This window comes from Puma concolor, chromosome D4 (assembly GCF_028749965.1).
Source record: "Puma concolor isolate L17-30 chromosome D4, mPumCon1.1.hap2, whole genome shotgun sequence".
Taxonomy (NCBI): Eukaryota; Metazoa; Chordata; class Mammalia; order Carnivora; family Felidae; genus Puma; species Puma concolor.
In genome coordinates, this window is record NC_141679.1 from 45,196,569 (window position 1) to 45,733,742 (window position 537,174).

The window sequence follows — 537,174 nt, forward strand, 5'->3', positions numbered from 1 at the left end:
CAGTTACAAAAAGAATCACCAGTGCCCAGAGTTTGCTGGATAAAGAGTAAGCCATCCTTTTTAACCCAAGCGTTTAATATGCTCACATGTGGCTATTTTGACCCCTGTGTAGAGCTGGTGAAAATTAAAAGGGAAAAAAAAAAAAACCCTTGTATTAAATTATTTAATGCACAATAACTATGCAATAAGACTCGAGTGTCAATTTTCTACTACCAGTGTATACCTTACTGTCACCAGCTGTTAATTTCAAGCCCTAGATCAGTAAGTCATTGTACAGAAGTGGAAAGAAATGCGTTATGTGTGATTGAACAATTTAAGTTTAATTTTGCTAAAATCCTATCAAAAAGCTAAGGATGTTATAGAGTGTGACGGATGAAACATAAATAAAGTTCCGTAGGCCTTTGACTAAGGCTTGAATGATGATCAATATTTTTTAAGCGGCTCTAGTGGGCTCACTCAAAAGTAAAACTATCAATTCCGTTCTCAAATACATCGTTTTGTTTTTGTTTTTATTTTAAATCCTATATTCCACTAACAAAAGCTTAGGTGTTCTTATCAACAATTCAAGCCGATATTTGCTTTTGAATAGCAATTGAAAGTAAGGAAGAGGTGAAGAAATACATGAGAATAAAAAAAAGAACTTTCAAGACAACCTACATGACTCTAACAACAAAATCTGACAAAGATATTCTAAGACAAAACAAATGACAGAACAATATTTCTCATGAACATAGATTCTGTGATAGATCTAGACTAGCTCTACCTCTTGGTGTTCATATCCTTGTGTAATCACCCCCTCCCCTTTGAGAGTGCATGGGAATTGTGACTTGCTTCTAACCAATGGAAAATAGCAAAAGTGATGGAAGTGTTGTCACTCCCATAATCATATTACATTTATACAATATGCCTTGCTAGCAGACTCACTCTAGAGATGTTTCTGTGTTGGCTTTGAAGAAGTAGCCATGTTGAGAGGCCCCCATGACAAGGATGTGAGGGTGTTCTCCAAGAACATCCAGCAAGAAGCCAGGGCCCTCTATGGTACAACTACAAGGAAATGAATCCTGACAATAGCATGAAAGAGCTTGGAAGCAGATTCTTCCCTAGTTGAGCCTCCAGATGAGAACACAACATGGCCGACACCTTACATGCAGCCTTGTGAGACCCTAAGCTGAGGACCCAGTCCAAGTGCACCCAGCTCCTGACCCACAGAAACTGTAAGATAATTAATATGTATTGTTTTAAGTTTTTGGTAATTTGTTATTCAGCAATAAATAATGCACATGTAAATATTGCCAACAAAATATTAGCAAGCCAAACCCATTAATACAAAAAAAGGGGGTTTATTCCAAAAATGCAAAGTTGGTTCAACGTTCAAAACTCAATAACTGGTTTGCCACCTTGGTAAAGGAGATAAAGTTATAGAATCAGCTCAACAGTTGCAGAAAAAGCACTTGGCAAAATTTAACACCTCTGTAACAAATATTCTTAGCAAACCAGGAAAAGAAGGCAACTTTTAAAATCTGATAAAAGGTAACTATGAAAAACCTAGAACTGACATCATACCGAATGGTGTGAAAACAGAATGCTCTCCCGAAAGATTGGGAATAAGACAAGAAGATGAGTCTACTCTCATCTTTCCTGTTTAACATTATCCTGGAGTTCCTATCCAGTACAATAAGGAAAAGCAATGAAATAAAAATCATTAAGGTTAGAAAGGAAAAAGTGAAATTGTCTCTAAGCAGAGACGACATGATTGCTTACATAGAAAATTCTAAGGAATTACATTAGTTTCCTATTGGTGCTGTAACAATTACTACAAATTGAGTGGCTTAAATCCACACAAATTTGTTAGCTGACAGGTCTGTAGGTTAGACGTCCGATATGAAACTCACTGCGGCAGAATCCCGAGTGTTGGCAGGACTGTGTTGGAGGCTCTAGGGGAGACTCTGCTTCCTTGACTACTCTCACTTTGAGAGACCACCCACATTCCTTGCTGCCCCCTTCCTCCACCTTCAGAGCCAACAGCACTGTATCTAACCACCCTTCATAAACAACTGTTTTCCCAGACTATGCCTTGCCATTTGGTTTTCTTAGTGGGTGTCTCTTGAAGAACAGAAGTTTTAAATTTTGATCAGGTCAATTTATCATGGTTTTCTTTTCATGGTTTGCTCCTTTCTCTGTCCTATTAACCATGTTTCCAAACCAAGGTTGCAGAGCTTCTAGAGGTTTTACAGTTGGTCTTTTATGTTTAGGTCCATGGTCCTTTCCGGAACCATTTCAAATTAATTTTTTTGTGAGGTGAGTGACAAGGTGGTTTTCCAATGCATCCAGACCGCATATGAAAAAGATCATCCTTTTCCCATTGAATTACCTTGGTATCTTTCTTGTCAATCAATCCATTGTGTATGGGCAGGTCTCTTTGCAGACTCTGTTCTCCTCATCCATTTGTCTAGCCTTTAGCCAGTATCACATTATCTCAATTACTGAAGTTTTAGAGTAAGTCTTGAAATTAGCCAGGGAGCATCTGGATGGCTCAGTGAGTTCAGTGTCTGACCTCGGCTGAGGTCATGATCTCATGGTTTCTGAGTTTGAGCCCACATCAGGCTCTGCACTGATAGTGTGGAGCCTGTTTGGGATTCTCTCTCTCTCTCTCTCTCTCTCTCTCTCTCTCTCTCTGTCCCTCTCCCACTCATGCTTTCTCTCTCAAAATTAAATAAACACTTTTTAAAAAAAAAAATTAGGCAGTGTTGCTCCTCCAACTATGTTCTTTCTCCATCTTTTCTCAAAATCGTTTTGGCCATTCTAGATGCTTTCCATTCCTTATAGATTTTAGCATTACCTTGCTAATTTCTACCCCGAAAGCCTGTTGGAATTTCCTTTGGAATTGCATTGAATTTATGGGTCAATTTGGGAATAATGAATATGTCAGCAATATGCAGTCTTTGAATGCATAAACATTGTACAGGTATTTATTTAGGCCTCTAATTTTTCTTAAGAAATAACAGTTTTCAGCATAGACATCCTGTAATCTTTTTTGTTAGATTCGAAGCTCTTATAAAGGAATGTTTTTAAATGTAACTTTACAATCATTTATCCAGGGGTCAGCAGAATCTTTTTTTTTTTTTTAAGCCAAAAAGCTTAGGTACAGATTGTGCTTATAGTGTCCTTTAACAAAGGAATTAAAGTCAAGTTTGGTCTCCTGTCAGTCAGTGAAAGTTGGCTGAGTACCTACCATATGCAAAACTCCAGCTGCCCCGGGAATACAAAGTTGATCACATACAAATCCTCTAGGGGATTTTTTGAAGAAATTCTATCAGTGCTTTCTAGAAGTGTCCACTTCTTTCAGCAAGTTTTTAACTCAGTGGTTCCCCTGGGGAGTTTTAAGAAAATACAGATACCCAGACCCCACCTAAAGCTACTCATAAGCAGAAATTCAAAACTTTCCTCTGAAGAAGTCATTCCAGAGTCCGATTGTCCTCAACACATTCATTTTGGCCATGATGCTGTTTTTCCTTCTTCAAAAAGAAATTACTGTATTACTTTCATCCTTACACACCTAGACCTTTATACATAGCATGCATTATACATAACCTCAAAGGACGGGTGGGTAATTGCTTGCTAATAAAAACAAAAGGAGAAGGGAAAACTGCAAAACCAGCATTCTATGCAATCTCCTGGGAATGTGTTCATTGGATTGAGGGCATTTCAGTGAGGTGAACTGGGGGACACCAAAGGTTCTGAGCAGGGCCGCATACATAATTTGCCAGGCTGAGTACAAAATGAAAACACAGGTGCCTTGTTCAAAAATTATTAGGAAGTTCAAGGCAGTGATAGGAGAGCATTTATCTAAGCGTGAGGCCCTTCTAAGCATGGGGCTCTATGTGACTGCACAGGTTACTTGTCCCTGAAGCCAGCCCTGGTTCTGAGGACAAAAGTGCTCCATTTACATTCAGCAGTTCTGCACACTTGCTGGTAATCAGACAGACGAAGTAAAAGACTTGATTGCATTTCCATCCCAATGGCCATGTTAAAAAAAAAAATGCTTTTTTAGTTCTTAATTTTTTATTTAATCCTCTTTTGACTGCTAGAGAAAACATTTAAAATGATCATTCTATCTCTTTGCTCTTGTTTTAAAAAAGGATACATATTTTTAATGTTGCAATTTTACTTTATTGGCCAATCCCCATAAAACTTGAAAATCTGAGAAGAGGACTTGAATTTCAGCTCCATTTTTACCAGGGAGACAGGCACCAAATGCAATTCCTGTAGCTTTCAGCTTTTGTCTTAAGGAGAAGCAATATCTACTGGGTACCCACTGAATGTTTTATACTGATTTTCTCCTAAGAACAAAACCAGGAAGGAGGAAATATTTTCTCCCCTTTTCAGATAACAAACCTAAGGCTCAGAGAGGTGAAATAATGTGTCTAAGGAGGGGGTACAGAGAAGTAATTAAGATCATTGACTCAAAATCACACCGATCTAGGTTCAAATTTCATGGCTGTGCTTATATGCACGAGACTTGGGAAAAATTACTAAACCCCTATGAATTTTATTTTTGGTAATTGTACAATGAAAAGAATAATATCAACCCAGAGGATCACCATGTGGATTAAGAGAATATAAGTAAAGTGCTGAGTATGAGGTAAACATGTCATAAAAAATGGTGGTTATTATTAAAGTCATACCTAGTAAGTAGCAATGGTTGGAGTTTTTCTGCTTCACTGAAGAGAGCATTGGTAAATTTCCACCCTCTTGTTTTAGATAATCCCTGGATTAAAGAAAAAGTAACAAGCCTCAACTAACCTCAAGTTGAGCTTGAGGCTCGCACAAGAAACTATTACATGCAAATACTGGAGAAGATACTCAAAAAATCCAGTGCTGGCTAGCATTTTGAAAACACCACACCTAATTGTTCAAAGCCTTGGCTTTCTCCTCTGCTCCTGATTCTTAGGCTTCAATTACCATGAATATCTTCGACTCATAGAAGAGGATGAGGAGTTGTCTTATAGATGCACTTAAACGAGTTAACGGCCTTTCCAGTACTTTCTTTCCATCCCTGATACAATGGTAGGACACTTGGCATATTTTACCTCTTATTATAATTTTCCCCTTGGGGGAGTTTTTCCATGGGGAAGTGGAGATAAGAGCCCCTATCCTATTTTATTCGTCCTCGTATAACTTTGTCTTTGGCAAAGTGCCCTGTATACCACAAGCAGGAAAATACGGTGGTTGATTACAATGGACAAGAGAGACAAGAATTGGACCAGAGTATTTTCAGAGTTCCCTCCAAGCTCAGAAAAACCTGTGATTCTGCCCTGCACATCTGTAGAGGGAAAAGGCAGACATGTTATTATTTGTTTTTAAGTAAGGCATATCAGGTTTGGTTTTTTTCCATTACAAAATCCTTCTGCTCCTTGTAAAAATTTTGGATAATACAAAAAAGTAGGGAAATTTAAGAGACAAAAATCATCCAAGTTTCTACCCTCAAAGGCAATCACATTGTGATGTCCTTTCTTTAGGTAACTTGTTGTTACCGAGTCTCTGCCTGTATCCTTCTGTCCCTTCTCTCCTTCTTCTTTGTCACATACTTAGTGCTTTCATGCCATCTTCCATTTATTGTCCCATCCACAATCTTGTCCATTTTACCTCCAGCAGCTCAACCTTCAGCAGCTCACAGTGAATATCAGAGGAAAATCCACGCTTGCTTCCCAGGGGAATGGAAAAAGTATGTCTCTGCAACTTTATGTTTGTCTTGTTTGGATAGGGGGTCAAAAATCAAAATTTGAGGCCTCAGATCTCCTGCCCCAACCTCAAACCCCTTTCAGTCATGGTCTAAATTTTAGACAAAATTTCAAAATGGGACCCATAGTTTTGCTTCAGCAAAACTGGTGAAATTCACCAGAGCATTCTGTTCTTCTTAACAAGGGTTTCCCTCAGGAGAAATTTTAACCAGAGCCTAACCATATAGGTGTTTTATCAGAGCCCAGCTGACCTGGGGAAAAGGAAAAACTCAACTTCAGTTGGCTCTAGGCTTCCATACAGAGGAAAGGAAATATTCAACTCTAGCTTGTTCTGGCCAACCTCTTGCTGTGGTTTCAAATCGCAACATATTAAGTTCAGCATCTCTTTATATGTTTGTGAAACATCTGTATTTCTTCTGTGAAAGCCTGATGATACTTTCACTTTTTTTAAACTAGATTGTTCATCTTCTTACTGATTTGTAGAAGTTATTTCCTAGATGTTAAATGTCTGTCAGTTCATCGCCCTTAATCTTCCGGCTTGCACTCATTTACCCACGGAAGGTCAATCAACAAAGGTTAACTTTCTGTAGAAACACTCACATTCATGCCTACCTAATCATCTCAAAATTCTTTGCAGAACTCAGCAAGGAAAATTAAAAAAAAAAATACATCTGAACACAATTGATATAATTGAACATACTTTTTCTTTTATCCTCACCCCCAAAGCTAGGGAAAGGGCCGGAAATGGGTGAGTCTTTAAGGATCAAAAGTTTTCAACAAAATCTTAGAAGGGGAATTTTGCTCATTCACTCTTTGCTCACCTTTCTCTTTTCAGTTTCACAGCACAATTAAACATACGTATATTTTGTGTTCGTGAACATCCTTAATTCCCCTAATTATATCAGCTCTGAATTATAGGCAGAAACAGAAGGTGTCGGGGGGGGGGGGGCAGGGCAGGGAGAATGTGGAGCCGGAGGCAAGGAACTTTATTGATGTTGCCTCTGTCTATAGGGTGTATCATATTTTTCGGAAGAGAAGGAAAAAACGCATTCTGAACTGGTTTCAGTTACTTACGTTACAGAGGGGATAGCCATGCCTAGAACAGCTTTCACGGATTTATTTGCCAATTGACATAAATTAAAACCAGACCAAACTTCATTCCTTCTCTTGCTGTTTTCTCCGGTAGATTTTCCTCGCCTTCTCCCCACTCTCTCTACCCCACCCCAACTTCTATCCTCTCAAAGTCTTTAAAAATAATTTTGCTTTGCACACATTTTCTGCTTTCTCAGGAAACTGTTTCCCATTGCTCTAGTTCCCGTTCTGCCTGAGGGAACATTTTCTTCTCTCCTTCCATTCCTTCATTTTAATCCTCTCAATTATGTAAGCCCCTGCCTAGAATCCCTAATAAACATTTGGAAAGAGGGAAAGGGCTCAGTCTTGTTGATTGAGTGATTTTAATTCTCTTTATTTATTTATTTATTTATTTATTTATTTGAGACAAGGAAACTTGAAGTCTAACATCGTCTTTTAAGAAAAGATCCTTTTTAGGGGCGGCTGAGTCAGTTAAGTGTCTGACTCTTGATTTCGGCTCAGGTCATGATCTCAGGGTTTGTGGGCTTGAGCCCCACATTAGGCTTCATGCTGACAGCACAGAGCCTGCTTGGGATTCTCTCTCTCTCTTTCTCTCTTTCTCTCTCTTTCTCTCCCTCTGTCTGTGCCCCTGCCCTGCCCACTCTCAAAAGAAAGAAAGAAAGATTTAAAAAAAAAAAAGAAAAGAAAAAAAAATATATATATATAAAGAAAAGATCCTTTCTTTTTGTTTTGTTTTGTTTTCAAAGGAAAAGATCCTTTTTATATTAAGGCGATCACTTACATTTTTTGGTCATTTTAACAACAACCGAAGACTCCTTAGAATCATAGAAACTTTGACGCACAAAATCTTATCCAGCTCTGGAGAGGCAGCCTGCAATGACGGAAAAGATAAAGAACATGGTCCTTAATAAGACCTGAGTTCAAGCCCCGGGTCCATCTCTTCCTGAGGCAGGACAACCTCCCCCCCACCCCCACCCCGAAGTCTGCTTCTTTTTCTGTAAGAGAATGTGCAGGTATGTTATGGAGATTTTCAACGAGATAGTGTCAGAAAGGACTTTGCTCATTGTCCCAGTTAGAGTTCTAAGTTAAGGTGAAGGAAATGTATTAGGATGATGGGAACTAAGAGAGAGCTGGAAGATTAAGGAATGCCCCTCCCCAGAGCACTAGCCACAAGCAGCAGCAGGAGCCGCAGTAACATCCAGGGAGTAAGACAAGGGAATGAAAACACGAAAGCCATTTTCAGTCCCATGGCAGTTACTTACCTGGAGGAGAGATGGTCATCCTATCAACACCCAGATCTTTTCCCCAATCAGATAGCCAATTCCCCAAAGAAAATTGGGATTCTTTTAGGAAGGGGAGAGGAGGCTAGATGGCCAAAAATCAACCAATGCATGCAGAGGTTCTTGGTGCTAATTTCTTTCCTTGAATCTTTTGATTCAAGGTATGAAATTAAACATACCTACTTCACGTAAAATACAACAGTCGCCTACACAGAATGACCCCATTCCTCTGTCTGCCCAAATCTTACTATCCTTTAAAGTTCTATAAAAACACCACCTCCTGTCTGAAACTTTCCTCCACCATCCCAAACTACAAGGCTTTCCTCTCAGAACACCTCCAAGCCACACTCACTCCAACACTGAATGCACACTACCAGCTAATTGCAACCCCTGCTATTTGTGTGGGTGTGTGTGCGAGACAAAAGCCTTAACAAACAGGAGGTAGTTTTAATATGTGTGATCAGTGTTGCTACTTTTCAATTACATTCTATTTTTTTTTAATGCTGATGATACTAAATTGATTTCATAACACACCAATGAGTTGTGACAGTTTGAAAATCACTGACCTAGTGGTGGGAAGGAGGCTATGGGTTCAGAGGAACCAGATTCGAGACCTGTCTCTGTCACTCGGATGTGTGGGCTTGAACAGGTCACTTTACCTCTCCGAGCCTCAGATTTTGTCAACTGGGAATCATAACCGTTTCCTCTATCTAAAATAACAATGACATGATGCACAAAAAGTATAAAACATAGTGCCAGGAACACAGTAATGCTAGCTATTGTTAATATTAAATACTTAATAAACAGTAGAATTGGAATCAAAGTGTAGAAAACTGTGAAATGGGAAGAAAAAGAGAAATGTAAGCCCAGACATGATAATTTAACATTATTCTTCAAATGGACATGAATTTTTTATGAGCCTTGGGTGACAGCACTACTGAGACAGAATTTTCTGCTTTTTTTTTTTTTTTTTTTTTTTTGCCAGATTATCTGAATTGTTCTCTTTCTTGGACCATTTTAAAGAAAGCGACCTGGGGTTTGGATTTTTCAATCAGGTTATAAACTTCCCCTCTGGTACATTTTCTTCCTTCCCATTCTCCCCATCCACATGGCCCAAATCTTTTTCTTTTCTTATTCTCCATTTCACTGTGGGTATCATAATCTACCTAGTTCCTCAGAATAGAAACTTGGCCTCACTCCTCCACAACCCAGTCTCCACCCTGAACAACAATTCCTGCCAATTCTACCTTTAAAGGATCCTTGGGACCCATCACTTCCTCTGTATTCTCCTATTATGTAGGCTCCTATTATGTATGGTCTTTCTGACTATCTCCCCCACCACAAATCCACTTTCTACCATGCTCCCTGAGTATTCTTCCTAAAATACGGATACATTTTTATGTAACTATTATGTCCCCGACTTCTGCCACCAGCCTGGGTTGATGTATGATCCGTGGTTCTCGGTAGCCTACAGAATAATCTCCGAATGTCTTAGTGCTACATCCGGGGCTCCCTATGAACTAATCCGTGGCTGACTTTCATCTTCATCTCTGGCTGCCCGTGAACCTTCAGGCTTCTTCCAACCTCATTCAGTGGATGAACCACACTCGTAAGCCTCTGTGCCCTCGTAACATACTGTTCCCTCAGCCTAGAGTTCTATTCTCATTTCTGTATGGAAAACCTCTATGTGTCATTCAAATCTTAGTCCGTCCGTTATTCAGTAATATTTACAGAGCACATAAATGCTCAGAAGTTCTCCTCAGCAATGGGAGCACGAAGATGGAGAAAGAGAGCTCTCACCCTCAGGGAGCTCTGTCTGAAGGAAGAACTGTAAAGCCCCAGGGAGGATTAATCACTCTCTTCCCTATGCTATCTAAATACTTTATACAAAACTTTTAGTGAGGCATTTATCACATTATAGCCTAGCTCTATGCTATGTATATATGCTCCTTATCAGATAAATAATACGCCTCAAAACCAGGGAATATCTCATATTCTTGCAATCCCCGAATCCATTCCAGAGGCTGAAACTCCATAAATAATGTCTGCTATAAGAACGAAAGTATAAACTATGTAAATGGAAGAGTTTAATCTCAGATTGATTTCAGCAGGACCCATATCACCAAGTACAGGTCAGCTGTTTATTTAAGTCTTAACTCTGGTGAAAGAAAGGCTGGAAAAGACAGATGATGTATGCATTTTAGAAACGATCGCGTTTTATATTCCACACGATTTTTCTTCTTTCCTCTGTCCGTTATTCAGTTCTTAGGATTGTGGAGGGACTGGGCAGGGAAGAGATATCCACTCCAAATGTGGCCAGATAACAGGTACAGGCCCTGAGAGAAACATTAACCTAATATGTATTATTGGATCATAAGTCTTAAAAGACTGCTAAGATTCATGTAGAGACCGTCTGGAATTCCCGTTATTGTTACTGCTAATGATAACGTCAGTATCATGCGGCACCTGGGTGCCTCAGTCAGTTGAATGTCCAACTTCATCTCAAGTCATATTTCACAGTTCGTGAGTTCGAGCTCCATGTCAGGCTCTGTGCTGACAGCTCAGAGCCTGGAGCCTGCTTCAAGATTCTATGTCTCCTTCTCTCTCTGCCCCTCCTCTACTCACACACTGTTTCTCTCTCTTCCTCAAAAATAATAAATAAACATTAAAAGAATTAAAATTTTAAAAATGTCAGTATCATGTCAGTAGGATTTTTTTTTTTAATCTCAAACTACAATAATTATAATTTACTTGACTGTTGGGCTGCATTCCTCTAATGTGTTAAAACCAGATTAATCAGAACATTCAAAAGATAGCCTGAAATTTTCAAAGGCCTTCTCCCCCCAGGGTCTCAAAATGTATTAACGGTATCTGCTTTTTTTAAAAAAAAGTAAAATTTCTTATAGAATTAAGAGTCCAGCGGGGCGCTGGGTGGCTCAGTCGGTTGAGCCACCGACTTCCACTCAGGTAATGTTCTCATGGTTCTGTGGTTTGAGCCTGCTTCAGGCTCTGTGCTGACAGCTCAGATCCTGGAGCCTGCTTTGGATTCTGTGCCTCCCTCTCTCTGGCCCTCCCCTGCTCACGCTGTGTCTCACTCTCTCAAAAACAAATAAACATTAAAAAAAGTTTTTAAAAAAAGAATTGAGTCCAGAAATAAATCCATACATCCACGGTCAACTGATTTTTAGCAAGGATGCTGAAACTACTCAATGGGAAAAGAATAGTCTCTTAAATAAATCATGCTGAGATAAGTGGGTATCCACATGCAAAAGAAGGAAGATTGACCCTGCCTCACACCATATACAAAAATTATCTCAAAATGGACCAAAGACATACAAGTTTTAAAAAGAAAGCATAGGGATAAATCTTCATGACCTTTGATTTTGCAAAAGATTCTTACTTACGACACAAGAGCATGAGCAGCAAAACTAAAAATAGATGAAATAGATTTAATCAAAATTAAAAACTTTTGTGCATCAAAGGACACTTTTTGTGCATCAAGAAAATGAAGATAATCCACAGACTGAAGAAAATATTTGCAAATTATTATCTGATAAGGATCTAGTATCTAGAATATAAGAATTTTTATAAAACTTTTTTTTTTAACTGAGCCACCCAGGCGCCCCTAGAATATAAGAATTTTTATAATTCAACAACAAAAAGTCAAACAAGCGGGGGCACCTGGGTGGCTCAGTAGGTTAAGCGTCTCACTTCAGCTCAGGTCATGGTCTCATGGTCTGTGGGTTTGAGCCCCGCCTCGGGCTCTGTGCTGACAGCTCAGAGCCAGGAGCCTGCTTCTGATTCTGTGTCTCCCTCTCTCTCTCTCTGTCCCTCCCCTACTCGTGCTCTCTCTCTCTCTCTCTCTCTCTCTGTCTCTCACTCTCTCTCAAAAATAAATAAACATTTAAAAAAAATAGTCAAACAAGTCAATTTAAAAAATGTGCAAAGGACTTGAGTACACATTTCTCCCAAGGGAAATAGACATACAAACAGGCAACAAGCACATGAAAAGATGTCAACATCATTATTCGTTAAGAAAATGCACATGAAAACCATAATGAGATACCATTTCACACCCACAAGGTTGGCTATCCTTTTTTTAAAAAAACAAAAATAAAAGAGTGGGGGAGTTGGTAAAGGTGATGTGGAGAAGTTGGAACCCTCATACTTTGCCAGTGGAAATGTAAAATAATGCAGCTGCCATGAAAAATTATTTTGTGGTTCCTAAATAAGTGTATTAGGGTTCTCTGTAGGAAAAGAATCAATAAATTTATTTTAAAGAATTGGCTCACATAATATGGAGGCAGATAAGTCCGATGATCTGCCATCTGTAAGCTGGAGACCCAGGAAGGTACATAGTGTAATTCAGTCTGAGTCTGAAGCCCAAGAATAAGGGTAGCTGATGATGCTGATTCCAGTCCTGATTTGAAAGCCCGAGAACTATGGGGCGCCTGGGTGGCTCGGTCAGTTACACGTCTGATTTCGGCTCAGGTCATGATCTTACAGCTTGTAAATTCAGACCCTGCATCAGGCTCTGTGCTGACAGCTTGGAGCCTGGAGCCTGCTTCAGATTCTGTGTCTCCTCTCTCTACCCCTTCCCCACTCTCTCTCTCTCTCAAAAATAAGCAAATATTCAAAAAAATTTTTTAAGGAAAGCCCAAGAACTAGTAGCACAGAGAATAAGGAAAGATCAACTTGCCAGGTTAGTAGCCAGGCAGGAATAACCAAATTTTTCCTTCCTCCCTGCTTTTGTTCTATTCAGGCCCTCAATAAATTGGATGATGCCCCCCCAGATTGAGGAGGGCAACCACTTTACTGACTTTACCAATTCAAATGCTAATTTCGTCCAGAAACAGCCTTAGAGACGCCCTCAGAAATAACACATAGACAAATATCTGGGCAACCTGTGGTCCTGTCAAGTCGACACATAAAATTAGGCATCACAATAAGTCAAACGTAGAATTACCATAAGACTGAGCGATTCCACTCCTGATAGTTAAACAAAAGAATTGAAAACAGGTGTTCAAACAAAAACTTTTACAAGAATATTCACACAGCACTATTCACAATAGCCAAAAGATAGAATCATCCCAAATGCCCACCAGCTGATGAGTGGATAAACAAAATGTGGCATATCCATACAATTGAATAGTATTCAGTCATAAAAAGGAATGGAGTATTAATTCATACTACAGCATAGAGGAACCTCGAAAACATTATCCTAAATGAAGGAAGTCAGACACAAAAGGCCACCTGTTGTATGGTCCCATTCTTATGAAACATCCAGGAGAGGCAAATCCATAAGGACGAAACGTAGATTAGTGGTTGCCAGGGTGTGGAGGCAGAGAGGGGAACAGAGTGACTGCCTCATGGGTCCAGGGTTTCCTTGGGGGTGCGAAAAATGTCCTGCAGCTAGACAGAAGTGATGCTTGCACAACATTGTGAATGGTGTCACTAATGTCACTAATGATAAATTTTATGTTATTATCCTGCAATTCCAAGTTCAACCTAAAGCTGCTGTAGAAAGACTCTGTCCCTGTGATGTCAGGGAAAAACGTAATCCTCAGCCACACACCTTTTGCCACCTGTATGGCAACCCAATTGTCCTGTGCATAACAATTCTAAGAACTGCTAATAATTGTGTGCCAGGAATCTTTTTTTATATCTTAAACACTTGCAAAACTCCTGCCATGCGATTACCTCTCTATTAGACTGGAGACATCATGGTGAAGAAGACAAACGAGAAATCGACTAGCGAAGAGCTTAAGTTGTGGAAAGGGGACGGACAGGAAATAAAACAGATAATTTCACAAGCATCCAGGGTAATGGGGAAAATGAACCAGAATGACATGATGGAGAATGACAGAGGAGGAAGGGAATCCGCTTGAGTTGAGACACAGCCTGAATTCAGGAAGGAGCCGGCTGGGAGAAGAGCTTTCCAAGCAGAAGGAACTGCATGTGGAAGAGTCTGGGCTTATTCAGACTAGAGTGGCTGAAGCAGAGGAGGTGGGAACTGCAGGCATAAATCAGATCCGGTAAAACCTGTTAGTTATTGGGAAGCCATCATCAAGTTTTAGGCAAAGGAACCCATGATCTGATTGGTGCATTCTTATTTTTTTGTTTATTGATTTATTTTGAGAGAGAGAGAGAGCACACACGCCAGTGGGGGAGGGGCAGAGAGAGAGGGAGAGAGAGAGAGAATCCCAAGCAGGCTCTACATGGTCAGCGCAGAGCCCAACTCGGGGCTCAGGCTCACCAACTGTGAGATTGTGACCTGAGCCAAAACCGACAGTCAGACGCTTAACCTACTGAGCCACCCAGGTGCCCTTGATTGGTGCTTTAAAAAGCCCTCCCCGCCCCCCACTCTGGCCATTGTGTGGACAACACTCTGTAAGGACGCAGAATGAAAGCAGGGAGACAATTGTGTTAGAGTCCCCGTGAGAGGCAGTGGTAGCTCAGAGCTGCGTGGGAGCAGCAGAGGTGGGGGAAGAAAAACAAAACAAAACAAAACACCCAAGATTCCTCACCCTGTCCCCTGCCTCCCATTTTTTGGCCACTTTTGCCTTTTGGATATCACCTGCAATGCCCTGCCCTAAACCCAGCCTCAGTACCCTACCCCAGTATGACTTTCCGGCCAGCACCTTGTCAGGACCTGTCCTGTCCCGGTCTCCTTGCAGGGCCTGAAGGGCAGAGGTCTGAAAAGACCCAGGACAAAACACAACAACAAAAATACAAGAAAGAACAATAGCCTGAGATGTCTTCTATTTTCCAGAATGTGGGCTGTTACAAGTACGTTAGCGCCAACCCTTCCTGTTTATAAAAGGAGGTCCTGCAGTTCAAAGCAGGGCTTGCTTTAAAAAGAGGCAATACGAACGCCCCTGCACACACAATGGGAGCAAAGGCTCTTGGCTTTGTCATTATTCCATGCAAGGTAATCCCTCAAGGGCACAACACCCTACCTTTGAGAGTAGTTTATCCCATTGTGAATGGTAAACCCCAGACTGGGTGCCCAGATTCCGGGTCCCCTCTCTTTTTCCCACTATTCGTCCTCGAAGACTAGCTTAGGGAACTGAACCCGAGACGTGTAAAGTAGACAAGGAATCGAAATTAGACAAAGAATTTGAATGAAGGGAAAATGACACCTGTCAAGATACATGCCTTGGAAGACAAAATTCACACTTCACCCTCTGCAGGGAAGGCCTGTGGTCTTCAGGAAGATGCCTCACACAGATTGCATGTTTAAAGAAAAATACAACTTTGGTGTAACAAGACATCAAAAGCCTAAAGAGTCAGATTTGGGAGCTTTTGTGTGATGAGAGAAAGCTGGCAGCTATAGGAAGCTTTGATTATTCTTGTTTCAAAGGGTGTAACAGTTGGAAAGGAAGAGAGGCCTAAAGCCAGAGAGCTACAGTGGACTGTTGAAGCATTCAGAGCCTGGACAAGGGCCCCCCCTAAGTTTTCCTAATTTAAAAGCCAATGACCAGACAGCACGTGCAGGCTGCTGGGTAGAAGCCGCAGTCATCTTAGCAAACTGTCTTAATAGAATAGAATTTACCAGCAGGTCAACCTGACATACATAGCTAATGGAGTGCATAATCATGACTGTGCTTTGGAGTAATTAGGCATAAATGGTAAATAGTTTACATAATTAAGTGTAACTGGTGTTACTGTTACATAACTGAACACATTTTAGCTTTTCTTTTCTCGCCTGAAGTTTTCCAGCATCCATACTGCTGCTGGCGGGGCTGAGAGTTCCTGAGACTCACGCTGAAGGATCACCATCCTAAGAACGCCCAAACCCCTGGGTGTGTGAATGTCCACGGTCTCTCCTTCTGCTCCTCCTAAGTCTTGAGGTCTCCCTTGTCCTCCAGCGAGGGTCCTCCTGGGGCCAAACAGGTATTTGGAGGTTTATCACACAGAAAGAGAAAGAAGGGAAGGAAAGTGATACACAGACTAGGGCTGAGAAGTGGAGGGAAGTTTGTGGGGGTAACTGCGGAAGTGCTATGGAAGGGAATTAGCTAGACAATGCACAAAGGAGGCATTCTTTCACAAGTGTTCCGGTGACCCACTATGGCATCCAGAGTTGCACGTAAAACCCTCAAGTTATTTTGAAATTTCTCCCGATTGCTGGATATCATTATTATCTGTTGCCAAGACACATCTCTGAAACTAGATCACATGAATCACGAGACTGTAAGTGTGTTCGTTATTATCATGGTCAAACACTGATGCAAATACATTTTGAAGTCCACCATCACTTAAATTCCATTTTCTGTAATTCCCATCCTACGTGTCAGGGCTGAGGACCACTGTGCTGTATCCAATGTTACTCTGCCGGTCTCTATCAATTGAGGACTTGCTTTTTTACACATGGGGAAGGACTTGTGCATATAAAAGACTATTTACAACTCTTTGGTTGATTATAACCGCGCAAATCATAAATACTAAAGCCTAGGCTTTCTCACGCCTTTGGGCTCATGTTATAAATTGTGCCAATCTATTTAAAACTCTAGCAATTCTATCTCAAAAGAAAAATATAACTTCTGCTTTTCTTTTGTATTCGATTTAATTATAAATGTAACAGATTAAGTCCCACTAAAGGGTACAAACCACTTATAAATTAGTTAAAATATCTTTAACATTTTGTGATCGTTTTTGATGTGTCGGTTTGACTCGGCTGCAGTCTTCCAGTTAATTAGCCAAACATTAATCTAGGTGTTGCTGTGAAGGGATTTTGCAGATGTAATTAGCACCCGTATTCAGTTCATTTTAAGCAAAGGAGATTATTCTGGGTGAGCCTGACTTAGGCAGTTAGAAGGCCTTAAAAGCACGGCTGAGGCTTTCACAGGAGGAAAAAAGAAATTCCTCCTCCGGACAAAGATGTGGCCCGTGTTTATGGGCTCCAGCCTACTCAGGTCACAATCCTCTCCCCTAACGACCTGCTTTACAAACTTTGGATTTGCTCAGCCAGCCCCCACAACTGCACAAGCCAGTTTCCCTGTGATAAATCGTACACCAACATACACACATGCATATACACACACACCTCCTACTGGATCTGCTTTTCAGACTCAACTCTAACTGACACGCAATTCAAATCTGGTACAGCTGAAACTCTCAGACTTCAAATACCACCAGGGTATTTAGAGAGCAGGGCAGACTTAGAAACCCTACAAATAAAATTTCTATTCATCGAATAAAAGAAATTTTTTACATAAGAAAAAAGGTTTTCTTAAACATGCAACAAGGTTTCCAAAACTAGTCATATTCTTACTTTTTTTAATTAAAAAAATTACAAATCTAATAATAACATTGCAGATTAAAATCACAAAGCAAGGACAGCAGGTAATCTCAACTTTCAAATTTTTTTAACATTTCAAATAACTTAAATAACAAAACTAGAGATTAGGAGAATTGTTTTAAATTTTTTTCCAAAGACATAAAATATAATAACTGTAGGTTTAATGTACTTCATTGTGTATGTGTGTGTGTGTGTGTGTGTGTGTGTGTGTGTGTATTTGTGTAAGTCGCCAAAGCTATAATGTTACTTGTAACTCTTTAAAGATCATAAAAGAAAAACTGAATTTGAATCAGGGTAAATAGCTTTATTTTTTTTAAAGTTTATTTATTTTGAGTGATGGATCAGAGAGAGAGGGAGAGAGAGGATCCCAAGCAGACTCTGTGCTGTCAGCATGGAGCCCAGTGTGGGGCTTGAACCCACGAACCATGAGATCATGACCTGAGCCAAAATCAAGAATCAGACACTTAACCAACTGAGCCACCCAGGCTCCCCGGGGTATATTTACTTTATAATTCAGATGAATGGTACAAACTGACATAAATCTCAGCCAGCCTCAGATACATTCTAGAGACAATTTTACAGATGTGTCAGAGAAAGTGTTAAAGACAAATACGAGATGTATGTGAATGTGAATATTGGTTTAACCTAATAGGGTAAATTCTGCTTGAACCTTCCCTGTTTTGACAGAGGGGAAACTTCCAAAAAACTGGAGGTGTCTGAAGTGAAGAGAAGGGGATATCAGTTCAAAACAAAACAAAACAAACAAAAAACCAGGGCAGAAATTAGGCAACTAATCTAATGATGGGCACATTCTGGGGGAATAGAGAGCAAGAAGGTAGTTAAGAAAGCTTTGTATAGAAAAATTGGTAGGGCAACTGGGTGGCCCAGTCAGTTGAGTGCCTGGCTTTTGGTCTTGGCGCGGGTCATGATCTCACGATTCATGAGAATGAGCCCCTGCATTGGGCTCTGCGCTGACAGCATAGAACCCGCTTAGGACTCTCTCTCCCTCCCTCTTTCTCTGCCCCTTCCATAATCCTTCCCTCTCATTCCCTCTCTCTAAAAATAAATAAATAAACATTAAAAAAAAAATAAATTAGGGGTGCCTGGGTGGCTCAGTTGGGTAAATGTCCAACTTTGGCTCAGGTCATGATCTCACGTTTTGTGAGTTCGAGACCCGCGTCAGGTTCTGTGCTGACAGTTCGGAGCCTGGAGTCTGCTTCACATTCTTTGTCTCCCTTTGTCTCTCTGTTCCTCCCCCACTCATGCTCTGTCTCTGTCTCTGTCTCTCTCTCAAAAATAAAGAAATATTAAAAAAATGTTTTTTTAATAAAAAATTAAAATAAAAATAAAAAAGAGAGGGAAGACGGAAAGAGAAAGAAGGAAAGTAGAAGAAAAAGAAAGTAAAAGAGAAAGCAAAAGAAAGAGAAAAAGGAAAAGAAAGAGAAAGAAGGACAAGAAGAAAGAGAAAGAAACTTCCAAAGGTGAGGAAGAGGGTCTGAGGTAGTGGAGGCCAGCAGGCTACTTCAGGAGAGGCAAAGCCACGAGAACTCCAACAAAGGAAAGGAAAAGAGGCCTAGGTTTATTTATTTATTTATTTATTTATTTATTTATTTATTTATTCAACGTTTACTTATTTTTGGGACAGAGAGAGACAGAGCATGAACGGGGGAGGGGCAGGGAGAGAGGGAGACCCAGAATCGGAAACAGGCTCCAGGCTCTGAGCCATCAGCCCAGAGCCTGACGCGGGGCTCAAACTCACGGACCGCGAGATTGTGACCTGGCTGAAGTCGGACGCTTAACTGACTGCGCCACCCAGGTGCCCCAGGAGGCCTAGGTTTAAAGAATCTAATAGAATCTTGCACAAAGCCTGAGAACACAGATGTAGAGACCAGTGCGGATGAGAGCAACTGAAGATGTGAGAACATTGGAGAAGAGAGAAAAGGGAGAATCTTCAAAAGTGTTATTAGGTTCCCTTTAATTTCCTTTGAAAAATTCAAACAAAGCCCAGAACTGCATATTAATGATTTTTACTCACAGGACTGTGTGTCGAACTACACCCGCATGCTGAGTCTGGGCCACTAGGCAGCCTGGGATTGATTCAGATCACGTATCTTAGAAAGTGATGCACTAAATTCTTAGATGCAGAAATGGAGAAGATTTTGTGTTGCTTGTCAAAGTACAGATATCAGCCACTTTTCCAACAGAGTCGGTCCTCTTTACGAGGATCATCTCTTTCCTTTTATTCAGGGATAAGAAACTGATCTGCCTTTTGTAAGTTTATACACTTTTCAGGCACTACATTATGTGGGTTTCAAAGAAAATTTGTAATACTGGTGGGTGTGTCCATCTCTTCAATAATTCATTTGGCAGACATCTGTTAAGAAGCTACTCTGTGCTCAGCTACCGTGCTAGATCCTGAGATTGGGGAGATAAAACACAAACTTTTCCTTTGAGAAACATGCAGCCTGGTGCACTGGGAATTGATTCTTCCAATCCTTTTGGAAATTGATTCAGCAACCACCATTAAAAAGCATACAAATTTCACTTGCCACAATAAATCCATTCCCAGAAGTTTGACCAAATGAAATATTGTTTTAATTTTTATTTTTAATTAATAGCCATTTAATTTAAAATTTTAAGTTTTTTTTTCCTTTTTAAAATTTTATTTGAGAGAGAGAGAGCACGCAAGTGGGAGAAGGGCGGAGGGTGAGGGAGAGAGAATCTCAAGCAGGCTCCATGCTCGATGAGCCTGATGCGGGGCTCGATCCCACAACCTGAAGATTATGACTTGAGCTGAAATCAAGAGTCAGACCCTCAACCGACTGAGCCACCCAGGCACCCTATAAAATTTTAAATTTTAGCTTTAGTCAGACAGATTCTGGCTCAAACGCTGTTTCTGCCACTTACTAGACTATTGCCTAGCTCCCCTGGGCAGCACCACTCGCAATACGAAGATAACAATTCTAGCACATTGAGTCATTATAGGTATTCGCTGAGATAACACGCATTTCACTTATCCTTGTGCCTAGGATATGGAGGTTGCCTTATAAACAATCCTGTCTCCCCTTAAGAGGTAACCACAGAAGGGTTACAGCTACACAGAAACCTAGAAGCATGCAAACAAGGCTGGAAAAACAGGTGCTCAAACAATCTTGCTAAGTTGATACGGTTGCGGGGTTGGTTTTTGTTTTCCCTAGAATGTTTTTCTGCAGATGAAATTGTGAGCTCCAAATTCTACTCCTATATCTCATTGTGTTGGGGAATGTGATTGTTTTTCTTTTTCCAAAGGCAAGTGACATTTTGAAGCATAATAAGGAAAGAGCAACATTTCTTGGTTTTCCATGCATTAGTGGGGTTGGGTATTCAGCAGCACTACATTAGCCATGCATTTATTCGCAACTCAATAAACATTTATTGAAGATCTATGATGGGCCAGACACTGGGCCAGGAACTCGGCATTCAGATTGAAATGACGTGATTCTTGCCCTCAAGGGGTCTATTTCTGGCATTTACGGACAAATAAATCTATTATTACGGAACAAGTAAATCCTACCACAGAGTTATGCCTAGTGTTACCACCGGAGCCTGGAGGGGAGACATCTAAACCAGACTGGTTAGAGGAGGCTTCCCAAGGTGGTGCTTAAACTGAGCTTTGAAGGATGATGAGGAGTAGCTAAATAAAAAGCAGAGGAGCCATTCCAGGAAGAAAGAAAAGTCTATGCAGAGAAAGGGCCTGAGTGATCATGGACGCCAGAAACAATCATTCCACACTTAATGTTTACATTGTGTTCTCTGGAATTGTTCTTTAGATGAATTGAAACCAATGTTCTCAATTACGAAGTTTTCTCACGAGAGAAGAAAGGAAGGCTTACCTCTGAAATTACCTCACAGTCTTCACCATGCTGCTCCTTGACTGTGGCCTCTCTCCAAGGCACACAGAACAATAGCAATGATTCAGGAGAGCAGGGAGACAGGGCATCTCCTAAAAAAGTCATTTTCTTGGCCTTACGAGTCTGGCATAAGATGGGCTTCGCTGAAAGAACCAAAGGCACTGAATTTTTACCCAAAATGCATCTGCACACCTTTCCCCTTAATGCCAGCTCACCTCCTATCCTGAACTTTTCATTTGCGTGAAAGGCTAGAAGGGGAGATGGGCAAATGGAGCACCACTGGTCAAAATGGTGTGTTTTATTATAATTGAGATAAACCTCTCTGATCCATTGACATTATAGTAAGTAGAGTCACATCAGACACAGGGCTTAGTTCTGAAGCTTAGATAGAAGGCACAGTATTATGGTCAAAAGTACTCTTGAACATCCCATAAGCCACCACAAAGAATAATGTGCATGTTTTGTCTTGATGACCCTGTTTAGTACTGTGTGTGTATAAATGTATAATGCATAGAATCATGTGTGTGTAGTATAATGCATATCATAAATGGCATATAGGCAAAATTTATATTTAAGGCAATATTTAAGGCATTTTGATGTTAACTTTTTAAATTTTAGATAGAGTGTGCACACAAGCAGGGGAGAGGGGCAGAGGAGAGAGAGAGAGAGAGAGAGAGAGAGAGAGAGAGAGAGAGAGAGAGAGAGAGAATCCCAAGCAGGCTCCACACTAAGCATGGGCTCAATCCCATGACCCTGGAATCATGACCTAAGTTGAAATCAAGAGTCCGATGCTCAACTGACTGACCCACCCAGGTGCCCCTCATATTAATTATTTAAAAGAGTATTTGTATGTAAAAACTTAAGCATGTGATGGGTCCCCACTTTATAAAACCTTATTCAATACTTCACGCCAGTCCAGGCGCCTAGGATTTTTACAGGCCTAAGGAATTTATTCTAGAAGAGAGAGCACTAGACTTATGATCAGAACACCTGGGATCAAGTCCTGCCACTGTCACTTACTGATAAAGAGGGCCTAAGGATTTACAAATCTAAGCCTTTATAAGGTCTGTCCAAGATAGTCTTGGAAAATATTCATGTCTGTATTTGATATTTAATGTGCTAACACCATGCACCAGAAATGGTAATAAAGGACTCACGACTTCGATCCCTTTCTATACATAATAAAATTCAACCAGGGACCTTTTGATTTCCCTTGGGTATCTTCACTCATTTTCTCATTCGCTACTCAATACATGTTTAAACTATTTTTAGAGCTGACTATTTTTAAACTGTAACAAAATTTTTAAACAAAGTTGAAGCGGTTTCCCCACAACCTCATGTATGGAATGAAAGATCGCCACAGGAATCGTAACGCAGACAAGAAATTGACCACAGATTGTTTTTCAGAAAGCCAGTCTCATTCAGGATTGACAGTGACTGAGTCTCAAACTTAGCAAATAGCGTGCACGGCCAAGTTTTTAGCCTATGTGCCAAACTGCTACTGAGAGGAAAGAAAAAGGCGGAGACGGAGACAGAGAAATCAGAGAATCAACACTGCCCCACCTGTTCCTGCCCTGGGGTTCCCAGAGCTTACATCACTGTTACTGGTCCCCTAATCTGTGGAATCCCTGGGAACTCAGGAAAATCAGCCACCTTTTTATTTAAGCCCTTCCCACTCCAGCGGACAGTCCTTTCTCTATGAATGGCTAAATTTCATTTTTCAAAGATGGTAAACTAGGCTCTACGGGGGATTTCGAAGGTATCATGGGACTGTTTTCCAAATAATTCAGGCTCAATAAAACTGCTAAGTATGCTTTGTCATTGGATTTTTTTTTTCAGATATGAGTAATTTTATCCATATGTTGCTCATTCATAAAAATTTCTACAATGCAGTTTAAGATTTTTAAAAGCCACTGGTTTTCCCAGGAGGTACTGGGGCCTACTTCATACTTTTCTAGAAACTATTTTTAAGTCAAATGTCCAAACAGGCAGCTCTCTTCTCCTTATGAAATCTGGATCCTGAAACTTTAGGTGTGGATTTGAAAACAGATTCCAAATGTTTTGCCTGTTATTTTGTGTGTAGACTTTTGGAAACTCGCTTTTTCAGGGCTCTCCTTATTCTGCTGCCCTGGAAGATTAACTTACCTCCTGCGGGCATGAGGTGATGTCTCTGTTTCAACAAGAAAAGTCCTCCCCCATGCACGTGGTTCAAGTTCTAACCTCAGCCAAGTGGTGTCGCTCCCAGGTGAAGGCCCCATCCACCCCGCCAATTCAGAGGCTCTGCGTTGCTTTTGTCCTGTTTTCAACTTACATCTTCAAAAAGATAAGACCTGCCTAGAAATCTGTTCTCACCGCAACTTCTCCCTGCCTCATAGTCACCCTCCACTTTCTCTGGTCCGAAACCAACTGTGTAAGGGAATCCACTTCTATAATGCTCAATGCTGTGAAAGCTGAGAACTCAGGGGCTGAAAATACTTTGTCTTGGTTTTACGGGTCACTGTAGGGTAAGGCCAGTCTTTTCCCTACTTTGGGGGAGAAACTCTGCCACTGAAATGGAGGAGGCCTGAGGGAACCTCTGTTGAGTTTGTTAACCACTTAAGAGAAGACAAGAGACATGAAATCGTATATTCAGTGAATGAGCATGGACGGTTCACCACAGGGGGCAAGCAACTTCTTGTTGGGTGCATCTAAGTGACTGCCACTGATGTCGATATTCACCGTGTCTAGTTCTAGTTCATTCCCAGCCCTGCCTCCTTTTATTTTGGAGCTAATGCCGGCTGCGTGTCTAGTTTTCAGTACGGTAAGATAGAATCAGCAAATCACACTTATGTTTCATCCTTTTCCAGGATTTTTGTTGGTTTTCTGTAGCAGCAATAGGTACCAACTCTTCCCGCATATTGCCTTTTTTGCTGGAACATGCTGTATGTTGGGTGAAATTTTCTATGAAAAATAAAAAAATAAAAATAAAAAAAGCAGGACTTCAAGAGGAGACTTGTCTGGGTTAAAATCCCAGTGCCAGCACTCGCTTGGCTGTGTGACCTGAGGCAGGTCACATTAGTCCCTCGGTGCCTCAGTTTCCTCACCTATAAAATGAGCATGACAACAGTACTTACCCAAAATATTGTAAACAAGGAATGAAATGAGGAAGTTAGAATAGGGCCTGGCCTACAGTCAAGCACTCAAAAATCATTGGCTTGACCAGAATCTCTTCTGTGTCACTAGCTTCCGTTCCCAGTTAGCAAATACTCTTCAGAGAATTCCCAGACACTTGTTTTAAGAGATGTATACTTTCTGTGTGTTTCCACCTGCCATTTATTCCACAAATATCTATGGAGCTCTTGTCATGTGTCAGGCTCTGTGATAAGCACTGGGGTATTATTTTCTTCCCATAAAAATAAAGACTCAAGACTCATTTCCGCCAAATGGTAACAAAGAAAGCCAAATGCTCTCCTCTGCCCCTCCCCAGCTTCTGTTTGAATCAGTGTGCTGAGGCTAAAGAACCAAATTTGTCCCAAAGGATTCTCACACACCAGAGAACCATTAAATTAAAAAGCACTGGTGTTTCTGGGAGAAAAAGACTGGAAAATATCACCGCTTTGCATTAACAACATCTACCCAGCAGACCCAGGCTCCTGACCCGGCTAAGGAGCCCCTTTTGCATGGAAAGAGCCCATGCCACTGAACGAGACTAAGTGATGCGTTCCCATCCAGGTGTCCTGGGACTGATGTGTGCTGCTCATTAGTAGTAAATGGTAGCTACGTGTGGAAATCCCAGCATCCTGGAAAGAGAATACAACCCTAAGGAACCATAAATCACCTGCATTGATTCTAAAATTGACTGAGATGTGGCTAGAGAGTTGTTTGTTCAGAATTTAATTTGATTCACCAGCCATTGGACAGGCCTTTATTTGGTGTTAAACTGCTACATTTCCAGCTACTGAAGCTGACTCAGGTGTTCCCGAGTTTTTGTCTTTTTTTTTCTCCCCCTCCCCAGATTTGTAGGCAAAGAGAGTGGAATACATTGCTTTCAACCCCTGCCTCTGCATGTGTTGAAAAGCACTCCAGTCAAGGGTGAAATACACTGATCAAGTGACACGGTAAACTGTAGCGCCTGCTGCATTGGTGAATTCACAGCTGGGTACAGCTGGATGTGGGTTAGGATTGGCATCTTCCAATGGTGACCTTTCTATTTCTTTATGAAGACCAAGGCACAGTGGAAAATACAGACCAGTGTATTTATAGCCATTGGATGTCCTTCCAATTGGCAGGCAAAAAAGAAAAATATGAGCCCCTTATTGCGAGCACTCAGTTAACTAGCCTTCTGAAACCCTGACCTCAGAATTTGTTACCTTCTGCTTTTACCCCCTTGTATCTCCTTCCATATTAGCTGCTCACTCTACCAAACCTGGGCTGAACCATCCCATGATAATGCTCCATGTCCAAGGTCATGGTGTTCCTCCTCTCCATCCACAACCCTTCCTGTCTCCCATTTCCTCATTCTGGCTAAGGCTATTTCTCTCCTGTTCCTTTACTCGCTCCCTGGCATGCTTTCAGCTGCATTGGCCTCCTCACTTAGCTTATGCTCTGAGGTCGGCCACATTCAGGCGACCTTCACTCATTCATCCCTTTAAAGTGCTTCTATATCCAAGTGGTAACATCCATGCACCCCACTCTAGTGATCTGTAGAATGTGTTCCACTTCTGGGCCTGTTCCACAGGACTTGGAGGGAAGTCTTGAATTAACTGTCGCCAATTACGATTTGCCCACATATCAATCCTACCAGGCTCCTCCACAAAGCCATCTCCTTCTAGATGTCCTGCGTGACAGTCTCAGCCAGATATGACTTCCCCTGTCTGCGAATTCCCGCAGCTCTTTTCTCATGGACAGCTTACCTCCTTATGCCCTTTCGTGTTTCTGTTGTCTACATAATCTCATCTTCCCTGTAAGATTATGACTCCCTAAATGCAGGAATTATGTTTTATTCATCTCCGTCCTATTCCTTTGCTTTTTTTGCCATAGTTATGTGTGTCTTGTTGAATCAATTTACACTGAGGAAATTGTCACTTGGCAATGCTGGTAATTTTCAACCTTCACATATTAGACATTCATAAACCAGTATTTTTATACATTACATTTGTATCAAGTATTTCTAAACATCTCTGTGCCACCATGGTAAAATTGCGTAGCTTGAACATTGAGAAAGAAGCTAAAATTGAGGAAAATCCCAACCCAATAAGAAGGAGAAATAACAGTCCTTCTGGAAAGAAAGGGGAAATCAAAGAGAATAAGAGGAAAGAGTGCAGAAATGGAAAGATACAGACTCTCCCAGGGTGCCAGTAGTTTGGGTGGGCTCAGTTAGAAATGAGAAACCTTAGATAAATTGGGGCAGAGGGTAGCAAAGAAGAAATCCGAACTTACTAAGGTTGTTCCATGTACTGCAATCCTTACAAAGACTTAATCCAACATGGAGTCTCCTAGCAGTGGTGTGTAAGTGGTGGCTTATGGAATTAGATAGACAGAGTTTGAATTAGTATCCCAGCCTCCCTTTGCTCTCTAAGAATGGAAGAGAGCCACACATTCCTTCATGGCAGGAGACAGCCACAGACAGCCTGAGAGACCCTAACCCAAAGGGTGCAGTGAACTAGAGCAGTGTTCAAGGTGAAATGGAAGATGTGGAAAAGACACAGAGAAGTGAAGAAAACTCAACCATAGGAGGTCACTGGGTCCTGAAAATGTAACATGCAAACATCAACTGTAGACAGAAGTTGGGGGCCCAGTGTCCAGATGCACAAGAGACATTCTCTCAAGAACTGCCTGTTCCTCCCCCAAGGGTACTCTCCCCTTTACCAAAGGGCTATCTACCTTTCTAAAAGAGATGAGGTTATCATTAATTATGAAGCTTAAGTGTACCCTGCTCTACAGAGATATATACATGGAGATATGTTACCCATTTATGGGTACATAAATACACAAACATGTATGCATGTGTGTGTATGTGTGTGTGTATGTGCGTGTGTGTATGTATATACACATACACTGTCATGGAAAGAGACAGACAAGTTTCCTCCATCCCTACTTGAGGAGCCCAGTCAGCTCTAGCATGACAATATAAAGCTGTAGGCTGAAGGATCATTCTGGCCCTGAGACTGGCTTGGGGGATGAGGCTTGGATCTACTTTTCCTTTCCCTAGGGACAGCTGGAGGCTGCCTCTGCCTCATCTGTGGCCACGCCAAAGCCTTTTTTACCTTTTGGATTGCCTATATTCAGGCAGTCAGTATCCACTCAAGATTAGCATTAGGAATTTTATGATTTTTCAAATATCTGATATGTCCTTAAGTAGCTATGGGACCTTGAGCAAGTTTCCATGACTACACATTTCAGATCATCATTTCTATGACATGTAAGTATTATAATGAAGAATAAATACAGTATTTGTTGGATCTAGCATTATGAAATCAGAGTTACATTTCTTTCTTTCCTCTGTGTGCTACAAGTCTTGGCTGCTTCCCCCCATATGCTCTCTTCCTTATTCCTTTCCACTGTTTCTAGGAACTTGATCCCATAGTTATCCTTACTCTCTCCAGGACCATTCATGGTCATCTTTTTGTTGTGGTTTTCCCCTTGATCATCTAAGATGCCGTCATCTTTCATATCCTGAATAAAACTCTCTTGGGCCATAACTATCCTGGCAGTGTCTCTCGTTTTCACTTCCAAAATCACTGTTAAGAGCATTCTACTACTTGCTGACTCTACATCACAGTCTCTAATCTCCTTACCAACTGTAATCTAGTTTATATCATAACCATTCTACTTGGAAAAGCCCTTTCTCCTGATTCTCACTCCTAGGATTCTCATTCCTAAAACATTAAATACTTGAATCATGACACTTGCCTTTCTAAAAATGTCAGTGCCTTTTGGGTAAGTTCTTTTTTTTGTTTGTTTGTTTGTTTGTTTTATGTTTTATTTGTTTTTGAGAGAGACAGAGAGAGAGCAAGGGCTCAAGTAGGGGAGGGGCAGAGAGACAGGGGGACAGAGGATCCAAAGCAGGCTCTACACTGAGACAGGGAACCCAATGTGGGACTCAAACCCATGAACCATGAGACCTGAGTCAAAGTCCAATGCTCAACTGACTGGGCCCCCCAGGTGCTCCCTAGGTTAAAGTTCTGATTCTTCACTTAAGCATTCACCTTCCATGACCCCGATCTATCTTTCTGTACCTAAGATTGCCATAAAGACAAAATTAAAATGATTTTTTAAATTTTTTTTTCACGTTTATTCATTTTTGGGATAGAGAGAGACAGAGCATGAACGGGGGAGGGGCAGAGAGAGAGGGAGACACAGAATTGGAAACAGGCTCCAGGCTCTGAGCCATCAGCCCAGAGCCTGACGCGGGGCTCGAACTCACGGACCGCGAGATCGTGACCTGGCTGAAGTCGGACGCTTAACCGACTGCGCCACCCAGGCGCCCCTAAAATGATTTTTTTTTTGAGAGAGGGCTCAAGTGAGCAAGGGGCAGAGAGAGAGAGAGAGAGAAGCAGGACTCATGCTCACCCGAAGCAGGGCATGAGCTCACTTGACATGGGACTCAGAACTCATGAACCATGAGATCATGAGTCATGCTTAATGACTGAGCCACCCAGGAGCCCAAAATTAAAATAATTTAAAGAATTCCATGACCATCAAGTATAGACAGATTTGCTTACTATTCCTTTCTTAAGAGATTCTTAATGTATATTATATTAAGGTCTCTGTGAGGAGCTCTACAGGAAAAAAAAAACTTATTCAACAAATAATTGCCTGCTTCCTAGTAATAGCCACGAAACACTTATTCTGATTACTATTCGACCCTATATAAATCTTAGCTCAAGTTGCTTTAAGGTACTAGAAAATACACTTTGGGCTATATATTTATATTCATCTCTGAACCTGTTCTAGGACTTGGATATAGTATGTGCTTAACATGATCTGGAATGCTAGGTTATGTCCTATCATCAAAAGACATATGAACTTTTCTTGCTTTTTAAAAGAAATTATACCACACCTGTCTGAAACCAACAGAAAGCAATGAACTATAAAATCTCTATGACACAAATATTTTCTTTGACTGTCTCAAAGGCCTCATTGCTCCATAGGACTTGAAGAAGGAAAGAGTGGGCTTTTTTTTTTAACCACTCACTAGAGCCGGGAGTCAAGCTTCATTCAAGCACATGATCGCATGTAAGGTTCGTAACCCTATGAAACAGGCAAGATTATACACGTCTTTACGGATGATAAACCGAGGCTCAGAGTCACCCACCAATTAAGTGACATTGTCTGTATTCAGATTCAGGTGTGCTGATTCTAAAAATCTTTGCTCTTTGCACAAAACTGAAGCTTTTACAAATAGTGAGGTGAGAAGAGACGTGTGAATGTTGTTGATGAAAAGGGAAGCAGGCCAAGATAAGAAAAACATTCGTTCGGTGTCCTGGGTGATAAGTCTTTGCCAAGAACATTACAAGGAGAAGAGACCATAGCTACCAGCTGCCAAGTCCCAGTGTTCGGCTGTTGGAGAACCACAAAGAAGGAAGACGGAACGAAGAAAGAAACAACAATGTGCTCAAATGGCCTTGGCTGCTGCAAAGCTCCCTGCCCTGGGGAAACATAGACGGTAAACTGTTTTTCTTGTGTTGACTTAATACTGATCACCCAGCATCATGAAGATTTGACCAGACTATGCCAAGCAGGTTGTCTCCTGCAGAAGATGATGAGAGAAGAAACTGAATTTCTATTATAGCCACAGACTGCGCTTTATGCTTTCCCCCATGGGTGTTTCCCACGCTTGCTACCAATTAAATCATGAGTAGTCACTGAATTCCATTTGAAGAATGAAGGAATGAATGAAAGAAAATAGGTTTGTGTCAGAGAACTATTTAAATTCCCTACCTCCCCTTAATTAGTTACTGTAGTCTCACTGTCTAGGAGGAATCATGCATTTATAAGTAAAATTGTTTTGAAATTGGTATTCTGAGAAAATAGCAACATTCCTTGTGGGTGGCTTAGTACATCAGTCATCAAAATGTCAATATGTCTACACATATGACTATAATATTTTGACGTTGCATTATCATAACACCTAGTAGGCACTCAACATTACCATGCATTTTAACCTCAAAAGCAAATCAAACCATATCTTGTCAATTTACATAGATTGCAGGCTCCCCTGATGGGAAACTCTCTCCCTGTAACAACACTGATAATGCTCCTTACATGTTACTTGGTGAGTAAAAGCAGCACAACGAGAAGAAAATAGCTTGGTGGCGGTGCCTCACTGGACATTAGGATGATGTGGCCAGAAATAAAATAAGAAACCCTTTGTTCTTGGTGTTTTCTGCAGAGGCTTCTTGGACCCTCTGTGTAAACCCAATTCTACATGGCTTTTTCTGCAAAATTACTGGCAGATAGGAACTTTTCAGCTAGCACATGTCAAAGCCTCTGCCAGGAATGTAAGCTGTACAATAATTTTTTTTATGTCTTTAGACACCTAGAACAGAAACCTTAAACACCCAAGTGTCAAAATAAGACAGATAACCCAATAAATTTGCTAGAGCAGGGACAGGGAAAAACAAACACAGCCTTCTGTTATACGGATGTCTTTTAACTCTCTCCGACCACTAGCCTGAAACCTTAGCCTGCCACACGTCTTTCCTGTCGAGCTGTTTATTTAGACTCCCGTAAAGCCTCTCGGCACCCATTTTTAATTTTCAGCTTGCTTCTTGTCAGCTTTCTGAAAAGCATGGCAAGACCCACTGTTTAACAAAAACAGACACAAATCAGGGAAGGGGGTAGATGGATGGCAGGAGGTGGTGGGTGCAGGCGCCTCCCAGCAAGTGTGAGAGAACCACATTCCTGGTCCCATTCGTTTGTAATTGGGTGCAAGGGTTGCCAGTCGAGGTCATTCAATCTTGCATGCCTGGGTTTAGCTAATGCCCATCCTTCATGTGGCATGTTCCTCATTCATTCATGAAACACTTTGTAAATGTTCTGCAGTGATGTTGGCAAGAAAAGGAATCTTCAGCAGCAGTTCATTTCATTCTGGTAGTTTCCTCGGCTTGATTAGAAGGCTTGAGGAAGCTGCAAGCAATCATCTTGTCCTTCTAAAGAGGAAAGATAATAGGCTTGAATTCAGAGATCATCATCAAGTAGTGTTATTTTTTTTTTCAATGTAAGTGATAATCCACGAAGCCGCAATCATCGATCAAGTAATGGTACATGTGATGTGCCGTGCGTGGACCTATAGGTAGAGTGAACATATTCTGTGAACCAAAAATCAGAATTCAGAGTCTCACGTGAAATAACAATGGCAGGTTCCAGCTCAAGAGGTGGTTAGGGAAATGGAGTGTGGGTTCCTCAAGTGCTAGAATTTACAGGCAGTTTGATGACTTAAGAGGAGCCATGTTAAAGACTATTTAAAAGTGGGCTGCTTGCTCTGCAAAAGCAAGGCTTATAGTCTTGGCAGTTGTGGGAAATATAAGATATTTCATCTCTTCACTGTCTCTCAACTCTTTCTCCTATGCAGTTGGAAGCAATCTCAGTTTCCCAGGAGCCCATAGGCTCAGTGTATGCTTCCTTTATAGTATTCATTAATTTCTGCAGCGGATAGTAATTTATCCTATAATAATTTATCCTACAATTTATCCTAATAATATTATCTGCTATCAACATAGTGATTTTCTTAAAGTTGTAAGGGTTTGGGATGTTGGTAGGCAAGAGAAGGAAAGGAAGAGGTTCTTAGAAAAACACCTAAAGTAAATTGCACCCCGATGCCACTGCATGTGTGTGTGCATGTAGGCATGTATGTGCATGCAAAGGAAGAGGTGAAAATCTTGGATCATCTCCAACATACAATCCCATCCCACACCCAGGGTTAACCACTATTCGCATTTAAGGATTGTGTGTGTGTGTGTGTGTGTGTGTGTGTGTGTGTGCATGTGCTTATTATATCTGATCTATAAGAATATATATGTATGTATATGCATATATGTATATATCATACATACACAGCCACATATATGTGCTTTTCTTTTTCACAAAGATGGAATCCTGCTATACCTATTGGTGTACAACTTGTTTTTATAAGAGTATTTTTTATGTATACCTTGTCAAGTCAGTACATAATGTTCTATGTATTCTTTTTTTATTAAAAATTTTTTCTGAGGGTTGATGGGGGGTGGGAGGGAGGGGAGGGTGGGGGATGGGTATTGAGGAGGGCACCTTTTGGGATGAGCACTGAGTGTTGTATGGAAACCAATTTGACAATAAATTTCATATATTGAAAAAAAATTTTTTTACATTTATTTATTTTTGAGAGACAGAGAGAGACAAAGTGTGAGCAGGGGAGGGGTAGAGAGAGAGGGAGACACAGAATCAGAAGCAGGCTCCAGGCTCTGAGCTGTCAGCACAGAGCCCGACATGGGGCTTGAACCCACGAACTGTGAGATTATGACCTGAGCCGAAGTTGGATGTTTAACTGACTGAGCCACCCAGGTGCCCCTCTTTGTATTCTTTCTAATGGTTGCTTAATATGCCTAAATAAATTTACTGTTTTTATTTGACCGATCCCTCAAGTGAGATAATTGCTAATTTTTGGTATTATAAACAAGGCTGCAATTAACACCCTTGAATATATATTTTCACTGATTTGTGTAATTATTTCTGAAAGATAGATTCCTAGACATAGTAATGCTGATAACTGGGCCTTGTCTTTAGTTATCAATTTATCAAAAGATAGAATTTGAGGTGGAAGGAGAAGGGATCATAGGCACCAGAAACACAGAAAGTCTGGTAAACAAATGTTGGCAGGGCTCATCCAAACACTACTGAGAGAAAAGGAAGTCTGGGTCTCTGGTTCCATTGGCAAGGGATCTCTCTTAAGATATCAGTATCTCTAGCTTTCCTAGGTGATAATTTTAATTTTAGGTAATAATTAGATAAATTTAGTAGTATCTACTTCTTAGAACTTACTCAGACATGCTCACTAAGCAGCATGATGAATACAATATGATTTCCCCAAAGATCTAACCTGAGAGAAAGTCAAATATAGGAAAAATGTAGATAGTAAGCTCTCTACCAGTCTGTGTTTTGGGTTCATGTAAACCCATCCCTGACAAATGGATTCTCCCAGCGCGCTCAGAAAATTGGTTTCTGAAATCTACAGAATCACCACCCTATGGGGCTTTTTGAAAGACATCCTTGTCATTAATATGGTCAACATCTCAACTCCCATTATATATCTCCAGTTTCAAACTTGGATAGAGTAAGCTCCTAGAAGACAAGACCTACCTTTATTTGAGTTTGTCATCCCTACAGCTAGAGGGCAATGCCAGAGTGGACATCAGTTGCCATGTCAATTTCTCAATGTTCTTAACATCGAGATCTCCTGGTTCAGCCTCTTAACCACAACATAGATACTGCCTGCACCTGAGCCCACTGTTTTCAGTCTCATTCTCCTTGAAAGCACACAAAAATAGCATCCCACTGTTTATAGAGCAAAGTGCAATCCCTAAGGGCTGGCATTTAAGATTCAAGATCTGGATCCATCCCAACTTTGCAGTCCAGTTTCTCACTATACCTTTTCATTTCCATCTCTAGGTCTCCGCTTCTATTCTCTCCACCTGAAATACCCTTCCATTCCCACTTCCCTCTCCTTGAGAATCTAAAATATAGATCGTAGGAATAGAAATCTAATACACTGGTAAGATAGAAGGTATAAATATTTCCCTGATGGACAGGGGCTTCCATAATAAAATAAAGGCTGATAAAGCTGGGAGATGGGCGGGGATGGGGAAAAGTCTTGGACCCATTAGCCACATGGGCCTATTTGCCCCTCCCTTCTACCCTCCCATCCCTGCTTTCTCTTGTTCATTTTTTTTTTTTTTTTGAGCTATCATGCCCACCAAAGGATAAGGCTTAAAGGAAATTATTTTCATAAATGGTCATAATTGTGTATCTGTATTGCCATTTTTTATAGACGTAAGATTCGCATTATATTTCAATCTTTCTTGGGTGAGCAAATGGGACATGTTTGTGAAACTCAGAAATTAAATCTATGTTGTTGGACTGATATGATACTGTCTCTTAGGACTGAACAAAAGAGAATTATTCATTGAAGGGAAAAAAATCCTTATTTCTTTCTAAAATGGACCGATGTGACATTACTTTCTTTTTGAACTTGGCTACCTCACACCATATTTTCTTTTTTGACCTGGGTTACCTGATATCACCACCAAGCAAGCATTTATAAAGTTGTTTTAGAAAATCTTTGATAAAAATCTCCATAGTAATACTCATTATAAATTTAACTTTTGGGGCACCTGGGTGGCTCAGTTGGTTAAGCGTCCAGCTTCAGCTCAGGTCATGATCTCATGGTTCATGGGTTTGAGCCCTGCATTGGGCTCTATGCTGACAGCTCAGAGCCTAGAGACTGCTTTGGATTCTGTGTCTCCCTCTCTCTCTCTCTCTCTGCTCCTCCCCCACTCACTCCCTGTCTCTCTCTGTCTCTCAGAAATGAACAAATGTTAAAAAAAATTTTTTTAATGAATACATTTAACTTTTTTCTTTTTCCCTGTGAAAAACATGAAAAATTTTAAAGGTTCTTGTTAAATACTCTAATGTAAGGCAACTGAATATCTGGAGCACCTTTCTCAAGCTTCTTATTTTACTTTATTATAATATATGGAACATACAATGCTTTCTAAGTTCCAAGGATAAATCTTTGTCTAAAAGTTTCCCTGACTGGCTGTTTACCTTGTTGCTAAAGAACAAAAAAGTCCCAGCCATGAACCCTCCTCAAATGAAATATGGACTTATGTTTGGATGTCATTGCTACCAGTCAGTTCTGCCCTAAAAGAGGTGATAAAAAGATCCAGAACACCTCTCTCCTTTGAGTCAGATGTCCAATCCTCCGAAGACACCACCTCTGGGGTTGGGATGCCCAGATCTGCTAAACATATTTTAAAAACAGGTAAAAATTTCACAGGAGACTGAAAACTGTGTGGTAAGGAATAAATATTGTAGAACAAAGTTTTGAGATAAAAATAAATGAGCAACATAATAATGACTTGACTAGTTTTTAGCTTTCTTGATATCTGGAAATATCTTATTGTAGAAGAAATAAAAATTGGGCCAAAGCTAGAGAAAGGAGCTAGTCCTGAGTTTGGCAAGTACCCAATATAGATGTGCAAAAAAAAAAAAAAAAAAAAAACCCAACCAACAAACAAAAAAACTTGATCAAGCGGAACCCAACTCAAAGATTCAAGCCTTAATCTGAGTTAAGGATTTCTTTTAAAAGGAAAAGCCCACCTACAAATTTTAAAGGATGTCTTGTGGTCAGTACCTTATTCTACCAGTCTTGAAGAAATAGCATCACAAAAGAATGCAATTAAACAGGAACAAGGAGAACAAGACTTCCTTAGCTAAGTCATTCAGTCGTTTCAGGTTTCAATTTTCTTGTTTATGAAATATGGATAATAATACTTGCCTCCCTGTCTCAGAGGAGGATTGAAAGTATTAAATGAGGTCATACATGTAAGACTGCTCTACAACTATAATACATTATTGTTGTTACCACAATATCATTTTCTATTTCATCCCAAAATCATCTCCTGCGTTCTACATAGTTGGGCATGTACTATAAGGGCAGAATGACTATATGCCATGGAATTTCCTGGATGGCCTAACTTTCACCAGCCCTACCCCATCTTCCTCGTGAGTACACTCCTCAAATCATGTGTCCTTAGACTGGAAATCACAGGCACTTAATCTTTAGTGAGATGTGTAAATATCCATCATATAATTAGAAGTCTACTCACAAACAAAATTCTAATAATAATCTCCTTCTGAAAGGTACGGAATGCTCAGTAGTTAAAAAGTCTTTTAGGGGCGTCTGGGTGGCTCAGTCAGTTAAGCATCTGACTTCAGCTCAGGTCATGATCTCATGACTCGTGAGTTCGAGCCCCACATCAAGCTCTGTGCTGACAGCTCAGAGCTTGGAGCCTGCTTCGGATTCTGTGTCCCCCTCTCTCTCCGCCCCATCCCTGCTTGCGCTCTGTCTCTGTCTTTCAAAAATGAATGAACATTAAAAAAAAAAAAAAAGTCTTTTTAAAGGAAACTGGCCAAGTGCAAAAAAAGAAAGACAATGAAATATGTAACTATCTCAAAAGAAGAAAGAGAAAATAGCTATCAGAGGTGCCGATTTCCAACCCAGGTCTAACTTAGCCTTTGAAATGAGATGAAACTAGCCTCCTGTACTTTCGACTAGGGCACAGAGCCACGAGAACCACTTCAATGAGAGATAGATATGAACTATGACTAGTTTAGAAGAAAATGCCTTTCAGAGGAAGTCTTTGGCAGCTGTGGAAGCTGGATTAGAAAGGAGTTAATTTAAGTGCACAAGTAAATAGAATCTATACACACGGGTATTAGAAATGTCATTTTTGACATTTAAAAAGAATGGATCTTGACCTCAGCTGGAATATGTATGTCTGAGCCTCCCATCTCGTTCCTAGCATTACTAACTGGTGCATTATTACTTGGGCACTAAATGAAGAGAAATGGCATTCCGTCACCGGATCAACATGTTACTTCAGAAATCCCAGTTTTAATACAAGGAGTATGTTGACAATGGATGGAACATTCGTTGAAAACCTCACACAGTGCAGCTGGTAAATCACCCAGAAAGCCAATTCTATTTAAATGCTTATGAAACCTCTGAGTGAAAATCCAAAACATCTTTTTAAAAATCACAGTTGAAAGTAAAGTGCCGTCTTCCAACCAGCAGCAACAGGCTGGGCAAGGAGATGGTAACACCTGGGTTTTTTTTTTTTTTTCCTCCGCTTAGGGAACCAATCTTTCCTCCCTTTATTTTTTATTCCTTTATGTTAACAGAAAGCAATGAGGGCTTATGTTTGCATCCAGGTTGATTCTAAAACATTGAGCAGATTTATATAACAAATCCTCAAGGAGGTGAAAGATCCTGGTGAGAAACTAATGTGGTCTAGCTTACAACTACAGTGTCCATTTCAAGCAACCTCTGGTATTTCCAATGGCTTTCCTAATTCCCGTCCAATTTGGCCATTGGGTCTCAATTCTCACCATGCTTCTATCCATGGCTCAGCCACAGCCACAGCCACAGTAACTACACACATGAACATGAGGAGACTTTTAAAAAGCTCTCTCTTTTTTTTTTTTTTTTTTTTTTTGAATCCAATAAGCTGGACTTTTGAAACATCTAGGAAATAATCACTTCCCAAAAGGTGATTTGGGGAGGCAGCCATATTGAAATGACCATGATTTTTTTTTTTAGGGCCACGTCTAAGATCAGCAATTAGCAAAGTTTTCCTGTAAAGGCCGCACAGTAAAATGTCTATTGCAATTCCTCAACTTTGCAACCGCGGCAGAAGAAAAGTCATCGACAATACTAAACAAGTAACAATGGCTATGTTCTAGTACAACTTTATTTACGGACACACATACGAATTTCATATAATTTTTATGTGTTACACAACACTTTTCTTTGGAGTCTTTCCAACCATTTACAAACGTGAAAAAACATTCTTAACTAATAAGTCATACAAAAGCAGACAGCAGGACACATTTGGCCCTATAGGCCACAGTTTCCTGACACTTGTCTAAGAGGCTCAGAAGGGAAAGGAGCACTAAAAAACCCTTCTAGAAGTCACTATAAGAAGTTAGCTATGGGCACAGGTTATTCCTCAAAGGTTAAAGGTCAATCAAGTGTGATAGTCATTAGTGTTGTCCAGTGACCGTTTCCTGCTCTGTTCCTGGGAATAGGGTTGCATCATCATTTCCCACACTCTTGTAGTCAGTGTGGTCATAGGGCTTACTTTGGCCAAGGGGATATAAGAAGTGATATGTTCCCCTCCAGGTAAAAAAATAAGGGGGCAAATACATGATTTACTGTACTCCCTTCTTAAGGTGAGAGTAATTATGCTTGGACAAAGTAACAACTATTGACGTGTGGGATTAGAAGCCTGAGTAAGAAATAAAATTCTGTTTATTAAGCCACTGAGATTTTAGATGGTTTGTTATCACAGTTTAGTCCAGCCTATACTGAATGCAACCAGCTTATTATATACTATGATCAGAGGATACCTAAGTTTCCTCTTAGGTATGTATACATGTATACATGTATGCATGTAAACATGTATACCTGCTTTAGCAGAAGACAGCCACTTTGACAACCGAAGATTAGATAGCAAATATGTCATGGATTTATTATCCCTGTGTCTTTGGACTGTGGAGAGAACTATAAAAAGTAGTAGATAATTGTTTTAATGATACTATTCGATGCAGATGAAAGTATTGTTAAGACAGCTAGTCTCATATGCTGCTAGTGGAAAAACACTAGCTTCTAGGAAGCTCATCCGTGTCTGACAATTTTTCAAATTCTTTGACTACAAATTCTGCTAGGAATCTATCCTAAAAAACAATCAAGAATCATCAATAATAACAGGCAATTATTTCTGAATAATGATATAGGTTTTTGTTAAAATAAGGAAAATAAAGAAAAGCCCTGGAAAAATTGTGTCCACTTTATGGGAAGTGCCAAAAATTATGCTAGATTCATATAATGACAAAATTACAGAATAATGTAGAATAAGTTTATGAAAAATTTTAATGGCAAAAACAGATAATGTATTATGTATTGTCCAAATAGTCTAATTCAATGACTTACATGTACTTTACATATGATACATGTAGAGAGACAGAGACAAAGAGGACTGGGCACGAAACACACCAAAACGTGGTAGGATTACAAATGGCTATTATTTTATTCCATTGACATTTTTATACTGTCCAATTTTTTTTTACAAGGAGTATATATTACTCTCAGAGCCAAAAAAGTAATAAAATGTATTTTTAAAATAGTCCCAAGCCAGCCAGCTTTAGACTCCCCCTTAGAGAACACCACTTTTTTTTTCTTTGTTCCATAAGCTACAAGTGACCCAAGTACCATCTTTATTGAAGAAGCCCCCTTCCGAAAATGTTTCCTTTGGATCCCAAATTAAGTTGTTGGCATAAAGCCAAAAAAATCATGACTCATAGAGATTCACGCTATAAAGAATGACCGATGCCTTCTTCCTGATGCTGTGGCATATATTAATTCAAACCTTATTACTATTTAATTTAATTTATTATCTCAATTCTTGTAAATGACTTGCTTCCAGAGGATTTCATAAGCCTTTTACATCCACCTTTTTGGCCTTACCATCTCCACTATTATGCTAGCTTGCAAATATCGGTGGCTTACCAAATAATTCTTGTTCACTTCATAGTCTAATAAAGTATTCAGTGGGTAGCTTTCTGTATGATGATCCCAGCATCCTGGGTTCTTTCTTTAAAAAAAAAATTTTTTTTTAATGTGTATTTATTTTCGAGAGAGAGAGAAACAGAGCATGAGTGGGGGAGAGGCAGAGAGAGAGAGGGAGACACAGAATCCGAAGGAGGCTCCAGGCTCTGAGCTGTCAGCACAGAGCCCGACTCGGGGCTCGAACTCATGAACAGTGAGATCATGACCTGACCTGAAGTCGGATGCTTAACCGACTAAGCCACCCAGGCACCCCCTGGCTTCTTTACATTATATGGGACCATGGTGTGCCAACACTTCTTGAGAGGTCTTTGCTGGGTCCACTGAATTCACCTCACCAACAAGCAAAGAGAGAAACTCCGAAGAAAATAGCATACAACCACTCTATATTCATTCCGTTCGCAAAAAGACAGGCACATAACCTCACGTAGCCACATGAGGCTAGGGATGTAGACTTTCTGTATGTTTTGGAAGAGGGGACAGGGTTAAAGGACATCAAGCCTATCTCTGTTCTACTCATCACAGATAACCTAGAGGAGTTCTTAGCTGTTTATATCACCTATTCGGTTTACATTAATCCCTTTACTAAAAGAACTCCCCCCACCCACCTGACCTTTTTCCTGCCAGAACTCCCAAATTCATTTTGAATTTCACCTTTATGAAGCTTTTCTAAATGCTTCAGTCAGAATGAACTTGTCCATTTCTCCATGATCTTGTTGCAGGAATCTATACCATAACACTTCTCAGGGTCTGACCTGTGTTAGAGAAAATCATGTATGCTTTTTCGTCATCAGAGCAAAGGGACTGAACTAGGTGTTAAACTTCACAGTCTCTCCTGGTACCTAGCATGATGCTTTCATATAGTAGGCACTCAGCAAATGTTAATGTCCTTCCATTGCTTTCCAATCAACATTTGTAAAAACTAACTGAACAAAATGCACTAGCCTAGTATTTCACATAAATGCTGGTTTTAGCTCTCCCTCTTAGCAGATATTATATAAAGAACATTTACAGGGATGTCCAGAAGAACCATCCAAAAATTGTATGGGCTTTAAAACCTCTTTGAGGATTGATTTAAAAACCAAAGGATCTAACGTAAGATTTCTTATTCCTCTGATAATCCTGTTGTATTCTGTAGATTTTAAAACTCTCTGTGGATTTCTTTCCTTTTCCTGGAAAATCCAAGTTCTTCAGTAAATCAACTTTTCAGTCCAGTGGGTATAAAAGCAGACTCTGTAGTGAATGAGTGGCTTTGCTGAGTATGCAGGCAAATGGAAAGAAAAGCAAAGAAATAAAATAAAAGTGAGAGGTGTGAACTTTCCCCATCCATCTTAATGGAGTGCTAACCTTCCTGCCTCACGGTGACCGGTTGAATTCTAGAACTATTAAACAATGAGCTGAAATCCAAACATTCAGTCTGGGAGTGAAATCTCCTTGAGAAACGCCAGCTGTGTCCAGTTTTGACTACAATTCGGGCTTAAAAAAGCAAACACATGCCAAATAAAACTGATCATGGCTATCCTCTGTCAGCTTTAGGCTCTAGAATCTCCCCTCTTCACACTGCCCTGAAAGGTTCACCCCATTTAAAAGGTGGGTGGGGCATAGAGCGTGGGTTTGCTTTTAAAGATGGCGCCCGAGGTAGGGAACACTAAATCAGAGACTTGGTCTTCCACTTTAGACTTTAGGATCTCGGAGATTGTTGGTGTTCACCACTTGGAGTGATTTGTATGGTGTTTAATACTAGGCCCTGCTCATTGAAATAAGGGCTCAACAAATGTATCTGGGTTGCATAGAGGGAAAAGGTACAAAGGGGCCAGAGGCCGGCTGTAGCGTTCAACAAGAACCCAGAAAGAGCAAGCAAGAACAGCCATTTCCAGAACGTTCTTCTTAATAGTCTACAAAACGCTAGGGACTGGAACCAAACGACCAACAACTGGTTCTGGTGGTTCTGATGGTTTGGTAATTGCATAAAAGCACAAGAGAAAAAAAGAACACCTACTCTGAAGCCAAGTCAGATGTGGGCTCTGCTTCCAGCTTCAAGCCTTAGCAGCTGTTTTAGCTCAGGCAAATTCCCGAATTTCCCTAAACCTAGGCTCTTCATCTTTAAACTATGAATAACGTGTCTTCGTAATTATGTTATTTTGAGAACTAAAGGACACGATGAACACAATAAGCAATTAAGACTGTAATTATTCTTCCATGATGAATAGGGGCCCAGGAGGAGTTTGGGGGGAGCCTTTCCTAACACCCACTTCTGTTTCTCCTACCACCTCGACTTTGCCTGGCCAATGGCTGCAAACAAGCAAATAGAAACTCCCACTGAAATCTATGCAAGGAAAAAAATAATGAGAAAGTAAAACACCAAAAGGTTAACAATACCATTTTGGAGTATAGGGACTTGCGTGATTTAGGTTTCTTTTTATCTGTCATTTCCAAATCTTTTCTATAGGCATATACTGCTTTTAAAGGTTTTGATACATATTTTTGACTAGGAAAGAAAAGGTGAATACTCAACAAATACAGAGTGACCAGTAAACTAGTTATTAAGCAGTTCTTTGCAGGTAGCTACCCATGAATTAGGCTAACATAGATCTAGGTTTCATGGAACTGTTCTACGTGTGGATATTCCATTCCATGTGTTTGATTTGGTGTGGTATGTACTGTTACCTTGTGAATCAAATGCTGTATCAGATTAGCGATCATACACATGATCCCACCTCTCCAGGAACTTAGATCCTAAAATGGTCCTGTGTGTATATCAGAATAATAATGAAATCAAAGTACGTGATCCCTGAGTAGAAAGCATGCGCACGGGAAGGTGGTGAGTGAGGAAATCACACTGGGTGCAGACAGCCCGATGGGCTTAAGCAGAGCACTCCTCTGGATCTAATGGAGTACTTTGTGTTGATGGGTAGGACAGATGGCAAGGCAGACTAGAAATGGTTAAAGGCTGTTCAGGAGAGATGAAAAATTATCATAGGGAAGGGGTGCTAAGAATTTCGGAATTCCAATAACTATAGAGAAATTCACAGAACTCGGGTTACAAAAAGGAGAGTTGTGACTGCAGGTCAGGTGCCAAAATGACCTATGATGCAGCCAGAATCATGTTAACTTTTTGCCAGTTTAGTACTTTGTATATGTGAAAAACTGGATGCCCTATTTAATTAAAATGTGTGTGGCTGCATGTAATAGAATATGTAATTAAAAGTGACCTGAATAATAGAAGCCCAGAGGCAGGTGGCATCAAGGTTGATTCAGTGACTCAACAACATCAAGGATCCAGACTATTCCAGGCACGTTTCTCTCTACCCTCCTTGATCTGTCTGGGCTCCCTGCACAGCTGCAAACATGGACACAACCATTCCAAGCACCAGGTTCTCATATGACCTCCAAGATAGCGGGAAAGAGTTGTGGTGGGGATGGAACAAGGAAGGCAAGAGCAGCAAGGGAATTCTCCCAGGGTGTCCCTCTATTCTTATGGGGGAGAAAGACATTCCCCCAAGCTCCCTGACAAACTCCCCTTATGTTTAATGGCCACAATTGAGTCAAAAGGCCACCCCCCAACAAGGAAGGCCGGAAAGCAAGGGTGTGTATTTTTAGTTCCTAAGGTAGGCTGTCGTCTCCACCCATCTGAAGAAAGCAGGGTAGCAATTATTTGTGGTATAGAAAATTAGCAGTGGGCAGTACAGCCATTATTTTTTAAATAAATTAAAATGCCTTTCTTCGGTTCATTCACTTCCAAGTTATCTATCCCCACGGAAAGCTTGCTATTTCACCAAGTGATGCAATTGGCTTAGTTATTTTGGCAGATATCACTTAAAATAAAAGTTCTCTCCTCATACCACCTCTCTTGTGTGCACACACATGTATGCACGCACACATACACCCACACGCATGCAGCAAGCACTCCTAATACTGACCTCTGACTTTATTTTTTCTTTTTATCCTTCCCACCGTGTTTGTCCCTTGGCTGAAATGACAGAATAAGATCCTCTCACAATTACCAGAGAGAACATTTATTTCTTGTTCTTTAGATTTTGTAGACTTTTCCTTTTTTGTTTCGGATGTAACTAAAGGAATTGTAACAACAACGAGAAACAGAGGCCAAGAATGTGTGGTTTCTGTGAATGTTTACCTTTTTTCTGTAAAGCTTGAAAGAAATATTTTATAAACACTTTGGAAATCATACGATAAATGATGAACATTGTATGCCCTTAGGCATGGAAAGAAAATTAAGCCAAATAGAAGTCACACAAAAACACAGCACATAATTGGAGCAGCTCCTAGTAACTTATTCAGATGCCACCAATATAGTAACTTTTAAAACAAAAGTTAAATATGCATTCATCATAGATCCATTTTTAAACAAAACTTGTCTCTGAATAGTATTTGAAATCAAACGCCAGCTTTCCGGGATGAGTTGAGAATAATTAAAAAGTGAAACTAAAAATAAATGACAAATACTTATCTGTTTTGTTTTGCTTTCCAACAAAAACTCAAGGCAACACAAAATAAGGAGAGCAATTTAAAATTGTCATGCATTATAATAATTGCTTTGTAATTAGAACACTTCATCTTTTATAAGAGCTTATTACCTGTATAGTGTATTCATCTGCACAAATATTCCTGAATTCCCTCAGGTAATTAGTTTCATGAAATATTGCTGGATGGTACATTCTCCTTCACCATTACTCCTGAGATTTCACAAAATACAAGCACTCTTAGCACAATGTTATGTTGAGAAATGTAATTAGCAGAAAATATTATACGATATTCTTGTCAAACATCACTTGGGCAACATGTATCTAGACCCTAAGTATTCCTAGATGACCTAATTAGGTGAACCAAATTTATCTCACAAGCCTTGACACCATATTCCTTCTCCAGAGAAAACATTCAAAGCCTTGGGAAGCATTCGATTCTGTGTTTAACCTCCCAGCCTCCCAAGACTCCATATCATACAGTGAATCTATGAAACCACCCAGGAGAATTCCCTTCAGTTCCTTTACAGTGAAGTCCTCATCTCTCTAATCGACTAGAGCCAGTCTCACCTCCCTGCTGGCTCGTGTTTGTGACATCTTTATTACTTGCCTTCTTGGAAGCCATATGAGATCAACTCTCCACCCAACGCACCCAGTTGCTGAATTCTTCCCAGTAATTCAGAAGGGAAACTTCCTTTCGCTAGACAGTGGCATCATACAGTTTTCTTCTCCTTTCTTGTTCATACCGAATCCTACACATGCTCTTCCACCTACTGAATGCTTCATCAATATCTAGAGTTTATCTATGAATTAGAGTCTTGCACCTTTGTACTGTTCTTTTAGCACTAAGTGTAAGAAAGTTATTTCTATTTAAAGGTAACTATTGCTGAAGTATTTCAACACATCAAGTAACATTTTCCCAAGTCAATAGCACAAATATCAAGATCAAGGTAAAGACAGGAAATCTTTATACTCACCAGACTCAAAATTGCAAGTGGGTTTCCAATTAAGAGTGGCTAACATGAGAAATGATTGGCTCTGGAACTAGGAGGTCTACTAAAGCTACTATAACTTCTAATCAAAGCAATAAGACAGTAAAAAGTGATTTTTTAAAATATTCATTATAATATTTTAACATCAATTCATTTGTTGAACATCTAGGAAGTACTCACAACTTTGATAAATAAGTAGGGAAGACACAGAAGAAATAAAATCACATCAACTATGTTAAAATGAAAAAGTACTTTTTATTAAGGATGATTATCAACACTTGAATCAAAATCTCCATATAAAACTATAAGATCAGCAAGATGGAGTAAAGAAAACTATGCATGACCCCTACATTTAGCATTACCTCAAAATAACAGAAACTTTGAATTACCCATAATAAATAACACCAATTTTCAAATTCCCACAGACCTCCATGCTTACAACATGTTTATGAGTGCAGAGAATAGAATAAAATACCTTGAGAGACTCCATGAAAAGGAGAAGAGACTAGCGTATTTGGATGAAACATAGAAAAAACACCCTCAAAAAGACAAAATCTAACACTAAATGCTAAATGATCTGGGACCTGATATTCCAAACTATGCCTATAGGAAGGGACTCAAAAGTGAGAGATGTTAGAAGTGACAACTTAAGAGAAACATGGCTTCCCAACATTGCTTATTGGGAGAATCCTATAAATACTGAAACTATGGTGACCCTTGGAGATATAGCAGTGAGAAAGAAAGAAAGAAAGAAAGAAAGAAAGAAAGAAAGAAAGAAAGAAAGAAAGAAAGAAAGAAAGAAAGAAGAGAAATACAAAATTAATAATCCTACAGAAATTAGAGAAATAAGATACACCAATTCTCCTTCCTAGGTCTACCACCATCAGCAACCTCCATTAGAGAAATTGCACTACATGATACTAAGGAGAGCACTCTTGAAGCTTAACCACAAGCTACCTAAAAGTAAAATCTAAAAAAAAAAAAACCCAGTCTTATGCAAAGATCCTTTAAGAACAATATAAGAAAACAGAAACTGAATTCCAGTTGAAAATTCTCTCCAATAAACCATAAGGCAGAGAAAACAACAACTAAAGTAAATTAAATAGCTGTAAGCAACCATTTAGAGAGGTTTTTTAAGAGAGAGATTTTAATGCCTAGAGTCAGAAATGTAAAAACTAAAACAGCCATAGAAAGAACTAGGAATAAATGCAATGGGAATCACAAGAACTCAGAAAAGAACTTGAAGAAAAAGATAAAGTCATGAAATGAAGAATAAATTAACAGTTGTATAAGGGAGTATCAATTAAAAGAAAAAGTTAATAAGAGTGAGGAGAGAAAGGGAAACAATGAGAGAATGAAAAGGAGAACAGAAGGAAGTAACAATGAGCAGACAGTAAAAAAGGCAAAGAAGGTCCAACCTGTGTACAACTGGAGACTCTGACGAAGGAAAGCCAAACCGTGGAGTGGAAGTGAGTACTTAAATTATAACCAAGTAAATACAAGACGATTTCCAGAAATAAAAGAATATTTGAATCTATATATTAAAAGTACCACCATATGTCTGGGAAAATTGACATAGAACTATTCCAATCACCTCTCAGACCTATCCTAGAAAAACCATTGTATTTTGAAGACAAAGAAAAACAATCAAGGCTCCTGGGTTGCCCATCTGACTCTTGATTTCGGCTCAGGATATGAACTCACAGGATATGAAACTCAGGATGTGAGTTTCGGCTCAGGATGAACTCAGGATATGAAACTCAAAGTTTGTGAGTTTGAGTCCCATGTAAGGCTCCATGCTGACAGTGTGGAGCCTGTCTGGGATTCTCCCTTTCTCCTTCTCTCTGTCTCTCCCCTAGCTCATGCTCTCTCTCTCTCAATGTAAGTAAATAAACATTAAAAAAAATCATCAGGGCCTTCTCACAAATGATCAAATTATCTGTGGGGGCAAAAAAAAAAAAAAAATAGGCTGACATCAGATTCTCAAGAGCCATATACAAAGTATGGTCACAGTGAGATTGAATTTTCAAGAAATTCAAAGGATGAAGTGCAATTAGAGAATTGTATACTTAACCAAACTTTGCTTCAAGTGTCAAAGCTGTTGAAGAACAGTTTTGAACATCAGTAACCTCAGGGAATACAATACACATGAGTCATTCCTGAATATTACACCAGAGTAATGTTTTACCACCTTCTCTTTCCATTATTGCTTGTCTAAAAAAGTCTTTTTAGATATTCCTATACATACATTCCACCACCATGAAATTTTAATACCTCACATACCTTGTATATGTTTATGTACTATTGTCCTTTGGAAGGTCACGTACCCTTGTAATATGGCCCCAAGAACAATTTTAACCCTCTTGGATGTACTGAAAAGCAAACATTTTTTAACCAAGGGATAACTGAAATTTGGGGGGAAAGATGGATGAAGTATATACACATTTAATTACAGAGTTAGAACTAAAACAATGGTAGAGACATGAGATGAAAAGTAGTACTTAAATATTTTATTTTCTGACAAAGTAGAAAGCATATTAACCCTTCAAAAAGAGAAAGTGAAAAAGGAAAGAGAGAGGGTAAAGTCAAATAAGATCATTTGCCATTGTATAGGTAATCAGTGGATGTGAACAGATATCTATTTAATACAGGCAAACCAGATAATAAAAACTTAAGTAACATGGGGATAAAAGGAATACATATAAAAATAACCACATATGAGATCCCAGGCCACATGAGGAAAAAAAAAAAAACACCACGAAGGACAGTTTTAGGGCAATTAACACAATTGGTATATGTTCTGTAGATTAGAGCATTGTAACGGTGTTAACTTTCCTGAATTTGAGAGCTGTATTTTGGTAATATAAGAGAATATATTTGTTCTTAGGAAATATACACTGCAGTATTAAGGGGTAAAAGGACATGATGCATGCAACCTACTTTCAAATGGTAAAAAAAAAAAAGGTACTCATGAATATTTATCGATCAATAGATGATAGATTAAAAAATGTGGCAAAATGCAAAAACAAAAAACAGTCAGATAGAAAGTATATGGGAGTTCTCTATATTATACTTTCTGCTTTTCTATAAGCTTAAAATTATTTCAAAATAAAAAACTTAAAAGGGAACTTATGAGATATAACACCAAAAGCATAGGCAACAAAAGAAAAACTAGATAAATTGGACTTTATCAAAATTAACAACTTTTGTGCATTGAAGAACACAATCAATGAAGCTGAAAGCATACAAAATGATAGAAAATATTTGCAAAATCATATATTGGGTAAGAGATTACTATCCAGAAAATATAAAGAACTTCTACAATGCAACAACAATAAAAAAAAAAAAAACCTAGTTCAAATATGGTCAAAGAACTTGAATAGACATTTTCCAAAGAAGATACACAAATGGCCAATAAACCCAGGAAGAGATTTTTAACATCTTTAGTCATTAGAGAGATGCAAATAAAAACCACAATATGATAGCAATTTATATCTACTAGGATGGGTATAATGTTTTTTAATGAAAAATAATGTGTTGGTAAGAATGTAGAGAAACTAGAACTTCATGCATCACTGGTGAGAATGTCAAATGACACACTGTGGAAAAGTTTTGTGGTTCCACAAGAAGTTATCAAACTATCATATGACCCACCCAATTCTACTTCCAAGTGTATGTCAAAGGAATCGAGAGCAAGGACTCGAACAGATACTGTACTCCAATGTTTATAGAAGCATTATTCACAATAGCCAAAAGTGGAAACAACCTAAGTGTCCATTTACAGATGAATGAATTTTTAGAAAGTGATATATTTAGTAAGTGGTATATTATTCAGCCATAAAAAGGAATAAAGTCATAGTACATGCTACAGTATGGATGGACCTTGAAAACTGTATGCTAAGTGAAATAAGCCAGACACAGGACAAACATTGCAAGACTGCATTTATATGAAATACCTAGAAGAGTGAAATTCATAAAGACAGAAAATAGAATCAAGATTACCAGGTGCTAGGGGGACAGGGGATTAGGGAGTTAGTGTTTGTGGGTATAGAGTTTATATCGGGCTGATGAAAACATTTTGGGTTATAGATGGTAGTGATGGCTATACAAGATTATGAATGTATTTAATGCCATGGAGCTATGTACTTACAAATGATTAAAAATGATAAATGTTATGCATATATTACTATCATTTAAAAAATATAAAAAAGGAATATAGGTGGGAAAATGATTATGTCACTTCAGATAAATTCAAGATGCACTAGAAATCCTCATGTGTTCCCCGTATCTTGAATACAAAGAATCTGGCACACATTTTCCTTAAAACAAGCAAACAAGCAAACAAATAAAGAGCCACTTTAAAATATTTTTTAGGAGGGAGAAAACTCTGAGTTGTGAATTAATTATAGCACTCACCATATGCTTTTACTATATTACTTTCTTATGATAATCTAACTATACTATAAGTTCCTTTAGGTTGAAAATCATTGCTCACCTTTATGTTCTAGAACCTGTTGTTGGATGAATAACTGAATGATGGAGGGGACTAGGGATTCAAGGAGCTGTTACAAGCTAGAGAGAAACTGAAGTCTGAGAGGGTTTGGAAAGAAAACATGGTGGGGGGGGGTTCTGATCTGACACAGGAAGATATGGAGGATGGAGGGCAGGAAGATAAAGTGAGGACCCACTGAATGGAAGTCAACAGAGAAACATGGACAAGTCACATGCTTCCACGAAGTACAATAGCACGAGGATTTTTTCTTTCTTAACACTAGTGGCTCTATTTTGAAAGCATTTGCCTCTCAGAGCCTCAATGAAGCTATTTGCCAGGTGATCAGATAAGAAGCTTAAAAATAGAATAATGAGTCTTTTCATCTATTCAGCCCCCAAATACGTCATTTTTCTGAGTAAAGCCTTTTTTCTGATATCTTCTGATTTAGTTAATTTTAATTTAAGGTCAAATGATTTCTGATTTATAAAATTATAGCTGTGATTTTAGTTAGCTGAATCAGATGGTAAATCAAACCACAGAGAAAGAATCAGCACTCGCGCTCCGTGGGCCAATTGCAGACTGATCTAACTGAAATTGCAAGTACAAAAAGGAAGGTCAACAAAGGTTTGGGCGGGTAGTAAGAAACCTTTTTTTGGGAACGTAGTCATTAAAATAACTTCCTGTAATCTCCTCCTAGAAATAAACTCTGGAAGGGGTCTGGAAACAGCAATGTCTTGGGAACACAGTGTACTATCTTGCAGATGAGAAATGCCAACCATGATGGCTGTTGAACATGCATGAATTTTATTTCCAGGAATTCAGCCATGTATATAAATGAGGGAGCTAGTAGTCATTAATGACTATAGTCTTGGATCGACTTTGAGTATAAGTATCTACCTCCATGTCTATTCTTCCTTCACTAATTTGAGAAAATAACTCGTCTTGATCGATAATGTATTGAGATTGAAAGATGCTAAACGAAGAAAAGCAAGTTGCAAAATCAATAAATACGTACGTACTAATATAAGCATTAAAATTCTGGAGAAATATTCATTCAACTTTTAATAGCTACCTAAAGTGGGAGATGAGGGGGGAGTATGGAGAACCAGAGGAAATTAGGGGGAACTTCCTTACTACCTATTGTTCCTCATATGTGTTTTTTTTTTCTCACGTGTTTTAATGGTAGTGATATTTATTAACACTTAGTGTGTACTAGACATGTAAGTTTACTTTAGATGCATCGACTCAGGTAATATCCACCTAAATGTCACGAGGTAGGGAATGTCACTATCCCCATTTTATAACTAAGGAAACTGAGGCCCCAAGAAGTTTAGCAAGCTGCCTAAGGTTACACTGCTAGCAGGTCAAGTAGCCAGGATTCAACCCAGGTGGAATGGCTCTGCTGTGCTATACCTTCAAGCATGCAACGATCTTAGAGAAGAGAGAAAATTTTAACTCGTCCAAGGGGCACAGCACTCCCTTTAAAGAACTATTACTATCCGGACCATATTCTTTCTAGTCCTCCTGCCCAGAACTCCTTCCCTTCATTTGGGACGTGTTGTGTTTCTTGACCCTGTCACCATTGGCTGAACCTAGAGCAGGTTTGGGTAGGGCTGGGGGGTGGGGGGTGGGGGGGTTGGAGGTGGGATGGGGGACGGGAAGCAACAGCGGCTGACCTAAGCTGTCCAATCAGAATTGTCCTTCTGAATTTCTTCCCCTAGACCTGGAGGGGGCGCGGCAGACTCTCTCAGTTGGTGGGAACCTCGGGCCCTAAGGCTCAGTCAGTATTAGAGACCCTCCATTATCCTTCCAATCCATTTCTTTGTCTTGTATCTGCTACTTTGACCTGGGTTTTAAATGCCTTGACTTGGGGCGCCTGGGTAGCTCGGTTGGTTAAGCGTCCAACTTCGGCTCAGGGCATGATCTCGAGGTTCATGGGCCGAGACCCAGTTTGGGCTCTGTGCTGCCAGCTCAGAGCCTGGAGTCTGCTTGGGATTCTGTGTCTCCCTCTCTCTCTGCTCCTCCCCTGATCATGCTCTGTCTCAAAAATAAATAAAACATTTAAAAAAATTGTTTTTAAATAAATGTTTTTGCTTCAACTAGTTTGATCCAGCTATTGCATGTAGCAACAACAAATTCATGTTAATCAAAGGGAAAGGGAACCATTTTGATATTTTGCTCAAGGGCCCAGAGTTTCAACTTTTGATTCTAAGTAGATTTCATGCAATATGCTCAGAGAACAAAGAAAAATGTATATTCATTTAATGTTTTTAAATTTTTTTAATATTTATTTTAGAGAGAGAGAGAGCATGAGCACGGGAGGGGCAGAGGGAGAGGGAAACACAGAACTAGAAGTGGGTTCCAGGCTCCGTGCTCTCAGCACCGAGCCCCACATGGGGCTCGAATCCATGGACTGTGAGATCATGACCTCAGCTGATTTACAGAAACTTCTGTTTTGAACCATTGGCATAGTTATTTTGACCATGTGTCTCCAGAGCAAATATTAGATTAACATATTTTTTACTCATTTCTGTGAAGTGCTTCACTCTTTTCATTTACTCCCTTTCTTCATAATATAGCCATTTGTTAAATATATAGGTGTGAATTTAAGCTTTATATTTTTCATAAGACTTTTCTGTATAAATTTCCAAAAATTAAAAAAAAAAAAAAAAAACCTTATCAGAACACACTTTCCAGCTTCCGATTTTTTCAATGGTCACCAAAAAGCTACCCTACTATCATATTGACTTCACCTATTTCGCTTCTCACTGTCTTCAGAAGGAAATATTCATTTCCTTTCTCTAAATTATTTCCCCCCAAGGAGCTACTTTGTCTTCTCTGCAGCAACAGAACAATACCAACTCTAAAGACTCAGATCAGAGGAGGCAAAGTAGTACAAATGACCCTTTTTCCTGAGGAGCAGGAGTTTAGGAAGAGGTGTCAGCTCTGGTTATAGGATCTACTCAGATCTTGGGAGGAAGTGTTTGGAACCCGCAGCGTAAGACGTGAGATTGGGAACCAAATTCTAACCTATCGTTGCTCCAAATCCTCAGTTGCTCCTTAAGGCTTCTTCAGGTAAATAATAGATTAATTAAAGTATATTCTAAAATATGGAGCACCTGGGTGGCCCAGTTAGTTGAGTGTCCAACTTCAGCTCAGGTCATGATCTCACGCCCCTTGAGTTCGAGCCCCACATCAGGCTCTCTGCTGTCAGCACAGAGCCTGTTTCGGATCCTCTGTACCCACCTCTCTGTGCCTCTCCCCCACTCATTCTCTCTCTCTCAACATAAATAAGTCAACTTAAAAAAATTATATATATATATATATATATATACACACACATATATACATATATGCATACATATACGTATGTATGTATATATCTCCATATAGCTCTAAAATATATAAAGAAAATATGCTGGGCAAGGTAAGAAAACTAAAACCATTTATTGAGTGCCAATTAGACCATATATAGTAAATGTTCACAATAACCCTGAGAGCAAGAAATAAGCATTCCTCTTTTGAAGTTGAGGGAAACTGAATCACAGAGAAATTACGTCAATTACCCAAAACACACTCAGTAAGTGAAGAGCCAGATTGGACCCCTGTCTACCTCAAGAGTCCATACTTTCCCACTACACTACATTCCCTTTTTGCAAGCCAATATGCCACTTCATCCATTCCAAGTAATGGATTACTCTCTCCTTTATAGCACCCAGTATTCTAGAGTCTAGATTGATACGGTTCTGTTTATTTCTTTAGTATAAGCTTAAATAGTTTCAGTCTTACAGGTACAGGAATTGAACCGTTCATTGTGTCCCCAGATCCACAGGCCCGCTTACAAACAAAATCACACTGGTTTCCCTATGCCAGTGTTGTCAGGACAAAATGTTTCCTCAAAGGCAATAAAGTCATTGTACGGGTCCTGCAGCCCATCAGCCGTTACTGTCCTTTGCACCTCCCGTCCTCGGGTGCTAGACTGCTGTCTGCCTCCCCAGTGCAGCCTGCACAGGGCTTTATTATTCCCAGCTGAGAGCCAAGGCAGCTGAAGGGCACATTGTCACTACAGTTTGCTCCCCCACATGTCAACATATTCTGAAAGCTAGTGACATCTGATTTTAGCTCTTTGCCGCCTTCTGTTCCTCTGGCTTTGACAGATTTTAATGAGACAAATGCTAGCCGTGGGTTTCCTTTGTCCACCTTCCCCTACCTCACCCCTCAGGAACTCACTTTCTGCAGCCACCCTTTGCAAAATGGCAAACTCAACATGAAAAACTGCTGATAAAGAGAAATAGTCTGATGCCCAGGAGGTAAACTTGGCAGAGCTTTCCCAGCCTGTCTGACATTGACCCCTGCCTCTCTACCTTTCCAGTACCAGGCATGCTTCTGACATTCAGAGACATGGACATCGAATCACTCATAAGAAAAGAACTGCTGATGCTTCCAGAAGTCTTTTATGTAATGTCAGTGCTAGGAAATGCGTCAGGGAGGGCTCAGGTTCTTCAGCAAGTTGGAAGATTTGGGGTTTCTTACCCAAAGCAAGCAAGTCAGCAGGTGTATTCTCAACCCAAATACCTAGAGGATTCTCAGAAAAACGACCATTAATTGAGGAGCAAGTGTGTGTCAAGGACTTTATGTACATTTTCTCAATTATCCTCAAAGTTAAACTAGTAATACACTTCTCTAACACTGAAAGACCAGTTCTGAGGTTAGATAGATCTGTATCCAAAGTCATAATTTCTATCACTTGGGGAGTTTCCTTTACAGTTGGAAAAATTCCTTTCCTTATGGCAGGCCTCCAGCTACGTGAAGAGAATTATTGTGACCACCTCCATTCCCTCATTTCCTACCAGGTTTTCTGATCAGAAAACCTTCTCAACTGAGAAGGTCAAGGTTTGAGGGCGGCTGGAAGAAAGGCGAGACCACATAAATTCTGAGTAGGTGGGGGAAGACTTTCGGGACAAAAAAGTTTCGTGCCTTGCTTGCTGGGAAAGCAAACCCTCATAGCTCGCCCTGCGTCTTCAGGACGATGGCTCTGAGTAGTCATCCCATTCCCTACAGCTTGAGCAGAGCACGTGGGAAATTGAGAAGTCCCCACATCCCCAGGAAGATGATGAAAGCTATGAAGTGGCCCGGTGTATGGACAGGAAGCCCAAAAATATGAGGTGATCACAAATGAAGGCCGTGGTAGGATTTTCAAACATCAGCAGGTGTGGGTTCATGCCCAAAGACCAGGTGGGACCCATTTTATCATGAACAGAAATGGCACAAGCACATAGAGGCCAGACAGCCCTCCTCCTGTGGCCATGTTGTTGTTTCTGAAGGCTTCCCTCTGTACCCAAACGTCTTCTGGAAGAAAGGAAGGAGGAGAGAGAAGGGGAGGCAGTCCTGAAAAATTGTGCTTTACTCCAAAGTGAATGACTTAAGACTGAGATAGCCCTTAAACTGACAAGGAAAGAAATCAGCATAACAAAATGGAATAGGATAGGTCATACACCCTAGGACTTAAGAGAAAAGTTGAATTCAAACTAGAAAAAGAAGAAAGCTGCATTTTGGTACCCGTGAGTTGCAGAGTGGGCTAATATCACCTGATATGTGTGTTGTTCATGTTTTTATCTATTGCTTAAAGTTATTGAACAAAAGGGGACAAAGGAGAGAGCTTGGCATATATATGACCAAAGAATTCTTTCTAAGATGACATCAATCTATAAATCAATATCCATTGATTACAATGGTTCAACCAAACCCAATGCAATACACCTGTAGTCATCCATTGTGCCCCATACTTTTCATGACAATATCAATAAAGATTTTGGTTCTGCCTAGCTGGAATCAAGAGACACAGTTTCTTCAGAGAGTATAAAGTAAGAGTGTAAATGTGCATAAGAAACATGTATAGGCCTCGGAGTCAGAAAAGCTCTTTAAATTCCATCATTTACTAGCCGAGGAAGGTTGTATAAATTACTTCTCTAATATTCCATTTTTAAAAGTTTTATTGTCTGTAAAATGAGGGTCAAATTCACCAATAATACCTGACTCAAGACTTGTTATGAAAGATATGAGGATCAACTGAGGTCACATATATGCTGAATATTCATCAGCACACAGATTTGGGTTATTATCTCTTGACATAGGGACGAATTGTATTTAAATCTCATTATTTCAAAAGAAATGGTTGATTTAGAATATATCTTTGTAACAAACCCATGTTGGCTCCCGGTCATCTCCATTTAATTTCTCAATTAGTTATAAGCCATCCATTTAAAAATTTCATCCAGAAATTTTGCCAAGGACAGTTTCAGACATCCCTTGTCTTTTTATACCCAGTGGATAGACTATATCTCCTTTCTGGAAATAAGGACATTTTTTGCCATCTCTCCAGTTTTCTGTGATTCCTTGAAGATTACTTGCATGACTCAATGATCATGTTCACGGTTCTTTTAAATCTCCTGAGACCTTCATAGTCAGAGCATTGAAGACTTGCGCATAATGACCATCCTCCTTTTCACTCCTCAACTAACCTGTTCTTCTCTTCCTATGTCCAGCGGAACACACAAATCTCTCCGCCATATTGGGTTGCTCCTTTCCAATTTGAAGATAATCTTCCTAAGAAGAGGAAACAAGTGGAATGCCTGCATGGCTCAGTTTGTTGAGTGCCTGACTCTTGTTTTCGGCTCAGGTCATGATCCCATGGTCGTGGGATGAAGCTCCGCATCAGGCTCTATGCTGAGCGTGGAACCTGCTTGAGATTCTCTCTCTCTTTCTCCCTCTCGCTCTCTCTCCCCCTCTGACCCTCTCTCCCACTGGTGCTCTCTCTCTCTGAAAATAAAAAAAATAATAAATTTAAAAACTCAGAAAAAAAAAGAGGAGACAAGTAAGAAGTTAGAGATCTCGTAACATAGCGTAAGTGCAGCCATCAGTGCCTACTGGCAAGACCAGTACAGCCCGAACTGCTTCCAGCAGGCACGTCACCTTGCCCTGTTGGGCACATCAAGAAGCTTGGTGAAAATAAATTAATTAATTAAATTAAATTAAATGAATAAATAAAATAAAATAAAATAAAATAAAATAAAATAAAATAAAGAATTTATGTCAGTACGTAAGTATAAAGGTAGGGATAACTTTTTAGTAAATAACCAAAATCTTAGCAATTGATGTGCTAAGATTGATGTGTGAAGTTGCAATTGTCCATTCTTCTGTCTACTTGCTTGAGTGTTCTAAGATTTCTTCAAGCGGCAAGAATGAGTTTTTAAACTGTATACAGTTCAATAGTTCAGTTCTGTCAATATAATGGTGATAAGACAGAAGTTCTTTGGTGTTTTGTTTTGTTTTGTTTTGTTAACTGTAAAGTTACTCACAGACACCTAAATGTCTCAGTCGGTTAAACATTCAACTCTTGATTTTGGCTCAGTTCATGATCTCACAGTTCGTGAGTTAGAGCCCCTGCATCAGGCTCCACGCTCACAGTGCAGAGCCTGCTTGGGATTCTCTCTCTCTCTCTCTCTCTCTCTCTCTCTCTCTCTCCTCCTCTCTGCCCATCCCCCGTTCATGCTCTCTTTCTACCTCTCAAAATAAACTTTATAAATACATACATACCTACATACATGAAATTACTTACAAGAAATTCTCCCTGGAGAGAAAGCAACATTGGACACAACTAAAATCTAGATCCATTTTAGGGACTCACAGCTGGACTTGGGAAAAGAAATGTTATTTTCATTTGAGTATTTATCGAGTTCTTATTATACGATCAGCCCTACGATAGGTGGGGGGGGATGAGAGGCTAAGTATAATATCTGATTCCCAATGTCAAGGAGCATGTAGCTCATCCAAAAAAAAGAAGATTAACTACAATATAAATAAGTGCCCTATTTTGTATTAGGAATATAAGTATAAGAAAGAAATTCAGAGACAAGGAAAGTATGCATGGACAGGAGCAATATGTACCAAACTGTCCCTTACAGAAGCACAAGGGATCCCCCTCTTGGAGAGTCATATTGCTTGTTAGCATATTCAAGCTTCCGAGAAGTCTGCGGTTTGGGGAACTGTTCAATTTTCAATACTATCATTACCCAAAGATACTTGACAATAGAAGCTCTTTTTTCGGGGAATACCTTTAGCATCTTGCAGAATTGCCCCACCTCAGAGATAATGTTACCAGAAACAGTCATGCAGGATATATACTTACTCTGCTCCTGCAGAATGAGCAACTCTTGGGTGAGCAGAGGATGGGTGGAAAGAATCCTCTTCTTTCCACAGAGGGTTCTGTGAAAAGTCGGAGTGAAAGGCCGACTCAAGACATCATATCTAGGGTAGGGATTGGTCCTGAGAGCTAGAGGCAGGCCTGCAGGGAGAGGAGAAGAGTCAAGTGGCACTGTACTTTTCTTCTAGCACCTACATCCAGGTCTCCACCCTTGCATTCTGATCTTTGGGTAGGGGTGGGGTGGGGGATGGAAGCTGAGTTCTGGGTGTCAGCCCCATGCTGTCCAGACGCGGCACATTTAAATAGGTGATATGCTGACTAGATTACTGTGGAGACTAACAGGAAAGGCATGAGGGGAAGCAGTGTGAAAGCAAGACCTTGAGACACTGCCCCTCACCGGCCAACAGAGTAGGTTCTGTTCTCGATCATCCCCACCCTATCTGTGCACCCAGGCTGATTTCCAATGGTCATGGCCATGTTGGGCCCTTACCACTATTCTGTGGCGGGACAGAGCTTGGCTGACCTCAAAACTGGCAGTGCCCTGATATGCCCATAGGCTCTAAATAAGGTCTATTTTTTAAAGGCAAGGTTTCCTGTCATTCACTTAATTGCCCTGTGATTTGCCAATCAAAACAAAGTGCACATTTCCCAGAATGGGTAGTAACAGAGATAATTTTGTGTCCATTTTCTCCTTTTCCTTAATTAAAAAAAAAAAAAATTATCCCCACTGATTATTCAATGAAGCCCAAACTTCTTAGCCTGGGGTAAAGGTCCTACATGATCACACATCTCATGTTGCTTCCCCATCCTTCACCTCTGCGCTGGCATTGTGTGATTCTTGCAGTTCTAGAACTCTCCTGTCTCCCTCCCTTTGGACATGCCATTCTCTCTGCCGGCATCCTTTCCCCCGATTCCTTGCCTGGAAAACTTCTACTCAAATTTCTCATTTCCTCTAGGAGTCATGCCCTGTCCTTCGCCGAGCCTGGGCGAGATATGCTCCCTTGTGTCCACAACGTTTGTGGACTTCACAGCAAAACACTGGCCACAGAACACTTACTGGATCATATCAAGATTAATCATTGGCATACGGTCAATGACCCTTGTTGCTCAAGTATCAGAAATGCAGAATCCAGGCCCACCCAACCCACTGAATCTGAATTTTCATTTTAACAATATTCCCACATGATTCCCATGCTCACTAGAGTGTGAGAAGGCTTGCCTTACCCTGACGCGGTATCCCGCCTGTCATCGGAGCTAAATTTGGTGCTGTGCCTCTACTCAAACCCCGCCTGACCTCTTGGATGGCTTCTGCATCCCTGTCAAGAGAGGGTTGGAGCCAGAAGCTGTTTTCCAAAGAAGTCTTGTAGAACTCTTGTCACAACACTTTGTGGGGCCCACGTGACCAGGAGCAGCCCAAAATCCGAGAGAGAGACATTCTCCCCATCGCTGCTGTGGGATCCAGCGCTGCTCTGGGAGGTCCGCATTCCAGGTCAAGGCCTTGGCGTTCTCATTTTGGTGCCATGGGGAAGCTTCCTCAGCTCACTTTCTGAAGAGCAGCCAACCGTAACAAGGGGGAATCTGTAGTGGGCAACTGGAAGGGGGTGGGGCGCTCCTAAGGAGCTCCAAATAACCTAACGGAACAACTGCAGGGGCCAAAGGTCCTTCATAAATAGAAGCAAGATAATGTGGCAGGTGGAATAATGCCCCCCCCAATATGTCCATGTTCTAGTCCCCAGACTCTGCGAATATGACCTTATATGGCAAAAGGGACTCATGAAGGTTATTAAGGATCTTGAGATAAGGAGATTGTCCTGCATTGTCCAGGTGCACTTGATGGGATCACAACAATCCTGATAAGAGGGATGCAGAAGGAATCTGAGCCAGAGGAATAAGAGAAATGACAACAGAAACAGAAGCTGGAATGATGGAAGGCGGCGCCATTAGCCAAAGAATGAGGACAGTCTCTAGAAAGTGACGAAAGCAAGGAAAGAGATTCTCACCTACAGCTTCCTAAAGAAATCACCCCTGCCCCTTGATTTTAGCCCAATGAGACCCATAAGGGGCTTGTACCCTACAGAACAACAAGAGGATAAATGTGTGTTGTTTTAAATTACCAAATGTGGGGTAATTTGTTACAGCAGTACTGGAAAGCTAGTAAAAGTAGGAAATCTCAGTTATTCATACAAATGTGGATTCCCTCTTTTTACACAAGCTGGGCCATGTGGTAACATCTGGGTTACTCAAACTAAATTCCTGCAGTCCCGGACTGCCAGAAATTGGTTTTATTTCCAGCTGATCAGCTCTTGGAAAGCTCTAGAAAGAAACATACTCCCTTGGGTGAGGGGGAGGAGTAAGAGGTTGGTTCTATCACAGTTTCAAAAGATCCAGCATTTTTCAAGCAAATGCACTACTTCATACAAGAATGCTCTCCCAAAGGCATCTTCCTAGCCTAAAACCCCAAGTAGTTCTTGAGAGCCAAAGCTTCCAGAGAACAACAATGAACTTGTCATCCTGTGTTGATAAATTGACTGCTGGGAGCTCTGGAGGCTTGGTGGGGAAAGCCAGTCATCATAACCATGTAGCAAAAGTCCCTGGGGCCATCGATGCAGAAAACCAGTAGCTTCTATTAATAAATCAATCCCTTCCCAGAACTTTAGATTTTTTTTATTATTATTATTGCTGTTGGTTTATGGAGAAACCTTAAAAAAAAAAAAAAAGGAGGGAAATGTCAGATCTGTCTAGACCATGAAATCCACCTGACATTATGATTCTTAGGAACCATTTGAGCTATCCCCTTTGAAAGATCTCATTAAAAGTGGAGCTCTCAGCAGCTTTGAATTCACATGGCATGAGCCTCCCTTTGGAGAACTAACAATGGTCTAGATGCCAGAGAATCCCAAATGCTGAACGGTTTCCTTGGTGTCCACAGCTAAAGCTACTTTCTCAAGATCTCTGCAAATCGCATTACTTTAGCTACGGGTAACTGACTCTGAGCTCCCTGGAAGAGGTCTCTCTGGAGTTTCCAACCCTAAAAACAAGCAGCAGTGACTGCACAATTTTGCTTCTGTAAGGGGATGCCCAGCTTACCTGTTCAAGGCAGTATTCTCAGTTCAGGGCACCTAGGAGAGGAGGGAAGATGGGCTGCCTGCAATTCAGAGAGTAGAACAGCCTCAGAAAGGGGCCTATCCACACATCCAGGAGAAATGACAGCTTAATTCCCGGCCCCCCACCAGGAAGCCATAGCAGGGGTTAATTAATTTCCTCTCTAGCGGTTCCCTGGGATAGTTTGCATTGGTTCATAGCTGCACGAACCCACAACACTCCCTGCATGGGACCTGGTGAAGGAGGCAAAATGAGCTTTTTGCTCATTGATATTTTTGTTTCTCTATCTCTGGAAGTGAGTCAGTCACTGACTGTACTTAGAAGGGGCCACAGCCAGGCAATCATCAGGGAAACTGCAAAATAGAATATGGTTGCTTCTGGCTTCTCCAGGTAACCCTTTTAGGGCCTCTTCCTCTTGTATACTTCTTCTCACCTCTCTCAGATCTTTGCTCTACCAAATTAATCTAGGGGAAACTTCAGATAATTTCTGAAATTTTTAAATCACTATTGTAGTTATTCAGTAAGTATGTGTCTACTCTGTGCCAAAGACTGGAAAGAAAAGATCTCATAAGGGAAGTTATATTTACATTTACTAAGCATCTGCTATGGGGCACACATCTTGTTCATTTATACTCACGACTCTGTGAGGTACAGATTCCTGGCCCCTTTGTACAGATGAGAAAACGCGAGGCTCAGAAAAGGTAAAATAATTTACCCAGCATCTTATAGCTAGTAAGTTGTGGACAAACAAGAAATTAAACCTTGTCTACCCTACTCTAAGCCTGTGCTTTTGCTGCACGTAACTCTGTGCTAGAAATCTGAAATTGAAAACAAAAGAAATGTAGAAATCTAGGTTTATGGGAATGCAAGCTGTTGCAGCCACTCTGGAAAACTATATGGTGATTCCTCAAAAAACTAACAATAGAACTACCCTACCAGCCAGCAATTGCACTACTAGGCATTTATCCATGGGATACAGGTGTGCTGTTTCGAAGGGACACATGCACCCCCATGTTTATAGCAGCACGATCAACAATAGCCAAAGTATGGAAAGAGCCCAAATGTCCATTGGTGGATGAATGGATAAAGAAGATGTGGTATATATATACAATGGAGTATTACTCGGCAATCAAAAAACATGAAATCTTGCCATTTGCAACTACGTGGATGGAACTGGAGGGTATTATGCTAAGTGAAATTGTTCAGTCCGAGAAAGACAAAAATCATATGACTTCACTCATATGAGGACTTTATGAGACAAAACAGATGAACATAAAGGAAAGGAAACAAAAATAATATAAAAACAGGGAGGGGGACAAAACAGAAGAGACTCATAAATATGGAGAACAAACTGAGGGTTACGGGAGGGGTTGTGGGAGGGGGGATGGGTTAAACGGGTAAGGGGCACTAAGGAATCTACTCCGGAAATCATTGTTGCACTATATGCTAACTAATTTTGATGTAACTTTTTAAAAATAAAAAATAAAACAAGTTAAAAAATTAAAAAAAAAAAGAAATCTAGGTTCAAATCTTGGCTTTGTTATTTAGTAGTTGTATCACTTGGCCAAATTCTTTAAATTCTTTAAGCTTGAGTATTTTCATCTTTCAAAAGAGTTGATAAAATAGTATCTATGTCATAGGATCAATGAGGATTAAATAGGATATAATGTTTGTGCATTATTTCGTGCAGTACTTGGTACATAAAAAGTCCTCAATAAGTGTTTACCATACATAACAATTTTTCCATGCTATTCTCATGGAACTTATCCTGTGATAGTAATTCCCTCACCAACACACGTCCTTTTGTCTAAAATTTTCATATTTGTGAATTGACTTTTAAAGATTGTTTCTCCAGTGGCAAAAATCTCAGATTGAGTGATCTTGAGTCATTGAAGCTCATAAAAGGGGCTTAATCGAACTGTAGTCACCATGTTTTCTAGACCACTTTTTCTTGTCTTGGGACAGACTAGACCTTTGGAGCTCTCACTTCCCCTCATAAAAATATCTATTAGAGCCTTTAGTTTGTAAAATATCAGTGATGATCTCCTAAGTAAGTGTGTGGTTTTTGTAATTATTGTTGTAGCAGACATAAAAATATCTCAAAGGGTTTTGTAAAATTACAACCTCAAGATCCTGACTCACTTTTCCTATAAGGTCTTGAGTTCATACATAGTGCCTCCCCTTGCCAGGGTGGTTTAGAAGGACAAAGACTAGGGGCGCCTGGGTGGCGCGGTCGGTTAAGCGTCCGACTTCAGCCAGGTCACGATCTCGCGGTCCGTGAGTTCGAGCCCCGCGTCGGGCTCTGGGCTGATGGCTCAGAGCCTGGAGCCTGTTTCCGATTCTGTGTCTCCCTCTCTCTCTGCCCCTCCCCGGCTCATGCTCTGTCTCTCTCTGTCCCAAAAATAAATAAACGTTGAAAAAAAAAAAAATTTAAAAGAAGGACAAAGACTAAGTACACTCTAGGAGGTGAGTGTCTGAGACCAGACAGGAAGTGCAACCGCACAGCCACCTGGGGGATATTCTGCTAGAGTCTGGTGAAACTAAGGCAGTATATGTCCTGGGACCAGGTAATCCCATTCTTCAATCCGTGTTTCAGAGAAATTCTCACCCAGAAGCCATCAGAGGCCACCGCTGAAATGTTCACTGTGGCCTCCTAGAGACAATAGAGTGTTAGGGGCAAACTGGCATCCTTTAAGAAAGGGAACAGACAAGTAAAATGTGGTGAACGCGCCTTAAGGAATACTATGCGGCAAGCAGAAGGAATGAATGTGATTCAATTTTAGCAATGTGGATAGATCCTAAAAAACCTCAAGTGAAAAAAGAAAGAGTGAGGTTTCCAGCACAAAACCATTTATGCAAATTAAAAACATCTACACATGGGATAACATGACTTACTTTAGGAGGATACACACATATTTTCAGATACTGTTCACACATATTAGAGGGGCCTCCATGAACCAATGAAGAGAATGTGTTACGCGTGGAGGGATATGATGAATTCAGCTTTCTACAGCTCAAGTCCAACCAAGCCAAACAAAATAAGAGAGAGAGAGATGTAGGTCAATTGCAATAGGCCTATAGAGAAAAGCATGAAGTATCCTAATTTGAAAAGATCAAGTTTCTTGAAAGTCATGACATTGTAGCTGCTGAAGAGCAGGATTTAAGTGGGTCAAGATGGGAAAGGCTTTGAAGGTAGAGGTAACTGCATAAGCCAAGACTCCGAAAGAAGGCAGAAGTCAATTCAGGAAAGGGTCTGATGGGCATGGTAAGAGAAGGTTTGGAATGGGATGGCTGAGAAGTTCCAGTAGATGGATAAAAACTGGAAGGGAGAAGACCTTCAAAGCCACGCTAAAGACCATGTTTTGAATACAATGGGCAACCAGTGAATGTTTTAGATTGGGGAAGGGATATATATTTAAGAAAGACATTCTGAGAGCCAAGTTAAAGGTACAAGGGGAGAGAACAGATGGGAGTCAGACAGTCCCATCCTTGGGTAGAGAGCACAATCACATAGACATATTAGAAGTGCAGATTTTTACACTCTATCCCAGTTCACTGTATCAGAAGGTGTCTAGGTAGAGTCCTACAATCTCTTTTTTTAAACTAGTCCCAAAGTGACTCTTAGCTCATTGGGGATTGAGAACTATGTCATTTTTAACCATGGCTGCATATGAGAATCATACTAGTTGGGGAGATTTTTAAATCCCTGATGCCCAAGCTGTTCATCAGACCAAATTGAACTCTCCAGGCGTGGGGTCTGGGCATCAGTAGGTTTTTAAAACTCCACAAGTAGGGGCACCTGGATGGCTCAGTCAGTTAAGTACCCAACTCTTGATTTCGGCTCAGGTCATGATATCACAGTGGTGAGTTCCAGTCCCACATCAGGCTCTGTGCTGATAGCATGGAGCCTGCTTGGGATTCTCTCTCTCTCTCTCTCTCTCTCTCTCTCTCTCTCTCTCTCAATCTCTCTCTCTCTCTCTCTCTCTCTCTCTCTGTGCCTCCCCTCCTTCTCCTTTCTTTCTTTCTCTCTCTCAAAAATAAATAAGTAGGGGCTCCTGGGTGGCTCAGTCAGTTGAGTGTCCAACTGAAGTTCAGGTTATGATCTCGCAGTTCGTGGGTTCGGGCCCCATGTGGGGCTCTGTGCTGACAGCTCAGAGCCTGAGCCTGCTTTGGATTCTGTGTCTCCCTCTCTCTCTTCCCCTCTCCTGCTGCCGTTCTCTCTCTCTCAAAAATAAATAAACATTAAAAATTTTTTTAATAAATAAATGAATAAACAAAAAAAAACTCCACAAGTAATTCTGCAGCCAAGGCTGAGAACCACTGCACTCCAACAAGTCTTCTTTAGAAAACTCAGGAGCCAGCCAGCAAAACTTCCCCTCATTCCATCTTCATTTAATCTCCAGCTAATTTGATTCTCTACTTAATTGGATCAAAGCCTAAGGCTCTAAATCACTTATATTAAAAATATAAATTACCCACCCTTTTATTTCAGGAACCCCCAGGCAAACACAGTACGGTGCTTTTCCATCCCCGGTCCTGGGCCATTGACATTTGATTATCATAAAAGGACTAAAGTTGGAATTAAATAAAATTAGTAAGATCCCTGCTCTGGATGGGTCTGATGAAAAGCAACAATGACAGGTGCTACAACATGCCACATACTTTATATATTAAGTACCCCATGAAATCATATACATTTAAAACTCGAACATCCAGATATTAGATGCATATATCAACTAACATGACGGGAATGGGTTTGAAATGAAGAAAGCAACAGACTAGGTTTGTAACTTTGAGCAGCACTAAGACACATAAATGATGCCTTGGAAGTCTATTATTTATTAGCCGGTGAGCAGATTTCTCATTTATAATGGTGCCTGACTAGAGTTTCCCGGTGTATCCTCCCAGCTTTCTGCTAAAATATCTATGGAAACAAGAAAAAAAAGGAAACTTGAAAACTTACACCACCCAAAACAGAGACTGTCAACACAGTGCCAGAATCTGGGAAGACTTTCCATTAAGTAGAAGGACATATAATGTATTAAAACAACAACAACAACAACTGACATCCCCCAGTGCAAGGTAGCTTATCTTTTAACGTAGAAACAAACAACTATCAAAGTAGGTTTTTTTTTTTGAATCTTTATTTATTTTTGAGAGAGAGACAGAGCATGAGAAGGGGAGGGGCAGAGAGAGAGGGAGACACAGAATCCGAAGCAGGCTCCAGGCCCTGAGCGGTCAGCACAAAGCCCGACGTGGGGCTCGAACCCACAAACCGTGAGATCATGACCTGAGCCGAAGTCGGACGCTCAACCGACCCAGCCACCCGCGCGCCCCTAGCAAAGTAGGTTTTAAAATTAATGCTGAGGGGCACCTGGGTGGCTCAGTCGGTTAAGCATTGGATTCTGGATTTCAGCTCAGGTCATGATCTCATGGTTCGTGAGTTCAAGCTCTGTGCTGACAGTGTGGAGCCTGCTTGGGATTCTCTCTACCTCTCTGCCCCTCCCCTGCTTACACTTGCTTGTTCTCTTTCTCAAAATAAATAAATAAACTTAAAAAAAATAACAAAATTAATACTGAATGTTGAAACTGATAAATAAGATAGTTTATTAGAGATGATAAATATATAGGGTGTTGATAAAGAAAAATAAAAAACCCAATAGAGAAACATACAAAAATGAGTGAATAATTAGAGACACAGGTTTTTTTAGTAAGAACACTTAGGGGCCCCCTGGGTGGCTTAGTCGATTAAGTGTCCAACTTCAACTTAGGTCTTGATCTCACAGTTTGTGGGTTCAAGCCTGTGTCAGACTCTGTGCTGACGGCTCAGAGCCTGGAACCTGCTTCAGATTCTGTGTCTCCCACCCTCTGCCCCTCCCCCAGCTTGCTCTCTCTCTCTCTCTCTCTCTCTCTCTGTCAAAAATAAACAAACATTAAAAAAAAGTTTGTTTTTTTAAAAGAATACTTTGTACTGCTCCAGAAAGTAATCTATAATTTCAATGATTTCCCTATCAAAGTCCCAACTGGATTTGGTTTTGTTTTTGTCTTGTTTTGTTTTGTGATGTGGTAAAATGATTCTAAGCTGTATTTGAAAGAGTAATAAGAGGGGAAGTGCCAAGAAAATACTGACAGGGAAGACTTTCCTTATCAGATTTTTCAATTTATCATCAAACTAGAGAAGGGGCACCTGCCTGGGTGGCTCAGTCGACTGAGCATCTGACTTCGGCTCAGGTCATGATCTCACCTCTCGTGGGTTTGAGCCCTGTGTCGGGCTCTGTGCTGACAGCTTGGAGCCTGGAGCCTGTTTCTGATTCTGTGTCTCCTTCTCTCTCTGCCCCTCTCCTGCTCATACTCTGTCTTTCTCTCAAAAATAAATAAATGTAAAAAAAATTATCAGAGAAAAAGATTGACCAGCTTTCTGGGAAAACAAAATTGAGCTCTCCCTTTATCTTTACACCAAGTAGAATTCTAGGCAAATTGAGAATTTAAGTGTTTAAAAACAAGAAAATGTCTTTCAAGCCTATTATGAAAAGCCAGATATCAAAAGGTAAACACTGATGTACTTGATCGTAGGTTTTAGATTTCTGTATGGAATAAAGTCACAGAAGGGGCTCCTGGGTGGCTCAGTCAGTCAGGCCTCCAGCTCTTGGTTTCAGCTCCTGTCATGACCTCACAGTTCTTGGGTCCAAGCGCTGCATCGGGTTCTGCCTTGACAGTGTAGAGCCTGGTTGGAATTCTCTCTCCCGCTCTCTGCCCCTCTCCCACTTGCTTGCGTTATCTCTCTCTCTCTCAAAAACAAATAAACTTAAAAAAAAATAGAACAAGGAAGAAGATAAAAATCCTGCCATAAACCAATATCTATAGTCCTCAGGTAAGACACCATTCTTTGACATTTAAATCCACTTGGTTTAAGCCCCTATTCCAGATCTTGTGAGACTCTCCAACACTGTCCAAGCTTTCTGTACATACCCAGGGGCTCGTATTCTCATGGCCACCCCTCACCTCTCTCAAAGAATCCTCAGTCTAAATCTACCTACACCTCCCTTCCATTTTCAGGCCAACTCAGCTACTTTTCTTTTATTACCCCCAAATCTCAGATAAAATATTTACATGTTTAACAAAATTTATTGAAGGCCTACAGTGGGAAAACATATACCAACAACATCAAATTGAATATTGGATTGTTTTGTCCTAAAAACTCCCTCATACGTGCTCCTCTTTGGAACAAATAATTAGTATTTCTCTGTAGCTTTTAGCTCTCTGTTATGTTGTCCTGCCCCTTCTACCACAGAATTCCTTTTTCCTTCCTGTATCCTCATTTCCCTGCCTTTTCTCACTCCCCAAATTTGTATTTTATTGTTAAATCTAACATAATTTAGCAAAATGCATAAATGTTAAATAGTAAATACCTATGTCAAGAAAGATAATATCGTTGATACCCTAGGACTCCTCATATAAACACACACACACACACACACACACACACACACACACCTGTTCTTATGGCAACCACTAATCCACCTGCTAAAAACAACCAAGATTCTAAGACAGTAATCACACTTTTGTTTTTCTTTATAGTTTTACCACCTGGGCATACACCTTTAAACCATATAATTTAGTTTCTTTTTGAACTTTTTTATATAGGGAATGGTCTTTGTGAATGTTCTTTGTGTCTCACTTTTTTTGCCCAACGTATGTTGGCAACAGTATCCATGCTGGAGAATGCAGCTTTAATGTGTTAATAGTCACAGATATATAGTTTTCCACATCCCAATTTATTTATTCTGTGTTGACGCCTATATGAGTTGTTTCTAGTTTGGGGAAATTGTAAACAAGACTTCAATAAACATTATTGAATATATATGTGTGTGTGTGTGTGTGTGTGTGTGTGTGTGTGTGTATTCAACACATACATGCACAAAATCATGGAAAATCCCTAGGTCATAGGGTAGGCATGTCTACACTGGGATCACTACACTAGGAGCTTTTCCAAAAAGTTCCTATGATTTAGATGAATTACTGATATTCCACATCCTCAAAAACATTTGGTAGCAGCAAAGATCCAATAGGTGTGTTTTTACTGATGTTTGAATCTATAGTTATCTTGATTACTAATTAGGTTTTAGGAAAGTTACATGTATTTATTGGTAACTTGGATCTCTTATGAAGTATCTGTTCAAATCTTTTGTCCATTCTTTTATTGGTTGTCTGCCTTTTTTCCTCTCAATTGGTAGCATTTCTTAATATAAAGTGAATACTAAAACTTTATGAATGATATGTGCTGCAAAAATCTTCTACACTTCTCTCTTTTTATTGTGTCTTTTGTTAAACATTTGCCAGCACTCCACTGAGTTTGGGTGTACCTTTGTTTCACTGTTTTTATACAAATTTCAGTCTCATTGCCTATGATCTAAGTGATTCCTTAAGGTACTCTCCTAAGCAAAATTAATTTCCCACTTGAAATACTCTGACAAGTGTTAAAATAATAAAAAAAATTTTACCCCATGATACAAGGTTAAAAGGCAAACGACAAAATTTCTAAAAATTTAATTCATGTGAGAGAAACAGTTAATATCCATAATATCCAAAAAGGAAAAAGCTTATATAAAATTGTACGTAAAAGTCCAAGAGACGATTCTTAAATGGGCAAAAACTATGAACAGGCAATTCATAAAAGAGAAGAATATCAAAGGTCAATAAACATATGACATATGTTGAATACCATTAATTAAATGCAAGTTGATATATTTTGATATAAACATTCATCGCTAAGATCAGTGATATGAAAAAGCTTGAGCAAACTGCCCTGGTAAGAGTATGAGAAATGGAGGCTCTTTAAGAATAGTTAATGGAAATACAAATTTTTTTAAACATACAGAAAAACTCTTTGACAATACGTGTCCAAAAAACACCCAAAATATAATGTCCGTGACTTTTTTTCCCCATAACTTTTGAATTTCAAATCTATTTCCTTAAAGGTTACCTTAAGGAGATAATTGCCTAGACATAAAGATAGATGCAGGAGGCTCTTTTATTGCAGCATTATTTATAGTAATGAAAAGAAGTGAAATCCCTGGAAACTCCCCAGGCTGGTGGATGGCTCCCAGGAGTTCGCTTTCATTGGTTAACGAGCAGGTCTCAGAAGGATGCCCAGTAGGCTGAATACTTTGTTGGCCCAACACGTGTAGCCGATTTCTGCTTAATGTGAGTTTGTTGCCTTCGTTTAAAAATTGGTCAATTTCACTTAAAAATATTGATTTAGGACTTCTCTAGAAAAATCTGATTCATTAACTCTGAGCCACTTATATTTCCACATGATAAACATCAGCAGGATTGAATACAAGCTCCCCTGCAGTTTGCCATTTTCTTATATCAGTCCTGGCTCACTCATTTATATTACCTGCCTGGTACCTACGTCATTTTAGTTTACAATCCCCAGGCTAATAATTCATTACATCTTTCCAAGGGCACTCATCTGCCAAGGATTTGATTTTTCTCCCTTTCAAAATAACTTTTTTTTCCTAATTATAAAAGTAAGGCATACTCAGGAGATAAAATTTAAAAGCACAGAAATGCATAAAAAAGAAACATATCAGTAATATTCTCCCCTCCTAAAAATAACTCTTTTAATTATTTTGTCCATGCATGTCTCATCTTCTACAAAGCCGAAATCCTTTTGTATTCTGGTATTTTCCATCATAACATGGCCAAGGCATTGCATCATAAATAGTTCCCTATCATTTTTAATGACTGCATAATGTTCCATAGTATGAACGTTATTTCTTTAACATTGGGCATTTCATTAGATTCTTTATGATTTGTTGAGAGGGATGAGAAGGTTGTTTTATTTTTCTTTTTACTGTAATAAATAATGCTGGAGTAAAGATTGTCACTATGGGTTTGTGCATTTCTGTATTCTCAGTGTGATAGAATCCCAGAAATAGAACTTCTGGGTAAAGCATATGAGCATTTTTAAGTCCCTTGATTGCCGATGGCTTGGAGGGCTTGTTGGGTCAATTGATATTCTCACCATAGGGCAAGGGGCCCCTTCCTGAGGGTATATGTTTTCCTCTAGATACAGATACTTTGAAGACTTTTTTACCATGAAGTCTTCCAAAGTCAATTTAATTCTGTTGACTGGAGTCATTATCCGTATCAGTTTATACTTTAATAGTCTTTGTCAATCAGGGCCTTGCCAGAGTATAGAAGGAACACAGGCAGAATTGATTCAAAAGACCAATATCATTTCTTTTTTTTTTTCCAGTTAATTTATTTATTTGGAGAGAGAGAGAGAGCATGAGCAGGGGAAGGGCAGAGAAAGAGGGAGAGAGAGAATCCCAAGAGGGCTCTGTACTTTCGTCGCGGATGGAGCCTGATGCAGGGCTTGAACTCATGAACCGTGAGATCATGACCTGAGCTGAAACCCAGAGTCAAAACTTAGCCGAAAGAGCCCCCTAGGCGCCCGCCAATATCATTTCTGCAATGACTCATGAATGTATACATGAAAAATGAAAAGGGATCTGAAGCGCTAAGCTTAACCTCACTGTTTTCCCCTGCAAATCCTTACTGAATGAAGACCAAAGGGCTGTCTTCCAAGGGAGAAAATTGCCGAAGCCTTCTCTGCCACTTGGCTGCATCGATAAGAGTGAAAGGAGGTTACAAAACACTCCATTTCCAGAGACAGTCACCTCCAGATGTGTCCGCCCCAGGTACCAAGGCTCCCCACCAGATGTGATCCCCGGGGAGTTGGAGGGTGGGCGAGCTTCGAGCTGCACAGCTGCAGATGATGAGGTCATCAGCACAATTTGGGGAATAGATGAGTTCACTGGGAAAAGAAAAAAACATGTCACTTTTCTCTTTTCTTGTTTGAAGTCACTAAGCTTCAGGGTTCGGGAGGGAATTGTTGCTCTGACTTTATTCTTTGGGAGGCGGGTGGCTGTCTGCCAGAGGCAGCTGCACACGGGGTCATTTGCATTGCATGCAGTCTCTGGTTTTAGAGGAAGCTCTTCCTCTCCTTAGATCGGCTGTTTCTTTAGAGTCAGGGCCACTGCCTCACACAGATTGTGTTCCTTCTTTCATCTTTTCCCCACCCCTCCCTCTCCCTGACTTACTCGGTGCAGTTTAACAAGCTTCCCAGACAGGTCCAGCAGGGCTCATCCCGACAGCTTTGAAAGCCAGCTGGTGGACAAAGGAGGAATTATTTCATACACTCATGGCTGGGTGCAGGAGAGAGGCACTTTGCGGAACACGCGGGGTCCCCCTGTCTCTCTCCCTCTCTCCCTCTCTCCCTCTCTCCCTCTCTCTCTCTCTCTCTCTGCACTGCAGTCCACACCTACATGCTAACACTTTTATAGCCTGGACCTCAGCTAGATCTGACCTCCTGAAGTACAGTTAAGATTGCTGAACTTTCAACTGGTTCTGGCAAACCTGATGGGGCCCTAAGGGAGCATTTCCCAGAAGGAGGAGCAAATTCTCTTTTGTGTATGGGCACATTCTTGAAGGTTCACCAAGGTGATGCCGAGGCTAAAAGGGCCAGGGATCTGGTTCTCCAATGTGGGGGAAGTTGCTTTCAGTTAAAGGAGGCACCTCTTTTCTTTTGGACATTGCAGGGCAGGGGCGGGGGGTGGGGGTGGGCAAGCCGAAAAATGTGTAACAGAATGTAGCCTAGGCAGAGGACAGGGGCCTGTGGCTTTTTTCTGCAGAGAAAAGCTTGTTTCTGGCCTGCCGATTGTTTAGTAACTGACAAAAATGTTTCAGGTGTCATTTTCTTTTTTTCTCTCTCTAGTTAGAGATGATTTTAACCGTTACTTTAGAAATGGTAACAAATAGAGAGGACATGGTCCATTTCTACTTCATCTTTAATTTTTTTTTTTTTTTTTTAACGTTTATTTATTTTTGAGACAGAGAGAGACAGAGCATGAACGGGGGAGGGGCAGAGAGAGAGGGAGACACAGAATCGGAAGCAGGCTCCAGGCTCTGAGCCATCAGCCCAGAGCCCGACGCGGGGCTCGAACTCACGGACCGCGAGATCGTGACCTGGCTGAAGTCGGACGCTTAACCGACTGAGCCACCCAGGCGCCCCTCTACTTCATCTTTAAAACTCAGACTGGGTAGAGGCCATGGGCTATGAACCAATAAAAAGAACAATCGGATACGTGTAACAGTCACTGTTGGGCATCTATTTCAAGGGACAGGCACCGCACATTGTCAAGCCCAAATATGTTCTTCCTATCCTCAGAGAATCTAGCAATAAACAAAGCAAAGTTCCGCTTAATAATATCAGGTGGACTTTGCTTCTTACTAGTAGCATTTGAAAGGTCTTGATTCCTGTGAATGTCCTATTGATGAAGCACCTTGAGGATGTTTAAAATTTTAATCATTTAGAGTGAGTGCAGTGCTTTCATCTAGGATCCAGATAACCAGTTTCCTCGATATTTTCTCCCATGAGTCATTTTGACAATAAAAAGGCAGAAAGAAAGAAAGAAAGAAAGAAAGAAAGAAAGAAGAAAGAAAAGTAACATTTTTTAAAATAATAGGTTTCAGTGGGGTGCCTGGGTGGCTCAGTTGGTTGAATGTGCGACTTTGGCTCAGGTCATGACATTGTGGTTTGTGAGTTCAAGTCCCGCGTCGGGCTCTGTGCTGACAGCCCAGAGCCTGGATCCCACTGCGGATTCTGTGTCTCCCTCTCTCTCTCTGTTCCTCCCCCACTCACATTCTGTCTCGTTGTCTCTCAAAAGTAAATAAAGAATACAAAGAATTTTTTTAATGATAGGTTTCAAGAGCTATCACCGTCTCCCAGGTATTCTGATACCTGGTTTTCATGGAGATGATACCAAGATGCTCCAAGTAAGAAATAACAGTACCTTTATTTACCAACCAATGCTAGACACTGGCTAACACTTCTAACACACTTTATTTTGTTTCATCTTTATTATAACCTCACAATGTATTCTTCCCCATTTCACAGACCAGCCTCTGGCTGTGCACAGTTTAAAACTCGTTTCCCCTCCTCCACTGCCCAGAGATTTCCCGTGCCAAGCACGAGTACTTTCATAGCGAGAGTCAACGTCTGGCCCTGCCGTTTTGTGTCACGATGCCAGATGGGCCAGCCCAGTGGGCTGGAGGTGTGTACCTGGAAGCCATTCCTATACCGAGATAGCCAGCAATAAAGTGACCAAACACAGAAGTGACTTTGATCCTCATAAATCTATCTCACTAAATTCAGATTAAATGTATCTCTAACTCAACTGCCTTGGATGACTCCAACCCCATGCAACAGGCGGGGGAAATATAGCAGAGGAGAAGCTGAAATAGGGTGAGAAGTTGACTCATTGAGCCTTACTTGTGCAAATTTTGCAACAAAAAGGCAAATATGTGAACACATCGCTAGGACCCCTCTCAGGGCCTCAAAAGGGGCCCAGAAGCTTAAGCTTTATTAGCTTCATGGTAAATTGGCCTCTGCCCAGGGATCCTGCCATTGTCCAAAGCATTTGGCATTGACTTCAGAGCTCACTTCATGCTTGTCTGAATAGTCTCACTGGTAGCGTTAAGGGTTGATTGGACTTTTGGAAGCAGCCAAAATCCTTTGGACTCAAGTGTTGTGGTTCAGGTAATTGGTCAAGCTGTGGAGTCCTGTTTTCAGGTTAGAACTATGGTGGTGTTCTTCTGCAGATCATTAGCTGAATCTGAGAACAGTTCTCTGAAGCAGGATGTTTGCCCTGAAAATCACAAAATATAGCCCAGGATCATTCCAAGATCATTCAACAAAGAAGCAGATTCCAGTTTGCATTTCCCAAGACCCAAAGCCCAGACTGTAACGCAGCCAGTTGTCTGCCTCCTTCAAGTGCACAGACAGTGGAACCCAGGGCAGAAGTGCCCCTTGCCTATACACTCCAGACTCTAGGGATTTGCTCATCCTTACGGCTAACAACTACTATGAGCTGTCTTTGGGGAAAGGTTTTGTTTTGCCCAAACTTCATCCCATGGCTTTAATCCCACTGTATTTGTCATCTTCAGCCTCACTGAATACAGCGAAAGAGAGGCTTCAACCAGCTTGCCAGAGAGGTAAATAGGTTTAAACTGCACCACAGATGGTCTCATCTCTCAGTGCCAGATTTTCATCAACAACTGGTGTGGCTAGTGACGTGGCAAAGAACCGCAGCTAAGCCTGGCTCTTGTCCACCTCTCGGATAACAGAGACCAACAGGGAGATGGAGAAAACAGAGAGTTTGGGGTGGAGGAAGGGAAAGGGAAGAGAGGGATCGAAGGAAAAAAGAGATCTCTCACATTTTAAGCTTGGAGAAGTATCTTAACAGAACGAGAATGGGGACTTTAGCATATTGTGTGTCAGACCTGTTTACTTTAATGCCTCAACCCGCAAAGGACTGATGCCCCCTTTCATTTTGAGTCAGGCCTCTCTCAACCCGAAAACATTCTTTTTTCATTCTCTTCTTGGGTTTATGGACAGGGGAAAGGTAACATTTAAAAATTGTTTATTACTTTCAACTTTCATTCTGTCTCTTCCCCTACATACTCAACCCCTACTTTCTCACTCTTGCCAATTTCTTTCCCTCAAAAAACATGGCAATTAGAGGAAGTATGTGTTTGCCAGTGCTGTGTGGCCACACCCCAGCATTTGACTATAATGGGGAGAAAAAAGAGAGGGAACAACAGAAAGAAGGAGGGGAGGGGAGGGGAGGGAGAGGAGAGGAGAGGAGAGGAGAGGAGAGGAGAGGAGAGGAGAGGAGAGGAAAACCAAGACTTGGCCTGTTATCTTTGGGTTGCCAGAATCCTTTTCTAGCAAACCAGTGCCATGCCATGGTCGCTGCACATCTCTAAGCCTGGGTGAACACAGACCACTCAGATCTCCATAAATTTCTGGGATACAGGACGCTGAAGAAATGCTATTAGCAGCCGTCATGGTCCAACCAATTATCCAAGAACTGCTCTCCTGATCAGGTTTTGTGCTAAACTTGCCAGAGGAAGAAAAGAAGGGCTGATGACTGCTTGTTTGGCATTTCTTTGTAGTTGGGGACTTTTCTTCCCCTGAGGTGGTTGTTGTTGTTAACCGGAGTTGTGTGAAACCCCTTCTGTGCAGAAACTGGAGCTTCCGCTTTGAAGCTGAAGTGTCTTTGTTCTTCACCTAAGTTGGTGCCATTTTCAACAGGAGCGTTTGTATTGAAGTCTGGTCAATGCCCACCACCCAGAATTCAGTGAGGCTATTTGCCAGGTGGGAAAATACAGGGATGGTGGGGCCGGAGGGGACAGTTGTGGGGTGGGGACAGAGGAGAGATGGGGAGGATTTGCCTGCATATAAAGGTACAGAATAAGATGCTGTAAAAGTTGCTTTGGATTGGTGGCGTAGAGCTCACTGTTCTCTGGAATTTGAATGCTCCAAAAAGGAGTGTTTGGGGCCAGGAAGGGGAGGGGAGAAAGGCAAGTGGGATGTATTGTTGGATTGCAGAAAAAGAAAAGGGAGTGAAATCGGACACTTACAAAATATAATTCTAGTAGAACCCCTTGATAACTGGCATGGAAACCAAGAATGGGTTTAGGAGATATTAACATAGAGGGCAGTCGTTTCTAGGGTTTTCCCCAAACACACCAATCTCACTTTTTGAAATGTGTATTAAAATTTTAATCTAGGAAATAACTCAAATGTATCAAATACTACATTTCTAATGCACTGGAGTAAAGTTGATTTCCATCTCATCCAGGCTTAGGTTTCAAGGTTGGCAAATATTGCTTATTAGCAAAGTCAGCTTGAATATCCTTAAATCTCCCATTAATTTGCTATGATTTGTTTGTTGTTGTGACAATTCAGCTAGGTCATGTAGTTCCTCCTTCCGGGAGGGAGTTGCCCCTAAAGTTGGCATGTGACTTTGCTCCTAATTCACCTCCACTGTATGTCACAGCATTAACTTGTTGGCTCAGCCCTACCATTAATTAGCAGGTGAACTCAGGCAAGTAACTGAAGCTCTTGGCACTTGCCATGTATTTGTGGACTACATGGCTTATAAGTCCCTTGAGGACTAACAACCTATGCTCTGCAGTTAAAACCTCATCTGTAGGCTCATAGCATCAAACTGGATTTTAATGGTATGCTATACATTAGGTCAGTGACAGCGTCACTCAAGTAGGGAAAGGTCATCAGCATATGGGACAACCAACCAACGTGGCTCTGTTCTGGAGCCAGAAGCTCCTCCCCAAACTGATTTGACACCTGCAGTCCTCAGTGAGTACTGCGGGTGCTCGGTGAGTACTTGGGGCTCAGTGAGTACTCGGTGAAAACGGGTAAATACGTTATTACTAACTGGGAAAAAATACATCTCAACCCAAACTCTGGGCCAGCAGTCCCTCTTCTTCACGTTTTTTGGGATGACCTATGGTGTATGTACACTCACAATGTGGCACCCCTTCAAACCAATATTCTTGGGATATTTATTCAAGATGCGGAGTTGGGGGAAAAAACCCTCTTTTCAAAGTAACAAAAAATTGTTTTCAGAAATTGATTCGTGTTACTAATGTACTCTCCTTGGCTAAATTAGATTCAATATACAAAAGAAAATTCAACAAAATATAGTGGGAAAAGATGAATGACTTAGAAATACGTTAAACTTAGATGTAATGAGCTCTTACATGCAAAAAAAAAAAAAAAAAAAGTACTCCTTATATCTTTTGAGCTACAAATGAAGAAGCCCCAAGAGGTATCTCACAGGGTAAATCATCAAACTGCACTGACTGGAGACACATACATGGCAGGTGTGAGAAAATGAAGCTTCCTTTTGTGGAAATAAATGCTGGAAGCCTGCTGGCTGAAAAGTCAGCGCAAAGAATTCATAGCCCTGCCACTTTTCAACAATACAGTCACTTGTTGAATTAATGACCTAGCTGGACACAAGAAGACTGAGCCGTTCTCTCTTCTGCAGAATCGTGCTTTGGCCTTAGAAATGGAAGCATCTATGAACATGGCTATTTTGCTGGCATTTATCCAGTATCAGCACCAAGTAATCATCAAAGAAGATCATCTTTCTGCATGAACGTTTGATAGCCAACATGAGTGGTGCTGAAACATCCAAAGTGCTCCATACCTTTTCAAAAGTCCGTTGATTCTTCCTGGAACCACCACATCAGCATTGCGCCCCTGGCGCAAAAGCGACTCCTTAGGATAAACACCGTATTCGCTGGCGTAGCCTCTGGGCGCAAATCGTGGCCGTAGCTCCAAACCGGGCTGGGACTCAGCGAGCTCACCACCATCACGCGCATAAAGTGAAAACAAGCAGACGCTTGTCCTACTTAATATTGTGTTCGGTGAAACAGGAGATAGTATTGCTTTCATTAGAATTGGCTCTTTAGTACACAGTCTTCAACTCTCCATGACGGTGTGGGACAAAGCACTTCCGCCTACTGAAGTATGAGGATTTGCTCCCATGGATGTCTTGAAGGAAGGCACTTGTGTGCTTGAGTTGCAGGCGGAATCCGTTCGTGGAATGCCATTTTTTTCCTGGAAAGAATGGCTTCTGTTACCACCGTGGCTATTTAGACGTGAGTATCTAGCCAACATTTTCCTAGAAAATGAACAAAGTGAGCCAGTCACTTGTCACTTTCAAGAAAACCGCTGACAGTATTTCAAGTGACGAAACTTGAACTTCCCAACGCAACTTAGAATTTTGCTAAGCTTATCACCACGAGCTTTACAGCTTCCCTGTATTTAAAGACTCTTCCGATGAGGTCAGCAGTGATAGTAATACCTTTTTAAAACGCTTATGTTTATTTACGATGTTTCATTACCTTAGCATATTTACATTATGTTTATATTATTACCTGATGTTTTATAGTGAGATGCATCTACGGGTCACTCAGAGAACCAATATTTTCCACGTGACTAATACCTGATGTGACAAAATCACACCTAGTTAAAAGATCCATTCAAAGTGCAAGGTAGACTGATACATTTTTATCTGACAGAATACAAAAAGGCTGTCAATTAATTTCAGATTTTACATTGCAACTAAATTTTAAGAAACCATCACTTTTGTCAAGTTTTGGTATAATGTGAAAGAGGCATATCCATAATTATTAGAAAAGGCTATTGAAATATTCCCCCCTCTTCCAACTACATAGCCTGGATTTTCTTCACATACTTCAACCAAACAACATCTTGCAACAGACTGAATGCAGAAACAAACATGAGAATCTAACACTTACTAAGCTAGGCATGGAAGTGTGTGAAAATGTGAAACAATGGTACTTTTGTCACTAAATTTTTTTGTGAAAGAAAAATAATAAGATACTGTTATTTTCATTAAAGTACATTATTTATGTTAATTTTTTGATAATAAATCTTTTTTAAATATTCTGTTTTAATTTCTAATACTACATATATATAGTACCATATATCCCGCATCAACAAAAGTCTTTTTGGATCTTCAGTAGTGTTCAGGAGAAAATAAAGGAGTCCAAAGACCAAAATATTTTACTTCTGCTGATTTATACTTTTATACTTATTGTATTTTCCTCTTGTTTATTCTCCTGTCTCCCTCATTATACTGCAGTCCTTAGATAGGATAAACACTGTATCTTATTTGAATCTGTAAGTATCTTCAGTGCCTAGTTCTCAGCAGATACTAAGTAAACAGTCACTGAAGGAATGAATGAATAAATTATTCAAACTTCCTGTCTGACAGTTTCCTGTGTTTTGTAATATTGGCCTTTGTCTCGCTGACCAAGAAAAATGTCAGCAGTTACAATGTTCAGGTCATGGAGGAAAACATAAAGGAAAACCATACCTTCTTTTGTAGATCTTCTAAGATCATAACATGACTTACCCTTCGAGCCTCACCGCCACCAACTCTCTGCCTCATGCTTCAGAGCATCAAACTGCTACTGAATCATTCCTTTTTAAAAATTTTTAACATGTATTTATTTTGAGACAGACGGAGTGTGAGCGGGGTAGGGGCAGAGAGAGAGGGAGACACAGAATCCGAAGCAGGTTCCAGGCTCTGAGCTGTCAGCGCAGAGCCCAACATGAGACTCAAACTCACGAACTGTGAGATCATGACCTGAGCCGAAGTCGGATGCTTAACCAACTGAGCCACCCAGGCGCCCCTGAATCATGCTTTATCATTGCCCCCCACCCCCGGCACCTGGCAGGTGTTCACACATACGCACTCTTTACAGTTCTAACTCTGAACTTGGAAGATTCAGACCAGGCTAGCCAATGAGGCATCTCTCTGTCCTCTGTGCTACTGTAATGCACTATGTATATCTTTTTCATTGCTCAGGCAACATTTTGCCTATAATTATCCCTTTGTGGGTCTGTCTTCCTTTCTAGACTGTCAGTTCACGCATTTTTGTGTCTTCAGTACCATACATAAAGTCTGACACTTTATTGGGTGCTTAATAATATTACTTAGACTGAACTGAAATGCTTCCCGTCCATAATGTTAAAGTTTAGGTGTAAGTCATACAGACCCCATTCAACTTCAGTTTTATTGAGCACTCATATGTGCCACTATGAGTGGCATTGGGGATTACAAATATTTGTATCGATGGGGGGGGGGGGGCGGGCAGAGAGAGAAATGGCAGCATATAATAAACAAGCTACATGCACCTGTTTCTATAGAGCCCAGGAAAAGCACATTTTTCAGCAAATATCTAGGATGCCTTCTATGTGGCAAGACGCCGTGCAAAACACTAACGGAAGCATGTGCCGTCCAATGAACTTAATTAAAGTCAAGTCCTGTGGAGCAGACAAGTAATAAACAAATGTCACATAAACAAGTATATAATGACAAGTGGTAAAATAAAACATAGTGTAACGACACCATTACTAGGGGTCAAATTTAGACTGCGGAGGGGAAAAGGATCAGAATAGGTGTTTCTGAGGAAGGGAGTTAAATATACAGAGTGTAGGCATGTTTAGAAGTGAACCACAGGAGTGCTGAGAAAAGCGTTCCACGCAGTGGGCCAGGCTTGACGTGAACATAGGCATTTGCCGGTTTCACCGGGCTGGAAAGCTGGAGAGTGGGGTCCGGAGGATGGGAGAAGGTCGGTCTGCTACAGCTTGAAGAAGCCTCCAGCTAAGTTCGGATGCCTCATTTTCCTCTTATGATATGCAGAACCACAATTCTGGGTGGTTTACATTCATCTCCCACAAGCCTCACAAGATAAACGGCGCCTGTTTCCTCAAGTAACTACTGCTAAGAGAAAAGTTTTCTTCAGATGTATTTCTCCATCAGCACTTTCCCCATAGGGCACCTAAAAACTTGATTTATCATAAATGTTTCACCCAGAATACACACAGTAATACAAACGTGGCATATTTAAATGCGCTCCTCAGAGAAATTTGCTGGCAGTGATCACAAACCGTAAATAAAGGGAAAAAATAGCCCCGCTATAGTTGTTTCCAGAGCGAGTAGACAGAGCCCTGCTCAGGCTACTGCCCAAAGCTGAAACATAACTCAAGAGAGTCATGGCAATGTTAGGGGAACACCCATCCTGGAGCTGAGACCAGCTTTTACTGAAGGGTCAGCCACTCAACCAGCAAAGCTCCATGAATTTCCTCAGCTGCTTTGTTAGACGTGGGGAGGGAGGAAACGAAGGCCGGCTAATTAGCAGCATGGGTGCCCGTTGGCTACTTGAGGTTCGCCATCTAAGTTCAAACCCAAGCCCGACCGTCTACCAGCTCTGTGACCTTGGTTATGTTATTTGACCTGTCACTTCCTTCCTCCTCCGTAAAATGAAGTAATACCTATCTCATAGATTAGCGTGAGCATTAAATGAGATAATGTAAATCGGAGCTTAGCAAAGCATTCATTAAACGTCGGCCCATATCCAATCAGTTAAGAGTTCTTTCAAGACTCACCACGCCAGGCTTAAGACCGGCTTAACTGCCCGTTTTGTCTCCATCTGTAACCACTTGTTTGGCATCTTACGGACACGGTTTTTGTAACGAATCACCCTGTTTTAGTGTTCTTGCAGATATAACACCCATGTTATGGAACTCTAGCCAACTAGCCATGCAAGCAAACTACTTGTTTTTTCCCCCTTCCTTATTGCTCGGAACATTTATACCCTGTTAAAAACATTCTAAGAAAACCCTCTCTATTAATATCTAAAATAGGATCCTGAAGAGCCCTTTCTTCACTGAATTTGCCAGCTGCCTCCTTTATGCTCTCAGCAGACACTGCAGTTTGAGAATGGCAGTTCCCCCATGCTGTCACTCACACCACGAACCCCCACCCAGACGTGGGCACTTCACAAGTAGTCATTTCACATCCGGCAACACCTTGAAACCAAATGCCTGCCACACTTACCCTAAGGCTGGGTAAAGCATGAAGCAATCACAGACTTTGATATTTTTCCAACCACAAGCCCCCCAAAAGTCAAATGTGTCTGTGAGAGAAAAGTGACTCTTTCTTACCAAATCCACAGTGGAACAAGGATCAATAGAAACCACATCAAGATGGTAAGAAATAAGAAAGACTTTCACACGTGTACCTTTGGTTTAAGCATGCCTGAAATATGAAATAACTAAAACAACACCCTTGACCCTTGCATGAAGATTTTCATAGTAATATCTCAGCATCTCCAATGAAAGAAAGTACTTAGAACCTTGAAACACTTTTTAAAACATGCAGACAGCTTAATTTAAGGGGTCTTGTGAACAGTTCGTTGTCAGGAGTTTCTAACAACTGTTATTTCTTCCTGAGTTCCAAGAACCAAACACTCTGAAGTTTACATTCATACGGGATGAACGAACCCACCACAGCATTAAAAAGGATAAACTGTTTGATGTGGTTTCCTTTGAGGGACAGTTTAACACCCATACACACACCCCCAGACCCCATACCTGGCAGATGGCAGAAAGGCAGGTGGCCTCCCACGGTTGGGGCCATACTAACACCACATACAAAATTTCCAGCAAGTGTTGCCAACCAGAAAAGTAATTTATGACCGTAAACAAATGGTTCTCCAAAAAAAAAAAAAAAAAAAATCTGCCAGGTGATAGAAAATGGGGACAAAAGACAAACATTTGGCAAGATAGCATTTAAAAAACAGAGGAAAGGATGGACAAAATCACCATGCAGAAAGTTCTGTGCACCTGACGGGTGTCACGCAACAGGGCTTGTAAGTACCGAGAGCAGAAGTCTGACATAAGGTTATCATCACAATCACATGGCTTGCCTGGATTCTTCAGTTCTACCTCCGTCAGAACGGTCCACATAAACCCTTTGGGTCTAGAATGTGTTCTGGAAAAGGCAGAACTTTAGGTTTTGTGAGGAGAAACTTGACTTTGGCATTAGAAAGAGGAAAGGGGGAAAAAAATCCTCATATTACGGCCACTAAGCATACATCTAATTCTTGGAGAGCCCTCAAAAACAGCTGCTGGTCCTAAATTCAAGAAAACAACGTGCAACGTTTTAACAAGCATTTGCTCTCCTGATTGGTATTGGCACTTGGCTTTTCTGTCTTTTAAAAGACATCCTTATTTTTGTGATTGTGAAAATAATACATGTTAATTGCAAACTAAGGGGCTCAGAGTGAGTATTGAATCCAGTTAGACATGGACGTCAATCCAAATAACTGTACTAAATATGGTTGTAAAGCAAGGGCTTCTACAAATTGGTCTTAAAGGATTAGATATAAAACATAAAAAATTATAGTGATAATTGAATAAAAATAATTTAGTGCTGAGCCCCAAATTATATTTTCAAAAAGTGGGAAGTAAGGGTGGAGCTTAAAAGATATAAGAATATGAAATTCTTGGGGCGCCCAGGTGGCTCAGTTGGTTGGGCATCCAACTTCGGCCCAGGTCGTGATGTCACGTCCATGAGTTCAAGCCCCGCATCGTGCTCTGTGCTGACAGCTCGGAGCCTGGACCCTGTTTCGGATTCTGTGTCTCCCTCTCTCTCTGACCCTCCCCCATTCATGCTCTGTCTCTCTCTGTCTCAAAAATAAATAAATGTTAAAAAAAAAATTTTTTTTTAAGAATATGAAATTCTTTGTCTAGAAAAGGGGTCTCAAAAGATTCATGTGTATTTTCTACATTAATAATTAAAGAGACATTGGTCAAGGACCAATTTACTTAACTTAAAAAGAAATAGAATTAAAATAGGAGATGAACTTTCTAGAGGACTGTAGAAGATCAAAGAAAGTATAGAGTCTCAGAAGGGAAAAATCTAGAAACAACAAAGAAGCCTAGAGAGAATAATTAAAATGTGACATTAGAAATAAAATAAAAATAGGTACATCAATAAATGGGTTGAAAAGTGCAAAGAATTTCAAAATAAGTTTTTAAAATTCAATGATAGTTTAATAAAACTAATAAACCTATATTATAAAGATACAAAAACGTTAAATGTATTCCTTTCCCCTTACAATACAGATACAATCCCCCCGATACTGATACAGAAAAAATGCAAATTCAAGGCATAAGCATAAGACAAAGTATGATTTCATGTTGATATGCGGCTCAATTCATAACAAAGATATGAGTTAACAAATTTTATATACAAGAAATGCATTGCATTCAGATACACAAAAAATAAAACATAGATACCAGAGAAAGAAACTTTGAAAAATTTGTTTAAAAAAAAAAACAACAACTGGGGGAAGGGATTGAGGAGGACAAAAAAAAAAAAAAAAGCAGAATCAATAAATACATTCAAGCATAAAATAAAACTTTAAAAAGTTGATGGAATTTACCAACCTCCTCTTAAATCTAAATAAGAGAAAAAATAGATTAGAACGAAAAAAGTGTAGGTAACCACAGACATGACGATTTTTAAATTATAATACTCTAATTTTATGCTAATATAACGGTGAGGTGGGCAGTAGTCTCAAGAAATAGAAATGACCAAACTTGGCTGAGGAACTTAGAAACTTCTACAAACTAATAGTTATTTAAAAATCAGAAAAGGTGGTCAAATAATAGTAAGAGTATTTTTTAGTGTCTACTATGTTCTCTCTCTTGTATCAGGGGCTCTATTCATTGTTCCTGATATAATAACTTTATAAGGTAGGTATTACTATCTATAGTGCTCTGTCTCCGCACCACCCTGTATTTCTGTTATCAAGAAACTCATTAGATTCCGTTGTTATCATCTGTCTTCCCTACTAAACTCTAAGCTCCACCAGGACAGTGGTGGGTGTTTTGTGCCCACTATGGAGACATGGGGCATCTCCATGTCTCCGGCATCTATATTTGCATAAAGCCTGTCACACAGAATGACTCAATAGACTATTTATTGAAAGAATAAGAACTCTGGGAGATCATAGCATAGAATAGTATAGTAGGGAAAAATTATAGTCCTGTCTCACTTACATATATGGATGCAAAGATCCTAACCTATATATCCTATCTGATAGATAGATCTTATAGATCCTGTATCCTAATATATATATATATATATACATATATATATGTATATATATATATATATATATTCAACTGTAATGTAATAGTTACATTCCTAAGAAACCTCATATTATTGAGAACTGTGTTATAAAAACAATTCTTCCGGGGCACCTGGGTGGTTCAGTTGGTTGGGCTTCCGACTTCAGCTCGGGTCATGATTTTGTGGTTTGTGAGTTTGGGCTCCGCGTCGGGGTCTGTGCTGACAGCTCGGAGCCTGGAGCCTGTTTTAGATTCTGTGTCTCTGTCTCTCTCTCTGTCCCTCGCCTTGCTCATGCTCTGTCTCTCTGTCTCTCAATAATAAATACACGTTAAAAAAATTTTTTTAAAACAATTCTTTCAATGGGAAGAGTGAGAAGAGTCATGATAACAAAGTTCCTTTCCTGCAGGAAGTTTAGCAGTACTTTTTAACAGAAAAAAAAATGTGTAGTTATAGCAAACATATACTGAGCAAATCCAGCCTTGGATTATGGTATGTGCTTAATAAGTAAAGCCTTTTCCGGAATCTTCCAGTACCGTCATTCGCCCAGGACTTCTTATACACACTTCACAACGTTATCGTCGTTATCAGACCACTTTTCCTTTTCCCTTGTACTATTTCCATCAGTAAGCTGATACCTTCAGCTGTCACCCTTGAAGTACTAGGCTATTGCTTTTGTCTGCCAGCACCTCCCCTGACCCTTTTCTGGTAACAAACCTGCCCATGAGGTAAAGGGCCCTTGACCCAGGCTGGGCTCTGAGACTGCCTCAGCCCATACCAGCCCCGGCCACAATGATTAGCCCCAGGGATGAGCACTAATCCAAAATATGTGGTCCATCACCCTAGAGACAAGACATGCCAGTTTTCTCATGCTAGTTCCTCGTCCTGAGTTCTTACTATTCAGCCATTACTTCAAGTCGGCAATGCTCCTCATATTCTCCTTTTTTTGGGTTTCAAATTACTCTGAGTCCACTTCTGTTACAGGGAAGGAAGAAACCCCTTAATTGATACATCCATGTTTTAATGATAAATCGCAAAGCCATTCAAACAAAATAAGAGGGTTTTTCTTCTTTTTTCTATTGCAGTGTTAGTTCCTAGTATCAATGGTGCCTCGGGCGGTCAGTCTAATGCAAAATGTGTTTGCTAAATAATGCATCATATTGTATCCAGTTTGCCTCAGGAAAATGTGTGCTGTAAGGAAATGCCAGCACTGGAACAGGATAACCTGTCAGAGATTAAATTTGATTTGGACTTCTGTCCTCTCCCAAAGAGGAAACATAGGACAGTCTTGGTCTTCCTTGGAAAATGGATTCCTTCTAAGGCAAAGGCCGGGTGGGGTGGAGGGTAGAGGGTTGGGGAATAGACAAATTTAAGAGGCTTCTGTTATACCAGTCGTGGCTTCCCTTAGGTAATAAGCTCTATTGTCTTTACCCGAGAAGGGAGAGTTGTCAAGCGTTTCCATTAAAAAGGAGCATTCCTTTTTGATTTAATGGCACACACAGACCATGATAATATTTGAATGCACGTTGGGGTAAACAAAGAGGTTGGTCAGTCTCTTCGAGGTTGGTTAGGGGGTTCCCAAGAGACAATCCAGGTAGTAACTCTTGGCTCTGACCCTCTTTTATTATCTCTCCTGGGACAGTGACTACATCCAATGCCTCATTTGTGTTGAGTTCAATCTACAGGTATCCATCTGTTTTTTTAGCCGTATCATTGAACAGAAAGCTGACTCAATTTGTGAACAAAGGTTTCTCACAGGATGCTTGCAAACACTGCGTATTCCACTTGTAATAATGCTTCAGAGAAATATCTTGGTGTGCCTTAGTTGAGGATAATAGTTAATATTCACAGTTGGTTGTTTCCATCTTTTCCCAAGGAAGAGAGAGGAGAAAAAATAATTAAATGTGTTTTGAGCTCATGGGGACTTCAGGTATATAAAGGAATTTGGAGAATGTTATCTCAAAAGACACTTAAAAGCCGATTAAGACTAAAAGAAATGTGTACACATACTCACCAAGGAAGCAAAAATGCTCATGATAGACTAAAGCTGAAACAACCCAATATTCATCATCAATAGAATGCATAAATACATTCACATCATGGAATACTATATAACAACGTAAGGGGAAAATGTAGAACTACATGCAATGAGGCACATGAAACTCAAAAACCTAATGTTTAGTGAAAGAAGGCAGACATAAAAATTGCTACCTGTATGGCAAGGATATGGAGAAAAAGTAACCCTCATGCGCTTGGAAGGAATGCAAACTGATGCAGCCACTGTGGAGAACAGTATGGAGGTTCCTCAAAAAATTAAAAATAGAATTACCATATGTTCCAGTAATTCCATTGCTAGATATTTAGCCAAAGAAGGCAAATCATGATTTCAAAAAGTATATGTACCCCTATGTTTAGGGGTATTGTTTACAATAGCCAAGATATAGAAGCAACTCAAGTGTCCATCAAGAGATGAATGGGTAAAGAAGATGTGATATATATAATATTATTCAGCCATAAAGAAAGAGTTATACCTTGCCATTTGCAACAGCATGAATGGAGCTAGAGAGTATAATGCTAAGTGAAATAAGTCAGAAGAAAGACAAATACCATATGTTTTACCCATATGTGGAATTTAAGAAACAAAATAAAGAAAAAAGAAACAAACAGTAAGTCAAATTCTTACATGCAGAGAACACGCTGGTGGCTGCAAGAGGGGAGGTAGGTGGGGACATGCATGGAATAGATAAAGGGAATTACGAGTACACTTATCTTCATGACCATTGAGAAATAAATAGAATTGTTGAATCGTATCCAAAATATATAAAGAACTGATGCAACTCAACACACAAAAAAACAAATAATCCAATTAAAAAATGGGCAGAAGACATGAACAGACATTTCTCCAAAGAAGACACACAGATGGCCAACAGACACATAAAAAGATGTTCAACATGGCTAATCATCAGGGAAATGCGAATCAAAACTACCATGAGATATCACTTTACACCTGTCAGAATGGCTAAAGTAAAAAACACAAGAAACAACAAATGTTGGCGATGGTGTGGAGGAGAAGGAACCCTTGTGCACTGGTAGTGGGAATTCAAACTGGTGCAGCCACTCTGGAAAACAGCATCGAGGTCCCTCAAAAAGTGAAAATAGAACTACCCTAAGATCCAGTAATCACACTACTGGGTATTTACCCCCAAAATACAAAAATACTAATTCAAAGGGATACATGTACCTCTATGTTTATTTCAGCATTATTACAATAGCCAAATTATGGAAGCAGCCCAAGTGTCCATCAATAGATGAATGAATAAAGAAGAGTGGTGTGTGTATACACACACATACACACACACACACACACACACACACACACACACACACACACTGGAATATTATACAGCCACAAAAAAGAATGAAATCTTGCCATTTACAACAACATGGATAAAACCAGAGAGTATAATGCTAAGTGACATAAACAAAGAAAGACAAATACCATATGATTTCACTCATATGTAGAATTTAATAAGCAAAGGAAGAAAAAAGAGAGAGAGGGACATAAACTAAGAAACAGACTCTTAACTATGGAGAACTGATGGTTACCAGAAGGAAGGTGGGGAGGGGGATTAGTGAAATAGGTGACAGAGATTAAAAAGTACACTTATGATGAGTACTGAAAAATGTATAGAATTGTTGAATTACTATATTGTACACCTGAAACTAATATAACTGTTAACTAGAATTAAAATTAAAAACTTAATTTAAAAACAAAAACACAAAATGCTTCAGGAGAGCCTGGGTGGCTCAGTCGGTTAAGAATCCAGCTCTTGATTTCAGCTCAGGTAATGATCTCACGGTTCATGGGTTCGAGCCCTGCTTTGGGCTCCATGCTGACAGTGGGGGGCCTGCTTGGAATTCTCTCTCTCCCTCTCTCTCCTCTGCTCCTCCCCGCTTATGCTATCTCTTTCTCAAGGTAAACAAATAAAAACTATAAAAAATACAAAATGCTCAATAGTTTACACTTGAAAATTTAAAAAAAAAGAATTGTTCAATGTTATATTGTACACCTGAACCTAATATTATACTGTATGTTATTTATACTTGAACAAAAGAAAAAGACAAAGAAAAAGAAAAAATTGCCAAATGTATATAAAGTTCAAGCTCAGACAAAATCGATCCATGCCGTTAGAGGGTGAGTAGTGATCAGAAGAAGGTTACCCTAGGGGATGGGGGAAAGGTACTTCTAGAGTTCTGTTCATGTTCAACACGATGATCTGGGTGCTGGTTACACAGGTGTGTTCACTTTTTGTAATTTACTGAGCAGGAATCCTATTATTTGTTCTTCTCTATATGTGCACAATACTTTGATATGAAAAATTTTTAATACCCTCTTTGTTTTTAGAGAGAGTGCACACACATGAGTGGGGGAGAGGGGCAGAGGAAGAGAAAGAATCTTAAGCAGGCTCCATGCTCAGCGCAGGAGCCAGCACAGGGGTCAATCCCACAACCCTGGGATCATGACCTGAGCCGAAATCAAGAGTCGGACACTCAACCAACTGAGCCCCCTGGGTGCTCCTGATATGAACATTTGTTATTGATAGTATTTAGAAAGAAGAACAAGCGGAGGGGGGGGATTTTCTCAGCTAGCAAATCCTAACTTTTTTAAATTTATGGTACAGAGAGACCACGATAATATTTGAATGCATATTGGGGTAAAAAAAAAAAGAGAGATTGGTCAAGCTTGAAGAACTGGCCCAGGGCCTCCAGCTGTCCTATGGGCTGAGGATCAATTTCTTAGAACTCTCCTTTGTCTTCACTAGTAGTATGTCATCTGTGACTTTCTCTTCTAGCCAGACAGATCTGCGTACAAAGCCAGGAAGGACTGGAAGAGCGTGGCTTTGGACACTTAGACCTGTAGAATTGCATCCTTCCTCCTTATCCACTGACCCTCTCCATCTGTGGCTTACAAACCCAGTGTGGCCAGTTTGGGCCACTGCATAGGCATTAGAGACCCTATTTGTCTTCACAGTGCTGTCCAGGTCTCACCACACTAATGCTTTCCAAATTGCTTTCTCCTGGAGAGTATCTGTTTCAAATTATTGTTCTCCAGATGTTTTGGGTTCTCTTTCTCCAATCTGAATCACATCTGGCTATTTCCTGCTTATATCCCTGATCTTGGTCTGCTTTTGGTATTGCTTTTCTATCTTCACTGGAACTTTCAACACCTCCCATTTTTGCATCCTCCAAGCATTTTGTTAAATCAATTATATCCATTTTTCAAGGATCTCAAAGAAAACAGTCAGCGGGAGCTTAGAAGGCCCAGATTTATTTCCTGAGATGATGCTATGTGGTTTCTACAAGCCCTTTGCCTTCTCTGGGTATGATCTGTGAATTGAGGTAACCATTTTCCTAGCTCTTCAACATAGGAATACCTGTAAAATTGAGCCTTAAGATTCCAAAATGTATTCAAAAAGAAAATGAATTCTAAACCAAGAAGTCACCACAGGCCATCATCATTAAAACCTAAATCTCCAAATCTATGCACTCATTTGTTCCGATTGATTTTCACACCAAAATCTCTATGAAATCTACCTCTCATAGTTGTCCATTGATGACGCTGACTCAACCCCTGGTAATTGAATTGTTTCTGTATCATTGATCTATGATTAGATTTTACTATTCCATTCCACATTCCCTTGGATTTCTAATGCTCTATCTAACTCTTTTGGCCCCATTAAATAAGTGGCTTTCCCACCACCACAACACACACACACACACACACACACACACATACACACTTTCTACACACACACACACACACACACACACACACACACACTCAAGCTTGTGTTGGGAACATTGTAAACCACTCCAGAAGTGTCTATACTCCATATTTAGAATGTCTTCAATCCAGGGATTTTTAGGCTTGGATTTTATAGATCAGTAGAAAAACAAATATAACAGAGCTGTCACAGTTATTCCCTGGAATTCTAACATCCTATGAAGTTCTAGTTCTCATGCTGGATATGGTAAAATAACTTACTCAAGTTCATACAGGATTGGCTCAAGGAAAGGGGCCCATGTCTCTTAATACCCAGTTATATTAGTTCTCTATGCTGCATAACAAATTACTACAAATTTAACCACTTAAATCAACACACACATGCATTATCTTATAGTTTCTGTAGTTCAGAAGTCCAGGAACAGCTTAACTGGATCTCATTCATCAAGCTGTGGTCTTACTGTCAGCCAGAGCTGAGGTCTTATCAGAGGATTGACTGGGGAAAGATCTGCTTCTAAGCTTTCATATTGTTGGCAGAATTCATCTATTTGCACTTGGCAGGACTGAGGTTCCCATCTTGCTGGCTGTCGGCTGTTGGCTATTCTCAACTCTGAGAGGCTGCTTAGAGTTCCTTATCACATGGCTTTCTCCATGATGATAGCTCACTTCTTCAAAGCCAACATTGGAGAGACATTTTTTTTTATTTCCAGTTTTATTGAGATATAATAGTGTATAAATTTAAGATGTACAACATGTTGATTTAATACACTTATATATTGCAAAATGATTACCAATATCCTATTAGCTAACACCTCCATCCTGTCACATAATTAGCATCTCTTTTTTTGTGGTAAGAACACTTAAAATCTACTCGTGGGGTGTCTAGGTGGCTCAGTCAGTTAAGCATCCAACTTCGGCTCAGGTCATGATCTTATGGTTCATGGGTTGGAGCCCCATGTCGGGCTCTGTGCTGACAGCTTGGAGCCTGGAGTCTGCTTCAGATTCTGTGTATCCCTCTCTCCCTGCCACTTCCCCACTCGTGCTCTGTAACTCTCTCAAAAATAAAATAAAAAACATTTAAAAATTATTAAAAAAAATCTACTCTCTTAGCAACTTTTAAGTATATAATATAGTAATATTAGCTATAATACATTAGGCCTCAGAACTTGTTAATCTTCCAACCAGAAGGAGAAACATTTTCTTGGCTAAAATAAAAATGTATCATCCTGTGGATCTACTAGGATTCCTCCATTCTGCTTATCAAGAGCTGGATAACTGACCATATGGCCCCTTTTCCCTGAAAGGTAGGAAACTGAGTTACTCAATGGGGTTTGGTAGACCCCATAACATTCCCATTAACAGATGGCTTTGTGGACACATTGTTGATAGGTACGGCAGAGAATATGGAGAAGACTTCTCCCATTGCTGGTGAAATGAACTGAGGGGGAAGCCTCCTACTAGCAGGTGGATGTCCCCAGGGTGTAACGGATTGCCACCTAGATACAGGAACCCATTGGAAGGTCTTTGAAGAGGTCTGTTACCTGATGGAGTTGGAGACTGACTTGAAGAGACAAGAACGAGACTTTTTGAGGAAAGCATCGAGGACTGAAAGAAATACTGTTTTGTTCTCCTTGAACCTGTCTGGCACTGCTTCTTTGAGGCTACACCCATCTCGGAGATTTTAATACAATTTCCTGGGTCGAATGGACTTGAACGTTGTAGCCAACACAGAACCTGCCAAGGTTCTCTTAATTGGCAAGTTGTGCTTATGTTAAGCCATTCTTAATAGTGCCTTCATTGGTAGATTATTAAACTTTAGGTAAATCAACAGGAGCTCTTCATCAAGAAGATCAATGACCCTTGGCACAGGATAATTGCCACGAACACTTATATTTCCTGTTCCTGCCTCTGTGTGGTCTTTGACAGAATATTGAGTGCATAAGACTTAAATTTACTAGGCTTGCTCCTGGGTCCTAGCTGTGCCATGACTGGCTATGTGATGTTTGGCAACTAACAACTTCATAATTCCTCTTGATCTTAACTGTAAAGTGGGAATTGATCTAATAACAGGGTGATTAAAAGCACTTTGTTCATCTCACACTGTACTAGATCCTGGTGGGGTGAAAAGGAGAGGAGAGCATGGTTAAAGAATTATGGCTCAGTTCTTGCTTTTAAATTCTTTTTTTTAATGTTTATTTATTTTTGAAAGAGAGAGAGTGCAAGCTGGGGAGGGGCAGAGAGGGGGACAGAGGATCCTAAGCAGGCTCTGCACTGAAAGCAGTGAGCCCAATGTGGGGCTCGAACTCACAAGCCACAAGATCATGACCTGAGCTGAAGTTGGGCACTCAACCAACTGAGCCACCCAGGTGTCCCTCAGATCTTGCTTTTAAATGGGATCTCCTATCTACCTTACAGGGTTGAAAATATCAAGTGAAGTGGCTTATATGCTTTGAAAAAGGGTAATGTGCTATAGAAATGCAATTTATTACTTCTTTATTATGAAGAAAACATGCTGGTTCCTATACTTAAAAATAATTTGATTTCCCTGACAACATGAAGCTTCCATGTATTTCTTACCAATTCCCTATCCCCCCAAAATGTCTGTCTCTTTAGGTCAGTGACACCATCCTATAACATGGTCACCTGGAGAAATGGAGTTTCATTCTTTCCTTCTTTGTCATTCCTTCTTCAATCTTCAAGACTCTGACTACCCTCTGCACTCTCTTACAAGGGCTTGGTGGAAAAGTAATCCCTTTGTTTCGGCACCACCTTTGATGCACCCCCATGCTGATTCCAAACAGCTCATGTTCACTAAAATTGTGCTTTCCTCTTATTCTCACATATTCAATCAGAGCTCCATATGGGTAAGCAGGAGATCCCAGATGGCCTGACCACTTCCTGGATCATAAAGCTTCTCAGTATATAAAATAGAATTCTCTTTGATGATCCATGTATTTGTCAGGACTTGTTACACAACACATGTCCCAGGAAAGTCTCCTGTGATTTCCGGCACCTCTATCATAAGCCCAGAAAGACAGTTGGTTGGTTTGTTTGTTTATTTAGCTTTCACTTGGGCAGTTGGTTGCAAAGTTTCCTATTTCTTTTTCTTCTGCATGCCTCATCAACTCCTAACTTAGAATGCAGTCATGATGCTCTTACTTTTACAAAACACATGAATGTTAAGATCCAGGATGGAATTTCTTTTTAAATTAGTGCCGACAGGATTATTAATAAACTGAATTGGAGAGAAAGAAAAGAAGGTGAACATGAGAGAATCTAACTTGGAGGAGAAGGCGAGGGGCTTGTTTTGAATGACGAAGGTAGAGGAGGTGTTAGATGTTTGAAGAGGAGAAAGTATGAAATAGAAATTTAGGAAAGAACAGAAAGAAAAGAATGACCCAAAACCATAAGAAAGAGTCATTTTCTAATATTGAAAAAAAGACATAAATTCTCAGATCAGAAGTGCATCTCCAAGTCTTGAAGAGAATATGTGAAAATAAATACATATCTGGACATGTCATAATGAACCTACAGACCATCAAAGAAAACTAGAGGCCATTTAAAGCTCTCAGAAAGCAGACTTTTCTTTCGTTGCCATCAATGCCAGAAAATAACAGAATAAGATCTTCAGGGTTGACAGGAAAGAACTGTCAATCCACAATTTTATGCCCAAACAATCTTTCAACTGAATGGACAAATAATGTCATTTTTCACCACACAAACATTTAAAGCATTTACCACCTACAGACCCTCACAAAGGAAACTATTAAATGATTACCTCAAGAAGAAAAATTAACCCAAAAGGGAGAAATTAAACAGTGAATACAAAAATAAAAGAAAGAAAAATAACTATTTATTTTGATTTTTTTTTATTTTAGAGAGAGAATGTGCGTGAAAGCGGGGGACAGGGCATAGGGAGAGAGAACCGCAAGCAGGCTCTACACTCAGTGTGGAGCCCAACACCGGGCTCAATCCCATGACCCTGGGATCATGAATTGAGCCAAAACCAAAGGTGGACACTCATCTGACTGAGCCCCCGAAGCGCCCCTTAATTAAAAAAAATATATTTATTTATTTTGAGAGAGAGAGCATGAGCTGGAGAGGGGCAGAGAGAGAGAGAGAGAGAGAGACAGAATCCGGCAGGCTCTGAGCTCCACTGCCAGTGCACAGATGGACACAGGGCAAGATCCACGAGATCATGATCCGAGCCTAAATCAAGAGTCCTCTGCTTAAGACACTAAGCCACCCAGGTGCCCCTCTCCTTGAATTTTTAGAGATACAACAAAAACTCTAAACAAAATTAAAAGATGAGAAGGGGGGGGGGGCCTTGTTCATTGGTAATAAAGCAAGTATTCCAACCTACCTAATAAAAAACATAGCTTTGTGAATCTTTTGTAGGCAATTTAAAACCAGGCTTTGTCTGTGTATCCCATATGGTAATCTCTGCTTCAGAGAACAGAAGAAAAGGTAACATTTCCAACTTGTTTTGTAAACTTAGTATAATAACACTGATATTAAAACCAGACAATGATTGTAAAAGAAAAAGACATATTTGCAAAGAGATGCAAAATCCTAAATAAAATATTAGCAAATCATTAAGCCGTGTACAAAAACCAAACAGTTTATCTCAGGAAGGTGCAGGATGGTTCAATGTTAGGAAATCTCTCATATACCTTAACAGACTAAGGGGGATAAGTATATAATTATCTCAATATATGCAGAAAAAATCATTTGATAACATGCAATATTTGCCAATATTTTTTAAAAATCTCTGCAAACCAGAATTATAAGGGAACTTCCTTAACACCATAAATCTATAGCAAGCATTATCTTAATAAAACATTTCAGGGGCGCCTGGGTGGCGCAGTCGGTTAAGCGTCCGACTTCAGCCAGGTCACGATCTCGCGGTCCGTGAGTTCGAGCCCCGCGTCGGGCTCTGGGCTGATGGCTCAGAGCCTGGAGCCTGTTTCCGATTCTGTGTCTCCCTCTCTCTCTGCCCCTCCCCCGTTCATGCTCTGTCTCTCTCTGTCCCAAAAATAAATAAAAACGTTGAAAAAAGAAAAAAAGAAAAAAAAAATTTAAAACATTTCACCTGCTGTGACTGATTCACTTCAAACCTGTAGTGAAAGTCCTAACTGCTAAAATAAGAAAAGAAAGGAAATAAGAAGAAGCATAAACCTGGGGAGGGAACAAGCAAACTTGTCTATATTTGCTGATGATTTTGATTGTCTAAGAAAATAAGAGTCTAACAAAGTTAAAATCAATAAGAGAGTTTAAGATATATAAATATCAGTAGCGTTCCTATGAACTAGCAATAACCACACAGAAAATGAGGGGCACCTGGGTGGCTCAGTCAGTTAAGCATCTGACTGCGGCTCAGGTCATGATCTCACAGCCTGTGAATTTGAGACCTGCGTGGGGCTCTGTGCTGATGGCTCAGAGCCTGGACCCTGCTTTGGATTCTGTGTCTCTGTCTCTGTCTTCTCTCCCCACCCCCGCACTCTTTCTCTCCCTCAAAAACAAATAAACATTTTTTTTTTAAAGAAAGATAATGTAATAGAAAAAAAATACCACTCAAATATCAGTGAAATGAAAAAAAAGTAATCTAGGGATAAACTAAGGAAAGACATGCTATAATTTTTTGAGGAAGGCTTAAAAATAGCATTGAAGGGCATAGACAAAGACCTGAATATAGGGATAGGCCATATTCATTGATGGAAAAATTCAATAACAAAGATAGCTAGTCTTCTCAAATTAACATATTAATTAAATTCCAGTCAAAATCTACCAGAAATTTTTCATGAAACTTATAAGGCTGATCCTAACATTTATATGGAAGAAGAGGAAAGACAGAAAAATATCCCAGAAACCTTTGAAGAACAAAATTAGTGGTTTGGCCCTATCAAATATCATGATTTATCATGATGCAAAGCTGTAGCAATTAAGAGAGCGTGATACTGGCACAGGTGAAGAGACACATACGTAGATCAGTGGGATAGGATAGCAAGACCTAAAAACAGACCTGTGTATACAGAAAAAATTAACACATTACAAATTAGTGACAATAAGATGGATTATTCAATAAATGGTGTTGGAATAAGTGGCTATTTATATAGAAACTAAAATTACATTCTTTAATCTGCAGCCCTCCAAAATTCGTGGATGAATAAAGATCTAAATATGAAAAATAAGAACTTAAATCGTTTAGAAGAAAATGAAGTATGTCTTTACGTCTCTAAGCTAGGGAATAATTCCGTAATAATTGCACCCAAAAAACACACAAAACCTAAAGAAAAATATCAAGTCCACTTCACAAAAATGTAAAACTTTTGCACATCAAAAGACACCACAATGTAAAAAGTTATGCACAGGGAAAAGGTATTTGCAACATATTTAATGTAAATGTATATAGACAGAGAGATATAGATACACATTAAACTACTTGGAAGGGCCACCTAAGAGTATCTACTAATGTAGATTTCATACGCCAGCAATTCCCTTTCTAGGTATAGCCTAGAACAGTATTTTTTAAACTTTAGGTTGTGCCCTCCTTAACAGATAGCAAAATCATTTTCGTGGGCACTGAACAGAAGGGTGGGATAGGGAAAGAAAGGGAAGGAAAGGCACAATACGTTTAGATCTTTATTCATCCATGAATTTGTGTGTGTGTGTGTGTGTGTGTGTGTGTGTGTGTGTGTGTGTGTATGGATCAGGGATACAATTCTGCTTTGTTTTCTACACAAATGGCCAATTATTCTAGCACCATTTATTGAACAATCCAGTTTACCCTCACGAATTCACTGCATTGATGAAATCAATCTAGTAAGCAATGAGCAGAAGGAAGGGGGAGGGGAGGAGAGAGGACAAACGCATCAGAAGGTATCACAGGTTGGAAGGTGTAGTCAATGCCTCTGATGACCTGCCCAGATGCCTTCATGGGGCTCCTGCGCTCACCCCCCAAGTACTGCTAACTGCTCACAGCTGCCTTCTTCTGGAGACTCCTTGCCATTGGCTGATGGGAATCACGTTAACGGGAAATACCTGAGAGTTTGTCATCCTCCCCCACCCCCCACCACCAGGTGGCCTACAGCCAATGGCTTATAAATAAGGGGCGTGAAAGCCAAGCGCCTCTGCCTCGGTGAGACTTGTGCGTGGTGTCTTCACGGCCCAGAGTCCCTTAAAGAGGTCAGACTGAGGCTAGACTTCGGCAGAGATCACATCTCTGCTTAGCTCCCTCTCCTCCTGTGTCTTGCTTCACCTCACTTTCTTACGGGGTTTCTCTTGCACAAACAGCTCTGTGCAAGGATCTGCTGCTTGGGATCCTAAGGCAGAGGGTAAATGCTTGTAAGCGTCTGTGTGCCTGTAGCGGCTAATTACATAAAATACGTTATTAAAAGTTTGGCTGCTTCAGCTCTAGGGAGAATTTCTGCGAAGGAGAGGAGGGAGGGGAGTGCAGGGAGAAGGCAGGAATTGTCACTCCTCTCTGACCTGGTGTCTTCACAAATGCCGAAGAAAATCGGAAAAGCTTAGGTTTCATGGAAGCTGGGATGTCCACCTGGTATCTCTAAAACTTTGTGTCTGCTTGTTTTTCTGATGTTTTCTCTGCTTCTCTGTTAACTTGAAATATTTCATGAAAGAAAAAGCAAGAGCTGGGGGCTCTCAGCCCTCACTCAGGGGCACCTGGGTGCCTCCGTCAGTGAAGCCTCCGGCTCAGTTCAGGAGCTTCCAGTTTGTGAGTGTGAGTCCCGCCTTGGGCTCTGTGCTGGCAGTGCAGAGCCTGCTTGGGATTCTCCCTCACTCTCTTCTTGCGCTTCCCCCACCTCTCGTGCGAGCGTGCTCCCTCCTCCTCCCTCTTTCTCTTTCTATCAAAATCTTAAAAAAAAAAAAAATCCTCCTTCAAACCCAGCCTACACCCTTGCCCCAGTACACTTGCCATGGATACGTACATGTGAGGAAGCGATTTGTTCCTCCTTTTTGATAGCAAAACCTTACGTAAGATAGGTTTCCCTCCTTTGACCTTCAGTCTGAGGTCCCTCACAGGAGACCTGAGTTAGATGGAGGCTCAATAATACTAAACTCCATTAGTCTTCACGGTCAGCTCGAGCTCCCAGTTGCCAGGGTGAGGTTATTGATCGATCTCCTCTAATCTTGTTTGTGCTCCCCGATCCTTGTATGAAGTGGGGAAAAATGTGTAAATACACAGGAGGGAAGGGGAAGACGGGGGGGGGGGGGGGGGGGCGGGCGCGGGGGGGAAAAAGAACAAAAGGGAAGTTCGAAAAACAGAAACCGGGAATCGCAACGTCTGTCAGGGAAAAGCTTGACCCCACGAAGCTGGCTAACGCCTTTCAGTTTATAAGGCTGAATCAGAACCCCTTTGGAGAAAGCCCCAGTGGCCAATTATCGTTTGGTTGCAGGTTCTTCTGTTTTGCTCTCGTTGCTTTTTGAAGGTGTAAAGAAATCCGGGGTGTCTGGGTGGCTCGGTTGGTTAAGCGTCCAACTTCGGCTCAGGTCACGATCTCGCAGTTTGTAAGTTCAGGCCTCACATCTGGCACTCTGACCGTGTAAAGCCCACTTTGGAGCCTCTGTCTTCCTGTTTCTGCCCCTCCCCGTGCTCTCAAAATTTTTAAAAACCATTAAAAAAATGAATCACGGAAAACACAAATGTCCAACTGATGCATGGATAAAGCTGTGGCTTCTGTATACAACGGAATACTACTTGGCAATGAGAAAGACTGAAATCCTACCATCTGTAGCAACACGGAAGGAACTGGAGGGTATTACCCTGAGTGAAGTAAGTCCGAGAAGGACCGATACCATGTTTTCACTAATAAGTGGACCTTGAGAAACCTAACAGAAGACGATGGGGGAAGGGAAGAAATAATCTGAAACAGGGAGGCAAACCGTAAGACTTAAATACAGAGAACAGACTGAGGCTGACTGTGGGTGGGCACTGAGGAGGGCACTTGTTGGGATGGGCACTGGGTGTTGTACATAAGCAACGAATCGGGGGATCTACCCCCAACACCAAGAGCACACTATACATGGTATGTTAGCCAAATTGACAATAAATTCTAACTAAAACTAGTGAATAAGGTAGTCAAGGAAGAATGGTCTCCCGCCACCACGGTCCATTCTAGCTTCACATACCGTAGCTCAAGTAGAGGCTTCCCGTTTTTTTTCTGTCAAAAACTCCTGATACTGCGTCTTTTCTTCCACCACATCTTGGAGTAAGGTGAAGCATATGGGGAACTTGCAGGAGATCCAGTCCATCAGCCAGGCATCAATCTGTAGTGATTTGTGGCCGTGTACATATAAAGAGACCATACTTGTCTAACTGCATACATATGGCATCCGGGAACATAAACTCACAGCCTTTGCCTTCAAAACCACATGCTACCCAGGGAGGGAAAATCGTGGTTCGCAACATGTGGGTTGTGACCCTGAGTAGTCTGCCAACATTTGGCAGGTGGGCTAGAGATAGATTGTGTGCCTACTGCAATTTCCTTTCTTTGGGGCTCCCTGGGGTGTCCATGCGCCCGTATTCTCTAGGCCACGATCTAAACCTGACATGGAGTTGAAGTAATACCGATAAAGACCCAGAACGATACACATGCATATTCCTGTCTCGTCATCGAGCGGGCACATTCTTCCATCTGTCTTTATTTTAAATACATTAGATACATGTTTATATATTGCATGGGCCTATGCAACTTTTGTAATCTCTCTCAACCCAGTGTGTGTCTAACAGCCCCTGTGGGGGAAATCTGACCATTTGCAAGTATGTACAGCCAGCCAGTGAGGTGGGTTCCAACATCAGGGAAATAATTTCAGACTGGAGTATGTATTCTGATTTGAGTTAACAGAAGGGGGTGGAGGACCTAGTCGTAAGGACCTACTTGAATAGCTCCCGCCCGGGAGAAATTCCCAAATCTTTTCTAACAAGTTACATTGTTCGTTCTGGAAATCCAAGCAACAGCAGTAACTTGATCTTCTTATTAGTAAGCCACTGTTAGATGGTTTATACTCTGGTTCTGAATGACCTTGAAATGTTGCCTCCTTGCAAATGGTCAGGTTTTCCTATAGGCTAGGACACACAGACTCAATTGTTTCAAAATATAAATCTGATACGTTGATTCTGCTGGACTCAAATACTTTACACTTTGCCAATGAAAATTTCTAGTTTATGGTTTCTTTGGTATGTGATGGTATATAACCTCTATCTTCTCCAGAATGACGATTCTGTAATAACCTGGCAAAATGGTCCATACCTATTTGCATCATCTTCCTGGTGTTTTAATAGCCAGCCATAAACATACTTAATCACAACTCAACCACTTGAGTTGAAGGTCTAACAGAGAACTAAAAGCATAATCTTAAACATGCTTACACATTGCTAAGGAAAAGCCTGAACAGAATGAATTGCAGATGACTGGTCCTATGAGGCAGCTACATTTCTGTAAAACTCTAGTACAAAAATAGTGTCTTCCATGCCCTTCCATGTATAGCTATCAGCGTGACCTTGGGGCATTCCAGAACAGGACAGGCAGCCGACTATGCTCCATAACCACCTGAGCACAGGCTGAGATTTGATCTTTTAATACTGCTGCCTACAGTGTCCCCGTATGTCTATTGGGACAACTGCCCCAGCAAGGTCTTGCACACCACTCCCAACAACTAACAATGTGTGCTATCTATACCTTCCCCCTCTGCCCCCCCCCCAAAATATAGCTACAGAAAGCCCACTCTATGCACCATGAAGATACCACCTGGCCCATTTTCTCTTTGGAGTTCAATCTGGACTTCGCTTTACAAAACTAAAAGGCCCAGTGAAGACCTCCTCAAAAACAGGTTATATTTTCTCCAAATCTCCACTTCCCATAACACAAAGAAACGCTAGAAGCTTTGAAATGACAAATTCCTTTACTTGCACATTCTCAGCTTCCAATTCTCAAATACTAGAAGCAAAGCGTTTTTGTCACAGGACTTGAGAACAAATGAACTTTGGAACTGGTTTCCCATAATGTCCCCACAATTGGACGAGATTCTAAACCGTGTTCTCCAAGGATCAAACCTTTAGTGCTCCAAGTTCTAGCCCTCAGATTGCCTTTTCTTCTTCTTGGGGGAACATCAGCTTCTCTGCAGCTCTTGCTCTCAGGTCCAGAGACTGGCTCTGATGGGGGGGGGGGGGTCACCGATCCATCTGATACTTGTAAACCCATGAACTTCCATCTATACCCAAAACAGGAAATGGAGCATGAATCCACAAGTTTAAAAACAAAACAAAACAAGGAGTCTGGAGAACAAGCAATCACGGTAACCACTCAGAGTAGAAGGGGATAGACTGGTGTCCTGGAACATGGGCACTGGTGGTAGCGATTTTTCTCAGCTCTCTGCTATTGCCCTCAGGAAAGGAGGGAGAATCCCTGTTCTCCCTGATCCAGGAAGAGGTGGAGGCCTAGGAGAGAGGCAGATGGTGATGACCCCAATCACGGGTCCAATCCAGTCTGGTCCTGATCTGTCGTGGTCCCCCAAGCCATGGATCACTCAGAGCCTGTAGAAGAGGAGAGCCCCAGTAGAGGGAGAAACCGTGGTGCTAAGATGCTTGCTCTAGACATGGGGCATCTGACGGCCATAAAGAGAGGATAAAGTGTTGTGGTGGTTGCAGCGTGTGGATTCTCCCAGAGGCCCCAAAGGCCACCAACCAGGGCCAGTCACCCCTGGGAACATGGACTTGTGTGGAGTTATGGAAGACGATGCTTGCCAGGGCAGAGGATTGCAGGGGGTGGGGTGTGATTTAGCCACACTATCACAGTCTCGCTCTGCTGTAATCCCCCAGTGTGCCAATCTTTGGGGTGATGCATGCTACCCAAGTTCTGTTTCCACTTCTTGTCCACCACAGCTCCTCACATTCCCGTGGCCAACACCAAGCCCATGAACTTGCAGTAAGCAATGTAGCACAGCAATTAAAAATGGAGATCCTGAAGTCTGAGCCAAGGTTCAAATCCCAATTCTATCACCTAATAACTATGTGACATTGATCAAATGCTTTAGTGTCTTCCTGCTTTTTCTTTTTTTTAATGTTTATTTTTTTGAGTGAGAGTGCGAGTTGGGGGGAGAGGCAGAGAGCAAGGGAGACAAAGAATCAGAAGCAGGCTCCAGGTTCTGAGCTGTCAGCACAGAGCCCAATGCGAGGCTCGAACTCCTGGATGGAGAGATCATGACCTGAGCTGATGTTGGATGCCTAACCGACTGAGCCACCCCGGCGCCCCCTGCCGCCTTATCTATATCACGAAAGCATGATATTAATACCATCTCAGACTTCTGAAGGAGTAGTGAATAAGCTAATATACCTAAAGAAATAGAACCATGCATAGTGCATACTAGGCACTCAATAAGCAGTAGATTCAGGTCTTAAAATTGGAGACCCTTGAAAAGGGGCCTCAAAGACTTCATTCACGTGGTAGATAATGTGCCAGACCCTAGACAAAGGCTAGAGATACCGAAGACCATAACGTGACCCCACGACTTTGTCAGCATTTCCTGTAGCCATTCAAGCTTAGGTTCTTAATCAGGTGCTTCTTTTTGATGCACGGCGTAAAAGTGTGTAAACTTAGATTACGTGTATTTTTTGCCTTTTTTGACTATATATTTGTCTCCCCTTCCAAGAGCAGGAACTAGGATCTATATATCGTTGTATTGCCATTGTCCAACCCCAAATCAACATATTAGATGCTCAAAGAATGTTTGTTGAATGATCCCTAGTTACCTTTTAGTTCATTCATTCGCTTTCTAGACGTTCTCATTAGAACTCGGCAGAGGGGACCAGTGGTGAGTGGCAAATATCTTTGCGGCAGTCACGGTGTGCTTCCTCAAACCACATTGTTTCCCTGTGCTAAATAAATCCTTTCTCCAAAGAAAACCTGGAACCCCTGATACTTTATCCTTAGGTTGTTTTCTCCTCAAACAGGAAAACGTGGCATCCTGGTAGGCAAGCAGGTAACCTAACCTCCATTTGAAATTTTCAAGAGGATACATAGATACTATTTGAGAGGAAGAACTTATCTGAAATGTTGTCTATGCTATATACACAAATTGCTGTTGAATTTCCAAAAATCCTTCTGCCGGTGTTGGCTTGGAAAGAAAGGTTCATCATGAATGTAAAGTGTTCTTTTTATTTTTTTTTAACGTTTATTTATTTTTGAGACAGAGAGACAGCATGAACAGAGGAGGGACAGAGAGGGAGACACAGAATCTGAAACAGGCTCCAGTCTCTGAGCTGTCAGCACAGAGCCCGACGTGGGGCTCGAACTCACGGACCGTGAGATCATGACCTGAGCCGAAGTCGGACACTTAACCGACCAAGCCACCCAGGCGCCCCTGAATGTAAAGCATTCTATTTGTATTGACTAGAGGCGGTATCAAAAACTCTGAAAGAGGGGCGCCTGGGTGGCTCAGTCGGTTAAGCGTCCGACTTCGGCTCAGGTCATGATCTCGCGGTTCGTGAGTTCAAGCCCCATGTTGGGCTCTGTGCTGATGGCTCAGAGCCTGGAGCCTGTTTCAGATTCTGTGTCTCCCTCTCTCTCTGACCCTCCCCTGTTCATGCTCTGTGTCTCTCTCTCTCTCTCTCTCAAAAATAAATAAAGGTTAAAAAAAAAATTAAAAAAAAAAAAAAAAACTCTGAAAGAGGGGCACCTGGGTGGCTCAGTCGGTTAAGCATCCGACTTCGGCTGAGGTCACGATCCCACAGTCCATGAGTTTGAGCCCCGTGTCAGGCTCTGTGCTGACAGCTCGGAGCCTGGAGCCTGTTTTGGATCCTGTGTCTCCCTCTCTCTCTGACCCTCCCCCGTTCATGCTCTGTCTCTGTCTCAAAAATAAACGTTAAAAAAACTTTTTTTAAATAAAAACCTGAAAGAGAAACTTTCCTCTGTGCTTGATTTCTGTCACAGGGATGTCCACTTCTCTTGTCCATATTCACAGTCACGTCTGAGACCCACTGAGCGGGTTGGATCTAAACCAATCGAGTCCAAGCCTCAGGACCAGCAAATGCCGAATTGACCATCGTGCACTCAGAAACCCCTGAATAATTGAACTAAAAAAGACGCCAGCATCCTGAATAATTGAAAGGCTTCTGCTGCACGAAATCCCGTCTTCTCTGGCCTTGAAAAGTAGAATCGTTTTCACCTGCGGTGGGTGGAATTGTTTGCAGAGTGGACCGCAGCACGAAGCTTGTCGGGGCACCGGTACCAGACTGTAGGGCGATTACGCTATCTGAAAAGTATGTGCCTGGGATTTCTTAATTACCTGCAGGACCAAACAAGTAGACAGCAGTAATCGGGTGTGGTTACAGTTAAACGTGACCCAGATCAAGGAAGGATGGAGGGGGTGGGGACGAGCACAGTGAGCCCGCAGAAGTGAGGTGTGTCTCATGCTGTCAGGCCCGACTAGACTGTGTCACAAACGTGAGCCCCAAAGGAGCCCTCCCGTCTGGGGCTCACAGAGGGAGAGACCCCCTCGGGCTACTCCTTTGGCCGACTTCCCGCCTCTGTGTAAGTCTTAGGAAGAACACTTCAGAAAGTAGTCCATTTGTCCTTCTAGGCTTTCTTGAGCACCTACCACTTACGCTTTCTTGAGCATAAGGTATAATCTTATTTCTGTAAATGTTAAATACCTTCAGTCGTGGCCACCACTTCACGAGGCATTGTGTGAAGTTTTAGCAGGATGTAGCATTCCCTGTTACAAGGTGAAGTGGCTTACCCAGGATTACTTAGCCAGCAGATGGCAGGGCTGGGGTTGGGGGTCTTTGCGGGCACCAGAGGCCATGTTCTCTGTATCACAGTGTGTGGCACCTTCCTCTTAAATCTACTGCTGAAAATTGCTAGCAGACCATTAGAAGATAATTTGGGGGATGAAAGAAAGAAGGCAGGGAAAGGGGAAAGGAATCGGGAAGGTGTTAACACCAAGGACAAGAGGCTGGGGAAACGCTGAGTGCTGAGTACGCTGTTGTACCACCTGCTGGGAATAATGTTTCTCTTCTCCTACGTTTGCATTTCGTGCTCAAGAAAGTGCGCTTACCTGGCAGTGGAAAGGAGCTGGGTTTTTAGTAACTTTTCCTAAGACTTGATCTTCGTGGTCTTAAGTGTGTGGGAATGATTCAGCTCTCTGGTTTTTGGCTTTTTTATTTTGAGAGCATGAGCAAGCACAAGTAGAGAAGAGGCAAAGGTTGGGGAGAAGAGAGAGCATCCCAAGCAGGCTCCACACCTTCAGCACAGAGCCGGACGTGGAGCTCGAACCCACGAACCGTGAGATCATGACATGGGCCAAACTGGAGAGTTGGACACTTAACTGACTCCACCACAAAGGTGTCCCTCAGCTCTCTGTTCTGATGACTTAGCTCTGTCTTGGTGGGCAGTGTCTTCCTTGTCCTCTAGACCAGAGTAGTCCTCTAGCTCCCATGGTGTAGAGGAATTCTGAGTTGCGAACCTCGAGTCCGATGGTTCTGGAGGACCATATCTCTGGGTTCGTTGATCAAAATGGTCCAGAAGATTTGGATGGAGGGGCATCCCTGCTCTGTGATTCAGGAGTCCTTTGGGGCTTCCCAGAAGATCCCAGGGCACCCCCCCATCCCCAGCTGGAAACACATGTGTAGGTAGTCAACGGGGCCTGAATAACAGGAGAGGCCTGGGTTCGGTTTCTGCCTATTCAGACTCCACTACATTTATGAGGCTTGACACCTGCCGAGGACTCTGAGGCTTTCATAGGTTTCATTTTACCCTCACACTTGTCTAGGAGGCAGGGGTATTTTTCGCATGTTATGAGGGGGGCGGGGAAGATCTGAGAGAGGAAGCATCCCATTGATAGTCGGGTACCCTTTACACAGTAAATCCAAAGGCTTTGACCCTCACATCCAGCAGTTTTTCCATTCCGTAGGCTGAGAAACCCATTAAGCCATCTGTACCAACATTTAAATGGCCCTTAGACGGGGAGTCTAAGTAGATAGTCCTAGCACCTATCCCCTCACCCCTCAAGTCAGAGGTGAGCAAAATAAAAGGGGGTCATGTTCTGTGAGCTCAACAGACCACGGGAATCACAAACGAAAACGAGAATAAAGCAGTCTAGTCCCTGCTAGTCTAGTCCCTAAGTCTTTAGGGAGCTGGCAAGCCCCTAACAAGGCCACGTCCGAAGGGTGTCAGTCACCCCTTCTCTCCCTCCTCGGGCATGTCTTTGGACACCCACGTGTGTATATCTGAGCTCTGTGTACCTCCTACCCAAATGACCACCAGGAAAAAGCCCACCAGGTCCTGGAAGTGGGCTGAGGCTAAGGTTGCCAGAAAACCTACAGGATTTCCAGTTAAACTTGAATTTCAGATAAATAATGAATCAATTTTTAGCATTAAATATGTCCTAAATATTTCATTGGACCTACTTACACTGAAAAATTACTTCACTCTTTATCTGAAAGTCAAATTTCACTGGGCATCCTGTATTTTTATTGGATAAATCTGGCAACCAAAGTGGGAGCTCCGTGGTCAGGGAGTTCCAGGAGCCTGGGTATCCAGAGTAGAATCTAAAATGGAAGGGGGCCCAGGCTGGGTAGAGCCTCATGGACTCCCAAACTCCTTACCTTGTGGGGAGAGGCCCTCGAAAGCTCTGGGCCCAGGACATGGAAGTCCTCTTGTCCAGATCTTAGGGGCAGTCACTGGTAGCAAGAGGCTTGGATGGGGATACGTGACTGTAACAGAGCTGGAACGTTGGAACAAAGACACGGGCTCCACCGTGGGCCTTGGGCACAGTCCCTTGAACTGTGAGCTTCTGTTACCTGAAGTGTGTGTCAAATGGAGACTTGCATGGATTAGCATTTGTAAGAAACGTAGCTCTGTGCTCAACACCTAGATCTCCATACTAGCAGCTTTCATTATTCCCTTAAAGTGATCTAGGAAAATGCTTTGGGTCTTCCACCTGTTTTTTGTCATGGAGTTGCTTAGCCTCAGCTGAGCAGGGAGAAGGGGTTTCTATTGCCCACACCTGGGTAAGGAAAGGGTCCTTCTGTTCAATAGTAGCTGCCAGTGAAGCTTAGAGGGACAGACTGGGGCTGAGCATTGCAGGAGAGGTGAGGACTTGAACTCTTCCCTCCAAGAAATCCATATCCCTTTGTCTCCCTCTCCCCATCTCCCCATCTCCCCCTCACTGTTATTCACACCTGTCCCTGGGGCCTCACAGGAAGGTGAGGCACCGCCCTCACTAAGGAAGTAGGGAAGGAGAGGGAGCAGAGCAGCCCCCTTCCCTGCCTGAGGTGCAATGAGGTAGTTACTTGCTTAATTCACATATTCGTTCTAGGAAGGAGTCTGCATTGGATGAGCATCTGAACCCTGTGATTGTAACTCGGGGCTGCAGGGGTGCACGCAAAGGGGGACCCAAAAGCTCACCCCACGGCAAAGTGCTGAGTGTTCCAAGAAAGGTGTAAATGAACTTGGAACTTCAGGAAAGCTAAGAATCCTCTTGATTGCAGCTTCCTTCCTTCCTAACCACCACTCCAGGGTGTCTTTCTGCTTTGAAAGTCAAGAGGGAGAAGTAGAGGGGTGGAGGGGGGAAAAGGTAAACTGACTTGGAGCTACACAGAGCAGCTTCCTTTTTAACTCGGGAGAGGTCATGGGAGTAGAATTATTAACGAAGGCATTCAGGTTCCTTTCTTTCGCAGATGATAGCAAGATGTAAAGTGATGAGGGACTGAAATAACTCTGGAGCCAGTAGAGGGCTTGGACTGTCCCATGGGCCAGGGTGGTTCTGCCCTGGGGGGGGGGGCAAGTAGATGGGAAGGGGAGCCCAGGAAAAGAATCCTCAAAAGGGGGTTACCCAGAGTGCGGGAGGAAGTGTGCTGGTTCATGTGATCACACTTCCTCCAGCCCCTTCTGCATGAGGGTTTCTCATGACCAAATGTGGCCCCTCTGTCCTCCACCACATCGGTGGCCCCTCTGTCCTCCACCACATCGGTGGCCCCTCTGTCCTCCACCACATCGGTGGCCCCTCTGTCCTCCACCACATCGGTGGCCCCTCTGTCCTCCACCACATCGGTGGCCCCTCTGCCATAGACGGGTAAGTCCCGGAATAGACGGAGTCTTCAAAAGTGGAGCTTTATCTCCCCCCCCCCCCCCCCCGCCCTTCTCTCTTCAGATCCACCCTTCTAGAAGGGATTCTTCCTTCAGCTTTAAGTTACAGTAATACAGAAATGGTAGGAAATACTGTAGGTATCTAAGCCAAGAAAAACCATGTCCCCGGAATTCGCTGCTGCCTGCAGAGGTGGGCAACCATTTTGCTCACCTGGTGGTAACACTGAGGTTTTCTTGCACACTTTCATATTAGAATCCGGGAAATAACCCCTTGAGAGAAATACACAACTTTTCAACTTGAATGAGTTCTGCAGTCCGGTAACTAACCACCCACTATATGTAAAAAGTACTATACAAATGACCCGTTCAATTTTTAGTACATGTTTATTGGGGGTCCGCTAAGGAAGTGCCTCAGCCTAATGATTAAGAGCATGGCCTCAAACCTCCTCACTTGTGGCTTCATCCGGACTCCTCCACCTACTAATTGTGCGACCTTGAGAAAGTTACTCTAATCCCTTTGAGCCTAGCTCCTTCATAATGTGAATTGAGAGTGCTACTTCATTGGGTTATTGTGAGGATTAATTGAAAGAATATCTGTGCCATGATGCCTGCCACAAAGTAATTGTGTTCCCTGACCAATTTATTGAACAAAAATGAGCACATTGTCTCTGTCCTCAGCGTAAGAGCCAGAGGCATGCCTGGGTGGCTCAGTCTGTTAAGCCTCTGTCTTCGGCTCAGGTCATGATCTCGTGGTTTGTGGGTTTGAGCCCCACATCGGGCTCTCTGCTGCCAGCTTTGAGCTAGGAGCCTTCTTCAGATTCTAGGTCTCACGGTCTCTGCCCCTCCCCCACTCACTGTGTGTGTGTGCATGCATGTGTCTCTCAAAAATGAACATTAACAAAAATTTTAATAAAAAGCCAGAAATTGCCATCTCTTGGGAATGGGGTATACCATGGTCTTCAGTGGATGTATTAGTCCTGGTTCTCTGAACAAACAGAACCAACAGGATGGATATAGAGCGGAGGTTGACCTATGAGGGATTGGCCCATGTCATGTAATGGTGGGGCTGAGAAGTCCCACAATCGGCCGGCTGCAAGCTGGAGGTCCAGAAAAGCCAGTGATGTGTGTAGCTCCAGCCCTAACCTAGAGGCCTAAGAACCAGGGGAGCTGAGGAGTCCTGGTCTGAGTCTGAGGGCTCAAGAACCCATGGAGCCAAGCTGCGAGATCCAGCCCAAGTCCCAAGAAACCCAGGATCACCAATGTCTGAAGTCAGGAGATGTCTGTCTGAAGCCAGGAGATGTCTGTCCCAGCTCAAGTGCCAAGCAAATTTACCCTTCTGCCCTTTTGTTATATGCAGGCAAATGGGATGATGCCTACCCACACTAATGCAGGTGATCTTTACTCAGTCTACCAATTCAAATCAAACAGTGTTACAGACCCAGAAATGGCTTTGCCAGCTCTCTGGGCATCCCTTCACCCAGGCAGGCTGGCACATAAAATTAATATGTGGGTACATGTTGGGGCAAGCAAGCCAAGCCTTGACAGCTCAGTAGCCTGGACTTAGCAGCTGGTAGGAACAAGAAGAACAGAGGCAAGACAGTGTTATGGCCTCTTAAAAATGTGGTCACTACATTTACTGCTGTCTTTCTTCTACCACTACTGAGTCCCCTTCAAGTCAAGTCTAGTTGCTACTACTGTTGAAGTTCACCCCTTCACTCCTATAAAGTCTATTCGAAATTCTAATGACCAGCCTTGTTCACCAAACAGCTTCTGCCCTGGGCACCCTATCCACCATCCCCCATTCTACTAAATGGTGGGACTAAAGCTCCTCGACCCAGTAGGTTCCAGCCTGATCCACAGCCAACTACCGGCCAAGCTGCAAGAGATTGGCCATTCTCTGTCCTTCCTCCCCACAACCTGCAACACGAGCTTGGCTAAAGTGCTTCTTTGCTCATTTTTCCTGTCGGTAGAACAGAAGCCCACTCTCTCTCCATTTTGATAAAAGGAGACTCGTATGCTACGAAGGCTCCCAAAGTCCCAAGTAATCGGGCTGAAGAAATACTACTTAGAAATGGGCAGCAAAACAGGAAAGGCATCTGACTCAATACCTTGGTGGGTTAGTAGGTTGGTTTGATCACATCTGAGTTTGAATGGTTATCGATCACCCTGAAGTGAAGAAATCCAGAGCTTGGACTCCAGTAAGATAAATCTGCTCCATATGTTCAGAATAATCCTCCCAAATCAACTAACTGCAGCTGGTCCAGAGGGAGAAGCCAGCTGTCCTGCAATAGGGCCTCGACCTCAAACGCTGTGCAGGCAGGGAAGTGGGGAGTGAGAGGGGTGTGGCATAATTCCAGTTCAGGGGGGGAGGGGCATGTTGGGTTTTCCTCTTCTCACCAGCTCTTACTCTGGGATACAACACACCTGACAAGAGAAAGAACTCCCCCCCCCCCCCCCCACCGCCCTCCATGGCTGCAATGAAAACATCCTGATGCTAATTAAAAACAGAAGTTAGCTAAAATGGAAGTAAACATGGCTCAATGAATGGCTTTGTCATTTGCCAAAACCTTACTTCTTTGCTGCCTTCATTTAGTTAATTAGTCTTTCACTATTGATCTGCTGTCAACCGGGCAGTATACGCAAACCACATCTCTGACTCCAGACTGTTCTCTAAGCCTTGGAAAGATGGGAGGGGAGGGGGTTCTAACAAATCCACAAGCCAATTGCAAAATGAAAAGTTTCATTTCCCGTGCGTAAGATGCCAAGACCTTTCTTCAATAACCCAGCAGTGTTTTATTTCTCAGCTGGTAGAATTTCAAGTTAGAAGCTTCCGTGGTTTCTTACAGACCTCCTTGGTTATAGACGAAGGGACTCCATTCCCACCCCCTGTACTGTTTTCGCTTCTCTTCATGCTACGCTTGCTAAGCTTCCATTCTTCTTACTTTCTCTTCGCACAGTTCTTAAAAACTACGAATTAGCACCTTCATTCCCTCACGGTGGACATCTGTCTTTCAAGTGAGAATGCATTGAAATCCCCATTTCATGAGCCTGTCATCAGGAAAATACATAAGCAGAATGCGGATATACTGGCTTCCTTCTTGTGATTAGATTTATGAAATCTTGGATACATACAGTGAGGTACTACTCAATGTTCTAGCATGCTAAGTAGATACTGTTCGTAGATCTGTATGTAGACAAGTAATAAAAACCTTCAAATATACTTAGGAATGATAAACGTCACCTTCGGTAAGTGAGGAGACCTTTGATCTAGGGTAATCTTGCAAGTCAGGCTGTAAACCTGCTTATCTACACATTTACACTTAGACTTCTTGAGTTCTGTTCTGTATATGACCAAGGAATTCTAGAGTTTTATTACCAGCCTAGAGAATGTCTTAGAAGACTTAATTTTTTCTTTAAAAGGAAGGCAAAGGAAATGAGCATGGGGGGGAGGGTTAATGACCTCCCATCTGGGGGGTTTCAACTGCCTTCCAGTAACTCCTTTCGTGGCCTCATTTGGAGGCAGACTCACCCTTGGCTTGAGGCCAGCGTGGCAATCAGGGCTCATGAGTCTTTTGGAGATTGTTTCTTAGGTTTCTTTCATTTTTCTTTTATTTCTTTTATTTTTTACTGGTGGATGGGAGGACGAAGGAACAAGGAATGGGAAGGAGGAGGACCAAGCTGGGGTGTTTGAACTCAAGCAGGATGTTCTCCTGCCCCCCAGCCTGGGCAAGTGCTCTTGCAGTGGCCAGGCGGCCCGTGCAGGTGGGTTTAAGTTAATTCAGGGAGTTCTGGGCAGCTTCAAACAGATTGCTTTTAAGAGGCTCCAAACCTCCGAGGAGTACCCTTGACTCTGGCAGCTCAATCAAGGTAGTTGTGAAGAACCATGAACTCCGGTGGGGGGGGGGGGGGGGGGGCGGGCAGGGGGAGAGAGAAAAAATAACCAGGTTAAAACATGTACCTTTAAACAGCTATGGGCCAGACTCCAAAATGAATCTTTATGAGCTTCCAAGGAGACAATTAAGGGAAGTGGGAACGGGTGAAGGATCAGATAAGGATTCCAGCATTGGAAACCTCAGAAAGGCAGGAGTGGTGTCGGTAAAGGGAGCTCCGAAGCCGGCAGTGGAGGGATAAAGGAGGCCAGATAGCCCTGACCCCCGGGCTGGCCAGAGGACCCGCCCAGCCCTACACTCCACCCTCCCGTGAGATGCAGGCAGGCAACCCTGCCATCCTGCCACGTTCACACTGTGCCTTCAGTGGCAACTCAGAGAGGGGACACCAACGCTGAGCGCTCTTGAAACTCTGCTTGGGTTCCGCATGAAAAATTGTCCTGCCTTCAAAGCCAAATGGAAGTTTGGTAGAAGCCTGTCCTTTCCCCTTAAGTTTCAAAGGGAAATTAATATCCCTGCCGTCTCTCTGTGCATTAGTATTTTCCTTTCTCAAGCGGAAAGGAAAAATTATGACAGGAGGCATCCTATAAAAACAAAAGGTATTACCAAATAACAGTATTGTTGCTTCACAAAAGCCAGCCTTCTTCTATATATTTTTAAAAACCAAGAAACGTGATTTACTCGAAAGCCCATTAAACATTGCACAAGTCGCCCTCTGTAATACAAAAACAGAATCATCTATTTTTGATAGTGTCATCGTGATTATTCACTCCTGTTCCACTTCAAAACATGTGCTGTGTTCATGTTTGCAAGGCAAATGTCTGGAACGTTGTCCATAAACCTTGGCACAAACCCGGTGGGGTGGGGAGGTTGCGGGGAATTTTCACATAGTCCACTTTGGCCATGAGAATACTCTAATTTTATAATAGGAAGAGAGAAAAAATAGGCCCTAGTAACACCACAATGGATATAGAAAGATCCCGGGGTGCATGGTTCCCGCACCCAAGGAGCTCCTATCTAATGAAGGAAGTAAGGAAGGTGGGGAGAGGCAAAATGATCAGGTTATCAAGTCCACATGAAGGAGCAATGATTTTTTTGTAGGACTACAAAGATTTCAGGGGAAACTCCACCTAGATGATATTGGTGAAATAAGAAAGGTAAGAGAATCCCAGAGAGGGGTAACCATCTAAGAGGAGTGGAAGCATGGTATTCTCTGGAAGCAGTCAGGAGTCCGATGTGCTCAGAGTATGGAGACTGGGAAGGGCCAGGGATGGCTGGAGACTGGCTGGAATGTCGGTCTGGAGCCACAATCCAGTTTGTCAGGGGTGCCTGGGTGGCTCAGTCAGTGAGCATCTGACTCTTGACTTTCGGTTCAGGTCATGATCTCAAGGTTCATGGGATCAACGCCCCCCCCCCGCCGCCCCCCGCCCCCCGTATCAGGCTCTGAGCTGAGAGCTTGGAATCTGCTTGGGATTCTCTTAACCTCTCCGTCTCTGCTCCTCCCCTGCACACATGCACGTGCTCTCTCGCACGCTCTCTCTCTCTCTCTCTCTCTCTCTCTCTCTCTCTCTCACACACTCACACACACACACACACACACACACACACACACACACACACACACACACACACACACACACACTTAAGACCAAAGCAAGTTCATCAGAGACTGGGATTGCTGTGCTAAGGAAGGTGGACCCCTAAGTACTAGAGAGGGTAATAATCAGCTGAGGAAGAACACACCGGTCTTCATAGGCCATGTCGAATAGGAAAAAGGATCAAGATTTGGCAACAAGGAGCACTTGAACTTGGGCAGTGATGGGGGAAACCAAAGCAGGGAGAGATGAAGTCCCATTGGATTTGGAAAGGAGGAGGTGGTAAGCTTGACAGCCAAGAACCTGGTTAGGAACTTTGTTAAAATAGGAAATAATAAACATCTACTGTATAGTGTTCAGTGCCAGATCCACACTAACCATTTGAATTTTATTTGCACCACAACCCTGTAAGGCACTACCATACCCACTTGATGGATGTGAAAAAGGCAACAAAAGTCTCCTGGTAAATATCCTAAGATCACAGATGAGTAATCGAGGAAGCCAGAATTCAAAGGTTGTCTCGTTTCCCTGGACACTCACTGCATACACGGCCCACAGAGAAGGAGGTCGTGTATTTAAGGGAAAGCAATTAGGTCACATGTGTATGTCATTTTTGAGATTGCCGCAGGATACCGAGACAGAGCTGTCCAATTAATAGCTGGAAAAACGGGTCTGGCTCTTGGAGATTCATTCAACAAATATTTCTTGAGCACTTACTATGCATGTCGCTGGTCCTGTGTCCGAGATGGAGTTACAACATCATCAAAATATTTACTGATTACCCACAATGCAAAGCATACACATACCAAACTTTTGTAAAGCAAACAATTTTCATTGCACAGCTTGAACGCATGGCCTTTAACTCGGAGATCGCTCTTTCTGTAAAACAAATAATTTACCCCTTAAGTACCTGTTTTTGCAATTTTGGAATTACTCCTATTGGCGTTCCTTAAAGCAAACCACCCTATAAACGTGTAAAAAATTCAGTCAGGAAGAAAGAGTTCATTTTTAACTTGATGAACGATTCAGCACATGTGCTGGGCTCAGGAAATAATAAAATAAACCTATCTCAGTCAGTTATGTCCATAGAATTTAACAGGAAGGCTCCAGTAAGGAAGGGTTACCCATAAGGAAACAGAATACAGATCTCCCTCAGGAAGAGAGAGAACTTCAATCCTGAAGTTCAAGAACACTGGCGGGGGGGAACAGTGCCCAAGTCTTGGCCTGTGCTGGCCCCTCAGCCTCAGTTGTATCATCCGCACCACCAGGCACGCCAGTCCCAGGCACCCCTCCGACCACAGGCCCCAGCAGGAGAACCCGTGGGGCTTCCAAGCATTCACATCAGCCCCATCTACACGTGCCACCCCCCAAACACAGCCTCTGCGTGAAATCTGCTCCCGCTCGACCTTTGAAAGGGGAGGGCAGCACCAGGATCCCTGTCCACTTCCAGAGAACTCCCCTTCCTGGTACCGTTTTTCTGCACCAAATGACCGTAACGCAGTGTGCTGCGTAATTATAAACTGAGATTCCTTTCACAGGAAAACATCTGAGACCATTTATATCTTGAACTGAAATAGCATCTTCTGCTAAGTACTTCAACTGACTTTCAGATCTATTATCCCATTAAATCTTCATAGATTTCTGTATTGAAGGTATTTTTCAGCAGTGGCCTGAAAATCCAGGCATTTCTACAGGTATACACCCTAGGTGAGAGCATTTACTGACCGATTCACCTACCGGAGATTCGACGGATCATTTTCTTTCCGAGCAAAGCCCAGGGTGGTATCTTTCTCACTTCGGCAGCTGCAGACATTGATCAGGAGCTCTAAGACTGTACGGTCAGTCTCGGCTCTCTTGCCTCACTCCGTACTTCAACTGTGTTCCAGTTAGGGACTTCTCAGGTGATGGTCACAAAAACCAAGAGGCTGCGTAGCATAACGGTTAAGAGCATGGGCTTGAAGCTAAACTCCCTTCCTGTGCAAACTTTCCAATCTCTGTGAGCCTTAGTTTCCTTCCTATAAAATGGGAATAACAGTACCTCCTACCGTGAGAATCGAGTTACTACACACAAAGTGCTCGGATAATGCAGGCATGGGGTAAGCACTCAACAGATACTACTTGATTAGACCTAAACCATATGAAGCAATGAACACCAGAATGGATGTCAGAAAATCTAGATTCTAGACCCAGATCTCACATCAATTAGATGCACGTTCTTGATAAACTCAACTGCTCTGAGACTCCGTTTCTGATTCCTGAGCTGGAATGGATCATCCTAAACAGCTACTTTTTCGGGGGAAGTGGCTGCAGTGTGGTGCATGCCATGGACCATTGTGGGACTTTCCACCCGTCCACAGTTTGGATCTTAGAGGTCAAGGACATTTCGATCTTATCTCCGGGCCCAAATAGGTATGGAAGACCAATCCCAAAAAGGAAAGACCACTTCTCTGGCTCTGCTTCCCAGAACTTCCCCTCTTATCTGGAACAAACTCCCTAACTGCCATCCTACGTGCAACTATTTCTGGCATCTATTTTTCTGAGGCACCTACATGGCAGAGCTCCTGAAGAGCCTTTATAAACAAGAAAGGATCCTGTAAACCGTCGTTTCCTCCGGAGATCTGCCCATGTTACTTCCTGCTCCTGGCCTCTCTTCCTCTCTTCCTAGAAGCTGTTCGATGGGCAGCCACAGTCCGCCCAGGCCAGACTATGCCACTATGCTCTGTCCATAGTGGACAGAGCAAAGGCTCCGATCCAACAGTCCTGTGTTCAAAGTGAAGACAACAGCGTAGTAAACCCTGGAGTCCGCCTGTCTGCCTTGGAGTTCTACAAGCTGTGTGAGCTTGGACAAGTTGATGTAACTTCTCTGAGCCTCTGTTTTCTCAGAGGGTAAATCCACAAATAAGTATCTACCTTAGTTTCTTCATCTGTAAAACAGGAATAACAGTACCTCCTACTGTAGTCATGAGAATCGAATTATTTCACGCCAAGTGCATGTCAATACTTAGCTTAGTGTCAACACAAAGTGAGTGCACAATACACATTAGCTATAAGTATCTTAGCTCTGCCATTTTACAGCCATGAACTAGGAACAGGTTCCCTAAATTTCCTAAGCCTCCATTTCCCAGTCTGTAATCTGGGACAATAACCACCTTCTAGGTTTATCGTAACAGTTAAATGAGCTGATCCATCTGAAGGGTTGTCACTGCTAGTAAGCACTGAGAAAATATCTGCTATTATATTGTGATTATATCTAGTGGGAAGTGAAGAGGGGGTTGTTACAGCACCTGAGCGGACTCCCAACACTGAGCTCTCGGAATCAGGAAATAGGCCTTACATAGATCGAGGCTCATCTATATATATCCCTGCCCACACCCCTCAGTTCTACATTTGAACAAAAGAAAATGTGTATTACAGCATTTCCTAAGTGACTCAAACTAAAAAAAAGTTATTTATAAGTGGTTTTGGGTAAAGGCCCATTTCCAAATTTTGCTGAATCAGGAGCACACTCCTGGAAAGATTTTGAGCCAGATCAGTATGAGGGAATAGCAATATCGATACTTGTTACGGTTCTCCCAGCCCTTCAATGCATAGTATCTTATGTAATTTTCCTAGCAAACCTATAATGTAGATGGAGAAAGGATTGCTAACCCCTTTCTCCAGGTGAGAAAACCAGAAACTGGTAAAAATCTATCCTTCCCCTTTGGCCAGGAAGTGATGGAATCAGAATTAGACACAGGTAACCTGGCCCACTGCTCAAATGTTCGGTAGTTGACGTTTGGGCCACAGGTGACAACGAGCCCCCACCTGGTGCCCAGAGCAGACATGACCAACCAATAGCCGTTACATTTCTAATGCACCACAGAATCTTTCCAACATGGCCCTTTGGGAGCCATCACCACTTGATCAAATCTGTCCAGTGAGGAGAAACCTCTCTAGCACCCAGGCATGAAATCTTGAAGAATGAAAACTCCAACCCCACCCCCCCGCCCCCTGCAGGGTCCAGTCTGGCCATGCAAATAGTGTACCTATGTGCATCCCATGTGAGTGTGCCAAACACACAAGTATAGGTCTTGGATAAAGGAGAAGCCAAGTCACCTTTAGCTAATGGCTTCCTATGTTGAATCAATGTTGCCATATCTTCATACTTAAAAACCTGAAATCTGGGTGTACATGTAAAATCTCCAAACTTTTCAATACCGTGCAGCCTAAATAAAATGCATGTATGGGTCACTCACAACTCAGAGGCCATCAGTTTGCAACTTCTGCCATAGATCAAGTCTTAGGATCCTTGTCTTTCTCTAAATTCTGAGCATTCGTTTCAGCTTTGTGCCCTGATTCCTGGAAGCACAGCTCTCACCTCGATTAATGAGATCACTAAGATGCATCTGGATGAACTGCTCAAAATATGCAAGGCGCCAGCTGGCTCCAGTGTTCGCCTGCTCCAGACAGAGGGGTCGGGGTTAGTCTCTGCTGGGCTTAGCCCACAGGGAAGGAAAAAATAGTGGAAAAGGAAAGACCCTTCTTGAACATGGCCAAGAAAGCCAGAGAGAGGGGTACCACCAAACTTTGGGGAAAATCTTGAAGGTGGCATTTTGTCTGAGAATTTCCTCTCTCCTTCCCTCCCTTCCCAAACCTCTTACACTCTTTGGTATTTCCTCCCAATAAGGTTTCCCAGATTACCCCCCACCCTTAATTACTCTTTCAGGATCCCTTCTAGAGGAAGGACATGGGTCCAGTAAATCCTGTTATGAGTTTCCTCCTCCCCTCTCCAATCTTTTCCAGCAACTTAAATAGGTTAATGTAAACAACAAGGAGAAATTGATCAAAATGTTAGCGGAGGCTTTCTCTGATGGAAAGCTGTTAGGATTTATTATTCATTAAATATTTCCAGATTTGCCAACTCTACAGTCATTAACAACCAGCATTTTTATAATAGAGAGGATGAGTTATTTTTCACAAAGAGAAAATACTGAAGGAAAAGTAAGCTACCAAGATTCAATGTAATATTACATTATTACAATTATTACAACTATAAGGTTGATCAGTTAAACCTTGGGCCACAGCAATTTTTAAAACCTTCTCAAACCAAAAAAAAAATGTATATACCAAAAAAATGTATTTTTTAAATTAAAGGTCTAGGGGCGCCTGGGTGGCGCAGTCGGTTAAGCGTCCGACTTCAGCCAGGTCACGATCTCGCGGTCCGGGAGTTCGAGCCCCACATCAGGCTCTGGGCTGATGGCTCAGAGCCTGGAGCCTGTTTCCGATTCTGTGTCTCCCTCTCTCTCTGCCCCTCCCCCGTTCATGCTCCGTCTCTCTCTGTCACAAAAATAAATGTTGAAAAAAAAATATATTTTTTTTTTAAATTAAAGGTCTAGAGGTAGGATGGCTCCAGGGATGGTCCCAACTCCATGACTCTCAAAGAGTCTTGTTCTTGCTGTCTTCCCTCTGCTACCCACAGTGTATCAGTTGTACTATAAGGCATCTTCCCACCTAATGTCAGGACGCTGCTGTGGTCCCAAGCATCCCAGCCATGCGTCACAGTGCCCAGAGGTAGAATGGGGTTATACTCTGTCTCCGGGCAGCAAGGATATCTTTCCCAGGAGCCCTCGTGGACTTCCCCACGTGCTTCACTGCCCAGGACTTTGATCAGCTGCCCATTCTTAGATCCAACCATTGGCAAAGAGAATGACCTTGCCATGAATAGCTTTAGACAAATTATTTGGGATGGAACAGATATCAGGAAGCCACCCTCAAAGACTGCAAGATCTCATGTTCACTTTGTAAAAGTAGACTGCTATGAACATTAAGATAATTTTTTTAAAAATTTCACTTCAGAGAGCGAGAGCGCCCTTATGGGGGGGAAGGGCAGAGGGAGAGAGAATCCCAAGCAGGCTCTGTACTGTCAGTGCCCCCCCATTGTGGGGCAGTCCCACAACCCCGCCATCACGTCCTGAACTGAAATCAGGAGTCCAACGCTCAACCGACTCAGCCACCCAGGTGCCCCGACAATAAGATCATTTTAAAAGTAATTTTGAAGAGCACCAAGTCCACAAATAAGGCAACATTCAGTCAAAAGGGTGAGTCTAGAAAGGCCTAGTGGTTATAATTCTAATACTCATTTAGGTAGTAATTCAGTTTGCACTTTCCTACAGATTTCTCTGTTGGGGTTTCACCCCTCTCAGGATCGGGCTACAACCATTATTCCATCTTCCAGAAAAGGAAGCAGTTGATCATTCTGTCGTCTAATGACTAGCAAGAGATCGAGGGGGGGACATGATGCCAGGCTTCTGACAGCTAGTTCACACATCTTTCTAACACACCATCTTCTCTCCCCACAAAAATGCCTAACAAGCAGAACACCCTGATTTTTTTTTCCCCCCCCAAGTACACACATATATAATCTCACTTCATTCCCGGAACATTGGGAGACATCCAGCAAAGGTGGCATTACCTTTCCCTTTACAGATAAAGATATTGAGGCCCAAGAAGGCAGATGGCAAAAACAAAAACAAAAAAACTCGGGTTTGGTTGAGTTGAACCGATCTCTTTTTAACTACCAAATGGTAGTTATTTCCTCCTTCTATATCCCTAGCTGCCTCTCAACACCTAGTCCTAAATCGGCAAGGACGCCTCCCAAACATGAGACCCCATTCCAATTGTTCACACTCTAGAGCCCCTTCTGGCTCCAGGCTCCATCAGCCTTCTGTTGTGCCTGACTAAGCAGCTGGTCCTTCCCCAATGAGCTCCTGACATCTCTCCTTTCATTGTTGCCTCAAGGCTCTCTGACCTTCCAATGGGATCATTAGCTAATCTTATCAACTAATTTGCTGAGGGAAGAGTAACCGTGGCGCGTTGGAGACAAAAAGCAACCACTCTTGTAGTGTATCCCAAGGCAATGATCCGTATAGCAAGATTTTTAGGGCCGGCTAGAGGAAAGTCGTGACCCTTAGACCTTTAGATGGGTAGGCACCACTCCGGTAATTATCCTAGAGGCAGGCAGAGGGAAGAGTGTGCCACAGCCCAGAAAGAGCCCTGACCTGAGAGAGGGCGTGCCTACTATATATGCTCTTAGTACCTAAGGTCCCATTTGCAAAATAAAGCTATGAACTCCAGCTCCGCTCACTCGAAGGAGTTTTTTTATAAAACGTTCTCAAATCGGGTGCCTGGGTGGCTCAGTCGGTAAGCGTCTGACTTCAGCTAAGGGGTCCGTGAGTTTGAGCCCCCTGTCGGGCTCTGTGCTGACAGCTCAGAGCCTGGAGCCTGCTTCTGATTCTGTGTCTCCCTCTCTCTCTCTGCTCCTCCCCCCCCCCACTCTGTCTCTCTCTCAAAAATAAGCATAAAAAAAAATGTTATCAAATCACTTGTGAATGAGTTTTGAGTCAAACAGATGTAGAGCTATTAAATAGCTACATCTAAGTAAGGGGATGCCTTTTAACTTGGCCTTACTTCGGCAATGATGGCTTGTATCATCTCCCTTCTGCGTATAACCGGTAGACAAAAAAGCAAGACTGGATCCCACTGCTGTCTGTCCAAGTCTGTTTCTAGGGCAGGGTTCTCAACTCTGGCTCTGTGTTGGAATCCTCTGGGGGAGATTCCGGCTAGTCTGACAGTCTGGACTCTATTCCGAACCAATCAATTGAGAATCTACTCTCTCAAGAAGTGGGGTCTAGGCATCTGTACTCTGAATAGCTCCTCAGGTGATTCTCTGAGCAGCCAGGGTCAAGGACCACTGCACTGAGATCATTCAATAGCGGAGAGAGGTTAATCGGAGTCTTTTTTCCCTTCAATCATTCAACCCCACTTGAGGGACGGAGTGACACGGTCAGATCACAAGAGGTCGGAACATCCTTGGTTCTCTTTCTCGGCAAGTGGGTCAGCACAGGCAATGCTATGTCATGACCCATTCTGGGCACTCAATTACTTCTCAGGACGACTGGAGGTTTCCTATCAAAGGCTTTTAAAGATATGACTTGGGCATGAAGAGGGAGACCAAGGAGGGAGAATTGTGTGGGACAGAGGGAATATGAGGTTGAAAGAAAGAGATAAGAGCAAAAAAGAGAGAGACAAAGGCAGGCAGGGGGTGGGGCACAGAGAAGCGGCAGCAGAAAATAAAACTGCTGATCGTGGCTTTCAAAATTCAGACCTGCTTTCAAACCATATGGCGGAGACATTAGCTTGCCTGTAATTACTACAACATTCTCAACTGCAGAATGACTTTCATTAAAACCCGTGGATTGAGGCACTTGGAATTTGTGAATAATTTTGCTTTGAGTTCTGGCTCTATTATGCTTCTGTTTGGAGTTGATATTTTTTAGGGGGAGAGATTCCACTTGTTCATCAAGCAACTATTTTGGAAATAATGCCATCAAAATCAACATAATGAGCATTTGTGTAGCGTCCATTGTGCACCCGGCTCTGTCCTAAGAGCTGGGGAGTGGGAGTCGATGAAGAGACCTGACCCCATCCCTTGGCCACATCCATTGGCCAAAATAGGTTCCACACCAGCGTGTCCGGCACCCTGTGAGGTACTGTGGAGATTGTCCCTAGACGACATACGGACAATAGGTAGGGTCACTTGGGCATAACCCCTCAAACATCCAGTGGTCCGTTTCAGCTGGTGAATGGAAGCGAATGGCAAATGCATTCATCCTGGACTCCGGGGGCACCTGGACTCAGTCGATAGTGACCCCCACCGAGCGAGCCATGAAACAGGCAAAAGTGGCAACTTGTGGTTTCTTGATGGAATGAGGCTCTAAGCAGGCTCGTGGACGAGGGGATAGTACTGTCTAAGAATGGAAAGGGACCAAAAGAACTCCCAAGTTCAGGGCTTAACACACTTAATATCCTACCATACTTCTCAGCCGCTCACCACTCAGCCCAGTCCTCGCTGACGAATTGGTAATGACTGCCGGGAGTACTGCTGATGAGGTTTCCGGGCTTTAGTGAGGCAAAACATTTGGTGACTGATCATTAATGTCTGTCACGGGGTGGGGGATGGGGCATTAAAGAATAGCGTTTCCATCCCTCACTTAGCCCAGTCTCCTTAGTTGTTACCCATTGCTATACAACAAACCACTATCAATGGCCATCCTTTTTTTTTTTTTTTTTTTAAGTTTATTAACTTCTTTTGAGAGAGAGCGCACAAGTGGAGGAGGGACACAGAAGAGAGAAAGAATCCTATGCAGGCTCCATACCGCCAGCGCAGTGCCCAATGAGGGGCTCCAACTCCTGAACCATGAGATCATGACCTGAGCCAGAGTCAGACACTCAACTGAGTGAGCCACCCAGATGCCCCCAATGACCGGCCTTTAAACAGTGGCTTAGGGCACCTGGGTGGCTCAGTTGGTTAAGCATCTGACTCTTGACTCGGGCTCAGGTCAAGATCTCAGGATTTGGGAGATCAAACCCTGCATCGGGCTCTGTGCTGACAGTGCAGAGCCTGCTTGGGATTCTCTCTCTGCTCGTGCGGTCTCTTAAAAACAAATTTTCTTAAAATCAAAAACAGTGGCTTCAATCAGTAGTTCTTTATTTTTCTCATGAATATGCAATCTGGGAAGAGCTCGGAGCAGAGCCCTCCTGTCCGATCTGCACAGCATCCGTGGGGGCAGCTTATTTGAGGCTGGAGGCTTCACGAAGGTGGCTCGCTCACATGGCCATTTAGTTGGTCCTGCCTATTGGCTGGGAGCTCAGCGGGGGCTCTCGGGCAAGGGCCTCTGTTCCTCTCTGTGTGAGGCTCTTTAAGGGGCTGCTTGGATTTCCTCACAGCATGGTGACTGGGTACCAAGAGATGGCAACTAGAAGCTGCTAGTATCTTAAGACCTGGTCCTTGAAACTGACCCGGGGTCAGTTTTGCCATAGTCGATTGGTCAAAGCAATCACAGGGCCTGCTCAGGTCAGAAGGAATAGAAAGCATGTCAAAGAGGTTGTGGCCATCTTTAATCTGTCACACTGTTCTTGTATTTTGGGAAGCAGGTTGAGCTGGAGCCCCAACTGTTGGCTAACTTTATAATGAAAGAGGGTGGGCAAATGCAGGACAAAGGACTTGGGGGCAAAATGGTTTAGAATGGGAGTCTTCCTTTTGTGATCGACTCTACTCTGGTATGTTCTACCTGCTAAACTTCTCGGGTACATTCTCAAGAACTTCAAAGGCTACGCGGCGAAGGCAGAGTCCTGCCAAGCCTTTGCCGACCATCCCAGGAAGTGGGGTATCTGCACCTGTACTTGGTGAGGGAGAGAGAATAAAAATTACTAAGTCTTACACCTTCCATGCTGTGTCTTGTGCGCAGCCTTCACCTTTTGGCTTCTCGGCTCACCCGAGGCATTCTCTTCCTCGCTTTCCCACCCTTACAGGTTCTGTCACCAGGCATTATAAAAAAAAAAATTATTTTTGAGAGAGAGAAGCAGAGCATGACAAGGTGAGGGGCATAGAAATAGAGACACAGAATCCGAAGCAGGCTCCAGGCTCCGAGCTGTCAACACAGAGCCTGATGTGGGTCTCAAACTCCTGGGCTGTGAGATCATGACCTGAGCCAAAGTTGATGCTTAACCTACTGAGCCACCCAGGTGCCCCTGTCACCAAGCATGAGAAATCCTGGGGTGTTCCAAGTACAGTTGTGAAGTTCTTGTGTGCAGGAGAGAGACTCAGCTCAGATTCTCTAGAGCCGTGCATTCAGTGAGGGCTTTTGGATGGCCCCAGGGAGGATTTCTCTACCTTACCCAGGTAGTAAAGGCAACCTATGGAGTTAATGAATTCCAAACAAGCTTGTGGCTTTTTATTTTTATTTGCTCCTATCATGCCCACTGAGCATGAAATGGCTCTCAAAGGAAGAAAGGAAACTGAAAAGAAAAAAAATACGTGAAAACCCTAACACACACACACACACACACACACACACACACACACACTTCCCTAAGGTGCAGGAGTGTGTACAGTCAATATTCTTATTCTCTTTGCGTAATAAAAAGATACTTCTATTTGCATTTGGTCACCAAAAGCCTAATCATCTTAGATTATCAGAGGATTCAGCACTTCGAGCAAGTATAAATTAGAAGCTCTATCAACCTGGTTTTAAAACTGGTTGCAGGTCTTCTGAGGCATATTGTTTGAGCTTCTACCCAAAACCTAGAAACTCTCCCGTGTCTTTTGGTCTGTCCTGTACCTGATCAGACTGATTGGATCCTAACTGCAGTTAGTAACAAATACACCGTATGGTTAAACATTTCTTTTTTAAAGCTTAGAGATTTATAAACAGACTCCAAAAATAGAAGAAACACTCCTATAACCTTCTAGAAATTTTAAGCTCCTGAGATGCAAATCTACCTTTTTACAGTTGTTAGCCAAGTTGAAGAGCCCGGCATACTTTATTGTTTTAATGTTTATTTTTGAGCGAGAACGTGCAAACGGGGAAGGGACAGAGCAAGAGGTGAACAGAGGATCCGAAGACGGCTCTGCACTGACGGGCTGATAGCGAGCCCGGCACGGGGCTCAAACCCACGAACTGTGAGATCATGACCTGAGCTGAAGTCTGACACTCAACCGACTGAGCCACCCAGGTGCCCGGAGCCTGTGTGCTTCTACATCAGCGGTCCAAAGCCGTCTAATCATGTGAGATGCGTTACTACATCCGAGCCAGAGAAGCTACGGTGTCAGAATTAAGCTCCCACCTTCAACTAGCGGTGTGCCTTTGGCCTCTGGGAACCAGCATGTATATAAACAGGGAAAGAAAGCTGATTTTAAAACAGACTGAGTGGAGTTTGAACCCCAGCTCTGCCACTTGCTGTTTTTAACTTGTCCAGTTTACTTCGCGTCTTTGACTTTCTTTTCCTTGCCTGTAAAAGGAGGGCAAAAGTGCCCAATTCATCAGTTTGTCCTGATAATTGAATAAAATAATACATTAAAATAACCTGGCACAGAGCAAGCCCTTAAGGAATGATGGTTCTCTTTCCCTTGGCCTCTTTTCCTAAAATGGGTGTACCCATTGGATCTATATCACCACAGACAAAGCATCTGTTATGACCCTGGCAGGGGCCCTCAGCTCCTAGAATCTGGGTATGAATAATTAAGACGGGGCCCATCAGAAAGATTCTCAAGAACCACCTTGTAAGGCAAGCTGAGTGCTGAGAATAAGTCAATGGTTTCTGTCCCTCTTTTGCATTATTTCTGTCTTCCCAATTTCCTCACCCGTGTGCCCCCCCCACACACACACAGAACGTGGTAGGCACGATAATGGTTCCCCAAAGTCATTCGTGTCTTAATCCCAAGAACTTGTGAATGTTACCTTACATGGCAAAAGGGACTTTGCAGATATGACTAAGGGCGTCAAGATGGCACAATCACCCCCAGATCATCTGGGTGGTCCCAATATAATCACAAGTGCCCTAGAAAGGACTAGAAGAGTCAGAGGGAGGTGTGACCATGGAAGAATGGTCGGAGAGATACAATGTTGCTGGCCTCAAAGACAGAGGGCAGCAGACATGAGCCAAGGAATGTGCATGGCCTTGAACTGGGGAAGTTAAGAATAGATTTTCTCTTAGAATCTCTAGAAAGAATCACAGCCATATGGACACCTTGATGTCAGCCCAGGAAGACCCCATCCTAGATTTCTGACCTCCCAAACTGTAAAATCATAGACTTGTGTTACTTTAAGTCAATAACTTTGTGATAATTTGTTATAGCAGCATTAGAAAACCAATGCATATGGATACTTACTAGAAATATGTTGACTACCGAAGCCCCAGAGAAAATCCTAAGGATATCACTACCTTGGAAGGATGAAGATCCCTTTTTTTTTTAATGAAATTTTGCTTTTAGGGGCACCTGGGTGTCTGAGTCAGTTAAGCATCCGACTTACGCTCAGATCATGATCTCATGGTTTGTGGGTTCAAGCCCCACGTCGGGCTCTCTACTGTCAGTACAGAGTCCACTTTCGGTCCTCTGTTCCTCTCTCACTTGGGCTCTCTTTCTCTTAAAAATAAATAAAAACCAAAAAAGAACAGCCGTTCCTTAAAAAATAAATAAAAAATAAAACTTTGCTTTTAATCCCTCCACAATGCCCCCTCCCCCAAGGTGGGTAGTGAGTGAGTGAGTGTTAGAGAAAACCCCTGAGAGCTCCCCAAAAGATGAATGAATCCTATACCTACTGTCTGGGATGTCACCAGAAACAGTAACTGGAACTTTGTCATCTTAGTAATTACAAAATCCCAGAGTCCCCGTTCAAAAGATCGCTTTCTCATGGAGAGAATTAAAGGGGAAATTGGTAACTTTTTAAGGTTGGGGCAGAGGGAGGGACACCTTTTTATTACACTAGAGATCTTTGGCTTCTGGGTAGCGAAATGCCATTAAATATCCATTCTCAGTTTCATTTTCAGAAACTTAAAGTATTTTAATTCTGACCTTCATCTTATAAGTTGGGGTGCCTGAATGGCTGTTGGTTAATTACCCAGCTTCAGCTCAGGTCATGATCTCACGGTTCAGTTTGTGGGTGTGAACCCGCATCTGGCTCTCTGCTGACAACACAGAGCCTGCTTTGGATCCTCTGTCCCCTTCTGTCTCTGCTCCTCCCCTGCTTGCTCACATGCTCTGTTTCTCAAAAATAAACATTAAAAAAAAAATACCCTATCATAGGGTGTTTTCTTTTTCATGTGAAGTTTACTACTCTCTATTGGTAGAGTGAACGCTAGCCATTTTGGAAAATAGGGAAAACAACAAAGCATTTTAATCACCCCATAAACAAAAGACAGCACTGTTCACATTACATTGCCTCTGAACCGATAGAAAAAGGACAAATAACCCTGTAGCACCATTGTTCTCTGACCAAACTTGTTCCCTGCTTACTCAGAATTTTACCTGTAGGGAAGTAAAACTGACCCTCTCAGGGGACATGGGTCCCACTGGGGTCAGACCCCCATAGTCTGAGTTTTGGTTTTGGCTCTTCCTACCTGTGCAACTCCAGCAAATCAGTTATTTCCAGCAGCCTCCATTTCCTCCTCTGTGAAGAAAGCCTCCTTGGCTTTGTGTGAGGGCCAGAGATAACCTACGTAAAGCATTTAGCACGTTGTTTAATAAAGGAAAGTGGTCATTGTTGGGTCACGACTAACTTTTCAGGAATTTGTCAATTGAGATCTTTGAGGATTCCTGACACCTTTGCTGACCACCAACCCTGAGCCGCTTGTAACTCTGCTGTCTACCAGAAAGGGACCTTTATCTCTGCACAGCCCAGAAATAGTCATCTAACACTTAAAACTAGAAAAGTAGCTGTTTTCCCATTTACAAAGCCCTACCATAGGCATTCTTATTTCATATTTGGGCATCCGCCTGTATACAATGGAAACCACCAAGGTAGATTTGTTTAGAATCCACCATATGGATACTTCACTTGGGCTCCCCTTAATGGACTCCCTCTGCTAGAATGTTCTCCCCCATCTTCCTTCTACTCCCTTCCCTCCTCTCCCCCTCCTTGGTGTCCACACTGGAGTTTGTACGTTTGTCTACTGTTGCGGGTCTCGTTCTACTCAACAGAACTGGTTTCCACTTTTTCTTCTGTTATTGAGAACATAAACTACAACCTCTTTATCGTCCTCTCCAGTGCCTAACACACCAACCCTTAGAAGATGTCAATCAATGTTCACTGAGTGAATAACTAAGGGTTGAGCAAATGGGTGGAGTGCTTTCACGGATTGCCCCCATTCAACTGGAGTTTGCACCTCTGGTAACACTGGATCTTCTCCGTAACGCTAGATGCAACCCATTCTCCAGCTCACAAAGAATTCTAGAAATCACATGTATTGTATTTTTCCTTCCTTCACTACTGATTTGTTCTGACATTAACCTGGGGACCTACTAGCAAGTAAGATTAAGACCTGGGTGGGGGGAAACTGGGGGGACAGAGTCTACACAGTTCAGGTCCCATGCTTTCTAGCGAGAAACCAGAACACTTGGAAAACTCCAGAGACATCCTTCACAATGGGCTGCATGTGCATTGCAGCCCTTGAATCACCATGCCCTACATTTCTATATGAAAGGTGCCCTCTAGAGCAGTGCATAGCCCAGCACTGGTTTTGCCCTATGATAGGTGTCCCCTTAGGGGGACTTTTGCAGTGCTCCTTGGTGATGTTAGGACAGAGCCAAGCCTGAACACTTGCACTGTTGTAGGGAGTAAACCTGCTCCTCTTCTCCCCTCGTGCCCTTCTGGATGTCCTCCTTTAAGAGGCTGCACAAGGAAGGCTCTCCGTAAACTTCAAATCTGGCTGAGTGGTACAGATCTCCTTTCTTGTCCCAGGCTCTTAATGGTCTCTTTCTCGCTCTGCATCTCTGGCCTGGTCGGGTATCTGGAATGACTAGCTTTTGACAAGAGAGACCCAGATACCACTTCCTTCTGCCAATCTTCCTTCTATCACTGTCAGCCCTGCGGGCCCCCATCTCCAACAACACAAGGCAAATTGTCAGGGCTCAATAAATAATGCAAGAGGCCAGGAGAAGCAGAGGTATAACAAAGGCAGTTGAGAGCAGGACCCTGAAGTAACAATGCCTCCATTCAGATTCTGCCCTGAGATAAGCTGAGCAACTGACTGGGGCAAATTCCTTAAACCACCCAGCCTCAATTTCCATACCTATAAAATTAGGATAAGGATATCTACTCCAGAGTGGCTGAGAAAATTAAATGTTCCTACTCACTGAAAGGGCTTTGAACAAAGCCTAAGCCCTGGATAATCCATAATCATCAGCTATTATTTCTCAGATAATTGAGTTACTCCTCCACAGTGGGCAGGACCAGCAAAATGATACGTCGGGGCATTCAACTCTGGTTCACCGACTACAGCAGAAACCTCTCTCTCCTCAGAGATTTTCCTTCAGAAGACCCCAAGTCAACTTTTAAAACACCTCTTTTCTTTGTGGACCCGCGGAAGGAGCAAGCTTGAGCAAAAGTGTGAGACACAACTGACCTCAAACCCTGTATCTGTCACTTACTATATGACCACTGTAGAAACTCAGGCAAGAGGCAATCTCCTTCTCTGCATTCCTTCTCCGAAAGATGGAAGCAATCGATAAGAACTATATCAGATGGTCATTGCAAAGATGAAATGAGATGATGTAGAAGATAACCTGTGACAAAACCTAAGTGCTCAGTTACATGTTCATATGTTACGAAAAGTTCCATTTTGAAATTTCACTTCATAGAAAACCAAGGCTTAGAGAGGTTAGCGAGTCGCTCAAACTCCATAAACTGTCACTCCTGTGAAACAGGCCGGTATCCGTGGCTTCCCAGGGCATATCCATTCTAAAATGTAAAATTCCCTATGTAAAACCTATAAATCAAGATGGCAGATGGAATCACCATTGTTAGAGTATCTTCGTGATGGGAAGGTGTCACTTCTTTGCCATTCCAGCAGTGAACAAGGAGGTCTAGGACTCCGCCCAGAACCCCATCCTTGACCCCGTCAGCACAGAGCTCTCACCACACCAGGGTTACTTCCAGGCCAGAGAAGCAGCATCTTGCAACCATCCTGGGGCATGTCCCTGCTCTGGCAGCAGGCTCCAACAGGAGATCCACATAAATGACTGTGCCACTTATGTGGCCTTCTTCAGCCATGTAAGGATCAGAGCAGGAAGGTCAGACATGGCTTCTGGCAGAGGGTTGAACAGACAGTCATCCACATGTGGATTCTGGGCAAAGGCAGCAAATCAATTGTCTTAGATTATTGCCAACTACAAAAGACAGATGAAGAAAAGTCACCCGGTCCCTGCCCTTAGGTAACTGCCTTTCTAGGTACCCTAAAGGCCCAGGTTGTCTTGTTCTGCACCTCTGCTAAGCACCTTATTCACAATTCTTTCCAGGACAATTCAGGAAACACGTGCCATTTCATTATAACTATGGAACCCCAAACTTCCTGAGACATCAGAGCTACATTTCACAACTGATACATTTTTTTTTTTAATTTTTTGATCTTTTTGTTTCGAGAGCGAATACAAGTGGGGGAGGATCAGGGGGAGAGAGAAAAGCTTGAGCAGGCTCCATGCTCCGTGCAGAGTCCAATGCAGGGCTCAATCCCACAACCCTGGGATCATGACCTGAGTCGAAATCAAGAGTTGGTCATTCAACCGACTCAGCCCCCAGGTGCCCCACAATCTAGATCCTTTTGATCATGAGTTTCACCAACTTCAATGGGTCCTACACAAGCAAGTTTGAGAATCTCTGAATTCCTCAAAATTCACAGCCTGCTAGGTCAGTAGCCAAGGTCCTGAGCAGTTCTGAAAAGAAAGGTAGCTTGATTTGGTTTAATGGACAGATCAAAGATTAAGATAAAACCTAGAACCCCTTAAAAAAAAAAAAGCTGAAGATAGGAGTGTTCTTCAGACCCAGTTTGGAAAATACAACCTATAGTATTTCTAAAAGGGAAATTAAATGCCCTCTTTTAACCGTAAATCTATTCTTAAGATGTTGCGGTTATAGTTTTCACCCTCATGACCGCCTCCCACACGCACGGCAAACTTGCCCGGGTCTCGCGTGAAGCTTGGAATAAGAATATGACACCTGCTTGTCCGTATCCTGTTGGGAACTCCCCTTCAGGGTCCGTGTGGCCAGAGTGGTGAGCTCTCTTAGTCCACTGCACAGGCAGGTTCCCTTCCAGGCCTCCCCCATCCCCCCAGCTGTATTTTCCCAGAGTTTCTCCGTGGAGAGGAAAACCACACTGCCAAATAAAGGGACCGGGAGTAAGCAGTCAGGGAGACACTCTGAGGTGGGGAGTTCGATGCCCCACGCTCCCAGGGGCTCCTGGAACAACCTTTCTATGCACCTTCCCAGAGCCTGGAACAGTGTCTGCTGCATGGTAGGTGATGGATGAGTGAATGAATTGCACTTGGCACTTCGCAGGACAGTGTTCCAGCGATGGGAGAACCTCTGCCTTTGAACTGGGAGCTCCTTAGGCGCTATAGTATTTCTCTGGATTTTGTGTGTCTAATACCTGTAGTGGACTTAACAAATGAGTGGGCGACTGAGTGAATGACCCAGAGTTTCTTCTTGGTCCTTCCTTCTGGGTGCCAAGAAATGGGAGTAGAGCACCCAACCCTCTCCTCAATTATTCCTAAGCTCCCCATCCCACTGGGTGTGCCTGGTCCCGCTCTTCTTTTTCTCCCCCAGGAGCATTTCCACCACCCCCTAAGCAGCCAGGGTCTATGCTATTCTGCTCTATGCCAGACAGAGGGAATGGGGGTCACCGGCCTGAGGTACAAGCATTTGTTTGAGAAGATTAACTCTGATATGGGAAACCGGGGCTTAGGGATTGGCTCCCTGTCACACTCAGGTGAGACTGTGAACAAAGCATGCGGAGGCCACACTTGAATGCTGACTGAACACAGAGGAGGAACCAGGGGAGAGAGGAGGGAGGGCTGCCTCAGGGTAGGAGGTGGTGGCCCCACAGACTTCTCCCTTTACAACAGCCTCCTGTCCCATCTCTTCAGGATCCCTCCTCATGCGGAAAGGATTCTGGCATTCTTCCAGGGCTCATCCGAAGATACTTCTGCCCTTAACTACTGCAGACCGCCTCTGACCGGAAATAGGTACCATGTTGGGGGAGAAAGAGAAAAGAGGCCCCTTACAAGAGTGCCATTCTGGGACATCATCTCCAAGAGCTTGCTGGCAAGTGTGGACCCTTTGCAGTTAAGGCCTTTTCTGCCCCTGGTTGTTTTAGGTACAGTTTTGTAGCTAAGGATTTGAAATTTGCTGCTTTGACGGTTTGCAAGTGACCCCAATGGACCAGGAGGGGAGGGGAGGAGAGGCCTTTGTTACTTTGCCTGAAGCATGAATTCCAATGCTCCACAGATCCAGGCTGGGGTGGAGGAAGGAGTCTTAGCCAGGGAGCAGTTTAGACCTCCCCTAAGTCTCAACAGTTTTGCAGCCCTCCCTTCATACAAACATGTAAGACCCTTTCAACCACCCTGGAGGGTAGATGTGTTATCCCAGTTGTATAGATAAGGAAACACATCCTTGATTTGGAGACTTGAGGATAGGTCTCAGGAATATCCCCACTGAATCATGGTCCTGGGTCCTACCTCTGTGCTCTATTCCTCAGCTGCTCTCCCTCTCAGACTTTTTAACCCTCTAGAACCTCCTCTTTTCTTTGCCTCTGCTCTTGAAAGTTTCAAAGGGAGGTGGGGGAGAGTTAGAGGAGGGGACAGGTGGAGGGAGCAGAATTCTGCCCTTCTCATCCCCAGCAGTTCTGCTGCTGCTGCTTCCTGTGTCTTCCTAATATCTGCCTGTCCTTTAACACCCATTACAAGGTCAGCCCCAACACCCATCCTCCCATGAGAAGGAAATACAAGCTCCCCTCAAGATTTCTTCACTGACTGGGGCGCCTGGGTGGCTCAGTCAGTTGAGTGTCCGACTCTTGGTTTTGACTCGGGTCATGATCTCACAGCTTCTTTGTGGATTTGAGCCCCACATGGGGCTCGGCACTGGCAGTGTGGAGCCAGCTTGGGATTCTCTCTCTGCCCTTCACCACTTGCGCCATCTGTCTCTCTCAAAATGAACTTAAAAAAAATTTCTCCCAACTACTTAGAGGCCTTTTTCTAGTCCCTTCTATCGCCTTCTTTGATTTTACTGCATTTGCCAATCTGGGCCATACAGCTTTTTATTGTTGTGCCTTAATCTTCTTGCTGTTGACCCAAACAGAGAACGCAAGCCCTTTCCTCTTGGTATGCTTCCCATTCTCGTGCATAAAGGGAAATTTCCGGACTACAGTTTTACTGGAGAACCGGGGATAATAGTAAGAAGTTTCCACATAGTGCTGCACAGCCTGTAATTCAAGAGTATTAGTCATGACTGTTAATAGCAAGCCCTTGGCCTCTCCATCTTTCTCCCTCCCCTCTCAGTGCTACCCATCTTCCCGCCATCAACTGAAGTTCATTACTTCTACAAGGCCTTGAATTGTCCCTTAGTTGCCTTCTTCCTCAAGCGACCTATCAAGGTATTTCACGAAGATCAGGTCTTTTCCCTAAGGAACTCTGGTATCTGTTGGAAAGGTAATGATCCTTCTCAGCCCAACTACATACTCATCCATTTCACAAATGCTCATTGAGTGCCCACTAGGTGACAGACCCTGGGGATACAAGATTGAACAGCAGGACAAAAGTCCCTGGTCTCATGGAGATGACATTCTAGCAGAGCTCTGCATCAACTTCATTTGGAAAATGGTTTCAATACAATAAAAGCTTGACAGCTGATGTCTGAGGCTATTTTTAAGAAAGCATTGAGTGTTGAGCATCGAGGATTGTTACTACTCCTGCTTATCCTTTTTAAATGAAATCGGAGATAGAACTTGCTTCTGTTGTTCAAAATCCAGTTTGCTTTTGTACTTTCTTCCTTTTTGAAAGGCCTGTTTCCTCCTCTGTTCCCCTAGGTTGTGCTAGCCTCCTCCTGTCTCCTGCTTGACCCTCCCTGAAATGCCCAGAGCAGCACTACCCTCTTCACTTGGCCCACTCTTGCCTTCAAGGTTATTATTCCCAAGGGGGTTCTTCGTGTAAGCCCTTTTGGCCACTCATCGGCCTCGCCACCCTCTCTTCTCCCACCTAAATTAATTTTCTTGCTTTCTTGCTTCTTTCTTTCTTTTGAAGATGCTATCTGTGCTGGGTGGATGTGCTGTTTTGTAGGTCATTAAACTGTCCCCCATGTAATTTACAGATCTCTCCCATGATGCATGTCTGACTGTAGATGTCACCAACAGATGTCTAGGGAGTTAACATCCTACCCAGAATATGCTCTCCTGCAGTTTCTACAGTTAGACTGTGTGTCTTTTATTCTTCCCCCTCCTGGGCTAGTGGGTTTTACCAGATAGATGCTGCTGTTTCTTTTATGGGATTTCCTTTTTTATTTCTCCTGCTTATACCCAACAGATCATCTTTGAAGAGTAGCTTTACAACTGACTGAGATTATCGGCACACAGAAGGCCTCTCTCACAGTGCTACGAGATGCAACAGACAAATGACATTCGATGTGTTTCTACAAGTGCTTTTATTCCCAAAGCATCTTAGGAAAGAAAAGCTCAAGCAAGAGACTGGTGCAAATGTCACACATAAAAGAAAAGCATCAAAAGCGCCAAATAATTTTATACTATTTTATTTACTTGGATTCCATCTTGTTTAAAAAAAGTTTTTTTGAAGAGGCTTACGAAAATGCACACACTATGTAAAAACAAAAAGTGATGAGGAAATTCAACTGAAAAGAAAATAGGGAAAGAAGAAAATCCCTTTTTGCAAGGATAATATAAAACTCGCCTGTTATGAGATCCTTTGTTGTTGTTCTTGAGGGCACTTGCCGTATATCTCCCTGAGCTTCCTAATGGCCAAAGCAAAGAGGAAAACCTATCAACTTCAGAGGCTATTTGGAGCGGGGAGTGTGGAACCATAGGGCATGTTTCTTTTTTCACAATGACTTGAGGCTGCTTTTGCATTTAGTGGATGCAGTCAGGAAAACTAAATATCCTGCAATGCATACCACAGTCCTACACAAAATTCTCCCATCCACAATGCCAACTACACACCTTGGACCAGCTTGAATGATTCAGAGCCCAAAAGTCTCAAAAACAAGCTAGTAATTTGAGAGAAGCACTGGGACGGAGCCTAGAAAACCACAGCTTTCTGAGACCTTCTAAAAGGGAGTCAGCTGTATAGCAGACATCGAGAGCTTCTAACAGATATAAGGAGATTCCTAAGACTATTGCTAATGTCCTCCAGAGAGAATTGCTGTGGTAGTCTTCTGGTCTGATCTATTCCTTACTGTGGGTAAGTCTGGTTCAGGCTCCCCAGTTTTCATCCTAATCCCACAAATATGAGCTGAGGACCAGGTAGCATTTCAGACCCTGCCCCAGTATCCTGGGAGCTGTATAGCTGAACAAGACCCCATCCTGCTCTCAAGTAGCAAGTCTTCTAATAAGGCCACAATGGTGAGGGGGCAAGACTGTGCAGGGAGGTTGAGGCCATATTTGCTCACAGCAACAAAAACTTGACACTGGACCTATCGGTCGCTGTCCCTGCCCCAGCCACCATCCGCAAGGAGGAGGCAGCCCCTCATGCAGCTATGCTTTAGGTCACGTGACTTTCTCCCTCCACCCTCGCCCCTGGATGATAGTATCAGGGGTGGACTCCTGATCCCACACAACAACTCTGCAGGCTGGCCAGGGAGCTATGATCACATAGCCTGGCATAGACAGCAGAGGATGGCTAATCAAATTCCCATTCTGGAATCGGAACTAAGAAACACTAGTGGAGAGAGGTTCTCGACAGAGGGATCTGAAGCTAAAAGTCCCCCTAGACGAGGTTTATGGCAAACAAGTGGTGAGAGGGCAGATCTACAGAGTAAAGCAAAGAAGCCGGGAGTATTCACAGTACTCCTGACAGACTTCTGCTCAAATTCCCAGAGACCTCTCACACTGAGCCCAGTGGTTCTGCGGTGAATGAAAATGGGTAGATAGAGTGACTTCTGCTTCAGGATGTTCAAGCCATAAAAGTATTCCCCACCCCCACCCCCACCCCCACCCCCACTCTGCTCAGCCAGTCTGGACTCCATACCATCACCAAGAAAACCATACCTAAGGTAGCACCATACATTGTCCTTATTAACTAACCCCCCCCCCCCCCCCCCGCAACTCACTTGCCAGCTCTGATTTTGGATCCTCAAAAACTTATTCTAATGCTGCTATATTCAGGCCAAGTTGACAGTCCATGTTGTCTTACTGTAAGGATAATGTTGATTGAGATGTGTCTGCAGTGAGATGTCTTTAAGATACTGTGTATGTTGTGCATTTAAAAGGAAGGCTATCTTTAAAAGAGCTAATGCTCATGATTTTGTAGGCCCATCAGCAACTCATTGATCCATTTCTAACCAAGATGTTTAGACAGTCTTCCTGCCAGACTAATAGCTTGCTTGGCTAATAGAATTAAATGGCAAGGAGTTCTATATTCTTACTGTCTTCAGCAAAGTATAATTAAGAAGATAAGATCACACTTTAAAGGACAGAAAAATCTTTGCTTGGATTAATGAACTATCTCATTCCCTCCCCACCCCACCCCCCCCCACACACACCCGTGCACATAGACAAAACCAAGATGTTCCAGGGCCCCTGGGTGGCTCAGTTGGTTAAGTGTCTGGCTCTTGATCTCAGCTCAGGTCTTGATCTCAGGGTTGTGAGTTCAAGGTCCATATTGGGATCTGTGCTGGGCATGAAGCCTACTTAAAAAACAGCTCCTGTGGTGGTTGGTGTGGCTGGTCATAAGCAGGTCTCCAGGCCTTAGGGACTCACTCTTGCTGACATTAATGATATTGACCTTCCAAGCTAGGTATTTATAAAATTTGTCAATAAGGGGTGCCTGGGTGGCTTAGTCAGTTAAGTGTCAGACTTCAGCTCAGGTCATGATCTCACGGCTTGTGAGTTCAAGCCCCACATTGGGCTCCACGCTGAGGGTGCAGAACCTGCTTGGGATACTCTCCCTCTCCCTCTCTGCCCCTTCCCATCTTGAGCTCTCTCTCTCTCTCTCTCTCTCTCTCTCTCTCTCTCTCTCTCTCAAAATAACAAACCTAAAAACATAAATAAAATAAAATTTGTCAATAAAACCATTTACAGTCAAGACTTCGGGATTCAGCTTACTGAATGGTCCCGGCCTGAAAATCTTCATAGGTGTGTGTACCTGCCAAACAAATGAGAAGTTCCAAGCAGCAAAGCCCGGCAACGGCATTGTCTTAGAATTCTCAAGAAGCCGAGTCTGAGAGAGGGGGGGCCTTGAAAAAGTGATTTATTAAAGGAGTGTGCTCAGGAGAAAGGAAGCAAGAAGGGCAGAGCAGGGCAAAGAAAGTTAAGCAAGGATGTGGCTTAACACAAATGGCAACACCAAAGTGATCCCATTTTTAGGCTAAGGGCCACCTTGTACCCCTTGTCAGTCATTGGGCTCTGGGATATGGGGAGCGTATAACTGGCACATGGAGAGAGCTCCCACCTGGCCAAAGGCAATTTTCTGAAGAAGATAGTGGCTGTGAGCTGTTATCAGGTAACAAAGTACTGGACCACAGGGTGCAGCAGACTGGTGAGGGAGGTCTGGGCCAGGCACCAAGAGCACCCTCTACAAGCAGCAACAGAAATGGATGGCAACTTTTCAAGGCATTTTGTCTCTCTTTCTGGCATATCCAAGGAGACACTTTGGGGCACTTTGGAAGTTGCCCTGACAACTATACAAGAACTAGCTGTGACCACTGTTAACATAGAAAGAACCTCTCTAGTACCGAAGCTATATCAGGTCTTAGATTTATGGTTTCGGTTTTTTTTTTTTTTCTTTTCCATTTATAAACTTCAGCCCCTATAGTGGGTTGATGGTGTCCCGTCCAAAAGCTATACCCACATCCTAAACCCCAGAACCCTGTGAAGGTAACCTTATTTGGAAAAAAATGGTCTTTTCAGATATAACTAAGGATTCCAAGATCATCCTGCAATATCCAGTTGGGCCCTAAATTCAATGACAAGTGTCCTGAGAAGAGACACAGGAGAAGACACAGCACTGACGAGACAGCCATTTGATGATAGAGACAAAGATTAGGGCTCTGCAATCAAAAGCCAAGGAAAGTGTAGAGCTACTAGAAACCAGAAGAGGTGATGAATGGAATCTTCTTCCCTAGAGCCTTTGGAGGGAATGTAGCCCTACCAACACCCTGATTTTGGACTTCCAGCCTCTAGGACTCTAAGAGAATAAATCTTCATTCTGTTAAGCCACCTAGTTTGTGGTAATTAAGCCACAAGAAACAGTCCCCTCTTCTCATCTGTCTGGTCTTGACCAAGTTATTTTACTCAGTCTCTGTTTTCTAATATATAAAAGAGGAAAAATAATAATCTTGTCCCATTATGTCATATGAATTAAGATATGGGGGGGGGGGGGAAGAACATGGATAGTTATGAATTAACACCTAACAGATGTTCAGAAACAAAAGCAAAAATGAACTATTGGGATCTCATCAAGATAAGAAGCTTCTGCACAATGAAGGAAACAATCAACAAAACAAAAAACTAAAAGAAAACCTATGGACTGGGAGAAGATGTTCGCAAATGACATTTCTGATAAAGGGTTAGTATCCAAAGTCTATAAGGAACTTATCAAATTCAACACCCAAAAAACAAATAACCCAGTTAAGAAATGGGCAGAAGACATGAAGACCTTTTTCCAAAGACACCAGATGGCTAACAGACGCATGCAAAGATGCTCAGCATCACTCACCGTCAAGGAGATACAAATCCAAACCATGATGAGATACCACTCACACCTGTCAGAATGGCTAAAATTCACCACACGGGAAACAGTATGGAGGTTCCTCAAAAAGTTAATAGAACTACCCTACACCCAGCAATTTCACTAGTAGGTATTTACTCAAAGGATATAAAAATACTGGCTCAAAGGGGCACGTGTACCCCAATGTTTATAGCAGCATTATCAATAATAGCCAAACTACGGAAAGAGCCCAAATGTCCATCAACTGATGAATGGATAAAGATGTGGTGGGAGGGGCCCCTGGGTGGCTCAGTTGGTTGAGCATCTCTTGATTCCAGCTCAGGTGACGATCCAGGGTCATGGGATCAAGCCCTATGTCAGGCTCCATGATGAGCATGGGGCCTGCTTAAGATTCTTGCTCTCTCTCTGCCCTCTCCCCAATTTTTTCTCTCTCTTAAATAAAATTTTTTTAAAAATGTGGTGTACATACACACACACACACTGGAATATTACTTGGCCATCAAAAAAGAATGAAACCTTGTCGCTTGCAATGATGTGGACGGAGCTAGAGGGTATTCTGTTAAGCAAAATAAGTCAGTCAGAGAAAGACAAATACCATATTGCTTCACTCATATTTGGAATTTAGGAAACAAAGCAGATGAACCTAGGGAAAGGGAAAAGAGAGGGAAGCAAACCATAAGACCATGAGAGACTCTTAACTATAGAAAACAAACTGTGGGTTGATGGAGGGAGTTGGAGAGGGGATGGACCAAGTGGGTGATGGGCATTAAGGAGGGCCCTTGTTGGGATGAGCACTGGGTGTTATAGGTAAGTGATGAATCCCTAAATTCTACACCTGAAACCAATCTTGCCATATACATTAACTAGAATTTGAATAACAATGTGAAATTTAAAAAAAAAATACTAGTAATAGCTGGTCAATAAATCTTACTTTGCTGTCTCTCTTCTCCTAACTGTATTGGCCCTAAACAAAGCTTTTGAAGTAGTTTCTTACTCTGCCTTCCCATTGTGGAAACCTCAACACTGTAATCACTGCTCATTTCCTCTCTCAAAAGGACGGTGGAGCTTTGCCACCCAAGATTGCAATACAGCCAAACATGAAGTTTTCAATAAACATAACTTTAATGAGAGACTGTGTCTTTCATTTTTTTCTTTTTTTTTTTTTGAGTTTAGCTGTCGAATCACATGTCCTACACCTGGATCACTGTTGTACATCTGAAACGGATGTAACCTGATTTGTCAAGTTTATGCCTTTTACTGTGCTCACCACAAGTGTATCTACCACCTGTCACCATACAACACTAGGACAATATGATTGACTATAGTCCCTAAGCTGTGTCTCTTATTCCTGTAACTTACTCATTCCACAACTGGAAGCCTGGATCTCTCGCTCTCCTTCACTCATTTTGCTCATCCCTACGCTCCTTCTCTATGTCAACCATCAATTTGTTCTTTGTATCTATAGGTCTGAGTCTGTTGGTGTTTTTGTTTGGTTGGTTTGTTTTTTTAGATTCTACATATGGTATTTGTCTTTCTCAATTTGACTTCACTTGGCATAATATGCTGTAGGTCCGTCCATGTTGTCACAAACGGCATGATCACTTCCTTTAAGGATGCATAATATTTGTATATGTATGAATATATATATATATATAGCAAAGATGTAATATATATAATCTTTATCCATCTATTGATGGGTACTTAGGTTGTTTCCATATCTTGGCTATTGTAAATAATACTGCAATAAACAAAGGGATGCACATATCTTTTCAAAATAGGGTTTTCATTTTCTTTGGGAAAATACCTAGTAGTGGAAACATACTTAAGGAAACTAAGTTTATACTTTTTATTGAAGTCTCAAATATAGTCACGTATGCACATCTGTATATTTGCTCATTGGTATAGAACTTAATGATTTTTCACAAACCAAACACAACCATTTCACCAGCTTCAGACCACAAAATAATGTTACCAGCACCTGGGAAACCTTCTTCATGCTCCTTCCCAATCATTGTTCCCCCCCCACAAGGAAAACCAGGATGTTGACTTCTAATTACATAGATTAGTTTTGCCTGTTTTTGAACTTTGTATAAATGGAGTCCTACAACATGTGTTCTTTCATGAGTTTCTCTTTTTGTGCCACATAAAGTTGATGAGATTTATATTCATTTATGTACCATTTATAGTGGTAGATTGCTCATTATCATTGGTGTATAGCATTCCATTTGGGGAATATACCATAGCTGATCTATCCATTGTACTCACGATGGAGATTTAGGCTGTTGTCATTGGGGGCTATTACAGATACTGCTGTCATAAGCATTCTAACTTAATCTATATGTATATTTACTGACATCTGGAAGAAATTCACCTCTCTACAGCATTAAGCCTTCCACAACATGACTATGGCACATCCCTTCATTCACCTAGTTGATAAAATTTCTTTCAATGTTTTGTCGTTTTCCTTGTTAAGTCTGGTGTATTTTTCACTAGATTTATTCCTAAGTGTATTACATGTCAATGCCTATTGTAAATAGTATTGGGACTTGGTGGGATTTTAAGGAGATGGAAAATAGTCTGAGCTTTACCGCCCCTCTAAACACGGATCTTAAGAGTTTTCTTTTGTTAAAGTTGTAGAAGGACAATTATTTAAATATTCTAAACTGTTACAGCTGACAAAAGGGAAAACCAATAGGACGAGAGGCTGTAGTTAGCCAATTAGGATATCAACGACAAATTCCAGTTCTCATTTCCAACAGCATTTACCCTTTTCCAGAAAAGTATCCAAAAGAAACAACTTGAAATTCCATAGTTTGTGTAAAAGAAATGCACTCTTTTGATCTTTGGCCAGAGGTTAGTACTTTCGGATTTCCAAATTTGAAAGGGGGTTAAAATCCAACATTTATATACTATATTACGTGTCAATTGCATTTATGTAACTATCTCTTGTAATTCTCATGACAAACCCATACGCCGTTATCATTTACTTGCTTTTACAGTTGAGGAATCTGAAACACAGAGACGGATGCCCCAAATCACACTCGATCGGTGACAGAAATGCGAATCCAGGCTTGACAGATGTCAAATGTAATCCTCCCCTCTTCTTCTTCAGAGTAACACTAATTAGCAACTTGCCAACTATAAAAATTAAAGACCTGTTTGCCATAGAAATCTCAAAAAACCTAGAGGACAAATGATCTTTCTAAAAATATATTTACTTTTCACTTACTATCACTTGACAATGTCTTCACGACTTTCTCTATTCTTGAACACCATGAAATCTATCTGCATATTATTTCATCAATTAAGCTACCATAATTTAAAAAAAAATTTTAATGTGTATTTTTTGAGAGCCAGAGACAGAGACAGAGCGTGAGCTGGGGAGGGGCAGAAAGAGAGGGAGACACAGAATCCGAAGCAGGCTCCAGGCTCTGAGCTGTCAGCACAGAGCCCTACGCAGGGCTCAAACCCATGAACAGTGAGATCATGACCTAAGCCGAAGTCGGATGCCCAACCGACTGAGCCACCCAGGTGCCCTAATCTACCATAATTTTTTTAACCCAAAACCTTTCATGGTGGATACTTGAACTATTTTTATTTTTCATAAAACAGATAATTCTACAGGGAACTGTGCATCCGTATCATTACAACTTTGTGCTTGCTTGTAATTACTCCTTTCTGATAAATTCCTCGTTGAAGTAGTCTCCTGGGCTCAAGGGTTAGAAAGCTGTTCAGGCTCTTTGATACACATGGCCAAATCTCCACTCCCCACCTCACCTTGTGCCCCCAGACCTCCACCCACCTTTCCTCCCTGCCTCCAGCTACCTCCCTCTTCGCCACCGCACCTCTCCCCGGTCACAGACCAGTCACAGGTACCACTCCCCTTAGGAAGAGAAGGGCCACCTACTGAGTTGAGTATTTGCCTGTGCTGGGCGTTACCACCTAGGAAAATACTTGCCAATTGGATAGGCTTGAAAAATCCCATTTATATTTCTTCAAATAATACTGGTCTGGAGGATCTGCTTATCGATCGTGTGTATTTCTCCTTCTGGATGCCAGTGTTCCTCAAAGAATGGTCTCCGATTACCAGCATTAGAATGCCTACGTGTATACTAAATAGGCAGCTTCTTGAGTCCCAACCCGGGCTTCTTAATCAGACCCTGAGGCAGGGCCTGAGGGGGGCAACTGATTGTGTCCGAGCTCTGCTGGCAATTCACAAGCTATTAGATTTTGTAACCGTCGTGCCCCTCCATCTGACCTCTGACTTTCCATACCTAGTAGCGGCAACGGAACGCCCACCGACTTGATTCCCTGACAAGTCGAAATCAGCCATGATCTTCACACGAAGCTCTTGTTCGTCTATATAATCTCAAAATGTGCTTTCCGGTACATGAAGGCCTCGGAAAGGTCTGCCGAGATGTGAAAGTTCGACCCTGTCTGGGGTAGAAGTCGAAAACGCATTCTCGGCATCAGAGACAGTGACAGAGGATCCAGCCTCTATGCCCAGCAGGATACTAACTAGATGGCAAAAGAAGACCTTTTAAAAGCCGAAGCTAAAATTTTTCCTTTGAAGTGTTGAAAAAATTCTGTAGAAGCTGTGAAACTAAGGATAACCACTACAGAGCCACGGAAAAGAGCGTGCCATATCCCAGGCTGGCTTTTGAGGGCCAGGAGAAAAGTCCAGCATGATGGGCTCCTTAGCCTCTCCTCTCTCTCATCCTTCCACTGTTTCGGGCCCCAGGAAATAGAAACAAGGATCGTTTTTCCTGAGGACAGCCTGTGTATACTTGCAGGCATTTGGTTTCTGTTTTTAATACCTCACAGGGAGTTTTAGAGACCTCAAGTCTCTAGTGGTATTCTTGGGGAACCAGCTTTGTACATTTTTTTAAACGTTTATTTATTATTGTTAAACGTCAATTTATTATTGAGCATGGGAGGGGCAGAGAAAGGGGGAGACGCAGAATCCGAAGCAGGCTCCAGGCTCCCGGCTCCCAGCTGTCAGCACAGGGCCCGACGCGGGGCTCGAACTCAGGAACCATGAGATCACAACCTGAGCCGAAGTCGGACGCTTAACCAACTGAGCTAGCTGCCCAGGGGCCCCGGGAACCAGCCTTTTAAATTCTGCCTTTGCAATTCCAAACAGCAAAACTCCATTCAATTAGCAGTTTTTAAATGTTCTAGACTACCAGGAGTACCTAAGGTAACTCATTACCAGCAGGCCAGCACGACCCAGACTGTAAGCCAGAGCTGGGGGGATGGGCAGAAGACAGCCTGCCATGTTCACGACTGGGGACCTTTTTCCCAGGGAAGCAGAAATCTCCTCTTCCTGGGGAGGAAGCGGAAACAGTTTTATTGTTGCCAGCTGTCCTGTCTTGAGCCCCTTTGCCTGCGATGTGCTATGTGCTTTCCGTGCACTTACTTCGTTTATCCTTCAGACAATGACCCCGGGTGTGTTTGTGTCATTTGGGAATAGGTTTGGTTGGCACCCAAGCCACCCTGCTTCGAAGAGTTGTTTTTCTCATGTACACAGAGTGCAGAGAACGCGCCTCTGGCAGAATTGGTCTTTGTGGGTCGATGGATGAACAAATGAGGCAGGCAACAGCAGGACTCGACGTCCAGTCTGCTGGTTTGGGAACACCAGAAAACATAACAGATCTCTCTGCCCCTCCCCCTCTCTGAAAAATAAATTTTTCTGATTCAGAATTAAACACACACACACACACACACACACACACACACACACACACTGGCACCGCACAGTGATCGTAAGTCAGGGCCGGGAGGCCCCCCCCCCTCCTTGGGCACTCCGGCCACAGCCTCAGCCCAGCTCTGCCCCCTAAGGCGGGCTCACGGTGGTGCCCCCTTCACCCTGCTCCCAGCCCCAGTGTGAACCCGCACTGGCTGCTCTCTGCTGAAAACAGGTCACAGAAACCCTCTTCTTTCTGGCCGCGCTGAGTGCAGCATGCACGGTATGGCCGAACTCTGTCAAACAAACAATGTGCGAAACCCGAATTAATACTGAGATGGACCCAATTCTCTGACAGGCGTGTTAAATGTGATTAAAGCTGCATAGCATTCCCCGCATACCCATCTGCCGCGGTGAGGAGCCCACAGCTGTTCTGATTTCCGACATACAGTTTCTTGTCAGTTGTTTCGAATAGATCTCTTCGTGCACGTAATCCGGGCCCTCCCTCGCCGGGCTGGCCTTGGCCAGCTTCTCCCAGCAGTCACTGATATCCACATGCCTCTGGCCGCGGGTCTGTAGAGGCATGTGCGAGCTCTGGCTGGTGCAAAAATGTGTGATCACAGGGAAAGCTTAGCGCTTTGGCGGCTGGAATGAGTCTCTTGGATCCTGAGCTGTGGGGACGCCACCGCCTACGGTTCCTGCCGGCATCTGCTATGGGTTCAGAGGAAAGAGCGGGGACCAATAATTTCTGGTGCTACTGAGGGCTGCCCCTGGGACGCCCACGCGCTGCCATAGAAAGAGCTACCATGGAATACATTGGGAAAGCTCTAGAAGGCCAGTGAGAGCACTGCTAGGGCATTCTGGGGTAAAGGCAGACGCAGAGACTGAGATGGGCTCTGCTGGGCAAGGGACAGAGTCCACAGAAGCCACTGGAGACCTTGAAGCCAGAGGGCGTGGAAAAGTCGAAGGATAGCCAATTTCAGGAAAATAACTAGCCCAGCCAGCACTGGCCCATACAGCATCTTAATGAGAATTTATTTATTTAATTTTATCTATTTTTGAGAGTGAGCGAACGAACGAGGGAGGGGCACGGAGAGAGGGAGACACAGAATCCGAAGCAGGCTCCAGGCTCTAAGCTATCAGTACAGAGCCTGACACGGGGCTCGAACTCATGAATGGTGAGATCATGACCTGAGCCAAAGTCGGACGCCAAACCGACTGAGCCGCCCAGGCACCCCTTCATGAGAATTTTTTAAAAGCATCCCCCACTGTGGCTGTGGCCCTACACCAGAGTACATAGCCTGGCAAGCAGAACATAGGCTGGATTCTAGCCCTACTTTCCCCCTGGCCAGGAGTTCTTGTGCAGTGAGCCACATGTGCAACCATATGCACCGGCTCTGGACAGGGGAAGAGTGCAAAGGTAGCATAGAGAAGTCACCATCAGAAGTAGGGAGAAGAGTGAAAAGTACCTGCCCTCGAGTAAACAAGTAGGAGCAAGGCTAGCATGTGAATGTGGAAAATATAGGAGAGCACAGAGAAAAACCAGAAGAGAACCAGAAAAACGGTGTAGGTGGATTCAAAGTTGAAGCCTCTCTGGCTTCTGGTAGTTTGCTGGCAATCTTTAGTGTTCCTTGACTTTAGGTGCCTATGTCAGTCTCTGCCTCGTTGGTCACATGGCATTCTCTGCGTTCCTCCGTGTCTTCACCCGGCCATACTGGAACAAGGCATAAAGACACCAGTCATACCAGAAAAAGTTATTTCGAAAGGACGGGTCGTTGCTTCACCTTGCCCCATGATGCCAAGCATTTTAAGTTGCTCCATGCAGCTGACCAGCCTGGACAGAGCTGCCGCTCTGCACTCTGGGAAAAACCCGGGGCTCTGATGCGTCTCTGAAACCAGTTCAGACTTTTCCCTCAAAGCCCCAGTTTTGGGGGGCCTGAGAAGCCAATACTATCTTCAGGTAATACAGAACTGTTGTTTTCATCATTTAAGAGAAAAACCTGAATATAGTCCCTTAAGTTCTATTAAAGACATCCGAGATCACTTACTGATTTTCTTAAAGAAAAAAAAAACAACCCTGTATTAACTGAAAAAGAACCTGCTCGTTATACAAGAACTGCAGTTTAATTCAATAATAAACATTTGCTGGACAGATATTAGGTTTCAGACCTAAAGGATGCAAGAAACATAAGACCTCCTCCCCAACATCAAGGAGTGCATACTGGGGACAGGAACACACGTGCACGGCCACAGGACATCGGGGTACAATGTCAGGATGTCACGTCCCTTCAGACCCGAGCTCTTCCTCACCCCAAACCTCAGATCCTATTTGAACCACTCTGTTCAGACATCTGCAAAATTCCAGCTTTTACTTGTTAAACACCAATTTTAGATCACATATGAAAAACGAAACCACAAAGACATGTATATTACAACATACACCTACACTATATACTCTACAAACATTGTGTGCATTTTCTTCAAGCCAGTGGGTATCAGAAATAACACCCACCTCCCCCCAGTCACACCCATCCCACAGCCTGCCCGCCCGGGACAGTGGCCAGGCGGGGACAGACCCAGGGGGGTTCGGCAAGTTCTCTCACCGGGCCTTACAGGGAGCGGGTTTGTCCCTTGCACATCTCCCTCTGCAGCAAGCGGAACCACTTACCCCAGAAAAAGCGGTGGTAGCACCCCTCCCCCCAGCCACCCACCCCACCTCACCCCACCTCACCCCCACCCAGGTGGCTGCCTGGGGTCCCATGCTGCGTCCCACACGCTGCTGGCTCTGGCCAATGACGGCTTTCAGACACGATGCGGGTAGCTCCCTGGGTGCTTCCTTGGGGAGGCTGGGCCCAGTCCAAACGATGGACAGCCGACCTCAATGGCCCTCCCACCCAAGCCTTTTGAGGTCACAGACGGTGCCGTGTTTATCCCCCCAGGGACAGAACGCACTTTGCTCACCGCTCCTGCATCTCCCCACTTTGGCAAAGGTCTGGACTCTTGGCAATCTGTGCAGACGTGTCGTGAGTCACTGTCAGTTCGAGTACACAGTATTCCTCGACTTTAACCCCCACCTGCTCGCCCTGCGTACCTCCCGTTCCACGTGCTGGTGGAGGCAAAGCCCACGAACCGCAGCTCCCAACACTTTGCAACATTCAGCAACAGCAGGCAATTCGCCTACGCAACTGGGAGACTGATACCCACGATGCACACTTTGTGCTGGGCATAGGCCTAGAGAGTTTACATCCCAGCGGCCTTGGGAGCGAGGGATCGTCACGTCTGTTGTCAGGATGAGGGAAGAGCTTTAGCAAGGTTGGTGTGCACAAATATTCAAGTGAGTGAGGGCACAGAGATTCAAAATCAGTTACATTCTTCTTCCTCAAATCCTTACGTTTCCAGTCGTTTTTATTGGCACTCATGGTAGCCACAGCTTATGGACTAGACCCTTTGCTAAGTGCTAAGTGCTTTGTAGGCACTTAGGCCATTTGATCCTTCCAGGAAGCACCGAGGAAGATAGGACTGTGATCTTCATTGCAAAGACAAGGAAGCGATGGGGAGCCTGGGTGGCGCAGTTGGTTAAGCATCCAACTCTTGATCTTGGCTCAGGTCGTGGTCTCCCAGTTTGCGAGTTCAAGCCCCGCGTCGGGCTCCGAGCTGATGGTGCAGAGCCTGCCTGGGATTCTTTCTCTGCTTCTCTCTGCCCCTCCCTCACTTGCAGGCTCACATGATGACCATTCTCTCTCTCTCAAAATAAATAAACTTTAAAGAACTTTTAAATAAAAGATGAATATGAGGAGGTGAGGCACAGAGAGGTTAGCAGACAGAAGGTGAGCCATCTCCTGAATTCCACATTTCCGTTGTCCTTCCTGCTGGTGGCCATGTGGGGCAGAAAGACCTGAAGTCTTTCCCCAGAGGCTGTGTGGCCACGGAGTATCTGAGACGTGGTTTGGAGGTTGGATGTACGTATATTAGCCCCGTAATATTCCTCCCTAAGTAAAGCAGAGAAAGAAAAGGTTGGGGCAGGGGGCTCTTGAACTAGAGTGGTGAGAATGGCTGCATGAGAACTCCTGGAAGTTTCTGAAGACCCAGAGGAGAGTGTGGAGGAGCCGGCAGGGCAGACCCGTTAGGGGGATGATAAAAATTAGCCCTTCCAGGTGGGTACCCCCTTGGTCCCAGATCACGAAGGACCTTCACAGACATGAACACATAGGCTATTTAGAGAAAGTTCAAAGGTTTCACGTATAAGGCAATAGAGCATCCGAGTAAGTAGAGAATGTGGAAAGATGGAGATCTGGAGCAGGTGGGTCGTCACTGAGGGTGGTCCCCCAAGGGGCCAGCCGAGCCAGGAAGTAGGTTGATGGGCCCGGAATGAACCAAACGAATGCCATAAGTAGCCACACCAGCACCACACGTGTCCAGCCACGCTTCTCCTGCTCACTAGAGCAGGAGTGCTCCCTTGAGAGGTGTCCAATATCGGATTTGAACGCGTCTCCCCTTCCGCTTGTCGGTTTGGCTATCGCTGGCCAGGATGGGGAGGCTCCTAGGAACCCCCTGAACTGCTGATTCCTGAAGACCCAAAATGGTCCCCAGGGGAACGAAAGACCACCTCCTCCCTACCTCTCGCCCCCACCACTAGGCCCCAGTTCAGCTCTCGCTCACCTTCACTGAGCACCTAGATGATGCTAAGTACCATTTTAGTTTTGCAGGCTGGGTGGGCACTTGCTCAGGGAGGGAGTCGCTCACTGTCACAAGCGACAGAGCCGGCGTCCACACCTGAACCCCTTACTCCAAGTGCGTTTCTCTTTTCACCGCACCGTGCTGCCTTCCAGAAAAATCCGCCAACTCTGTGCCTCTACAGTAAACCTCGTGTTCAGTAACTCTGATTACTTTGAATTTGGAAAAATGCCTGCTCTATAAACTCATCTCTGTTCCTTCTACTTTCTGAGAAAGAGCCCGGTATTCTGAAATGCAGATGGATGACAGACAGACAGAGTGACTTTAAATGGAGCTTTGGAGCTTAGCACCTCCGCCGCACTTTGTGACCTTGGAAAGCGGTCACTTCATTTTTTTTTTTTTTTTCTATAAAATGGCCTCATCCAAGCCTCTCTCACAGGACTATTGTAAGAAAACGGGCTCTAAGGGTGCCCGGTAGACTCAGACTCTCACTATTCTCTGTGTTAAATCCACCCTAGAATCGTGTCCAAATTCCACAAACATTGTTTGCAACATTCAGAACGTCTGTTTTTGACATCAAGTTGGCCCAGAGGTTTGACAGCCTGGTACCCGTAGAGTCCCGCCCAAGAACATTTCCTTCAAAACAGGTTCCTGTTACAGAAACAGCCCTGCTTTTAAATACACTCCCTCCCCTCATAAAAATGCCCCAGCCAGCTAAAGCCATTCTGCTTAAAATATTTAATTAATACCTTCACAGGGGTCTGGTCCTTATTAAAGACTCTTGGGGACCATGTCTTAGGGGCAACGCTTTGTTCTAAGCAGCTCTATGTGTTGCAGATAAAAGAAAGTGCTGGAATGTGCTTTCCATTAAAAGCAAGGAAGCTTGCCTGCCCGCCGCTGCAAACCCCTTTGTCATCATCGTGACACATTAAGGCGTAATCCAAGTACAACATACAAACACAAACAGTGTAAATCCACCCACTTAGTAAAGAGTCCCAGTAAAACCACAAGAAAGGTCTGGTAATTAGCTGAAGGGATTAAAAACTGGAGGAGCACTGCCTTCACCTCCTCTCCTTCCACTGAAGAGGCCATAAAGCTCCCGAAGCAAACAAGGGCCAAAACAGAAAGCACTCACGTGGCTCTGTCTTCCTCCAGCATCTTCTGGGCCTCTCGGCCTCGGGCAGGTAAGCCGGACCCTCGGTTCCCAGTCCTGGCTTTCCAGCGGGCGCCCACGCACTTAGCGCACCTTTGGCTCCTGTGCCGGAGATCGGCACATGCCTGCCTGCACCTCTTTGTTAGGGGAGGAAATTTTTTGTTTTTTCCTTTTCTAGTGACAACAGCAGCGGCAGGCCCAATTTGTGGGACCTTGGGAACATCCGGGAAAAGATGAAAAAGGACTTGAAGACTCCATCACAACCCTAGGGCCTGGAGAGGACTCTGATGCATTTTGCTCCCTCTGCGTGTGTGGTTTCCAACAAACTCTTCCCGCGCATTTGCACTTTATTTCCCGCCTCTTTTCTCTCGCTACTACACCCTGAGCGTTTCCTTCTGCCGTTTATCTTGAATCACCAAGGAGGATGCCATTTAGGGCCACACCAGTGTGGCTATTACCAATCATTTCCCACACGGCAAACAGAGGTTGTCTGAGATTTTCACTGTTGCAAACGCAATGATAGCATCTTGATACGTCCCTCTTTGCCCGCTTTTGGATTAGCTCTTTCAGACAGACTCCGAAAAAGGGAATGATTGAATCAGTCTCTGAAGATTTCCAAAGTATTGACCTATTTTGCTACATTTGTTTCCCCCAAAACTGTACCCTCTGTTCCCTTACCTACATGGGAGACTAGCTCTCACCGCACCCTTTTTTTCCTCACTTATGCTAAGATAGAGCTACCTCTTCTTATGTTGATTCTTTAAATTTTTAATTTATTTTGAGAGAGACTGAGACAGCGTGGGTCCTGGAGGGGCAGAGAGGGAGGGAGACAGAGAATCCCAAGCAGGCTCCGTGCTGCCAGCACAGAGCCCGAAGCGGGGCTTGAATGCGTGAAACCACGAGGTCCTGACCTGAGCCCAAACCAAGAGTCTGACGCTTAACCAACTGAGCCACCCAGGTGGCCCTAATGTTTATTCATTTTTGAGAGAGAGAGAGAGAGAGATCAGATCAAGCGTGAGCGGGGGAGAGGTAGAGAGAGGAAGACAGGATCTGAAGTGGGCTCTACAAGGACAGCAGTGAGCCCCATGTGGGGCTCGAACTCACAAACTGAGATCATGACCCGAGCTGAAGTCGGACACTCAATCGACTGAGCCACCCAGGCGCCCCCATTATTTTTCAAAGCTGAAACCTCGCTTTAAACCATTATGCTGCGGCCCCTTTTCAGGCATCGTGGGAACAATTACCACCCCTCTCTTCCTGCTCTTCCATTTACATAAGAGAACCTTCCTGGGGAATACAGGCCTCAGACGCTGCCTTCTCTCAGCTGAGCGTGTTGGGAGGCAACACTGAGGGTCTTTCACAAAACCTAACCTGGCTGAGAGCAGAGATTTCAACTCTGGCCCCTGCACCGCGACCAAGATCGCGTTAAGACATTGTTTATTTTCCTCTCCTTTTCCCCTTTGATAATCAACAACTTTAACGCACTCATTGAAAATCCCCCAAGTCTGTTCCCTTCCCAGGAGCAGAATGAAGTCATCTACTTCCCACGTTCTGACAGCATGGTTTGGGGCCATAGAAAGCGATAGCCCCAGCGCATAGAGCAGGGCTGGTTCCAGTAACCGAGGTTTGCTAAAACAATCAAGCAAAGGGGTGTTTGCACCAGAGCTCTGGAGATCTTCCAACCCTTAGCTGCCCAGTCATCCCCTCCTACAAGAGTGTAAGCCTTCCCTCTACCTGACGGTAGCCCTATCTAGACATTTAACTGAGCTTTGCTGTCAGAAGAATCCGTTTTCTCATGATTAGAGACATAGCCAGCTTTCTCAAGTAGAGAGAGGGGCAAGACTTGGAGACCTGCAAGCCTCATCATCCCTAACTGACAGGGACCACACGAGGTGTCCCGAAGTCCCCTGAGAAGCTCTGCTACGTTGAGATGACCTGGCCGTGAAAACCGTGCCACGTATGAATTTGTCGGTCTCAGGTTTTCCGCTGAAGGACTGAAACCTCTGAGTGAAGAGCCTAGCTGAACTTTCCACTCAGAAGGCCTGGCTTAGATTGTCACAAGGCATTGCCTCAAGCTGGGTCTCTCAGCTGAAGTGACAGGCGAGTCAACTGTTTCACGGCCGGCCACCAGCTCCCTCCTCACCCCTCCACCCCCCCCCCCCCCGCCCCCATGAGAGTGCATTCTGCAAAGGCTTACAAAGCACACAGGAAAACTGATCATTCAGCCAGAATGTTCTTTTCTGAAGAGAAAAGAAGACCTTTAGAGAGAGTCCACTGGACTAAACACATATGAAACTTGTTACAAATTTTCTTAAAATCCGGAGGGATAGAGAATTTTTTTTTTTTTTTTTACAAAGACTCTGACCAGCCAAATAATCCTTGCTGATACTTTAAATAAAATACATGTGTACATTTAGAAGACTTCGGCCATCCAGAAAGGGACAAAATTAGAAGTGCAAGATGAACACAAGGCCCACTTTACCCCTCAGAATACACACAAAGCTTACTATGTGTTCTTACAGACGAATTACTCTAATTACGTACATGCTGAACTGTCCTAGGCTTTCAGGACCACAATCCTTGTATAACACGAGAGCTCCCCGTGCTATTTGCATCCTCCTCTTTCAGAGAGGCGGAGACCAAGTTAGAAGGAAGAAAGAACTTTCTCAAGTCTCGGAGAGCCCAAGGAGCAGAGCACAGATGTGGACCCAGGTGTGATGCTAGGTACCACCCACGCCACTGCCTCCGGCTCACCTGGGGCATTGTGGGTAGTGGCCAGCATCCCACAGTGAGTCTTCCCAGCATGCCCTGCCCCTGCTCAAATCCTGACATGGCTCGCCACTTCATGCATTTTCCCAGGGGAGCCGATTAGCTATGGAAAACGCTGCATCGAGATCCACTTTTTAGAGCAAGCAGGATCTAACAAGCAGAGTGGTAACCTTTTAACGGTTGCCAGCGTCGCCGTAGGTGACTTTCTATCTCTGTTGAGGGCCGCGTGATCATAGCAACTAACATCTTAGCAAGATTTGGGGCCGAGAGGTGGCAATAACGGCTACAATTTGTTTTGCCTTGAGCTGTTTTGAAAGGAGAAGGGAAGGGAGATTCACTTGAATGAGGAAATCAAAATAAAAAACAGTCGTCCGTTATCTCAGCAGGCACCGTGCCACGTGGTTTACGTGCATCCACACAGGACAACTCTGTGAAGTAGGAACTGGTGTTCCAACCTCTGGATGGGGACACTGAGACTCAGACGTTGAACCAACGATTCAAGGCCACCCAATGGTGAATGCATCCTAGAGCTGGTCTGCTGGGAGCGGGGGGTTATGACAAAAGACCACAGAGTGGAGGGCCCCCCGTAGCCTACATTCATTTTCTCACAGTCCTGACATCAAGGCGCTGGCAGGGTCCCTTTGCTCTGAGGCCTCTCTCCACGGCCCTATGGATGACCCTTGGCTCTGTCTTCATATGGTTGCCTGTCTGGGTGTCCTAACCTCCTCTCCTTATAAAGTCACCAGTCACATTGATGAGGGCCCACCCGAGTGACCCCAGGCAAGATTACCTGTCTGAAGACCCCATCTCTGAATACTGTCCTATCCAGGTACTGGGATTAGAACTGCAGGTTGTTGAAGGGGGCGGGGCACAATTCAGCCCTTGACAAATGTCTGAGCCAGGATTCTGGTTCAAATACGCGGGGTTGGACGCTGGTATTTTTTTTCTGCTGCCCTGTGTTGCCTTGGGATTCAAAAAGATTCCTGAACTTCTTTGGCCCATTTCAGGGTGATTTAAGGGGCCACAAAATAGACAAGATCTATTTATAATCATTATAGCTCTTTTAACCAGAGGAAGCAAAAATATTCAAGGCCCAAAGTACAACAACTGATTTGTCTCCACTGCAGGCAAATGCAAGATGCTGGAAGCTTTATATCATTATGTTGTTTATTTCTCCCCCAAATACTCCACAGAGAAAGACCTAAAGGCATTTGCTAGCCCATGGCCGGGATTTATCTGCACATTCTTGGGATCAAAACGACTCCTCTCCACGTCCTGCTTGAGGAACCTCTGAGGTTACCATCCCAGAGCCGGCTATGTGAAATGTCCACATACCTGGTCAGACGTGGACAGCTTTGCCAGGGGCTTCTGTCTTCTGTGAATAATCTAGCCATGTCCCTTTACATTCCTTTGTGTTATTTTCCAAGATGGACTCACTCGCCCAGCACCTTTTCAATTTCTACCATATCTGCATTCCACCTACAATATTATTTACTTACTATCTTTTTAAAGCCACTGTACATGTTTTGCTTAAATTTCTTTCTTAAGGGAACGTGTATACAACTGTCTTAAGTGGAAAACCTGTAAGCTTTGCCACAGATAGAAGGTGACCACAGAAACAGTGCAAGAAAACAAAATTCTACTAAAGTCTAGCTAGACACGGTTTCTTACCACCTCTCACTGTTAGAAAAATTAAACATAAAAGTTAAGTGTCCAAGAAGTGTTGGAGAAATATTACCAGGGAAGTGAGATTTTCTTCGAAGTTAACTGGAAAGTCAAAACACACTCGAAGGGGCAGTAACTTTCTCCTCCTGTGATCAATGCTCCCTGGGTCTTCGTCCCATCCCAAACCAATTCCACCTACGTTCAGGAAATGCTGCTTTGTACCTGTCAAAGCACTCTTAACAACCACCCTCCGGACAAGCAGAGCAGATATTTTAGCACTGGTCTTCAATGCAGAAAAATGAGAAGATTCCAGCAAATGGTAGGCACTCTCAGAAACTCCTAAACCCCAGGCAGGCCTCTTTGGAGTTCAGAATTGGACAACTGTGCTTGGGGTCCAGGAATGCAGTCCAAACAGGGAGAGGAGGGAGGGGAGAGGGACGGCAGGAACACTCACTGTTAGATGACTTTCTATAGTGGGCTCAGCCCCTTCAATTGGTCTTGAGCCAAGTGCTACACAACGGGGAAACCAAATGTAGGTTCAGACACACATGCTAGACCCAAGTTTCCAGGCCCAGGCTGCAGAGGGTGCTAAGATAACATCCGCTTCTCCCAGGGAGGGAGGGACCCCTTGCTGCTCTCTTTGCTCAGCTGCGGCAATTGATTTGACCACAAGATTTACCAGGTCCTTCCTTTCCTGTCTTTGTTTTACAAATAGCTGACCTAATTCTCAAATCAGAGGACCCTTTAAAGCCTGGCTTTGAAAGGGTGTCCTGGGTTCCACCTGGGAGCTTGCGTGTCTCAGCCCTCCACACCCGCTCCTCCCCGTCCCAGCTTCGCAGATGGATGGAATCAGAACCTCTAGGTTAACAAAGTCTCTGGCCACTGGGTGGCTCAATCGGCGAAGTGTCCGCCTCCGGCTCAGGTCATGATCTCACAGTTCGCGGGTTCGAGCCCTGCGTCGGGCTCCCGGCCTCTTGCTGGCTCACCTGCAAAACAAAGACAACAAAATCTGTCTCAGTTGATGGGAGTAGTCCGTGAGAATACTGGCAGAGCACTTGGCCAGGTGCCTGTCCCATGGTGAGTACTGAGTCAAGGTGTTTGTTCAGCAAATACGCACTGAGCGCCTACAGTGTCTAGGCTGTGCTCCAGGCTCTAGGGCTATAGCACGGAACGGGACAGACAGGATCCTGTTCTCACAGGGCTTACCTTCAAGGGGTGAGATGGAAAAAAAGAGGTGGGGAGCCACAGAGCATTCTGGATAGAGGGTCACCAGGCAGAAGGGCAGAAGCCCTGACCTGGGACAAGCTTGGTACAGAAAAGGAAGAGAAAGAAAGGTCAGATTGGCAGGAGTGTAGGTATTAGAAGATGAGGCCGCAGAGACAGGTGGTTTCGTTTCTTGATAGAATTATTATCTCTCGGGGCGCCTGGGTGGCTCAGTCAGTTAGGCGTCCGACTTCAGCTCAGGTCATGATCTCGCCATTCGTGAGTTCGAGCCCCGCATCAGGCTCGCTGCACGGGGAGCCTGCTTTGGAACTTCTGTCCCCCTCTTGCTCTGTCCCTGCCCTGCTTGTGCGCGCGCTCTCTCTCTCTCTCTCTCTCTCTCTCTCTCAAAAATAAGCATTAAAAAAAAATTTTTTTTTTTAATCATTCTCTCTGAGACCTCATCCTTCAGCTCCATAATCATCCATTGGCTCTTTTCAGAAAGCCATTTGTGTTCACCCACAGGACACATGGCAGACGGGCTTGCTTAGAGAAAGAGTGTTCCTTGTCCCAGTTTCCAGCCTCGGGTTTACCTGTGTGAGTTCCTGCAGGAGGAAGAGGCATTTCAGAGGCAACAAGTGCTTCAGAGAGGGCAGGACGACTCTTGTAGGTAGAGAGCCCCTGGCTGGAGGGAGTTGATGTCTCCGGAGTGGGGTGTATTTTCTACTGATTTCACCGAGAACCCAGTGGTGCCAAACACCACGGAAAGCATGCCCGGAGCAGCCAACAAGATCAGATTCCAGGTTTTCACTGAATTTGGGGTGTTAGCTGATAGCTCCAAGGTTGCATCAGCGGTGTTAGCCGAGTTCAAGAAGGTTTAGACACGGGAAAACAAGTAGCTTGCTTCAGAAGCTTAAAGTTCGCCTGTGACATCACACCATGTTCTGTATCAAAAATCCTACTTGACAAGTAACTGATGCCTGGGGCGCCTGGGTGGCTCAGTCAGCTGAGCTTCGGACTCTTGACTTTGGCTCAGGTCATGATCCCAGGATCCTGGGATGGAGCCCCATGTCCAGCTCCACACTGAGCTTTGGAGCCTGCTTGAGATTCTCTCTCTCTCTCTCTCTCTCTCTCTCTCTCTCTCTCTCTCTCTCTCTCTCCCTCTCCCTCTCCCTCTCCCTCTCCCTCCTTCCCTCCCTCCCTCTGCCCCTCCCCAACTTGAGCACGCACTCTCGCTCTCTGTCTCTCTCAACAACATCCCCTGCCAAAAACCGGAAACAAAAACAAAACCAAGTCATTGATGCCTGCCCCTCACTTGACCCTAATGACTCTGGGAGGCAGGGAAGGCTTACCATCCCTATTTTGCAAATGCTCAGGAAGACGACAGCCTGGAGCAGTAGAACCAGGACTAGAAAACAGATTATCTGGCTCCTGGCCAGTGGCCTTTTCAAGGTCCCTGCCATTGCCAAGAGCGCATACCTACTGACCCCAGAAGATTCTCTTCAGGCACATCTTTCTTGCCAGGATTCCAGCCTCCTGTGTGTCCCCCCCAATACTACCCTTGCCGACTTTGGCTTATCCTCTTCTTGCTATCTTCATTTTGTCCAAAGAATAATCCAGGATAATATCCCCAGTTTTTTGTTTTTTTTTTTTTTTTTTTTTTTTTTTACTGTTCTTTAATGTTTGTTTATTTTGAGAGAGAGAATCCGAAGTAGGCTCCATACTTTAAGCTGTCAGCACAGAGCCTGACACGGGGCTCGAACTCCCAAACCGTGAGATCATGACCTGAGCTGAAGTTGGATGCTTAACTGACTGAGCTCCCCAGGCGCCCTGATAATCTACCCAGTTTTAAGATCAGCTACTTAGCACCTTCGTTGCCCGTTGCCATGTAACCTAACATAGTCTCAGTTTCTGGGAATTAGGAAGTGGACATCCCTTTCCTGGATTATTCAGCCTACCGCATGCAGTCTTTCCCTGAGCAGCCGTTTCTCGGCAACAACTTCACACTAAGGGAGATTTACTGCCACACTTGAGAAGTCACCCCTATCCTTGCCGCCTTCATGCCTCCAAACACTCAGCCCAGTGTTTCCTGTTTAGGGTGACTTAATCCTTAAGGATCTCTAATTTTGTAAACTATCTGTTCAATTCTTAAAAAACAAAAACAGAAAACGAAAAGCAAAACCCACTGGAAGGAGGGACTGTCCACAGTTCTACCCTGTCCCCCGAGACATGAAGATTTTAGAGACAGTTAAGTTCCATTTTGTGTGGAACCCACGCCTGCAAGGTTTGGTGTGATATTCTTGTTACTATATATATTTCATATACAACTTATATGTATATGAGGCTGGGTGGCTCGGTCAGTTGAGCATCTGACTTGGGCTCAGGTCATGATCTCACGGTTCATGGGTTCAAGCCCTGTAAAGGGCTCTGTGCTGACAGCTCAGAGCCTGTAGCCTGCTTCAGATTCTGTGTCTCCCTCTCTCTCTCTGTTTCCCTCCCCTGTTCATGCTCTCTCTCTCTGTCTCTGTCTCAAAAATAAACATTAAGAAAATAAAAACAAAACAATTTTAAATTAGTTTGGAAAGAAGTTCTATCAGTATTTTCATTGAAATCAAATTTCTTGGATTTATCTCTCATAAATTCTTCAGTTTGCTGCAAATAGGATCTTCTATATTTAACAACTGATCATTGTTACCATATTTAAGGCTATTTTCCGGTACTTATCTAAATTTTGTTTACAACTGCCTTCTTGAATTTTCTTACTCACTTGAATATTTTTTCCTATTAGTTTTCTTATTTTTTCCCCTTAGGTCTATGATCATATCATCTACAAATACTGATAACCTCCTGGCAAGTCTGGAACTAGTTAAGAACCAGAAACTCGTTCTCTAGTGGAGCTGGGATGTGTGTCCAGACCGGTGTTAAAAGGTGGTGAATTGGGAAGTCCCTGCCTTGTGGCTGACTCTAATGGGAATGCTCTTCACATCTATTCACCGTAATCCCAGCTTTTGGAATAGGATACACATTTTTTGTTTCATGGGACTTTCTCAATACGGCCTGCCTTCACGCCTTTGCACATGTTTCCCCTCCTTCACTTGAGAAACCTGTACTTCACCTTCACGGCCCCTTTCAAATTCCATCTACAGCATGAAGTCTTCCTTATGACTCAGGCTATTAGTCTTTCTCTCTTCTGTTTTCCCACAATACTCAGCCCATCCCTTCATTATATACAACACATAATACGCTGTTGCGTAACCATCTGCGTCTTTCCTTAGGCTGTGAGCCCCTTTCGATCAGGTACCCCGTTCAGAGCTTCGTAAGGAGTGGATTAGCCAAACAGCTTCTGGGATCACTGATCTAGTAAAGGACACATCAGTGGACGTCGTCTCAGCATGTAATCTCTTCTTGGCCCTATGACTTTAAATACTGTCTGTAGGGAATGATCTCAGATTGATATCCCTTGCCCTGACCTGTCCATGGAGCAAGTTCATCCAGCTGCCAACTTGATTTACACCAGTTCAAGCCACATCACCACACGTATCCTGTCTAAAACAGATTTTTAAACTTTTCACTGTTTAGTTAGTTTTGAGAGAGAACGAGTGGGAGAGGGGGCAGAGACAAACTGAGACACAGAATCCAAAGCAAGCTCCAGGCTCTGAGCTGTCAGCACAGAGCCCAACGCGGGGCTCAAACCCACCAACGGTGAGATCATGACCTGAGGAGAAGTCGGATGCTTAACAGACTGAGCCACCCAGGTACCTCTAAAGGAGAATTCTTAATTCCTGGTGCCTCCAAATCTGTCCGGCACCAACTTTCCCCACCCCCACCAATCATCCCCATCTCAGCCAGTGGTCCTGGAGCTGCCCTTGACTCCTTTCTTCCTCCCATCTTCCACCATACAATCAGCAAGTCCAGTAGGAACCACTCCCAAGACCTAGTGCAAAAATGCTTTAGAATAATGCGAAAAGTAACTTACTATGTCCATAAAAACAAAAGGACATATGCATTTATGCTCGTGTATACAAGAGACCAGTAACAGTGGTTGCCTTTAGAGCAAGAAACAGGATGGCTGGGCTACAGAGATGGGGGGCGGGGGGGACTAACTATTCACCCTTCGTGCTGAGTTGGGTACCAGGTGGATGCATTACCTCTTAAAAACCAATCACGTAGCAGAACGATGAGGGACAGTAGTGGTTTTACCCTGTGATTTGGGATTACAGCGTGCGGAGGGGAAGGGGGCAAAGATGAAATTGAATAACGAAACCGATCTCGTGGAATTATGAACATGAGAGAGAATGTTCTTAACACTTAGCAGAGTGCCTGGCCCGTTTTAGGTGCCCAATAAACGTTAGCTATTATTACCCACAGATTACATAACAGAATCACACATCATTTAGTGAGGTGGGAGGTTTGATTTTGCAGGTTTAACTAGGGTAGAGTGAATTCTCCGGTTACTCTTTCCGTGTTGCACATCCAGATGGCGGTGTCTGGTGAGGGCCAGCTGTGAGCCCCGAGGGCCTCGACTGTGAGGTGAGAGCTGGAGCGTGGCCTGGAGCCATGTTTCATAGCCCAGCCTCGGCCCAGAGGGCATCGGACCCGGAACACCTCTTTCCTCCTAGGCAAGCGGACCGTGTAGTAAACCCCCCGCCCACCTCTCCAGCCCTTGAAAATTGCCCAGACTTAAAGAGCTGTGCTCTCGCCCCTGGACACAGCCGATTGGATAAGGTGTGAACACCTGACCCAAGCTGAGCCAATCAGATTTCCTTCTTTGTAGGCGTGGCCCTTGAACCAAAGGAGAATCACATCAGGGTCTCCGTGGCCAGCAGTACGCTCTGCGGGCGTGGGAGCTGTGGGTTAGAGCCGCAGCAAAGTGCAGTGCTCTCTGTAAGAGAAAAACAAGAATGAGAGTTTCCAGTTGCCGGTTCCAATCCCTTCCAGAGACACATTTACATTAGTGCCTTTGTGATTTGTCAGGTGTCTCCCGGTTCTTTAGATTCCTGTCTCCTTCCCCCCCCCCCCCCAACTCCTCCTTTTTCTTTTCTTTAGGCCAAGTCAACTTGGTTTCTGTTTCGTTGTTGCTGTTTTAGGTTATTTGGTTTGGGGTGTTTGGTGTGTGGGTGTTTTTTTGGTAACTTAAACATGCAAACCAACAGAGACATGGACCATGATAAATCCCGACTTCCCTTTGATAGTAACAGTTACATGGGCAGAGACCAAAACCCGGGGCTGTGCAGTTGGAGAGCAGCTCTGACACCTCTCCCAGAAGGGGAGCCCCGTGCGGGGAAAGGAAGCCTGTTTCGGGGGGTAGTCCGGGCTGCTGACGGTGGGGGTGGAGAGCAGGGGATGGAGAGCGAGGACTGAGGGGCTTCCGCAGGGAATCTGCCCTGGCTGGGGTGTGGGTCTCCGAGCGCTGCCGTAGCAGAGTCCCACGGACCGGGAGGGGGAGGGGACCTGAAGGCGCCGAGGTTTCCTGTCACAGCCCTGGAGGCTAGAAGCCTGAAATCCGTGTCAGCAGGGCCCTGCTCTTTTTGGAAACCTGTAAGCTCCTGGTGGTTGCTGGCAATCGGGGGCACCCTGTGGCTTCCAGCTGCTTTCCTCTGCCGCCACGTGACTCCCTGTGTGTCTGTCCTCACGTGGCCTTCTCCTGTGTGTGTCTGCGCCCTGTCTCCTTTCTATAAGAACACCAGTCACTGGATTAGGGCCCACCCTAATGACCTTGATTCCACCTGTCAAGATCCTATTTCCAAATAAGGTTGCACTGACAGGTGGGGGCGGTTAGAACTTCCGGTCTTTCGGGGGGACACTGAACCCACAGCAGCCGTCAATGGAAGAGAACTACCGCCACTCGTCGTGTGGGTTACTGTCTATGCGGGAAAACAGAAACCATTCGGCGTTTAAAACAAACGGGACAGAAGAGGCTGAGGAGGCAAACAGGAGACCTTGATCAACCCAGAGATCAGCAAAAGCGGGAGCCCCCACGGCCTCTAAGGTGGAGGGACAGAGTGAAGGTCTGGGTTAGGGGAGACTGAGGCCCGGATCCCTCACTGCACGGACGCTACCACCACCGCAGCTCTGTCCTGACGAAGCTGGCACCAGAGGGAAAACAGAAGGGGAAGAAACAGCTGGCCTTCCTCCTCTTCCAGTCTCTCATCTCCCGCCAGGCCTTGGCCGGCTGGGGAGCTGGCAGACCCTGGATCCCGCCGGCATGGCCCTCGCCACACCCGGAGAGCAGGAAGGCGAGGGAGTGAAGGTGAGCGCCAGCCGAGGCTGGACTGCTAACTCAAGCCTCGCAACAGCCTCGAGGGAGGACGCGCTGTCCTGCCTTTACAGATGGGGACGTGAGACCGGAGAGCCTAAGCAGCTCGCTCCAGACGGCCAGCTCTGAGCGCCATCATCTCTTGGGGGCACACGTGGCTCATTGTAGGGGCTCTAGTTACGTCTCCAACTCTTCCAGGTTCCACACAGATTCCCTCGCCTCTGTCTGTACTGCCCCCAGGTAGACAACCTTCTTGACAAACCAACCACTTGAGGGGAAGCCCTTCAGGAAGGCAAAGGGCAGACGTACCAACCGTTGGGTCACCATGACCATCTCCATTCTGTCCTCCTGCCCTTTGGGCTTTTTCTCAGGTCTCAAACTAGGCCTGCTCACTCGCTCTTGTTCTGTACCAGACCTTTAAACATCCCGGGGCGCCTGGGTGGCTCAGTCAGTTAAGCCTCCGACTTCAGCTCAGGTCATGATCTCACAGTCCGTGGGTTCGAGCCCTGCGTCAGGCTCTGTGCTGACGGCTCAGAGCCTGGAGCCTGCTTCAGATTCTGTGTCTCCCTCTCTCTCTGACCCTCCCCCATTCATGCTCTGTCTTCCTCTGTCTCAAAAATAAATAAGGATTGAAAAAAAAAATTTAAACATCCCAACCGTGCTTCCTCTTGTGAACTCCTTTTTTTTTTTTTTTTTTTTATCCTTGTGGCCTCAACTATCATAACTTCTCAAGGAGGCCTTCTCCTTCTCTCAGACAAGCCTGTCTGGTGTCCCCTAGGCTGGGATAATTCCTCTTTCATAATCTTCTTGCGTTTTCCAATCTGGGGCCTGGTGGTCTGGCCTGTTGAACCATTCATGTATGGGTGGCGTTCCTCTGGTTTTTTTCCATTTCTTCATTTCTACAGGGTCCTAGACTTTCTATTCCTTCACTGGGGGGATTTTCCAGAGGCGAAGTAGAAGCTGAATGAAGGCACTACCCTTTGTGTAAAATGCTAAACTCTGCACAGGAGATGAAGAGAGAAAGCCACAGCTCCCATGACAGGAAGAAACCAAAAGCAGTTCTCTTTGAGAATGGCAGGGTGGATGCCTGTTGGCAGCTGCTGACTTTGGTGAAACCAGACATAAATGTAGCCAAGTGTAGTAGAAGGCTTTCCCCTGAGCACATTTTCTAAGGATTTGGCCCTTTTTTAAAAAAAAGTTTGTTTATTCTGAGAGCAAGAGTGGAGGAGGGGTAAAGCGGCTGGGGGGGGGGGGGGGGGGCGCATCGCAGAGAGAGAGAGAATCCCAAGCAAGCTTCACCCTGTCAGTGCAGAACCCAGTGTGGGGCTCCATCCCATAAACCATAAGATCATCACCTGAGTGGAAACCAGAGGTCGGACACTTAACCGACCGAGCCACCCAAGCACCCCAGAATTTGGCCCTTTTGACCATCTTGAGCCATATACTGGCATGGCTTCTGTGAAGAATATGACAGACAGATGCTAGCAGAGAGTATGAAATACATCAGGAACTGGACGGTGATGTTCTCTCCCCTACAACCCAAGGATAGGACAGGCCCTGACCCTACTGTGCATGGGGAGGGGTGGTCTATCGGTATCTGAGACCGAAGCCTGCTATGTGGCCGTGCCCGGGGAGCTGTGACTAGACCTCAGAGCGATGGCTGAGTGGCATACCTGGGAAGCCAGCAGCCATTCGTGGCCTTCCCTGTGCTGGCTAAGACTCCTGTGCCCCCAAGTGGCATGAAAGCCACCTGCCATCCTGAGCCTCCTTGTCCATCTAAGGCCAGAGAGCTGAAGGCAAGGCCCGCAACAGCTCCCGAGGATCCGAGAGCAGAGGCCCTGTTTTCAGAATCCCCTAGAAGCCCTGGGCTTTCAGTGCAAACCTAGGAACTGGAACTTTGGGCTGCTCCAGGAGGATGAGAGCTTAGCCAGCTTGGAGTTCAAGAAGATAAACCCAAATGTGTATTCTTGCACACGAATCCTAGACTGAGGTTCATGGCTACTTGATTTGATGCCTGACTTCCCCAGGTCCTTGGGCGGCCAAGACTGTCTGCCTTCACTCACCACCTGACGCACAGTTAAGTGCTCCATCACAATCTGCTGAGTCTGGCGAATGGGCAGTGGGGGAAGTCAAATCTGGGAAGGGCATTTCTCTATTTCCTGCCGCCATGGTCCCGCATGCATCAGCTCCAGGAGGCGTCAGTCCTGACTGTCCTCTAAAGCCTGCTGACACAGGAGCAGACACGGCGAGACTACGCAGGCGGCTTCTGTCCAGGCAGGCATCCCCTCCGTGGTGAGGAATACCTCTGAAGTTGCCTAACATCTCAGGGCTCCTGGCCCATCTTTTGAATTCTCAAGTGCCCCGAGCCACTGTGAGTGCGTTCTGTGTTTATATTCCAAGCAGCTTGAATCTGTGCCTTGCAAAAATGCAAGTTGGAAAGTTAATTCATTCTTTTATGTCAAGGTAATTGCGATTTCACCCTAATCCTCTCTCGTCAAAGACATTTCCACAATGCGGGGAGTTATCTTTTACAAGAGACTCTTCAAGGTGATTTAATAACCACACTTGCTATGAGTCACATTTTCCCTGTAGTCGTCCACTCTTCAGCCTAGGAGAATAGGGTTTCAAGTACAGAAGAGAGAAGGCATTTGGCTAGGCTCGCAGCCCACTTCCACACTCTCCGCCAAATGCACACCTTTAAGATGAGAGAAAACTCTAATGAGCGCTCGTGGTAACGAAGGTGCTAAACGAATCTTTCAAAGCACTGCTGTTTTTGTTTGTTTGCTGTAGGGCAATCTATATTCATCCCGGGCTCTGAAACGTCTTAAGTCCCTTATGAATTTGACAGCTGTGGATAAGGAAGAAACTTAATATTGAAATCAATTATTCAACAAATATTTACGGAGCCCCTGATACTGACTATGAGCCAAGCACTGCACGAGGGGCTCAGATAGAACAGGAGGCAAGGCTTGTCTAGCAGGGGCCCTCACCCAGCTGAACGTCAACTGGAGTAGCTCATGTTCTCTCTCTCCCCTTCCTTCCTTCCTTCCTTCCTTCCTTCCTTCCTTCCTTCCTTCCTTCCTTCCTTCGTTCCTTCCTTCCCCCACCTCCCCCTACCTCCCCCTTCTCTCAGTTAGAAAACTAGAAATTTATGTCACAGGGACTTTTTGAAAAAAACTTTTTGTTTAAATGTTTATTTTTGAGGGGCGCCTGGGTGGCGCAGTCGGTTAAGCGTCCGACTTCAGCCAGGTCACGATCTCGCGGTCCGTGAGTTCGAGCCCCGCGTCGGGCTCTGGGCTGATGGCTCGGAGCCTGGAGCCTGTTTCCGATTCTGTGTCTCCCTCTCTCTCTGCCCCTCCCCCGTTCATGCTCTGTCTCTCTCTGTCCCAAAAATAAATAAACGTTGAAAAAAAAAATTTAAAAAAAAAATGTTTATTTTTGAGAGCGACAGAGACAAAGCTCAAGCAGGGGAGGGGCAGAGAGAGAGAGGGAGACACAGAACCCAAAGCAGGCTCCAGGCTCCAAACTGTCAGCACAGAGCCCAACACGGGGCTCAAACTCACAAACCTTGAGATCATGCCCTGAGCCACCCAGGCGCCCCTGTCACAGAGACTTATTTTTTTTTTATCCTATCTGCACAATAAAAGGAATAGGAGTGGATTTTTCTGTTTTTATTATTATTTTTTTAAAGTTTTTTTGTTTTGTTTTTTTAGTGTTTATTTTTGAGAGAGAGACAGAGTGCAAGCAGGGGAGGAGCAGGGGTCGGGGGGCAGACACAGAATCCGAAGCAGGCTCCAGGCTCCCAGCTGTCAGCACGGAGCCCAATGCGGGGCTCGAACTCATGAACCGTGAGATCATGACCTGAGCCGAAGTTGGAGGCTTAACTGACCGGGCCGCCCAAGCACCCCTCGGAGTGGATTTTTCTGATCTAATCAAATTCCCATCTCGCACGGGGGGGGGGGGGGGGTGAAGTTTGCACATGCTTCACACTTTACCATTCTTGTCACACCGCATCCGACCAAGAGGCAAAGAGCGCTGGCTGGACCGCAGCTAAGCTTCAGGAGATTTAGGTAGGAAAGGCCCGCAGACGGCCCAATCTCAAAGGCTGTTCAGCTCCCGGTGGGGTGAAATCTTCTCCCACCTGCCACAGCGCTGGACACACCATAAGCATTAGCCTCACCCCAAGAGGAAATCAGGCTGAGGAAGAGAAGTCTTCGTGGGAACCATCTTGAAAAGGCTTACCAGAACGTCTCCCTGAAAAAAATACATAAACGACAGCCACTTCTAAATCAAGACTAGGCAATTAGGACAAGAGGACAGCTTTGCCAAGTGTCACTTAACTCCCTCTTCCAGGTGGAGTTTTCTGGGCATGCCAGCACTGGTGTTTCTTGCTGTAGGCAGATTCCCTACCCATACTTAGAAAAACCCGTACTGGCTACTCCTAATGGAGTTCTCGGCGCATTTCTCTCACCTGGATTTCTTTTTTTTCTTTTTTTTTTTTTTTTTTAACATTTATTTATTTTTGGGACAGAGAGAGACAGAGCATGAATGGGGGAGGGGCAGAGAGAGGGAGACACAGAATCGGAAGCAGGCTCCAGGCACAGAGCCATCAGCCCAGAGCCCCGATGCGGGGCTTGAACTCACGGACCGCGAGATCGTGACCTGAGCTGAAGTCGGACGCTTAACCGACTGAGCCACCCAGACGCCCCTCACCTGGATTTCTAAAACAAGGAACAATGTAATTGGCAGGTAGCGACAGGTTAACAGGATGGTCTTAACAGATACCGTGTGTATTTTCAGTTCAGACTTTCTCCGGCGGAGATGTTCTCTGCAGAAGAAAGCCAACGTGTCAGAGCCATACAAAGAGATGGCAGCTGCAACCCAGACCGAAAGAGTCAAGTGTGCGTCTTAATTAGAAAAAAAACATGGCTGTTCTTATCCACGGGTGATGTCATGTTTTGGATACGGTCATTTCAGGTATAAAATTACTTGGAGCTTAGCCATTTCGGACCTTTTGTGACACGAAATGGGCTAGAGGTGAATTAAATCGTCGGAGGCTTGAGCCGTCAGCGCTGCACTTTCAGAAGTTAGAAAACCAGAAAACAACAGCAGCTGCCTGCGTGTTGACAATCCTCGCTTCCCCCGGCCATTGGCTTTCCTTGGTTGGGCTGATTCCTTTGCCGTAACAGAGAATCTAAACTACCTGCAAAGCACCCTTAGGTCCAGGATCGACTCCAGTGAAAACAGAGCAGAACATTTGAACCCGGGAGCCTTCCCCAAGTCCTCCCTGAGGCTCTGGGTGTCTGAGGCTCTCTGAGCCAGAGTCTTAGGGGGAAGCAATGCCCCACTTTTGCCTTCCAGGACGGGAGTCCCTCCCTCCCTCCCTGGTGACCTTTGTACGAGCTAATGGTCGCACCTGAAATGAGCAAATACTCCTCCTGTGATCTCAAGACAGAGACTAATGCTGCAACTTGAGTGACCCCATGGATGAAACCTCTAGGTGTGGGGCCCAGGCATGGGTGCAGTCGGGGCTGAGGATCACTGGTTTAGTTTTTAAAAGCTGCCTTGGTCGACCAAAGGTAGATGGGCGAATGATGCGCCCTGTCTTCCAGGTGATAATGCAAATAAGTGCTCTGACAAGGTGCTTTTGGTGTCCCCCGGGGATGGTGGCAAGACAGCTAGAGAATGATGGCCCTGGAGTGAGGATGTAAGACTGCCAGGTGCCAGGCAGGATCCCAAAGCGGCTGCCAATGCCCCAAATTAATGGGAACGGGGGTTCCAAAGCCATACCGAAGGGTGGGACCCATAAAAGAAGCCTGGATAGGGAAAAGGGGGACACGGAGCTGAGTTGTCAGAAGGCAAGGGGGGCAGTGCTTTGTATGCTGGAAGGAAGCCAGATTCCACACCGCCCATCCGGTCTGACTGCCACAGCGATAGAACTTCATCCCTGGGTGTCCCTGCCCTCAGCTCTTTGGGTGGTTATGATCTTCAGTGGTTATAGTTTGGTTCTGTGTATGACAGGCACCTTGAGGGGGTGGGTAGTAGCCTTTAGCTGAGATTGACCGATATTGGCATATATTTACTGAGCATCAGCTTCTGGGATTTCAAAGCCCTGGGCATCGATGCAATACAGGGATAATGGAACTAAAATCTAAACCACTCTGGGAAATCCGGGAGGGTCACTAAATTAGTTTGGGTTCTCCAGAGAAATGGAACCAAGGGGACGTAGATAGACATCTAAGAGGAGATTGATTATGAGCTCTGGCTAATGTGATAACGGAAGCCGAGATACATCCCAACACGTAGGCTATAAGCTGCAGAACCAAGGCAGGCCCGTGGGAGAATTCAGTCTGCATCCAAGGCCTCAGACCCACAGGAGCTCTGACGTCCAATATCTGAAGGCCGGGGAAGTCGGAAGTCCCAGCTCAAAACGAGAGAAAATTTGGCCTCCTCCTGCCTTTTCGTTCTATCTGGGCCCTCAAGGAGTCGGGTGAAGCATGGGTGAGGGAGGATGGCTTTACTCCGTCTGCTGATTCCGATGGTGATTTCTCCCGGAAACCCCCTCGCCGACCCCTATCTGGGCTCCCTGAGCCCAGTCAGGCTGACGCAGAGGACTGGCCTTCACGGTCACGGTACTCAGAGAGGCACCTTGTGTAACCAAGGCCTTGGCCTTGAAGCCTTTGCTCATGCTTGTGCTCCTCATTCACGGCCTCTGGCAGGAGCTAGTCCCGCCATGTGCTGGAGGCCGACCTGTACAAGGTTTTCTGACGCATGAGAAATGATACTCGGCTTCCACTTGATAAATACTCGGCCTTCCTCTTCAAATTTCCTTTCCGCTCCTTTCAACGGCCTTTCTGGGAAAAGAACAACCGTGGGTTTTCAAACCAGAAACAAAGGCTCACTGCACCACGGAGGTGGGTTCACATCCTGTGCTCTTTAGCATTCCGTCTGCCGCAACCTGTTGGCTTTCATCCAAACGTGCTCCAGGCCAAAGGCTGGTCTGTGTCACTTGCGATCCTGGCTCTAACAGATTTACAGGCCCCCAGCCCCCTTTTTTCTGCACTGAGCGACATTTACAACTATCAGCTCAGTCACATCGGATCTCGGTTCCCGGGTTCTCTCCGGGTCCCACAAGCTGCGGTTCTTAATCCTAGTTGCGTATTAGAATATCCGGAGGAGCTGGACAAAATGCTGGAGGCTGGTTTAATTGTGCTGGTGCAGGTGATGGTGGTGATACGTGTGTACATATATATATATATATATATATATATATATATATATATGTTTTAAATGTTTATTTTTGAAAGAACGCAAGCGGGGGAGGGGCAGAGAGAAGGGGACAAAGGATCTGGAGTAAGCTCCATGCTGACAGCAAGGGCTCAAACTCAGGAACCGTGAGATCGTGACCTGAGCCGAGGTCAGACGCCCAACCAACTAAGCCACCCAGGCGCCCCTATTAGAGCTATATATTTTTTAATGTTTGCTAGACTTCTTAATATTTCAGCCAATTTCTCCTAATCCCTTCTAGTGAGTGAGTGCTTACAAGCAATCTCCCAGCCTAATTAACAGTAGCCCCTGTATTTCCTCCTTGATGCTATTTAGCAGTTCCCTAAATGGAAGTCTAAAGATTGGGGAACTTCTTTGCCAAATGGAAGTCTGACATTTTTAACGTGACGAAAATATACCAGCTGTTCTTTGCAAATGTGTTCTGAGAGCGTTCTAAGAGTTTCCCACAACATTGAAGGTTAGTGGCTTGGAGCTTCCTGACCTCCAAAGGGGAGGGGAGATCTGACTACAGGGCACTGTTGTCCTTGCCGTGTTCCAAATATTACCTACTATCTTCGTATTTATTGACCTTAAAAGGATTGACTCACAGAAGCGATTTGAATTGTCCAAATCGACTCCAATTCAGATACAACCTTGGTCCTCAACAATTGTCTTTTCAACCTCAGAAAAATCTACTCCCAAATTTTGCCACGTTTTCGTTCTAGCAAATAAGAAACTGTCAGCTGTCTGGCCTGCTTGGATCTTTTTATTGCAAGGAGTATTTAAAAAAAAAAAAATGCTTATGTTGTGGGTCGGGAGAAGAAATGGTGAGGATTGGATTCATTCCAGGCTCACTTCTGGTTTCTCAGTGAACTTTGAATATATCCTGTCTCTTGATACCTAGATTGAATCCTGATAATAAAAGGGGAAAGTCGCCACCATTCAGGAATATCTCAAGACCCTTTCATCCCAGAGTAAAAACACCAGGTCCTAATTCTGAGATACTTCCCAGACTAAGGGGTGCCTCTGGGGTCCTCAGTACATTTTGTCTTGATCTCTGCCAATTTCGTGATCTTATTTTTTACCGGCTGGGTCTGTTTCCTCTGTCTCTCCCAGGAGATCCTTCAGGGTTGAGGCTACATCCTTTCTTCTAAACCCATCCAGTCTGACAGAGAGTAGGTGCTCAAGTGTGTGGCAATAAATGAGTGAGCAAATGAAGAATCCATTCCCCCAAGGTTAGCTGAAAGTTGGAAGACGAGGGGGAAAGGTCAAGGCCATGGGTGCCATGGGCAGAGGTGGGCCTGCAGAGATTTATTGCTAAGGCTTCTGCCTCTGCCTCCATCTGTCCACTGTTGTTTTGCCAGTCAATATCGGTAGTTGTTGAATAACATTCATTTATACATTATTTAGTATGTGCAATCAGTCAAAGTCTCCATGATCGTGGCCTGGCTTTTTCAACTTGCCTCTTATCTGTAAACACATTTCCTGAGCTGCTCTATCTTTTCATCTTGTCTGGCTGATCTATAACAATATCCCAGAACCTGCCTATCTGCTCTTTAATCCCCTGATGGATTATAAATAGCCTGCTCTAAACCTGCCCAAAGCTTTGAAGGCAAATTCCTGCTCTCTGAATTACTATCAACCTCTTGCTCCACACTCAGACCCCTTCAGGAGGCCGCCGTCCCTCCCCAGGGCAGACGCAAAGCCTTGCACGCTACTACTCTGCCCTCGTGCTAAAGTAACACTATAACCAATGACCAACATGTGGACCGACAGCTGCGAATACACGCATCGCTCACTGCTTCACACACTTAACAGAGGCGATTAAAGAAGCGAAATCTAGCATAAAAGAATGGCAGGGGAGAAAGCAAGCAAAAGAGAACCACATGTGGGGCGCCTGGGGGGCTCAGTCGGTTGAACGTCCGACTTCGGCTCAGGTCATGATCTCACTGTTCCAGCCCCACGTTGGGCTCTGCGCTGACAGCTCAGAGCCTGGAGCCTGCTTCGGATTCTGTGTCTCCGTCTCTCTCTGCCCCTTCCCTGCTCGTGCTCGCTCTCTCTCTCTCTCTCTCTCCAAAATACATAAACATTAAAAAAAAAATCTTTTAAAAAGAGAACTATATGTGACGGGAAAGGAAAGGAACAAGAGGCAGACGCGGGAAATTCCGGGGGACAGATGAATAGTGGGGCAGTGGAGAGAGCCCTATTTTCCTCTCCTCTAAGACCCTGCACATTTGCTAACCCACCAAAGTCCGTCCAACCAGCTCTGTCGTAAAGGCTGTTGTAAGAGACAAAAATGGCCTGGGAAGAACTCCGCACTCTGATACCTTACGATCCTTTCTGTTCTACGCACAGACAAAAAGGGCGCCTTTGCCTGACTTCCTACATTTCAGAGAAACTCCTTCATCGAGGCACAGAGTGGGTCCTGGGACCTACCGTTTTCAAGGGCTCCCTTTAATGAACACTCCAGGATGTCCGCTCACTTGTTCCTCTGCCTTGAAAATTCACTCACACTGCAGCCCGGACTCCTCTCCTCCCCGGCTCCCCGTGGCTGCCTTCCAGGTCCAAGGTGAGCAGCTAGGCTGCCCATCTCTGCACTCACTCCTTCCTGCGTACTCCCTTTCAGTTTCCAGTTAGTGCCTAAAAAGCACTTCCATCAAAAAGCACTTATTCTAGCCAACCTCTTGAGCAAGCTCTAATTTGCCGTTTCTCAGTAGAAACTCATTTTTACCTTCCAGTTCAGTGTTGACCCTAAATTAGGCGGAGTCGCTCACACCCTCCTTGGCCACCGCCCTCCTGCCTCCCCCCGCATCAGTCTCAGGGTGGCTTTCTCGGGCCATCAGAGTCCACTTTGGCTCTTCTGAATATCTGTGGGGCTTAGCAGATGGGGTGGTACCTAATAAATCCAATCTCTACAAAGCCATTAGCAGAAACGCACACAGGACAACTGCAGCTCTCTGTGGACATGCTCCGAGCGGCTCCCGAGGCATCCTTAAACACAGTTCTCTGCAACCAACTCTTTTCTGCCATTAATGCCCCTTCCTACCCTTATAAGGGACTAACTCCCACTGGTCTGGAGTTAACACCCTTTATTTTTAAAAAGGAAAAAAAAAATTTAAATGTTTATCTTGAGAGACAGACAGACAGACACAGAATCCAAAGCAGGCTCCGGGCTCTGAGCTGTCAGCACGGAGCCCGATGCAGAAGTCGAACCCGTGAACTGTGAGATCATGGCCTGAGCCGAAGTCGGACGCTCAACCGACTGAGCCACCCAGGCGCCCCTGGAGTGAACACCCTTTAGAAAAACCATTCCATTTCTTAAGATCCGGGGCCATTCATCTGGAAGACACAGAACCTTGTGAATGTCTCCAAAGACTTGATGTTTGGTGATCATAGGCCCCTGTTGCCAACATTTATGTGTTTTGTGCTGATTTTCTGGGATTCTCTCAGTTAATCCACCCCGAACTCCCGAATGATTGTTAAAATAGCAGTCAGGCGATGACCCTCATCTGCACAGACCTCTCCAGTGGCTTCCTGTCTCGCTCAGAGGAAAAGCCAAGTCCTTGCTACAAGCCATCATGAGGGTCCCGTGGTCCGAAGTGTTTCCCGTGTAGCTACATTTCCGTGTCCCCAGCCTACCTTGCTGGTCTTACCCGTTGCTCCTCTGTCCCCCGACTGTCACATCGCTTGTCCTTTTAGCTGTCCCTGGTCTCTGCTCAAATGTCACCATCTCAGTGGGACCTTCGTTGGCCGTCAAACATGCATACTGCCCCACCTCCACCCTGTCTTCCAGATTCTGCTTACGCTTCCTCTATCCCAACCCCCACCCAAAGCCCATTACATGTTTATTTACCGTCCCCTCCAATTAGAACGTAGCTGCACAAGTCCAGGACTTTGTTTCGTTCACTGCTGAATCCCCACAGTCGAGAACAGAGTTCTCAAGAAAACATTTAAACAAAAAATTTGTTTAAGTTTATGTATTTAATTTAGAGAGCATGTGCAGGGGAGGGGTTGGGGAGGGAGAGAGAGAGAAGATCCCAAGCAGGCTCTGCACTGTCAGCACAGAGCCCGACATGGGGCTCAAACGCACAAGCTCTGAGATCATGACCTGGGCTGAAACCAAGAGTTAGGTGCTTAACTGACTGAGCCACCCAGGCGCCCCAACAAAACATTCTTGAGTAAATCAATGAATGGCAGTATTCTTGTTACCTCTTACAGTGCAAAAACGAGTGTAGACAAGCTAATTACCTTCTCCTCCAAGGTCTTAGGCCACCGTAGGGCAGAGCTACACAAACGGTACAAGTTCAAATGCCTTCATGGGAAATATGTTTTCTAGGTTCATTCAATTGGAGGTGGTTTTGACCAAAAGAGGAAGTGGAGATAGAAGAGGATGAACAAGAAACCAGCGGGGGAGCCCGGTCTGGGACCTCCTCCCAATGGCTTCTCTGCTAGGTTTTCCCCTCCTTGCTCTTGACATGACCAAAGGAGACCCTTCCTTACTCCACCAAAGTGATGGGAAGGTCCCACGAAGGTCTCAGCAATTTGAGGAACAATCTGTTGTTGTTGCTTGTAAATATTTTGAAGCCGTTTGCCAGATGGCCTTTTCATAGGAAGGGGAAGATTGTATAAAATGAGACCAGCCAATCTCACTAGGTGCTAGAGTCCCTAAGCTCCCACAGGGCTGACACCGTGCATTCTCCACTGGCCCACGGTAGATAAGCAATAGGTGTTTAATAGCTAAAGGAATGTCCCTGGGAAAGAAATTTAGGGCTCTCCTCTGGGCCGGCCAATGAGAAATTTGCCAATTTAGCTGTTTGGTTGGGGGATTGGGGGTGGGGGGAGTAAATCGCATTTGAGACAGACTCCTAATTCTAATGGGATGTTTGAAAGACGCCATCTACAACTAATGGAACGGAATCTCCTCAATGACAACCTGTCACCTTAGAGCTACACCGGGAGCATGAGGGGTGGGGGTGCGCCCTCCAAACAGCCACACGGGAGGCGCGTTGCTTTCCAGCCACTGAAAACATCCCAGAACAAGAGGCAAATGGCCATGATTTACGGACCGGAAAGCTGAGTTGAAATGTAAACAAACAGGCAGTCGAAAGAAGTCCGAGCTGACACCTGCTAACCTATCTGTCTTCTCTTCCTCCTCTCCCCTTGTGCGGGCCTCCTGGCTCTACCACGCTTCCCTTCCGGGCAGGACCCGACCCAAGGAACAAAACTCCTTCCCCTGCTTTCCTTAGGTCCTTCTGAGGGTCTGGAATATGAGGAAGGGCTTGCAGGCGCTCCACACTTGCAGGTCAAGAGACAATACTGCTCCCTTATCCAACTACCAAGTTCCGTCTCGGAGGAAGGCCAGCCCTCAAAGGAGGAGTCATCCAGCTGGCTTGTCCAGATTCTTCGTGTTGACGTGGAAACAGACGTAATCTGCCCTTAAGTGTAGTCTGAGCCCTCATGACTTGTTTCTCAGCAGTAGACCATAGAGCAAGTGATGGATATCGTTTCCGTGGCCAGGCATAAAGCACTGGACTTCCATTTGCTAGCAGACCCTCTCTTTGCTGGTTCTACCAAAGCAAACAGTCAGCGAGAGGAGCCCACGCAGCAAGATCGTGAGGGCGTCATCTGGCCCACAGCCAACAAGGAACCGAGGCCCTCGGTCCAACAGCCTGCGAGGACTTGAGTCCTACCACGACCGCTAAAGGAACTTGAAAGCACGGCACACTTGAGCTGATCCTCGAGATGATCGTGGCCCAGCCCACTGTCTTCAGTGCAGCCTTGTGAGAGATCCTGAGCCACAGGACCCAGCTAGGCCAGCTAGATCCCACAGTGAGATTAAACACACACACACACACACACACACACACACACACACACAAACGTGGTGTTTTAACCTGCCCGATCTGGGGGTCCTTTTTCTACCCCCAGCGTAAGGTAACTAATCCAAGTATAACGAAAATCCCGTGAGGTACGGGCAGCAGAGGTTCACGCTACAAGTGTCCTGAGAGGACAGGACTCGGAGTCGGGCACTCAGGGTGTACCCTCTGCGGAGGGCATGAGTATGGGACCCTCCTGAACAATACAGAGCTCTCTGTGCTGTTCCCACCGTCGTCTGGCCTCTGCCTCCTTCTCCAGCATCTCCTCCTTCGCCCCTACCTGCGCCCTATCTTTGAGTCATTCCCAGCTGTGTGTACTTTTTCCAAAACTGTTCCACGTCCGTGCCATTCCCTCTCCCTCGAATGCTTTCCTGTACGGACCCGGTTCCGCGCCTCCCGGGTGCTCTCTGGAACTCTGTGCAAACCCCGCTTCCTGTGTCTCCAGTGACCCTCTCCGAGCACACACAACCCCTGTCCAGCACCCCCGCTAGCTTCTAGGCTCTGTCCTCAGCTGCCTCTTCAACTCAGTACCTCAGAGGCAGTTCACAGTCTGATCATCACTACGGTCAACAACTGACGAAAGAATAACCACGGGATGGAGCTGCCAAGACCATAAACAATCATTTATTGGTTTTACTATATTTTATGCCATGCTATGGAAATAATAAGAGGCAGCTTACAACAAAAAGACCTGTATTCAAGGTCAGGGGCACATAAAATCAAAAGCCACATAGCAAGACGAAAAAGCAAAGCCTCCAAACTGCCAGTATATTTGTCCCTTGGAGTGTGACATTTCACTCTGCCCTCAGACAAAACGAGAAAATTCCCAGAACTGTTAATTTGCCTATACCTTGCACTCGGTTCATGGTGAGAAATCCATTAAGGGAATGGCTTTCGTAAGATTTGTCACAATTCAGGTTCCCATCCTATGTATCAGTTCTCTTTACCAATTTTCAAATCAATTCAAAGAAAGGGGAAGAGGTTAAGAAATCAATATCTAATGTTAATGCATTACAAGAAATCTGCCTTCCTCCCTACCTACTACCCCTGGAAATTGACAGGCTGACCCAGAGTTAGATCAACTTAGGAATCACTCCAGGGAACGAAATCAACCACCTTCCTCATAAAGAAATGCTCCAGGAAGAAGGTAGCAATGATAGTTTGTTAGAGAAAATGTCTTTCTTACACGGTATAGCCCATCAGATGGAGATACTTGAGGACTTTTAAATACCTTTAAAGGGGTGCCAGGGTGGCTCAGTTGGTTAAGCATCTGACTTCGGCTCAGGTCATGATCTTACAGTTTGTGATCTTACAGCACAGAGCCTGGAGTTCTGTGTTTCCCTCTCTTTCTGCACCTCCCTTGCCCTCTCTCTCAAAAATGAATAAACACATGGGGTGCCGGGGTGGCTCAGTCGGTTAAGCGTCTAACTTCGGCTCAGGTCGTGATCTCATAGTTGGTGAGTTCGAGCCCTGTGTTGGGCTCGGTGCTGACAGCTTGGAGCTTGGAGCCGGCTTCAGATTCTGTGTCTCCTCCTCTCTGTCCTCCCCGCCCCCCTGCTCATACTGTGTCTTTCTCTCTCTCAAAAATAGTCATTGAACAAGAAAATCTTCTCTTATGAATAAACATTAAAAAAATTAAAATACCTTTAAGTCAGTGGCACCTTAGCATGATGCCTTCCATTTTGAAGAGAGAGAAAATATTGGCGATTTAGACAGAAATTTGGTCCATATAATCAGAAATTTGTTTCCATATAATAGGCTTATTGTTGTGAGGGATTTTTATGCAAGATCAGTAATGAGCCTTGGAGAAAAGGCTTTGAATCCTCTGAAAGTAGTACTTTCCGATTGGCTGGCTCAGTCAGAAGAGCATGAATCCTACGAAAGTAGAATGACTTTAAAAAAAAAAAATTCCTTTCCTGCTCAGTCACCTCATTGGGAATCACCATCACTTTTGGTCCACAGAAGAGAAGATACCCGAGACCTAAGATGAAATCCTGCTCTGTTAGGTCATAGGTCAACCCCCTGCAATCAGACTGTGGACACTCCTTGCTGGGCAGAGGACTGAATTTTTACAAGTTCAAGTTGGTTGGGTACGAGGGACATGATCGATGGGTTGATGACTTGACTATGTAATATGCTGAATATCACCTAGACAGAGGACATGGATGTCTCTGTATAAAAATTCTCGGACCTGAAAATCCGCACTGTAAACCACACAGAGGCTAACAAATCTACTCTATGCTGCTAAAGGAGAGGCCTACGTAATTTCAAGGGAACAATATTTTGACCTTGGTTACTGAGCAAAGACAGGAAATCATGCATTCATTAAAAGGCAAAACGAAAACAAAAAGAATAAACAGTTATCTTGGTATGCCAGAACTGCTAACACATTTAATCGCATAAGAGAAACTTTAAAAATTTATACGCGGCGTGAGTTTGCGGAAGCAGAGCAGGCTAAATCTTTCAGCGGCAACGTCTTGCCTCCGTCAGGGAAATTTCGATTCGTGCATTCTTAAGTACTTCTGGGTTATTTTTATCCAGATGGATTTGCATCTGATTTGCCTCTCTTTGGAACACCCCTCCCGCTTTCTTACCGATAACTTCTCAGATGACCTAACAGGGAACTACACATCGCTTTCCCGGCAGCCACCAACACACAGAATGGCTCATCAGCCAGGGCCCAAAGTTTTCTATGCTCCTTGTGGATGCCCCATCCTTCATACATCACCAACCCCCCCCCCCCCAGGAATGTTGGCCACAGGAGCAAATTGGCCAAATGTCAGGAATGAGGGTAGATTTGCGGGCTACGTAGCTTGGTGTAAGTTAAGGCACGGCTTGAAGTCGTTTGCCTCAGGATCCTAAACAGCTATGTAGTGTTTCCTATAACTCCTTCAGAAGAATCATCTGGAGCACATGGTGGACCTGAAGCATTTTAGACCCAAGCCCCAGAATCTGGGTCAGGAAGCCTGGGATAGAGATGGAACCCAAGAATCTGTATTCGTAACAAGTCCCCAGTTAGCATCCCTGGGAAGCAGAATTATGATGTCGGAAGGTGCCAGAAGCTAGCCTCGTAGCCCCCAAGCTGGCCCCACATTAGGATCACCGGAGGAATTTTACTAACTGGGATTTGTGGCTCACCCGGCTGACTCGGCTGGTGGAACGTGTGACTCTTGATCTCGAGGTTGTGAGTTTGAGCCCCACCTCGGGTGTAGAGATTACTTAAAAAGAAAATCTTTAAAAAATAATAATAATTGTGCCCCTGCTCTAGGCTTATTGAATCAAAATCTCTGGCACTGGGAACTGGGACTTTATTATTTTTTTTAATGTTTATTTATTTATTTTTTTTTTAATTTTTTTTTTTTCAACGTTTATTTATTTTTGGGACAGAGAGAGACAGAGCATGAACGGGGGAGGGGCAGAGAGAGAGAGGGAGACACAGAATCGGAAACAGGCTCCAGGCTCTGAGCCATCAGCCCAGAGCCCGACGCGGGGCTCGAACTCACGGACCGCGAGATCGTGACCTGGCTGAAGTCGGACGCTTAACCGACTGCGCCACCCAGGCGCCCCTAATGTTTATTTATTTTTGGGAGAGCGTGCACAAGCAGGGGAGGGGCAGAGGAGGAGGGGAACGGAGGATCTGAAGTGGGCCCCACACCGACAGCAGCAAGCCCGATGCAGGGTTTGAACTCGCAAACCATGAGATCATGACCGGGGCCGAAGTCGGGTGCTCAGCCGACTGAGCCGCCCAGGCGCCCCTGGGCCTTTTTTTTGTACTCGCACCCTGGCTGCACCCGAGAATAATCTGAGGAGCATTAAACCCCAATATGCAAGGCCCTGTGAGGAAGAAGTGAATCGGGACCTCTGGAAGACGAGCAGCTGGTCAAAGCTCCCTAGGGGATTCCGCTAAAGCCAGACCACGGCTCGGCACGTGGGAACCACTGAGTTACATGGCGCACGATGAAGCTTGAGGTCATCGGGTTTTCATCTTTATTCAACAAACCAGAGCAGCACGGGGCGACTATCTGCCGACTTTGTGACGGACACCCCAGACTGCTCCCCGTACGTTTGCTCTAAGTTGAACTGTTTAATCAGGGCTATCCTTGAAACAGCTTGTGAAACCCAGATCAGATTAAGTTTGCCATCAGCAATGGGAATAAGAAGGCCGAGAGCCCAGAAAGGCTGTGGAGTCGGGCTGCCAGTAAAGGATTTCCATGTAGCTTCAAAGACGTTCTAACCACATGATGACATCGTTGCTTGGGAGCGAAGTCTCTCTATCCCAGAAAAATGGAAAGGAAATTCTGTAGCCACAGCTGCTACGTTTTCACAAGCTCCTCAGGATCCTGGATGGCACACGGTTGGCACGCAGTAAATAGCTGTTGAATTGACTGACTGAATTTCCATCACCACAGCTAAAACCTTAAATAACCTTTCGCAACAGCTCGCTGTGGCGTTTTCTTCCATTTCTGACAAAAACCACCACCGTCGTCATCACAATGGGATACCATGAACAATTCAAGCAAAATTGCTTGAATTTTTAATGTGGGGCAAATAGATCCTGAGATATTCAATTAGACTCTGCTTACATTTCCAGAATGATGGGGGTTTCATCACTGGCATCTCCCCATCCGTGGCGGGCACAAAAATGGCCTCCCAAAGGTAAGGACCTCCTAATCCCTGAAACCAGGGAATACATTACCCTAAATGACCAAGGGGCAGATAGGATTGTGGTTACTTAGGGATCTTGAGATGAGGGGATGGTACTGTGTGGTTCAAAGGTAAATACAAGATCCATAAAAGATGGAAGAAGGAGGCAAGAGGTCAGGGTCAGAGGGAGATTTTAGGAAGCTATACTGATGGCATTGAGGACAGAGAAAGGAACCATGAGCCCGGGAATGCAGGCAGCTTCTAGCAACTAGAAAAAGCAAGGACATTGATTCTCCCCCAGAGCCTCTCAAGGGAATGCAGTCTTATTGACCCTCTGATTTTAGCCCAGTGAGACCCATTTCAGACTCCTGACCTCCCGAACTCTAAGAAATTTGTGTTGTAAGCCACTCGTTTCTGGTAATTTGCCACAGTAGCAATAGGCATTGATACATTCCATAATATTTAAGGGAAAAGAATAGTGACCATAGTAGCATTGCAAGATAGCAAAGGGCTATGCTGGATACTGGACAAAGTGATCTGGCCAATAACACCCCACCAGAACTGTGGCACGCTCTTACAAGAGAACACTGGTGAAATAAGAGATTCAGAGACTGTTGCTGTAAATCAAATCATAGCATTATAACAATGGCCATTTCTACATAGTATACGTGCCTGACTTAAAAAAAAAAAAAAAAAAAAAAAGGTGTTCTTCTACATGGAAATTTAGCAGGATGGCTAACCAAGGTCACAAACCTGGGCTCACTCCAGATGAAACGGTCGACATTATCACGAGGATGGCCTCCCATCCAAACACCTCTCACCAAAAGGGTGAGCCACAGTCTGTAAAGATGATGATTATACTGTATAACTACCACCTGCAGAAGATGTGGTGAAGTTGTGTTTGGAAGGGCATGCTGTCACCCTGTCCTTGGATGACCCAGGACGCTCTTTCATGACATGGTTGTGTAGGATTCGTAAGCGTGTGGACATGTAAGGGGCTCGAACCTACGACTGCAGGTTCATCGACGTTACTGCTAGCAATGAACTCAGTGGGTAGAAAGGCGATCAATTGTTTTACGTGACCTGGATCTGAGGCCAGAAAGAGACCTGAAAACGGTGATCTCTTCCTGCTGGCTTTCTTTCCTTTCCATGGGCTGAAAATGGTTTTAAAGGTACCAGTCAGTTATGCAGCTGATTGTCCTACAAGAATGTGCACGTGAGGATGGCCAATAACACGGCCAACGGCTGTGAGTGAGGGTAACACACATGTTCCAACAAGCTCTTGCGATAAAGACACTTGAGGCCAAACGTCAAACGGCACCAGACAATCCAATGTGTTGGTAACATTCTCCACGAAGAGAATAGAAGCTTCTCATCAGATTCCCACAGTAATAATAAATCAAGATCACGACCACGTATCGAACTCTTTACTACAGAGCAGGCACGGTGTGCTAAGTAGTCTACAAGCATCCCATCTTCATAAAAACCTTAAAACAGAGATACATTGTTCAGTCCCTCTCACAGATGAGAAAACCAAGGGTCAGGAAGCGTCAATATACAGGGCTAGCAGTAGTGGATCTAGGATTCAAAGCCAAGCTTTTCTGACTCCAATGTCTATGATTTTTGTCATCATATTATACGTTACCTTTAGTAACAGACTAGGAGACATAATTTCGGAGAAAGAGGCAGAATGACCTCAATGTGGTAACCCACTTGTCAGGCAAGAGATTTGCTTTCCTCCATCCACTTATTCGTTCAACATTTTTTGAGTGTTCGTTTTGAGAAGTTGTGCCCACTAGGATTGGAACCATGGAACTAGCAAAGGATATCGGGTAGCAGGACCCAGACACAGAGTGGAGGGCAGCCAAATTCCAGAACATGCTTCAACAGTGAGAGAACCCGACCACTGAGCAGCTCTAGCCGTGAGCTGTTCCCCAGGGAACAGCAGCAGCCAGAGGAAGTCAGCAGGTGACGACGAAGGGGTAGCATCTTCAGGAAAGTGACTGTTTTCCTGTGCAGAAAAACACACCTCAATATGCAGCAGGCTCTGAGAACGAGACGAGGGGCCCGACACAATGAACGGCCCCTCCCTGTAAAGGACTGAGGGCTTCCACGGAGGCCGTGGTGGGGATGTGAGGTATGACCCAGGGACCACGTCGACTACCAAGGCTCCTCAGCAACACTGAAAATGCCCTTTACAGGCTGGAGCCTAAGGGACTGCCCCTACCTTGAGAGAGAGACTCTCCTGTGACCATAAACAGCCCAACCAAACACTGTTATCACGCACATGCTAACTGAAGGACGTGTTTTCAGTCGGGCATGTTCCGAAGTGTGTTCTTTAAAATGTTTATTTTTAATTTGAGCGAGCGAGCGAGCAAGCAGGGGAGAGGAATAGAGGGAGAGAGAGAGAATCCCAAGCAGGCCCACCATGGGGATCGATCCTATGACTGAGATCATGACATGAGCTGAAGTCAAGAGCTGGATGCTCAATTGAGCCACCCCCACAACCCCCCACCACCCCAAAGGTGTTCTTTAAGAATAGGGTGACCACATATCCTAGTTTGCCAAAGACAGTCTTGGTTTACTTGTGTTGTCTTGGGATAATTATTAATGTCCCTTTTAATTCTCAAAAACGTTCCAGTTTGGACAGGAAGCTAAATGGTTACCTAACCCAGAAAACCCCTTCTGGAGATATTAATTAGCTGTGTTGACCTTCTCTGAACCCGTAACATCCCAATCTATGTTGTAAGCCCTGAAGAATGAAACATAGTATACAAACTAGTTTGATCAAGGAGAGTAAAAGGAAAATATCTGTGATCTTTTGTAACTACCATTGTGTTATATACAACTGGAGAAATACTGGATTAAATAAGGCTAAACAAGTTTGGTTGTTGTTAGAACACATAGCTCACCAGAGATTTAATACGGTAGCAATTCATGAATTTCCAACAGGGTCAGGCACTGGGCAGTTTTTCCAAACTTAAAACTTGTTTTCATGAAATGTCTTAAGCGGTCAATGTTTACAAAAGTCTCCCACATTTTTAAGAAATAGGAGTGCCTAGTATGTCCAGGAATTGTTCTAGGTCCTGAAGAGCCATCAGTGAACAAGAAAAGTCTTTATCCTCATTGGGCGTACATTCTAGTGGGGGTGGGGGCGGGGAGGCAGGCAATTGACCTGCAAACAAATTTGTAAGGTGGAAACCAATGACCTATCACCCAAGTGATTGACAGTCAAAATAAAAACCACAGTATCTGCCAGTTCTGAGGAGTATTTGTGAAGCAACTTGTCTTCAGACATGAGTGAGCAACGATTCATGTCTGTCAAAAGCCATCAACGGGTACCATGTTTTCTTTGTAGAAGCAAGTCTCCTTCAACAAGCCTCCCCATCCCACCTTGAACTGAGGGTACTTCTTTAATCATTCTCATGAACATTAATGTGCCTTTGGGGAGCCCATCTCCCATCGGCGTTTGGGGACTAGATTCATAATATGTACCTTTAATTTATATTCTTTTCTGTCCAATCTAGACTGAGGTGTTACTTAAAATAGCATCACTTTCAAAGGAGATGTTTATCATTGCCTAGTACCCAGGGGATAAATTAGAAGAAACGGAGAGTTATTCCATTCCGTGCAATACATCCCACCCCCTAGGGCTAGGATGAGGGACAGGGGGTGTGCTTTAAAAAAAAAAAACAAAACACGCACACACAAAAAAACTCCTACCCTTTGATTAATTCTGTGCAGAATAGAGACTCATATTTAAATGACTAAGCCAACTTAAAACTTTCCCTCCTGGAACAAAGCAAAAGGAAAGCCTCTTTATGTTGTGGGGGCTATAGATGCCACGGGCTGAGCCTGTCCTAAAGCTTCCCTCTGCTGCTCAACAACTAAGCCATCTTGCTGCATTTAGCACTTCTCAGCGGACCACCCACCCAGACGCGGATACACAAACCACATGTGTGAGGAACGCCGTTCGGCTAGGAAATCAGTATCACTATTTCAACCTTATTACTTGCACAGACGGCCCTTTTAGGGCGACGCATTTGTTTTATCTTTTCAATAGCTTTGATTATTTTCTTTTAATGGCCTGGATTTATCCTTTTCTCCCCTTTTGAAACTTCAGAACTCTGTGGCAGGGGCTGCATGTGGTCGAAGACATCATCACGAGGGGGAAATGAGCAAACAGCTTTGCCTTTGCTCCCCCACCTCTCCACACTCCTTGGGGCCATCTATTCTGTGCAGATCGCCCAGTGCCCTGAGTGATTATAAAAGCGGACTCAGCAGCCTTCCCATTCAGGTGGTAGGCCATTTCTGTAGTTATTTAACAGTTACAGGGCCCAGTTATAATTGCTGAAATGTTTTCCAGTCGGTGCGACGCAGTTCTCTCCCTAGCCCTTGGGAACCATATTGGTTACCCTCGTTTAATTAAGGGGAAATTAAGACCAAGAGGCTAAGCTGACAGCCCAGGGCAAGTTTAACAACCTCTGGAAAAGCCTGGAAATGCCGCTACAAAAGGGGACCGCGTAAACAGGAAGGTGTGGATACTATTACCTGACAGAGAAAGCCGCAGCACTGAAATGGGCTCAGGATTTTCTATTTGGGTGGTATCCGGGCAAGGAAAGCCATAAAATACCCTTTGTGACTCCACCAATCAGAATAAACACGCCCATCAGTTTTAGACACCATGTCCCTGGATTACCAAGCAGGCAGGTCTGGGCGCCAGGCCTTGGCTGACCAGCCATCTCTCCCCGGGACCCCTTGCCTATCCAAGTGGGCATACGATTCTGAGAGACGGTGGAACAAGCGTATCGGGGCCAGTGGTGGCTCCGCACCCTTCCTGTGTGACAGCACTTGGAGACGACATCCGGAGTTGTCTTCATTCGGCGTGACCGAGCCGCTCATCTTGACTTCCTCCATGCTGGAGAAAAGGCAAGGCCGTTATTTTAAAATAAACACATGAGTATGCATGCCGAAACAAGGGAAGGGATTAGTTCGGTTCAAGCACGGTCATTACAAAGCTCAGCTGCCAGCCAAGCCCATCCGGGACTGGTGCTTCCACACCTAAAATCAGTTCCTAGCTGGTAACCTACAAGGCGGTCCACTATAATCTCCTCAGTGGCTTGGCGGTCTGAAGATAAGGTGACTTTCTCAAATTTGATGTAAGTCTACTATTAACCGGAGCATTATATCCACTCCCTTGGTTATTTGCCAAGCTCAAAGCATTCTATTCTCTTTCTTGAAGTCGAGTTTCTCCTTCCTGTCTAATCAAGGTAGCATTTCTTGCTGCTAAGCTAAATGTAGAGCCTTTGTTGGGCTTTGTCTGGTGATAGCCCATTGTTTAATTTATGAACCAAACCTTCCAGAGAAACAGGGGGAAAGAGAGAAAAGGTCACGCACAAGTCAACTGTTTTATTCTAAGAATGTGCCCCACCATTTTTTTGCTTCAGAAATGACTTTTAGGACACGAAAATGGTGCTGGACACCGGGCGCTCAAAAATGAATGGGAGTTGGGCTGTGCCCTCAGCTGGTTCTGGTTTCTCCATTCATTCTTTTTGAGGAGCAACATCACTTCTTGAGGAAAGCTAAGGGCTCATTTTTCCCTGTATGTAAAGCAAAACCAAACTCTGGTCAAATGCCTCTTAACAAATCAGTAAGACTGTATCCTGTAAAGAAAATGGAGCCACGGAAGATTAGATACGAATTTAAGTAAAACACCTATTTCTGTCAATCTGTACTTATATTTCAACACGGGTTTTAGAAATGGGAAATACATCTTACGAATGCCTTGTAGGTCACAGAATAGCTTCTACACACACATACACAGTGTATCTTTCAACGTCACTGCACATACTCCATTAAAGAAGATACTGACAGATTTATAAAATGTACTGGCCTTGCACTGTTAATCTCAAGAATACATTTTTGCTTCATTTATTTTCGCACCGCACAGTAGCTCTGGCCACCATGAAGGATCTGTCAGCATTCCCATCAGAACTCGATTTGCACCTACTGCGGTACAAGTGCCAAAATACATATTTACAGTTTACAGACAGCGGTGGCTTTGTCTTCCTTTTAAATCGACCTCCTCAAGGCATCTTTACAAGGAACATCCAGGGGTGGCCGTGCCTACACGATCAAAAGCATCATACAAAACAAAAGGGGCCAAAGATGTAGACTTCCAGCCCAGGACGAAACTAAACCACGGGAAGCAACTCAACATTCACTGCGGCTGTAATGGTCTCGGCATCGCATTCCTAATTTTAGAGCAACAGTCTGGCGCAAGATCAGGACGTGTGTGTGCGCGCGCGCGTGTGCAGCGCGTAGCGTTAGAACACAAAAGGCTAAAGGTGGGACGAAATGAGCGGACAGCAAACTAGTCTTGAGCCGATCACTCCCACAAGAGAAATGAACATAAGCCACCACGTCCACCACTGGGCACCCAATTCTGTCCCCTAGGTAGAGTTAAAGCATTTAAGAATAAAGTCTCTTATAAACAGGTAGGTTACCTTGAACATCCTTGGAACGGTGGGGCTTCGAACGGTATGTGGGATATCAGGTAGGCCTGAGCTGTCTTCCCGAAAGGTTAGCTGGGTGTGGAAAAGGGATCGGCAGAAACATTTTTGGTGGAAGAAAACCAATTTTATCGGCTCTTTCCACAAAAAGGGGACTTGTGATTCAGGTCAGAGACACTGGCTTAGCAATTTAAAACTGTTTCGCACAGTCGCCTAGGTGTCTCTTGTAGAGTTTTTGTCTCCCGATCTTTTTACGCTTTCCCCTACTTGGACGAGATATGCAAGCATATGTGGACACGCCTGTTTGTCTACATAAAGGGAGAGGGAGAAGTGGATTGCAGTGAAGCTGTTTATAACGGCAAACGTTTTCGTTGCTAACGTGACTGCTATATGCTAACTAGGATGGAAGCATAATCCTGCTGCAAAACCAGAGGCAAAAACTAATTTATTAGGGGTGGGGGTGGAGTTCTAGACACACATCCCTCCCCCCGCACCCGGCTGCCCCCCCACCCCAAAGTACTAGAGGAAAATTTAAAGAAAGCTTCTCATACTCAGCCTGTCTCAAACCATATTCGCAATCACCCAGTTGATTTTATTTGAAACCTATCTATCTAAGGAATTAAACCCTGCCATTTTTCCTTTGTGCTTAGAATACCAACGCCCCTGTTAGGATACGCATGTGCCAAATATATTTTTTGACAGGTTTCAATGGTGTTTATAAACATGGCAGAACTGAGAGGGTTACTTGAAGAGAAGTATAACTATTTGAAATTCATCAAAAGGGGATTTATTATTTCTGCATTTAAGGATTCGATGAGAGTAAGAATACAACTTGCAAAAAATCAACAATGTGACTCTCACTCTGGAAATTTTGTGGACAGCTCCTTTTGCTGTGTCCATGAGGAAGTTTTCTTGACTTTCGTTATTAAATTTACAAACTTACATTTTGACGAGAGTCTGAAGACATTTGCTTTATTGCCTAAATTTTAGGTCTAAAGTTTATCACTGTAGTAGCTTCCCTTCTTGTTGTCCTTGTTGTTTGGTCGCTTATGTTACCTAGTTTCCTGGTAAACAGCCAGAGGAACGAGAAAAATGGTCACGCCGCCAAATCATTTTTGCCATACAACTTAGTTACAAAAATAAAAATGGCCCGAACTACATATATACATTTCTAGTTACACTACACAGATATTTCAGTTAAACCACATCCATTTCTGGCTTAATTAGAGTATGTGGATTAGCAGTTAGAAACGTTTAAAGATTTCTAAATTTTGCAAACAATTCATATAAGCATCGCCCTCCCCCTTTCATCTGCAAAGTTAAAAACAGAACCAGACACAACTAAAACCACGCCTAAAACCACACAAATCAGTCACCTTATATCCAAAATGACTCCAGAAGTGTTTCTGGAGTTAAACACTGAGTAGGGGACACACAACAAATGCTTCAAGGGCGGTTCATGCCAACCATCGAGAATCATAACATTACGGGAAAAGTACACTTGTCCTTGGGGAGGACGCTTCAGAAGTAATTTACAAGGAGCATGGCTGTATTATAATTTTTTTAAAGGAAAAAAATAGTGTCTTTGGATAGAAAGAAACAATGTAAAAAAAAATCCCCTTTTTAAAATGCAGAAATAACTTCATTATCAATCTGCATTTACATTACTGCCCAAAAGAATGGGTCTGGAAAGCCCATTTTCTGTACAGACACTAGTTAATCTCTGTATGAAAAGACAGCATCTGGCATTGGAATAAACAAGGGAGAGCCTAGAGACCGGTCTATTCGCACACATAGAGGCTTTCTTAAGGCTGATCCAGTGAATGAACCTTTGGATCCAGAAGTATTTCTTCATTTCCCCTTCTTTTCGGTTGAGTTCCTAGCAAAAACTTGAAAGATGAGCTGTTCTCACTTTGCATATCTCCACTTATGGACAGGATGGAATAATGACACCAAAAGTACTTCGGGGTTTTTTTTTTTTTTTTCTTTTAAAAATAATTCGCTTTCTTTTGCATGCCACAGGACAGATTTCTAGTTTTAAAACAGGGTACATCAAGAACAAAAATATCCCCCCCCTCCCCAGCCATCTTTATTTTCACCAATACAAGAAATCCTTCTGGAAACATAAGCAAGTGACTAAACAGGATCGAACCACTGAATCTACAAGTTAATACATAATCTGTTATGGCAGAATAACCAAGAATCTTCCCCCAAAGAAAGATTTTCATTTTCCAAATATAAAAGAGTCTAAGAGGATCATACAGGAACAAAAATCTCTTATCCCAGGTTTTATGGTAAAGATGGAGAACATACTGGCAGCCGAAGAAAGCTGAAACTCTAATAAATAGATCCAAATTAAGAATTTCTACATTTCTTTAGAAAACAGAACCAGAATTCCTTTTTTTTTTTTTAAACGATGATCCTGTGGAATGCTTTTACTTCCATATTTATCTAGTATTAGAACAGTAAAACAGACACAAGAATGTTGAAGACAGCTCAACAATGCTGGATGCAGGACGTTTACAGGTACACTTGGTTAAAAGTCCTACAGGTTTATTGACTAAGGCTAGACAACAATTCATATGATCCTATTTGGTGCATTTTCTACCATGGTCCAAGATCATTATATGGATACAGCCAAGGGCTGGGCCCCAACTCTCAGAAGAAAGACCACAAAGAAGCAAATCAGGGTGGCAATTTGGTCCCCCCAGTTGATCATTTGTGTCCTGGAACTGGAAAAACAAAAGGTGGCAAATGCGGACTGCAACGAGTAAAAGGACTTGGAAAAGTTGGTGGAGAGTGGCACGGTGTACAAGTAAGGTCACTGGGCTTGGGATGGCAAGGGCGCTGCATTGAAAGAGCATCCATGGGACCAAGTACAAGTACTTATAATGTCTTGTGGTGTCATTCCCTCAACGACTTTAGAATATCTGTATGCGATAATAAATAGATCAGTTATGTAATAAGGCAGTGTGTTGAATATGCATTCGTCCTGTGGAATGAACCGCCACAGAGAGAGATACATGATACCATACACATTCTTTAAGTTTTCTTGTGTTGTGTTTGATTTATTTTCAAGGCTATCCAGGCTAACTCTTCCCGGGGATTTCCTTGGAGAGAAGAGTGGTCCGCTGAGGCTGGTTTGCTTAACCTCTCCTTTATCAAGAGATGATGACTGGCTTTAAAGAAAAATAAAGCTGAAGGTTGTTTGATTTTTATTTTTTCCCTTTTGGTTGCATCATTCTGAGTGTTTTCATATAAACAAACAAAAAAAAATCACAACCAAAAAAAAAAAACCAAAACAAAACAATAGTTTTTGATGCATCCAGTTGTTGTATCCTCAGGATGTTCCAGATGTTTCCAGGTAACTCTGTAGTTTACGGACTGTGGTTTTGTCCAGCGAGCAAAGGTCAAAATCAAATGTCGTGTTTGTGATATGAAAGTGTCCAGTTTCTTCTATAAGGTTCACGATCTAGGGGAATAAAGAAGAGAAATTTTGGGAAATAAGCAATGGACATCAAAAGCGAGGGAGAGGGAGAGAGAGGGAGAGAGGGAGGGAGGGAGGGAGGGAGGGAGGGAGGGGATCAAACATAGAACCAAGAGACTGATATTCTCCTTTATGGCAAGAAGGTCCTATGCCATTGATGGCAAGGAACCCTCTCTTAGCCACTTTGGTAACAAGCCAAAGGAATGTTAACTCTTTGAAATTCTCAATGAGAACAGAATACCTGTTCTCATCATTCATATCCTTTAAACTGATTTCTGCTTTCAAGTCCTCAATAGACTATTTTATTGTATGGGTGGTTAGAGGGAGGTACAATTTCAAGACCCCTTTCAAAATTAGTTACAGACTCAATGGATAGTGACTAGAGTAAGGAAATTCCATCCTAGAAATAACAAAACTCCTTATGAAAAAAGTACACATACACGCATACACACACACAGAATAATGATCATTTCTCTTTCTATGTTATTGTTGAAAGCTTAGAAAGTACAAAAACCCACAAAGAAAAAAATAAAAGCCAACTACAATTCCACCCTCTGAAGACCATGGGGAGGAACTGGAAGGGGCTGGAACTGTTTTGTTGCTTGATTTGGGTGCCGGTCACAAAAGACACATTCACTCTGTTAAAATTCCTCCAGCTATACACTTTGTTATACGTCAACAAAAGGAAGGAAAACCTATACTTATTACTTAGAGTCGTGTTCCGTTTATTCTCTTGAATACTTGGGGGTAATAAGTATGATCTAGAAAATGAATTATCTAGAAAATGCATTATCTATAAAAAGAAAAGGAAAGCCTTTGTCTCTTCGTTTGGAATAGGCATACCTCGTTTCTTACTGTATTGGCTCTAACTTCCAGAAAGAGATGGCAGAAGGTACTGTTGCTGTCTTGCCTTGGCTTACAAGAGGGCGCTTCTAAGGTTTCAAGGTTAAGAATGATGTTGATTGCGGGTTTGGGAGAATCTTTCCTCGTGTTATGTGTCTCTCCATTCTTATTTTACCAGTAATTTTATCCAAAATGGACGCTGTGCTGGGGTTGCATGGAGTTTAGAGATGTATGTTGTAGGTAAACTGGCATGGAGGGGGGGTTAGTCTTAGCAAGCTTTGTGGGAGAGAGAAAACAAATCAACATCAGGATGAAAGAAAAAAATATTTGCAGAGAAAATTGGCGAACCCTCCACTCCCCTCCTATCACTTGCTTCCCATTCTCTCCATTCAATAACTTTAAAGAAGAGAACAGTTTTCATTATGTAGCCTGTTATTTATTCAATGGAGTTTTACATTACCTAATTTCAGGTTGAAAGCAGCAGAAAGGAAACTTTTGACCCTCTCTTCTTACAATTAGTTTTCTTTAAAAAACAGTAAGTTTGTGAACTACTCCCTATGGGTCAGTGGCTCTCCATAGAAAATGTGCCCCCCATTCCTGACATATTTGACTTCCACAGAAGCATAAAAGACATATTGAACCCCAATCCAATTAATCACACAGCTCCAGACTGAGTTGTTCTTGCCTTACTCAATGGCTGGAACTATTTTTTACAGATGGAACTACAGGTTTCATAATAAAAAAACAAGTTACTCTCACTGTGAAATCATGACAGACACAGCAACCTGTCTATCTAACATCCATTTATCCCTTCGTTTTTACTAGTGGAAGCTGGATTTTTCTGGAAGTGGCAACAGGCCCAGCTAAAACGCTGGCCTCCCCAGACCCACTTGCAGCATGTGGCAGATACTGCTATTTAATTTGTTTTGTCCGAAGTCGCTGGGATTTCAGGACAATTTTTAAGAAGGATACAGACAGTGAATATGTGTCTTGGGAAAGACGGCAGAGCAGAAGGGCAAGGAGTCTACATCCTCAATGGCACTTTTTTAATGCTTTATTGATTTTTGACAAAGAGAGGGAGATATAGCGTGAGCGGGGGAGGGGCAGAGAGAGAGGGAGACACTGAATCCGAAGCAGGCTCCAGGCTCTGAGCTGTCAGCACAGAGCCTGACGCGGGGCTTGAACTCATAAACCACGAGATCATGACCCAAGCCGAAGGTGGACGCTCAACCGGCTGCCCCTCAATGACAACTTTTAAGCCACTACATTGACCACCTATTATATGGGTGGATGGCGGGGGTGGAGGAGTGGGGTGTGGGTAGGTAGACAGAGGGCCTTACTTAAAGCCCTGGACTCAGGGTTCTATCTCTAGCTCACGCATCAAAAGATTAGAAAGGCTGTTCCCAGTTATGGTTAAAATACTACATGCATCAAAAGATTAGAAAAGCTGTTCCCAGTTATGGTTAAAGGACTTACCAAGCAGGAACTTACTAACACTAACAAGATGGAAGGCGGACACTCATTTGTTTTATTAATAGTTATTGAGCTTTGGATAAGCCACCCACACACATCTACACACATACTGAGGCACATACACAGCTATGTCCACACACAAACTTTTCAAGGCAATCAAATACTTAGTATGTGTTGACCATCAATTGAATTAAGGGTGCTTTCCAGAGTAAATTATCTTTTTCGCTACATCGTAAAGAAATAGTATAGGCCTAGTAAAAATAGTGATCTTCAGGACAGGAAAAAATAGGCTTTCAATGTACACAGGGGAGGCAAATGACAATTGTCCCAGAGTGTGACTGCTGGCCGCTGGGTAAGTGACCAAGCATTCTGAATGGAGTCCCAAATTATGTGTATCAGTTCTGATGGTGCTCACTATTTGAATGGCATTGCACAGAACACTATAACCTCTGACCCTCCATTTCCTCCTCTTCTGCAAAATGGGGATAATGGCACCTGTTTTACCTATGACACAGATGTGCAAGAGGGTCAAATAAGATAATAGGATAAATGAAAGCTTCTTTATAAACGGAATTGTGACACAGATCAAGGAAACGTGATGATGATTACCACATAAACTTATCCTTAATGTTCTAGGAGGTAACTGGACAGCACAGGAACCATCAGACCCAGTGCTCTCTCCACCTCCCCTCATTGACTCTTAGCCATTTCATTGACACTAAAACAAATGAAGCGGGGGAAAATGCCAGAAGCTAAAACTCAGAAAAGGCTTACTTGAATCTTTAAAAAATAATTATAATAAAAGTTGGCAGGGATAAGGGAAGAAAGCAGGGAGAACAGAAGATGAGGGAGAGTAGTTAAATCACAATGTAGGGGTAAAACATAGTCCTAGGTTTTCCCTTTGAAATGACAACTCCTTTAAGAAAATCGCTTTCTGTGACTCCGTTTAGCTAATGACTTAACAGTAAGTACAAAACAGAGCAATAAAGATACCTTCTAGAAAAAGCTGCTTGATTTTGAAGCAAATAAACCCATTTGCCAGCCAGGGGATGGGGTGTCTCATAGGTTTCCAGGGCTTGGCTGACAGGCCTCCTACCTCCTCCCCACGCGGCACCCTCCCCACCCGCCTGCAGCCACAAACAAATGAACCGGACCTGATCAATCTCCCTAAATGAGCCCCACACTTTTATGGGAGCTTGTAAGAATACATCAAGGTAGATGCAGAGATGGCCTCAAAGTACCAGTAGTGCAGCAGGCGGGGCGCTCGGGACAACTTGCCAAAGGGAACCGCATTAACGACTTGAATTATTAGAGCATGCACCCACGTCTTCAATTAAGTAAAGACTTCATAAAGAAAAATAAATGTGGGTTCCCTTCCAGGAATCCTGATGGTTAGAACATCAGAAGCGCAGCATCAACCCCGTCTTATTCTGATGACAGGAGCCACGAGGCCTAAAAGCACCCCGCTGGTCCTCCGAGGAGGGCTGTCTGCCTCTCTATAGGCATCACCTTGCTCTGCTGATGCGGTGTGGCCCCACCTTGGTGCCCTCGCCCTGCATCATTCTGCAACAGTAAAGACCTCCCCCAAATAATAATAAAAGAGTGACTATAGATAAGAAAGGAAGGCAAGGGCACACGGTGTGTACACGTAGTGGAAAAGGAAGAGTATCTCAGCTGCTTAATTCATTCTTCTGATCACGGTTATGGTGAAAACATTCGTGATGGATTATTTCCTGCCACAGAAGCCTTTTAGGGGGTACCATGCAGGCAGGGGTTTTTGTTGGTTTTTAAAGGGGGGTATGATCCACGTGTTAAATCGGTGGCTCCTTTCCCCAACCCTGGTTTTTAATTATAAAAAGGTAGATGCATTGTTCTTGGTCTAATTACATTTAAAAAAACCAAACCAACCACAGTTCTTTCTGTCCCAAAGCCGCCTTTTCACTGAGGGCAAGTACTGAACACGCTTTGCTTGAACTGCTTCTGCCTGAGGTACGTTCGGGTCTTCCTGTAGGATCGCCTTGGCTACCAACAGGGAAATGCTGTCTACCGTGGGACCCTATGTGTCCTGCCCCGGGGCTAGAGGCAGGCCTTCGGGATTGTAGCCACGGGGGATTCTGTAACATGGAGGCAATCTCCCAAGATGGAGGTGATGATTCTCAGCAGAAGACTTCTCAGGGAGGCTTCTCCATGTTGTGAGAAGGAATACCCCAATATACCACTCACTTCCACCTCCCTGAAGATAATTTTAGAAGTACAGGAGCTGTTCTCTAGTCTGTTAACCTGTCTTCTGAGGAAAGCGTGGTTCTCCTTAGAGCTTTTTCTTCCTCCTAAGAAGCAGCCAATCCAGACTCCGCTCAATTGCTGGGGAGGTTAGAGGTGCCGGGTCTCCCTTTCCAAATAAATGTGGAATGCACGGTTTGAAGAAAAATCAAATCCTTCGGCAGTCCTCGGTACTCACATCTCTGGGTTTGGATGTATCCCCTGTACTATATTTTTAACCTAAGGAAAAGTGGCTTAAGAACACAGGCTCTCTTGATCCAGTACCTTCTGCTCAGGGGCCAGTACCGCATGAACCCAGAGTAAAACAAAGGCAGTAACCACTTTCTGTGAGCTGAATAAAACCGTCAGACCAGATTTTTTGATAGGATGCGTCTGATAGCAAAAGACCTAGGATGGGATCCTGGCCTCGCCAGAAATCCCGTCGCAGGGGCTCAGGCCCGCGCGGCGGTGAAGACGTGGACTCTGTGGAATGAATTCCATGAGATGAGCAGCTCTCGAGGTGGGGAATAACATTAGTCCTCAGTAGTGCTATGTTTTACAATAGGAATTAATTAAGCAGTAAACCGTGACAGGACATGCATCATGGTATCATAATCACGAGCCTCAGCTGCATTACGAGGCAAAAGGCCAAAGACTGAGAGCTTTCAACCGGCCTGGGAATGCAATTAGGCTGAAACGCTGTGCGTCCTGGAGCGCCTTGATGCCAGGCTAAAAATTCATAGCCGTCACTCTCTCCCTCTAGGACACTAAAGTAATCCACTTCGATAGAATTCTCCAGGAGGCCACCTTGCCTCACGATTCTTTCAAAGGTCAAATCAAAGGACAATATGAAATCGGAATGCCAACGACACCCCAAGGTAAGACCCTGCCAACGGTCTGCTTCCTCCCCTTGATGGCTGGGCGTTCTTTGTGAAGGTGTCCCAGCCCTGCCCAAACATCTGTTCCGCTCTCCGGCGAGACTCACTATCTGGGCCCAGCTTGTGCATTAGTAGCTTTATTGGACAACCGCTCCACAGTGGTTCAGAGCTGGTGTTTAAAAGGGGATAGAAAGGGACGGGACTATCCGCTAATAGATTTACCATCACCATTCAGTCAATTAACCCCAAGTAATTGGTAAATGGCAAGCTGAACAATTTTCATTTCGACAAAAGAATGTTGAAGAAAGACACCAGCAGAGGACTGGAGTAATTCTTAGGGTAAACCACTCCCCTCCCCGCACTCGCTTACAGAGAAACACAAGAAATCCAACTCGTCCCAGTTAGGAACTGTAGGTCTGTAACCTTGTGTTCAAATCTGAAACTCTAGAAGGCTTAAAAAGCGTATCAGACAAATCAGGGAACTTGGCAGGTTCGAGAGTATGTATTTATAGATTTCAGCAAAAAATGTACACAGAATATAAATGTGACCATCAGCCATTAAACATTAAAAAAAGATAACCCACACGCAGCTGGGGTAGATTAAGTACTCCTTCAAGTCATTTGAAAGTAGTAATAAAACAAAATTTCAAACAGTGAAATAGTCTACAAACCCACCCTGGAATTCAGAACGCAACCTTCTCTTTGGGTGTTAAAGAACTAAGTTATTTTATCGATAGCCACTGTTAACGCAACGGACACATGTACTGTAACTACAGTAAAATTAAAAAGCACCCTTATCTTCTCAAAACATCAAATTGTACGAATAGAAGTTTCCCCACTCCACAAGAATTTCACAGTTGAGTTCATAATAACAGATGTATGTTGTAGAAGATAAGAGAAACGAGGAAAATATTTATTTCCCTCAGAAGAGCACTGGCAAAAGGTTACTAAATTGAAATCGCAAATGTTTACCCCATTTGACTGACGTTCTTATCACTGTTTTCTCATGAAACTAGAAGCCTGGCCCCAAAGGCTTCTGCACTTCCATTATCCCCTCCTTCAGCCCACATGACAGCGTCAGTCAGCCGGCTGAGGCACGGGTACAATCTGGCACCGTCACCTCCACGAGGGCCCAGTTTTCATCATCTGCAACACCGGGGGAGGGGCGGGAGCTGCAGAGCGGACTTTGAGGTAACCTGGGCCACGAGCCCCCCTCCCCCCAAAGACTTCTGCTGACAGCGTAGGGTTGGTGTGACCTCCAGGTGTTATGATACAGAGTAGGCCTTGAGGCTTCTAGAAAGGGTCGTGCTAAAAAGCAGTTCTCACCTGCTGCAGAATGTGTCTTTCCCTCAGCGTCATTAACCTTCTGTGGAGCTCGACCAGTTCATCTAGGTAGGCCTGAAAGAGAAGAGTATCCCCCAAAAGAACAAGCACTTTAGGAAGCGATCCACAAACAAAACAAGAAATGAACAGGAACATACAAGCAGCAGGTGGAGGTTCCCCGTTCTACCACCCTTCCCAGGGCTGTGTGGACTCGGTACCCAAGGCCTTTGCAGACCAAGTCTCTCCTGGCCAACTCGTATAAAGCCAGCTTTTCTACGAGGGGCAATTCTTGCACTTATGTGCTCTCAACAAGATTCAAAGGAGCAGACTCACCCTCTCCTGGTAACACCCTCCACAGAGAGAAAGGGTACTCAATCCTAAATTGTGAATTTAAACATATTATCACAGGCTATCACTTTTTTTTTTTTTTAATTCTTCCATCTCAGAAGATTTTTAACTAAGATTCAACTAAAAAAAAGTCTAAATTTGAACATGGGAGTATAAATGCACATTACCAATTACATCAGGACAAACTATTAAAAAAAAAAAAGCTTTCCCGGTCATACCTAACATCGCCAGTAAATAGGAAGTGACAGAAGAGGATGTCTTATGAAAACTAGAGATCACTATCCATATCAGCATCTGGTTTGTCAAAAGCTCCCTTGCAAGGACAGAAGCGTACCTCTCTTTCCATATGCTCAGACTCATGAATCTTTGTTAGCATAACTGCATGGGTTTTTCTAGCGTCGTTTGCAGCAAAGGCAAAGGAAAGGTTGGTGAAGCTTTAGTCAGGCCTAGCCTGATCCTGCAGAACGTGTTATCACCCTGCCCGCAACAGGTCTGGAAGTCAGATGTCAAATGCACGATGCACACTTGGAAAGCACATTACACGAAGCTCGGGCGTCCTGCTCCCTTGTGGCTGAGACTCCTCAACCCTCTACCTCCACCATGATTTTCTTACCTCCCAATTCAGTGTGCCCCAAATCCCTTGGCAATACAGGCATCGTGGCAAATGGTAGCATATGGGCCCAGCTTAACGCTGAAGATCTAAGCAAGACTTGGAAAATCAACTACAAAGCACCGAGGAAAAGTGCTCATCATTTGGTGAGGGGGGTGGGGGTGGTGCCGGGCACTTCCGATGCAGAAATGAAAGGGGAACCACCAAGGATGTTTGAGGGAAACACAAGGAAATGGAAGACACGTCAGTGCTGCAGCACTCATAGAACGCCCTGGAAACCTACCTTGTCACATTCCCCGTTCTTTATTTGCTTATCTGATTTGCTTTGCTTTATTGGACTTTTCACTTCAAGAATCTAGGGATCAAAGAGAATGCTGTTAAACTTGATTTCAAGCACTTCGTAGCTGACCTGCCACCTAAACAAAGGCACTTACGAATGAAATGTCCTACAATAAGATCACTTTCCAAACAGCAAGTCTCCTCTACACATTTTCTTTCGTCTCATCTAATCTTACTCTTTCTTGGAAAATAACGGACTTATATCTGAAATGCTGAGTCAGGCCAAAAGACTTTAAAAAAAGAAGTTGACGATAAGGAAATTGATCTAAGCTTCCCAGGCTGCTGCTTTTTTGTGACAACACTCTCACACATATGCACAGCAGCTGAGTTATACGAGATTATAGTCCCCTCCGGCAAGATTTTTTTCTCTTATTCATTCTGCTGTTTCAGCATGACTACCAGTGCTCAGTATGCTAGGGATGATAAAACAAACACTCAAATGCCCCTTTTTAGTACCTGTCCTTCGGATTCTAAAAATTACTCATATCCACTAAATTGATGCAGCTGTGAAAATGAAGACGGCCATCAGTTATACTGGTTGCTCCCAACCTGGCATCCTCCAACTCAAGAAATCAAGAGCCAGGGCTATCTTCCATGGCTCAAGAAATGATGTGTCTACCCGTGATAAGATAGCAAGCGCCTGTCATTTTATAGGAACCAATTACAACGTAGGATACGAACAGTAGTTTGGCATGCTGTTTAGATGCTTCCGTGGGGAGCTAGGTTTCTAATTAATAAAAAGGAGAAACAAATTATTATTTAATAAATGCAGCTGATTTATTGGAGTCTTCGAAATTGAGGATTATGAGGGAAATATTTTTAAATGGGCCTCGTTTCAAATTGCTGAGATCCACTGAATTTATTGATGAGTGTTTACAAATGTACATAAACAGAAAAAGCAAAGTAATTTGTCTTTTTCATGATAACCTCATTACCAAGTGAGTTATAATCTCAGAAGCTAATATTATGGAGGAAAATGCCAAATAAAGGATATATTTAAGAAGTCTCATATTCCTGGGGTGCCTGCATGCCTCATTAGGTTAAGCATCCAACTCTTGATTTTAGCTCAGGTCATGATCTCATCGTTCTTGGGTTCGAGCCCCACACTGGGCTCTGTACTGACAGTGTGGATGGAGCCCGCTTGGGATTCTCTCTCCCTCTCTCTGCCCCTCCCGTGCACTCTCTCTTAAAACAAACAAACATTTAAAAGTAAATAAGTAATGAATAAATAGATGTCTCATATTCCCATCGCTCCTTATCCATTCTCTGCTGTAACACACACACTCATAGTTCTATTCAAAAATCTACCATATTCCATAATACAAAAATGATTTTTAAAATGAGTTCACTTTTAATTTGTGGGGGAAAGAGCACTGATTGGGCTCAGAAACTCAAGTTCAGGTCCATAGCCCTATTATTTAACATTTCGGACCTCAAAAAAATGAGACGAAATCGAAGAGATGAACAAGAAAATGTCCAGGTTCCCATTCAGCTGTAAAATTTTATACTACCAATAAACATTTTACCTGTTGAGGATAGGACCATGACATTCTGGAAAAGACCAAATGCTTTCAAAAGGATATCTTTTCCTTTGAATTTAGAATGATGCACACGTAAGAAGTGAGCTTCTAACAGAGCCTTTCCTGAGAATTGCCTTCATTTCTTCACTTTTAACATTAAGATAACCAGATGACCAATCTGACCAGGCTCACTCACTTCAAATACAATGCTTTGGGCAACACAAGGAAATTACTTAATCAGTGGGGCAAGGCAATCGTTTTTCACATGCTGCACTGTACAGGAAACCCAACACTCCGCTACATTCAGAATTTCCTTCTCTCTATTGTTGCTGGAAATGAGACCTCCAGGGAAACTCAGAGCTCTGAGACCTAGGAGTAAGTAGGTCAGTAGATGGCACTCCTCGCCAACTCAGACCACACGGTGGGGCAAAGCAGAGACAATCTGCTGAGATTTCAGGCCAGAGAGAAAAACAGTGCCTGCGTGCTTGCCTAATGCACTAGAAAACTGAATTGTGTTCCTATCTTGTCCCACTCGGAGGGTAGGTAGGGGGGGCCAAGTCAGTCACTGCACTCCCGGGGTCAAAGTGACTAAGGGCTCTGTATTTGTAATGCAACTTTGCTCACTAGGTTTAGAGAGTTCTACCACCTTCTCTGCAGAGCAGAAAACAGAACATTCAGGGCACTTGAGTCCCACCCTACACATTCCGTAAGTGCGACAGCACAGAAGGCCAAACTACATTGAGATCCTAGTTTCTTTCTTCTGAAGCTTCAGTGGCAGGAACAAAAGCTCCGGGTGTCAGTGATCCGCCTCAAGTTACTGAGTGGCTGCCCGGAGAGGGCTCAGTTCATCTTCCTTCTTTGATCTCTCCCTGCTCCAAAATAAACAGCTTTGTCAAAACCTCATTCTCAGAGAGCTGAGCCAAGCTGAAGACAATTGTTTTATTTATGATCATTTCTTATCTTTAAGGAAACGACTCCAGAATATAAAAGTACACAGCACCTTGTCTTCCATGGGCTTATTTCAAACCAGTTTAACTAGATAGACTCTTTAATTTCTTTCAACATGCCTTGCAGGCGGATAGGTAATTTATGATATTCTGAATATTAACTTGGGTCCAATGGAGCACTTCCTTCCCTCAAGGCCCCTCTTCCCCACCCCCTTCTCCTCCATGCTTTCAGCCAAAAAGGATCTGGAATTTTGATTTTGTTTGAAACTCACACATATGGGAGGTTTGTAGTTAAACAAAACAAAACACCTCTGGTTAAAATGGCACAGCACTCACTATTATTGCCGACGAGGCTTTACTGAAGGAAACTGCCACCCAGACCGCCAAGAAGCACCGTTTCTACACATGGTGGTCCCAGAAAACCGAGCGAAGATCCTTAATCTGAGGATATGGCTTGAGAATCAGACTTTCAAGATTATTATTTTTTCTGCATCCCTTTGTGAGGACTGACAACTCAATTATTCAGCAGATGGATCCTCTTCTGATCGGTCTTTCATGTTAATGATCGCTAGCAGCTCGTAACAATACTCAGGTTAATTACTTGCTTTGTTGACATGTGGCTCTCTGTTCACTTTTTTTCAATAGTTAGAAAATGTTTGACTCAATTAGCACTTTCCCTTTTCCCTAGTCCCTGGAAGAACTGAGAACGGGTAAGGCAAACTCGGCTTTGCCTGGTAATTTATAGAAATGTGAAGACACACAGCAACGAGGGAAATTCACACTAAGAAGGCCTAACCGTGAAATGGAAGGTCTGTTTTCATCGATTTTATTTGATGGGAAGCTTCAAATTCTCATGCATACTTTCAAATGAAGACTGAAAACACATCCGAGGGTGAAATTTAGGGGACTTTTATATTTTTAAGAAATTCTTACTATTTCACTTCATCAGCATGGAGAATAAGATTAGCAATTTTTTAAGAAGTCCTACAACACGGACTTCAAAGGGATAACACCAAACCTGAACCAATGCAGGTGATTTGAGGGGTTAAGAAATCAATACTAAACGAAGTTTTAAAAACCTTTTCTTGTTCTCTCAGTTCCAAGAATGCTCTAAAGAGATTAGAGCTCTTGTGGTACGTGTATTTCTTACCCTAGACTAGCTCAAAGTGAAAGCATATGGACTTTCTTATTATGCTTATAGGTGCATGGAGGAAGTGACATATAACTGAGTATTCCTGACAGATTGATGATTCACATGTGTGAAGCTACATTTATCGAATAAACATATGCCAAGGAACCAGTGGTATGCTATCTAATTGGATAAAGTAATTTTTACCCTCACCAGATAGATGATACTATTCATTTTTCAGTCTCGTTTTGCTAGACAGGTTTAAAAAAAAAAAAAAAAAAAAAAAGTCTGACAAAGAATCCAAACCTTTCCCTGAAGCCCAGACTTGAGCCAAGTCAACTCAAGACTGCCCATCCAGGGAGTGTTCAAGGGCAGTTCTAAAGGCAAGATGGGGGGCTTCAGGAGGGACATACCTAATGCCCCTAACTCCCGACAGTGCCACTCTGGCTGCTCATGAGGGACCCTGGTTCTAATACACACACACACACACACACACACACACACACACCACTGGAAGCGGAAATCAGGGCTCCATAGGTTTAAATTCAATATGCAAATATAGTCAAAGTCCAAATTCTATTCTTTTGCCAGCTTATACTGAAGCACAAATTTACAAAAGAAACCCAAGTTATCTAGTTAGCCAGCCTAGGGCTCTTCCCAACTGATTGGTGATGATGGTTATGTGCTTTAGTCTTCACTTGTCCCTGAAGTGCTTGATGTGTGGTGGGGGCATGGCGGGCACTGGAGGTGGGGGGCACATGGGTGCGGGGAGGTAGGGTAGGGAGGAAGAATGTACTAACCCCTTGAAGAGCCAGTCTGTAACACAATGAGGCTGGGCTGGCATTCACATGTAGGCCACAAAGAAACTGCAGTTGAATGTTAACTGGTGAGGCAGGCAACACTGATATTATCCCCACTCCACAATGGAGGCTTTAAGTTGCGGGCAAACTTTATAAATGAGGTATTTTAATTTTTACGAGATCTTATGCTTTATGCAAAATTTAAAGAAAACATCGTCAGCTAAAGAATTGCCATTTTCCCCGTAAAGCAACGATCGCAAGTTCAAGGACAAGACCGTTTAAAATTGTAGGACACCTGTGAAAAAGAATAATCTCTGAAAAGCACAGTTCTTTTATTTTCAAGTTCATAATATTCATATGATAACTTGGATTAGGCAATTATTCTAGAGGTCACGGGGAATCTGCCTAGACAAACAGATAAGAATAGCTTACATAAATGAGTGTATCAACTCAATGCACTATGAGGCTTTTACAATATTCATGCTCCTTGAAATTAGTTTTAGTATTTAAAATATCCCAGTCTTAATCATTTGTTTGACAAAAGCTCTTCATCAGAACTTTCAAAGTTTTGCCTAGACCTTATCCAAATAACTATATTCTGAGTTGACTATTAAATTAATGTCTTCCTTTTGCTCAAGTTAGGACAATGATAATGACCATTATTTACTCTGCATTTTATTAACGATTTCTTATAATCCCAAAGGATGATCTTTCCTGGAGGAGCACACAGAGACACAGCACCTATACTAATAAAATCTACTCCCATCACCTAAAGTGCCAAGTAGGTCTGAGCATGACCTCTTGTTCTTCACAAATATATTATTTATCATCCTCCTCAGAAGCCAGCAAGGCAGGTAGTAACATCGCCATTTACAGATGAGGAAACAGAGGATGAAAGATTTAAAGTTGTAAATTACTGTCAATTAGTAAAACAAAGAACCAGGTTTTAAACTAGCTTCAACAGGTATAGTCTTTCTAATTCATTAAATTAGCCTACTTACTGCTGAGGAGGGGGAAGAACATACAGAAATCAGGAGCAGCACTTTCTGTCACCATCCCTACCAGCATCCCGTGTAATTAACCCATCCGAGGGAATACACTTTTCATGACAACAGAAGTTCTCTTTTACCCCAACTGTGTGTTTATTCCTAGGGTTGTAGATTCCCATTTATTTGATATCAAGAGGGAGGGTTTGTTTTGTTTTTGTTTTTTAATTAAGGGCTAAAACCTTTTCTGTGCTTTGGGGCACATGGGTGGCTTAATCAGTTAAACATCTGACTTTGGCTCAGGTCATGATCTCACAGTTTGTGGGTTCGAGCCCCGCGTCGGGCTCTGTGCTGACAGCCTGGAGCCTGCTTCTGATTTTGTGTCTCCCTCTCTCTCTGCCCCTCCCCTGCTCTGTCTCTCAAAAATAATAAATAAGCATTAAAAAATAAAAATAAAGTTTTGTGTACTTTGTAAAAATGATCACACCTAATTTTGCAGAGTCTTGAAGAACGCAAACCCAGCAATTTACCTGGTTGTTGTTGGTTTTTAATAAGGGTGGCGGGGGTTCGTGATGTAGGGGTGAAGAAGCCGAACTGCTTTCACTGTCGCTACCATCACTTAAGCTAACTCTGAAAAGAAACAAGTCACATGCATCAGTACAGACAGTTCTTAACACATCTATGGAAACAGGCGCAGAAAGCAAGGAATCCAAACGCTAAATCATTGAAAACTTGTTGTAACTCATACAACTGCTAACACATACTGGCGCTTCCTTTGTATTTGGAACCGTGTTGAGTGTTTTGCTGGCTATTTCTCATTTTAATGACCCTCATTTCGACAGATGAGGAAACAGACTTAGACTAGGTCACCCGCCGAGGGGCAAGAGGTAAAAGTGGTGGCCCTGGGATTCAGACCCAGGCAATAGAGCCCAAGGCTGCTGTTCAGCCACTATATTTTACGGGCCCCGTTGATCTCCCTGCTCCAACTCCACCCATCTACTACCATCGAGCATGTTACCCAAGCCTGCAGAAGGTCAGCCAAATCCGTTTGTAGGTTACTATCTTTCCTTCCGAACCCCTCCCCTCCCCCGCCACCTCTCTGAGACAGGTGAACACTTCACCAATACAGCGAAAGTATAGGCTGCGGGAGTAGAAACAGTGGCGAAGGAGAATATGTGTCAGTCACACAACAGCCCTGTGTGACTGACAGCTCAGGGGGACATCGAGGATGGGCTGTGTGAAGCCCAACGTGCTAGACCCACGCCAACTATTTCTACCGTGCGGTGATTCAAGGCTGGCCCTGGTTTTGAACACTGATACAACAATTCACTGGAAATCTACTTCAGCAAGACGAAAAGACAGTGTGTTTGGGATGCCTGTTTAAAGAACCCTAATATCTTTCAACAACCAAAGATGACAAAAATTCAACCCCTCCCCTGTTTTTCTCTTTTCAGAACAAAATAGAATTTTCTTCCAGCCAGAGTACGAGATATTTCTTTATTCTACACTGGTGTATGTATACCCTCTTTCTGAAATGCCCTTCAGAGTCTGCTCCCTCTCCTGGGCTATACAGTCACCTAATATAATATTCTTTTCAGAGACAGAAAATGCTCTAGAAATCAGGACAGTTTTTCTTTTGCTCTGAATAGGCAATCACATTCCAGCCCTGTAATATATTCAGATAGACGAGATACAAGATAGGAAATGAAAAGGATACACTGGGACATCCTTTTAGCAAAAACTGATGGAACTTGTTTTTCTTAACTAAATTACATTAATGAAGTGTTCAGTTGAAGCGCTGCTTTAAAATGCTTCTTGACTGAAGTGGTAAGGCTGAGTATTTAAGCTGATTAAACAGTGGGGACTTTACAAGTGCAGGGAAGACCAAATGTTACCCAGGCGCTGCTGTGCTAACAGCACATGGCAGGCGGGGGAAAGACGCGGATCTCTAACAACGTGCATGGCATCAGACAACATGCAAGCGTGTGGGATTTGACCTGCACGGACTCAGGGGAAGGAGTACCAAGGGGGTGAGCCTCCACAGTCACGGAACATCTAGATTTTCTAAATCACAATAACTGGAAATGGGCTCAATAGGTCACGTGTTTTTCATCAGGTAAATGTGAGAGCAGTCAGGGTTTGGGGCTGTTATAAAATATGCTCACGGCCACATTCTGGTCCTTTTTTAGGTCTTTCTGTCCTACCCTTTAGTTTACTTCTTGGCAGAGTAAAAAATTCTAAAGGGAAATGTTACAAAGCCAAGGCCATAAGGCTCCTTATTTTCTCCTATTCAAAAAAAACATAGATCGATGCGTTTGGGGGACAAGGTAGAGGAAGAGGTATTGAGGGTAAGTACTGAGTGGCCACACGGAAGAATCACCGAGAGGTCTGAGAGGGCATATACTCCAAGGAGCCCTTCTCCAAGGATGCTGAGGAAATACCAATTAGGAAACACATGATCTGTCCAGTTTGGGTTAAGATGGTATTCTTTTAAGGAATTTTAGGGCCTTTTACACAGTAATGGGTAATGGGAAAAGATTTAATGCGAAGTATTATAAATGTAATTGGATTTTAAGTTCAAGTAGATTCATATTTTTTCTACTCAAACACATTAAAGTAAGCATGCCTATTTGTTTTCCTCGTGATAAAGAAATAAAACCCTCAAGGCAATTTCAAGTTGACTATTAATTATAAGTGACATGAATTACCATCTTCTAATGTGGAATTATGCCTCACAGCATTAAAGCTACTTAAGGAACCTAATTGTCAGCACACTTAAAAGGAATTTATTTTCTGGAAAACACACACAGGTGATCCTAGTTTTAATTAGGTCACACACATAATTCACTGGAGCCAATTACATATTTCCAGCTACAAACAGCAAACATGTTTCCTTAAATTCTGAGACTATAGCAACGGATCTACTATGCACATTCTTCAAATGAGAACGGAGTTGACTTCAGCTGTCAGTCCTGCTACCTTGACGTATGCTTTCAAGAACAAGGACTCCTAATAGGATGTTTTCCCCATAGAATGTTTAGAGGAAAAACCTCTGCTCCCTGAGAAAAGGGATACAGAGTTCCCTGTAAAGGTGAATATAAGCACGCCAAGGGGACCCAACGGACACGAATGTGACCAGTTACCGCAGGCACGGGGTTTGGTGTTTCACACCTTTGCTGTGGTTCCACTGGGAAGGCTAGGGAACGGGCAGGCTTCCACCGCAGGGAGCTGCACCCCCTGGGAAGTCACTCACCTGCGGCTTCGGCTGCCTCCTCTATTTACAGGTCTCTCCATCTCGGAGTCATTGTCATTATCCTCTGCCTCATCTGATTCCTCCTCATTGTCATCCGAATGTAGATCTTTCATTATTGACCTTAAAGGACCTGAGGAATGACAGTAAACACAATCAATCACGTGACTTCAAGCACACTTAGTCATATTAGACACACAGGACTGCTCACCAGCACTGAACACTGGTCACAGAAAAACAAACAAACCCATTATTATATATACTTATACAATTTACAAAACAAATTTGGTAGTTTCGGGAATGTCATATCTAACCAAAACACTATTGTTTTCAGAACAGATGCCCCAGGATGTTCATCGGAAAATCTCTATTTCCTAGGAATGTGTTACTGTGTATTTTTTTCTCTAAGAAAAATTACATCTAAAAAGGAACAGAAAGGTCTATTAGTAAATTGAATGTTTTGTTAGGTTAATCCATGTATTGAAAAGTTGAGGCTAATAAATCACCATGGTTGTAACTTGTTCTTGGCAATGCAGCCTTTGTGTGGTAGTTTTTGATCTATTAAGGTTTAGCTGTTCCTTTTATTTCAAGGTCAATTTCAGGTCAAGCAAGCATTTCAGTCAAGTTCAGATTATAAAGTATTTCAATTCCATGGTGTAAGGTCCTATCTCTGATCTTCATATTGATCTTGGACACCAGGTCTTGGGCAAGCAACAATGTTGTGCAGCCAATTTTTATTTTGCTTAAGAAATTCCTGGCAAAATACCAGCATATATTTACATAAATAAAACCATGCAATAAATCAGATGCCCAGAAAATTCAAGAGAGTATCCAGCATAAGATGGGACAGAGAGAGAGAGAGAGAGAGAGAGAGAGAGAAAGCCATAACTAGTTTTATTCTAGAACAGGACATAACTGGGGGGGAAAAAAAAAAGGAAAAAAAAATTCAGATTCAGCATGGCTTATTTTCATTTGACTGCTCTAAATGTGATGAAAACAAGACCACTCTCTTTAATGTTAAAGAAGACACTGTGGAGGCAATCAAGAAAGTGAGAGAGGCATTTTTATTCTGGATTAGGCGAGTCCTAAAGTCTAATCTATGACATAAATATCTCAGCTATCACTAAGTCAGTTCTAAAATAAGCGTTGATTCTTCGCAATCTCACACTCTGCAAAACCCAAATGTCTCTGCTTTTGTAGTGGGCTTATATCTTTGGAAGTGAGCGTAACAAGAAATTTGAATAGCCAAAATGGTCAGTGTCTTTTTTTTTTTTCCTGGAAGCTTAGCCTTAGCCCAAATACATACAACAGTTTAATCCTTTTCAAAACACAGAAGACCATCAGGAATTGAGTATGGTCAATGAGAAAGGGAAAGTGCAACATGATGCTCAAAACCAAATTATTCCTTGATACGATCTCACGTTTCATGTTTAAAAAAAAAAAAAGGAGACCTTATTTGAAGATTTCCACACACGGAAATGTGTAAAATACACATTTGGTTAATGTTCTGGTTTAAACGTGTTAGATTTCTTTACATTTAAATCTCTTTATTTTAAAGTTCAACTAGAGGGAAAATATGTTTTAAAGACAGCAAATTAACACTTGCCAAAGAAAACAGGTCTATTAATCTGTAGAAGAAATAAACAAATAAAATGAAAGACATCCAGGAGGGAGAGTAAAAACCTATTTCTCTATGTCGCAGCCTCTCAACTCCAGCTTTTGCTATTGTATTTCCTTGGGGAGCTCCCTGGAATGGGCTAGGTCTATAATCCTTTTGTAAAATGGGACTCTGAAAGCAGGGACTGGAAAAGGGGGAATTTCTAGAGGCCGGCCTCATACATCAGAACAATACTCCAGTTCATTCCTAGGGGAAATAAATACAACTGCATAAAAGCCAAGTTATCATTCAAATAATAAAACAGTAGAAAATAAGGCCATAAATCAACTCATTAAGATGTTTTATGAGAAAAACGTCTCCCAGTTTGCCTGGGAGATACTGATACCTTGTTGCCTTGTCTGGGATGGTGTGAAGCTGGAGCTGGAACTGGAGCTGGAACTGGCAGGACTGGGCTGTTCAGACTTGAAAGAAGAAGAGAAAGCCACAATCAATACATTTGGCGGGGGGGGGGGGGGGGGGGGGGCGCATCACACATCCAAAATTAAAAACAACATTGTTGCCCCCAAATATTCTGCTCTTCAAAAACGGTCTGGCACTGCGTAAGAACAATGGCAACACAATGCATTCGGCCAAAAGCGGTGACACAGGAGAGTCACGCTGTCCTCTGTGTTTTGTCCGCCATATTTTTACTAGACGCAGAAACAAGTATACAAATTCAAGGATGATGAGACAAACACCTGGGTGCTACATGAGGGAAGAACCTGGCTTTGATTTCACGCCCGTGTTTACTGCTATCCAAATCTCCTTCTAAAAGATTACCTTGATTGCCCTTTCTGCAATGTTTGATGGACTCGACCGGTTAAAACATAGTGGTAATGAGGCCAAGGTCACTGGTTCAATCACATTATGAGCCAGTTAATTTCACTCTGGTCCAAGGCCATGACCCAACCCTAACCCCATTCATCCACAGTTTGCAAATAGAGGTAATGTTCACAAGGAGATCTGGCCAAGTCTCACAAATGAGTCATGGGGAAATGTTGCCACCACTTAAAAAAACAAAATTAAAAACAAAAAGCACCCTTTAGTTCCACAGCCTACAGATGCAGGGAGAAAGCATCATACACGTGTCCCACTCCTTCACCATGGACTCTCCTCATCCTCTAATACCCAGGACAAATGCCACTCCCTCCCTGGCCTGTCCAACTCACAGGTGTCTTCCTTTTCCAAACCCACTGAAAACGTGGCTCTCATCTGTTTGCTTCTGTGATACGCTGCAGTGTCGTGCGACCTGTGATGCATGTGTCTTTTCCCTCCAGCAGACTGCGGGGACTTGAAAAGGCAGGGGTGCGGGGGTCTCTCTGGTGCTTCTTGTTATCACCTCATACTTAGCATCAAGCACTGCATACAGCAGGCACTCTGTATCTGTGACTGAAGGCAGAGCATCAGGCCCTCTGTTCCACCATCTGCCACTTTCTAGAAGGCTTTGCAGTAGGTAAAAACGGGAAGAGCAAATGCATGGACAGAACAGTGCAAAGAATTTGATCATACCATCAACACAGTCGAATTTTACGGATTTAGGCCAAATTTAACATAACTTACTGTTGGTACATTTGGCTGCAAGAGTGGGCTATTTCCACCCACTTTCTAATGTGCTCACAGCCTCACCTACACACTCATGTTATCCGAGAAAAACATGAGGTCTTTCCATGTACAGGACCTATCTTTCTACGTTGCTCAGGGGGCGCCCGAGTTATCAGGGCCACGTGGAAGACAAACTAAGAGCACCAACGGAAGCCGCTCCATGAGGAGAACCTCAGTCCCGTCGATAATGCGGTTTTCTCACCACTGACTGTTTCATCTCCCTGCCCCCCACCGACTCCCAACCCCCTCCTCCTCCCCCCGGCAACAGCGAGATCCAGACTCAGACACAAGGAAGCACTTTCAGGCCTTCCAAATGCACACTTCACGTCCTCGGGCTGGATGGGAAAACAGGTGTCAGCAGTTTACCACTCATCCCGCAGGAAAAGAGCCAGACAGGATCTCTAATGAGCAGCAGGCGGCCACCAACCCTTCACCGCTGCAAGAGGTACCGGAGACGTGCCGCACGATGTCCTCCATGCTGCTGTCTGTGGCCCACACACAAGAGGTGGTTCACGAGCACAAACGCCTGTGTGAGGCGCTCTTCGTGTCTGCTGAGTGGCGCGTCCACTGTCGAGCCACAAAGGTGAGCTGCCCACCACACGGGCGTTGGGCTAGCAGTCGTGTGCAATGCCCAGCTGCAAAACATTTCCCCTGGGCGCCGTGGAGCACTCCTTTTCCTCTCCAGGGCGCTCTTTTCAGCCATGAAAAGTGTCTGCAAATGGTATTCTTTTGAGAGCCCTGGAAACCATGTGGGAGCCAAAAAGGAGGTTTCCTTACAAGTGGAGTGGAGGGAGCTCTAGGTCCCTCTCCTGCGGGACCAGTCTTGTTGCACTGGACTCAAAGGAGCCGTTCTGCCGGAGCTATTTGCTGAGAGTGACATTAATGGGGCAAGCAAGAGGGGATGGCGGTCATCTCTCCAACCACCCCCTGCCAAACTTGATCCATCTGCCTCAAGCATCATGCCAGGGCCAGAACCAAACCTGCAGGCAGCCTTCTTTTAGCTTCTTAACCACAAACAAGGTTAATAATTCCACAGTTACCAGCAGAAAATCGACCAAGAGTAAAGAACAGAATACAACAGGAGAAAAAGGCTTTCGTTCAATGTTTGTCATTAACACCACGCCTGATCCGCAAAGGATTTAAGGGCGATAGTGCTTAATTCACTGCAAATATGAACACAGAAAGTTTAAAGCAACAGAGGTGAATGGAAAAGGATACAATGTTGAATGCTGGACAGCAGATTTCAATGTCCTGGGAGCTTTTTGTAACCAGAACAGGGATTTGTGGTTTGGGAGCCAAGGAGACCCCTTGGGATGATCAAAGACCGTGAGTCTCCCACTTTCATGGGCATTAGAATTACCCGAAGGACTTGTTAAAACACAGACAGCTGGGTCCGACTCCAGAGTTTCTGAGTCAATAATTCTGGGATAGGGATGAGAACCTGGATTCCATAAAAGTTCCCAGGTGACGCAGCTGCTGTTCTGGGGACCAACCCGACTTCTAAGAACCAGTGATCAAGGATCCAGAGATTCATAGCCATGGATATTCATCAGAATCAGTTGGGGGGGATTCTATACATACGGAAATTTTGACTCAATGGGTTTGGTGTGGCGGGTCGGGGCATATTTATATTGTAAAAGCTCAACAAACAGTATTAATGAAAATTCCAAGCAGAACACCACTGATACTAGGTTAATCATTTCTTTCCTTCTAAATGCAAACGCACGTTTTGGAAAGAATCTTAAATTTATGAAAGCGGAAGAGAAAAAGCATCATGAGATAAAATAGAAACTGATTGATGTTTCTAGAAGTAGCATCCTTGCCTTCTCATCAAAGTGTTTTGCAAGAAAAGCACCCTGAAAAAAATGCAGTTACCACTCAATAAAGACACTTACGAAGCTGTACAAAAATCACGTCATAGTGGATGGGCCTTAAACTTACCTAACCAGACCACAGCAGAATTCGACTCAATGTTAACTGCTCAAAAAGCTATTCTCCTATTAGATGGGGCTGACACAGTCTTACAGTTTATCACATCCAACAAGCAACAACAAAAAAGCGTTGCTCACTTTAAGTCTGTATTTTATTTGAAAATAAAATCAGATTTACTCTCCAAAAACACAAATCAAGGATGACTTTATAAATGAGGAAAGGTTGTTTTTTTTTTTTTTTTAAAAACTGTTCACCATAAAGAGAGCTAGATTAAGATCTTTACAGACCCCAAGGACTGAAAAGATCATTGCTTCCTCTTGTCCCCTCCTTACATGTATATGTGCCAAAACCTAAGTGTAAGGGAACCTCAGTGAGGTTCTGATTATTTCCATTACTAATTGGATACTTGTTTTTGAAATATCGGGGCGCCTGGGTGGCGCAGTCGGTTAAGCGTCCGACTTCAGCCAGGTCACGATCTCGTGGTCCGTGAGTTCGAGCCCCGCGTCAGACTCTGGGCTGATGGCTCAGAGCCTGGAGCCTGTTTCCGATTCTGTGTCTCCCTCTCTCTCTGCCCCTCCCCCGTTCATGCTCTGTCTCTCTCTGTCCCAAAAATAAATAAATAAATAAATAAACGTTGAAAAAAAAATGAAATATCAAAATCTGCCCCACCAAAAAAAGTTTCGGCCTCTTCCTGTTTAGGCCCAAAGGACACATGCTTAACTGACCTCCTAAGTTCTCAAACACTAGACATGAAGCTTAAACAGTGTGTTCCACAGGGACCGAAGCCTGGGCTTAAGCACCTCAAGTTCTATGACACTCATTATCATCAAGCATTCACTGAGTGTTAAACTTGGGAATCTTTCTCTCACCTTGCCTGCTCAAGCCTTTCCCAATATCTAATAAAAACCTGACTTTATTCGGATAAAAAACAATCATCTCAATTTCTACTGCTTCAGCATTAAGGTCCTCAGAGAGCAAGGGCACTGAACCTCAGGTGGAAGTGATAATGTTAAATTGTGCAATGGAATCAAAATCCCTAGCCCACTACTGTTACAGGGTACCTCATCAACATCCGGTTGCTACCGTTACTTACAATAGACCCCATAGTCCTCTTTTGCCTAAAACAAGATCTATCTTTACTACCAAAACAACGGGCCTACCAAGATTTGCAATGGAATCTTCAACATTAAATGGCTATGCGAAATCATTTTATAATGGATTTTCTATGGAGGATTATTTTTGTTCAAGACGAGTAAGAAAAACCACATGTTTACAACTCTTACGAGTTAAGTGCTTCAGAAGAGAACACCTGTCAAGGCAGGTCACGCGAGAGGGCTTGTAAATCAGGCATTGTTTCTTACGCTGGGAGCAAGGCTTCCTCCTTAGGTGATCAGAAGGCAGAAGAGGCCATCTTTTCTCAGAGGCCACTGTATTTCTGAACAGAATTTCAACTTGATCTTTAAAGCAATCAAAATAAAGAAAAAAGGGGGAGAATAATATATGCCTTTTTTTTCTTCAGCAGAAAGGGAGAGAATATAACTAGTTAAACAGAAATGATTTTAGATACATTGCTACTTGTTTTCCACAAAATTTGTGCCTTGCTGAGTAAAAGAAAACATAGAGCCTGCAATAAAAATGATCTTTTTTGCACAAATATCCAGAAAGACTGTGTCAAGGGTGAGTGCTAAACAAAGAAATCACAAATGTAATACACTTTATTTATATCTCTATCAACTTTTGTGACTAGAGTACTAGGTTCTTGTCAGTTTAGTGCTTCCTTCACTAAAAATTAATAATCATCTGACACTTTTTTTCCTCAGCATATAATACCATTTAAATTTTTTTTTATGTTTATTTTTGAGAGAGAGAGAGATACAGAGAGCAAGTAGGGGAGGGGCAAAGAGAGAGAGAGAGAGAGGGAGACATAGAATCTGAAGCAGGCTCTAGGCTCTGAGCTGTAAGCACAGAGCCCGATGCAGGGCTCGAACCCACACACAAACCATAAGACCATGACCTGAGCCAAAGTTGGTTGCTTAACCGACTGAGCCACCCCGGCGCCCCAGCATATAATATCATTTAAAACACTAACTCATTTATGATGGATGTTAACTGAACTCACAGTGGCAATCATTTCACAATATATCCACGTATCAAATGATTACATTATATGCCTTAAACTAATACAATTTTATATGTCAACTGTATCTTGATATAACTGAAAAAAAAATAAGACTACCTCATTTAGTCTCTCTTCTATAAGAAACTGAAGATAATCCAACTCAGCTTTCAAATATACACTTAATTCATTTTTAAAGAAAAATGACATATCCATTTTAAACAATTACGGGAAATGTTCATCATAGGAGTGTAGTCTCTTACCAAATTCCCATTGATAGGTAATATATTGTGATAGGTATGTCAAAAGGTAAGCTTGCAGGCAAGCAAAGAACTAAGTATTAAAAAGTTGTGAAATAACACGGATTAAGTTAATCTGACAAGAATGATGCAAGAATTATCAAAAGGGCAGACATGAGAACTTTTATTTTCATTTGATTTTACACTAATAACCGCTTCAAAATAAACATGCTAAAAGAACAAAACTTTACTATATAGAAAGATAATATATCTTTGTGTCACTCTATCTATCGTATTATTTCCTTTGCTTGACCATTAGAAAGGCAAGTGTTACGGACTGAATGTGTTCTGCTAAAATTCATATGTTAAAGGCCTAAACCCCCACAGGATGGTATTTGGAGATGAGGCGTTTGGGAGGTAATTAGGGTAATTTGGGAGGTCATGAGGGTGGGGCTTTCATGATAGGATTAGCGCCCTTATTTAGAAGAGACACCAAGAGCTCTCCTGCCGAGCATGTGAAGACACAGTGAGACGGAGCTGCAAGAAAAAAACCCTCACAGGGGAACCAAATCAGGCAGCACTTTGAACTTGGCCTTCCCAGCCTCGAGAACATAGGAAATCTGTTATGTAAGCCACCTACTCTGTGGTATTTTGTTACAGCAGCCCAAGCTGATTAAGACAAAAGGGCATATTTTTTATCCCCACTTTACTGATGGTGAAACCAAAGCACAGTAAGATTAAGCAGCCAGTAGGTAACAGTCAGGAGGGTTAGCATCCAAGTTTTCTGACTTCTAATCCAGTTCTCTTTCCACTTACACCTTGAAAAAGCAGAATTAATTTTTTTTTAATAATTAAAATAGCTAATATTTATTGAGAGCTTATCAAATCTGCAGGAAGAAAAATCAAACACTGAGAAAAGATGGATGAACACAATTGTTTAGCACTCAATTCCAGTTGAGTAAAGCAGAATTAATTTAAAGCAGTGTTCTGAACACACGAACACCCTGTGATAACACTAGTCAGGGAACAGAGTTTTCTATGTCACTGTTGAAGCTGCACTGAATATCCTTCTGTCCATGAGGGACTTCTTGTGATCGGTACCCAAAACAAACCAGTGATAAAACCCTGCATCCCTGAGTCTGAATGTGCCTGTGTCAATTGCTTCTCACACTTGTCCAATCAACACTACAACAGATCCTGGCTACTCCCCTCACCAGTTCAGTAAGTTTTGCTTAAAACAGCAAGGAGTTTTCTCTTAGAATGGCCCTGATCCTCTTGACATTGGTACTGACCAAGAAGACTGACATCAGGCGACACGCTACGATCCTTTATTTTATTTACCTTCTAAAGTGATCTACTCTTGTTATTCAGCTCTTCTATACAATCCATACATAACCCTCGGAAAAAAAATAGATGTAATGTTTTAAATAATCTGTCAACAGGTCTTTCTTTGAAAACAAAGAGAAAGTGGGGAAAGGACACCGGAATAGGAAGCTACAACTTTTATTGCTTAACAGTTACTCAAGCCTGTGACCAAAGGGTTGGCAAACCCTCTCCATTTGCAGGTATTATGACAAATGAAATGAACTTGATGTTAAATTGTAGGTGTATTTAGCCTGTGGGGCCCTTACATTTTCAAAAGCTATTGTCATGCCTGTCATTTTCTGGTAAAAGAGCAAGATCCTAAGAACTGCCCTCTCTCCTGTTAGCAAACCAGAAGCCTTATTTCTGTTACATATCCCACTTACGGACAAAATCATCCTGGAAGCCCAGATAATTGGCTTTATATTGTGGTGCCTCTGTTTTGAGCATTTGCCGCCTTCTTCCTTATTACTGTCACCTTCACTGTTATTATTAAATGCTGTCATCATTTGTGCCCATCACCCCCAGTGTGAGAACACAGAATCCCATTAGGAAACGAAATGGCCTTGGGGAACAAGGGCCTATAAATCTTTCCACGAGACCCTTTTCCACACTTAGGAATGGCTATAATTTTCTTTTAGCTTCCTCTCTTTTAAACACAAGAGCCCCAACTCTTTTATCATCACCGGTTGTACTTGGAAGGCTGCTACTGACTATTGTGGCCAGAACATATGATCTTCCAAAAAATCCGGTTGTTGCAGGATGGTGTATATTCCAGATGTGTGCCCCAAATCACACACTTGTTAAGAGCTTTAGGAATGAGAAATTATCTGGAAACAGACCATTTATAGTTGCACTCCCTCTAAGCATGTTGTTATTCCGTGAGCGAAGACCATGTGCATAGAAGTTGTGTTTCACAACTGGCCATAAAATATACCACTGGGTTGTTAAGCCAGAGACTTATCTTTTAACTGCTCGCTCTCTCCCTCTCTCTCTCTCTCCCTCTCCCTCCCTCCTCCTCTCTCTCTCTCTCTCTCTCTCTCTCTCTCTCTCTCTCTCTCGTGTGTATTTTGAGGATTAGGGTAGAGAAAGAAAAAAGTTACAAGTGACAGGGTTTAGAGCTGTAATGCCTCACAAAAGAGAAAGAAAAAAAAAGTTTCCTCGCAGAATTGCCCCATAATTAACCACTATTGAAGGGGACCACTGAACATTAGAACACCATTGCTCATCAGTTAACAATAAGATCCTGAAACTGTTGTCAGAACAACTATTCAGTTCCTTGTGAAATAACCCACCTGTGCAGTGCAGGAGACGCCTGAAATATTGTAAAAGTATTGTTGCATTCTTTCGCCATATAAGGGCAGTGTTGAACAAAGTCCTAAAAGTATGTTATATGCGGTTGTAACTCTCAGTTTTGGATTATAAAACTTAAAATATTAAAGTAAATTAAATAGCATGAGTTCAGGGTATCAAAAAGATGTAATTAATTGAAATGAAGTAAAGCACAGATACACCTGAAGAGATCATCTGTCAAGACATTAAACTGCATTTTCTCATTAACTTTAGACCTTTTTTAAAAAAATGGCTTACTTTAAAACAGCCATAGCGCATGTGATGGACAGCTATAGAACCTTTATAGTCTTACACAAATGTCAAGAAGTTTTATTAATTTTAATCTTTGGACATCTTAGAGAATTTCCCCCATTAAATGTGAAGCTTAGATTTACTATCCTAGCAGCAGCATCAAGACTCCATTTTATTTGCTAAGACCTTTCCTTCCGTGGTACTTTGACTTCCAAAATAACCAAAGTCCACTGGGGAAAAAGTATTGATTTAAAACCATCCGATCATCACCAGGTCAAAACGCAACATTTCTCATTATCAGTCTATGATTTATATCACAAAGATTGCTGATAGTTGCAAGCATTAAGTCTTTACACGCCCATATCTCCCTAATTAAAATAACAGTGTGCTTTCCAGGTAACACACTGAATCCCTTTCTTCTGGATCAGCACTCCAAAGTTCCATGGGGGTGGGTATGTGCACGCATGTGCATATAGATGGATGTAAGATAATCCATGGGGGTAGAAGAAAATAATAGAACCCTTACTTATTTTCTTTTTAATTTTCCAGTATTTGTATGTGCCTTCTTGTACGGAATGTTAGCACAGTCACTGCTACAATTTAGAAATATACATACCTTGGGGATACAAGTTTATCGAGAGAGATGAGCTTTAACCTCAACTCTATAGATAATTATCAGCTTGAATTCTGTAAGTTACCTGCTCAAGTCTTCATTATATCACATAGATTACAAATTCTGGAGTGATAGGTGCTAAATACACAAGGCAGTGTCATATCAGTTTATTTAGAGACCATCCAGATTTTTGTATTTTATATTTTACACTCAAAATTTACTTAGAGCTTAAATTTTAACTTTGAAGTTAAATAGAAATACTCTAACAAAGCTCCTTGTCAAATAAGAGGCAACACAGACTTATTTAAAAGATTTTAAAGTGCACAAAGATCTTAAAAACTCAACACAAAATGCTTAACATGACCTCCCCGCAATTTGAGATTATCTTTACTGTGGGTCTGTCTGATAATTTTATAGTGTTTGCTGAAAATTACACACTAAGGGGAACTGAAAATTTTATAAACAGCCTAACATCTAAATATGCTATACTTACATTCGCTTCTATCTAAAGTGTTAAGTACTAACACAAAGTTGATAAAAATAAAACTCTCTTTAAGAATTCCCCTCTATTTAATGAAAACAAATGAAAATAGCAAAAACACAGCCATTTAAGAGATTGTGCTCATGTGAACACATTAGGAGGTGGGGGGTTTTTGTTGTTGTTTTCTTCTTAATGCACCCCCTTAAAAACTGTGGCATTTGGGATCAACACATTCCCTATTAGTAATATTAAATTCTTGTCAAGAACAGGAGGAAAGCTACCGCTTATAAGACTCTAAAGGAACCTACACTTCCATGCACACATATAAGCCCAACAGTTGCTTTTCTTCATAAATCAATCTATTGTTGCACCTCATAATGAGAAGGCAGATTTACTGCCTTTTACCGCCTTTTCTCACCATCAGAAAGATGCCTATTTGGGTAATAGGACGTTTCTCTTCTTCAAGGGTGTTTGGGATTAGGGAGGCAGGGGCAAGAACCTTTAACATCTGCTCCCTTCAAGTGAATGACACCTCCAGTTCTCACAGCCGGGATGCTGAAAAGCAAATGCCCATAAGTTGACAAAATTCTCTAACTTGAAGAAGCACAACTCTTTAAATATACTGAAGACACAGCTCTAAAACGCACATGTGGGATTTGAAGGTTATACTGTAAAACTGTAAAATGTATCATTTTGCTTGCTAACATTGTAATTCAACTGCCATAAAATCATCATCATAGAACAATAGGAGTTTTGGAATAAAGACCTTTGACTCCATTATCGTGAATTTTCTCTGACTCCAAAAACATATCTAAAGTACAGGCTGGTAAGACTTTAATCATTTGTGATCTCAATATTGTACAGTAAAAACAAGATAGTTTATAATATAGACTAACATTCTTCTGGTTTTATTTACTTATTTTTCCCTTAGGGAGAAATATTTAAGAATTGTGAACTTTAGACTTTAATTTAAAAACAAGAGAAAGGCACTCAACAGCATCTAATTCCTAACCATCTGCCTGTTAAAAATACACACACACACACACACACACACACACACACACACACACACACGCACCCACTCACTCTAGTTAGGCTAAACATTCTCAGCAAGTAAGTAGATCTTGATGGATCTAAACAGAAGTTTCAGTAATCATAGTTCTACTTTTGGAAACACTGCTATCTTTAACAAGCATCATGATTCCTACTCGCAAATGCAATCAACCACAAATTAAAAGCAAAGAGGCACCAGCCACTACAAATAAATGAAGTGGGGCAGGTACTGGATTCAAGAAGAACCGCTATTTTTGGACAAAACTACATGATGTCTTGTGTCCGAGAATATGGCGTATTGCCTAGCGAGCTAGGCTTCTTGTTACTTTGGGCTATCTTTTGTCACTTAAGCAATGCTTTCTGACAGTTTTACAGGCTGTTATCCCAAGGACTTCAGTATTTATGGCCTTTATTCGCTTGGGCTTTCTGCTCTTATCCACTGGTTACTAATCACTAAATAGATTTTTTTTTTTATGGGACTGAAATTAGCTCAAAGGACGTCCTTCAACAATGGCAGCTCAGGACAGCACCGGCTAAAGGTCTTCTCCTCGGCCCTCTTCCTTGCTCTCTTCAATTTTCTCTTCCTTACAGACAAGTTAATGAGGATTCAGATTCACACTGTTCAATTAGAGCCACAGCACACATGATTTATGGCATTCTCAGAGGATGGTTTGGAACTGCTTCTGAATTGATCCTCAGAAACGCATTCAATTTCAATATCTCAAGAATGATTTAAAGACCCACACTTGTTTTTTTTTAATCTTCATGAAACAAGAGCATCCCCTACTCGTACAATCATTATTCAGGAAAAGCTCAATTCTAGAATCCTTAACCATACCCATCCAGACATGCATGTTTCAAATACATACATTTTATTTTAAGACTTTAGCACATTTAGCTTATCATATGGCAAATTTCTTCCTATAAAGACTACTTATCACCTTTTTGTCCACTACACATAAAAGACCAAGTGCTGAAAAGCAAGAATAAAACACAGACTCTTCTTTCCACTTAATTACATTTGACTTAAACATCTCCTAAGAGATTGGTTTTTATCTTATAACAATGTGAAATGTGTAACAGGTCAAGTCCTCTTTACCAGCTGACTGCTCGAAACCTGAAAGGCAAATTAGTCTAGAAAGCGGTGTTTTCTTATCAACTAAAAACCTGAAAGAAAATTAGAAATACCGATATTATTCTCATAAACTTCCCGATGAACTAGGCAAACTGCACAATTCCCCGAGTGTGGGCCAAGCAGTGGGGGAGGGAAGTGAGGGAAGGCGAGAGGAGCTGCCTGTGAAGCAAAACTAAGGCTCTGCTCACTGCTCTAGAATAGAATTTACTAAATATGACTCTTCCTGGAATGAAAGGGAGTTATTATGATCAGCTTCTGTTTTCTCTGAAATTATGCTGGAATGAAAACATTTAAAAAGGAAATGCTATTCAAAAAAAAAAAAAAAAGGTTTCTTAAGTCTTTAGATATTTCCATGCCTGGGTAAAAACCGTATGTTCTACCCCATCAGAAAAAAATAATTTTAATTTACGAGATTAGTATTTACATGAAATTACTTTGCCCACTTATATAAAACATTAACTATTTGGACATCTAGAGACCCATATGGTAAATTCTCCTGGAATATAGTTCCAGGGAAATTTATTTCTGCCAATGAATGTCCACTCATTCTGATATCCCAACATAAAACTACATAACTTTCATACTTTTCTAGGATAAAAATGGTAGACCTTATTGCCCATGTATAAACTTTGCCCAACTCTGAATAAATCCTACGGTCTTTAAATTTTGTTACTACTTAACTTGGTTTTTGTCACATATATTGTTTTGTCATATATATTAATCTGTAAGGCAACTTCCATTCAAACAGGCAGACAGTATAACTATGAAACAAACTGACAATTAAATACATGTATTTGTGTAAGAATCTGCATAGCAATAATTTTTTTAAAAATAAGACCATCTCTCTGGGATTATCAAAAGATATTAAGGAAACACTGTAATCTGAAATTAAGAGATAACTAATTTTTATCAAATCCTCTAGTAGTTAGATGACAAGTATTATTTTTCAGTAAGTTAAATTTTACACTGTTTGCTTTTATATCTAAAAATGTGTGAATGGGGGAAGAAAAACATTTGGAGGTATGGCTTTTCAAAATATGATAAGCTATATAATTATGATAAAATGAAAGATCAGTATTATTCTTTTCTGGATGAAAAGATTCATTTCAGATTAGTAAGATTTTTACAAATCTAATCCTTAGCTTTCTTTAAGGAAATAAAAGGAGGTCTATACTATTACAATCATGAGCAGAAGAAACTTCAATATGTATAACTTCTAACTTCTTTAATATGGACTTGGACAATTCCCGGGTAGATAAAATACATGTAAATTCTTGGAAGTCAAGGGAGAACAGTACCTTTTTTTTTTTCTACCTTAAATCAGTCTGAGGGAAAAAACGCACATCAGGGTTCCATTATATGATGACGTATTAGAAAATCATACCTATTTTATAAACTTCTCTAATTTTTTAATTAGATCAATGCGTGCTATATGCAAATTAGTGACCTAAAATCAGGAAGGTTTTCCTGAATTCTTCTATAAAGAGAAACCCCCTGTGTCTTCCGTTCATCTCCTCATGCTTACCCCCTTCTTTCATTACCTTGTAGAACATCGTAGAAGCTGTCTTTCCTATGAAGTTGCTGCTCACCGTAAATAAACTTTACATACAGCTGGCCTTTAAAAATCAGAAATACAGCAAGCAAAGAAATCATCCTCACCTCTTTTAAAAGAAAACAGAGTAGCCCTCAGGAAAACAGAAGTGCCCCAAAGTGCAAGGAGTTGAGAGCTGTTAAGAATGATCCTCTTGAAAAGAAAGAAGTCTCCTTAGGCACCCACATGTATATTTAGATTAGAATGGCAGTTTAAATGACAGCAAACACATGGTCATGACTTCCCAATTGCTCATTCATCCAACACACACACACAGGCTAATCAGAAGCAAACATCCACCCCAAACTGTTTTAGAAACTGGCTTCTTCCATCTGATACTGCCCTATGTGTGGTGAGCACACATTCTGCTAGAGAGATCAGATGTCAAATACTTAACTCTCTCTCCTAGTACACCGGGATCTTGAGCCTAATGAGGCTTTAGCATTCTAGAACATTTCTCTAAAGTAACTCCGACTTACCAACTTAGGTCAGTTGAGTAAACCCCTTGTTCTAGCCCGCAGTTTTATGAAGCACATAGTAAAGAAATGGCCATTTCAAGGTTCAAGATCTATTTGTCTCATGAGTATTGAAACCGTACGACCTGCCCATCCTATCAGTAATACACTCCTATTCCGTCAACAGAGCAAAGTCACCACAGAGATCATGTTTTTGTGTACAAATAAAGGGTGGTAGGGTTAAAAGGTGGAAATACTGAACATGAACTTTAAGCTCCTATTCATTACTGGGGTTCCCATAACATTTTCCAGTAAACAAGAAGAAAAAAAAAAGAGCAAACACAGAGGGCACTGTTTGGACATGGCTATGAACTACACCTACAACACTGCTGTGTCATATAGATGTGTTTGTGTGTGTGTGTGCGTGTGTGTGGTATATGTGCACATTTATTGAGATTCATCTTCAGTAAGATGTGTTAGTAAGTGAGATGCAGACAGCCAAGTGCAGTTACTGGCTCTGTGATAAAAGGATAGACTATAAAAAATGGCAAGCAATTTTAAAATAATTATAGCTTACTTTTGGCATGAATTTTGTGCTTAAATCTAAATGTCAAATACTTCGAACACTCAAAGGCTATAGGGTGAAGGTAAAAAGAATAGAATAATATAATGATCTGGGGTCAGGTTCTAGAAACATTAGTCCTGGGGTGAATCCTGATTCCACCACTTTCTAGCTATGTGACCTGAGGCAGGTAACATTATCTCTCCAGGTGTTGGGTTCTTCATCTCTAAAGTGGCGGGGGGGGGGGGGGGGGAGGATGAAATTAATAATGTACTAATTCCCACTGTTAGTATGAGAATATAGATAATGTACGTAAAGCATGAAAATAGAGCATTAAATAAATGATGTCTAAGTAGCTACTGTTATCAATAATAACAACTGTGAAAGTATGTCTGAGAAAAGTCATGTAAGATTCTATTTGGCTTACTCACCCTCTCCCCCCATAACAGTATTCCCAGAAATGTATTTGACACTTCAAGAAATAAGGCAACCTCCTTTAGACTGATCCAAAAAGAGTTTTTGCCCCCTTTAAACTTCTCTTGGAGCAGAGAGCTTATAAAATGCCTAGTTCAATGCTTGGTATAACAGACTTTGTAGAAAGGACTTCCATACAAACAGACTAGACAAAGATAAGAAGTAAAAACTGATAGGTAATCTAAGTACAAATCATTTACAGACAAGAATTGCCTGGTCAAGCAATAACTAAGAAGTCACAGAAAAAATAAAGTGAAATTCACTTAGAGCATCTCACTGATGGAGACCCACAGGCTTTTCCTTACACAGAAAAACATGGACCCCAAGAGTCTCAAGAAAAAGATCTATTTAAAGAAAATACTAGTGCCATGATATTGTTCTTGACATTTCATGTCAATTTTACAGACATATATATATATATATATTGCTGTCATATGTTAACTTGTCTTAGTAGTAAAAAGACAAAAACAGATGGATGCTGATGGCTTCGTGGCAGCAAGATTTGTCCTGTGGGTTTGCTACTTTTACAAAAGTATGACAAAGAAATTCAGAAGCGGGTGAAACTTCAGTCTTAATTGGAACTTCTTTATGTTGTCTGACAAATTAAGATTGTTAAGTAGCCTTAATTATATAACATCTGTTCATGTGGTATCATCAATGTCAAGTTATTTCTCTTTTTTGTTCTAAAATCACGATCACTTCATGCAGTTCCTGCACTCCCAGAAAGAGATTTTGTTATATACTGAAGTAAGCAAATTTGATATACTTGAGAAATAAGATTATTTCCAATGTTAATGCTACCCCCAAACTTGTATTTAATGTTCATCTGTACCTATCATTAAAATTTAATATAACCTAACACAATTATCATCAATAGGATGCAGGTGTTGGATGATTATATTAGTATCAACACTACAGGCAAATTAAGATTTCTTCCCATGCGATGGGGTTCTGATAAATATCAATTCGTTGGTTTACTGAATCCTGAAGATCAAAAGGCCCTACATATGGCACTAATAAATCAAATAGAGTCACCAAATCTACAGTCTGTTTTCTTTGGCTAAAACTGCAGCTTTACTTACACAGCCTTATCTACTCCTAAAAATTCTCTGCCAAACCAAATTTAGCTCACCAAGAGTACAGAAAATATAGCACTCCCCAGCTGCTCCCTCCTGGGGTTTTTGAAGTTCAGGGATACTGTTGTACGGTGGTCTAGAATATCTGGTCTGTTCCTTTTTCTTGCTTTCATAGATCTCATAATCAACTAAAATTCATCTGGAAAGTAAAAAGTTACATCTAAGTTCAGACTGGAAAGTTGGAAATACTTTTATTTATTAATGAAACCTACCAGGAATAAGGGTTCTAAATAAAAATCTCTAAATTATTAGCACCACACATTACCAAAAACAGTAAGTTCTCACAAAACTTTTGTCTCACTCTACTTAAATATAAATTAGAATTCCTGACGTTGGAATTCTATTCAGGTATTTATAGTCTAAATAATCACTTTCTGATAAACTGACCCTAAACTTTGTGTGACAGCAGTATTACTCACAAAAAGAAGGGGCTAGGAGCACCTGGGTGGCTCAGTCTGGTGAACCCTCTGACTTTGGCTCAGGTCATGAGCTCACAGTTTGTGGGCTCGAGCCCCGTGTTGGGCTCTGTGCTGACAGCTCGGAGCCTGGAGCCTGCTTCAGATTCTGTATCTCCCTCCTTCTCTGTCCCTTCCCCACTCACAGCTCTCTCAAAAATAAAATAAACATTAAAAAAAAGACAAAAAAAAGAGGGGGGGAGCTAGGAACAGATAATATAAGCAGGAAGAAAGCCCAGAAAAAATTCCATTCTCTTTTAGCTGGTTTCTCTACAGAGGATATGCTGATGGATAAACCATTCTGTTATATTTCAAACGTTGAAGGAAATGTACAAATAAGTACTGGGATCATGTTGTGTTTTATCATCTCATATAAACCTATTCTGTACTTAAAAAGTTTTTTACATAACTAATGTTTGAAATGTAAACAAAAAACAAAATATAGTTTCTTGACTTAATGGAGACCATCGTGAAGCAGTAAGAAATACTCCCTTTTCGTGTCCAAAAGGCATTCACCAAAGTTGAACACCTGGCCCTAATAAGCTGAAATCTCAGCTAAGAATTTTTGTTCAATGTCCAAAGTTTCTCAATTATTGATATTTTGGACTGGACAACTCTATTGTGAGGACTGTCCTGTGCCTTGAAGAATGTTTAGTGGCATCTCTGGCTTCTATCCACTAGATACCAGTACCACCCCACCCTCAACATATATGCCCAGGGCATGACAATTTTAAAAAAGTCTCCAGACAGTGATAATTATCAGGGGCGGGGGGGGGGGGGGGAGGCAGGCAAAATCACCCCAGACTGAGGACCACTACTCTAGGCTAGTATTTTCTTGCAGTTGCCTATAAGGGCTTCATATAATCATGTGCCACCAGAGGCATAGCATTCCATTTTAATAAGGTCCTAAGTCCGAGCTCACCGTGACATTACACCTTTGGTCCTACGAAATGCATTTCAATGATCTCTCTCTGGTACCGACGCAAAGATACATATTAGAGGAAACTAGAATCTCTGCCTTCTGAGATATTTGCATCCAATCTCTTGCTTTAGTGATCTGGCCCATAATTCCACTTTATTTCTTACAGGATACCACTGCAGGCCCTTTGACCGAAACCAAACTCCCCTTTCCAGCTGGCACTGCCATTTCTGGATTCCATATCAGAACAAGTACGGATGTGTGCCGTTTGGTGAACAGAGTCCAAGAGGCGCCATGTGAAGACACATACTTTACATAATGTTATCTGAATTTAGAGTTTGCAGTTAGCATTGGTGAATACAGAGTGGTACTATCAGTCTGTTTACATATCGAGAAAGCCTGTTCTGGGCCTGAAGTGACACGATGTACTGTCTATAGAAGAATCTCCAAGGCATGGTATGTCAGAGTAAGGAGAAGGATCATTTAAATCCCTCTTCGGTCAGTAGTCCCAAGGCTACCGCCTTAGAAGCCAATAAACCCAAAGTCTGACAAGTCAGCCTCTGAAATTTGTGTGCTTTTCTTTTTCTTGGCTACAGCTTTGCTAAAGAAAGACCAAGAAGGAGTTGGTCTGGCTGCTGTCATCAAGATTTGTTTGGAGGCCCAATCGCTGGAGTAATGAACCTTGTAGGAGTGAACAAAGCCTATTAATAGAAGCTTTCAGCTGCCACAGACATCACTGGAGGTGACAGACTCCATTCCATGGATGCCCCAAGCTTCTATTCTAAAGATGTGCTGAAATGATACAGCCAAGGGAATATATGACCACTTCAAATATTCCAGACCTCAGAGAATTCCCAGTGAGAAATGCCAACTGCCTTTTATGGCTATTAGTACTGGCTACTTTGCTCCTATGGTAACAGGCATGCTATTTTCTGGATATATATGTAAAATTCCAAACTGTCCTGAACTGAACCTAGATAATGAATTATGGGCAAACTAGTGCTGTTTTGTCCTAACATCCATTACTCTCCAACATAAAAACTCTGTTTCGTAGAGTCTTAATATATTAAGATGACTCTTAGCCCTTTTCATCACAAATAATTCTACTATTACTAAACCAATAGTAAACATTTTAAACTTCACAGGCTGTGGAACTCCTCGATGTTGACCTTGAAGCATGAAAACAGTCATGGACAATATGTAAAAAAAAAATGGGCATAGCTGTGTTCCGATAAAGCTTTATTTACAAAAACCAGCAGCACAGCATATTTGGTCCAAGGGCTATAATTTGCTGATCTCTACCCATAAGTACGTGGTACAACTTCTTGCTTACAGTGGGTTCAACCAAATTTCTCTGATTTAATTTACCATATCATTTCTCCTGGTCCATTTCTGTTTACACACACGGCAATCTTTGTTATTTTGTTAAAAAAAAAAAAAAAAAAAAAAGCAAACTTAATGACCTTGTTCACTAGCTATGTGGTTTTTAGCTCCTTTAAAACACTGTCCTATGTCAACTAAACAATTTTATTCCATGAAAAAGTGATGTTCTGATCTTGTTCAAGTTTCTCAGAGTTGTTGTGAGAGTCACAACTGTGATATATTATCCTGAACAGTGAATTTCCATGCAAATTATACTGTTGATGTGTACAAATAAAATTTTCATCAATAAAATTACTCTTTACCAGATAAAGAGCAGTTCTTCTAACAGAGCAACATCTTGAAAAAGGCAGTTGGAAAAAGTTACAAACTTAGAATTCCAAAGCCACTGCAAATCCCTACAGGAAGGCTATCCAGAGGTCACTCATTTTAGCAAAGTAGTTCATTAATTGTTTTTGAAAGTTCAAATATTTAAAATGGGTAAATTTTGGTTATCTGGAAGTACAAGTTCTGTAAACAGAAACACAGAACTGGCCCATGGGGGGATGGGAGAGTAACATCACAACTGCCCAAATTAACATCCAGCCATATAAAATACATATGTGTGTTTTAAGTTCAAACTGACATGTGAAGATTCAGTGTTTTAATTCTCACCTAGAAGAAACTTGCCACACTATAATCTTTAACCAAATTGATTCTTGTGCAAACTTCAAAGCAAATCAAGTGCTACTGAATGAGTCAGAAAATTTGCACTTGACTGCCTCTTTTGAATACTTATTCTAATAAACAACAAATCTCAACAGTCAGCTAAAAAAAAATCAGGGGGGTGCCTGGGTGGCTCAGCTGGTTAAGCGTCTGACTTTGGCTCAGGTCATGATCTCATGGTTTGTGAGTTTGAGCCCCACGTTGGGCTCTGTGCTGAGAGCTCAGAGCATGAAGCCTGCTCTGGATTCTGTGTCTCCCTCTCATTCTGTCTCTCCCCTGCTCACACTCTGTCTCTCAAAAATAAATAAATAAATAAATAAATAAAGAAAGAAAGGAAGGAAGAAAAATCAGGGGCGCCTGGGTGACACAGTTGGTAAGCATCTGACTCTTGATCTTTGCTCAGGTCATGATCTCACAGTTCTTGAGTTCAAACCCCCACATCCAGCTCTATGCTGACAGTGCAGAGCCTGCTTGGAATTCTGTCTCTCCTTCTCTCTGTCCCTCCCCCACTTGTGCTCTCTCTCTCTCTCTCTCTCTCTCAAAATAAATAAACTTTAAAAAGGAAAAAGAAAACTCAACCATTGACAAAGAGATAAGAGAATTTAAAAAAATGTTAATGTTTATTTATTTATTTTGAGGGAGAGAGCAAGCATAGGAGGGGCAGAGAGAGAGGGAGACAGAATCCTAAGGGGCTCTGCACAGTCAAGCGCAGAGCCAGATGTGGGGCTTGAATTCAGGAACCGCGAGATCATGACCTTCGCCAAAATCAAAGTCAGGGACTGAACCGCCCAGGCACTCCAGAACTTTTTTTTTTTTAAAGAAATCTGTTTTCCTCCAAAACAATCTCTTTCATCTTACATTAAAGGGCAATGATGATAAAATAATTGTCAAAAACAAATTGTAAATTTTAAAAATGTTCATCTTTTTTTTATAGAATTGCATAACTATACAAGCATTCTCCCCACCAGTAATAAAGATGTGGGTGGAGGCATATAGTTTACTTTGTTCTTTGTACTGAGGATACCTAAATAATTGACCCAATAGGACCTTCCACTCGGGAGAAAAATAACCCTTCTCCATCTATCAAAATTCTCCAAATTTTTTCAGGATGCAAAATTACACCAATAGGATGGTAACATTTTATCAATAATTTATTATGTGAAACTAGTAGCATTATTCACAACAGCAATCCACATCTCCATTAAATGATGAACAGATAAGCACATGATGGTATATATCCACATAAGGGAACATTATTCAGCTGTAAAAAAAAAAAAAAAAAAAAAAAAAAAAAGAAAAAGAAAAAAAAGAATGAAGTTCTGCTACATGCTACAGAACAGATGAGCCTTGAAAACGCCACACTAAGTAAAAGAAGCTAATCACAAGAGACTGTGTATGATATCGTTGCACTGAGAGAAATTATCCAAAACAGGCAAATCTACAAGAGACAGAAAGTAGATGAATGGAGGGTTTTTTTATTTTTATTTTTGGTGGAGGAGGGGCAATGAAAGTGTTCAAAAATTGGTTGTGGTAACAATGGTTGCACAGCTCTGGGAATACACTAAAAACCATTCAATTGAACACTTCAAGTGGAGAATTATAGGTTATATGAGTTCTATCTCAATAAAGTTGTTTTTATTTATTTTTATTTATTTTTTATTTAAAAAAATTTTTTTTAATTTTTATTTATTTTTGACAGAGAGACAGTGCAAGCCAGGGAGGGGCAGAGAGACAGAGAGAGAGAGAGGGAGACACAGAATCCGAAACAGGCTTGAGGCTCTGAGCTGTCAGCACAGAGCCTGATGCGGGGCTTGAACTCACGAACCGTGAGATCATGACCTGAGCTGAAGTCGGACACCCAACCGACTGAGCCACCCAGGTGCCCCTCAATAAAGTTGTTTTTAGAAAACTGTACTGAATACACAGCAATTGCTCACTCAATTGTCTTCCCTTTTCTTGCTCTGTCTGGTGTGGCAATTTGATTCAAACCCTGTTTTGAAAGATTAATGTAATTAAATTATATATACATTAGGGATATTTAGCCCATCAGATTATTATAGAAGTTCCTAAAATGGAAATGTTACGAGAATCAATCAGGAGAATTTAATGGTAAGTTTGGCAGTAACCTTCCCAATGAACGACAGATAAAATGTGAAACATCAGCCAAAGAAAACAGTAGCAGACTTGATAGGGTTACATTAAGGAAAATATAAATGAGAAAAATATGTCAAGATATTTGGAGGTAAAAGATGGCAAATTTAAATCAAGAACTAAAAAGTAGGGTATTAATTTTTCTCCAAGTTTGTAAATACAGATAGGGCTTTGAAAACACAACTTAAAACCTTGTTATACAGACTAACATCTACTTATTGGGGGAAAAAAAAAACCCACAAAGAACAAAAAAAATCAGCATTCGGGTAAAATGAAAAAGGAGATATAATTATACAAAGATCAAAGTACTGATCCCAAAACAATCATAAATCAATTCCTTTGTGTAAAGCATATCTGTAAATTTTGTGCATACAAAAACCATCTTTTATTGACTTGTTCTCACATGCCTGCTACATGTCTGGAAAAGTGTTAGCACCCTGGGGAAACAGTGTTGAACTATGATTCCTGACCCAGAGGCTTTACAGTCTAACTTACGGCTTAGTATTTAACTGCCTTTTGCTTCAAAAGTTCGCATTTATCAAGAACCTTAGCAAGCTGGCTGCCACTATTCAAACATTTAAAATCAAGGTTAGAAGTAGGAATTTACAGTTGGAGAAATAATCTCCTTCCTATAACAGGAGGACAAATTAGGTATTATATAGGTGAAACTGAGGTGTAACTTACATGTAGTGACGTGCACAAATCTAGGTATACAACTCCATTAAATGTTACATATGTAGCCACTCATGTAACTACCACCGGATCAAGATACAATAGTTTTCCCTGATGACAACTTTGGACAATGGTTTGCTAAGTGTTGAAGACGGATTGCTTGGTTGGTCCTAGCAACTCTCCTAGGGAACTGTGTAGAAGATTTTGTAAAAGGCAAACCAGTTGATACAGGTCCATCATTTTGTAGAAATAAAATCACATCGAGATGACTGATTGTCCCTGCATAGAAAATACTCGATAATTTCTAGAAAGGGGGGAAATTGTGAGAAAAAAAAGAAAATGAAGAATAGGTTTCCACAAATAGGACGAATGTAAGTGATGAATGAGACAGACTTTACGTGATAGGAGATGCACTGAACCTGCCCACATTTATTTCGCAGGAAGAGTCGATAGTAGGAGGGTACTGTCACTGTTAAAGCGTGGAACCAAAGACATCAAGCTAGATCTCAGGAGCAGCACAATGTGAGCCTCTGAGAATCACAGAGAAGCTCACAACACATGGAATAATTATCCCATCCCATCTATCCATCCATTTATTTCTTTACCATTTTCCCAAGAAAATATTCCAGCTTATGAAAAGGAGCCTATGTTTATCTGTCCCCTGACCCACTCTCCACATCTACCGCTTTTAGATTTAATCATATGTTGTTGCATATAAGCATTATTTCTATAAACTATACCACACGATTTTTCCTAAAACAAAGTAGGGCAAAAAGACAAATTCTTTACCCCTATCAAATGTCATTCCGCCAAGTTGAAATTAATCAAAGGAACACAAGTATGTGATAGATGTCCAGTGAAGAGCTAGAAATTACACAAGTTTGGGGAAATTAAGATTTTAGTATAATCTACTATAGTATTCTATTACGCTATTTACAATATATACTTAGTATATGATTATATATTATGTACATTATATAAATTATACAATATAAATACATAATAGGTACTTATATATAGTATACTATATACAACGGTATGTAATAATATAATTGTATGATATAATGTATTATATTATACTATTTCCATTTTATTCTACGACTTTGGTATTCTACAGCCCAGGTGCTACAAAAGCTTAAAGACAGAAAACAACTAAAGAAAAAGACAAAACAATATGGAATTCAGTAGGTGGCCTAAGGAGGGGCGTATCAGTGGTGGCTTGCCACAAAAATTAGCTCACCCTGTGGGTGAGAGGGAACTTCCCAGAATAAATATCATGTCAGCTGCTCACCCTAGGCCTCTTCTGAGCTGCTTTATCCTGCTCCAGCTCCCTGAGTTTCCAAAAAGCCAAATCCTATTGATCAGAACACTCTGAGAAACTTCCAAGAACACTATTCCAAAGAAACAAACATAATTATTAAGTCTCTTACCATTCTCACTTTCTTAAACCATCCCTGGTGGTTCCCAGACCCATCAGGGTCCAGAGATTACCTTCTAAGAGCTACATTTCTGTTAACATCTTTAAATGGTGGCACCAAACACAAAACCCAGATGTAATCTGATGGGGGCAGAAGGGAAGAGAGCTATAATTTCCATGCCTGACATACAGTTTTTCTATTACTACAGTCTCGGATTAAACTAGCTTATAGAACACTGACGATCCACTAAAATCTCCCAAGATTTTTCTCTCCCATAAAAACTGTCCCTAAGGTTGATCTCCCTTGTCTTTTACTAATCAAAACAATTACTTGATGTTGAAAGAAGGAAGTTACATTTATCTTTGTTAAATTTCACTTTCTTGTGTTTTAGTCCAGCGTTCTACTTGGTAAGAATATTTTAATCATAATTCTGGGATGATAAGGAATACACTATCCCTCCCATCTTTGGGTCACTGGTGAGCATGACTTCCATCTTTATGCAACTCACTATAGAAATAACAAGTAGGACAAGAAAAAGGCAAAAAGCTTTGTAAGAAATCTCTTTACAGGCTGACATGGTCTCTTTAAATACACCTGTTCAGGCCACACAAATCCACCTGCCTAAGCATAACCCAGTTTTCATACCTATCTCCTCTACCTCTCCTCATGTATCGTTAAAAGACTGATGAGCCACTCTATTCTGTAGTCAACCTTACAATAAGAAAATTAGATTACTTAGGTATAAACCTGTTAGAATCTAGTGACAGCCACAGTCCTTTTCAAACACTCCTTAACTGAGTATTTCAAATTCAACTCTGGAGTTTCATTAGGAAACAATATAGAATTTACCAATTCGCAGGGTCAGGAATCTAAGGATATGTCAAGACCACGCACAGGACACTGTGCTCACTTCGTCACTGCATGCCGACTGTCGCCTTGCCAGAGCTACATGCTCGTATTACTCATTGTAAAAGTATCCTTAACATTAGTATTACATTGTCTTCAGTGGACCTGCTATAAAGATTTCCCCTCAATTTCAACATTATTCAATGATATAATTAAACAGAGTCCTGAATGTTTTGGGCTTTTTTCCATAAGAAGGCCAGTGACTAAAAGTAGAAAATATATGCAATGCCTCCTTTTTTATCCCAACAGCTATGCCTGACATAATTACTTTTAATTGCCTGGCAAAAGTAATGCCAATTAATTGAAAGAGAAACAAATCCTTATTGGTCCCATCTAATAGCTAGTCGTTTGTTGTTGTTTAAATACCAATCACTTAACAGGTAAATATACTTTAAGTCCAGAGAAAATTAGACTAACAAGAATAAGTGAAAATCCTGACTTGAGATATTCTTATAACTGACATTATCAATTTTAAACCAATTATAATAAACTGGTTCTGGTTATCTGATGCTTTACTTGAAAACATTTCATCATTGATTAATAAGACTTATCATCCTTGCTTCTTTCCAGATGAGGAAAATGACTTATATGTAGTTTATAGAATTTCCCTAACTCCTCCACAAGTGGCTGGCTGGATTCCCATATGGGCTTACAGTTGCAGACTGAGAGACTAAACAGAGATTTGTCCTTCACCCAAAAGACAAGAGGGGGCAGGGTTGATTCTTCCAGAACCGGAAGGAAGGTTTTAGGTATGTGCCACCTGTGAAGGCAGGGAAGCAGAGAAGCTCTTCCCAAACCTGAACTCAAAACAAAACACCAGCTATGCAAAGCAAGAGGATGGTGAGCAGTTCTAAGAAGTCCAACTATGGCCTTCCTACCGAGACGGTGAGCCAATTGGTGGCCTGGCCCCAAGTTCAAGGCTCCCACAAAGGTTTAATTGTGGGTGGGGGGTTTTGAGTGGGGGAGGTCAGGGAGGGTGGGTAAGGAGGGAATTGAATGGTGATCATCTAACTCAATACCCCTAATAGGAAAACTGGTCCTGTCAGCTCCGTGTCTAGGAGTATAACTAACTCTACAACCTGGAGGAAACAACTAGTGGTAACCTTCCTCCACCACTGTAGAAATCACCTTGGCAGGGGTTATCTTTATTCGCAACGTGTTCAACACTGGCTGTAACATATAGCTGTAACAAACATGGAAAGCATTTTTAATTTCTTCCTCAGAAAATAATAAATGGAGTAACAGAAAATACAGGAAAGAATTTGGAAAATAAGGCTTCTAGAGAAAAACAAAGTCCTGTCCTATTTCCATCTTTTTTTTTAAGGAGCCTAAAGAAGCTGTGTCCTGAGGTTGGGTTGTGGTTTTTTTTTTTTTTTGGGGGGGGGGGTCAGTCCAAGGTGACCTATGTGAGAGAAGGGCAGATGAAAGAAAGGTCCCACAAGAGTAATGAAAAGCCATAGTCTTCCCCAAGTTCACTGGTCACCACCTGTGAAGCTAATAGTTGGAGGAACCAACCCATAGTGTCTCCCAAAGCAACAGATGGATCAAATGAATTAGTCAGTGCCCTTCCCAGAATGCCGGGCATAAAGCACTTTGGAGGGAAGGTGGTTAAGCAGCGCATCCTGCCGAAACAAGCCTGACATCTGCTTAATCTTCTCCCTCGGACTCCGACTCCATACTGGATATTTCAAATGAATAACAACTTGAAAGCTCCATGTGGACTTCTCTTTCATTATTATTATTTCGAATACTAAATGTTATCTACTTAAGATCTTACCTTGGCTCCATGCCCTGGCAGAAGGCAAGATTTTTCCACTAATAAGGGCCTGGAGGCTTTACAAGACCACGGGAGTTTTCAAAAAATATTCCTACATATTCATAATAGTCAAATTAATAGATCTGATGCCAGATGTAAAGTGGCATTTTATGGGTAGCTTTAAAAGGTACTAATGGGGTAACTTTTAAAGCTACTTTAAAACATGCAGCTATGAATCTAATACAAAATCATGTGGCCTTTTGATCTTGGCTATGTGTTCACTATTCTGTAATGAACAAATCAGAAAAGACTCGGGCATCTTTCTCCCCTGGAAAGATATTTGGCACTCGGGAAAGAAACTTAGGTTAAACACCTTTTAACTGCCCTTTCTGTAACAATTAAAAGCTTTTCCTTTGACTTACTGACACGGCTCACAACCACACACAATGAAAGCAAAATAAATCTTTCCTGCGTTGTACATTACGTGCCCTTAGATGGATTAAAATATCCCAGCCAGGTCTACATTTTTCCAGGATTTAGGCCGCTAAAAGGCCATGAAAAGCAGTGACAGGTGAGGAGCAGGTGAACAAGGTGAAGGGAAACCACCAGTACCTATCCTTCAGGGACTTGTGACCTGTGGTCAGGACAGACACAGGCTTGTGGTGAGAGTGCGGAGTCCTCACCTTCAGAATTCGCAATCTTCATCGGAAGACAGGATGAATCATACTGGGCCAAAGACAGCCAATGCATTTAAACACAAAGCAATTTCACATCGAAGCAGGAAAAAAAAAAAATCTATCAACAAGGAGAATGAAATGCTCAGCGTAGACCGTGTTTCTCAGTTGTTTTTAAAGATAAAGTCATTTCTTCATGTCTTTTGAACTGCATTTTGAAATTTGGTAAGTCCTTTACCCATATACTCTTAACATCAGTGATGTGGGCATTACTAGGGTCCTCATTTTATTAAAAGCGGGGGTGGGGGCGGCAAGTTTAGAAATATTGAGATTCTACTAGCATTTACAGATGACCAACTATGTGCCAGGTACTGCTGGCTATTGATTTGATTCGCACTGGGAAGATGTTATTCACATTTCAGAGATTATGAAATCAAGGCTCAAAATGGTTAAGTATTTTTTGCCCCAGATCACAAAGGTAGTACAACTGTCAGATGTGGATCTCTGAAGACTCTTTCTGGGATACTTTTTTACTTGGCTTATAAAAAATATAGGGTCTTGTTGCTCACCAAAATATGAACAACCTGTTTTCCTGGACCACACTATGGTTATAAGCAAATTTCGGTGTCCAGGGGACATTTACAAAAAGCAAACTAATGCTGAAGGGAAGCACTGGTAGGCAAGGATGCTGTCAAACCCAACCGAACCTGTAAACTCATCTGGAAAATGCTGCATCCAAGGTGAGCTATGAGTAAGATCATCACTCATAAAATGGAATAATAGGCAGAAAGGAGAGGTGAGAGATCGCTGTTCTGGAGTAAGGCTCATTCTAACTCCACCAGCATGAAAAAGAAGTACTAGTATCATGGGTGAGGAGCAGTCAAGATTTTTGGCTGGTGAACATCTGTCATGTGGAAGATTCTAGAACCAGTAAAAAGAAAAAATACACACAGCCCTTAACTATTTTACTTTAAGTTAAAGTTAAAAATACACAATTAACTCATCTTTGGAGGTCGGATCAAGGAGCTTTCTTTGACTAGAGTCTGAAAAGTCTCACATAAACCACATTCTATGCGTCATCTATGATCACCATCCGCATAAGCAAGAAGTCAGAGACTGCTAATATGCAGAGAATGCATATTAAATTCTTATTATTTTTTTTTCCCTTGGTGTTTTACACCTCTCTTGAGAGCAAATTTTCTCAAGGGACTCCCCAATTTAGATTTCAACTTGGCTTCCAAAGAAACAATTACTTTTCATGTATATTATTGGTTTGTAGAACATTTACTTAATGAATGTAATTACAAGTTGCACTGACACAGGTGTTTAGGAACAACTACATTGGCTTCTTGATGAGTGTACCACTCAACCTGTGGGAGCCGAGGTCCACGGTATAAAAAAGGATCCGCTAGCAATGGGCACAACGAGCGTGTTTCACAGGGGAATGGCAAGCATTGTTATTCGGGCCGGCCCTTTGGGTTACAGCACATGCAGGGTCCCATCAGGGCTGGTAGAAGGGCAGCTTCTGAGGAAGCCCCAGCATGCACATTCCAGGAGATCCAGAACTGGAGGCAGGAGGGAATCCATCCATTTCTAAGCTTTATGATACCTGAATAAGGTTTCAAGGCACATGCACTGGGACAATGTCTTTTCTTTTTTTTTTTTTTTTTTTTTTTTTTAATTTTTTTTTCAACGTTTTTTATTTATTTTTGGGACAGAGAGAGACAGAGCATGAACGGGGGAGGGGCAGAGAGAGAGGGAGACACAGAATCGGAAACAGGCTCCAGGCTCTGAGCCATCAGCCCAGAGCCTGACGCGGGGCTCGAACTCACGGACTGCGAGATCGTGACCTGGCTGAAGTCGGACGCTTAACCGACTGCGCCACCCAGGCGCCCCGGGACAATGTCTTTTCTTAACACAAGGCGGTTGTGATAACATTTTCCTTTCCAAAATAATGACCGCTGTCTTTAATTCATTTCTTCCCTTAATAAATCCGGCCTCCCACAGTCACAAATGATATGTGGTTATAATTTTAGTTTTATAGTGTAAACATGTCTCTTAAAACCACTCTTAGAAATGCTAAGTCTCCAATGAGTATAATTAAATATATATTTGAGAACTAAGATGCTAATTCTTTAAGGAAACTAAATGCATCCCCCATATTTTTTCTCCCCCAGCATAAGTGTTATTGTTCAGCCTAAGTCTTTTTTCTTTTTTCAATGCTTGCCCCTGTGGATAGGAACTTAAATCTTTTGTATTTTTCATTCTTCCACATATACAATAAACATTTAATTGCATGGCTGCACATACTCAAATGTGATGGTTTAATAAATTCTTAACCAAATTAAGGTTATTAATTTAAAGCTAATCAGTCATGATAATTATGCAACCTGAGAAAACAGAAGGGGAAAAATAGTTCCTTTTTTATAGTATGAGTGGTATTTTACCAGTTCCAATAATTTCAAGAGCACATATAAACATTAGAGGGAATATAATCATATTTCATGATCACAAAGACAGCAAAAACAAGGTGGTCGTATAACTTTCATGTTATCATGCCCCTGCACAGTCCTTATAGGAAACAGGGAGGCAGAAATTTCTTTCACTTCAACATCCTGTTATTGAAATTTCTCTGAAAACTATTTGCTTTTTTAAAATACAGAAGCAAATGTTTTGGGATTTTAAATTCTGACATCCCTCTGCTGTCTCAATAAAAGATTAATTTGTGGTCCTTGCCTCTTTTTGTTATGTTTGTGGTTTAATACTCTTCATGGTAGAATCAGTTAAAAAAAAAAAAAAAAAAAAAAACAAAACATCTCAGGTCATTTTATGGGAGTTTTCAAGAGCTCCGCGCTCCTTGGCTAGCTCATATCTCCAAAACAAAGGCAAGGGCTACAAATTATAAATCTAATTTGTACAAATTTGTATAAATCTAATTTATACCACTTGCTTTCTTTGGCCTCCAATTTATCTCAGGATTCTGCTGTATGCACTTATTTGCATAGGAGTGGCTTACACCCTGAACTGTGCCTCTGGGAGGGCCAAGATTTGTCTTGTCTACACAGGGTACTCTCCCACTCATTGTGGCCTGTCCATCACATCTCTATAAAGGGGAGGGGCCAAAAACCCCATTTCCAGATAATTTGGGTGTATTTATAAATAAATTTGTTAAGAGGAGTCTTTACTATAAATAAATAAATATATGTGTGTATATATATATATATATATATATATATATACATATATATGTGTGTGTGTGTGTGTGTGTGTGTAAATAAAATAAATCTTGGCACTATTTGACTCAGCATTTGTTGAGAGCCAAGTAAGTGCCAAGCACAGTACAAAGAGCTGAGAAATCAGATAATTAGAGACAGTATCTGCCTTCAAAATGTCCCACTGAGTGGGAGAAAAACACTTTAATACAAGAGCATAACAACTATGGTCAAAGTATACATACTGTTAATGCAGAGAGCATAAAGGAGAGAGGGAGGAATTTAGGTGGGCAGATAATTCAGAAATGCTTCAAAGAAAAGGTGAACACTAACCAGGTCATAAAAGACCAAGGGTATTTCACTAGGGCATCAAATAGCAGGAAATGATGTAAAAACTGAAGATTGTTAATATTTTAGGATCACTAACATATAAGGGGTAGCAAGAAAGAGGATGGTGGAAAGGTCATACTGAAGAGGTCTTAAAAGTGATGCTTAAGGGGTGCCTTGGTGGCTCAGTCAGTTAAGCACCTGACTCTTGACTTCGGCTTGGGTCATGATCTCGCGGTTTGTGGGTTTGAGCCCCATGTCGGGCTCTGTGCTGACAGTGGGGAGCCTGCTTGGGATTCTCTTCTCTCTCTCTCTTAAAAATAAATAACATTAAAAAAAATTTTTTAAAGTGATGCTTAAAAAAAAATTAGCGATTCTTGAAGGATAATATGGAATCCATCCCTTTCTTTTGAAAACCGGTTAGGCAAAAAAAAAAAAAAAAAATCAAGCACCATATTTTACTTTTCTTATACAAACTACTGTTGTTCAAACAAAAGTTAGAAGAGGGAGAGTTTCTCTTCATAGGTGAATTCTGGATGACAGATGAAGGCAGAATGATGGAATAAAAATTCCATCAGCTAGTAACCCTTAAGGAATTAATAAGCACTGAGACATCAGTGGGTGCTAACCTCACTTTACACATCACATTTTCATCAGGACTCCTGATAAAAGAAGACAACTCTACCCAGGAAACAGTCTGGCCCAAAAATCAAAACCAAAACTAAAACCAGAACCCTAAACTAAATCTGACCATGCCTCTAATTTACAGAAAATACACCACAAAGATACTATCAGCAAAATCTAAACTGAGAAATTCTATAAGACAAACAGCCTAGTGGCTCCCCCCTCCCCACTGCCTCGAACTTTTATATGAAGAAAGAGAGATGAGGGAGACTTTACAGATTAAAAGAAACTAACAAGACATTGTTACAAATTTCAAGATGTGAACCTTATTTGGATCCTGACTCAAGTGAACTGTAAAAATAAAATTTATGGCATTTTGATTCCACTGGAAATTTTCCCGGAAATTTGATATTAAGAATTATTAGTTTGCTCAAATGTGATCATGATATTTTAGTTCCTCCTTTTAAAAGTCCTTATCTTTTTGAGATTCATATTGAAATATCTATGAATGAAATAATATGACATCTTGGATTTCATTTAAAAACGTAATGGGGAAGGGTAGATAGTGCTACAGCTGAAACAAATTGGTCTTTAGCTAATAACTGTTGAAGCTGAGTGATGGATAAATGGAATCATTACACTATTCTGCATATTTGTGTGTATGTGAAATTCTCCATTAAAAATATTACAAAAAGGGAAAAAAGGCAATGCTAAAGAGAATTTGGTATTTAGCCCATATGAGATCTTAAGTTTGGAAACAAGGAAATGCTTTATGAAAACAGCAATATTAAATATTTTGAAAATGACCCGTAACACCACTTTCACTAGTTATTTTATACCCTTTTGCATATTTCCTTCCAGAATTTGTCTGTGTTTCGAATCATTATGTAGAGAAGGGCCTGGGAAAGGAAAGACAGAAGAGACAAGAAGAACAACTCAAAGTGTCCACCCTCAGTCAAGTTGGGTGATGACAAGCCAAGGGGGTAGCAGCAGGAGAAGGGACAGACTCACAGACATTTTAGGAGCAAATCTGACAAAGCATCATAACCTACTCAAATGGGATTGAAGGGAAAAGAAATAATTTTCATAGTGCTAATCATTACTAAAAGGTAATGGTAAGCTCTGTGCCTATCTTATTCATTGTTTTATTTTTAGGGGCCAAGAATACATAAGGGGCCCTTAGTAATTATTATTACTATTATTAGTATTAATACCACTATACTATTATTAGTATTAATAATAGTATTACTATTCAATAATAACTAACTTGGGTTAATAAATAGATGCAATGCATATATATTTAATTAGGAGACAGAGACAGGTGTTTTGGGATAATTGGTGGAACTGACTAAATGTACTCAGCTGCTAGTAACAGACTCCTGAAAAGAGGGGTTTACTTTCACTGAATGCGAAATCCAGTGTGACAGACAGAATCAATACGGCAGCTTCACAAGGTCGTAAAAAATCCAGTCTCTTTTTGTACTTTGCGCTCCTTCATCCTTAGCATGTGCTTCTCACATTATGGCTGCTAGAATACAATCATCACATCCAAGTTCCAGGCAAGAAACAGAAGAGCAAAAGACAAAAATGGTACATGCCGGATGAATGAGCTCCTTTTTAAGACGTTTCTCTGTAATTCCCACCTAATGATTTCCATTTAAATCTCCTTAGCCAGACTTAGTCGTATGATCACACATAACTTCATGGAAGCCTGGGGAAAATGTTTTGACCATTATTGTCCCAACAAAATCAAAATTTTGTTAGACTAAAGGTATAATGGATATGGAATAAACAACCAGCAGCATTTGAAATATACACGAGCTTAGAAAATGTTACTCCTTGGGGCGCCTGGGTGGCCTAGTCAGTTAAGTGTCTGACTTCAGCTCAGGTCATGATCTCACCGTTCGTGAGTTCGAGCCCCGTGTCGGGCTCTGTGCTGACAGCTCAGCGCCTGGAGCCTGCTTCGGATTCTGTGTCTCCCTCTCTCTCTGCCCCTCCCCGGGCTCAATGCTCTCTCTCTCAAAAATAAGGAAGGAAGGAAGGAAGGAAGGAAGGAAGGAAGGAAGGAAGGAAGGAAGGAAGGAAGGAAGGAAGGAAGGAAGGAAGGAAAGAAAAGAAAATGTTATTCCTCAAGTATCTGTTGGTCAGAGGTGTTTAGTTGGTTGCTTTTTAAGAATAGTTGGGAGGCTGAAGAAGACAACTTAAAACGTACATTGGTAAGAGGTGACCATACACAGAAAGATTTATAACAGAAAAGGAGACTGGCGATGGCAAACTTGGAAGTAGTAGGAGAAGGTCAGCTAGCAAAGGAAACTCAGAGAATGGTTAGAGAGATCAGGGTGGGTATAATAGGGCCAAGGAATAGAACAGAAAACCAAGTCAAAGGCGCCAGAAAGATCAAATCCAATACTGAGCAGACAGTTTCTACACAAGAATCTGGAAGGCACTGGTGACCTTTCCAGTGGTACTTTTAAGAACAGTTTCAAGAGCAAAAGCCAGATCGCAATGGGTTGGAGAATGGGAGCTTTTGAGATTGCTGTCAGTGAAAGGAAGGAAATGAAGGGACTACAGTCTGAAGAGCAATCAGGGTTAATCAGAAAGTTGGAGGCAGGCGGGCGTATATGGAGAATGGCTGGTAGGAGGGATGATGCTCTCTACAAGTGCACTTGGAGAGAGACTAAGGGAACAATACAAGACACAGCGCGGAAGATACCGGAAAGCAGGTGACAGTCGGATTCAGGTTGCAGGTTGCATCTGTAAGCATATTAGCCTGTGCAAGGAAAGGCTTCATTTATTAAAAAAAAAAAAAAAAAAAAAAATGAAGGACTGATGGCAAATGTAAATAAGGTTTTTAAGCTCCTTCCATGTTTTTATTATTAAACAGTATGAAGACTTTTGATTTGCCAGATTCTTAAATGAGTCCTTTCCTACTGATTTTTCCCCCTGAAATATACCAAGCTGTGATTATGCTAGTTTCTAACTTCCTAGAGATAGTCAAGGATGACCAGGGCACAAAGTCTATGAAATTCTTCCACCAATCAATCTCTGTAACATCCATGGAGACTTAAACAATATCCTCACTGAGACAGGACATCAGGTATTTCAGGTGGGATTCTGCTGGGGATATGAAATGTAAGGTTCATTCATTCAACAAAAGGGCACAGATTGAAAGGCAGGGCCAAGAGGTGACACCAACTGTACTCCGGATGAGCATGAACAACCCATTAGGAACCACTCTGTAATTAGTCAAGTGGAGGAGAGCCTGGGACAGGAAGTGAGGGATATGTTGTAAACTGTTCCAACTGGAAGTGATAATGGCATGCCAGTTAGGGACCTGCAGGCCAGAGCCCTTTTTCCCTCCAGTAATGGCGGCTTGGTGATCTTAGGCAAGTTATGAAACTTGGCCTCAACTTGGCTCTCTGCAAAATGCACATTGTTAAAGGAAATTTCTGAACTCTCTTCCTGTTTTAAAATTCCAATGATTTTTTTTTTAATTCATAAAGTACATGCTGTATTAAAGACAGTTGTTCATGGTTTTTAAATTTTGCCTTAAATCTTTAAAAGATGGCATATTAAGGCATGGTGGGTTTTCTTGAGAGGAGAGAGACAACAGAACTATTAACACGATGGGGATAAAGAGATGGGATGAAAGGAAAACACCACCTCCCTCCTTCAAACCTTTGTTTTGGGGAATCAACTGTGAGATTCATTGGTTTTATTATATAAAATAAGGAAGACTGCACGTGACTTAATCTTTACAAGAGGGAAGGGGACTTGCTTCAAGTCTGAAGGCCACTGCACAATGAAAGTGGGCTTTGTAGACAAGGGTAAGTATGACTTAGGTCCCAAGATTATCATAACCTAGCACTTTGAAACAACCCATCACAAGATGAGTAAAGGGTTAGATAAACTTTAATTTAGAAATTCCTGGAAAATCATAAGGAAGGGGAGGAAGACTGAAAATACAGTGAGCACTTTATTACACTGAAAACGTGTCACCTTGAGTAGATTTTGTCAGATACTAAGCATTTTAAACTGGGGTGAACTTTCAGCAAGGCTATGCCTTGATTCCTAATATATCTAAGGTTAGGCCACTGGAGATGTCGGTGGAAAGCGACATCTTAGAAAAAGAAACAGGAGTTAAACAAACTAACTATGACCATAGATTATAAATCACGAATTTCCTAGATGGAAGCTTTGCATCTCCTCCTTTACGAGAACATCTACCAACACTGGATCTTCACAGGTCACAATTCAGAAATTACCAAACAAAAAACAGTAAGACTTTGTCTATGACATCATTAATGTTTTTGCTTGAACTCGTTCCTGAGTGGCAAGAGGCATCGAATATCTCAATATTATTATTAAAACCCACATTTTACAGTTCAGGCTGAACCTGTCTCTTGTGATTCCAAGTGTCTGGTGTTGGACCGTGCCTCCTGGATTACCCTTCCTGTGGCCAGGAAGATAAGAAAATTTATTAGCCAGGTATGGTTATGTTCTAAGAAAAAGGAGCCCCACCTTCCTTTTTTTTAAATTAAGGTATAACTGACACACCACATATATCACTTTCAGGTGAATAACATAGTGAATCAACATTTGTATACGTTAGGAAGTGATCACTACAGCAAGTCTAGTTAATCTGTCACTATACAAAGTTATCACAGTGTTATGATGTTCTCCATACTGTACATTATATGCCCATGATTTATTTATTTTCTAACTGGAAGATTGCACTTTTATTATTATTATTATCTTTCAAATTTACATCCAAGTTAGTTGACATATAGTATAATAATTATTTCAGAAATAGAATTTAGTGATTCATCACTTACCTATGACACCCAGTGCTCATCCCAATAAATGCCCTCCCTAATCCTCATCAACCATTTAGCCCATGCCCCCACCCCAACCCCTCTAGCAACACTCAGTTTGTTCTCTGTATTTAAGAGTCTCTTATTATGGTTTGTCTCCCTCCCTGTTTTTACATTATTTTTGCTTCCCCTCCTTTATGTTCATCTATTTTGTATCTTAAATTCTACATATGTGGGAAGTCATATGATATTTGTCTATCTCTGACTGACTTATTTTGCTTGGCATAATATACTCTAGTTCCATCCACATTGTTGCAAATGGCAAGACTTCATTCTTTTTGATTGCCGGGTAATATTCCATTGTATACATGTACCACAGCTTCTTTATCCATTCATCAGTCAATGGACATTTGGGCTTTTTCCATTCTTGAGCTATTATTTGATGGAGCTGCTCTAAACATTGGGGTGCATGTGCCAGATACATCTGTATCCTTTGGATAAATACCTAGTAGTGCAACTGCTGGGTCGTAGGGTGGTTCTATTTTTAATTTTTTGAGGAACCTCCATACTGTTTCCCAGAGTGGCTCCACTAGTTTGCATTCCGACCAGCAGTGGGAAGTTTGCATTTCTTGATCTCCTTTATACATTTCACCCTCCCACTGCCACCTCCCCTCCGGCAACCACCAAATGGTTCTCTGTATGTGAGCCTGGATTTTCTGTTTTGCTTGTTTTTTAGATTCCACATATACGTGAAATCATATGGCATTTGTCTTCCTCTGACTTATTGCATTTAGTATAATAGTCTCTAGGTCCACCCATGTTATCACAAATGACAAGACTTCATTCTTTTTTATGGCTGAAGAGTATTCCATTATATATATCTATATCACACCCATTCATCCATCAGTGGACTCTCAGATTGTTTCCATATCTTGACTGTTATAATTAATGCTGCAATCAATACAAGGGTACCTATATCTTTTCAAGTGAGTGTTTTCATTGTCTTCAGATAAATACCCACGTGTGGAACTGCTGGATCATATAGTAGCCCTAGTTTTAACTTTTTGAAGAACCTCCATACTGGTTTCCATAGTGGCTGCGTCATTTTGCATTCCCATCAAAAGTGCACAAGGGTTCCCTTTTTTCCCACACCCTTGCCAACACTTATTATTTCCTGTCTTTTTGAAAATAGCCATTCTGACAGGTGTAAGATGATATCCCATTGATTTGCATTTCCCTGATGAGTGAGATGAGCATCTTTGTTCTATGTCTGTTGGCAATCTATATGCCTTCTTTGTAAAAATGTCTATTTAGATCCTTTGCCCATTTTTAATTGGATTTCTTAAATTGAGCTGTATGAGTTCTTTATATATATTTTGGATATTAAGCTTTGATCAGATACATGATTTGTAAATATTTTCTCCCATTCAGTAGGATGTTTTTTCATGTTGTTGATGGCTTCATTGGCTGTAGAGAAGCTTTTTGGTTTGACGTAGTCCCAAAAGTTTATTTTACTTTTGTTTCTCTTGCCTTTGGAGTCAGATCCAAAAATACATGGGAAGATTGCTATTAAGGAGCTTAGCATATATGTTTTCTTCTAGGAGTTTTAGGGTTTCAGGTCTTACATTCAAGTCTGTTAATCCATTTTGAGTGAATGTGTGTGTGTGTGTAAGTGTATGTGTGTGTGTGCACACACACACATACATATACATAAAGGCAGTATATAAGGCAGTGGTCCAGTTTCCTTCTTTTGCGTGTAGCTTTCCAGTTTTCCCATCACCATTTTTTGAAGCGAATGTCCTTTCTCCATTGTATCTTCTTGCCTCTTTTGTCATAAATTGATTGGTTATATGTGTGTGTATTTATTTCTGAGCTCTCTATTCTGTCCCATTAACCTATATGTCCATTCTTATGCCAATACCATACTGTTGGATTGTTATAGCTTTGTGGTATAGTTTGAAATTAGCAGGATACCTCTAACTTTTGTTCTTTCTCAAGTTTTTCTGGCTATTCATGGTCTTTTGTGATTCCATTTAAGTTTTACAATTATTTGTTCTAGTTCTGTGAAAAATGCCATTTGAATTTGAATAGGAATTGCACTGAATGGGTTGCTTTTGGTAGTATGGGCATTTTAACAACATTAATTCTTCCATTACATAAACATGGACTATCTTTCCATTTATTTTGTATTTTCAATTTCTTAATCAATGTCTTGTAGTTTTCAGAGTACAGGTCTTTTACCTCCTTGGTTAAATTTCTTCTTAGGTATTTTTTTTCTTTGTGATGCAATTGTAAATGGATTTTTTTCTTAATTTCTCTAATAGTTTATTATTAGTGTATTGAAATGCAACAGATTTGTTTATTAATTTTGTATCCAGCAAGTTTACTGAATTCATCTATTAGTTCTAAAAGGTTTTTGGTATTGTTAAGGTTTTCTGTATATAGTATTGTGTCATCTACAAATAGTGACAGTTTTACTTCCTTTCCAATTTGGATGCCTCATTTCTTTTTCTTGCCTAATTGTTAGGGCTAGAACTTCTAATATCATGGTGAATAAAAGTGGAAAGAATAGGCATCTTTGCCTTATCAAAGTTCCTGACTTGAGAGGAAAATGAGTTTTTATCACAGCTGGATGTTGAAATTTATCAAATGCTTTTTTCCTGCATTTACTGAGATGATCAACTGATTTTTATCTTTCATTATGTTAACATGATGTATTACATTGATTGATATGCAGATGTTAAACCATTCTTGCACTCCTGGAGTAAATCCCAGTTGATCATGGTGCCGGATCCTCTTAATGTATTGTTGAATTCAGTTTGCTAATATTTTGTCGAGGGTTTTTGCATCTTTGTTCATCAGGAATATTGGCCTTTAATTTTCTTTCTTTATAGTGTCCTTGTTGGGTTTTGATATTAGGATAATGCTGGCCTTCTAAAAGGAGTTTGAAAGCATTCTATTTTTTTGGAAGAGTTTGAGGATAGGTACTAAATCTTCTTTGAATGTTTGTTAGAATTAGCAGTGAAGCGATATGGTCTAGGACTTTTGTTTGTTGGGAAGTTTTTGATTACTGATTCAATCTCCTTACTAGTAGTTGGTCCTTTTAGATTTTCTATTTCTTCATAACTCAGTTTTGGAAGAGTGTAAGTTTCTAGGAATTTATCCGTTTTTTTTTTCTAGGTTGTTGAAATTGTTGGTATATAATTGTCATAGTAGTCTCATGACCCTCTATATTTCTGTGGTATCAGTTTTAACTTCTCTTTCATTTTTTATTTCATTTGAGCCCCCCTTCTCTCTTTTTTTACTAGGAGCGGTGGTGAATCATTTTGTCAAAGAACCAGCTCTTAGTTTCACTGTTTTTTTTTTTTTCTGTTTTCTTTTTACTCCATGTTTCATTTATTTCTGCTCTGGTCTTTATTACTGCCGTCCTTCTACTAACTTTTGACATCATTTATTCTTCTTCTTTCGAGTTCCTATAGGTGTAAAGTTGAATTGAGATTTCTCCTATTTCTTTTTTTTTTAACTTATTTATGTTTATTTTTTTTAATTTATATCCAAATTTGTTAGCATATAGTGCAACAATGATTTCAGGAGTAGATTCCTTAGTGCCCCTTACCCATTTAGCCCATCCCCCCCCCCCACAACCCCTCCAGTAACCCTCAGTTTGCTCTCCATACTTATGAGCCTCTTCTGTTTTGTCCCCCTCCCTGTTTTTATATTGTTTTTGTTTCCCTTCCCTTATGTTCATATGTTTTGTCTCTTAAAGTCCTCATATGAGTGAAGTCATATGATTTGTGTCTTTTTCCGACTAATCTCACTTAGCATAATACCCTCCAGTTCCATCCATGTAGTTGCAAATGGCAAGATTTCATTCTTTTTGATTGCCGAGTAATACTCCATTGTATATATATACATCTTCTTTATCCATTCATCCATTGATGGACATTTGGGCTCTTTCCATACTTTGGCTATTGTTGATCGTGCTGCTATAAACATGGGGGTGCATGTGTCTCTTTGAAACAGCACACCTGTATCCCTTGGATAAATGCCTAGTAGTGCAAATGCTGGGTCATAGGGTAGTTCTATTTTTAGTTTTTTGAGGAACCTCCATACTGTTTTCCAGAGTGGCTGCACCAGCTTGCATTCCCAGAGATTTCTCTTGTTTCTTGAAGCAAGCCTATATTAATATGAACTTCCCTCTTAGAATCATTTTTGCTGCATCTCACAGGTTTCGATATATCGTATTTCTATTTTCATTTACCTTTGGATATTTGTTTGTTTCTCCTTTGATTTCTTTTATGACCTAGTAGTTGTTCAGTAACAGGTTATATAATCTCAGTGTATTTGTGGTTTTTCTTGTTTCTTCCTTTAGCTGATTTGATTTCAATCTCCTTGAATTTACTGATATTTGTTTCACGGCCTAACATGTGATCTATTCTGGAGAACATTCCATGTGCACTTGAGAAGAATGTGTATTCTGCCGCTTGTAGACAGAATGTTCTGTATACATCTAGTAAGTCTCATGTGGTCTACTGTGTTTTTTAAGGTGGATATTTCTGTACTGATTTTCCGTTTGGATGATACAGCCATTGATGTAAGTGGGGTGTTAAAGTCCCCTACCAATATTGTATTGCTGTCAACTTCTCCAATTAGTTATGTTAATATTTGCTTTGTACATTTTGATGCTCTGATGTTGGGTGCATGTATAAATATTATATCTTCTTGTTGGAATAACCATCACTATGTAGTTCCCCTATTTGTTTTTTTATCAGTCTTCGTTTTTTTTTTTTTTTCAACGTTTATTTATTTTTAGGACAGAGAGAGACAGAGCATGAACGGGGGAGGGGCAGAGAGAGAGGGAGACACAGAATCGGAAACTGGCTCCAGGCTCTGAGCCATCAGCCCAGAGCCTGACGCGGAGCTCGAACTCACGGACCGCGAGATCGTGACCTGGCTGAAGTCGGACGCTTAACCGACTGCGCCACCCAGGCGCCCCTCACAGTCTTCGTTTTAAAGTGTATTTTAACTACACTAAAGTAAGTTTAGCTACAATAACTTTCTTTTCATTTCCAACTGCATGGAAGATTTTTTTCCCATTCTTTCACTTTCAGTCTACATATGTCCCTACTTCTGAAGTAAAACTCTTCTAGGCAATATATAGATGTCTTTTTTTCTTCAATCTATTCAGCCACTCAATATACTTTCATTGGACCATTTAGTCCATTTTTACTCCCACTTCACATTTTGTTTTTTGAGGTCATACTTTATTTCATATTTTATGTAGCCCTTAACTATTACAGTTTTAATTTTACTAGCTTTGTCTTTTAACCTTCATACTAGCTTTGTAAATGATTATCCATTACCTTTATTATATATTTACCTTTTCAAAGGAGATTTTTACTTTCATATGTTTTGTTATTAATTAGTTTGCTATTAGTTAATTGTTATTAATTCTTTTCAGCGTAAAGAAGTTTCTTTAACATTTCTTGTAAAGCCAGCTTAGTAGTGACAAACTTCTTTAGCTTTTGCTTGTCTGGAAAACTCTTTCTCTCTCCTTCAACTCTGAATAACCTCTCTAAGTGCAGTCCTCTTGGTTTTTTCCTTTCGGCATTCTGAATATATCATGCCATTCTTTTGTGGCCTGCAAAGTTTCTGCTGCAAAATCTGCTGACAGTCTCATGGGGTTTCCTTTGTATGTAACCATTTGTTTTTTCTCTTGCTGTTTTTAAGATTCCCTCTTATCTTTAACTTTTGACAGTTTGATTATCATGTATCTTGATGTGGCTCTCTTTCAGTTCATCTTAGACATCTTATGTCTGTTTCCTTTCCTAGGTTAGCAGAGTTTTCAGCCATTATTTCTTCAAGTAAGTTTTCTGCCCTTTTCTCTCTCTTGTCTCTCCTAGGACCACTATAATGCAAATGTTATTCCAAATGATGGTGTCCCACAGGTTTCTTAAGTTATCATTTTAAAAAAATTACTTTTTTGCTGCTCTGTCTCATAAGTTAGTTTCATTGCTTTGTCTCCCAGCTACTGATCTGCTCTTCTGTTTCACGCAGTCTAGTGTACATTTCAATTCAGCTATTGTATCCTTCAGCTCTGTGACTTCTGGTTGCTACTTTCTTACATACGCTTTTTGTTGAAGTTCTTGCTGTGTTCATCCATTCTTCTGAGTTCAGTGGGCATCTTTATAACCATTACTTTGAATTCTTTATCAAATAGATTACTTATCTCTGTATCATTAAGGTCTTTTCTGCCTTTTTCTTTGATTTGGAACATATTTCTGTTTCCTCATTTTGCCTGACCTCTGTGTTTGTTTCTACGTACTAGGCCAAATAGCTACCTCTCTCAGTCTTGAAGGTGTGGCCTGTGTAGGTGATAAACCTTCTTATTCAACATTGCCCTAGCTCTTGGTTGTCTCTCAAACCTTTGTGATTGTCTAAACTGCCAGATTTATTCTTGATATGTCCCTATTGTTGAGGGTGTGCCATGAACTATCAATGTTCCAAGGGAAGGAATCTCATTTAGCATCTAGTTTCAGGCTGATTGGAAAACAGACCCTCAGGGACAAGCTTTTAAAATATGCCAATATATACAGATCTGTGGGGCTACAACTGTAAACCCTCCTGGCTTCAAGACCAGAAGATCTGGAGGAGGTGTCCCCCAGGTGCAAAAATGAGGGTCCCAAATAAATATATAAGCTCCTTTCTGGGGGGTCTCATTGAGCTGTAGTAAGGCCGAGGGGGGTTAAAAGAACGGTGTCTCTCTGCTAATGTTGCCCGGAAGTGCCTCCTTAGCCTCCAGATATATGGGAAACCTGAAGCCTGTCTCTTAGGTTGAGGCTCCATTCTAAGTAAAGAGACCTTTTTCACTGGAAGACTGGGGTTGTGTTCAAGTCTGCTGTCTGTGCAGAGCCCTGGGGGGTGTAGCCTCCCAAGAATGGTCTGATTATTACATTCCCGTGGAGCTCAGGAATACCAGCCCCCTTGGCCACCAGGGTCAGGTGATCAAGGAGCATCCTTTGTGTGGACTGCATGTGCCCGCTGGATTTATGTTGGCATAAACATGTGAAGGTGGGACACACTTGCCGGCTTCAGAAAGGCAGCAGCGAAATGTCTTCACTGTGCACACCGGCAGACTTCTCGAAAACAGCAGGACAGTGCCCCGGGCTTTGGGGTGGGAGCGGAAGAATGCCATGACCACGCATGCTCACCTGCCCCAGGCAAGGAATGGGGGAGTACTCCAAGTGCCTGCGCTCTCCAGCTTCAGCAAGGCAGCAGGATAGTGCTGCAGCTGCGGGCCCCCACCGGTCTTAGCAAGGCAGTGGGAGGGTGCCACAAGGGAGCTCGCTGACCTGTGCTATCAGGGTAGGCAGAGAGGGCAAAACCAGTGTCCCCGAGTGCCTCCATCTCCAGGGAGAGTTTCAACCGCCCCCTGCCCCTCTGGCAAATACTTTTAGACTGGCAAATGAATCTCCTTCCTATATAGTCTAGGCACTTTTCAAACACTATTTCTGTTGGGTCTCAGAGTGAATAAAACCACACGTCAAGCCCTTTCAACGGGGACTCTCAGGTTTCTACGGCACTTCAGTCCCTTGGATGTCAGCACTGCTGGTTTTCTAAGCCAGACGTTTTAGGGGCTTGTCTTTCCAGCACGGATCCCAAGAGTTGGGTAACCTGATGTAGAGCACCAACCCCTTGCTCCTCCAGAAGAAGAGTTGGGGGGAGGGGGGTGCCTGGGTGGCTCAGTCAGTTAAGCGTCAGACTTCGGTTCAGGTCATGATCTTGTGGTTTGGGAGTTCGAGCCCTGCATCGGGCTCTCTGCTGTCAGCATGGAGCCCACTTCAGATCTTCTGTCTCCCTCTCTTCCTGCCCCTCCCCATCTTGTTCTCTCTCTCTCTCTCTCTCTCAAAAATAAATATTAAAAAAACAGAAAACAAGAAGTATTGGTCTGGTGAGACCCCTCCCTATTGTGTGTTGCTGCACCAGGGGTGGGGTTTTGGTGAGAACAAGTGTCTGCCTTTCCTACCCATTCTGATGTAGTCATTTCCTCTCCTGTTCTGGAGAAGCAGTTCATCTAGTTCTCAGATCTTTTTTTTTTTTTAATCTTTAATTGTTTTTTATTTAACCCAGTACAGTATATAAAAATATCACTTCAACATGTAATCAGCATACAAATATTATATTTTACACTCATTTTTTAATATATGAAATTTATTGTCAAACTGGTTTCCATACAACACCCAGTGCTCATCCCAAAAGATGCCCTCCTCAATACCCATCACCCATCCTCCCCTCCCTCCCACCTCTCATCAACCCTCAGTTTGTTCTCAGTTTTTAAGAGTCTCTTATGCTTTGGCTCTCTCCCACTCTAACCTCTTTTTTTTTTTTTTCCTTCCCCTCCCCCATGGGTTTCTGTTAAGTTTCTCAGGATCCACATAAGAGTGAAAACATATGGTATCGGTCTTTCTCTGTATGACTTATTTACTTAGCATAACACTCTCCAGTTCCATCCACGTTGCTACAGAGGGCCCTATTTCATTCTTTCTCATTGCCACGTAGTACTCCATTGTGTACATAAACCACAATTTCTTTATCCATTCATCAGTTGATGGACATTTAGGCTCTTTCCACAATTTGGCTATTGTTGAGAGCGCTGCTATAAACATTGGGGTACAAGTGCCCCTATGCATCAGTACTCCTGTATCCCTTGGGTAAATTCCTAGCAGTGCTACTCCTGGGTCATAGGGTAGGTCTATTTTTAATTTTTTGAGGAACCTCCACACTGTTTCCCAGAGCGGCTGCACCAGTTTGCATTCCCACCAACAGTGCAAGAGGGTTCCCGTTTCTCTACATCCTCTCCAGCATCTATAGTCTCCTGATTTGTTCATTTTGGCCACTCTGACTGGCGTGAGGTGATATCTGAGTGTGGTTTTGATTTGTATTTCCCTGATGAGGAGCGATGTTGAGCATCTTTTCATGTGCCTGTTGGCCATCTGGATGTCTTCTTTAGAGAAGTGTCTATTCATGTCTTCCGCCCATTTCTTCACTGGATTATTTGTTTTTTGGGTGTGGAGTTTGGTGAGCTCTTTATAGATTTTGGATACTAGCCCTGTGTCCGATATGTCATTTGCAAATATCTTTTCCCATTCCGTTGGTTGCCTTTTAGTTCAGATCTTTTTCAGAGGTAAACAGTCCATATGCAGCCGTAGATTTGGTGTGTTCATGGGAAGTGGTGAGTTCAGGGTTTTCCTACACCACTATCTCGTGGAAGTCTGAACCTACCTTCCTTCTGCATGTTCTTTGTGAGTATAACTGTTTGATGATGCAATACAATAAATGGGACCTCTCAGAGTAACACTGTTACTGTTACTTCATACCCTAGCATGAAGTACAAGAAATAATCTAGCAAGATGGTAAACTGGTGAACAGTGCCCTTGGATAGACTCTAAGGTAGCATGGCTTTTCAATACTTTCTACAATTCTACTTAGTAGAGAATAATAACGATGCACTGGAAGTATGAGCTGATCATCGTTTTGGAAATCACAGCCAGGTCTTCTTGTCTGCCATCGTTCATGGCCAAGTATTCCAGTATTATGGCTACATCTTATTTCTTATTCTCCCCCTTTCACTGAACTGCGGCACTATCAGTGAGTCAGGGAGGAAGCCAGATGGTGGGAAAGTTAATCGTGCCAATTAGATTTTTTTTCTCGAAAAGGGTTCGTCAGTACCACAGTGGTTTTCACTTGATGTGATTTTCCTCTCAACAAGGTGTAATTGGTGATACGGCACCAAAAAAGCATGGGCTTTGGGAGTAGTGAGAACTGGACTTGAGTTCTAGCTCTTCCACTTCCGTATCCATGAGATGAGAATGAAAGCGATCGCACACATTACATGGATGAAAAAAGAGGCCATCAAGTGCAACTGCTCGGGACACCCCTAGCAGCAGTAGGGTTCGATAAGGCTTCCTTCATTTCTGACAAACCAGTGCGATAAATTAATGGCAAGACTCGCTTGTAGGATCTCTCTTCACTTTCAGTGAGGATAACACAGAACGATCTACAGTTGCCATTAGCTTTTTTTTTTTTTTTAATCAAGTTGTTTCCTCCCCTCCTCATCTCCTCTTCCTCATGCCTTTCGTTCTTCCAAGCTCAGCCTCAGTTCTAATTTTGTACCATCTGTACCATCAGGTACAGTGTTTATATACACAAGTATCTACCACATAAATATTTTTGAACGTTATTGAACATCACTCAATTAATCAAAGAATAATTACAAACAAACTTGTTTAGAAGGAAATGCTTGCAGTTACTCAAAGTGACATGGTGGTTTATATTTAAAAAAATAAAAGAGCCACAAAATAAAGCAAGGTTCAAGAATTAAATTTAAAAAAAAACAGTATAGTAATTATAAACACTGAAGTCCTAAGCCAGGGTACTCTAGTAATTTATTTACCTATTTATTTAAAGTAACATCTTCCATGCTCACTGACTGGAAGAACTGATGTTGTTAAAGTGTCCATACTACCCAACACAGTCTACAGGGTCAATGCAATCTGTATCAAAATACCAAGAGCATTTTTCACAGAACTAGAACAAATACCACTAAAATTTGTACAGAACTACAAAAGACAAAATAGCCAAAACAATCTTGAAAACAAACAAAAAACTGGAGGTACCACAATCCTACCTTTCAAGATATACTACCAAGCTGAAGTAATCAAAACAGTATGGTACCAGCACAAAAATAGATACATAGATCAATGGAACAGAACAGAAAACCCAGAAATAAACCCACACTTCTATGGTCAATTAATCTATGACAAAGGAGGCAAGAATATGCAATGGGAAATGGTGTTGGGAAAACTGAATAGCTAAATGCAGAAGAATAAAACTGGGCCCTTTTCTTATACCATACACAAAAATAAACTCAACATGGATTAAGGATCTAAATGTGAGACCTAAAACCATAAAATTTCTAGAAGGAAACATGGGCAGTAGTTTCTTTGACATCAGCCGTAGAAACATTTTTCTAGATATGTCTCCTCTGGCAAGAGAAACAAAAGCAATATTAAACTATTGAGGCTACAGCCAAATAAAAAGCTTCTACACAGGGAAAAAAACCATCAACAAAACAAAAAGGCAACCTACCGAATGACAGAAGGTATTTGTAAATGATATATCCAATAAGGACTTAATATCTAAAACATGTAAAGAACTTACACAATCCAACACCAAAAGACCCCAAATAGTCCAATTAAAAAATGGGCAGAGGACCTGAATAGTCATTTCTCCAAAGACGACATCCAGATCACCAACAGGAACATGAAAAGATGCTCAACATCACTAACCATCCAAACAATGCAAATCACAACCGCAATGCAGTATCACCCCACTCCTGCAAGAATGGCTAATATCAAAAACGTAAGAAACAAGTGTTAACAAGGATGTGGAGAAAAAGGAACGCTTGTGCACTGTTGGTCGAATGCAAACTGGTGCAGCCACTGTGGAAAACAGTATGGAGGTGCCTCAAAAAGTTAAAAGCAGAACTACCCTATGACCCAATAACTCTGCTACTGGACATTTACCCAAAGAAAATGAAAACACTAATCTAAAAAAGCTATCTGCACCCCTCTGTTTACTGCAGCATTATTTAAAATAGCCAAGATACGGAAGCAGCCCAGGGTCCATCAACAAATGGTTAAAGAAGATGTGGTGTGTGTACAGAGTGGAATATTAATCAGTCATAAAAAAGAACGAAACCTTGTCATTTGCAACAACATGGATGGCTCTAGAGGGTATTATGCTAAGTGAAATAAATCTGTCAGAGAAAGACAAATACCATATGATTTCACCCATATGTGGAATTTAGGAAACAAATGAACAAAGGAAAAAAAGAGAAACAAAAAAAGCGGGCTCTTAAATACAGAGAACAAACTGGTGGTTGCCAGAGGGGAGGCGGGGGGGGGGGGCATGGGGTAAAATTCGCGAGGAGGACTAAGAGTAAATTTACCACGATAAGGACTGATGTACAGAATTGTTGAAGCCCTCTGTTGTACACTTGAAACTAATATAACATGGTATGTTAATTACACTTGAATTAAAAAAATGGTTATACAGGGGTGCCTGGGCAGCTCAGTCAGTTGAGCGTTGGACTCTTGACATCGGCTGGGGTCATGATTTCACGGTTTGTGGGTTCAAGCCCCGTGACGGGCTTGCTGCTGTCAGCGTGGAGCCCGCTTCGGATCCTCTGTCTCCCTCTCACTCTGCCCCTGCCCCACTCGCACTCTCTCAAAAATAAGTAAAACATTTTTAAAAATGGTTAAATAAATAGTATCACATCACATCTGAGGACCCCATACGTACATTTTCTCCCATGACCAAGAAAAGCAAGGAAATTCCTTTTCTCTGTGTCAACAATTCTGAATATTTCTCCCTATTCCAGCGCCCCCACATCCTTATCCTCTGTATCCTCAGAATTCAAAGGCAGTTTGTTGTCTCCAAACACTTTAGTAATGCTGTTCCATTTTCTCCTAATAGAAGGATCTTTGACTTTATCTGGGAACATCTCACTGTGCCGTCACCTTTAGTGACCTAAAGTAGCCTCCTACGGGTGATTTTTCTTTGAGGACCTTGAGACTGCCTTGAAAGTTTCCAGTCATAAATCGTTACCCACTGAGAACAATTTCTCAGACTTTTCTAAATAATTACATAGACTCCAAAAGAAAACCATCCTGTACCTATGCTGTTGTGTTATCTTGTCTCCTAATTCAAAGAAAGCGCAACCTACATTTTGAAGGACTTAGAGATACTAGAAAATGAAATTACCGAACACAACTACAAGATTCAAAGGGAAGTGATCTTCGAACTGTAGGACACCATTTGTTATTTGGTGGCACCTTCTGGGAAAGCTTGATATTGCAGCTCAGCTCTGTTAAACATAAATCCCTCACAAAAGCAAGTGGGAAAATTCTGGGGGCGGGGAAATAGTGATCATACAATAATGTGAAACCCAGAACCACGGGAGTCTGTTGTACTTGAAGCAAGCGTGTGTAAGAAGTCAGAGATCCCTGGACGGTTTACATCTCTTCCCTCCCTGTGTATGCCAAATCCAGCGCTAAGAACAACCTATCACTTCCTGAAGACTGTTGGTAAAAGTCCAAATCAATAGGTAGGTCAAAGAAACATGATTCATAAATGGAACAAGAACATTATACCAAAGGCTTTCACAGCACTGACGCCAATGTCATGAAGCACATCTCTGCGTATGTAATATGAATCCATGGGAAAAAAAGATCTGCTTCGCTCCGAAACCCCTCGAGTGAGCTCCTACCAAGTGGGATCAAATCCTGGCTCCACCACATGGCAACTGTGGCCAAAGCTCTTTCAGCCTCAGTTTCCCCATCTATAAAACGGGGATAATAATACTACCTACTTCCTAAAGTTGTTTTCAGGATTAAATGAGTTAAAACAAGTCAAGTGCTTAGACGGGGGATGAGCACATAGAAAGCACTCAAGGAATGTTCAACTACAGGCATCCCAATGGTATGGTAAAGCTGGCCATGCAAAGACCATGTTGGATCACATCTTTGATTTTGTGTCTAAAGATGACAGATGAGACAATTAGGTAAAGATCATGGGCCCCAGAGTAAGAAACAATAGTGCACTGAAGAGGCAATGCAGCTCTCTTGAAGGAGGCTCATGGAATTTTTGAGACGTACAATTCAATACAAGTAAAAATGCTGAGTTTTGGCAGTTATGGGTAACAACAACTCTGCAATGATAGAATCCCCTGTCTGCTCAAGGCCCTCGGCTACCTAAGGGCTTCTAACAAATTATTTAAAAATTGTGGAACAATTTGGGCTTAGTATGATACCCAAACAAGGAAGAGAAGAAGCCCCTAACTCTGTTTTAAGGTAAAAATCTCCCTTTTGACTACGCCAAATCCTTTTTTGGACTAAGTCAGGAATGTGGCTGAGTAAATGAAATAGCTGATTCGCTGGACCATACCCACCCCTCTACCCGTTCACATATGACATAGAAAACAAGCAAAAAAGCAGCTGAAAACAAGGGCAGGTGAAATATCTCCATGCACTCAACAAAGTTAACTTTCTTCCTATTGTTTTAATCAAAGTTCCACACTGAGCTGAATCTATCAGAGGAAGGATTGCAACCCTTCAGGTATGTTTACCTCCAGTTATAAGATGCAGAGAACAGGAGTCCAGAACAAGAGCCCCCCCCCCCCCCCCCAGAGGCAGGGCTGCCCTTTAATGAATGGCCTCTCCAGCTGCTCACTCACTATGCTTACAGACTTTACAGCTCTTGCATGTGCTGGAATTACAAGTCATTAAAAAGCCACTTTGAAAACACAATAAAGACCTTCTTCTCTGACTGCCACAACCTTCCATCACATAAAAACCTAAGGCCAATGCTTCAACAACAGGACGTTTACTGCCAGCTCCAGACAGTTTAAGCAGGGCAAGGAACAGGGTGGGGTGGGAGGAAATAGGCACAACAAAAGAGGGGAAGTTTCTTTTTCCTTCTTCCTTTTTTTCTTTTCAAAAGAAATTTCTGCTAAGGTGGTTTGAATTCTTTATCCTGTATCTGAACCACCACTGGTAAAATGCTACTATTAGAAGAGATTTCATCTCTTTCCCTCAAGAAGATTTTAACCAAGAAAACAACGTTGGTAAAACCAAAGTATCAAAGGACAGGATTATAATCTCATTCCTCACATGGCAGGTTGAAGTGTGTAACATTTTACCCAAATGCACCCTGCCCATTTTCAAGGAAAGACAGTGAAAACTCTTCACGTCTGCACTTTTATTTTATTTTATTTTTTTCCAACGTTTATTTATTTTTGGGACAGAGAGAGACAGAGCATGAACGGGAGAGGGGCAGAGAGAGAGGGAGACTCAGAATCGGAAACAGGCTCCAGGCTCTGAGCCATCAGCCCAGAGCCTGACGCGGGGCTCGAACTCACAGACCGCGAGATCGTGACCTGGCTGAAGTCGGACGCTTAACCGACTGCGCCACCCAGGCGCCCCAACGTCTGCACTTTTAAATCACAATTAAATCTCTACAGAACAAGGCAAAAGCAACGGCAATGATAAGGAAATTACTACCAAAACCACATCTGATTATAAATACTTATTTCAGTTTTATTTTACTCTGTCCCCCTTCTTCTCTGCTATGAATACCAAACTTCCCCATATCACAAAACATGATCAACCCAATAGATTTCTCTTCGGAAGCTGAATTAAATGAAACACAAAACCTAGGGGAATACAGGAGGCGTGATAGATAGTTGGGCTCTTTTTAATTGTCAATTAAAGTGTAAACAAGTTCATGTAAACCACAATTATAAACTTTAAGTTGACAAGGATACAGACCTTCACCCTTCTAGCTGCTAGCACATGTCAATCACTAGTAAGGTTACTTTCCATAAATGACCATCATGACCACAAGGTGATAATTTCCTAAACCAAGAGTAGCCTTACTCTAACGGGAAATACGGAGGTCCTTGAAGGTAAAATATTCTTAATGCTAACATTTATGTATATAGCAAAAACACGCTCTTACCATGTTTCCTGTATTTGCTAAATGCTCATCCGCTATAAACCACTCCCTCTGTCTCCCTGCAACTCTTTAATTCTGTCGGGAAAAATCACCAATGGATTTTCATGTGACCATATTAAATTTCTTTAGAAAAGAACAAACATTTCAGGAATTGAAAAATGTATTTAAAAATGACTCTGTGTAACATTAATAACAATCCACAGAGAAGTCATTTCTTAGGACGTCTTCCTTTAATAGTAGCAGCAATAAAACAAACAAGCAAGAGCCTACCTAATAATACAGTGCTAGGTATGTCCTTGTCCTTTACCTATTTGAAGTAAAAAGCTCAAAGATCCTGGGACACTTTTTGGCTTAACTTTTGATTTAAAGCTTTGATTTAAAGCCCTCTAATTTTCCAGTCACCGTGTAACAAATGCGTACCAATATCAAGGACATATACCTTCTCAAAACAAATTTCAGAGCAACAAGACCTAGTATTTTTGCCCCTTTAAAACATATAACCCAACTCTTGAACAAGGACACTAGAGTTCTACAGTATTTCTGAATATCAAAAAATCTCTTTCAAAGCTGTATGTTATAAAGGTTGCCAGAAGCTACATCACACATATCATAGTTAACTAGCATTTTTTGGTTAATGTGCTCATAGGTGCTTTACAGTTTTCACAATAATCCTACATAGTAAATACTATCACGATCTCCACCTTACAAGAGAATTAACTAAAATACGGAAGGTTAAAACATTTGCTTAAGATCACGGGAGGAGCTGGGCTTCAAACCACAGCCTGTCTGTCACCACACTACAAACTCCTAATTATTTGCTTACTTGACTACCTACCTACCTGGCCTGCCTAACCACTTATTAACAAATAAGTGATCCTTCAAAAACGACACGTAGGAATACAAAGCATGGATGTACTTCTACTTTTCTATGCGAAGTATATAAAAATCTTAACCAAGAGGAACCATATGAATCAACAATCTAAGTAAGCTTCCAGTAATCAGTAATAGCACTGATTTTATTTTTATATAAAACCTGAATCTAACTTAGTTATGGAAAAGCTTCTTTAAAAAGTTCTTCCTTTTAGGGGCGCCTTGGTGGCTCAGTCAGTTAAGCATGTGACTTTGGCCCAGGTCATGATCTCACAGTTCATGGGTTTGAGCCCTACATCGGGCTCTGTGCTGACAGCTCAGAGCCTGGAGCCTGCTTCAGATTCTGTGTCTCTTCTCTCCCTGCCATTCCCCTGCCCACACTCTGTCTCCCTCTTTCTCAAAAATAAATAAAATATTTAAAAAAAACTTTTTAAGTTCTTCCTTTTACTGTAACTAACCTGTACCCAGGTAAGATGTTTACAAGCTTACCAGGTAAATAATCTTTTCTTCCCAGCCCTTCCTAATTCTTCATACTCTTCCAATTTCTTTTTGTCTCTTTCTTCTGTTTCAAAGACCATGATCTCTGCCCATTGTGCCTAAAATTACCCACGACCCTATCTGCCATAAATGAACACAAATCTGGTTCATATTCAAATAATAAAGCTGGAAAGGATGTTAGAGAGATCAGCTCATCTTACCACACTTACTCAGATACAGACATACTCACCACCAGGATATTACAGTATGCCCACTGAAGTTGGGCCTGTCCCAAGCTATCAAATCTGTTACTGGCCAAGGGAAAATCTGGGCTCCTCACTGCTCTCCATTACAATTGTCTCCCATTCCTTCTGTCTTGCCCACAGTGGGAACACCAGGTAGGAAGAAGGCCAGACAAAGGTGATCTCTATTATTGCATACAGGGAACTTTAGCACCTCCCTTCCCCTCCCTCCCTCCACCACCCTTCCCTTATCTTCTTTGTTCACAGAAAGGTCTTTTGAGTCATGGGTTATTTGGAACGACTTTCATCAATTTTCTTCGGCTCCACCACCTGCATTTAGAGAATCAAACCAACAACAGCAACAATAAAAGCACTACTACCAGAAAACTGATAAAGAAAGGGTATCTGTTGGGTTTTATACCCAAATAATATCCAAAAGCCTTTAGAGACTTTCTCTATAATGATGTGCAGAACCCGTTACAAAAACTCCTATAACAATTACTGGATATGTGATTCTCCTATGTCATGAATTGTTGTGAAAATTTGCTCCCTACTGCAAGGAATTAAGATTCTAACTCTTTACTCCAAAAGACTTTTCAACTTATGGCTTAGGATTAATACACCAAGTTGAACATGAAGTTTATGAAAAGAAAAGTCATATCTTATAAATCATATAGAAAAGGGAGGGAGCAAGAGACAAATAAAAACAAAAATGCACAGAGTTATCTAAGGACGATGATCATCTGGGACAATTTCATGTAGAAAGAGGTTTGCTTTAGGAATGTCGTTTAATCAGCTAACGTTCAAGAAAGATGCCTTTCTGACCATAACCTACTATAAGAAACACACACAGCCTATGAAATAGAATTTTTACAAACCATTACTCACCCATGCTGATTACAACGTATTCTGATTTTTTGTAAACACTGGTGACGACATGCTAAAATGGTTTCGTGGCTCACCACTGAATCCTAAGCCACAACTGAAAACCTCCGTTCGAGAAGAGTCACAACACGTCAGAATACAGAAAGACTAAGTGGCTAAACCTGACAATCTTGATAGACTAATCACACCCCAAGAGGATCAATGGACATCTTAGGGTGATTTGAAATAAAAGTCAAACATACAAAAAAACTTTCCAAGTAACACCTAATTGAGAACAAGTTTTGTATTAAGAGGAGCCTAAGTCCGCCTGGGTGACTCAGTCGGTTGAGTGCTGGACTTTTGGTTTTAGCTCAGGTCACGATCTCACAGTTTCATGGGTTCAAGCCCTGCGTCTAGGCTCTGCACTGGCAGCTCGGAGCCTGCTTGGGATTCTCTCACTCTCCCTCTCTTTCTGCCCCTCCCCTGCTCGTGCTGTCTCTCTTTCAAAATAAATGAATAAGCTTTAAAAAAAAAAAAAAAAAAAAAAAAAAGAGGACCCTAAGTAAAAAGCACAAGAGGAAAAATAAATGCTTGACGTGTTGGCACAAACCCATTAGTTCTCATTGGTTCAATAAACTATTGCTATAAAACATTTACCAAACACTGGAACAAATTACCCCAATCTCTTGTATTTTATATGCTACTGTGCTCCTAATTTGATCTTCTATTACAATTTCAAGATTAGCTATGGAGGGTAGTGGGGAAGGAAGTAGTCTCTGGACAACAGGAGATCGGTTGTGACTCCACGTTGTCACCCCGGCTGCCCTTCTACCCAGCGCAAATGCAGAAGACAGAATCTGTTACGAAGTCCCTCCACCTCTGCCAGCACTCGAATTAGGAACATGTGTATGGTGAACCCGTGGGACAGAAAGAGAAATAGTCTCACATTGCCAGCAATTTTTAGCCAGACATCTTCCTTGACCATTGTCTAGAAATACTGACAAGCCAAAGTAAGGAGATTATTTGGACTGGTCAGGACTAATAAGTAACTTTAAAAGGCTAAAGATTGTTTTAAAAAAAAAAGGGAATTTGACTTCAAAGTAAATAACATTCATTCTCTAGAACTGGAATGGAATACTATTTCAAATACTAATAGTTCTGTCACTGGAAGCATAAGATTTCTTATACTGGCGAGAAGTTAGAATAGATAGCGTGAACCCCCCTTCCAACTCTGAGAAATCTGCAATTGTAAGTTTAAATCTCAACATCAGGTAACATTTTGAAGGGACGTGAAATGGTCAGATGGTCTTTTAGGCATCCACAAAAGTTAATCCCACCCATCAGCAAAAACAAAGATCACATACCCCGACCATGGCCCCAAAGGAAGAAAAAAAAAAAAATTAAGTGGTTCTTTTTCAAAATACCACCACCGGCTTTCACAAGTACAAATATGTGTCAAATTTTACCAAGTTATACATTTTAAATCTATACGGTCATTATATCAATTTTGCCTCCAGAAAACCTCTTAAAAATACTATACCAGCTTCTCATCTCTGTAAACAAATTACTTCATAGCATTGATCAAAAAGATCAACGTTATAGCTGCACCCCAATATTTTCTAAATTTGTCTTTTAAATTTATTTTCTCATATATTCAAGTTTTATCGCATTCTTCTCACTTTCCTAAATCAGCAATCATGGAAAAGCACAGTAACTAAGTGCCAAGGAGCATCTCAATTTTCCTGCTGCTATTCAACACAGCCCATTATTACACTACGGAACGTATCTTTCCTTTAACAATTTCCATCACAGTCCAAATGTCTGCTGATTCTTTAATGATTTCATTTCCTTCTTTCCATTAGTTAAGGAAATTCATCTCTAGGCCCATCCATGCTACCATTTCACGGTTCGGCTGTCAGTTTCTTCCCTCATCCTTTCTCCTACAGCCATCTGAAATAAGATCTGAAGGCTAACATGGGAAAGGAGGGAAACCAACAAGACTACTCACGTCAGATTTGGAGGACATGTTCTCCTCCACGTCGGAATCGTTGGGATCCACGATATCATCAAACGGTGGCAGAGTTGATTTCTTCTTCTCTGATGTCTCACTTTCGATTTTGACCTTTCCCATCTTGACATGAGATTTATCTTTTATCTGTTTTTTGTCAGCAGAACAAGTGAGTATCAGCGGTGGCGCACTAGAAAAACTTTTAAATAAAGCCTCTGAGCTACTCTTTTTCCTTTTTTTGGCTGAGAGTTCTTCGGAATCTGCAATGGGGGGCCTTTTACTAGGAGCCTTCTTGTCTTGCTGCCCACTGGTGATCGTGAGTAAGTTACTGTCTGGTTTTGGCTCTTTTGACATGGGTTTCGGTTCCTTGAAGGCCATCTTAGGAACTATTTTTTCTTCTTTCAGTGGTTTATTTTCTTTGGGTTTCTTAGAGGATTCTTTGGAAGATTTGTTGTGATCCCTGGAAGGTTCTTTGAAGGCACTTTTATGTTCTCTGGAGTCTTTAGAAGGTTTTTCCTTGTGCTCCTTCATTAACTTGTGAGGCTTTGAAAAACTGGTGCTGCTGCTGCTGCTGCTGCTACTGCTGCTGCTGCTGCTGCTGCTGCTGCTGCTACAGCTGCTGCTGCTGCTGCTACTGCTGCTGCTGCTGCTGCTGCTACAGCTGCTGCTGCTGCTGCTGCTGGTATGAATGCTCCTGTTCGGGTCCTGCAGAAAGGGGAGAAGAGAACGCAACTCAGAGCTCCGGAGCAACGCGGAGTCGCCAGCCGGCTCCCCCGCGCGTTGCATCCACATACAAGGATCCTTCTTTGATCGCTCTCGAATGCATTTTCTTAGACACCAATCAGCACAGTGCAACAGGTGGGGACAGGGTGTGTGAGGAACACAGGGAACGAGGGCCACTGTGATCAAGGGGTTTAACGAGGCCAGCTGCTCTCCTAATCACGAGAAGCATGGCGTTCTAAACATTTCGGTTGGACAAATGTTCGCGGAACGCCTGTTCTAGGAGACACAAGGAAGGATGGCACATGGCCCCGACTCTTAGGAACTGCGACGTATCTAGGAATCATGGTTGTTCCAAGAGCCACCAACTATGTGCTATGACCACAAAAGGAAGGCGGCCATTGGTTCTGTTGGGGGTGTGGGAGAAGAATCGTTCAGAAATCTATAGAGAAGTAACGCCTGAATTAGATCCTCAAGGATAAGCAGGGCATTACTAGGAAGGGAAAAATGAGAAAGGACTTGGGAGACCCGCGACTAGAGTGAAGCACGACAAGGAGGGATGAAATTGTATTTGGGGAACAGCATCCAGCTAAGGCAAAGATCGAGGACAAGGCAGAAAAATAGCCCAGTGTCGCATGGTGAGGCCAGATAATATTAAATCTTAAATGGCTTTTTAATATCAAGAATCACAAGACCCAAAAAAGAAAGAAAAGAATTCTCAATTTGAGATAAAAAGCAATTTTTTTTTTTGCTGCCCAAATTTCATGGGAGTGTCATTTCATTAGGAAGTGTCTCCCATCCACTAGCAAAGAGAAATCCAACAGAACAAACATGTCACCAAATAGTCATCAAATGGACTGAAAAGTCTTTAGCCAATTACTATCGTGCAATCACGAGGAAAGAGTTCACAACTGCCTATTCCATTTTAAATGTGCTGCTTATTTTTTCACTGCTATAAGTACCTCAGTATATATGGCCTACACAGAACCTTTCTATTTAGGAACAAAATTTAAATTCATACTTAACACATTTGTGACCCTCTACCATTAATAGTAAGACTAGGACACAGAAGTAGATCCCGGACTTGTAAAAAATCTACACCCATACGATAAAAGAAAAGCTCTTTCTTGCTTACTTCCACCTTCTCATGGAACTAATGGCAAATACATGTCCAAATTTTCAACAGGAATTTACATCTCAAGGCTTGCTTGTTCTGCTGCACCTCTAACTCACTCAAAGTCAATGATCTGTCCATCAATCCTGTGTCCCTTAAATATCTAGTGGAATTGAAAAGACAGTTGGGCAGGGGCTATGCTTTTCACTAAAACAGTCAATCTACCTATAGGGTCTACGTAAGAAGAAAAGAGAAAAGCATGTATATGAATAACTATCATAAAGTAATACTTGGGGTGCTTGGGTGGCTGAGTTGGTTAAGCCTCTGACTCTTGATTTCGGCTCAGGTCACAATCTCATGGTTTAGGGGTTTGAGTCTCACATCAGGCTCTGTGCTGACAGCGTGGAGCCTGCTGGGGATTCTCTCTCCCTGAGCCCCCTCTCTCCCCCTCCCCTGTTCACTGTCTCTCTCTCTGTCTCTCAAAAATAAATAAACATTAATAAAAATATTTAAAAAAAAAGCAAGTAATAGTCACTATAAAGGAAATGATCAGCAAAACTAAAAGGTAACCTGTGAAATGGGAGAAGATATTTGCAAATGACATATGTGATTAAGGGTTAGTATCCAAAATCTATGAAGAACTTATAAAACTCAACATCCAAAAAAAAAAAAAATAATTCAGTTAAAAAATAGGTAAAAGACATGAATAGACATACAAATGGCCAGTAGACACATGAAAAGATGGTCAACACCACTCATCTTCTGGGAAATGCAAATCAAAACTACAATGAGGTATCACCTCACACCTGTCAGAATGGCTAAAATTAATAGCACAGGAAACAAGTTGGCAAGGATGTCGAGAAAGGAGAACCCTCGTGCACTGTTGGTGGGAATGCAAACTGGTGCAGCCACAGTGGAAAACAGTATGGAGGTTCCTCAAAAAAGTAAAAATAGAACTACCCTATGACCCAGCAATTGCACTACTAGGTATTTGCCCAAAGGATATAAAAATACAGATTCGAAGGGACTCATGCACTCCGATGTTTACAGCAGCATTATCAACAACAGCCAAATGATGGAAAGAGCCCCAATGTTCACCAGCTGACGAATGGATAAAGAAGATGTGCTGTGTATATATACACACACAATTGAATATTACTCAGCCATAAAAAAGAATGAAATCTTGTCATTTGCGACAATGAGGATGGAGCTAGAGAGTATAGCGCTAAACAAAATAAGTCAGTCAGAGAAAGACAAATATCGTATGATTTCACTCATACGTGGAATTTAAGAAACAAAACAAATGAATATAAGGGTGGGGGGGGGGGAAGAGAGACAAACCAAGAAACAAACTCTTAACTATAAAGAACAAACTGATGGTTACCAGAAGGGAGGTAGATGGGGGGTATTAAGGAGGGCACCTGGGGGAGTCTGGGTGGCTCAGTCGGTTAAACGTTCGACTTTGGCTTAGGTCATAATCTCATATTTCGGGAGTTTGAGCCCCACATCGGGCTCTGTGCTGACAGCTCACAGCCTGGAGCCTGCTTTGGATTCTGTGTCTCCCCCTCTCTCTGCCCCTCACCCACTCATGCTCTGTCTCTGTCTCTCAAAAATAAATAAAAGATTAAAAACAAATTTTTTTTAAAAAAAAGGAGGGCACCTGTTGTGAGGAGCACCAGGTGTTGTATGGAAGCGATGAATCACTAAATTCTACACCTGAAACTAATATTACATTGCATGTTAACGAACTGTAATTTAAATAAAAATTTGAGGAAAAATACTTTAAATGAAAAATTACTGTTCTATGTTAGTGGACTATATATTTTTTTCTTACAATTTTTTCCTTATTTGTCGACAATAACAACAACAAAATGACATATACCAATCATTTCCATTTATTTTTCTCAAGTGAGCATTTGGTCTCAAAGTTCTAAAATGGATAAAGTTACTATGCAAAGACGTGCTTTTATGCATCAAACTAGATGATTCCTTACAAAACATCTCTATCTGAGATTTACAAGCAGAATGCTAAAGATAGTATTCATATTACTGAAACTACATTATTTTATAAATTCTATTACAAGACATTTCCTGGCATGTTAAGCAATACTATGAATAATTAAAATAAAGTATAATGGGAAAACTAAATTAAGGAAGAACATTTGAAATCTAATATCCTTCAGTTTTTTTTTTTTTAATTGGTTTGTTGACTCACTGAATTTTGGCAATTTGCAACCAGTATTCTAATTATGGCTCTAGAACACCCAAGCATTGTTGCTCAATATTTAACCTTCATGGAGTATTATACATAGGTTTATAAATGTGACTTTTTAAAACACACAGATTTTTACCTACCAACATACTTTCTTTTTTTTTTTTTAATGTGTGTTTATTTCTGAAAGAGAGAGAGAGAGAAGCAGGAGAGGGGCAGAGAGAGAGGGAGACACAGAATCCAAAGCAGGCTCCAGGCTCTAAGCTGTCAGCACAAAGGCCGATGCAGGGCTCGAACTCATGAACCATGAGATTATGACTTAAGCCAAAGCCAGACACTTAACAGACTGAGCCACCCAGGTGCCCCTACCTACCAACATACTTTCTAATATTAAGCATTAAAAAATAGTAAATTTCAGTATTAAAAAAAAAAACTTCTATGGGGCTCCTTCCATGATTTATTTCTAAAACCCTTTTGAGGGACAAACTAGAATTCTTAATGCAAAGTACACAGTGGTATAGAACACAGACTCTTGTGTCACAGAAAGTTTAGACTCCTTTCTTAATCACATACATATGATTTTAAGTATAAAACTCCAGAAATTTTATAACTTTTTGCTCCCATACTGGCCTAGGTATTTAATGCCCAGCTTTTCACCAACCCAACAAATCTTCATAGAAGCAAGCTACTCTCGCTCCTGCCCCTTTACAAAAAGCTTCCTTTAAATTATGACAACTGAGAGGTAAAAAGAAAAAGAGCCCATAACAACACCCCAGATAAATAAAAATTTAGAAAATATAAAAAAAGGTGAAAGAATGGTTCCTATTATATAGACTACATTTTCTCTGTCCTGGGTCTGTGATAAATGGCAAAGTTCAGATGTATTGTCACCTGACTCTCTAGTCACACATGCAATAGATGTAAAACCGAGGCTTAGATACAAAGTGAGGAATTGTTACTGACACAGAATAAAAGCTTGAACTGATTCTCAGCCTATCTATCCCACACATATCGGAGATCAAGTCACTGTTTTTTAAAAATTTTTACTCAACTATTAACCTTAAGTGCCACTAAGCAGAACAGACTAATTACCATTCAATGGGAGGTTTACACATGTCGTATAATTCAAATTTTCTTTGCCTGAAGCTCATTAGGACAAAATGAATATCAATATTAGGGAGAATAAGTGTGCATAATTCAGATATCAAATATTTAAGGCAAATGACTATCTAAACAAACATGTACATATTTGCACTAACTTTACTACCTATGAATATAGGGTACAATACTGTTTTTCAGCCTCTCAGATTCTACTGAATGCTTCCTTGTTTTAATTTTCTGGAACAGGATCGGTCCTTTTAATACATAATCTCTTCTAATACACTTGTCAGCAACTCTAGTAGATAGCTTAAGAAAAGGTATTAGCTACTGGACAAAATAAGGTTTTCTGATTATATGTGGCTTTCAATTGCTGTGTTATCATCACCACGTCTTCTCCCTAGTACCACTGATAATGCAAAGCTGATTCTTTCTCCAGCTCCTGTCTCTCCTTTTTACCTATGCTCCTTTTTTCGGTCTCTGTCCCAATTCGACTGGCTTCTGCGTTGCACAAGATGTTTAGATTCGTATCTTTGTTCGGTGAAATTTGCATACAGACAAATAAACTCCCTCAGAAGAGTTTTATTTATCCCAACGCAAAAATTTCTCCTTTAAAAGTTGATTTGTCCACAGTGCATCTGAAAAGGATACTCCCTGGAAATTATAATAGAGTCCAAGAGTTTATGCATATGAAAAGCTAGGTAAAACACTCAAAGGTAGGTTTCAAACTAAAAATCTCTCTGTAATGCCACTAAAGCATGACAAATGGGGGGCACCTGGGTGGCTCAGTCAGTTCAGCATCTGACTCTCAGTTTCGGCTCAGGTCACGATCTCGTGGTTTCCTGAGGTCAAGCCTCATGTCAAACCTGACAGTACAGAACCTGCTTGGGATTCTCATTCTCTCTCTCTCTCTCTCTCTCTCTCTCTCTCTCTCTCTCTGCCCCTCCCCCCACTCGTGCTATCTCTGTCTCTCTCAAAATAAATAACTTAAGAAAAAAATTTTTAAAAAACCCACGACATATGGCACAGGAGTGAAATACCATCTGAAACTATGAATCAAGTATAAAAATCCAGGATTGTGGGGAAAGAGGGGACCTTCAATTTGACTCACCTCTCCCAACTTTCATCTCAAATCCAATCCACTTGCCTTCTTGAACCAGTCAGCTCTGGGAACCAGCTGGCAGTGAATGGGGCCTGAAGAATGTGGCCATGGGATTATGGGCATCTCGAAAGAGGACTGATATGGGGCTTGCTCTGCTCTGGGCTCTAAGCAAGACACAGAAGAGTTCCCACAGAAAACTGCACAAGGACTGCCAGCCACCCCCTCCGCCCCAAAGGTGTTCAGGAGACACTCAACAGGAGGGAGAGTCCCCTCTACTCCTGAGGCTGGAGATGCAAAGAGGCCAGAAGGCAGGCACAGGGTCGTCCAGGTGCATACACATGAAATGTACAACATGCCTACCCCTCATCAGTTATAGGATTATAAAAACATATGGTCTCTTGATAACCTGAACCCCAACGCACACATAAATAACATATCTACAGTAAGCGAGAATAGGACCTAGCAGATCTAGAGAACAGACCTAGCAGATCTTCTGAAGGACAAAGATGAAACACTGAGGTCAAAAATGGAACAATTACTTCAGAAGAGGCATACCGAGAACGGACAATAATTTCTATGGGTTTAAAATATTATCTAAACTTTAAAAACAAAACCCTCCAAGTTGAATAATTCAGTAGATAAAGGAGAAGACAGACTCTTCAATGGTGGCGTGAACGATCAACTGGAAGAAATCTCAAAGCATAAGGATACAAAGAGATGTAAGTCATTAATGGAAAAGAGAAGAAACCTGAAGAACAGATTGAGGAGCCCTAAGTGATGTACCAACCACAGGAAAAGTTCCGGAAGAGTCTCTGAAAGGAGGAAAAGGAAGAGATGGGAGAGAGGCAATAGTTAAAGGAATATGGAAGAAAAGGAAAGACTGAATTGTGACCTCAAAGGGCTCTTCAAGATCCCGGCAGGACTAGTAAGAGAAAAAAGACACACTCAAGAATATCACACTAAAATTCCTCAACTTTAAGAATAGAAAGAAAACTTTACAAGTTGCCAGAAAGAATAATTACTTAAAACTAAAAAGGAATGAAATTACATGGCACTTTTCATTTCTGACAGTAGAACTGGGAAGAACAAACAGTAAAATGAAGACTGCTGAGGGAAAAAGCAGCACAACCCAAACATCCTACACACACGGTCGGTGTGAAAGAAGTGTTTGCCGAAATTTAAGGATTCAAAGAGCACATCACCCACTGCCCCATCCAAGGAAAGGACTTGAGAAGGGACTTTAACCAAACAGTAACTAAATTAGAAACGAGACCTGCTATGTGTGGGAAGGTGGAGAGGAGACAGAAGTGTAATGTACTTTGCCTTCTACACAGAATTAAATCTAAATGGATAATCAACTATCTGGAATATGTAATAGAAGTGAAGTGCTCCATGTGAATTCCTGAAACACACACCAAAAAAGGCTAACAAAACTCTGGATCTGAAAAATTAAATTCTCTCTGTAGAAACTTAGGAAAGTTAGAGAAGGATGGAGTGTCGAGGTGAGGGAAAATGTTGGTATCATTTTTACATGGGAAAGCAGGAAAAAAATTGCATTACAAACCATTGAAAGGGAAGGTGGCCAATAATGAAATGGAAAAGTACAGGACTGCCACATAAACAGGGGGAAACTGGGAAATGAATATCAACTTGAAAATGAAAGCAAAATTCAGAAAAATGGAAAAAGTCACAAATATAAATAATGAACAAGGCAAAAAGTAATAAAAGCCACTATTACTCACAGAATAAAAAAGGGAAGCTGAATTCTCTCACTAAAAGACAGACTGGGTAAAAAGTGGGCATACACAGACTGGTCACAAGAAACACAACATCTAACAATGGAGAAAAGTTTAAGATGAAAAGGAACGGGCCAAGAACTATCCGCTAACTGACCCGAAAAGAAAGCATGAGTGCCACATTCATGTTACACAGTGCAGACCTCAAGGTTAAGAAGACGAGACAGCATAAACAATTTAAAAGCTAAGTTTTGTTAGGGGCGCCTGGATGGGTCAGTTGGTTAAGCATCCAACTCTTGATCTCAGTTCAGGTCTTGATCTCAGGCTCATAAGTTAAAGTCTCACGTTGGGCTCCACACTGGGTGTGGAGCCTACTTAAAAAAATAAATAAATAAAATAAAAAATGAAAGCGAGGTGATATATAGCAAAAAGTATTGAATATCTAAGAGAAACTTGAAGGGGTGCCTGGGTGGCTAAGTCAGTTGAGAGTTCAACTTCAGCTCAGGTCATGATCTCACAGCTCATGGGTTCAGGCCCCACATAGGGCTCTGTGCTGACAGCTCAGGGCCAGAAGACTGCTTCAGATTCTGTGCCCCCCCCTTCTGTCCCTCCCCTGTTTGCACTCTCTCTCAGAAAAAAAAAAAAAAAAAAAAATTAACATTAAAAAATACATATTAAAAAAAAGAGAAACTTGAAAAACATTTCATTGAAATGAGAAATCCATACATCTTTGTCAGAAACGGGCAGATTTAATGAAATGAGAATAAACAGCGAAGTTGGCTAAAACAACCCACAAATTTAATAATTACATATAAAACTTTTTATCTCATGCATAAAGTTTATAGGTTTTTTTTTTTAATTTTTTTAATGTTTATTTTTGAGAGGCAGAGAGAGACAGAGCAGAGTGGGGAGAGGGGAAGAGGGAGAGAGGGAGACACAGAGTCTGAAGCAGGGTCCAGGCTCTGAGCTGTCAGCACCGAGCCTGACGTGGGGCTCAAAACCACGAACCATGAGATCATGGCTTGAGCCAAAGTTGGACGCTGGACTGACTGAGCCACCCAGGCGCCCCCTACAGTTTTAAATGAGCCCATGAAACAATGAAAAAATCAATCATAAAGGTATCATAAAATGAACTTTAAAATAATCTTTTTAAAATGCTTGGGTGGCCGGGTGGCTCAGTCGGTTAAGCGTCCGACTTCAGCTCAGGTCATGATCTCACGGTCTGTGAGTTCGAGCCCCACGTCAGGCTCTGTGCTGACAGCTCAGAGCCTGGAGCCTGCTTCTGATTCTGTGTCTCCCCCTCTCTCTGCCCCTCCTCTGCTCATGCTCTGTCTCTGTCTCAAAAATAAATAAAAACATTAAAAAAAAAATTTTTTTTTTCTTAATGCTTAAATAAGGGCACCTGGGTGGCTCAGTCAGTTAAGCTTCTGACTCTTGGTTGTGACTCAGGTCATGATCTCACAGTTCAGGAGTACAAGTCCCTCCCCTCTCTCTCCCCCTCTTTCAGAATAAATAAACTTTAAAAAAAATTAAAAAATAAAATGCCTGAATAGATTATACTGAATGAAGTTCTAATAAAATTAGAAAATAAAAGGGGCGCCTGGGTGGCGCAGTCGGTTGAGCGTCCGACTTCAGCCAGGTCACGATCTCGCGGTCCGGGAGTTCGAGCCCCGCATCAGGCTCTGGGCTGATGGCTCAGAGCCTGGAGCCTGTTTCCGATTCTGTGTCTCCCTCTCTCTCTGCCCCTCCCCGTTCATGCTCTGCCTCTCTCTGTCCCCAAAATAAATAAACGTTTAAAAAAAAATTAGAAAATAAAGGTTAAAAGAAATCAGTCAGGAGAAAATAATGAAAAGGCCATTTCATATAAAAAAATCTAGGGGTGGGATGCCTGGGTGGCTCAGTCAGTTAAGTGACTGCCTCTTGATTTTGGTTCAGGTCACAATCTCACAGTTTGTGAGTTCAAGCCCCACATCAGGTTCTGTGCTGACAGCACGGAGCCTGCTTGGGATTCTCGGACTCCCCCTCTCTCTTCCACTAGTTCTCTCTCTCTCTCTTTCTCTCTGTCAAAAATAAACAAACAGTTAAAAAACAGCTAGAGGCATCACAAAACATATGCTAAGAGGAAAATGTATAGCCTTGGGGTACCTGAGTGGCTCACTCAGTTAAGTGACTGCTTCTTGATCCTCGCTCAGGCCATGATGTTGTGGTTTGTGAGATGGAGCCCTGCATTGGGATTCTCTGTCTCTTAAAATAAATAAACAGGAAAGAAAGAAAAGAAAGAAAGAAAGGAAGGAAGAAAGAAAGAGAGGGGGGGAGAGAGAGAGAGAGAGAGAGAGAGAAAGAAAGAAAGAAAGAAAGAAAGAAAGAAAGAAAGAAAGAAAGAAAGAAAAAGAAAGACAGACAAAGGAAATGTATAGAGCCTTTATTGTATTTCTTATTTTAAAAAAGAAAAGAAGGGGGCCCCTGGGTGGCTCAGTGGGTTAAGCGTCTGACTTCAGGTCAGGTCATGATTTCACAGTTCACGAGTTCAAGCCCCACATTGGGCTCTGTGCTGACAGTCCAGAGCCTGGAACCTGCTTCGGATTCTGTGTCTCCCTCTCTCTGCCCCTCCCCCACTAGTGCTCTGTCTCTCTCTGCCTCTCAAAAATGAATAAATGTTAAAAAAAAAAAAAAAAAAAAGATTAGGGGTGCCTGGGTGGCGCAGTCAGTTAAGCGTCCGACTTCAGCCAGGTCACGATCTCGCGGTCCGTGAGTTCGAGCCCCGCGTCAGGCTCTGGGGTGATGGCTCGGAGCCTGGAGCTGGTTTCCGATTCTGTGTCTCCCTCTCTCTCTGCCCCTCCCCCGTTCATGCTCTGTCTCTCTCTGTCCCAAAAAATAAATAAACGTTGAAAAAAAAAATTAAAAAAAAAAAAAGATTAAAAAAAAAAAAAGGAAAAGAAGGGGTGGGGGAACCAAGCATAAAAATACAGTTAGTACTCACTCTGAGAAAACTATGAAAAGATTCACAAATACCCAAACATTATAATACCAAATATAATTAAGAAAGTAAAAGAAACAAATTTCACCAACATTTATGCTTTCAAAATAATGGCCTTGGGCGCCTGGGTGGCTCAGCCAATTAAGCCTCCAACTTTAGCTCCGGTCATGATCTCACCATCCAGGAGTTTGAGCCCTACATCTGGCTCTGTGCTGACAGCTCAGAGCCTGCTTTGGATTCTGTGTCTCCCGCTCTCTCTGCCCCTCCCCTACTTGCGCGTGCTCTCTGTCAAAAATAAACATTAAAAAATTGTTAATAAAAAATAAAATAAAATAATGGCCTTAAATGTAAATTTAAGGTTCAAATTCTAAGGAGAGATTTATCAAATTAATTCTGACTTAAAGGAGATCGATAACTTACCTTTTTAAAATCAAGTAAAAAGGGGTGCCTGGGTGGCTCAGTTGGTTATGGGTCTGACTTTGGCTCAGGTCATGATCTCGGGGTATGTGAGTTCGAGCCCTGCGTCGGGCTCGGGGCTGACAGCTCAGAGCCTGGAGCCTGCTTCAGATTCTGTGTCTCTCTCCTTCTCTGACCCTCCCCTCCCCTCAAAAATAAATAAACATTTAAAAAAGTGTTTGAAATCAATAAAAAAGGTGAAGTTTCTTGATTTTAAAATCATAACCTACTATAAAAGAAATATAATTGGGAGGATAGTAATTTACAAATATTTCAAAACAGGTAGGTAAATACCAAAAGAAACAGCCACACAGTTTGGTAGGGAGAAGGGAGGGAGAGGTAGGGAGGGTGGGTAGGTTCCAGAGGAGCAAAGTGGACTGATGATGACTTTTATGGGCTTTTTAGCACCGTTTGCCTTTAGAAATGTTTTATGAAAAAATATTAAGACAAGACTGTGCAGAAGACATTTCAACAACAGTTGGTGGAATTAATTTTTAAAAATGAACAAAAATGGATTTGAACACCTAGGCTAAAACTGGAAGCAACAAGGCCCGAAATTTAACATTTATCAGTCATGGGTAGGGGGCTAAAAGAACATCACACGAATGGTAAGGAAATGGCACTTGAGAAAGCAATGGGGTCTTTCAATCGATAACAATCTAAAAGGCCTATACATAAAAAGCACATCAAATATTTATCTAAACATGAGAAAGAAAAAGAAAAGTCTGCTTGTATAGAGCACAATGCTTTGGAAGGTTTTACTTGTTTTCATTTTTGTATAATGTTGTATCGTTTTTGGAGGTGATACTCAACCAGGAAGTTAGAAGGAACTCTACAGTGTATCTCCACAGCTCAGGGAAGGAAAAAATAAAGCCTCTTGGACACCTGACCAGGAAGGAGCAGCAGACAGACTTAGGAAAATGAAGAATCACATCCCCAAATTCCTCCATTTGCCTGGATCTGTATCCTGGTCAAGTAATATAGGTATAACTACACCTACAGAAATATAGTTACGGTTGGATTTTGCACAAATGACAAAAGACGCAGCAATCATCCCATTAGTTAAGCATAAACCAACAAGTAACATGAAAGAGAATCAAAAGAGGTTATTGATCAGGCAAGGAGAGACTCTGGAAGAGTAACAGATTCCCCTCAGTCATATGTGGCTAGGAGTTCTGCCAATTCTTTATCAAGACACACTGGCCTCAAGAACAGGTACAAAGAGCAGTGGTATCTGGGAAGCAAAGGAGATGCACTTGAGGACTTGAGGGAGGAATTCAATGTGAACCAACTATTCATTTTAGAAAGTTCTTCTGGTGGCAATGTGGTGGAGAGACTGCAGTGGGTAAAGAATGAAGAAAGAAAGGCCACTTTGAGGGCTCCCGCACTGGGGGATGGTGGTCACGGTAGCCGTGGAAATGGCTCACTAAATGCTTACTGCTGTCCAGACTCTGATGTAGCAGCTTTACAATTATTAACTCAACGATCTTGTTTGGTAGCTATTATTAACTCCATTTGACAAGGGAAGAGTCTGAGGCACAGAAACCAGCGTGCCCAAAGGCACAGGCATAATTGGTGGCAGAACTGAGATGTGAGCTCAAGTAGTCGGGCTCCAATGCCCACACCTCCACCGACCTTTGAGAAGGTCAGCTGGTTTTCAAACCAACTCGCCAACTTAACCTGAGCTGGAAATGAAAAAAGGATGGGTAGTGGGGGAAGAGGCGCTCAATAACTTTAAAAGAACAACATTGAACGTGTCTGCCATTGGGGGACAACCGTATAAAGGAAGTTCTACTTAGTTCCATTCGAGGGGTTACAACACATTACTGTTGGGTAGGTGGCAAATAACTTATTTTGAAATCAGAGGCTCTTCCGGTATCGGTTTCGAGGGTCTGAAACTCTGAATCTTTTGTTACCAAATAACGATTTCCAACTTAACAGACATTTAAAAGGCTGTGAGATAATGAAAAATCAACTTTTCCTCTAATACACCTGCAGAACACATATTATGTCCAATTATCCTAAAAAGTATCACAGAAGTGTAAGGTACATCTCTCACAATTAAATGTTTTAAAAAGCAATGTAAAAATCTGCCACACTACATAATTTGAAATGGCAAAAATATATAGTCTCAAATAAAATAAAGGCTCAACGCCACAGTGCACAGTGTTTGCAATTTTCAACTCACAGAAATTAATCTAATCAGCCCTGCCACTAGCTAAGTGACTTAAATTTCCTTGTCAGGAAAACAGAGACCACTTTACCTAAACCATCGAGATCAACCTGATGATTAAATAAGTTTAATGTAAAGTCCTATGTGTACATATTTGTATACAATTTATATAATTAATGTACTTGGCACGTAACTGAAACTTTGTTAGTGCTTTCAATCCCTACCTATTCAATTACTACCTCTCAATTACTCTTACCACTACTAGAGATAAGCAAGAACACGTAAAATGTGTGCTACATAGCACAATGCTATCAAGCGTGACAACAAAAAAGTAAATGTTCGGATGACAAACACAGAAGGTAGAAACAGGAACGAAGATAGAAAAGAAACTCTAGGATACTCTGAGCTCCCAAAGTTGAGAATCAAGAGACACGGTTCATAGTTGGTGGAACAAAAAGTAGGTTCTATGTTCAATATCTAGAAACTTCTATCCAAGACAAGACTTTAAAAGGTGTCATATTGGGAGGAAAAGGAGATGGAGCAAATGGGTTAGATTCTCTTGTAGAAAAAGCAGCACAAGCATATAGTTTGGAAACTTCCGACAGTAACTGCACAGCTTTAAAATTAAAAAAGCCCTCATATTCTCTCTAAAATTAAAAAAAAAAAATTTATTTAAAAAATTTTGGGAGCACCTGGGTGGCTCAGTCGATTAAGCATCTGACTTCAGTTCGGGTCATGATCCTGTGGTTTGTGGGTTCGAGCCCCGTGTCAGGCTCTGTGCTGACAGCTCAGAGCAGGGAGCTTTCTTCAGATTCTGGGTCTCCCTCGCTCTCTGCCCCTCCTGGACTCACACGCACACGTGCGCGCTCTTTCTCTCTCTCCCCCAAAATAAGAATAAACATTAAAAAAAAATCTTTTAAACAATATAGGACTTCAGGTTTTGCTAAATACCATCCTTTGCTACTTAATTCTTTTAAACCATATACACGAATTATTTTGATACAAATTTCTTCAACCTCCCAAAGATACTTTTACGTTCCCTCTTCTTTCACGTACCCATTGGTACCCATTCTTTCACTTCAGAGACTGTGTGAAATAAATTTTGCGTTAGAAAAAAGAGAAACCATTGAACTGAGTAACTGATATCTTCCTGTGTTTTAAAAAAGTTTACGGTTTTCCTTCTGACGTGGTCTGAAAGTCTTGTTGTTTTTGTTTTTGAGCAAATGGCCATCAAGCTCTAATCTACAGATTTAGCTTAGGATACTTAGATGACATTTTGAGCTTTATTCACTATACTACATACCATTTTAAAGATAAAGAGAATAAATCTATAAATCATATTTACAATTCAGGAAGGAAACAACTGAACATTCTTTCAGTTCTGAAGTGAACAAAGTAGTGGCTAAATTTTCATCTCCCTAGCTCTCTGTTCAGAAGCATTGAAAGTAAACCCAATATTGTCTTCAACATTAAAAATACACTGAAGTACTGTCCTTGCGTGTAAATATGAAATTTAACTGTTAAAATATTTATAGCAAGAATGCTCAAATATTCTACAGAATAATATTCCAAGGAGACAAAATTTTTAAATGCCTTGCTTTCTCAAAAGACTACTTTCAGCAATGTTGCATATGCTATAAAACGCTTTTGTTTCAGAATCCAATCTCATTTAAAAATGCTTCTATTTAGGGATGCCTGGGTGGCTCCGTCAGCTAAGCGTCTGACTCTTGATTTTGGCTTGGGCCACGATCCCAGGGTCAGGGGATCAAGTCCTGCATCAGGCTCTGTGCTCAGCATGGAGCCTACTTGAGATTCTCTCTCTCCCCTTCTGCCCCTTTCCTCCACTTGTGCGTACTCGCTCGCTCTCTCTCTCTCTCTCTCTCTCTCTCCCAAATTGAAAAATTTAAAGTAAAAACTTCTATTTATATACTATTCCCTGACTTGCTATAGCTTCAATTGTAAATTATAACTAAATACTGTTTACAGTTCTATTTAGAAGACTTCACAGTTTCAAGTAAACTTCTGTTTACTTTTGTGGTTTGAAACTAGAAACTTGAAGTATTAATTATATCACTTCTCTTTCTAGGTTTATATATATTTAGCTTTGTACTGTTTCTATTTTTTTCAGCAAGCTTTAAAACGTACTGGTCAGATTCTTCCAGTCTTCCCTTTTAGTACTAGATAAATTTCTGACAATGAGGCTGAGTAAGTAATTGTTACTCATAAAGAACAGTCCATCTTCAATGTAGAGTGGAATGGAGTAGCTGGAAGTGTAAGATGAAAAACAGCACCTGACATAAAAATTCAACAGACAAATAATGGTGAGATATAATCACAGTTATGCTCTCTTGTCACCTTCTCTCAATAGTTATTCATTACACATTTACTGAGTCTCCAGCATACAGGAAGAACTACGTTAAAACTGCCAAATATACAATGGTTTCTGGGGAAAAACCAAATTTGGGCAAGATGGTGGACTCTTTGGGAACTCTGACTACAATACGACTAGATATTGGATAATTAGAAAATTCTTCATTGCTTGGCTTATTTTTAAAAAGGGAAAACTCTTAAGAATCAAGAGTATATGAAGGAAAGAAAGAAAAAGGAGAGAAGGAAGGGGTTAAAATGTGAACTGTGAGCTACAGCTAAACGTGAGATGAGGCTTCCCAAAGGACACACAGGCCTATGTTCTTAGAGGTCTCCAAAGACCAAACTTGGAGTCTACGGCAGATTTGGAAACCTGAACCTCCGTGTCTCTTAGAAATCAAGGAAAAACCTTCAGAAACCTGCTGTTAGAGGAAAGTACTCTGAATTTGGACTTCAGGATTCCCAAAGTTCAGTGAAGTCAAACAGGAACTCACAATTTAAAAACATCCCTGAACACAAAGAAACAGAGCACCATGATCTGAGAGTCTGTGCAAAGATCTCACATACTGGAATCATCAAAAGCAGAATATAAAATAATTACACATAAAGTGTGAAAAAGAAAAAAAGTTGGAATCCCAAAAGTGACCAAGCGATAAGAGATGAGTAAGAATGACCAGGATATTGAAAAGAAACAAATAAGATTTTCAGAAATGGAGGGGGTGGGGGAAATGACTGTTGGAATTATCTCAATGGATTAAACAGCAAATTAAACACAGTTGAAAAGAATTATTAAGGGGCGCCTGGGTGGCTCAGTCGATTAAGCAGCCGACTTCGGCTCAGGTCATGATCTCACGGTCCGTGAGTTCGAGCCCCGCGTCGGGCTCTGTGCTGACAGCTCAGAGCCTGGAGCCTGTTTCGGATTCTGTGTCTCCCTCTCTCTGACCCTCCCCCATTCATGCTGTCTCTCCCTGTCTCAAAAATAAATAAACATTAAAAAAAAATTAAAAAAAAAAAAAGAAAAGAATTCTTAGACTGGAAGACAGATATAAACAATCCACCAGAAAGCACACAAAAATATAAGAAAATGCAAACTATAAAAGCTACTAAGAGGCATGGAAAACAGAAGAAAAATAGTATCCAATCAGAGACACAGAAAAAATATAGAATATAGGTGACATAATGGCTGAGAATTTTACAAAATCATAAATGAATCTACCAAAAAAGTATAATATAAAAAAAGATATATATATAAATGAAAGGTAATTTACTCCTAGACACATTCTACTAAAAATGAAGAACACTAAAGACAAAAAAGATTATAAAAACAGTAAAAAACAGGAGATTACCTATTGAAAACTAAACAAATAAACGAGCGATATGCTACAGTTGGCTAATATAGGCTTACAAGAGCCAACTGTTAAATTTTGGGGAATTTTCTGAGTATTTTTTAAAGGCCATTAGTAAAAGTTAAATTACATAAATATTAAAACCAGTGGTAACAGATAAAACTCATCACTTCCTGGGGTGCCTGGGTGGCTCAGTCGGTTAAGTGTCCGACTTCGGCTCAGGTCACGATCTCGCGGTTTGTGAGTTCGAGCCCCGCATCGGGCTCTGTGCTGACAGCTCAGAGCCTGGAGCCTGCTTCAGATTCTGTGTCTCCTTCTGTCTCTGCCCCTCCCCACTCGTGCTCTTTCTCTCTCGTTCTCTCAAAAATAAATAAATGTAAAAAAAAAAAAAAAAACTCATCACTTCCTAATCATTTTACATATTATTATTATTATCTGTGCTCTTAAGGTAATTACTTATTATCTATCAATCAGAAGAGTGGAAACAGTTCATAACTCTGTGCTATGGCACATCTGTTCCCAACTCCACAAAACTGATCTAACATGGCAATAGCATTACACCATGGAAATAAGCAAACCTAAAAATCAGGAATTTTTCCCCCAGAGAAGTAATGGCTGAACATCTACTATCATAACCCTGAACTGGACTGACATCAGACTTCACAAAAACAAAAGAAAATATTTTCAAAGTATCGCAAGTCAATGTCAACCTAGAATTGTACAACCAGCAAAACCACTTTTCCTAACAGGAGCAACAGAAAAGCTTTTAGAGTATAACAAAAATTGAGTTTACTATCCAGAGCCTGTCAGTAACAGAATTTCCACAGGATTTACCTCAGGAAGAAGACAAATGAATTCAAGAAGAAATTATGGTAATGCAATTAAGTTAAAAGTAACAAAACAAAACAACAACAAAAACCTCCTCACATTTGAAATTGCCAAGACAGACACACTTCTAAACAATTCACAGGTTAGAGAAGAAACTAAAATAGAACATGTCAGACCGATCATACTGAATAAAGAAAACGCCACACATTAATATTTGTGGAATATAGTTAAAACAGTACTTGGAGGAAAAATCTTACCTTTAAAGCTTATAGTTGAAAAAAATGACTCACAATTAGAGAATCTGGGGAAACAATGGCATAACAAACTCAAGCAAAAGGAAGAGTATAAAGATTAAAAAAAAACTAATAAAAAATTCAACATAATTCAATGAGAATTTTGAAAAGAACGAATGAAATTCACAGCCCTTTGCGAAAGACTGATTAAAACAAAGGAGACAGGCACCTGGGCAACTCAGTCCATTAAGCCTCTGACTTTGGCTCAGGTCATGATCTCACAGTCACGGGTTCGAGCCACACGTTGTGCTCTGGGATGACAGCTGGAGCCTGGAGCCCACTTTTGATTCTGTGTTTCCCCACTCCCCTATCTGCCCTTCCCCCACTTGTGCTCTCCCTGTCTCAAAAATAAACATTTAAAAAAAATACAAAGTAGACAAGGCACAAATAAACAATAGAGAGGAATAAGAGGAATACACTTGCAAGTACAACCCAGATTAAACAGATGAGAAAGTCATAAATAACTTTTTGCCAACAAATTTGAAAGTAAATTCGTAGGCAAATATGACTTACTAAAACTGATCCACAAAAAAAAAAAAATAAAACTCAAGCATAATCCTTTATTAAAGTCAAGTAGTTTAAAAATCTTCCCACAAAGAAAATATCAGGCCCATAAGGTTTTACAAGCAAGTTCTAGAAAAAAGATCATTTCTATCTTACAAAAACTCTTCTAAAAAGATGGAAAACAGAAAATGTTTCTCACTCTATGCAGCAAATATTATCAGAGGCACAAAACTTGCCAAGAAGAGTAAGAGAAAGAAACATACAGACCAATTTGAATCAAGAATATGGAGGCAAAATTTTTGAAGAAACTATTAGTACAATTAACTCAATTGGGAGTGGACCTTAAGAAAGCAAAACCAAATTGGTTTTATCCTAACAATTCCAAGAACGTTCCAAGAAGTTATCCCAAGAGTAGATTAGCATGATAAAAATGCTTGTCCAGTGGCCTGGGTGGCTCATCGGGTTACGGTTCAGCATCCAACTCTTGACCTCGCCTCGGGTCATGATCTCACAGTTGATTAATAGAGCCCCAGGTTGGGCTCTGTGATGACTGAGTGGAGCCTGCTTGGGATTCTCTCTCTCTGTCCCTCCCCTGCTCATGTGTGCTCTCTCTCAAAATAAATAAACTTTAAAAAAAAATGCTTATCAAGCACCATTTTAACAGATTAAAAAACAAAACCTACCCGTTCATCTCAAGAGATTATAAAAACTTGTGTGATAGAAACAAAATCCATGGATTTTTTTTTAAAAAACAAAAAAACACTTTTTATTATTATTTTTTTAATGTTTATTTATTTTTGACGGGTGGGAGAGGCAGAGAGAGGGAGACAGAGGATCGGAAGCGGGCTCCACACTGATAGTAGAGAGCCCGATGTGAGGCTTGAACTCATGAACCACGAGATGATGATGTGAGCTGGAGTCAGACATTTAATTGACTGAGCCTCAGAAAAACACAAAACTCTTTTTTTTTTTTAATTTTTTTTTTAACGTTTTATTTATTTTTGAGACAGAGACAGAGCATGAATGAGGGAGGGGCAGAGAGAGAGGGAGACACAGAATCAGAAGCAGGCTCCAGGCTCTGAGCCATCAGCCCAGAGCCTGACACAGGGGTCGAACTCACGGACCGCGAGATCGCGACCTGAGCTGAGATCAAGAGTTGGACGCTTAACCGACTGAGCCACCCAGGCACCCCACAAAACTCTTAATAAAACAGGACTACAAGATAAATTTCTTAACAATAAGTACATACTAAAATCCCATGCAAACAACATGCTAAATGGTGAATTATTAAAATTATTCCCCTTAAAAACTGGGGCACCTGGGTGGCTCAGTCAGTTAAGCATCCAACTCTTGATCTCAGCTCAGGTCTTGGATCTCACGGCCGTGAGTTCAAAACCTGCACTGAGCTCTGCCCTGGGCATGAAACCTACTTTAAAAAAAAAAAAAAAATTATTCCCCTTAAAATCAAAAACATTTATACTCAGTAGTTTACTAGTGGTCCTAGTGACACAAGACCACAAAAGACAAGGGATAAAAGGATAGAAAGATACAAAATAAGAAAGACATATGTCATTATTTATGTATTATGACTGTACAGACAGAAAAAACAAAAGCACTATCCATAAAAATTACTAGAATTAGTAAGTTTAGTAAGATGGTTACAATTATCAATCTGCAAATGTAAACTGCTTATTTTTAATTAATTAATTTTTAATTCCTATATGCATATTTACACATCAGCAACACATAGGAAACATTTAATGGTCTGTTTAGAGCAGGAACTAAAAAATATAAAGTACCTAGGAATAAACAACAACTAGCTAGACTTTATCAAAAATATCTTAACATTTTAACAACTTTAAAGAAAGCCTAAATAAACTGATAGACTAGGTTCATGGATAAGAACACTCACTATCCACAGATGCAATGCAATTTCAATCCAAATCCTACCGAAGTTTTCCAAAGAGCTTAAACTGATTCTAAAATTTATATGAAGAAAAAAGAAATGATGTAATAGAACTTGTCACATTATATAGCAAACCTCATTATAAAACTATAGCAATTACAACATTGTTGTATTATCGCAGAGATCAACAAACTGACCAATGGAACAGAAATTAACCACATCCCCCCAACAGATATGAAAATATCTGTTGACAGGCACTGTAGATTACTGGGTAAAGTAAGAGACCACTCAGTGAAATATGCTGGGGCTGATTTTCTACATAGGAAAAAATTTAAATTAGACTCTTACCTCATACCATACATAAAATCAATTCCAGATGTTTGAAAATATTTAAATATTAGACAAAACTTCTCAAACGTGTTAGAAAAAACTACAGGAGATTATTTAGTTAACCTTGGGGTAGAGAAGAACATATTCAGCGGGACACAAAAAGAACTAGCCATAAAAAAGAGGACCACATAAAAATTAAGAATTTCTGTTTATCAAAAGATACCATAAACACGGTAAAAAAAAAAAAAAAAAAGTCACTACACGGGCAAACTAGAAAAAGAGATCTATGATAAATAGAACCAACAATGGATCATACCTCCAGAATATAAAAGACCCCCAACAAATAAGTAGAAAAATAAGCAGAAGACATGAACGCATTTCACCAAGAAAGAAACACGAATGGACACTGAAATGTGTGCTCAGCTACTTTACTAATTACTGGAATACAAAATAAGGTCACATTAAGGTACAATTTTATGCCTACAAAACAGGAAGAGATGAACAAGGCTGACTACAGAAGAGCAATAGGATCTCTTTACACATTGCTGACACAGGACTCAAAACTGTTACACTACTGTATAAAATAAAAAGCTAAATGTGTGAATGGCCTTGGACTCAGCAATTCCACGTGTAGGTATTGTACCCTAAAGCAGTATTTCTCCAAATGGGCCAGAAGACCAGCAACATCAGTATTACCTGGATGCTTTTTATTATTTTTTTTAAATTTTTTTTTTAACGTTTATTTATTTTTGAGACAGAGGGAGACAGAGTATGAACGGGGGAGGGTCAGAGAGAGGGAGACACAGAATCCGAAGCAGGCTCCAGGCTCCGAGCTGTCAGCACCGAGCCCGACGCGGGGCTCGAACTCACAGACCGAGAGATCATGACCTGAGCCAAAGTCGGATGCTCAACTGACGGAGCCACCCAGGCACCCCACCTGGACGCTTTTTGGAAATTCAGATTAAGTCCCATCTCAGACCTCGCGATTAAGTATCTGTGCGTTGGGCACAGAAGTCCTCATGTGTACTAATTCTCCAGGTGTGTGTCATGTGCCCCAGTTTGAGAACCTCTGGCTCAGAGCACTGTTACTCAAACACAACTTATTAGTGAGACTGGTAAACACTGTGATGGTTTCTATCACTGTCTATAAGTAAACCAGTATAAAATAAAATAGACTGCGTCCTGTGTAGTAAAGGTAGGCATTAATGTATGAAGCTTTGTCTCACTTGTCTATGTATATTTACATATGTGGGTCCTTTCATTATGGAGAACTTTTTTTTTTTTTTTTGAGAACAGATTTCTTACTGTGCATCACAGCCATAAAAGTTTGAAATCCACTGTCCTGAAACTCTCGCACTTGTGTACTGGAGATATGCCCAAGAAGGTTCCTAACTGTATTTTCACAGAAGACAAAACAAAAAATACACACACACACACACAACCACACACACAAAAAAAAACAAAATAAAACAAAATAAAAAGGGGTGGTGAGTCTAGATATCTAGATAACAAGAGGATGGATACACAAATCATGCTCTGTGGACAATTACACAGCAGTGAAATCAATAACCTGCAACAACAAATCTTATACAGTACGGAGTAAACAAAGCAAGTCGCAGAAAATTACATACAGTATTACACCATTTTCATAAAGACCAAAAAGAAGCAAAGCTGAACAAAGAGAAGAGCGGCCACATTTGGTAAAACCGCATTTAAAAGTTCAGGGAAATTCAGGAGAGTAGTTGCATCTGAGGGAGGGCAAAAGATGGACTGGGAAGGTATATACAGGTAGTCTGAATGACACTAGTATGTTCTAATCCTCATTCTTAAACTGAATGGTAAGTCGATGGTGTTTGTTTTAGAATTTACATATAAAATACATTCAATCCTCATATGTATCAATTACAACCTGATTACATTTTTATGTTAAGAAAAAGTTAAAATTCCTGATGCCACAATCTTACAGTCTAGGAAGGGAATTTCACATTCCAAACCAATAGATATTTATTAGGTGTTATGAACAAACCATACAAGTTGTCTCATTTAATCCTTTAAGAGTCCTGTGAGGTAGGTACTTGGCAAAGGTAGGTAGGTAGATTCTTGGCCAAGAATAGGTAGTCGAATACATGTTGAGTGAATAAATGCTTGAGTAATTTTACAATACAAAAAGAGAGAGTCTGATTATATGCTCTGTATTACAGTTCTACCCTCAGGAGTTCAATGAAGTAACATAGATGATTAACTCTGTTAACGGAAAGGAGCTTATGATCTATTCTTATTATTTCTACATTCTATTACTTATGACCAAAAGTATAATGAGAAAAATCACTTTTTTCTCTGAAAGTATCTCTGGTCAAAGGTATAGAAAGTAACAAACTATAGCATGGAGTTAATGAATTAACATTTGTGTATTACTAGAATTTCCATTTTGCCCTTAAAAGCAGTTATCCATATGCAAGGCAGTAGCATTCTTCATGGGGAAAAGAGGAACTATGGTAATATAAGAAAAGAAATTACCAAGGCTTAAAAAAAAAAAAAATCTGTGACACATTTAGTCTATGCACTTTAATAAGAACTACGGTTTAAAAGTGCAAAGTCAAAACCTTTTTTTTATTGAATACATATTAATGTAAACAAAAACACTTGGGGAAATGGTTGCTTTAGAAAATTATTCTCATCCTTCACAAAGAACTATTTCTGTTCAGAGGGCTTCCACAAATGTATGTTTTTTCTCTCTCTCTCTTTTTTTTTTTTTTTTGAGAGAGACAGAGACAGAGTGGAAGTGGGGTGGGGCAGAGAGAGACACACAGAATCTGAAGCAGGCTCCAGGCTCTGAGCTGTCTGCACAGAGCCCAACGTGGGGCTCAAACTCAAGAACCTGCCAGATCATGACCTGAGCCTAAGTCAGACGGTCAACCACCTGACCCACTCAGGCACCCCTCTTGTTTTTTAAACTTGGTTCACTGTTGTATCCACCCAGTGCCTGCAATGACTGATTCCTAATAAATATATAATAAGGCATTTGTCTTTGAATGAATTTATACCCTGAGCATTTACTATATTATACGCTAAGGCCTCAGGGATGACAGATCAAATATGTTAGCGATTCCCTTTCACCCCCCACCAATCCACACAGAGCTAACATAAATGATTAAATGAAAACAAGATGTGCCCTTGTTCTTCCTGAACAATTTAATCCAAAAGCTATTAGGTGGGGCCAAGCTAGGTAGGCAACAGTAGGGGAGTAGAGGGCAGTAATGACATGAAAAGCAACCATGCAGGGTCTAGAGCCACTAAAAAGGAGATGCTCCTTGAAAAACTGGCCGAATCTACCACTGAGACAAGGAAAATACAAAATGAGCCTGGAACATCTTCTTGTAGCAAAAAGTCAGGAAGTGTACAAACTCTAATCAAGGCATGTCAAAAAGACACAGAGACTAGATTGAAGGGGCTCCCATTGGCCAAATCAAGATAATTTAAGCATGAAAATAAATAATGATAGTAATGGATTATAATGAAAAAATACATATCCATGAGTCCATGATGACATAATAAATACAAAAATAAACGTAAGCTTGAGGAGGAAGGAGATATTTACATTTTCTCAAAATACTTGCCAATAAATACTCATTAATTACAAAGAGGAAACAAGAAATTTACAGCGGCAGACACCATTAAATCATGTGATTGGAGTAACATCACAGTAGTAATGGTATGGTACGATGAAAATCATGATCACGGGGTCAGGGGCAGTGAGGAGAGTCTGGCAACACTTACGTAATATTCCTGCCAGAAGTACATAACCTGAATCTGGTCATGAGGAAACAGCATACAAACTTAAATCAAGGGCTATCTAGTAAATAATTGGCCTTCAATCTTCAAAAATTTCAAGTTCATGAAAGTCAAGGAACTATTCTCAGTTGAAGGAGACGAAAGAGACATAACAACCAAACGATAACGTTGATTCTAGACTGGATCTTTCTGCCGTAAAAATAAAGGACATTAGCGAGACAATCTGCAAAACCTGAATGGGATCTAAGGAGTAGAGGCTGGTACTGTATCGATGCCAATTCCTGATTTTAATAGTTGTATGACAGTTATATAAGAGAATGTCCTTGTTTGCAGGAAATAAACACTAAAGTACTTAAGGATATTGGGAGCATCGTGCTGGCAACTTACTCTAAGCTGGCTCAGGAAAGAAAAGCTCTTTGTACTATATTTGCAACTTTTCTAGAAGTTTGATGTAGTTTTAAAACAAAAAATTACAAACTAAATAAATAATAGTATTTGGAACGGTCTATGCCTCAATCTATGCACAGGGGACTAACAGACCCTGGGAAGGGCATCAAAATCAGAGGGTGCCCAAGAAGCATCCTCAGTCTGTTCATTTCACTACACTTGGCTTTCTCTCCAAGAAGGCCTAAAATGCACCATATTCTTTTAAGAAGAATCTAGATACCATCCCAAAGGGAATCAAGGCTTTTTACACATATTAGATGTGTCAGCTAAATCAAGGCTTTCCTAAGGAAAGACATGGTTTGCTTTCAAAAATTCCAAATGAGGTTGCCTTTTAACACCACACACAAAAGCAAAGAAAACGAAAAACACGTATGGTCTGAAGTCCTCACGTATCCTCTCAACTAAAACCACTCGCTTCTGTTGAAGAAAAAGACTATAACCGGGTAATAAATATTCAAAGATGTATTTGGCAACAACCTATCTATGGCTTATCTGGGAAAATCTGCTCCACTTGGTAGGATTTGTTGTAGAAACAAGACAATTTTATACACGTTCACACTGGACCATCTAAAGATCTACACAAGAGACCAGCTTTCCAAAGGAGAAAACATTTAGTTTTTGCCGTCCCTGGTCTTCAGAAGCCCTTGTGGGACAGGGTCCAACAATAAAGTCTCTGGCACCCACTAAAAGAAGCGGATGCCTTAAAGTACTACATCTTTTTCTCCTAAAAGCACACAACGCAGTGTAGATTGGTGGCTAGAAATCCTTCTTCCTTCTCTTTTCCTTTCCTTTCTCCCTCCCTCACATCCTTTCCTTCTTTCCTCCTCTCCCTTCCTTTCCTTCAGGAACTGAGCTGGGCTATCCCTCTAAGATAACGAGAATGTCTCATCCCGTTAGACAAGGGTTAGAGTTTGGTAGTAATGGGGAAAAAAAATCCAGTGTTCATTCATTGCATACCCACCATTAGCCTTAAAATTGGCCCGTGGTAGGTACTCAAATATTTGAAAATTACTTATACTTCCTCTCTGGATAAGGCAAGCACTAAGCTAAACAAGGAAAAAAATTTAAACTAGCTTCCTGGAAGGGAATTTTTACTTTTGCTTTATCAAACACTTAGAACTACCTAAGCAGGAAGCAAGAGGGACACAGGGTAAAGGCAAAAGAGAATCGGCAAGACTTGGGAAAGTCCTCCCAAATTTGATTTTCAGAACCAAGAAAAATCAATTTTGTTCCCAGAATTTCAATCTATAAAGCAAGAAGCAAAAGGGTAAAAACCTCCTGCCAAAAGTCTTCCAGGATTTGGAAACCATCTTCGATTCCTACACTTGTCTTACCTGTCCTCGATTCACATACTCAGAACAATTTTTAGGTCACGTGTCCTGATTCTGGAGTATGTATGTGTGTGAGAGAGAGACAGAGAGAGAGAATCTCAAAAAGTCAAAACAGCTTTCCCAAAGAAGAGGCAGCAAGCCAGCCATAATAAGCTAATTCTATTCAAGTATGTTACCCTCCAACTTTCCAGTCTTGAAGAGGAAACCTTTGAGTCCCTAAAGACTCCAAGAATCACCACTACCCCAGGGTGCCTGGGTGGCTCAGTCAGTTAAGCGTCTGACTTAGGCTCAGGTCATGATCCTGCTGCTCATGGGTTCGAGCCCCGTGTCAGGCTCTGTGCTGACAGCTCAGAACCTGAAGCCTGCTTCGGATTCTGCGTGTGTGTGTGTCTCTCTCTCTCTCTCTCTCTCTCTCTCTCTCTCTCTCTGCCCCTCCCCTGCTCTGTCTCTCTCTCTCCCTCTCAAAAATAAACATTAAAAAAAAATTAAAAAAAAAAAAGAATCACCACTACCCCATAACTTATTTGCATCTCCACTTTCAAAAACCTGGTAGATTACAAAGTTATTTGTTGACTTTATTACAGCCTTTCATATGCTGGTTAATGCCAAGGAAAACCACTTCTAAAGTCATGCATATTATTCAGCTCTTCAGCTAAAAAAAAAAGAAAAAAAAGAAAAAAAGAAAAAACTGATTCCAAAAAGTTATGCTTGCCTCTAATTTATGGAAAATGAAAACATAACTAGTCCCCACAGATAGGTTAATACTGGCTCAAGAAAGTTTGGGTGGTGGGGGAGCAGATTCCTAATTATCATGTTCTCCATGCAAATTGGATTTTCAGAAGCAAGGGAAATACAGAGAACTTTAGTCTATGAAGCAAGACACAAAAGAATAAAGTTGGCGTGAGCCGCATGCGAGCTGCTTCGCTCTGGCAATTTACCCAGCCTGTCTTCAGGAAGAAGACTGTCACAGGACTGCTGCAGTGGCCCTACGGCAACTAGAAGTGGCCCTGGGGATCTGCTTTATTCTAATTCCTTATCTCTTTTCATTGCATTTCCAAAAGAAAAGTGACATTACTCTGTATTGTTATAGAAAGAATACGAAAGAACAGTGAACAAACCCCCGACTCCACTATCCCTTGCTTGATCCATCATTTCAGTTTTTGATGCCTTAGTTTACCCATCTGCAAAATGGGAAGCTTGACCTATTACATCAAAGAATACCTTCAGCTACAAAACACACATATATGTTTTCCTCATTTGGCCAATGAGGCGAGAAGCCAATGGAGATTACTAATTTGTCCAAAGTTACATAGCTACTAAGTGTCAATGCCCGTCTCTGAAAAAAAGTCCGTTTCATAACCAAGCCTGCCCTTTTAACTGTTGGGCTATGTTCTCTCTGCCAAAAGAGATCAGAATCGGTGCACAAAAAAAATCAAGCAGTGATTTTCCAGAAAGCGACTACACACCTCAATAATTCATCGAGCTTTTATTATTACCTTCAAGGCTGATTAACCAAGTACAACCTTTCTCTTTGTGCCTGAGACACATTCACACCCTGGGTTGCTCTGCAGTGTGGAGGCACATACATCATTTCCCTCAATGCATTTCCACGTAAGAAGAGTAAATCAGAAAAGATTTAACTATAACATGCTTTTTTAATTAAAAAGAAAAAGAGAACTGAAGCCAAAATTGGGAGTATGTATATAAACCACAAAAATCCCTTCCGGAGAAGAATAAAAAAGAGCAGGATTCAGATAAGATGATCCCAGGGGATACAGTGTGGATAGAAAGGGAGAGAAGCTCAAGAAACCTGACCCTGGGAGAGGGGCATGATGGACAAAAGAAACAAATCCCGTCTTTATCAAGAGTAGGAACAGAAGTCCAAAAAGAAAAAATACAGAGGGGATAGAGGGGGAAGATTCCACAAGAATAAGTTCCATCCTTAGCCCCGGGGCCCACGTAAAGAGTGAAAGCCGATAAAATACATGTTAAAACTGGAATATAGTGGAAGGCATGCTTATGAAAGGTGACTGTTATTAAGATCCAGATGATCCCTGACCTGGAGTTCACTGATGCTCTTTACCAAAAGCATTCAAAGGTCAAAATTACCTGAAAGGAACATCTCCCTTCATTTAATTGTTAACTTAAAGAAAGATAATTTATCACTACCCATTGTGTGAAATAGCAAGGCCTACATTAAATTATTCAGCTTAGTCTTCCAGTTTTTGTAGGTATGTTCTTTCAAAGGGTTGTCCTGGTCTCATAGTCCCTGACATTTGAAACCCCCGGTTTAGCACAATGGTCTTATCAAAAGTCCTCTTGCTTCCTGTGCTTAAACCAGACCTTTATAGAGATCTATGGACATTGCATAACAGTGTCATAAGCTAAAAACACAAAGCAGAGCGGCAGAACAAGAGTCCAGGCTAAACACCGGAAAGGACACGGCTATTCAAAATTGGAATATTCTGATAATAAAATTTCAAGAAGGTTTTCTTTATTATTTCCCCAGGCATCCCTGCCCAGATTATCTCAGACAAGATAGTTTTGTTTTAACATAAGAATCATCTCTCTCTCCGGACCTATAAATAGTGAGTGCCATTACCGTAAGTAGTGGTCCAGATCACCGCCTGCACAAAGATGCTTGGCCAATGGCGTGAGGACACGCTGAAACCCCACTATGCTACCCTAGCTATGCCGCGTCCCTTGTGCGAAGGCTTCCTGCGGCGGGGAGAAATGGGGGCATTTATTTCTAACGTGCCCAAAGACACTATGATAGTGATGCTATATGGGTACACTTGTCTAGGTAAACCACTCAAATCCATCTCTTGAACCACCAGGAGTTTAAGACTGAAATTTGTGAAGTTAACTAGATTTTTACTATATTCCAGTTTTACTCTGACAATAGTTGAAAGAACGAGTTTGTTTTGTGGCTAGGGCATCTATATATTACTCAATCTTTCCATTAATGAAGGCTTTAAAAAAATTTTTTTAATGTTTATTTATTTTTGAGAGAGACAGAGAAAGAGAGCAAGCGTGCACATGAGCAGGGGAGGGGCAGAAAGAAGGGAGACACAGACTCCGAAGCAGGCTCCAGGCTCTGAGCTGTCAGCACAGAGCACAACATGGAGCTTGAACTCACGAACTGCGAGATCATGACCTGAGCCAAAGGCGGATGATTAACCAACTGAGCCACTCAGGTGCCCCTGAAGCCTTTTTTATATTTAACCATTTCACATTACCACAGGCCAACAAACACAGAACACATTACTCATAACGTCTTGACAAACAACCAAAATCTTTCCATCAATTGTCTGAGGTGTGAGGAGATGTTTTTGAACAAAAATAAAGTCACCTAGTTTAACACATGAAATTCACGTGTAATACATTAAATGCAAATATAAACATCCTGTGAGATAGCTCATCTACATGAGAACTACAAAGTAAAATACTGACAATGGTTCCAGTTACTGGAGGGACTATAATGATTTCGTTTTTTCCTTTTGCTTTTCTAGAAAGTCTACATTTTCTAAAGTTAGCATCCACTTATGTTAAAAATAGGTAAAAAGCCAGATTCCTTCTTGGGGCTAAAACATGTTCTTTCTAGTAGAACACCATTATTATGTCAACGTCTTGGAATAAAAATCTTTTATTTTCACCTTTCGAGGTAACAAAAACTGTGATTTAAACCAAAGCATCATAAAGACCTACAGGAAAAAAAGAGGTCGTTCTATAAATAATTATTTGGTGACTGGTTAAGTATGCTCCACATTTTACTTAATCATCTCAAGTGGGAGGAAGGGGGGTATCATGCTTATTTTAGTAAAGCCCAAGGTAAATTAGCAGCAGATCTGAGAACTGAATTTGTGCCTTCAGATTTCAAATCGAACATTCTTTCTATCACACCGTGGCCGTGTCCCTTGTGGGAATAAAGGTTATTATATTAAACCACCTACCACTTATCCTTATTCCTCAAAAATGAAAGCCGAATATCTATTTCAAGAGTCTCATACATTTCTTTTTTAAACTGCTATGGTCAGATCCCATCCCTGTCAGGTTTTTTGTATAACTTTGGGGACAACATAAATTCAGAAAATAAAATGTTAATTACAGCTTCTCTTCTCTACCCCCCACTGCAAAAATTATTTTTACTTAATGTTATACAGTATGAGGCAAAAACAACATCCAGCGGGGACAATTAAGGCAGACACCTGCTCTCATAAGCAATTCCTTTAGTAGGATGCTAGAAGTAAGGGAACACACTCAGATATACTAGATAAACCTCGTACGCGGCTTTAAAACAAGTACGGAATGAGCTACCTGAGCCAAGAAGAGAGGGAAAACCCGAACCAATGGCTTTCAATTGTAATATGTATGTATTTAAAAAGAGAGAGAATTGTTCATTGTTTAATTCGAAAATCTCCAAGATTCACTTGCTTCCATTTTTTCCCCCTTTTCTAGTCATTTCTTATTTTCTTGGCTTTTTGTGCACTGGGGGTGGGAACCAGGGGCAGGCTTACGTGTTGTTTTCCTGTCAAGTATCACAGTATTTCCTTTCAGGACTAAATGAAGGCTGCCACATATACATAGTCAGCGAAACCGCCGCTCCTGGGAGGTTTGCCGAAAGAAACGTCGCACAACCTTCCAACACCGAGAATTGAAACGCAACAGAATTTTTTCCTAGTGCAAACTCAGTAGTATCTACCTGTTTCATTTCTCTCCCATTTAGCCTTTGCTCAACTTACGCAGTAAGCACATGTGAGCTGTGGACGTTGTGAAAAGTGTGCCCCTATTTTTTTTCTTTCCTTACTGAGAAGGTAAAATAGGTAATTAGGAAAGAAGCAACAAATGAAGGCCAAGGGATTGTTCTAGACCACGACTACTTCCAGTGCACATTTTCACCAGTTCCTAACTGTGCTGCAATCAACTTATGTAACTTTGGGTGAAATTAAAACATAAGCCCACTAATATGCTGAGTGACGTAACTTTCTACTATACCCACACTTTCCCTAAAAATTTATGAGATGAATGTTACATTTGGAACTAAGCCTCACAAATTTGACATTCTATTTATGATTTTTAAATTAATGTTTATTTTTAAGAGAGAGAGAGCGAGCACGAGGTGGGGAGGGGCAGGGAGAGAGGGAGACACAGAATCCGAAGCAGGCTCCAGGCTCTGAGCTGTCAGCACAGAGCCTGACACAGGACTCGAACTCACAAACCCCAAGACCATGACTTGAGCTGAAGTTGGACACTTAACCAACTGAGTCACCCAGGCCCCTCTCTATTTATCATTTATATGTATGCTCTACTTTCAGGATTTAATCTTCCGGGCTCTGGGAGAGGGGGGGATACAAAAAAGAAAAAATGGCAAATATGACAGAAAATTAACCTCAACTCTGACAAACAGCCAAATAAATGAGTCAGCCTGCTTGATCCTACATTTATTTAAATAAATCACCTTTGATCAGGGCCGGTGAAAAACAGCAGCAACCTTTTATCTTTTGAGGCAGGTAATTACAGGGTGATATATACCAGAAAATAACAAAAAGCCACACTTGTCCCAAAACAAATACCCAAAAATCCAACGAAGCCGTCTAGTAACAGCCACTAAAATAATCTTCCATGTATTATTTTCTTTGAGTCATTTTAAAAATAAGCAGCCAGCTATCCATCCTCTGGGCACTGGGATGAGTTTGCCACAAAAGCCACTTACATTTTTTAGAAGCCCAAGTCTTGACAAATCAGTTCCTAAGAACATAATTTGTTACACGTTGAAGAAAGCCTGAAAACACAGACCTCGGTTAAAGAGGCTTCCATATCTTGTTGTAACCTTTCCAAATGTAAGTATGTGGGAAGAATACCCATAAATTTAACTTGAAACTGAAACGGAAAATTTCCAATTTAAAATACATTAAAATGTGGTCTTTGAAAGGAAATGAAAATAGCTTTAAAACATATGAAAAGATGCTCATCACTCATAAGAGAAACCTGAATTAAAAATTAGGTATCATTTTTCACTCAACAGATGGGGGGGGTTAATAAATGAACGGTGTGGAGAAACAGGTACTCTCACACATTGTTGGTGCAAGCACAGAGTGATATAACCTCTTTGACAGGCAATTTGTAAGTGTCCATCAAAATTTAAATTCCACTTTGCCTTGGAGCCGTGATTTTACTCCGAGGAATTTATCCTACGGATAAACTCATCCGTGTGCACAAAGAACTATGTAAAAGGTTATTCATTACAGCTTCGTTGGTGGCCTGAAGGAAGGCTCACTGTAATGTCATTTTGTATCATGTGTGCATTTACCTATTCCAAAAAAAAAAAAAAAAAAGTAAAATGGGGGGGGTTGGATGTGATTTGTACAGTTTAGAAATTAGAAGTGTTCTCGATTCCCCTACAAAAGCAAATACTAAACCGCCCTAGACAAGATTCATTCCAGAACCCTGCGATAAAATGCTATGTTCAGATGGCTTCCGCAGCTGCATCAGGAGAGAGCTTCTTACCATGAGCCCCCTTTGGTCCTTTAATAACCAAACTCCCTTGGTGGGGGTCTACTGTGGACTTGAATTCCACTTCACAATAAGCAGTATTTCAAAAAGATTCCAATTTATTCCTTGCAAAAACATACCATGTATAAATGTAACTGTCACTCGGGGAAGCGGGACTGCGTTATGCTGCAGACTTAACACAGACTGCAAGCATGTTCCCCATGTCTTCTCCAGCAAACCCTGCCAACTGGGCGTCTGAAATGTCCTATTGAAACAGGTGGTGTCTGAACAGAATTGGATTTCTGCCTATAGAAACCCGAGTTCTAACAACTGCTGTGGTTAGTTTTAATTTTCAGTCCTCAAAATTAACTGCTTGCCAGTGATTCAGAAATAGACTGAACAACATGTTTAGACTTTGGCCTGTTTAATTGAGGAAAGCAAGCAAGCAAAAAAGCCTACCATATCCTACCACCATTCCATGAAGAACAACAGAATCAAAGCAGACCATTTGCTTTCCAGGCCAAAAAAAAAAAAAAAAAAAAAAAAAAAGAGAGGTGGGGGCGGGGGGAGCAGCTGTAACAAAAACTCAATTCTCCAAAGATGCCTGTGCCTTTTGTGCTTTCTTTACAGCAGCATAGGGATGCAACTACCTTGCTGAACATACTACATAGGAGCCCTTGTGAGGGCTTGAGAAACCTTTATTTAATCTGCTGGAAATACAGAATTCAGAACAATGATAAGAGCTGATCATTTTTCTAATGAAAACTTGCATCTTAAAAAAATGATATTCTAGGGGCACCTGGGTGGCTCAGTCGGTTAAGCGTCCTTGACTTTGGCTCAGGTCATGATCTCGCGGTTCATGAGTTCGAGCCCCGCGTTGGGTTCTGTGCTGATGCCTTGGAGCCTGGAGCCTGCTTTGGATTCTGTGTCTCCCTCTCTCTCTGCCCCTCCCCTGCTCATGCTCTGTCTCTAAAAAATTAAAAAATGTTAAAAAATGATCTTCTAAACAGATCTTTGTTTCATTTGATACAAGCAAAATACAAACTGCCAGAATTCAACTCCTTGAAGAAAGATCCTGTGGGCTAAAATTCTTTAAATCCAACACAGGCCCATCAATGTGCCAGACACACTAACCGGTGGTCAAGATGCCTATAAGAGCAGCTTACACTTTATAACAAACCTTTTCCACTGTACCCTTAAGTGCTTGAAATACACATGGTTAAAGATCTGTGGACTTTCTTTTTTTTTAAGTTAATTTATTTTGGGAGGAGGGGAGGAGGGAAGAGAGAGAAAAAGAGAGAGGGAGACTAATCTGAGAGAGAGAGAGAGGAGAGGGAGAGAGAGAAAGAGAATCCTAAGCAGGCTCCACACTTCAGCTCAGAGCCCTATGTGGGGCTCAAACTCGTGAGCTACAAGATCATGACCTGAGCCAAAACCAAGAGTTGGACACTTAACCAACTGAGCCACCCAGGCGCCCCAAGATCTGTTGATTTTCTAAACCAACAAAGGAAAAAAACAAGAAACAAACAAAAAAAACAAGGGGCTGAATATCTACTATGTGCCACACACCATGGTTGGACATTCCCAGTAAGGAAAATACAGTCTTACCCATTTCACAGATGATAAACTGAAAAAAAAATTTTTTTACCATAGAAAAATAATTATACATTGTGAGGTTTAGGTCATACCTTTAAGATCTAGATTAAAGGAATCCTAGCTATCTCTCAGTACAACACAACATATCATTCGAGTTTACCATGATTTTCTGTGGATTTTTTTAAATTTATTTTTTCAATTTACATCCACGTTAGCATATAGTGCAACAATGATTGCAGGAGTAGATTCCTTAATGCCCTTACCCGTTTAGCCCATTCCCCCTCCCACAACCCCTCCAGCAACCCTCTGTTTGTTCTCCATATGTAAGAGTCTCTTATGGATAAACTGAGATTCTGAGAGATGTAATAACTTTCTTCAGCTAGAAGACGACAAAAATGAGGTCTCTACTTAAATCTGCCTGATTTCAAAGCTTTTCCAACTATATCACACTCCCTCCCAACATGAAAGCCAGGGAAGTGAGTTAGTGGAACAAGGACTTTCAGCTCATATGACAATACACTATCATTACTTAGCCCACACCCAGAAGAAAACCTCATCCACTTTCAGTCAAAAGTAATGGATATCAAACCCTTCAGCATGGTAGGACTGAACTCTAGCTACTAAGAAAGTGATCAATAAAGAAACAAATAATCTATTATGATCATAAATTAAAAAAAAAAATCCTGACATCCTAATGAGCATTTTGAAAATCACTAAAGAAGGATTCATCTGTTCATTTATAAAAAAAAAACAAAAAACAAAAAAAACAAGCAGAAACATCTCCCTGGAATTCAGAGATGCTTCTCTACAGGGCACATTTGGTCTTCTTGCTTCAAAATTCAAGGACAAATGGATTATTACATCAAGTCTTACCCTCCAAAGTGTATTGCGCACTGTCCTCTACCTCTCCCACCAACCAAAATATAACATAAGATCTCAAAACAAAGGCAATCTCCTCTCAGAAGCTCTCCTGGCCCCTACCTTCTTCTTCTTACTTAAAGCCTGACAGGGGCTAGGCCCTAAACAAAATCTACAATTTCCCTAGCAAGCTCTTTTTAGAGGAAACTACCTTTAGCGTCTTGTAGCTGAAACAGCTCTGTATTCCTGTATTTTCACAACATAATGCTTAATTACAAATATGTCCTTCCCACAGAAGTGTTTCCTTCTTTTTTTTTTTTTTAAGTAAGAATATCCTTAATATTAGGGACTTACTCAACAGAAGAACACAGGGTACATTTTTTTTTTTTTTTTTTGCAAACTAGTTAGAAACAAGTTGTAACAGTACAAAAAAAAAAAAAAAAGGTTGTCCTGTAGTTACTGATTTATACTTTTTGAAGTAGAAAAAAATCTGCAATTTTTTAAGATTCTTCTAGAAAAAGCCAAATTTTTGGAATCGTTTTCTTCTAAAAGTTAGAAGCATTTTTCCAAGATGCTACCGCCTCTAAAAATAACCTTTCTGATCTCTTGAAAAGCCAAGTTCAACTTTTAATGGTGCTGTGTACTTTTGGTTTAAAAGAAAAAGGAGAAAGAACCATAGCCAAAACAGTAAGCTTATTCTACTCATGCCTTAAGCTGTAATGATTTCACACAGTACACAGGAATACAGGATTAAGTTTTTCCTTTAAAGATAGAACATATACATCTATGTCATACAAGTAAATTATTTTCTTTTTTTAAAAATATTTTAATGTTTATTTATTTTTGACAGAGAGAGACAGAGCATGAGTGGGGGAGGGGCAGAGAGAGAGAGAGAGACAGAGAGAGAGACAGAATCTGAAGCAGGATCCAGGCTCCGAGCTGTCAGCACAGAACCTGACACAGGGTTCGAACTTACAAACTGCAAGATCATGACCTGAGCCGAAGTCAGACGCTCAACCGACTGAGCCACCCAGGCGCCCCTTCTTTTTTTTAATTTAAGAGAGAGAGAGCACATGAGCAGGGCAGGGGCCAAGGGGGAGGGAGGGAGAGATACAGAGAGAGAAACAGAGAGAGAGAGAGAGAGAGAGAGAGAGAGAGAGAGAATCCCAAGCAGGCTCCATACTCAACACACAGAGCCCAGCGTGGGGCTCAATCCCATGACCCTGGGATAATGACCTGAGCAGAAATCAAGAGTCTGACACTCAACTGACTGAGCCATCCAGGTGACCCCAGGTAATGTTTAAGAAACACAGCACTCCCTCCTGACCTTAAAACCCAGGCAAAACAAAAAAAAAGTTTATCTAAAGAGACACAGTCATGACCAAGATATCTAACAGACATCAAAACAAAGGCAACAAAAGCATAAATAAACAAGTGGCACCATATCAAATTGACAAGCTTCTGCACAGCAAAGGAAATGAGCAACAAAATGAAAAGGTAACCTATGAGGAAAATGTCTGCAAATCATATAAGGGCTTAATACCCAAAATATATAAAGAATTCATACACCTTAATCTAGCAGCAACTACAAACAATCCGATTTAAAGCGCTGCCTGAGAAGACACACAGTGGCCAGCAGGTACATAAAAAGGTGCTCCACATCACTCATCATCAGGGAAATGCAAATCAAAATCACAACGAGACATCACCTCACACCTGGCAGGATGGCTATCATCCAAGAGAAAGGAAATGGCAAGTATTGGCAAGGATAGGGAGAACATGGAATCCCGAATGCACTGTTGGTGGGACTGGACACTGATGCAGCCACTATAGAAAAACAATACAGAGGTTCCTCAAAAACTTAAAACTAGAACTACCACAGGATCCGGCAATCCCAATTGTGTGTGTGTGTGTGTACAAAGGAAATGGAAACAGGATACTGAAAAGACATCTGTACTTCTGTGTCCATTGCAGCAGCATTATTTACAACAGCCAAGATCTGGAAATAAGTGAATGGATAAAATAACAGAATATTATTCAGCCGCGAGAAAGAAGGACATCTTGCCCTTTGTGACAACGTGGTGGAAACGAAAGCATTAAGCTAAGTGAAAGTCAGAGAAAGACAAATACAACACGATATCGCTTATACGTGGAATCTAAAAAAGCTGAGCTCCTAAAAACAGAGACTAGATTGGTAGCTACCAGGGGCTGCAGGGTGGGGGAAAGGGTGGGGATGTTGGTCAAACAGTACAAATGTCCAGTTATAAGATGAGTAAGTTCTGGGGATCTAGCAGAAAGCAGGGCAATTATAAGTAATGCTACTGAATTACTATTTCAAAGTTGCTAAGAAAGCAGATCTTAAATGTTCTCACCAAAAAAAGAAATGGTAATTATGTGATGTGATGGAGATGTATGGTGGGAGTCATTCTGCAACATACAAGTGTATCAAATCAATACAATGTATACCTTAAACTTATACAATGTTATATGTATGTCAATTGTTCCAGTAAAGCTCAAAAAAAAAAAAAAAAGATTTCTTAATTATTATTTAAAAACTTTTTTTTCACATTTATTCATTTTTGAGAGACAGAGACAGAGCGCAAGCAGGGTAGGAGCAGAGAGAAGGAGACACAGAATCCGAAGCAGCTCCAGGTTCTGAACTGTTGGCACAGAGCCCGACATGGGGCTCGAACCCACGAACCTTGAGATCATGACCTGAGCTGAAGTCAGAGGCTTAACCAAGTGAGCACCCAGATGCCCCTTAAAAAATATACTTCTAATAAAATCAAAATGGCTCATAAGTTAGTAACGTCATTATCGGCTGTATTAATAAACTAACACAATGATAAATGTTTACACATCAGGTAAAAACAATACAAAGTAGCCAAAAATCTAGGTAAGCCAAAAAATGTTTATTAGTCTATAGATTCTCACATTTCTATAGAAGACTAATATTCCCCTATTCAATGGATTTTTTAAAATCAAATCTATGGGATTACCATTACTTCAACAATTTTTTTAATTTTAATTTTACCACAAAATTTACTGGCATCAGTCCTTTAAAGAATGTATGTGAAGTAACTGGTGTGCCTGAATGTTTCACATTTCAACTTATTTTAGAGGTGTCAAGACACCCTCTAAGTTTAATAGGAAAAAATCTGTAGGCTTCAAACAGCACTTAAAAAGAAACACAAAGAAGGAAAGTTAGAAGTCAAGGAGGATAATTCTGCGATAAAGGCTGACAAGAGTGAGACAGAAATCTACTGGAGACCCTCTCAGGACGCAGGCCTGCACCCTGCTGCATTATCACTGACCTGTAACCTCTTCCCCAGCTCGCAAGCAACCCTTAAGTACTCTGGGACTAAGTGGGGTTTTTAAAAGTTCTTGTGTCATATTTACTTTTTCCTTCAACTCTTATCAGAAGCCTGCTATATTCGAGTTCCAGAATCTACAGGCTCCAATTACCCACCTAACTACAGAGCCGAGAGGAATAATCAGAAGCATAAAATGCCACCATCATAGAAAGAAAATGAGAATCAGGATTTAAAATAAACCAGTTCATTCTTTTGATTGAAGTACCATTGGCATACAATATTGTATTAGTTTCAAGTGTGCAACAGAGTGATTCGACAACTATACACATTATGAAATGCTCACCATAAATGTAGCCACCATCTGTCACCATACAAACTTATTACAATCTTACGGACTATATTCCCTGTGCTATACTTTCAATACTCGTGACTTATTTGTTTTATAACTAGAAGTTTGTACCTCTATATCCCCTTCACATTTTTCACCAACCCTCTCCTCTCCACCCCTCTGGCAACCACCAGTTTGTTCTCTGTATTTACAAGTCTATTTTCTGGTTTTTTTTGTTTGTTTTATTCGGCTTTGTTTGTTTGACTTGTTTTTAGTTTCCACATAGTAGTAAAATCATGGTATTTGTCTTTCTCTGACTTATTTTACTTAACAGAATATCCACCCTCTAGGGGCACCTGGGTGGCTCAGCTGAGCATCTGACTCTTGGTTTTGGCTCAGGTTACGATCGCAGAGTCATTGGACCAAGCCCTGCATCAGGCTCAGTGTGAGCCTGCTTAAGATTTTCTCTCTCTCTCCCTCTCTCTCTCTCCCCTGCTTACACACACACACATACACACTCTCTCCTCTCTCTCTCTCTCTCTCTCCGTCTCTCTAAAATAATAATAAAAAAATTGAAAGAATATCCACCCTCTAGGTCCATCCACACTGTCGTGAATGGCAAGATTTCATTCATTTTTTATTTCTGAGCAATATCCCATTATACATATATACCACATCTTCTTTATCCGTTAATCTATCAAAGGACACATAGATTGCTTCTATACCTTAGCTATTGTAAATAATGCTGCAATAAACATAAAGGTGCATATATCTTTTCCAACTAGTGTTTTCATTTCCTTTGGGTAAATACCCAAGAATGGACCAGTTCCATTTTTAAGGGCATAGCCACAGGTAAATAGCATCAACACTGTGTTCTTGGTAACTACAAAAAGAATAAAACAGGTTTTTAAAAAAACATCACTTCCTTAATAAATGTATAACAAATATCTAACTTTAAAATGAGTTGTATTACCAAAGGCTATTTCTTCATGCAGATATATTTCCCCATAAAATACTGTATGTGGTGGTTCATTTTCTAAAGCTGGCCCAATACCTATTTAACCCATAATCTACTGACATAGTACAATGCTGAATGAAGTGTGTAAAGGTACTTACAATGCTTCAAATGCATATTAGTATTTCAGCTGTAAGGACAGGAGCTTGGCAAAATTGGACTCCCAAAACATGGACCTCGGGAGTTCCATGTAACCCCAAATGTTCACACAAGTGCATACATGGGTGATTCTCTTCTGAGAGGGTCCATAACTTCTCAAAGTGGTTGTTGATAAGCCCACAAAAAGGGGTTGCAATAAAGGGAAAAAACTGTGTTCTTCCCTGCATAGCCCTCGGGTAGCTTTTATGGTAGAAATGAGGCATTTTGCGCAGTGACGGTCCGCACATTTGCACATAATGGTTAAGTTCATGGATGCAAAACTATCAAACACCTTCCAGAAAAACTAAAGTGAAGTGAAGAAAATTCTAAAAAGGGAACATGTTTCAACACTTCATGGGGTCTGAACTGCCCACATAAGAGGACACAGGAAGTTCATCTGAAGTAAAATGAGGACGGTGATTCCAATGGCACCCACAGTAGAGTAGATTTCCACTGGTAAACAGAGCTTGTCTGTATAGCTGACAGCTGCAAATATTCCATATGTTTGTGCTACAAGAAACTCCACTTAAAAATCTTTCTCCATCCTAGGGTGCCTGAGTGGCTCAGTTGGTTAAGTGTCTGACTTTGGCTCAGGTCATGATCTCATGGTTCGTGAGTTCAAGCCTGTGTCGGGCTCTGCGCTGACAGCTCAGAGCCTGGAGGCTGCTTCAGATTCTGTGTCTCCCTCTTTCTCTGCCCTTCCCCTGCTCACACTGTCTCTGTCTCTCTCTCTCTCTCTCTCAAAAATAAGCAAACATTAAAAAAAATTAAAGGGGCGCCTGGGTGGCTCAGTCAGTTAAGCATCTAACTTCGGCTCAGGTCATGATCTCACAGCTCGTGAGTTCGAGCCCCGCCTCGGGCTCTGTATCAACAGCTCAGAGCCTGGAGCCTGCTTCGGATTCTGTGTCTCCCTCTCTCTCTGCCCTTCCCCTGCTGGCTGTCTGTCTCTCTCTCAAAAATAAAAACGCTAAAAAAAAATTTTTTTTAATTAAAAAAAAATCTTTCCCCATCCTAACCAAATCACACTGACAAAATATTTATCACACCTTGGCTATCATTATCTTAAAAAAAAAAAGAAATCCACCTTTTACCACCATATAATGCAAACAAAGTAAATGGTGTATTTAAACGACGTAAACATGTAATGTGAATGAGTATACCTTTTCTATTAATTTTTATCAAGAAAATCTGGATAATAACCTATTTAATTTTAAACATGACTTCCAACTTTACCTAAAAGCTTCTATAAACTGATATAACAAAGTTCACACATTGTGCTTTTAATTGAGCAGGGTTTATTGTTTTTGGCTTTTTGTTAAAACAGATTTCAACTGTGTGGACTATAAAGCTATTCTAACCAACAGTGCAATTTCAGATTCATACCTAGTTAAAAGATTATTGTTTGCGTACCTCTTTATCCCAAACCATGAGTCCATAGCTAGGTCATTAAGGTACTTCCTCTCTTTTACCACTCTCACATTATTACACTTAACACACTAGCATCTATTTTTTGATGCAAAGGTTTTTCACAAGACAGTGCCACTTACCCCGCCTGCCTTCAGCAACTTTCTTCTAAACTCCTCTGTGGGGTTGTTGAAAGTTAGCTTTTCACAGCGGAGGTGATTCACTGGTGGATGGCCTTCAAGATGCAGGAATAAGTCATAATCAAAGCGGACTTTCTTAGGTTCTTCCTAGAGATTAAAACAAAATTAAGAGTTATTCATATACAAATTTTTTTAAGTTTATTTATTTCTGAAAGACAAAGACGGAGACAGCAAGAGACAAAAGGAGGGAGGGAGGGAGAGGGAGAGAGAGAGAGGAAGAGGGGGAAGGAGGGAGGGAGGGAGGGAGGGAGAGAGGGAGGGAGAGAGGGAGGGAGAGAGAGAGGGAGAGAGAGAATCTTAAGCAGGTTCCGTGTTATCAGAGCAGAGCCCATCGCGGGGCCTGAACTCATGACCCATGAGATCATAACCTGAGCAGAAATCAAGAGTCTGATGCTTAACTGACTGAGCCACTCAGGTGTCCCATATCTACAGATTTTAAAAGTAAAGTTTTATTCTTCAAAGATACCCAACAGCTATAGTGTCAAAGTGCTGGCAAAAGAAAATTATCAAGGAATTATCTACAGAGCAAAATGGAAATACCTGATGAATCACTTTCTTGCTTTCTAAGAGAATAAACTCACCACTTTTCTTGCAATATCTCAAGTGGTATAACACCACCAACACAGCCACCCACCTAGAAACCTAAGATAACCCTGAAGCCACTTCTTCCCCTTCCCACTCTACCCACCTCCACCATCACCAACAACTGAACTGCCATTTTCTCTCCTAAATATTTCTTGAACAAGCCCTCTAACCCATACTCTTACTCACTGCCCAAACTACAATATGCTCCTTTCTCTTGTAGGTCTTCCTCCTTCCGGATGGATTCCTCTTCAATTCCTCCTTCATTGAGGCCTCAAAATTACCCTTAGGAGCCAAAAACCTAGCGATTTTTACAGCTTGATGAAAATTTCAAAAGCTTCCTTCCAGTCGCCATTAGGATAAAAATCAAAAGCTCACTTGAAGGCCTCGTAGGGGCTTTCAGAACCCGGTTCTTGGCTCCTTATCCCACCACTGTCAAGGAACACATGGCCATTGGTTGTTCCAGTATTTACTATGCTCTAGGCTAATCCTGGGTTTCCCCCTTGCTTTACATGACTACCTTCATTGCCCTTCTCCATTCCTCCACCCTCGTGTCACCTAAGTCACTTCTCGTCCTTCTCCTTTCAGGTATCACTTTGGGGAAACCTTCCTAGAAACCCCACTCCCAACTTCCCACTGCCTCTCCTCTGTTCTGTATCTCTCTCTCACCCTTGCACATCTTAGGTTGATCATCCTATTATCTCCCTTTTTCCTGTGAAATCATAAGATTCTTGAAAGGGGGAACAATAGTTGAATCGTCACTGCACGCCCCCCGACAACTCATTTAGCACCTGTGCATAGCAGAAATGCCACAGACAGCCCTGAAATGAACGAGGAACACAAAATAAGCATCATCTCCAAGAGAACAGAATCATTAGAATTTCACGATACCCGATTTCTGCTCTCAAGGCATTACTTTAGTTAGCTAAACATTTAAACCTCTCTCCACACCGATTCTCAAACATCCCAAGTGAAATGAAGACTGAGGATAGTAACAATAACTAACATCAACATTAACAGTTATCTCATTCAATTCTTATAGCTCTCCTCAAGGTCAGTTCTGAGTCCTGCTTTGCAAATGAGGAAATTAAGGCACTTAGAATTTGTTGTATTACTTTACATAAAAAACTCCTTTTGTGTCACAAATACTAACCATCTTTGTGACATGTTGTAATTGTTTTCATTAGTCATTAGCCTTGCCATTTTATTTTTAATGGCTGTGAGAAGTAATTCGCAAACCATAAAACCCACCCTTTTTGAAAGTATGCAACTTAGTGGTGTTTAGTGTATTCACAGAATTTTGAAACCATCACCATCGTCTAATTTCAGAACATTTTCATCATTCCAGAAAGAAAACTCAAACACATTAGTAGTCATTTCCAATTCCCCCCGATCCTGCATTCCCTTATACCACTAATAATCTATTTCTGTTTCTCTAGAATTGCCTATTCTGTGGAGCTGGCATTTCATACAAACACAAAAAATACACACACAGCATGTCATCTTTTATGACAGTCTTCTTTATTTTTTTTAAATTTTTTTTTTTAATGTTTATTTATTTTTGAGACAGAGAGAGACAGAGCATGAACGGGGAAGGGGCAGAGAGAGAGGGAGACACAGAATCGGAAACAGGCTCCAGGCTCTGAGCCATCAGCCCAGAGCCCGACGCGGGGCTCGAACTCACGGACCGCGAGATCGTGACCTGGCTGAAGTCGGACGCTTAACCGACTGCGCCACCCAGGCACCCCATGACAGTCTTCTTTAATGTGACGTGATGTTTTTAGGGTTCATACATGGTGTAATGCGTCAGTTATTTAGTTCCTCTTTATGGCTGAATAATATTCCAATGAATGGGTATACCAGTTTCTTTCATCCACTCATTGGTGGATTGATATGTGTATTTTTTATATTTTTTAGCTACCATAAACAATGCTGGTATTAACATTTGTGTACAAGTTTTTATCTAGACGTGTGTTTTCATTTCTCTTGAATATACACCTATGGGGAGAATTTCTGGGTCATATGGTACCTCCATTTTAACACTTTTACAAACTGCCTTGCTTTATATATATATATATATATATATATATATATATATATATATATATATATATATATTTATTTATATTTTTTAGTATGTGACATATTGAAATTTTACATAGTCAAATAAAGCAATGTTTTTCTTTAAAAAAAAAAAAAAAAACTTCTGGGGCGCCTGGGTGGCTCAGTCGGTTCAGCATCCGACTTCGGCTCAGGTCGTGATCTTGCGGTTTGTGAGTTCAAGCCCCGCGTCAGGCTCTGTGCTGATGGCTCAGAGCCTGGAGCCCGTTTCAGATTCTGTGGCTCCCTCTCTCTCTGACCCTCCCCCGTTCATGCTCTGTCTCTCTCTGTCTCAAAAATAAATAAGCGTTAAAAAAAAAAAATTTTTTTTAAAAAAACAAACTTCTGGAACATCTGGGTGGCTCAGTGGGTTAAGCCTCTAAATCAGCTCAGATCACGATCTCGCAGTTTGTGAGTTCAAGCCCCATGTTGGACTCTGTGCTGACAGCTCAGCCTGGAGCCTGCTTTGGATTCTGTATCTCCCTCGCTCTCTGCCCTTCCCCCACTTATGCTCGGTCTCTCTCTCAAAAATTAGCAAGCATTAAAAAATTTTAAAAGAAAGGACTTTTTATGTATGTAATGTGATGAAACAAAGTTCTTTTAACTTTGTTAAAACTGGTTCTTTTAACTCGAAAGTCTTAGTTCCTGAAACTGTCAAAATGTAGGCATTACCTGCTACAAATTTATGGTTTCTACCTCCTCATCCAAACTTCTCCAAATCAGTCTCCACTCATTCACTCACTATCTCTACACTTCTTTTGTTTTAATGTTTATTGATTTAGTTGAGACAGACAGACAGAGAGATAGAGGAAGGGCAGAGAGAGGGAGAGAGAATCCCAAATAGGATCCACACTCAGCATGAAGCCTGATGCGGGGCTCGATCTCCCAACTGTGAGATCGTGACCTGAGCTGAAATCAAGAGTCAGATGCTTAAATGACTGAGCTGCCCAGGCGCCTCTGCCTCTTCTCTTCTACCTCCAAGCGGCATGAAACCTGCTCCTTTCCTCTTTCATCAGAATACCCCTCCCTCCTGGTTTTCTTCACGCTTACTGGCATTCCTTCTCAGTCTTGTTCACCGGCCTCCCTGCTTTCTTCACTGACCCTTAAACATCCTTTAACTTTGGGCAAAGTCCCCAAGGAGCCGACGCCCATTCACAGGGTGTCACTTCTACCTCTATGACAATGACTCCCCTATCTGTACCTCCAGCCCAGTTCCCACTTGACTGCCATTTACGGGGGCTCCACACCACATCTGCCCACATCTCCACCAAACTGACCCACAGCAACTTCAAAGTCACAGTTTGTCTTAAACTGGAGTTCTATTCATCTGTCCTTTCTCCCATACTCTATATTTTGGCAAACAGAAATCCTCATCTCTTGCCAAAGTTAAAATACAGAAAAACCGTCCCCAGCTCTTCCTTCTCCCTTGCTCAGCACACTCAAATAGTCCCCAAGTTCTACTCCATATTCTCCCTTAGGAACTCTCAAATCCAACCCTTTTGTCCAGTTCCCATACCCTCGCCTTAGTTAGACCTTCATCATTCCTCACCGGCTCACCTCCTTGTTTTTCAACTCACCCCATTTTACCTCCTACAGTGGCAAGACAGTGATCTTCCCAATACAAAAATTAGATTACATCTTTTCATTGATATAAATGCCTTTAATGACTCATCATCTCCCACAGGATAAAATCCCTCTTCCTTGGAATAACCATCTCAGTCCTCTAATACATTTCCTTTGTTCTCTTATGACACCCTGTGTTTCCATAATTTCAGAGCACTTGTGGTTCCCAGTACTCTACATTACCTCATTCGTTTTGCCTTTCGCATCTAGTGCTCCCCACGCTTATACAGTTTTCCCTCCCAGCACCTCTCCCTTCCCTTGCTTGCTTATTAATGCGCTCATTATTCAAAACCCAGATAAAGCATGAAATCCACTGGAAAGCCTTCCTAATACTTCCAATCCAATCTGTATTAGATAACCCTCTTATAGCATTCCTTTATTAATGTAATTATCACATACAATTATGGTCATTTTTCTACTTACCTGCCTTTCCTCTCCATTGTAAAACAGTCAACACAACCTTAGAATTTAATTAAAAACATAAGAAGGCCTGTTTTCTGCCTTATAATTGGGACTGTAAATTTGTAAAGCCTTCTGGGAAGACAATTTGGCAACAGCTATCAACATGCTAACCCAGTAATTCTACTTCTAAGAATCTCTTCCCACAGAGATATCCAAATATGTGCACAAAGATACATATATTATAAAATGTTCATAGTAGCACTGTTTGAAATGGCAAAAAAAAAAATTGAAATAATCTTTGAGTGAGTATATCATATCATTGAATACCATTCAGATATTTAAAAATACAGATTTAGGGGCACCTGGGTGGCTCAGTCGGTTAGGCGTCCGACTTCGGCTCAAATCATGGTCTCACGGCTCGTGGGTTCAAGCCCCGCGTGGGACTCTGTGCTGACAGCTCGGAGCCTGGAGCCTGCTTCAGATTCTGTGTCTCCCTCTGTCTCTCTGCCCCTCCCCCCACTCATGCTCTGTCTCTCTTCTTCAAAAATAAATGAATATTTAAAAAAAATTTTTTAATACAGATTAAGAAAGGCATAGTGCCAAGTAGATTAAAGGTAAGTCACAGAAAATATTAAAGTATGATATATTATGCCCCTGCCTATCTCTACTTGACATAGATTTTATCTGTGCATCTTTATGGGGGTGGGGGTGGGGGGAATCAGGAAAGACAACACCAAATAGTTAACAATGGTTAAAAGGACTCAAAGAGTATGCTTCTACATACTTTTCAGTATCACTTCATAGTCCACAAGACTTTTATACCAAGAAAGAAAGAAAAAAAGAAAGAAAGAAAGAAAGAAAGAAAGAAAGAAAGAAAGAAAGAAAGATCACTTTTCAATAAAACTAAGGGTAATGACCACAGAAAGTGACTACCTTTCTATGAATCCTGAGTGCAATTTTCTTTTAAAGATTTTTCTTTTTTCTCTTGAGGAAGGAGAAAGTACTCACAAACTTGTGCTCTAGCCAACGGATCTCTTTCTTAGAGGGCAGACTTCATTATTATGTCCATCTATGCTCCTCAGGAAAGAGTCTTCTCACATTTCAAACAAGAAAGCATGCATTTATTCTACACATAAAGCTACTACACTTCCTCTAAGAGGTGGAAATCTGGTTTTGGCAAGATCAGACTGTCCCTCTTGTTCTGCCTCGGTCCTTGACATTTCCTCAGGTACCTTCTCTGAGGACGGAATGAAAGAGAGAAGCAGGGAGTCCTTTCATCCTAAAATGCTAGAGTCAATTATGTTTTATCAGTGTGCCTATTGGTTTCAAGTTTCTGCAACACTCGTAATTCTCACAGATAAGCTTATTTGGTTGAACACAAACTAAGACAGAATACACATACATGAACCCAAAAGAAGTAGTGACAGACACTTCACCCCCACCCCCTTTTGGGGTAATGACTCTGATTTCACAACTAAATGTAGAGCAGAAATGAAAAGAGGCTTATTGGAAGCAGGGAAAGCAAATGATGAAGACAGAATGGAGGACAGGATGATCTCATCCTCAATCTGCAGCAGTAGGACTCTCCCAAGATCACTTGGAGCTTGCTCTCACCTCCTCTGAAAGCTGAACAATACTTTTCATAAACCATTATTGTAATGAGTGTTCATTCTTAAGACAAAGTCGAATAAACTCCAGGGCTGAATAAAATGATAAAAACTCAGAAGACATAGAATGTCTATTCTGGGGCAAGAGCCTGGACTTACTACATTTTTACCCACAGATCATTTCAGAGGGAAGAGGAACAAGAAATATATTCAGCTCGGAGAATACAGCAAACCTTTGGTTTGTAAAAAACTGCAAGATCAATGAAAAGAGAGGACAAAGCAATAATTTCTTTTTTTAATTAAAAACTTAATAGCATACAGAAAAGAACATTAAATACTACACCCAGGAACCTTCCGCTGAGATTAAACAGATGTTAACACTTTTACTGTCTCTACCTTTTTCTTCAAAGAAATAAAATTTTATAAATATAAGCTGCTCTATCCCTCTTCCCCAATAACCAATGCTATTTAGTTCCTGTGGTATCATTTCAATTCACACTCTTATACTATGTATATTTCTAGAACATCATTTATTCTCAGCTTCAGTGGCTTATAAAAATATACATGAATGATATCATAACCACATACATAGAATTCTGTGACTTTTAAGTTGTCATCATTTTTGTTTTTGCTTATCCATGTTGCTAAATCAACTGCTATATAGCATTCCATGTATTTTTTTTAATGTTTATTTATTTTTGAGAGACAGAGAGAGAACGAGTTGGGGAAGGGCAGAGAGAGAGAGGGAGACAGAGGATCTGAAACGGTCTCTGAGCTGTCAGCATAGAGCCCAGTGCGGGGCTCAAACTCACGAACTGCAAGATCATGACCTGAGCCAAAGTCAGATGCTTAAACCGCCTGAGCCACTCAGGTGCCCCTAGGAGTTCATGTATTATTAACCCACCATTTATTGATCTACATCTCTACACAGGACCAATTAGGTGTATCCCACTTTTTCATATTACAAACACTGAAATCTACATGTCTCATTGTGCACCTATGAAAATAGCAATCATTATTAAATACAAAATCTTAACGAAAATCTCAAACTAGAAAATAGAAATCAGCTAACGTGGATGCTAAACAAAAAATCTACTTCAGTAGTGTTCAGCCCAAGTGTCTATTTCTTAATGGCTCCACAGGAATTACTGCTTTCCATCTCCATGTGCCTCTTTCTTCCGTCACTTTTTAATCAACTAAAATTCTTCACAAAACAAGTAAACAAGAGGTCTTTCCGCCATAATAAGAACGACTACCCAAAGTGCCGAGAAGACTGAACTTGTGTGTGTGTGTGTGTGTGTGTATGTGTGTGTGTGTGTACACACATTTATGTGATGTGTGCTCACACACATACAATACATGCTGCCTCTTCATCTTTCTTTTGCCCTCTTAAAATCTGGTGTGTAAGGAGATTCCAGTTATTTCTGCAAATAAAGAAATTGGACAATTCAGAAAATATATTTTTTGTTGAACTGACAGCCTGTAAAAATGACCAGAAAAGGTTAAAAAAAAAGAGAGAGAGAAGATGAAGATACTTCACTGCAGCACTGTTTCCAAATTGAAGTCAGTGCAATGTTAAATTGACTTAAGGTGATGAGAATAGAATGCTATACCCAGTATGATCCTCCCAAGAGACGATAAGAGCCTATCCCCTAGCTTCTTTGGAACAACGTCTTTTCTGGCTTAAAAGCCTAGACTCTTCCTGTGGATAGCCCAATGCCTAGATGAAATAAAACACTGGATGTGAACAGTGTGACAAGAGGGAAGAAAAGCAGTGCATGATCTTTATTCATTAAATTTCTACAGTATTAAAAATGGGGATGGGTGAAGAGACAGCCTCTGGATTCCTTCCCATAAACACAACCACCTTAGGGGCACCTGGGTGGCTCAGTTAGCGGCCAACTCTTAATTTCAGCTCAGGTGGTGATCTCATGGTTTGTGAGTTCAAGCCCCACATTGGGCTCTACACTGACAGTGTGGAGCCTGATTGGAATTCTCTCTCTCCCTCTCTCCCTCTCTCTCCCTCTTTCCCTCTCTCTCTCTCTCTCTCTGCCCCTCTGCCACACGTGCTGTCCCTCAAAATAAATAAACTCAAAAAAAAAAAAAAAAAGGAAAAAAACCCCACAACCACTTAAATAGAAAATGAATACATTTAAAAATGGGGGACACCTGGGTATCTCACTAGGTTAAGCATCAGACTCTTGATTTTGGCTCAGTACATGATCTCACAGTCATGACATCAAGCCCTGCATTGATCTCCACGCTGGGCATGGAGCCTGCTTAAGATTTTCATTCTCTCTCTCTCTCTCTCTCTCTCTCTCTCCCTCCCTCCCTCCCTCCCTCCCTCCCTATCCCTATCCCTCTCCCTCTGTCCCCCTGCCCCTCCTCAATGCTCAGTCATACTTTCTCTCTCTAAAAAACTAATAAATTTTTAAAATTTAAAAATTTAAAATGAGCAAAAGATTTAAATGGTCATTTCTCCAAAGAAAATAAACAAATGGACAATAAGCATATGAAAAAATGCTCAAAAATTGTAACTCATCAGGCAAGTGCACATCAAAACTGCTTCACATGCACCATAATAACTATAATTTTTAAAATGGAAAATGATAGGGGCACCTGGGTGGCTCAGTTAAGCCTCCGACTTCGGCTCAGGTCATGATCTTGTGGTTTGTGGGTTCAAGCCTTGCGTCGCGCTCTGTGCTGACAGCTCAGAGACTGGAGCCTGCTTCAGATTCTGTGTCTCCCCCTCTCTCTGGCCCTCCCCTGATCACTCTCTGTGTCTCTCTGTCTCTCGATAATAAATAAATGTTTAAAAAAATTAAAATGGAAAATGACAAGTGTTTTCCAGGATGCAGAGAAACAAACCTTCCCACCGTTGCTGGTGGGAATGTAGAATAGTATGGTCATTTTGGAAAACAGTTGGAAGTTCTTCAAAAAGTTAAACCAAGAGTTACCATATGACCCACCCACTCCATCTAGATATATACCAGGAGATTTGAAAACACATGTCCACACAAAAATCTGTATATGAATATTCACAGCAGCATTATTCACAGTAGCCGAAGGTGGAAGTAAGTCAAACGTCCATCAAATTACGAATTAATAAACAAAATGTGGTATATTTATACAATGGGATATTATTCAGTTATTTAAAAAATAATAATTATTGATACATCCTATAGCTTGGATAAACCCTGAAGATATACTAAGTGAAAGAAGCCAGGCACAAAAGGTCATATATTGTACTATTCCATTTATATAAGCTGCCAGAATAGGAAATTATATAGAAAAAGGAAGTAGATTAATCATGGCCAGGGGATGGGGGTGAAGGGGATGAGGAGTGAGTGCCAGTGAGTACAGAATTTCTTTAGGGGGTGATGAAAATACTAAGAAAGTCATAGAATTTGATAGTGGTGATGATTGCACAACCCACTAAAACCAACGAGTGTATACTTTTTAAAAATTAATTTTATGGTATATAAATTATACCTCAATTTTTTTAATAAAACAAAAGAAAGCTAAAAGCTTTTTAAAGGAAATCCAACTAGAAATGAGGGGAAAAAACAATCAATACATCAATGTAAAGCCATATCACATAAGTGGACATAAATACATCTCAACAAATTCTGATTTTGATTAAAAAAAAAAAAACCATGTGAATATTTCAGTGGGGTTACTGAGAAAGGTAATCATTAGCATTTACTAGGTGCTTATGTATATACTGAAGCATTATTCTAAATGTTCTGTGCACACATATTGTATCTAATCCTTATGAGATAGATACTCTTATCCTATCCCTTTTATAATTAAGGAAAGCGAAGCCTACAGAGGTTGAGCAACTTATCCAATTTTATATAGTCTGTATTGTGCTACATATATACTTTTAAATCCAGTAGAATCCATAACACATCAAGTTGATATAGTTGTATACGTATGTCATGTGTGCGTGGCAGCTAAGGATACATGAGAGATTTTTGTTTGCAAGTGTCTAAAATTCTAGAAATACGCAAATGAGAAAAAGAGCATTTCACTGAAAAAACATAATGTCTTTTCTGCTTTACAAACATACATTAATCTTTTTTCAAATGGTAATCATTCTTCTCTTAAAAAGAAAGTTTAATGAATTTCATATAATCTGGCTTCAGAGAACTGAAATTATCTTTTTTAGCCACTTCCTCTATAATTAAGGGTGACAATAGCCAAAATTCCTAGAAGACAAATTTAACTTTTATTTTAAAATCATCTAGTGATAGGCGTATTTATGAATCAAAATTATTTTAAACATTGTTTGGCTAATGGCGGATCTTCTACTGAAAGATTAATGGGTAAAGATTACATACCTTGTTTTTAAAATAAACCTCAATTGGCAAAATGAAACCAGCATACCCAGATTCTTCTACTTTGTAAGGTGGATCTTTGCACACTGCAACATTAAAAAGAAAAAATAGGTGAGAGGAGAATAAAAGGCAAAAAGACATTCTTCTTTCTTCTGAAAAAACAAAACTAAAAGAAAGAAAAAGAAAGAAAACCCCATTCTCCTGTCTAGATCATGCCCAATTTTCACAGCCCTTTCCCAAGTCCCCATCTGCCTTTCTGATCTCTATTTCTTTTTCAGAATCTATAAGAATTTTCCTAGGTAAAGCAAATATGGTAAGCTATTTGTTCAAATCTTGATGGGGGACATTTTACCACAGTCAACCGTGATCATTAATGACTTGATTTCAGGTGTTCTCACCCTGCCCTGAAGCTTTAGGGAGATTGGGGAGAGCTCCTACGATCTAAAGCTTGAAAGTCCCCTGACAAATGTACTGTCTGTGTCAGATCTCTTCTGTAAATCACTCCACCCTCAAACCCCTCACTTCTTGGAGACATCCCGATTTCTATGCCAACAAGTGGCAGGATACCCTCCCTCCTCAGAAAATTCCAAGTCCAGAATCTCCCAATGTTATTCGTGTCCATCATGTCACCCTCTTCGATTTCCCCCAAAAATGAATTAGGCAAGACTATTTTAGGCAAGCTCTTGGGAAATGAGAGACACCCTAAAGAAGGTAACTAGGATTCATACCACTAGAATGTCAATTAAGCAAATCAAAATCAGTCACAAGCCATCTGAAAGTATTCTAGTTGAGGCTGTATTTGATAGTGTCACAAAGAAGTAATCACAGACATGCTGAACATCAAGGCGACACAGTCCTCTGTGTGGTAACTCAAGTCCCCCGCAGCAGGGCCCCAGCCTACCTTTCCAGCCTTCCTCTTTTGTCACTCATCCATCCTCCTGTGCTTCCTTCAATTCCCCGCAAATATGCCCAGCATTTCCCAAGTGTGCCCTGTCCTCCTTTCATCCCTTCCCTCACACCTTGATACCACTATTAGGATCCTCTCTTAGTTCAAATCCAAATGTCATCACAAATTCTGTGACCTTTCCAGACCACAAAGTATTATCCTCTCTTCTCCTTTTACCCTCCCAAAGCATTAATTGCTGGAATCACAGGTTGGACACCCCACAGAGTTGTACTACAGTGTATTCTGGAACATCATGTGTAATTTCCTTCCAGTCCTCAAAGACGGAAACCTTTACCCCAGGAACAGAGAGTGCCAAGTGTCAAGGGCATAGGCACACCTGGGTGCCAATCTGGGATCCAACTCAGACTGACCAGGCTGCCTCTAGAAAGTTACTCCACTTCTCTGAACCTTGGGTTTTCTTCCAAACACTGGGAGGATTAAACAGGATGATGTACATAAAAGACACAGCACAGATCCTGGCACGTGTAAGTTCTCAAAAAGTTACTTAAGTGAGGCAGGTGATCTACTCCATGAGATAGCCAACTGGCATGGAAACTTTTCAGATGAAAACAGAAAGAAAGCAGCAAGGAGAGACCCCTAGATTTAGAAGATGCAACTCCATGGCACCCGGACTAAGAATTCTCTAGACAGTTTCCATTTCCTTTCCCTTTAAAAGAGAGAAGACCATCTACCTATCCGTAAGCATGGGTAGGAACGTACGTGTAAGGCGTTTTTCTTCTAGGCGATGATGATAATGTACATAAAAGTTGGTTAGACCCTCCCCCAAGCACAAATATGGTTATGAAGACGTACACTGAAGATAGGACTGGAACACTTGGAAGTCTCCTTTAGCCCACCTCAGGAACATTTCCCCAAACTGACATCAGAAGTAAATCAGGAGTGAGGACTCTCACCTGACCTTACAAGTTTCTCTGATTTAAAAAAAAAAAAAAAATGCAAATGCACAACAACTCAGAGTAGCTTCAGTCCTGCATCTACTAACCACCTGCCAACCTGTCATGAATATTCAAATATCCTGAACCCTCGGGAGAGGGTATGCCACCAAAAGCACTGAGCACACCCCCGATGCCAAGGAGAAGACTCGTATTACATCCATGACATTTCCAGACGGCAAAGCAGTCTTTTCAGAACAGCACTTTCAGTGTCCAGGTTGCTTGGGATTAATCATGCCAATGTCATTTGAAGGAAGTTTATTCTGTGGGCTGCCGCACATGTCAGAGAAGTTATAGCTGCTCCTCTATACACCCTTTTGTATAATTCATTTTCTCTATTCTGCATGCAAATTGCTTCTATTATAGGAAACAGCTGTTAGTGAGCCCATCTTCCAGTTGAAAGTTTTAGATTTTTTTCCCACCCTCTAAAGGAAATGATCTGTTATGTATTAATATTCTGTAAAAGTCTGGTTTATAAGAAACTATTTACCAACGCATACCTCAATTATTTTTAAATGCAATATTTTCATAAAGAACAATGGACAACGTGTGTAGAGCACCCTGAGTTCTTAATTAGAAGCAAACAATAGAAACTTTTTATACACACTAAACATGCGAGAAAACCAGCAGCAATACAAATACACACTTAGTGTTCTAATCAGAAGAAAGTCAAACTAGGGGAAGTAGTTCGTTAATTTACTTATTCAAGTCTCTTATAACCTAAAGCATTAACATCAGTTTCTAACCTACTTCTTAACAAGAAACAGGAGGCAAAACTAAGAAACTTTTTAGCCAGTAGGGATAGTAGTACATTAGACATAAAGCAATTATTGTTAAATTAATAGGACCACCTTTGAGACCGTGTTTCACTCAGCAACACTTCTTCGTTAAGAATCCCTGTTCTGGGGAGCCGAGGTAGCTCAGTGGTTGAGCGCCCAACTTCAGCATGAGTTCCAGCCCCGTGTTGGGCTCTGTGCTGACAGCTCAGAGCCTGGAGCCTGCTTTGGAGTGTGTGTGTGTGTGTGTGTGTGTGTGTGTGTGTGTGTGTGTGTGTGTGTGTCTGCCCCTCCCCCACTTGCACTGTCTCTCTCTCTCTCCCTCCCTCTCTCAAAAACAAACATTGGGGAAAAAAAAAAAAAGAATCCCTGTCCCATAATCACTGGCCACGATGTCACCTTCATAAGATCTAAGTGTCCTAAACCCTGAAACTCATTCTTCATCTCCATTGTTTGAGAATCAGATAATTTTAAGATCTAGGTAATAAAAGATCAAGTTTCAGAAGTTATTAAAGGGGATATTCAGCTTCAGAAAGCCATCAATTTTTTTTAGGTGATGGTAAAATGGGAGGATTAACATCCATTCTTTAAACCATGCAAATTAACTCAGCAGAAATCACTGGAAGCTCTTATTCCTGTCAAAATCCAGCCCAGATGTTAGCTCTTTCAGAATGCCTCCCTTGTTCCGCTTCCAAGCCTCTCTTGTCACACATATCAGGTGGGTGCACTTATCAGACTGGCAGATAACATTCACTCACCTCTCAGACTCCTCCACTGGACTGAGCCCCTTGAGGTCAACAACCTCACTATTACTCGTATCTGTAACTCTGGGCACTAACAGTGAGCCAAGTAAAGGGTGTTCAACGAATGTTTGTTGAATGTTCTGTGTTGCCACAGAAGAGTCTTCTCTTGAAAGCTGAGGGCTCAACATAGAACTGGTTCTAATTCTGATAGTACCAAATTTCAAGAGACTAAGTTAACAAATCGAGCCAGAAGACATTCATCGTCATTTTGAAACTAACATTGTATCGCCATAAATAGCATGTCTCTGATCTCCTTCCACACTTCCCTGCTCATGTAGTCCAAGGCTCTAATTAGGAGACATTTTCAAACTGTTCTCTGTCCAGGGGTGCCTGGGTGGCTCAGTTGGTTAAGTGGCCGACTCTTGCTTTTGGCTCAGTCATGATCTCATGGTTCGTGAGCTCAAGCCCCATGTCAAGCTCTGCAGTGACAGCAGAGCCTGCTTGGGATTCTCTGTCTCCCTCCGTCTCTCTCTCTCCCTCTCTCTCTCTCTCTCTCTCTCTCCCCCTCCCTCCCTCCCCTGCTCATGCTCTCTCTCAAAATTAAATAAACATTTTAAAATATTTAAAAAACAAAAGAACCAAAGAAAATGTTCTCTGTCCAAGTAATCACATGTACCATCATCTACCAACATACAACACTCATGCAGAAGAGGAACAGCCCAAAATGCATGTAAATAATGAGCAATTGGGTTTTTTTCCTAAAACAGCTCCTCAAAAATAGGCACACTACCCATATACATATGTAGTACGACTGACTCTATACACTGACCATCAACTAAGTTGAGCAAAAAATCTACACAAGGAAGACAAACACATGAAGGGGAAAAAAGGTTTTGGTTAGCCTAGAATTAAGTCAAAATCTTACTCACTACCTAAGATTTTTAATATGCTTCATTTAGGGGAAAAGACCTGTGCTTGGTACATGGAAATAAATGTTTGTTACATGAATAGATTTGTGCTTATATTATAAAGTTCATATACATATACATACTCAATAAATATGTTTAATTATTTAAAAGATCCCATGTTTTTGGCACTGAAAAAAAAGAAAGAAAAGAAGATGCTCTTACAAATCCATCAGATCCTCAATTAAAGCTTTAAAAACTATCACTAGGCAACAGTTTTTTTCCCCTAATCCTTAGGAAAACAGCTGATAGATTCCTCTCCAGTCTGTTGGCTTAGACCCTATGATTTATGCCCATGTGAGTACTTTCGTTAAGGACATAGCTCAGTTGGCCATTGATAATTATTGGTTTTACTTTATTTACTGTGCTGAGCCCTTCAGGAAGGAAACCCACCAAACTCTATATATAGACTGGTCATTACCAATGCTTTGTGCCAAATGTCCCTTCTGGTTTGAGCATTTTGGATTCCTTCCCTCCCTGCTCTAGTTCTGCCATTTCAGAGCCTCCAAGAACAGTAAACCAGGGTGCTGTCTGGCAGGTGTCTCTGCCCTGAACTGTCCTGTGCGAGAATTTAGAAGTTCATGGCTAGCATCTAGCAGTCTGAGCACCTCACCGCCACTGAACATGGCCAAGCCTTGACACTTTACACTTGTGACATTTTGAAAAGGACATTTTGAAATCAAGTGTTGAGTCTTGTTTTTGTTTCTATAAGCATACACACACACACACACACACACACACACACACACACACACACGGGAACACACACAAAAAGATCCCGCCATTGTTTCTATTCAGCCCATTTCAAAACAGGTATTTCTAAACAACAAAAAATATTGCCCCCTTTTGGGTCATTTCCTCATTTCCCTGAAAAGGGATTAAAGGTAACATCAGGCAACTTTTGAGTTCCATTGTTAAGGTTTTTATCTTGTGGTGGTGGTGGTTGTTTATAATTCAAAAATTCAACTCTAAAAACCTAATTGCTTTATATGCAATAAAGAACCGTGACCACGCAAGAGAACAACTGTCCAATTAACTTCCACTAAGTTTTATGAAACAAGCTAGATACCGTTAGCTAACCGGACAGACATGGAACGCTTGTCCACTTCCTCAGGGTTCACCTCTCAAGGACCAACTCAGACACCATCTCCTCTGAAGAACCTTCTGCCAATACTACAAAACACAAATGGTCATTTCCCTCTTCTGGCTGCAAACTCTCTTCTCACTGATCCTATTAGCAAACCCTACTTACATATACTCCTATCAAGCTCCATTCTCACCCCTATTTCATTCTATGCTTCCCCAAAGCTACAGCTGTGTCTCCGGACACCTCTCATCTCTGAACCCAGCTCATCATTTCTGAAATGGAGTTGAGTCAATGGACATTAACTTTAGTATGAACTTCAAAGGAATAGATGGAGCAAGCTTGGCAGTTGAGAAGAAAGGCTGGACGGCAAGCCAAGTATGAGCGAGGGCATTAGGAAAGTTAAACAGCAAAATGGAGCAGTCACTATAAGCAGAAACACAGAAAATGAGGAAGAAAAAACAGATAATATGGATAAAGTTTATACTTGTATAGAGAACCTCATACTGTACACACTCAGAAAGCCCAGCGGGACAAAAAATGGATTACATATATAAAAGAGGGATCATTAATTTTGACATGTTAGAGGAAAGTCCTAGATTTTGAAAAAGAGTTCGAGATTCCAAATTGGCCATGTTGAAAAACCCTTAATGATAAACATAAACATGACGTCCTTTGTGAGTAACTTGGAATCTTTACTTACAGACTGAGAATATTCCTAGCCTCTCTCTCCAGAGGGTAAAAAGGGGGAGGATTTTTTTTTTAACACATGCACATTTTTAGCTTTCAGAGCAGTTACAGATTACAGTTGTTAGTGAATCCTATCTAGCGGAGGTGAAGTCAATCCATTTCACCTTGGGAGAACAAAACCATGATGCTAAAACAAGACCGCCTTCATAATCATTTCTTCAAGGCAGGTCATAACAAATGAGCCAACAAAATACAAACGTGGCCCCAAACTAGACAACATTATGAATTGTTAGGAAATACTAAATACAAATATTCAAGCTTCACCTTTCACTAAAATCGACGGCACTTCTGCTAACTTGCCCCAAGTTGCCTCATGATGACTCAGTATACAACAGTGCTTCAAAAACTGGCCGAGGGGAAATGTATTTCCAGGCGAATGTGATAGGAAATAGCAAAAGTAGATTTTCAGAGAAAGTTCAACCGAGGACAAACTTAATTCCTTCACTGAGAATTATTCAAATGGCAAGAGCTTCAGATTTCTTTCTCAAGGATGAGAAAGTTAAACCTTGGGCACACTATCTTTCGGAATACCATACTTCAGAAGATGCATCCAGAAAAGCGACGTGAGCTACGTGGAAAAGGATCCTCTAGAAAAGCAACGAAGAAACCTCTCAATATTTGGCAGAAAATAGCTTCATTTCAGTATGTATTACTGCATCAAAAAGCTGGCCATCAGAGACACAGTTTCCCCTTTACGGCTTTTATTATTTAACCAAATATATAAAGAGCTATTCAAGAATCCCATTTCTGAAAATAATCACCTCGTGACTTCTGCATGTAACAGAAGTAAACAACCCTGGGACAGCCTCTGGCATCAAAGTCTTACCGAGTTTTACCCCACATTTTACACTTGGCCCAGCTCTCACTAAGCCTGGTGCTGCTTTTTATTGAAAGGCAAAAAAAGAAACTCAACGTCTTTGTTTGTAAAATTATCTGATTTTCTCATTCACAGTTCATTTTTTCTCAGTAATATTAGCCTAATTAATTCCACCTAACAGGCACTATACAATCATAGGACTACACAGATATGGTAGAATTCTTGCTCTCAGGCAGGTGACACTCTAGCCAGAGACACCGTCCTCGGAGTACAGATGCCGTGCTGGAGACAAGACAGAGTAATGACCACAATGGACATGACCTCTGCACGTATTAAACTTATATCCACTGACAGGAGGCAGGTTGTTGGGCAAGGAGGAAAGAGAACACGTATGCAAGAAAATACTGAGAAAGTGTTGAGTAACAAGCACTGTGGTGGAAATCAAGCAGGCTGATGGGAGGGAGAAGGAAAGCTCCTCTTTATTTCAGATTAGTATCCCCTCTCTGACGAGGTGACCTTTAGGTTGCGACCTGAAAGAAGAAAAGGATCATGTGTTGGATAGGCAGGAAAAACCCGCTATTTATGTTGCTTACCGAGGAAGATGTGAACACAGCGTAAGGAAAGCCTGTCCTTACATTAGTCCCTACGGTTCCTCAGCCCCTTCCCTGGATTTTCTCTCTGAGGGGAAGACACTTCCTCCTTCCTGAACTCCTGAAGGCCTACTTGGACTTCTCTTCTATCCTGAATTCACCATTTAACACCCTCATAGGTTTGGCTATTACGATTTCACAACCTCATTTCTCAAATCTTAAAATTCTCCCAATGCTGCCAACTCCCAAGAAAACAACACGCCTGCTTGTAAAATCTCCATTGTGATTCTTCATTATGAAGGTTTCATAGGTTCCCCATTTCCAAGGTTCCCCATGCTTGGGATTTGTATAACCTAATCTTAAATGATCTACGTATTTTCTTAAGTCCGTTCCTTGAAACCTCAGAGTTCTTAAACACAGTACAGAAGGAACCGTCTGGACTAAGGAACACCAACCATAAAAAGTAGTGGATTGTAAATGCAATTTGAGGGGGGGGATAAAAAAGATCATAAATGAAAAGCTGTCTACTCAAGGAGAGGAAAACAGCGCTACAGGGAAAAAATTACATGAGTCAGGAAAGAAGGGAAGAAAGAAGGGTGACACGATTCAAAATATTGTAACACATCAGTGACGAGTTTCTCAGACACATATATACTCATTTTGAAGGCATATTTTTCAACTGAAATCATAATTTTCTTTTAATAAGTACACAGTTTACAAGGGCCACTTTTAAATGTGTTGCCCCCATCTTTTCCTGTACAGCATACAATTCCATTTTCAATACTTGCTAAATCAATACTTGGCTAGTTAATTTTTGCTTTTTCCCCCTTCAGTAGTAAAAACAAATGCTTCCAGGGAAGGAATCAAAACTGTCGTAACTTCAGAGGAAGACTTAAGGGCAAGATTTCTGTTCAGCATCTTGTGGATTCTACTTTGTTTTCCTGTGAAGCATTCGGCACAGAGCTAGCCTATCCTAAGTATCTTGATTGATTTAAGCTCCATTAGATATTACAAATGAAGACAGAATATGGGTGAAGCTCATATGATGGCAACTGTTTACACACTGTGCATCCAGGAATGCGGTTCCTGTTTTCCCTGACAATCTTCCAATCTTTTCAAATAAACCAGGGAAAATCTTGCATCGCTACCCTTCTAAAGCAAGGGTTTTCGAATGTAGGTTCCAGGAACCCTACAGTCTTGTAGTATATATTGCTTTTACCAAAGCAATGAGGTGTTTGCCCCAACAATGAAAATTTAAGTAGCCTAAGGATCGATACTGAGTTTTAGGTACAGTAGTAGGGTCCCTTTAGATTCTGTGAGACAAAAAAAAAAAAAGTAACTCACTGCTAAAATAAAATCTGATACTACCGTTCAAAAGTACATTATAAAAATTAACCTGTATCATTAAAGTAGATCTGCATTTACAGAGGGGTGCCTGGGTGGCTTAGTCGGCTGAACGTCTGACTCTTGATTTCGGCTCAGTTCATGATCTCATAGTTCGTGACTTCAAGCCTCGCATTGGGCTCTGTGCTGACAGCGCAGAGCCTGCTTGGTATTGTCTGTCTCCCTCTCTCTGCTCCTCCCTGCTTGTACATACACACACACACACACACACACACACACACACACACACATACACACACACACTCTCTCTCTCTCTCTCTCTCTCCCCCCCCCAAAATAAATAAACATTAAAAAAAAACAACACTATAATAAAAGATGCTGCTAGCAGCCTTATCATTCAGGAAATTACAGGGATTAAAAAAAAATCTACTTTTACAGAGTATGATTTTTTCTGCTTGTTCCTATTAAACATAGTAGTGACCTACTATTTTCTGTCCACCCTGATTATACAAGTGAGCTACACTGATTTCTCAGCTTGATTTGTAGCTCTAACATGTCTCTGGGCTAAACAGAAAGAAACAGTAACAGGAGAAAAATGGTTTCTACTCGTCCTTACAGATCAAGTTTTACAAAATACCTTCTGATTAACAAATGCAATGCTAATTGCATGGTACCTCTCATGGTCTCTGAAATCCAGGAATTACTTAGTAGGAGGAAACAGTACAGATATAAATGAAAGAGAAATCACAACTAACACAAAAGCAGTTCATGGCCAGTATTACAGATAAGGACTCACAAACTGAAAAGCTTAGGAGACAAACCAGGGAGAAGCAGAGACAGCCAGTCATTGGTTTAATCTTGGCTTATTTTTTTAATAAGTTTTTTAAATTTTTAAAGTTTATTTATTTTATTTGTTTTGAGACAGAGAGAAAGAGAGAGAGAGAGAGCACCCACAAGCCGGGGTGGGGCAGAGAGAGGGGGAGAGAGAATCCCTTGACATGGGGCTCAAAGTCATGAACTATGAGACCATGACTTGAGCTAAAATCAAGAGCCAGACACTTAACCGACTGAGCTACCCAGGTGCCCCAATCTTGGTCTGTTTTAAGAAAGAAGGTATGATAGTGCCCCATAAGAGGAAGAAAAGAAAATTGTAATGAGTAGGAATGACTCTAGAAAAAGCTTATGGGAGAAGATTTTCATCAGTTTAAACTGGAGTGCATGAGAAACACTCCACTAGATGGGTAACTGAATTAGGTATTTCTTCCCAGTTCCTTTCCATCTTGAGATACCAAATAAACACATTTCCCAGGAGGAAAGTAAAAACATTGGATAGGGGCGCCTGGGTGGCGCAGTCGGTTAAGCGTCCGACTTCAGCCAGGTCACGATCTCGCGGTCCGGGAGTTCGAGCCCCGCGTCAGGCTCTGGGCTGATGGCTCAGAGCCTGGAGCCCGTTTCGGATTCTGTGTCTCCCTCTCTCTCTGCCCCTCCCCCGTTCATGCTCTGTCTCTCTCTGTCCCAAAAATAAATAAACGTTGAAAAAAAAAATTAAAAAAAAAAAAAAAAACATTGGATATTGGCAAAGAACATGGGAGTCAATGACTAGCACCTTTAATCTCATTTGGGAATAACAGAGAGTCACTTACATTGAGAAGAGAAATGAAGGTATCCCAATAATGCACAAGGCACACTGACCCTTGTTCCAAGTAAACCAAGGAGAATGGGAAGCGCAGAAAAATGAGACGAAGTACGAAGAAAGAGGAGGGAAAAGAAGGCGCAAGGTTAAAACTGCCACCGGACTCCAAACGTTAAGCGTGAAACTTCTCAAGTATATGGCTGAAGCTTATTGTATGAGTCATAAAAGTGTTTACTAATTTAAATCTAGGACCTCTTGGAAACTTTACCAAGAGGCAACATTTTGTGGCAGAGGAAATTACGTGTAATGTGGAGGCAGAGCTTAGTGGTCAAGAGCAGAGCTTTTAAGAACCCCTTGGTTCGGACTGCACCTTGGACAGTCACACAATACATTCTGTTCTCTCAGTTATAAAAATGGAGCTAATGCTATTACCTACATCATACAGCCCCTTAAGCTTTAAGAGATCATCCATGCTAAAGGCAAAAATGAGATAATCCCTATAAAGCTTTAGACACTTTCTGGAAACTAGAAATCATCCAGTTATCTAGCAGCAATCAAATATAAACTATAAGCAATTACAGAACTTATTTTGGACTTTCACAAAAATCCACCCCCCCAACACACACACACTCACAAAATAATTTAAATATACATATTTACAATCAGTTTAATTAAACGTTCTCAGATCTGGTTTTATTTTTGGCCTTACAGATTCCTGACAGGGATAAATGAAAAAATATTCTTTTGGAATTCTTTCAACTCAATCCACCGCTAAAACTACTAGCAGTCGGTCCACACTGTCCGCCCACTTTCAAACTCATAAAGCTCTAGTTAAGCACAGATTGTGAAAAGGCAGCAAGTAAAGCTTCCAAGGTTACATATTACAGAACAGCAACACAGAAATACTGCAATAAAACAAACAAGGAGAAAATACAAATGTAATCTGAATTTGAGTCCTGTGGTTGTAGTAAACGAAAAATCAGCAAGGAATCGGGAGACATGATTCTGGCTCCATTTCTACCACAAACTCACCATAGGACCTTTGGAGAATCCCTTTAACCACTCACTCCAGACCTCCCCGGTCATGTAAGTAACTATCACACTTCAGAGGTGGCCTCTATATCTAATATTCTATTATTCCAATGACAAATCATATGTACTACTTCTATCTGAACCTGAAAGCAAATCCATTTTCCTTTTAAGTATCATTGTTTAAACATAAAACATCTATGGGTTAAACACCTCATCTGCTATAACACAACCGGGAAATTAAGACAAAACAAACAGGGCGCCTGGGTGGCTCAGTCGGTTGAGCGTCCAACTTCGGCTCAGGTAATGATCTCATGGTTTGTGAGTTCGGGCCCCGCGTCGGGCTCGGAATCTGCAGCCTGCTTCGAATTCTGTGTCTCCCTCTCTCTCTGCCCCTCCCCTGCTCATACTCTGCCTCTGTCTCTCAAAAATAAATAAATGTTAAAAAAAAAAGGTTTTTTTTTTAATAAAAAAAAAGACAAAAGAACAATAAAAAAAAGATCTGGAATCACATAGACTTTTAAAAATTGTTTCTTGGTAAAAACTTTTTCTTAATTAAAGGAGAATTTTATTTTTATTAGACCAATAAATAAGTGAATATTTAATTTCTTTCACAGACGCTGCCTCATACCAAAGAATAATAATAATCCTATAGATTAGATTTTCATCTTCTTGCTTCCACTCCAATTTTGAAGTTAGATTAAACCCACTGAGTAAGACCCTGTTTTACATGTATAAATCAAACCAGAAATGTGATTCCTTAAGAACTTGGTATAATGTAGTTACGACAGCATATCAACTCAGGTATTAAGGAATGAAACATCAGGACATACTGGCAGCATCGATGAGAAACACCATGCTCTTAAAAAGCTACAGTAAAAAATTAAATCAACTGTTTGCACATTAGGAATAGCACATTATGTAAAAAGCCCTTGTTATGATTTTGCTATATATTGCACTTGTAACACTCTTGTTCTTAATCACAGCAAAACCTATTACATTGCTTTTTAAATGGAATGCACCCTGCCACAATGCACTCAATCTTTTTTTTTTTTCAGACAGAGAGAGATAGAGCATGAGCAGGGGAGGGGCAGAGAGAGAGCAAGACACAGAATCCGAAGCAGGCTCCAGGCTCTGAACTGTCAGCACAGAGCCCGACGCGGGGCTCAAACTCACAAACCGTGAGATCATGACCTGAGCCGAAGTCGGACGCTCAACCAACTGAGCCACCCAGGCGCCCCGACAATGCACTCAATCTTAATAGTATTCCAGAACAGCATGCCCATATGAAAGATAGATGGATGAATAGGTTTATGCCCTGTTCAAGGAGATGAAACAGCTCAATAGAAAGATTAAGTAAGTCTCCTGCCAGTGGTTGAATCTTAAAGTCAAAGGGAAAAACACAACTCAAACCAAATGTTACAGGCAAAGGTCAAGCAAGAGAATAATTAAGACCCTAACTTGAAGAGCTGGCTAATGTTCACTCGTTCAGTGTAAATCAGAAGAAAAATCCCTCCTCTGATAGTGTGATCATAGTAACTTTCACTAAGTCAGTTCCAAAAGATCAGTTATAAAATTGAATGAAGGTGAGTTAAGTCCCAAGACAACCTTCATAGGGAACCACTCCAATTATGAAACTAATGAAGCTCGCATGGAAAATTACACATTAAAATCATTAATATCACACTTTTAAAATTAATCCTAGATTTCTTAAATATTAAATATTAAGAGAAATGTGAATTTTGCTAAGAGATTTTCCATTAATTTTTTTGTGGACTTCTATTATAGCTTAATTCGTTCATATAAAAAGAAGAACGAAGTTTACAAAGAGTAAACCAGCAATTTATTTTTCCAGAGTACTTTTTTGTTTACTGGCTTGAATGTCCAGCCACCAGTCCTAACCCATTCCAACCAGGGATTTAATTAAATGGATGAATGTATTTTTCTCCATGTAAATATACCACCTACAGAATGGAAATACTAACTCAGCTATAAGAAGATTTGGGAAATGTAAAATAGTGCTAAAACAATAGAAAAAAGAAAAGTTGCTTATCATGCTTGTAAATATTTTGGAAGCATTGTAATCCCATCTGGAGAAAAGCCTGGTTTATTTAAATTTATCATGGGACAACAGGTACATCTGTGTTTCATAAAAGTCGTTCTCCTCATGTGCTGTCATATCAGATGTTGAAACCCCACTATCTAATTTGGTTTCTCTTCCAAATGGTCAAATTTTTTGAACAATAATGCCTAATTCGGATAGCACCTAAACTAAGAACTAAGTAAATCATGTGAATTAATACACATATGCCCATATCATGCCCATACAATAAACACAGTCAACCAGAAAGACTACCAAGAAATCAAGCTTTTTCTACTCTATTTATTCCTTTTCCGTGTTGTTCTATTTTCATGAAGAAATGCTGAGAGATAAACTCTAAGTCCGTCTGACCATAATTTGGGGTCAGGAAGGGTAAACACTAAACAACAGAACTTGAGATATCACAGGAAGACGTTTTTAATATTTTATAACAATGATTTATTTATAAATAAATGCAATTGCCCTCATGCATACTCCCCCCCCCTCCAAATAAACACGTGTCATACACTGCAAATAAATCCCTTTCTTTCCTTCTGATGACAAAGAGCAGTAAGATACTTAAAGACAGCAAATTTCAAATAATTTCTTCCTCAGAGATAATAATAAAGGTATGATTTATTTAACACCTTTCACCAAGTCCCTGAAAGATCACTGATGTCACATAAATCCATAACATAAGGAAATAAGTAGCCTAAGAACCCTGCCAGCCACCCCTTTTTTACAGATGGAATATGACAACTTAAGCAATTTACCCAGAGGTCAGGGAGCTAATTCTTGGCATTCAATCAATAGATATTTATTAATGGCTTCTATGCCCAGCACTCTCTGCTGGATGCTTGGATGAAAAGCTGTTTTCTTCTTTGTGTTGATTTGTGTCTTCCCGTTTTTCCACAAAAAAGAAAAACTCTTACTATAATAAAAAAATGATGCTGAATGAAGTTAAGAGAAATTCAGAGAAGAGCAAGCTTCCTAGAATTTGAAATATTTAAGTCAAGGAGAACTGAGATCAAGGTTTCCCTTGTGTATACCATACACCTTTTCCTCTGGGGGAAAAAAAACCCCACAATACGTTAATAGTTGAATTTTGTAGAAAACCCAGATTTAGAGCTAGCAAATCTGTGTTCTCTGCCTGGCTCTGACATTTCCTAGCTAGAGTAACTAACTTTAGGCATGTTATACAACAACTTCTTTCTACCCTAGATTCTTCTATCCCTAAAATAACAAAAAGCATCACTGTGCATATCCAGTGTAGTATTTTAGGTATGTGATGAGAAAATCATTTTGTAAAAGCTAAATTCCTACCAAACATTAGTCTTAACTCATGACTATTTTGCCAACAGTTACGCACACTTCCACTAAAAGGAGTCAAAGAAAAATGCCATTTAGCCAAGATTTCTGACTAACCAAGAGGTAGGTGTTAGACATATTAAAAACATAGTCCCTGCCCTCAAGAACACCTCCCACATTTTATGGGTATAGGAATCTTGCGGGATATGGATATTATGCACGATCACCAATAACACACACACAGACCTCGAAAAAAAGATCAATGACACGATTCTGCTAAACTATTAAGATAAAATTAATGACCTAAAATTTGGGAAGTTTCTTAATTCTTTGACAAATATGGTTTACTCAGACTTCCCATTTTAATTTAACATTTCTGTCCTCACTCTATGCCTTTAATCCCAGCTTAATTTAGATAATGTGTTATGGCTACCAAAACGTATGCTTCTAGAGATTTGTTTTGATATTAAAAACCCCAATATTATTTAACTCTATTAGAATTTTCATTTGCCTTAAATTTATCCAGGTAACAAAAACTATATTAATAAACTAGTAAGCAAGTTTTTCAAGTCACTAAGGGATTTTTCTGGGGAAGGTTAATCTGTGATTCCCAGCATCACTACCTAATTACTTCCAATAAGTGTGTTGCCAGCCATTCATTTACTCCTTCCATGAGCATTGCACTACATTGCACACCAGGACTAAAAATGCAACCATGACTAAAATAAGGACTCATCCTCAAAAAAAAAAAAAAACAAAAACAAAAACAAAAAACCTGTAAAGTATTCTAGGGCCCAATTAAAAATTTCAACTTAAGCCCCCTTCCCCACCTATCCCCAGGTAGTAACATTAAATGAATACAAGTGCCCCATCTAGCAGCAGTGGTTGAATATTCTGGACAGAACAAACATCTATGGTTTTTCACTAACCATATAGAAAGCACATGTATGTTTTCTGTTAAAAGAAAAAAAGTTTTCAGAAGCTATAAAAAAAATACTAAGTAAACCAATTTAGAAATATATTGGGTTCTAAACCATATCATTTCCTTGATATTAGTTCAGCCATTGAATTACAATTCGATCTTCTCCTAGTCCATTAAAAGTCAGTCCCCCTCACTAACAAGCTTCATCTGCAATTCTTTCCATTTTCTGTGGTGTTACTCACACACACACACACACACACACACACACACGCGCGCGCAAATTCTTAGCTAAGACTCCATTAGTTTAATTACACTAGAGCAGTAGTCTCTGGATCGGCAATGAGCATCAGCTGGAAAACTTAGAAGTGCCAGTTTTCAGTCTCTACCCTAGACCTCTTGAATCAGAACCTCTGGGGTAGGTAGGTAGGCCGCAGTGATCTGATACCCCAAACCTTTCAGGCAATTCTGATGCCTGCCCAGCTGTGAGAACTACTGCCCCAGAGATTAACTCACACACTCACCCGAGTCCAAGCAGAATGGCTTGCTTTGTGTGAATAATTTTTCATTGCTTCAGTTACATGGCTATTATTCCCTCCGCCAACCGGGTAAGTTACTTCCTTCATCCCATAAACTACACCATTTTATAAAACAGCATTATTTTTGAAAGGACTGAAGGATTGTGTACAATGAACCCCCCAAATTTTCCAACACTATTTTAATAATACAAGGATTGGTATACCATTCAGTTTCACCAACTGTATTTGAAAGAAAAATAAAAACACAGAGCAACAAAACAAAATGCTCAAGAGTAAGCTTATGATTCTTTTTTTTTTTTTAATGTTTATCTTTGAAAGAGAGTGTGAGCAGGGGAGGAGCAGAGAGAGTGGGGGACAGAGAATCCGAAGCGGGCTCTGCCTGACAGCAGCAAGCCCGATGTGGGGTTGCATGAATCACAAGGTCATGACCTGAGCTGAAGTTGGACGCTCAAATGACAAACCACCCAGACGCCCCGTGAGTAAGCTTATGAGTCTTAATGTGATAATAACACAAAAGGTATGTCTGTTTACTGCTCAAGCAGTCCCTGCCAGGATAACATGGATGTGGTCATCGAAGGAACTTTCTAAACATCAGAGGCTGACCAACAGTTGCTTTTCATTGGCTGGCAAGAAGTAGGACTGGGTCTAAAATTCAAGCCTAATCCACCAGATAATACGAAACTTTTCCCATAAGAAAATTCAAGAACAGAATAACCCCGTAATATCACTGCTATGAAAACCATAATCCTAAAAAAAGAAAAAAGAAAAAGACAACAACAAAAAAACCCAACTGTGCTAATAAACTCAAAGAGCAAAGTAGCTGCGGGCTGCTTAACCGTAATGGACTCAAAGCCTGGCCATGTACAACAATGAAGCATAATCCATAAATAATTATTGTGCAACCTGCAATTACTACCGTACTTTCTAGTCGTTGCATAAGTAGAATTTATTGTACCACCCTCTTGATGTCTGTTCCTAGAAGGCTAGAGATGATGCCCAATAGAAGTGTCAAATGCCTAGAGACATGGAATAAAGTCGATTCCTTTAACTGATGATAAAATAACCAGCCCCTTGACACACAGGGACTCTGACCTTTCTGCAGCTGCTTCTGATTTGCAAGTGTTGGCTGGGAGTATCTTTTTCTGTCTCTTGGCTCCTAAACTTGCAATATATCATTTCTGAGGACCTTGACATTATTTCTATAACTAATTATTGGACTGATTTGAAACAAAAGATTCTTTGGTAACTTCAACTCAAGACCACACAGAAACTTTTATAATAACCTACTTAAATAAATGCGTTGAGTAAACTGGGGGAGGGGGTTTGGAGGAGTGGTAAGGAGCTTGCATCTGTTATAATGTAAATGGGTAGCTAAATTTAGAAGACTAGAACACCTCAACAATTAGGTTCGGGTAGATCTTAATGTCGGAACGCAGCTGTGAGTACTTTCATTTTCAATGACTAGCTGACCCACGAGTAATATTTATCACACTAAGCCAATTACTTTTCAAGTCATTGCTTATAAATGGACCTCGCCGATCTTGTCAGTCTGCTCGTATACATGAATCTCCTCTCACCCATATGCTGTAAGTCCACCCTCACAGCTTTTGCCTTCATTCAGCAAAGAACTTGAGCAGCACATCTTAGCTTCCATGCTATCCTGATTTGAAATCATTCTACGTACAGTCTCCTCTCTGATCTAGTTGTTTGCTAAAGAAGATAGCGCCCTACAAGCACTTTGACCAAAAAAGAGAAAAAAGCAGCCCAAATAAGTGTCCTAGAACTTTAATATATTGAGAGCCATTTTTCTCCCCACAGCTTGTAAGTTGATTTTGAAAGGCAACAACTATGAAAATAAACATACTCATTTACAAGAAAACGTTCTAAACATTTCTACTCTAAATCCATCCAGAGTTGTTGAATATTTTTAAATGGCTGATAGGTGCAAAGAATAGTGTTGCAGTCAATGGAGGACTTTATTGTCATAAGTCAATATCTAATCTTGTGGCTGACCTAGAATAACTTGATTCTATGAATTCACCAAAGGACTATAAGCCTATTATAATGGCCACTCATCAAGGCAAAAGCTTTGAGGCTACTTGACATTATGAAGCAATGGCAAGAGAAAAGGAACAAAAAGAATGAAAAACCCATTGCCTTAAGAGTTGATTCACGCATTTTAAAGGTCGGTATGATTTATACAACTTAAAGGCTCAAGGTGAAGTTATTTGTGCTGATGGGAAAGCAGTCTAGAAAGCAGAAATTCAAACACAGCAGAAATGCCAACGACTTGATTGGTAACGGCTATGCTTTCTACAGTAAGTTTTTATAATGTGAAAGAGGGCAGCCAAACAGATCTCTCTCAATAATCTACCTTTAAAAAAAGGCACATCACATAGAACTATGTCTTTACAAATTTTTACAAAGATTCACATCAAATCTCCCTTCCTAGAAGCCATCCTGCATTTTATTAGCTTGATGGTATAATTTCAAATTCTGAACTGCTGCATTAAAATTAATGCACAAATCACCTTTGGTTAAGAAACATGCAAGAATGTGTTAATGTACACTAAACAGTTTCATGCAACTTGCTACTATTAGGCTGCTGTATTAAAATGAGTTATGCATATTAAAGACAACCCAACAGGATCAGAAATATATCATTTACAGCTGATTAAACATGCTGCTTGGCTCATTTGTTTTACACACACACACACACACACACACACACACACACACACACACACACACACACACACACACTGGTCCAAGGTCATTGGGTCAAGAATGGAAGCCCTCATTTTCACATTGGTTTTACGGAAAAAAAAAAAAATCACACTTGACTTGCATTACTTTGATTTACATTACCTACCTTTTCCAGGAATTGGGCATGCCCTAAATATGAGGGCTATCGATCCACCAAAGTCCCCCTCCAAAAATGCAGATATTTTATTTTGATGGGTTTATTTAATGGGTTGAAGGTAACATACCTCTAAAGTCAGGGTGTTATTTCAGTTAGCAGCAAAACTATCCTATTGGAGCAAACCACTCATTTTACTAATGCACATTTTCCTAAATATCGAGTAAAAGAATGCTACCTAAAAATTTTCTCTGTATTCCAAAAACTGTTAGGAAATCACTATCGCAACGTTAATGCTTCTATTTGGGTTAGACATTTCTGGATAAAATGCCTTACGGTAAATGAGGCTAACAAAACAGAAGGGAAAACTAGTTACACTCATTTGGTTTTGTGCCATCTTCTCTACAAGTACTAAAAAGGCAAGTCAGTGGGTTTGTTTTCTACACAAGCTAGGGAGACCCAAATCAGAGACAAATTTTTAAGTGGAGTCCCCAAGACGGCAACTTGACTTTGATGAATGTGTCTCACAGTCAAACATGTCATGTAGCAATGGTTCTTCACACACCTTAGTACACCTGACTCACACCTTCCTTATTATATTATGCAAATACAAGTTATAGCAGCAGTCACTTGTAAAAGAGAAACAAAAAAAAAAAAAAAACAAAGAATCTACATCTTTAAAACAAAAAAATAATGGCCCCTTAATTCAAAAGTCATGGAGGAATGGATGTTAGAATAAATGATAATATGTAACTATAAACCAAAAATTCAACAAAAGTTAACAAGATTATATGGGAAGCTCTATTAATATCATACCTGATTGGAATTCCTTAGAAATGCCAATGAAACTCCAACTTGGAAGTATTTAAAATGAAAAACATTTTACGTTCTACGACAGTATTTTATCATGAAGCCCTTCTGTATCTGCCTAAAATTAAGTGCTTTCTTGGGGCACCTGCGTGGCTCAGTCAGTTGAGCATCCAACTCTTGGTTTCAGCTCAGGTCACGATCTCATGATTAGTGAGTTTGAGCCCTACGTCGGGCTCTGCCCTGTCACCTGCAGAGCCTACTTGGGATTCTGTGTCTCCCTCTCTCTCTGCCCCTTCCCCTGCTCACTCTGTCTCTCAAAATAAATAAATTAATGTTTTTCAAAAATAAGTGCCGTCTTCATCCTAAAGACTGACATTTCATTAATTTCTCAGCATTGAACACAAATTGTTCATTATGCATAGGGTAAAAATTATTACCTAAAATACCACGGTTTAAACTCTATCAATTACTATGGGGTACGTTGAGGAATCTATCCTTTAAAACAAAATAGTCCTTACTATCTGTGAATAAAGGCCAGGCTTCACAACCTATGGTCTTTTGTTTTTTCCATCAAGCTACAAACTTGCTATAAATAGTGTGACAGACAGTTTCACCTTTAATTGAACCAACTCTGACTACGACAGGGATGTGGACTTTTGTCTCCTCCCTTCCCTGGGGCCCAGTGGGATAAATGCCGGAGGGATTCCACGCAAGCTTTAGATGTCTTGGACTTAGACCCTATTTGTTTTGGAACCATGGGTTCCCTTCTTATTAAATTCTTCTATCTGCCAGGAGAAAACTGGAACAAAAATGAAAAAGTCTAATGCGCTGACTTCAAGGTCTCTTCCATCAGTCAGATAGGAAATTTCAAGGCTTTTTTTTTTTCCTTTTTAAGGCAATGAACTCGACAATGTGCTTACACTTTGTTGTTGATGTTTTTAAGTAGTACTTTGGTGAGAATGTGAAACAGAGTTTCTAGTTTACAGTGACAGTGGGCTATAAACCCTGATATAGTCTCACATCCCCAGTTAAAAATCTTTGAAAGTAGATCCCCAAAACTGAGACAAACTCTACTACCCCAAACTGAGGCCGACTACCAACCTATCTGAGCATAATGTTCTGCTGACTGGAAGGGTGCTAACATAGGACAGGAAAAAACTCAGAAACTCAAAAAAACTCCTCTCCTACCTGCTCTGGGGGCCCAGGCCCATGCAGAGGCACATAATTTCTCCCCAGGACTCAGTTCCTTCTATAATATGAGGGGTGGAGCTGGTATCTTTCCACCTCCACAGTCCTCTTCTAATGACTCCCTCAGAGGAACTAATCCTAATGGTGTGAGTTGTATTTGCAAGCTCACTTTTAGCCTAAAATGAGATGAGCAATCACAAGGATACAAAAGCTACAAAGAAAATCCCAAAGAGAAAGGAATATGTTCTATGACTGTATGTCTCATAGATTACTAACCAGTAAAACATTTTAAAGCATTTAGGGTTCTTTATTTTTTTAAGATTTTTATTAATTAAAAAAAATTTTTTTAACGTTTATTTATTTTTGATAGACAGAGAGAGACAGTGTGAGCAGGGGAGGGGCAAAGAAAGAGGGACACAGAATCTGAAGCAGGCTCCAGGCTCTGAGCTGTCAGCACAGAGCCTGACATGGGGCTCGAACTCACGAACCATGAGATCATGCCCTGAGCCAAAGCCAGACGTTTAACCAACTGAGCCACCCAGGCGCCCCATAAGATTTTTATTAATTTAAAGTAATCTCTACATCCAACATGGGGCTCGAACTCACAACCCCAAGATCAAGAGTCACATGCTATATGGAATGAGCCAGCCAGGCACCCCGATTGAGGGTTTGTTGTTTTTTTTTAACTGGGTCACAGAGGAAGTGCTGTTTCAGCCTTTGCCAACTTCATCCCCTGTTTACAACTTCACAAGTAGGAAGTACAATCATCCTGTGGGTTGGATTCAAATACAAGATACCCTCAGCCCTGCCCTAGAGCTGAGCGAGCGTGGCTGTGGTTCCAGCACGACAAGGGATGAAAAGGAGCCTGGCGGCCCATCGGTGCGCTGGGAGTCCTCCTGCGCTGGAAGCAGCTGTCCTAGGGAACAGCATCTAGCTTTCTAGCACTACAGTCTTCCCTCTGATGTGTGAACCGAGGTTAACATGGTGTACTTGGCCATGTTTATAGGGCTCTATAAACATTGCTGGCTTGCGCTCAAGAGGTGCACAGAGACGGGACGTGAGTTCTGTGAAAACAGAGCTGTTGTGTCTCGTTCAGCACTGGACTCGGGGCCCAGCACGGAACAGGTGCTCGATAACCATACGCCAATCGACAGGCACGCACCTCTTGAAGGCAAGCCAGAAATGTAACCCAGAATTATGGCTGGTGAACGGCAGGGTGTGACACCGTACCCCGTCAAGGGACAACTCCAACCACCCACCATGGTCTTCGGAAGCCCAGGAAGGCTAGGCCCGAAGGTTACCTCAAACATCCTCCCTTCCTCTGCAAACTATCACTGCAGTTTAGATGAGAGATACAGCTCAGGCAAGGTGAAAAGAGCACAGGACTGGGAATAAGATGACCTGGTTTCAAATTCTAAATCCACCACTTAATGGCTATGACCTGGGGCAAGTCATTTTAACCTCTCGGCCGCCTCATGTGTAACAAGGGAATACTACTTACTTCACAGTCTAGTTGCCTTCAGAAATGAGGCCGGGTGTGTGAAAGCACCTGGAGAAGGAGGGGAGGAGGGGGGAGGGGGAGGAGGGGAGGGGGAGGAGGGAGGAGGAGGAGGGCTAGCTTCTGCAGAGGTACAGCCCCACCTCTAGCAACTCAGAACCCAGTTTCCAGAGAAGGCTGGGAGTGGAACAGCAGCTGTGCCCATGTCCTTGAGAGACTATGAAGGAAGAGACTGACAGCACCTAATGACAGTTTGGATTTGAAGGCTCTCGATTAAAGAGATCCTGGTCTGCCCTCATCTGGCAGGGTCTGAATTTGTTTTCCCGTGTTCTTCCTAACATGAGATCCCAGAACATCTCTTTAATTACTGAGCAGGGGGGTGGATAATTTGGAAGGAACTGCTTAAAATGGTTTCCTTTGTAAGCTTAATGTTCTAATATGACATAATGCTGTGGGCTATTTGGGGTTTTGGGAGGGGGGGGCTGTTGCTGGCTCTTTATAGGTTTCTTATGAAAGTTTTTAACTTTGTACTTGAGCCTCAAGGCAATTACTATGAAGGGTGCCTTTTAAGCACTACAACTATTTCCTTAATTAATTTGCTTTTTATGTTGTTACTGCTGTTGGCCTCTCTTTACATCTAAAGCAAACGATTTGCCTTTTTTCCTATAGCTTTTTTTTTTTTCAAGCGGGAAAACAGGTGATCCCCTGTCCCTGCCTCAAACAAATCCTGAAAAAGAAACCAGAAGGTTTTCAAATTAGCACCCTGTTCTAAGCTGAGACCTTCCCCTGGGAAGAGCTAACCTATTTGACTCAAAGCAAGCAGTTCAGAGAAAGGAGAAAAGAATAAAGCTTAGAGAAGTCAGGAACTACGGTTTAAAGTTCTGGGTCACCCCTAACAGGGTAAGTATGACACTTCAGGTAAATCACAATTTTCCTGTGACTCAGTTTCCTTAATTTGACATGGGCAGTGGGAATATGTCCTAGCTTCCTATCTTGGGATGATGTGTATAACATTCTTTTAAAAAGTAAAAGTAGGGGGTACCTGAGTGGCTCAGTCAGTTAAGCATCTGACTCCTGATTTGGGCTCAGGTCATGATCTCGCAGTTCATGAATTCGAGCACCACGTTGGGCTCTGCACTGATGGTATGGAGCCTGTGTGGGATTCTCTCTCTCTCACCCTCCCCCACTCACGCTGTCAATCTCCCGCAAGATAAAATAAACAAACTTTAAAAAATAAAAGAATACTAGAAATAAAAGCTATCAATGTCAACATTTGAAATACCACACAGATGGGGCACCTGGGTGGCTCAGTCGGTTAAGCGGCCGACTTCGGCTCAGGTCATGATCTTGCAGTCCGTGAGTTCGAGCCCCGCGTCGGGCTCTGTGCTGACCGCTCAGAGCCTGGAGCCTGTTTTGGATTCTGTGTCTCCCTCTCTCTCTGACCCTCCCCCGTTCATGCTCTGTCTCTATCTCAAAAATAAATAAACGTTAAAAAAAAATTAAAAAAAAAAGAAAGAAAGAAATACCATACAGATAACAATATGCATTTGTGGGTATAACCAAATCTGGATAAAGACCGTGAAGTATGTTTTTTAGGGAAATAATGTACCCGACGGTTCAATGCCCATAACTTATATCAATGCTGTAGTGCATATAATGCAATAGGGTGAATTATGTGCAAGTGTGAGTAGAAATTATCTAAAGCCTATGCTCCGAATCCCTGAACACAGTCTTCCGCAGTGCAGAATTCGGCTTCTGGTGCCCTTAAGACAAAAAATGTGAAAATATCACCGCCTATAACAAGGTGCAGTCCTTTCTACAAGTACAAAAGGCATTCTATCTGTTCCCTTCCTTTGCCAAACTCCGGATCTTGTCTCCCACTGCCTTGGTTTTTGGAAAGCAGGTTTAAGGGCACAAAGTAAGCAAAATGTAGAGGAAAAATATGAGAGCTAAAATAAAATCAAAAGTTAGCGGAAACGACTGTTGTTGCTTCCTTGACAAACTGTAGGCACAAACCTGTTGGGGCTACTGGGGCCTTTCCATTTCGATCCTTCCTACTTCTTCAAAGAAAGGGGGCCTAGAGATAAACAAACATGCGAAACAGTTCCTCCACAGGCCCCTGGTACAAAGGCCTCCACTGCTTTCACTTCTGGCTCCCTGCTTTTCATCTGAAGGCTTCTAGTTCTGCAAGTTTCCCTTCATGCAAACAGATCCACCTGAGTAATCCCTAGGCTGAGTTGAGCAAAGACCAATTTCCATATGGAAACTCAACAATGGTGGATTGACAGTTTCAGATAGACCCAGGCTGCTGCTGGCCTATTTCAAAGCTGCCTCTGCAAAGCCGTTCAGGGTTCCTTTTCCTCCATGTTGGAGAGACAGCCTCACCCTCTGGGCTGGGCACTTCAGAGCAATTTTGCTTTTTAAGACCCAAGTACATTTCTGTACAGCCCAACAGAATCAGGAAGATAACCTCTTAACTCACAAAGGACTCATGCACTAACTCACAGGACAAAGCCTTCATATCCTACTGGAAACAAAAAAAGGCTATCCAGTGAGAACCCATTTAGGATCTCAGAGCGCCTCATGTAGTGATGGGTACACAGTACATAATCCATTCGTTCTCTACTGACCACCTATTTATTACGTGCTAGGTGCCACAAATACACAGATTTGTTCAAAGGACGGTTCAAAGAACAGAAGGACTGTGTCCAAAGGACAAGCCTGTAAATAAATGATTATAACGTCAGCATTGCAGTGTTAGCAATAACGCCAAGGTGCAGAGGTAGCACAAAAGAACACACACAAAACAAAAACAAAAACAAACCCTGAACGGATCACAGCAGGTTTCAGAGGAGTTATTTAATAGATATTCCTAAAGGTAAGCCTTGAAAAATAAGTATTATTGATAATAACTTACCTATGATTCAAGAACCTGAAATAAGGAGAAAGAGAATCAAAATGGGCAAACAATCTCCAGTCATCTGCTACCAACACCAAGCTTTCCTCGATGAATTCTCTACGAGTACTTTTGGGGAAGTGAAATATTAATATATTTCTCCTAATGATGAGCCTACATATTTCAGGCAGCTAAATCTCCCATTAAAACTCCTGGCCAATTCTTGATTTAATTCCCCAACTGGTATCATCAGAGCCATCTTCCTGTTTTCCTCAGGAATCTGAAGGACTTCGGACCCAGAACAGTTGAACTTGAGACACCTAAGGAACACAGACACAAAGTCAAGATTGTGTCTGAAAAACTAAAGTAGCACTTTTTTTTAAGCCGAACAAAAGAAAAGTTCCTTCCTTAGCACTAAAAAATAAGCATTGTCACTGATTTTGGCCAAGATCACACTATTGTCACCCAAGTAGTCAAACTTCAGAGAACCAGATCTTAACTTCTTCCTGTCACTTACAAGGGCGGTGGAAGGTGTTCTCTTCAGTCAGAGGACATAAATACAAAAGGAAATGATTTAAAGGGTCTATTACTCACATGAGGACATGATTCAAAATAGAGATTATGGACACTTACAGAGCCTGTGGAATGGGGAAAGAGTTGGCTGTCCATTAAAATAACTGTGGCGAGCCAAATCCTCACTACATGTTATTTCAACCACAGCCTCACCTGGTTGGTTAACTTTCCTAGGACAGCACCGCTAGAATCAAATTGGCAAATTGTCATTCAAAGTATTAAGTTCTAGGGCCAGAAGGAACAAGGAAGTCATTCAACACACCTCTCTAATTCAAGATGACCACACCTTAAAGCCAATCCAAATAAATAAGAACTTAATGGCTTCTTACGATTATGTAGAGAAGGCATTTTTAAATGCCTAACTCAACTGGCATCATTTCTAGAGTTCCAGATTTCAGGAAATACTTATGTACTTCTCACCTACGTCCCTCCTGCTGTAGCTTACTCTAATATTGTCATTTTATGCTACAGTCAATCATATAATATGCAATTTTTAAGTACCTCATATATTTCAAGATCTTTTCACCTCCAAATCAAGGAATTATATTTCCATTTTTCCTATAGGTTTTGGCAATATACAGCTTCATACTATTTTAGATATTTTTTTCTTGGAACTTGAAGTACTAACTTTGAATTAGACAAGTTCCAACTAGTGGATCTCTACTTTATGGTGCAAATGAGAAAACAACTACTTTAATATGTAAGAGAGGACACATGAATGAGAAAGATTTTAGTAAACAATGCCACTGGCAATTTCAGCTCCTAATTTTACCCTATTACCACGCCACGGCCATTGGCCTCTCCCCACCCTTCACCATCTAGAGTTGGTGATACCCCATTTTCCTCAAGCTGTAGCTTCTGACACTAGGGGGGCTTTATGTCTAGCTTCTAGGTCAAAAAATCTACACAGTCTCAGTACACACTCCATATGACATCTGAAATTTCCATGTTGAAGAATACATACTGAAGAAATGTACTCCAAATTCAGAGTCTTTTCTTATCCTGCCTAGTTTAACCATTTCTACAGATTCCTCTGCGTGCCGATTTGGACATTGATCTCCCGATCTAAGAAAGCTGGGCTCTCATGGCGCCTGGGTGGCACCGTCCGTTAAGCATCTGACTCTTGATCTCGGCTCAGGTCATGATGTCACAGTTTGAGGGTTCGAGCCCCGCATCAGGATCTGCACTGATGGTGTGGAGCCTGCTTGGGATTCTGGCTCTCCTTCTCTCTGCCCCTCCTCTGCTTGTGCGCTCTCTCTCTCTCTCTCAAAATAAATAAAGTTTTAAAAAAAATTTTTTTTTAATTTTTTAACGTTTATTTATTTTTGAGACAGAGAGAGACAGAGCATGAACGGGGCAGGGGGAGGGGGGTCAGAGAGAGGGAGACACAGAATCCAAAACAGGCTCCAGGCTCCGAGCTGTCAGCACAGAGCCCAATGCGGGGCTCAAACTCACGGACTGCGAGATCGTGACCTGAGCCGAAGTCGGCCGCTCAACCAACTGAGCCACCCAGGCGCCCCTAAAAAAAAATTTTTTTTTCAACATTTATTTATTTTTGGGACAGAGAGAGACAGAGCATGAACGGGCGAGGGGCAGAGAGAGAGGGAGACACAGAATCGGAAACAGGCTCCAGGCTCTGAGCCATCAGCCCAGAGCCCGACGCGGGGCTCGAACTCACGGACCGTGAGATCGTGACCTGGTTGAAGTCGGACGCTTAACCGACTGCGCCACCCAGGCGCCCCCTAAAAAAAATTTTTAAAAAGAAAAAGCAAGCAAGCAAGCTTGACTCTTTATCGTCACATCCTGTATTTCCCTGTCTTAGTCACTCCTGAATTTAAGAGGTGATAGCCCACATATATCTATAGAAAATACGTCATTAGGGATTCCTACCTATTACCAGTCAGGAGGTTTAACAATAGATTACCATAAAAATACAGAGCTCTGTTAAGCTCCTAAAGAGGAGAATGAATATTGACTAAGACTGGTTTCATTTTGTTATTATGTTTTTAGTCGAAGAGGAGTACATTTCTCAGGTAATGCACCCCTCTCATAATGGGGGACACCAAGCATCTGTCCTTGCCATTTACTTACCCTTGCTGTTTCTTATTCTAATTGTGAGTTTAAACATTATCCTATACCTATTAAGTGACTGTTCATAACCTAAAAAAACACACCGTCCACCCTCTTGCCTCACCTTATCTCCAGTTGCCTTTGCTGATCTTAGAATTATACCTGGCTATTCACTGCTAAGAATTGGAATTGACAAATGACAAGTCACCAAGGCTTCTTGGTGGTACAAAAAGAAAGTTGTACAAAAAAAGACAATTAGAGGGCAACAACTGTAAATCATTTCAGACACTAAAGACAAAATGGCCATTCCATACCTAGTAATTCATATTAAGGCAATGATTGGAAATGCTCAGTGATACACCATCTTGGATACTCACATATCACTGAAGATAACTACAATTTTTAAAAGTAGAAAATACAAGGGCGCCTGGGTGGCTCAGTCGGTTAAGCGTCCGACTTCGGCTCAGGTCATGATCTCGTGGTCCGTCAGTTCGAGCCCCGCATCGGGCTCTGTGCTGACAGCTCAGAGCCTGGAGCCTGTTTCGGATTCTGTGTCTCCCTCTTTCTCTGACCCTCCCCTGTTCATGCTCTCTCTCTGTCTCAAAAATAAAGAAATGTTAAAAAAAAAATTTTTTTTTTAAAGTAGAAAATACATATGCATACACAAAAGACCCTGAGTAGCCAAAGCAATCTTCAAAAAGAAAAACAAAACTGGAGGTATCACAATTCCACACTTCGGGGTGTATTACAAAGCCATAGTAATCAAAACAGTATGGGACTGGCACAAAAAAAGACACATAGATCAATGGAACAGAAGAGAACACCCAAAAATAAAACCACAATTATATGGTCAATTAATCCTCAATGAAGGATTAAGAACATGCAATGGGATAAAAAGACAGTCTCTTCAACAAATGGTACTGGGAAAACTGAACTAAATGCAGAAGAATGAAACTGGACCCCTTTCATACACCACACATGAAAATAAATTCAAAATGGATTAACAACCTAAATGTGAGACATGAAACCATAAAAATCCTAGAAAAGAGCACAAGCAGTAATTTCTCTGATATCGGCCATAGCAACATCTTTCTAGACATGTCTCCTGAAGCGAGGGAAACAAAAGCAAAAACAAACTATTGGGGGGCGACTGGGTGGCGCAGTCGGTGAAGCGTCCGACTTCAGCCAGGTCACGATCTCGCGGTCCGGAGTTTGAGCCCCGCGTCAGGCTCTGGGCTGATGGCTCAGAGCCTGGAGCCTGTTTCCGATTCTGTGTCTCCCTCTCTCTCTGCCCCTCCCCCGTTCATGCTCTGTCTCGCTCTGTCCCAAAAATAAATAAACGTTGAAAAAAAAAATTAAAAAAAAAAAAAAAACTATTGGGACTAAACAAAATAAAAAGCTTCTTCACAGCGAAGGAAACAATCAACAAAACTAAAAGACAGCCTACTGAATGGGAGAAGATCTTTGCAAATATCTCCAATAAAGGGTTAGTATCCAAAATATATAAAGAACTGATTCAACGCCAAAAAAAACAAAAAAACAAAAAACAAAAAATAAACCCACAAATAATCCAATTAAAAATGGGCAGAACATATGAACATGAACAGACATTTCTCCAAAGAAGACATCCAGATGGCCAACAGACACATGAAAAGATGCTTGGGGCGCCTGGTGCCTCAGGCATTAAGCATCTTCAGCTCAGGTCATTATCTCACAGTTCTTGAGTTCAAGTCCCATATCAGGTGAACACGAGCCCTGCTTGGGGTGAGCCCTGCTTCCCTCTCTCTTTCTCTGCCCCTCCTGGAATTTTCTCTCTCCCTCTCTCTTTCCCTCTCTCTAAAAAAAAAAAAAAGGATACTCAACTTCACCCATCATAAAGGAAATGTAAATCAAAACTACAATGAAATATCACCTCACACCTGTCAGAAAGGCTAAAACACAAGAAATAAGTGTTGGTGAGGATGTGGAGAAAAAGGAACCCTCATGCACTGTTGGTGGGAATGTAAACTGGTGTAGTCACTGTGGAAACCAGTATAGAGCTTCCTCAAAAATTTGAAGATAGAACAATCCTATGATCCAGTAATCACACTACTGGGTATTTACCCCCAAAAAACACAAAAACAGTAATTGAAAGAGATACATGCACCTTTATGTTTATTGCAGCATTATTTACAATATATGGAAGTGGCCCAAGTGTCCATCGACAGATGAATGGATAAAGAAGAGGTGATATATATATATACACATACACACATATAACATATACACACATTCACACAATGGAGTATTAATCATAAAAAAGAATGAGATCTTGCCATTTGCAACAACATGAATAGAGCTACAGAGTATAATGCTAAAAAAAAATAAGTCAGAGAAAGATAAATACCATATGATTTCACTCATATGTGGAATTTAATAAATAAACAAACAAAGGGGGAAAAAAGACAAACCAAGAAACAGACTCTTAACCACAGAGAACAAACTGATAGTTACGGAGGGGTGGGGGGGTGGGTATGGTGAAGAATGAAATAGGTGATGGAGATTAAGAGGACACTTATCATGATGAGCACAGAGTAATATTATAGAATTGTTGAATCACAATATTGTACACCTGAAACTAATATAACAATGTATGTTAACTATACTGGAATTAAAATTTAAAAACTTAATAAAAAAAAGAAATACATATGCATATGATTTTTTTAAATGACAGAACAAGCAAAATATTAACATCATATTTCAAGTGTAAGAAGCCGCTGATCATAAACAGATTCAACATGACTGCATGCCATACTAAGAAGAAAACAGAGCTAGGAAACCTTCTAGTACTGATTAGTAGACCTATCCCACTTTCAAAGATGTTAAAATGTAGATCTTACCATCTATGAAATACAGCAGCAATAGCATTATAATTGATTAATTATTTGTTGGCATATGAACATATCATAAAAGATTTGGCTAAAGGTGGTATGTACAACGGGACAACCTGGCAAACTGATCATGGAGAGAAATCTTATCAAGTGAGTTTTATTTTCCTTCTGGTATCACTGTATTTTGCATTTAGGCCTAATCAAATTTTTTTTTAACTTTTTTTTTTTTAACGTTTATTTATTTTTGAGACAGAGAGAGACAGAGCATGAACAGGGGAGGGTCAGAGAGAGGGAGACACAGAATCTGAAACAGGCTCCAGGCTCTGAGCTGTCAGCACAGAGCCCGACGCGGGGCTCGAACTGACGGACCACGAGATCATGACCTGGGCCGAAGTCGGCCGCTTAACCGACTGAGCCACCCAGGCGCCCCAGGCCTAATCAAATTTTCGATCAAAAAGGTATCATGGGAAAATTCTAACATACACTCCATTGTGCTCTCCAAGTTATTCCTTTAACCCCTTGCTCTTGTTTTCTAACATAGAAAGTCATTCTGCCATTGTGACTCTACATAGCTGTGCTGGAAAAATTTCTCCAATGCTTAATACTCTCTCCATCAACATGCTCAACTACCTGCAGCTCATAGAACCAAAAAAGGTTTCTATTCTTTTGGCTTTTATGCTCTCTCCTTGTTATCTACCTGCCTGGGAGAAACTGATTCATCTTTCAAAACTCAACCCCACAATTACTCCTCTTCCTTATCTTCCCTATTAAGACTTTCCTGGCATCTTCCTCATAAGCCTCCCCTAAATTATAAATTTCCCCTCTGGAATCTTCAATAAGGATGCTTATCCTGTACATGAGCAACATTTTATTGCACTTGAAATTTGCTTCTCTCATTCCCTACTAGTCTGTAACCTGTAAAATCTGTAAAAATGAGCACTTTTTTTTTTTTTTATTTTGCTTGGTATTGCCAGGACCTAGTATAGTACTTAACCCAAGTATCCAAAACATTTGACGAAATACTGAAAACAAATGGTGAATTTAAGAACACTATGACCCAGAAAACAATAATTATATAATCACACTCACATCCTGAACTCAGTTAAATATTTTCAAAAGATAAGGAGTATGGCAAAGGTCTTTGAAAACATGACTCAAACTTATATTAAGTCCCCTAGTTCAAAATGTACTATTTTTCTTAATCGAATTTTTAAAGCAAAAGCATACTCATGATTTGGTTAATGATTTTATCTTACACATCTTTTAAATGTTAAAATTCTCTTAGGGAAATATAAATCCCACACATGATTTTAAGATACTTTTTAGCTAACTGCCCCTAGAATAATTGATTTATTTAAATCAATTTTTATATATTTATATTTTTTATAATTATATTTATATATATTATATATTTATATATATCAATTGATATATATGATACATATATATCAATTTCAATTGATATATATGATACATATATATCAATTTATATATATATATGATATATATAAATAAGGAAGCCTAAGCAATACATCTTATTCTTAAATAATGTCTTTGCTGTGATATGACTTTACCTAATTATTTCTCATATGCTTCCCAAACAAAAAGCTACGAAATGTCAGCACTATAATAATATAGTGCAGAACACTAAGCCAAGACATTTAAAATCATCAATCACATAAAAAGAAATGAATAATTGGGGTGCCTGGGTGGCTCAGTTGGTTAAGCGTCCGACTTCAGCTCAGGTCATGATCTCACAGTTCGTGGGTTCGAGCCCCCCGTCAGGCTCTGTGCTGACAGCTCAGAGCCTGAAGCCTGCTTCAGATTCTGTGTCTCCTTCTCTCTCTGTTCCTCCCCTGCTCACACTCTGTCTTTCTCTCTCTCTCTCTCAAAAACAAATAAAGATTAAAAAAAGAAGAAGAAATGAATAATATATTTTATTACTAAGTTTTTTAAAAGTTACTATACTTTCTGCTTTCAATTATCCCACTTTTGTAAAAGAATATAGAAACACATGCAAAGGGGTGTGTGTGTGTGTGTATGCACACATGCAAAGAGATTAAATACCTACAGAAAAGAAAGACTGGAAAGGGGCACCTGGGTGGCTCAGTCAGTTAAGGTCCAACTTCAGCTCAGGTCATGATCTAGTGGTTCATGAGTTCAAGCATCATGTTGGGCACTATGCTGACAGCTCACAGCCTGGAGCTTGCTTCAGATTCTGTGTCTCCCTTTCTCTCTGCCCCTCCCCTGCTCGTTTATTCTCTCTCTCTCTCTCTCTCTCTCTCTCTCTCTCTCTCTCAAAAACGAATAAACACTTAAAAATTAAAAAAAAAAAAAAAACTGGAAGACTATGAAACAAACAGTGATTTCCCCCTACGAGTGGGATTAGAAAACAAAGACAGCTTTTTATATTTTTTTAAATGATAAACAAATCAGTGCCATTAATTGTAATTGTGCTGAGCAAACATGGACTTCATTTGGTCTAAAATCTGCACTATATATGTACAGCATATAAACATATAATTACCCAGATAATGATAAAATAATATTAGATGTCTGCACAGATATACATATTATTCTCAGCCATAAAGTCACACTTCTCTCACATGCAAGTCATAGTCATTCATACATTTCCTGAAATGCATTCTTGTCTGTCATCAGTTATATTCAAGCACTGAGCTCTGCTTTTTTGTTTGCCAAAAGATTATCATTGAACTCCTGTATGCCTTCAACAAGAATGACCACTAACACCAGTATAATTCAAAATTGTTTTGAAAACCCTAGCACGTAAAAATACAACAAACAAACAAAAAAGATCGATACATAATTCCTTGTAGAAAATTACTATCTATCTAGGGAAACACAGAAAGTCCACTGAAAAAGTACTGGAACCAAAAGAATCTCCAGAAATAAGGTAATATACAAAAAAATACACAGATTTCCTCCATAGCAGCAATAAATGCATTCTGGAATAACTACTTCCAAAATGTAACAGAGAAAAAGGGTTCCGTTTATGAGAGCAACAAAAATCTCATGAACTCAAAGCACAGATTATCCATAAATAAAACTATATAGCTTTACTGAGAGAGATATAAAAATAAGACCCGAATAAAGGAAAAGATACAGCATGCTCCTAGATAGGGAAGACGGAATATCACAAAAAGGTTAATTTCCCATAAATCAATGCATACCTTTATCACAATTCCAACAAACATCCTGTCCTCGATAGGCCAACACTAACATAAAGCAGTCTTGACAATTACTGAGAGAAATGGGGGAAGGCACACTAGCTGGCAACCCTCCAAAGAAAAGAGCAGCTTAGTAAATAAATATATGAAAGGCTATTCCAACTCGCTGGTTTAAAAGAAAATGCAAAAGACAATATTTCGAAAAGATTGGCAAAGAATTTAAAAATAAGATAAGGTCACACTCATACAACGCAAATTGGTATCAGGCGCATGGCAATAAATCTTTCAACTTATTCTTCAAAGGCCAAGTTCATGGTTCGCCTTTATGAAACTTTCAACAGTCGGGAAGAGCTGCTCCCGCAGCCCTGTCGTTGCTGTGGTACAGCCCCGCATGTTCACTCTCCCGGTGGATGCCTGAGGGTCTCCATCAGCTGTTTTATTCCCCAAAGGACAGGGATGGCAGTTTTCCTGTGTTTGTATCAACACTTGTTAGTTAATAGAAAATTGTAATTGAGAGGAATCTGGGAGGAAATAAAAACCCACGGGAGTACTCCTGACATTCTGTAAGAACCACCTCTACTTGAGAAATGTTAGAAAAATACATTCATGACTATTGACTGTTTTGTGTCGAGATTCTAAAACAGAATTACTTAAATACAGACAACGTATGAATACACATATTCATCTATGTTTATTAGGGCAGAAAGGGCGTCAGCCAAAAAGATGCTGAGCTCTGCTTTTCGGTTTGCCAAAATATTATGTGTGCTGAAAATCTCCAAGGCAGGACTAGTTAATGCTCTAAGGTTCCACGCCTCACCTTTCATCTGCTCTCCTGGTCTACGGCACGAAACCAGAAGAAACGGGGAGAAGTGCTTCTTGTGAAACTGGTCTCCATCCACCTCTAATTCTGTCTATCCAAGGCTAAAAACTTGCTGCTCTTTAGGAAAATCATAGGACTTTAACTACTGGAATAAAATTCTATTTATACCCAACATATCACTCAATTGTTTACAAAATGAATGAACACACGCAGCTCTAATCCTGCCCTTGGAGAAGCTTCCAGCCACCCTGAGAAAACAGCCTAACCGGTTTTGAACTCAAGCCATGCTTTACCAAGCCCAAACCCAGAAAACTGTTTTATGTCCCTAATCAGTATTATTCAAGAAAACTCCCACTTCCCTACAATGAGAAAAAGGGTAATTTGCCCCCATTCTAGAACAGTCTGTACCAATAATGTAGTTATCAGGCAAAGTATCCACAACCCAAATGGTATAATTTATGAACATCTCACTCTTCTCAAACTAATTTCAAAACAACCTGGTGGCATGTGAGACCTATGTATGTCAAAAATCAAGACATTAGCTGTCTAAGAAAACAAGGAGTTATTCCTATTGAACTCTTGTGGCCACAGACTAAACATTCAAGATGGGAAGGAAAATGATCTGAAGAAAAGCCAAATTGAAAAAATAGATGTATTTCAGAGAGATGAGTATCAGTAAAGCCCATAACTCAAAGTTCAAAGCTTTCTTTTTTTTCTTCAAAGACACAGCATTTTCGAGACAAGTTATAGTCATATATTTCTAGTGTTCAAATCCTACAGATAAAAAGTAATCAAATACACGAGGCACGTAAAGGTTGCTTATTCATTCTTTAGGCAGTAAATGTAATCTGATACCTATAAAAATCAACTCTTCCTCCCTGCCCCCAGACCATACTCCCACTCATGCCTTGAAGGATAAATGCTTTTGAAGGTAAACATTATAAAACAAAATCAATTAAGTCAAACTCATAAAGACAGAAAGGAGAAAACTGATTGCCAGGAGAAGCAGGGAGAAGGGAATGAGGAGTTATGGTTTCCAAGCACACAGACTTTCTGTTTGGGACAATGAAAAAGTTCTGGAGACGGATGGTGGGGACGGTTACGCAACAATACGAACGGGCCTAATGCCACTAACCTGTACACTTCAAAACGATGGAGAGGTGCTTGGGTGGTTCAGTCGGTTGAGCTCCGACTCCAGATTTCGGCTCAGGTCATGATCCCAAGGATCAGGGGATTGAGCCTCATGTCGGGCATGGAACATGCTCAAGATTCTCTCTCTTTCTCTTCCTCATCCCCCTCTCCCCAGGTCGCTCACTCCCTTGCTCTCTCTCTTTCTCTCTCTCTCAAATTAAAAAAAATCATAAAAAATTTTAAAATCTCAAAATGGTGGAAACTGTAAATTTTATGCTATTGATATTTCACAATTAAAAAAATTAATCAGACTGGAGAGCTATAAGACAAGTTGAACAATGTATATCAATTGAAAGAAAACTAAAAAACTGTCAAGAATTTAGAAGACTCTAAATAAAGAGTGCCAATCACTCTCCTGATTATAGACTAATGATTTCAGAAAGGACGATAACTTCCTCAACAAATTAAACAAATATGAAACTTCTAAGTTATTTAGAAAACATGGGTAACTTTTAAAAAAATAGTTTTTAAAAAGCAGTGCATAGGGGCACCTAGCTAGCTCAGTTGGTAGAGCATGCCCCCTCTTGATATCAGGGTCATGATTTTGAGCCCCATGGTGGGTGAAGAGCTTACTTAAAAATAGAAATTTTAGGGGCGCCTGGGTGGCTCAGTCAGTTGCACGTTCACCTTCGGCTCTGGTCATGATCTCACGGTTCATGGGTTCAAGCCCAGCATCGGCTCTGTGCTGATAGCTCAGCGCTGGGAGCCTGCTTCAGATTCTGTGTCTCCCTCTCTTTCTCTCTCTGCCGCTCCCCATTCACACTCTGTCTCTCTTCAAAAATAAATAAACAATTGGGAATGAAAGCTGGTGCAGCCACTCTGGAAAACAGTATGGAGGTTCCTCAAAAAACTAAAAACAGAACTACCCTATGACCCAGCAACTGCATTACTAGGCATTTATCCAAGGGATACAGGTGTGCTGTTTCGAAGGGACACATGCACCCCCATGTTTATAGCAGCACGATCAACAATAGCCAAAGTACAGAAAGAGCCCAAATGTCCATCGATGGATGAATGGATAAAGAAGATGTGGTATATACATACAATGAAGTACTACTCGGCAATCAAAAAGAATGAAATCTTGCCATTTGCAACTACGTGGATGGAACTGGAGGGTATTATGCTAAGCGAAATTAGTCACAGAAAGACAAATATCATATGACTTCACTCATATGAGGACTTTAAGAGACAAAACAGGTGAACATAAGGGAAGGGAAACAAAAATAATATAAAAACAGGGAAGGGGACGAAACAGAAGAGACTCATAAATATGGAGAACAAACTGAGGGTTACGGGAGGGGTTGTGGGAGAGGGGATGGGCTACATGGGTAAGGGGCACTAAGGAATCTACTCCTGAAATCATTGTTGCACTAGCTGCTAATTTGGACATAAATTTAAAAAAAATAAAATAAAATTTTTAAAAAAGGTCAAAAAGTAAATAAATAAAAAAACATTTAAGAAAAATTATTTTAAATAAAAAGTGTTTTAAAGTAACACATAAATTCTGACTTTTTCAAAGAGCTTCTAAAAGATTTGTTCTCCTGACATGGAATTTGGTAAAAGAAGGCTTAAATTCAGTTTAAAAGTAGTAAAGGATAAGAGTAGAAAAGAGCAAATGCCCAGTTTTCCACGAGAGAAACTGGATTGCCAGATGAGTCTGCAAAACATACAGAAAGATCAAAGGAACAGTGAATGGACATTGTTGATCCTAGATTTAGACAGAAAGGCATTCTTGAAAGAATTAACCATATGAATGCCCAGCCAGCCCTCATTATCAAATTCAAAAGCAGCAAGGTAAGCAAGGTACTTTGGCAAAAAGTGTTTAGACTTTTCAGCACAAAGAAGCTATTTCATGTTATGCATCTTTTTAGGAGGGGGAGGATAGATAGGTATTTTTGGACAACATCTAAGTGTCAGAAAAAAAAGCAAGAAAGATGCCAAGACCTCATTTATGAATGAAAGGAAATAACAAAGTGAACACCATTCCACAAACGTATATTAAACAAACTCATTTCTCTTTGCCTAACACAGGATTAAGGCAGTCGAGGTTGGGGGTGGGGGAATGGGTGAAGGGCTGAGCAAGCCAATTTGGTAGAAAGGGTTTAAGAGATGTTTTTTAAGAAAATTTTAATGAGGAGGGTCCCTGAGACAAATAGGTTTTCCTATCTACAGTGATTGGCCTATGTAAATATCCTACAAACACTGCCATTAAATGGCTTAACCCCTTTTCAAAAATCTTGGCTTCTTAAAGGTGATGATTTATACTCTTCTTTCTTGGCCGGTCTCCAATATGTCTGATTAAAATCATTAAAGGAAGACCGAGATTTGTTGATCAGGAAAACGTCCCAAAATGGTAAGAGGAACAGAGGGTGATTATCACCTTGCCAATCATTGTGGTTGTAGGTTCACTAGTTAAGGCGGCCACCCTGGAGAGGGCAATAAGGTCACCCCCCTTCTGCCGGGGCAGTTGGCCAACTTTACATTCAGCTATCAACAGTATGCTGTACTTACAACCTATCTTCAAATACAATTTACGGAAGACATGGCTAAGAGTTCGTAAGGACTTAAAGAGTCTAAGACAAAATAACTCAAAATTTGTGCTCCAGTAGCAAAAGGTTGTTGGCAGTTTCTAACATAAGAACAGGCAATTTTATCTTTGTGATTTAATGAAAATGAAAAGTAGGAAAAAAGGTAAGGAGAAACTAAATGTAATTAATCATTCCAGAGAGGTACCAGAAATCTTCAACAAAACTCCTATAGAACTTCTACTGATTTCTGAGAAATAAAATGAATAAAACCAAAAGAGAAATTGCACTGAAGCTATCAACCAATGGCAGGTATTTAAATAAACATACAGCAAACCATAAGGCCCTAAAGATACAAAATAAGGTAACGAACAGTGCCCACCTACAAGAGATTTACAATTTAGTCTGTACTCAGGTAAACATGTGACTGCTTTGGGGGCGCCTGGGCAGCTCAGTCCGTTAAGCGTCCGACTTTGGCTCAGGTCATGATCTCGCACTTTGTGAGTTCAAGGCCCATGTGTGGCTCTGTGCTGACGGCTCAGAGCCTGGAGCCTGCTTCGGATTCTGTGTCTCCCTCACTCTCTGCCCCTCCCCTGCTCATGCTGTCTGTCTGTCACTCTCTCTCAAAACAAATAAACATTAAACATAATTTCTAAAAAAAAAAAAAACATGTGACTGCTTTCATCACTACCAGACTACCATTTTCGAGCACGACCATAGGCAGAATTCTGAAGCTGTCTCCCAAGTTTCCTGTCTTCTCCTTATTCAAACACTAATCTAGGTACTACTGTGAAAGATTTTGCAGATGTAATTAAGGCTACTAATCAACCGGCCACAGGCTGTAAGGATTATCACGTGTTAGGCAAGACGGTCCTGAGCTAATCACATGTAGGTTAGACACTACGAGGCAGAGAACTTTCTCCTGCTATCGTCAGAGACATGTGGTACAAGAGGAAGAGGAGAGCTATGGCAGCAGCGGAAGTCAGAGAAATTTCCCAGAGTGAGAATTTGGCCCAGCTGACAGCTCACAAGGAAACAGACATGGGGCCTACAACCACAGGCCTGGGGACAACCTGAACAAGCCTGGGAGCAGGCTGTTCCCTGAGCCCCCCAACAGACAGCCCCCCTGACCAACACCAATGGCTCATGAAACTACAGAAGACAAACTAGTGGAGCTAATCCCAGCTGCTGACCTATAATCCCAGCTGCTGACCAGGAAAAAATTAATTTGTGGTGTTTTCAGCAGCTACGTTTGTGTCAATCGGTTGTGGCAGTGAGAGAAAAAGTAACCAAGCATCCCACGCAGGGATTCCAACATAACAACTCATCTCATTCTCACGACCACCCTGAAGAGTTACCACCTTCCATTGCACAGATGAGAAAACTGAGGAATAAAGGCGTTAAGTAACCAGCTGACAACCAGACTGGTTCAAGAAAACTAACTGGCCCGTAACATTTAGGAGTTTAAAATTTCAGCTAGGAAGTGACTCAATTTTCCGCGACAACAAAGTAACTTATTTTTAAAGTTGAAAAAGTAAAAGGAAACTTTAAATAGTTTCAAATGAAAAAGTTCTCTAAATCAAAAGGGCAATTTTATAACGTCCTCATAGCAGATCAACCTGTCAGAAATAACTGCGTTGCTAAAAATAAATGCAAACCCAACTACGTATTTCTTCCCACATGTTCAAAAATCGAGTTACTTATTTAGTCAATAAAAGGTTAAGTTGTAGTGTCAATTTGGTTTTCTTTTTAGTCTTAATCCACAGATAACAGGTTAAATTTGGCATTATAAGAAAAAAGTTAATGCCACGTGAGAGATTTTTTAAAGAAAGAGGAAAATGAGAAACAGCATCGCCTGCAGCATACCCTCCAGACGCTTATGCTCCTGTTCAAGGGGGCAGAAAATTCCAAATCAAAGGCAGTGATAATACAGAAAGAAATCCGGGGGGAAATACAAAGCAAAACTGAAATCTAACATTTATTTAATGAGGAAGACGGACTCTGAGAGACAATCACCTGCGATGGCTTTAGGAGATGAATAAAACTGGTTTCCTGATCTTCAAATTGGTCCTACTAAAGGCAACAAAAAATTTAAAAAGAATGTGGGTTTCTGTTCTTTGAGATTCAGTCGAAAATCAGTCTGGAAGTCAAAAACTACCACATTCTGAAACAGTAATGAACAAAAGTACAAAGGAGAAGAATAACACTTTGGGGGGAAAGTGGAGAAAACCTTTAAATAATACCTGGAACTTTATTAAGTAATAGCATTTTCCCCTAGTGATAATTTTTTGTAGCTTTGAACCCTGAAGTCTCGATTCCCAGAAAAGGAGGCAAAGTCTGGAAACACAGAAGGTCGTTGGCGGATGGGATACGTAATTTCCTCTAAAAAAAAAAAACCCTGGATTTCCAACATGTAATCTGAATTTATGTTGTTAAAATAAAAACCTATTTGGTGTTTTATATACAAATAATGTAGTCATGTTGTTTTTACATTCAGTGGCATTCTTAAAATAGCCCATTGAAAATAAAAAAGAGAACAACTTCTAGTCTAAGAAATTTTTTAAAGTTTAAACCTAGCATACTTAACAATTTCAAATCTAATGTCCTATATTTAAACATCTTTGTCATTATGAATTATGTATATGCATTGACATCAATCATTAATCTGCAGGTGTTCCTAATGTAAATTGCATATACCTCTTTAGATTTTTTCCAGAGGCTAGCAGCATACTAATTCTAATTTAGAAAAGTAGGCACCAAAATCTTTTTTAACCTGTAAGTTCTGCAAAACTGAAAGGGTTAGGAAAGGTTCAACTCAAAGATAATCTGGTTGTGTTCTAGTTCTTAAGGTGAATGGTAGCTTCATGGACGTTCAATTTATTACTTTGCTTGTTAGCTTACACGTTGCCTGCATTCTCTTCTATCTACCAAATATTATGTCGTTAAAAAGTAACTTATAGGTGATATGAGTTCTTCAAAATATAGTCATAAACATAAAATGATGAAAACAGAACTTCATTAATCCCTATACTTGTATATACATTAATGCCTTGGAATTGGAAAAAAAAATGTTAGAGACATTTCACTATACGGAACACAAATAATTACAATCCAGAAAAATTAAAATCCACTTAAAGACTAGAATTTCTAAACTCAATTAAGAACTTTGCTAAAATATACATAGAAAATATAGCTTATACATCTGGTCTTGCAAACCTTCTGTAGTGGCTATACATCTATTACCAGAATATAGTGGGGCAGCTAAAATGCTGTGGGCTAATTAGAAGTTGGGGATTATTTGTAACTTCATGGAGCAACTAAGAAGGATTTGTGGTTCATCTATCCAACTAACTGTCTTATCTCTAGAATTTGGCTAATAGGGGCGCCTGGGTGGCTCAGTCGGTTGGACGGCCGACTACAGCTCAGGTCATGATCTTGTGGTCTGTGAGTTCGAGCCTGTGTCGGGCTCTGTGCTGACAGCTCGGAGCCTGGAGCCTGATTCTGTGTCTCCCTCTCTCTACCCCTTTCCTGCTTGCTCTCTCTCTGTCTCTCTCTCTCTCTCTCTCAAAAATAATAAACATTTAAATTTTTTTTTAATTTGGCTAATATTACAAACCAGTCTATAATCCCAATTGTGAGCTGTTTTATAGTTTTTTCTACTGCAAGTACTATTCTTGTTTCCTCTTTTTTTTTTTTTCTTCCTATTTGCTTAGTGAATCACAAGTACCTCAATACATTTGCCCTAAATTAAAGTTAAGAGGGCTAGGAGTAAACTTATTATTAGAAACTGTATCTCCAAGTGTCCTCCTATTCTTGTTTACTAACAAAATATTTTTAAAGGGATTTGCCACATAAACAACTCATTTCTTTAGAAAGGATTGTGCTATGAAACTCTAGCCTTAATTTTTTCCCCTTTTCAACAAGTGTTAAAAACAGGTGTCAAAGATAGAACCAAGTTAATCTGACCTGCCCAACTCCAGCTTAGCTTTTAACACCTTGTCATAACATCCTTATCTTTTAACACTCAGGAAGGGTTAGTACTTCTTTGTAAACAGTCCCTCAACTTCACAGACCAGCTTTTAAGGAAAGGTTCCCTGTAAGAACATGAGTTTCAGTTCTGGCCATCTTGCCTAACAAGTAAAGTCTGATCAAAGAAAAACATTATACACAAATGTTCATTATAGTATTATTGGCAAAAACATACAAATCTACTTAAATACCTAAGAAGAAACATAGGAAGGAATAGTTACCCAAATGATGTCTTTTGTTAAGTGAAATATTACACAGCCATAGAAAATAATTGCACACAAAAAATATGCAGTCACATGGGAAACAACATTACAGTGAAGAAAAAGGCAATTATATATTTTTTCAAACTAGAAAGAAAAAAAAGAAAGTACACTAGGTTTTCAAATTTTCATTGTGTTGGGGTGCCTGGGTGGCTCAATTGGTTAAGCATCCAACTCTTGATTTCAGCTCAGGTCATGATTTCACAGTTTGTGAGTTCAAGCCCCACCTCAGGCTCTGTGATGACAGTGTGGAACCTGCTTGGGATTCTCTCTCTCCCTGTCTCTCTCTGCCTCTCTCTCTCTTTCTCAAAATAAACAATTTTTTTTTAATTTGTCTTCCCCAATGGCCTACAATGTACATGTATAATTTTTTGAATCTTTAATGCCACAGTTATTCTCCTACTATTCATACTTTAAACAGTAACACTTTTTAGCATTTTAACACTTAGCCCCCATGGAGCACATCCCGCCTTCCTCACTTTTCCAGAACACATAACTTCCAACACATTCAACCATCTGAAACAGATGAAAAATTTTCAGACATTAACTACAGCCTCAATCTTTTGGAAGATGCACTTAGGAAAGTGTTTATTGATAATCTCAAGACTATTAGATATCAAAGTTAGGGGCGCCTGGGTGGCGCAGTCAGTTAAGCGTCCGACTTCAGCCAGGTCATGATCTCGCGGTCCGGGAGTTCGAGCCCCACATCGGGCTCTGGGCTGATGGCTTGGAGCCTGGAGCCTGTTTCCGATTCTGTGTCTCCCTCTCTCTCTGCCCCTCCCCCGTTCATGCTCTGTCTCTCTCTGTCCCAAAAATAAAATAAATAAATGTTGAAAAAAAAATTAAAAAAAATAATAATAATTTAGCCAGCAGTTATCTTTATAGTAGATACACACAATTTGACGTCAAGAATTCCTGGGAATTCTTTTTCCTGCCTGCGTCAGCATCCTAGAGGATCTTCACTGTTGCAGAATGATTGCTATGGTCACATCGTCTAGAGAGGTAATAGTCATTTGGTCACATCTTTTCCCACTCCCCTGGGAAGATCAGATTTATGCACTAATCCAGAAAGCTTTAAAGATGTTCATTTTTTTTCTCTTCTGTTTTTAATCCTCAATTACACAAAGGTTCAACTTAAAATTAAGAAGAACTGAGTCATTTTAAGAACTAAGCAAATAATTCCTTTGAAATATTTGATTTTATCTTTCCAAACATTTTTTTTTCCTAACCTCAAATTCATATTTTAATGGTATTTCCCAGATAAACACAACTGCCTGAAATTTTCTTTGAAAATATTCAAGACCAATATATTTCAATATCACTTGATGCAAGTCTACCAACATTTTCAGGCTGGCCATCTTAACAGTTTTAAAAAACGGTGACAGTTATGGGACTGAGCCTGGGTGGCTCAGTTGCTTAAACATCCGATTTAGGCTCAGGTCATGATCTTGCGGTTCATAGGTTCGAGCTCCTGCTTCCGGCTCTGTGCTGCCAGCTCAGAGCCTGGAGCCTGCTTCAGATTCTGTGTCTCCCTCTGTCTCTGCCCCTCCCCTGTTCACACTCTGTCTCTCCCTCTCTCTTAAAAATAAACATTAAAAAATTTTTTAATAAAAAAAAAACATTTAAAAAAATGTTGACAGTTAAAAATTATTTTCGAATTAGTTCTCCATTTTCATCCCTCAAACAGGCAAGTATTCCCCCATGAACGATTCCTCAGTATTAAACTCTTCTCTTCACGAATCTGCGTGCCATCCTTGTGCAGGGGCCGTGCTTCATCTGCTATGGATCGTTCCAATTTTAGTCTATGCGCTGCCAAAGCGAGCACAAACTCTTCTCCAAGAACAGCCAAGTTGGACCGGAATTTATTTTAATGCCCGCAAGGAATCATTTAATTTTATATATATTAACATTCAAGGATGTAATTATTATATTAGTTTTATTGATACCAAGGAGATCTTTGCAGGAGAAAGAAATAAGCCCACGGTTGTACTCCACATAAATGCAAAATGGTTTTTTTCCCCCTTCCTGGTGTAATTGGCATCTCAACGAGGGGTTGGCTTTTAAGCCACACCACATTCATAAATTTAAAAACACAATAAACATAGAGCCAGTTGAGTGGGAAATGCCTATACTCAATTTCTGCCAAATTATTAGCAAGCTACTTAATTAATGGGAGACTACCACTAACCTTTTGTCCTCCAGACAAAAACTGGGCATACTTGAAAACAATCATTTCTCTCTATATACGCCACACTTACTGTCAAATGTTGAATACTATGGGCAACCACACCAAAAATTATATTCAGAAGAGCCTACTCCCTTGCTTCTCAGAGTGTGTTGTCCAAACCTGGGAACTTGTTGGAAATAAAAAACTGAGACCCCACCCTAACCTACTGCATCACGACCTACCTTGACCAAGATGCCTGGGTCACTGAACTGCACATTAAAGTTTGAGAAGCACTAGAAGGCAGCAAGAGAAACCATCATCCACATTCTAAGTTGTGCGAAGCTACACAAAATCTAGTCAGCAATGAATACATCATTCCCAGACCTTGTGGGTAAATCTTTTAAGTGAATCAAGCCTTTCCACAAAGGTTAAAAACAAAAAACACAAACGCGTGTGGCTGATGCTTCGTGCCTATTAACAGCACCTTCACTGCACTACCAGAACTATGTATTTTTTAATAACATGCTGAAAATAGGTACATCCGTTCTCCTTGTCTATTAAGAAAGCATTCTTGCTAAAGAATCTTCCTCTCCCTGGGGCGCCTGGGTGGCTCAGTAAGTTAAACATCTGACTTTGGCTCAGGTCATGATCTCACGGTTCGTGAGTTCGAGCCCCTGTTTCGGGCTCTGTGCTGACAGCTCAGAGCCTGGAGCCTGCTTCAGATTTTGTGTCTCCCTTTCTCCACACCTCCTCTGCTTGTCTTCTCTCTCTCTCTCTCTCAAAAATAAATATTAAAAAAAAAATTTTTTTTAAGAATTTTCCTCTCCTTTTCAAACCTAAAATGGGTCTCGTGAATGAAATCTATTTCCAATGGTTCCAAGTTCCAAATGTTATAGGAGTTAAAGAATTTTAAAATAAGAATCATAACTGACCAATATTAGGAAGCATTTATGCACTGCACAAATGAGTTAAATATGTAGATTTGAGACAAATACATAGCCTCTATCATAGTCCCTGGCCTCACTGTAGGTAGTATGTTATACCTATAACAAAGGGTCTTCACATTTTCAAGAAGGATTTTCATCAGAAAATATCAATTCAGAAACTACTGGGAATTTATCATACAATTTGACTCACCAATGGATAATTTATACAACTTTCTAGAGGTGTATCGAAAATGTAACATGGGACACCTGCACTGGCCTGTGCTCTGTTAATCTACAGATTTTTAAACAAGATGCTTCTATAAGGACTTCAACTACAGCCTACCACAAAAGTGCTCTGGGAATAACTTTATCCCTCTACAATCATAGCCTTGTTCTAAACAGAGCCCTTAAGTAAATTAAATCTTTAGAAAAACACACTTTTTTGTTTGTAAAGAAAGAAACATTTCCTGAATGCCAGAGAATGTTTCCTTGAGAAACTGTTTATGTTACTGTGCTGAAAAGGTGTTTATGTTGCTATAAACACCTTCCTTGTAAGAGGGGATGGAGAGTCTGCCTATTGTTTACATTGTAATCAGGCCTGACTCTGAAAAGATCTACCCTTATTCCTCATGCCTGGACTAACTCACTACATTCTGTCCCAATTAGATCACTCTCAAAGATATTCTGTATTTGTCTAGCATAACTGACCCATCACATGAGAACAGGGGAGCCTAAATTCCTAATAAGTACTACACTCACGAAGGCCACTAATTGGCAGGTTGTGGCGGTTTGTACTGTGTCAAGTTTCTTAAGGAAAAACTGCATTTCCGGGATTCTCTTCCCTGTATAGTCCCAGCTTAAAGTTAACCAAAAGCAGAATTTGCACAGATTTGGATGCATCTGTTTGGATTTGGAAGTCATTACTCTCAAGGTGGTCATGGTTGGTATAGTGACCAGACATGGCTATGTAGGTGGGTTTAAGCTTATCTTTGCTCTTCTCAGATCCCTATCCACCTTTCCAAACTGGCCCTGTAGGTCAACAACAACTCCAGGCCAACCCAACAGACACAAAGAGGGGGTAGTTACACAGAGGCACACAGAGGCACAGGCTTCCTGTCTCATGCCTGGCTTTTCAGACTCACTAGTAGGGGGCTGCAGGGATCCTCCAGTGTGCTTCCTGGACCTTCATTTCCGAAGCTCCTACCATAAATGTTTAAGGTTTAATTTCTATAATAAATCCCTTAACCCCATAACCCATCATAGTCTTCTGTGATTAAACCTCAACTGATTCTAAAGGTTTGGTTTACTTGTTGGCTCTAGATTTAAATGTTCTCTTGTCATTAAAGACGGTATATTCAACAATAAACAGCAAAGCAAACTGCACCTGCTCACGCTCAGCTGATACCTATTAGTAGAATAGGGCCCGGAGTTTAAACCCCCTTCTTAACCCTAATTTTTTCCATAAAACTTTTCTTTTTGTTCTGGCTTTATTGAGACATAATCGACAGATTAAAAAATCATATATACATGATGTACATAATTTGATGTTTTGATATAAATATACACCAAGGAAACCATCACCACAATCAAGATTATATGAACAAACCCATCAATCCTAAATGTTTACTCATGTCTCCTTAAAATCTTACCCCTCCGTACCCTGCCCTACCTCCCATAACCACTGATTTTCACTGTCATTACCATTACTTTGCACTTTCTAAAATTGTGTGTATCTACATATGGAGTCATACAATACGTACTCTGTTGGGGAGGAAGCTGGCTTCTTTTACTCAATATAATTATTTAATTATTAAGCTTCACCCATATTGTTGTACATATCAATAGCCGACTCCTTTTTATTGCTGAATAGTATTTAATTATACCACAATTTGTTTATCCACCTCCCTGCTGGTGGACATTAGAGTTACTTCCAGTTTAGGGCTATTACAAATAATGCTCTTATGAACATCTGTGCAAAAGTCTTTGTATGGAGATATGCTTTCAAATCTCTTGGGTAAATACCTATGAGTAGAACAACCAGGTAAGTTATATGCTTCATGTTTTAAGAAAATGAAAAACCATCTTTCAAAGTGATGATACCATTTTAAGTATTGACCAGCAATGTAGAAGAGTTCCAGGTGCAGGGCACTTGGGGGGGCTCAGTCAGTTAAGTTGTCTGACTCTTGGTTTCAGCTCAGGTCATGATCCCACAGTTCATGGGTTGAAGCCCCGCATCAGGCTCCGCACTGACTGTGCAGAGCCTGCTTGGGATCCTCTGTCTCCCGTTCTCTGTGCCTCCCCTGCTCGCTCGCTCTCTCAAAAATAAACTTAAAAAAAGAAAAAACCTTTTAAGAGTTCAAGTTGCTCCATTTCCTCATCAGCATTTGGCATGGTCATTCTTTTCCATTTTAGCCACTGTAGCAATAGTGCAATAATATCTCATGGCAGATTTAATGTGTATTTTCCTAATAACCAGTGATACTGAGCATCATGTCATGTGCTTAGTTGACATGTGTATATCTCCTCTGTTGAAGCGTCTGCAAATCTTTTGCCCATTTTAAATGGCTGTCTTGTTATTGAGTTGTATATTCATTACACAGTTTAGAGTCAAGTCCCCTGTCAGATATATGGTTAGCACATATTCTCTCCCAGCCTGTGGTTTATCTTTTCATGTTCCTAACTTCTCAAGAGTGACATTTTTTCACTGTCTCAATCCAACTTTAGGCACTGCATTTGTTTCCGAGGGCAGCCATAACAAAGTACCAGAAACTGGTTGGCTTGAGACAACAAAAATTTAATGTTTCGTGCTACAAGACAGAAATCAAGGCATCGAGGTGTTGGCAGGGCCAACCTCCATCTGAAAGCTCTACAGAAGAATCCTTCCTTGACTCGTCTAGCTTCTAGTAGCTGCTGGCAATCTTGCATTCCTTAGCTGTGGTGACATGACTCCAATCTCTGTCTTGTCTTCTCATAGCTTTCTTCTCTGTGTCTTTCTGAATCTTCACATTGCCTCCTTGTAAAGACACAAGTCATTGGACAGGGCCCACATGAATCCACCAGGATCTCTGCCAAAGACCCTATTTCCAAATAAGGTCACGTGCGCTGGTATGTGAGCATTAGAATGTCACCCTATCTTGGGGCACCTGGGTGGCTCAGTCGGTTGGGTGTCCGACTTTGGCTCAGGTCATGATCTCACAGTCCGTGGGTTCGAGCCCCGCGTCGGGCTCTGTGCTGTCAGTTCAGAGCCTGGAGCCTGCACAGAGGCTGGAGCCTGCATCGGATTCTTGTGTCTCCCTCTCTCTCTCTGCCCCTCCCCCACGCACGCTCTGTCTCTATCAAAAAATGAATAAATGTTAAAAAAAATTATTTTTTAAATAAAAAAAGAATGGCATCCTATCTTTTGGCAGGGGTCAGATTCAACCCATAAAAGGCACTCGGATTTTAATATTTAAAAAAGCACACTGAACAATAAATTATTCAACATAAATTCTGGCCTCCTTGGCATTGCCTGTTTTTGCCTCATTCACAGTTCCCAGAGAGATATCCCCAAGCTCATTTGCAGAATTTCTTGCCCATGGCCTTACTTCCCCAAAACAGATTCTCTGTAATGTAGTCAGTTTAGTGTAAGCATCTAAAGGGGGCTAGCCCCCTCTTTCTCAACTATTAGGTAAAGATATGGGAAAAGGAAAAAAATTCTGCTTACGTGATTTTCTCTTTTACAATCTCCCCTCCTCGACCAATCCCCAACTAGGGTATGAAAGTTTTGGGGAACAGGCTTAGGGCAGTGACAACTCTAAATCTGCACTCAGAGATGCTTCTAATACTAGCCCCGTCTTCATCAATACCACCTAGAAGAAAATGCTTCCCCAAAGAAATATGTTGTAATGATCAACTGCTGAGTAAATCACCCCAAATTTAGTTTGAAACAACAGCCATTTTGCTATCTCTCGTGGTTTCTGAGTCAGGAATTCGGGAAGGCTTGGCTGAGCAATTCTCGCTCAAAATGTCTTATGTGGTTGCAGTCAGATGGTGGCTAGGGCTGGAACAGCTGGGGTCCAGGGCAGCTGGACATCTCTCTGAAGGGAGTTCATGTTCTCAGGGCCTTTCCATGTGCTCTGCACTCACAACCTGATGGCCTCGGGATAGACGGACTGCTCACACGGTGGCTGCGGGTTTTGCAACAAAGCATCACATTCCAACAAACAAGGAGGAAGCCACATAGCCTTTTGTGATCCAGCTTCAGAAATCACCTAGAATCATTTCTGCAGTTCTTTGTAGGTGGAAACAGTCACGCAAGTCGACTCAGCTTCAAAGGGAAGAAATGTCACCCCGGCTTCTTGATAGGAATGTAAAAATCAAATTGAAATAAGAACATGTGTAATGGGAGATAATGCTGTGGAGATGTTTGTAAAATGCCATGTACCCCAGAACATACCTTCCTGGGGCTGTGAGAACAGTGAAATGCCCCATACAAATGAAAGGTCAAGAATGAGGTATATACTAAAACCCCTAGGGCTCAATGTTTTCCCCATTCTTGTTTCTGCCAGTGCTCTTTGCTTTCTTTCTTGACTAGTTACAGCCTAGTATACACTACTGACTTAGATACTCAGGTGCCCCGTGTTATAAAACGTAGCGTCAGAAAAATTACTTACCCCAGCTCACACAGAGAAACTGAGAGCAATCACTTCTCTCTCGGCTGTGTCATGTGCAACCCATTCCATTCCAACATTCTTCCTTACAATCAGGGCCCAGAAACCTAGGCTCTCCTCTTAGCCCTATCAGTAATTATTAAGAACGGGGCACCTGGGTGGCTCCATTGGCTAAGCATCCAACTTCAGCTCAGATCATGATCTCAGGGCTGGGTGAGTTCAAGTCCAGCATCAGGCTCTGTGCTGACAGCTTGGAATCTAGAGCCTGCTTTGGATTCTGTGTCTGCCTCTCTGCCCCTGCCCAGCTCTCTCCCTCTCAAAAATAAATAATGAACATTTAAAAACATTTTTAGGGGTGCCTGGGTGGCGCAGTCGGTTAGGCGTCCGACTTCAGCCAGGTCACTATCTCGCGGTCCGTGAGTTCAAGCCCCGCATCGGGCTCTGGGCTGATGGCTCAGAGCCTGGAGCCTGTTTCCGATTCTGTGTCTCCCTCTCTCTCTGCCCCTCCCCCGTTCATGCTCTGTCTCTCTCTGTCCCCAAAATAAATAAAAAACGTTGAAAAAAAATTTAAAAAAAATTTTTAATAGAAATAATTATTAATAACTATTTATAAGCCAAGGTTTCAAATAATTCTTTCACTGGTTCGAAGTTAATTTCTCATGGAAACACACACACGCGCGCGCTTTCCTTAGCCAAAGGTGAACGTGTTTTGGATAACTCACCAATTATGGTCCATGGTGTCTATTCACTAGTTTGAGGGCCAAGGAATTATGATATTTCCCTTTCTACTTCCATAAGTCATGGTAAGCCACAAATCCTCATTTAAATACGGCATTTTTAGGTACTTCATTTACTTTAAGATTCACTCATTCTCTATAAAATGGAATGGAAAATAAACTAAATTCCATACAATAAATATTTATGGAACACCAACTGCATGCCAGGCCTTCTGCTATGTGCTAGATGACAAAGATGAGTAAGGCACAGTCTCCTGCTTCTTACACAGCTAAGCATCTGACCATGAAGGCAAATTTACCAACAACCATTAAATAACCGCATCACGGGCAAGCCTTCATCAAGGGCTTAGGAGACTCCGCTACATTCACACACAAAAGAGACTACCTTTAAGGAAAAGTAGGTAAGTACTTGCCAAGAAGAAAATGAAAGGTGCTCGTTGTAGGCAAAGGGAAACACATAAGCAAACAACCCAGGGTATAGCAAATGTATAGCTTGATAAGGAACTACAAGTGAACTTGACGTCTGGTTCTAGGCATCTGGCTGTTTGTGACCAACCTTAAGGCGAGAAAAGTAGGCAAGTGCCAGCCTGTGATGTTCCTTACAGAGTACTGTTAGGAGTTGAATTCTATAGGCAATAGACAGCCACCAAAAACTTTCTTCTTTTATTTTTATTTTTTTTTTTAACATTTATTTATTTTTGAGACAGCGAGAGAGACAGCATGAACAGGGGAGGGTCAGAGGAAGAGGGAGACATAGAATCCGAAGCAGGCTCCAGGCTCTGAGCTGTCAGCACAGAGCCCGACGCGGGGCTCAAACTCACGGACCACGAGATCATGACCTGAGCCGAAGTCGGACGCTTAACCGACTGAGCCACCCAGGCGCTCCCCAAAAACTTTCTTAAGAGGCACAAAACTTGAGGACACCCATGTCTTCAGAATGGGAACAGGGCACAATGTAAAAAGTGGTTTGAGGGAAGGAAGTCTGGAAGCAGGAAAAAACACTAAGTTTAGGCGAAACAAAAGGAGGGACCAAGAACAGAGTAAACAAAACAGACGCAAGAACCTCCAATCTGGTGGCTGATACACTGAACCAGGGCTGGCAGGGAGGGGCAAGGAATCAAAGCATCCTGTCAGAATGAGAATCCACAGAAGCTGGTGAGAAGCATGTGTCAAAGTCAAACAGATCAAAGGCTAAGAGAGGAAATAAACCAAGACGACAGTGATTTTAAACTTACTTTCTGCAGGAAACTTGGCTAATTACAGAACAATATCCATAAATGGCATACGAAGTGACAGAATATGAGCTGAGTACATAATCACAAACCCAAGGTGTGTGGCTTTTCATCCTGGTGATCATCTTAGTCCCCTCAGAAACCATTTTTCTCTCCTATGACAAAACGGGAAGGTAGAAACCAGAGCGCCTGAGACGTCACGGAACAAGAAACTTTAGAAACAAAGTTGTAGAGAGAAATAACAGAATAAAAATGGAATCTGTACAAAGTGCACATATATAACAGCGAAACCTAACAATGGGCAGAGGATAAGGTTCTGAAAAGATTAGCCATTGTGCTCTAAAGGAACACCTTTCCTGTTACAGCAATTCCTCGTGTGCTCTTACCTTGGCTGTAGCACTGTTTCCTAGGCCTCGCTTGAAGATGCCAGAAAGGTCCACGGTAAAATGCACTCCTCTTACTACGGGCAAGAAATGGGCTTATTTGCACCGACAGTAAGGTTGATTTTGTCTCATCTCTTTCGCTTCTGCATCCTCACCACAGGAGGCTTGTATTACAGGTTAGCATGAGGCCTGCCGTGTAACATTAGACTGCCTCCAAGCATTAAGGGTTCACGTTTAGCTACAAGCAGGAGATGCCACCTATGCCTGACCCCAGCTCGGCCACTTCTCAGCTCTTCTAACGTGATCGGAAATGTCCTGCGTGGTCCATCGTCACGTTCCCCAAGAAAACAAGGAAAACACGCATTTCTATGTTGCCATCTCTGAAAACTGAGGGACAGCGTTCACTCTTCCAAAGTCACCTGGCCTGTTTAGACAAGGAGACTGGTGCGCATTCTGGGGCCACTGGTTAGACCACTGGCTCTCCCTTGCCCCTGCAGCCTCTCCATCCTGAACATACTTTCCAGAGCCATAACCATCGAGTAAATACTATTTTTTTTAACTTTTAAATATTAAACAACCATACAAAGCCAGTCTTCAGTGAAACATGTTGTTGGTATAAGGATACAGATTTCTGGCTTTGAATCCCTTCCAGTTATTATGCATTCCAAATCACATGCCAAAATTTTAATGAACTTTCAAATTTACATTTATGAAAACAGACCTTGGCACACATAAATGGGCTATTTTGCCATATCACTTTTCAAAAGGTGCCTCGTAGCTAAAATGATTCTGAGCTGTCTTCCATCATTCAAGATGAACTCTACAAAAGAACTAAGTGTTCTTACTTTTACACTAATTTATTCTACATTGGTTTTACTCAGCATATGGTAAGCATATGGGAAAAAGAAGTGTATCTGGAAGCTGTTAGAACTGCATGTAATCAAAATTTACCAGTAGAAACCTAATTTGATTAATTGAAAATTAAAGTAGCAGTTAATCACTTGCTATTTAAGAGCGAGGGGGAATATCACTTAACAATGAATCCTTCGCAAACACACAAAATTAATTCTCTTTGTTGCAAATCGATACTTACTAATCAACTGGTGGCAGCAAGAGTACAAGGCACCCTGAAGCCTTCATTCAACAGCGTAGGCCCGTGAGGCTTAACGCTAAAGCGAATAGTAAATTTTAAGGACAGTATCTACTTTGGGCCAAGAGTCCTGTTTCTTAAAACATCACTCGAGCAGCTAAGTGATCTTTAAAGGGTGGGGGGAAGGGACAAGTGGAGTTCAGGCCAAGTTTTCCACCCATGCTTAGCTCTAAATTTGAGTGCCTACATACAATCTACAAATTTATATAATGTGTTAGTTCAGCAACCTATCTCTTACTTTACAAGGTATCCAAAGAATATCAGCATCTGATGAAAACTAATGATCTGAGGGAATATATCCTAAGCCTAAAATTGCCTGCTCCAAGTGACCAGGGCCTATGGTCAAAACTTCTATGATTTTTTTAAGAATGGGCAATGGTATCACTATAACAAGATATTTATGGAAATATCAAATCTTACATAACCTTTAAAGTTTGCCTTAAAACCCAGATCCTTATGTGTTTCCTCCTTCCCTCTCAAATCTCTGGTGTAACACAGTAATCAAAACCAAAATTAATCTCATGTTCAAAGCTAGCGGATGATTTCCTAGGATTACCCAATTTCCTTCTGCCCACGCAGGCAAGATTTTGCTTACTAACTATAGCAAGTTCATTGTCTTCTTCAAAGGCAGAGCGGCAGTATTAGAAGAAAATTAACCAATCACATAATACTATGCAGTCTATTCCTAAAATGAAAAAGAAAAAAAAAAAACCCTCAGGCAAAACAATAGATAAGTCAATAGGCTCAACATTTTAAATGCTGAAATCATAATCATAATAAAATAAAATTAAAAGGAAACGTACATTTTACAATAACATATCATCAATCCAAATGAAGTATGCCTAATATCTAGGCTAAGCATTAAAATATAACACATAAAAAAAAAGAATAAAAGAAAGCAGCTTATATGGGGAGAGAAGTAGGCATACTAAAGCTGGCAATTAATGAGGAACGTTAAGATATTCAAATTTACATTGGCTGCTGCTTAAACACAAAAGGGAGGTTCTCTGCAATGTATCACAGTAAATTATTTTAGGCTCTCCTACTGACCAGAATCACAGTACCACGCTTTTGAGATTTCTTTAAATTTAAAATATTTGCAACTTCCCTGTCATAAAGTGCATTAGTACTGGTCTCACGAAACCCCAGGTAAAGGCAAAACCTACAGAATGTTTGAAATGCACAAGTAATAATGACAACAGATCTATTCCCTTACCTTTCCCCACATTCCACCCTTCCTCCTTTATAAAGGAAAATGTCTTCAGTCTTATCAGTTTCCTTCCACAAACACTCTGCTTCGTGTATCCTCAGGAGGCCCATCCACTAAAGGCAGAATGAAAGTGTTTACAGATGGTAAAGAGAGATAGAGGAGGACACTACCCCAGAGCCAGCACTATCATCCAAGGATCTAGAGAACTAAAGAGAAGAAATTCTAGTCAACAAAACCCCAGTCATGGCTTTAGTGAGGAACTGAAAGTAAATCTTGGAGGTAAAGAATGAAGAAGACAAAAGATGGTTAAAGATTCAGGCTATAAGAAAGGATTGGACAGATAAGCACCAAGTACTGCTTTACAAAGTCAGACTACGTGCAATTCAAGTTCATAGAGACTAGCCTCTTGAATTAGAAAGAACTAAATAAAACAAAAAAGTATTATATGTTCTAAAAAAAAAAAAAAAACAACAAAGTCTTTTTTTAACCTAGGTGGCAAACTATGTATCTGGCACGGTCACTAAAATAAGTATAAAATAAATATATAGACCCTAGAGGCTCAGCTTTTTAAAAAAATGGCCAAGGCAAACCTTAAGGGACTCAAATATGGAGAACAAACTGAGGGTTGATGGGAGGTGGGAAAGAGGGGAAAATGGGTGATGGGCATTGAGGAGGGCACTTGTTGGGATGAGCACTGGGTGCTGTATGTAAGCCAATTTGATAATAAATTGTATTTAAAAAGATGCCCAAGGATCCCAATTTACTGTACTCAAATCCTTTCGAATTTAGGCATCACTAATTCATACACCTGTCATCTCTGTAGCCTCAAGGGAATGAGCAACCAAAAGAATGCTACATCATTTCATTTCAAATAGTTTTATTTTAAAACTCGGGTGATTTTTTTTTGTTTAGAGGGTTGGTGAAAACATGACAATGAATTACCAGCCAAAATAAACCAATGGGAATTATAAGAGCTAGGGCTCTGCTCTTTCCCTGCTGGAGAGGTAACTATTGTATTAAGCTTCCTATTTTCCCTTGTATACACAGTGCCCATGACAGTTCACACTTTGTGAAGATCTAAACGAACACCACGTCTCCTTAGGTCCATCAAACTCTCTCCATTCAGAGTCTAGATTGGGCGCCCTTAACATCTAGTGGCACAATCGCTGAAGCCTACCTAAGCTGGTGATCTATTTTTTAGCGTGTTCATTACGGGCAGTATATGCATTAAAATTTGTACTGAAAGGTGTATTTACTCTGCTTAAATTTCAGATGAATATAGTAAGAAGAAGTGTCCACTGCATTCTTTGTAACTCTCCTTTATCTCTGGATAAAAGTAGGTATCACTCTCTACCAGTACCTAGTCTGAGTCATTTTAACACCCTTGTTGGAGGGTTGTTTCTTTTCTACCTTGCTTTTCTCCTGAGACAAGTATTCGTTAGTATCTACACTTGAGATTTTTGGTTGTTGTAAGCATAAATAATTGAAATACTGTGTGTGATGGCCTGTCAAAAACAGTTCACCATGGCAAAACTGTAATTATACCATAACCCAAATATAACTTGTTATGTACACATCAAAGCATCTTTCACTAGCAGAATAACTTGTATCTTATATCCACGTGCATCTTTGAAAACAGATTACAATTATGTTTCATCAATGCCACATATTGTTTTACATTCTGCTATATGACTTATGTTAACTTTTACTGTAAAAAGAACTATCCATCAGATACAATGGCCAGGGTACAGAATTTTAAAAAGAACTGAATTTGAACCTGATATGAATTACTTACAGACCTGGGGAGGCCAGGTGGCTTCTTCAAAGATTGGGGTTACCAACATTACTCCTTATTTATCTCAGGTAAATTATAAGGATCAAATGCAAAATGTGTTATATACCCTAAATTCCTATACAAAACCATAAAGATAAGGTCTGACAGATTGTATTATATAAACATTTAGGATTTCTGTATGGTAAAAGACAAAGGTACCACTATGAAATGAGTATCTAGAAGAAAGTAATTGCAAAACAGATCTGACAAAGGATTAATACCTTTAAGACCCCCAACAATTGGATGTGCAAAAGAACCCAAGAGGAAAAAAAAAATGAACAAGGAATAGAAGAAATACAAATAAATGAAAAACAAATGAAATGGTAAGCAACCTCCCTGGTAAGCAGAGAAATGAAAATAAAAGATGAATTTTGCCAAAAATTGGGGATTGTTAATACTCAAAGCTGGAAGCACTGTAAGGAAATGGGCATTTTCATACACTGCCCTTTCTTGAAGGGGGGGGGGAGGGAGTGGCATATGTAAGTCTACATCATCTTCTAGAAAGATGTATGGTGAAATGTTATTATTTAAATATTAAAAGCCATCATCCTTCCATCAAGGAATCCCACTTTTAACATTTATTCAACTGAACTATAAACACCAGTATTCAAAGATAATATACTCAGGATACTTTTCCATCACTGTTTTAGAAGAACAAAAACTGGAAATGTGATTATCATCAATAGCATAAAGTCTGAATAAATCAGTTGAGTCTTTCTTAGAATATTATTTAGCCATTAAAAATAATGAATTCTCAGGGCACCTGGGTGGCTCAGTCGGTTGGTCATCCAACTTTGGCTCAAGTCATGATCTCAGGGTCCGTGGGTTTGAGCTCCACGTCAGGCTCTGTGCTAATAGCTCAGAGCCTGGAGCCTTCTTCGGATTTTGTGTCTCCCTCTCTCTCTGCCTCTCCCCCCCTCGTTCTCTCTCTCTCTCTCCCTCTCTCTCAAAATGAATAAACATTCAAAATGTTTTTTAATTATTTAAAAATTTTATTTATTTAATTAATTAATTAATTAAAAAAATTTTTTTAAATAATGAATTCTGGGGATGCCTGGGTGGCTCAGTTGGCTGAACCTCCAACCCTTGACTTCGGCTCAGGTCATGATCCCAGGATCGTGGAATCAAGCCTTGTGTTGGGCTCTGCACTGAGCACGAAGCCTACTTGGGATTCTCTCTCTCTCTCTCTCTCTCTCTCTCTCTCTCTCTCTCTCTCTTTCTCAAGCTAAAAATTTTTTTTTTTAATATGAATTGTGAGAAATGGGTAAATTCCTAGAAACACATAATCTTCCAAAACTGAATCTGGAAGAAATTCAAAATCTGAAGAGACCAATTACTAGTAACAAAATTGAAATAGTAATCAAAAAACTACCAAAAAATAAACAAATAAAAGTCCAGAACTGGATAGATTCACAAGTCAATTATACCAAACATTAAAAAAAAAAAAAAAGTTAACACTTATTCTCCTCAACCTACTCCAAAAAACAGAAGAGGAAGGAAAGCTTCCATATACATTCTACAAGGCCAGAATTATCCTAATACCAGAACCAGAGAAAGACACCCAAAAAAAAACTATAGGCCAATATCCCTGACACAAAAATCCTCCACAAAATATAAGCAAACTACACTCAACAATACATTTAAAAGATCATTTATGGGTCAAGTGAGATTTATTCTGGGGATGCAAAGACTGATTTCTAAATCACTCAATGTGATAAGACTACATCAACAAAACAAAGGATAAAAATCTTGTGATAATCTCAATAGATGCAGAAAAAAGCATTTGACAAATTTGAACATCTGCACATGATAAAAACTCATGACAAAGTAGGTTTGGAGGGAACATTCCACAACATAATAAAGGCCATATATGAAAAATCCACAGCTAACTTCATACTTAATGGTAAAAATTTGACAGCTTTACCTCTAAAATTAGAAACAAGATAAGGATGTCCACTCATAACACTTTTATTCAACAGAGTACTGAAAATCCTAGCCACAGTGATCAAACAAGAAGAAAGAAGAGGCATATTAGTAAAGGAAAAGTTAAATTGTCACTATTTGCAGATGACAATAACACTATACACAGAAAATCCTAAAGACCCCATGAAGAAACTACTAGAGGTATTACAAGAATTTAAAATACTGCAGGATAGGGGCGCCTGGGTGGCTCAGTCGGTTAAGCGTCCGACTTCGACTCAGGTCACCATCTCACGGTCCGTGAGTTCGAGCCGCGCGTCGGGCTCTGGGCTGATGGCTCGTAGCCTGGAGCCTGCTTCTGATTCTGTGTCTCCCTTTCTCTCTGCCCCTCCCCCGTTCATGCTCTCTCTCTGTCTCAAAAATAAATAAACGTGAATTTAAAAAAATAAAAAATAAATAAAAAATAAAAAAATTTTTAAAATAAAAAAATAAAATACTGCAGGATACAAAATTAATACCCAGAAATCAGTACCATTTATATATACTGATAACAAAGTAGCAGAAGGAGAAATTTAAAAAGCAATTCCATTTACTTTTTTTTTTAAATAAGTTTATTTATTTATTTTGAGGGAGAGAGGGAGCATGTGCAAGTGAGTGGAGAAGGGGCAGAGAGAGAGAGGGAGAGAGAATCCCAAGCTGACTCTGCGCTATCAGTATAGAGCCCAATACAGGGGCTCGAATTCACAGGAAGTAAGATCATGACCTGAGACCAAATCAAGAGTCCGATACTCAACCAACTGAGCCACTCAAGCACCCCTCCAAAAACAATGCATTTACAACTGCACCAAAAAAGGGGCACTTGGATGGTTCAGTCGGTTGAGTGTCTGACTCTTGATTTCAGCTCAGGTCATGATCCTAGGGTTGTGGGATTGAACCTCACATTGGACTCTGTGCTAAGCATGGAGCCCACTTGAGATTCTCTCTCCCTCTGCCCCCCTCCCCACTCACACTCTCTCTGAAAAAAACAAAAAACAAAAAACAAAAACACCAAAAAGCATAAAATACCTAAGAATAAATTTAACCAAGATCACAGTGAAAGTCCTGGACTTTGGGGCGCCTGGGTGGCGCAGTCGGTTAAGCGTCCGACTTCAGCCAGGTCACGATCTCGCGGTCCGTGAGTTCGAGCCCCGCGTCGGGCTCTGGGCTGACGGCTCAGAGCCTGGAGCCTGTTTCCGATTCTGTGTCTCCCTCTCTCTCTGCCCCTCCCCCGTTCATGCTCTGTCTCTCTCTGTCCCAAAAATAAATAAACGTTGAAAAAAAAAATTAAAAAAAAAAAAAGAAAGTCCTGGACTTTGATTACGATAAAACACTGATGAAAGAAACTGAAGATGACACAAACAAATGGCAAGATATTCCATGTTTGTGGATTGAAAGAATATTGTTAAAATGTCCATGCCACCCAAAGCAATCTACAGAATCAATGCAATCACTATCAAAATACCAATAGCAGTTTTCACAGAACTAGAACAAATAATACTAAAATTTCTAGGGAAGTACAAATAGCCAAATAGCCAAAGCAACCTTAAAAAAAAAAAAAAAAAAAGCAAAAAAGAACAAAACAGGAGGTATCACAATCCCAGATTTCAAGATATACTACAAAGATGTAATAATTAAAACAGTATGGCCCTGGCATAAAAACAGACACATAGATCAATGGAACAAAATAGCCAGAAATAAATCCACACCCATATGGTCAATTAATAAAGAAGGCAAGACTATACAACAGGGAAAAGACAGTCTCTTCAATAAATGATGTTGGGAAAACTGGATAGCCACGTGTATAAGAATGAAACTGGACCACTTTCTAACACAACACAAAATAAACTCAAAATGGATTAAAGACCTAACTGTGAGACTTGAAACCACAAAAATTTTAGAAGAGAGCACAGGCAGTAATTTCTCTGACATCAGCTACAATAACATTCTTCTAGATATGTATCTTCATGCAAGGGAAACAAAACAAAAATAAACTACTGAGACTACATCAAAATAAAAAGTTTTTGTACAGCGAAGGAAACCATCAACAAAACAAAAAGGCAACATACTGAACAGGAAAAGATATTTGTAAATGATATATCCAATAAGGGGTTAATATCCAAAATACATAACATTCAATACCAAAAAGAAGAAAAAGGAGGAGAAAAAAAAAACAAAACAACCACCACCAACAATCTGGTTTTAAAATGGGCAGAGAACCTGAATAGACATTTCTCCAAAGAAGATATACAGATGGCCACAGACACATGAAAAGATGCTCAACATCATTAACCATCAGGGAAATGCAAATCAAAACCACAATGAGATAGAACCTTACACCTGTCAGCATGGCTGCAATCAGGAAGGCAAGATATAAACAAGCACTGTAGAGGATGTGGAGAAAAAGGACCCTTCGTACCTTATTGGTGGCAATGTAAGTTGGCACAGCCACTCTGGAAAACAGTATGGAGGGTCCTCAAAAAATTAAAAATAGAACTGCCATATGAGCCAATAACTCCACTACTGGGGATTTACCCAAAGAAAATGAAAGCACTAATTCAAAAAGATATATATGCACCCTTTTGTTTATGGCAGCGTTATTTATAATAGCCAAGATATGGTAACAACCTAAGTGTCCATCAACAGAGGAATGGATAAGGAAGATGGGGTGGGCGGCAGGGAGGGAAGTGTCGACACACATACATACACACAATGGAATACCGTGCAGCCTTAAAAAAGGATGAATTCTTGCTATTTGTGGCAACATGGATGGACGTAAAGGGTATTGTACTAAGTGAAATAAGTCAGACCGAGAAAGACAAATATCAAATGATTTCGCTCGTATGTGGTTATCTCAAAACAAAAAAAGGAATAAACTAACAAAAAGCAGAAGCAGACCTGTAAATACAGAGAAAAACTGATGGTTGCCAGAGGGGAGGGGAGTGGGGGTTGGATAAAATGGGAGAAGGGGAGTGGGAGATACATGCTTCCACTTATGAAATGAGTAAGTCATGGGGAGAAAAGGCAGAGCATAGAGAATGCTAGTCAAGGATGCTTTAGTAGTGCCGCATGGTGATAGATGATAGCTTCACTTGGGGTGAGCCCAGTAGAAGGTACTGAGAAGCTGAGTCACTATGCTGTACTCCTGAAACTAATAGAACATTGTGTGTCAACTATACTCATAAACAAAATTTTTTAGGAATTCTGTATCTCTGCATCTACTGACCTATAAATATGTCCAAAATATGTTTAACTAAACATGGAGAATCATGTAAATGGTATTAATCCAGTGTTGTAAAATGTTCATTTTTTTAAGTTTTTAAAATGTGTCTATTTTATTGACTGTATGAGAAGGATGGAGGAAACACACCGTAATGTTAATATTGATCACTACAAAGAGCTGATCATAGAGGGGCTATGTGTATTTATGTACACACAAATGTAAAGAGGGACGTTTTGATTTTTGAGGTGAATAATTTATAAAAATTAAATGTGTTACTTTTATAATTAAAAAAAACTCGGGGCGCCTGGGTGGCGCAGTCGGTTAAGCGTCCGACTTCAGCCAGGTCACGATCTCACGGTCCGTGAGTTCGAGCCCCACGTCAGGCTCTGGGTTGATGGCTCAGAGCCTGGAGCCTGTTTCTGATTCTGTGTCTCCCTCTCTCTCTGCCCCTCCCCCGTTCATGCTCTGTCTCTCTCTATCCCAAAAATAAATAAACGTTGAAAAAAAAAAAAAAAAAAAACTTCAAGAAAAAATAACTTATTAAGAACAAATGAAACTGATCATATGCCATACTGGAAAGAATGCATACATATAATGTAATAAAAAATAAATAGGGGCGCCTGGGTGGCTCTGTCAGTTAAGCGTCCGACTTATAATAAAATAAGTTCTATGCTGGATACCTTGCAATACACTATTCCCCTATCACAAACTATCACCAGAAATGTGAAACAAAAAGGAGGGGGGGGGGGGGTGTAAGCTATAAATGCATCACTTATAGATGCATTCATACCAAAGATGCTTATGTACACCCACATACCCTCTAAGGAGAGGCAAAGGTTAAAAGAGAGGTTGGGGTGCCTGGTGGCTCAGTTGGTTAAGCATCCGACCTTGGCTCAGGTCATGATCTAGGACTCCATGAGTTCAAGCCCCACTTAGGGCTCTGGGCAGACAGCTTGGAGCCTGGAGCCTGCTTTGGATTATGTGTCTCCCTCTCAGCCCCTCTCTCGTTTGCGCTCTTACTGTCTCTCAAAAATTAGCATTAAAAAAATGTAAAAAAAAAAAAAAAAAGAGAGAGAGAGAGAGAGAGGTAGGTTGAGGGCACAGGATGGCAACAAGAGGCACAAGAGACATTAATAAATCAATCGCCTCCCCCTTCTCTGTGTTACTGAGGGCAGCCTCAGAATCCCGCTACCACCCCAGAGTTGTAAAGCAGAAGAAACCTATCTTCTTACCCTGGCCCAGAAATGCAAATGGCTGAACTTGTTGGAGGAAAAGAGCTTCCAAGTCTGAACCAATGATGAGACACACACCTCTATATATCCTTTCTTACCCCACTACTTCAAGAGCAAGCTTTCACAAGTATTCCTTCAATAAATACTACTAAAATACTCACTTTTTTTGGTAATGTTTATATGTATATGTGTGTGTGTATGTATGTGTATGTGTATACATACATATATATATATATATATATATATATATATATATATATATATATATATATTGTCAAATTGGTTTCCAAACAACACCCAGTGCTCATCCCAACAGGTGCCCTCCTCAAGGCCCATCTCCTACTTGCCCCTCTCCCCCACCACCCATCGACCCTCAGTTTGTTCTCAGTATTTAAGAGTCTCTCAGGGCTTGCCTCCTTCCCTAAGATACTCATTCTTGATCCGCCTCCAAGAAAGACAGCAACAGTATAGTTATAGGGATCGGGAATAAGAGATGTCTCCCTCTCTGGTGGCTGATCTGAACTTCCATTAAATACATGCTTTCATTCCATAATAGATTTTTGTTAGAAGTTTTATCTGGCAGCAGCATACCAGCGTGAATTGGTGACATCAGACACCTGCCCATTCGATAGGTTGGTATGGTCTCCTTACCTTAAACCAATGGTTCTCAAATTGTGACCTCAAAACCAGCAGCACCAACACCACCTGGGAACTTGGAAATGCAAATTCTCAGGCCTCAACTAAAAATGAATGAATCAGAAACGTTGGGGGAGGAGTCCAGACCATGTTTTAACAAGCTTTCCAGCTTGTTCTGATTCTGATACCCACTGAAGTTTCAGAACCACTGCCTCAAACCAGACATGTAAAAACAACACCCATACGTACAAGTGTTTCCATCCCGCACACCTGCAAAGTTTACAGTAACGCTGCTGTTTGAACAGCCTCGCAGGTAACATCGTCTCTGAGTAAAGTTCATTTGTTATTTTTGATTTTTTAATGCAACCGATTCCGTTTGCAAGAAACTTCTGTTCCTAGAAGTTGGTAACTGAGGTTACTAGGACAGCTATAACCATCACCAAAACTGCTTCTAACTTCACTGCCACAGAGCACAATACATGACCAATTCCCCTCTGGGACTTAAGTATGTAGCATGCAGAACTTGCCTTTTGGCTGGAATGCCTGTTTTTTATGGCGCTTGCCTTTTTGCATCAGCTGCTGTAAAATGACTTTACTTAAATAAATACACACTTACATACAATACTGTATAAGACAGTTCAATAAACACAGATGATACAACATCTACTATACATAAAACACCACATTAAAATACTATACGTAAGACAGCAAGTAAGGCCCTGACTTCAACAAACGTACAAACTGGTTGGAGAATACCATGCAGAATGTGACAGAGACTCATAGCTCTCCACCAAAATCCGTTCCTGCTTCCCTGCTGCACCAACTCCCCAGCGTCCTGTGCAGTAGAGTGGTTGTATGAATGGCTCTTGGCAACAGAATGTGAGAAGTGATACGTGACTTTGGGCATCTTAGACTTTAAACATCTGATATGCTTCACCTGTCCTGCCCCCCTGAAACCGAGACCTGGTGGCCACAGAGCTTCAGTCAACAATGACAATGTGCCAACACGACAATGACAACAAGGTGTCAGGCATGGGGGCCAAAAGCCTCGGAAGGAACTGGGATGTCTGAATAAACATAGATCCCCCAGCCTGGATATTTACCAGGACTTGCATAAATCAGAAAAACATCTTTGTTATGCATGTCACTATTTTCTTAAGTCTCTTTATTGTAGCAGCCTAGCATAATGTGACTCATGAACTATACAAATCCTTATAGACTGAGGAGTACGCTGTACGTAGGGGCTAAGCCACGTGCTCCCCTCATACAGGGGGGGTACTGGAGGGAGAACAAAAATGGCTGGAGCACAGTAGCGGACTAGATTGTCCTGTGTTTGCCCCCTTCCCAACCCAAGAAGAGGGAAGACTCTAGAGATTGTGGCATTACTTTTCTAGGGAACTAGTTTCTGCGTCTGGGGCTATGAGTCATAATGCCATCCACAGAGATTTCCGTTTGATGGCCCTACTTAGTTGTGTCTCAGTGAGCACTGAGACTTCTGTGGTTCAGAAACCCTGAAGAAACCTCAGACTATACACTCAAAAAACTACCACGCATGTGCAAAAAATGTTCTCACACAGAAAAAGTTCCACACTGTCTCAAGGGGCCTGTGCCCACCCCCTAAGTTCATGCACAGAACCCCTGGTAGGAAGGTTTTGTGGCTGGGGGCATGTCTAAAGAAAAATGAGCTGATTAGCAACACGTATTTTAGGAAGGCTTTCACACACACACAAAAGGGTGCGCGTGCAAATGTCACTAGATGTATGTACCAAAGGAAGATAATAATAATGAGCAAAAAAAAAAAAAAAAAAATACAACATGGAGGCAAAGTCAATAAGATCCAAAAGCCTCAGGTCTTCACAGCTGTAAACACTAGACCTGCCTCAACTATCATCTCCTGATTCCTTCAAGGCTTCACGAATTCCACCTGTGTGATCCACACGAAACAGAAAGTAGTTTCATCACAAAACCTTAGAACCAATGTTTACATAAATAGCTCTTCTAATCACAACCAGCACAAAAGACACAGCAACTTTTTTTTTTTTTAAATCATATTTAGGGGGCACCTGGGTGGCTCAGTTGGTTAAGCATCCAACTTCGGCTCAGGTCATGATCTCGCGGTCCGTGAGTTCGAGCCCCGCATCGGGGTCTGTGCTGACAGCTCGGAGCCTGGAGCCTGTTTCAGATTCTGTGTCTCCCTCTCTCTCTGCCCCTCCCCCACTAGTGCTCTGTCTCTGTCTCTCAAAAGTAAATAAATGCAAAAAAAAATTTTTTAATCATATGTAGTCCAATCTAATAGGTCGCCTCACAAAAAAATATTTAGAAAGGCTTAAACATCTATACATATATACACACCCAAATACTTTAAATTACAGTTAATCAGAGAGCTTCAACAGCCTTACTGTTCTCATTCCTTGGCTTACCTCCAAAACTTTCATTACCTGTCAGGTCCCCTCTGTTATTCCTCACTTTCTGTGTCTCTGGAATGTTATTTTATTAAATAATTGTCATGCCAAAAGGCACATACTACTATAAAAGTTTATTTGCTAGGCTGAGCAGAAACATCTATTTCTTTTTTGTCAAAATCTATTATAATGCTCTATTGCCTACAGAGTGTGTAGAATCATTTCCAGATACACTTGAACCAAAAAACAATGTGTTTCTCCTAACAGGGCACCAAGTAGTTGCAATAATGTAGAAAGATTATGTGGGAATCTTGAATTGGTAACAGATTTCACCTGAACTCTGTTTCCAAAAATCTTTGTAGCAGGTTCAACAGGCAGCAGGCTAAAAGGTAAAATCTTTCCCAAGGAAAGTGTATTATTTTTACAATACCATGAGATAATTGAAAATGTGTTCTAATAAATTCAACCCACGTATTTTAAGTACCTACTAAATTTCCAGTAATGTGCTGGAAATTACTATCCATTTTAAGGACATATGCTCCACTTTACCCATTAGCCATGAGAAATAACTATACTTACATAGTATTTTTAAAACTAGTCTAATTCAACTTGTTAATAAACATTTATTTACTGTTCATGTGCTAGTACAGACATTGTTTTAGACCTTAGAGAGCCCATCGTCTAGTGTATATATGATGCTTATTCAGTATTATAATGCCACTAGAATTTTGGACAAATTTCCTTAGTGATACAGAATAGGAGAAAAATTCTCTACTGGGATTAAAAATAAATAGACCAATAGTTACTGCCTACTGTAGAGAGCTATAAAAACAGCATCCAAAAAGAATCTCACACACTTCCATCATAGTTCAATCCACCAAGAGGGATGAGAAGCAGCGATGCCCAGGAGTAATGATCGCAGGGAGACCCAGAGCTTGGTTTCTAAATACAATTCCCCAGGAAAACCAAGATTCTTTGGAAAATTGGTAGAATGCAGGGCTGTGGCTGTGAATATATGCAATGCACTTAGACAATCTCATGGGGTCACAAAATAAAGAAGAGAGAGAAAAGATGGAAACATGTCAAAAGGCACAGAAGACAGTATGCAGAATTCCCACCGAACAAAGTTGGAACAATTTGAACAAAATATGCAACAGTATAACCCAAAGAATAACTATCCATATAGCATATGGATATAAATAACTAAATGAATAAACAAACAGGGACAGTGAACAACTCTTCTTTATAGAAGAATTCCAATTAAAAAACGAGAATAAGGGAAATAGAAAATAACCACTGGAACACCATAATGGTGGGGCGCCTGGGTGACTCAGTCAGTTAAGCATCCAACTCTTGATTTCAGCTCAGGTCATGAACTCAAGGTTCGTGAGTTCAAGCCCCTGCACTGACAGTGTGGAGCCTGCTTGGGATTCTCCCTCTCTCTCTCTGCCCCTCCCCCACTCACGTTTTATTTTCTCCCTCTCTCAATAAATATATAAGCTTAAAAAAAAAAAAAAAGAACATCATAGTGGTAATTGCTACAGGCAAAGTAGGGAAAGTTTCAGCAGAAACAAAATATCATGGCATCTCAAAGTACCTCTTCCACAATATCTAGTAATCATAAAGAGAAAAAAGTAACTTTATAGGAGAGAATCCTAACAGAGACAACCATAACCAAGTGAACAAGATTAACACCCAATAATACATGTTGACATCCACTCCCTGGTATGCTGCATTAAGAAGGGCTCAGCAAGTTCATGGTCTCCTTCCCAATGTCACATAACCACAACCTAACCATGAGACAAACCTCAAATTGGCATTCTATAGAATACCTGGCCAGTGCTCTTCAAAATACCAAGATTGTGAAAGACAAGGAAAGCCTGAGGAACTGTCACAGATGGGAGATTAAAGAAACAGGACAAGTAAGTGCAGTGTGGCAACGCAAGATCAGATCCTGGAAGAGAAAAAGGCCACTAGTAATGGACTGGTGAAAATCACATACATTCTGTATTGCACCATAATTGTTCTATGTTTATTTAAAATGTTAACATAAGGAGAAGCTGAGTGAAGCACATACAGGAACTCCTTTTCTTATTTCTGCAAATCTTCATAAAATTATCTCAAAAGTTTTAAAAATACAATAGAAAAAAAAATCTCAATCATGCCAGCAACAAAAAATTACCAGATGTAAACCTGATGAAAATGGCAATATAACTATGGAGAACATTATGAAATTTTAGAGAAATAAAAATAGGACAGGATTTAATGGGGCGCCTGGGTGGCTCAGTCGGTTAAGCGTCCAACTTCAGCTCGGGTCACGATCTCGCAGTTTGTGAGTTCAAGCCCTGGGTCAGGCTGTGTGCTGACAGCTCAGAGCCTGGAGCCTGCTTTGGATTCTGTGCCTCCCTCTGTTTCTGCCCTCCCAGAACTCATGCTCGCTTGCTCTGTCTCTCTCTCTCAAAAAAACGAATAATGTTTTAAAAAAAATTTTTTTAAATAGGACGGGATTTAAGAAAAAAATACACTAAAGTCACAGAATAAAAGAAGCTTAACAATTCTCAGGAAAGGTTAAGATGGGTTACTATTTTGAATTTAAAAGGGGAAGGGACTATTTTGATTTTGCTGAACCTATAATACTTTTTAAATTAGTTAATGGTCCAGTTAGTTAACAGTAAATTCAATCTTCCTTCATGAAAAAGAGAAAAGAAAAAAGTGGTTTGTTTGTTTTTTTAATTAAAGAGGGGGAAATGTTAGAAACACTTATGAATCATAAGAAATTTACATCAGTATTTAAATGATAAACTTTTAAAATTAATGTTTTCTAAATGCAACATGGTATGTAGACATGATCTGAAACACAGAAAGAAATCTGAATAAAGTCTGGAGTTTTGTTCACAGTGATGGGTCAGTGTTAGTTTCCTAATTTTTATGAGTAATATAAGGCTTTAACAACAGGGGATATGGTGAAAGGCACACAGGAGTGCTCTGTACTATCTTTGCAACTTTTCTGTACATCTAAATTTACTCCAGATGAAAAGCTTATTAATTATCACTTTGTTACATAAGTGACATCTCAGTGGGAGCACATATCAAGCCATATTGGCTTATTTGACTATCTGACATACATATATCTCACGATACACGTGGTTAAACTCACACAATATCATTACACCTCAAATGGAATTAAGCTGGGCCACAGTCACATAGTTGGCTCACAAATCCTATCAATCTATCAATTAAAAAAGTACTTATTTTGAGCATACTTTGTGCCAGCAAGTCCCATCCTAAGCACTGTAAATTCCGATTTCTTTCACGCAACAAAAATCTAATAAAATAGAAAAGTATGCAGATTATTAGAGAACATCGCAAAGACTAACAAGAAAATGATCAGCGATCAATGTAAAGCACACAGTAAAAACACACAAGGGTTGGGCACAAAGAAAGCAGGGAGGGCTGACCACCCGGTCGGCAGAACAGTTTCCTAGAGAAGCTGATAGCTGAACTGACTACGCAACGAAGAGCAGAAGTTGACCAACCATAATGAAGAAAATATTCTGAGAAAGGGGATAACGTCTCAAAGCCACAGGGCAGGAGAATGCAAGGCACATTTGCAAGTGGCAATGTGGGGGCACCTGGGTGGCTCAGTCGGTTACTCGTCCAACTCTTGATTTGGGCTCAGGGTGTGATCTCGTGGTTCGTGGGATCAAGCCCTATGTCTGGCTCCTCGCTGGTAGCACAGAGCCTTCTTGGGATTCTCTCTCTCTGCCCCTGCTCTACCTGTGCTCTTTCTCTCTAAAGAAATAAATACACTTAAAAAAAAAAAAAAAAAAAGGGAAAGGACAACGGTAAGAGAGAAGGCTGGCCCATGGCCACAGCACAAAAGCTTCGCAAAAAGCCAGAGATGCAGTGGGGTAGGTGTGTTAGGAGTGTGTGTGTGTGTGTGTGTGTGTGTGTGAGCGTGTGCGCACGCGCATGTAAAGGGGAGAAAATACACGTGAACTGAGTTCAAAACTCCCAAGATGAGAGAAGAAGTAATAATTTAATTGTGACTCAAAAACAAATCTCTATTAAGACTTTTGGTTCAATACCCCATTATAGTAACTCTACCATAAAAGAAAGGCTTAAACTAGCAGAGAATTTTAAATGTGGATGCTCAGGGCAAGAAGAAAAAGTAGGAAAATGTGTTTTCAAGTACCGTATGAAAAAGACGGCTCCGAGCTTTCTGTTCTTTAAATCGATATTGAATCCTGATCTAATGAAGAGAAATCCCTTATTGTTCATGATGTCATTAGTGATGAAGACCAGCTAGGATTTGTTCATTGATGAAAAAAATTAGCCAGAATCGTCTCATTCTATTTATCCAATGCAGCTTGTTCCAGGTAAACACAACCTAAAAGAAGAGTTGTAAGAAAGAAAAAACAACAAAGTAGAAAAAAATGCATAGGAACTAAAGGAAGAAAGATACCATTTGGTATTAAAAGGGAAAATTATCATTTAATTCTGACTGTCACAGTTTTTTAATACTCTAAAATCATGCTGTGGGAGGTTTCCTCATTAAACTAAATATAAAAATATAAAATACACTTATTTTTAGAAAGCAGAATCAAATTTTGATACAAAAAATGTTTAGAAAGACCCTCTTACCATCATTGCTAAACTGTCGATGTTTTTAAAAGTCATCAATGAAGGAGAGGATTATGTTCCATGTAGAAACCCCTTTGTTGATTCACACCTCAAATAAGACCTGCTAAGTCATCTCTTTCAGCTTTAAAAGCCAAAGGAAGCAGCAATTGAAAAACTAACATAACTCTGTATTATACTTAGGCATAGATAAATTGAATATTAAAGCTTAACCATTGTGTGGAAGAAAGCATTAGCACATTTTAAAACGAACTTTTCCTCTCCAAAATATTGATATAACCATTCTGGACCACAATACTAACGTTAATTACTCCTTAGAAGATACACTTATTGCCTACTAATGCTTGCTTTATTTTAACACTCTAAGGCAACTGTTTTTCTGATATTAAATTTTGAGGTCACACGTGACATTTATTCCCTCTTATTTCAAATATTCAGGGAAGTTCATGCCCAGCTCATGTGCTTCTGGAGGGAAATATAATTCTGTAGTGTAGCATAAAAATGAGGAAGAAAACAAAAATAAGTAAATGTTTTGTCTCTATTCCTACTGACACAGAATTCAATGATCCTTATCCTGGTTCTTATGTGACAATCTCTATGAAAACGTCTGAAAGTTGCTCCATATGCGATGCATGATGAATTATTCCTGCCGGATAGAAGGTACCATGCAAAATAAAACCTATCTTTCATACTTTTTGAAGGCAGCAGAACAGAATTGCTGTGACTAACCAGAAATAACACTCTTAAATAAAAATATTAAAGGAAATGACTGTGGCACAGAGTAGCTGCCATGAATGACCCACCACGGTTTACCAGTGGTCTCGGGCGTGATTACCTAGCTCATACTCATACAGGTTTCCCTTCCCATTCACACGTGTCCAACCAAACCTCGGAATGAGCTCCTGTGGGCCACTCCGTTTGACTGCAGGTTTCCCAGCTCCAAAGCCTCTCCGCCCCTGCTTATTTTCTTAAAAGCACTCCCAAAGGGGGACAAGAAGGTAAAACTTTTTTCCTTCCAAAACGAAGAAAACAAATGACAGACCCTGTGAAAGGGCCCCCTCAGGCTGCAGCAAGAGCCAAGGCATCCCCTACATTCTGGAAGGCCACCTACCAGCTAGGCAGGGGGCGTGGTGGGAGAGAAGAGGAGGGAGGGCAGAGGGAAGAAAGGGGAGAGGACCTGAACAAGAAAGGAAGGAACTAAAGAAGAAAGATGAGACCAAAAAGAGCAGTAAAAAAGTACCCAGCTCCTTAACATTAATGAGTTCTACTAACAGAAAGACAAAAATCAATTCTTAGGGTTTGTTGTTGTTGTTTTTTTTTTTTTTTTTTTTTTTTTAAGTACCGAGGTTTTAAATGAAATTTAAAGCCCTTGTTTTCATTCCTCCTATCAAATGTAACAGTATCCCCACTACACATGCTTCTTATTTCATTCATCTGTAAACCATTCCCGTCAATTCTCAAATGCTGGTCTAGTCAATCCCAAGGTCACTGGGCACACATGCTTCTCCATTTAATAGGTTTGGGATACAACCTCCTTGCTGTAAGACTTTTTTTTAGCTCTTTTAATGTGTCAGTCCAGGCTTTTAATACCTTTCATCAAACTATTACTCATAACTGGTCTCACAAGACCCATAGTAGTTTAGCTTGAAGTCTGACCCTCTAAATTTACATGTTGTGACATTCTTTGAAGGCATTTATTAAAAATCATGGCAAGGATATTTGTACTAAGACCAAATAAGCAATATCTTCTGTAATTTTGGCCACAGCAAAGAAAGGTTTGGAGGTTGACAAGTCGGGCGGGAAGGTTGCTGTGCAGAAGATTATGTGTGTTTAAGATCAGAAAGCACCATAATATTTCACATAAAAAATTTCATAAAGTACTAGGAATGTAAAAATCAAGAAAAACCAACAAATGTTTATTAGGCTATTAAGCACCCATGAGCTGTCTAAGCACTCTGCCATCAATGATGAACTTTTTGTAAAGTAAACTTATTAAAGTTTAGTGTACATGCATACAGAAAAGCACAACAAATCTTAAGTATACAGCTTAATGAACTTCCATTAAATCAACAAACCAGACTAACTGCCAACCAATTCAAGAAATCGAACACTCTGACATTCTCAAGAGCCTGCCCCAGCGTCCCTTACCAGTTCTACGCTTCTTCAAACTCAACCTGCCCAAAGGTAGCACGATCCTTCTTTTGAACTTTATATTTACAGAACCACAAAATACATATTCTTTTGTGAGTGGCTTCTTTTTTAAAAAAATTTTTTAACGTTTATTTATTTTTGAGACAGAGAGAGACAGAGCATGAACGGGGGAGGGGCAGAGAGAGAGGGAGACACAGAATCGGAAGCAGGCTCCAGGCTCCGAGCCATCAGCCCAGAGCCCGACGCGGGGCTCGAACCCACGGACCGCAAGATCGTGACCTGAGCTGAAGTCGGACGCTTGACGACTGAACCACCCAGGCGCCCCTGTGAGTGGCTTCTTAAGCTAATGTTATGTTTGTGAGATTTTTTTCATGTTACTGACACAGTGGTCATTAGTTCATTCTCACTAAGGTATAGAAGAAATATATTACTCCATGGTAGGAACATTCTACAATGTATTTACCCATTCTACTGCTGATGGATATTTTAAGGTCTCACGAATAGTTCTGCTATGAATATTCTTGAACATGTCTTGTACATGTGCTCACACATACATGCATTCCTAGGAGTAGAATAGCTGGATCATTAGGTATGTCTAAGTTTAACCTCACTGGCAATTTTCCCAAATGGTTGTGCCAGTTGACATTCCTACTAGCAGAGTATGAGAGTTTCAACTGTTCTACATTCCCATCCACATTTTATTGTCTTTCTTAATTTTAGCCGTTGCGGTGGGTGTGCGGAGGAATCACACTGTGGTTTAATTTGCATTTCTCTAGGAATGAATGAGGTCAGGCAGCTTTCATGTGTTTATTGTACGTAGTGGACACTTTCATGTAGTGAAGTGTCTGTTAAAGTCTTTGATCCACTTTTTCTACTGGTTGACTGTTCCGTATTGACTTGGCCAAGTCCTTTATATATTGTGGATCCAAGGGCTTGGGAAAAAGCTTTAGAACAAACATCATATATACACATAAGAAAGACAGAGAACAGTATAAGGTCCAAGGTCAAGATTATGTCATCAGCCTACAAGCGTTCAAGGAAGGATCAATCTAAAGCTGTTGTGGACAGAGGAGGACACAGAGAAAAGGGAAAATCTGAGGTGGACCATCAAAAGATTAATCAATTTGCCTCAGGAGAACAAGATGGAGGAATCACAGCAGGAAAACAAAGAACGATGAGCAGTAAAATTCAAGTCAGAATGAGCCTTGTTCATGGGTGAATGTTAACTGTTTTTCCTAAAGGTTCAAGTCTTTATTGGGCACCAAATAGGCTGGATAAAACTAAAGACAAACAAAAGTGGACTGTGGAGTTTTCAAAAGGCCTTATTTACTACCTTAAATACATTACCTTAATCACCCCAAGTCTGCAATATGGGCACAATGAAGAAACTAATCAAATAGCTTCCCTAATATCATAGCTAATCAGCAATTGAACCAGACTAAGAATCGAGGTCTGCCTGTACCTAAAGCCTATGCTTTTTCCACTTAAGATTCTCTATATCAACAAGCAAAATTTTAAAATTTAGTTTCTACTATGGTAGCTCCCAGAAACTAAAGCCAAAAATAGTCATTAAATTAAAGCATTAGAAGCTTCAGAACTTCATATAGATACTACTTGCCTTCTGACATAAGGCATTTCAGAAAATGTGCTCGAAACAAACATCTAAGGGTCCAATATGAAGAGTCAAACAACAGAGCTGCTCAAGTGCCACACCTCGAAAACACCTTCACTTCAGAACATCAATGCTGTAGGATCTTTGGGTGAGGGGAAAATATATTAAATGAACACATTTATTGTAAGCTATCCTGATTTCAGAAATGAGAAAAGTGGTACTCCTTAGAATCAAGTAAGCACAGAAAATGTTATAAGACATCATCGATTCCCAGTGCAACAGAAGTTTATTAAAATCCCTAATTATCTCTCACGTTTTTAGAAACAATCTTCAACAAAATAGTTCCAGCATTCATTTCGTACATGGTCATTAATTGTGGTTGTGCCTTTTCTTTTTTCTTTTTTTTTTCTTTTTTTTTTTTTTTTTTTGCTTCATCATTAAACACAGCTTAAATCTAATGAGCATCTAATTGAGGTTAAAGATCCATCCTAATGACTTCCATCTTTATCTCAATCACAGGAATTTATTCCCTCACAGTTTTGGAGATCAGGAATCCAAGATCAGCTTCACTAGGTGGGAATTAAGGTGTCCGCAGGGCTGAGCACCCTCCAGAGGCTCTGCAGGACACTCTGCTCCTTGCCTCTTCCAGCTTCTGGTGACTATAAATGTTCCCTGACTTGTGGCCACATCAGCCCAAACCAGGCCTCCATCTTCCATTCCACTGTCTTCTCTGTGTGTCTATAAAACCTCCCTCTCCCTTCTCTCATGACGATACTTAGGATGACATGTAGGGAAAACCCAGGATAGGGATAATCTAGGATAATCTCCTCCTCTAAGACTCGCAATTTAATCATACCTGCAAAATACTTCTCACTTTTCAAGGAGGGAAAAGTTACCGATTCTAGGAATTAGGACACGGACACATCTTTTGGGCCACCACTCAGCCCAGTAGAGCAGCTTCCTGCAGGACTGCTCAAATTACTCATCAGTTACTATATCAGAGCCCCAAGTGTAGGAACAGTAGTGCAGGGGATTTCAATCTGTACTGTATGAAAAGTTCAAGGTGCACTGAAGTCCAATGTCCAGAAGAATCAAAGACTGCCAGGGTCCTACTACAGACGTCCATTAGTAATAAGCATCTGGCACATGATTATCACCTCTGGCTAAACATTAAATCACCTGGGAACATTTTACAGCTTCTGATACTAGGGCCCTACCCAAGACCACTAAAATTAGAATCTGGGTGTGCAGTCCAGGTTTGGGTATTCTGTTTGTTTTTTAAATTCAGGTGATTCAAATGTGCAACCAGGGTTGGAAAACCAGCATCTGTAGCAGAAAAGTCAAAATGGGATGGATACCTTTAATATATAGGGAAAGGTTTTTTGTTTTATTAATGGAACCATTTTTTCTCCTTAGGGAAAAAGGATCCCTTTAAAAATCATGTTGCTCATTTAATTTGAAAAAAGGTTGAGGGAGCACCTAGGTGGTTCAGGCGGTTAAGTGTTCAACTCTTGATTTCAGCTCAGGTCACGATGTCACGGTGCGTGAGATCGAGACCCGCATCCAGCTCTACACTGACAGTATGGAGCCTGCTCGGGTCTCTCTCTCTCTCTCTCTCTCTCTCTCTGCCCCTCCCCAACTCACGCATGCGCATACATGCTCTCCCTCTCTCAAAACAAATAAATAAACATTAAAAAAGAAAAAGAAAATAGGTTGAGATCAGAAGTTCTAAAAACTTACCTCCATAACTCTTGCAGCCAAATCAGAATATGTGAGCAGGTGGCTAACCAAGAAACAGTACAAAATAAATATCCAATTTCATTACAAGAAATCTTGAGTCCCCTTAATGGACATTGCTCTAACAGTATCAAGCAACGCTTGCTTAGAACAAGCAACTCGGGAAAATACTCATATTGAGATTTTAGAATTATGCTTACTGTTTCACGATTTTATTTTTATGTGAAGGACCACTACTGAAGTGTGGAAAGTGACAGTCAAGATTCAAAGATGATAAATCTCATTTTCTGTCACCCAGGCTATTTATTCAAACAGGATTTTCTTTTCATGTCTCTGGTTTCCTCTTCCTTCTTTTGGTGTCTGCTCTTTTATCCATCTATCTAGTGTTGTTGTTGTTGTTGTTGTTGTTGTTGTTGTTGTTGTTGTTTTTACCACCTCCACTAAGGAAAAAAAAAAAGGAAACTCAAACGTCAGTTGATTCTGTTACTAAGCGTCTATTTTTAGAAATGCTTCATATTAAACAAAGGTAAGCCTATACATGTGAAAAGTTGGGCATAGAATATTAGTGTTTTTTTTTTTTAATTTTTTTTTTCAACGTTTATTTATTTTTGGGACAGAGAGAGACAGAGCATGAACGGGGGAGGGGCAGAGAGAGAGGGAGACACAGAATCGGAAACAGGCTCCAGGCTCCGAGCCATCAGCCCAGAGCCTGACGCGGGGCTCGAACTCACGGACCGCAAGATCGTGACCTGGCTGAAGTCGGACGCTTAACCGACTGCGCCACCCAGGCGCCCCAAGAATATTAGCAGTGTTTGTTAAGTTTGCTCAGGTCTATCCTGTTTTATTTATTTTTTTTTATTTTTTTAATGTCTGTTTATTACTGACAGAGAGAGAGAAACAGAGCAGAAGCAGGGGAGGAGCAGAGAGAGAAGGAGACACAGAATCCGAAGCAGGCTCCAGGCTCCGAGCTGTCAGCACAGAGCCTGACACAGGGCTCGAACTCATGGAGTGTGAGATCATGACCAGAGCCCAAGTCGGACGCCCAACCGACTGAGCCACCCAGGTGCCCCATCCTGTTTTATTTTGTTCGTCAATGTGATAAACAGCTGCAAAATTGGTAACTACAGTCCCTCAATATACTGATTTCATAAATAAAGGACCAAGTCAGGAAATAATACATTCCCTCTTACTTCTCCTATTTACCCTTATTAACCTTACTTCTTACTACATAGATAAAAAATTACCAAGACTACAACACACACATTTTTCCATGTGAAAACTATAAGGAAGAGGGACTAAACTTTTGATTTGAGATAGTCATGTTGGTTATCATACAATGAAAGGCAAAATGTACGCCCAGTGGAAAAAGAACTTCAAAGTCCCTTAGGGAACATGCTGCCCCACTCACCTTTCAGATTTTTCAGAGCTTAAATCTGCCAAGATACAGAGGTGAAGGTGTCAGTTCCTAGATGACATAACGGGGAATGTATACAACAACTTTCTTTCGGAATCTGAAAAATGTTCTTCAGAAATTTCTATCTATGCTGTGTGTCCTGTTCTCAGGTAAATATCTTCCCAAAAACAATCACTGAATATAAACCAGCATTCAGTTTGCCCCGATCCCAAAGTCTGTGGTAAAGTGCTTACACGCTTTTAATGAAGTACACATTATATATTTATGTCATACTTCTTTTTAACACAAACTTATTTTAATACATCGACTTCTATTCATAGATACCTCTTGGTTTTTTGCCCCAGAAAGACAAATCCAAGAAAGTTTTCTTCATGGCATCCTACCTCGTGTTTCTTCCCCTCTCTCCATTACACAGTTGCTTTTCAAATACATTTTCCTTTCAACTTTGTAGTCATCTGTTTTCTTTTTATCTTTTCTAAAGCGCTGCTTTGTCTTTATTTTAATTCTTTGTCAACTACTTAATTAGGATTTCATCCTGCTGGCGGCCACTCTAATTCTATTGCCTCCCCATTGAAAAGCAAGTTTCACTTCTCATTTATCTTCTCCTAAACATTTTCCTTTTCGCTCACTTTCATTGGCAATATTAATTTCAACCAGTTTCTAAGACAGGAAGTCTGCCACTAAATGTATAATTGCATTTTACAGCAGACTAAGATAAGAAACTGTTGATTCTCCATCATTCCCAAAGTATAAAATAAACAAAACGGTAATTAAAAACAAATTTTAAAAATCTCTGGGGAGAAGGAAGATGGCTTGAAGTCTCCTTCCATATTCCCTAAAGGTCTCTCGATCTTATCTGTGTAACAATCTATGTAAACTACTGATTCACAGGAAAGCTAAGAAACTTAATTTTAGTTTATACTATATGACTAAAATACTTAAAAAACATCTACTCTTCGTTAACATAGGGGTAGGCAACGCTATTCAAAAATCCCACAAAAATGACCAAATTAAATTATTCGCAAAAGTCGTTTTCACAGCTGTGTTCAATTACAGATTTGGTATTGGCCCCTAAGTGTCATGACTTTGAGCAAAAGATTAAACCTTACTGGCGATCATTTAATCTGTGAAATTAAGACATTCAAGTATATGATAAAGTCTTTGCAATAATCTAGAAAATACTGCTCGACTGAAGTGACCCGTAAAAACATTCAACACTTTAAAGAGGGTTTTGAGGTTAGAAATACAAATACGGAAAACCTAGAAAATGCAGAATATAAAATTTTTTTTAATTTTTTTTTTAACGTTTATTTATTTTTGAGACAGAGAGAGACAGAGCATGAACGGGGGAGGGTCAGAGAGAGAGGAAGACACAGAATCTGAAATAGGCTCCAGGCTCCAGGCTCCGAGCTGTCAGCACAGAGCCTGACGCGGGGCTTGAACTCACGAACCGCGAGATCATGACCGGAGCCGAAGTCAGACGCTTAACCGACTGAGCCACCCAGGCGCCCCAAGAATATAAAATTTAAATACACTCATCATCCCACCAACCAGAAGTAACCACCGTTAACATATACAGAATAGGAAAGGACATCAAAATGTTATATATTCACATATGTGAAAAATTAACATAGTTGCAGTCATACGGTACATAATTCGGGCCTACTTGTTCAGTTTATAGCATGAACTTTTTCCTAGGCCATCAGAGTATCTAAGAAAATGTCATCTTACTGGCTGGGAAAAAAAATATATACGAACAGAAGATTCGACAGCTACTGCACAAATTGTACATTTCCAAAGGAGAAATATTTAGCGAGTATATCTGTGAAAATTTGGTGAGACAGGTCTTTGGAAGTTGCTACTGGGGAGAAAATGCTCCAGCTTTCAAAAGTGAGGCAAACAGCAACGGCAATGATGGAAAAATATCTTCATTATGGATTCATCTTTGGAGTTTTCCACCTCTGAAAAAGCTGGAGAAAGGTCCAACTGAAATAGTGATCCTGTGTTTCTACTTCAGTCCAATGCGTAAGCTCTAAAACAGACCATTTCAAATAAAGTTTAAATTATTTAAATTAGTTATGAATTAACATATAGAGAAGCCGAATCACTGCCTCGTACACCTGAAGCTCATGCAACATTGTATGTCGACCATAGTCCAATTTTTAAAGGGGGTCTTTTAATTAGTTATAGCTTGACAGAATTCTATGAAAAATTCTGAGCTTTGGTAGAACTGTCCTTTGTTTTCACCCTGCTTTGCCCTACCTGGATGAATAGACAATGAGAGTTTAAATTAAAAATACACACTTTTCTAAAGCGTATTCTCAACAGGCACACTAAGGCTGCAAGCAGAGACAAAAAATACAACACAAAGAGTTAAAAGCAGACATTAGTCGTGGTCTACACAAACAAGAATGAGCATTCGGAGCTACAAATACCAAGTCTCTCACAGCCAACGTAGACACGAGACACTTGGCAACGGCACAGTTAACCAGGTCTACCCCAGAAAACGCTGGAGCCCAGGAGGCCAGAGTCTGCAATGCTTTTTTAGACACAACGTACTTTTAATAGAAACCAAGAGGAAGGAAGGAAATGCACATCCAGAAAAATCAATCATAAAATATTTGAGTAGTGAGACACAAAACAGTTACTGCAAGAAAACCACGTTCACTCGGCAGGAACAGGCTCTGCTGCAGGGAGCACCTTGGGGATGACAATAGGTACTGACGGGTACTGACGCAGCGGGGTCTTGAAGGAGCAGGGGTGCTCACCACAATTAAGGACAGTCCGGAGGACCCGGTGGCTGCAGCTCAACTCCCACGTGCTCCCCATCCTCTAACACACCACCATGTGCTCCAAAACTGTTGGATACTGGCAAATGTTAAAAACAGACAGAAGTGGGAGGATACCCGTCCATATCTCAGCTAGAAATATCCAAGCAAGGCATAAATTAGGCTCAATGAGGTTGCCTCTTCATCCATCAAGAGGCAGAAGGGATGATGTGATTCTGTGACTAACTAGGGGGTTGTGGCAGTAAGGAGAGAACGCCTCAAACTTAGAAGGACCTCCTGCACTTATTAAATATAAAACAGCTTTTAAAAGCCCATCACAGGTATATTTCTGACTGCAATTTTTAAAGGGTGTTGTTTTTTTCTTCTTAATGTAGTCAAGCAGGCAGAGAGCCAATCAATCCATTAGAAAACTCAAAGAGACAGAAATCTATGCTTCGTCATTAATTCAGCCATGCGAAGAGCAAAGCAATACTACTAGCATCTTTGAAAAGAAAAGAAAACTGGACAGCAGGGGATACATGGGTAACAAAACAGAAAGTGGACAACGCCTTTGCAGCACCCATCCCACAACTAGAGCGGAGCTCACACTTCTGGCTCATGCCAGAAATGTCCTTGGAAATGAGCAAGTGCCCCAAGTTTTGACAGCGCGTGCAATGATAAGAGAGGAAAGCACTTCATCATGAAACAGACATTTCTGACTCTAGATCAGAATGGCTATGAGTTAGACAGAAAGAATACACTCGGTTTATCCAGCCCTTTCCCCCAACCACCTTACTGCGAGACTTTCAGAAAAACCACTGTGCTGGGTGATACACTGAAAATGCTCTATCCCTATGATTCTTCTGGAATCAGTCTAATGAACCAACTGGAAGCAAAGGTAGCTTAGAAGAAAAAGTTGAGTGAAGCAGCGGGTAATTCCAGTCAAGACAAAGAGATCCCACTTCCGGCTTGTACAGCACTTTAATCAAAGCCCCTCCGATTTAATATTGCCCTTGAATGAATGCCGATGCGTCTTCCTGGAAGACAGACCTGTTTTGTTTTGTTGTGTTTTAACAGACTCTACTGTGCGCATTTATTTTTAATTACAAAATTATTGCAAACGATCCAGCCAAGGCTCTTTCTTCTCAGCTCCGGTATGTGACTCCTCCTGCAGGTAGTGGCTGTTTAACTAGAAAAACAAAAACATTGCCAACAGGCACATACTGTGCAGAAAATATAAGTGCTACATTTATAGACAGGAGCAGCTTTATAGAACAGCTAAGATTGGCAGCCCCAGTGAAGAACAACCATCTGGTTCTTCACTTATAACTAGGGTTTCAGCCGCACAAACATCCAGGAGCATGAAACCTAGGTGCCCAGCACTGCCAGTGGTAACGCTATGGATGGGAAGCCACTAAGTAGCCAATTATTTAAGGCCATGCATATGAGGTGCTCAACCTATGCCTTCACATACTCTTACTTTTCACTTAATCGCAGATATTAAAAATATTAGACATTCCAAAACGGCTTGGAAAAAACAGACAAGCACGCCATGTTATTACAGCTGGGCAAGAAGCTGCTGAGACTGCATCAATGCATACTACCACAGGTGTGTCTGCCCCTGATGCCAGAGAGGTATGCTGCAAAAGTAGAAATATTCCATTTGTCTGGAGTAGGGGGTGGGACGATTTTTAATATGTCAGAGAAGGGTAAAACAGAGAGAAAAATGTGTGTTACATACACTCTTTGTAGGAGAAAAGATGTTTTAGACACACTTTATCTGAAGAATGCTTTACCCTCCCTAGAGATGATCAGCTCACCATTCACAAACGTCTTGAGTCCTAAGTTCTAATGCAGGATTTTCCTAATAAAAGAACACTTGAGATATAACACTGTATGTTAACTATACTGGAATTTAAATTTAAAAAAAGAAGAAGAAGAAGAAGAAGAAGAAGAAGAAGAAGAAGAAGAAGAAGAAGAAGAACGCTTGAGATTTTAAGAGATGGGAGGAGTGAGGGAGTCCTGATGTACGTACACACACATACACACACACACACACACACACACACATCTCAACGAATCCTCAGTTCTGGTGTGAACTTCCATGTGTTTATTTTTCAAATACTGAAATGATTCACATATAAAGCAACGCAAGCTGTAAAAGTTAAATGCAATTAAAACACCAAGAAATGGAATTTGAAAGCACTACCATTAAATTTATAAACTTCCAACCCTTCAGATGATTTATTGCAACGTGAAAATAAAGTCTGAGTTGCAAAATTTATTTGACAGACAGGGCATATTATAAGCACTCCAATATCAAAGCGTCCTCATGGTTTATGCTTTTCAAATACGTTAATCTTCATCTTACACTATGTTTTATACAGACGTTAAAATAAAACTAATTACAAACCAGAAGACAAATGATAAACTATATGGCAGCATTTATAATATCCCTTAATATAAATCCAATGTTCATATAATTATTAAAAGATTTGGAAGCCTCCACTGACTTAGGAATGTATAATCTATTACACCATCTAAGTTTAAGAGTTCCCAAGGACAGCAGTAATGTGCGTCCCATTTGTTCATTCTTTCTGATGGAACTAGAAAGGCTGGCCATCTCAGAACCCAAGAGTTTAGCCAGTGTCCCAATTTTTATTTTTAATATTCAAAGTAATACAACACACACACTTACAGAGCACTTAATATGTGCCAGGCACTGTATTTAATTCATTCAGCCCTCAGAACATTCTTGTGAGGTAGCTACTAATGTTAACTTCATTTTACAGACGAAGAAACTACAACAGGGAAGCCAAATGTCTTGCCCAAAATTTACACTAAGTAAGTGGCATAGCTGAGATTCAAACCCAGGCAATCTGGCTCCAGAGTCAGAACTTCTTTACCACGTTTCTAGAATGCGCTATGTTAAACAATCCTAACCTCTGCCTTCCCACCTCCATCAAAAGATCAGGAATACCTGAGGAGGCAAACATTCCTAACTAAATTCACACCATCTGTCATCCCTTTTGAATAAGTAGATTTACATACCCAAGTTGTTCCAAACATGCTTGAGATAAAAAGGGGGAAAAGAGAAGAAAGAAATTCCCTTACACTTCCAGGAAAGAGACACTGGATACAAAAATGAAAAAAAGTCATAAATTATGAAGAACTGGAGAAGACATTGTCAATAGAGTTTTCTAAGCAATACTAATCAGACCCTTAAAAAAACACGAAAAAAGCCAATGCTTTTTAAAAGTTAGTACAATGGAGTAGTCAAAACAGTATGATACTGGCATAAAGACAGACATACAGACCAACGGGACAAAATAAAGAGCCCAGGGGTGCCTGGGTGGCTCAGTAGGTTAAGAGTTTGACTTCAGCTCAGGTCATGATCTCCTGGTCCATGAGTTTGAGCCCTACATCAGGCTCTGTCCTGACAGCTCAGAGCCTGGAGCCCGCTTTGAATTCTTGGTCTCCCTCTGTCTCTGCCCCTCCCTCACTCAGGCTCTGTCTCTCTCACTCTCAAAAATGAATAAATGTTTTTAAAAAACTTTTTAATAAAGAGCCCAGAAATAAAGCTCAGGTATACAGTCAAATGTTCTTTGACAAGGATACCAAAACCAGAGAATGGAGAAAGAATTGTCTCTTCAACAAATGACATTGGGAAAACTAGTCAGCCACATGCAAAACAAAAAACAAAACAAAGTTGGATTCTTATGTTACATCCTATACAAAAATTAATTAACTCAAAATGGGTTAAAGACCTACATGTAGGACCTGAAACTATAAAACTCCCAGAAGAAAACATAGAGGGGACGCTACATGACATTGACTTTGGCAAGGATTTCTCAGATATGATACCAAAAGCACTGGCAACAAAAGAAAAAATAAACGGGACTACACCAAATTTTACTTCTGCACAGCAAAGGGGGTTAATCAGTAAAGTGAAAAAAGCAACCTATGAAATGAGAAAAACATCTGCAAACCATGAATCTGATAAGGAGTTTAAACAGAGTATACAAAAATTCCCCAACAATTCAATAATCCGCTTGTTTAAATAAGCAACAGATTTGAATAGACATTTCTTCAAAGAAGATATACAAATGGCCAAAGAGCATATGAAAAGATGTTCAACATCGCTAATCATAAAGAAATACAAGTCAAAACCACAGTGAGACATGATCTTACACCTGTTACAATAGCCACTATCAGAAAAAACAAAATAATAAACGTTAACACGGATGTGGAGAAAGTGGAACCCTTACATACTATTGGTGGGAATGTAAACATTTGACCACCCTGGAAAACAGTATGAAGGTTTCTCAAAAAATTAAAACTATAACTACCACGTGGTAGTGATCCCACATTGGGTATATATCTAAAATTATTAAAAATAGGATTTAAGTTTATTTATTGGGGGGGGGGGGTGCATGCATGCATGAGCAGAGGAGGGGAAGAAAGAGAGGGAGAGAGAAACTCAAGCAGCCTCTGCACTGTCAGCGTGAGCCCAACACAGGGCTTGAACCCACAAACTGTGAGATCATGACCTGAGCCGAAATCAAGAATCCAACACTGAACCAACTGAGCCAACCAGGCGCCCCTAAAAACAGGATCTTGAAGACATATCTACATACCCATATTCAATGCAGCATTATTCACAATAGCCAAGAGGTGGACCAAACTGAATGTCCAAGGATGGATAAATGGGTAAAGAAAATGTGGTCATCCATCCTTTAAAAAGAAAGAAATCCTGTCATGCTACAACAGGGATGAACCTTGAAGACATTATTCTAAGTGGAATAAGCCACTCACAGGAAGACAAATACCGTATGATTCCACTTACATGAGGTATCAAAAATAGCCCAACTCATGGAAACAGAAAGTAGAATGGGTAGTTGGCAGGGTCTGGGGGTAGGAGAATGGAGAGTGTTGTTAGGTGGGTGTAGAGTTTCAGTCAAGCAAGATAAGTGGATTCTGAGGATCTGTTGCACAACAATGTACATGTGGTTGACAATATTGTACTGTGCTGTTGGGAGGGTGAATTTTGTGGCCAAAAAACAGGACTATACAAAGGAATACAGAACCGAGACATAAAGTCTCGTTTAACGACCTCATATTTGAGTCATGCCTTTTTAACCCCACTAGATTTAAATCAGACTCAACAGCAAATCTACTTATAAAACACTCATTTGAAATTATAAAAGGGAGATGTTTGAGATGGTTTTTCATATTCAATAAATATTTAACTGGTCCTTTTATATCCAGATGATTTTTATTTCTTGTGAACTCTTCCAGAACATGATCTCCCAACATACAGGAACATACAAGTATATCAAAAAGCTTCCAAAGACACAGATTAGGGGAAGACCGCCTAACACAGTGCCACTCAAGAGAAACAGAACACAGGCCTCATATGTAACTTAAAGTTTTCTAGTAGCCACATTTTAGTAAAGATACTGGTGAAATTAATATTCATTATATTTCATTTAACCCAATATCTAAAATGTTTCCAGTGTAACTAGTATAAAAAAATTATTGAGATACTTTATATTCTTTTATCCATGCTAAGTCTTTGGAATCTAGCGTATATTTTATACTTATAACACATTTCAATTCAGATGCTGAATTTTCATTGCAACTACTTGACAAGTATCTAGAGTTCAAAAGTTTACAGTTACAAAAGTAGATTCACATACCCAAGTTGTTCCAAACACACTTTTAACTTTCCAATAGTAAAATCTAGTCTCTGACTTAAATCTCAATTTAATTAAAATTAAATAGGGTTTAAAATTCAGTTCTTCAGTCTAGCCACATTTCAAGTGCTCAAAAGTCACACGGGGCTGATGGCCGCCACACCGCACGGCACATCCAACTAGGACGTGAAAAGACATCTCTCCTACTGGTCTCCACTCTCCTCTAGTTCTGCAGCATGCATTTATGATTGCTCCGATGGCATCTAGTTGGTATAAACGGAGATTAACCAAGCAGCCCCTCCTCCCCAAGAAAGGTGTTTTTGCTTCCTGGAAAGAAGTCAGCATTTGAACTTTGAAAAACAGTACATGAAAAATCTGTGAGTTATCCAGGGAGATGCTAAATGCAGATTAGATGTGACATCCCATTGGTATACTTACAGTAAATGGATTTTAATTGTAATAACTAGTTGTTGGAAACACCAGCGGTAAAATATGCTTGCCCTAATTATGTGAAATTGCCCTAACGTCTATTTGGATGGTCCTCTCAAAAAAACTCATTAAAAACAAAACAAAAAAAAAAGCGCCATCCCCTGTCTCGGGTGGAATCTTTCCTGATGGCTCTGGGCAACAGGCTGATCCCAGGGCAGCAAACAGTGGCAAAGGGAGGAAGCCATCCGCCGACATGCCTTTGGAAGATGCTCGTGGACAACATCATCATTTTTGGTAACTTCATTCTGCTCAAATTGACCAACACACTCATTTTACTCAACGACATGAACAAAAAAATATTAAAATTAAACAAGGTGTTATGAATACTGCCTTCGTTTGACAGGGCATTAACTACTCAAATCACCAAGAAATTATGGGAGGTTCCATGGAAACTTCAGAAAGAAAAACGGCAAGTAGCTATAAAGCATGTGGACCAAAACACTGGACTCAAAAGTGACAACGGGCTTTGCTTTGTCTACAAAGAAAATCATCGCTGTTACCAACCCAATGTGATTTATAACAGCAACAATGACTAACTCTTAAATAGTCCCCAGTAATAACAGCACTAATAATAATAATAGCTACCACATGTGTCTCTTACCCTGTGCCAGTGATTGTTCTAAGTGTATATTTCATATATTTTACATATATTGTTTAATCTGCACAATAACTCTATAAATACTTTACGATCCCCATTTTGAAGATAAGGAAAGAGCAGTTAATGAACACGGGTCACACAGGTGACGGGCAGAACACTTGAGATGTGAACCCAAACAGCCTGGCTCCATACATGCTTTAACCATGCGATGTACAGCCAGAGCTATTGAATTCACCTTGGCTGGTGTGAGAAAAATTTTAAGACCACTAACTCCTCAGAACTTTGAATTCCACCCTGACAGAAACAGACGTAGGTGAAACAACTTCCCACCCTTGCCCACCAAAGATGCCCAACGATCCTTCCCCTGAGACCACTGTCTCTCTTCCTAGCGCACACAGATGGGAGATCTGGTTCCAGAATGTTGTCAGTACAACCAAATGAGGGAATTCCTACTCCACTGCCCTCATTACTCTAAACTCCACCCCCCCACACACACTCCAGAAATTTCATACACCTGAATGCTGATGCCAACAGAAATCCTGTGGCTTACAGGTGATCTACAGGACCTGCGAACCAGGGACCTGCGAACCAGGGACTTGCTCCCAACATCACTTAACTACAAACCACTTTCAATAATGGAGACATAGAGCATGCATTGAAATCTTACCTACAATTCAAAATCTCAATTCCACTTTAGACAACAGTTCCAATCCTGTGTATCGGGACTGAAAATAAACTGCCAACTGACTCTTTCAAGTTTCACTACTCTTACTTGCCCCTAAAGTTCAAAGTACCTTATGAGGGAGGTGGCTTATACATAATAACGAGGCACCCACATGGAAGAAAGAGGAAAAAGGCCATAGGCGTGCAGCTTTTCTTAAATCAGAGATGCATATTTAGCCATGGCTTTCCATCCTGCTTCTCTTGTTACATAACTCTTTTCCTCCACTTAGATTTCTTCCTTGGTGCCATTTGTTTAACCGCATATACTCTTTCATGTACCATTTGTTTAATATGTTAAAGCTTGATTAATCTGTTTAAAAGTCTTCTCTAAATGACTAATTCTGTTGAGGAAAAAAATACTCATCATGAAAACGTAACAGGTAAAGAAACATAAACCAACATCTTAGCTAACATTTTCAAACGGCCTCAGCAGCCAGCAGACAGGATAAAATAGAAGGGACATCCCCAACCCTTGAATTTATTTTCAGGCTCCCCAAGAAGATTAACGTACCTGGTGTCTAATTTCTAATGTATTCCCATACTGGATAACTGCCTGAGCTGCTTTCCGTGGCCCATGTGACTCTTTAAATCATGTATTCTACAGAGCAAAGACTGCTTTTAAAGCATGCTGCTCACCTACCCCCCTCAACCTCCTATTCCCAAAGGGCGTATTTCCTTTTTTCAATTCCCTTTTGGTAAATTATTACATGGAGCTGCATTCCCTGGGAAAAGTCCAGAAGATATATCTTCTAATTAAATGAATCTACCAAATACTTTGCATCCTGTAAATTCTCCAGGTTGGTTATGAATTTAACAACCAGACTTCGCCATGACATTTCAGTTCAAAAACAAACCCAAAACAACCTTCAAAGCCCCAAGTGCTGAAATTCCAGAAACACAGAGGAAAAAAACTTGCTTAGTGACCAAGATGACACAGTTTCTGACTTCAGTATTCAATGCAGGGTTAATTATGCCAAAATCAAGTTTCATACACTCCCAGTGACAATACAAACTACCTGAAGGACCCAAAACACGAATTCTATGAAAGGAAGCAAACCACATACTTATGACAACATCTATTTTGCCAGAATCTGCTATTATTTTTACTGAGCATTACTATCATACCCTGTGGACACAGTAATATCACCTAGGATTTATGAAGCACTTTTGTAACCTCCTTAAATTAACATCGATTGTTAAGTATACATTCAATCCCCATCCCCCTGTGTGCATGTACAAACACACAAACCTGCTCTGATAAAATCAACAATTACACTTGCTTCCCTCCTGGTTGCCAAGTCATCAGATCCACCCACCCGGATCCCCTTATGACTGTAAAGTTTATGGATTACTTATTTCTCATGCTTTTTTTCCTGACACACTGTAACTACGTTCCTTTTATAGAACTCTGATCAAATCTTAGAAGCACTGTCGGAGGAGGACAGTAAGCAACAGAAGCAAAGATGTCTTAAGATTTTTCTTTCTTAGTTGGAGCCTTGTTTGCAAAGAACTTTACAGTCATACCAGAGCCTTCTTACAACACTCTAGAAAAGGAAACATTCTTAATCCTATTTAACACAGGAAAAATAAGGTTAAGCAAGTTGCAGAAGACCACCCAGGAGATCCAGCATAGAGTTCAGATGCCAGGCAACAAGTGCTGCCTTTTCAAAATAAAAATTATCCTCCTAATTTCCTAAGCTACCAACCTCCAAAAATTTTTTTTCTTCTTTATAATTGAGGCCGACATCACTCAAGTGAAGCAGGGTAATCTTTACATTGCAACCACCTCATTATAGCCAGAATCACCAGCAGCTAGGCTCTAGCTGCTAGAACATCTCTGGCTCCAGTTTTGGGGGAGGTTAAAAAAAAAAAAAAAAAGAGGGAAAATAGAGATGTTGAGAGTGAAAAGGGATGAGAACAGAACCTTCAAGCCCACTGACTGGTGCAACAGTAAGGATAAGCATTGAGTTTCTGATAAGGTGCTGTTTTTAAGGACCCCAAATTGCCCACCTTGTTGGCACTGTTTACAGGTAACACTTTCCAATGTATATTCGGTGACAATGCAACTCTTATCCAAATAAACCTTACACTTATTTGAGGAGTTTCAACAAAGTTTAAGAAGTCGTGCCTGGGTGGCTCAGTTGGCTGATCATCCACCTTCAGCTCAGGTCATTGTGTTGGGCTCTGTGCTGACAGCTCAGAGCCTGGAGCCTGCTTCAGATTCTGTGTCTCCCTCTCTCTCTGCCCCTCCCCTGCTCATGCTCTCTGTCTCTCAAAAACAAATAAATGTTAAAAAAAAAATTTTTGGGGGGCGCCTGGGTGGCGCAGTCGGTTAAGCGTCCGACTTCAGCCAGGTCACGATCTCGCGGTCCGGGAGTTCGAGCCCCGCGTCAGGCTCTGGGCTGATGGCTCAGAGCCTGGAGCCTGTTTCCGATTCTGTGTCTCCCTCTCTCTCTGCCCCTCCCCCATTCATGCTCTGTCTCTCCCTGTCCCAAAAATAAATAAACATTGAAAAAAAAAAAAAAATTTTTTTTTTAAGAAGTCAAATGCAAGACTGCATTAGATATAAAAACCTCACAGAGAATCTAATCTACCTTTTCTCACCTGGCAAGGTCCCCAAGACAAAACCAGTTTCAGTCATGAGCCTTATAAACATACGTTCTAAACGTTATTATTGTAAGTTTATTAAAAAGCTGCAAGGTGAAAAATAGAGGATTTTTTTTAATCAAACAAAAACTGAAGAACACACACAGAAATATTCTTCTGTGAAGATTCCCTTTTATTGGACATCCAGAAAGTACCAAAGAAAATCTGAACATCTGACCTTTTATTATGAGTAATGGGTGTTTTTCTTCACCACCAGAGGTCAGAATCCAGAAGTAAGTCCTTGTTTTATGGTCACACTTTATACTTTCACCTCATGAATCTCAGAGTAGTTTTAAATGCCACTTAAAACAAAAAAAGCCCTTGATTCTCAACACTAAGACTAACTCCAGAAAAAAAGGATTCCTAAAAGGGGAAAGAAAAAAAAAAAGAAGGCTGCCATCTTGACTATTTCTTCTTCTAAAGGCCTCAGAAGAGCGTATGTTCACGTCTACAAGGAGGCGGCAGTTCTCATGACTGAACATAACTTCATTCATAACAAAGGATGACCCAGCGCCATAGGCCAGGCATGACGTTAGGCGCTCTGAACATAAGGAGTCCAACAGAATTCCTCTACTCACGGAGCTCACCAATTCCAGGTGATCTCGATTCATCCATAACGCTCACTCGGGCAACATGTACAGAGCATCGACCAGGGCCAGCCACTAGCGCTTAGCATCAACATTTTCCCCTATATCGATCCTGTTCATTTTCTTCCTTCCCCACTAAAGTGAGGTTTATCCCTCACCTGGGATGGAAAACACGGCTCCAAATATTAATGCTAGCATTCACTGGGACGTTCTCAATGAACCTGGTCAAGTTATTGGACCTTTTAAACACTCTCATCTTACAGATCTAGAACACAGGAAGCAAACAGTATCTTTTAAATTTACAATACACAAATACAGTCACACCACTGCTGGTAAAAGAAAATGTCCTGAGAATACTAAATACTAATTGGTGGAAATTTTTAGAAACTGATACCACAAATCTCTAAATCAAGTATTTCTCTTCAGAGAAAAGCAAATCAATTGCAATGGTCCACCAGCTTACCCTGCCCTGGAGAATGACAACTAATTCCTTCCACATAAATTTTCCTTTTCCTCTCTGTTCAGTTCCAAGTATTGTTTGTTCAAACTAAATAAATTTCATATTTATGATTTTTAACTGGCATCACACTTTCTGCCTAACATTTTTCATATGATCCCTCATTAAAGAGACATTAATGATTTCAATCAGACCAATTTTACTTCCTTACCCCAAAATTTAATTTCCTGTACAGTACTGCTCTCATTTCACCTTTAAAAAAAAAAAAAAAAACTCAGTTCACAATTTTTTAAAGACCTCTGTTCCCTATTATTTAAGGAAACTCAGAGCCCAGCAGAATATAAACCAACACAAGTTGTTACAAGTTCTGTTACTCATTTCTGGAAGAGGAAAGAAAGCTTCTCGTACAATCATAACAACTGAGTCCCACTTTCAAGCTCCTGTCACTCCTTAAAACTCATTAAAAAAAAAAAAAATTTTTTTTTAAATTTAAAAAAAATTTTTTAAAAACTCATTTTAAAAATTACTGTACATCAGGGCATCTGGCTGGCTCAGTCGGTTAAGCATCTGCCTTTGGCTCAGGTCATGATCACACGATTCGGTTCGTGGGTTTGAGGCCCGCATCGGGCTCTCTGCTGTCTGCTCAGAGCTGGCTCCAGATTCCCTGTCTCCCTCTCTGCCCCTCCCCAACCTGCACGCGTTGGCGCTCTCTCAAAAATGAATAAATAAAAACTTTTAAAAATTACTATACACCAAAAACAGGTGATATGAATAAAATATGTCATGGAACATCACAAGAGACATTATTACATGCAATAAGAAAGAAATCCAATGAGAAAAAGATGCTTTTTTTTTAATGTTTATTTATTTTTGAGAGACACACAGAGGGCGAGTCGGGGAGGGGCAGAGAGAGAGGGGGACACAAAATCTGAAGCAGGCTGCAGGCTCTGAGCTGTCAGCACAGAGCCCGACATGAACTCACGAACCGTGAGATCATGACCTGAGCCAAAGTTGGATACTTAACCAACTGAGCCACCCAGGTGCCCCGAGAAAAAGATTCTTATTTATTGGACAAAATGCTCAATGAAACAGACTTCAGCAAAACAAAGCTAATTATACACATTTTAAGTTCTTAACTGACTTCACTTCCCTCACTCTGATAAGGATACCTAGTTTCCCACTAGAATACCTGGGTGATGCCCTCCAAATAGTAGATGCTTACAGCTACTAAGTACCTCTCCCATAATAATAGATTTACCAAAAGGCATTTTGTTTTGTTCCAAATCTGGTTTGATTTGTTCTGTTTTGTTTTTTAGGGAAGAGACAGTTTGGGCCATGTGGACTTTTAATTGTAATTATTTAATTTTTTGTCCTGCAAACCAATGAAAAGAGAGTGAAAAATACCACTTTTAAAAACCTGAAGCAGGGCTGACTGGCTGGCTCAGTTGAGAGAGCACGTGACTCCTGAACTCAGGGTGAGTTCTAGCCCACATCAGGTGTAGAGATTACTTAAAAATAAAATCTTTAAAAAAAAAAAAAAAACTGAAGCAAACACTTTGTAAATATTCAATGAAGGGAAGCATCGAAATCAATATCTGCTCAATCAACTGTGGAAAGAGAATTTAAGACTGGAAGGAAAAAATAATTTTAATCTGAAAAGATTCTAACCTCAGATTACAGAGCTTCAGATCATAGAGCTTCTTGCTCTACTTTTAGACTGGATGGTGGATCAGGTGTGATTAATACAAGACAAACCACTCGGCACCGCAACCGGTGAACCAACATTTAATGAAAAAATTGCCTTTCTCGGGATAATGGAGAACATTTACATAGTCGGTTAAAATGTCTAAGATAAAAGCATATATTTTAGTTACTCCTTCCTTAACCACCAAACTAACTAGAGTCAGACCAAGTAGTCAGCTCGTGTTAACCTAGAAGTGTTTTGTGGAACCGAAGAACAAAGCTTGAGGTGGAGGCCACAGCCATCACCTCCCCTCCCCCATGCCCCGCCAGACCAGCCTCCAGCACTAGCCTCCTCCTGAAGGTCATCTAACTGACCCCACAAATCATCTTCTTAACCTAACCCTAAACTGGATTCTCCTGTTCATTTTCATGCTGCAAACAGTATCTTGGCTTTACAAATCCATTTTCAGTGCAAGTTTGGATGTATATAATCCCTCAAGCTACGCTTTAAGAAGCAAGCATTGAATTCCTGAACACACAGAACTGGAGAAATATAAAACTTAAAATCTCACTAGCACACTACATCCTACAGCAATGGTCTTCAAACTGGGCGATGTATATATACCCTTTAGGGTATGCGAAAACTGCTCTAAAGGGAAGAGATCAATTTCTCCATCTTCAACTTCCTCATGTCCCCTTTTCCTAAAAATGGTATGTCTGAGAATATCGCCTTCTCTTTCCCAAGTGCCCTTTTCTTACTTTCTCTAGAGAACAACTTGTCAGCCACACCCACATCTCACTAGGCATTATACCTCGAGGGCACCAAACAAGAGAACCACTAGAAACAAACTGCTTTGGGTGCAAAAAAAAAAAAAAAAAAAAAAAGTGTTAAGAAATAAAAACATCTAAAAGCAAGGAAGCAAACGCTTTTGCAAGTCAGATCTCTGCAAACAGAGAACATACAATCTTTGAGCCATCAGCCAATCATTAAAAATAATTTTTGATGACAGCTCATGGTGTGAGTTTTACCATGTAACTTCAGTAAGTGTCCAAGGAATTGGCTGTCCTTGCTATAATACTCCTTTCTGTTTTGTTTTTGGGAACAAGCTTTTTCAGTGCCTGCTATCTATAAAAGAGAAAAATGGAAAATAGAAGTGATGCCTAATCGTTTACTACCTACGAAAAAATGCATAAGGGAAGAAAAAAGGACCCATATACATGTAAGAAATTTTTAAAGAGATACATTTTTACTTTTTCTTTTTATTAATCACTTATCAGAATCAGCACTATAACCATGTTATTTTATTTTGATCAATTCTGTTCTACTACTAATTGAAGTGTTTAAGCAATTACTTGTGGATTGAGTAATCCTTGCAGGCACAAGACATTTTTAACTTTTTATACATTTTTATTATAAAGGTACGATGTGATAATCAATGAAAACCTCTGAAACATGAACATGCATTATATTAGAATAATACCTAGGAGAGAAACAGGATTTTTAAAAAGTTCAAGGTTAACAGAGAAAGATGGGTTTTCAGTTAAAGAGCTTCTTGGCTTTATTTAATGAATGGTGGCTGGTATAAATGTTAGATTTTCATCGACTATATTAAGGAGTACCGCGTTAAACTTTTATTTTTATTTTTAATTTTTTTTATTTAATTTTTTTATTTTTTTTTAAATTTACATCCAAATTAGTTAGCATATAGTGCAACAATGATTTCAGGAGTAGATTCCTTAGTGCCCCTTACCCATGTAGCCCATCCCCCCTCCCACAACCCCTCCAGCAATCCTCAGTTTGTTCTCCATATCTATGCGTCTCTTCTGTTTTGTCCCCCTCCCTGTTTTTGTATTATTTTTGTTTCTCTTCCCTTATGTTCATCTGTTTTGTCTCTTAAAGTCCTCATATGAGTGAAGTCATATGATTTTTGTCTTTCTCTGACTAATTTCAGTTAGCATAATACCCTCCAGTTCATCCACGTAGTTGCAAATGGCAAGATTTCATTCTTTTTCATTGCCAAGTAATAAATACTCCATTGTATATCTATACCACATTTTCTTTATCCATTCATCCATCGATGGACATTTGGGCTCTTTCCATACTTTGGCTATTGTTGCTCGTGCTGCTATAAACATGGGGGTGCATGTGTCCCTTAGAAACAGCACACCTGTATCCCGTGGATAAACCCCTAGTAGTGCAATTGCTGGGTCGTAGGGTAGTTCTATTTTTAGTTTTTTGAGGAACCTCCATACTGTTTTCCAGAGTGGCTGCACCAGCTTGCATTCCCAAAAGTTTTATTTTTAAAAGGGAACTTCCACAATATGCCTGAAATCATGTCTTTTGAAAAAAAGCTAGACTTACGAAAGTTTAGACATAAGATGTAAAGGCCACAGAGCTACTCTGGTAGCGGTCAGCCTCCATCCAATGGCTCTCGATCAGAGCAATGCTCCAGCTCCTTTTCCAGCCTTTAACTAACAACAGCTCCTCGGTTTGTTTGCAGGTGGAGTCTCAGGGCCATCACTTCCTCCCCAGACTTTGCACTTTCCTTTCCACCTCCTAGGCCCTGTTCATAGGGCCAGGAAGAAAGATACAGCCCTCCTCCAAACTCCACCATTCTTCTGTTGAAGACCAGCTTTTGAGGGCACCTGAGTGGCTCAGTTGGTTGAAAGTCTGACTCTTGATTTCAGCTCAGCTCATGATTCCAGGGTCATGGGATAGAGCCCTGTGTCAGGCTCTGTGCTGAGCGTGGAGCCTGATTGAGATCCCCTCCCTCGCTCCCTCCCTCCCTCTCCCTGTCTCTCTCTCTCTCTGTCCCTCTCCCCACTTGCGTACTCCCAAAAATAAATAAACAATTTAAAAGAACCCAAATGTCCACCAACTGATGAATGCGTGAAGACAATGTGGTGTGTGTGTGTATATACACGGAATATACACGTGGAATACTACTCGGCGATCAAAAAGAATGAAATCTTGCCATTTGCAACAACGTGGGTAGAACTACAGTATATTATGCTAAGCGAAATCAGTCAGAGAAAGACAAATATATGATTTCACTCATACGTGAAATGTAAGAAACACTAACTACAGATGACTATAGGGGGAGAGAAGGAAAAATGAGATAAAAACAGAGAGGGAGGCAAACCAGAAGAAACTCTTAAGTGCAGAGAACAAACAGAGGGTTGCTTGGGGATGGGGGGGGGGCGTTAAATATGTGATGGGCGTTAAGGAGGGTACACGTTGGGATGAGCACCGGGTGTTATATGTAAGTGATGAACCACTAAGTTACAGTCCTGAAACCAATACTACACTGTACGTTAACTAACTTCCAGTTTAAATAAGTAAATAAATAATTTTAATTAATCGAATGATTGATTTAAGGGGGAGAAAGTAAAAAAAAGACCGGCTTTTGGTCAGGTGCTGTGAACTGCTAATTTGGTAAGAGGGCAGAATGGCATAGTGGGGTTGACAGCATGGAATCCGATGACAGGTAACCTGGCTTCAAATTCTGGCTCTGCCATTTGCAAACTTAAGCCAGTTATTTAATCTCTCTGTTGCCCAGTTTTCTTATCTATAAAATGGGGATTATCGTCCCCCTTACCTGTTTGGGGTTTCATAAAAATTGAACGAGTTAAAGCGCTTTTAAAAGCCTTAAAACACTGCTCGACACACAGTTTTTGCTACATTATCAGTATTAGCACCACAATTATTACTACAACTCCCTTAATCACACCCTGGTACGGATTTTTATTACAGAGGCTCAAGCATCCATCTTTATACATAACTGTGTCCCATTACCCAGGCCAGGTCTATTTAGTTGGAAAGAATGGGCAAGAATACCTACCCACCACATTTGTTCCCACTCAGAGAAAAATGGCTAACGCAAATACAACAGGGTCTATAAAAACTCTACGTAAAGTCAACTCATGTTAAGAAAAAGTGACACTCGCAAGGGTATCATAAATAACAAATAATCCCACCTTGGCCCTTCCTCATGGCCTTAGCCTTTATGTTTCAAAGACAGAAAAATCCTACAGCAAGACACAGAGAAAGCCCTGAGGAAAAACTCCTAGAAGTCGTATTTTCTACCCTCGGGGTTTTTTTCCATTATCTTGCATCAAGGGACAATACATGGGAAATAATTGGGGGAGAGGGATAATCTGTATTTGTGACCAAACAGAACCAAAAGAGAGCGTGGATGGACACTATAAGTAAGGAAATCGACGGCGATCCCACTGCCTGCCCCTCTCGGATCACTCTGGCCAATGACTGGATATAAAAAGAAAAGAAGTCTGTGGGAAGGAAGCCAAAGAAAGGACTACAGGAGAGGCCCTGGACAACATGGGCTGGCAGGTTGTGTGGCTACACAACAGCCAATTTTACTGACCACAACAACATCCTTACCCATCCTCCAAAAATCACTTTCTCTTTAACAAAGAATTTGCCACAATCAATGTGGCCCTGCGTTTGGCTTTGAGGAAGCACCTCTATAAACCTAACTGCAACGAACCTAACTTTGTAATTGCAGTAGATCTAAACTTAACTTGCACCTAATGCTAACCAACATCCTCGGCCACCTCATCAATTCAACAGCACCCAGGAATATTAGAATTAAAGGAGATGTTTGTATGAAATACAGATTCTGGAATCCCTAGCGGGTCTGGCTCCATCTGGCGTAGGACTCAAAGAATCTGCATTTTTACACAAGCGCCCAGGGAAGCCTTGAGTACACTCTAGTTTTACAACCATTGCCTGAAACACATCCCTGGAATATCACTTAGTGAATGCAATTCACACACACTTTGCCCATTCTGAGAAACTTAGACATGTTGGCGTCATTTACATTGGTGAACTCTGTGTCTGCAAGGCTAAAACTCTGACTGCAAAGTGCTCTGGGTCAGAAACTTTACACCTTGCAGAGAAAGGAAGAGCATCTTTCTCATAGCTCAGATGCTCAGTCCTGGTGAAGGGTCTCGGCTGGCCTGGCTCAGGTAATATGACCACTGCTTGTCTTCCCTCTACAAGGCTCAAGGGTGAGGGGGGAACGGATGCACGGGGGTGGGGGTGGGGTGGGGCTTATCCTGTCCTGAGGCCCCCCCTTTAAGGCCAGGGTCCCCCAAGCAGAAAAAGGGGGCTTCACACAGATGTGGCATCTGGGATGTCTGGGCACAGATGTCTCCCTAATTGGTATCTCTGCTAAATCATTTTCTATGAAAATACAGTTATTATACTTTATTTACAATATGATTCCATTTTAAAATATTGACATAAATGCAATTATTTTGGAATATATGTGTTCCTTAAAGCAGGCAAATAAAGACATCCGATCCTACTCCTTGAAAATGTATGTTTGGATACTTTTAAAAGACAGAAGAAGCCTTCCAACTTGTGTTATTAAAAAGCAACATAAAATAAACCAAGCTCTGACTAGCGGGTCCGAGTATGTGATGTTCAAGTTGCCATTCCAGTTTCCAAGCTGTTTTTATGGAAGGATGGCTACGAGGGGGTTTCTGCATCGGAGAGGGTACAGGAAGAAGCGCTCTGATAGGGTGAAAGTACAGTTCCCTTTGTTTTGTCATTCCACCTTCATTTATCTGACTTGCCCCTCCAGGTAAATTGCTGGGTTTGTTTGACGGGAGAAATCTATTTCAAGGCCTCCTACTACAGGGGTGGCACAGAGGCATGGTGACACGGCCTACTGCACGGCCTTTTGCCAAATCACTTTGTACCTGTGAAATGCACCACGGTGCATCCTTCGATCTGAGTGTCTCCTCCACCTGATTTATGAGGGATAAAGTACTCCGCGCTATCAAACGTCGGAGACCTGTGATTACCACTGCCTGAGGGAGTATAAAATACATATTTATGGAGTAGTCACTGATGAATGTTTGATATGCACTAACCTACTGAAGAAGTTGTAAACAGAAAAACTGACTTCCCGCTAAACACAAAAGTTTTGTAGCAGAAAGAATACCAGCCTGGAGTAGAGGGACCAGGTCTGTAACACTACTCACATAGCAGCCAACCTAACTAGTCATTTTACTTTGGGCAAGGCCAGGTAAACTCCCCGCGCCCTTGGTTACGTCAGCCATGAGATGAGGGAGGGTTAGGTGACAGGATTTCTCCGAGCTCTCCCTCTATGGTCCTGTACTTTCCAAGAAATCTCAGGTCTTGTTCTCTGCGCCAACAAAGATGAAACATATTGTAAGATTTATACAAAATTCATTGCTGTCTGCTTATTCCTGCTGTGGGTTCTGGAATTATAAGCCTGGGAAATGGCAAAATAATAGCTGCCATGCACAAGGCAAAGTAAAAAAATAAATTAAAAAAAATAACATCTGGATACCCAGGCACCAGATCTGTCTGAATACGTGCAAGCAGAAGGTATGGAGTCATTAAAAAAAAAAAAAAAAAAAAAAAAGCCACAACTGCTATTTTGGAAGATGCTCTATATGAAAATTAGCAAAGGGGAAAAAGTTATATTTATGTACATCCTAAGTAAACATGATTTATACCAACTATACTGTCACTTATTCAACAAATATTTACTGAACATACATTATGAGCCAAGAGCGGGGAACAGAGCAGAAAACAGGACAGAAACAGTTCCTGTTTTCTGCAGTCAGATACATAGCAGGAGAGCCAGGTTAACCAAAATTAAAGAATTATTACAGATGTGGTGGCTGCCGCACCAAAGAAAGGGTGTGCCCAGAAAACCTAATAAAGTAAGAACACAGATCTGAGAGTGGTAAAGGCTTTCCTTGGGGAATAACAGTTTACTTAAGATTTGCAGAGTTGGGGGAGGAGGAGTGTAACAGGAGAGAACATTTCAAACAGAAAGGATAATCTTACAATCTATCAAATTTTACATCTACAGAGCTGAGTTCCAGTCCCTGCTCTGCCCTCCAGATTTTAACTCCACTTATGAAAACTGCTTTATTAAAAAAAAAAAAAGTCTATAAATGGGAGACAGTTTAGATAATTTGGTGAACTGTCAAATTTAATAACTGGAAAACAAAGGGACCAGGGAATATGCATCTACTTTAGATAAACCGAACGCTAGACAAAAAATTTAACTCCTTGTGACCAACAGGACAGAGCACATATATGGAGTCATCAAAGACCAGAGGGAATTGGGGTGCCTGGGTGACTCAGTCGGTCGGGAGTCCAACTCTTGGTTTCGGCTCAGGTCATGATCTCATGGTTCGTGAGACTGAGCCCTGCATCAGGCTCTGCACTGACATTTCAGAGCCTGCTTAGGATTCTCTCTCTCCTTCCCTCTCTCTCAAAATGAATTAAAAAAAAAAAAATTAAAACAAAAGGGAAACCACTGGCACACCTATACCATTCTCCCTTAAAAAAAAATATATATATATATACACACACACACACACACACACACACATATATAGGAATCAAGAAATTCAAATTCTTATTTCTGAAGACTACCCCCAAAACAATCTCAAAAAAAAAAAAAAAATAGTGTAATTAAAGTTTGCTGATTAAGAGAAAACTCCAGCCCTTTCCAGAGACCACCTGGGCAGCCTCAGAACTATTATTCTTCTATGTTAATGATTCCTGGTTTTAATCATCGTCTTTATTAAAAAAAAAAAACAAATAATCACTGCATTCCAGTTGACAATTTGTGTTCCAAGTTTCCTTTCCAAAATCGTCTCTAAAGTCCAAGGCAAATAAAAGCCACCAGGCACAGTTGCTTAGAGAACTGACGAGGGATCCTTGACTCCAACAGACCTGGTTGGCATCAATGATTCAAGCGCATTATGAAAATCTCCACACGACTCAAAAATTTTTTAAGTACAGAACTGAAGTTTACATCCACAAATCTGTTTGATCTCTGCAGTTGCAAAACCATATGGCACACAGAGAAAAACAAATTATCTCTGCTTATGAAATAAGAACCTTCTGTAGGCTTTGGGCCAGACCAACAGCTACGACTGTCCTGGTTGTTGCGTATCACTATAATTAACTCTCTCTGATCTTTCTGAAGAATTGAGAGTTCTGTTTTATGTTTGTGTATTTGTTTGTTTGTTTGTTCGTTGACGGGGTGGGGATTAGAGACAAGAAGTATGGAAGATCGCTGCTGAAAGATGGGGAGAATACTAAGCGTAACCTCAGACACGACGGTTTCAGTATCTTCCGTAAATATTGTACATGTAATGTTTTTTGTGCTTTATCTAATCATTTATTGCTGAGGAGATATTCAAAGCCATGTCACATTTGCAACACAGTACAGAAAGTAGTGTTAGTAAAGAGGCCTATGTCCTTAGATTAAATGACCGTTGTTTCCAGAATAAAACCAGTTTCATCACCTGTGTATCTCTTCCTCGGAGGCTACACTGAACTAACTGCAAAAATATAACAAGGCAAATCAAACTAAGTGATGTGAAATCTGGTTGAACGTTGCCGCCCGCCTTAGATTTATTACTGCCACTGGCCCCCATCACAAAATTAAAGCTTAAAAATAATTGAGACCTCCCCCACAAAAAAGGTAGTACTTTCTACCTCTGAAGTAGTAAGAGAATTTAAAATCTGATGTATGACACTGTAACAGGATTTTTTTTTTAATTTTTTTTTTCAACGTTTATTTATTTTTGGGACAGAGAGAGACAGAGCATGAATGGGGGAAGGGCAGAGAGAGAGAGGGAGACACAGAATCGGAAACAGGCTCCAGGCTCTGAGCCATCAGCCCAGAGCCCGACGCGGGGCTCGAACTCATGGACCACGAGATCGTGACCTGGCTGAAGTCGGACGCTTAACCGACTGCGCCACCCAGGCGCCCCTGTAACAGGATTTAATGAGGACAGCCAACCAACGGCTCGTAGCACCAGCAAGATCCAGAACATAACAAAAGAAAACGCCAACGAAGAGTGACAAGAAAAAAAAGCACAAATATTTTTAAGGGGGAAAGGATCACTTCCTAGATACAAAGGTAATTTTACATAGAAAGGGTAATTTAGAGGATAATTGCAGAGAAAGAATTACTAATTTTGGTTTCCTAAGAGAAGGCATTATTCTGAAAAACAACAGCTTCAGCGGGCCTATCTTTCCACTTGGTGGGACTGGAATTAGGAAAGCATTTCCCTCACACTTGATGTGATAAAACAGGTGACGGAGCACCAGCACGGTCTCCTCTGAAGGGCTGGGCTTTGAGTTCTGGCTAGTGAGAGTCGTGGGATCTCCAAATCACTGGGTCACAGCAGCATTCCTGCCATTTTGTCTTTATTTTACTTACACTGTACCCAACGAAACACCTTCCAGGGACACTCCATCCCACTGCCACTGAACGCAGCTCAGAACCACACTGCCACAATAGCCCAGACTCCAAGGACAGGCTGAAGAGGACAGCAGCCTGTTGGAGGTGCCTAGCAGGCTGGGGAACATTTCCAAGAAACAAACTAAGCAGGATTCAAGAGAGAAACTTTATCTCTTCAGCTATGATCACCTCCAAATGTAAATACCTTCAAAACATACGGCTTACAAGTACAGTTCTGGGAAAACCAGTAACATGTCGCCGAGGAACAGCATTAATGGGTTTAGCTGGAATCTGATCTGTTTCTTTCCAAACATCCTTACACTTTTTTTTGTCTTTGAGATCACTTTCTATCTAGAAGTGAACTGCAATGAGGAACACCTTTTATCCATTCGCTATCTAATCTTGCCATCCCTGAGCCAAGTCCCTCCTGGGGTGGGGGGTGGCATCACATATTTATTTGGCAGCTAATAGTTGAAGACAGCCTTTTCCATTTCTTTTCTCCTGGTTGACAGTTTATTCAAATAAGCCACCCTGCACACGTTTGTGGATTCTTTCTATGAGCTGGGGCAAAATAGCCCAATAAAAGTCCATAGGGACGTCCAGAATACGCAACATCTCTACCTAGTCAAGAATAACCACTGCGTTTCTGCCTTCCTGATGGGCACTTTTAATTCCTCCCACAACCTAAAGCTTGTCAGCTGGATTTAGACAGCCCATTGTTTTTCTCCCTTTCCCCTTTAGTGAAGGCCTTGTCCACACCTCTTGGCTACAGACAGAGAGAACAAAGGGTAGCCGGACCTATAGATTTCTGTACTTGACCTCCTTTATGTGGTAAAGATGTTGATGGTCAACACCGCAATAAGAAAAAGGAATGCGAGTTGCATGCATGACAAACCGAACCTACAGAAGAAGAAAAGGAATCAGCCAGAAGTTCTTATCATCCAAGTTAGGATACAACAAAAGATGACTCTTTGAAATAAATTAATTAATATAAGAACCTAGCCAGGACGAAAATTCATTCAGCAAAAAATTAAAAATTAAAAAAGAAAATCCATGTGCAGCACAACATTTTTGCAGTGGCATGTTGGAGTTCTCCTGTTTTGAAAAATGCAGCACTGACTGAGACACTGAGCCAAATATTCTGATCTGTCATCATTCTAAATATATGGGCCCATCTTTCAGCAAACAAATTAGCAGGTAATTGTCACCACCGAACGCTCACCCTTCCCTCGAAGCTCTATAAATACTGAGCAATCATGACTGGCAATTACTGGGCTCCACACATAAAACACTACTAACTTCACTGGAACCACCCTCAAACATCCTCAGCATCGATCAGAAGGAGGGTGTCAGAAAAAGCATTATGCCCTAAAATTCTTTCAAAGGAGGAAGAACAAGCAGAAAGAAAAGAGATCGCGCATACACGCTCTTTATTTGATCATGGAGAAAGCAGAATGTACCCTGAGCAATGAATGACCCCAGTGTATTTTTTTAAGTGTCTAAGGTCAGACGAGCAGTCCCAAGTTTGGGGAAATTGCAAATTGAAGGGAAAAACAGCTTACTCCCCCATTCCCCCCACTGAGAGCGCTGCACAGCACATAAATTTCCCAATACAGTAAGAGCTGCAAAACTAGCTAGTCTCCAGTCCTCAGAAATGACTCATGCCGCCTCCAAGATTCTGATTTAAACAACAACCAACTATTTTCTGAGGGCAAAAGGGGAGGAAAGTTCTTAAATCATTTAATTCTGCCAATTAGTTCCGCAACTATGGCATTAAAGAACTATGGATATTTATCCACTGGAAGTGGATCAAATAGTGGGCTCTCTTAATGCCTATTAAATAGTGCTGATTTTCAAGCATCACTGACCAAGGTCAAATCTGAACCAATGTGAAAGCCTCCACTTCCCCATCACTAATCCCTTGAGCCATCCATTCTTCCAAAAGGCAAATGTTTTGTAGGAAGGGGGAAAAATACCACACAGTACGTGTAGCACTTACTATGACTGCTTTCTACATAAAAACTCAGCTTACGTGCCTACCATTTATTTGTCTATGAAAAGTTAAAGAATGAAAACACTCTGAAAATTGCAGAAATGATACAGCTACAGTATTGATATGTACAGACTCAATGAAGTGTTTTACTCTACATAAATTAGGTCAGATCTCTGGTTATTGCCTGATCATGTGTTCTTGGTATTTAGTCTTCTCCCATCAATTGGAGAAATAAACGGATGTCTCCCTAAGCATGTGTTTCCAATTGACAAGATTATCTTCTGTAAGTGTGTTGCTGGTCAAACTGTAGAGTGATCAAGCTTAGGTTCCACTGGGTTATCAGCTACACTTAGAAAACTTTGGGCTCATGAGCTGAGGAGGGATGAAGGAAAGGAAAGCAAAACAAAACAAAACAAAACAACAACAAAACCCAGTTAGCAGTAATGCAACTGTGCCCTTGGCGGGGCACAAGTATTAAGAATTAACTTACCAGGGGCACTGGGGTGGCTCCGTCGGTTAAGCGTCCGACTTCGGCTCAGGTCATGATATCGCAGTTTGTGACTTCGAGCCCCGTGTCGTGCTCTGTGCCGACAGCTCGGAGCCTGGAGCCTGCTTCGGGATTCTGTGTCTCCCTCCCTCTCTGCCCCTCACCCACTTACGCTCTATCTTTCTCAGTCTCTCAGAAATAAATAAATGTAAAAAAAAAAAAAATTTTTTTTTAAAAAAAAAAGAATTAACTTACCAATTCAGTGCCCAAAAGGGAAAGTTTCCAGGGTGCCCCAGTCGACCCAAGAACCTAACTGTTCGTTCACTTTCTTCATAGGATGACTGCCATAAAGACCACCCCCACCCCTCACAATGTGATATACACTGCTAGCCATCCTTCAACTTAATGGCACATTCTCACTGAAACTAAGTTAGCTGTCGTTTAGTTCTGCAGTTCACCTACAATCAGGGGTTTAAAAATCTTACTCAGGTTCACTGGAAGCCTAATCACCAAAAATGGCATCTTTTCAAAAACATTAAATGTATTTACCATGTATGGAAGCAAATATATTCCAAATCCCCAAAGAAAATACAATCGCACGTTACCTCTCTACTCCCCAGGAAAGAAAAGCTGTGGCGTCCAGAGACCTGGTTATAAGCTCACCACTACTCAAACTCCAGACAAAATGAGCTGCTTTGTCAACCTTGGGCACATTCTATTCCCTCTGCATGAAAAGCCTCCTCCCTCCCACTTTCCCTCTTCCCACTGAGGGGAGAAAAAAATCTTTTAAAAAATATTCCTTGGTCCCTCCTCCCTCTCCATGGAACTTAGCAGTTCCCCATCATATTTCCGTATGCTTCTTAAACCTATCATAATGAGTCTTCTCTGTACTATAATTGCATGAACAAGACATGCCTATAACAAGTGCAAACTCACCTAGGGGCATACAATAAAAACAGGGACCTCTCCTCCCTCCCACCCCTGCTAGCCATTTGCTACATCTCCTTCCAGTCCAGTTTCTATATTTAAACATGTACATGCTTATTGGTTCACAGATCTGTCATATCTAACAGACTATGGACTCCATGGAAGCAAGAACTTACTCACCTCTGTATCCAGCACCTGGTACACTGCTGGTCCATAAAGGTGCTCAATTAAATACTTAATCAATCAATGATCAAAGAGTGAAAAGCAACAGAAGAGTGGGTGCCTTCTTCACGGGGCTCCAGAGGCAAGAGGAAACAGATACAGGCATCCTTACCCGTGCCTGCGTCCACACACATGGGAGATTTGGAAGGGGGAAAGGAACACACAGCATTGGAACCTACAGTTCCAGCGGGCACATCAAATGAGCAACAGTTGGCCAACACAGGGATACCAGGGCACAGCAAACACATCTGTCTTTTGTGGAAAACACCTAAGTCAACTGACCGAAGGAGCTCAATTCAGGATTCTGGAAGGCTGTTTTGTCCCTAATCTTAAGGGTGGTCCTCCTGTCTTAGAGGCACCACCTAGTTCGGCCTATAGTGCTCTCAGGCATCAGCCTCTCTTAGGAACAGGACATCCATGGGTTACAAACTGCTTCTGAACTGTGTTTGAAAATGTGTGAACTCTTGGGGGGGGGTGGGGGGGACAGGAATTTCAGATATACCCAAAAGACCAAGAGAAAATGTTATGACTCAAAGGCCAAGAAAAAGCTATTTTGATGTCAAAACATAATCCTGAAAGCCTTAAAATTAGGGTGGGTCTCTTTTCTCCAAGCATCTAAACTTCTGGGTTTCCATAACCAAAAGAAGAGCTGGAAGTAGGACTATCCTCAGTAAAAACCTTTAACATAAATGATTTAGCCGATTAAGACATGGCCCAATTTAACAGCACAAACAAACCCTTTAACCTTCCTTAACTTTTTAGAAAGTTATTAGCCTTGCCAGTTGTAATCTCAAATTATCAAAGTCACCAACCGATAGCCACCCCAAACCAGAATGAGCTTAAACATAAAACGGCATAGGAAACTATTCTGTACCAAAGTCCATTTTAGCAAATCTTCAGATTTGGGCTTTGAAATGAGAATTAGCTCAGTTCATCTTTACCAGTTCACCTTTTCCTTGCCAGGGTTCCAAAAGGCAGAACTTCAAAAATTCATTTGGCACAAGAAACATTCCACAACTTGGTCAATAAAATAGCCCTGACCACAATATCATCATTATCCAGATTTATAGAATGGGCACAGTGACCAAGACATTGGGTAAATGTCCAACAGTAACATATATTTTGAAATTAACAAATTGGCTTGTACACGAACCAAGCAAGTCTTCCCTTTAGCCAAGAATGGCTACATAGACTAACACTGGGCTTCTAGCTCTGAACGCTAACAGCCCTTCACTCTCTATAGAGAAGAAAAGAAAAAGACCAACGTTTCAAGAACTCTTCCCACGCTCACATCCCACCCACCAAAAGTTCCTACCTCCATCCCCACCCGGAGCTGCCTTCAGAGACAAATAAGGTGTTGACTGGAGGCCCAGTTCTGTAACGACTCAACAATCCCAAATTAACAAAAAATCAACTGGTGGCATCCCTAAACTAAGAAGAATTAAAACACAGTGACCAAAAATAAAGAATATACTCGAAAGTAAAACAGGTGAGTGTGTTGGGGTGGAGGGTGGGGAGCGCATTAGAAAGTGTGATAGATAATTTTTAAAAGCATATGCCACAGAGATATTTATGGGTTAAATGATAAGCCATCTGGGACTGACTTCAAGAAAAAATCAGTTGGAGAGACGTGGAGAAAGGAGGCCAGGGTGGTGGTACTGATGACACAGTGAATTAGTAATTAAGGCTGAGTAGTGAACACATAAGCGTTTATTATACTATTATCTCTATTTTTCTGAGTATCTTTATATTTCCAGAAGAAAAATCAAAAGGGAGGTGTAAGAGTATACACAATAAAATGCTAATGCGAACGATCCCTCAGTGAAGGGATTGTGGATAATTTTATTTTCTTCTGCGATCTTTTCAACAAAAACAGTATCTCTTCTGTGCTCAGAAAGTAAATATTTACTATTAGCATGATGATGACGGCTAGAACATTTCTGGAGCAAAAGGACGCTATTACCTGGATGCCTTTAGGAGCCATTTCTGTCCCAGCACACCAAGCAAGATCCAAATTTGAGAGAAAACTACTGTGCCCTGAGGCGCGCGCGCGCACACACACACACACACACACACACACACACACACACACCCAAATCCACATAAACAAAGTTTCATGTGAGGATGTAACAAGTATAGAAAGAAAAGAATCTGACAAAATATCCCAATATAAAGTTAAACAAGTTAATTCCTTTTCCTGAAGGGCAATATCATCTGTTTAAAAAGGTTTATTTTCCCTTTTAGCTAACGTTGATTGAGCCCTTGCTTGCTACGTACAAATAACTTGACTGTACTCTCCTCTAATCCTTGTAATAACCCCGAGAGGAAGTACAAGTATTATCCACGTTTCAGAAATGAAGATATTGAGATTCAGAGTTTAAATAGAGTGGGGTTGGAGTGGATATTCCAACCAAGAATGTAAGAATCACATCTTTGTCTTCAGGATGTCTGAGGGCAAAATAGGAGAGGAAACTCCCAAGAAGAAAGAGAAAAATTAATCTAGTTTAAAAATTCCCAGAAGTGGGGCGCCTGGGTGGCTCAGTCGGTTAAGCGTCCGACTCTTGAGTTCAGCTCAGATGATGATCTCACTCACAGTCGTGGGATTGAGCCCCACGTCAGGCTCAGTGAAGAGCTTGGAGCCTGACTGGGACTCTCTCTCCCTCTCTCTCTACCACTCCCCTATTCATTCCCTCTCTCTCTCTCTCTCTCTCTCTCTCTCTTTCCCCTCTAAAATAAGTAAATAAACTTGAAAAAAAAAAATCCCAGAAGTAAAACAGTCCAGAGCCTGGAATTCCAACCTAACCATATGGAAGGGTAACATGTACACTCCTCCTGTCCATCCTCAAGACCAAGGTGGAAGAAATGATTGTAAAAGGAATACATCCAGAAGAACGAAAGTCCCATAAACTACCATGAGGTGAAGCACAGCAGAGTGTTTACGTGCCTCACGCTGTGCTATCCGCAAACGCTCTAAAGGAACTATGATCATTCCCATCTTACAAAACGTGAACCTTGGAGAAGTCAGGTAACTTGCTCATGATACCTACTAATAAACAAAGACCCGTTTTTAGACTCAAAAAGCCTCCATAGGCTACTGCACACACCATAACACAATATCATTCCTTGAAAAATAGGCTCACTCCAACCCTAAGCATCTCCACTCCCAAATTATTATCAGCAAAACAAAATAGTCACCAAGATATTCGGAGTCCAAGAGGTATTAGAAAGACGACACAAAGGAGTCACTACAACGTATTCGAAACTGTGCTTAGAAACTATGAAAAATACACAAGCCAATGATTATTACCCTACAATAAAACTTCAGCAGGGGCACCTGGGTGCTCAGTCAGTTAAGCGTCCAACTTTGGCTCAGGTCATGATCTCATGGTTCTTGAGTTTGAGCCCCACGTCCGACTCTGTACTGACAGCTCAGAGCCTGGAGCATGCTTTGGATTCTGTGTCTCCTTCTCTCTCTGCTCCTTCCCCCCTTGCTCTCTCTCTCTCTCTCTCTCTCTCTCTCCCCCCCAAAAATAAATATAAATAAAACATTTTAAAAATTAAAACAAACAAAAAAACTTCAGACAGGCACTATGGAAAATTCAGTGGCGTCCTCAGTATTCAGAATGTCCGGTTTCCTAAAGAAATGTGAAGACACTACTTAGCAAGTTCCATGACCTTAGGCGTGTCATCACTTAGCCACTTCCAATTTCACTTTTGGTCCCCACTCGTGGACCTCAGGATACCTATTTATATGCAAAGCGCCTAACCCAGTGTTCGGCTATCAGACACAGCACAGAAACTCAGGAAAGGCTTCATCCCCAGATAAGGTACTGTGGTCGGTACCAGCAGGCATTCTTCCCCCTTTGAGGAGCCCCAGAGGGAAAATGAGCCCTCAGCTCCCCATTTGTGGATCAAAGTCATGCCCCCTGGGGGGAGCGGGGGGCAAACTATCTCCCCTCTCCTCTCCTCACACAATAACATCTTTATAGAAAAGATCCGCAAATTGTGGGGATTTAGTTCAGTAACTCTCTTATTTTGCAATACTATAATTTTACTTTATTGCACTTTCAGATGGGCTTTGTTTGGCATTTGATTATCTCAGAGCCAACTTCCCACTTAAAATTCTAGACCTTGGCTTTGATAATAGAATATGAAAAACGCCAGGACACTGTATCTGTCCAAGGGACAAAAACTCTGTGAGCCGTCCGAGATTGTTTTATTTGTTTATACAGTGACAACAGGAAGAATTCCAAAGAATCAAGTCATAGAATCTTAATTTTCTCCCATCAGCCCTACCAGCTTGGTAGTAATAAGAAGCAATCTAGGACTCAGAGTATTTTGGTTTGTTTGTTTCAATTTTTGTATCGCATTATTCACTAATATTCAATACAAATAAAAACCAAAACTAACAATGCCCAAACACTACGTTTTCGAACAAACATGAAAATTATTTCTTCCACATCCATCACAGCTTTATCAATTTTTCAAGCTTATTACTTCAAACTATTTTTATTTAAATAAGATCTTTGGAATGTCTATGAAAACAAAACACATTTAGATGTATGTATTTTTATGACATGTGGGGGGAAAGGGATTCCGAACCCTTAAGGATTTTTTAGTTTGTTGTTTTTGTCAGTGTGACACAGCTAACAAACATTTAAACAAAAATTAAACTCCAAAGGCCCACTGTAACAAACAATACTGGTTAAAAAAAAAAAAAAAAAAAAAAAAAAAAAAGATTACGTATCAAATTAGTTGGCAAATCTGGGAATTCTTAGCAATACTGATTGTTCTCCTTTAAAAAGCATCCCTCAAAGTAAGAGGGGGGGAAAAAAAACTACTGGTCTGAATCCAGGCCCCACAAATTCCATATCTTTTACTCCTTTTGACTCTCACTTCCCACTTAGAAAAGGCAGGCTTAAGGACTAAATAGACTCTGACCTTTAAGTGTAACTTGAAAAAGCCATAGCCTCAAGATGAGTCATACACGGACTTTGTAAACTAACTACACAATTGCTAGACTGTATTTCATACAAAGAAACTAGGAGTAAAACTACTCACTGAAAATAGAAGGCATGTCTGTGTAGCATAGAAACACAGTGGCTCAGTCACACGAACAAAAGCAAGGACCACCACTCATGCACACATGCACATTACCCTCTAGCAAAGACCTATTTTCATAGAGTGCTATTTGACTCTACAAAGAAATCAGTATTTTACTTAAGTCTTATGAACGCAGGTGAGCTTGTAACTTCCAGACTTCTCATTCCACTTGTTGCAGGAACAATAAAAAATTCTGCCCTAACTTTTTATTATGTGAAATAAAGAAGAAAGCCTCTCCTTGCTCAGAGTGTTTTCTCTATCCTTCGGACACAGTCTCTCCTTTAAAAAGTTATACATTTGCATACATAGAGTTGTGCCTAGGAGGCTACTGCCTAAAGCAACCTAAAGAAACAGTTTGGTTTGTTCACTTGACCTTTTCACATCACACGCCCTGTTTGAAAACTAGGTCAGAATACAACTATCACAAGAAGGTCTTTTAAAACCCACTAAGATACCATACAAGTAGCACCACTAAAATGAAAATAAACGGAAAACAAATTAAAAGGAATTCAAATGAGGGGCGCCTGGGTGGCGCAGTCGGTTGAGCGTCCGACTTCAGCCAGGTCACGATCTCGCGGTCCGGGAGTTCGAGCCCCGCGTCAGGCTCTGGGCTGATGGCTCAGAGCCTGGAGCCTGTTTCCGATTATGTGTCTCCCTCTCTCTCTGCCCCTCCCCCGTTCATGCTCTGTCTCTCTCTGTCCCAAAAATAAATAAACGTTGAAAAAAAAAAATTTTAAAAAAAAAAAAAAAAAAAAGGAATTCAAATGAGGTTAATTTTTTTAAGTTTGTTTATTATTTTTGAGACAAGGAGGGGATGCAGAGGGGGAAGGAGAGAGAGAATCCCAAGCAGGCTCCATGATAACAGCGTGGAGCCCAACATGGGGCTCGATCTCACAAACCGTAAGATCACAACAGGAGCCAAAACCAAGCGGCAGACACTCAACCGACTGAGCCACCCAGGCGCCCCTAGGTTAATTTGTAAGCGGACAGAATAAAGCTACAATAAGCTAAATGTTATCTGAAATACGAGTTACAGAATCCAACACAATTTAAGAGAACAAAACCAAGCAGATTGAGTGTGTGTCCACCTTAAGTCTCCCCTTGGTAGAATGGAATCAAGTTGCTCCCTCCAAAAATGTTTCTGAAAAACTGGGACATAATAACAATAATACTAAGAGTAGTTAATTATTGAACTGTTCCATGCATACAACGCTAATCATCTACCTCACTTAAACCATTATCAAAACCCAAAACTACAAATTTTCCCATTTTACAGATGAGAAACTGAAATTGAGAGATTGTTACTTGCAAAAGGACAAATTTTTGTTGCCTTTTCTGGGATAGGAAGACTTGGTGGATGGGTAATCTCTTTAAAGAATATTGAGGGGCGCCTGGGTGGCGCAGTCGGTTAAGCGTCCGACTTCAGCCAGGTCACGATCTCGCGGTCCGTGAGTTCGAGCCCTGCGTCGGGCTCTGGGCTGATGGCTCAGAGCCTGGAGCCTGTTTCCGATTCTGTGTCTCCCTCTCTCTCTGCCCTTCCCCCGTTCATGCTCTGTCTCTCTCTGTCCCAAAAATAAATAAACGTTGAAAAAAAAAAAAAAAAATTTAAAAAAAAAGAATATTGAATTGGGGCGCCTGGGTGCTCAGCCGTTAATCGTCCTTCTTTGGCTCAGGTCGTGATCTCAGAGTTGGTGAGTTCAAGCCCCTTTTTGGGCTCTGTGCTGACAGCTTGAAGCCTAGAGCCTGGAGCCTGCTTCAGGTTCTGAGTCTCCCTCTCTATCTGCCCCTCCCCCACTCACAGTCTGTCTCTCTCTCTCTTCTCTCTCTCAAAAATAAACATTAAGATAAATTTATTTTAAATTAAAGAAAAAAAAGAACATCGAATCATTTCATGTCTGTGTTCTCACACTTGAAAATCAAGGGGTACCTGAGTGGCTCAGTCGGTTAAGCATCAACTCTTGATTTTGGTTCAGGTCATGATCTCAAGGTTTGGTTCATGGATTCAAGCCCCTCATCGGGCTCCACACTGACAGAGCAGAGCCTGCTTGGGACTCTGTCTTTTTCTCTTTCCCTGCCCCTCCCTTGCTCGTGCGTCCACGTGCTCGTGCTCGCTCTCGCTCTCTCTCTCTCTCTCTCTCTCTAAAAATAAATAAATAAACTCAAAAAAAAAAGGAAGAAAAGGAAAAGAAAATCAAAATCTTCTAGAGGATTTGTTAAAATGCAGATTGTGGGGGTGCTGAACACCGCCCCCAGGCTCTCTGATTCAATAGGTCTCCCATTGGGTCCAAGAATCTGCATTTCTAACACACTCCCTGGTGATAATACTGCTCTGGGGACCACTTCTAGAGAGTCACTGCTTTACACTCATTATGAGGAAACACACTCAACATGTAGAGATACAATGAAAACATGATGAGTTGGGTTCCACTGAACCTAATTCCAGTGTCGGAATTTTCAAGTCATTTGACTTAAAAACCTTTTGAAGAACAACAGTTCTGTGAAAAGTCACTGTGGTATAAAGTAGTATATTTTCAACCAGGATTAATTCTGCCACAATGCCCAACGTCTACTATCTTGACCCACAACAGTCCCGAGAAACATAACTTTCTACCCCTCTTCCAAAATTACATACTGCTCTTTGCAGTGCTTTATTCCCATATTTGATACATTTAATAATCCCAGTGAGAACAACAGTGGGGCAAAATTTTCCATGTAATCTCCTCTCCCCCATATTTTCAAGGCCCTACATGTTCAGACACATAAAAACCTCATAAAATAGGGGTGCCTGGGTGGCTCAGTCGGTTAAGCGTCCGACTTCGGCTCAGGTCACGATCTCGCAGTCCGTGGGTTCGAGCCCCACGTCGGGCTCTGTGCTGACAGCTCAGAGCCTGGAGCCTGTTTTAGATTCTGTGTCTCCCTCTTTCTCTGACCCTCCCCTGTCCATGCTCTTTCTCTGTCTCAAAAATAAATAAACATTAAATTAAAATTAAAAAGAAAACAAAAATCATAAAGTAAGCTAGAAGACTAACCTAAATATTTAAGCAATACTGATATATTCATGGAGAGTTGAACTCTCAGATCTTTCAAAATACAAAATCATCAAGTTTGATCCAGGAACATCACCATTTGTTATCTTTCCAGAAGTTACTAAACTGGAGAAATGCCCTCAAGAGAAGAACATACACACATAAGAGAGAGAGAGAGAGAGAGAGAGACAGAGAAGACCAACTTTCATAGCACCTGTTCCCTCAGCGCATGTACCTTTCTCAACATCTCTGTGGTATTCATTATCTCGGCTAGATAAAGAGCCCCAGGTTCAACTGAGATTCACCTTGGCCCATCTCTGACTTCCACATCAGTAGGCTGGTGAACCACTCAGACAGTGACTGCAGACTTGTTCATTCATGTGTTTTCCAGCCCCCTTATCACACAACAGGGGACATCAAGAGAAGGCTACACTGCCTGAGCTTCTACGCAAACAGCCACAACAGATCTACAAGGCAGCAGTAACACTGTTAGGTGAGGCTGTGCTTCTAAAGCTAAAGTCCTGGCATTCAGTCCCCAGCTTGAAAGGTGAAGGAAGAGTCAACACCCAACACCCACACTTTGCTGCCAGCCAGGCTATGGGGTCCTGACCTGGCTGCTGTAATAATGGGAGGCTGCCTGACTGTTCAGCACCCTGATTACAGCATAGGTAGCAGTTTCCTTGGCTAGCCAGTTCTGTAATGTTATTCTGGGAATCATTCCTAGAAATTCAACCCAGAGCCTGCTCTTCCCACGCCTCCAAGATATATTAAGGACTTAATTTCCTCATTAAATCCCTTCCTACTAAAACTGGCTAGAGTGGTCTGTTTTCAACAGGTGAATCTACACCTACGTACCGCTACAAAGAAAAGGATTCCTTTTAATTACCAGTAACAGGAGATAATCCATAGCAAAGGGAAGTAACAGAATCTAGCCTAACAGAAGAGACAGACGACAATTTGGAAGATATGGAGTCTGCTCTAGACTCTCCCACTGACCTTCACTAGATAGGAATTTAAGAATCCTGATGAGTTAAAAAGAAATCTAGATAAATCATCCCTTCCCTGGTCCTATCTGGCACAAAGGAGGGTTTCAAAATTTTTGAATCACTCTGAATTAAGTTTTGTTCTAAATATGACGGAAGCAGGATGAAAAAAGGTGACTGATGAGTAATCTGGGCCTTAGATTCTTTATCTGAAAATGGGAAACCTGTCAAAGAAAAAATGACACGTAAACAACACGAATACAGCTGTCACCATCACATGTTGACTACTGCACGTCTCAAGGGGGGGCTAGTGCAACCAAGGGACTGAAGGTTTTATTTCATTTTACCTAACTTAAATTTCTTGAATACAACTAATCCATTACCAGAAAACTGAAATACATTTGGCCAAATTCAAGTGTATGAATCCACTTTTTTAACTGTGTGTTCTGTGAAATCTAAACACATAGATTTTACACACACAAACACAAAGAAAAAAGAATCGTTTAGTGATTGTTTATACTGATTATATTCATTACAAACTGCAATCAGTGTGAGATACTATGCAAGATAATAGTTGAGGCTAAACAAATTATATTGTTAAAGTCAACTTTAGCTGTTCCTTTATATTTTTTCAAAGACAGCTACCAGAAAACTTAAAAGTACAACTATGGTTTGCTTTAGATTTCTATTGGGCAGTGCTACCTTAAGGGATGTAAAGCATTTAACAGTTTTTGAAAGCGGGGTTAAGAAAAGAGGTGAGTCAAATTAGCATCCTAGAGAAACAAGAGGAAATACGCTTCCATAAAGAACCATAAGGAAACCTAAAAAGCATCTCTCCAAATGAGACTGCTAAGTACCCAAATAATTTGCTCACAATAACCCTGGCCTATGAATGAGCAAATATAAATAAATCTTTTTTTAAAGAAGCTTAGCAGCAAGCTGACAAGAGCCACCACAAGCATACACAAAGTTAATTTTCTATGAAACAAGCAAAGTATGAAAGGTATGAGGAAATGTAATCTTGTGGTTAGAGGGAAAGAGCTCCTTCTTCTAACCCTACCCTTTTTATTCACTGCTAAGTCCAAAACCAGCTTAGGGACACGTAGGAAAGACTAGACAGGACGCGGCACCAGCATAAATGTGAGTCATGTCTCTAGCCTGGTGACCCAGAGAGGTCAGTGTGGGATGCCTCGGGAGGGAAGAAGAAAAGCTGGTTGTTTTGTTTTGTTTTGTTTTCCTTAGCGGAGGGGCAGGTACTAGGTGAATTCAGACCTTACATGAAGGCCCCAGGTAGCTTTTTGTAAGTACAACTAATTAAATCTCATCAGACTTGTGTGGGGTAAATAGGGAGCAATATTCCAGTCCTACTAATGAGGCCCAAATAAAGCCCTGAACTTGTTGCCACCTTAGCAAGACCCAGGAGCTCTGGCTTAGTTACCACTGTCTCACGGTAGAAAAAGTCTACCCATCTTAGTCATTGATGTGCACACAATTACCGCCTTGCTAATGGTCACAAAGACAAATGCTACCCACCTCTTAGCTCCCTTTCTTCTCTGTGAGAATGTAATAATTCCTTAAGCCAAACAAACAAAAAGGGCAAATCCCTTCTCTCCATTTATGGAAATTCACTAAAGCCAAATCCACTGCTGTAACTAGACAGTAGAGAAGAATAATAGCGTGAGTTTTCTTTAAGCTCAGCTTGTGACTTAGAACAAATTTCTTGATAAATACCCTTCCCTAGACACGCTCCTACCCTTGTTCATCCTGAATAAATCCAAATTGCGACCCACCACTGTAAAGCTGAGAGCTTTCGTAAAATACGCTCTTAGGCTCTCTGGGACAGCTTTTTAATCCATTTGCTTTGAGCAATTTTATCCAGAACCCACACTCTGTATATAATGGCTAGTCCTAGAGAAGATCAAAGCTGCAAACCAAAAAGCAATCAGGGATGGAATGATTTGTAACATAAAGTCGTTTTCCTTTCAGATGGGCAGGCTCACCAATGTTTCCATTATGCACCCTCTTCCCAAACATGCCTAGGTCGAGTTTTGAAATCATGCAGTCAAGGTTCCTTTTGTATTTAAAGGTTACCATAAAAAATAAATAAATAAAATACAGTTACTGTATTAGACCCAGCATTCTAATCACATCAGAGCACATTGCCTTAGAGAGAAAGAGTACCCCACCCTCCAGGGTGAGGGACTGGACTGAACCTGCAACAATTCACACAAGGCTAACCTGTCTAACCACCCAAAGAGAACAGCTTCTGTCAACAGGTTTTGTTTTTAAATATACAATATATTCCCAACAAGCAGTGCAAACTAAGCTACGCTGTGTTAATTCATACAGAAAGATAATGAATGCCAAATTCTTCAAGATTTTGCTTTTAAGTAATCTCTACACCCAACTTGGCACTTGAGCCTATAACCTCCAAGATCAAGAGTTGAATGCTCTACCGACTGAGCCGGCCAGGCGCCCCAATAATGCCAAATTCTAATTCAAGATTACCATGGATATATCCGTTGCTTTTTGGTGCTTCTTTAAGTTCAGATTATCAATGGATTCTTCTATGACTTAGAGTTGATGAATGAACCTTTCAAGATCATGCTTTGTCATAATGCAGGGATGAACTCCATCTCTGACTTATAATAAACCTCAACAATCAGGACAGGAACACGGTTGTTCCTGGGGTTCTTCGATACTAAAGTGAGAGGGGTAAGTTCATGTTTACCTTAGCATTATCCACTTGAAGCTGGAGGGACTGGGGGGGGGGGGGGGGCGGAGATTTTTAAGCAAAGGAATTACATAAACAAAATTAAAGAGGTGTTAAACAAATTCATTTCTCTCCCTTCAGAAGTATCATTTACATACTGACAATGTAAACAGGAGCCACAGTAGTGCTTTGATCTACTAATTACAAAACATTTTTATCTTTTCATTAAATTAGGAATTCTGAGGGACCACTTTAATGATTAAAAGGGCAACCTAAATAAGACTTCTCTAACTCATACTAGAAATTCATTTAGAATCTGGGGTGGGGGGGAGGGAACAAAAGAGACTATGCAACTCGCCTTTAACTCTTGGGGTGGCTGACTCCCAATGTGAACACAATGTGCCACCCACCCCCAACACGTGGGTCAAACCAGGGATCGGGAAAAGAAGAACAGCTGATTAAAATTCAGGCTGTTAAGGCCCCTGGCAGCCAATGAAAGATACTGAGGATGACTCCATCCTCAATCAATGAAGCACCTTAAACTGATTTCCCATATACTCAATGACCGGGAAACGCTATTGCAATTCTACCAGGAAAATATTTCACATCCAACCTTTCTTCACAGGTCTAAGCCTTCAGTTTGGTAAGAGAAATACTATCACTTTTGGCTCTTTCTCTAAATAACAGACAACAAAAAGGCATCTGAGGGTCTCTATCATTACTTAAGAAGAGCACCACTCCCTCTAGTTTGAAGGTATCTGTTTTTCTCTTCCATTTTTTTTCTTTTTCTCTTCCTTTTTCTATTTTTAAAATGGAACAAAGCCTGCATCCAATGCTCAATTCAAGTGCCATGAAAAAACTTTTTTGAATGTTTTTATTATCTTAATTTCACGTTCTTTCTCTATAAAATGAGGGTGAATGCAAAATACCCTTTGTCAAAATGAATAAGCCGCGTTTTTAGAGCAGTTTTAGGTTTACAGAAAAAGTAAGCAGGAAGTGCAGAGTTCCCATATATTCCCCTCACTCTGCCTCACTTCCCCCCACCCCTGCTCTGTTTCCCGATTATTAACATCTTGAATTGGGGTGGCACATTCGTTACAACTGATGCACCAAAACCGATACATTGTTACTAACTAACGTCCATAGTTACACTAAGGTCCACTCTTTGTGTTGTATAATTCTGTGGGTTTGGACAACGCATCGGGTCTTGTATCCACCATCACGGTATCATACAGGATGGTTCCACTGCCCTAAAAATCCCATGTTCTACCTACTCATCCTTCCTTCTGTCCTTCTCCACAAAGCCCCTGGCAACCACTGATCTTTTTTACTGTCTCTATAGTTTAACCTATTCCAGAATGTCATATAGTTGGAATTATACAATACGGTCTTTTCAGACTGGCTTCTTTCACTTAGCAATATGCATTTAAGGCTCTTCCATATTTTTTTGTGGTTTGATAGCTCATTTCTCTTTATTGCTGAATAAAATTCCACTGTATGGATGGACCAGTTTATTTTATCCATTCACTTAGTGAAGGACACCTTGGCTGCTTCCAATTTTTGGCAAGTACAAATAAGGCTGTTATAAACATTCGTGTGTAGATATTTGTGTGGATAAGTTTTCAACTGATTTGAGTAAATACTTAGGCACACAAATGCTGGATCAGATGGTGTATTAATCTGCTATAACAAAATACTATAGACTGGGCGGCTAAAACAACAGAAATGTATTTCTCACAGTTGTGGAGGCTGAGAAGTCCAAGATCAACATGCCTGCTGATTTGGGTTTCTCTTCCTGGTTTATAGATGACAACCTTCTCAGTAGGTCCTCACAGGACTGAGGGAGAGGAAACTGATCTCTCTCCTGCTCCAATCTTTTCTTATAAAGACACTATTACTAATCGGGGCCCCATCCTTAAGACCTCATTTAACTTTGCTTACCTCCGTAAAGGCTCTATCTCCAAATACAGTCACATTGGGGGGTGGGGGCCCAACATATGAATTTGAGGAGTACACATTCGGTCCATAACCGAAAGAGCATCGAAACCAAAAGAGCGGTCCATAGAAAGAGCATACTTAACTTCGCAAGAAATTGCCAAACTCTCTTTCAAAGTGACTGTATCATTCTGTACCAGCAGTGAATGAGAGTTCCTGTGGCTCCACAACCTTGCCAGCATTTGGTGTCGTCAGCGTTTTAGATCTTAACCACTCTAATAGGTATGTAGTGGTAGCTCATATTATTTTAATTTGTAATTGCCTGATGATGTGATATTGAACATCTTTTCATGTGCTTATCTGCCATCTGCATGTTTTCTGTGGTGAGGTATCTACAAAATACTCTTCACTATACTAAAAGTATGTTTACCCAAGTGTAGTCCAATGGGCACCCATGAATGGGAGCACCTGACTGCCTGTTAGAAATGCAGAAGATTGGACCCCCTCTGGTACTAACGTATCAGACTTCTCCAGTACACTCAAGACAGAAACATTAAATGGACAGATGCACAATTGGAGAAGGGAAGGAAATCACCAATGGTCAGCCTTGCTTTTCCTGGATTGACTGGTTAGAGACCTGCATCCATTACTGTTTCCTCACTGGCTGCTGACTTGGAAATCACAATGTCTTTTTAAAAAGAATGAATACAGTACGAACAGGTACTGCCCTGTTCAGGAAGTCATGGCTAGTCAGTGATGGGAAAAAGAGATTGGGAATGGAGATGTTTGACCCCAATCTCCCTGGAAATCACTGCGGGTGAAGGGTGAGGAGACAACTGGTTCTACTCCTCAAAAATAACCCAACCTGCCAAGAAAGAGAGGAGACAGAAGTTGTGCATGCAGCTGGGAAGCTGAGATAAGCAAAACACCATGGAAGCAAATTATTCAAACTATGACAGGTCACAAATCAAATTCAAATTTAAAGCCCCTAATAAGCCTCAAAGAGATTTTTTTTTCACTTCTTGCTTTCCAAGAAAGGAGAGGAAGGAAGGGACAGAAGGTAGAGAAGCAATAGGACTTACTGGTTAGGACTGGGGGTCAGGGATAGTTACCCATCCCTCAAAGGGGTTGGGGCTGGGGAGAAGAAAAAAGTGAAAATAAAAGAGAATCAGAAAGAACTATTTGTGGTATAATACTTTGTCCTTACCTACCTTCTACATCCTTTATTTTGATTTTTTTTTAAGTTTGAAATGAAACCTACAATCTATCTTTAAACCAAAAAGCATGATTCTTTCCTGAGCAGTAAATCTGATGAATAATTTTCTTCAAACTTACTAGGTAGTAGCCAGCAAATTTTTTGCTAAAACATCAAGAACAAAATAAAAGGCAGGATTCTGCAGTTTAAAATGATAATATGGCTAGTTTTCTCTTAGATTTTTTTAAACAAAAGTTCATATTTTAATTATTGAATATTTCCAACAAATAAGTGGAGAAAATGATTTTCCAATAGGTTCATATCTGCAAGGGGAACTTTTTTTAAAAAAGCAGCAAGACACAAAACAGATAAAAATGATTTTCTTTCATGGGTAAATTGTTAAGCTATAATCACTGTAAATCAGACTGTTTACTCAAAACTTAATTCTTTTGGTAATGGCAGATAGTAATAACTTTTTAAGCCACTGATTTACTAGCTTTTTATCATTTACAACACACTCTCATACATAATCTCTTTTTCACTCAATCCTATTATCGTTATTCTGAGTGAAGTTGGGGAAAGCTAATCTGTCTATCCTCATTTTACAGATAAGAAGGCAAGTTCTTGGAGATTAGGGAAACTTCTCCACTACATGGCCTTTAACACACAGCAGAGCCACATTCAAATCCAGAACTCTATTCTCCAGGAAAAAGGAGCCTACGTGCTTTCCACTTTGCAATAAAACAATAATGCTTTGGGGCGCCTGGGTGGCGCAGCCGGTTAAGCGTCCGACTTCAGCCAGGTCATGATCTCGCGGTCCGTGAGTTCGAGCCCCGCGTCAGGCTCTGGGCTGATGGCTCGGAGCCTGGAGCCTGTTTCCAATTCTGTGTCTCCCTCTCTCTCTGCCCCTCCCCCGTTCATGCTCTGTCTCTCTCTCTGTCCCAAAAATAAATAAACGTTGAAAAAAAAAATTAAAAAAAAAAAAAACAATAATGCTTCAATTATTAGACATAAAGAAAAATCCCCATTTTAAGCAATAAAAGGAAGTCATCTAAGCCAGTTATCAGAAATTGGGGTACTTTCTTCTACCTTTCCCTTCACCATGCATTCTTCCTTTCTTTTTTTTTTTTTTTTAATGTCCAATTGGTTTTATTAAATGATTCATGGATTCATGAATCAGGCAACATCCCATCCAGCAAGTAGGGAGGACCTCCCCCGACCAATCTAACTTAGTAAGTCTCCAGAGCTGCAGTTATGTCCTTTCAATGGGCAACTACTCCCTCCAAGCTTCTAGACATCCTGGAAGCCAGGACGGATGAAAATGGCAAGCATGCCTTCCTAGGAAATAGGAAGAATTCCTTTTCTGTTAGTACTAAGTAGAAAGAGTCCCTTCACTTTCTGCCATCCTAACCTCCCAAAAGTCTATCTGTCCCAGAGTAATAAATAACAGTATCAACGTTTTAAAGGCTCGAGTTTTAGGAACTTTGTAAAACTTTGGTTTTCACATCCGTATTACTTTCAAATAATGATGGCATTTTAGTAAATTCAGCAGCATTCTGAACATACGGATTCTATTTTTTTAATCTAGTTTACTGTTCTCCCTAAAGGACTAGGGGCCGGGACACCAGGGAAGAGGAGTTACGTCTCTGCTCCTACTCTACAGTAGAGGCTCTCCAACTTAGAATCACCAGGGAACTTGTTTAAAATGCAGGTGCCTGGGGTTCCTGGCTGGCTCAGTGGGAAAAGCCCGTGACCTCTGATCTCAGGGTCATTGAGTCTGAGCCCCACAGTGGGTATAGAGATTACTTAAATAAATATTTTAAAAACTAATAATAATAAAGAAAATGCAGGTTTCCAGATTTCACTCTCAAAAGGTTCTCAGCCAAGAGGCTTGGGATAGTGTCTAGGAAGCAGCATTTTGAACATGATTGCATTGCAGGTGGTGATCCGACAGGGGTATCCAGCAAATGCTGCTACAGGAGGACTCATGCTGGCCACAGGACAAATTTATAAACATTTAAAAACAGCCTGTGAGTGCTAACAACCATAAAAAGGGAACTGGCTATGGGTAAGGCACCAAGGGCATTCCTGACTGAGCAGGACGGCTTCTTCAATGGCATGGAATCATGAAATGTTTGGGAAACATCTGAAAATTAATATATGGCCAAACTGTGGAATCACACTTTGGTGAGTATCTTGTATATGAAATTCTTCACAGAAAGGGGATTTTAAGACACAGATGTCTAAGCAAGGAATATTCACAGGAATCTGTGACTGGCTATGTATTAAATACGAAGGTTGGTTTCAAAGGAGGATTAAACTAAAAGAAAATGAGTTCCCAAATGGAAAAGCAAGGGAGAGCATTTTTTAAGAGATGCTAAAGAAACCGAATGAAGAGGAATCGACGAGCCATTGATCTTATTTAACACACTTTCATTCCCAAGTGAAACCGATAAAAACCTATGCTCGAGAGAAAACTGAGCAAACTCAGAGGTGGGCATTTTACCTATTCCAATCACATATCTCAACAACATAAAACGAAACGTGGGAAACTGGACTTCTAAGCTCACCATCCATCTTTGTTCACCCCTAGCACATGGTTATTCCTGATCCGCATTGCCCTTTCCCTGTCTTATATGTGGCTTTAGATACAACCCGGACTCATTTACTTAACTGCGTGTATAAATACTTAGCATGATTGCTAGATCATATGGTATATTGGTCTGCTCAGGCTGCTATAGCAAAATACCACAGACAGGGTGGCTCAAACAGGAGACTTCTCTTCTCACAGTTCTGGAGACCAGAAGTCAAAGATCAAGGTGTCAGCAGGGCTCACCTCTTCTGAGGCCTCTTTCTCCTTGGCTCCCAGATGGTCATCTTCTTGTGCCTTCACATGGTCTTTTCTCCCAATGCCTGTCTCCTAATTTCTTCTTAGGAGAACCATCATACTGGATTAGGGCCTAGCCCAATCACCACATTTAATTTTAATAACCTCTTTAAATTTTTTAATTTGTGTGTGTGTGTGTGTGTGTGTGTGAGAGAGAGAGAGAGAGAGAGAGAGCAGGGAGGGGCAGAGAGAGAGGGAGACACAGAATCCAAAACAGGCTCCAGGCTCTGAGCTGTCAGCCCAGAGCCCGATGTGGGGCTCGAACCCACAAACTACGAGTTCACGACCTGAGCCAAAGGCAGACGCTTAAAACCGACTGAGCCACCCAGTCACCCCTTTAGTTACCTCTCTAAAAACTGCTACAAATACAGTCAAATCTGAGGTACTGAGGATTAGTACTGCAACAGAGAATGGGGGGAGGATGTAATTCAGCCCAATGGACTATTTTTTTGTGTATTTAAAGTACTATTACTTCGAAAAGTTTGAAAAACTCTTTAAAACTCATAAGCAAGAGAAAAGGGAGAAAGAGAAATACCCACTACACACAGGACTAGCTACACCCCTCCTCGAATCCATGTTCACTCTGGCCAGAGGATTACTAGGAGGTCTGTTCCATAATTCCAAGATCAAGAATCAGCTCTAAAACTATCCTGGGAATTTTCACTCGAGCCCTAACGGCAACAAAATTTCAGACAAGCTGCTTTCACACCCATCCCCAATGATAAAACCAAAGAAGCAATGAAAGAGAAGGCAAAGGAAAAAAAAAAAGTTTATACAGTTACATTCCAACACTTGCTTCCAAAGCTGTTAAGTGCATGATGGCATTCTTGATGTCCATGCCCAGAACTTAATAAAAACTCAAAATTTTCCTGAACTGTAGCTAAATCTACAGAAGCAGGAATTTCTTCTGAAACAACAAGACTGTTCAGAAGCCACAGGCGTATTTAAAATCAAGAAATACAGGCACTGTAAATTAAAAGAGACATAAACATTTGACCAAAATCAGTTTCCTCGCCACCTAGAACTCCCCTCCCCCATCAGATCTCAAGATTTAAAAATTATTGGAGATATTAGGTTACACGCAGAAATTTATATTTATATAACACATTTTCACTAAATTAGCCATAAAACCAGAAAGCATTTGCCATGATACAAACTGTTTCAAAAAACCATATATTAATGGATAAAAATGGAGGGAGGGAGGAATGGAATAGATCCTATATCTATCCTTTAAAGCACAAGTGCTCCTGAACTCATAAGGAAATCACCAGTATGCAATCCCAGTTAAATAGCTAATTCAGGTTCATCTGCAAAGGATGGTCAATAGACACTAAAACCATTACATGGAAGACCATTACAGAACAGAGCATGTGAAAGATACAAAGTATCATCACAATGGCCACTCTGTAATTACAAGGGGGAAAGTGTTACCTTTACAACAGACTTGCCACTTCCACCAAGTGATAAAACTCAGAATCACTAGTAGAGGGGAAAATCAGCCACTAGGTACCTCCTGATGAGAAATAGAAGTACCTTGCAAGTTTCTCGCTAAAAATCCTTAACCTAAATTAAACAAAGCTTATAGATCTAACTCCAACTCACAAGAAATAAGGAGGATGGAGAATTCAGGCAAAATGACGCCATGATGGGGGCGTGCCTAGGTGGCTTAGTCGGTTGAGCACTGGACTCTTGATTTCAGCTCAGGTCATGATGTCACAGTCTGTGAGATGGAGCCCCACATAGGGCACTGCGCTGACAGCACAGAGTCTGCTTGGGACTCTGTCTCTCTCCCTCCCTCTCTGCTTCTCCCCTGCTGCTGCTCTCTTTCAAAATGAATGAATGAATATAAAGACTCCATGAGGAAATCAGACAAGTCCAGATTGTTGTAAGTTCTATAACACAACTGGCCTAGTTTCTTTAAAACTGTCAGTGTGGATGGGGGGGGGGGGGGGAGGACGGGTGGAAATAGGGTAAATGTCCTTGATTCCAAGATACTGAAAAGACAACACCTTAAGGCTGGTTTTAAATCTTAGATGTGATCAATAGTTTTGTGGTTTGTAGGAGAATATGACTGTCCTTAGGAGATACATTGCTAAGTTTTTAGGGATAAGAGGCCATGCTATCTGCAACCTACTTTCAAGTAATTGGAAGATATAAAAATAAAGAGATAAAGCACTTGAAGCAAAGCATTCACAATTGATGAATCTAAGCATTCCTTGTACCATTTTTTCAACTTTATTGTAGGTTTGAAATTCTTCAAAATAAAGTTGAAGGGGTTATTTCATGAAAGTCAAAAATACAAGTTGTGGAGATTGCTTAAGGCTAAAGACTTGCATAAAACTTGAGGGATCTTGGTTTGGGGGGGGGGGGGGAAGAGATTTGGAAGATAACTGGATTTTTATATAGGCCTGACATGATATGATATTGGAGACAAATGGGTCACTCCTTTCTCATGCAATAATGATAACATTACTAGGTAGAAAACATCCTGATTCTTAGAAGATGTGTGCTGTAAGTATTAAAGGTCAGGTGTGGTGACTGCAAGTCATTTTTAAATGATCTACACACAACAGACGCCTGGGTGGCTCAGTAGGTTAAGCGACCGGCCAACTTCAGCTCAGGTCATGATCTCTCAGTCAGTGAGTTCAAGCCCTGCATCAGGCTCTGTGCTGACAGCTCAGAGCTTGGAGCCTGCTTCAGATTCTGTGTCTCCCTCTCTCTCTGCCCCTCCACCAATCACGCTCTCTGTGTCTCTCAAAACTGAATAAACATTAAAATAAAATTTTTAATAAAATAAAGTGATCCACACACAACCAAATACAGCTATATGTTAATGAATGGTGGCTTATGAACATGTGCCACATTATTCTCTCAACATATATTTCTTTATATCGTGAAAATTAAATGTTAGTTAAGAGTATACTCCCAAAACCTTCATATTTCCTTTTGCATTTAATGAATTTATTATCACTACGTTCTTATGAGCATATGGGGGGGGGGAAGCAGAGGTAAGACATTATTTTACAGCACATAATTTCATTTAACATGCAGTATAATTAATAAAGTACTCTTTATCAACATTACAGTTTCCCATATTTTTTAGTTTGGGAAGGAAATTGTGAAGATCCTCCAAGGTTTTGAAAAATATAACACACAGAGTTCTCCACACTGATGAAAATGTGAAGATTCCGGGGAATGGTGAATTCAGAAAGGGTATAGAAGCCCCACATTCCTTCCCCATACCTTGCCCCATGCATTTCTTTCATCCAGCTGCTCCTGAGTTATATCCTTTTATAAAAAACTGGTAATCTACACAGCAGCCTAGACGCACTTGATTAACAACACTGCGGGGGGGGGGGGGGGGGGGGGAGGCAGTTAAAAAAAAAAAAAGGAGAAGAAGTGTTATTTAAAAATGGAACAAGGGTGCCTGGGAGGCTCAGTTGGCTGGGCATCCGACTCTTGATGTCAGCTCAGCTCATGATCCCGGAGTCATGGGATCGAGCCCTACATGTGGCTCCGTGCTGAGCATGAAAACTGCTTGGGATTCTCTCTCCCTCTCGCTGCCCCTCTTCCCTGCTTGCACTGTCTCTCTCCCTCAAAATAAATAAACTTAAAAAAAACATGGAACAGGCAACAAAGTACCTAATGAAAATGTGAAAAGTCATAAATCCTTATGTGAGAGGTGTCCTCCCCAAACCCGGAGTAAAGGAGCATCCTTATCTCTGAAGACAAAGGGACACCAAGAAGAATCCTAATGAACAGGACTTGTTAAAATTCTTCCGGTTTACTAAAATTACCTCACACTCCTTAACCTGTCCCATTCCTCCACAACCAGCCACTCTTCATCAAACCTAGCATAAAAATATACAAGTCTGTTTCTTTGGGTCATTTCCTTACGAAAGCTTCCATGTCAGATAAAACTTATTTGTGCTTTTCATCCTATTAAAAAAAAAAAAGGAACACGTAATTGCATATTAAAAGCCCCATTAGATCCTTTTCCTGTACTTCCCATTCCCCACAAAAGCACACACACCATCTAAATTCCACTATAGGGGCGCCTGGGTGGCGCAGTCGGTTAAGCGTCCGACTTCAGCCAGGTCACGATCTCGCGGTCCGTGAGTTCGAGCCCCGCGTCGGGCTCTGGGCTGATGGCTCAGAGCCTGGAGCCTGTTTCCGATTCTGTGTCTCCCTCTCTCTCTGCCCCTCCCCCGTTCATGCTCTATCTCTCTCTGTCCCAAAAATAAATAAACGTTGAAAAAAAAAATTTTTTTTAAATAAATTCCACTATAAAAAGAAATCCTGGGGATACGCTGCCATTTCTCTAGCCCAGCCCTGCCCAACATGGTTAGCACACAGCTATTAGCACTTGAAATATGGCTAATGACTACGGAATTTTATTTTATTTTATTGTGATTAACTTATATTTAAATGTCAATAGCCCCATGTGTCCAGTGGCTATTGTTTGGGGCAGGGCAGCTATAGGGTATACACAAAGCCTACACATGAAAGGCAACATAATTTACAAGCTTAAATTAAGGACAGGCTTCAGGGAAAACTATTTTATAAGCTTTTATCACCAGCTAATTCTACATCAAGGATCACCTCCTATGGACTTTCTTACAGCACTTCCTCTTTACTACAAAAAAATAAGTCCTCAATAAAAGTTTGCCAAATGAAGCCTGTACAGCTTTAAACCTACCCCAAATCAACAGAATTACCAGGAAAATTACTACATTCAATCATATGCACAGGAGTGTCCTGATTTAAGATGTCACAATTGTCAAGATGATAAAAAGGAATGGATTCATTTGCAGTTTTCATTCAAAATAACAGGCTCCTTTAGAACACTGAAACTATGGTTTCACTTACAAAAAGTTATTTTAAACACATACTGCCAGAAACTTCTTGTAAAAGGCAAGATATGCCTGGCCCAGAACACTACAAAGCATTGCTGCTACCTACTATCATATTCTGTCACTTACCTACTATTTCACTTTGACTATGTTACTTAATTGTGCCTAAATTTCCCCATCTTTAAACTTGGGGTTACTATAATTACTTTCTGGAATTATTGTGAAATTTACTAAATTACACATTAAAATCAGAATAGGACATACACGCGGTAAGCTTTCAGTGAATTGGTAGTACTTCCCATCAACTAAGAGCTTTTTTTTGTTTTTAACTTTTTAACGTTTATTTTTGAGAGACAGAGAGACAGAGCATGAGCAGAGAGAGTCAGAGAGAGGGGGAGGTAGAAAATCCGAAGCAGGCTCCAGGCTCTGAGCTGTCAGCACGGAACCCAACGTGGGGCTCGAACTCACAAACCACAAGATTACGACCTGAGCTGAAGTTGAAAGCTTAACCAACTCAGCCACCCAGGCGCCCCAAGAGCTGTATTTTTGATGCATGGGGAAAAAAAAAAAACACGAATACATACACAAAACCGGAACAAAATAACAAAAGCAACTAGGTATATATATTTTTTTAACTAGGTCTTGTTCAACCTAGGAAACAATGCTCCTTTAGTAAATCGTACTGGGGCAATGAAAAACCCTAGCATGTTGACATGTGCCTCCTTTCAGAGAGAAGGCATGCCACCAAAGTTTAATTTAGTTCCCAACTGTATAATAAACATGAAGATAATGTTTTGTGTCAACATTTTTGTTAATGAAAGTTAGGCAAGCTTTAAAAAAAAAAAAGTAACAGCTTTGCTGAGGTAATTCATATACCATATATTTTTTCATCTATTTACAATGTGCCATTTAATGATTTTCAGTATATTCAGATATGTGCAACCATCACCATACTCAACTTGAGAACACTGTCAGCATCTTGAAAGAAAGAAAGAAAGACCCCTACCCTTTAGTTATCACCTTCTCTTTCCCCCAAAACTCCCCAGCCCTAAGCAACCACTAACCTAATTTCTCTTTTCTATAGATGTCCCTATTCTGGACACTTAATGTAAAGAGAATCATATGAGGTCTGTGACTAGCTTTTTTCACTTAGCACGGTGTTTTCAAGGTCCATCCATGTTGGAGCACATATCAACATTTCATTCCTTTTCACAGCCAATTAATATTCCATTTTATGTATACCCTACATTTTGCTTATCCATTCAGTATTTGATAGATATATGGGTTGTCTCCACCTTTTGGCTGCATGAATAATGCTGCTATAAACACTCATGTGCAAGTTTTTGTGTGGACATGTTTTCATTTCTCTTAAGTACGTATCGAGGAGTAGAGCTGCTAGGTTGTACGGTAACTCCATGTTTAACTGAGGAACTGCGAAACTGTTTTCTAAATGGATGCACCATTTTACCTTCCCTCCAGCCGTGTGTGCGGGTTCTGACTGCTCGCCATCCTCACCAGTATTTTTTATTATAGTCATCCTACTGGATATAATAGGATATCTCCCTGCAATTTTGATTTGCATTTCCCTGATAACTAACCATGTTGGGCATTTTTTCACATACTTACTGGCCATTTGCTTCTCTTTTTTTTTTTTTTTTTTTTTTTTTTTTGAAGGAATGTCTATTCACATCTTTTGCCCGCTCTTAACTGGGTTGTTTTTCATATTCTTGAGTTATCTGTGTAGGTATTTCTAGATACAAGCCTTTATCAGCTCTATGACTTGAAAGTAGTGTATGTTCTCCTAGCCTGCGAGTTGTCTTTTTGCTTTAGTGAGTGTCATTTGAAGCACAAGTTCTTAATTTTTATAAAATCCAAATTACCTATTTTTTCTTTTGTTGCTCATGTTATTCGTGTTTTGTCTAAGAATCCATTGTCTGCCAAATCTAAGGTCATGAAGATTAACCCCTATGCTTTCTCCTAAGGGTTTTATGGTTACAGCTCTTATACTTAGGTCTTTGACCAATTTTGAGTTAAATTTCATAAATGGTACGAGGTAAGGGTCCAATTTTGTTCTTTTGCATGTGGATATCCAGTTCTCCGAGGACCATTTATTGAAAAGACTTTTCTTTCATTATTAAATGGTCTTGACACTCTTGCTGACCAAAGACACATGGGTTTATTTCTGAACTCTCAATTTTATACCACTGATATATACATCTATCCTTATGTCAGCACCACACTGTCTCGATGAATATTGATTTGCAGTAAGTTTTGAAGGTGGGAAGCATGAGTCCAACTTTTCTGCTCTTTTTTCAACAGTTTTGGCTATCCTGGAGCCACTGCAATTCCACATGAATTTTAAACCAGCTTTCACTTTCTTTTTTTTTTTTTTTTCTCAACGTTTTTATTTATTTTTGGGACAGAAAGAGACAGAGCATGAACGGGGGAGGGGCAGAGAGAGAGGGAGACACAGAATGGGAAACAGGCTCCAGGCTCCGAGCCATCAGCCCAGAGCCTGACGCGGGGCTCGAACTCCCGGACCGCGAGATGGTGACCTGGCTGAAGTCGGATGCTTAACCGACTGCGCCACCCAGGCGCCCCTACCAGCTTTCACTTTCTACAAGGACACCAGGTAGGATACTGACGGGGACTGCACTGAACCTTAGCTTCAATTTGGGGCTTAGCACCATCTTAATATTCTTTAATTTCTTTCAACAATGTTTTCTAATTTCAGAGCATAAGTTTTACACTTCTGTTGTTAAATGAATTTCTAAGTATTTTACTCTTTTGGTGCTATAAGTGGAGTTGTTTTCTTAATTTCATTCTCAGATTGTTCATTACAAGTACACAGAATACTAGTGATTTTTGTATATCGACCTTGTATCCTACAACCCTGATGAACCTGTTTATTACAAGGGTAGTATGGGTAGTACTCCAACTCACAGGGTGACCTGTGATTTGGTAATTCTCATAGAGTCCTCATTACTCTGACACATAGATAGATCTCACATACCAGCTATTAAGTATTTTTATATATCAAGAGCTTTACAAAGGTATCTTACTATAAAATGTTTATTGAACACTTCTTACGTGCAAATGTGTGAGTGATACAGTGATTAAAAAAAAAAAAAATCCTGTCCATAAGGAACAAGCAGTCTTAGAGCAGAAATAGATCCTACTTGTCCCTCTAGTGATTTGTATAGATATCAGATTTAAAAAAACAAACAAACAAAAAAAAAATTTAATAAGCTTTCTTCTGCAACAGATTTGCCTTCATACATTTCTTAACTAAAAGTCTCAGGGGCACCCAGGGGGCTCAATCAGTGAAGCGTCTGACTCTTGATTTCAGCTGGGGTCATGATCTCTCGGTTTCTGAGTTCGAGCCCTACATCAGGCTCTGCACTGACAGTGTGGAACCTCCTTGGGACTCTCTCTCTCTGCCCCTCCCCAGCTTGCACCGTCTCTGAAAATAAAACAATAAACTTAAAAAAAAGGGGAGGGTCTCAGAAAGCCATCAACTTCTGAGCCATGCAAATGAGGTTACTTACTCTTTCCATGTTTATTACTAGACTCTTCCACACTTCTTTGAACACAGGTAAGGCTCTTTGAACACAGTACTCCTGAACTGCCCCTGACCAAAGTGACTGCAGAGATTGAGTCTTGTTATTACTATCTTTGGTTTTTCTTCATCTGAAACCTATTTGATGCTTTTAAATTTCCAGAGAAAGGACAGCGAAACAAATGGGGAGCCAGGGGTGCGGGGGCAGGGGCACAAGTAAGGTTCCTGCGTGACTGCAGTCCCCAATCCTACTATTCCATAGGTTTACTACTATTATTTTTCAACGAAAACAATTTCATTCCAACAGTCCTTTGAACTTAGACATCGGCTTATTGCACCATTTAAAAATCATCCAGGTCCTCTTTTGTCTCAGCAACATTTGCCTGACTCCTAAATAATTTTTAAATTACAGTTATCTGTTGGAACAATAACAACCACAACCTACAAACCACAATTTGTACCACAAAGTCCAATCTCAGCCCAGATCTATTTTTGGCTTCACAACAGCTTGAGCTAAAGAAGAATTTCACTGCATTGTTCAAGTATGGTCATAAGTAGTCTGGGGGGGGGGGGGGCGGGGGACGACCCTAAACAACATAAAATGCTGTATGAAACAAAAAAGATACAAAATATGAAGAGAGATGCAGTTTCAAACATTTGCTACATCAGCACACATCTAACTGTGCTCGTCTTCAATCTTAACTTGCCCTGTTATGCTTCCATAAAACTCCATTCTTACATCAACTACAATTCTTTTAATTTTTTTTTAACGTTTTTATTTGTTTTTGAGGGAGAGAGAGAGAGACAGAGCATGAGCGGGGGAGGAGCGGAGAGAGAGGGAGACACAGAATCGGAAGCAGGCTCCAGGCTCTAAGCTGTCAGCACAGAGCCTGATGCGGGGCTCAAACCCACAAACTGTGAGATCATGACCTGAGACGGACGCTCAACCGACTAAGCCACCCAGGCACCCCCATCAACTGTAATTCTTAATTAAGTTGTATTGAGATTTATCTGCTTCTAAGCCCATCTCGCCTTACCAACCCCACATACAAGTAAGTCTCGGAGCTTTTCAAGGGCAGAGCAGTCATATTGCTGAACAGATGTGGAAATCCGGGAGAGGGCTAGGACGAGCAACGTGGAGCATTTCCAGCCCAACCTAACATCACCTAATCTAAAAGTTCTTAAAAATGGCTTTAGTTTTGCTTCTACTCCTGTATATGATCCAAAGACTAACAGCTGACATCAGTCCTTCTTCAAGTGAAGAAGACTACGGCCACAGTGAAGTGTGCACAGATCATAACCTCTCCTGATGGAAACTGACACAGCATATATGAGAAATGACACAGAACAAAGTTCTTCACCAGAACCAATTAGTAAACTAAATTTATTTTATGTTAAATTAGTAAGTTAAATCCGTTTTAGCTGAACTACCTGATAGTCAGCACACCTCTAAAACTGTGTCTTTTCTGAAATGCTGAGCCATTTAAATGGAACCAAATAAAAGTGATGTATCCAGTATTTGTCCAGCAAACGTTGTGGAAAAGCTAACCAAACTGGGCAAATCAGAACATAAGTTTCCAATTTTCTTTTCCAAATTAGAGTTACTTTCCTCAAACCCTATTCTGCTGCCCTAGGCTTCTGATTAGGTGGGGAAAGAAAAACAAAAATTACAGGGAAAAGCAACATGTTCAGTGATCAAGAAATGTACCAAATTTCCGTTTATCCAGAAAACTCAAATCACCAGAATTTCCTTGATTAGTACCATGCAATGATGAGTGATATATATTTACTACTATGATCCTAAGACAGAGTTCTCAAATGCCTTTATAATTTCTGAAGGAAAATGAAATTACATTCTAAAACATTTAAGTAACAAGATGTAAAAAAAAAAAAGAAAGAAAGAAAGAAAGAAACAAGAAACACACACATGAAAGCCACCCCATTTCTCTCCATCACTCGTGATAAACAACACCAAATAAGTACTGAGTACTGTACTTTGCCACGCGTATGCCTCAGAATCCTTCTCACTTGGACCAATCGGGAAATAGAGACATGAGTATAGTATAAACAGTGAAACACAGAAGAGCTTATGAGTTGGAGTCAAAAAGGCCTGAGATTCAATCTTAGTCGTGTCACTCAAAAACAGGCATAAACTGGGACAATCCCCAGGAAACAGGACATATGGTCACTGCACTCAAGCCATATGGACCTTGGGCAAGTTACTAAATCTTGAGTCTTGGATCCACATCTGTAAAATGTGAATAACAGAGTACGGAATTAAATGGTCAGTAACTACAAATTGCTTTCCTACACCTTTTCAGCTATATAACCCTATATTCTATGATGCTCATCTAGAGAGTTCAGAAACTCTAAAAATATCATATGTAGTCTTATGGAAGGAAAATCAGAGAAATGAAAATCCATCCTTGAAAGAGGATAATTTTTTTAATCCACACATTCTCATTTTTATTAGACTTTTCACTTGCAATTATTAAAAAAAAAAAAAACAAAAACAAACAAACAAAAAAAAACGTTAGTTCAAATTTTGATACAGGCAGAACTGATCACTCAGAACTTTGTTTCCATAGATTTGTTTTCATACCTTCATAAAGGAACTTATCTTGGGGGGGGGGGGTTGTTTGTTTTTGAGGGGTTTTTTCACAAGCCTGATGCACTTCTCTAAGACAAAAATTACTTCTATTCCTGCTGTTATCCTCAATGTTTAGAGCAATTCTTGGCACATAGCAGTGCTGAGTGTTGGCTGAATAAAAGATTACTACCTTAGAAGAACCCTTCATTATCCAGCCCTAACCCTGCTATATATTCTCAACCAACAAAGATGGTCTGTAACTACCTATATCCTTACCTTCCCCCCACCTAAGTTTTCATACCAACGATGAGTAACAGCAATCCAGAATGTTTCTTCTCTACAGAGTCCTTTAGCCTATTTCCCTGAGGGAATCCATCTTGAAATCCAAATACGTTTCCAGCTTTTAGGAGATTCCCCCTCCCCCCGCCTTTTTTTTGTTTTCCTTCATTTTTTGAGGACATGCTTTCTTTCTTTAACTTTTTTATGGAAACATAATTAATTGACGTACACTATCTTATTCGTTTCAGGTGTATTTTAAATCTTTACCCAGACACTTCCTTCTCTTCACATACTTTATTTAACTCTTCATTTGAAGAAAGACAAAACTGCCCCCAAACCAGTTTTCCCCTTCTTTTCTCCTACTCAGTAAATTCTCTTCATCCAATCAAAACTTTAGCACCTCTCCCCCACCCCCACCGGAAATTAAGGTACACGTGACAAAGAACACTCTACTTACTACTGGAGGATCACAATCCAATGAAATAAAAATGAAAACCAAAGCAAATTAATACAGTCCCGATCCACAGCACCAAAATGCCTTCAACGGTAAAATAGTTTTAAATTGTGACAAAGCCCCAGGGGTCCCTAAGGCATTTCTAGGGTTTCTTTAAAAAAAAAAAAAACCCGTAGTCAATCATAGAAGTGTTTGCTTTTTTTCTGCCCGCTGCCCCAGACTCTGCCTGCGCTGGGGCTGGGGGTTTCAAGGCAAAACAATGAAGCATTTGACAACCTCAAAAGGTCTGAATGACATTCTGGAAACAGTCAAACTTCACTTTGGGTTGCTCCCTGAAGTACAGACAAACCGAAATACACCGCCCACCTTGAGCCCGGAATACACTGTAGGTGAGAGTAACAGTTTAGACACTTTGCATTCAAAAAGACCTCTCTAGCAGACACATTAAGAAGAGCTGTGAAAATTTCCTTCTGTATATTTCCTAAATGCCAGGAATCCTCACCCACCACCTCAGTAAACAACCTATGACTACTTGTTGAAATATAACTTATTTGGAAAGAAAAAATTCGCTCTGGCAACAGCAGATGGTTCTTATCCAAAGCTAAATAAAAACAGTAAGATGAAATTTGAAAGGTCTATTAAGATAGAGTTGGAAACTTTGTGATTTTCACTGTCCCCCCTCTCCAGAGAATTCCTTTTGCTCCACAAAAATAACTTTATTCAGATGGGAATAGGAAACAAAAACAAACAAAAACAAAACAAAACAAAAAAACTACAAACAGAAAGAAGTGTAGTTTCAGTGTGAGTACAATATTAAATGTCTTGAAAGCAGACAGATCCTCAATTATGTACCTTCAATAAAAACTTCCTAACCCTTTCCTTTTTTTGTTCTTTTGAGAAAATGGCGAGGCAATTTGCATTTACAGCTTAGTTCCTGTTTCCAAAATACCCCTTTAACTTTTTCTTTTCTCTTTTTATGGTAGGTATAAATAGCACCAAATTGTCAAATCACAGCTATTTTGTGTGCTACCTATACAAATAGGTCTGATTTCTGGCCAGCCATAAAACAATTACTGCCAAATTCCTCTGGCTCTTTGAAATCCAGCTTGTCCACAGGGCTTCAAAGCCAGCCTCCAGGACTTTTCTTGGGACACTGCTGAAAAACAACCTCAACAGAAACACAGAAGATAAAATGTTCCCACTCCTATAAACACACAAAGACATAACTACAGAAGTAAAACAATTTGGCAGCATTGTGGTGGGGTTTCTTCCCCCCAAGAGAATTTAAGACGTCCAAGTACTTTGAACTGCACTTTAGATGTGGGTCAACTAGAATTTCTTCCCCCTCGTGCATATGGCTATGTTCCCCATTTTCAAGCCTCCAAAAATTAAGAAGTACTTGGCTTTCAGAGAAATTTTCTGATTTACTAGAATAACGTATCCCTTGGGAACTTACTGGGATGGAACAAAAGTTCAGCTTCTTGAGCACATAAGTAACCGTACGGTATAGCAGTTATTCAACGTCACAAGACTCATTCAAGCTAGAAGCTTTGTATAGGGTTAAATTGGGTCAGAATATCAAACAGGAAATTTATATATGGGCAACTGTAGGTTTTGACTATAAACTAATAGGGCTTAATTCTCACACGGCTTAGGAAAAATCAGTGTATGCACACCCACGAAAGCACCTGACCTACGTATAGCACACACATGCGCTTGAGGTACACCAGTCAGGCTATTTCCAGTTAAGCCACAGTAAAAGCAATACATCTATCACAAGGAGATAACTGCTAATTCCCACTAGGGAAACTTACAGTTTGGTATCTCAGAAGAGTGGCAAATGTGACAGGATTGTAAAATCTCCCACTGCCCAGGTTCTTATGACAAAGCTTCACTAAGGTTGACACACACCCACCCCAATATCCATATGCCTGCACCTAAAAAGAGAAAGACGAGTTACTTTTAAAACTTCCTACCAGTGGCAGCATGCCAAACCAGTTTTTCCTCAACCCAATACTCTTGACAGCTCTATCATAGTATGCCAGGTAGGCCAAAAAGATATACTGCAAATTAAGAAATTGGCAAGCGTGATTCTGAATTAAAAGTATAGATGATGTGGTCTCCTCGGTACATGAAAGATCCCAGATACATGCATAAAAGGGGAAGACTACCCTTGCACCCAGAAGTCAGACTCTTCTCTTTACCACCTGTAAGAATCAAGCACTTGTAAATCATCGATCCAGATCTGATTTTAGCACTCTTCTGTGATCTTATCCGAGGAACAACTTGCACATATGTATCCAAAGACACAAGAGTCATATTGGGTGTTTGTTTGTTTTTAATCTACACAACAAATCAACTCTCAGAAGTACACTGATGAGCCCTCCCATTGTAACCCGAAAATTTACCACTCAAAATTGGAGCCACCTGTTTGCAGCTCCGACCTCAAGTGCACAGCTTTTTATCTCTTGGGTCAAATCTGGCACCTAACATTAGTACTAAATTTCCTCATAACAACGTGATTATGTAATCTCTCCAATTTAACTAGATTTTTTCTTCTGGGTTTTTTTTTTTTTTTTAAACCAAGGACAAATGCATCAACATACAACAAAATTCTCGACATGAGTGATAAAAATGCATTAAAAGTAACCTTTAATCTACGCTATTAACTGATTTTATTCTATTTTGGCACGTTTGAAGTAACTCATCTAAGGATTAGTTAGGCTTTTCTACACTTCTTTTTATCAGGACTCTACCATTCTTGATTTAGTTTTGAGAGAAAAGGGTTTGCAAAAACTATAATAATCTCACAGCTGGAGATGGCTGGAAAGTCCGTTAGTGTTCATTGTGCCCTTAATTTGCAGGAAGCCTTTGTGCTCTTCTCCTCATTTTACATGCTGAGCAGTTTTCACTGATAAAGTACTTATAGACCAGTTATTTCAGATTAACGAAAAGCCCAGTAAAATTTTATGTCAAATGGCTGTGAACTTTCTCTTTAAAATACTGAAATGTATCTTCAGTCTTGATTGCACGACAATCTTAACCCTGATAATTTGCCTCAGTAGCTTTCACGTGAGGCGGCAAAGGGAGTCTTAAAAATTTTAAGAAGTATTATTTTCAAACAGAGAAAGAATCCCAAATTTGAGACTATGAATTCAGAGTGAATGACTGCAGCCTCGGGGCAAACACACTGGTTTAATCACGTAGCAGTAGGTTTCAAAATCTTGCCTTCTTCAGCCTTAACAATAAAGGATCTCCCTGCCCTTTAAACCTATGGCAACAATGCAAACACGTTATACAAAAAGAACCCAATATCGTTAGGATTTTTAACATTACGACATCAATTTCAGGAGTGGGTGGCACTGTGGTACTTTGACACCCAAAATGAGAGTTTAAAGTCAATGACTGGGTCTTTCCTCTGGACCTCAAGTCCCCAAAAGGACATTTAAAGATCCAATTGTCATAGATTCTAATTCAAACTCAGTTTTCACAACTTTTCACAAGCTTCACAACTCCCTAACCATCTGGGGGTACAAAGATCCAAAGTCTGAGTAGTCTAAGCTGAAGTTTTTAAATCTGTCTCAACAGAAGCAAAACCGCTGAGATGGGTCATATCCCAAGACATGAAACTGTACCGTTAATGGAGTGCTAAAATCACTCATTTTCTGCCATACCACCTTCTTCTAAATCAGCAGTTCAAACCACAATCACAGAGGCTCCCATCTAACACAGCAAGTACATCTGCAAAGTAGCAATGATAGTGTCTGAAACTAACAGGGTTAAACAACGTCTTTTGTGAGGCCACTGGCCAAATCTACAGCAGCTGTCTAACTTTGCCTTGAACGATCATAGCAAAAGCTCAAGGAAGTGATCCAATACAGCACTGGTCTTTAGTAACCAGATCGTTTCTATTTCATTTTCAGCCAAGGGAATGGATAATGAAAACAAAATTATTCCTCAGTCAGAAAGTTTACTTGACAAGCTAATTTTTACCAACCTTTAACTTTTATTCACATGTATAACCATGAGAGCGGTTTCTTTTTCATGTGGAGACAATCTTAATAACTCTTAAATACTGGCTACACAAGACAAACTTCAGATGGCTATCACTTCTTTAAACTCACTTATAAAAACTACTGGAAAACTTTTTAGCAATTCAAGGACTAGTCCCAAGGTGAGAAAGAAAGAAAGAAAGAAAGAAAGAAAGAAAGAAAGAAAGAAAGAAAGAAAGAAAGAAAGAGGGGGGAGGGAGGGAGGAAGGAAGGAAGGAAGAGAAAAGAAAGACAAAAAAAGAAAAGGTAAACATTTTCGTCACTGCCATAAACTGGTGAGCCAGATCTTTGATTCTATCAGTGAAGAAAACTACGGAATTCACACCATTTTACACATGAACTCAAACAAGCATATAGTAATTTTTGTACAAGGAACAAATTCAGTTCTTCAAAGATGAGAATCTTCCACCTAAAACTACTTAACGTTATTTAAAACAAACAAAACCAGTGGCCCGTCATAAATATCATCCTCTGGCTTTTACCAATACATCTGAGGTACCTGCTCTTAAACTCTTCTCTACTTAGCCTATGGAAAAGAGCTACCACAGGAGTTATATATAAGTATTCTAAATACAAAGCCAACATTCTTCACAAATTAATTTTCTCAAGAACATAAATAAGGGCAAGAAAGTAAATCAAATCAATGACCCAACAAAGTTATGTTATCACTCTGGTGAATAATTATAGGTTCACACTGGGAAGAAACTCCAAAATCACTTTAAACTAAGTTATGTAGGAATGCACATGACTGCAACATTCCCCATTTCAATATTTACAATGTATAAGTAAATATTTATTTACTTAAATTTTATTTAAGTAAGTTTTCCTCAAGAACAATTTTTTTCCCCTAAAGGGCAATCTCAATCCAGTATTTAATTTGTAATTCCAGTCCTGTTTCCACAAAGGTTTGGCCCAACGCAATTTTAGTTAAATTTCAGGGTGGTATATATTTAGGCTACATGCCACAAGCAAAAGATACTAACCATAAATTTACCGATATATTTTTTTTATTACAACAGATCCCATCATTTTATAGTATCTCAGGTAAGGGAAATAGGACTTCGACACTGTAACATTTGGAAGTGACTGCTAGGTGTTTGTTTCCTAAAGGAGAAAAATTAAAAGCAACAAAAAGCACCTATGAATTAAAATATACACGCCAATGGGTATTCCTGAATTGACAGATGTATGAATGGCTTACTTGTTTTAAAAAGGAAACCTCAAATCCTGGGTTAATATTATGTGTCACTTCTAGAGATTTAAACCATAAATTCCTCAAATAAAATTAAATAAATTGAGTTGTAAGTAATTAACTATGGAACTTCAATAATGTAAAATTATCTCTGTATATTCTCTATGGCTCGGGAATGTAACTGGTTATGTTCAAAATAATACACTTAGTGGGTCTTGGAGCCCAGTGCCTGTAAAATCTCCCATGGAGATTCAGGACCACCCATTGAAAATAGTACAACATTATTGCCTCAAGCAAGAAGCTGGTACATAGGACTGGTTATTCAAGTCTTTTAAATACTATTTTATTGAGGGATTGTGGGAGGTGGGGGAGGGGTTAAGGGGGATTCATGAGTGGATGGGGGAGTAAAACTCAGAAAAAAAAATTTTTTCTAAAGCAGAGGTTCCTGTAGGTGCCCCCCCCACACACACACCATCATACCCCCCCTCCCTTTTTAAACAGCTACATAAACAAAGTAATAAGTGCTCAATTTCAGGGAGAATTACATTATACTCCATTTGAACAGGCTACAAAGTACTTTTATTTGAAAAGCTGCTTCTCCTCTGTTATAAACAAATTTACCCGGCACCAATTTCAGACAAGAGAAGAGGGCTAAGGGAGATGGGAGGCAGAGTTAAGAAAAAATTCACTCAGTGTCTTAAATAGTTGATCCAATAAAGATCCTTTAGAGAAAACTGTAAGTCTATTTTTTTTTTCTCCCACTAAGCAAATCATACAGGAGGGCTTTTCTTTTCTAGCGTACTGCACCCTGTCTCTTTAAATTCCAGGCCTGCCCCATTTCCCACGCATTCAATGAAAGCAACACGTTTGCTGGCCTCTAGCCCACAATGTCAAGTAGTTTTCTTGCTATTGAATTTCAAGATTATTCTTTTGGATCATTTGCCCTTTAGTTTTAAGCACGCCAAAGCAAAAATAATGTCTTTCTACAATAACATAAAGAAAACTCTGAGGCCTTTACAAGTCTACAAGTAGAGAACACCTTGTCCTTCAGTTCCCCTTTCACTGCAAAATATGCTCCAAATAAGGGCCATTTATACGTTATCTTGTTCTACCATAGCTTTGTCTGTACTATAATAAAATTCTAGGAGTATATTTAATTTGGTACCAAATTTGGAATTTCTAACAAGTTGCAATATTCAAAACCAAGGCTTCATACTGCTCAAACGCGCCAGTCTTTAGCGTGGTCCCTTGAGTATTTAGCGAGACTAGATTTTAAAACAAATACGTGATTTTCTATACTTGCAAATTAACTTAATAATAAAAATAGAAACAAATACTGTGAGTTGTAATCATGGTGCCAAAGAGTAGATTTTCCTCATCTTCATACATTTCCTAATCCTGAAGAAAAGAATCCAGACTATTAGGAATCCCATTTAGAGCTCTCTCCAAAGGAACAGAAATAGTTAAATAAAAATTTATCAGCAGAACTGAATTAAGCCCATGAAAAACGTTACTCCAATGCTAGCAAATGGAACTTAACGTGGCAATTTTATTCCAGCAGCTAGTAAAGAAATGCTCTGATCACAAATGTCAAGTCTTGTGTTTTACATCGAAGGTGGAGTTAATCTGTCATTTATGAATTTTATAAAAGCATCTAATACCAAAGGGAAAACAGACTTATTTTTATTTGACATGTAGTCCTGCTATGCATTTGAGCATAGCACTTTCAATCGCTATTTTTTTTAATGTTAAAAATGTAAACATGTTTTCCACAGACCATGATATCATGGACTGAATCAGATAAAATTTTGGATTGTAAAGAGACCTTTAAGACTACTAGAATTAACTCTTGTCATTTGGCAGAAATCATTTCTTTTAGTTGTGTTTAAGGAATGTTCATATTAATCTATCTGTCGTGTATTCAAAACAGGAAATTACATTTTAATTTTCATTTTGTAAAACTTCTGGTTATTTTTGTAGTTTATGCGTGAAACACAATTAAAACAGTCTTCATACTAAAATATTGTCTGTGTTTATGCACTTTTGCATCAATTCAAAAATGCATCAATTTCCCTGCCCCAAACATTTGTTTTGCCTTTGTTTTGGTAGTCGTTTGGGTACTTTTTATTTCTCCCAATTCAACGTAAGTTTAACTTCCAAACTATATACAAAGACACAAACTGGAAATGGGTCTGTATTTCCAATTATAGGTCCTATTTATCTCTAACACTATTACCATACATCTAAACATGATGAGAGTCCTTTTGTTTGCTGTCCGTTATTAAAGTCAGATTGAGGCCCTGGAAAATGTCCTAATACTACACATCAAGATAAATGTATTAGTTAACAAAGTTATACTTATCAAAACTCCACAGGGAAAAAAAAAATCAAAACTTTTCAAAACATTCCTTAGTACTCCAAAAATGTATACTCTACTGAAATATTAAGCATGGTTGCCTTTCTGTTACAAAGAATATCTTATACGAATCATGTACTTATAAATGAGGTTAATCTGATTAATTTTACAAACTTCAACAGAGCAACACTGTTGAGAAAGGCACGAGTATTATTTACACGTTTCTCTTTAAAGCTTACAATCAACTTATGAAACATTTGTGCATATATTATAGAGCTATTAAAGGAAAACACTCAAAATGACAAGGTGACTAAAATTTCAAATAACAAAACATGAAAATGTCCCTTGGGAAAGACATTTTTATGTTCTCAATGAGATTACTTTTAAAAAAAACAAAACTAAAAAGCTTATTGTAAACATGTCCATATGTACACTTAAATATCTAGTTTTATATTCACATAATATGTATCATTCAAGAAAGCTTGAAAAATCCAACAAATTTCACAAGAATTTCCTGAGAGCTCCTTTCTATTTGCTAGATGGGGTGCTGAATCTTTGAATAAAGCCAATTTGACATTTTTTTTTTAATTTCCCGATACCCCATCTCCCAGAGATAACTTCTATGAACATTTTGCTATAGCATTTTCTCCCCTTCATTTCATTCACGTACTTTTATCTCTCACACAATTCTCAAAATGTGAGTAATGAATAATTCTGGCCATTCTGATATAAAGAAAATGGACTGAATCAAATACTAAAATCAATGAAAATACCCCACCCCACCCCCAAAAAAGAGTCTCTACAGAAAGACACTATGTCAAGTAGCACTAACTCCCAGCTGAATAGACTTTACAACATAATTCTCATTTATTTGCTGCTCTCTTTAAACCGTCTGCATTTGTGTATTTTTTTATATTTGTATAATTAAATCCTTGGCTCTAGCATCATTCAACAATTCCTTTTAACAAGCTGGAATAAATAGAAATTTCTTTCCTTTTTTTTTTTTTCCTTAAAAGTTAAGCAGCAAGTTACAAGGAAAGAGTGGAAGGGTAATTGCTTTTCAAGACAACTTCAATTAAGCATCTGAATTATTAAACACAAAACCCTGAAGGTATGGTGAGTGATCAAATATTTGATATACCGTACTTTCTCTTTTAACCTATTTACATGATAACATAAGTCCAAGTCCCCAATTATTCTGTTGACAACAGAAACACAGGTACTTATCTGAAACATAATGCTTCAGGAAAACAAATTGACAAAATTTCAAGCTCTGGCCTACATTATAGGGAAGAAAAAAAATAATCGGCCAACTTTCATGGAAAACCCAATGGCCTTCCTACCTGATCAAGAGCCATTATTTGCGGAAGAAGTTTCCAATAAACATAGGGTGTCTTGAGTTCTTGAATGTTCCAACCTACAAGCAGTGTTGATGGCTGGTATAAATGGCACCAATAGTACCAGAACGTAACTTTTCATAATGAAAACGTAATCACCTATTTGGCGAATTATCCAATTACCCTACTTCCCTGTTATTGCAGGCAAGTCTTATACCCACTGCACTGCTCACTCACCATTAAAAAAGGTAAAATTCCAATATAGTCAAGTTCATGTCAACATTTTCTTTTTTCAAAAAAAAAAAAAATCATTCTCCAAACTACCACATTTATGAAAAGAAATTTAATACATCAGAACATACCTATTGTCTAGCATGATAGCCAATACACTGGTGATATCTCATAAATGGCACTTATTTTGTTAAGAAAACACTAGATCCATGATATGCTCCTAGCTTATCCTTTAAAACAAAACAAAACAAGACAAAAAACTAAGGAAAAATAATATTTCAGAGCTAGAAGAGCCCACAGAGCTTATTCAATCCAAACACATCCCTTCTAGGGTCCAGGCCAGAGCCTTCCCTGCTGCATTGCTAAATACCGCTCTACAAGTTACTGGAATACATTTGACTCCTATTTTTAAAGCTAAAAGGCTAGTTGTATTTCATGGATTAAGTAGTAAAAACAGTGATAGACCTGGCCAAGTCTCTCAAATTTGTGTCTAGCTTTTTAAAAAGCATCCAAAGTCGGTGGAAAAAAAAAAAAAAAAAAGAATAAGGGAGAAAAGACAGGAAAGGAGAAAAATTCATTTTTGCCTAGAACATAGGCTAAAGCTCCTTCTAGAAAATGTGATTCTAAGCTAACACAATGTTTCCTGCTAAATTCAAGTGGTGGCTCTGTTTACACAAAGTCAATTATTAGAGGTACAGAAGAAACGAGTTTCAGAACACTGAGTAATAATTTACCACTTAGGGGAGTGGAAGTTAAAGTCAGGATTCTAAAACTCCGACTTGCAAATCTACATTGTTGTCAAAAACTTCCAATGTCTAGACTGCATTGATCAAAGCTATGAGTACTACCCACAGAGAGAATATAGGTCTCATCTCATCTGATGTGTAACTAATGCAACATAGGAGGAACAATAGATACATATCCAAGGAGAGGCCAGTGGGGACTGACTGAGGACATAACACATGCTTCTGCTCAGTGTTCATATGATGAGAAAGTAACTTCCTACTGCTCGTTACTATTTCTGGGCATAGGTACAAAGTCATACAACAAGCATCTCTGATAAGAAAATCTGGAGCTATGTCAACATTTTGAATAATCCATCCCACCAAGAGCAACCAAATCCCAACAGCCTAAACTATTTGTCACTGAGTCACCACACAACAGTTGCTTATAATACAGGAACAGGGAAAGAAATCAAACAAAGGAAAAATTTTTGCCTAATAGAAGAGTATTTCTTCAATGCAAAGAAACCTTTCAGTTCTCAGCACCTCATAATAATGAAGTATTTGGGGTAAAAGGTATGGATAATAGGAGTCCAAATGAACCTTGTTTTTAAACATCCAAAATATTCTAAGTGTTTATCAAAATAAATAGGTACCTAGAATAATCTGATACTAATCTCCCCCAATACTACCCTCGGAGGGAAAAGGAAGAAGTAGGGCATAAAACCTATCTGCAAAGATTACAGGCATTATGCAGACTGAATTTATATCTAGATACATTAAGAGGCAAGTAACTCTCCCTACTCTGTAGGTTACTGCTCTTACTAATATTTTAGGAAATTGTTAATGTGTATTTTGCTTTTTAAAATCAATACATACACACAGCATTTGGCCTGGTATTGATGGGAAAATAAGTAACTAATGATTTCTGCTGGAAAGAAACAAAGCAAAAAAATCTGCTTTTGGCAAAATTAAATATTTTAAAATTTATTTGGCTCAGAAAATATCAATCTTCTAACATGGGTAATAACTCTAATTAAATTCAACTGACCATCTTTATAATCACTTAGGAACATGATTTTAAATAAACAGGCCTCAGAATGAGTTCAAGATAAGCCATCATTTTCTTTAAAAAAAAATGATGATGCACTGATTTTATCCAAAAAGTTAACTGTTAACTACTACATACCAACTAAATCACACCCAAATACTAGCCTTATCTTTTTAGAAATTCAATGATAATAGCCTCCTTCAAACCTTAATCACTGCAAACTTATCACACTTAAGTTAAAAGGACTACATCATACAACAGTATTTCTTAAAACAATGTTCTGGATCCTTCATGGCATTGCAATCCTACCATGGCAGGGAGGTGGGGGGCTGGGGAGGCGGCAGATTATCAGGAGATACCTACCATTCGGTAACAATTTTTCCTAATGATTTAATCTCAAAGGGAAATCTTAAATTAATCCACAAAATAAATGTGATTTTACCTTAAAGAAGCTATAGAACTTTTCCCTTTTAAACAGCATCTACCAAGGTTACCACCACTTAATTAAATCCTAGGTCATGTCTGCAAAAGTAATTATTGCTGAACATTTGTCTGCGAATATAAGTGAATAATTATTCACCATTTTAAAAGTAAACGTTTACCACATTTATTACTAGCTATCTTTACACCAGCACATTTGTGACTTGTTGTATCTACATGCAAGATCACTTCACATTTCTAGGCTTCTGGTTAAAAGTAAAACAAGAAGATAAACAAAGATGAAGAATCTCAAGGGTCCTTTCCAGCTCCAGAAGACAGAAGCATATCGAAGGCAGGGACCCCCTTTTTCTCTTACGTCTCCCCCAATCCTTTCCCTGTGTCCTGCACGTATGAAGTCTGCCGGTTAAGCACATTACCATGCCCACAAATTATATTCTTAAACAAAACCCCAAAACCACACAGGAAAACAAAACAAAATAGATCAATTTGACAAAATTAAAAACTTGTGTATGACAAAGAGATACCACACATCAGACTACAAGAAAAAGAAACGAAAATGGGACAAGATATTTTCAACGCAAACAACAAAGGACTAACATCCTACAGATAAGAAAAAGACAAAAGATCCCAATAGTTTCTTTTTTAAAAAAGACAAAGGATGTTTTTAAAAGTCAATAAAGAGGAAATCCTAATGGTCAATAAACATATAGAAAATGTTCAACTCCATTAGAAATCAGAGAGATGCAAATGAAAACAAAAGATACCATATTTCAACTAAATATAAAAATAAGAGATCTGAAAATAATCAATGTTGGCAAAGCTGTAGAGAAAACAGTACTCCGCCCCTGACAGAGTATAAACTGTCACGACTACTTTGTAGAGCAATCTGACAACATCTAATACAAATGAAAACACACGCACACCTCAAATTCTAGGCCTATATTCAAAACCTTGTTCATTTGTAAAAGGTAACACATTCAAAGATGTTCACTGCACAGAACAGAAAGTGACCTCTATATTCCTTAACAGGGGACCAGAAAAGTAAGCATACAACCTATTCCTGCCATAAAATACTAAACAGAAGTACCTAAAGGTAATGAATTTGCTCTCTACACATGAAATGTAGTAAGGTTCAAAAATGTCGAGAGGGGAAAATGGCAAGACACAAAATTATTCACTCATGAAAATGTTCTGGAATTTAATAGTGGCCACTGTTGCACAACCTTGTGAATATACCAAAAGCCACTGGATTTTATACTTTCAAAGGGTAAATTTTATGGTATACAAATTATATGTCAATTTAAAAAAATGATTCACCCGCTATGATACTTTTGGTGGAGATTTTTAAAACACAATGTACTATTACCTGCATCAATATAAATGTGCAAATGTGCATCAATAGAATGGAAGGCTAAAAAGTTAGAAAAAAAGGATTCAGAAGCACTTAAAAACTTTTGCTGCATCTATAATACCTAATTCTCTAAAATCAAAACAAAGAATCAAATAGGATAAAATGTAAACATTTATTTATTCTTGGTAGTGGGGATTTGAATGTTTGTTATATCATTCTTTCCTTTGTATTTTCTTGTACTTTTTCTTTTTTTTTGAGAAATACAAAAAGGGCACAAAAGAGGCATACCATAAGTGACCAATAGTAAATATATACACACAGAGAGCTATGTAGCATTGCTAACCAAATAAATGCAAATAAAAGTAAAGTATTGCTTCATCCACAAACTGGCAAAGATTAAAAAACAAAACTTAATTCCCAGTACTGGTAACCATGTGGGGAAAGGAGAAGTCTCCCAACCCCTGGGGAAGGATAAATTGGTACAATCATTTTGGAAGGAAGTTTGGTAATGCACAACAAAATTTAAAATCTATGTACCTTTAAATCAATCAATCAATCAATCAATCAATCAAAATCCTGTGTACCTTGTCTCAACTATCTCCCTTCTGGAAATCTAACACCAAGAAACGATAGGCAAAACTATAAAAATGAGTATGTCAAAGGTGTTCAGCATAGCATTATTCATAACAAATTAACACTAAGAACAATGTCCACATAAAGTTATGACAAATGTGTATTCAATGTAATACCATAAAATTCAGCTTTAAAAAGATGGTATTTCACCATATACCATGAGGGTAGGAATGTTCATTTGTGCTGTATCCCCAGCTCCTAGAAGTGATCTAGCCATATAGGAGCTCCAAAAAAACACCTGTTGAGTGAATTAATGTTAATTTATGGTTAATATTTATATGTGTGTATGTATATATATGAAGATATTTACTAAAATATTAATTATGGCTGTCTGTAAAGAATTCTCAGTGACTTTTTAATGTATCTATGGTTTGATTTTTCTATAATGAACACATATCTATAAATTTTAAAAATAACAGCATTTTCAACTGCATGTAAAAAAATACATGGGTTCTTCATAAAAGCTGTACAGTACGATGGTGCAATGTAATTTCTCATCTTCTACATTATCTGTAAGTTTAAAAAAAAAATGTATGAATTATCTGTAGTATCAATGGACTCTTTTCAGACAAATTATATTCTCAAATATGAATATAGCCCTATAAACAAGAATAAAGAGAACCACAAAATATAAGAGAATCAAAGATTAAAGCGTTAAAATCTATGTTATGAGGAAGAGGATGAACTAAAAACACTGGCCACACACACAAAACAAAATGTTTTGAAAGAATATTAACTTGTATTACTGAGACAAAAGAATTTCTCTTTCTACATGGTAGCTTCTTATTTGAGGAGTAAAACCTAAAATCAAGGAAAGTATAAAAGCCAAGGGAAAACAATTATAGAATTTTCTATTATCTCCATCAGGACAGTGTGAAACATTATGTTTCAGAGATCAAAATTTAATAAAGATTAAAGTCTGAAGTTCAGTAATACACAGAATCCTTAACTAAGTCATTGGTGCAACTGTGTATAGCTCCTCCCCTCCCAAGTATCTAAGCTTTCCAAGTTCTCTTTTGAGGACTTAAGTCACCGAGAGATTTAAAAAAAAGAAAAAGAAGAAGAAGTTCCACGTCTCAGAACTGTAAAAGCTGTGTTAAGTAGTAGGAATCATCTGTAATAGATGACCAGAAAAAGAACGAAAGGGCTAAGGTTGGCCCAGGGAAGACCACTGGAAGGAAACTTCAAAGAACCAAGAGCAAAGAACAAGGAATCTTTAAAGTAAAATTATGAGACTGACTGTTACCCCTGCCCTGTCCTACCTCACAGAGACAGTCCTACAGGAGGTCACCTAAAATAAGAGATACAAAAGCTTCTGCGTTATACAAATAATATGCCATAAACTAGACAGTGATATTAACTATAAAATGCATCCCCTGAAAGCCAAGTTTGGATTCTCCTTTTCTGAAAAAAATCGCTGGATAATTGCTACAATGGAACGTAACCATGCCAGTACTTTGGAAGACTGATCTTTCTTCCTTCCATTAAATGTTTTTATTAGCAACATCAACTGTGGCTTTAAAACATCAGCTTCCACACATTAATGGGGCAGCTCATCTGTGCCAGGTTCTACGTTGAATATCTGACACCAGCGGTTCTCTGAGTGTATTCTGGGGACCCCAGGATCCCCGAAACCTCTTCCAGGGATTGGCTATTCTCACCACAACTCTAAGACATTTTTGCCTCTTTCCGCCATGCTCTCACGAGTGTGCTTCAGTCTTCCAGGGGCTCCATGAAGTGTGAGAACACAACAGACTGAATGCAGAGACACACAAGCTGAGCCAGTTATTTCACAACAGTGAAAAGATTTGTACACACAGAAAGTAGAAGAATGCCACACTTCTCACTCCCATTTTTGGAAAATACTCATTTTCATTAAAATGCTATTTATATGCTGACGTATAATGGGTTGATTACTGTTATCTTTCAACAAATTAATAAATAACTTTTTAAATGTCTCAGGTTTGATTTCTAATGGAGTAAATATTAATGGACACAAGTCCATGGAAAAAGCTCTCTGGAATCAATTTTGAAGAGTCTGAAGAGGTCCGAAGACCAATAAACTGGAAAACAGCTGATTCATATTTACTCCTCAATTTAGGAGGTAATGGTCCTCTTCTTCCATCGTTCCAGGAACACAAATGAGAACACAAGTGAGAAAACACACACAGAAATGACTTGCTCAAGAGCACACAAGAGGGCTCTAAAGCCAGCATTCGAATACAAGGCTGTAATTCCTAACCCAAACTCCTCACCACGGAGCAGCAATATCTACCCAAGATAGTTCTACACTGGGTCTTTACTCTTTGTCTTTTAGTCTTAAAAAGTAATGAGTGCTCACTGGAATGTTTTAAATATATGGAATTAACTTTTCAAAAAAAAAAAATCAAATGCTACAAAAACAACCTCCCATCCCTGCCAACACCGTAAGAGCTGGGTTCCCACTCATCCAAAATTTATTTATACACATACACACATACCCTTTTTAGTTCTATAAGCATATTTTTTAAATGGGATCACACTGATCTAGCAACTTGACTTATTTCACTTAATATCTCTTGAAGATCTTCCTGCATCTACAAACATATTTACCCCTTTTGATAATCCCCATCATTTAAGTGAACCCAGCTGGGGTCCCCTAATTGGCTTGCTTCCCAATTTCTGCTGTTTAAAAAGTCACAAGAAATACACTGTATCTTTGTGCAGTTGCAAAGCTGTATCTGTTGGAAAATCCCTGGAAGTAAAATTGCTGGGTCAAAGGGTATAAACATCTAAAACCTTAATAGATGTTGCCAAATGCCCTCCAAAATGTCCGTGCCCAATTTATATTCCCACTAACAGCATAGGAGATTGCCTCCAATAATTCAGCTTTTAAGTGCCTTGGAAAATTATGCTGTATGTTGCTTCAAAATGCCAAGTAGTAGAACTGTTCTCACCAGTCATCTTAATTCCATACAGAACTCTACCCAAATCTTCTAACACTCACTGAATATATCAGTATAGTCATCCATCTGTTTTTTTTTTTTTTTTTTTTTTTTCTGAAACCTTTGAAATACCTAAGAAGAGGAAACACACCAGGTGCACGCAATATCTTCAGCTAGTTCGGCCTCAAATTTTAGGTACCCTGATAAAAAGTTATCCAAATTATTTCAGAAGACTGTTTAACACAAATCAGAACTACACAGTAATGCTGGGCTCAAACATTTAAATCAAAGTTGTAAGTGGGGATTTATTATGCTTTATCTGCCCACTCAAAGGACTAGGGCTACAAATAAAAAGCCATCAAACCATACCAGTGGCCAAATTAGCTTACATAAAATAATAAGCAACAGATTTCATATCATAAATGTCAATGGAACAGACTGCAATAGTAAGGATGGCTGTAATTGGAAAGAAAGTTCACTCAAATTCCCATCATATTGAAAATGAAAACATTAATATTTTAAATGAAATGTTTTGAATGTGACTATTCATTTCAGTCATATCAGACTATTACAAATCTTTGGTACTAATAAATAAGATATAGTCTTTTTTTTTTTTTTTTACAAGTGGATAGTTTTAAAATGCATTAGACTCTGACCTGCCTATTCTGTAACAGCTAATGGATATTCCAGGCTTCACCATTTCATCAAAATCTCTCTTCTAGGACTCAGTGCTAGTAATTTTAAATTGCAAGTCTCCAACCCATCTTTGGGACAGAGTAAATCCACATGAATTCAAGTACAATTAGCTCAATTCTGAAACGGTACATGTAATTCTCATCAGGCAACAAGTTGAAATACTCTAATTTCTTTCTCTACAAGTTCTCATACTATTACTGTGGAATAAAGGAAATCAACCTGAAAATCAATTTGCTTTTCCAAACCAAAGATTTACCAAACTAAGGACTCATCCATCTTCGTGGCTGAGCAGTTCATCCTCAGTGCTAAGGTCCACTTCCGTTGATCAACTAATGTATATACTGAAAGTGATTTACCTTGCCATTATTAATAGCCATTTACAGTTTGGAGTATGTGCATTTCTTTTGAATACCTTGCAACTCAGATTTTTCACAAAGCCATTTTTGCAGTGTCTTCCATTTCCAATTTCTCACTTACAGATCTATAAGACAGCAAATACAGCACCTTAAAAGGTACAGGAGTAGACTTAGCCATGTCTGGCATTCTTGTTCTGTATTTATTTATTCTTATCATTTTGAAAGGCGTTATAAGCCAAAAAATAAGTCCCAGGATCAAGTGGTATGTTTGGTGTTACTTGAATTTACAACTAAGTATTCCCAATGAACAGAGAAACCTTCTCTTGCAATCTGAATCATGTGTAATTACAGTATGACAAGGTCTCTCCTGGGCTATGTAAGCTGGCATTTTTCCCAGGACTTGTCACATCATGGGAAGCACACATACAAATAAAAATCCAAAAATAAACATTTTAAAACAATGGCTTATAGACCACATAAAGAAACTCCGCAGTTGAAAATAAAAACCGAAGAGCCCAACCGGCAAGCAGGCATCTCTCGCTAGAGACGTCTGAGACATCAGTGTTAGCAAGCGGCTTACCACGCCTAGCAACAACTCCCAGGTGTGGGCTGTGCAGGGCCAGCACCCTCATGCTCCCCAGGCTGGACCGAAAATCATTCAGGATGGGAAATAAAGGGGAGCATCCCCACTCACACACTGAAGCAGGGAAACAGTGGTGAAATACGGGGAGGTTGGTCATCTTTAATTTCATAATGCCAATTTGTTGATTGCCAAGGAGCCTAAACAAAGTTATCTTAAGAGCTACATCTTCTGCCAACTGACGTAGTTTCCCTAATATACTAAACACTGCTTTTTTGGTTAAATGTATTCCCTCTCAAAGTGTGTGGCAGCCAAGGAGTCCTAATGGTGGCTACCAGGGATCTTAGAAGGTGGTTTCTTTTGTTTCAACTCCTCTGCAGTGGCTCTATACATACATGGAAAAGGGAGAGCGAGATTCCAAGAAGCATCACACCCAACCTCAAACAGTGACAGAAACTTGACGACGCTCATCCTAATTACAGTGTTGAGGAAATATGAAGGAAAATTATCTCTGGCTGTATTTTGATCAAACATGCTAACAAAATCTAAATGTTATTTCCTCTAGGCCATGCATAGTCTTACCCTTCTATTAGAAGCTGGATTCATTTGTTAACCATCAGCAAAGCCCAACAAATTCGACTGCTCAAGTTTTCAGGAGGAGCTATATAACAAACCACTAAAGGCAAAACATACAGTCCTACAACCCATTGCATGAGCTCTGGAAACAAAAAATAAGCATCAACACAAACCTCTGCCACCTCGGAGGCACACAGCATTGCTCCTTTCTTTATTCAGCTCCTCAATATTCAATAATTTCCAGGAGCTCTAAGCAGAATGGATTTATTATGATGTTACTCTAAGAAACTGCAGGAGTTCTAGATGCCAATAAAGATTACGGATCAAATGGAAGATAACTACTAACCATTGTGTCGAGTTAGATAAATAAACCTGCTCACAAACAAAGCACCTTATTGTATTTGTACTGTTACCTCCACTAATCCAACTAAAACAACCAGACAGTAGCTTTCCGGAGGCTGAAGGGAATAGACATGAGGATTTCTCAAACCCTCTTTAAATTTTCTTTCAAAATAACACTCCAGTGTTTTGTTTTTTTCTTTTTTCAAAACTGTCCTGCCCTGTATGGAAAGTGTTTGGGACCCGAGAGGCTGGGCAGGATATGCAAACTAGAGACCAAGGCTAAAAACCAAGGTGGGGAAGAAGTGAGGAAGAAGGCAGGACAAACATCGTTCCTCTGAAACTTAGCTTCGACCTTTGCAGGGACCCTCCTCCCCGCAGATCACATCGGGCAGAGACTTCGGCACGCTGCTCAAAAATCCAATGAGCAGTCAAGTGCCACTGGGGGCTAGGGACGAGTAAGCCCCCCGCCCCTCCGCCGACTAAACATTAAAATGCTGACGGTGCGAGGCGGGGGGGTGATTAACCCACGAAAGGAAAAATCAGTGACAACGGGCACCTCCCGCCTAATTCACAGAGAGGAAGGCAGAGGAGACCCTGAGGAGAGGCGACTTCCCAAAACGGAACAATAACTACATCCCACGCATTCCCTGCTAATAACACAGGTAAATTTCAATTTCTCTAGGAAAAAAAAGGCGCAAGCTGTTCCCTCCAGCCCCACCCCCCGACGCCTCCAAACCCAACAACTAATTGCACCTTCCCACAGAACCCGCGGCTAACCCCAGAGGACCGGTGAGGGCTGGCTTGGGATGAATAAACACTCGACACCTGACGGTCCTTTCTCTGCGGTGACTTTCCCGAAGCCGAAGTGGCGCGCGCGCGGGCGAGAGCCCGGACCTGGCCAGCGCGGCGCCGCGCACCCAGGTCCCGAGGCGACGCCGGCGAGCGCGACGCTGGGGGGGCGGGGGGCGGGGAGAGGGGCAGGGGGGACCGCCCGGGCCAAGCGATTGTTTCCTCCGCGAGCAAAGACATTTTTTGATCAAGCTCCTTTTGTATTCGAGCCCTACCTCTTTTTGGCCTAGGAAAGCTTTCGTGCAAGTGGAAGACGACTTTCTCCACAAAGTGCTGTATGTTACTGTGCTCCGGGCCGCGCACGAACACCATCCAGTCGTGGGTGAAGCCCTCCACGGTGGGTTTTTTCCTCACCTGGGCGCGGTGCCCCAGCTCCAGCTTCACCTGCACGGCACACTGCGGGCAGGGGGAGGAGAGACAGCCGTGAACAACAGGAAGGCGACCGTTCGACACTGAACATTGCGCCTGACATTTTTTTTCCTCCTTCTTGAAACGCACATAAAAGGAAACGGCGGTGCCCTCTGCATCCACGTTTCACGCGCGTGGGCGCGCACACTCCACACCCCCAGATACACCCCACCCGGCCCGCCCGGCGCCCAGCATCCACGCCGACAGGGATTGTAACGGAATGTTACCCCCAATCGGGAAGGGGGTCCGGGGGTCGGGGGGAAGAGGGAGAGCTCACTCAAGCCACTACGAGCACGACAACAAATGCATCGGAAACAAATTAGAAGACAATTAGGAGGCGATGCCGGGGCGGTTTCCCAGCGTGGGAAGGGAGGTAGCCGGGACCCCGAGGGGGGGTTCTGGCGAGCCCCCTCCCTGAAAGTGCCGCGGCGACAGGCACACGCCGAGGAAGTCTTTGTGTACGTGTGTGTGTGCGTGCGTGTGGAGCGCTGTGCCAGGCGGAATGGAAACTACAGGCAGCCTCTGCTGATGGGCACAAACTCCCGTGCTCTTAGCACTGGGTTCGTGCACAACAAAAATGAGACGTCGTCACACACACACACGCCCGCAGGAAAACACGCCGAGGCATCCATAACTTAAGGCACCCCGCACCCCCCAGCGAAAAGCCCCACGCGATCGGCGAGGCCAGCCTAACAGAGCCCCCGCAACACACTTCCAAGAGCCAAAGTGGCCCCAAAGTAGCTCCCACCTCCCCCAAAAAATAAAATTCGGAAAGGCAGGGAGGCGGGCGGACAGCCGCCGAGGCTCGACTGCTCACAGCCCGGCGCGGGGGCAAAGTTGCGTGCGGCCCCGCCGCTGTCAGCCCGCACACTCCGGCTCACACACGCGCGCCGCGGAGAACGCACCATCGTAGCGGCCGCCGAGGCTGCTCGCCGCGTCCCCGGACTGTGCCCGCGGCTCCCGGCGGCGGCGGCGGCTGAAATATGGCTGAGTTATTATTCGCCTCCTTCCACCGTGTGAGTGTGTGTGTGAGTGCGCGCGTGTGAGCGAGAGTGCGCTTCTTGCGATTGCAAAGAGAGGCGAGGAGAGAGGGAGGCGCGGGGGGGGGGGTGGAGGGGCGAGTGTGTTAGTGTGTGTGTGTGTGTGTGTGTGTGTGTGTGCGCGCCGGGGGGGGGGGGGGGGGGCGGGGTGAAGGGAGGGAGGGGAGCGGAGGCTGAGGGAGAGGCGGCAGCTCCCTGCAAGCCGTACCAACCTTTCTCTAATTGGAACCGCGGAGCGCTGGCGCTGTCTGGGCTGCGGCGGCGGCGGCGGCGCAGGGCGAGGGAGGAAAGGCGGGGAAGGGGGGGGGGGGGTCTTTTATTATTTTTTTTTGCATGTACTTACCGAGCTAGCCATGCCTGGGGGCCCGGAGGTTTGCTGGGGTGTTGTGTGGTACCCCCCTCCCCCGCCCCCCTCAGCTGTAATTCATGAAGAGGCTGCTATGAATGAGAGCGCGCCCAGGAGCGGAGGGTAGATGGCGGACATTCTCTGCCTTTTTCCCCCCGCGTTCGCTTGCTCGCTCGCTCGCTTATTAAACTCAGCCCCAAAAGCAAAAGCAGCAGCAGCAGCAGCAGCAGCTCCAGGGCCAGAGGATGAGATTCCGGAGCATGCGCCGTGGCGCCTTACACCGGGGCTCCGAGCCTTACGGGGCGGAGGGAGGGCGCGAGGGCGGGGCGGAGCGCGCGGGGAGGCCGAGCGAGCAAACCAGGGGGAGCTCGAAAGAGCCAATCACCGGCCACCTCCCGAAACCCGGCGGCCCGCACCGCCACACTGGAACGCCCGGCTTAAAGTAACAGGTTCCTACCGGAGGGGGGGCGGGGGGGGTGGAGCAAAGGACGGGGAGGGGGCGCTAGAGTGGGGAGAGCGGCCAGCTGGGGAGCCATCCCAGCCCTGTGTAAACTCCTCCCGCCCTACAATAAAAAACGGATTAAAACTGCTGGAATGTAGCCACTGCCTAGAGCCCCCAGCAGCCGGAGAAGGGGTGTGTTAAATCAAGTCTTCGGCGTTAGCACGCTCGGGGGAGGGAGGGGGCTTTCTTTTACTTTCCACCCCGTCTTTTTGTGGTTTTGTGCTGGGAAGTCAAGAACTCACGCCCAAACAAATTTATTTAAGGAAAGAGCGAGAGAAGTGCCACTCTGCAAACAAACATCAAAAAGCAGTCGCTGAGACTGTTAAAACCGGCAACAATCCCCTGGCCCCCTTCCCCATCCACACTCACAGGCACCCGTCCACCACTCCCACTCCCCGCCCTTCTGCCACCGCCACCGAAAATTCAAAAATGAAATGAACAAAAATGCTATCTCCTTCCAAGGGAACTCCTCCCGCTTTGGTAATCCCCGGCTGGGAGGCATCGCGCAGCGGTGCCCAGGTGAAGGTAAAACACCTGGGAGTACCGGCTGCAGACCCTCAGGAACCAGGCTTGGAGTTGTTTTCTTCGGGAGGTTTCCCCTCCGGACAGCCTGGTGGGTGGCATCAGAACGCGGAGGATTGTCCTCTGAGGACACGCGGGGCAACTGGGAGTCTTAAAATAGCAGATAAAGTTAATACTGGCTGTAATGTGCATAAATTGGATTATAATCTTTAGGCGTATTGGTGACAGCCAGCGTAATCCAACTCTGGGTATTAATCCGGTTAGGCTCCCGGGTGACAACCAGTCGCAAGAGTGTTCCCAGAGTCGCCCTCCTGCAGACGTTCCCACTCGGGATGGATTGGGTCTCAGTGGCTGGGGATACAGCAGCGCAGCCACGCGTGGGGCGGGGGGAGGAGGACTGACTAGCTTCCTTTAGCAATGCGGACGACCTTCACTAAGGAAACGGATAAGATCTAGAAGATCGACTTGAAAGTGAAAGATGGGTGTAACTCAGGTTCGTTGAAAAAAAATCCTTGCATCTTCCTAGCCCTCATTCCTTTCTCGCCGTCTTTGTCTTCTTTCTTTCCCCAAGTTCCCTGGTCTCCCGATTTCTTTCTGATTCTTTCTTTTCCCTTCGCCCTGCCTTCCCTCTTTATGTGCCTCTTTTTCGTCCTTCTCCCTCAACTTTCTGGCTTTTTTCTTCTTTTCTTTCTTTAAACCACGAAAGCAAGTTGTCTCAGCTCTTGGAATAAAGAGAGCGGGAGCGGAATAGGGAAGGAGGTTACCTGGGGCATCTGGAGCCGTGGTGGGTAGCTTTCAGTTCTCCCACCTTCTGACAGGAAGAGAACCCGAATCAGACCCGAGCACTTCAGGCCAACTTTAATTTTCAATCCAACCTTCCAACTCCAGTGGGTTGAACTACTAAAACTGATGCTCTGACCTCTCCCCAGTTACAACCCAGGAAACTTTGGTTTGAGGGCCCCAATTCCTACCACCCTTCTTTTGGATTTAGGATAGAGTGGAGAGAACGATTGACCGAGGGGAGAAACATTTTGATCCAAATCCAAGGGTTTAGATTTCTCAACTGACCCACAGGTACATAGATGCCTATCATCTTGTATGCGTGTATGTGTAGATGTGTGTGTATCAGGACTAAGTTTACATAGACAGGGACAAGCTGTGTGTTAGGATCTAGGTGAAGGGAGGACCTACTTGCTATGCATGATTAAATTTTTGATGAAATAATTAAATTACAGAGAAGTCCTTCAGAATTATCAGGTTGGGAACTGATGTTTATCTGGATGTGCATTAGTCAAAAGCCATTTCCTGTAAGGCAGCAACCATTGGGCAGTGAGTGTAGCTCAACACACAGGTGAAAAACAACACTCTAGTTGTAAGTTGGAGTTGGCCTTGGAGCTTGGCTAATTTCTTCCAGTGCCAGCGGACTTTCTTGTGATTCTCTCTGTAACTTGTCTTTGCGCTGAGGGGCTGATATCTCTTTCTTGAACTATGTGTTCATTGAATTAATATTATTCCAGGAGTCACCAATAAGCCATAGAGTCAAAGAGGGTCTTTTCCCATTACCCCTCCTATCCCAAAGACTGCTTTAAACACCGAATGTAGGGATAAATTTCATTCTCTAGACACTGAAAATATAGATTTGGTCAGTAGATGGCGCATGGAGCCCTTCCACCAACGTCCTTACGTGACCTCTTTACAACAAAAAGACCAGGAGGAGAAAAAGAAAGAAAACACAATCCTGAATACTCTAGATTCAACTTTTGGGCAAAGGAATTTATGCCAGTCTTTCAATGTATTGTGTATAACCTGTTCTAACAAGCTGGCTATCAATTAAAATCAGTCAAAACAGGAATAACATCAGATTAATTTTTGTCTAGCATATCTGGAGATCTTTGCACTTCACATGGGTACAAATGTGAGAAGTCTTTTGAATACTTGACAATGCGATTATAGAAAATATTTTGCAAGTAAGTTTTCAGACAGAAATCTTTAGTACTAAATATTCCTCCCCTCCCCCCCCAAATTTGTTTTCATGGAAATGCTTAGGGATAAAGCCACCTATTTATGCAAAAAGCAACTATCTTACCAAAATTCATACTGTAATATATAGCATAACACGAAACTCTGTGGGGTTAGTTTTGAGGAGCAGAAAAGAAAAGCAATTGACACTGTCATTTCAAATATGCTTGAGGGGCACCTGGGTAGCTCAGTCACGTGAGTTTCAGACTCTTGATTTCGGCTCAGGTCATGATCTTACCAGGGGTGGGATCCAGCCCCCAGTGGGGCTCTGTGTTGACAGCATGGAGCCTGCTTGGGATTCTCTCTTTCCCCTCTTTCTCTCTGCCCCTCCCCTGCTCAGACTCTGAGCGCTCTCCCTCTTTCTCTCAAAATAAATAAATGTTCCGAGAAAATGCTTGATGAAGAATAAAAAAGGACAGTGTCTGGGATAGATTTTAATTCCTGGTCACAACCACCACCCTCACCGTAACTCTTGGACCATCATTTGGGCTCCAGCACTTTATTTACAATAGCTTTGTTTAGTGTGGAGGTTGAGGCCAGTTTGGATGTTTCTGGCACAATATAAAGAGGTCCTTTAAAAATGTTTTTTGTTAATGTTTATTTATTTTTGAGAGACCGAGAGAGAGAGAGAGAGTTGAGAGGGTGAGGGGCAGAGAGAGAGGGAGACACAGAATCTGAAGCAGGCTCCAGACTTTGAGCTGTCAGCACAGAGCCCGACAGGGGGGCTCGAACTCACGCATGAACCACCGGATCATGACCTGAGCCGAAGTCAGACGCTTAACCGACAGCCACCCAGGCACCCCCACGAGGTCCTTTAGAGTAATTAGAGTGTTAAGGAGCAGTTGTTGCTTCTTAATAGGATTTTATCTGTTTATTTGTGATAATTATTTACTCGTAAGCTCAAATAATCAAATCAATAAAAAGTAACTATTGCTCATCCTTTGCTGTACAGATCTGGGGGCAAAGGGAAGAAGACGCATCGGCGGGAAAATAGATAAATGGGACACACACTAACGAGATATCTGATAAATATTAGACTCAGAATAATGAAGGATTTTTTTTTTTTTGTAATAGTGCACTTTTTTCTGTGTACTCTGTGTGTTCACTCGCCAAAACCATATTTTGCTCATTTCATGTGCCAGGCACAGAGTTAGGCTGTAAAAATGTAAGAAAGACAGGCTTCCTGTTGTAACTGAGTTTATAACCCAGGGGAGAAGTGTCACCAAAACCTTTTTTTTTTTTTTTTAATTTCTTAGTACCTAAATCTGGGATAGAGCTATGTGTCACACATAAGCAAGCCACATACAACTTTGACACGAACATCCGAAGGGCAAGAAAAATAGTAGCACAAGATTAGAAGCCAGGAGTCATTGCCCTCAATTCCACCGGTTAATACTTAAGTAAGGCGGGAGAGGCGGTGATATCTTTTTGCAACAGCAGCCAAGTCCTAATTTCCTTTTCCTTGATCTGAAGTGTTTTCTATGTGCACCTTATTGTGGCTCTTTTAAGACAAGATTCACAATGAAAAAAAGCTTACTAAGCCTTTTCAAGATCATGAGCATATTTTCTCAGCTGAGACAGTATCCCTGTATCTTATGGAAATTTTTGGTTCAAAATGTTACATTTTTAACATTATATTTAATTCATGATTCTAGGACAGTGTATTGGGAACCCCAGAATAGTACGAACCATTACTGCTTTGAAAAAACAATTGCTTTGATATCCGTTTAAGCACCTAGTCTAGGACTATTTCTAGTGATAAGAAATACACAAAGCTTTTTTAACACCCAGAGCCTCTTCATGTGTAAATTATTCCCTGAGAGTAATTTAAGCAATGCACTTATACATTCAGAAGACAAGAGTGCCTCCACAGTAATAATTTATTAATTTAGTAGGCTGTATTCGTAATTCAAAAAATAGCACCTCAAGGCCTGAAAATTAATCAAGGATGTTATGTAAGACCAACAATATGAAACAAGATAAATATTGAAGGTCAGTTGATATAGTGTGATTGAAAACGTCTTCCTAATATATACAAGAACCCCAGTGGAATATTTATAGGTAAAATACATGTTAAATTGAAAGTACTTTCTGTAAAACAATCTAAAAAGTCGATTATTTTGGTATATCTTTATGTATCCCTGGCATCTCTCAAAGGCTACTGCTTAACTCCCTAACTCTTCTCACATAATGATTTGACCTTCTTGATTTTCAGTGGAAAGTCTGTTTTCATATATGATTTCACTTCTCCCATTCACGTATTATGAATGGAGAGTTAAAATAATCACTTTGTCCTAAAACCATAAACTATACTTTGTCTTAGTCAATAAAAAGGAAAAATAACATATGAGGTTTATGAACTGACAGGCCAAACTTCAATTAAAACTGCAAAAGAAACTTAGGAAGAAGAAATTATTCCCTTCCGTGTATTAAATGGTCTGACAGTGGTTTCAAAATAGTACTAAGCCTCTAAGAAGTGAGTGATTTACCACCTTCTGGTAGGATCAAGTATCCCAGTTGGGTTAAACTATTTACAGTCAGCTCTGAATAATCCATGATTATATTATCCACTTTGTAGCTAATCTATAATGACACAATTTATATGTAGGGGTTTTTTATGTTAATTTATGTTAGAGTCAGTTTTTTTTTAACTGTACAAAATGCACGTAACTGTATCTAATTGCCAGTTTCCATTCATAGCTTTTTCTCGCAGGGAAGCAGATATACTAGTCCATCCAACCTCTTTTAGACCCACTTTCTCGCTGTTATTAAACAATTTGTCATCCCAGGAGTAGAATGCTTTACAAAAAAAAAAAAAAACAACGAACTATTGATCTAGGAAGGAATACAAATTGATAGGAAAGAAGGAATATTCATTTTTTTAAAAAAGAATATTCATTTACCCGTGTGCTGAATCAAAAGAACTCCTAGAGGCTATTGTTAATTATAGTTCTATTATGTATTCTCTATGAAATCAGATAAGGAAAAGTTAGTAAAATATTGTCTTCTCAAATGTAGTGGTAGCAATGTAGGGAAAACTTCAAGTTGTAGTAGGGAATTAAAAATCACTTATGGGGGCACCTAGGTGGCTCAGTAGGTTGAGCATCCAACTCTTGATTTTGGCTCAAGTCATGATCCCAGGGTAGTGGGAGCCAGCCCCGCGTTGGGCTCTGTGCTGAGCATGAAGCCTGCTTAAGATTCTCTCTCTCCCTCTGTCCCTCTCCCCAGCTGTAAATAAATAAATAAATAAATAAATAAACAAACAAACAAAGATTTTTTAAAAAATAAAAGGGGCCCCTGGGTAGCTCAGTCTGTTAAGTGTCTGATTTCGGCTCAGGTTATGGTCTTGCAGTTTGTGGGACCAAGCTCCACACTGGGCTCTGTGCTGATGGCGTAGAGCCTGCTTGGGACTCTCTCTGTCCCTTTCCCTCTGTCCCGCCCCCACTCGTGCTAGCTCTCTCTCAAAATACATAAACATTTAAAAAATAACAACACATAATAAATACAAATAAATTTTAAAAATCACTTAAGAGTAGCAAATGAAATTTACCTATTTCTATACAATTAGAACTTCAATATATATTATTTCAGTCTTTTGCCTTATGTTTCATGACTTTGACATTTTGACTTTATCATTAATTCAATGCATTCTATTAACTTCTTTTGGCTATCCACTGAAGGTCAGCCACTATGCTTGGTCCTTTGAAATCAGGATACAGATAGGGATGCCTCTAACGCTGTCATTTATGTCAAGGCACTTCATTATTGCCTTAGAGTTAATAAGTTGTTACAACAAATAAAGATGTTATTAAACATACAACAATAAACTCTTGTTATTTATTTGTATCTCTGTTTAAGAAAAAAGAAAGATTTAAAAGGAAAAAGATTTAATCCTAACATTGGCAGTAATTCTTACTTTAAAAACATGACTGAAATTATTTATTAAGGTCACAAACAAGTACTAAAAGTACTTCCAAATCAAAATTTCATTTTCAAGGGCTCCGAATGGTCTCAAAAAGAATCTGTGAGTTCACAAAGATACTTAAAAAACAAGGAGCTGGTAAAAACAAAAGGTTCTGTGTACAGAAAAATACTAGCTAGTTAATATATATAAAGGGAATGTTAGAATTAGAAAAATAAGTATCCTTTTGTAGACACCAAGGCTGGAATAGATTTAGTCAAGGCTTATCAACATATGCTGAAAGTTTGAAGTGAAAATTTTTGGAAAATACATTATTCGCAATGATACAATGCCTCATTGTATTATTCCACAGATTGCATATTAATTACAAAGGGAGACAAGGATCTTCACAATGAAGAAATCTGGTAGACACCTTTTAACCAAGTGGCCAAACGTAACATCGCCAATAATAGGAAGAGCTGACATCATGTGCCTGTTGATGTGATATGATAAAATGCATCTAATATCTAACATCACAGATACATATATTTTTAAGATTTTATTTTTAAGTAATCTCTGCACCCAACATGGGGCTCAAATTCATGACCGCAAGATCGAGAATCTCATGTTCCTCCAAATGAGTCAGCCAGGAACCCCTCACGGATGTGTTATTTCTGCCAAAAGTGTTTGAATCTGTGAGGAAGAAATCAGACACATCAAGATCGTGCAGGACATTTTACAAGATAACTGGCCTGGCTTCTTGTTTGTTTGTTTTTAAGTGATCTCCACACCCAATGTGGGGCTTGAACTCAGGACCCCAAGATCAAGAGTTTTGTGTTCTACGGGCTGAGCCAACCAGGTGCCCCAAATAATTCATGCATTAATTTACATGAGCTTACAGATTTTTTTTTTTTTTTAAGTAAGCTTTAGGGGCTTGAACGTGGGGCTTGAACTCTTGACCCTCGGATCAAGAGTCACATGCTCTACTGGGTCAGGCAAGCACCCCACCCCATTAGCCTGGATTCTTGAAAAAGTCAATATCCTGAGAGATCCCTCACCACCACTAAATGTAAGAAAACATAAAGACAACTAAAAAGAGGCGCCTGGGTGCCTCAGTCAGTTAAGTGTGGGCCTCTTTGTTTTGGCTCAGGTCAAGATCTCATGGTTCCTGAGAAGAGTCCCCCATCGGGCCCCTCCCTGTTGGCGAATTCTTTCTCTCCCTCTCTCTCTCTGCCCCTCCCTCCTTCCTTCTCTCTCTCTCTCTCCCTCAAAAATAAATAAATATTTTAAAAAATACATAAAGACAACTAGAGAATATGCCAACTAAATACAATGCTTAATAGTTAACTGGATCCTATTTTTAAATAATCTCTGCACTCAACATGGGACCCATACTTACAACCGTGAGATCAAGAGTTGTGTGTTCTACCGACTGAGCCAGCCAGGCGCCCCTGAATTCTAGATCCAAAAATAAATATAAATAAAAAACAGGCTAAGGAAATTTCTGCAACAACCGGGGAAATATGAATATGTACTGTATAATGCTGGTACTATAGGATCAAAGGTAAATTCAGTGGATATGCTAATGAATTGAGGTGATCATTGTACTGCCTTTTCTGTAGGTTTTTTTTCTTTTTTTAATATGAATTTTAGGGGAAAAATGATCTTCAAGATTCAGAACTAATTTCTGAAGTCATAGTTCATACGTTTCTTCACAAGTATTTTTTTTTTTTTTTGGTCTCCAGAAAAGAAAAAACGCTTACCAAGGATAAAAGTAAGGAAAAGGGGAAGAGATGTTATAATCTAAAGGATTTTATTTGAAAGGAAAGATAGAAGATTAGATTCTTTGGCCACTTGACACTTTATGTTTTTTCCTTTCTACTCACCACTATATTTGCTTCGGAATTATAATAGCTTGATGGCTTTTGGTTGACTGACATGTTTGAGGTCAGCCTCTTTGGTGACCTCAGCTTTCCACAGGCAATGAAGGACTCCAAAAGGGAGCAAGACACAGGACATGGGTTTGGCATGCTCTGCTGAATTAGTGACAATATTTTCATGTGAATGTTCTTTCAAGAGTAGATGCTGTGTGTGAAAGGTTTCCCTCATGAGATTACAGCAATTTAAAGGTCATTCAATTCTACAGACCGCTTAATTGTGCCCCATTAAGCATTTCTCAAAAAGAAGTGTGTGTGTGTGTGTGTGTGCGCGCGCACGTGCGCGCGCGCGCGTGTATGTGTGTGTGTGTGTGTGTGTGTTTTACTAGCATTCACGGACCGCCAATATCAGCATTGTCTAACTTAGAAAGATTTTTTTTTCATGGCTTTTATCACTGACCCTGTGTATAATGCACTGACTTTCCTTTTTTATTGCTCAAGGGCAGCTGGTTGAGTAGCCTTGGCTCATTTAGGAACCCTCTAATGCTTTTGTTCTCAGTTAATATTTTTTTAAAAGGTCACCTACATCTGACACCTGTCAGGTTAGCGCTTCTCAGAATCAGGAATAGGACCTTTTCCTGATCAAGTACAGCCAATGCAAAACCTAAAGGCTGGCCAGCAGTTTTGAATAATGGATTAACAGATTGTTCTTCAGGTTCTCATTTTAGGGCCAGAATCTTTATGGGGATTTTTTTTTCTTTTTTGCCTACGTGTACCAGAGAGAGGAATGTGTAAGAGCAGACAAAATAGGAACAAGGGAGAGGGCTCTGTGTTTCCTTTCCAAACTTGAAAGAGAATAGCACAAAGGCACCTCTCCTTCCTTAAAACAGTGGTCAGGGATAGAGAAGGTCAATGAGTAAAATCAGTGGGGAAAAAAAAATCAGACCTGAATAAAGAACAAATAAAATAAATTCAAACCACGGTAAAGACAAAAATATCTAAACTAGAGCACAAAAGGAAATGTATGGAAATTATGAATGTAACATTTATACTGTGGAAAAATTCTTTTGCTGAAAAGGCAAAGCTTGGGGTGCCTCGGTGGCTCAGTTAGCTATGAGTCCAACTCTTGATTCCACTCGGGTCATGATCCCACGGTTCACGGGATTGAGCCCTTCCTCCGGCTCTGATCTGAAAGCATGGAGCCTATTTGGGACTCTCTCTCTCTCTCTGTCTCTCTCTCCCTCTCCCTCTACCCCTCCCCCCCACTTGCAATCACTTCTTCTCGCTCTCTTTCTCTTTCAAAATAATAAATAAATAACAGTTAGGGGTGTCTGGGTGGCTCAGTCAGTTAAGCGTCCAACTTCGGCTCAGGTCATGATCTCTCAGTTTGTGAGTTTGAGCCCCATGTCCAGCTCTGTGCAAATAGCTCAGAGCCTGGAGCCTGCTTTGGATTCTGTGTCTCCCTCTCTCTGTCCCTCCTCTGCTCATGCTCTGTCTCCCCTGTCTCTCAAAAATAAATAATGTTAAAACAACAACAACAACAACAACATTAAAATAAGATAAACATTTTTTTAGAAGGCTAAGCTTTTACAGGCAGGTTTTGATATTTATTCACTAACTCCAGTGTGATAGCTATAATTGTATATAACACAGTCCACGTAGTTTCTTAAATCTTTTTTTTTTTAAGTTTATTTATTTATTCTGAGGAGAGAGAGAGAGAGTGCGTGCATGTACTCAAGAATGAGCTGGGGAGGGGCAGAGAGAGAGGGAGGGAGAGAGAGAATCCCAAGCAGGATCCTCGCTGTTGGTACAGCGTCTGTCTGGGGGCTGGAACCCACAAACCATGAGATCATGACCTGAGCTGAGATCAAGAGCCAGACGCTTAACCAATTGAGCCACCCAGGTGCCCCTGTCCATGTACTTTCTTAATTAAGGAGTTGTTACAAAGTAGTTGTTACCCAAACTGTGGTTACCCTATAAACAAAAGGCCCCCAAAGTGTCTTTTGGAGATGTCAGACCTCTTAACCTTTCCTTCAGTCAAAACCTTGAATTCTCTTATACAAACCTATATTTAAAATTGTGTACCTGTGGGACACCTGGATGGCTCAGTCAGTTGAGCTTCTGACTTTAGCTCAGGTCATGATCTCACAGTTCGTGTTTGAGCCCTGGGACGGGCTCTCTGCTGACAGCTCAGAGCCTGGAACCTGCTTCAGATGCTGTGTCTCCCTCTCTCTCTGCCCCTCCCCCACTTGTGCTCTTTCTTTCAAAAATAAATAAATGTTAAAAAACAAAATAAAAACTGTGCACCGGTCCCACTATACGTTCAACATTTTGATCAGTGGGCTAATGGCAATGGTCTGACCGTAACCCAAAACCTAAGTCGAGCCTTAAGATAGTGATCCTTTGCAAATGGCAGGAAAAAGCTGTAAAGAGAGTTTCCAGGTCACGACATAAAATAACCCAAACCATTTTGTCTTCCTTGATTCGCCAAGGTGGTACAGATTTTTTAGCTAGACACTCAAGGCTTTGAATTTTGTTGTTTTATTTTTGAGAAGAATAGGAAGAAGTCATGATTCCTCTAATCCTAATTAAAAGTAAAACTGCCAATTACCATTGTAGTGTAGGAAACTGCTTCTGTTCCTACATTCACTCATCTGTAAAACTATTAATGGAAATACATTTAAAGAATATGAAACAGCTTGTACCCCAATGTTTATAGCAGCACTCTCAACAATAGCCAAATTATGGAAAGAGCCTAAATGTCCATCAACTGATGAATGGATAAAGAAATTGTGGTTTATATACACAATGGAATACTACGTGGCAATGAGAAAGAATGAAATATGGCCTTTTGTAGCAACGTGGATGGAACTGGAGAGTGTGATGCTAAGTGAAATAAGCCATACAGAGAAAGACCGATACCATATGGTTTCACTCTTATGTGGATCCTGAGAAACTTAACAGAAACCCATGGGGGAGGGGAAGGAAAAAAAAAAAAAGAGGTTAGAGTGGGAGAGAGCCAAAGCATAGGAGACTGTTAAAAACTGAGAACAAACTGAGGGTTGATGGGGGTGGGAGGGAGGGGAGGGTGGGCGATGGGTATTGAGGAGGGCACCTTTTGGGATGAGCACTGGGTGTTGTATGGAAACCAATTTGACAATAAATTTCATATATTGAAAAAAAAAGAGAAAAAAAATAAAGAATATGAAACAGAAAATAACCAGTTTCCCTAACATTATAGATTTATTTAGCAAATATTTATTGTACACCTATTATATGTTAAAGCACAGAATTACATTTTACAACTTGAGATAGAATTCAACAGAAAGACAATTCAGCTGGAGAGATATTGGTTAAAGGGGAGAGAAATAAATATAAGAAAAAGAGAAGGCACAGAAAGACTTAGAATTATGTGGAGAAATAAGAAAATGTGCTAAAAGATAACGTTGAAAAACTTAAGTTTTTAAGGTCTTTGAGATGATATATTTCCTGGAATAAGTCTTTTTGTTAAATAACAAGAAACAATATGAATAACACGGACATGGTTAGAATTTCATGACAACGTGAAAATGGGGAAACAGACGTTTTTAAAAAGTTTTTTAATGTTTATTTTTAAGAGAGAAAGAGAGCGCGAGCAGGGGAGAGGCAGAGAGAAAGGGAGACACAGAATCTAAAACAGGCTCCAGGTTCTGAGCTGTCAGCACAAAGCCCGAGGCGGGGCTGGAACTCACGAACCATGAGATCATGACCTGAACCAAGATCAAGAGCCAGACGCTTAACCAATTGAGCCACCCAGGCGCCCCAATTTTTTAATTTTTTTTATTTTTTTTAAGTTTATTTATTTATTCTGAGAAAGACAGAAAGAGTTGGGGAGGAGCAGAGAGAGAGAGAGAGAGAGAGAGAGAGAATCCCAGGCAGGTGCTGCTGTCAGCACAGAGCCCAGTTTGGGGCTTGAACTCACAAATTGTGAGATCATGACCTGAGTTGAAGTTGGACACTTCACCGACTGAGCCGCCCAGGTGCCCCAAGAAACAAAGGCATTTATCATTGCACCGAATTCAGCGCTGAGGAACAAATACCATCAGGGTTAAGATGCACCAACTTCATTCTTCCAGTTGGAATAGATAAGAACCTTCCTGGTCCTCGTTTCATCACAGCTGTCTTTTACTTCGTCTCTTCCTCCTTAGTATTTGATCATATCGGTCATTTTGAAAAGCTGCTTTGTGCTCCATGGGTAAAAACTTAGAAAAATTAAGTCTGAAGGTAATTGCCGAGTTTCATTATTTAATTTCACATGTTGTGGAGTCAAGAGTTCATGGAACTCATATGAATATACATATAAAATGTTATAAAACACTATTGAATCAATCTTCACAGACTTTTTTCCTTTTAAAAGTGTTGACCTAAATGTAAATTGGCTAAAGTACTCCTTAATGTCAAAGATAAAATGATTTAACTTTTGGGTATAAAAGCAAGCCCGCTTGGCAAAACTGGGGAGCATAAGAAATACTGAGCCAAGCACATTTGTTCAAAAAGGAAGTTCTTTGACATCAAGAAGTTGTCTCCAACTGGCAGAGTTCAGGAACAGCAGACTTTCCTAAAATAACAAATTTGAGACATTTTATTCTATTGTAGCAATAGAAAAAAAAATCTTTCATTAACCTAATAGTATAAAGTATATTTAAATTAAGTGTCCAACTCTTAATCTCAGCTCAGATCTTGATCTCAGGGTCTTGATCTCAGGGTCATGAGTTCAAGCCCCGTGCTGGGCATGAAGCTTACCTAATCTATAAATAAATATAAATACATGTAAGGTCCTAAAGTAAATGTTAAAGATAAAAGTAGTAGTTTTTTTAATGTTTATTTATTTTTGAGAGAGTGACAGAGCATGAGCGGGAGAGAGAGAGAGAGGGAGACAAAGAATCTGAAGCAGGCTCAGGCTCTGAGCTGTCAGCACAGAGCCCGATGCGGTGCTCAAACTCATGAGCTGTGAGATCATGACCTTGGCCTAAGTCACATGCTCAACCAGCTGAGCCCCCCAGGTGCCACAAGGGTAGTATTTTTAAAACCCCCACATCAGTTCACAATGGCGTTTTTTTCTTTCAGTGAATATATGTACTTTTCTTTTTTTCTTTCTTTTTTTTTTTTTTTTTTGAAGAGAGAGACAGAGAGAGAGAGAGTGTGTGTGTGTGTGTGTGTGTACACGCAGAAGCAGGGGAGGGGGCAGAAGGAGAGAGAGAGAGAGAGAGAGAGAGAGAATCCCAAGCAGGCTCTGCACTGTCAGCCCAGAGTCCAACACGGGGCTTGAACCCACAAAACCATGAGATCATGACCTGAACTGAAATCAAGAGTCAGAAGCTTAACTGACCGAGTCACCCAGATGTCCCCAAAACTTGTCTATTTTAAAATACTTAAGTAAAAATGATATTTTACGATATGCAAAAGTTATTTGGAATTCAATTTTTGGTGCCTATAAATAAAGTTTTATTGGAACACAGCAAAGCTCTTTAGTTTTGCTTTTTTGTCCTATAAGGGCAGAATGGAGTAGCTGTGACAGAGGCCGTATGGCTCACAAAGCCTAAAATATTTTCCATCTGGCCCTTTACAGAAAAAGTTTGCTAACCCCTGATGTGGAGCCATACTGTCCAATAGAAAGGTAATGTGAGTCAGTATGTAATTTTAAATGTTCTAGTGGCCACATTTTTTTAAAAGGAAAAAGGGACAACTGAAATTAATTTTCACACTGTATTTCATGTCGCCTAATACATCCAAAATATCATCGTTTCAATATGCAATCAATATAAAAATTATTCATGAGATATTTAGCATTCTTTTTTCATACTAAGTCTTTGAAATTCAGCGCGTATATGCTTGCGGTATATCTCACTTCGGAGCAGCCGCATGACAAGTGCTCCGTGGCCATCATGGTCCTGGGAAATTGGAAGGACAGCAGAGATTCAGCACAGAAGAATATTTTTTTTTAATTTTTTTTAATGTTTATTTATTTTTGAGACAGACAGAGACAGAGCATGAACGGGGGAGGGTGAGAGAGAGAGAGGGAGACACAGAATCCGAAGCAGGCTCCAGGCTCTGAGCTGTCAGCACAGAGCCCGACGCGGGGCTCCAACCCATGGACCCTGAGATCATGACCTGAGCCTAAGTCGGACGCTTAACCGACTGAGCCACCCAGGCGCCCCCAGAAGAATATTTTTACAAGGAGATGACACTTGAGGAAAACAGGTCAGTTTATATAATAAAGAGTTCGGGTGTGCAGCAAGAGTGGCATAGGAACAGATGCCCCCACGTTTGAAAGAGTAACAGAGCGCACCTGGGTGGCTCAGTCAGTTAAGCGTCTGACTCTTGGTTTCCGCTCGCGTCGTGATCTCGTGGTTCATGGGTTCAAGCCCCGCGTTGGGCTCTGCCACTCTGTGCTGACAGTGTGGGACCTGCTTGGGATTCCCTCTCCCTCTCTCTGCACCTCCCCTGCTCACTCTGTCTCTCTCTCTCTGGGAGGATCTATGCGTCCTTTTCATAGGGTACAAAAAAAAAAAAAAAAGATCTTGTTATTCTTTTTTTTTTAAGTATATTTATTTGAAAGAATGCACCTGGGAGTGGGGCAGGGGCCGAGAGAGAACCCCAAGCAGGCTCCGTCAGCACAGAGCTCGATGTGGGGCTCGATCTTAAAATGCCCAGAGTCTAAGGGACCCCCAAAAACGAACCACCAGAGTCCAGAGTCAAAGCTAAGCAGCAAGGGTCATTTATTGCAGGTTCGAACCTGGACCTCCGCGCACTCGTTGCCGGTGACGACGAGAGGTCCTGAGAGAAGTTTTTACACCCCTTTTATAGACAGGTACAAACAAGTCGTGGGGAAATCAGGAATACACGGATGTGCCAAGCAACAATGATTGATCAAGAATGTACGGTTGTGCCAGGCAACTATGATTGATCAGAAGTACACGGATGTGCCAAGTAACAATGGTTGATCAGAAATACACGGATGTGCCAAGTAACAATGGTTGATCAAGAATATACGGTTGTGCCAGGCAACTATGATTGATCAGGAATACATGGGCGCGCCAAGCAATTGTACAGAAGCGGAACAAGCTGGTTAAGCTTTGTTAAGTTTTAGTTTCCCGTAACTTAAGCTTTTAAGTTTTAATTTTCTCAGGCCTCTCAATCTCACAAACCAGGAGATGATGCCCCGAGCCAAAATCAAGAGTCAGACACCTAACTGACTGAGCCACGCAGGCACCCCAAGGCCTTGTTATTCTTAAATACTGAAGTTTGCGTGCACCCCTTGCCAAGAACACTCCTCTAGATTTGAACTCCAAGGGTTAAAGCTTCAAAACTTTTAACCAGTATTTTATTTTATTTTATTTTATTTTAACTTTTTTTTTAACTTTTTTTTTTTTTAATTTTTTTTTCAACGTTTATTTATTTTTGGGACAGAGAGAGACAGAGCATGAACGGGCGACGGGCAGAGAGAGCGGGAGACACAGAACCGGAAACAGGCTCCAGGCTCTGAGCCATCAGCCCAGAGCCCGACGCGGGGCTCGAACTCACGGACCGCGAGAGATCGTGACCTGGCTGAAGTCAGACGCTTAACCGACTGCGCCACCCAGGCGCCCCTTAACCAGTATTTTAAAGGAGGGGCGTTTTTAGTCAAAAAGCTGTTGGTGGGGAGAAAAATCTGCAATCTGACTCTCTTTTCATTTTCGTAGAATATGGGAATGAACTCCTCTCAGCGCCTCTAGTGGAGGAAGAGGGGCGGATCTCACAGGCAGGGATCTGACACTCACTGGCCCATCATTTGTGGTGGAAGGGTGCAGATGTCAAAAGCCACTGGCCCAAGTCGCCTTCTCCCTCCAGGCTGTCAGTTACAGCATAGGCTCTCCCCAACCCATCCCTTGCTTATCCTCTCTCGTGTGATAATAGGCATACAATTCTAGTACAATGCAGCAATTATTATAATGGCATTCGGTGGGGGGGGGGAGCTTTTTTAAAAAGTTGGCATTTAAGGGACACCTGGGTGGCTCAGTCGGTTAAGCCTCTGACTTTGGCTCAGGTCATGATCTCATGGTCGGTGAGTTTGAGCCCCACATCAGGCCTACTGCTGTCAGCGCAGAACCCCCTTTGGATCCTCTGTCTCCTTCTCTCTCTGCCCCTCCCCTGCTCATACACTCCCTCTCTCTCTCGAAAATAAATAAACATTAAAGACATTTCATGGATGTTGAATTGGCAGATACCATTATATTAGTTATAACGGAGATTTGATCAAAGTAGCGTAAGAGCAGGGGTGGCTCAGAGGGTTAAGCGTCTGACTTCGGCTCAGGTTGGTGATCTCATGATCTCATGGTTCGTGAGCTCAAGCCCACGTCGGGCTCTGTGCTGACAGCTCAGAGCCTGGAGCCTGCTTCAGATTCTGTGTCTCCCTCTCTCTCTCTGCCCTCCCCCGCTCATGCTCTGTCTCTGTCTCTGTCTCTCTCAAAAATAAATAAACATTAAAAAGAAAGAAAAACGTTTTTAAAAAAGTAGCATAAGAGCAGAAAAAGAGGGTCAGGGGTTTGGAGGACATTCTTCACAATAGAAGGACCTCCTTTACTACTCACGTCACTTCATACCATTTTGCCATTCAGCATTACTACAGTGGTGTTGTTTTTAGTACATACGGCCAAATGTGAAAATTAGATGGTAAAAACCCAATTTTTCTATGTGTGCATGTAAATGTGTAGATGAATGAGAAAACTACTTTTGTAAATCCCTGAGATAATGGCAGAAAATACAAATATTGCTTGGACACTGAGATTATGCCCAGGGGAAAATTTATTCCTTAATTAAAAAAAAATTTTTTTAAATGTTTATTTACTTTTGAGAGAGAGAGAGAGACAGAGTACAAGAAGGGAAGGGCAAAGAGAGGGAGACACAGAATCTGAAGCAGGCTCCAGGCTCTGAGCTGCCCGCACAGAGCCCTACATGGGGGCTAGAAACCACGAACCATGAGATCATGCCCTGAGCTGAAGTCAGACGCTTAACCAACTGAGCCACCCAGGTCCCCCTGTCTTCCCTAATATTTTAATTCAACAAACACTCATATATGCCAGCCACCCTTATAAGCACTTTACAGATCCTAACTAAAGCCAGTAGTATTATCTCCATCCTAGGCTTGAGCAATCTGAAGCCCTGAATGGTTAAATCAGGGAAGGTCACACACCCAGTATGTAGTCAAGGTCTAGGGTGACTCACTGTCCCGGTTTGCAGAACAGATATGGCAAGTACAGAGTCTCTAGAGGGAAGATTGGGAAATTCCCTCTCAGAATGGCAAAGGAGATGTCTCATGCTTCACAACTGGGCACTATGGAGAATTTGTAAATCTAACTGGGAGCACCCTGTGTTATTTCCTGCTTTGTCTGACTGTTTCTGTAATTGTCTCTATCCATAGCTATTAAGGAAACTTCCTTTTGTCTCTGTGTCTGTTGGCCTTTTCCTTTCAATCACCATCCAGCCTTACGGTGACCACACCACCTAAAAAAAAGAACCGCTGTCCTCAGGGGGACCAGAGGACAGACAAAGTGAATGGGTTGTCCCCTGGGCAGATGGAGAAAGATACCCTAAAATCTCTTTCACCTGGTGAAGGATGCAAGTGAAAATAAGAAGTGTATCTACAGAGCATGAGTCCAAACTTCAGCTACCACCTTCTAAGTCAATCCTGCACTCCACTGAGTGGATTGAACTCTTTCAGAAGACATTCCAAGAAGAGGAACATCCCCACTCTCCACTTGTCTTTCCTTCTTCGGCCAAAACCATCTACAGAAAGAGCCAAAAAAGGAGTAGGATGCCTTACTCCCTCCCGGTACCTCTGTACTCCCACAAAAAGATATGGGGAGAGGACAGAATAATGAATGCCAATCTAAAAACTATTGTGTTTGGCTTCTTCTAACTAGATTGTGTACAAAACTGAGAGCTATGAAGACAATTAAAAACAAAATAGCCTTAAGCCCAAGACAAAGGAAACATACCCAATCTGTAAAAGGAGTTCAGGAAAAGGGTGAACAAGGAGTTAATGCTTGAGATGAGACTGAAGTATGAGTAAGAGCTTATCACATGGGGAAGGGGGAGGGACCTTGGGAGGAAACACTTAACAGATAAGGCTTTCCTCAGTCTGGAAAGACACGAGGTGGGGGGGGGGGGGGGGAACTGGGACCTGAGAGAGCTCAATAGCCTGAGGGAAGAAGAGTGAAAACAGATGAGGAGCCAAGTCTAGGAATGGGCCTTGTATGTCAAAAAGTTTACTATCTGGGGCGCCTGCTATGGGTCAGTCTGTTAAGCACCTGACTCTTGATTTGGGCTCAAGTCATGATCTTGTGGTCATGAGATAAGCCCCATGTCGAGCCCCCATCAGGCTCCGGGCTGAGCATGGAGCCTGCTTGAGACTCTCTCTTTTTTCTCTCTGCACCTCCCCCTGCTGCCCCCCCCCCAAAGAAGTTTACCTTCCTCTGTGCTGATGGAGAGCCACTGACACAGTGTGAGCTGTGGAGTCCCAGGATCAGATTTGCATATTAAAAGGATTGCGGGATGAGAATGTTTGTCACATGGTCTTAAAGAATGTGCCATGAGAAGACAAGATTAATGGGAAACTATTTGTTATTTTGTTAATAGTAAACTACTTATTAAATGGACCACAAGAAGAAAAAAAGCTGAAGATCTCCTGGAAAGGATTACAAAACTAATAAAAACAATGGAAAAGATTAAAGCTTATCAAAGGAAATAAGTCAGAAAAATTTTAAGCCACTTGACCCAACAAGGTATTTAAGGATGAAGAAGAGAAAGCTTACCTAATGAAGAAGTTCTTGACCTCAGTAGTGATCCAGGAAGGATTAGGGAAGTGGCCGTTTCCAAGATGTCCCTCCAAATAGCAAATAATGGTCAATGGTTGGGTGTTCTAAACCAATTTTTTAAAATATATACAAAAATCATGGAGGTTGGCTAGTAATCCCTGATCTCCTCCCTGAGCACTCTTTATCTCTCTCTCTCTCTCTCTCTCTCTCTCTCTCTCTCTTTCTTTTTAATGTTTATTCATTTTTGAATGAGATCATGACCTGAGCTAAAGTCAGATGCCCAACCAAATGAGCCACCCAGGCATCCCATGCTTTATCTTATTTTTATGTTTTAATGTTTATTTATTTTTGAGAGAGAGAGAGAGACAGAGTGCCAATAGGGCCTTTTTGAGAGAGAGGAAGACACAGAATCTGAAGCAGGCTCCAGGCTCCGAGCTGTCAGCAGAGAGCCCGACACGGGGCTTAAACCCACAAACTGTGAGATCATGACCTGAGCCAAAGTCAGACGCTAAACTGACTGAGCCACCCAGGCGCCCCATATGCACAGATTTCTAATTATATTTCTACCTCTAATGGGGGAGGTAGTATTTTGTTTTGTTTTGTTTTTGTAAGTAAGCTTCATGCCCATTGCAGAGCCCAACATGGAGCTTGAACTCACAACCCTGAGATCAAGACCTGAGCTGATCAAGAATCCAATGGTTGGGGAACCAGGGTGACTCAGTGAGATAAGCATCTTGATTTTTTCTTTTGGCTCAATTCATGATCTTACGGTTCATGATCTCATGGGATTGTGGGATTGAGCTCCACGATGGAGACTGCTTGGAATTCTCTCTCTCCCTCTCTCTCTGCCCCTCCCCCACCCAAGCACACTCTCACTCTCTCTCTCAAATAAATAAACATTTAAAAATAAAACTGATATTTTCTATGTAGTTTTATTTGGTTTAATAATCATTCACTGACAAATATTTCTTAAATGGCTTTTTTCCCCTCGTAGACCATGAAGAGTTAATAATTGGCAAGACAGACAAATCTGGCTACTGCCCTCATGCAGATTATTGCTGTCTAGTGGCAAAGCAAAAAATTATAATGTGATATGTATAAGGAACGTGACAGAAACTCGCTTTGCCAATGTCTTTCCTGCTAAGAGAACCTCACTTTAGTTGGGGGCAGGCAGCATGCCCAATTGTAGGAGATTATATTTTCCTCAAATGGCCACACTAATATTTTGATCCCACGTGCTCCCCCTACACCAAGAAGTGAAATCTATTCCTCTCCCCTTTAACGTGGCCCAGTCTTGGTGTTTGTCACAGTGAAGAGTACCACAGCACAAGGGATATATGACTTCTAGGCCTAGGTCATAAAAGGCAATATGGTTTCCACTGGGTCTCTCTTGGGACCCTCACCCTTGGGACTCAGCTACCATGGTGTGGGACGCCAAGCAGCCACATGAAAAGGTCATGTGTAGGTGTTCTAACCACAGGTTCAACCGTGTGAGTCTTCTTGGCTCACAGCCAGGATCACCTGCTGCTACATTGATGTCAAATGCAGAGCAATAGGCTGTTTCTGTTAAGCTTTGCCCAAATGGCATATTTGTGGAAAACAAAACAAAACAAAACAAAAAACAAAAAAACATGTTTTTATTTTAAGCCACTGAGTTTTGTGTTGGTTTGTTACACAGCAATAGATACCCAAAACACCAACTTTAAAAAGTACATTTCCCACAGGCGCCTGGGTGGCTCAGTCGCTTAAGTATCCGACTCTGGATTTCAGCTCAGGTCATGATCTCACGGTTCAGGATTTTGAGCCCCGAGTTGGCTCTGTGCTGGCAGTGAAGAGCCTAGGATTCCCTCTCTCCCCCTCTCTCTGCCCCTCCCCAGCTTGCTCTCTCTCTCTCTCTCTCTCTCTCAAAGCAAATAAATAAACTTAAAAAAAAAAAAAAGTACATTTCCCAGCATTCCATGCAGATCAAAGTGACCGTGTGACATAACTCTTTCCATTAGGATGTAAACCACTGGATGAGGTTTCTGAGAAAGTCACAAAAGAGGCATGACTTCAGGACCTGGATCTTCTGTTCTTCCTTCTGCCTACAATTCAGTGACAGCTAGAGCCCCAGCAGCCATTTTGTAAGGAGGCGAACAAATGCCACAGCCTAAGGATTCCGGAAGAGAAAACTAGAAAAGGTGTTCAACATTTTTAGGCAACGCAAATTAACACTACAGCAAGAACATCATTTCACACTTCTAAAATGGCAAACATCAAAAAGACTGACAACACTGGGGCGCCTGGGTGGCTCAGTCGGTTAAGGGTCCAACTCTCAGTTTTGGCTCAGGTTGTGATCTCACGGTGCCTGAGTTCGAGCCCCGCATTGGGCTCTACCGCCGGCAGTGCCGAACCCGCTTGGATGCTCTGTCTCTCTCTTTCTGCCCTTCCCCCGCTTGTGCCGTCTCTCTCAAAATAAATAAACTTAAAAAAAAAAAAAAAGACCGACAACATCAGATTTGACTGTGGATGTGGAGGAACTAGAACTTGCGATCATTTCTAGTTGGTGTGCAAAGTACTACCAACACTTTCAAAAACGGGTTAGCAGTTTACAACAAAGATAAAAATACACCTATTCTATGATCCTGCTCTTCAACTACTGGATTTTTATTAAAGTTGAGTTATGAAAATATACATTTATAGAAAGACTTCCGTAAGAATATTCAAAACAGCCATAAACAGCAAACAATCCCTAAGTCCATCAACATGAGAACTGATAAAATGGATAAACCAGTTGAAATATATACACTACATTGGAATACTGGTTGGTTAAAAAAAAAAAAAATGAACGAATTACTCACGTATGCAACAACATGGATGAATCTCCAAAACATGAATTAAGCGGGTCCCTGGGTGGCTCAGTCTGTTAAACGTCTGACTTCGGCTCAGGTCATGTTCTCATGGCTCATGAGTTTGAGCCCCCCCATCAGGCTCTGTGCTGACAGCCCAGAGCCTGGAGTCTGCTTTGGATTCTGTGCCTCCCTCTCTCTCTGCCCCTCCCCTGCTCGTGTTTCTCCTTCTCTCTGTCAAAAATAAATAAACTTACAAAATATATATATTAAGGGGCACTTGGGTGGCTCAGTGGGTTCAGCATCTGACTTGGGCTCAGGTCATGATCTTGCAGTTCATGAGTTCAAGCCCCACCTCCGGCTCTGTGCTGACAGCTCAGAGCCTGGAGCTTGCTTCAGATTCTGTGTCTCCCTCTCTCTCTGCCCCTCCCTTACTTGCACTCTCTCTCTCTCTCTCTCTCTCTCTCTCTCTCTCTCAAAAATAAAATAAACATTAAACAAATTTTTTAATATATTAAAAAAAACATAGATTGGGCAAAAGAAGCCAAACATGTAAAAGTATATGATTCTACTTATATGCCCTTCAAGAACATGTAAGACAAATGGATTGTGATAGAAATCACAACAGTGGCTGCTTCATGGAAAGACTGACTAAAGAGGCATAAAGGAAGTCTCTGGGGTAATGGAAAAATTCGACATTTCAACTGGGGTATTAGTTGCCCAGATGTATACAGTTGTCAAAACTCATCAAATTATACACTTTACTAGGATGTGTCTACTGTGTGTCATTTATTTGAAATTGGTTAAAAAGAATTATGAGCTTACCTCACAATAGTTTATGCACTCCTAAGAACCACTCAGAGGAGCTAAGGCTACAATATTTCTGATTTGCTGCTATAGCTAATTTACAGGAGCAATGTTTAATATAAGAAATGAAAATATTTTCGTGCCCAGCTCTTATTGACCAGTAAAATGTGATCTCTAATTCATTGCCCCAAAACTGTGTATTCCAAAGAAAAGCATATTCACCAGGAATTTTCTTTCTCCTTTTCCCGAGCTTAGATAACTATAACAAAATTATTTAGGCAAATCCATAGCGGCAACTAATAGGGCCTCTTGACAAAGAATGATGTCTAAACTGAGATCTGAGTGGCACCTGGTGGCTCAGTCAGTAGAGCAATCAACTCTTGATCTCAGGGTTGTGAATTCAAACCCCATGTTGGGTGTAGAGATTACTTAAAAATAAAATCTTAAAAGGAAAAAAACAAACAAACCCTGAGATCTGAATTATAGCAGGATTAGCAGAGGAAAAAGAGGAAAGGGAGGATAGGGATGGGTGAAATAAAGTTCCAGAGGCTGGCGGGGGGGCGGGGGGGGTATGTATACACACACACACACACACACACACACAGAAATTGAAAGATCATCGGTGAATTTACTGCAATAGATGCAACCCTTAAGAAAGCTGATATAATTATCTAAGCGAGAGAAATAAGGCTTGACTGGAAAAAGACACAGAGAACTTTGAAGGGTGTCTTAATCTAGATGGAGGTTAAATAGATATGTACATATGTAAGATTCATTAAGGTTTACCACGTATATTCCTGTACTTCACGTACTTTACTGAATGTACGTTATATCTCAATTTAAAAGATACATGTACCATATATACAACTCATATTTATTCAACGGTTTACGCGTCAGTTTTGAGCTTCAGAAGAGAAAACTGGGCTAAAAAAAATTAGAAGGTGTGTTAGAGAGTGCTATCTTCCTATTTAACACAGGTTTAGCTGGGTACATGGTTCTCCAAATAGAGACTATGTCCCAGCCTCCTTTGGAGTTAATTGTGGTCACATGACTGGGTTTTGCTCTCTGACATTTTGCAGATATGATGTTTGCAACTTCTAGCCATAGGAAAGAAGCATGTCCCCCATTTCCATGAACTCAAAGGCATATGTGGTAGTAAAGTAACTTAGACCACATGGATGAGCGCCATATCCAAAGAGATGTCATAAGTTAAAAGGATAATGGGTTCTCAAAATCCCTGGTCCTCCATATTATTCCTGGAGCACATATGCAAAATTATTACATGAGAAATAATTACCTTGTTTAAGTAATTTCCATCTCTTGTTACAGGACTCTAGCCTTTACTTGAACTAACCCAACTATTTCTTAACCCAAGGGAGAAGGGCAAAAATGAGAAGTGCCAGGAGAGTGTGGAATTGTGAAGGCTGAGGAAAAAGCCAAGAAAGGAGTGGCCAACCAGTCAACTGTGTCAAAGGTTTTTATCCATCAAGCAAGGAATGGATCCAAGAGCATCCCTTTGGGATACTCAATTTCATTGTTTGTTTGTTTGTTTTAAGTTTATTTATTTTGAGAGATAGAGCAGGGGAGGGGCAGAGAGAGAGAGAGAGAGAGAGAGAAAGAGAAAGAATTCCAAGTAGGTTCTGCACTGCTGGTACAGAGCCCAATGTGGGGCTTGAACTCACAAACCATAAAATCACAACCTGAGCTGAAATCAAGAGTCCAATGCTGAACGGACTGAGCCACCCAGGTGCCCCCTCATTTTTTTTTTTTTTTGTTAAGTGTTACTTAATCACTTACTGACAGTGTCCCCATGAATCAATCTTATCTCTCTTATTAGAAGTAAATCCAGTAATTTTCTTCCAATTAAAAAAATTTTTTTAATGTTTATTTTTGAGAGAGAAAGAGAGAGAAAGTGGGGGAGAGGAAGAGTGGGGGAGACACAGAATCTGAAGCAGGCTCCAGGCTCCGAGCTGTCAGCACACAGCCTAAGCTGTCAGCACAGAGCCCAACGTGGGGCTCGAACTCACAAACAGCGAGACCATGACCCAAGCTGAAGTTGGACATTCCACTGACTGAGCCACCCAGGTGCCCCTAAAAAAAAAATGTTTTAATGTTTATTCATTTTTGAGAGACAGAGAGAGATAGAGCGTGAGGGGGGAGGGGCAGAGAGAGAGAGAGAGAGAGGGAGACACAGAATCTGAAGGAGGCTCCAGGCTCTGAACTGTCAGCACAGTGCCTTACACGGGGCTTGAACTCAAGAACCAGGAGATCATGATCTGAGCCGAAGTCAGATGCTTAACCGACTGAGCCTCCCAGGGGGCCCATTTTTTTTTTTTCCCAATTTTTGCTTCTATTCTACTCGGTTTAGTAAACATTGCTTTGTCTTTGTTAAAAATCTCACCCAGGATTCTCATCCATGAGGGGTTTTGTTAATCTAACATCGGGTTTAGGTAGACACTATGGGACGTGCCAATATTGGATCCATTTTAATTTCAAACTATTTAAATGTGGACTAAAATCAATTATCATGACTCAAAGCAATCAGTACTCTTACCAAAAATTATATGGTATATTAATCTAGCAGAAAGAAGCGATATCCATTTCTGCCAAAGTAGTTAAGTTAGTCAATAGTCTTCTTATGCAGGGAACAGAAACCAGGGAGGCGACGGGGTAAGGGAAGAATTCAATGGAAGGGTCCTGAGTTAGTTCACATATTCTGAAGGAAACAGGGCTGTTCCTTCAGGAACTGGAACCAAGAGCTCAAAGCCACTCCTCTCTTTTCCTCCTTCCCCTTTCCCCCTGGCTGTCAGCTTTATGCTTTCATACATATTTACATTTTTGAAGGCAAGAGCTACATTTTGTGCTTTTAATAATCATAGTAGGCTGGGTTACTAGAAAGGGGATTTGGGATAAAGAATATGGACTTTTTATAAACTTCTTGGTATATCTTGCCAATTACTTTCAAAAATATATATACAGTAAAACCTTGGTTTGAGAGCATAATTCGTCCCAGAAATGTGCTTGTAATCCAAAGCACTTGTATATCAAAGCGAATTTCCCTGTAAGACATAATGAAAACTCAGATGATTCATTCCACAACCCCAAAATAGTCGTAGAAAAAAGGTCACGATACTGTACTATAATACAAAAAGAAAAAAGAAAATACAAAATATAAGGAGAAATAAACAAATTGACCTGCACTTACCTTCATGGCGGGTGTGACAGAGGCAAGAGAGAGGAGGGTTATTGTGCAGGACGACTTTCACTATCACGGAATCTCTGCTCTCTATTGGCTCAAAAGAATCTTTCTGCATGGGGGCCATTGTATACACTCGCACGGATGTTGACTACAGTACGGTATTAATAAACTCTTGTCATAGACTGTATTGAATGTAACTGGCAATAAGGCAGCAGAGGAAAGGGTCTATATCTGCAGGCAGCCTGATCTAGAATGAAGCAAAGCATTCCCAAGCTTACTCTTTTATGGAAAAGCAAAGGACTGTCCACAGGAGCTTTGAAGTGACAAAAAATACACTAGCACCAGTTGTGGGCACCTTCCAACATTCTGAAAAATCACTGATTTCTGCCAAATACTGCGGCCTGAGACCAAGCATCCGAGCATGGGAGATAATCGCCCATAATCCCAGAGAGAGAGAGAGAGAGAGAAGAACCGTTGGCTCAGTTGTGATCACGTGAGGTTCTGCATCAGGCACAACTCGTATTGCAAGACATCACTCGTTTATCAACTTAAAATTAATTAGAAATGTTTGCTAATCTCGTGGAACACTCTCAGAACAAGTTACTTGCAATCTAGGGTTTTACTGTACCCGTTTGGACCCTCAACAGGAGCATGTAATTGGGCTTTTTTTTTTTTTTTTCAGTTTATTTATTTATTTTGAGACAGACTGTGTGAGCAGAGGAGGGGCAGAGAGAGAGGAGTGAGAGACTCCCAAGTGGGCTCCATGCTGTCAGTCCAGAGCTCAACACGGGGCTCCATCTCATGAGCTGTGAGATCGTGACCTGAACCGAAATCAAGAGTTGGATGCTTAACTGACTAAGCCACCCAGGTGCCCCTGGGCTTTTTTTCTTTTTTTTAAGATTTTTTTTTTATTTTTATTTTTTTTATTAAAAAAAATATTTTTTAGTATTTATTTATTTTTGACAGAGAGAGAGAGACAGGGCATGAGTGCGGGAGGGGCAGAGAGAGAGGGAGACACAGAATCTGAAAGAGGCTCCAGGCTCCGAGCTGTCAGCACAGAGCCCGACGTGGGGCTGGAACTCACAGAACGCAAGATCATGACCTGAGCCAAAGTCAGACGCTCAACCGGCTGAGCCACCCAGGTGCCCCAAGATTTGTTTTAAGTTTTTAAGTAATCTTTTACTTAACCCAACATGGAGCTCGAACTCACAACCCCAAGATCAAGAGTTTCACACTCTACTGACTGAGCCAGCCAGGCACCCGTGATTGGGCTTATTTTTGAAACAACTTCATCGGTCTCAAACTTTATAAATTTTAGAGTCTTCATTTTTTTTTTTATCGAATACGATGATATGTCATTGATGTCTTATTTTGTAACTACCAATGGCGAATTTTCACTTTATATTTTCACTTCTGAGATTTGTCTATACATTGTCATTGTACCTTTTCCCATTGAAATTTCAGTGTTTTCATGATTGATTTTAACTACTACTTACTTTTTGTCAGATACTTTCCCTTTGTGATTTACTTTTCAATTTTTGACAGTTTCTTTTAAATTGCTCATGTAGTCAAATCTTTGATTTTTGATTCTTTTGTTTACCAATTGATTCATGCGTAGACCATTTTCCCCTTAGCTTGAGAACGAGTAAATAGTCTGCTAAATATTCTTTTAACTTTTTAACCAGCACTTTGGCAAACATTGATTATATTTCAGGCACATGTTTTAATATTTGTTTGTTTCTCTTCCTTTGAACACTCTTCACATGTAACATCTGGAATTTTTTAAAATATCTGTGGTAAGGTGACGATTTAGCTCATCACAGCCACCCAATATATTGAATAACTTTTCTTTTACGTATTACATTGTGATGCCAACTTTATTATTTAAAAAAGTTTTTTTTAACATTTATTTATTATTGAGAGACAGAGAGACACAGAGCATGAGCAGGGGAGGGGCCGAGAGATGGAGAGACACAGAATCTGAAGCAGGCTCCAGGCTCCAAGCTGTCAGCACAGAGCCCGATTCGGGGCTTGAACTCACAAACTGTGAGATCATGACCTGAGCCGAAGTCGGACGCTTAACCGACTGAGCCACCCAGGAGACCCCCAACTTTATTATTTACATCGTTTTTGTAAGTCATAGTATCTATTTATGGCTATTTATTCTGTTCCAAAGACATGCTTATAAGTTTATACGAGTAGCCCTCTGTTTCATGAGTTGCTTTATTATCTTTTGACACGTTGTGGTGCATATCCTTATATCGAGCCTTCTAGTTACAACTAACAAATTTATTAAAGTTACTTTAAGCAAAAGGGAGAATATTCATGGACCGATCAACTGTGCTCCGAGATCAGGGTTACTTTGAGCAGCAGAGACAGTTACAGAGGCACCTTTATTAAATACTTTGAGGTGGGGAGGGCACTGAGTAGGAACTTCTTGTTGCCCTCATCAATTTTCTTTTTTTAAAAAAATTTCTTGGGGCGCCTGGGTGGCTCAGTCTGTTAAGCGTCCGAGTTCGGCTCAGGTCATGATCTCTCAGTTCAAGCCCTGCGTTGGGCTCTGGGCTGTCAGCACTGCTTCAGTCTGCTTCAGATTTTGTGTCTCCCTCTCTCTCTGCCCCCTCCTGCTCACACTCTGTATCTCTTTCTCTCTCAAAAAGAAATAAACATTAAAAAAAATTACAAAAAAAAAATGTCTTGGCTCTTCTCTATTTTTTCTAGCTAATCAACTTTAGAATTACCGTTTCAAGCTCCAAAAGATATTCCTATTTGGATTTTGATTGGAGTTGCATTAAACCTATAAATTAATTTGAAAAAAACTGGCATCTTTATACTAGTCATTATTACCTAGGAACATGGTAGGACTTCCCATTTATTCAAGTCTTCTTTTATGTTCTTCAGTAAAATTTTGTAGTTTTATTTATATCGTTCCTGTCCATTTCTTATTATGGTTATCCTGAGGTGTTTTATATCATTCATTTTTAAACCAATTACAATCTGACTTCTACCTATTCATCTTAATTCTTTTGTTACTACAAAAAAAAAAAAAAAAGGAGGGAAGCAGTAGAAATCATTGGAAGGACATTGAAGAAACTCACAGAATTAAGAGATAAGCATTAAGTTTCAGGAAGAGGAGACAGGGCTGTTATCAGGGATGACAGGATCCATGGGCTGAAACACCATTGCGTCTTTCAGAGACTCTCTCTGTCGCTTGACCCTCAGCTGTACATTCCTCTGTCTTTTGCCCTCGCTCTCATATTTCCATTATCCCCAAGAAAAGAGGGTGTTTTGCCCACGGGTTCCAGATAGTAAGATCCTGGGCAAATGACCCACAAACATAAGAAATGATGCCTGCTCAATCTTATTCCCAAAAACAGAAACGCACGTGAAAACATCACGGGAAGATCATTTCTCAATCATCCTATCAGCAAAGATCTAAGGTATGAAACGATGTATGAAATGGATGACTCATCGTAGCATTGTTTGTCAAACCAAAAGATTATTCGGCAGAGGCTGTACACAATGACACATCCCTGTAGGGGATACAGCAGGTGCAAAGATGTTCTTTACGTGATAGGGAATGAGCTCTCTGATCCCGTGTCGCTCAGAAAACTCAAGCTCCGGTGGGCAGAGGTCGCTGTCCTTTGCGCCAAAACAGGAGGGGAAAAATAAATGTGAATTGTCTTTATGTGTACGGGTTGTCTCCAGAAAGATAGCCAGAAGCTCTTTGTACCTCCTGCCTCTAGAAAAGGAAGGGGCATGGCTGGGAAACAGAGGTAGAGACTAGCTTTTCCTGCTGTGCACCCCTTCGGCCTCTACGTGGCCTGCAAATATACGAGCAATTCTAAAGCGTGAGCAAAACTGTGAAACGTGCCTCCCCATTTGTCATTTACACGGTAGTACTTGCTGACTGTGGAAGTGACAAAATAATTCTGAGGCTCCCCTGGAGCAAAATGTCGACTCAGTGCTAACTCAGAGGGGACAGTGCAGGGAAAGAGTCCCAGGGAGCAGGAGGGGAGACACAACAGAAAGGTAGAACAGAAAGCACACGTTAAGCATTAGTCTCTCATGGGGGGGGGGGGGGGAACTCTTTCCCGGCTGCTGCAAATACCGAATTCGTTTATCTTCAAAAGCTGTTAAACTAAACTAATGTCCCGGCGTGACTGCTAAGTCATGCCTCCGAAATATAAACAGGCCGATACAGTTCTGGTTTCCAACATCTGCCTTCCCTGTGCTAAGTTGAACTGCTCTTTGTCACGGACAGCGAATTTCCGCAATGATATATGATTTCATACCCATCACTTTCGGTCACTTTCAATGGTTTTATTTAGTATGATTTTTAATTTTTTTATAGTTTTTTTGGGGTGGGGGAGAGAGTAAGCCCGAGTGGGGGACGGGCAGAGAGAGAGGGAGAGAGAGAGAGAATCCCAAGCAAGGTCCACTTTGTCAGCCGGGAGCCCAACATGGGGCTCGAACTCACGACCATGAGGTCATGACCTGAGCCAAAGTCAGAGACCTAACTGACTGAGCCACACAGGTGCCCCGTTGTTTTCAATTTTTGTTAACATTAATTTATTTTTGAGAGAGAAACAGAGACATAGCGTGAGCAGGGGAGGAGCAGAGAGAGAGGGAAGATACAGAATCTGAAGCAGGCTCCAGGCTCTGAGCTGTCAGCACAGAGCCGGATGCAGGGCTTGAACCCATAAACCGTGACATCATGACCTGAGCCGAAGTCGGACGCTTAACCGACTGAGTCACCCAGCACCCCTATTTTTTTATTTAAAAAAAGTTTATTTAAGTTTATTTATTTTTGAGAGAGAGAGAGAGCAGGAGGAGAGGAAGGGCAGAGAGAGAGAGAGAGACAGAATCTAAAGCAGGCTCCAGGCTCCGCGCTGTCAGCACAGAGCCTGACGTGGGGCTTGAACTCACGAACTTTGAGATCGTGACCTGAGCTGAAGTCGGACGCTTCACCGACTGAGTCACCGAGGCGCCCCTCAATTATTAAAACCATCCCCTTTGGGATGTAAAGTCCTGCTCACTTTATTTTTCAATATCTAGAAATCTTTTCTACCCCGTGACTCAAAATGTCCAGGGTCCCGTAAGGGCTCTGCAGTAAAGAGACTTCTTTCCACCCCTTGCACCTGGGGCCTTCCTTCGCTCTGGCTTGTGCCGGTGATACACTGCACAATTCTAGGGGTCTCCAGTCTTTGTCATCTAGATCAGTAGTTCTCAGAGTTTCATGCAATAAGAAACAGCTGGAGGTCGTCGTTCAATGGAGATTGTGATTCCCTCTGTCTGGGGTGGGAGCTGAGCTCTGCATTTCTAGCAGGCTCCCAGGTGATGCTGGTGTGGCTGTTCTGTGGACCACACTTTGAATAGCAATGTCCTACGTAATCGATGCCTCGGGTGGATTGCCTGTGTGGCATCACCCAGAAGCCCCGCGTTGTCCACTGCCCCCAAGGTTCCCAAGTTTTAAATATTCTTCCAGATACATTCTATGTGTATGCAAGCATATAGGTATATAAACACGTTTCATTTTTTATGGAAATTATAGCATGTTACCTACATTGTTCCACATGCTGTTCTACACACACACACACACACACACACACACACTTAATGGGTCTTGGAGCCTATCCTACCTTGGGCCACATAAAACTGCCTTGTCTTCTTAACGACACAATAGTATTACACTGCACAGCTGGAACTATTATTTAAGTAATAGGTTTTCAAATGGCGCGAAAGCAGGCTGTCCTTCTGATTCTCCTGCTCTCAGCTCTATGTCTCTCTCCTTCTGGTTGTTTTCTTTTTTTTTTTTTTTTTCAACGTTTATTTATTTTTGGGACAGAGAGAGACAGAGCACGAACGGGGGAGGGTCAGAGAGAGAGGGAGACACAGAATCGGAAACAGGCTCCAGGCTCTGAGCCATCAGCCCAGAGCCTGACGCGGGGCTCGAACTCACGGACCGCGAGATCATGACCTGGCTGAAGTCGGGCGCTCAACCGACTGCACCACCCAGGCGCCCCTTCTGGTTGTTTTCTTCTTGTTCTAGCAATATCTGGCCTGGAACATCCATCCCAGGTCCACCAAGGTGAGGACATGGAAGGGGGAAGGCACGGCCACAGCTCCACAGTTCCGTTTCTCTCCCAAAACATGCCTGGCCCTCGGCAAATCTTGTGTGGACAGAGCTGGTCCTCTCGTTGGCCCTTCTTTGACCTAATATGTCCTTTGTTTTCAGCTCTGAGCTCTGAGAATACGTGAAAAGCCCATCCAGGCACTCCCCACCACCATTTTACATATATGAGTTATCATCCATTTAAAAAAACATTTTTTTTTACATTTACTTATTTTTGAGAAACAGAGGGAGACAAAGCGTGAGTGGGGGAGGGGCAGAGAGAGAGGGAGACCCAGAATCCGAAGCAGGCTCCAGACTCCGAGCCGTCAGCCCAGAGCCCGACGCGGGGCTCGAACCCACGGACCGTGAGATCATGACCTGAGCCGAAGTCGGACGCTCAACCGACTGAGCCACCCAGGTGCCCGAGTTATCATCCATTTGACATACGTCTGCACCATTTCATATCCAGGGTATTACTATTATTATTGGTGAAATGAAATAGGCACTATATATTTCTTATGTTCTATCAAGGACATTCATTAACCTATTTATTAGTGATAGCATTTAATAAATTATTGCAATAATGATGTGTGCACCAAAGGGCTAAAATACAGACGACGAGGCCAGGCTCTAGATCTGGCTCTATTAGCAGTAAAATGTTGCTTTCAAAGAAAATCTTTTATTTAAATTTGCAGTGCTCTGGTTATTTGAACCTGTAGCTGAGAAACAATCATCTACAGAGAAGAGAATTAAGCTTATTGAGGCACAGTATTATTTTACATTCACTATTACTTTCAATACATGAATTTTAGGAAACTTTGGAAAGTTTACTTTTATTCTGATGGTTTATCTGTTGGGTTGATTGCTTGCTCTCCTCCTTCCTTCATCATTTGACCAGAATATTTGAGCTCGACTTCAATACTTAATGCATTTTTTAAATGTTTTATTTATTTTTAAGAGAGAGAATGTGAGCAGGGGAGGGGCAGAGAGAGAAGGGGACAGAGGATCCGAAGCAGGCTCCACACTGACAGCAGCAAGCCCAACGCGGGCTCGAACTCTGAACCATGAGATCATGACCAGAACCGAAGTCGGAAGCTCCACCAACCGAGCCACCCGGGTGCCCCAATACTTAATGCATTTTAGTCAAAATATATTAAAGAGTATGGGCTATCACTAAATACCGTGCTAGCACTGGGGCTATGACAGGGCAGGAAGCAAACTAGCTTTCAGTTATTAGGGAGCTCGCTGTCTGGAAAAGGACTCTATGAAAAGCACACAAATAATAAGGAATGAGCAAGTAATCTCTTTAAGTATAAGAGGCATGGCGATGGTCAGAAGGTTTACGAAAAAAGGTTATGTTAAGATACAGTCAGAATGGGATATCTTCATTATTAAAAAAATTTTTTTTAATGTTTATTCATTTTTGAGAGACAGAGCGTGAGTGGGAGAGGGGCAGAGAGAGAGGGAGGCACAGGATCCGAAGCAGGCTCCAGGCTCCAAGCTGTCAGCACAGAGCTCAACAAGGGGCTCAAACCCACGAACCATGAGATCATGACCTGAGCCAAAGTCAGACCAGACACTCAACCGACTGAGCCACCCAGCTGCCCCTCTTTATTATTTTTTTAAGTTTATTTATTTATTTTGAGAGAGAGAGAGAGAGAGAGCAAGAGAGTGAGAGAGAGAGAGGGATAGGGGCGGAGAGAGGGAAGAGAGAATCCCAAGCAGGTTCTGCACTGTCAGCACGGAGCCTGATGTGGGGCTCAAACTCACAAACTGTGAGATCATGACCTGAGCCTAGATCAAGAGTCAGATGCTTAACCAAATGAGCCACCCAGGTGCCACAGGGAGATACTTCTTTAGAGAAAAAAGTTTGCTTTCTTAAAAAATTATACCTTCTGATAGTAAACCAACTGTGAACTCAACTTCAGAAAGTGCAACAGAGGTTTGCTTTAAGTCTTGTCTCTTCCCTTTTTCTGGATCCAGTCTCATTAGCAAAAAAAAGGAAAGGTAATTGTCTCCACTCCTTTAGACCTGTGGATTTTGCCCTTCTAGGAAAAGACTGGGATTGGCCCTCAGAACTGGTCTTCTTTTTCTTTCTTTTTTTTTTTTTTTAACTTTTTTTAACGTCTATTTATTTTTGAGACAGAGAGAGACAGAGCACGAACGGGGGAGGGGCAGAGAGAGGGAGACACAGAATCGGAAGCAGGCTCCAGGCTCTGAGCCATCAGCCCAGAGCCTGACGCGGGGCTCGAACTCACGGACCGCGAGATCGTGACCCGAGTCGAAGTTGGACGCTTAACCGACTGAGCCACCCGGGCGCCCCAGAACTGGTCTTCTTACAGGCACCTGGGTGGCTCAGTCGGTTGAGGGTCGGACTCTTGATTTTAGCTCAGGTCATGATCTCACAGTTTGTGGGTTTGAGCCCCGCGTCGGGCTCTACACTGACAGCATGTTGCCTGCTTGGGATTCCCTGATCTTCCTCTCTCTCTGCCCCTCTCCCGATTGTGCTCTCTCTTTCTCTCAAAAATAAATAAATAAACACTAAAAAATTTGTTTTAAATAAAGAAAAAAGAAAAAAGAAAAATAAAGAAAAGTGACATGTCCTGTACCTGAGAACAACGGAGCAGTACGAGAACAACTCGTACCAGTAACAAAATAAATGCTGTGAAAGTTCACCCTGGCTAAATCTCCGAGTGATCACAAGGCAGTGAAACATAGCTACTTTTACAAGAAATAAAGACTTCGAAGATTACTGTGTCTGAATCAAATTGGGCACTTGCTCGGACTGGGGTAAAATTGTGTCTGACCTGTGGGTTTCTGGTTACTAAGGATACCAGTAAGCGAGGAGTAGATTTCTCAGGGCTGTGGAGGTCCCCAAATTAATCCCTTTGTGGGTCCAGAGCCACATGAAGCTTTTTCCAATAAGGCTTTCTTTCTTTAGGCGTCAGACTGTTCCCTGAATTAGTTGAAACAATTGGTCTTGAATTTAAAGCTGAATGAGACAACTTGGTTGCAATGCAGTGGTTCGAATTCATCTGCAAAAGTCCATGCTCCAACGACGCAGGTGTGATAGGCTATAAGCCATACATTTTGAAAGCACGGAATGGGTTTCTCATGCCTGGGCCAGGCGATGTTCCAAACACTTTAGATATATTAACCCACATATCCTTACAATGACACCATGCTGTAGATACTATTATTATGCTCATTTTAAAGATGAAGGCAGAGGGCGATTGCCCAAGGTTATTCTCTGCCAGGAAGCAGTATAGCCCAGCTATGAACGCTGGCAGTCTGGTTTTAGAGTGTGTATCTTGACAAGTGGATTATTTGCCTTTTCGTACAGTGGGTAGTTAAAATCAGGGAAGGATATTGAGATCCCTTGTGGAGAAGGTCCCTATAGAATTAGAAATAAAGAGGTAAGGATAAAATCTGATAAAATATTAATATGTAGGGGGTTAGAAGAAAAAATCTAAAGCAGCAGTTTGTTCAGAATGATAGAAGGAAGACCAGGGGAAGACAATGTGGTCAATACTGGTCAATGTCACAGAGATGTCAAGTAACAGAGGCAGAAAAGTGTTCGTGGGATGTGAAAAGCAGGAGGTAATTGACAGCCCCAGCAAAGATCATTTCAGTGGAGTTTTGGGGGAGAAGGGTCAGAAGTCAGTGATTTAAAAAAAAATTTTTTTTTAATGTTTATTTTTGAGATAGAGAGACAGAGAGACAGAGCATGAGCAGGGGAGGGGCAGAGAGAGAGGGAGACACAGAATCCTAAGCAGGCTCCAGGCTCCGAGCTGTCAGCACAGAGCCCGACGTGGGGCTCGAACTCACGAACCGTGAGATCATGACCTGAGCCAAAGTTGGACACTCAACCAACTGAGCCACCCAGGTGTCCCCCCCCCTTTTTTTTTTTAATTTTTTTAATGTTTTGAGAGAGAGAGTCAGTGATTTGAGTATAGTGATTTGAGAAGTAAGCCAGAAAAAGAGCGGGTTGAACTAAAAGTGAAGAATCATGGCTGAAAAGACTAGGAAAGAGAGAGTTCGGCAGAAACTAGAGGGACACATGACAAGAAAGGTTGTATATAAAATAAAGTGGTTGAACATGTTCGTAGACCTTGGGAGGTGGATCAGCAGAAGGGGGAAGACAGAGAAAATTCCACAGCAGGGATGTGTTTGAAGGGACTAGAGGAGTGCCAGTAAGAGCACAGCTGGGGAGCCTGACAATGGCAGCTGGAAGAGGACAGAGCAGAGCCAGAAGTTCTTCGTCTTCTCTGAGAGGTAGGGAGGCTAAGTCATCCAATAAATATGATGCAGAGGAGAATGAAATCAGAGGCAACCAAAGCCCTACAAGGAACAACTCTGAAGGGCAGTTCTAGCTCCTGGGTTCCCAGACAGGTTGAGTGGAGGTTTTGTCAGGCTAGCTTTGGGGTCATTTCCGCTTCCTCCCCCACCTTTGACGGGCGTTTCTCCCTTATAAACCTCTTGCACCCTGAGCACCTCACAGTCAGCGCTTGGAGATAATTATCTGTGAATCACACGTGTTTGTAACACTCTAACGATTTTATTTCCAACAGGAATCACACTTAACAGCAAAGCCAAGAAGTTTCCGCATAAAGGAATAATTAACATCAGAGAAAATTCTTTGTAACCAGTTGTGTTGAGTCTAATGTATTTCAACATAACCTCCCTGCCCCCGATGTTACTTAATATTAGTTTCAGGTGTACAACATGATCAATATTTGTATATATTACAAAATGATTACCGCAATAAGTCTAGTTAACATCTGACCCCATACATAGTTACGGAAATTGGTTTTTTGTGATAAGGCCTCTTAGGATCTACTCTCTTAGCCCCTTTCAAATATGCAATGCAGTATTGTTAACTGTGGTCACCATCTTGTACGTTACATCCCCAACATCCTCAACGTAACCTTTTATAGTAGCGATACTAGTAGCACATAGAATCTATCTTGTTCTCAGCAAAAAATAAATAAATGACCATGTAACAAAAGGGTTTTTTTTGTTGTTGTTGTTGTTAGAACAATGGCTGCTTTACAAATGAAAGTAAATGAAAAGGAACTCTTTTACTTAATGAAATATACCAACAGTATACCTTACTTATCACACAGACATACACACTAAATTGACCCCTCAGTTTGAAATCTCTCATCCATCATGTCCCTAATCATTTAATAAAAAAAAAAAAAAATTATTAAATGCTATGTGTCAGGAACTATTCTAAGACTCAGTCCCTGTGTTCAAAGAACTCACAGGCCAGTCAGTGTTTGAATAATATCACCAGAATGCCTCTAAACTTGTGGTTTGAGGAGAGCAATGTGTAACCTCAAATCTGAGGCTGCTTTAGTTATCAGCATTTTCTGAAAAATTTTCCATTCAGCCTTCTGTGTTTTCTATTTTCCTAAAATACATTTTCTGTGAAAAATCATCTCAAGTATCCTTACAAAATGTACTTTGCATAGTATTTCCCCCCAAGCTTCATACTAGAAAATAAACATACAGGAATTACATATCTTTCTAATTTTCATTAATGTCATAAAGAAAATCCGTTGTGGATGATGTTCCTTAAAAAATTTCTCTAATTTTCATTAATGTCACAAAGCAAATCCGTTGTGGATGATGTGCTTAAAAAAATTTCAGTTACCATTTTGTGTTGTCCTTTATCTTAATGAGGTCAGATGACACAATAAATTTCAAAGTGTTTCTGAAACAGTGAAAATAGTATCATTGTTTTTATTATTAATTATTAATGAAATAAGATATTAAACCTTGTTTTTCTCCTCAAGATTCTGCAGAAAATGTAATTTAAATTCTTCATAAGTATGTTTTCCTTTCTTTTTTTTTTTTTTTTTTAATGATTTTATTTATTTTTGGGACAGAGAGAGACAGAGCATGAACGGGGGAGGGGCAGAGAGAGAGGGAGACACAGAATCGGAAACAGGCTCCAGGCTCCGAGCCATCAGCCCAGAGCCTGACGCGGGGCTCGAACTCACGGACCGCGAGATCGTGACCTGGCTAAAGTCGGACGCTTAACCGACTGCGCCACCCAGGCGCCCCAGTATGTTTTCCTTTCTAACAGTTCTTTTAGGGCCGCCTGGCTGGCTCATTCGGAAGACCACGCAATCTTGGGTTCATGAGTTCAAGATCCATTTGGGTATAGAGATAACTAAAATAAATAAATAAGTAAAAGTTCCTTTGGTACTGCTGGTCCTATAGATAAATAAAAAAGAATTTATAGTATTAAATTCATATCGATTTGTGATATGATATTTACCAAGTGATCTGACATCTACCATGGCCATAGAAATATCTATTTTACTAAAGGAAGTTAAAAGTTATAATAGTTCAACTAGTGCTGACTCGATTTAAAGATTCAGAAGATCAGGCCTCCATAAAAACAGTTATTCTTTTTATTTTTTTCCATTTTAGTTAGCCAACATACAGTGCAATATTGGTCTCAGGAGAAAAACAGTTACTCTTTAAAAAAAAATTTTTTTTTAATGTTTACTTATTTTTGAGAGAGAGAGAGAGAGAGAGAGAGAGATAGAGAGAGAGAGAGCAAGCTGGGGAGGGGCAGAGAGAGAGGGAGACACAGAATCCAAAGCAGCTCCAGGCTCCGAGCTGTTACCACAGAGCCCGATGCGAGGCTCGAACTCACAAACTATGAGATCATGACCTGAGCTGAAGTCGAACGCTTAACTGACTGAGCCACCCAGGCACCCTAACAGTTCCTCTTTTTGAGTGGGTATCATTTATCAATCACTTAGAGCATTCTATAGACAGGCAATACTCCCTCTTTCTAAAGACTTTATAATATATTCAAGAAGAATAAGGCAAATAAACAGGCACTGAGAGACAAATTCCATAAAGAAGAGATTATATAGTATGAAGCTTAATTTCTCTTTTATTTAAGATTTTTAAGTTATCTCTACACCCAATGTGGGGCTTGAACTCACACCTCAAGAGTCACAAGCTCTACCAAGTGAGGCAGTCAGATGCCCCTACTATAGAGCTTTAAATACCAAGATAATATCTTTGTCACGATGGTGGGTTCATATGTTGAAGCTTATTAAGTTGTGCACACTTTAGGTATACACTGTTTATTGTATGTCAAATCTACTTTACTAAAGCTATTCTTTTTAATTTTTAAAAATATTTTTATTCATTTTTGAGAGAGAGAGCACGAGCCGGGGAGGGGCAGAGAGAGAGGGAGACACAGAGTCTGAAGCAGGCTCCAGGCTCTGAGCTGTCAGCACAGAGCCCGATGCGGGGCTCGAACTCACAAACTGAGAGATCATGAACTGAAGTCAGACGCTTAACTGACTGAGCCGCCCAGATACCCCTAAAGCTATTTGGGGGGGGGGGCGGGGGAGTAATTTATTTATTTATTTATTATTTATTTATTTATTTATTGTTTAAGTAAAGTCTGCCCTCAACATGGGGCTCAAACGCCCGCCCCAAGATCAAGAGTTTCATGCTCTACCAACTGAGACAGCCAGGCATCCCAAAAGCAATTTTTCAAAATAACAAGGTGAGAAGATTTTACATGATACAATACACAATAGAGAATACTGCAGTTTTTTTAAAGCAGAGAAATGATAAAACTCATGTTCTGCTTTATGAAGTATGAACTGGTGACAATGTTAGTTGAGTGAATTACAAAAGGAAAGTGATAAAGCCCAGAAGACTAACTCAGTGTGAAGTATTCTATTAGATTAGGTAGGCATAGTGATTATTAAAGGTTTTTTTTTTTTTTTAACGTCTTTATTTATGTCAAAGTTTATTTATCTTGAGAGAGGGAGAGAGCACAAGCAGGAGAGGCGCAGAGAGAGAGAGGAGAGAGAACCCCAAGCGGGCTCTAGGCTGTCAGTGCAGAGCCCAACACAGGGCTCGATCTCACAAACCATGAGATCATGACCAGGGCTGAAATCAACAGTTTCAATCCCTAACAACTGAGCCACCCGGGCACCCTGACAGTATCCCTTGAATTACTGGCTTAGAGACTGTTAAAGAAGAAAGAAAACTTAGTTTTGTGAAGACTAAGTATGATTAATTCCCAAGAGATCTAAGAGCCTAGGATGATTGCACAGTTTTCCTCTCAGTCTTATAGAAGACTATGATAGTGATGAGAGAGTATGGTAGCAAAAAATATAAACACCGAACTTTTACATTTTTTTAAAGTTTATTTTAAGATTGAGCATGCACAGGCACTTGTGCACAAGCAGGGGAGGGGCAGAAGGAGAGAGAGAGGAGAGAATCCTAAGCAGGCTCCATGCTGTCAGAACAGAGCTCAAGTTTGGGGCTCGATCTCACAAACCATGAGATAAACCTGAGCCAAGATAAACAATCAGATGGTTAACCGATTGAGCCACCCAGGCACACCTACGTTTTTGTTTCTGGGAAGTTATGATTAATATTGTACCGACTCAGGGGTGCCTGGGTGGCTTAGTCCATTAAGCATCCGACTTCAGCTCAGGTCATGATCTCACGGTTTGTGAGTTCAAGCCCCGCGTCGGGCTCTGCGCTGACAGCTCGGAGCCTGGAGCCTGCTTCGGATTCTGTGTCTCCTTCTCTCTCTGCCCCTCCCCCACTTGTGCTCTGTCTCTCTCTGTCTCTCAAAAATAAATAAATGTAAAAAACATCTTTTTTTAATATTGCACTGACTCACATTGGTTCAAATCAACAGAGCCCAATTCTGTATCTTTTTAAATTTTTTTTTTAATGTCTAGTTTTGAGAGAGAGAGAGAGAGAGAGACAGAAACAGAGTATGAGCAGAGGAAGGGCAAGGAGAAAGGGAGACACAATCTGAAGCAGGTTCCAGCATCTGAGCAGTCAGCACAGAGCCCAATGGGGGGCTCAAACTCACAAACCACAGGATCATGACCTGAGCTGAAGTCGGATGCTTAAGCAACTGAGCCCCCCAGGTGTTCCTGTATCTTTTGGTAATGTAGAATCAACTAAGTTGTCTCTTTATCTAATTGGAGAATGTAAGGGGAGTGGTATAGTCAAGGTACTTCCTCAGAATTGTGGTCTATGTTGTGTCAGGAGAAGATCAAATAAGTGTGTATATGTTTATGTTATGTATATACAATTGATTGGTTCCATAAATATGAGAGTAAAAGAAAGAAAATGAGTTAGTATGCTGGTAAAAAGTGTGAAAATACAAGCTGAAGCAGGAGAAAGAAATAGTGGTTCTGGAAGGAAACAAATCTCTTTTACATTTGTTTTTCCCAGGTCTTAATCTGTCATTATCTAGAATACAATTGAAATATATTATTTTAAAATTAAATAGATGCCACCAATAAAATGAAATTTTGTCCCCCAAATTCTCTTTCGGATTAAAAGGAATTGTTCTATATTTAAGTTTTTATAAAGTTTCTCGTATTATGTAATTAATTCCTCAATCATGTTACTTGAGTTACAAAGCACATTTTTTGAAGAGCCCTTGGTTTGATGTGACTTCAGTAAATGCTAGTTTGTGATGCTTAAAGAAGTCAGTAACAGAATAAACTTAAAAAAGAGGGGGGAACAAGAAGACTAAGAAACTTAACTAGGTTAACTATAGTCATTATTCCTGGTAAGGGAGGGTATGACCTCAAACTGAAAGCACTGTTTGTCATTAAAACAGACTAAAAAAAAAAAAAAAGTTTTATTAATTTTTGAGAGAGTGCAAGTTGGGGAGGGACAAAGAGAGGAGATAGAGGATATGAAGTGGGCTCTGTGCTGATAGCAGCAAGCCCGACATGGGGCTTGAACTCACAAACTGTGAGATCATGACCTGAGCTGAAGTCCAACGTTCAACTGACTGAGCCACCCAGGTACCCCTGAAGCAGGCTTTATTTTAAGATCCCCTTAAAAAGAAATACAGGTTCCCAACTAAATTTGATGGAGCAAAGACATGAATTTCTCTCTGCCACTTCCAGAAAACACCAATGGAAAATGGTAGTAAAGGAATAAAATGGTATAAAACCATAAGGACAAGGAACGAAAGAGGTGCAGACAACAGATCGGAGATATCACTAACATTTTGAGAGCTTAAAAATGGGTGAATAGTATTTGACATAACAGAATGAAACTGAGAAAGCTGATACTTAAGTGGATAAGACAAAAAAGAAGGAAACCTCCCCAAAGACAGAAAACTCCAGAATTATTCAGAAGTTAGAGGCAGTTCTACATTGGAACAAACAAAAACAGAAGAAAAGAAATAACAGAGAAAACAGAGACAGTTAGGGAGAATGATAAAACAAAAGCAATTATGCAAAAAAGAAACATTTCAGAGAGATAAAGTACTGTATTCATAAAATATTAATAGGATATTATAAAAATATTGAAAGAATAAAAAAGACTCTTCTTTTTAAAGAAGACTCTCCTTTTTAAAAATGAAAATACAGGGAGGGGGCGCCTGGGTGGCTCAGTTGGTTAAGTGGCCAACTTTGGCTCAGGTCATGATCTTGCAGTTTACGGGTTCCAGCCCCTTGTCAGGCTCTGTGCTGGAAGTTCAGAGCCTAGAGCCTGCTTTGGATTCTGTGTCTCCATCTTCCTCTGCCCCTCCCCCACTCACACTCAGTCTCTCAAATAAACATTTAAAAAAATTTTTTTTAATGAAAATACAGAAGCAGAAATTGATCAGCCTATATGTAGACCCCAAACTTTCTATACCTAGCTAAACTATCAGTCAATATAAGAAAAGAATATGTAATATGTTCAGAATGCAAGATCTCAAAAAATTTCCTCCCCACCTTTCATTCTTAGGAAGCTAGTGAGAATGTAAGCTGAGAAAGTTGTGGGAACAAGAAAAAAGATGATCCACCAGAAGAAACAAGTAAAGGGAATTTTGATGATGATGATGGTGGTGGTGGTGGTGATGATAATGATAGGTAATGGCAGTAGGTCTCAGGAGGACACTGTATAGCACAGATAGAGACCAATCAGGAAGACAAAGAGATTCAGGAGGGATTTGTCCCTACAAAAATGAAACATAGATTACCTGATGTGTTTGGAGATACTAAACAAAGATTTACAATTTTCTTTGACAGCTTGAGGATGAATTCATAATAGATACATAGAAAGGTGAGCAAATGAAAATAAATGAGCAATCATTAGTGCCAGGAAAAATTTAGAAATTGCATAATAATGAAAATGTTGTTATAGTACACAAGGTATATATAGATTCAGTTGTGAATAATGTAATAAAAATGGAGTAATATAAATACTGAATATTGATTTAACTCCAAATTGGAATATAATGACATTGAAAAGATAGAGACACAGAGAGAGAGAGAGAGAGAGAGAGAGGGAGAGAGTTTGCAGGAGGAGATTAATATATGAGATTAATCCTCATCTTTCAAAGTAAGAAGTCCACAGATATTATCTAAAATGTTTTTTTGGAAAATCGGGAAATACTAGTATAACCTATTTAGGACTTGGAAGATAAATACTAGGAAGAAAAAACCTAACAGACTTGAACATGGTGGCCACTAGAGATCTGGAATCAGAGGTAAGGAAAGTTAGATCATAAGACTACTATTTTTGTTGTTGTTTAAAATCCTGTACTACTTACTATGTGACTGTTTAAATTATTTACCTGTGTTATTAAGCTATTAAGTGGTTATCTGGTGACATCATGAATATTACATATGGTTTGAATACCAATAACTGGCTTAATCTTACTTAAGTACTGATGGGTTAGAATAAAATTTCCAGTTGGAGCTCATATACAGATTGAGTAAATTCTTAGTCTTAAGCAACTTAGATGAAAGTAAAGATACTGTGCTAGAAAATTATTATGATTTAAAATGTTGTTCTAGGATGACAAAAATACGGATGTTGGAGGGGTACCTGGCTGGTTCAGTTGGTAGCATGTGCAACTCTTTGTCTCAGGGTTGTGAGTTCAAGCTTCACATTAGGTGTAAAGACTACTTTTAAAAAGTAAATAAAATCTAGGAGTGCCTGGGTGACTCAGTTGGTTGAGCATCAGACTCTTGATTTCAGCTCAGGTCATGATCTCAGGGTCATGGGATCTAGCCCTGTGTTGGGCTCCACACTCACTATGGAGCCTACTTGAGATTCTCTGCCCCCCCCCCCCGTCTGCTTCTCCCCTGCTTGTGTTCTCTTTCTCTCTCAAATAAAAAAAATATTAATAACAGGTGAAATAAATAAAACATAAATAAAATCTTTAAAAAGAGATAAAATACCAATGTGGGAGATACCCGTGAAGAATTTGAATAAAATTGTAATGAACTTATATATGAATATATATAAATAAAATAACATCAGATATCATATTGTAAATACGTGTGTGTAAAAATTTAAATTTTTTGACTATTTCTTCAATGTTTCTAAAATAGTACGTATTCTAGTTGGCAAAACAAAAAACAAAAAAAGTATTCCCCTGAAAAAGGACTTACCTCCATTTTGACCTCAAACTTTCTAATTTTTATTATCTTTCCAGTTTATCTCTAAACTCAGGCAAAAGACCCTGGGGGCAAAGCATCCCCGATGGGAACCGAAATTACCCCCTCAACCAATAAGGACTTCCCTGGGTCATCAAGCCCCTGCCCGCCAAGAACTCCAAGACAAGACGGAGACATCAACTTAAAGATGTTTCCTGCTCACACGCAGGTACCCACCAACCTGCCTGTTCCCGCAGACCTTTGTCCCACATTTTCTTTACGTGAACTTGGAAGTATTTTCAGCACTTTGGAGACAGCCTTTGAGAGGCTGTCTTCCAGGTGTTGCCTCGCTGCTATAAATTCCTTTCTTGTGTCCCCACCGCTCTGTCTTTGGATTTTGTCGGTGGCAAGTGGCCTAACCCAGTCTGTTTGGGACCCTTGAAGCCAGGTGCTGCCGCACCCCTGTGCCCCCCGCCCCACCACTACTTTTGCATCTTCTCATTAAGAAAATAGGGCGTTGATTTAAATGTGAGGTCGCTTTATATTTAGGCAAATGTGGTAGATGTTTCCAGCACGGTTCTCTGCAGCCACTAATAATTACATCTAAATCCACTTAATCTACAACTGATCAGTTTCTCTTTCTTTGTCCACCCTGTATAGTCCCCCAAAACATGTCTATGTGAAATGGACACGTGCTATATCTAAAAGTGATTCACTTGTTCACTTGAGATTGCAATTGTCTTACGTAATTCTCATGGATCGGTGCTTACGGTTAAAGAATGGTCTCCATATTTATTAACCCAGAAGGGAGAAACTAAATGTGTGCTATATAATTTTATAATTGAGAATTTAAATTGGTAAAAGAAAAAGCACCCAATAAATGGCTCATCTTCTGTGTCTTAGCCCCATCAAAATTAATCTCACCCTTTGGCCACTTCCCTGACAATGGAATCTTTCCTTCTAATTCCACGATGTTAGCCTCAGATCCAGGAACATCCCCGTGAGGACAAAAAGGAATCACCTAGGAAACCACTACAGAAATTCTGAGTATGTTTTAGGTGCTTTACAACTGACAACCGAAGACCTTTTGCACATGGTCACTGTTGTGATAGAAAGTACTTCTTCAGAGTCCGGCGGTGGAAAACCTACGTGAGGAAAACCTTGGACTTCCAAAGAATAAATAAATCAACCCCGCCCCCCCCCCCCCCCAAACAACAATAGCAATCACACCAGAATAAAAACCAGACTACCCATCTTCCTAATAAAAAAAAGAGTTCTTTCTTAATTGTATTTATCAAAAACATCGTTCTGATATAGACAGCAGTAGTGGGGCTACATTGTAAATATTTTTCAGTTGCTTACAGACGCCACTAAAAAGGTTTAAGCGGATTTAGACAGGAAAGAGGGAGTGTACCTTTCCTTCTGTAACTCTTCCTGGGAGAGACAAGTCTCTCCAATTTCTGAGTGAAATGGAACTTAATTGTGTATTTTATGTAAATAAATCCACTTCCTTATTTAGCGTAGTAGAGAAGAAATCCATTTTTATTTGTGCCTATCTTTAGAATTTTTTTAGAATTAAATGTTAATTGTAATGACAAAGTTCCCTTTGTTTTCTTCTATTTCAGACTTCATTACTGAATATTAAAGCATTTAATCATGAGAAGAAAAAAATAATCCCAGAATTCTGATCTTTGATGACTTCATTTTATTTTATTTTTTTTCCCCCTCATATTTGTTACTTTTATTTTTTTTAATTGACTTTGATGACTTCATTTTAACAACTAGCTACAAAAAAAGAGAAGCCAGGCGCAGGGCATCCGCTCAACCCATTCAGATGGAAATGTGAACCAAAAGGAAACATTTTATAAATGTGCATGGATACAAACAAAATTGCATTATCTGCTAGCATTATTATGCTGTGCAAGAAAATACTCCTGGTGACACGTAATTACTAACAGCTAACTATTGCTTTCATATTTCTATTTTTTATGTTCTGACATAAAGCAACATCTATATTTAAAAAATACGGAGGGAGGAAAAGGAGAGATATTAGGGTAGGCTATAAAGGTTGTAAAAATCCTAACTGGTGTGATTACAGGGCATGATGGCCAGTGAATAGATCCATTAGTCATAATTGAAGCTGTCAGAAGCCAGTTAAATGGCTGTCTCTGAGGAGGTCACCTTCCACATACAAGCTGGCCTACGCTGAGTATTAGCCTTGTCAGGAGGTTGAATCCTGACTCATCTGGACAAACCTTTAAAAAAATAAATAAATAAATAAAAAAGTTTTGTTCTGTTCTGTTTTGTTTTTGTGAATAGGAATGAAGTAACAAGGCTCAAAAGTAATTTCGTGTTTCTGGACTGGACTAAAATACATAGCGTAAGTAGTGGTAATGACACTGGATAAATTTTACCGTCTGTCTGTTCTGTTCCCAGCCTGTGCTGGGTTGTCTCTGTTTGCCTCTCTTGGTCTCCCAGTTGGGCTGGGTTGACCTCTTTGGGGTGCGTCAAAAAGGATTCCTTACTTTTTAATTTCCATTTGGACTCAGCCAATGAGAAGTCCTGTTGGAGATGGGAGGATGAAAGAGAGACTTAAAAAAAAATTTGTTTTAATGTTTTTATTTATTTTTGAGAGAGAGGGACAGAGACAGAGACAGAGACAGAGCAGGGGAGGGGTAGAGAGAGAGGGAGACACAGAATCCAAAACAGGCTCCAGGTTCTGAGCTGACAGCAGAGAGCCAGATGCGGGGCTCCAACTCATGAACCAGCCACGAGATCATGACTTGAGCCAAAGTCGGACGCTTAACCGACTGAGCCACCCGGGCGCCCCAAAAGAGAGAATTTTTAATTCCCTGCTCTTGGATATTCATTGATTCTCTGGTATCTTCTTTCTTGGGTCTTGTGCTCCATCAAGGACCACAGCAGGGCCAAACTAGGGTAAGGCAAGCAGGGCCTTTAGGGTCCAATATTTAGGGAGGCATTCGCTCTCAGGTTCATACAAGGGCAGAATGAACACCTGAGTGCAAGAGCCTCCTTAAATTTTGATAGCTAATTCCTTACATTAACCCTTCCTTTAACTGAGCTGGTTTTAGCAGATTCTGTTCCTTATAATCAAAGCAACAAAGACCAAAATAGCAAAGGGAACCGAGCCTGAGAAGTAGCTGGAGAATACTTAGTTGTTCTAAATGAATTCTGGATTCTAGGGCCCAGAAACATTATATCCTGGGCAGCACTGGCTACCTAATTTTTAAGGCCCGGTGAAAAAAAACAAATACAAAGGAAGAGCCCCCTTGACAAATTCTTGAGAATTTCAAGAAAGCAAGAGCAGAGCATTAAACTAAACACAAGGACTTCCTGAGAGTGAGGTTCTCTGTGACTACACAGGTCATATGCTCTGGTTCTGGGATATTTTCAAATGAAATAGTTGATCTTTAAGGAATTGTGGAGAGCTGTAAAAGTGTTAGAAAATAAAGTTAAAAGTCATTTTAAAATCTTGCAAACCCTATGATTGGCATCATGGGTTTCTTATGTACCTTATCAACCTATGGTGTGTATTAAACACATAGGCAGAGGGGTGCCTGGGTGGCTCAGTTGGTTAAGTGTCCGACTTCGGCTCAGGTCATGATCTCACAGTTCATGGGTTCAAGCCCTGCATCAGGCTCTGTGCTGATGGCTCAGAGCCTGGAGCCTGCTTCAGATTCTGTGTCTCCCTCTCTCTGTCCCTCCTCCACTCGTACTGTGTATCTCTCTCTCTTTAAAATAAGTAAACATTAAAAAAAGTAAAAAAAATAATTTTAAACACATAGGGAGAGCTTAACAGCAACAATAATAACCAGTGTTTAGTTAACTCTTATGATGGACCAAAGGCCGGGTACATAGTAAGTGTTTACATTTGGTGGTGAAATGGACGGACATATAAAATTTGGAAGCTGGCTAAGGTTGTTTTTTTTTTCCATTTTATTTATTTTAGAGACAGAGTGGGGGGGGGAGAGGGAGACAGAAAGAGAGAGAGAGGGAGAGAGAGAGAGAGAGAGAGAGAGAGAGAGAGAGAGAGAGAGAGAGAAATTCCAAGCAGGCTCCACACTCAGCATGGAGCCCAACTTGGGACTTGATTCTATGACCCTGGGATCATGACCTGAGCTGAAATCAAGAGTCGGACACTCAATTGCTCAACTGCTCAACTGACTGAGCCACCCAGGTGCCTCTGGCTAAGGGTTTTATATGAATGATCTCATTTAATCCTTAAGCAACCTCATGAGATAATATTATAATTCCTATTTTACAGATAAGGACAATGACACTTAGAGAGTTAGAGCAATTTGCCCAAGGTCTCATAGTTGGTTAGCCTCTGAGATTGGCACCAATATTTCTCTGATCCCAAAGTCTGAGCTTTTAACCCCTGTGCCCATCGTAGGCACTCTGGAATGATTGATTGGTTTTGGGATTGTCTTCTGGTATTTTTTTAATTTTTTTTTTTTCAACATTTATTTATTTTTGGGACAGAGAGAGACAGAGCATGAACGGGCGAGGGGCAGAGAGAGAGGGAGACACAGAATCGGAAACAGGCTCCAGGCTCTGAGCCATCAGCCCAGAGCCCGACGCGGGGCTCAAACTCACGGACCGCGAGATCGTGACCTGGCTGAAGTCGGACGCTTAACCGACTGCGCCACCCAGGCGCCCCTGTCTTCTGGTATTAATAGAATCATAACTCTAGCAACTTTAGTAACTTGATAACAGAAAATAATTATTATTCAAAACCTTAGAAATCCCAACTAGTAAATACTAACTAACAAGGGATTCTGATTATATAAAGGGCATTCCCTCCTTAGGTAAATATATTTTCTTTCTTTTTTTCTTTTCTTTTCTTTTTTTTTTTTTAGGCAGATATATTGTCAAACTTATTTTTCAGTACTTTTCTGAGCTTCTGCTAGAGGGCAATGAAATTATTATATCATGGGTATAATATATATGATACATTGTATCATGGACACTAAACAACCTTACAAAGGTGTCAGGCCAATTAGAACCCTAGTCTTATCTTAAAATACACATGAGGACAAATTAGATAGATACAAAAAGCCACACATCTGAATTCTTGGTGACAAATTTCAAGGAAGATAAGTCTTAAAGAGGAAAGAGCCGTTAAGAATGAAATATACTTGGGGCACCTGGGTGGCTCAGTTGGTTAAGTGCCTGACTTCAGCTTAGGTCATGATCTTGCGGTCTATGAGTTCGAGCCCTGCGTCGGGCTCTTAGCTAACAGCTCAGAACCTGGAGCCTGTTTCTGATTCTGTGTCTCCCCCTTCTCTCTGCCCCTCCCCAGCTCATACTCTGTTTCTCTCTCTCTCTCTCTCTCAAAAATAAATAAACATTAAGAATTTTTTTTTTAAATTATAAAGAATGAAATACACTTTAATATTGGTGAAAGCAAATCCTCACTTGTCCCATCATTATATGGAAGATCTGTACCAGTCTTCTAAAATCCCCAGGCTATAAGGATGGCTCCAGGGGCGCCTGGGTGGCTCAGTTGGTTAAGCACCTGACTTTGGCTCAGGCCATGATCTCACGATTCGTGGGTTTGAGCCTCGTGTCGGGCTCTGTGCTGACAGCTCAGAGCCTGGAGCCTGCTTCCGATTCTCTCTCCCTCTCTCTCTGCCCCTCCCCTGCTTATGCTTTCTCTCTTTCAAAAATAAATAAATAAACATTAAAAAAAATTTTTTTTTTAAATGTGCTCCAGGTCTGGAAGCAGCCGGATGAGCCTCCCCTTAGGTAGACCCAACAGTCTCTGAGCACCTCCGCGTGCACAGCAGGAGAGCAAATCTCTGAATTCATGGGTAGGGTGACTGTTCAACTGACCACCTATCAGCCCTCTTTGTAAGAGAAGCACCATTCTCTTACAGAAGTAGTTCAGTGCGGCAACATGTAATGAGATATAGAAGAGGCGGAGGGGGAGAAAAGAAAGAAAAGAAAAAAAGCAGAGAGAAGAAAGACAAGTTAGATGCCGGAGTGAACAGATGGGTTCCCCACAGGGAAGGAAGGGAGCAAAGAATTTCCTGCATTGCTCCCCAGTACAGCCAACCCTTGAAGATGCAATGTGCCTGTCCTCCCCCCGCCCTCAAAAATAACAACGTACACAGACCCCTAAACCATAGTTAGCGCTATAGGGTGCGGCACCTGCCTCGCATGGGCTCCAGAGAGCTGACTGCACACGTGTCTTTCGAACTCATGTGTGGTGACATCAAGTGCAAAGTGTGATGTTGACCATGATGGGAGTATTATGCTACATAAATCACAAGCACCACTATCCCTGACTCTGCCTAAAAATGTCCTCATTTTTTAGAATTTTATTTATTTATGTATTTGGTTGTTTGTTTGCAGGGGAGAGGCGGAAGGACGGGGAGAGAGAGCATCTCAAGCAGGCCAGGGCAGAGCCAGACATAGGGCTCAATCTCACAACCCCAAGATCATGACCTGAGCCAAAATCAAGAGTTGGACGCTCAACAGACTGCACCACCCAGGTGCCCCTGCCCCTGTGTCTTTGTCTGTTTCAGTCCGCTACGAGGAACTACCACAGACTCCTATGTTCATATGTTGACTTTATATCCTGCAAATTCACTGAATTCATTGATTAATTTTAATGGTTTATTGGTAGAAACATTGGAATTTTTTGTATATAAGATCACATCATCTGCAGGGACAGTTTTTCTTCTTTCTTTATGATTTGGATGCCTTTCTTTTTCTTGCCTCATTGCTCTGAGTATGATTCCCGGTATTGTGTTGAATAGAGTGAGAGCGGGCACCTCTGTCTTACTTCTGATCTTGTAGGCAAAGCTTCCAACATTTCTCTGAGCTTGTCACATATGGCTTTTATTATATTGAGGTATGTTCCTTCTATATTCAAATTGTTGAGCATTTTTATCATGAAAGATTGTTGTTTTTTGTCAAATGAAAACGTTGTTGTATTTTGTCGAATGCTTTTTCTGCATTTGTTGAGCTGATTAAACGACTTTTATCATTCATTCTATTACTGTGCCATATTACATTCATTGATTTGCATACATTGAGCCATCCTTGCGTCTCAAGGATAAATCCAGCTTGATCAGGGTGTAAAATTCTTTTAATGTGCGGTTGAATTCAGTTTTGTAATATTTTGTTGAGAAGTTTTGCATTTATATTTATCGGGGATATTAGTCTATAGTTTTCTTGTAGCGTCTTTATTTGGTTTTGTTTTCATGGTAATGCTGGCCTCATAAAATTAGTTTGTTAGTGTTCCTCCTTTTTTAAATTTTGGAAAGAGTTTGAGAAAAAAATGTCGTTAATTTTAGTTTAAATGTTTGGTAGAATTCATCAGTGAAACCAGTGGTCCTGGGCTTTTCTTTTTCTTTTGGTTTTTTTACCATTACTATAATTTTGTTTTAAAAAATATTTACTTATTGGGGCACCTGGGTGGCTCAGTCTGTTGAGCGTCCGACTTCGGCTCAGGTCATGATCTCGCAGTTTGTGAGTTCGAGCCCCGCATCGGGCTCTGTGCTGACAGCTCAGCACCTGGAGCCTGCTTCAGATTCTGTGTCTCCTCCTGTCTCTGCCCCTCCCATGCTCATGCTCTGTCTCTCTCTCTCTCTCTGTCTCTCAGTAATAAACATTAAAAAAAATTTTAAAAAAACCCATTTACTTACTTTATATTTAGAGAGAGTGAAACAGTGTTTGTGTGCAAGTGGGGTAGGGACAGACAGGGAGAGAGAAAATGCCAAGCAGGCTCCATGCTGTCAGTGCAGAGCCTGATGTGGGGCTCAATCCCATGAATGGTGAAATCATGACCTGAGCTGAAATCAAGAGTTGGACACTTAACCAACTGAGCCACCCAGGAGGTTGGCTCCAGAAGGTTTTTGATCATTGATTCAGCCTCCTTACTCATTATTATTGGCTTGTTTAGGTCTTGTATTTCTTAATGATTCATTCTTGAATCATTTTAGGAATTTTAGGAATTTTGGGAATTTTTCCGTTCATTTAGGTGATCCAATTTGTTGGTACATAATTGCCATAGTAGTCTCTTACAGTCTCTTGTAACTCTGTGGTATAGATTGTAATGTCTTCTCTTTTATTTCTGATCTTATTTCTTTGAGTCTTCTTTTTTTCCTAGTCTAGCTAAATATTTGTCAATTTTTAAAATCGTTTTAAAAAATCAGTTCTTAAATTTTTTTCCTTTAATTTTAAGTAGACTTCACACTCAGTGTGGGGCTTGAACTCATAACCCTGAGATTAAGAGTCCCATGCTCCAAAACTTTTTGTTAGTCTGAAATTACTTTAAAATATAAAACTGGAGACACCTGGATGGCTCAGTCAGTTAAGCATCCAACTTGACTTCGACTCAGGTCATTATCTCACTTTTGTGAGTTCGAGCCCTGCATTGGGTTCTGAGCTGACAGTGCAGGGCCTGCTTGGGATTCTCTCTCTCCCTCTCTCTTTCTGCCCCTTCCCTTGCCTGTGCTCTCTCTTTCTCTCTCTCTCAAAATAAACACTAAAAAAACAAAAAATATAAAACTGAAAAAACTACATTTAATGTTATTCTATTTGACTTAAAATTTTTTTTTAATGTTTATTTATATTTGAAAGAGAGAGAGAGAGAGACAGAGTGTGAGTGGGGAGAGGCAGAGAGAGAGGGAAACACAGAATCTGAAGCAGGCTCCAGACGCTGAGCTGTCAGCACAGAGCCCTACGTGGGGCTTGAACTCACAGACCGTGAGATCATGACTTGGGCCGAAGTCAGATGCTCAACCAACTGAGCCACCCAGATGCCCCAATTCTATTTGACTTTAAAAATAGATGTGCATATATTTATAAGTGTATGTATACTTTCAAAATAAAAGACTACAAGACATTAAAAAAAAAAAAAAAAAAAAGAGTCCCATGCTCCACTGACTGAGCCAGCCAGGTGCTCCTTAAAAATCAGTTCTTAATTTCATTAATCTTTTAAATTACTTTTCTTCTTGTTTTTGTTGTTGTTGTTTTCCTTAATTTCTGCTCTGATCTTTGTTATTTCCTTCCTTCTGCTAATTTTGGGCTGAGTTTATTCTTGTTCTTTGAGGTATAAAGTTGTTTATTTGGCATCTTTCTTTTTTTTGAAGATTTTACTTTTAACTAATCTCTGCACCCAAGGTGGGGCTTGAACCCACAACCCCGAGATCAAGAGTCCCCCCACCCTACTGACTGAGGCCAGCCAGGCACACCCTTCCTTTTTTTCTTGATGTAGACATTTACTTTCAACTTCCCTCTTGGACATGCTTTTGTTATATCCCATATGTTTTGGTATATTGTGTCTCTAGTGACCAGGACAGGCAGCAGTGGTGGCTGGAGCCTAGGGTGTGCACCCACTTGACTGCCAGGGTCAGCTGTAGGTGCCCACGCAGTGGCAAAGGCGAGTTACAAATGCAAGTGCAGGTGCGGGGCCAGGGAGGCAGCAAGGGTCCGGGGCCAAGCGTGGAATCACTGGCAGCTGGGGGGGCCCTGGCCATCGGTATGCTCTTCTGTGGCCGCACAGTCTTCCCCTGGTGGGGGGTGGTGTCTGGAGTCTGGTGACAGGCATCAGCGCAGTTCCCTGGCTCTGGAGGGCATGGGGGGTGGGGAAGGGAGGGAGGGACTCAGGCGACTGGCGTCAGTGAACATGAATACCTCTGGGGCGAAATCAAGGTGAAATCTGCAGGGCTCTGATGACGCTGCGGTGGCTGCTGGATTGTTCAGTACTGGAATCTGCTGAGTTTGTCTGCAAAGCAGGTCACTTTGAACTGCAGTTGCTTCAGCTGAGCGGCTGCTGCGGCTGGCCCCTGCTTTTCTTCTTTGTCCCCAGCCATCTCTGCATGTCTCAGCTTTGTGGGCTGGGTTGAGTGAAACCGAAGTAGGACATTTGTGCCCTGTCCCAAAAGGCTGAGAAAGCTTCTGGCTCACTCTGCTTTTCCTTTCCTGGTGAGGGGAGCGCTTCCTAATTGGGAAATTCCCTCTCGGCCGGGAGCAGTGGCAGCTTGGGGATGGGACGAGGCAGGCACAGCCGAGCTGTCTTCCCTCTTGCGCAGTTATTCTTGGGTGTTTTGCTCTGCTGTGGGGCTGACTTTTTTTTTTGTTTTTTTTTTTTTTCTTTTCAACGTTTTTATTTATTTATGGGACAGACAGAGACAGAGCATGAACGGGGGAGGGGCAGAGAGAGAGGGAGACACAGAATCGGAAACAGGCTCCAGGCTCCGAGCCATCCGCCCAGAGCCTGACGCTGGGCTCGAACTCACGGACCGCGAGATCGTGACCTGGCTGAAGTCGGACGCTTAACCGACTGCGCCACCCAGGCGCCCCTAGGGGCTGACGTTTCTTAAGTGGATGTCAGAGCTCTCCTGGAACTGTTTTTGTTAATGGATAGCTAATTGTTGGTTTTTGTGGGGGAACAGAAGCTGGGGTCGCCTGCGTTGACATTTTGGTGACACCACTCCCCTTTCACCTCATGCTTTGAAGGCACAATGGAGTGTGGGTCGCTCTGTTACCAAACTAGATGGCAAAGTGTGCATTTATTGTGCGGTGACACTGTACCTGTGGTTATAATATACATTAACATTCCCAGGATTCTCACACTATTCCAAACTCCTAGGAAAGCAAGGGTAAGAAAAGTGTATTTTAAGATGCAGTATTTCATCAGCAGAATTTCTTTACAAAGATAAAAATGAGGGGCACCTGGGTGGCTCCGCCGGTTAAGTGTCGTACTCCTGGTTTCGGCTCAGGTCATGATCTTATGGTTCGTGGGTTCGAGTGCAGAGCCTGCTTGCAATTGTCTCTTACCTTCTCTCTCTCTCTCTCTCTCTCTCTCTCTCTCTGCCCCTCCCCCGCTTGTGGCTTGTGCTCTCTCTCTGTATCTCTCTCTCTCCAAATACATAAATAAACTTAAAATATATACCACAATGGAAAAACTGCAACCAAAGTACGTTTCTAGTAATTCATCTGTTAATCGAGCCAGGAAAGCTGGGTACTGATGGCGAGTTAATTAAATCATGTTTGATTGCCGCAGCTAAAGACATGTTTCTGCGGAAAATATTCTTGTTTAAGACCATTAGCCTTTCAGTGAACACAGTTGCTTAAACAGTCGAGGACACTGGGGGCACCATCAATCGTTAATTAAAAAACAAAGTAAATGGTTTTGAGTGGTTTTCCTTAGCTTTTGATGAACCGACAGATATTCCTAGCACTGATCAGTTGTTATTTATTCAAGGAGTCAATACCGAGTTTCAAGCGACAGAAGAAGCGACCTGTATGAATTTTCTGCATGAAACAACTCTAGGTGAGTATGTTTTCAAAGAAATTGAGAAAACTTTAATTCGGTACAAGCCAAAGCGGAATCTGTTAAGATGATTTACAATGGATGGTGATAAAAATACATGTGGGGGCGCCTGGGCGGCTCAGTAGGTTAAGCATTTGATTCTTGGTTTTGGCTCGGGTCATGATCTGAAGGTCTGTGTGTTCAAAACCTGAGTCAGGCTCCATGCTGCCGGTGCGAAGCCTGCTTGGGATTCTCTGTCTCTCCCTCTCTCTCTGCCCCTCTGCAGTCTCTCTCTCTCAAAATAAATAAATAAACTTAAAAAGGATATATATAGAGAGAGAGAGCAAAAAAGGCTTATTTGAACAAATTTATAATGCTTGTGAAAATGTAGGTATTTAAAGCCTATAGTTTATCATTGTGCTGTTCCTCAGTGGGTAATTGGCAGAAAGCTTTTGAATTTTTCTGCTTTTGAACCAGTTGCCTCCCAGGTGAACTTCATGTACTCTGATGGAATTAATGATCATCAGTCCCGTGAACTGTTGTCAAAAATAGAAGCTGAATATCTTGACTTACCTGAACCCACAAGCAGTTTGATGGCTTAGCAGGGGTAAAGTTTTATTGTGGTTTTTGAACTCAGTCTGGAGCCTGAAATTTTTTGGAATGAGAACTTCCTTCAATCACTTTTATTGAACACTGAATGGCTTTGAAAATTTAGCTTTAGCTGTGGACTTGATCATGTTTCTCAACATGAAATTACAAGGCAGGGAGCCTGGGTGGCTCAGTCGGTTAAGCGTCCGACTTGGGCTCAGGTCATGATCTCAAGACTTGTGAGTTCAAGCCCCGCGTCAGGCTCTGTGCTGACAGCTCAGAGCCTGGAGCCTGCTTCGGATTCTGTGTCTTCCTCTCTCTCTCTTCCCCTCCCCGACTTGTGCTGTCTCTCTCTCCTTCAAAAATAAACATTAAAAAAATTAAAAATATATATAAAATGACAAGGCAAACAGTACTTTTATGTAAAAGTTATACTGTGCTAAGTCATTTTAACAACAATGAATGTTGTTTGAAACACAAGTAATGTCAAGCTGTTTAATATACTTCCTGTGCTGTCAAAGTTTTTAAATTTTTTTTTTTTAACATTTATTTATTTTTGAGAGAGAGAGAGACAGGTTATGAGCAGGGGAGGGGCAGAGGGAGGGAGACACAGAATCCAAAGCAGGCTCCAGGCTCTGAGCTAGCAGCACAGGGCTAGCTAGGTGCTGTGGGGCTCGAACTCAGGAACCGTGAGATCATGACCTGAGCCGAATCGGACGCTCAACCGACTGAGCCACCCAGGCGCCCCAAAGTTTTGTTTTTTTTTTAAATCAGGATCTCCATTTCCACAAAAATTTGCAGAGGATGTATTCTGTAAGCTCCAACTGTGGTTCCAAAAGCATTTTTGGATCTCAATGCAAAGGGGAATTTTCCATATTTCAAAATCCATTTACCTTTGCAGTTGAGGGTCTTCAGTTGGAGGTGATTAATCTGCACTATAATGACATGGTAATCGGCAAATATCAAGAGAAGGGTCTAATCGGATTTTGTAAATTACTTCCAAGTGACAAATATGCTCAAGTAAAATCATACTCTCATAGGTTGATGTAAGTATTTGGCCATACGCATCTGTGTGAAATGACATTCTCAAAGATGAAATGCATAGAATCTCATAGATGAGCCTTAATGGATGAATGTGTGCAATTGATTTTGATGATAGAGTATTAACTTTGAACTCCAGTTAAATGAACTATTATCCCCTAGCAAAGAATTCTGTTCTTGTCGTTAGTAGACCTGTATGAGAAATGATTGTACTCAGGGACGCCTGGGTGGCTCAGTTAGTTGAGCGTCAGACTCTTGATATCAGGTCGTGATCTCACCTTTACGGGATCGAGCCCCAGGTCTCTGTGTTGAGCGTAGAGTCTGCTTGGGATTCTCTCTCTCCTCTCTCTCTGCCCCTCCCTCTGATCTCTTTCTCTCTCAGAATAAATAAACTTAAAGAGGAATTATTGCGCTCAATTATTATATTTTAGATTTCATCAATAAGAATTTTGTTGAAATTGGTTTTCTTTCTTGTTACTCAAGTTTCTATGCAATGTCTTTAATTTTGCCTCTTGCCTCACGAATCTAAGATGTTTACTTTCTGGCTCATTATAGAAAAAAAAAATTTGTTGACCTCTGGTTTTGATCAATCATGTTCTATCCCCTGGGGCTGGGAACATTACTGAATCAAATAAAAATTGGGATTGTTTTAACATGGGAATTCCATTGAAATAATGTGTCTTGATATTAGCAAGGATTTGATAGTTTTGCCAGGTGAATCGGGGAGAGCCTGGGTCCTGAGGCCTCAACCCAGCCCACCCCAAAGGTGTCACCAAAGGTTCTTGATCTTGTCACAAGAAGGAATTCAAGGGCAGACACACAACATAGGGGACAAGCGACACAAGTGGGAAAATTTAAGTGAAAGTATTCTCTGGATATGTGAAAGTGGGTGGGTGAGAGAAAGGGAGGCAGAGAAGGAGGGGGAAAGGGGTGAGGGAGAAAGAGAATATGAGAAAGAAGGAGAGAGAAGGAGCTGTGGAGCATGTGCAGCCTGACTGTGGGTGAGTTTGTGCTGTGCCCTGGGGTTTGGGTTTCTATCTTTTATTGACAGTTGTTAACAAGGGGGTGGAATATTAATTACTTGGGGTGGGTATTTCTTGGAAGCGTTGTGTGCCTTTTCTTCCTCGTTTGGTCAGGTTTCTGGCCTACTTTGTCAGTCATCTTGGGCCTGTCTAGTTTGATCTGGCTTCTTGTGGAGGGCTCCCAGAACAGGTCTCTGACTTTTTTCAATAGCTGGCCAGGACTTCCTCTCTGTGGGCCTCCAGGTATCCTATGAGAACCTAACTGCCTAATCTAACAATAATGTCTGATGAGTAAGAAAAGTGATTGGTGACAGTCAGTAGAAATACCTGGCCACATCATCCCTACTGCCCCCGGTGACATTGAAGAAACCACCAGGCACGTGAATGAGGCCATCCTAGACCAGCCAAGCTGCCAGTTGACTGTAGACATAGAAGTAGTTTCAGGAGGGACCGGCAAAGCCAGCCTCTATCACAAGAACTGCCTGGGCGACCTACAAGACTCTGAGAAGAAATAAACGTTTGTGATTTTAAGTCACTAGATTCTGGGGTGGTTTGTTACACAGCAGAAGCTGTTACGGGTGATCAAGGCGAACGTGCCAGACAGCTTCTTTGTGCCCCTTCGCCGTCCCCCGGAAGGCTGACCTGTATGAGCTCCATGAACTTCCTTTGCTTCAGAAGATCCAGAAGGAGAAATGTGAACAAGGGAGGTTAAGGTATTAATTCCTGGGCTCTGTTCCTGTTGGGTCACTGTGGATTGGCTGTGTTCCTTGATCTATGATCCCAGGTAGTCAGGTTTTGTAGACAGCCTCCTCACTGCTTGGTAACTCCTCCTCCCCTTGCCTTTTTAGGCTCAGGGGTGATTTGGGGGGGCCCCCTATTACGAAGTCTCTCTTGTAATCTCTTTATTCCCTGACCATACCTTTGTTTCTAGGCTCTTACTAAAGTCTCCTCCAGTTTTCCTAATTTGATTGTGCTGTTTCCTGCTGGGACCCAGACTGATAGAGGGGGCCTTACCCAGAAGGTAACATCTTGGCTGACCTTTGTGATCCAAGGGAATGAGTCCAGAAGGTCCTGCAAGGGGGGGGGGGGGGGAGGGAGATTGGAGTCAAGTGAGCTGGTGAGGAGTGTGGAAGGCAAGGTCAAAGGCAGGACTGGTTGTGTGTGTGTGTGTGTGTGTGTGTGTGTGTGTGTGTGTGTGTGTGTGTATGGAAATAGACAGTGCAGGAGAGGCAAATCATGTATAGACTCGTTGGCCTTTGTAAGGACTTTGGCTCTTACTCTGAAAGAAATGGGAAACTATCGGGAGCCATTCACTCACATCCAATTAAAGCTAATAAGATTGCTTTCTGTTAATGTGTCCACAATGGAGCTGTGTGACTCAGTTCTGAATTTCTCCTCCCAGTCTCGTGCCCGCTGGTGAATGTGTGGGTGTG

At 41.2% G+C, this 537,174-nt stretch overlaps 1 protein-coding gene, 1 long non-coding RNA gene and 1 other non-coding gene across 4 annotated transcripts; all 3 read right to left on the reverse strand.

The window, feature by feature from the left end:
* Positions 1-71,153: 71,153 nt before the first annotated feature.
* On the reverse strand, positions 71,154-78,499 carry LOC147574837 (uncharacterized). Its single transcript, XR_015243320.1, has 4 exons — positions 78,029-78,499; positions 74,281-74,656; positions 72,050-72,116; positions 71,154-71,763 (listed from the first exon to the last, which is right to left on the reverse strand). It is a non-coding gene; the product is annotated as an uncharacterized LOC147574837 (long non-coding RNA).
* Positions 78,500-188,440: 109,941 nt separating this feature from the next.
* MLLT3 (MLLT3 super elongation complex subunit) lies at positions 188,441-477,056 on the reverse strand. 2 transcript variants are annotated; one of them, XM_086685391.1, is made up of 11 exons: positions 476,786-477,056; positions 475,210-475,390; positions 318,638-318,720; positions 307,924-308,067; positions 265,904-266,608; positions 209,865-209,940; positions 207,865-207,994; positions 205,142-205,241; positions 199,174-199,245; positions 197,936-198,007; positions 188,441-191,141 (listed from the first exon to the last, which is right to left on the reverse strand). In XM_086685391.1, the coding sequence occupies exons 1-11, from the start codon at positions 476,795-476,797 to the stop codon at positions 191,010-191,012; spliced, it is 1,707 nt and encodes a 568-aa protein (XP_086541517.1). In that variant the 5' UTR covers positions 476,798-477,056; the 3' UTR covers positions 188,441-191,009. The 2 variants fall into 2 exon arrangements, with proteins under 2 accessions (XP_086541517.1, XP_086541518.1); XM_086685392.1 differs by lacking the exon at positions 476,786-477,056 and adding an exon at positions 476,308-476,483.
* On the reverse strand, positions 363,606-363,713 carry LOC112851736 (U6 spliceosomal RNA). The gene has a single exon (XR_003222809.1). It is a non-coding gene; the product is annotated as a U6 spliceosomal RNA (small nuclear RNA).
* Positions 477,057-537,174: the final 60,118 nt, after the last annotated feature.

Bases quoted from the DNA above. Each gene is read 5' to 3' on its own strand.
- MLLT3 (XM_086685391.1), bottom strand. The intron at 199,246-205,141 runs GTAAATTGCTGG...TTTGATCCCTAG, and splicing joins TAAAAACCAACAACAACCAG to ATTCTTGAAGTGAAAAGTCC. The intron at 191,142-197,935 runs GTGAGAACTGCT...TTATTCCCCTAG, and splicing joins AAAGACACATTCTGCAGCAG to ATCGTGAACCTTATAGAAGA.